Source organism: Cyprinodon tularosa, unplaced genomic scaffold (genome assembly GCF_016077235.1).
Source record: "Cyprinodon tularosa strain WSP-4 unplaced genomic scaffold, ASM1607723v1 ctg33, whole genome shotgun sequence".
Taxonomy (NCBI): domain Eukaryota; kingdom Metazoa; phylum Chordata; class Actinopteri; order Cyprinodontiformes; family Cyprinodontidae; genus Cyprinodon; species Cyprinodon tularosa.
In genome coordinates this window covers 1,048,895-1,625,610 of record NW_024039041.1, presented here as the reverse complement: position 1 = coordinate 1,625,610, position 576,716 = coordinate 1,048,895, and the positions used below count along the sequence as shown (strand labels likewise).

General features: G+C 38.5%; 19 protein-coding genes, 5 long non-coding RNA genes and 1 other non-coding gene across 44 annotated transcripts; 13 read left to right on the top strand and 12 right to left on the bottom strand.

The window, feature by feature from the left end:
• Positions 1-83,080: 83,080 nt before the first annotated feature.
• armc1 (armadillo repeat containing 1) lies at positions 83,081-94,397 on the bottom strand. Of its 2 annotated transcripts, none has more exons than XM_038293807.1 (7): positions 94,266-94,397; positions 91,588-91,799; positions 91,024-91,115; positions 90,035-90,227; positions 89,462-89,578; positions 89,294-89,368; positions 83,081-83,835 (listed from the first exon to the last, which is right to left on the bottom strand). In XM_038293807.1, exons 2-7 carry the CDS (start codon positions 91,747-91,749, stop codon positions 83,644-83,646), a joined length of 831 nt encoding a protein of 276 aa, XP_038149735.1. In that variant the 5' UTR covers positions 91,750-91,799; positions 94,266-94,397; the 3' UTR covers positions 83,081-83,643. The 2 variants fall into 2 exon arrangements, with proteins under 2 accessions (XP_038149735.1, XP_038149734.1); XM_038293806.1 differs by having other exon boundaries at positions 94,060-94,360.
• A 999-nt stretch (positions 94,398-95,396) lies between these two features.
• Positions 95,397-101,888, top strand: mtfr1 (mitochondrial fission regulator 1). Of its 3 annotated transcripts, none has more exons than XM_038293651.1 (8): positions 95,397-95,551; positions 96,179-96,270; positions 96,831-96,929; positions 99,001-99,131; positions 99,739-99,974; positions 100,333-100,576; positions 100,672-100,858; positions 100,963-101,888. In XM_038293651.1, exons 2-8 carry the CDS (start codon positions 96,235-96,237, stop codon positions 101,008-101,010), a joined length of 981 nt encoding a protein of 326 aa, XP_038149579.1. In that variant the 5' UTR covers positions 95,397-95,551; positions 96,179-96,234; the 3' UTR covers positions 101,011-101,888. The 3 variants fall into 3 exon arrangements, with proteins under 3 accessions (XP_038149579.1, XP_038149578.1, XP_038149580.1); XM_038293650.1 differs by having other exon boundaries at positions 99,736-99,974; XM_038293652.1 differs by lacking the exon at positions 95,397-95,551 and adding an exon at positions 97,333-97,374 and having other exon boundaries at positions 96,254-96,270; positions 99,736-99,974.
• Positions 101,889-103,012: 1,124 nt separating this feature from the next.
• pde7a (phosphodiesterase 7A) lies at positions 103,013-148,354 on the bottom strand. 5 transcript variants are annotated; one of them, XM_038293644.1, is made up of 13 exons: positions 147,284-148,354; positions 122,402-122,462; positions 118,577-118,609; positions 111,968-112,057; positions 110,120-110,283; positions 109,960-110,023; positions 107,552-107,748; positions 107,214-107,345; positions 107,015-107,106; positions 106,793-106,937; positions 106,616-106,712; positions 106,416-106,496; positions 103,013-104,800 (listed from the first exon to the last, which is right to left on the bottom strand). In XM_038293644.1, exons 1-13 carry the CDS (start codon positions 147,419-147,421, stop codon positions 104,574-104,576), a joined length of 1,521 nt encoding a protein of 506 aa, XP_038149572.1. In that variant the 5' UTR covers positions 147,422-148,354; the 3' UTR covers positions 103,013-104,573. The 5 variants fall into 5 exon arrangements, with proteins under 5 accessions (XP_038149572.1, XP_038149573.1, XP_038149574.1 ...); XM_038293645.1 differs by having other exon boundaries at positions 111,968-112,054; XM_038293646.1 differs by lacking the exon at positions 118,577-118,609 and having other exon boundaries at positions 147,284-148,353.
• A 10,833-nt stretch (positions 148,355-159,187) lies between these two features.
• On the bottom strand, positions 159,188-164,419 carry LOC119788946. The gene is made up of 3 exons (XR_005281523.1): positions 164,377-164,419; positions 161,155-161,228; positions 159,188-159,939 (listed from the first exon to the last, which is right to left on the bottom strand). It is a non-coding gene; the product is annotated as an uncharacterized LOC119788946 (long non-coding RNA).
• trnay-gua lies at positions 163,037-163,122 on the bottom strand. The gene is given in 2 exon segments: positions 163,037-163,072; positions 163,086-163,122. It is a non-coding gene; the product is annotated as a tRNA-Tyr (tRNA).
• Positions 164,420-170,277: 5,858 nt separating the features above from the next.
• Positions 170,278-180,340, top strand: trim55b (tripartite motif containing 55b). The gene is made up of 8 exons (XM_038293760.1): positions 170,278-170,397; positions 170,862-171,031; positions 172,374-172,554; positions 174,168-174,263; positions 178,928-179,161; positions 179,242-179,264; positions 179,628-179,752; positions 179,832-180,340. The coding sequence occupies exons 1-8, from the start codon at positions 170,278-170,280 to the stop codon at positions 179,990-179,992; spliced, it is 1,110 nt and encodes a 369-aa protein (XP_038149688.1). The 3' UTR covers positions 179,993-180,340.
• A 2,714-nt stretch (positions 180,341-183,054) lies between these two features.
• Positions 183,055-184,532, bottom strand: crhb (corticotropin releasing hormone b). The gene is made up of 2 exons (XM_038293761.1): positions 184,322-184,532; positions 183,055-183,930 (listed from the first exon to the last, which is right to left on the bottom strand). The coding sequence occupies exon 2, from the start codon at positions 183,907-183,909 to the stop codon at positions 183,379-183,381; it is 531 nt and encodes a 176-aa protein (XP_038149689.1). The 5' UTR covers positions 183,910-183,930; positions 184,322-184,532; the 3' UTR covers positions 183,055-183,378.
• Positions 184,533-254,526: 69,994 nt separating this feature from the next.
• rrs1 (ribosome biogenesis regulator 1 homolog) lies at positions 254,527-256,123 on the top strand. Its single transcript, XM_038293809.1, has one exon. The coding sequence runs from the start codon at positions 254,569-254,571 to the stop codon at positions 255,607-255,609; it is 1,041 nt and encodes a 346-aa protein (XP_038149737.1). The 5' UTR covers positions 254,527-254,568; the 3' UTR covers positions 255,610-256,123.
• Positions 256,124-259,241: 3,118 nt separating this feature from the next.
• Positions 259,242-262,657, top strand: LOC119788931 (jouberin-like). Its single transcript, XM_038293624.1, has 5 exons — positions 259,242-259,390; positions 259,578-259,612; positions 260,008-260,175; positions 260,931-261,004; positions 261,487-262,657. Exons 1-5 carry the CDS (start codon positions 259,324-259,326, stop codon positions 261,734-261,736), a joined length of 594 nt encoding a protein of 197 aa, XP_038149552.1. The 5' UTR covers positions 259,242-259,323; the 3' UTR covers positions 261,737-262,657.
• A 3,540-nt stretch (positions 262,658-266,197) lies between these two features.
• Positions 266,198-284,508, bottom strand: mybl1 (v-myb avian myeloblastosis viral oncogene homolog-like 1). Of its 3 annotated transcripts, none has more exons than XM_038293765.1 (16): positions 284,089-284,508; positions 281,182-281,281; positions 279,593-279,664; positions 279,330-279,422; positions 278,192-278,412; positions 277,923-278,115; positions 277,769-277,840; positions 277,384-277,494; positions 273,481-273,720; positions 273,017-273,373; positions 272,769-272,905; positions 272,581-272,689; positions 272,396-272,497; positions 272,169-272,273; positions 270,415-270,606; positions 266,198-269,205 (listed from the first exon to the last, which is right to left on the bottom strand). In XM_038293765.1, the coding sequence occupies exons 1-16, from the start codon at positions 284,109-284,111 to the stop codon at positions 269,080-269,082; spliced, it is 2,253 nt and encodes a 750-aa protein (XP_038149693.1). In that variant the 5' UTR covers positions 284,112-284,508; the 3' UTR covers positions 266,198-269,079. The 3 variants fall into 3 exon arrangements, with proteins under 3 accessions (XP_038149693.1, XP_038149692.1, XP_038149694.1); XM_038293764.1 differs by having other exon boundaries at positions 272,581-272,695; positions 284,089-284,507; XM_038293766.1 differs by lacking the exon at positions 277,384-277,494 and having other exon boundaries at positions 272,581-272,695; positions 284,089-284,507.
• Positions 284,509-294,347: 9,839 nt separating this feature from the next.
• sgk3 (serum/glucocorticoid regulated kinase family member 3) lies at positions 294,348-314,435 on the top strand. Of its 2 annotated transcripts, none has more exons than XM_038293758.1 (17): positions 294,348-294,598; positions 302,212-302,381; positions 302,530-302,613; positions 305,111-305,183; positions 305,820-305,895; positions 307,133-307,208; positions 307,331-307,380; positions 307,495-307,552; positions 308,898-308,981; positions 309,078-309,209; positions 309,624-309,736; positions 310,805-310,841; positions 311,185-311,271; positions 311,389-311,484; positions 311,593-311,748; positions 313,488-313,577; positions 313,916-314,435. In XM_038293758.1, the coding sequence occupies exons 2-17, from the start codon at positions 302,286-302,288 to the stop codon at positions 314,084-314,086; spliced, it is 1,479 nt and encodes a 492-aa protein (XP_038149686.1). In that variant the 5' UTR covers positions 294,348-294,598; positions 302,212-302,285; the 3' UTR covers positions 314,087-314,435. The 2 variants fall into 2 exon arrangements, with proteins under 2 accessions (XP_038149686.1, XP_038149685.1); XM_038293757.1 differs by having other exon boundaries at positions 294,349-294,598; positions 302,209-302,381.
• A 1,826-nt stretch (positions 314,436-316,261) lies between these two features.
• mcmdc2 (minichromosome maintenance domain containing 2) lies at positions 316,262-331,040 on the top strand. The gene is made up of 15 exons (XM_038293586.1): positions 316,262-316,358; positions 316,771-316,901; positions 316,989-317,048; positions 317,810-318,005; positions 319,018-319,140; positions 319,229-319,330; positions 320,308-320,436; positions 321,999-322,248; positions 322,345-322,550; positions 322,643-322,800; positions 323,752-323,931; positions 324,030-324,169; positions 324,579-324,688; positions 326,514-326,703; positions 330,559-331,040. Exons 1-14 carry the CDS (start codon positions 316,262-316,264, stop codon positions 326,678-326,680), a joined length of 2,049 nt encoding a protein of 682 aa, XP_038149514.1. The 3' UTR covers positions 326,681-326,703; positions 330,559-331,040.
• On the bottom strand, positions 326,750-331,583 carry LOC119788904 (transcription factor 24-like). 3 transcript variants are annotated; one of them, XM_038293592.1, is made up of 6 exons: positions 331,263-331,583; positions 330,469-330,914; positions 329,010-330,371; positions 327,903-327,939; positions 327,184-327,702; positions 326,750-326,991 (listed from the first exon to the last, which is right to left on the bottom strand). In XM_038293592.1, exons 2-3 carry the CDS (start codon positions 330,901-330,903, stop codon positions 330,270-330,272), a joined length of 537 nt encoding a protein of 178 aa, XP_038149520.1. In that variant the 5' UTR covers positions 330,904-330,914; positions 331,263-331,583; the 3' UTR covers positions 326,750-326,991; positions 327,184-327,702; positions 327,903-327,939; positions 329,010-330,269. The 3 variants fall into 3 exon arrangements, with proteins under 3 accessions (XP_038149520.1, XP_038149517.1, XP_038149518.1); XM_038293589.1 differs by having other exon boundaries at positions 331,143-331,574; XM_038293590.1 differs by having other exon boundaries at positions 326,750-326,988; positions 331,143-331,574.
• Positions 331,584-332,604: 1,021 nt separating this feature from the next.
• On the bottom strand, positions 332,605-338,485 carry ppp1r42 (protein phosphatase 1, regulatory subunit 42). Of its 2 annotated transcripts, none has more exons than XM_038293588.1 (7): positions 338,241-338,485; positions 337,857-337,912; positions 337,639-337,777; positions 337,037-337,153; positions 333,299-333,416; positions 333,035-333,151; positions 332,605-332,759 (listed from the first exon to the last, which is right to left on the bottom strand). In XM_038293588.1, the coding sequence occupies exons 1-7, from the start codon at positions 338,364-338,366 to the stop codon at positions 332,623-332,625; spliced, it is 810 nt and encodes a 269-aa protein (XP_038149516.1). In that variant the 5' UTR covers positions 338,367-338,485; the 3' UTR covers positions 332,605-332,622. The 2 variants fall into 2 exon arrangements, with proteins under 2 accessions (XP_038149516.1, XP_038149515.1); XM_038293587.1 differs by having other exon boundaries at positions 337,857-338,023; positions 338,241-338,469.
• Positions 338,486-342,835: 4,350 nt separating this feature from the next.
• cops5 (COP9 signalosome subunit 5) lies at positions 342,836-351,570 on the bottom strand. Its single transcript, XM_038293595.1, has 9 exons — positions 351,440-351,570; positions 350,373-350,587; positions 349,509-349,743; positions 346,815-346,943; positions 345,877-345,942; positions 345,629-345,714; positions 345,438-345,549; positions 344,635-344,783; positions 342,836-342,951 (listed from the first exon to the last, which is right to left on the bottom strand). Exons 2-9 carry the CDS (start codon positions 350,507-350,509, stop codon positions 342,861-342,863), a joined length of 1,005 nt encoding a protein of 334 aa, XP_038149523.1. The 5' UTR covers positions 350,510-350,587; positions 351,440-351,570; the 3' UTR covers positions 342,836-342,860.
• A 2,300-nt stretch (positions 351,571-353,870) lies between these two features.
• Positions 353,871-354,548, top strand: LOC119788984. Its single transcript, XR_005281531.1, has 3 exons — positions 353,871-353,949; positions 354,039-354,133; positions 354,498-354,548. It is a non-coding gene; the product is annotated as an uncharacterized LOC119788984 (long non-coding RNA).
• A 5,647-nt stretch (positions 354,549-360,195) lies between these two features.
• LOC119789008 (centrosome and spindle pole-associated protein 1-like) lies at positions 360,196-369,648 on the top strand. The gene is made up of 11 exons (XM_038293745.1): positions 360,196-360,221; positions 360,305-360,360; positions 362,013-362,085; positions 362,262-362,355; positions 362,410-362,557; positions 363,592-363,675; positions 363,768-363,820; positions 363,955-364,086; positions 367,933-368,064; positions 368,183-368,243; positions 369,315-369,648. The coding sequence occupies exons 1-11, from the start codon at positions 360,196-360,198 to the stop codon at positions 369,437-369,439; spliced, it is 984 nt and encodes a 327-aa protein (XP_038149673.1). The 3' UTR covers positions 369,440-369,648.
• Positions 369,649-374,521: 4,873 nt separating this feature from the next.
• arfgef1 (ADP-ribosylation factor guanine nucleotide-exchange factor 1 (brefeldin A-inhibited)) lies at positions 374,522-453,058 on the bottom strand. Of its 4 annotated transcripts, XM_038293678.1 has the most exons (41): positions 452,693-453,058; positions 424,588-424,618; positions 418,285-418,441; positions 416,597-416,743; positions 415,850-416,029; positions 414,396-414,449; positions 410,486-410,843; positions 409,245-409,370; positions 407,788-408,035; positions 404,878-405,011; positions 402,503-402,737; positions 399,686-399,785; positions 399,005-399,144; positions 395,367-395,475; positions 389,553-389,754; positions 389,352-389,463; positions 388,378-388,583; positions 388,179-388,263; positions 387,893-388,058; positions 387,403-387,554; positions 387,178-387,306; positions 385,660-385,818; positions 385,210-385,354; positions 385,016-385,106; positions 384,883-384,923; positions 384,586-384,755; positions 384,004-384,155; positions 383,230-383,402; positions 382,457-382,552; positions 381,910-382,070; positions 381,690-381,820; positions 380,380-380,509; positions 380,083-380,218; positions 379,808-379,946; positions 377,388-377,460; positions 377,150-377,309; positions 376,925-377,064; positions 376,660-376,831; positions 376,440-376,578; positions 375,869-375,986; positions 374,522-374,761 (listed from the first exon to the last, which is right to left on the bottom strand). In XM_038293678.1, the coding sequence occupies exons 1-41, from the start codon at positions 452,814-452,816 to the stop codon at positions 374,552-374,554; spliced, it is 5,931 nt and encodes a 1,976-aa protein (XP_038149606.1). In that variant the 5' UTR covers positions 452,817-453,058; the 3' UTR covers positions 374,522-374,551. The 4 variants fall into 4 exon arrangements, with proteins under 4 accessions (XP_038149606.1, XP_038149608.1, XP_038149607.1 ...); XM_038293680.1 differs by lacking the exon at positions 382,457-382,552 and having other exon boundaries at positions 452,693-452,816; XM_038293679.1 differs by lacking the exon at positions 414,396-414,449 and having other exon boundaries at positions 452,693-452,816.
• Positions 453,059-464,930: 11,872 nt separating this feature from the next.
• LOC119788953 (leukocyte cysteine proteinase inhibitor 1-like) lies at positions 464,931-494,701 on the top strand. 4 transcript variants are annotated; one of them, XR_005281524.1, is made up of 4 exons: positions 466,066-466,080; positions 466,618-466,794; positions 466,875-466,976; positions 468,262-468,568. XR_005281524.1 is itself a non-coding variant. In XM_038293654.1 (3 exons), the coding sequence occupies exons 1-3, from the start codon at positions 466,729-466,731 to the stop codon at positions 494,505-494,507; spliced, it is 315 nt and encodes a 104-aa protein (XP_038149582.1). In that variant the 5' UTR covers positions 464,931-466,728; the 3' UTR covers positions 494,508-494,692. The 4 variants fall into 4 exon arrangements, 3 of the variants coding, with proteins under 3 accessions (XP_038149582.1, XP_038149584.1, XP_038149583.1); XM_038293654.1 differs by lacking the exons at positions 466,875-466,976; positions 468,262-468,568 and adding exons at positions 493,608-493,709; positions 494,361-494,692 and having other exon boundaries at positions 464,931-466,794; XM_038293656.1 differs by lacking the exon at positions 466,066-466,080 and having other exon boundaries at positions 466,692-466,794.
• An 11,317-nt stretch (positions 494,702-506,018) lies between these two features.
• Positions 506,019-506,876, top strand: LOC119789051. Its single transcript, XR_005281534.1, has 3 exons — positions 506,019-506,179; positions 506,318-506,419; positions 506,510-506,876. It is a non-coding gene; the product is annotated as an uncharacterized LOC119789051 (long non-coding RNA).
• A 12,409-nt stretch (positions 506,877-519,285) lies between these two features.
• On the bottom strand, positions 519,286-520,103 carry LOC119789035 (cystatin-A-like). Its single transcript, XM_038293785.1, has 3 exons — positions 519,944-520,103; positions 519,748-519,849; positions 519,286-519,619 (listed from the first exon to the last, which is right to left on the bottom strand). Exons 1-3 carry the CDS (start codon positions 520,013-520,015, stop codon positions 519,479-519,481), a joined length of 315 nt encoding a protein of 104 aa, XP_038149713.1. The 5' UTR covers positions 520,016-520,103; the 3' UTR covers positions 519,286-519,478.
• A 26,501-nt stretch (positions 520,104-546,604) lies between these two features.
• On the top strand, positions 546,605-547,419 carry LOC119789036 (stefin-C-like). The gene is made up of 3 exons (XM_038293786.1): positions 546,605-546,765; positions 546,860-546,961; positions 547,089-547,419. The coding sequence occupies exons 1-3, from the start codon at positions 546,694-546,696 to the stop codon at positions 547,224-547,226; spliced, it is 312 nt and encodes a 103-aa protein (XP_038149714.1). The 5' UTR covers positions 546,605-546,693; the 3' UTR covers positions 547,227-547,419.
• Positions 547,420-552,866: 5,447 nt separating this feature from the next.
• LOC119789060 lies at positions 552,867-553,725 on the bottom strand. Its single transcript, XR_005281538.1, has 3 exons — positions 553,589-553,725; positions 553,349-553,450; positions 552,867-553,258 (listed from the first exon to the last, which is right to left on the bottom strand). It is a non-coding gene; the product is annotated as an uncharacterized LOC119789060 (long non-coding RNA).
• A 3,305-nt stretch (positions 553,726-557,030) lies between these two features.
• LOC119788936 (cystatin-A5-like) lies at positions 557,031-560,429 on the top strand. The gene is made up of 3 exons (XM_038293630.1): positions 557,031-557,134; positions 557,215-557,316; positions 560,137-560,429. The coding sequence occupies exons 1-3, from the start codon at positions 557,069-557,071 to the stop codon at positions 560,269-560,271; spliced, it is 303 nt and encodes a 100-aa protein (XP_038149558.1). The 5' UTR covers positions 557,031-557,068; the 3' UTR covers positions 560,272-560,429.
• A 14,629-nt stretch (positions 560,430-575,058) lies between these two features.
• LOC119789024 lies at positions 575,059-575,938 on the top strand. The gene is made up of 3 exons (XR_005281532.1): positions 575,059-575,218; positions 575,385-575,486; positions 575,562-575,938. It is a non-coding gene; the product is annotated as an uncharacterized LOC119789024 (long non-coding RNA).
• Positions 575,939-576,716: the final 778 nt, after the last annotated feature.

Below are 576,716 nucleotides of genomic sequence, written 5' to 3'. Positions count from 1 at the left end.
TAATCTACAATAAACTCCTAGAAACTGTAAAAGTACTGAAAAACTAAGCTACTTTAAATAGAGATTTAAAAGTATTTTTTTAGAGTGCTGTTTGACTATGCAATCTAAACATAATTAGTTAAGTTTTCAGTTCAACATTCCTTTCATTTTTTAAATCAATAATTACATATTTTTTTCATTTTTAAAATGTAGTCATCTTATTTAATTGTTCATTTTATTCTTTAATTATTGGCTTTGTCTGCTCCAGGTCATTTTAAATTATTTCTGTAGTGAGACTGTGATGCTCTTTAAACAATTACCACTCACCACTAATAATTTAAAATTCATGTTTTACTTCAAGTCCATGTTTTGGTAGAGAAAGTACTTTTAAGCTTTTATTGCAAGAAGTTCTCTTAATTGAGGTAATTTCTTTCTTTCACCCCCACTTATTGTAGTTTACTGCTGTGTTACATAAGACAAACTTGCACTGCCTGTTTTAATCCCCTGCAGAGACTGGCCCTATAGTCTCAAAATCACAGCGTGTTGTTTTCGGTCAAGTGCTTCAGCCTGGCCAATATATGAAATTAGGTCAGGGTGGCCATATAGGGGATAACAGTCACTCTCAATTTTAAACACAAAGTTAATCCTATCTGGGTGGAAAGGGAAACTGTGTGAAGGAAGCATGAATATAAAAAGGAATTACTTGGCAAACATGGCGCTGATTCTAGGTGTTAGGAAGACTGTTTTTGTGCATTAAATGAAATGAGGTTGTACAATATTGGGTGTTACTGAGAAACAAGCAGAAATTATTTCAAACAATTATTTTATTACTGCTCCCCATCGCAACAATTTATTGCAGATGCCCTATTGTATTTTGAGAGAAGATATGGTGAGAATTCAGCATTTTCCAAGTTTATAATCCAACTTTAAGGCTTATTTTTCTTAACTTAGCTGGGAAAATCTGTTCCTGTGAAATACTGAACACTATAGCAGGAGAGAAATATGGATTTCATTATATTATTCAGAATTAACTTGTAAATTATTTTAGCATCCCATAACAAAGTTCATAGCTATATTCTCTACCAGTATGCAGCGTTAATGTTTGGAAAGTTTGATAAACAAAATTAGCTTTTTTATTTTTTTCCTGTTAAAAAAAAAAAAAAACAAAAAAAAAAAGAAACATGCCATTCCTGTTGAACTTTGCAAGTTCTGTTAAAGTGGCAGACCAAGCTGCCCGGGTTTATTAGAGGACCCCCTATGAACTATGTTCTGCAAAGGAAAAATACAAAGATTAATGGAACAAAAAAGAAGATTACTTTAAGGGAAATATCCACTATTTAAAGGATGTTCGGTTAGTGGCGGACTAATAGTTAGGGCTTAGAGCTTGGAATCCTGAGGTTCTGAGGTCAAGCCCCACTCCCACAGACTGCCACTCTGGGTCCCTGAGCAAAGACCCTTAACCCCACACTGCTCCCTGGGCACCGCACAATGGCAAACCACTGCACCCCAGGGGATGGGTTAAATGCAGAGAGTTCATTTTGTTGCTCTGTACTTGTGACAGTGGAATGAAAATAAAAAGCTCGGGAAAAAAGTTAGCTAGACCCAAACACAGCTATTTGTACTGAAGGCTTTGGTATTCCTCTTACTCAAAGGCTGCAGAACTGATTTTAACTATTTCTTTCATTGGTGTCAGCACCTTCAGCTAAATGCAACAAAACCAGGGATATATCAATTGATTTTAGACAGTCGTCACAACCAGAAAGTGTTTCTGTCTACAGAAGAAATTGTCTTCTGTGTAGACAGAAGTGGTATATTACTTTTTGGGAGGGCTTCTAATGAAGCAGTTATATGTTGTTGTTTTTTCTCACTTCTTGATTTGGCAGTCTGACCCTAAGGAGGAGGAAATCATTTGACCAGTTTGTGAAACAGTCAAGCTGACCAAGTAACAGCTGAGAGTCAAACTGCTGTACACCAGGCAGTTAAAGCGACTGGCTTGGTGCATATGCACTTACCACTCTCACTCTGTGTCCAGGGATTTGAATCTAATGCCATCTGGTTAAAGAGTTGTGGTCCCCAAGTCGAAGAGCAAAATCTTTATAATGGATGCCTCTTAAAAATCTTTAAAGTGACTCATTTTCCTATTTTATTTAATGTTTTATGTTTTTTGGGTTTTTTTTTAATCATTCAGTCCCCTTTTTAACTAATTGTTTGGATTTTGTGGGTTTTTGTTGTTGTTGTTTTTTGTTTTGTTTTTTACTGATATCTTCACTTTAGCACACCAACAAAAAGGTCTCTCTTAGTACACATAAAAAAATCTGAATCTATAGGATAAGTTGTTTTGGTTGAATAATCTCCTATCTCTTTTTTCGTTAAAATTGAATTAAGATTTTTTTATATGGTGACTTTAAAAAACAAAGCAACTTCTAATCGCTTCTGTTTTTATTGTTCCTGCCATAATTTAGTGTCTTCTCTGTGGTAAGTTTTGTTTTTTTGTTATTTAGTTTTAAGTGTGTCCTCCAGCCTCCTCGGCCCTGCTGGTTGCTCTCACCTCTCTCTTGTGGCCCTCTGGCTCTCATCCTTGGCTCTGGCTCCTGACAACCTCACCCACTGAGCTACAGATTGGCCGGCACACAATGCCCCAGATCCTGATTCACTAACACAATGCACTGCTTGGCCATACACCTTTCTCTCTTCCTTACTGTCCTCATCACATCCCCTCTGTCCGTTCCCCCATCTTTCTTTATTTCTTATTCATTTTATTTGCTTGGATAATTTTTGTAGCTCCCTCCAAGTCTTCCTCCTTAGCTCTGATTGTGTCTTCCTGGCAACATGGTGACTGGTGGTGCAACAACAGTAACCATCTCCTGCCTTGTTCAGTTGCAGGGCGGCATGAGCGGGATGAGCCAGAGCTCACAATGCCTCTACCGAGAGAAACAAAGGTTGTGTGCTCCATCATTCAAACCGAGGGACACTCCGACAGCTGCCTCCACCACGCTCACACTGACAAACGGCCAGAAAAACAGATGGTTTGTGCATTCATGACCAGTTTAGTGGAAGCCCAGGAGTCACCCTCCATTCAAGGGGAGGGTTTGTGTCAGCCATTCCATGATAAAGCTTTTCAGTCTGGTAGAAAATTAGAAATGCATTTTAAAATTGTCCCTTAATTATCGAGGTCATTCTGGGCCCCGTGGAGAAGAGGGAAGGAAAGAGTCTGGGCTCTGGCTTTGTGACACATGACTGATCTGAGAAGATGGGCTGTCTCATTTCACTTTTTAAATCCTGCCAGCGCATTAACATACGTTTGTCAGTTGCTTCTAAAAAGCAGACGCATTGAATTTCAGAAGCCAATGTAATCAACTCAACTTCTGATCAGTGCTGGCACTGGAAGACTGAACCATAGCAGAGCAGAGTTACGTATATGCGTTGACTAACAAACACGCTTGCATATTTGCATGTTCATTGCAATTTTTAAAAATTTTGTCACATTATAATCTATAACCTTTATCTTTTATTTTGTAAATATAGTTTTATAGAGGCTGAGAGCTCATTTAATCACCCAAGCTTTTAATAGAACTCTTCAGCGTATTCTCTGAATCACAAAAGAGCAGAGAACTGCGAATCAACCATAACATGATTGTCACCTGAACCAACAAGTCAGGCAAGAGGAGCATCCATCTGAAATGCAGCCTAGAAATTGAGGAGCTACAGAGATCAACCGATCAGCCCCTTACAGATATATTTTTTATGAAACAGACGAAAGAATAGATTGGGAAAAGAAAGCAAGTAAATCTCAAGTTTTTTACATCAGATATGAAAATGTTACCTTTTCTCAACAGCATGCGACAGCTTTGTGTTGATTATTTAACACCACACCCTCAGATCACCTTGGGTACCCTATATCAAGAGTGTACAGCAATTGTGGCAGCGTGACGCTGTGGGGAGGCCTTCCTTAAACAGAAACAAAGAGGATAGTCAGGGTTGATAGAAAGATAGATGGAGTTAATCACAAGGTCTAAAATAAATTGTTCCATCTTTTGCCAGAGAATTCAGATTGAGGTGGTGCTTCAACCCCAAGCAGGAGAGTAACCCTAAACATACAGGCAGAACGACAGTATGATGGTTTTGGCTCATGTCAATGTTAGAATGGTTCATTTATGGCCAACAACCAAATCCAATTGAGAATCAGAAGAAATATTTCAAATATACAGTTTATAAACACTCTTAATCCAATATGGAGGAGCTTGACTTGATTAGGCAAAGGGGAGGGGGTGTAGGTTAATGCTGTCGACACATGAATCCTTTAATATTTGTATTTTAAGCAAAAAAAACGAAAAAAATAAAATAAACATGCAAATATGTTCTTCTTTATATAGGTAAACACATAAAAATTCCTATTATTCATGTGGCAGAATGACAAAATGTCAAAGGTTTGAGGGTCTAGGTGTATTTCGACAAGTCTCTGTATACTGAGCCTAACCCAGACTTAAACAAATCCTGCTTCATTTTAACACTAACATTAGTTTGGCTTTTCTATTCTTTTGTAGGTTACAGGAAGACACCATCTGAGAAGGTTAGAACATCTCTTATCAACTGGATATTCAATGTTTTGCTTTGATTTTTTTCTTCCCCCTAATAAGGTTCACCAAATCCTACAAGTTAAACCGAAGGATAAAATTGTTTACATTTTGTTTTCATGTCCTTGATTTTTCCATAAACAACAAGCAGGTGATGTTACCAGACATAAGCGGGTATATGAGACTAAATCCCAACTAAAACGGTGCATGTCATGTCATTAAAAAAAGCCTAATGATTGCTATAAAGCAGCGAGGCATGAACCATACTGTGTTTAAGAGCATCACCATCAAGCTGCTGGCAACACTTCCCAAAAAAGTCATTTCCACTTGTAAGAGAAAGCCTTCACTAAGTTGCACTGTATCATACACAACACTATTTGCACAAATTAGCTGAAGTGCCAGCCAAAGTGACACTGACTGAACTTTGTTTGTTCTTCCGTATTAAATTAGTTGCGAGTCTTGTGGCGCCTGAGAGACGGGGCCTAACGGCTGAGCAGATATGAATTAAAGATAATGCCAAGCCACCGCACGTCTGTCTGTGCATAGGAACCATCTGGACGTTCAATATTACATCCTTGTCTACACTTTTCACACTGATCAGGATCACGTAATTTTCGTTGTTGTTGTTGTTTTCGATGGGTCTTCATGACGTGTCACACCCAGATGTGGTTGCTGACTGAACACATTTGTCAAAGGATCACTCTCACTCTCTTCAGCCGTTACATCCTCCAAAGTTGTCACAAAAGAAAAATGCACAGCTGGAAGAGAAACCCCATGAGCATTAAACTGGCAAAATCTAAAATTTAGATTTCAAATCAAAGAAATTTGAGTCATTATCTAAAACTTGATGGATATTCTTTAAATCTACAGACAGGTCTGAAAAAACACAAATACATCTTAAGCAGTTTGTGACTAACATGATCTAACATGTTGTGATCCTATTAATAATCATGGTGGCTCAGCATCATTGCATTGGACTGGTGGAGTCAAATTAACATAATTATTGCCATGATTAGCATAATCTCTGCACTAGTTTGTCTGTGTTACTTACTGTAACGTACAGCACCGCAGAGACACCCAACAGCATGTTACACACTGCTGATAATAGCAATCCAAGCCCTCATACTGACCTGTAAGAGACCCACACCACTTGTCAAACATAAACAAGCTACTCTCTGCAAACACACACAACTTCACCCATGAAGCCACCTCTGTCTTTGTTTCCACTTAAGCACTGCCCTCATCTGACTGTCTATGGTAGTGCACAACAGATAAAACTTCTAATGTATCACTTTTTAACAACAAAAAGGACTTTCATGTTAAATTAAATGCTTGTCCATGTGGTGTATTAAGCAGATGACTAGATTCCACCCTGTTCTGACTTCCTTTTTAATGCCATTTATTGTTGCTCTGTACCCATTTGGCAGTAGACAGGAATCACTTCCTAAGAAATTGATGTGGGAGGCGTTCAAAGATAGATGCTGACAGAAATGTCCATCTGTTGCCAAAAGCACTAGCACTACAGTGACACAAGCAATGACTCTAAGATGAATGTGATTTGATAAAAAAAAAGCAACACATGCATGAATTTGGACAAAAAATAGCAACTGGATTAAAAATAAGGCTTAAAACCAAGAGGGATATAAGCAACTTGGAAAATAAATCAAACAATGTTGCTATGATACAAACTAAATTATCTTTCGAAAATAAGGACTGTTACAAAAGTACATCTTATCTGCCAGGTTGGCCTATTGGTGAGGTTTTTATTTTTGGTTGTTGTCATTTTAAGCTAAACCATCTGGTTACATGAAGAAAATCAGCCTTGTTTTCATCCAAACCTTCTGTAAGGAAACAGAAAACTGCTCTTTGGTACTTAAAGGGATAGTTCAAAATATATTAAGTAAGGTTCTATGTAAAGGTGGAAGAGACATTTATCTTTGGCATATTTTTTTCTCCAAAGTGTCATCTCTTTAAGTTCTCTAATCAGACAATAAAATATTGAACATCTAATCTCAAGAATATTTGACCAAGTTTTTACAGTTAACATGTCACGGCTATTGAAATTATGGAATATGTTGTATTCCACGAGGGTCTAACCATAGTCCTTCACTGTTAACTGTTTCTTAATTATGAGCTACTTTTAGACTCCTCTGCAACATACGATGTGTAGCCCTAAAATACTTACAGTTAAAGAATTTAAATATCAGAAAATCACACAGATTCACAATTTAAAGGGGGGGGGGGTTAACACAAAGAATAAGCATACAAAAAAAATCAGAATAGTTTCAATTTCATCAGAATTGATAAATAAATTTGACATCCAGCAGTGTTAATATATATCAATGCTTTGATCTTTTTTATTTTTCACACTGTCTATACATGGGAATATGGGGTAGCAGGCAATCCGCCAGTGGTCATCTTCCTGTGTGACACTTTTGCTAAGAACCAAATATGTAAAGCATTTTCCATCACAGTGACTTATACAACCAAAGCGATGTAAACAGCAAATATATTATGGCTGTTTAAATAAACATAACTTTAGAGACTTTTTATAATGCCTTACTCTGAAAATCTTTTTATGTTCTAGTCTGAGTACAAATTTCACACAGGAAAATAGTGACACTTCATGCTTTAGTACTATTTCTCATGTAAAATATGATTGATCTCAGCATAAATAACTGCCCAATACAAATCACAAGAAAAGGTATGTAAAGATGTGCATGCACAATATTGTGTGTGTGGGGTGTGAAGTTAGATTTGTGGACAAACTATTAGCTTCTCTGCATTCGCCTCACCAATCTGTGTACCCATAGAAAACTCCAAGTGAGTGTTTTATGGCAGATAAAATACTTACTGCATGTAACCTTTCTCAAGAACCTCAGATCAAAAATCCTGAACCATCTCTTTAAGCAGACCATAATTAAATTCCCTGCAGGGTCTAATCAGCATTTGTGAGCGTCATCAGCTCTAAGTATGATATACCCCACAAAGCCTGTCAAGGTGATTTCTCACCGCTTACCATGGCTGTGCCTCTTTCACAGATTTAGACACACACACACTTACACACAAATTAATATCCACAAGGAAATCCATGACCTGCAGAAGGCAGCCCCGACCCGACATTCCACAGCTTCTTGGTGGATCCACCCCCTTAGCACATGGCTCTGCTTGTCCTCCCTTAGTCTCACAGTCCTGAACACAGAGCAAGGACAAACGCTTTATGAGTGTTAAATGTTAAAAGGCTTTAGCTCTGATTAAACCCTTATAAGCAGATTGCAATTAGAGTTTTAATATATGTGACTAATCTCTGGATATTCCACCTATTTTCCAGTGTCTACATTTGCATCAGAATTCATAGTATAAGACACAAATGTTGTCACAGTCATGCATTTGCAAGGTGCTATATGTAAAGCCTGTAAGTATGTCACTGTACCTTGCCTAGTGAGATACTTTATGACTCAGCCATGACACAGAACCACTGGTATTAAGGCAAGCCCTTTCTTTTATTTTGAAATAGAAAGGAAGTTCTTATTGAGTTGACCTGCAGTTTTCTTGGCACTGATTACTGGCCTGATTCATTTCATTCATCTGCCTAGCTAAGCCCAGTTTTTCATTACCGTTCATCTGATCCGCCTGTTCCCACCTCCAGTTAACCTGCCCTCTACCAGTCATCAGTGCAAGTTTATTCGAGCCCTTGGTGAGGTTTCTTGCCTATCGAAGTGTTACTGATTGTGTGATCCTGACCTGTTCTGCCTCTGGTTATCCAGAATGTTCTCATTCTGATCTGCTTTCTTGATCTGTCTTCTGACTCCTGCTGAATTCTGCCTGTTTACGGTACCTGGAACTGAATCCTGACACCTTCCTGGATTTCTTTTTTGTACATTTTCTGATCTTTGATCTCCTGGCCCTGACTCCTGAGCTACTCTTCGACACCAGCTTCGGCTTCATCCTCTGGATTAACCTGCCTTCAATCTACTGCTCGGTTCTGACCTCCAGCAATATTCAACGGCCTTCGGGACTTCAACGCCTGGGACTCTCTGGGCAGTGTTCGCCGCATCTTGTCGGCAGCCAACCAGCTGGAACCAACCTCGTCCTCTCAGCATGGACTGAACTTTAAGACCAGGGGGTTCCTGCCTTAGATGCACTGCAAACCCGTTTACATCATACATTTTTTTGAGAAATCTGTCTGTCTGCTTTGAAAACTGGGGCCTCTGCTTTGAGCCTTGATAACCTATCTCTTGGTAAACTTTACATGTATACTAAAAAATTGGGTCTACATTGTTTTACAAATGATAAGTTGCCAATAGGTGTGTCAGCATACATGTTCATTGGATGAACTGACAACTTTTCCAGGCTGATCTCTGCCTTCTGCATGTTGACCAGAAGAGAAAAGCATAAGCCTCCCTTCATTAACCTTGCTGAGAAATTGAATAGAAATAAATAGCCTTCTTCCGAATGTAACACAAACCCTATTAATTCTTTATGTTGTCTGACTAAATGTTAGCTTGCCATCTAGAGGAAGCAGGATTGGATAGAAGCTGGACAACAGTAAGGACACTCAAGGCTACAGGAACAATCATGGACCTTGTCTGTACAGTCACCAAATGGTTACTGCTTGGTTAGCTGTAAGCTCCATTTTGGGACCTTTGGTTCCCACATTTAATTAAAAATCCATTATCACCTCTCAGCGTTGTGAGCAGCACTTAGCCCATGGTATTCAGATCTGAATTCCTAATTGGTCCTAAATGACTAAATAGTCTTTTCATGCAATCAATCTCTGGATTTTCCAAAAGGAAAAGAGAAAATGATTCAAAACTTTAAATCCATGCTTAACAAATCCCACTTTTCAAAATAAAGAAAAGTGTTTCCATCATTTAACTTTGGTTGCACAGTGTACCAATCCACCCAGCAGAGGAAGACCTTGTGGCAGACCTTGAGGGCAAACTGTTGTTTAGGCAGCAAATTAAAATTCAAAAGGTTATGCTGCCAAAACACCTTGAGCAGATTATTATGGGCACACCCTGATTGGTTATGTGAAAGAAAAAACAAAGAGAGAGAATGGTTGGAACAAGAAAGACAAAGAAGAAAACAAGCGTTTCATCTAAAGTTAAGACAAGAGAAAGAAAAGGTGAAGTCCCCTTCACATCCCAGCGCCACTCTCCTTTCATCATTACCTCGATGAATGCGGCCAGGCTCCAGCTCCCCTGGCAGAAACTAAGTGGCTTGCTGGCATATGGTGTAACCTCCATTTGAGTGCTAAAAGCTGGATATTGTTTTTGTGGAGCAGATGTTGGCGGGCCTGGCAAACGGCACAGCTGACTGGGTGACACAGCTGGGAATGGTGTGTGTGTGTGTGTGACCCACATACAGGGGGAACGATTGTCAACTGAGAGCCACAACCTTAATGGAGAATGACAAAACATAACGCAACGTTTGTTTCTTCATTGTCTCTACAAGCTGTGAACTCATCAATAAAGACAGTTTTAGCTCTTATTCCCAGAGTTCTGTTTTCATGTTATGTTGCAACCGGTGGAAGTTTTCCATTTTCATCCATTCAGGGAATAAGATAGATAGATAGATAGATAGATAGATAGATAGATAGATAGATAGATAGATAGATAGATAGATAGATAGATAGATAGATAGATAGATAGATAGATAGATAGATAGATAGATAGATAGATAGATAGATAGATAGATAGATAGATAGATAGATAGATAGATAGATAGATAGATAGATAGATAGATAGATAGATAGATAGATAGATAGATAGATAGATAGATAGATAGATAGATAGATAGATAGATAGATAGATAGATAGATAGATAGATAGATAGATAGATAGATAGATAGATAGATAGATAGATAGATAGATAGATAGATAGATAGATAGATAGATAGATAGATAGATAGATAGATAGATAGGAACTTATGATGGCATGATTGCCAGTAACTTCAGTCCAGTGTGTATGTCAAAAACAAAGAACCGCCATCATTTAAATTGGAATTAAATGAGCTTTCATGACTAAATTTGAGCTAATGAAAACGAACCGAGGACATTTAAGAGTCTTGAGTGATTCTCCTAAACCCAGAAGTGTCCTGATGCCAAAAGTGGACAAATGAAGATTATGCTGAGATTATAATAAGGATGCCAAAGCCATTATCCAGTCTACTTTGACAAATGTTGCGCCTCTCTGTGAGCAGATGGGACCAAGAGTTTGGGTGGGGAAACAGGGAGAGTATCCTTCACCCAGTTGGCGAGAAAACACAGGGATAAATGCAAGCCAAGGCTCTGTCCAGAATTCCCCAAATTACTTGTAGGTTTATGTGCAGATATTTGTAAGAATATTTTCTTAATTAAAACTTACAATGCAATAGAACAATTATAAATAAAATGTAAACACCTTTAGACTAAAGTTGTTTCACCCTAAACACATAGTTTCATTGTAAAGACTTCAGTCGCCTCTTAATGAAATGTGTAATACACCGCCTATATCTTTACACATAAGTTTGGCTTTTTCATAATGAGAGCATTAAATGCCATATGTTGTTGGCTAAGGCAAAACACACTGACCAGAGGTTGCTGTGATTGCTGTCGCCCCTTGTGAGCAGGGATTAGAGGGCCTTGTTACTCAGCAGGGTCATACAGAGCCCAGGCACTACTTAAAAAGTCATTTAGTGAATTAAGATGTTCACCGTTGGCTTTCAGTCAGTCAATAAATAAATAAAGCATTTTATGATAAGCAACCCAATAATAAACACAAAAAGTGTTGAGGCATCCACTTTTAATCCTCTTGGGTTGCAGTTGTTCACTACAATGTATTAAAAAGAATGCTTTAATTATCACAAGTGTTTGTGAAGAAGGTAAATATTTTTTTCTCTTGTTTGTTGAAGAAATTTCTGGAATATGTGGCATTGAAGAGTGAATTCTTAAAGATTAAAGGCTCTTTTCCAGAAGCTTGAGACCAATAGCAGTTTATGTGACATTTTCATCTTGTAGGTATAAAGGAGGATCCGTCATGACATAAGTTTTGCCTTAAGCAAATATTTTACTGAATGTCTTTTCTCTAAAGTCATTTTTTCACCATATACAGATCCTAATAAGCCATGTATTATTCACTGAAATTTCTTCAAAAACGTAAAAAAATCTTTCTTGAACCTGACTGGCACTGACCAGTGATCGACCTTTCAGCAGTTCAATAGTCTAGTTTTTTTCTCAATCAGTAAAAGCACCATACCAGAGTGCCACCAAAACACCTTAAAGGAATAGTACACCCAAAACATGATTAGCCTTCATTTTCTACTCACCCCCATGCTGAACAACACTCTGGAGTACTTTTTTGATATCTCAAATGCATCTGGAGATCTGGGAGGCTTCTTGCTGTCTGCTGACATTCAAATAATGGAGGTCTATGGCGCCCGAGGCAGAAAGGTCCATAAAAGTCCACAAAAAACGTGTCAATATTCCTCCATACTGCTCGTCCAATTTATTCCAAGTGTCCTGAGTGGGTAGCATCCAGAATTTACTCGAAACGAAGTCATTTAGAATGTTTTTAGAGCATAAACAGTAGTGTATAGGATTTCCTGAAAGCGCGCACATGCGCGCTGACGACGCTACGGAAGCCGGCAGACCAAACCAGCGCATTCAGCTCGGCAAAGAACTCATGCTCTTCCTCAACACTGAAGTCCTCAGACATTTTTCTTTCGTTGTTTCTTTCTTTGCACAGGTAAGCAGCACATTTCTTCTTCTACGCTTGCATTATCGGCAGAGCAGACGCTGAATGCGCACTTTCATCTGGTTTGGTCTGCCGGCTTCCGTAGCGTCGTGAACGTGCAGGTGCGCGCTTTCAGGAAATCCTATACACTACTGTTTATGCTCTAAAAACATTCTAAATGACTTTGTTTCGAGTAAATTCTGGACGCTACCTGCTCAGGACACTTGGAATACATTGGACGAGCAGTATGGAGGAATATTGACACATTTTTTGTGGACTTTTATGGACCTTTCTGTCTCGGTCACCATAGACCTCCATTATTTGAATGTCAGCAGACAGCAAGAAGCCTCCCAGATCTCCAGATGCATTTGAGATATCAAAAAAGTACTCCAGAGTGTTGTTCAGCATGGGGCTGAGTAGAAAATGAAGGCTAATCATGTTTTGGGTGTACTATTCCTTTAACGACAACTTAGTGTGGATGTTGGTTCTTCCCCCTTATTTGTAAAGAGTACATGAATAAAACCAGAGGAATCTTTCTGAAAGGAGGACTGTGTTTTTAGAGCAGAATGGAGTAGGCACCCCATATACATTGTCTATTAGTCCTCAATGCAGTCAGTAATTGTCAGTATTGTATCTCATCCAACCTTCTTTCTCTGCTCTTTTCAATCTAATTATAAAATGGGTTTTAAAAACTAAACAGAATTTTAATGAAATGTCATATCAAATCTGTTAATTTAACCTCTGAGAAAACAAAAAGGCTAAACCTTTTAAAACAACAGTGTATTTGTTTTATCTTTTTTCATTTTAAACCTTTGTTGGCATATACTGAATTTTTTTGTTTTTGTAAGCCCTTCGTAAATGTCATCAGAGCTTAGGTAAGGATTTACATTTTCTTTCTTTAATCCACACCACAGACTGCTGTTCCAGTATTCCTGCCCAAGCTAGATATACAAATCTCTATCATAAGATTCGAACAACACCTTAAAATACAAATTTCTTATTAATATTGTTTGGATTTAAAAAAAAAAAAAATCCTTTTCCTCAGCGACTGCGAGGAACAGGATTTTCCTTATATTTACTCATGGATTGAAGGGCTACAAGAATATCTTGAAAGCTTTTTGATTACAATTCTGATTATTGTTTGGTTTTGCACAAGTTTACAGAAACTAAAGACTAATGGCCCAGAAAACTAGATGTGTGCCGAAATGACCATAAAAGATGAACACAAGATAAAATACATAAATAGATAGACAGTGCAGTAGGCATCAGCAAGGTGCAGGGGATCAATGGATAAGTCATTTTTATTGCAAAAGTCTTATTTTTGTTTAAGATACAATAAAAAACTTTGGTAAAACTGCGTTTTTAAGGTAAGGTAAGGCAAGGCAAGGCAAATTTATTTGTATAGCACAATTCAGTACAAAGACAATGCAAAGTGCTTTACATGATTAAAATATAGGAAAATAAAACAGAATCAAAGCAAGTAGGAAAAAATAAAATAAAAGAATACAGAAACAAAAAAGAACATTAAAAACAGTTGGACTAAAGAAAATAAAAAAGTTTAACTAATGATGTTTCAGTTGAAATGTTTAACTTGAACAGCCGAAGGCAATCCTAAACAAATGTGTTGTTAGGTAGTGGTTGCTTATATCTTGGTTTATCTTCATAAACCCATGAAGCCACAAAATTTCATCCAGGTTACTGAACGCTGCCACCCTATGCAGCTACTGGAAGGACAGATTGAATGCTCCCACTTTGACAGAAGTTATGAATACTGATCAGACCTCATCACTGACAAGCCTCTGATAGACGCTCAGGGCCTTTGGGACTGAGCAAATGATTTGACAGGAAGATATGAAAAGCTGCTGCCCCTGAAGAGACATGTATAGGAGGGGGGTAGTTAACTAGCACAGTAAGAATCAGAAAGTAAAGGTTTTTGGACATTTTCAAGAGATGATTGGATAAAGGGTTGAAAAAATGACTGAGGTTTCAGGTAAAGAACCCACAAGAAAATTAAGTTGATTGTGCTAGAAATGGAGGCACTCTGTAGAATGAACAGAAGTGTCAGGTAATGAAATACAAATACTTTGTTTCTGTACTTGAGTACATTTTTTAGGTATCTATACTTTACTCCATCACTTTTTTTTTTCCTACTTCTGAATACTACTCATGACATTTTCACACCAGTATCTGTACTTTATATTCCTTACATTTTTAAAACAATCGTTACTCGTTAATCCTGGCTTCGGTTTAATGTTTATAAATATAAATTTTACGTTATGTGTGCCATCCATTGCAGATCCACATCTAGTGAAAACTATTGTAATTGGATGAGTCATATAATGCAAACACTCATTGGTTAAAGGAAATCATCAGAAGCAAGCAGGTGTTCTTTAAATTGCATAAGCAAATTTTCTATGCCATGCTACAATGTCAGATTTTAGACTTAGATTTATTTTGTCATTTGTATACACAAGTGTAAATAAAAAAAAGCTCTCTTGACAATAAATTTTTTTTTGATTCAGAAAAAGATGTAGAAATGTCTGAAAGGTTGGGTACATGTGAAGGCGTATCGGGAGACGGAGACCAACAAGGCCTCCCTCATCCTTGGCCCTATCTCAAATAATTTTTTGAAATAGTCGAAAAATTGAGCTTTCAATTCATAAAGTGGCATCTGGCTGTTTTTTTAAAGGTTACTTTATACTTCTATGCTTCAAGTACTTTTTGGAGTGCATACTTCACTTTTACTTGAGTAAAGAGGCCAAGTTGATACTTCAACTTTTACCAGAGTTTTTTTAAACAGCAGTATCTTTACTTCTACTTATGTAACAAATGTGTGTACTTTTGACACCACTGAGAATAAATGACACAACTTATCCTTTACTCAGCAGCTAGATGGTTTAGTCAGTGATAAAAAAAACACACATTAATACTAACTATGAGATAAGTAAAGCAGCATTACATTACCGCTGCTCCTGATCTCGAACCTGTTTATAACATATAGATTGCGTTAAAAAAAGTTCAAAAGAACTTTCTTTTTTTTTTTTTACTTAGCTGTTACTGATGTTTTTGTTAGCTAATACCTTTCATGCTCATCACTCCCTTATATCCCATACTGTAGACGAATGTGATCCAGAAGTTTTATTGGCTGATGCACGGTGGCAGCAAGTTGTGCTGAGAGTGACATTCTGATTCCAGCGGATGTGCATGCGTCAGTCCCTCCCTTCCATCTCTGGAGCAGGCCTCAGCCCTCATGCCTTGTATCAGCCTGACTTTGATGGACACATGGTCCAGCTGTGCTTGGCAGGACGGTCTTTTTCAGAAACTCAACAAAAATGGCAACCACTACGATTGGGACGACACACTCCAACGCCTCCAGACCATGTCTAACAAAAATCACAGACATGCTCTCATTTGCTCAAACATTTAGTTGATGGTTCTTAATGCTCCTTGACGTGACATGTAAGCTACAAAATATCTGTACCTAAGACTTAAGATATATATTTTTTTAATTCATTGGATTATTATTGATGCTGAAATTAGAAAAAATTTATATAACGATTTTTATAACTTTAATGTTCAATTCGTAAAATTATATTTTATCATTAGGAGTTAAAACATAGTTAAATGATGATTTTACCCAGTTCATCTAAAGTTAAAGCTATGCTATGGCATGAGATAGTCAACATATAAAAAAACACCCTGATATCTGGATCCATTGAGCCCTCAGACCAAAACTGCCAACACATCACAGTGTTAAAACTCTCCACCGTTGTTATTCAGCATGGGAACACACTTGACTGAAGCAAGCTCTACTCCTTCTCCAACAGACAAAGGGAGTCCGGCGCTACGTCTCTGTCAGTCTGCTCATCCCATTATATCCACTCTGCTGCTTCTATTCGTCAGCTATGACGAGCCTTCACCTGAGTTGACAGGTGACTGTCCCGAGGCAGTGCGGCACCCAACAGGGGAGCCTTAACCTGCCAACTTTCTGTCAGTCCCCCAAAACCAGCTCTGTCATGTCATCTCCCCCACGCCAATCACAGTGACACATCAAGTTTGTGTCAGGAAACAGTGTTGGAGATTACAATCTAATACAACATTGCCCCAGGCAAAGAGGAGTACCAGGCCACCATTATAAGACAGAGATTATTGCTTAAATGTTGCAGGGTCACACAAAAACAACATTTTAAATAGGATATTTTTTCCTAGAGGCTCAACCTTTAATATGATTGCTTATGGAGTATGAAAGGGCCAAGAGACAGCTATGACATGAAAAATGATAGGCTAGAGAAAAAAAAAAAAGAAATGAATTTTAATGAAACGTTGCAAGTAAATCTCTGCTCTTAGAGAAAGAATATAGATTAAGTCTAGTTGAACTTGATCTACTTTTTTCCTACTAGTAAAGCAGCAGGAAAGCATCACCAAGCTTATGCACACACACACACATATATATATATATATATATATATATATATATATATATATATATATATATATATATATATATATATATATATATATATATATATATATATATATATATATATATATATATATATATATATATATATATATATATATATCTGACTGAGGAGTGAAATTAATTCGAGTTGTTCAAGAGCTAAAGACCACTTGTGGAGAGCTTCAGAAAGACCTGGAATTAGCAGGTACAATTGTTTGAAAGAAAACAATAAGTAATGCATTCAACCGCCATGGCCTTTATGCACACCAACCACACAAGACTCCATTAATGAAGAATTTTGAAGCTTGTTTAAAGTCAGCTGCACAACACTTAGACAAGCCTGTGAAATACTGGGAAAAAAATATCTTGTAAGATGAGACCAACATTTAACTCTTTGGATGCCATAATATATATCATGTTCGGAGATCAAGTGGCACTGCACATCATCCCGAAAAACACCATACATACAATGAAGTTTGGAGGTGGGAACATCATATGCTGTTTTTCAGCATATGGTAATGGAAAAATTTAAATAATCAAAAGAAGGATGAATGGAAAAATTAACAGACACATTCTTGATTTAAAAAACATTTGCTGCCATCTACCAGGACGATGAAGATGAATATGTACATGTACATGTGTACATTGCAGGAAGACAATGACCTCAAGCACACAGCCAAAGAAACTCTCGAATAAAGCTGCTAGAATGGACCAGCCAATCAGCTGACTTGATCGTATCCAATAGAAAATCTATGGAAAGAACTAAAGATCAGAGTTGATAGAAGAAGCCCACAAAATCTTCAAGACTTGAAGACCATTTGTGTGGAAGAATGGGCCAAAAACACACCTAAGCAATGCATACAACTAATTTCTTTATACAGGAGACATCTTGAAGCTGTCATCGCCAATAAAGGCTTCTGTATAAAGTGTTGAATACATTTCAGGAAGTATGTTCAATACTTTTCCCCTGTGCTCTTCCACATTATTACACATAACTTAATTTCTGGATTGCATGGATTGTGTCTGGCATCTGGTGAAAATGTCATGTCAATAGCATCTCTAGAAAAATATTTACTGAGAAAAATGGTGGTGTGTTCAATACTTATTTCATCTGCTGTATGTTAATTTGTGGGATTTTAGAATACATGGGAAGTAAGTGCATTAGGCAGGGTTATAGTAAAATAACAAATAGCCAGGGGGGTCACACATTTCTGAAAGTGAAGTGGGAGAGAAACAGCTTGTGCCATATGGCTAACGATCAACACAATAAATCAATTTCAAACTTGCCATCATAATTTATCTGAGACTTTTTTTTCTTCAGCTTTCAGGTTGCTGTTGTTGTAATCTTGTGCTTCATTTGAAAAGCAATATGAAAGCAAACTGGATGAGTTTTAAGCTGCTTCAGTGACATTACATGGGACTATATGAAAGCATTTACAATCAGCTGAGAGTTTTCCTCATATGTAAATGAGCAACCTTTAGGAGGGCTCCACATGGCAGAGGAGGCAGATGGGCAGTAACCAGAAGGGGGTGAAGGGTGACTTGAATATTCATCTGATATTTTGGACCTCAGTAATTTATCTACGGCATCAAACTGAGGTCTATCACTTTTCAAAATTTTAAAAACATAGACTTAAGAAACCCAAGCAGCAGACCTTCTTGTTAAAATTATTAGATTAGATTAGATTTATTTTCAGTGCTCCACGTCATTCTCAAGTGCATGGGAAGAGAAGATGAATTACTATAACAAATATATGTAGTTTATATTTTAATGTGTGTGTTATGATGACAAATAATCTTTGAATTTTTAACATTGTCAAAGAACTTTAAAACCTGTTGTAGGAAAATATGTATGTATATTGTACAAAGGTCTATATACGTCTTGGATTTAACCGGTTTCAATGTCAAGGTGTCTGTTAAGATATACATATATGGTCATCCTATATTAATTTCTCCGTGTTCTCTTTATTTCATGCTTTGCTTTGTCACTACTGTATGTCTTCTTTTGCTACATGCCACCTATAGTCTCGTGCTAAGTAAAACGGACAGTAAGCCTCTGACATCCCATAATTCAATGGGGTGTGACAATAATGTCCATACTCAGACGTTTGTTAGAGGACATTAGCGAACTAACAGAAACAGAATGAAGACAAGTAAACACAGCTGACAGCGTTATGGATAAAGTTGTGGAGAAGTCTTTAGTAGGGTCAGGTTGTGAAACATTGCTACGAACCTTAGATCCATCATATGATAATAGAAAAAGTACTTTATTGCTGTAATCTAAGGAGACTGCTGCCCATCTGAAATGACAGGTCAGGCAAGGATATCATTAAACAGAGAAACATGCAAGTCTCATGACAGATCTGGCAGAGCTGCGAAGAACCATATAGATCCTGTATTATGTTTCTTGATGTGGCCCAAACTGTAATCAGAACCAAAATAGAAACAATAAAGTGGCTTTAGATGCCTCCATGGCGCCTTTCTCATCCACCATTCCACATGTCACATCAGTAGGAAGCCCTACCCGCTGCCCAGAACCCGCTGTGGGGACTATATCTGACCAGTGAACACCTTTGACCTTACCCAGACGAGCTGGATTAGGAGAGAAAAGTCTGGGTGCCTCTGATGAGTCTGCTTCCCCTCTGGATCTGGTCCTATTTCAGAGGAAGATAACATGTATTCTGCAAAGTCGATCACTTGATGAAATTGTCTGGAATTCCTTAGATAGAAAACATTTCAATATCATGTCTGTATGATATGACTGAACTGTCTCTCTATAGCCTTGAGATGACATTTGTTATGAATTTCTGCTGCATAAAAGCAACTGAATTGAAAAAAATGTGCAAGTATGAGTTATGTAATAATTGCCTACAGCCAATTGACCGAGTCTTACCTTAAAAAAACCTAGAGCTAAGCTTATAGTAAGATTTGAGCTGGTAAATATCAAATCTAAAGTGAGACATTGTCTCCATTGAACAGCTCTTTAAGAGTGTAAACCAGTGGACAAAAAAAAAACAACAAAACTTAACAAAATGTAGTGGGAAAGTCAAATCGGAAGAAAACTGAAGAAAGAGTAATTGTTACTGTTAGGGTTTATTATTTATACATCATGTGCACTGTTAATTTGTCAGATTAGACAGAGCAGAAGGCCTTCCTTCACATTGTGGATATCACGGTGTGTACGGAGGTCATCTAATCAAGACAGCCTTTGTGTCTCTAAGAGTACAAAGGATATGGGCACATCTTGGAGCCGGTCTGATAGGAGAGCTGCTGTATCTGTAACCCTGAGACAGAGAGGCAACCTGCATGGAGTTCAAGACATGGATGGCGTGTCAGTTTCTGATACGGTCAGCTAAGCATCCACATGATGTGACACAGACTCAGAAGGTATAAGAAGCAGGTGATGACGTTGTTCGGGGCTCAAACTTTGCCGGACGCTTGCGGACGTGATTTTTGAGACCACAGCTGTGCATAGCTCGAAGCATTTTTCTCTGTCCTGTAACGACCTGATGTGGAATAAACTCTGTTACTTTTTTACTCCTGTTTTTATAGTCCTTTTTTATATGGTTTTAACGAGTTTGAGTTAAGAGTAGTAAATAACTTGCTCCCAGGAAAAGAACCGTGTGAGGAGGCCCCGGGGCGTTACAGCCTTTACTTTGAAGGGGACAAATCCTTCTCACTTTAACAAATTGGTGTTTCCGCCCGTGACCTGGAAGCAAAACAACAGAGCCACCGACGGAAAAAGCTCCACAGCCTGCGGCCGAAACAACTGATAAGGTGAGGAGATTCCTTATTACAAAATATCTCCAGTGTTTTTACTGTTAAAACACTTTGGCTGTGTTGTGATTTTCTGAAGTGAGCTGAAGCTTTTTATGCAAAAGAGGACAGAGAAATTGTGTGATTTTAGTTTTTGTTTTTGCGGTTTTTGTTTTGGTATATTTGTTGTTGTTTTTTTTACATTGCGAACGTGTACACATAAAAAAAAAAAAAAAGAAAAAAAGGAGAGAGAGAGAGGAAGAAAGTCGTGCGTTCTGCTGTGGGTAGCGGTTGAAAGTCCGACTGAAGGCGACTGCGCAAACGTCTTCAAGAACTATACTATTCACTAGGATAAGTTGGTTGGAAAGCCCAACGGTTTCTGCATGCAGAAAGGGACGGTGATTTTATTCCCGGTCTGCCTGCAGACACGAAAGATGCACTTCTGAAAACAGACGCACAGACAACCAGTCACATAGCCGGCTAGAGTTTGCCAGTATACCTCCCATAAGGACATTTACGAAAAACCGAGACTGGTGGCGGGGGTCAGGGTGAAACGGACCGTTGGGGGCATTTTTTCTCTTTCCTTCTCTTCTCTTATAAAAGGAAAGAGAGAAACGATAAAATAATCCCCATAAAACATATTAGGCCGAAGCCCGAATTAGGCAACTTGTTTGTCTAATTCCATAATTGGTGGAGTGAACTAGGCGGAACTATATCTAAATCTTTTTTCTTTTCTCTAAATTTCCTTTATTTTTTTTTCCTTTTCACTGACGGACGCATTTTTTGACGGACACACTTCCTTGACGGACACAGTTGTTGACGGACGCGCTTCCTTAGCAGAAGAGCGGCTCACTGAAGGTTGTAGGGAAAAGGTTTAAAGCCCAGAGGGATCTCACGTAAGACGTCGAGGTCTGATCTTATACACTGTGTGAACGGAAGGTGTGAAAGATGGATGCATGTGGACTAGAAATTGAATCCAGAAACACCTCGTTAAAAGCGAGTCTGGATAAAGGGAGAAGTATGATCATGGCGAGTTATCCATTGAAGGATGCAGAACACCACATTAGAAAATTTGATGAATGGGTTGAAAAAAATGAGAGAAGATGGAGTGTTTGGGGAATTAGAGGGGCCCCCTCCAAACACTTCACAACGTGGTTTTTATTTGGATACACTAAAAAATAGATTGTCACAAGCTCGTGAAAAAATGGCTGGTGCTGGTGTGTTCGGACGAGACAAACACCAGAAAGAAGAAACAAAACTTTTGGATCTGATTAAACAAACCAGATTCAATTTTATTAACTGTTTTTCTGACATGGACCCTGAACAGAAACAGGTGGAGCAAAACGGGGCTCAGGGAGGTGAGCAGGCACTCACTTTAACATTACTCAAGTTCAACTTTCAAGGAAAGTGTTTTCTAATGTTGTGTTTAAATTTAACCCAAAAAGACCATGGTAATATTTCTTGTTTTTAGGTGGCCTCTATAGGATTAACACTGAGTTTTGTTTTGTTTTTAGAAAAAAAGAAAAATGTAAGGACAGAAAATAGAACCAAATAAAGAAATGTTTAGAGACCGACTTATGTGTTAAAACAGACTGAAGGTAAAAAGCTGCAGAGACAAGCCAGGTCACCCTGCTCCTAATTTAGAGAAATTGTAACTCAAAGAGCAAAGGAGCACCAAAACATTTCCCTAGCAGCCCTAAATTAACATGACCGTGTATTCCTCCCTAACACAAAAGTGAGTGATTAGTATTATCGTTCAAATTGTAATTTGGCAGTTAATTAAACTGACCTTGGTTGCTATTGCTGCATCTGTAAATGGGCACCGAGAGTGCTGTTGTGACTCTCAGCCATCTGTGAGACCTCTGTCGCTCGTGCCTGCTACAGGATTAAGCCACCCCAGTGACAAAATCAAATTAAGCAGCTGCCAGTGCATACCTGCAGCTCAGAGCTTAAAATTATCAACTTATGAGCAGCAAGGGAACAGAGATTTACCCCATCTCCTTCCTCCTCCTTGGTTTAAGGCTTTCCTAATGATTAGTTTTATTACTTTTTATCAAAAAAATTATGAGTGAACTACATAAAACCTTTGTTAGCACTCAGTAATGGTTGGAAAAACTGTGGCAACCGAGTTGAATTTATATACATCATTTATGTCAAACATGAATGTGGCCATTCAAAAAAATTATTAGGCTAGTTCATATAAATAGATGAATCATTTTTTTTTAAACCCTTACTCCAAATGTCCTGAAATATCCCTTTGACAAGACCAGTAAGAAAAATCCTCTGCTGTTTTTAAAAGGTGACATTATATTTCAGGGTTATTTGTGGCATGGCCCCCAATGGCCTTCCCTTCTTTTGGCTAAAAAGCTTAAAAACAGTGAGTGCATTTAAAATATATGTTGCTAAATCTTAACCAGGAAACAAAAATGAGTGTTTCTCAGCTCGTGTGGGATGCTTTTGAGCAGAGCTCAGTACCTAATTAAACAGTGCTGCTTAGAAAGAAAGCAGTTTGATTTAATGTCATGAAGGTCTGTATCTGATTTTAGGTTTATTTAACGAGAGCGGGTGGGCTAAAAAAAAAAAAAAAAAAACATAATATCGCCCTGTGAATACAATCCAAATCAAAGCTTGCTGTTATTTATTTAAATGCCTTTAAATCTGGAGGCCCTGTTCATCTTAAGGGCCCCAAGTTGTCTGTCTCTGTCCTGACGACCATCAGGCCTCAGGAACAGAGTCCGTCTCATGACGGTTGGCCATTTATCTACTCTTTGAATTGTGTTAGGCAACCAGCCGTGTCTCTAGAGAGTGTTTAGCCTGATAGGAAAGGCTGACGGGAACGAAAATGGCCCTGAATCTAATTTCTGCTCCCAAAGTAGCAGATGACTTATGTAACAACGAGAATATAAGGCACTGAAGGCAGGTTTGGAAACTTTAATGGTAACTGCCTCTAGATAAATGCTCCAGAGGAGAAACAATAATGCAAAGCGGAATAAACATTAGTGGTGTTTACCTCTAGAACAGCGGCAAGGAAATTTATTTGGAACCAGATGCCTTTGGTTAATTTTTGCTTACCATCAAAAAAAAACATCTCTGATTATGCGGAATATGACACAAACCCAATAAAAGCTCATAAGAATGCAGCCTCGTTTGGCTTTGTTTGCTTGAGCCTGAGAGAAACAGAGAGGGGCAGGCAGCATGGTCAGAGCAGGCAGCAGCTGTATCCACAGATGCTCGTGTAAAAACATCCTTATTCACATGTTCCCCTCCACTTGTTTGTTTTCTGGTAATTTAGCCCTTCAACACGGGAAAAAAAGGAAAACGCTGCTTTGTTTTCATACTAACAAGGCAATTAGCAATCATTACCAATTTACACATTGGGCAGGCCTACGGCAAGATAATGGTAATGATTTCTTAATATATTTTATGACCAGTTTATGCATGTGCCTATGCAAACATGTAATATATTCCAATAAATGTAATAGACAGGAAAGATCTTTTGCTATTTTTAGTTAACTTTTTTTCACAGTTATATGCATTTTCATAAGTGTAGAATTTCTTATTAGTTTATAAATAAGACTGGTCACCCATTTGCAAAGGGCCATGGCACTCTGCTGTCTACCAGTCAGGGATGAAGTAGTACTAACATGCAAAAATTATGTGTTTCCCTTTGCAGGCTGTTCCGTATGATTGAGAGGTGGCAGTGAAGATTTGGAGAAGCTAACAGAACAGCTGAAATTCTGCACCGCTCCACACAATGAAAGACCGTGCATATGCAGCAGCAGCACAAGAAACAGTTTCAACATCATTACAAGTCTACTTAAAAGACAACAAGACTGAAGACATTGGGACATCCTTCTCTAGGAAGAAGGAGCTATTGAGGGATAAAGATTTTAAAAGTGAGGCTGAAGTTGCCATGGTCAGGATGTAACAAGTAAGGGAACTGTACTGCTTAAATAATCATAAAGTTAACTCTTTCCATTCAGTTTAATCAGACAGTGTTGCTTGTCAGCATAGAAAGCATAACAGTGGATCCTGCAAACATAAACTTATCTTGTCGGTACAGAATTGCAGGTTTTGGTGGGTTTAGGAGCTTTCAAAGCTGCGGGGAACACTGGCTTTTTGTTACAGTAAATGCCGACGTGTAAATGATGATGATATGGTTACATGTGCGTTATAAAGCTTTTTGACACATTGTGGCTACCATTGCGCTAATTCGTATTTGAGGCAGAAATGTGCTAAAATTCCTGTGAATAAAATACCCCCATTTCAACGCTACACTGCAAAAAGGATCTAGAAATAAGTGACAATGTCTTAAATTAAGCGAATTTACTTTTAATTTAAAGCAGGAAAATAAGATTGTTTGCCAATGGAATGAGTATTTTTACTCTTAGAATAAGTAAATTAGAAAATATGCACTTGAAATAAGACAATGCAGTTATTTGTTCTTATTTTAAGTCTAAATTGTCTAGTTTTATTGGCAAAATGTCTTACTTGCCCCTCGATTCAAGAAAAAATGCACTTATTTTAAGAAAAAATGACTTAATTAGATTTACATTTTTTGCTGTGTAGATTCTTCCACAATATCCCTTTGATTTAGGTCTTATCTGACCAAGCATTATTATTATTGTTTAATGTATTTCTTTTACTTGAGGTGCCTCTGTAAACTTTAAACAGCACCTTTTAATGACTTTCTTTTAATGATCATCTTTGTATCACTCTGCCATAAGTTTTGTAAAGTGTACAACAAATCATATGGTTCTCACAGTTGATGGTTTTCTGCAGCTTTTACAAATTTACTGTGGTCTTTTACCTGCTTGTCTATTATTCTACCCGATACTCACTGGCTGGACAGGTCTGGGCAGATGTACTGTCTTTTGTGTCCTCATCTGGCAACTTATTCAATGGACAGGCTGCTTCATCGTGTTGGGCAAATTTGCCCTTATAATTGTGCAAAATTATTTGTCTTGTGGCACAGTTTACTTTGTCACAACATACTGTGATTTTTATTTTCATTAAAGTTCCTAAATATGTGATTTCAAGTGATTAGAAAAGCAGAGAATCCACCTTAAAACATTTTCCCTCTGAGAAATGACACATCAGATTCAGGGTCTTCTGCATTTATCTCATCATGTTCATGGCATCATTTCATATGCAGATTCATCTGGCTCGAAGCAGCAGAAGCCCTTGGTTTTCAGAGTGGCCCCTATCATCCCCAGGGTCAGGCCCTCTGTTTAGTGTCCCTATGGGCCAACCCCCTCTGCCCCTTTTTACCTGCTTCAGCTCATATGAGCAACTATGGCTGCCATATGTGAGGCGGCAGGAAAGCAGATGCTGTTTTTCCATTTGTGAAATCAAGCTTTTGGAAAGCATGCAGCATTTTGATGGTCTAAGTGCAATCACTGAATGGGAGTAAAGGGGAGAGGGCAGTAGAGAGGCGGCAGGCACATCCATTTGGTCCTGACACTGCAAATTCTGATAAAAATAGTGAAGATATGCTGGTCTGACTAATTGGAAGCTTGGCTGTAGTTCTGTATGTGTGTGAAAACTATTGTTCATCAATGTCACCAGGCTTCAAAGTGAGTCAGTGCACTACATCTGTCCGAGTAGGAGCAGGTCCTGCTGATACGCAAAGACAATACAGGAAGTGAGGCTGTGTGTCATGAAATGAAAAGCCTGAATGAAATGACAGACTCTCTTGCCATTCCTTGCAATCTTCCATCCCTCACTGTCGCCAAACGACCAGCATCACTCAGAGCAGCCGGGGAACTATGACAAGCCTGACACCTGTCAGTCATGCACACAAAGACAGGATGGACAGGACAGCAGCAGTCACAGCTCCACATGTTACAACATCAAGCAGGGGTTAGAGAGGCAGAGTTACAGCACTTTCTATTCACACCCTTTGAACTTTAAGTTGGAATATTCAGTAAAGCTACAACTTTACTACGACTTCAGGGGGGGGGGGGGACCAATATAAATCAGAAGCTGGTATGAATCAGAATTTCACTCCAATGCTCCTAATTGAATGTAGGACAACTAATTGCCTTGTGAGTGACCTAAATATTTTCCTTTTGGTAAAGGTTCCAAACATGTGTTAGAGGGACATTAGTTAGTAACCATCTTCATCTTAAAGACAAAAGACACAGCAGACAGGTCAGGGTAATAGCTGTTTAGAACTTTGAAGCAGGATTAGGTTAAAAAACAATCAGCCAAACCACTTACCATACCCCTAAACTTAGAGGCGAGTACTTGTCAAAATAATTGTCAAGAAGGCAACGGTTACTCTGGAGGAGATGCAAAAATCACCAGCTCATGAGGATTCTGTTGACAGCTACAGTATCAGCTAAGATTTCTCCTATTTGAAAAACAACCCACATAGAAAAGGAACTGTCAAAAGAAAGCAATTAGAAGTAATGTTTACAGTTGCACACGTGTTGGGAAAGGTTCTATGGTAAGATGATAAAAACTAAACTCTTTTTTTCTTTGTGACAACATTTGAGAATTAAAGCTACACTGCAAAAATGGTCTAGAAATAAGTAAAAATGTCTTTAATCAAGCATATTTACCCTTTATTTTAGTAGGTAAATGGGATGATTTGCCAATGGAATGAGTATTTTTACTCTTGAAATAAGATTACTAGATATTATGCACTTAAAATAAGACAATGCGGTTGCTTTTTCTTATTTTAAATGTAAATTGTCTTGTTCCATTGGCAAAGTATCTCACTTACCTCCTCAATTCAAGAACAAATGCACTTAGTTTAAGAAAAAATGACTTATTTAGATTTCCATTTTTTGCAGTGTAAAAATAGACATTAGACACGTCTTTATAGTAAAGCATGGTGGTGGCAGCATAATTTTGAAGGAAAGTGCTTTCTTAACAACAACAACAAGAGTTCTCAAAGATAACTGAGCAATTTATCATGCTAAGCGCATCACTCCAGGGGTAAAATCTGGTAGAGTAGTGGTCAGCAACCTTGATAATACTGTTGAATACACCTATATAATGTGGGGCTGAATATAAATGGACAGAAAACTCATTTAATCTTTTGTTATGGAGAATTTTGGAAACTTAGTAATTCATGATTACACTTTGTGTTGGCTGATCACTTAAAATCCCTAATTGACATATTAAGCTTTGTGTTTGCAGAGCACTAAAGTTAAAAAAAAATAATAATAAATAATAAATAATAAGTAATATTATTTATTAAAAATAATAATAATAATAAAATATTTTGTAATGCCACTGTGAAAAAAATTGTTTTAGTTAAGATTTTAATCTGGAGGTAACCTAAATACAACAGAGGTTGTTTTTGGTTCAGTCTGAAACCACAAACCATCAAGTTTTACATCGCTGAATGTTTTGATGTGGATGACATTAACACCACGATTAAAGTTGTGCTGACTTGAACTTTGAAAGGTTAGATTTCCAACAATTATGTGTCAAAGCATTGAACGACTTGCATCGGCCGACTCCCTCCTGGCGACAAATTTCATTACCGAACCTGATGTATACAGCAAACGCAGCCTTAGTTCAAATGGAGGACATAAATTTCAGCCTGTGGGGTACAGCAGTCACATTACAACTAATCAACTTTGCTCTCCTTGTACCCTTCGTCCATTCAGATGAGTGAGGGAAGATGAAAAGAATATACAGTGTGATGTGTTATTTCTAATCAGCATAAATTACCAGCATACATCAGGTAAGGCTCAAATTAAAATCCTCATCTGACAACGCAAGGGGAAATATGCAACTTCAATCATGGATGTGTTGATTTAATGCAATCACGTGAGGGCCCAAAGAAAAGGAATCCATGCACTGGCTCTGCTGCATATTTTTTCGATTAAAAAGATATGGACCTATGATGAGGGTCAGATGAGTTTAAACACAACGCTTGGGATAAAAAAATGTTTGCATACATTGGCAAATTCATAAATTATTGATTCACTGAGGGAAATTCTACCATAATATACTATAACCTTCATCTGGATTATTTGTGTCCCCTGAAAAGTAAATTGCTTACTGTCAGGGTTTGGTTGTGGTTTAGAGGACTTAAATGCAGAGGCTGAGGTGACGTCTTGCAGTTTTAATTAGAGAGAACAGTTTAACAGAGGCAGGAATCCAGAATCCAACTTAAAATGCAACGCAAACCAGAACCATGGAGCCATCAGGAGAAAATAATCACGAGGAGCCAGAGTAAGACGAGGTAGGACAGAGTAAGACGAGGCATGACGGGGAACCAGCACTAAGGAACTGCACAAGGGGAGTATTTATGGAGGACTGAACAAAGAGAGGGCTAACGAGCAGATTGGGAGCAGTCTAAGGAGCAAGGGAAAAGGAGCCCAACACAAGAGGGCACCAAATAAAAACCAAAGAACTTATATATCAAGAAAATAGAACAAAATATGAATTAAACTAATAAAACTAGAAAACATGGAGCAAAGTAAAATATAGTAGAACCAAGAGCATGACACTTACATTTTTATCAATGTGATGGTGATGCCTTTTAACAGTGTCAAGAAGTGTATCAAGTGTATCAAGAAGTGTCAGAAGTGTGGAATATTAACATGTTCTTGTGTAGAACTCAGCCACATAGAGCCATCGTAGCATCCATTGCATCAGCCAGTTACTTTATCTGGTGGTCTTTTGCCCCTTAAACAGTATGACAGATTAATACAACATAAGGGTTTGCAAGTAATTTCAGTCAAAGATTTTGTTAAAAACATAGCAAACATAATTATTTTTCCTTAATTTTAATGAGTTGGTATTATCATTTAATGAGTGGCATCTCTGTGCATGCATACATTTTTTAAATGCAGTCTATGCTTTAATGCAACACAGTGTAACTTTTAGCCAGTAGGGACACTACATCTGTAACTTCCAGGTTTATCTCCACTTAAAGCAAATAGCAACACTACACTGTTAGAAAATCAAACAGTTTCCCTCCATGTTTTGGAATCTAATAGCACCTGCAACACTAGCAGTCACATATCCCCACAACCATACTTGTTAGTCTGTATTGTGTTGCTGTTTTTTTAAACCTTCCTTTTGTCATGATCTTGGCACTGATGACTGGCATAATGGTTCATTCCATTCACCTGCCTTGCTCCTCCCAGTTTCTCATCACTGTTCATATTATCCACCTGCTCCTGCCTCTATTTAAGCAGCTTGCTGACAGTCATCGGTAACAGATTATTCAAGCCTTCATTGAGAGATCTGTAGCGTCCCTGTTATTGTTCTGATTGCCTGATCCTGACCAATTCCGCCCTCTGACCTTTGAGCCTGCCTGTCTCTGTTTCAGTTTTGTTTGCCTGACCTGTCTTCGGACTCCTGCTGGTTTCTGCCTTTGGACTGAACTCCCGACTTGAACTTGGATTTCCCCTTGGTACCTCTTGGGATCTCTGATCTTCGGGTCTGGAGTTTTGTTTACCTCGTCGACACCAGGTTGGGCTTTATCCTCTGGAAGTTCTTGCATTCCTTCGTCTGCTTGCTTCTGTTCGGCCGAAAGTTCAGCAGTCTTAAGGCTCCGACTTCTGGAACACTGTGGGCGCGTTCACCGCGTGCTGTTTTTGGCCATTTGGCTGGATTCTACTCGTTCTTCTGAGTACAGACTGAACTTTCAGACCAGTTTAATGACTCATGCGTTCGTTATCGCCCTCCGTCAGATTTACGTGGTCACTACTAGTTTTTCCTCTACAGAGATTCTGGCCTTTGACGCCCTTGCTGCTGAGTTGCAGATCTGACGTCTGTTAATAAATGAATCAGACTTATCTGTTTGCTTCAAATTGTGGGTCCTCAGTTCTGAGCCCTGACACATTGAGACCTTCTAATGGACTTGTTGTTTTTGTGGCCATGCAGCTTATTATTTATTTTATGGGAAATTAAGCTTTTGTCTTAAAGGCATCTGGCTCATTCATGTGAGTAACAACAAATTTCTACCAAGCTTCAAGGTATTGTTTAACCACCACCAAACTGATGACTATACTGAAGTGTCTGATTCTGAGTGACTTGAATGACTACTTGATCCAGTCTTTAAAAATTACAGTCTGTGAATCAAAGAATGACACTTTCTCTTCAAAATTGGAAGATACTGTATGTGTAGTGTCTGACCCACTGCCAACAAGAACTCAGATTAGAGTCATAACTTCCTGAACGTCTGATTGTATGATTACCTGTCCATCAGCTTGATATTTGTCACACAAAAAAAGATCAACAGACTTGATAGTTACAGGACAAAATTATCATACAGCTCCTCATAATCTGGTTTATGAAATCCTGTTCATCTAACGGTTTTAATCTTTGATGAAACCATATGGTTGTCATTCTTATTGCACATACTGAAAATCAGCACCTTTTCCTCATAATCGCACCTGTTTAGATGTGTAAAAGTCTTAAATTGTTTAGTTTTTTTTTTTTTTTGCAGCAGCAGCAGCAGCAGCATGATCTCATCCTGAATCTTTTTTAATCAAACATCCATGTGTCAAAATTTCATGTATCTGAACTAAACTGAAGCTTTTAATGAAAGAAAGCAGGTCAAGATGTTCAAGAACAATCAGAACACCCTGAGGCTGAAGCCTAAAATAAACTGGAACAGTGCCGATGACCACAGAAAGGAGGTTTGGCATAAACCTGAACTGAGAAGGAGCCGAATAGGACAGAGATATTGCCAAGAGCCCACATCACATTTGCCTAGAGGGAAAATGTATGTTTCAATGAGGAAAAAATAAAACTTTACTTTTTTATAAATTAAATGTAGTAATTGTGCAAAATATGTCTTCTCATAGTTCTAAGAATTCTGAGAATTAATCTCCTCATGATTTACCATGAATAAAGCACTGGCTGAATATCAGTTACAATTTTGAAGCCAATAAGGGCAAATGATACAATTATTAAATGTCATTAATTTCATATTCTTAAAAAGTCTTACAAAGTGGATAATTATGAGTTTTTGGAAACCCCTCAGACTAACTTTAGAGATAAAGAGAGACAATTTGACTCTTCCAATGAATCAAATAATTGTTGTAATTACATATTTGAGAGCTTAAGGGCTATTTGAATGAGAATGCTTAGTTAAGGAAGGAGAATACATAGTTAAGGACTCTTAAGATGGTTAAGAGGTGGATATCAGATATTCATTGTGCAATGAAAATGCCTGCAGCCAAATTTTAATAATGTTCTGAAAAGAATGTAAACAGAAGATAGATTACTCCTTTAGTTTTTCACATTTTTGTACTGTTGAGATTAATTGGGATTAAATGTCATAGAAAAACACAAAACGGTGCATATTCTGAACATTAAAATGGCTTTTTAAAAAGAAGTCTAAAAATTATGGCATTACATATATTCCTGCAGCCAATTATTTTTTTACGTAAATGTTTGTGTTACATCTGACCTTTAACTGGGTCATTCTAATACAGCGGTCCCCAACCACCGGGCCGCGGACCCATACCGGTCCATGGGTCATTTGGTACTGGGCCGCACAGAAAAAAGTATATATATATTTATCGAGGATCAGAGTCTGAGTGATGTCTTATTTTGAAAAATCTAAAAAATTGCGGTATTCTCTCCCAACTACATCAGTCGGTGCATCTGTGCCTCTTGACACAGGTTAATTTAGTTCAAGACTCATCCTATCTATAACATCCTATCTTTGTGAAGCGGGATTTTCTGCGGTTACAGCGACCAAAGCGAGTTACAGCGAGCAGACTGGACATCAGGAGCACACTTCTTCTGTCATTTTCTCCGATTACGCCTAGATGGGCTTGTTGTTTTATTTTTATGCTGTTTGTATTAGATTTTATCATTTTACTTCATCGTATACCCCACCACCACCACCACACACACACACACACACAGACACACACACACACACACACACACACACACACACACACACACACACCCGGCCAGTCTGTAAAAATATTGTCTGGCATATAGCGGTCCGTGGTGCAAAAAAGGTTGGGGATCGGTGTTCTAATACATGTTTTTCCTGTGATCTAAACTATTTTCTTGTAGCTTTATATATGGTCTGTATATTTAGCGTTTTTGTTCTAATGGAAGTGGAACCTCTATCCTGCTCCTATATCTTTTGCAGGCTCTAGCAGGTATTGCTGCCAGCACTGTCCTGTCACCTGTTCCTTGTCACCTCTGGCTAGCTTACGCCTCATGCTGAAAAAGGCCCTACAGATCACTATGCTGTCAATAACATATTTTAAGGTGTGTTCAGTTTGAGGTGTAGGGTTTTTTGATACACCAAGGCCCTGATTTACTTAAGGTCTGCACGCATAAATTGCAAACTTTATAACACACACAAAACTAATCTACTAACCAGAGTTTGTGTCTGTAAAATGAGCAGATTAGGAAAGGCAAAGAATTGCATGTTTTTCTTCATAAATATGCAAAACATATGCTGATAATTGGAAGATGGCAAACATAGAAGGATATGCAAATGTAATTACTCACCATCGGCAATGCAATTTTTCCAACGTGAAACAGTTTGCAGGTGCAATTTAGCATGTTTGAAAGTCAAAGGCAAACTTGCATGCAAAAATGTCTGCCGTAATTGTGGCAAGAAGGAGGAATACAACAACAAACTACAAAGAGAGATGCTGTACATTTGAACATATTTAGACTGCCAGAAATAACAATGATAGAGACATATCCACCTAGCACTGCCATATTGGAGCAGCAGGATTTGCACTTGCAAAACTCTAATTTGAAATAGGTTGTATACAGTTTTTTACATCTGTTACCTAATGTGCAGAAAATTATACTGGATCACTGCCAGATATCCACTAATTCCACCTGCAATTATTTGTTTGATAAAGCATTTTGGCATTCCCTTTTTCAGATGCTAGCAATTGAGGACCATAATCTTTTGTCTGCAGAGCAATCTTTCATTTATGTTCAAGTGTTGGAAGATTATTTTTACAATCTAGCACTGCTTTAAACACCACTACACCCCCTATGTTTCTTGGGTGTTCCACAGTGCTAATTTTACACCGGTTGACTCTTAACCACCATGTCTAAATCAGGCCCTTAAGTAAATTACACGAAAAACCTGATCTTTTAATATGGCAAAGGTGTCAAATTTCAACACAAATGAAGACTTTTACATTGTATCTTATTTTAAACCAGAATAGAAAAGCTATTTCCTGTAATTTGCAAATAGAAAGTAACAATACTATTTCTGAACCTTGAGGCACTGTGTTTGTGGAGAAAAAACAAATGGAATGAGGACAGTCTTGGAATCAGCTCACAGTGCCTAGATTAGTTTTATTGAACAGATGGCATTTCAATTTTGAACTTTTGCACTGGTGCAAAAAAAAAGCTTGGAGAGTCAGGCTGTTTTTCTCACATCACTGACAGAAGCTGCGCATCAGATGAAGGGGATGTGTGAAATAGTGTTCCCAAGCATTTGTGTCTCCATGCTCAGGACACAAACACTCAGACAGAGACAGTGCGGAGGCTGGACCATGCTGCTCTATCAGATGTTAAATTGAAAAATCTATCAAAGGCAAAGTTTCCGCTAATGCTGCCGCAGTTTCATTGTTATAAGTTGCAATACTGAAGTGATGGGTTATATTATGCAGAATGTGTTTAGGTTTGTGGGGTTGTATATAATTATGTAAATGTGTAATGAAATAAACGAGGAGAGCCAAATCATTGGGGTTCCTGTCACATCAAAAACTGATAACCAGTCACTGATTTAATGTCCTTCCTCCACCATCCGCTGATATTGCCCCACATTAGCAGCATCATGTTCTCAATTTTCCCCCTACAGCATTGCCCGTCCTGGCAGCCAGCTTGCCCACGCAGGCACGAGTCGAGAGGACAACTGGAGAAAGATCACAGTTCAGGCTCACTCAGATGGAAAATATGGAAATCAGGCAGCGGATGGACGGACCGCTGTGTGTTCCCCCTGTTTCAGCAAGCTGCCACAGTTTGACTGACAAACTGACTTTTTGAGGGTCCTGTGCCCATTCCAGTCAGAGTTTATTGAAGGTGATTTTGATCTCCTCCATGAGGCCACAGCAGTGGTGCCGCCATCTGTCACCTTGATTGCATGGCGGCCTCTCTGGGGGGAGCGCCATGGCTCCTGATCGTTTACAGATTGTGCTGCTTTCGCCTCCATAAGGGCCACATGCACATGGCCAGATGGTGAGCATACACGCTTATTACGAGTCTTTATCTCTGTGCAGGAAGGAGTGGAACCATTAGGCCTCCCTCAGGATCTCCGCTCCTCTCTGCAGCCATGCTGTTCTTCCACAAATACAGTCCTCTTCCTCAGCTGTCACTGGCCCACGTCAGAGCGCACACACGCGCAGAAAAATTCAAAGCACACACGGCCAGTTGTCAAAGAAAGCAAACACAGATCTACCCAGGATACATGAGACCTGTGTTAATCCATCAGCTCACACAGAAATACACAGACACCCGTTTATGATGTCAAATAAAGGTGGTATGTCGCATGTGGTGAGACATTTGGGGGGGGGGGGGGTGCTCACGACATGCATGAAATGTAGTGACTATTGACATATGTTAGGAATGTCACACCTTTATGTGTTACGTTATAAGCACCCTGCTGGACGATCGGATACATGAGCTCTGGTTAGGTGTCCCCAAAGACGCATCAGTGTGCATGTCAGGATTCATGAAGAAAGGATGCTGCGTGGTTGTCTGGATTTTACATCAATGTTAATGTTAATTTTGTTTCTGAAAATTTTATTGAGGCGTATGCATAAACCTGTCGGTTCTGTTACAACAGTTTCAGGTCAAGCTGTATGACTGCAAGGCCAGCTGGGGTATCATTATATATTAATGCAATCCTATATAAAAAAAATAATGCTTTAAAACCTTACTAAGAATCATATGTTTTATTCAGTTTATTTGGTAATAAGTGGAATTATATTTTTAACTCTAAAATTTTGACCACTTGTTTTGGCAATCCTTCTAAAAGGTTTTCAGCTTTTGTCAAGTTTTATATGGGAATAAGATCAGGGTTTTGTTATGGCTGTTCCAAAATATAGAAGAATGTTAATAGTTAAGCTACTTCAGAAGCATTTTCCATTTTGAAGGTCCACTTGTTCTTGGCTTTAACTTCCTCGCAGGTTTCTTAAAATTTCGCTTTGATATTTCCATACCAATTTTTTTCCATGATGGCCTGTCTCCGGCAATCACTGGGCAAAAGAGCCAAATGGCTACTCAGAGCCAAGTAAGACAGACAACCATACACATACACACATACACTCACTACCTAAGGGTACCCAGGGAGTACCAACGCATGCATGGGGAAAACAAGCAAACTCCATGCAGAAGGACTTCAGGTCAGAATACAAACAATGCAATCAATCTGTGGTACCATGCAGCTTATTATTATTACTAACCCTAACTTATATCTGAAACAAAACATAGGACAATTAATTCTTATTTCTAGCCCTGATGCCTTGCAGCAAGAAGTTCCTGCATCTTTCTGCATGGAATTTGCATGTTCTTCCGATGCATGCTTGGTTTCTTTCGTTACTTCAAATGCAGGACTGTTTAATTAATTAGTGTCTCTTAATTTCCCTTAGTTGTGTGTGGGTGTGTACTGTATGACCAGGCTTCTCTATCTCTGTCACCCTGTGATGGACTGGTGACCTGTCCAGGGTGTACCCCACCATTCCCCCATAGCCTACTCAAGATAGGCACCAGCCTCACCATGACTGTGACAAATAAACAGGAGAAGGATAATCAAAATTAGTTCAATCAGGTTTCCAAGCATACTGTACATTGTTTTCTGAGATAATATTGTCTCCCATCATACTGTAGGGGGGTAGCTAATGTATTGTTTCACTTGAGCAAAGGAGCAAATTCTCCCCGTACATCATCAACGATAATTATCCTAACATTTCTCTTTTTCGCATTTCTTTTTTGAAACTATTGTCAAACACTGAGCAAATTATGCTCTACAGTAGAGTTAAGGAGCACAAATGTCCATTCATGTGTGACTTTTATTCACACAGATTCAGCCTGGTATGAAACCCTGGCAGGGGGTGCTGTCCCTATCCTTGACATATGTACAGTATGACCAGGAGGGTAGAGAGTATGTTCAGGATTAAAAACCGACATGTGTGACGTCAAAACTAATTTGTCATGCTCCTGTAGAGGCCCAAAGTTTATGCTCTTTAATGGTATTCTTTGTTTGGTAAACTGGGAGATTTTACAGTGACATGGAATTTAATATACAAATAATCTTGCCTCAATGAGGATTACTTCTACAAATTTCAATTGATCCCAGAGCATTGAAGGGCAGAATTAAACACCAGAGGCTTAACAGCTTACAAAATGAAAATCAATTACATCTAATCCAATTGTCTAATTGCTTGAATATCAGATATTCAGGTAAAAACACCATGCATTGACTGAAGGAACACTCTATAAGTAGCTTCACAAAGTGTAAAAGTCTTTGCAGTTGCAAACACACTCAACCAGTGTATCATTCCTTTGTGTGGTAACATTTAACCTAATAGCTGTTCTTTTATTTAACAGAAATAAACATGAGGCATGCTCTTCATTGTCCTTTGCTGTCCCTGATTTCCTCCCTCAAGCGATAAGGCAGTGTGTTGCACTTCTAGGACAACAGCCGGCTTTCTGTGAGGGTAAGCCCCCTCGTCAGTCTCCTACACGGTGCACAAACTGACATACCGTTTGCCAGCCTGTGGTCATATTTTCGCTCCGAGATACACAGAGTGTGTTCACAAACTGCAACATGACTTTGTTCAGAACGAGGGAGGAAAATATTGGAAAATGTTACAAATACAATGCATTCATAAACTGATCTAGTTGCCTGGTAATGATTAATTATCCCTTAACAAGTTGCAGTGAAACCATACCTTTTTCTGCAGCCAGGAATAGGATTTCTATGTATTTATGACAGTAGTGGTCCACCTTGTTATAAGAAACTATCAAGTTCACTAAAACTGGTTTTAATTAAATCTGGACAGCTTTTAAGCAATCCAGTTGTCCTGAAATCCCTATTGATTACCAATTAAGTTGAGATAAGGAGATTTCTAGATTCTATTGTTAGCCAACTTCATCATTAACCAACCAGTGTTTCGGATCTTTATCATGTTGTAACATATTTGCACTTTGCAAGTTTCCAACCATCTTACCCAAATGGATGAATGTCTGTAAGGATGTTCAGGATCAGGAACTCTTGAACCACTAAAGCCCAAAACAAATGTAAAAAAAAATGGTACATTAAAATCAACAGGAAAGGAAATTAGAGGCTAACAACAAGTAATGAGTTAGTTTTTCTTCAAATTCCCATTAAAGTTGTAGTACCCAAATGCAGAGACCAGATTTTTTTTATTTCTTTATTGGAGAAACAGCCAGAAGAGAGCAGGACCGAGCTGTTTGAATGCAATCGCATGTATGCTGGGAGGGGTTGAGGGCCCCTCCATAATACAGACTGGCAGCATCATGCTGTCAAGTTGTGTGGAGGTTTCTAGAGGACCCAAATGCAGAGAAGGAAGCTGATTCTTGTAGAATTAATAAGAAAAAGGTGGCAACTGAAGCAAATGTCCACAAACTAAATTCAGAAAACCAAAATCCAGAGACACCAGGGAAAACATACATAAGGACCAAATGTGGAACGTTGAATCAGTAATGAGAAACTGGACAAGAGGGGTATCAATGGGAGAATGATGAAAGACTGGGCAAATCAGCAGACGAGGAGCAGGTGTGGATGGTATAATCTTGTAGAGAGCTAAGAGAATGAGTCTGACACAAGGAGGCAACAGGGGGTAAACAAGAAATACATAAAAACTCAAATACAACCAGAAAACAAAACAAATACAAAATGGAAAAGAAAACAATGAAAACTCAAAAGAAAAAAGAAAAAAAATGACACTAAGGGCCTGTTTCATTATCAGCTGGACTGGTAAATTGAATCATAGTGTATATGATGACTGAGGAAGCTTTCTGTAAGTGACTCAGATCTGGCGTTCTCAAATGGTAGACAGCTCGATGACTGAGAATCTTCATCAGCATAGTGTATAAAAAAATTACCTCTGAATGTCTCAGTTTCATTTCAAATAGTTTGGATTTTAAGCATAAATAATATCCCAGAATGATCTAGATCTAAGGCACACTGGAAATGTATGGACTGCATAAATGGGGATATGTAAACTTTGACCTGTACTGTAAAAACTCACTCTATCTAAATCCATTTACATATACAACAATATAGGGCAGAATGTAAAGATGCTTCAGTTGCAAGAGATGGGAAAGAGAAATATGTTTTATCATTAAAGAGGGTCAACTAAGCCTTTAGGGGTGCTGAACTGTACAAAGCAGCACCTAAACAGAGCCCAAGATCAGATCAGTTGGGTATCATTGGGAAGTGCCACAAGCAGTTGACCCTTGCCATCGTGTCACCCGCTGATTGTTTTAACCCAGGAAACAGCAGTTAAATTAACCTCTGCAAGCTGCGACTGAACAAAGCCTGCAGCATGTCAGCAAAGTCCGACAGAGCCCTTCCTCACTCACCGGCTGGTCCCCAGGGGCACTGCTTGGTTGTTAGACCCAGAAATAGGATTCTCTTTTATAGGCATCAAAATTCAACTGACAATAAAGGTTCACCAAAAAACCTGAGCACTCAAATTAATACAGAAAAGTCTGATTTGATGCAAATGTTGACAGTAGCCGACTGAGGTGCAGTGGCAGTAGCCTGGCATGGCTAAAACATGTATCACAAGGTAGTCGCCAAAAAGGTTGATGCAGTTACTGAAGCTAGTAATTGGAGGACATCAGACTAAGTGACTCCCTACTGATCACTATTGACATAAAGCGAGTATCTTCTACCATTTGAACAGTGCTGGTAATAGTTATTTATCAAATCTATGAAAGGGACTTATTTGGTTTTAAACAGATATTTATATTTATGTTGAATTGAGCATAAACTACCAATTTATAGGCAGTTTATATATAGCACCAGAAAATAACTAATATTTCGCAGCAAAGGAATAATTCGCTGAGCCAAAAGCAATTTTACATAATATGTCTGAAGCTGACTTAAAAGGCTTAAATCGCCATGGAATAGGACCTTTAAGTGTAAAATTGTACAAAGCTGGGACCCATTTTGGTAGAAATAATGTCCACTGAGGCTGGATGTTGAAATAAATACATAGATAAGGGCCCAAAAAAGTGGCAATTATGAGAGAACCCCATGAGCACTGTACTTCCTGTTTGGACATATCTAATGGACTTTCTACAACAGAAGGAAATATTACAACATGCATTACTATCACCATTTATTCTACTTAATAATTCTATAAATATTTTTTAATAACCAACTACAACAATGTAGACATGGGCAGACACTGAAACATTGTTCTTTCCAAGGAACTGATAGAGTGTTTTAAGATGATAGTTAGTATTAGATAAAAAAAAAAGATTCAATTGCTGTAGAAGTATTAATCATGTTGCTTCATAATACACTAACTATTGTATGTTTTATAGAGAATTTAGTGGCCAAAAGATTATGTTTACTGAAGGGTCTTATCCAGACTCCAGTGAAGACATACCATTGGAGAACACCAGATCTGAGTCGCTTACAGAAAGCTTCCTCTTGTTTGCACTGGCATTGGCTCAGAGAGCAAATCCACACATACACACCAATTCCGTGTGCACACTTGCTCTCATCCTTTTTCACCCCTCTGCATCAATCTGTTCCCAAGCTGTTCCCACATTTTGGTGAAATTCCCAGGCTTATTCCTTGGCAGACAACAACTCTGGGGCTGATTACTTTAGCATGAACCCATCAATACTGCCCCATACACAAAAATAAAAAGCCACTTTGTTCTTTTTTAATGCAATATAAATTTTATGAATACAGGATCACAAAATACAAACCTCACTCTCAGCTTAGGTCAAACATTTAACCACTATGGCTTCCATGCTTTACTGTGATGCAAACCGAAAATTCAGATCTCATAGAAGAATGTAAATCTAAAATCTAATCTGGCACCAAATCAAATGCATATTTTCTCCCCATCTTTATGTCTCATAAATTACAGTTCTGTTGCACTGTGCAAATATTACCAAGCTGTAAGACAGCTGTGCCCCATTAAAATGTGTTATGGTTGCTGATTTCCTACAGCACATGGTCATCTCGCCAAATTTACGGCTAGTAATTAACGGAGATGAAATGTTTAATTGTTCCTTAATTTTGATAAAATTTGTCTGTCATCCATCCTATAATCAGGCATTAAGCTTGCAAATCAACTTCAGCAGATGAAGGCAGGGAGACATGTGCTGATCTGACAGACATGTCTAGGTGTCACAACCACACTCACACCACTGGGACCCCTGGGTACAGGTTGGTGCGCCGATAAGGATTAGTGCACTGAGAGGATCTAAAGCTTTGAAATAACAGATAAGAAAATCTTTCTAACTCAACACTAAACACTTTGATGTTGAACATTGTCTTTAAAAGCATTCTGCAGCCATTTTACAAGATTATATATAACAAACAAGTCTACAAGTGAGTAGTGGAAGAAAAAGCAAAAAAAATCTGACAAATAGAAATCTAAAATGTGTGGCATGCATTTGTATTAAGCCAAACAGAGTCAGCAGTTTGAGCCTCTTTTTGCCGCAATGATAGTTGCAGATCTTTTTAGTATCTTTGTTCATCCATGGAATAACATTTATGCTTAAGTTCTTTTGTGAAATACTGAGAAAACATTTCTTATTGGATTTAGGTCTGGACCATGGCACATATACTTTCATCTAAAACAATGCGTGCCCAAAGTCGGTCCTTGAGGGCTGCTTTCCTGCAGGTTTTAGAGGCTTCCTTGCTGCAGCAAAGCTGAATCTATAATAATAATAATAATTTATTTTTATTGATCTCACATTGGACAAATGTTCCTGTGCATTTAACCCATCCCCTTAGGGAGGAGTGGGCTGAACATCGTGGGGCATCCGGTTAGCAGTTTGGGATTAAGGGTCTTCCTCAGAGATCCAGAGTGGCAGTGTGTGGGAGTGGGGCTGGAAATTAGAACCTCAGGATTCCATGCTTTATGCCCTAACCACTAGGTCGCCACTCCCCTTGGGTTGCCATGTTGTGGCCCCTGGGAGCAGTGTGGGGTTAAGGATCTTGCTCAAGAACCTAAAGTGGAGGCTGTGGGGATCAATCCAGGTACTTGCAACCTTCTCAGAGCATAAGCGCACTGATCTAACCATTAGGCCAACAACCCCCCCTTATGATTGAAATTCAGCAAAAGCCTGGTAATTATTTATCAGTGGTAATCAGTTGTGTTCTGATATCTCACCACAGGTACAGTGTGCTCAGAGAAATGAGTGGTCTTTGTTTTTTTCACAAGCCTCATGTACTTGAAAGCTCTGATTTCACATCTTTAAGCTTTGTCTCCTCGATTCTTTCCTGAGAAGGGATCACTCGGAACAAACACTTTATAATATAACATATAATATATGCATTACATTTCTATGACATATTACAACAGATTTGACAGAAATTGTAATCTTACTTAAGACAGAGAAATGGCTCAGTTTAAAAATGGCTCCCTTCCTGAGGAAGAACAGCTAAAAGAGCATTTTATACCTCACCTGGGCCACATCATCACATCATTCCATCATTAAATCATACATGTCTTTGTAAAAGAAGAGACTTCACTTGTCGTAGCCATATCAAGATATTACACACTGTTTATAGATGAAGGACAATTTGAATGCTCACATTTCATTTCCAGATATTGTCATAATTGTATAAAGGGCCTAGGAAAACATTAGCCTTAAGACACAATAAGCAGGCATGATTAGGGTTTAAAAACACATACAGGTATCATAAAAAATAATCCTAAAACTCAATAAAAAATTATTTAGTACTGTATGACAAAAGCATATAGTTGCAAACCGCAAATTTGTTATGACTCTTAGATAAATAACTTAGAAAGATAAAATATGATGTATCATTTGTCTTCTGCTTCACCATGCTGCATTACCTTGTGTTGTTGTATCTCATAAAACCCCAAATAAAAGAAAAATCTAAGTTGTGAGTGTAACGTATCAAAATGGAAAGAATTAAAAGGGAATAAATACTTTTGTAAGGTACAGAATATAAGCAAGAGAAAAAAATATGAGGGTGCAGTTAATCTGATTAATTCATAGCTTTGGAAACAATCGCTGTTCAACAAGAGCGGAGCGTGCTGGTTATCTTGTCAGAATCGCAGGACAACAGGAAGGAAGCTCTCTCTGACAGATGGATGTGACAGGAGTGCAGGAGTGGGAGAGGGTCAAGATGGGAGAGACACACAAAGCTTTCCTCAAAGACGGGCAGAGATCGTGTGATTTCTCAGGGTGCTAAATAGGGCAGCTTTGCCAAAGCACGACACAGGCATCTGACAAGGGCTGCTTGTGGGGATGAAAGGACTGAAGATGATGTGAAAAAAGAGGAGCAATAATAACGGCATAATGCAACAAAGGCTGGACTGTTTGGTCATTATTTGACTGCTGTAAAAATTACCAAGAAAGAGTGTTTTTGCGAAAGAGCCGACCAATGTAGTCAATTTGCATATTCATGACCAACGTCCTCTCTGAGAGATGCCGCTCCCTCCCCCTGAGACATTAGAGGGTGATTATTGTCATCTCACTGCAAGTCAGTTTTCCCCAAAACCGCTACATAAAACATATCATTACAAAGGGCTAGACAGGAAATGAGACACAGGGCAGGGCTCCAGGAGAAGCCCATCCTAATCACAGGGGCCAACTGTCATCTCCATCCATATCGGCTCGTCTGCTGCAGCTATAAGCGGCAAGCATTGAAGGATTTCAGTGCAAACTTCTGAGTGGATCTGCAGTGGTAGGACATCCTGCCTAACATGTGGCACCCACAATAATTACGGCAAAATTAACACAGGCGGGTTTATGGCCCTTCTGCCGCAGGGAGGCGGCTGCCAGATAGACACAGGCCTCATGTTTGAGCAGCCATACTCGGGTCCAGACGCCCACCCGTCTCCAACACTTCTCACTGCAACAACTGTTCTGCAGGGGAGGACCACTTTCAGCAGAGCTGCCTGTCACAAGCCCTCTCATCCTCACTGCAAAGGCTGCATAAATTAAGGACTGCTCATAGGCAAATTACAAAGTAAGAGGAGCCAAATGAATATTGTTAGTGGTAGACTTATTCTCCATATCTCAGCCACCTGCTTCATTCCTTAGTTACAATGTTTCCATCTCAAAAATTGACATTTTAGTGAAATATTTTTGGGGGGTTTATCTACACCTGAAATAAATTTCACAATTAATTAAAACATAAATATTTGATTGGATGAACCAGCAGTGTCCAGCGGCAGCAGCAGGTGCTATTAAACTTAAGCTGTGTGCCAACTTTTGAAGACTCCTCCTTTAATCCAAAAACAATCGTTTTAGTTCTGTTCTGATACAGAGGAAGTACATTTTATCACGTTTATTTCTTTTATCTATTTACCCAGCATTTGAATAGGTTTATTGTCACCTGGTGATGTGATAATGTACAGCTGTGTGTGATCTGTATGGTTATGGTAACCTATGTTGTTGTTTCTTAGAATCGGAGTTAGGGGGGGCATGTAGGTAATGAACAGGAGGGACCGGAACATGGACTCTTAGGGAAACACCACATGGGATTTTTGTTTTTTTCTGATGTAAGGTTACCAACCGGCACAAAAATAGCCAGAAAAGCAGACACAGATTTCCAAGTACTATAATACAATGTGTGATAAAAAAGTGTTGATTGCTGCACTGAGGTCCAATTAAGCCAGTACAGTGGTTCTTCCATAATCTGCTTTTATACAGTAGTTACTGAAGACCTACAGTAAAGAAGGGCAGTCTGTGTACTGTGAGTGAAGAAAGAAAACTGAATGGAAGATGTTAAAGTGGCTGGCCGTTGTTAAGAAGGTGTTTAGCCTTTTAAATAATCCACCTGATGAAGGGCAGCTGTGAGACAGGGCTGTATTTCTGCAGTAGCAGTTTATCCAAGGTGGTCTTTTTATACAGCAGTTTGATAACTGCTGTTTTCGGGCCTCATGGAAAACACTTAAAAAGGAAGTTTTTATTATTTGTGTCAGGTTGAGTGGAGGTTTTTAGAGGATCCAAATTCAGATAGGGGGGCTAAAGTGGTTTCCTGCAGATTTAATATCCAAAAAATGGCCAACAGAAAAAAAAAAAAACAAGAGACATCAGGGAAAACAAACACAAGGAGCCAAGAAACAACAAGGAACCAGCAAAGAGTAACTTCTGTTATTTCCCTCTGGGATTATTAAAGGATGTCTGATTCTGATTCTGATTCTGAACAGGAGTTGTATATATGAGAGACAGAAACAATGGGAGGCGTAATTAGCAGACGATGAAAAGGTGTGGACAGAAGGATCTAGAGGGAAGCTAGGAGAAGGGACTGACACAGAGGGCAACAGAGGGTAAATAATTAATACATAAGAACTCAAATATAACCAAAAACCACTTGAATAACACAACAAACAAACAAAACCAATAAAAACTCAAAAAGAAAACTTAAACAGAACCAAAACTATGACGATTTAAGTTAAATCAACTGTGATGATAGGCAGAGCTTTATTAAGGTGGGCTGTGGTTAAAATGTCAACAGAGCAGGAGGAAGAGCTAAGTTGCAAAAAAAATAAGTTCTACATTTTTGTAGTGAGTTTGGTGAAATTGGGGAATGTTTTCTAGTTGAAGCCAACCATGCTAGACTTAATAGGGATGTACCAACAAGTCCTTTAATCCTTTTTGTTTTTTCAGTCAAGAAATTGGAAAATCTGTTGCAAGCTCTGGTAGAGTGGATTCAGATGTAGTTAGGCTGATTATTGTAAACTGAAATACCTTTTGTTTGTTTCTTGTTTTGATCTAGAGAGCATTTTTTTACTATTTTCTCTAATAAATAAGTGCCTCCAAGATGGCATTCAAGAAAACCTAGTAGTTGCATGTTTTCATTAATAAAAAATTAATCTGAAAGTAACACACATGCCAAAAAAAAATCTCAAAAACATAATCTAGAGGGGTTTTATGGACCCCCTGGCATCACATTTACCAGCCCAGATTTAAACTCATTAAAGAATCAACCTGTGCAGTCTTCTATATTAAATCAGATCCCCTTTTCTGTAAATGAAGGAGTTGTTTGTAGATGACAGAATAAATCTGTGTATATATGGTGTCTGTACCCAGTTACCAGACCTTTTAAAGTCTTTGTAATACCCATTCACATCTATGAGGTGTCTCAAGGGATGGGACATCAATGGAAAAAGAGGAAGAAATCCTCTTGTCCTTGATTAAGTCTCTCTCTCTTTTTTTTTTTTGTTCCTGGATTAAAGAAGAGCATTTGCATTTTGAAACGGCATGATCAAAAACAATTACCCTTCTCCATCTGTATTTTTCTCACAGCAAATGAAGCGGATTACAAGCCTTACAGAGCTCCGACTTCTTGCTTCTCTCTTCGCGCCGACGATATTTGAAGTTTCTTGCAGTAACTTCATTAGCTGTATTTTGTCCAGAATTAGTGGAGCGTGCTGAAAATTGCTAATGACAGATGTTTCTCCACACTGTCACACTCCTTGTATCATTTGATTTGGAAAGCAACATACGGTGTTCTGCTCCATCAGTATGTCACAGACTGCCTGCAAACAGCTGGTCATAACTCAGTTCAGTGAAAACCATTACTATCCAATGAGGAGCTGGATGGATTCCAAATTGAGGTTTTGGCATGGCCTTGGTGGCACCCGTGATGCACAGCAGCCATGCGTATTACAGGTATATACAAAGGAGAAGTAAAGAGGTGTTCTATAGATGTTCTTTATCTCTGCTGAAGACTACAAAGTCTCCAGGAAATGGGTTTTATGAAACCAGTTGAAAAAAACTAAATTAAGAAAATGTTTAAATGGGCTAAGGCATAGGAGTGACGCCTACTGGACTTTACACATTTGCTATTGGACATATATATCTACTTATACAGCTAAAATGCATTTTATGTGGATTGCATATTAACGAGCAGGAATGCAATGAGTGAAATGGAGTTCTTTCTGTAAAATTGACAGACTGTAGCAGCCACATTTGCTCAGCCATGTCTTTTTTTCAAATACGTCGTCGCCTTTTCTTTTTAGGGCTTCAACACACAATTGCACAAATTGCCAAGGTAGTGCGGTTCACTATAGTGAGCTTAATATTCCCCTTTTATTTGTTTGGCTTCAGGATAGACAGCTACAGAGCAGCTCCATCTCATTGCAGACCTGAGTCCGACGTGGTTTTTAGTTGTACAGTGTGAGCAGGTCAATCGCATGAGAGCGTCGGGCCAAATATAAATCGTGAACTGTGAACTCACACTGTACGACTAAACCCTGCGGTTTAGTCGTACAGTGTGAGCAGTAGCTGCGTGCAACGACTGAAAAAATCGTACAGTGTATGCCCGGCTTAATTGGATATAAAGGATTCAAGTTTGCCATATTGTTTCAAGGTCTGAGCATTGTCTGTGATCATCATTTTTCAAATCCTGATTTAGCTCTGGACTTTGACTAAGCCATTTGCTACGAGAATCATGATTTTGTATAAACAGTCCCATAGCTTTGGCTGTATCTCTCAGTTTGTCTTGTCCTCTTGAGAAGGTGAACCTCCATAACCTGACAACAGCCAGATGCATGTCTCGCTCCGCCCAGCTCCACTCACATACATCTGGGAACCCGCTCATTGAAAGTGATTTCCCCAACCGAATTTATGGTCTGTCCAATCAGGACGCAGGGTGGGTGTGTCCTGGAGTGGAGAAGCGACCGTGAGATTACAACAACAATGGCGGCTCGCATTGAGGAAGCAAGCGTTAGCATTGATGCTGCTATTTCTTCTGCGTTGTCCAATCTATCTGATATTGTTTCATCAGTGAGTGTGAGTGGTTGAAATAGCACGTCAGTAAAGATGACAGACAAGTGGCTTATCCAATCATATGCAAGGAGTTTTGATAAGGCCCAGCCTTCAGTAAAGGCAATGGCGGGTTCCCAGATGTATGTGAGTGGAGCTAGGCGGAGCGAGACATGCATCTGGCTGTTGTCAGGTTAGAACCTCCACACCAGTTTTAAGATTTTTTATTTTTTTTGCCAAACCCAGTATTAGCACTGTTAATTATCCATCATCCCATCAGCTAGAACCAGCTATCCTGTCTGCTGAAGGAAAGCACTGCCTCATCATGATCAATAAGAGGAGGTTTCCTTTTTCTTCCCCCAATAGCATTACAGTATAAACTGTATGTTGGTCAAGAACTTTAATTTGTTAAAAACCTTAACCATGCTTTCTCATGCCTTTTTTTCTTGCCAGTCTTACATGAATGTCAGATTTTTGGAGTGCAGCACTGTTAGTTGTCCTGTCAACATCTGATCTGTTGCTTTTTGCAACCCTCCACTGTTGCTATGGACCTTTCAGTGGACTTTCTGTTTGAGACCGTCTTTGCCTAACCATTTTAAGTCGATGTCAATGTAGGTTTTCCATTTGTAGAGAGTGGATTGAACAGTGCTCCATAATGTAAAAAAGAAAACAAATTATTCAGGGAAAGATACAACAGGTTTCTTTATTTTATTTTTTTTTATCACTTACGCCTCTTTCTATGTGAATGGTCCAAATGTCTGGGAGCAATAGGAAAGTATAATTTTGAAAGACAGTAAGATTCAAACCCAAATAGGAATTTTTCTACACAACAAACTCTGGGTGGTTGGATTGAGACATCAATTATAAATATGCTTGGTGGAACAGTTTTTTGCACTGTTGTCTTACAGATTGAAGGTCCTGGGTTGAAATTATAGCCAAGAGATGTTTTGATTGGAGATTACATGTTCCCTTTGCGCATTGCATAGGTTCTCCTTGGGTACTCCATCCAACAATTTAAAAACATGACCATTGGGTCTATGTTCACACTGCAGGCAGATACAACCCAAATCCAATTGTTTCACAACAGTCAGAACCGTAGACATAAATACATAGACACCCCATTGGATGGTGCCGGCATAAGTATTGTAAACAAGTAAATTAATATTGAGCATGCCACCACTTTTCTCAGTAAATATATTTCTAGAGGTGCTATTGACATGATATTTTCACCAGAAGTTGGTGAAAATGATGGCATTGGTTACAGAAGGACTTCTGAACTTCTGAAAGTTCCAGTGAGCACTATTCGAGCCATAATCCAGAAGCGGAAATAATATAATTTTACCATAAACCGACCACGAACAGATGATCCTCACAAGATTTTTTACATAGGAGTGAAAAGAGTTATCAGAAGAGTTGCCCAAGAGCCAAAGACCACTTGTGGAGCGCTTCAGAAAGACCTAGAATTAGCCGGTACAATTGTTTCAAAGAAAACAATAAGTAATACACTCAACCGCCATGGCCTCCATGTGTAACCCAGAGGTAACTAGAGCTGTCTTTTTCTGCATTCGGGGTGCTTTGCTCTTTGAGCGCTGTTACGGCAGTTTTTTTTTGTTGCTTGTTTTTCCACCCCCGTGGAAATTGCGGGTTTTCAGTAGTGCAGGACATCAAAGCAGCACTTTGCATCTGCATTTCTCCAGTTCACTTCTGTGACGTTTCATCGTTAGGTGAGCATTAACATGTAATGTGTCATGTTATTAATGTTAATAAGGCTGAGTTTAATGGCTGAATTATAGTTATATGTTCGGTGATGATATGTAAGTGTCTGTTAAAGGTAACTGAATCCACCCCCGTGGAAATTGCGGGTTTTCAGTAGTGCAGGACATCAAAGCAGCACTTTGCGTCTGCATTTCTCCAATTCACTTCTGTGACGTTTCATCGTTAGGTGAGCATTAACATGTAATGTGTCATGTTATTAATGTTAATAAGGCTGAGTTTAATGGCTGAATTATAGTTATATGTTCGGTGATGATATGTAAGTGTCTGTTAAAGGTAACTGAATCCTATCTCCAGCCATGTTGTGGAGCAAAGTGGAATTTCATTCTGTTAATGCTGTTTTCCTTCTGCTGTCCTCGAGTCATATAAAGTTCTTAATGTGACAGTAAGCTTCTTTTACAACCCCCGTGAAAATCATGGGTTTTGAGCAGGACTTCAAAGCAGCACTTTGCATCTGTGTTTCTCCAGTTCACTTATTTGAAGTTTCATTTCAAAACCCTGGGCATGCGTAGAGAGCTTGCAAAGTAAACACAGCCAGATTTGCGTAAAAAGGCGCATGTGCATTAGAAAAGAAGGTGAAGCTAAAAATAAACTGTTTGCATGCACACATTGAAACATAAATCCGATGGGATCCGGTTAAAAAAATTATAATTTATACTCCCGAAATTCTATTTGGAACGTCAATCTTATCTCTGTGTTAAAGTGCTCTAGACTGCCCTTAGGTGTAAATGTTTACGGTTGTATGCTGCTCTTCGATGGACCTGTCCAGGCTAGGCTATGCCCTTCACCTAAAGACTGCTTAAGGTAGGCCCCGGCGCTTTATGACCCTGATGGTAAAGCAGTATAAGATGGATGCATGAAAGGGAGCATGTTATTTAAATCAAACACCATGAGTCTTTTGTTTTCTAATTTTGCTGGAAAGTCATTTTGTTTTGTCTAACAGCACTAATAAGTAATTTTACTTGGGTTCAGCTTGATCATCACTTGGTGAAGATTACTGATCATGTTGAGAATCTTTTCCAGTCCAAGATATTAAATTTGCTATCTTCTTGAGCCAGGTTTTATTTTTCCCCCTGCTTTATAGTTTGTTTTAAATCTTCTTCTCTCCACCAAAAAGATAACTCCTGAAATCTATGCTTGATAAACTTTTTCTTTAACTTTTAGAAAAAAACAAGTATAGTTATACCATATGTGCAGTTTATGTAAATAATGTAAGAAAGAACATAAACTTATAGTTGCAGGATAATTTCCGTTTTTTGTAAGGCTAAATGCTCTGGCCAGCACCAGTGTACTGTGTGCCAGGACATCTCACAGCTCAGCTGCTGCCTGCATTCAGCAGAAGTGTCATTGACACCTCGCTCCATCTCTAAAGATAAGGCAGCTATGACGTTCTGTGTTCCCAAGCTCTGTGTCTGTTAGTCATTATTAGGTCCAAGTGATAAAGATCTCTGATATAAATTAGCATCCTGACAGCATATGGCAAATTAATCAGAAATACTCCCTTTTAGATACATCTTAGATATAAGAGTCTTATCTCTTATTGAAAAATAAGAAAATAAGGATTATTTTTTCCTTCAAGAATAATTTGAGCAAAACTATTTTTTTAAAAGACAGATTGGTAAGTAATTCATACAGTGTATCGAACAAGTATTTATACACATTTTCTTTTCCATGTAAGCACACTGCAATCACATACCTAAAAAAATACTGGTATTTTATATCAGAAATTTTATAAAATTCTGAGAGGTTGAGGGTTCTGATATTATTTCCTTCCTCTTATATGAAATTAGTCCTCCAAGTCCTTAGACTAACATTTGAGGCCATTCTTCTTCGCATAATAATTCGTGTTGGATGGAGATAGAAGTATCACCAAGGATATACAGTTGGATTTAAGTCTGGACTTTGACCCAGTCACTTTAATACATTAATACACTTTGATCTAGGCCATTTCTTTATTGCTTTTGTTTTATTTTAACAGAATTAAAAGAATTTATTCCCATACATCTTTGACCCTGACCAGTATCACCCCCTGTGTTCAGGAGAAGCATGCCCAAAGCATGATGTTACCACTACCATGTTTCTATTGGGGTGATTGTATGCTCAACGTGAATACTTTTCTGTGCTCTTCGGGACATGTGGTTTCAAATGCAAACAAGTGTTTTGATGGGTTTCTAAAGAGTTTTTTTTTTTAACTCTTCTATTTTTCTTTGTAAAAAGAAAAAATATATATGAAGGGACAAAAAAGATAATAATTTTCTTGAAAATTTTTCTAAACTGATCAGTGGATTTCTGTGGCTCCTTCAGAATTAATCTGGGTCCTGTCTTACTAGTTGATGCTGTCTTTTCCTGGCCAGTCAGTTTAGGCAGAAAATCATGCAGTGGCAGCTGGCCAATAGAGGACGCTAGGGCGCCACCCACCCAATGACCTTCATTAAGACTTAAAAAAACAACTTTAAATTAAATAAAAAAATTAAAATATTTTGAAATATATTGATATATATATATTTTAGATGTGCAAGATAAAAACTTAGTCTTTAATGAAAAGTAAAGCTGTTTTAATTTTTATGTGGATTGGTGACGTATTTCTGCCCCAAGGCGCAACAATCTTTGCCCATTGACTCTTGTTAAAATTTGTACATGCGCAGTAGTTCCTTTGCAGTACAGAAGTATAGTACAGCCATGAGTGGTGCGCCTGAGGTGGCAGGAACTGTCATCAAAGTGAAATCCCTTAAAAAACCTACCAAGAGAAGCTGGAGGTAAAATCCTTTGGATCTGATCAGCAAACATCAAAAGTAATCAGCGGTCAAAAGACAGGTACACTCTTCAAACATCAAGACCTGACCCAGCATGAGTAAAGACAGTTAGGGCTGATTTAAGGCACTTTTTAGAAAAGGCAAAGAAGATTGTCCAATCTGGGATTCACATGGTTCACATGATTCACATTTTCTAGATGTTTGCTAATGTGCTTAGGAAACATCTCAGAAAAAAAATAGTTTTATATATTAAAAAAATATAATGCTGACTAATAGCTTCTCCATTATTAAACTGGTACATTACTTTTTTAGGTTTGTGACACAATATTGGGCAATGCAAAAGACAGATTTGCCTTCACAAAGCCTCAGAAGGGCAAGATCTATGTACAAAATGTAAATATATACATGAAATTATGTTTTTGTTTCTATAAGGTGTTTTTATAATGTTTTTTTTGTTACTGGCATTCATCTGAATATACTGCTGTGATAACTTAGTATACGTTTGATAGGTTTTTGGTATAAGCCTATTTTGAATGTATAGCCCCCCCTGAAGAAAACTCCGCCAGCCCCCACTCATATCATGGTAGGTTTGAAAGTTGTCCCATACTCTGTCTATTTTGGAAGATGGATTAAACAGTGCTGTCTGACAGGTTCAAAACAGTTGATACGGTTTTGCTACCAAACCCTGCTTCCATCTTATCCCTAATGTCCTCCCTGACCTGTCTGCTGTGTTCCTGGAATTTAATGATGCTCTTTAACAAACCTTTGCTTCCTCACAAAAACACTGTATATACACTGAGTTTTAATTTAAATACACTTGCTCTATTTGCTCATTATGAAGGTTATTTTTTCTGTCACATATAATTTTAAGGATTTTAGACTAAATCAAAAAGGCAAACCTCTTGATTTAACGATCGGTCTACATTCTTACCCTCACCTATGGTCATGAAATGTGGACCTTTGAAGAACCAGATGAAGGATACAGGTGGCTGTAATGTGCTTCTTTTGCAGGGTGGCTGGGCTCTCCCTTAGAGAGATGGTGAGGAGCTCAGTCATTCAGGAGATGCTCAGAATAGAGCCACTTCTCCTCCACATTGAGAGGAGTCAGCCAAGGTGGCTCAGACATCTTTATCAGGGGAGGATCCAGGATACGCTGGATGGACTATGTCTCTCGGCTGACCTGGGGCCACCTCAGGCTTCATCCAGCACAGCTGAAGGTGTCTGGTGAGAGGGAAGTCTCTGCTGAGACTGCTGCCACCGCGACCAGGTCCTGGATGAAAAGGAAGACGACGAGACGTGGTCAGATGATAAATCAAATAAACATAAATGTATGCCAAATTTATTTTTTTATAATTCTGAAAAAATCATAGATTTGTTTGAAATCCTAAGGAAATGAGGAGTTTGAATATAGCTGAATTTATTTGACCAACAATTGAAAACAAATTCTATACCAAAAACCAGAAATAAAGTGATGCCATTTATGGTTTACTTGGTGTTATATGTTCTCCTCATTATGCTCTCCCTAATTTTGGGGTGTTTATTAAAAAATATATAGACAGCAGAAGCTGGATTCTCTGGTTCTAATAGCACAAAATACTCCTTTTTGCAGTATCAATCAATATTTGTCTGTTTCGCGTCTTTATTTGATCGAGAATCTGACACACAAAAGGATGGAATTGGATTAATGCATGCGTAGATTTGGTTCTACAGTATGAACATTGGCTGTTCTGGTCCGCACAGATTGAAGCTGTGCCGCAAAGGCATATCCTCACAATCACTTTAATAAGGTTGATCTCAGGCAGAGCTCTAACTGTTCGAGGACTGAGATGCCCTCGTTCCATTTAGCATTGAACTGATTCAACTAACTAACTTGAGTCAATCTATCGTTGCACCACAAAGTGTATGTTGACAATTTAAAGAACCCATATTAAATCAATTTATTTTTAAAGGGTTGAAGTCTAGATGATTTCAGATGATGAAGTCCAGTTTCTGCAATAAATTGTTAAGTGATGTTATTCTGTAAAACACCATCTGTTCTGATTAATCAGCTCAAAAAAGTCAGGTTGATTAAGAGCTATTTTTAAGTTTGAAAGGAAGGAAATTTGAAAGCAATATAGCACTAGAGGAGAGACTGTTGCAGTTCCATATTTGATATTATTTTATTCATAAAAATGAAACTCAAAAACTGACCTCAACAAGCTCTTGTTTCTCAGCTAAAATTATAGAAGTCTATCTACATTCACTTCCCCTTATTCTGATATCCCTAAGTGATTTTATTGTTGTCGCGTGTCCCAGCATGACTGAACTATTCACAGCACATTCCCCTAAATGAGATGAAATGCGCTCACAGCTCAGGAACAATTGTGCAAGGCTGCAGAAGACGTGCGGTGGTGGTTGATCTTACAACAGCACAGGAGTTACAATGTGATGGATGACCTCAAAGCAAATCATGTGCTAGAATGAAGCATAGTTAAGATGAGAATCTGTGGCAAAGCTTGAAATTTTATCACAGATGCTTCATCTGTATATGGTATTTAATTGTGTCTCTTATTGAAAAAAGTGCAAGCAAGTATCAAAATGAAAGACTCCTTATGTCATTAAAGAAATAAATAGCTGAGATTAAGGTGTTGCAATCTACAATGCAGACCAAATTGTATGAGTTAAAATTTGTGGAATTTACTATTTATTTTGCTGTTTAATAAGTTTCAAACTGTAGAGTAGAGATAGTCAAAGCATTCTGAAGGAATATTGTCTATTTTGCTGCAAAGTTGTCTCTGCAAGCTTAAACGCATTTATGTTTCATATTAATGTTGCTTTCTTTGCAAAACCCTGAATTGATGCTGTTCAGTGATGAACATAATGTGTGCCTTCATGGTCGCATAAGCGTTGAGCACTTTTTTACAATGCATGGAATGTCCCTCTTTTTAATGGGATGTTTTCTTTTTAAGTGAGTTGTAAAAAGGCAGGTCTAATGGAGCCTCTTTGTGGTGCAGTGATGTGATTGCCCTCTCATGCTTTATACAGTAGGTGTCAAATTAAGGCAAAAGTGACAGCATTAATACCATTATTAAAACTAATTGCGGTTAATAAATGAGATATCTTAGCGCTTTTTTACGCTGATCGTTGTCTTCCATCCTCTGACCCAAATCTGACGATTGTGTTAATTACATTTGATGAGGTTAGGTGACACAAATTTACATTTAACTATGTTACAGTAAGAGGAAGAATTTTCCGCACCCTGTGGTTCATTAGATCAGTCAACACTAATGATTGTGATACTTCTTTGAATTTGGTATTTAACAGAAATCTAATTTAGTCTCAACTCAGAAAGATACGTAAACCACGAAGGAGGATCTTTTATCAACATATTTTATCCGTATTATCATATTTAAATTCATTGGAAATTAATAAGTGAATATATTTATAAGTACTGAAATGGGTCATGTCTAATCTAGTATTACACAGTAAATTTTGAAACAAAAATGCATTAATTAGAATAAATGGAATAAATCTTATTCATTAAATGCTGTCAGTATTTAATGTATTAGAATAGAAAATCACTTTATTTTCCCACTATGCGGAAATTCTGTATTCTCCTATGTCCCAACCAACTTACATTGAGTTAGATATAGGCAGTGGTGGAAAGTACATTTACTTAATTACTGCACTTAAATATATTTTTATCTTAATTACTTTACTTGAGTAATATTTTGGGGGAGTACTTAAAAAATTAATTCTTCTTTGTTTCAAAGACAAATGTACTTTCTACTCGACTACGTGCCGCTAGTTATTTGTTCCTTTTTGCTTAGCTTAACTTTGTAATCCACTGTTGATGTTTTTTCTTTCTTGAAATGCAATTTCAACAAGCAAAATAGTAACCCTTAGGACTGAATTTGGACACCAGTTACTGTATACAGTTACTGTATATGGTGTCCAAATGTGAAAAACTCAGGGCAGATATTATTTGTAGTTAATAAATTGAATTAATGCGTTAGTTATTGTCATGTGATCAAGTTGTTAAGTAAGATGAGTTCTCAAAACAGAGTTTTGCTTTCTTTGTGGTAATAGATTCAATCTTAAACATCTGTTCCATAGAGAAAGTGTGAGGAGAATCAAGATACTTGATCTTTTTTCTGGTTTGGTTTTAAATAAGAAATAATAATCAACATAGCTGTCATTTTTTTGTGGCACTTTTATGCTGAAACCCTTGAAAGGTGCTGTAGAATTAGTATCAGAGGTTCTACGCATCAGTTAATCAGATGGTTTCTGAAAGTTGCAAGGTGCTGTAAAATTACTCTGAAAATTATACATAAATATACGGATATTAACATACTTTATTTGTACTTTTGGAAACTTAAGTATTTTAAAAGTCAGTACATTGGGTCTTGTGATATTTGACCAAGTAACTTACTTATAGTTGAGATTTGGCTATGAGTATCAATACTTTTACTCAAGTACTACAGTATGTTGAGTACTCCATCAGTGGATATTGGTAAGATACTGTATGGATAAAATAAAATCATGATGTTTATTTAAAATATTTCATAATTTATAACATTTCATCTCAACATCTCTAGACCTTTGCACCCTTATTTTGGCAAGACATTTTGATGTAATTTATTACATCTTTCATTAACTATAAGAAGTGTGGTTATTCAATTCATTTCAGTTTATTTTTATAGCACCAGTTCACAACACGTCATCTCAAGGCACTTTACAATTCAACCAGATCATACAGTCAAATTGATTCAGTTTTCTATCTAAGGAAAACCAGTTGATTGCATTGACTCGAAGGCAATCCCTCACACTAAGGATGCTTGTAGCGACAGTGGAGAGGAAGCACTCCCTTTGAACAGGAAGAAACCTTCAGCCGAATCAGACTCAGTATGAGCGGCCATCTGCAGGACCGACTGGGGTTCAAGGAGACAGAAGCAGACATACAGAAAAGAGCAGAGCAAAAAAGGCAACTGTAAACCAGCTCCACATGCAGCCCTGTCCAGGAAACACACAGCGAGGCAGACGAGCCCCGAGCAAGTGCATCCAGCCAGTCATAGAAAGAAGAGAGAATAGAATGTCCTCCATCAGTCTAAGCCTATAGCAGCACAACTACAGAGATATTTATGCTGCTACCGGTATTTCAAATTATATAACAAAACGTGAAAAGGAGCTCAGTATTTCTAGTACTGTGGTCCTTCTGCAAGATTTGAACAAGCTTCAGCATGCTTGGGCATGCTGCTAAATGTAAAGGTATTCATTGATTTTAATATGTCTTTTTTTTCTTTAGTTTCTTGAGTTTGATTTCACTTAAGTGCTTCAAAATGATGATGTGTATTTATGTATTCCTTTTTTTTTATTGATAAGAAGTTTCTTTGTGCCTCGGTTCTGCTTCTCTGAGTTAATTAGTCTCCCTCCCTTATCCTTCCTGCTTACTTTCTGCCTCAGCTGCTCCTGATTATGCTTTGACTATCACATTGATTTCCCATGTCATTCTCCATTCTTTGCTCAGTATCTACTGGTACGTTCACTGTTGGCCATTCGGGCCTATTGGGTGCATTGATTAAACTGCATGTTCTTCCCTTTAGACTCCACATTTTCTGCTTGTGTCTTTGTCCATGCTTTATGTCCTGTTCTCCTCGGGTTCCGTAGGAGTCCTTTTTGTTATTAAATCCTTTCATTTCACTTGTTCTTGACTTCCTATTAATATGTCATGCTCCTAACCCACGAATCATAACAAATGTCTTGAAAAATAAAACGAGTAGTTATGTTTTACAGGTTTTTATTGCATGAAAATTTTTATTATACTTTTGTTCAGTTTTATTGTGTCCAACCATATCTTCTGACCTTCAAATGTGTCTTATGTCTCTCTTGTTGTTTCTCAGACCATGACTCCATGAACAGCATCTCTCAGCTCAGTCTAGCATGGACTAAAGCTCTACTTTGATTTCTTTAAGGATCCCCTTGCAAACAAAAACTCACATTTAACTCCATAATTGGCTTCAGCGTTTAAGTAGATAATGTGGTCATTACTGCATTCATTCTTTCACTTCTTCCCCTCCGCTGCTCATTTCATCCTTTCAGTATTTATTTTCTTTCTTTTTTTTCAACAAAACTGTTGAGCTGGTGAGTTCAGCTCAGAGACACGTATGCATTCTGGAAAGGTAATCTAGCAGCCAGTTGAGCCATGACAAATAGGGACAGCTGGCCTAATTGAATCATTTGAGCTAAGACAGCTCAACTTGGTTATCCCCTCTGCAGTGTGCACTGATATTAGTGTGGGAATCATTAGCCATGAAATCATGTCTGCTCACTCCGACTGCATCTTTTATGACATGACAGCGAGCTCGGCTTGTCTCTTTTGCTCTGGCACAGAGAAGAGCCGTTCATCATAAACAGGCAGAGAAGGAGGCAACCAGGGTTGAGTAGGATGTCTTTTTGTCTATTTCTTAGTGCTCATGCTTATTAGGCTGCTTCATCAGATGACATGAGCAGTGCATTGTAGTTACAGCAAAGCCTCCGACGAACAAAGGATATTCTCCTCCTTGTGGGATGTGGAATCTATGTTGCTTAAGAAGATATTTTCTTTCTTTTTGGTAAAATATTTAATTCCTTCTATTTTTTTTTTTTTTTGTCACCCCCCATTACTCAGAATGATGCTTAGTTACATCGATTGAGACCAATCAGGTGAGAATGTTAGGCTCCGGCAGAGGATTAGTGGGCCTCTCGGTGGAGGAAAACATAGATATCACGTGTTCTGAGAGCCCTCTTGTGTCACAGTCTGTTTTCTGTGGTTCTCTCTGCAGGCACTCACACTGCATCCTGGGCAACATCAGAGATCTCCACAAGACAGTAGGAAATAAATAAATATGGAATGAATGGGGAAATATGCAGTAGACTCATGGTTTTAAATTAAATGGGGCTGAACACAAAAGCACGCCACACTTTTCAGTGTTTGTCCACAATTGCAATGGAATCAAAAGGGAAAGGGTTTACTGACAGTGAGATTATTCTCCCCAATGGATGGTCATTGTGCTCTGTCCAGTAATAGATATCCATCCTAAAGAGAGCACGCCTGGTTTAATGGAGCTCATACTGGGGATACTGTGCAATGTTCAGGCCCATTTCCTTTTGACTCACTGCAAAGGGGGTAGCATGACCCCAATGAGACGCCTGCTTTCCCCTAGGTGGCAGTGAGCGATGCTCTTCCCCAGTGGAGGGGCAAGGGACCGAAGAGACCTCTCTTCATCCAGTGGGTGGGGCGGAAGATATGGATGTCCACAGTTGCAAACCAACCCTCAGCTGCACCCTTCACGCCCTCAGGGTCTCCTGCCAACTTTCAAGGAAATTTTGACACAAGCAATTATTGAGCGTTAGGGAGTGACAGGTCAATTCCAGGTTTCAAACAGGCCTGCATAGTGGAAGCGGGCTGACAATTGTGTGGAATTACTACTCCAGTTACACCAATGCACTGAACTAACTGAGCTGTGTGTCTGTTTCTCCCCCTCAGGGCTTTTTAGATAGGGTTCCTTGCCTTCTCCTTGGATGTTTACACATCATTAAAGTCTTTCTGTCTCATCTCTGCTCTGTCTTTAAAAAGCGGGGCTGCAGCAGAGCCAGGGTGGAGCAAACAACTCAGTGAAAACTGTGTTACAGACAAGACAATAGGAAGGGAGAAAAAAACTTTACATCATGTAAGGAAGATCACTTTTTTGCATTTAAAACACTCTAAAGATAAAATGGTTCCACCTCTTAATTCGCATTTTTAATAATCAGCATTATGACCCCTTCCTGTCAGCTATTGCATCTACCCCAGCAGCGAAATAATTTACAAATAAACATTTGGAAAATGTGGCCTGCATACACCATGTATTCAGACCTTTCTATTACATGGATATAAACCCAGCATGACTAAACATCTTCATAAGTTAAATAATTAGCCAATAAAATTCCTCTGTGTGTAATTCAATCTCACAAATCCAGCTGTTCTGTTAAAGCCTCTGGGATTAGTTAAAGGACATTAGTGAACAAATATCATGAAGACCAAGCAAACAGGTCAGAAAAAAACTGGCAGGTACGTTTGAAACAGGATTAGGTTTTAAAACAACATGCTGAACTTGAAATATATTGTAGAGCAATATTTACTCTATCATCTCAAAATGGAAGGAGCATGGCATGATGCAAACCTCAAGATACGACCATCCATCTCAACTGGCAGGCATAGAGCGCAATAATCTGTGAAGCATCCAGGAGATAGATTGTAACTGGAGTATCTCAGATGGGAGAATTTACCATCAGCACAACTATTAGTCATGTTATCCACAGCCCTGGCTTTAATTAAACTCCTGTGTAGAAAGCAGTACAATGACACAGTCCACACCTCAAGGTAGAGTAGTGGCAGTGTCATACGATGGGAATGCCTTTCTCCAACTGACACATGGATGTTAGTCGTGGCGAGATGGATGGTGCGTAAGGTTCCATCTTGGAAAATAACTGTTCAAACCTGCAAGACTTGAGGCTAGGAAGATAAAAGGGTCCAGTCAAAATTCAGACATAAATCTGTCCAGAGGCTTCCCCTCCACTGTGACCCAAATGCACCTGTTGTGCATTTGTGCCAAAAATAAAAGGAATAACTCTCTATCTCAGCAGAGGTAATTTAGTAATACAAGTAGGTTATCCCAGGTTTTAAAAAAATTACAAGCAGTGAAAGGGGGCTGAATAGAAATGAACTGCATTTTTTAGATCTTTGTAAGAAAAAGAGTTTTAAAATATGCTTCATTTCAAATTTTCTTTCACTTGTCATTTCTATGTTTTTTTATGTTTGTTTACACATAAAATCCAAAAGGGACTGAACTGAAAGGTTTCAAAAAAGGTTCAACCTATTCATATTTAGGAAGGTTCTGCAGTTAAAAAATTAGAAGAGTTGCAACAAAATGTAGTTTTTGAATGTGATGAATGACATTTTCTGCTATCGTATACTGTATTAGGATGGTACATGTAGCGCTTTAACTTTAGTAGTTCTTCAAGCTTTTTTTTTCTATTATGCAAGAAAGTCCTTAAAGCGAATCAATAGACATTTTAGAGAAGTTTAAAGATCCTCTTTCTGAAAGAAAAAAGTAACAGCAGTAGAGTGTTTTGTGAGGCAGACACGTTAGACAACAGTGGTAATGAAGCATTGGCAGAAAGCGATAATTATTTTAATTAATGATAATGGTTTTAATGATTCAACATTTTGGCTAATTGATTATGATTGATTGCACATTACCAAACAAGGAAAGTGAATCAAGGAGGTAATCAGGGAGATGACAGCACGGGTCAACACTACAGCGTGACGGAACATACACTACACATGCTAATCAGACCCATAGAGACGGAGAGAGGGAGCTGCAGAGATGGGCAGATGGAGCCAGAGAGGATGAGAGATGCAGGAGAGGGAATTACAGTGACTTAAAGATAAAATGCCAAACAAAAGGAAAGAGACAAAAAACTTTCTCTCTGTGCTTTATTTGTCTTTTGCTGGTGAACGGTGTTTGGTACTCTTCAATAGTACCTCAGGGTCAGCAAGGAGGTGCTCCATCTCCTGCTTCCTCACCATATCATGGAGAATCAACTTCTGACCCAGACAGCCATTAACATTTGAAGCTGAAGTCCCTCTTTTCAGGCTCCTTTTTCTGCACTTGTGACAAGGATTTTACCACTTCTCAAGCTCTCTACTCCACCTCGATCATCAGCCCTTATTGTCTAAACCTCTTCCATTGCTAGTGGAGGCTGTAACATGCTAATTTCATGCAGAGGTGGTGCAATGCATGGTGGAGTGTCCTGCCCTCTGAACTCCCCCCACACTTTTCTGTCAATGTGTGAACTGGGTTTGGGTTTAATTAATGAAATGTATGATAATGTGATTTCTTTAATAGAATGACAAAGTCTAATGGTGTTGTGTGATTATGATTAATATGGCTCTTTGGTTGAAGAGAGCATCAGCCAGCCGCTAAATGAGGACCTCAGCTCCCTGGGTTCCAAAGCTGGACACATTTCAGCTTTGCCTTGGACCTCATAGCTCAGACAGAGTGCATCTACCAATTCTTTTGGTAAAGTGCAGTTTAAGATTTTTGGGAGTGGTTTGTAATCCCAGAAACTATTGGACACCCGTGACTATGGTTCATACAGGACATAGCAGAACATGTGTCTAGTTTTGATTTATTTCTTTCTCTTTCTGTTTCCAACGAAACAGGAAGGGAAGGAGTTCCCTGTCAGTGTTCTTTTTCTCTTTCCTCACCTACACAGAATCAACACCTGTGGATAATCTGTCCTTCCATCTATCTGTCTGTCTGTCCATTCATCCATCGACTTGTCAACAATGGGTGGTGAGGTTGCTTGAGGACCCAGAGGCAGAGACGAGTGAAGCAGGGATGAGTTCTGAATTGAAGAACACAGGTAACAGAGGCAGCAATCCAGAAATCCAACTTAAAATGTTAAACAAACCAAAAACCATGGAGACATGAGAGGAAAACGAGCCTGAGGAACCAGGGAGAGATGAGCTGAGAAGAAGAGTACAGCAATGACAAGGAAACAGCACTGAGTGACGGCAGAGGTGGAGTATTTAAGGAGAACAGAACAAAGGATGGACTAATGAGTTGAATAAGGAGCAGGTGTGGGTGGAACTGGCAAGAAGGAATCCAAGGGGAAAGAAAAAAACACAAGGGGGCAACAGAGAGTAACTAAAGAATGCTTGAATATGATGGAAAATAAATCAAAGAACAAAACAGAACAACTGATAACAGAAAACTGAAAACTCAGAGTCACAACAAATGGGAAGAACCATAACATGAGTCTGATGAGTACTAAGTCAGTAAAGCAAGTCAGACATCCCTTTCCCCCAATGACAACCTGAAACTGAGATTCCTGGGTCTGACATGAACATCCCTCCATCCTGGATCTCCTCAATCAGGCTTTAAGGCCCCACCAATTTACGGTGAAAGATCGTCTGCAGCTTGTATCTGGACTACTGAGGGTAGAACATAAAAAAAATGGACATGTGGGGGGGGGGTCAGCTCCTTCTCCATTGGTACACACTAGGAAAGATTTCTGGCCCATTAGATAAGGCCTCAATGAATTTCCTAATCTTATGATCCACCCTACAATCACTTATGAGCAAGATAATTGCATATTGCTATTCTGCTTGTGTCAGAAAGTAAAGTCCGACTAGGTGTGGATAAGATTCTGTTCTCTCGAAAACAATCTCCACATCTATTAGATTCACCAGACAAATGTTGACCAACTTCCTATAAACCCCTAAACAACTCTTGTAATGTAAACATTTGAAAACAATAGAGAACCTACTACTACTGTAAATCCAAAGCTCCATCACCTGACTATGTCCTTAGTCTGAGTTGCTGTTACCTCAACCCCCCCGAAAGAACATAACCGACTTTTGCTCTTTTCTCTGAATCACTGAATCATTTACCAGATATTTCTCAAGAAGTCATGTACCTTTTTTGCTACATCAAATTCTTCCTAGGCCCGGTTTAAGGAGTCCCTGAAGCCACCTTTAGCTTAACCATCCCACCCAGTTACTACATAATAAACTATAAAAAATAAGCTCCAAAAAAAAAAGAAAACATTTTTTTTATAGATGATCTAAAAGAGGAAAATTTGCCAGAATTAAAATCCAAGGAAACTTGTAAAGTTTATTTTTAAAACTAAGCAGCAGCTTCAGTCTTAGACAGCTAATTAAACCTTTTCATTCAAATCCTCTTCTGCTGACACTTAGCATCACCAACTATCTGAAGGTTGTTTGAAGGACACATGTGCAGCCATTGTCTGGAGAAACAATAGGTCTGAAGGAAGTGATTCACCACAATCGTTTGTCACACTGATCTTTGGTAAATGTGATAATTAATACTGTAATTTCACTAAACCCACTCTGTGAGGTCCGTAATTAAAACTGATGTACCTACTTAGTGCACCAAGCATCACAGGTGGGCCTAAATTAATCTGCAAATAGAGCTAAATTGCCTGTGCTTAGCATTTTCGTCAACATCCCTACTTTGGGGGGAAGAATCGGTAATTAATTCTGATATAACAAAGCCATAAATTTGAGGTTAAACGCAGCCTTGACAACAGACGCGATGACAGCAAGAGACCTCATCTAGACATCCCAGATGGGGTCCAAGAGTCCGCTTTCTCTCAAGAACTTGGCTGAGACATCCTTTGACAACTGTTAGCTATAGTAAACACAGGAGAAGAGATTCAGAGGCAAAATCTTTCCCTGTTCTGTCTTTTTGGTTGCATTTGAATGAATCACAATGAAAGCCACCTTAGAGGAAACAGATAAAAATGTAATTGATGAGATCGGGATGGAAGCCAAATCAAAGAGTGTTTCTTTAACTGTACTGTGAAGGTAAATTAAGCTGCACCAACATAGAGCTGGAGAAAGGTAGAAGTTTTTTCCACATTTCTGCACCACATTAATAAAAAAAATATATATATATTTTTTTTTTATTAATTCAAATTAACACCCTAATTGAATAAGTGAGAAATTGAAAATCATATTTTGTCTGTTCTAACCACAGCAAACAAAAAACAAAGCTACGCTTTCAAAGGACAGCAAATATGGAATGGCTATTGCGATGTATTAAAAGTTAGTTTAACTAGTTTTGATTTAGAAAACAAACATTTTTGATCTTGCTATTTATGGATTAATAATAATGACCTAAGGTAGACCGAAAGGTCTATAAATTTTTGATATGACATGAAGATGTGGATATTTTTTATCATGACTTGATGGTTTTCATCATGTTTAATGTTTATGTAATATTTTTTTTTTTTATATTTTTCATCCAATATATATATATATATATATATATATATATATATATATATATATATATATATATATATATATATATATATATATAAATATATATATATATATATATATATATATATATATTTTTTTTTTTTTTTTTTTTTTTTTTGATGATTATGATGATGATCGGAAACAGCTTAGAGGCAGAAAAAGGTGAGAAATCATTTTATTACGGCGCTGCCTTAGTACACTACGGACATAAAAATAAGTAGATAATTAAATAAACATTAATATTAACACAAAACAGTATAATATAAAGTATTATATTAAGTAAACTAAAAGCTCTTAGCATCAAAAATGCTTTGTTTTTGTTTTGGACAGAGCACAAATCATCTGTAAGGATATTGTTGAGGGAAAAAGCCTGATTAAACTAAACGACAGTCAAATCAACGAAATAATCACATATTTATGAATATTTAATACGGTCATGGTAAACAAGGAGAGTAATTAGGACTTTCCGCTATTTAGCAAATTGTTATTTCATGTTAATAGGAGGTCTTCAGCGATTTCTTCATGAATAATTTATAAAAGAAGCAGGGAAAGTTTAGGCTCAGAACGAATCAGGAAGTTTTTGTTGATCAGACGTGCACACGTGTGCAGAGACGCACTGCTGCACGGCTTTGTTTTACTTCCTATTGTTTTTGTTCCTTCTGGGGATGTTCAAGGCAGTCGGCTGGGGGATTTTGAAAAAAGAGATGGTAATAGCACCCAAGTTCCTAATCATATCTATTTTTGTTCAACAAGTACGTAAAGAGGAGTAGTTTATGAATTAAAACAGGGGGCTAAATTGTTTAGATGGAAGAGAAATGCAGCACTGACTCCCAAACCTCTGTGGATTTTGCAAGGAATGGGTAAACAGATGAGATCCTGGCTGACTAGAGGATGGGGGGGGTCTCCCTCTTAAGGGGTTAATGTGAAGGCGGGGGGGGATAGAGGGTGTGGGAGGGCCAAGAAGGGCAGTGAGTCAGAAAACAAGAGCAAAACAAATCTGTGATCTGGAACTCTGAGAGCAGCCACTCAGGAGGGATTAATGAGAAGTAGGAGGCTGTGAAATTATGTGGCCTTTGAGTAGGGAGAATGGCCCTAGCGGAGCGTGGCCCTGAAATGAGGTGAGACAAACTTCACCTGATCCACAATTAATGGCATCATGCGGATGGGTGACATGGAGGAAGGAGGAGGGGAAGAAAAGCACAGTTCACTTTGTGGAAATTATCACCCCTCGAAAAGAAGCAGTCATCAGAAACGGGGTGTTAGTGAGAAGAGGGAAGGATTTTACTCGTTTGCTTGTTGCTTTTTTTTTTTTTTTACTAACACAAAGACAGAAGCGTGGAAAGATTTTGTCGCGATGAGGGCAAAAGATAGTCGTGAGACAAATAACAGGATGAAAAAAATATAAATACGAAGCAAAGTAGTCAGGGACAGAAGGGGGAAATGTGGTAGAGTTGATTGCACACCGGGTATATAGCAATAACAGGAGCCCGAATGATTAAGTGGTGTTAGGGACCAGGAACACTTGTTTGCAAGGACAATCTTTGTGTGCTTTTGTTGTCTGTCGGCCGCCTTTATCTTTGTGTAATTCTCCGTCTGATGAAATGTGTTTAAAGAGATGAATTGGGATCGGAGGAGCCGTCCTGACATGATTATGAGGGATTCATCTGCAGCCATCTGCCACCGTTATGAAGGGAGGGGGGGCAGAAAGGGAGGGAGGGAAGTGCAGACCTTCTGTTTGGGAGCCTTGCCACAGAACCACTATTACAGAGGCCTCTGGCTTCCAGTTTATCATAGAGACTTCCTTTATTCCTGAATGTGAAGGTGAGCTTTGGATCAAATAAAGGAATAAGAAGTCATTTGAATCGCAGTCAATTGAGCCCATTAAACCACAGGATTTTACATAAAGAGGCTTTAAAGGTCCTCATAGTAAAATTAAAGGTCTTTTCGTCATATTGCATTTTATAGCTGGTACTCAGCCTGTAATATTGTAAACACAAGGGCCCTGCAAAGGACAGTGACAGAAATTTAAGAGCATTAGTATCGGCTTTATGATTAACATCACACAAAGGTGCAAATGGTCAATTTCATCCTATTGAGCATCAGTAGCCGTCAACAATTTTTATTCACATATTAAATGTTATATTAGAAAAGGTCTGTGAGAAAGGTAAAATTTGAAATTACTTTCTCAATTTCACAAAAAAAAGTTTTCATGTTTGCTGTGTGTTGGACAACAAATATCAAATGAGCTAAATTACAGATAGAAACGTGATTGACATGTTATCCCCATTTCAAAATGTATTTAGGAGCAAATGAATGATCTGTACAACAGCTCCAGATACCAAGGACCAGAGATGGCAAAAGTACTCACTTTCCGTACTGGAGTAAAAGTACAGATACTTGTGTTAAAAAATACTCTGGTAAAAGTGGAAGTACTGATTAAACTTCTTTACTCAAGTAAAATTAACAAAGTACAGGCTTGTAAATTTACTTAAAGTATAAAAGTAAAAGTAGAAACCACTTTTTTCATGCTGTTGCCTACATTTTAAATGGATGTCTGCCAATAGGACTAGATCTCCGTTGTGTTCATTTTCATTCATCTCGTCGTCCATACTACTATGCTAACGCCACCGCCACCAAGCTGCAATGATTTGCCGCGAATGAATACAGCCGAATCTGTCGATTCATCTTGTAGTGGTGCGTCAACTGCAACGTAGATTCCCATCCAATTAGATTGAATTTGGTATAGATGACGTGAAAAATAATAACGGTAACTCCATTGAAATGATTCAAAACTAAAGTACCGGTAACGAGCCAATTTTTTTTAAATGTAAGGAGTAGAAAGTACAGATATTTGTGTAAAAATGTAAGGAGTAGAAGTAAAAAGTCTCCATAAAAATAAGTAGTAAAGTATAGTAAAAATATCAGAAAAATCTACTTGAGTACAGTAACGAAGTATTTGAACTTCGTTACTTCCCATCTATGCCAAGGACAGATGAAAATATTACTGGAAGCCATCATCCAGCTGCAGATCTACCGTGGATATCCACCCCGTTTTTCAGCTTTCGAAGTCACATGCAGTACCATACCTTCGTCTGTAAACTTGAGGGCAACTAAGGTCAGTTGTGGAAAGATGCTCCTCCTATTTGAAGGTAAGGTGAAGCGGGCTGGGTGGATTTTTAGTGGTGTTCAACACCATGCAGAAAAGTTCCCAGGTTCATGCTTGGTGTGAATGCACCTTTAGAATTGCATTTATTTGCCTGCACTAGTTGATATGATAGAACAGTTACCATTTGCCATATAGCAACACGCCAATAAAAACTCTATTTTGACACTATTTAACACACTACTTTGTAGATATGTGGTCAATGCCGCAATGGAGCCTTTACTTCCTGTTTATTGGTGTAATAAAGCTCAGAATGTAGAGCCCAGAATTCAGGCGAGACAGACAGTAGAATACTTAAAAGCGTTTATTTATAAACGGCGATTTGGCTGTGGATCCGCGGTTACAGTGGATAGGGCGTCTTTGTCTGAAGCTCTGTTGGAGAGAAACAGATTAGTGACTGCGATAATCAGAGAGAGGATAATTAAATACACGCAACTCACTAACTTGGTTTTACAATTCAGTCTAGTGTCCAAAGAACTGTAATGGTTGCAGCCAGTCGACTGAACAGAAGCAGCGGGTACTGCCAGAGAGTTCCAGACGTGGAAGGCTGTAGAGCTGACAGGAGACTTGCAGGCAAAACTAACAAGACAGGGGGCAGGCAGACTCAAAGGTCCAAAGGCAATAACGGATCAGGATCAGGTTATCAGAACAGAAAGTAGGCTAGAAAACTCTCTTTACCAAAGGCTCAAGAATAATTTGGCACTGTTGGCTGGGAAACAGTGAGCTTAAATAGGAAACTGGAACAGGTAGATCTGATGAGGAAAACAGTTGGACAGGTAAGGGAAATGAGCAATCGAGCCAGCCATCAGCACCACAATCAATTGGTCAAATCAATTGGATCCAAACCAGTTTTTGCATTTTCACATAGGAAGATCGTAGTTTCAACTGTACTTAGAACATCACAGACAAATGACCCTCATAGATACCTGAAAAACAAAAATTTTAACAGTAATATTAGCATAATGAAAAGGTGCTTTCAGTCTTAATGTTGTCGTATTCAAGGTTTGTTTTTGCACATACGAGCTTTGTTTGAAAGGCTGACAGGAAATACGGTTGAGAGAGAGGGAGGAGACGTAGGAAAGAACAACAGGCCAGGATTTAAACCCATGGGTCACATGCTTTACCTCTATGCCCCTGTCACTCCCTTAGATTGCATGTCTAAAAAGTATGTGATACTGGAGCTGATAATCCAGGGGTAAATCAGTAAACAAAAAGTCCCTGCAGAGGATAGTGATGGGACCTCAGATTATTAGCATTGCTATAAATATCATGAGATGTGTTTTCATCAACCTTTTTTTTTTTTTGCATTTTGAAGTTTTACAGTAGAAAAGCTTGATAGAAACAGCAAAATTCAAATCAACTTAATATATTTTGTGAAAAGGTTTTTACACTCCCTTCATGTGGTTGTTGAATTTTATTCGTAAACCATAAATGCGCTGAAGAGGAGATGGAAATACATTTTCCGGTATGTTAATGTCATTGTAATGCTGAAGCTTGCATTTTTTGTTGTTGTTGTTGTATTTGTTTCAAGTTAATGTCAGTTTTGGTTTTGAATATGTGTAGTCATGGTTTGAATTAGCTTTTGTGTTTTTTATTTTGTAGTTGTGTTTAAAGATTTGTTGGTTTAAACTTTAGGGCCACAGTACTTCTCTCTCTTCTTGATGTCTCCATATGGCATGAATCATCTCTAAAAGCTGACATATTAAACTAAGAACAACCCCGTTCCATCACTAATCTATGATCCCCATTCCAAAAAAGTTTTTTAAAGATCAACAGGATTTTGTTTGAAACATACAATACAAGGCCATGTTTATCACAGCCAAGCATAACATCAACGTATGACAACAATATACTTTGTATGGCCTTGTTAATTAGTTCCAGGGATGAAAACACGTCTAATTCACATTTGTTCTTTTCTAAAACTTAGCTCTAAACTTGAATCACATTTGGATGGGAACACAGCTGCTGTTAAAGTTATACTGGATCATGTAAAAATCAGATGTTCATTTTCTTATTTCAGATATCATCCTATTGTATTCTGCAGTTGGTATCCAACCTACACAAGTAAATAGCAGGGCTTTGTAGAGGTTCTGGGGGGAGCTAATATTATCGGCATTATAATGTGCATTATGGGTACTCAGCCATAAATCATTGCATATCTTTATATTGTGCTTCCCAGCTAGTGTCTCAACTGCAACATGGTCATTCAAGAGGGCAGTGCAGATTTAAATCAGAGATTATTAGTGAATTAATAGCATAATAAGTGTTTGTGGTAAATTAAAAGTTGCATTTTTGTCCTTCAGTGAGGTGAGCTGAGAGGATCACCTCCCTGTTGTTATTATTACACTGATGTGAAGACTACTTCTCATCATCTATTAATTCAAAGTTAATTCTCTTATATGTTATCGATGGCAGGAAAAGCTGTTTGGTTTGTGGTGACTCGATATTTTCCAGGTACGGCTTGTATTAGCTGTGTTCCGCCATGATTAAAATAGCACCTTCAGATTAAATCCTGTTCACACACCAGTTGGAGAAGAGGGCACAGCAGATGGGTCCATTGCTCATCACAATGTCCACTTGTTCTAAAGGGGAAAGCGGGGGCCTCAGACAGCATGTCTTAAGTTGTGTAATCGTTTTTTAGTATCACAAATAAAAATGACACCTTTTGGGCTGTTTTTATTTTTTTTCTCAGGTTTCTTGCATCTTCGCATCTTATTTAAACCAAGACACTTAATGTAAGGAAATTGTATATCACAGACCAAAGTGGCCTCATTAAAAAAAAAAAACTTTTTTCTTGAAAAGCCTTGTCGCTTTAATGGCTTGATGCTTCCAGGTTGTTTAAAAATCATATCGTTGAAGTGACAGCTGTTGTGATTTTTGTTCTAAGTGCCAAAATCAAGCAGATCTCCTGTGTTTTAACAAAGCAGCCTCATTTCACTCTCTCCCACTTTGCAACTCAACCATCTCTTCATATTACAGGTCAACGCTGCGGTGCTTAATTATGTGCCGGCTGCTTGGGGGCCTCTAATAACCTGTCATTGAAGGGAATTTGAATGTCACACCATTTTGTTGGGTCCTAATGGCAGCAGGCAGATCCACTGATGAGCCGTTTTGGGACAATTACAGAGGATATTCAAATCACAGGTCCTGGGTGTGTGGTGAAGAAACGGTCACATGCACAGCTTTGACAGAGGGATGGTCTGGAAAACGAGTGCATGCATGAAAACGAGCACAGCCACACTTGTTGTATCTTGACCCTGCAATCCAACTCTCTTGACACACATGAAAGTTACCTCCCTCCCCCACATCACCCCCCCAATCACCCCCACTTCTGCTACTGCAGCTCAGACACTTTCACTGTAGCCTGAAAGCTTTTATTATCCATCTAATCCAGGGATGTCATCAAGCCGGGAAGATATGCATAGCATGAATTATTTTGACACTGGGACCTTTTAATTTTCACCGGCAATATTTCATCCCACCAATAAGAGCCTGGAGTAGTTGCCAGGCGGACATAGAGGGTACAGAGGATGAACCCCCCCACCCCACCACACCCCCTTCCCATCAGCATCACAGACTGGATCCAAATCATTCAGAGTCTATAATGAATTAGGGGCCACAATTATGTGTGTGTGTGCCCCATCAGGGCCCCATGCACAAGAGGCGAAGCACAATGTAAGGAATCACATTTTTATGACAAACACTCAAGAAAAGAACTATTATGGTATTACTTAAGAAAGCAAAACAGCTTAAAAATCTTAAGGCTTGCACCCATACCATGCCCCACTCCTTTATTAATAAAGCACGTTTAAAATAACCAAGCTCATCAAAGTGCTTTACATCCAACTGAAAACATCAATAAAATTTAAATAAACAAGCAAAATATAGACAAGCTAAAATTGAAAATAGAAGTTAATAACTTAAAATGCCAAAAAAAAAAGTGATTGGAATAATACAAAAATAAGATAAGGGGAAAAAAAATTTTTAAAAGTCAAGCACTCAGGATCTGCAAAATGCCTCAGCAAACAGCTGTTTTAAATATATATATATATATATATATATATATATATATATATATATATATATATATATATATATATATATATATATATATATATATATATATATATATATATATATATATATATATATATAATCATCTAGTTAACTTTTTAAATTTAAGTTGTTATCCTATACTGAACTATGAAGTCAGATGATGTGAATTTAACTCTATAACTAAAAAAATGTATGTTGATGGAGACAAGTGAAACAGCTCATTAAGTCATTTTTACTGTGTGTGCTTCTTCTACTGTACATCATAATCTTAAAATCCTTGTAAAAATAAGGGGGTTTCTGTGAAAGGAAGACAGAAAACTGTCTTACTCGTTTATTTTCAGTTGGGTAGATCGTTGGTGCAGTTTTTTTGTCTCTATAAAAAATTAAACCTGATAACTGCAGCTCATTAAAAAGTGCTTCTAGAAAGATGTCAACCGGGAAAACTGATCATATGACAATAATGTATTTAAAAAAAAAATAATAATAATAATAATAATAATAATAATAATAATAATAATAATAATAATAATAATAATAATAATAATAATGAACTAAGAACCCTACATGGTCTTGAGCCTAAACACATTTCTACACTTCAAAAAATAGAAATCTCAATAACTTATTTTTTCCTTAAAATAAGTGCATTTTTCCTTCAATTGAGGAGGTAAGTGAGACACTTTGCCAATGGAACAAGACGATTTCCTTTTAAAATAAGATAAAATAACGTTATTGTCTTATTTCAAGTGCATATTATCTAACTATCTTATTTTAAGAGTAAAAATACTCATTTCATTGGCAGATCATCTTATTTACCTGCTCAAATTAAGGGTAAATATACTTAATTTAAGAATTTTTTACTTATTTCTGGATTATTTTTGCAGTGCAGGTAGCTTAGACCCCTCTGGTCTAAACAAGATGAACTAGTGTTGTTTACATTGGAGGTAGAGTTTTTTGAATTATTCTTTTCTTGTTTTAATGTTTTTCCTTTGATTTTACTTAAAGACGAAAGAGAGAGAAACAAGACCCAACATGGCAGACAATTTAGGAGCCATTTAAACAGGCTTCTTAAAAAGGTGGATTATCTCAATACCATTCAGCACTGATGCAGTAACTGTTACAAAGGGAACCTTAAGCAACTATTGAGTAAATATTCTTTAAAATACTTGAATTTTTCTGTCTTTAAGTTATTTCTTATTGGTGATATATAAATGTTCGCAGTGGGTATTTTGTTAGCATTAAGCCAGAATCATAAGTATTATAAACCTATACGACTTACTTTTGATCAGGGACGTGGCTAGACCTATTTTAGGGTGGCTGAAGTCATCCCTTCGTTGGTATTAGCCACCCCATAATTATTTTGCGATTTTTATTGTTATTTTTTTATTTATTGATTTTTTTTCCATATAACCCCAAACAATTGCAGTAAAGCACTGAAAACGAGCCACCAAGAAGGCAAGTTAATCTGAAGATAAGTTCCTGTTAGTTTATTTACAAACACAATTATTTATACAATTATTAATATCGTTAGGATATTCATTTCCTTCATTGGCTCCGCGTCCAGCGTCACGTCACGTGGTACACGGCCATCAACTGGACCATAGCAGCTGTGCAGTGCAGCAACAGCGCGCCCTTTGAATCTCCACACAGTCATCGAGCTTGATTAGGAAAGTTATGGTTGCGTGCAGATACATACGGTGAGTTTGCCATTTGATGTCAGCGGTTTACATTTTCTTCACTTTACCTGGAGTGAGGAAAGAGACAATATAGGCCTAATAGCTTGTCTGATTCAGTAGGAATTACGTTACCATGGTGAACAAAGTCAGTGGTGTGGGAAAACACGATGTTGTTGTAGCCTACTAGCATCATTATAATAGTTTTGTCACAGGAGCAGTGATGGGCAGTAGCGCCGCTACATGTAGCGAAGCTATTAGTTTAACTACATTTTCAAGTAGCTTGACCGTAGCGTCGCTGCTTTATTTATCAAGTAACTTTCCTGTAGCGACGTTATTGTTTTGATCAAGTAGCGACGTAGCGTCCACAAACGCTACAAAATCCAGGGCAAAACTAAGAAATGAAACCAGGTTTTCTATTTCTAAACAACAATCAGCCACAAAACTACTGTAAATAGCAGTTTCAGCTGACGCTTTATAAGTGGCGTAGTAGCACAGGCACACTCCGTAGGGTTAAACAAGCGCACCTTTTCCGAGGCTGTCGTTCTATTGGCTGGAAAGGTTGCTAGGCAACGATCCAACTGCAGTCTGAGAGAGCAAAACAAATCCGCAAGCAGAGCGTAACTGAGACCCGTGCAGAGCGGAGATGGAGGCAAGCGAGAGGAAAAAATATCTGTGATAATATAGAAAATATCTGTTTAAATCTGAGAGAAGAAACAAAGATTTTTGAGAGAAGAGAAAATATTTGAGAGAGAGCGCATGTTTTGAGTGTGAGCATTATAAGTTTTGAGTGCAAGAAGATGAAATTCTTTTCTCTAATTGAAGTTATGTGCTCTTGCATTATGGCAGGATAATTCTCCCATATCTATGTGCCACCAGTCTGATAGGGCGAAACTGTGTGATATGGTAGTGCTTCCTTGGGTTGACTATAGTTCTAAGTTGTACGTTTCATATACTGTTGATTTTGTGTTTTCATTAATACATTGTACTTAAAAATACTTCCTTTATTTGCATTAAAACTTTGTCAGACTGATGTGAAAAAGTCTCAAGGATATCCTTCTTTGCAATGATGCTATTGCCTATTGCCTACTGTCCATTTATGCAACTTGTATTTTGTGGTTAAACTTTAGATTAAGCAGAAATCTATCAAAGATAATGCTGCATTTATTGTTAAGTTCCTCACATATATGTGTTTCTCTCTGTGCCAGGTGTAGAGAAAGACATGCCAAAGTCCAGGTCACACACACACACCAAGCACACACACAGAAACAGGGTTATTGCAAAGCAGACAGGGGTTCCTGACAGGTTGTGGGTGCAGGGGAGATGGGGAAAGATGAATGGCCAGGTTAAGGGTTTATGAAGATGTTGGGAGTCTGTTGGTTAGACAACTGTCTTCTGTAGAAGGTTTCCATTATGATGAGTGGCGAACCACTTGCCTTCTTCCATTTATGCAGTAATGCATGGCACCTACCATTTACTCTTTGTAATTTAGCACATTTTAACTGGTGTAGTTTAGTTGGTGAAGTAGCATTAGTGAGGGAAGTGTTTCCCAGGTATGTTGCTCTTAAAATAATGAATTTATAGACAGCGCCTTAGAAAGTGCACTGAAAAAATTTCGGCGCGCGCTTAGCGCGCGCAATATCTTACCTAGGGGCTAAGCCACCCATGTCTCTCAAACCTAGTGACGGCCCTGCTTTTGATTGCTTTACCTGAAATAGTTACTTTTTTCTAATTTATTGCAAAGCATACTTAATACTGAGGCCACATGGAAACTCAGAGATGCATTGCATTCCGTCGCCACTGTGTGCCCGCAGTGTGAATGTGCTCTGTTTAACTTCATCCTCCTCATCCAGCTCCCAGTAGAGCGGGTATTATGTGAGCAAATTGGATGCTCAAACAGTCAGTCCATGACCTTCCCTCATCTTGGATGTTGACCCCCGTATAAAGAGAGGCATTACATCTCGTTACACAACAACACGGCCCCGGCGCCTTGCCGCAGATAAAGAAAAATGTCTCAATTAAATCTTCACCGGGGCCCCTCCGTTGAAGAGTTATCGCCGCTCTGGCAGAGCTGATCGCTTACACTCACACATCCTCAAAAGTTATTTGACATAAATTGCAGGAGTCACATCATTTCCTGCCACAGTCTGAGTGGGATTTACGGCTGATCCCATTGACTGGGAGCTGAACCTCCAATAAAACTCCTCAGGAGACTCACCTTATCTCCTCTGCATCGGGGCCCCATCTTCCCTGAGCACAGATTAAACATGCAAATACTCACAGTTGGGTTAGTGATACCGGGAAACACGTTTATGCACAAAGAGCTTTCTGTATGCAAGGGGTCCGATATGGGTTGGAGGACTAAGGCTGATTGAGTTTTATCAGCTAGAGGGGGGACTGAAAAGAAGGGTCTGCATCATGGCTTATCAGAGACTTAGGACAGAAAGGAAGGTTTTATTTGGAAATGAACAGTGAAGGCTTTATGTGAATGAAGCTAGAGACAGAATGGATTAGTGATACTTTGACTGAGATAAATGAGTCAAGAAAGTAGTTAGTTTGATCATTGTTGAAATGAAGTTTAAAAAAGCCTATTTCCAATCACTCCTGGGTCATCTAATTATAAACAAGTTCTTTATTATAAGATTGGTCCAGACTTCTCATGTTCTCCTCTGCTGTCTTTCTGTCTCTCTCTAGTGGTGAAGTGCAAAAAAACAAATTTGAGAAACATTATCTAAACTTGTTCGTTCAAAGGTTTATGTTTCATTCAAACATATGTCTTCAGGAACCTCCATATTCATAGGCAATACTTTGTATAAGGCATTTTAAATGTGTCCATGTTTTCAAATATTAGTGCCAGCCCAAGCCTCAATGGGTCTTAAGCAAAATTACATTCTTGGGGTCTCTATTTTGACCAGTAATGTTGATTCCTGCAATCAGATTATCAGATCATTCAAAAACTAAAATTAATAAAATAGTCTGCAGTTTCTTGACAGTAAAGATGACATGTTGTTTATAGTTTTTGGTTCCAACTACAACAGCTATGTGAAAAAAATAAAATAATAATAACCCATGGTGCAAAAAAAAGGCAACAAATTAAATTTGTCATTAAAAGCACGAAATTAAAAACAAAACAAAACCAAAAAAATATATATATATATTAATCTTTATTTTTCTGTATACATATGTTAGTTGCAGAGATGTTTACATTGGTCCTTCCACGCTTGTGTGTCAATTTTGCCCCAAGAAAAATATCTTTTTGATGTATAAGAACTTCTACTTGATTAAATATATTTTGATGTAGAGGATACATACGGTAATTTTAATATGAAATATTTTTGCTACAACAGCGGGTAAAATAAATTTTTAACTCACTCCACTATTTTTCTCTGTAAATATATTTCTATAAATGCTATTGACATGACATTTTCACCACATGCCGGTAACAATCCATGCATACAGAGAAATCAAACCAGATGTGCAGAAATTAAGTTATGTGTAATAAAGTGAAACTGCATAGAGAAAAAGTATTGAACACATGAAGAAAGGGAGTCACAAAAAGGCATGGAAAGTCGAGACATCAGCCGAAATCTCTCAGTAATTAGAAAGCAATCCTGCTCCTTCTCAATGCAAATTAATATGAGCTGGTTCAGTCCCAAGTGATGGCCTTTAAAAAGGTATGTCTGGTATCACATAAGAAACATATCATGGTAAGAGTAAAGAGCTTTTTCAAGTCCTTCGCAACCTTGTTGTTGCAAATCATGACGGCCTTGGTTACAGAATGATTTCTAAACCTCTGAATGTTCAAGTGAGCACTATTGGAGCCATAACACTGAATACGAAAGAATATAATTTCACCATAGACTGACCATGACCAGGTGCTTCCTGCAAGATTTCTGACAGAGAAGTGAAAATAATTATAAGAGTTGTCCAAGAGCCAAACACCACTTGTAGAGAGCATCAGAAAGACCTGGAATTAGCAGGTACAATTGTACCTGGCCTGTATGCATGCTCATCACATAAGACTCCATCGCTGAAGAAAAAGCATGTTGAAGCTTGTTTGAAGTTTGCAGCACAACATTTAGATAAGTCTGTGAAATACTGGTAGAATATAGTCTGGTCAGATAAGACCAAAATTGGATGGAAACTCTTTGGATGCCATAATACACATCATGAATGATCAAATGGCACAGCACATCATCCCAAAAATCATACCAACTGTGAAATATGGAGGTGAGAACATCATGGGGTGGGGCTGTTTTTCATCATATGGTACTGGCAAACTAAAAATAATTGAAGAATGAATGTTAAAATGTACAGACATTCTTGATTAAAAAAATCTGCTGCCATTTAACCAGGATGATGAAGATGAAATGTAGGTGGACATTTCAGAAAGACAATGACCTGAAACACACAGCCATGGAAACTCAACTGGTTTCAGAGTAAGAAATTAAAGCTGCTAGAATCGGCCAGCCAATCACCCAACTTGAATCCAATAGAACATTTATGGAAAGAAGCAAAGATCGGAGTTTATAGAAGAAACCCACAAAACTTTCAAGATTTGAAGACTATTTGTGTGGAAGAATGGGCCAAAATCACACCTGAGCAATGCATGAGACTAATTTCTCCATACAGGAGGCGTCTTGAAGCTGTCATTGCCAACAAAGGTAAGTGTGCTCAATATTTTTTTTACACATAACTTAATTTCTGGACATCTATGGTTTCATTTCTTTGTATGTGTGGATTGCATGGATTGTTACCAACTTCTGGTAAAAATAACGTATCAATAGCACCTCTAGAAATATATTTACGGAGAAAAATGTTGACGTTCAATATGTACGCAATACCTCAATATCCCTGAATGTCTAGAAAGAGAATATTATACATGCAAAAAATTAATAATCCAACAATGAATGGCCCTTGCTAGTTGTCCTGGGGCCATAAGCAGTAATTTAGTTTGCTTAGGCATTGGGCCCGTCCTGTTAAATGTACAGTATAAACTTAGACAAGTTTTATTTTCTTATTTATTTAGTATAATAAAAGGTTATTGTGTCAGTCTAAAGCAGTTATTTTTATGCACACCGCATATTTCACTGACTTTTTAAATCAGTAACATGACATCCTGTTTCTTTGGGGTATAAATAAATGTGATGCGACACAAAAAGGGTTTCCACAGATTTTTCATGGAAAAATGGCAGACTTTTCCATACAACTTTCTCAAATTGAAAGATCACCATTATTTTTAGGCTAATTTCATTGTATGCAAGTAAACTTTACACATGGAAGAAAACAGAAAATAAGAACATGAGGAAGAAAGAAATAGATTCTGTTACTCTGAGAAGTTTCATAAAACAGCAAAAATGGTTGCAAAGATGATTTTATCAACTCAATCTACACTTTTCAATCGATGTAGAAAAAAAAAAGACATGTTTCTACTTCCTTCAATGTGAGATTACAGTCCCGTTATAAAAGCTGAAATTATTTTTTTAGGGACAATGAATGTACAGGCAGCTGTCGCCTTTTCTCAAGAAATTATTTGAAATTCAGTGCTTTAAAATTATGTTTAAAAAAAAGTTTATACAAGACAATGTCACATGAAATATTAAAGGAAAACTCATGAACGTACATTGAATGCAAAAAGTAACCAAATCCTAATTTTCACAACAGTGGTTTCCAGCTAAACAAAAGTTAACTAGAAATGTTATTTTCAGTCAGCATCCATTCAGATGATGCAGCAGCAAAGTAAAGGCCTCTCCATAGCTTGGCAGAGGATTGCATCGGAGGCTCAGCATCAGCAGCATCAGTGGCTCCAGGGCCTCCAGCTGGACTTGGCTGCTACCTCCTCCTGCCTACCAGCACCTCTGCTGGGGGATGGGGGGGTGGTAGGCAGGCCAAAGAATTGCCCCGGGGCACCTTGATTATGCATTGGTACAGAAAACTGAATTTCCTTCTCCCTCCTTTCCTGTTGAGGGAATTTTATTCATCCTTAGCAAATCGATTTGACACGGAAAACAGGACTGAGTGGTGAGGACAAAATTCACCATGTTGATAATAAAAACAAAAACAAACGAACAGCAAAGAATAAAAAGCGGCACAGATAGTCTTATTTTGCTGTTTATCATAGTTTGTATTGACAGTGTACAGGAATCTACAGCTTTTAAAATCTGCACAGGTTATATTACATCTGCAGAGTTTGTACACAACAAGTTACATTTTCATGGACTTTGTCAGTGGCTTTTTCTCAATGTTACATCGCAGGATTATGACGAAACAAAACTGAACAAGTTTCAAGTATTTTCTTTGCAAAATGAGCTGAAATACTAAAAACAAATTACATGCAACAAAGGTGAACTGCAACATGGACAGATTAAAAAGACAAAGTAATACTGCGGACATATGCTCTTCCTGTTGATGTTATTCTGTGGGGCGTTTTGTTGACCTATGGTGACATATTTAAAAAAAGTATTGCTTTTCAGAGGATAACCATTATGAGTTATGCTTTTCTATGCTGTTTTCATAGTTTGAATCCAACCAAATGTGACATCTCCAACGCATAGAAGACTGAAAATGGCCCTGTAAGCACTGAACATAATAACTGCTAATGACACAAGTCAGAACAATTAAACCTGAGGTGAATTCAGGAGAGTCAAATAAAAGAAACATCAGCTGCTACAAGCTCTTATCATTTGTGACCTACAATAAAAGCCAGAATTATTAAAACAAACCTAAAAAAAAAAAAAAATTCTTCATGTAAGGGAATGAGGCACCATTTACAAAATATACATCAACCACCTCCTCCACAGCGCTTGAGTCCTTCAAATGTGTGAGTGTGCGCCAACATGGTAGCTGCTGTAAGGACACTGCTGGCTAAACTGTGGTGGCGACACTGCAAAGAAAAATTAGCCGAGGAGATCCAGGTATGAGAGGGATTTGTTTAACAAGCAGGTGGCTAACAGTTCTATCTTCATCTTGCAGAGCTATAGTGTTACTAAGAGGACAGAGGATCACAGCCCAGGGTGGTGTGAAGAGCGGAGGTAGCTAAAAGAGTCGTCAGTGGAAAAACAGCCAACCAGGGAGCTCCTGTGAGTTTTTTTGGCTGCATGATTTCACCATAGCTGTTTTGATTTTTCACTAAAGCAATCAAACACATCAGTCGGGTACAGTACAGGGGCATCTAAATGTATGAAATATCAAAACGTTGCATTATTTATGAGATATATCATAATATATGGATTCAGTACACACAGAATGAAATGAAATCCAAGATAACGGATAATGAAAACCCCAAAATAACTTTTTCTGAAATTTTCAGTATCACAGACCGATAAAATTTCATTTTTAAATGAGAACGGCAAGCCATTACTAAAGAAACTGTCATTTTACAGTGGTGCTTCAAATGATATTGATGGAAAGCTGAGTGGAAGAAAAAATTAGGACTGAAATTGAAAAACAAAGATGCAGATTTGAGTTAGTCTGAAGTAAAACACAAACTCAGCGAAATTTGAAAACTTAAAAGTTGTTTTTTTTTTTTTTTTGAGTTCTTACGGCACTAGTGGGTTGTTTTTTCAACAGTAGGCTGACGTGAAATGGGGATATGAGAGAGGGGGAGAGACATGCAGCAAAGGACCTCAGGCCGGATTCGAACCAGGGTCGGCCAGGTTGAGAACTAAGGCCTCTGTACATGGGTCGTGCGCCCGAAAACTCATACAATAGAAATTTCATGTGAATGCGTTTTTGTTTACGCAATAATCTGCAGCTGCAGTTGTAAACACACAGCTCTATAGAGCACAATTATCCTTCAACTACCTGGTCTTCTTCTTTGCCTTTATAGAGGTTGGCAAGGTCCAGCTGCAGACTACGTGACGCGTGTGATACGAAAAAAAATCAACAATCAGCAATTTCGATGCGACCGAAAAACCACCTCATCGAAATGTAAAACACTTTTTAATCGAAAAACATGGATTTTTTGCAGTTTTTCCATTTAGCCAATTTATTTCTGTAATTACAGTTTGTGCAATATGATGGTCAATGAAAACGCAGTTACATGACCAAACACACAAACAGCACGATCATCGGCACAGTTCTAATTATCCATCCATCCATTCATCTATCTTCTTCCGCTTATCCGGGGTCGGGTTATGGGGGTAGCAGCTTCAGTAGGGAGGCCCAGACTTCCCTCTCCCCAGCCACTTCGACCAGCTCCTCCAGGGGAATCCCAAGGCGCTCCCAGGCCAGCCGAGAAACATAGTCCCTCCAGCGTGTCCTGGGTCTCCCCCTGGGTTTCCTCCCGGTAGGATGTGCCTGGAACACCTCACCAGGGAGACGTCCAGGAGGCATCCTAATCAGATGCCCGTGCCACCTCAACTGGCTCCTCTCGCTGTGGAGGAGCAGCAGCTCTACTCTGAGTCCCCCCCCCCATTGGTTGAGCTCCTCACCCTATCTCTAAGGGAGAGCCCGGCCACACTACGGAGAAAACTCATTTCAGTCGCTTGTATCCGGGATCTCATTCTTTCTGTCATGACCCAAAGCTCATGACCATAGATTAGCGTAGGAACGTAGATCGACCGAAGAGCTTTGCTTTTTGGCTCAGCTCTCTCTTTACCACTACAAACTGGTATGGGGAACGCTTCACAGCAGACGCCGCACCAATCCGCCTGTCGATCTCCCGCTCCATCTTCCCCTCATTCGTGAAAAAGACCCCAAGATACTTAAACTCCTCCACTAGAGGCAGTACATCCTCCCCCAGTTCTAATTATGGAACCGATAATTCGCCAACACCAATGACAGCGCTGATAGATGGTGCATTCCTATAGAAAAGCCTGGACTGAGGCTGGAGTTATACTTTTTAGAGCCAGTGATGTTTGGCCTCTGTCCTTTAGAAAGTCCAGTCAGCTCACACGTCTACCAGGACATTTTAGAGAGCTTCCAGTTGCTTACTGCTAACAAGCTGTTAACAAGCAGGAGACATTTTCCAGCAGGACTGGGCACCTGATCACCCTAATGAAATGAACAGTACCTGGTTTTATCTCAACAGATGCTATCAAGCCAACCAGGCTTACCTGAAATACAGCAGCACTGAGGCTGTAGTTTCAAACCGGGGTACCCCACCCTGAGCTCATAAACTGTGCAGATTTGATACTTCGCCACAGGTTTACATTTCTGTCTTAAAAGCGTTTTGTTATTCTAATTTTCCCAAAAATGGATTTTAGGGTTTTCATTGTCTATAAACTGTCATGAGAACTAACAGAAATACTTCAGTGTGGAGTGAATCTGTATATAATCCCCCATTAAATTAAATTAATTCAATTAATTCATGAAATACATTTAGATGCCCCTGAAACAATCAGTCATAAAGGTGTGTATTAAAAAAAAAAAACTGTTCAGTCTGATGAGCAGGGGGCCAGTGGCTGAATACAGAACAGTTTTTGCTGGTGTCTAACAGCATTTTCCAGAGCTCTAATATCATTTCAAATAAAGTATGAATAAACAAATCTCAAAAGAGCAGACACATCACTGGTGGATGTAGGCATCAGGCGATAATGGCACATAACATGCTGAAAAGACAAATTAACAAAGCAAAAAACGGTGAAACTTTCAAATATGAAAGTATCTAAAGAATCAATATCCGATTAGATGCAAATAAAGTAATAAAGTCATGCACAAAAAGAGAAGACGGTTAAAAGAACCTCCCATTAATCCTGTTGCTCAATATTATTTGACTAATTTCCAGAAAGCTATTTGGTTTTGTAGTATATGGAGTCTTTTGGCTATGTCCTCTAAATACGTCTGCAGTTAGTCTATAGTGGTGAACATACAGCCTTGCTGAGGGATTTGTAGCCTAATTTATGCTCATGTTAAAATTATTGCATGTTCTGCTTGGCAGTCCAGTATGTGCGCTGTTTAGAGTAGAGCCTAAAACTAATGATGCAGGGTGAAGTCCAACACTATACTGAGGGTATCTGCTAACAGGGGGAGCAGAGGAAGACGCACAGGAAGCTGTCACCAGTAGAATGAGCGTGTCAGGAAGTTAGCAGCCGTGCTGAGCCAGCCCAGGCCGTCTGTGACCGATCCTACGCGAGTGACGGCCTTGTCGTGCTCCAGTGATGGACTCTCATCCTCAGGTAGGTAGTCTGGGATGTCTGTGTTCTCCTCTACCAGCACTGATGAGTCCTCCTGGAATGGTACCACCAGCTACAGTAAAGACAGGGAGAAAAAGAAAGACAATACAGAGCAGACTTGTTTAAAGTGATAAATTCACAAAAAGCTAAAATATTTTAATTTAAAACAAACTGCTTTTAAATTGACAGTAAAACCAAAAATATTATAAAATATGGCTGCAAGAAATGACTGGGGTATGACTGACCCCTGCTGGCCATATGGGGTATGTTTGTTTTTTTACCAATCTTTCTAGTTTGTTTCCACTGCTAGAACCCGGATGATGTTTTTTTTACTGATTTTATTCTTGCTGCAGAAACCAGGGCTGAATCAGATTATTAGTAAGGCTAAATAATATGTCACAACCACATTATCTTTTTAATATGATTGCACATAATAATTATCACAAATTTTGGACTGGCGTGGGCCTTCTCTTTAAAAACAAATGTGCTTTTCGGTCTTTAGGATAAACTGCAGTTGATGTCCATCGCAGACACTGACTGTATATATGGTCTAAAATGCTAAACAGGCTTGGAGGCAAATGTCAGAGAAAAAGTAGTTGAGACAACAATTTTTTAAATTGCTATTTTCATTAATTTATTTAGCCATATTTTTACCATCTCATGATTTTTTGAAAAATGTGAGGTAGATCAGAGTAGAAATGTTCCACAGAAAATAGCCCTGAAATAAAGGGAATACTTTTTAGATGGACCATAAATCAAAGATGTGTCTCCATCAATCTAGCTAAAATATTCCATGTCTTTACCTGTAATTAAACCTTTTCCAAACGGTTCCAGCTTAAGAGTGAAGTTATTGACAGGAGTAGATGAGAATTCCCAACATTCCTGTTCAGCTAAAGTTAAATATTTTCTATTGTTTAGATTTTTGCTAACTAAAAACAGGATTTTTTTTTTTCCAAAAACCTGTTCCAACTCCTTATGTGGAGTATTACATTATATACGGTTTATAATTCACCAACATTGGTGAAAAGATCCACCAAATGAATAATGGCATTTATGTATAAAAAAACACAAATGATACCAGAAATGCATTTTATGTTACTTTTCAGAAGGTTTTAACGGAGCAATAGCTGCGAGTGACGCCTAGCGATCCAAATTGGAACTACACACCTAGGCCCCCCTGTGCTGTTTTTAGACACCCTAGGAACTCTGTTATGATATCAAGAACCAGAAAATGGGGGCTACACACTATACCTAGGTAGGTTTGAAAGGAGAAAAACTATGACGTTAAATGAGAGGACCAGGTGTTCACAGTGATTGGTATTACAATCAATTTAGAATTATTTGGATTTATATTTCAGTAAATGTTTTATGGCTCATTTAAATGTGTTAGCTACAAGTTTAACATCTACTAATGCTAGCCTTAGTAAATATCTAACTTAACTGCCAGCAAAGCATCAAAAAGTTAAAAGCTTGACCAATGTTCAGCCTCTTTTTGCTTCTTTTTTGTATTTTTTCTGGACTTGAACCTGAACAATGTAAGACCAAGAAGAAGCCATATCTCAGCTCTATCACCGAACTATCTGGATATGCTTGAACTCTGAATCACTACTTTCAGCCGACTATTCAGGCTGGTTCAAACTTATAAAACAATTATTTAGACATTATATGTTTGTTTTGGGGCTGCCTAGTGGAACAGCAAGAAGGTTCCTGGTTCAATTCCCATGGAGTTTGTATGTTCTTGCTGTGCATGCGTGGGTTCTCTCTGGGTACTCCAGCTTCCTCTCAAAATCCAAAAACATGACTGTTTGATTAATTGGCTTCTCTAAATTCTCCTTAGGTGTGCGTAAATGATGGTTTTTCTTGTTTGTCTCTGTGTTGCCCTGCGATGGACTGGCGCCCAGTCCAGGGTGTACCCTGCCTTTCGCCCGTTGACAGCTAGAGATAGGCAGAGATGGCAAAAGTACTCACTTTCCGTACTTGAGTAAAAGTACAGATACTTGTGTTAAAAAATACTCTGGTAAAAGTGGAAGTACTGATTAAACTTCTTTACTCAAGTAAAAGTAACAAAGTAAAGGCTTGTAAATTTACTTAAAGTATAAAAGTAAAAGTAGAAACCACTTTTTTCATGCCGTTGCCTACATTTTAAATGGATGTCTGCCAATAGGACTAGATCTCCGTTGTGTTCATTTTCAATCATCTCGTCGTCCATGCTACTATGCTAATGCCACCGCCACCAAGCTGCAATGATTTGCCGCCAATGAATACCGCCGAATCTGTCGATTCATCTTGTAGTGGTGCGTCAAATGCAACGTAGATTCCCATCCAATTAGATTGAATTTGGTATTTGTGAGATAACGGCTTGCCAGCTCCCGTCTCACGTCAGAGGAGGTGTAAGCAGATGACTTGCAAAAAGGTGGTAAGAACCAGCTGACAACAAAATGCGAGTTCAAAAGCGTGTAGCGGTTTATTTACTGGTGCAACGGTGAAGACAAAACCGGCCATTGCAGGCAATACAAAACACTGACAGCCTCACAGCAAGCTGACTTTAAATATAGTCTCTCTAAGCAGACCTTCAAAAGCAGTTTCTCCAACCAGTCTCTCCAAGCAGCCCTGCTAAGCCATTGTGAGTGTGCCCCTTAAATAGACCCACCAATAATCAGTCAATTGGGACAGCCCAATTAAACAGAAAGGCAAATCCCCAATAAAGCACAGTTAACATTGTAGAAAAATAAAAACAGACAATAGCATAATTCATACAAAAACATACATATTTATGAAATAATTTAACCATACTAACATTACCATTTCACCTACTTATTACCATGCAAACAATTATTACATACATTGAAATCCCACTTAATACCCCTGCCCCCTCTTTTCCAATGCCCTGGGACAATAGATAAGAGACTGGCTCCGATGCGGTACGTGTTTCCACACGGACCAGTATGCTGACGGACTAAGGGAAGATTTTTACTGGGAAGTTTTATTGCCGACTACGGAATGTATATTAAAGCTGTCGCAGTGGGTACCTTCAGAGTTTGCTACGCTGGTGAGTAAGTAAAGTGTTGAATAAAAGGTGACGTTGTAATTTCGGAACTAGTGAGAATTACCGCCATGACGGCCGGTCTGTGGTGCATGCTGGGAAATGTAGTGAAGGATGTGACGCTGTGTGTGATAGACGGCGGCTACACTGGGAACAGAGGGGGAAAACGGCTCCGTTTTAACTCCATTGAAATGATTCAAAACTAAAGTAACGAGCCAATTTTTTAAAATGTAAGGAGTAGAAAGTACAGATATTTGTGTAAAAATGTAAGGAGTAGAAGTAAAAAGTCGCCATAAAAATAAGTAGTAAAGTAAAGTAAAAATATCAGAAAAATCTACTTGAGTACAGTAACGAAGTATTTGTACTTCGTTACTTCCCATCTCTGGAGATAGGCACCAGCACCCCCCGCTACTCCAGCTGGGATAAGGCGTGATGGAAAATGGATGGATGTTTGTTTTGTTTTTTAGTAAAATTTATCTTTTTCTTCTGCAACAACTTACACATTCTGTGGATGTTTTTTTTTATTTTTTATTATTGTTTTGATGAAAAACGTGTAGCTATTACCTTTATAGTAAGTAAAAGCATCATCAATGAGAACGAAGCCCAAGTTATTAACAGGTTTCATTCCATCCAGAGTTCTGCTCTGAGAACAGCGTGGGGTTATGTTTGCTGAAAGCACTGGAGTTTAGGGTGGCTTTAGGTTAGAAATGTGATATCTAATAATATATACACTATATTGCCAAAAGTATTTGCTCACCCATCCAAATTATTGGAATCAGGTGTTCCAATCACTTCCATGGCCACAGGTGTATAAATTCAAGCACCTAGGCATGCAGACTGTTTTTACAAACATTTGTGAAAGAATGGGTCGCTCTCAGGAGCTCAGTGAATTCCAGCGTGGAACTGTGATAGGATGCCACCTGTGCAACAAATCCAGTCGTGAAATTTCCTCGCTCCTAAATATTCCACAGTCAACTGTCAGCTGTATTATAAGAAAATGGAAGTGTTTGGGAACGACAGCAACTCAGCCACGAAGTGGTAGGCCACGTAAACTGACGGAGCGGGGTCAGCGGATGCTGACGCGCATAGTGCGAAGAGGTCGCCAACTTTCTGCAGAGTCAATCACTACAGACCTCCAAACTTCATGTGGCCTTCAGATTAGCTCAAGAACAGTGCGCAGAGAGCTTCATGGAATGGGTTTCCATGGTCGAGCAGCTGCATCCAAGCCATACATCACCAAGTGCAATGCAAAGCGTCGGATGCGGTGGTGTAAAGCACGCCGCCACTGGACTCTAGAGCAGTGGAGACGCGTTCTCTGGAGTGACGAATCGCGCTTCTCCATCTGGCAATCTGATGGACGGGTCTGGGTTTGGCGGTTGCCAGGAGAACGGTACTTGTCTGACTGCATTGTGCCAAGTGTAAAGTTTGTTGGAGGGGGGATTATGGTGTGGGGTTGTTTTTCAGGAGCTGGGCTTGGCCCCTTAGTTCCAGTGAAAGGAACTCTGAATGCTTCAGCATCCCAAGACATTTTGGACAATTCCATGCTCCCAACTTTGTGGGAACAGTTTGGAGCTGGCCCCTTCCTCTTCCAACATGACTGTGCACCAGTGCACAAAGCAAGGTCCATAAAGACATGGATGACAGAGTCTGGTGTGGATGAACTTGACTGGCCTGCACAGAGTCCTGACCTCAACCCGATAGAACACCTTTGGGATGAATTAGAGCGGAGACTGAGAGCCAGGCCTTCTCGTCCAACATCAGTGTGCAACCTCACAAATGCGCTTCTGGAAGAATGGTCAAAAATTCCCATAAACACACTCCTAAACCTTGTGGACAGCCTTCCCAGAAGAGTTGAAGCTGTTCTAGCTGCAAAGGGTGGACCGACGTCATATTGAACCCTATGGATTAGGAACGGGATGTCACTTAAGCTCATATGTGAGTCAAGGCAGGTGAGCAAATACTTTTGGCAATATAGTGTATATTTATTGACCATAGAAATCCTGCCTTCTCTTACTCACACTTGTTTGCGATGGTCGATTAGCCCACTTAATTTGTGTTTAATAAACATTGTTTAATGTTTAGTTTAAACTAATTAGCTTTCAGCTCATTATTTAACTCCTATAAAACGGTCTGATTTCATAGTTTTTCACTGAAAATGAAGCAGCATTTCAGCTGTAGAAATCAGACTTTCAGCATCAGCAGTTATCCTTTAATAAGCACAATTTTGTATTAAAACTACAAATAACTGATGCATCATACCATAAAACCTGCATAATGAATTAGAAATTCTAAATTAGGAAGTAATCCAATTCCTGCAAAATGCAATGAGTCTGAGGTAAATATGGGGTTAATCGTGTTGAACTGAATAAAGTCAACTTATAAACCTGCCCACATCTATCACACTGACCTATCACCTGATTCCCTCTGTGGGGGGGTGATTTTACGTAAAGCATTTTAAATAAACAGTGCAACACTCAGGGGTCCTTACCTCTCCTCCGTCCTCTGTTTTCACCACCTGCTGAGCCTTCATTACTTTGGTGGAGTTAATTGCTGTCCCCAATGCCTGAGAGAAGACCGCTCTATTCATTAATCTGTTCACATTTTTCCCCATAAATCGAGGATAAGTTGGAGTTGTTACCCATATTAAAAGGACTACCTCAGCCTTAAGGTCGGAACGGATGCGGACGACGCATCGTTTAACAGCCATCTGGAAGGTAAAACTTATGACCCCTCGAATCTTCAACAAAGCCTCCTCACACAGGCTCCTTCGAGTCTAAAAGGAAACGATAGGAAACAGGTGAGAGAGATGTGCATAGAAGTGCTCTCATCCTAATGGATAACCAAACTACAAACTCCTTTGCATCATCTGTTAAATGTATACACAGCTTTCAAATGCAACATTGTGCATGTTGATTTTTGAGCTTCCACAGGGTTGTGTTTCAGTGCAGCCCCCACCTCCAGAGGCCGTCTGTCTGCTGTAATGTAATCTATCTAGATGAAGCCTTCCTGCTGAGCAACACTCAGGTTCGATCTCAGCATCCTGCTGTTCAAAAGCTGACATTTACAACCTACGCCCTGAACCTTCTTCTTAGATATCCCACAGACAAACAAAGATGCTAGAGCAGATCTGTGATGATGACAGCAGCACAAGTGTGGAGCTGAAAAAAAAGACGTTTAAATGTGATCGATTTTGGAGGTTAAAACTCTGAAACCTTCTGCACACACTTACAGAGTCATCCAGTCCGTCGATGTGCAAAACTACAGTTTTGGCCCTCTTGTTGTTGGAGCCCAGGAAGAAGTGGGCTTTTTTTCTGCAGGAGGCAGCAGCTGCTTCGGCCTGCTCTGCCTCTTCTTTACCAGCTGACTGCAGGATCTCGTATATCTCAGACGCCAGCAGTTTGGTCTCCCCGGGGGATGTACTCCTTTAAAGTGACGAGAACAAAAAGTTGAAAATGAAGGGAAATGATCAGTTCCAAACTGAATGGTAAGATTATCTGCTCCTTTTATGTTAAGTGCAGATGTATAAAAACCCAGCTACTCAGACATGCCTTCTGTCTATGAGCTAGCTAGCCTGGATAGTGTTTTAACAGTATTTGGTTTGATGAATATTCTTTTTTGTTTTGTCATTATTTGCAATATTTTATCATTTTATTTACTAGATTGAGACATTATGAGGGACAAGTCATTACTGGCTGTTACACACATTACATGCCCCATTACTGTCTTAGCTGATTTTGGCTTATTATGCACAGACACACATCTGGTTAAGCTTTTTGCACCACGATGTGATCTTCCCATTCTTTTCCATCTCTGAGCTACTTTCATTCATATTATCAGTTGTTTAAACTAATTGTATGAAGCCTGTAATAACTATACTTTAATATCAAACGAGATGAATGGCCATTTTCATTGTTTTATTTTTAGTAGTACATTAAAATAGAATAAATCCCTTTGAATTTATACCAGCATCAGTTAAAATGTGAGAACCTTATTTGTCCATGCATGCATAAAGCGTTTTCCTTTCTGCCACCCTGCAGTAATTCAGCTTTAATAACACTCAAACAAAGATGACAAGAGAAAACCAACATCCTGTCATGAAATGTTGCAGAATGGCAAACACTGTCCAATAAAAAAATAAATAAATCCCAGGTTAAATGTTTGTGAAAAGAAAGTGCACGTTAAGCATGCGTTTCTGACAGGTCAGAGACAGACACTCACTTCTGCATGACATTCTGCAAACTCAGCATCATGCCCAACTCGCCCTTCAGTTTCTCTCTGTTGGCTCGACATTCTGCCAGGTAGCGCACAGCCTGCAAGGGAAAGGGCAGCTTTTATCTGTCTCTTATGAGGAGCTTTGTTATAAAGGAACCTTTTAAAATGATTGCCCATGGGCAGCAGCACATATGTTATATAAGCTCAGACTTTGCGGCTTTTTCACCAGCACTGACAGTTCATGTCCTGAACTAAATGGTTTTAGTGAATTAAAACGCTGAGGAAAAAGCTTGTGTTGTATTTGCAACACAACAGACAGTTGCAGAAATTGCTGTTCTCATGCTAGGATGTTTTCATGCTAGAAATCACCTTAAAGCTGCAACTAAAATCTGCTTTTATTTTTGGTAGAGGTGGGATGAAAAACACAAATTTAAATGTATTCAGCTAAGAAAAATTGAATGTAACACAGTTTATGTTAATTTTGCATTGACACAAAGCAATCCCCCCTTCTGTTTGACATGACGGTAAAAACCGATCAATTTGTTCGTGTATGCGGCAGGCAATACTTACCAACAGGGCTGAGTAGACAACCTGCGGGTTTGGATGGTCGAAAAAAAGGATGAGACCTGGAAGGCAACCTTGATCTTCCACTATGGCTCTGCGATTCAGAGGGTCGGCAGCGAGATCTCTCAGCTGGTTGACCACAGTCAGTGCATCCAGCTCTGCACTCATGGTGCCTCTGGCTTTGGTGGCACGTGCATCAAACCAACCTCTTCGTTTTACTGGAGAAAACAATAATAAAGAAATTAATTATCTTACTAGCTGAAAAATAAGCTGTGGGCAGGACAGTAATTTTTATTTATCTGGTTAATGACAACAAAGCTAAAATCTTATAAACGGTTAGTTGGTTTGATCAAAGCTAAAAAGGCCCATTAAAAGACCCCTGTGGACGTTGATGTATTTATTTCCCTATCGTTAAATATTACAACCAAAATTGTGACCAGGTACATCTCATTTCAAGGAACAATCATTTACACATTTCAACAACTTGGGTGGATTAAAACTGAGGTAAATTTAGCTAATTGACAAAACTTGGAATGCCACAAAAAGTTCCAGATTAACAGTGAATGTCAGGCAAAAAAACAAACACACTGAAATCAAAGGAATTATCTGAGCCCAAAACCTTTGAAGGATAAAAAGAAAAAAAAAACAAATGAGTTTTAGCAAAACTGAACATCCCAAAAGCATGTGGTCTTTATTCATTGCAAATGAAAGGAGTTTGGAACGATCATAATCCTTCTAACATCTTGAAGCCTGTTTGAGAAGACAGGGAAGAAGAGGCTACTTTCAGAAAAGTAACCAAGAACAAAATGTCACAAAGACCAGAGGTTCCAAAACTTTAAAAATTTTCAGCTTCTGAGCCACAAAATAGTACCAGCAGAACTCATGAACCCAAAATACTGTTTGGATTACAATAAATTATAAAATATCTGTTAACCATCAGTAAACAAATATATTTGCTTTGGGGTTTTTTTTATGTATCCATATTCCTAAACCCCTAAATGTGCATCATTATATTTATTTTTTTCTCTGCAGACAATCACAAGACCCCATACTTGTTGATCCATGACCCCTAGATTGAAAACAAATGACTAAAACCAAGCTCCGCTGTTAATCTGTGCAGATAGGAGAACAATCCACCAATGAAACCTTTGAGATAGTGTGGACAGATAAAAATGGCAGCCTGCCAGAATTTTAAAGAAAAAAGGCTCAGAGATTGCTAAACCTAGAAAAAATAAGTCCTAAGCTCTGATGAAACCCGGCATGAACTTTTTTAGCCTGAACTCCAAGCATGTTATCAGAAGTTAAAGCTAGTTTGAAGCAAGGTGGTGGCAGTATCAAAATGTGGGGTGTTTTTTGTTTTTGTTTTTTTGCTGAGGAACTGGATGATTATTTTGGGTAGCAGACAAGATGACAGAAGCAGTACAATACAATGTAGCTGAAACCCTCTGCAGAGTTATCTGGGACTCGAACCGCAGTGGAAATGTATCTTCCCATATGAAATGTATTGGAGCATACAGGTTGATTAAAAATTAGAGGCTTCTGGAGCAATACCTTAGTCTTTAATCGCATAGAATATCTCTAGAAAGAGCTAAAGATGGCTTTCCACTAACACTGCCAATTAAGTTTTAAATGTAAATCCTTTTACTGTCCCACAATGGCGCCCAGGGAGCAATCAGGGGTTATGGGTCTTGCTCACGGAGCCAGAGCGGAGGCTGTGGGGAACAAACCGGGTACTTGCAACCTTGTCAGAGGACAAGCACACTGCTCTAATCCACTAGGCCAACACTCCCCAAGTTTGACTGAGCTAATGGGAATCTGTAGAGAAAAGTGACAGAAAGCACCCAAAAAAAGTGTACCAAGCTGTACAGATATGTCAGATAATCTGTGGTTTTTAATTACTATTATAACAACAGGGATTTCATAATATGGTTATATTTAATAAACTTAAAGTGTTTATTTTTTTAGTATAAACTAATGCGTTATCAACAAGAAAAATGTAATCTCAAATTCCTTACAGAATTAGACTGTTTAAAAAATAATAATTTTAACTGGGATTATTTGAATTACAATACATACAGATACCCATGCAAATGTATTACATATTCAGGATTATATAATAGGACATAGATTAAGCCATTCAAAGTCCTATATAATAATACATGACGAATTGAGAATCCATTTTTATACTGTATCTAATCTAAAATTAACATGTCTATCCTTAGTTAACATTAACCACGTGGAAGATAATTTTAATGATAAAAAAGCTTTTGATTTTAAAATATGGCATTATAAATGCTGATAAGCTTTATACAATGCCAAATCAATTAAATTTTATTACACCAGTTGGGCTGATTGGTTATAGATTACATTTATCGACACACACTGATAAAACCGCAGCTCTCAAATGAAACAAAATACATTTTGATGTTAAACTGTTAGTAATGTCAACTTAACAGCTCGATTTGTCCCCAGGCTCACCTTAAATCACGCCCTGTGATACACAACCAATAGCGGCCAGGCTAAGCTAACAACCCGCACTCGAAAGCTAGCTTTATGTCAGTTAAGTCATGAAATTCCCTAATAAACCTGGATTGGTTGTGTCAATACGTGTAGAAAAGCGACACCAAAACCAACTGTTACGTAATGAAACAACCTAAAATAAAGCGTAACGAAAACAATTTCACCACCGCTTGGCCTGTGTCCCCTTTCTTTCCCTGCGCTTCTTTAGCTAGCAGCTGTGCTCAGTGTTTGGGTTCAGAGGCACACCGACAGGGTGCAGCTGTTTTGTTATCAAGGACAATCCAGTGCCCCTCAACATGATGTCAGTACGGCTGTATATGGCACCTCTCTGCCGGGATGCGCGAAAACATAAAACAAACGTCTACAGATTTCATGAAATCTGATTGGACAATGAGATGTGTCTGTAGAACAGTAGACGCCGTTCGACCCTTTCCGTGCGACTGCGACTGATAGCAGAGCTTTTGCCATATTGTGAGTGGCATATTCGGGTCAAAAATTATTTTCTGCTGGGTTTACTATAACCTTACTTTGATAAATATTTTTTTATAAAATCAGATTTGTTGATGTCATTGCTAATGCATTATCTGCAGATCACATTGAACAAATTTATAATTCTATTTAGACTTTGATGATTTAGAGTTCTTTTATTTTAAAGTTTTCAGTAATGATAATTTAAACATCAATCATCCATATCCACGCATCCGTAATCTGCTTGTAGTGAATCTTGAATGTGAAATATATGTTTTCTGTTCAATCATCTGAGAGTGTGTAAAAGCTGTCTATTGACAAATCTATTGAATCCCAACACTCTCCAATACATATGCATGTCAGTCCTATGAGGTCAGTGAAGAGTGGAGATTTATGAGGTTTGGGGAAATTGCTGCTAAAAAGACTGACAATGTGATGAATGCATAAAAAAATAACAATAAATAGATAAACAACAACAATAATAATAATAATAATTATTATTATTATTATTATTATTATTATTATTATTATTATTATTATTATTATTATTATTATTATTATTATTATCATTATTATTATTGTTATTGTTGTTGTTGTTGTTATATTTTGGTCTTTCGTCAATAACTCTTACCAGCAAATAAAACGCGAGAACATATAATAAAACAATCTAAAACAAACAGCTTAATCCAAATCATTGAATGCCACTCAGAATATGGCAGCGACGTTGACGTGATATCCGGATGCTCATACAGCCCCGGCTTTTCCATCGCTCAGATAGCAAAATGTGCTCGAAAGGGAAATGTTGATTGGTCAAACATTACGTCAATCATTTTTATTTGCCAATCCCTGCTCTGTAAATTCCATAATCTGATTGGTTAAAATGATGTTCCCAAACCTCTCCCCACATCGGTGTTCTACACGCTATCGCTGTGCTTGGATACTGAATAAACTACTGAAAGTTGTCAGATAGCGGTTTTTTCGAGTAAGTTTAATTTTTATTGAGCTAAAATTAAACTAAAAATATAACTAGAAAAACTCAGGTGTTTATAGCAAGTAGCGATTTGATACATTACATTACGTGTGTAGGAGTTATATCCAGAGAGGTGGAATGTTGGGAAAGTTGGCAAACCTTAGCTGCTAACGTTAGCATCAGTTAGCATTGTGACCCGCTACTCCGAAGGTCTGGAAAGTCAAGTTGATAAACTCGTTAGAATTTTGGCACAAGTTGTTATCCATATTTTTTATTTTCTTTCTTAAATCGGCCACTTTCACATGTCTATTTAAAAACCCTTCGGTTTAAGGTTTTATTTTGTGATGGCTTCTTGTTTATTTCCACGGGTGAAGACAAGGTTACAGGGAAAACTTTCTGGGAATCGGGAAAACTGGCGCAAACATGACCATCAAAAGTTAGGATATGGCTATAGACTGCATTTTATAGCTTTGTTGGTGTGGGAGGAGGATTAAAAATAAAAAAAACTTGAAATAAACAGTTAAATTAGTTTTAGTGGGTCAAACTTTTACCCTATTAAAGTGAAATATTGACAAGCATGGTAGCAAAGATTGGCTTAGATCATGTGTTAAAAATAATTTAATGTAATTTGTCTTTCAGATTCTTGGATCATGTTGATCTTGAGGAATGATCCAGTTTGAAACCTGCAAGCAGAAATGAATAGAGGACATGCAAGGACTGACATGGACTTGGTGAGTGACAGTCTTATTTTTTTGCATTGATTTTTTTTTTATTGTACTAGAGCTGCACATTATGTTAATTTGCAATATCGACATACATTGCACCTGCTCACATCTTTATGAAACAGTCAAAAAGTTTAGCAGCAAAATTGAATAACCATAATAATAATTCATACTATTATTGCCACATTTTAAATAATTACACAATATTATAGAAAAATCTGTTCATTACTTCTCTTATTTTTCCTTGTTGATGGTTATTTGGTTACATCTAAATAAACCCGGAAGGTATTCCGGATAAAGTGGTGCTTCTTAAAGAATTAAAAGTCCAAATTACTCAGGAATCTCTCTTAAAATCTATATATCCCAAACTCATTTTTAAAGTTATTATTATAAGCAGTGCTTTATTCACATCTAGTTAAAAGTATGCGTTTATTTTAATGGACGTGACATTTCCTTTGATACCAGATCTGTGGGGTTTATTTTTTTTTCTTAGGATTCTTGTATTTCCTGTTAAGTAAACTGGAGTCCCTATAATAAGCACTTTAATGTGCACCATTGTCTCCTTGCAGGCTTTTGGCTCTGCAAAGCCGTATGGTTCTTCAAGAAGTTTGGTAAGAAGAATCGCTTCGAATCTTCCCATCAAACCATGTCCAAGGGTTCATTTTCAGGTAAGGGGAAAGTTTCCATGGCCTTGATTTTATTTAAAAAGGATTTTTTTTCTTACATTTTTATTCCAAATTTATCATTTCTCTTGTAGTGTCTCTCCTTTCTTCACCTCTGTTTTTCCATGCTTTTCTCCAAACTGTGTCATGTACCAACATATCTCACACCCTCATCATTGTTTATTTTCTCCTTTGGCTGTTTTCACTTATGAACCATAAACACACAGAGTCACACAAACTCCTCGTCACATTTAGGACTTTGCAGTGAGAATGCTGCCTGGTTAAGTTAACAACGGATCCACCACCTGTTGATTATTTGATTTACACCTGACTTTTATTTTTTATCAAACTGCTTTTTTACCTTCTCTCTTTTCAAAACTTCCTCTTTCTTTTCCTCTTCCTTCTCCAGCTGCCCTCCCTCGCTGTGAGGAATGCAGTCTGTCTGCTTTAGGTCAGTCTTGTTCATCAAACCAAAACAATCTTTGTTCTTTTTCTGATCATAATATGATTTTTCATGTGATATACCTTTTTAAAACAAGAAATTGATTAAAAGCATGGGTGAACTAATGATCCCTTTCTCTAGATTACTGTATATGATTAAAATCTTTAGAGACAAAATCCATATGAAATGGTCCCTTATAGTGACATGCCTTCATCTTGGACTCAATTTTATTTCCATGTTCTTCGTATTATTTTGATCATGTTGTGTATCAAACTTTATTAAACCGAATTTCATATAAATGAACATTTATTTTTTATGAACTTGTCTCTAAATGGAAGCTGTCTTTAGGAATAACAGGATAAAGAAATCAGAACACAAATTTGACATTTTAAAGATTTATTTTCATATAAAGAAATATCAAATTTCTCTTTATGAATTTCCTGCTCTGTGCTTGGCCTGTCATGATTGTAATAAGACGGTTACAAGCTGGTGTCCAAGGAGTCTGAATTTCTTTCCAGTGCTTTAAAAAAAAGAAAAGATTAGTGGTGATTGACACGTGTTTTTCTCACATCCTGTATGCATAAAAAAAAAAAAATAATTATAATAGATGCAGACAAATTGAACCTTTATAACAGCTTAGTTACTCTATTGTATATTAGACTTTCAGTCTTTAGCTTTGGACTAGAAAAATAACTAATAGCATCATATTTACTTGGGGTTAATATTTTAATAATTCAAAAGGAAAATGCACATATATCATGTTAAGAATATTTACTTTTAAATTCATTATTGATGGATGTGCTTTGTTGAAAGAACAATTTGGAAAAGATGAACATCTATTTAACTCTTAATTGATGAAAACTAAACTTTCATGGCTACAGAAATGTCATTCATGACTTTTTTATTTATTTTTAATCACCTCTTGGGGCTTAATAATGCAAATTACACAGAGATCCTACAAAACTGCCTTATAATGCCTACTAAACTGATATCTTAAGATATTTAAAGGAAATAGACAAAGCATTTTTATGACAATACTTTTAAACATTTACATTTACATCCTATTTGGATGGTTGGAAACAGGAACAACGAGAGAAACATTGACATAAGGTCTATGTTGTTTTTTTTGTTTGTTTTTTTAAACATGCTTTTGCAGCAGATCAAAGATGCAGCTCTCATCATTAGTTTTTAGGCACTTATACATGTTGGCTGTGCTCCGGTCTTTGCAATATATAATTCTGTAGCAAGTGCTGCACTATGTCCACTGGTCATTTCTTTAATGTCTAGCAACTCTTTATATTGCTGCAACACAATCGGATTGTTGCATTGCACATCACTGTACATTCTTCTTTGTCAATATTCAGTCGCAGCTTCTAATTGAAATTAGCTAAAGCATTTGGTGATCAATATCGTTAATTGCTCTACGAATAAAGGTGTTCTTGTTTCTTGGCACTGTCATAAAGTTCTTTTATTATTTTTAGTTTTTAATTTAGATTTTTTTGACATTTTGTTTTGTTGAGCTATAGCAGTATTTAGAGTTGAATAGATTTATGGTTTCATTCTCTTTTAACCTCATCATGGTTTTATTTTTTATTTTTCCAAAATGTCTAACATCTTTTCCCTCCATCCCTTCAGCTTCACCCATATGCTGAGGAGCCTGGAGCTCTTGGTGTCAGGAGGCAGACCAACATGGTCGCCTCTCTAGCTGATATCTCACTGATGGACGAGGATGATGAGGATGATGAAGGCTACTTGGGCAGATCCAGGTAAAAAGCATCAAACCGAAGCTCTAAGAGCCAATGTGCTTCTGTGAAACATGGTACATCATAAAGTGCAGGAGAAAATATTCACATCCTTTATATCTTTCTCACGTTTTTTGTGCTCACTTTTCTGAGAGTTCAGTGTTTGATTGGGACTGCAGGTCATAAACCATCCCATAGTAGTGCTTCTTAAAAGAAGAGTCTTTAGTTTTTTTCTAAATGAGGTTTAACAAAAGCAACATGCATTTATTTTTAGACTTCTATACACTGATACCTATAAATGTAATATAAGACCATCTATTACCTTTAAAAATCTCCCTTTTAGGAAATAGTCCACCTGTTGCAATTTGAGCTCAGTATTAAAGAGGAAGTTCTGGAGGAGCTGCAGAGATTCTCAGCTCAGGTGGAAGAATCTGTGATAGGACAAACAGAAATAGTCACTTCCCCTTCACTGCTATGCTTTGCCCCGTTGTATTTAGGTCTAATAAATATATCTAAGCTTCGTGTTTAAAACATGAAAAAATGAGGGAATATTGAGGTGAAATAAATATTTTTTTTAAATCCCTGTATAAAAATGTTGGAGCCCTTCTGACTTGTGGCCTGATTAAAGCAGGCGGGGGATCCCATCGGGCTTCATGTTTCGAGCCCAGCAGCCTCAACCTTGGAGAAGACCCCTCTCCCGTCGCAGGTCCCTGCCTGGTCTCTATGAGGGCCCTCCTGATCCACAAGGTCCAACGTTTGCAAACGACGAGGCGATCCAGAAGATCAACGCTCTAGAAACGGAACTTGCCAAACTCAGAGCTCAGATAGCTCAAATTGTCATGGCTCAGGAAAAGACCGCACTGTCAGGTATAAAGTTTACCGTTTTCTCATTGCATGAACCAATGATTAAGGGGAGTGGCGGCCTAGTGGTTAGTGCATAGAGCTTGGAATCCAGAAGTTCTGGATTTGAGCCCCACTCCCACAGACTGCCACTCTGGGTCTCTGAGCAAAGACCCTTAACCCCACACTGCTCCCTGGGCGCCCCTCCATGGCAGCTCACTGCTCCCCAATGGGATGGGTTAAATGCAGAGGTAAATTTCTCCAATGTAAAACCAATAAAGTTCAATTATTATTTATTAACGTTCTTCTGTAATCTTTCCACTAGATGGCAGCAGATCCACATCTGAGTTATATATTTTATGCTTTGCTCCATGTTTTACTCAAGCTGCTGCTAGTGGGGCTCCTACACCTTCTGGAAACCTCCCTCCACCTCCCCCTCCTCCCACCCCACCACCTCCTCCACCTGCACCAGCACTGCAGCGAACATTTTCAGCCATAGAGCTGATAAAAGAGAGGAGAGGGAGGAAGAAAGATGAGCAGATGGTCGAGGTTTCACGGCCTGCAGAAATCCCCAGCATGCTGGACATCCTAAAGGACATAGACAAGGTTAAGCTGCGGTCTGTAAAAAGGTTTGTCTCACACTTTCGACAGGATTATTATTATTTTTATATATATAAACTTTAATTGTGACCCAAATTAAAATGTTCTCTTTTTGTTTTTAAAGCCGTTTAGAGCAAGCTGTTGGCAAAATGAAGCCCAAAGAGCCGTCCGACCCAGCAGGTCTCATCGCTGAAGCTCTTAAGCGGAAGTTCGCCCATCGGTTTAGAAAAAACAGCGGACAGGAAGGATGCGACAAAGAAGATTTGAAGGTGGCCGTCCCAGAAGCCAAACCTCAAACTGAAACCCCTCTGGTGAGACGCAGGTCTTCAGCCTTCTGGTTCTCAACTGGAAGGTGAATGTTTAGCATATTTGTGAAATAGCAGACTCTTGATCTGCTTTGTTGTGGTTTCCTCAGTTTGGGCAGCACATGCTGAAACCAACCGGGAAGAAACGGTTCCTTTGACCAGGAGAAGATGAGCTGGTGATCCAGGATATCCACTGACTCTTTGAAGAATCCTTTTTGGTGATCCTCTACGACCTAACCAGCCTGGACCAAATATGAATCATCTCGTTTTGCACTTTTTATAACTTTTATCCGCTTTATTTTTTACAAACATGATTTTTATTTGAACACAAACACTAATTATTTGTGTTCACTTTTTGCACATTTCTCCACTGTGAGATCAATAAAGTCTATCTTTATCTGAATGGACGATCAGATCTGTTTTGGAGGAGCAGAACGAGCTCATTGCACATAGAGGGGATAATCAGAATTAAAGATTTGGTAAAGTATTGTAGATGAAGGATCTGTACTCTGCAATACTTAGTTATTTATTTTGTCAGTTTAGCTCAATACTGTAATTTTGTTTGTAGCATTTAGAGGTACTTTATAATTTGAAGATGTTTTAGTATTTTTACCAGTTCAAGTCATCTGTTTTAGTTATTTATTTGCCCTTTTAAAAGCTAAAGACATTCCACTGATGTCATTGTTCATTTTATTAAAGTACTTGTGCTGTAAAGGAAAGCCACATTGGATTATATTTTCATATTTGATGCCGTAGTTACATGTGCAGAGTTTAGTCTGTACCTACCTCTGTGTTTTGAGAATTGAAAGCAAAGGGGATTCTAGTCAAGCTTTAAGAAACCCGTGAGTTATGTGGTTTAAAAAGACATTTTTAGGCATTTTGTTTATTTTCTGTACCATTTCTAAGCGTGGTTTCACTCCATAGCTGCTTATTGAAGTCCTTTTTTTTTTCAAGGGAAGAAAAGATGGTCAGTAAAATGTGATTTTTATCTCCTAAATTGTATTTCATCTTAATAAAAGTATCTCCTTACTCCGTCCTTTTTTGTGCTGAATCAAGTCTTTTTCTAAATGCATAAACCAAGGAAAATTTGTATTGAAGTTTCCAATTCATAACAGTCATGTTTATCTCATGTGTAAGTTTACAAGTTCTATTTTCACCTTTTGTTACGCTAAAGCCACATACTTTCCTGTATTTAAATGAGATTGAATGAAATCAGAAGTGCCTGTAATTTGTTTGCACCCCTTTATTGTAGGACCAGAAAAATAACTAAACATTTAATAATTTTTAATAGGGCTTATCTTGAGTTGTTTTGAAGAGTAAGTTTTGACTTATTTAGCATGTGACTAGGAAAGTTAAAAAGTAAAGAAAAGAAAAAGGGCTTCATTTTATTGCATTAAGGTCAGTTTGGTTTTACATATTTAGGGTTTAAAAAAAAGCATTAAACACAATCTAACCCTGCAGCAGGACATCCTAGCTCACCATAGTATCTCTGTACAGTCATGATGCAATGATTGTACATTTCCACATATTTTAAAGACTAAAAGGTAAAGATTAATTTAATTAAATGCAATTCCAGATAATGTGGGGTCTTAATGTTGAATTGTGGACTTTAATAGAGCCCAATTTCTGGATGACCGATTGCTATCTTGTTGACACATTATTCCACTGGAGCTGTAGATCTCTGCAGCACCTCCAGAGTGAAGCTAAGATGTACTGCAAATTCTTCATGTGTTTGCAGCAGCAATTTCAGCCATCACTACAGTAGCATTAGCTGGCTCAGGAGGTAGAGATTTATGTTCAAGTTGCAGCTCCGTACATCTCCATATCATAGGGCAAGACTTGCACTTGTCTGATGTTATTAGTCAGATACTATATTGAAGTTTACCACCAACATCCATCAATGTGTGCTGTGTTCCTGTGTTCGGGCTAAAGGCCTGCACACAACAGGTGGACCGTATCAAGAAATTAGGTTATCTCTGAAGGCAACTGGTTGCATTGGGATTTATTTAGATTCATCAGAGTAAAGAAGGTTAAAAACAAATATGGAAATTTGCTTTCTGAAAACGGTCCCTTTTCTCCATTATAACGAGTTTATGATGATCCATCAGATTAAATCCAAACTAAACATTAGAAGGCTACATAAATACCTTCATACTCATGGAAAATTCAACAACAGGTTTTATTACTCAAATGGTAACTGCAACAGGCATGTATCAAAAAGGTCAATACAGCAAAGCCTTTACAAAAAAATCTGGCTCGACACTGAAGTCTTCCCAAAAAATGGCTGTCGCAACAAATTGTAAACAGTTGTATCAACAGTCTTACAGCACTTTACAGCAAAATACAAATCAGCTAAAGTAAGAAAAGCACCTGTTATCATTCCAAAACGTTTCAACACAAACACGACCTGTGCCACTGTACATGACCAAAAACAGAGAAAACCCGACAAACTAAAAGGAATGGAATGTTTTTCAATTCACTCGACTGTTTCTGTATTTGCACTAAAAGAAGAAAAAAGAAACTGGAGTTGTTCCTTACAACAGAAAAGGCAAAGGGACAGTGCATTAAAAAAAAAAAAAACAAGCACACCATGCACTTGATGGGAACAGGAGTCGGTTTGGTCACTTAGCATAGTTTGTGCATAGTTATAAGGCATCCGTCGAGCAGTCCGGTGGGATTCATGTGGCTGTGAGAGACATTCTGCACAGAGCGAGTCTCCTTCGGCTTATCCAAGCCAACAACAGGGGGGGAAAAAAGCAACCTTCATCTTATGTAGCCAACCTCCTCGTTCGCTGGATAAAATAAAAGATTGGTAAGACCCTGAGCGAGTGGAGTTGCATGGAGAGGAGATCCAAGTGTGATCTAAGATTCGGACCACCCTGTGGTTGATCAGGACTGAGGATGATGCAGGACCGGAGGTCAAGGAGACGAAGCTGGACCTCATCCGGTGTGCAGGAACAACACTATAGCACAGGTGGAGTTAATATGGCATCTGGTTTGTTTTGAATAAAGTTCAGCTCATGGCTTCAACAGTGGGACGACAGTTCGAACGAGTGGTTCTCATCGTTTTGTACGTCTGTGCTTCAAAGGCAAGCTGTGGAGCCAACGGGAGTCACTTCAGTTCAAGTGGAAAGAGTACAACAAACATGGTGATGTGTAAACAGTCTTCTCAGAGGCAGCAGAAGGACTGGGCTTGTCACATTTCTTTTTTTTTGTTTTTCTTTTACATTAGGAAGAATCTTTAGTACAGATGCAACACGGCATACTCAGAAAGTCTCAGGAGGGTCTGAATACTCCAGCTGTCTGTCAGTTTTTTTTTTAATCTTTGTTTTCAATTGGCACTTCAAAAAATACCAAAAAAAAAAAAAAAAAAAACTTTCAGTTTATACTGCTTTCACCTTAACGTTGCACAACGACAACAAAAACTGGCATATTTTATCAATTATGCCTAAAATACAGTCCTTAAATAAATAAAACTAAGCAAATAAAAGAAAAGGAAATACAGCAGTTGCCAAATGAGGTATCTATGTATTGCTCTATGCCAAAAAAAAAGAGAAAATTAAATAAATTAAATACAAAAAAATAAAATAAAAATCAGTGGTTTATCAAGATGTAGGCCAAAGCAACAAAATATCAACAAGGTGTTCAAATTAGGTCAGGCCAGCAGTGGGAGCTCTGCTTGTCCTCAGAGTGGAGGGGTGGGGGGCAAAAACACCGAGTGTCAGGATTCTCTGCTTCCCTGAGGTATTTCTTTGGAGCGGCTTCCTCCTGCTTCTTCACTGGCCGTGCTCAGCTCGGCCTCCTCAGAGACGATGGTTTGCTCCTGCTGCAGGCCACTCCAGCTGGCCTTGTTCAGCCCCATGTGACCCAGCATGGTCTGAGACAGACGGGTGTTGGAGAAACGGGCCCACTCTCCGAACAGCGGCTCTGCAACGTAGGTCATAAAGCCTGGAGGCGATAGATAGTCAGAGGCATTAGTTCTTATCTCTAAACTATACGGTTCCTACCAGGTGTTTAGGTGCACTCATGAATGCACGCATGAATGCACTTAATATTCAAATTTGATTGATGTATTTGGACTTATGGCAGCTGGAGACAGGCCCCTACCTGCTAAGATTGAGACCGGCGCTTTCTTTATTTTTATAACTGGATTAGTTATACCAACAGCAAACTTAATGTTTTAGCAGTTTCCTGTTCATGATTGACCTGAGCCCTGGTTGTTGGCCAACATTTTTTCATTTGAGGGAGACAGTTTGGGTCCATCCATCCATCCATCTTCCTCCGCTTATCCGGGGTCGGGTCGCGGGGGCAGCAGCTTAAGAAGGGAGGCCCAGACTTCCCTCTCCCCAGCCACTTCTTCCAGCTCTTCAGGAGGAACCCCAAGGCGTTCCCAGGCCAGCCGATCAGGACGCCCCTGGACGATTCATTCAGCAGCCATGCTTATTATGGAGTGAATGCCTGACTGCTCCGTCTATTTGCCGTCCATGGTTGATATTTTGTTGGATTTAGAAATAAATTTTCCTTTTTTTTGTTAAAACTGAATTTAATGTAACATTTGATATCCTTGTACCATTTTCATCATTCAAATGGAAGAAGAAAAAAAAACAATTAAGCTACAAGAATTAAGCCTAAAAGAAATCTGCAGTACATATGAGAGATCTGTTAGACTGTGGGTCCACAACCTATGGCTCTGAAGCCACAGTGACTCTAGAACTTTAGAACCTGCTTTAATGATTAACAACTTTAGAACCTGCTTTTTATGTTTTAACAAAGGTTGCAGTTTTTTTACTCCTTTTTTTTAACTACTCTGAATGTGTGCATGAGATTGAGCCTAAAGACACAAGGATGTTTTTTAGCGGGAGTATGAGAGCGGTTTTCTGGATGATCAACAACCTTTAAAAAGCCAGACATGCTGAATTCCATTTTGGCCGTTTTTTTAAACCTAAAAACATATTTATAATGGTGTTTCTTTAAAGATACAATTTGTTGTGTGTAGATATTTTTAAAAAATGTTGTATTTTCTTGCCTTTTCTAGAAACACAGAACATTTTAAGTTTATTTAGCTTGACTGAGGAAAGAACTGTTCTTTGGGTTGTGAGGGCTTCAGACCCTCCATTAGACTCAAAATAATCAGCCTTTAAAAAAATTCCCTATCAGTTTATCTCTAAATAAAGACATCAAAGATGTACTAGAAAAGGAAAAAATGTGCATCTGCAAAAACCCCACCTCAATCTTACTGACTTCTTATAAACTATACTGAGGAGGTCAGATTTCTATCAGTAAACCATATTTGATAGCTATAGTGCTAAAATATAAAGCTGGGAATATGCTAGAAGCTACCAATAGCCTTAACAAGTACCATAACAAGTAACATTTATCAAACATGTGTAGGGATGTATCCAAATCTTTGACTCTATGTATGATTTTGACAATATTTGGATTAGATAATTCACTAAACTTCCCTTACAGGCAAAAAAAATGATTCAAGATGCATTATTAGGATGGATGTTGCTGCCCATAAGTATCTATAATGGTAAATATTGTTTATAGCTAGCATGCTCACCTATTTGGATGTTGCTGATGGTGTTCTTCTCTCTGTCACAAAGTGGGCTAACTTCAAGTTTGTGTTTCTTCTCGATGTCTCCTGCATGAAACAAGCGCGGAAATGAAGTAAATGATTTATGCATAAACAGTTTTAGAGTGAGAGCAAATTAAAACTAAAGCACAGAGCAAGTGACTGAATATAACGTGTGTCACGGATACCCTGTTGGAAAAACTCCTCTGTCACTTTCTCGCTCCACTGTTTGCTCAGCTCCCAGGGTCTGCAGGGGTTACAGATGTCTGCGCACTTCAGAGCCATCTGAGGAGAAGCAAAGAGGGAAAACAAGATAAGAACCCGCTGGTTTTGCAGACAGGCTGAGGTCTGTTACGTGCACCAACCTGCAGGGCGAAGTGACGATGGCTGGCATTGCTTAAGCACAGGCTTTCCTGGTCCAGGTGGGTGCGGAACCTGGACAGGTAGTCGTTCTGTCGGCTGATGTCCGTGGCCAGGATCAAAGAGCCCAGTTCCCTCTCCATGTTCATGCTGGGTTTACAGAGAAAAGCATGTAATCGTCGTTGTCTTTGCACTCCGTAACATACAGTAAAGAGGCTTGAAGTTACCTGTCCTCAGCTGGCAGATGAGAGAACAGCCCGGTCTCTCTCAGGAGACCCACTGCCGATTTCCAGTGGTGGTTTTCCAGAACTGAGGTATTCTGTTTAAACGGGAAAAAGGAAAAAAATTCACACAATTTACATCCCATTTTCTGATGGGATGCGGGAAAGTTTGGCAGGTTGCTTTTTAATCTCTGAAATGTCTTACTCTATAGAGTGTGGCTAAATAGTGATCACTCTTGATGAGAAAAGGCTGGTTGACCCCAGGGTGGTCCAAGTCATGTGTGGCAGCCGCAAGGATTCCCAGCAGGATGTCGTAAGATGTTAGAGACTTTGCAAGCTGGTGGGACAGCAGTAATGACACTGTTATGAGATTTTGTTAAAGTACCAGCACATTTACAAATGACAGTAATCATGGTTCTGTCATCAACCTTTTATTCTGCATGTGTAATCCTTAGCAAGAGACACAAGAAAAAAAAAACAACTCTATAAGATTTCCTGCAGGATTTCTTCTGGCCAACAACAAACTGAAGCCAAATGACTCACCATGGGCTCCTGTAGGTAGCAGTACATGGCTTGTGTGACATCTGCAGCATGAACAGAGTTGTGATATGGGTTGTCGTTGTGGTAGTCCTCCTGAACCAGAACCAGGAACCTCCAGAGTTTGACCATATCCAGCTGGAAGAGGTCCACCAGGCCGTACTGGTTCAGCAGGTGGATCGTCAGGGTGATCAGGCTGTTTCCTGTGCAAGAACAGCTACTACTTAATGCTTTATAGAGAGGCTTAACTTCCCTAAGGTTAGTGTTAGAAAAGAACTATGGAACTTCAGTTCAAAACTGCAATGCGTTTCATTTGAATGGTTCCTGAATCAATATCTGCTAAATTGCTTAAACTCAGTGATTGAAGGGAGAGAATGTCTGAAGTTTTACACAAAGAAATTCAGGTCTGGACTTTGGTTCATTCTTATACATGAATAAAACTCAAGTTTTCTAGCCGTTGTGTTATGATTTGGTGGTTATCCTGTTGGAAGGCTTTCCATAGAGGACATTGTTAACGTCAGATGATTGAATCATGAAGTAATATCTGTAGAGCATTGCCGGCCAGTAGAGGGCACCATTGTCAGATGTTCAGCCATAGAGCTGTCAACTCAACTCAACTTTATTTATAAAGCCCTTAAGGTAAGATTGTATATAAACAACATAGAAGTTTAAAGAAATAAAACAAATATAATAAAATTTATGAATTAAAACAAATTAAAAGAAACAATAAAACAAACCACAAATGCAAAAAAGAGAGAGCCTCATGCTGTGTTAAAAGCCAAATGATCACAATATGTTTTAGACAGCAGGTCAGCTGACCTGAGGCACAGAGTGGGAGCATAGGGCTGGAAAAGCTCAGAGAGGTCGGGAGGGGCGAGCAATTTAAAGACTTAAAAACAAATAAAGGAATCCTAAAATCACTGCTGCACTTTATGAAACAGAACTATTCCCTTTTACTGCTAAGCTGCTGCTCATTCATTGCCTGATAGCTGTATAAACGAAACTTCATTTTGTAAACACTCTTGTGTATACAAAATGACAATATAGCTGTCTAAGTCTAAAATGAACAGACAGCCAATGAAGGGTGGCCAGATAAAAGGTGTGCGGCTGCATTTTGCACCAACTGGAGACGTGCTCACCCCAAAATAAAGTGCATTACAGTAGTCCAGCCGAGATGTAACAAAGGCATGGATTAACCCTCTCAGGCTCAAATTAAGTTGTAGTTGCAGGAAAAATGTGATATTTGGAGAAAATTATCATATGGGATAGTAATATACAATTCAGACTTTTTTATGAGAGAGAGACCTTCACATGCAATGAATTCTGGGATGTTGCAGATTTGCAACAGTGGCCCAGAGTGGTAAATTAACACTGAAGACTGAATCTGATATGAACGTTAACTTTATTTGAATGTCACAAACAAAATATTAACAAAACAAAATTTGAAAAAAAAAATTCTCTCACAAAATTTGAGATATAACTTTTTCCTCAAACTTTTTCTCCAACGACATCTCAAAACCTTTTGAGAATGCCGTTTCTGTTAAACTGTTGCCTAAATATAGGCAAACTAGTAGATAAAGCATGTAGCATCCATTGGTACCTGTTTGGGCACACCTTGCGAATCCACAACATTGAAATTGAGATGCCTCTGGTGAAAAACCCAGAGGAGATCAAATCTACTAATTGGCATGTGTCATATCTATAGACAATCACGATTCATCTTATGTAGTTTTGATTTCAAAATAATGGAAATTGGTAGTGATACTTATATGAAATTGGTGCTTAGAAAATCTGTTTCAGAGACGCCAAGGACTCAGCCATGTTAAAAGTGAGTCAGCAGTGCTATCTGGTGAACTGGAGAGAAACTGTTTGTTGCAAATGCACAACTAAGTCCTTCTGTTGTACTTCTGAGTAACAAAAGCTTTTAAAATATGGATGTGGAGTAATTAACTGTTGCAAATCTGCAACATCTGCCTGGAGAGGGTTAAAGTTTCAAAGTGCTACTTTGCAAGAAAAGGTTTGACCTTGGCCAACTGTCTTAAATGATAAAAGCTGGACTTAACTACAGAGCTGATTCGCCGATCCAATTTAAAATCTCTGTCCATCTTAAAACACAAATTTGAGACGACAGGCTTTAAAAAAAAAAAAAAAAAACTGTTAAAACACAAAAGTCAACGGGGGGGATTCACAAAGGTTACTGGGACCAAACACCATCACTTCAGATATAAAAACTTCAGAGCCAACCAGGCTTTAATTTCAAAGTATGCCAGTAGTGGTGCAAGGGAGAAGGCATTTTTCTTTTTAATAGTTACATATATCTGACTATCATCAGACTAAACATGTCAGTGCATCTTTAGGCCCAACCAAATTTTAAACGCATTTTTATTTAATGTAAAATAACAACTTTTACTCACCGTTTGTCAACTTATCAAATAGGAAAATGTCAAAATTCCAGTTGCCAACTTTTTCCAACATGCACTAAAAGAGAAAAAAAGAAAAACAGAGATGCAGGAGATCCTGGTTCATTATGTGGTAGTGATATGTTTTCCATTCTTTTAACACTAAGCTACATACTCTAGCCTGTCCGCTGTAGTCTTCGTCCAGGATGGGGAGGGGGATCTGCTGAGGGATTCCCCGCAGCAGACGGGACGAGTGCAGGTATCTCTGGAAGCTGAGCAGCCTGTGGACCCTCTTTTCAGTACCGGAGTCAGACGACAAAGATCCGCAGCTGAGCCGTGCTGCAAAAAGAAGTATTTTTTTTCAAACGATGTGACATATGAACGGAACCTCTTGGTGTGTTTTCCCCCAGAAGCTCATTAGGCTCGGAGAAGCATTTGGCTGGGTACGGCCTCGGTGGGGAACCGACACCAACACAGCGATATCCAAACAGTCGCTGCTGACACAGCCGCCTACTCATAAGCCTTTCGTCTGGGATCACACAGCAGACATGCTTTGTTGGTTGTCTTTATCCTTCACACACACAAAGGCACACTGTACAAATGCAAAGTGTATGTCTAAACTGCAGCAGTGCTCTGGAAGTTCATCAGAGGGAGGTAGGATTACTTCGTGGTCATAAAATCCACAGGAGTTAAAAACAAGTATTTTAGAAACTCGTCTGTTTCAATAAAGAGTTAGAGAAAAGTTCTTGATCACATCAAAGAGAGGCGTGCCTCACTAAGTTTTCCAGAAGAGGAACCAACCGTTTTATAATGCCTCTCATTATCAGAGGCAAGTATGTTACACGGGGGTCATATTGCCTGGAGGTTTATACTCTAAGAAGAACTTAAAACGCTCAGATCATTTAAAACAAAACTCTGTTCTTTTAAGACATGTAGGCTGGTTAGAAGATTGCATGAACACCTCCTGATTCAGTGACTTTTAAAAACTGGGTTAGCAAGTTTGAATTTGTTTTCTCTAATCCAAATAGATAATAAAGCAAACAGACTCCAGTATTTGCATTCCCCCCAATAATATTTGGTTAATGTCTATAAGCAAGTTCCAGAGAAACCACGTGCTTTTCAAAGCTATTCATATGTTCCCCGCATACTTGAACGGTTAAAGCTAATGAATGCTGATTGGTTCCCTGGTATCGACCAGGCTTTTAAACATTTTGAAAAATGACTGAGGATGGACATTATACGGGAACCTTAACCCGTCAGATCCAAACTGGTACCTCTGATGAAAGAGAATTAGTCTGGATGTTGAAGTACAACCCAGGAACCACTGAGGCTTCAGTCAGCTATAATCTGAAAGCTCCGGGCTAACCATAGTCACTGTGCACAATTAAGAAAGTTTTAATTCACCACAAATTTGACAGGCCAAGAAAGAAGCACCTCCTCCACAAGCAAAGCCCTAAAGCTTGACTGACATTTCTGGAACAGGGTTATATAGTTAGATTAGAAAGCTTGCTGATCAATGAAAGAAAGAATATGTGGTCAAGCTAAGACTTTCAAAACTAAGAAAACTATCGTCTGTCAAGTATGCATAGTGAAAGTTGTAGTCCTCCTTCTTAAAACAAAATAGTCATCTGTTATAATGCAAACTCCTCCCTTCCCTACCAACTAAATGCGTGAGAGTAGGAACTTAAGATGCAGCCGAGGCTATTTCAACTAGACGAAAGTAATTAATGAAAATTAATGAAATAGTACGTGGGCATCACCAGATCCTGTTAGAACTGGTTTCTCTGCAACTTGATAAGAATATATCAGTGGGGCTTAAAGTGTAAAATTAATAAGTTCTGTATGTATAGTTTCAGCCAATGGTAGCACGAAATTCATGCTGTATATGAGCTTCACCCTGGGTCTATAGGGTATTAACTGCTTTGATGCAATGGAAAATTTTTTATAGGTGATCAGCAGGTTGTGATGGGTTTGGCGTCTAGTGGGAATGATTTAAGACAGCGGACTGGGGGTCCATACTCACTGTGAAGAGTTCGGAAGTCTATGCAAAGGTAGGGGTGGGAGCTTCGTCGTTCCGGTTCAAATCCAACCTGACTTCTTACTCTCACATCTCCTAGAAGAAATTAACACTTATTTCCTCAAGATTCATACCGTGCAAAAAAATTTAAAAAAATCATTACTGTTCTCAAACAAGAACTGTTTAGAGTTACTTTTCAGGGTTAAACTGATTTACATCTCGTTATTCGTAAAAAAAATTTTTTTCCTCGAGTGCCAAGAGGACGGGCTTTACCATATGATGTGCGCAGCAGGAAAATAAGTCAAGCGCACCTTAAATTTAGACAACAAAAACAGTCAACACTGGACACTAAACTTGTCTTTTGGCCTCAGCTTTTGAAGGACGATCTTTTTAAATGGGTTTCTGGCAACATCCAAAAATAAAAAGAATTATTAGATGACTGTTTAATAACTAATGATACTCTTTATTTGTTGGATAAAATGGAGACTTATTAACTGCATGATATCACTTTTTTGAAGGAGTCCTCCAACTGGGAGCTTTGCAGACTTTTTTTAACCTTACTAAATTCTCCACATGGCTGCAGGATGAATGTGGATTTGTCACATTTTGGGTTGCTTTACAAATGTTCTCCAAAGCGACGCAGAGAAATGGGGCTTTCTTCAACCCAAGGAAGCTTTTCAGGACCATAGTGAGTTTTATAAACGACTCTAAAACTGCTCCGCTGAAGGAGAGGCATTTTTAAATGGACCCTGAACAAGAGTCAGAGCTTTGTGGTGAGATGAGGCTAATTTCTATTTATCAAAGCCTTTTGTTTGAGTTGTTGCATTCTCTCTTGGGCTAAGTTTCTTTAAACAATTGTATTTTGTGTCCAAACCCAACACTTGAACCCAGTCTTGATAAATATCGCAGCATTTTAGAGTGTCAGCATTCAGTCACATCTTTTTCTGCGTTATGTATGGTTTTTAATTTTAAATGAAGTAAAAGCACTGAAGGAGACTTGAGAAGCATTTGAGAAGTTTTTTTTATTTAAAAAATCTTTAAAAGGGATCTTTAGAAAAATACAAGCTCCACTCAATTTAGAAGTGATTTTGATTGTGGCTGTGTCCGAACGTCCGCCCTGACCCCTAAATCCCTCGATCACTATATAGAGCGGGGACTCGGTTAACTGACCGTTTGGACAGATAATCGCTACTTTTCGCTCCCCGTTGGTTACATAACTTTGCTTCCCAACATGGTGCCTGCGCCATCTTTGTTATTTGTCGCCGGGTAGCGACAGCGGGCCCCTGTGACAACAAATCCCATGTGGAAGATTTTAGTCTACTACTTTTTCATCCACTAGACATTCGGACACTCATCTAAAATGGGGTAAACCACTATATAGTGCCCTATATAGTGGTTAGGGTGGACATTCAGACACAGCCTTAGTTTCCTAATTTTTACTTTAGAATCCAGACACTTTAGGACAGCACTCTGAGGCTTTAAAACCAAAGCCACTAGAAAACAATGTTAAAATTGCAATGCTTTTAATCATGGTTTGGACTCTGGTGATGCATTAGGCAGAGATCTGTTTTCCTAGAGAATTAACTGTTTAACTCTATAAGTGGCGCAGGTCTCAGACCCCATTCTGAAATGCACAGAAAATAAAACAAAACAGCCTGGGTAGACAAAGGTTCCAGAGGAAAAAAAAAAGAGATATAAGGTTAAGGAATACATAATGATAACGCACCACAAGCGTTACAGATTTATCCGAGGAAAATGGATGATGTGGGTTACCGATTAAAGGTTGATTGTCTAAAGAAATTTCAAAAATTATAATTATCGGTTACACAAATGGCTTAATTATATATTTAAATAGCTTGGCATGATCATATCTGTACCATCAATGAATTCAATCCAACATTTTTCCTTAATGTGGGGCTTTTTTTCTCCACTTAAATGTTAAAATGTTGGATGGTTTAAAACTTTTCTCCGTCAAAATACAAAAAGTATCATTTCAAGATCATTTTCACCTCACAATCATTAAATGCGGGATGCACGTTCATGGCATCTGTATCTATATGACTATATTTTCTTTATAGTCGTGTTTTAAATTTATATCTTGGATATAATCTGAGAAAAGTGATGCCACCTGTTTCAAGGAATGTCAAGCTAGGCTTAAACTCATAAGTTGAATTTTAACTGCCGTATTGAATCTGTTTTCATGTAATTGGTCTGAAAAGGAATTTCTTTAAACTGAAAACGAATGTATTTACTTTGGCAAACCTCTAGGTCCTTCAGCCACAGAGAAATAAAAACACAGATTAAATAATTTCAGGCTGAGCACTTTTATTCTTAAACGGCATTTAAGCTAAAGCAGTGAAGCGTTAATCAGCATTGTAGATATCATAAATCGTGTCAGTTATGTCAAATATATAGATGGGGAAAAATTGAATGCCCAGAACATTAGTGGCATAATTTAGCATTTAGCATCTTTGTAATTAAGCATTTAGCATCTTTAGCTAATCACTACAGTTAGCATAACTGTTAGCCCTTCAGTTTTTACAAGGTTGTTTGACATTGTTGACGACATCTACTGAGCTCATATCCGCTGAGCTCCACTGCCTCAGCTCAAAATGCAGTAAAAGAATCTTAACCTGATGTGAAAATTGGGTTTGATTATATAGCTAAAAGACCCAGATGTCACAAGAATCTGAATTTTTTAACAGAAATTGATTATAGAACTGAACATAAAAACAGATGAGTTGAATTTTCAATACAATCGCATCCATTTCAAAAGGAAAATCCCATTAAATTCTATTTAAATTTAGTGAAATCATTTTCAAACCAATGTATTTGATTTCAAACTACATTAATACAGATTCAGTTTGAGCCATTTCAATTCAGTTGATGATGGTCAACAGATATTAAATACAAACATACACTAATTATAATGTAAATTTCATTTTTGGGGGGGCGATACAAATAAAAACAAATCGAAAGGAGTCTAGGTTTTTGTCAAAACATTGTTTTATAAAGTTCTCCTTTATTTTGGAGATTTGACAGAAAACCCCTTGACTGAGTCTCATTTTATGAAAATTTAATTGAAAAGAAACCCAATTGTTTGCATAACTTTAAATCTAATTATGGTAAAACCCATCAAGCTGGCAATCTCAGAAAGGTAAGAAACAAGCAGAAGCTGTGAAATCAGAAAGTACGTTTTTGCTCAGGTCTGGTGTGTGCTATTCATGTGCAGGAACAGTCACACAAAAAACACACACACTCCCATGTCCCAGAAGAGGAAACAGACAGAGAAGTGAACAGCTGAGCATGCAATGCCATGTCAGGACAGTCTGCTCTACTATTAGCACTCAGAGCCACTGAGGGCAATCTAGAGTTGAACTATGACTGTTTTTAGTACTCAAGCAGAGGAGCGGTCTCCATAGCTAAGGACGGCGGACGGATCAGCATGTAGACTGCAGTCGAGAGCGAGAATATAGTTAGGAGACAGGATAATGCTGTGACGCTGATGCAGCAAAATGCCAGAGAGAGATTCCAGCCAGGGCTCAACAGTGCCTCGCAAAAGGATTCATGCCATTTAAACCTTTCCCTGTTTAGTCATGTTTCATCAATAACCTTTATTTTCATTTGAGTTTTATGTGATAGACCAACAGTGTAAGGATTCTAAAAAAAAGTCAAGCACATTTGTATTTGGCAATTTGCTGCAATAACAGCTGCATGTCTTGGAGATAGCGAATGTCTTTACACTCTTAAATGACTTTTTTGGTTGTTCGTATGTAAAAAAAATAAAAAATAAAAAAACCCTCTCTTGGATTGGATGAGAGGGTCTGAACTGCAATATTTAACTCCTAGTATAAGGGAAGGAGAATGATTCACTGTTTCACCACATCCAGATGTGAAGATCCGCGATTCTGACTCATTCAAATGATAATACTTATTCATGATAACTTATGACCTAATTTTGTTGAACTGGGAGGCTAATTCTTTAAGGAACACAACTTTCTATGCAACACATTCCTGCCTCCCATGTGCTGAAGGGAAAAAGTGCCGCACTACATGCAGGTTATGTAAAAACTAAAAGGAGATGTGTTGAAACACGACAAATATGAGGAGCTTTATTACAGATTTCAACCCAAAGGCAGAAACAAAACACCTGATATTCGATACAGCAGTAAGCATCAAGTCTCTGCATCAACTCTGAGACACTGAGGGTGACAACAGAGTTAAATCAAAAACTAGTTAAGAATCAGAGCAGTTGTAGTCTGAAGGGGTTTTTGGATTTAATGTTATATTTTGATTGCTTTGACTGCTACCTAAACAAATAAGTTGAAGTGGTGCTGCTCCTGCTTAAGTACCTTTTCGGGGCTACTTCCATGTTTTGCTATGGTGATGTGGGACAAAAGGTTTAATTTTGGTCTCCTCTAACAAAAGCACCTTGAGCTTGGACAAGATTTTTTTTTTTATTGCCTTCTCCCTTAAGTGCAAATTTATAAAGCGCATGACTAGTACGTGTTCAGGGACAAGATTCACCCACCTGAGCAACAGATCTCTGTAGCTCCTCCTGAACGATTATGGGCCTCAGCTGCTTTCCGAATAATTAATGATCGTTGGCAGGTTTGTACAAAAAACTTCTCCTTTTGGGATCAAGCATTGAAAAGGGCTTTGTTGATCAAAGTTTATAATATTGTGTTTTATATACAGGTGCTGGTCATAAAATTAGAATATCATGAAAAAGTAGATTGATTTCAGTAATTCCATTTAAAAAGTGAAACTTGTATATTATATTCATACATTACATACAAACTCATATATTTCAGATGTTTATTTTGTTTAATTTTGATGATTACAAATGACAACAAATGAAAATCTCAAATTCATCATATCAGAAAATTAGAATATTGTGAAAAGGTTCAAAATTGATGGCCCCTGGTGCCACACTCTAATCAGCTAATTAACTCAAACCACCTGCAAAAGCCTTTAAATGGTCTTTCAGTCTAGTTCTATAGGCTACACAATCATGGGGAAGACTGCTGACTTGACAGTTGTCCAAAAGACGACCATCGACACCTTGCACAAGGAGGGCAAGACACAAAAGGTCATCGCTAAAGAGGCTGGCTGTTCACAGAGCTCAGTGTCCAAGCACATTAATAGAGAGGCGAAGGGAAGGAAAAGATGTGGTCGAAAAAAGTGTACAAGCAAGAGAGATAACCGCACCCTGGAGAGGATTGTGAAACAAAACCCATTCAAAAATGTGGGGGAGATTCACAAAGAGTGGACTGCAGCTGGAGTGAGTGCTTCAAGAACCACCACACACAGACGTATGAAAGACATGGGTTTCTGCTGTCGCATTCCTTGTGTCAAGCCACTCTTGAACCACAGACAGCGTCAGAAGCGTCTTGCCTGGGCTAAAGAGAAACAGGACCAAAGTCATGTTCTCTGATGAAAGTAAATTTTGCATTTCCTTTGGAAATCAAGGTCCCAGAGTCTGGAGGAAAAGAAGAGAGGCACTTCATCCACGTTGCTTGAAGTCCAGTGTAAAGTTTCCACAGTCAGTGATGGTTTGGGGTGCCATGTCATCTGCTGGTGTTGGTCCATTGTGTTTTCTGAGGTCCAGGGTCAACGCAGCCACATACCAGGAAGTTTTAGAGCACTTCATGCTTCCTGCAGGTGACCAACTTTTTGGAGATGCAGATTTCATTTTCCAACAGGACTTGGCACCTGCACACAGTGCCAAAGCTACCAGTACCTGGTTGAAGGACCATGGTATCCCTGTTCTTAATTGGCCAGCAAACTCTCCTGACCTTAACCCCATAGAAAATCTATGGGGTATTGTGAAGAAGAAGATGCAATACACCAGACCCAACAATTCAGAAGAGCTAAAAGCCACTATTAGAGCAACCTAGGCTATCATAACACCTGAGCAGTGCCACAGACTGATCGACTCCATGCCACGCCGCATTGCTGCAGTAATACAGGCCAAAGGAGGCCCAACTAAATACTGAGTGCTGTACATGCTCATACTTTTCATTTTCATACTTTTCAGTTGGCCAACATTTCTATAAATCCTTTGTTTTTATTGGTCTTCAGTAATATTCTAATTTTCTGATATGATGAATTTCAGATTTTCATTTGTTGTCATTTGTAATCATCAAAATTAAACAAAATAAACATCTGAAATATATGAGTTTGTATGTAATGTATGAATATAATATACAAGTTTCACTTTTTAAATGGAATTACTGAAATCAATCTACTTTTTCATGATATTCTAATTTTATGACCAGCACCTGTAGTGCAAAGAAAAAATGAATAATTCTTTTTACAACAATGACAATTGTTGCATCATTTTTCCTCATATTCAATTATTTACTGCTATGCATTGGTCTATCACATAAAATCAGAACAAAAGAAACATTGACGTGTTGTTGTTACTGATTGTGAAAAGAGTTTGAGGGTTAATTCTTTGAACATAGCTCTGCATATGGAAGTAAGCTGATCGAGGAGCTAAACATCTAGAAGTTACATTTCCAGCAAGGCACGTCAGATTGTATAATAAGTTCATCGGAACCAAAGTGTGAAGTCGCACGCATGTGTACCCACAACCAGCGCATTACTTACTTGAAAACAGCTGTTTGAACACTACACAAGCTCCTATCAAAATACCAAAAACTAAGAATTAAAATTCATGGCATAACATTGCTTCACATTTTGTTGAGGTCTTTGTAATGTGTAAAGGAAAAGAAACAACTATGGATAAGCAACAAAAAATACAATACATGCATTCCTGGGTACCGAGTGTGTGTTTGTATGTATAAACATCTGTCACATCTGCAGATTCAAATGCTTTTGTGTGTGTTTTTGAGTGTCATGGAGTCCATGCTTCCCCCAGTGGTGCATTAGTGCCGGTGCTTTGGGGTGGATGTGGGTCAGGTCATTATAAATGATGTGGCAAAAGCTCTGAGTGCTGCTATTTGAAAGCACATCAGCATTAAGTTAGCCAAATAATGCCAGGCCCAGGCAAACACCAGTCTGCATTAGCGTGCTTCTCCTGCTCACAGTGTAATGTAAAATAATTAAAAACCCGGCAGAACAAAAAATGCTTTATGCCGATGACGTACAAGGCTGCCGTCATTGCTGGCCAAGGAAAGTGATTGAAAAGCTAAAGGTCCTTCAGTCAGCTCAGCAAAAGCAGTAGCTCTGAGTAGCCCTTTCATGGATGAATTATGATAGGATCCACTCAGGATATTTTTGTTTTTCCTGAGTGGATTAAATCATCTTTATTTGTTGTATTTTTTTCCTGTTATCAAATATTTATATCATCTGCAGGAGGTAAAGTATTTTCAGTTATTAGAATGACTTATGATGGCTAACAAGTTTATGTAAACAACCTAAAAACAGCGCTGTTATCCAGTGTAACTATGACCCGGATGACAGAATCTTCACCAGCATATATCCAAATCAGAGACTTTCCAACACCCTACATGACAGCGATGGGTACGGTTTTGCTATTTCACTAATCCCTAATAACAGAACTAACTTCTTGTAGCGCATTGTCGGTTTTTTTGTTTTTGCTAGTAGCTTGTTTTTTTGACAGTAGGCTGACAGGAAAGGGGGTATGAGAGAAGGGGAGAGACGTGCAGCAAAGGACCACAGGTCGGATTCAAACCCGGGTCCGCCGCGTCAAGGACTAAGACCTCCGTATATGGGTCGCATGCGCTAACCGCTTAGCCACCTGAACGCCTGCATTGCTGTTTTTGCCAAATATTGAAACCCTTAGCAGACCATTTGGCTTCTCTAATATAATGCTTTGCGAACTTTAAATCTGCTCATAAAATTCATAAGTATCACTTTCTATTTTGGGCATGTCTACAACTGGAGCAGAGATTGCAGTAGCTTCCGTTACTAAGGGGGTTCTGTTAATTGTCACATCGTGGGATTTGAAAACAAAGGTTTTATTTGGCCTAAGGTCCTCTGGATTGAGCAGTCTGGGGCAAACTGAGCCCAATGTCAGTTAAATCCTGGAGCTTGTCAATCTATGGTGGATAGAATGATTGTTTACCTGATTGCTGTGTCACTCTTGTTGTGCTGATCAAGATGGTGAACCTCATTTAGCCTTTTTAGCTGATCAAATTAAAAATGTTTCATGGCTTTGAGCCATAATTTACAATATGTCTCTGCTTCTCTAGGCTGTTCTTTGCACTCTGCACTAAACAAACAGCTAATTTAATGGCCAGATTAATACATATTGAGGGTGTCCTGACAGCCTTTTCATTTCTGATACGATACAGATATCACAGCTTTGAGTATTGGCTGATTCCACTATAAACTTGAGAGGATATCAGAACAAATTATGCATATTATTTATTTCATTGCACAGAATGGAGTAAAAAGGCTCCATCAAGTTATATTATATAAAAAAAACAACAGTTAACAATGTGTATAAGAACAACTAACCAATTTAGAATCAATTTCTAACAATAAATTTTAAACATTTTAGATGCAGGCTCATATATTCATATTATACTTGTGTTTTTGGCTTATATTATCAATACCAGATCAGGACATCCCTTTTACATATATGTGTGTATTAGCCATTTTACATATTAGATCATTAGGCTTCATAGAATAACTTACAAAATCAAAGCAAAATTAAACAGTTAACACACCAAAATAAACAGTAAATATAGATTTTTTGCACTCAATGTACTCATCATTGTAACTAGAGAAAATTTTAGGATACATTAAAACAAAAAGTAAAGAACTTTAAACTACTTTAAATCCTTAGGTAAAGCTATTTTGGTCTAGTACCTGCTCCTTGGCTGCAGAGTGGACGCAGTGTAAATTAGAGGGTGGAAAAGTTCACAGCAGTGAAGGAGACGGGACAATATATAAATTTGACAACCACAGTTGTTTCTATGTGTTTAGTAGTAGTAAGGTTAATATTCTAGTGAGCTAATGGTGTTTAGTGGAGCTACATTATTGGTTAGGTGTGTTCACCATGCAGGTTTGTCATTTACCTCAGTTTGGCCTTGCTAAACAAAAATATGTTTATATCTATACATTTCTAAATGCTTTAATTTCGGAATCCATATTCATTCAGTTGCTCTACATCCTGTCATTTGGGTATAGCATAGAATCTAGGCTAAGTTAGATCCAATCAAATAAAAACACAACCTTCAGACTAAAGTATTGGATTGTCCTACACTAAATGCAGATTCTTCAAAGTACAGTTTGTGAACTTTGTTTTCTTTTTTTTGTATGGGGTATAAAAACGCAAATAAGTCAGCAATTTTAGCGTCTTGCTTGGCATTGTGATAAGGTAAGGCTTAGTAAACCTGAGTTTGAAGTTGTCTTGAGTCACAAAAAAGTGGTGAAATTCCCTTTTTCTTTAGCAAGTAAACACCCACAAACTATAAACACACACAAATAAACAGTTTTTAATAGCCAATTGTAGTGAGAGTGAGAAAGAACAGGCTAGATACATGAGGAAGTAGTTCTGTTTTACAGTTTTCAATTATATTAATTCCAAATTGTCAAATGTTATTCAAAAAGGTTCAACTCAATAGGCTGTCATTTTAGCAACTCTATTTTAATATATCTTCCTACCATTCAAAATCCTGTTTATACTGACTAAAGCTGCCTTTATGCTCCCACATCAACATCAAATAGACAGACCTCAGAGGCATATCAGGCTCTAATCGCATGCATATCCCCAATGACCTTATTGATCAGGAAGCAGCTGCTGATCCAGCTCCTTCTCAGATGTACTTCGCTCCATCTGACTGGCCGATCTATGAACCCTTCATCCCCTCTTCCATTTTATAAACGGCTTTTTCTGTTTGGAGTTACTTAGGGTAAGTGGATACCCTGCCCCCCGCCACACACACACACACACACACACACACACACACACACACACACACACACACACACACACACACACACACACACACACACACACACACACACACACACACACACACACACACACACACACACACACACACACACACACACACACACACACACACACACACACACACACACACACACACACACACACACACACACACACACACACGCAGTATGTACACAAAGACACGTGCAAAAACAGCAAACACACCAGCTTTTATTCTATTTAGGACAGAAATCAAACCGTGTACTTCAAATCGGATCAAACCCAAAAGACTTGCATCCCTGCAAACGAGCACAAGCTAAGCTCGCTGTGTGAGTGAGATTAAAAAGAACAGCAGAAATAGTTTAAAATACATAGAGTATTCTTATCTTCATAATCTCTTCATCCCGAAATCCATCGACAATGTCGATGCCTTTTAGGACATTAGACCTTCAGAATAGCTTACGTCCGAGGCGGGGGGACTGTAACTTTCTCATGTCTGCAAAGTGTGCATGTGTGTGTGAAGGTAAGAACGGGGCAACACTTACCTAGCATACGAATGTATAGCGCTGTCTGGTCTGAGCTGTCATAGGAGATGGCCCCTCGTCTCTAAAAAGAAAGAATCGCAGTCAACAGCAGTTCATTATAGAAAGATAACATTTTCCAGGTTTACTCCGTTTGATTATATTAGCCGTCAGTGGTTTGCTGGAGTTTAAAAGCCTTAGAAATAGTATTGGGATCCTTTCCAGACTGACAGGAGTTAGACATAAAATTATTTGTGATTTTTTTTAGATCAAGGCAAGTTATGTTGCTTTTTGGAGATATTTATGCCAAGCAAGCCCGTCAGGCTGACTCTATTAAAGCAATTTCTTTATTTACAGGGTCACATTGCAATAGTGAGGTGTCTAATAAGTTGAAAACACTTAATCTGAGAGTAAAGTTAGTCATGATCATCTATGCTTGCAGCAAGATCATTTCACTTGAAATTTTTTTTTTTTATTTAGATTAAACTGTAAAGTTGGGAGATTTGTAATAAGAAATTATGTCCTAAAAACTTAGTTAATCTATAAACGACTACATTTTCTTTTGAATTAAGAACAAAGTCTTTATAATCTTTGCAAGAAACAACTGGTGCAGAAAGTTAAACTGCACAGAAATGTGCATTATTATAGTTACTGTAAGAGCCAGCAAGGAGAAAAAGAAATTACTTTAAAAATTCTTGTTTCACCTATTCAATCTATATTTAAAATAAAAAATTATTGGATGATCCAAAACATCTAATTGTAAAAAAAAAAAAAAAAAAACACATAAAAAATGCGTTCAAATACTTTTTCACAGCAGTGGATACAAATACAGACGTCATTTTAAAGAGTTTAATGTACTTTCAGTACTTGGTAAGTGCAGGGCGGTGCAATGCTGCTCACTCTTGGTTCTAATCTCTGTGCAGATGAGAGTCCACATACATCACTGCTATACTGATAAACATGTTCCTGCTTCATATCACCAGCCTGGTAATGCGCAATCAGTCATGTGAGAAACACATGTGCAATGAGGAAACACGCGTAGAAATGCACCCACAAACACACATGGTGCTCAACATGAAGGCAATTATAACAAGTGATCCCAATCTGACCTCATCCAAGAGGAGATTTTTTTTTTTTTCCATGTTTACTTCCCTTTGAGAGTCTGCCAAAAAGCACCGCTGTAAACGCACAGACGGAAAAGTGTAGATTACAAAATAAATAAATAACACTTCCTTCTTCTGACGTCAGCAGAATGGTAGTCAGGACCATTTGCATCTGGCTACAATCTTCGATTATATAAGTCCCTGTTTTTCATATAAAGGACACCAAAACTAAACACAGATCATTTGAGCTTGTATTTAGATTTGTTTCTACTTTAGATATCTAAACATAAGACATTACACACACATAAATATGTGTTACCGAAACGTTCTGTTAACCTTTGATACACAAAAACCTCATAAATCTGGAATGCGAAATCTGTATTGGAACTTTTTAGCACATTTCCTTAACAAAGATCTTTCTTTAAATGATCGGTATTAAAGTCGCTGACTTTCTTTAATTGCCAGTTGATGCTGTTAAACTGGTGTGATTGTATGTCAGTCCTTACTACAGTGTTTCCTCCATCAGCTATGAAGCAGTTCTATACAAAGGCATTCTTTTTATTACAGCTTATTTTGTTAAAGCAGCTTGTGTTGTTCTAAGAACAATACATTTTACTCTAAAATAATCATGGTTTTTCGGCTAACTGCCTGTTCTTCACAATGATACTGACAGGAAAAACAAAGTGACCCTAGTGGTTGCTGCAACTTCCTTTTTGCATCGTGTGACCTGCTGTGCATGCGGCAGGTTACACAGAAACAAAACGAACATTTGGTATTGCACAGAGAGTTATCAGAGCTGACCCTGTCACCATTCAGGACTAACAGAGGTCTGGGTCAGGAGCCGGCTGCAGACATCGCTGCAGACCTCACAGATTCTGGGCACAAACTGTTTTGACCTTTAGCTTTTGGTTGATGCTACAGAGTACTATTTGCAAACTGCTACAAACAGTTTCTTGCTTCACACTGTCTGTACACAAACAACACCCTAAGCCAGATTAGTCAGCTCCTCTGTGAAACAAAAACAAGCTTATTTCAAATGTTCTAACTTGTGTTTGGAAAAATAGGCATCTACGTCCTTTTCCTTATTTTATATACCCTAAAGTTTACTTTTAATGTCTGCGAGGCAGTGAAACCAAAGTCAAATTCCTTGTTTTTGCTGAAATAAAATGGCCAATACATTTCACAACATTCAAAAAATTAATGAAGCAGGGGGACACTTTTCCCCCCCCTGTATCACAGGTCTGCAGATGACTGACTGGATCAAAACCAAGAGGAGAGGCTAGCCTTAGCCTAGCACTTCAGCAAACAAATCTACATGAAAACCTAGTCTGAGGGGATAAAAAGAAATGACTTGCAGCTCTATGCAGGGAGTGATAGCTTTAGAAACAAATTAAACTATAAACGTTTTCAGTAACAGCTTATTATAGAAACAGATACAGTACTGAGACAAACCCAAAACACATATACACGATTACAGAAAAACGGTACATATACCTTATACACAAATATGGAACCCTTTTGAAATATTTTCATCTAAAGAAATCTTTTGGCGTATTTGCATTTTCTTAGTATTAAAACAAGGCAACAGTGACAACAGAGATTTTTAAATAAACATTAAAACTGAATCTGGTCGTCACACTTACTAAAACTCCTGGTATGTTTGACTGTTTAGCTGTCAAATACATTAACTCAGATGCAACCAGATAAAAGCAAAAGCAAAGAGACAATATTTCAACCACCGGTGTTTAAAAGTAAACATTATAGCCGAGCTGAGAAGGGTTTCAACGATGTGCAGCTTCCTTCAAGGAACACAACTCGTCTCCGTACTCTCGTACTTTTTGTTGGAGGTCATGGCTTTACAGGGTTGTGTTCGTAGCCTGGACTAGCAGCACTGTAAGATAAACCTCACCTCAAGCCTTCAAAATCGCAGGCTTAATCACAAATTTAATAGAAGAGAATTTAAAGATAATTTAAAACAGATTAGAGGATCATCTCTCTAATTAACTCACAAAAAACTAAGTTAGATGCAGTGTTAGTCTGACTTTATTTTGTCCCGACAGATATTATGTTAAAACATTTTTGCGGGTATTTGAAACTGATGCAATGAAAATTAACTAATAATAGTAATTAATAATTAGTAATAATTTGCTTGCTGAAGGTAAACTGAAAACTGTGCATGATAGTTATGGTGGGAGCTTTAATGCAATTACATCCTTACTATATTGTTACAACCCCCATTTTCTGACTAATCACTGTTTACCGTTTGAATTAACATAAACTAAATAAAGTTAACACTTAAATATATACAAAGTAATTTTTTTTAGTGTTAAAGTAACACTTTAAAAGTGCATTTGGTCCGACTCTGAATTAGTGTAAAATTAGAACTCTATGTAGTGTATATTTTACTCCAGTTGTTGTTGTAATAACTCTTAAAGAGACAATGTACTTTGACACTGCATATTAAACACTGTGGAACTTACTGTGTACAAAAATTTTTAAAAAAAGACAATCTAATAATGTTAATCCGTCGTGTGGCAAATGGATTCCTGTTTGAGTCTAAAGGCTGTTTTTATGTAGGGATATTTTTTTCTATTTTAAAGTAAAGAAAAACACTGTTTTAGTTGTATTTTCTACTTCTATTCTTTATCTAAAACAATATCTAGAGCCAACTGGTAGACCCAAGCCAGAGGCAGCTGCAGCAGGAGAGTCACAATCACGGTGGGAGTTGCGGCTGCTTTCACTGCTCTAAATGTATATTTGCTCTGTCGACCGCCAGCTGCTTGGAGCTACGCTGAGGTGCTGGCTCACCTCCTTTTGCACTCTGCATACGCTGGCGCCCCTCCAGCCCAACTCTTCACTCCTCTCTCTGGGGCTTCCCTTGTATAGAGCTGAGAGGAAACTAGATCACTGCTACGTTTAATGGATGGTTGAGAGACCAGCAAGAGTCTAACTGGACACTTAGTTTTAAGAGAAGGTCTGCTTACTTTAATATGTTCAGACAAAAAGACGGACTTGAGGGAAAAACTGTATTATCGTGATTGTTCCATCTGTATTCTTTGATCATTTTATTGTGACTGTCTGGTGAAGCATCAAACGCAGCCACATGCAAATACAAATGATCCTGCTAGTGATACTCGTGACATCGTATCCTTATGCTTAACTATGGATTCACTTCATACATACACACCTGACCGTGTCTGTCCGATGAGCTCATGACAGCCGCCAATCCAAAGCTAATATTTTACCAGCTAGCAAACACCTCGAGTCAGGGTGTGCAAAGCTGTATTTTAGAGTCAACAAGGCTCTTTGTTTACACACAGGCCCAGTGTTTGGTTCTAGCATTATATATTGTGTGCATGTATGCATGGGTTTGCCTGTGCTTGAGAGTAAGAAGGTGGTAACAGAAAACTGTGGGAACTGTGCGATCCAGTCATTACGGGTGGGGATTGCTGCAATTTAAGTGAAAACGACAACTTTTGATAAGATTTCGCAGGGAAACCAAAAACTAAATGACACACATGCACAGGCTCTGAAGTGTTGGCACGCAATCAGCGTCATGGTCAGGGTTAAGTCATGAATACACAAAGTTTAGCTTTACTGTCAAAGTTGCAGAAAAGCAGATACTCTTTCCTTAGAGACCACATGCCCATCACGCTGAGTTAGGCAAGAAGTGCCATTGATTCGTATTTGTACTAGAGCAGAGGGCTTTGTGTTGGGCTGTTAGAGTGGGAGAAAAAAGAAAACTCTTGATGTCACAAATGCAATATGTTTGTTTACATAAAACAGTTTTTAAACTCTTGGATTTAAAGAACACTGTTGTGCAAATTTTAGGAGGGTTTCAGATTTCAATTACTAGATTTATATATGATGGGCCACTGCAAAGCATAACGTGTTTACAACAAGTGTGTTAGAGCACAGATGCATAGAGGGCAATGTGTTACAAGATGAGATACCAGGATTAAGAAAGAAGGATTTTAATCTTTTCCTTTTTTTTTTTTTTTTTTTTTTTATCTGTGTCATCATTCTTAAGATGACCAGATTTAAAAAAGGAAATAAAATAATTTCAGTCAAATAAATTCATCCAAGATGAATTGTGTTTATTTGGAAAGGTAATACAAGTTTTAAAATATATGCACCTTCATGGATTTTTATCTAATATCAAAATTAAATCTGGAACCCGGTTTAATTAAATATATTTTATCAAATTTTAACTAAGCCGTTTCAAGCATTTTTATTGATTTTGTGTATTATTGCTTAAAAGGTATAGAGGTTGATCCTTTATTTCCAGGTGGATCATCTAAATAAGTGGTTGTCCAAATTGTCAATTATTCTGGTGACATGTTGACGTAAAGGCCGTCCTACGTGCTCGTCCCCAGTTAGCTATATTTTTCTGTCAATCCGCACTTCCAGGCGGATATCTGTGGGGAGCTATGGTTTCAGTCATTGAAGCTCACCTTTCTTATTGCAGTTCTTTGAAAATGGCCTAGGGTTGGAAGAAAAAAAGTGTCTACGAAGTGTATGAGAAGAAAAGGCCTCAAAAGAGGCAAATATATCCCATAATGCTTTTCGCATAGAGCTCTCCTCACAAAGCATTATGGGATTTGCTGTCACAGCGGCCAGCTGTCGACATAGGTTGTTGCTACCTGACAGCGGCAACTAATAAATATGGCATGGTGGAGGAGGAGTTACATGCCCAACAGGGAGCAAAAAGCAGTGATCATCTATCCAAATGGTAAGTTAACTAAGTTCACTATAAAGTCCACTATATATTCCCCACTCTATACAGTAATTTGGGGACTTAGGGGTTAGAGCAGATGGGAGCAAGTACAGGGTTGTGCATGTGCATTTTCTTTAAAGTGGAGAAGGCGGGTCTTTTAAAAAATTCCCGAAAATCCTCCACAATACCTTTAATGAAATTGTGCTAATTTATCTTAAAAATAAATTATTATATAAGAACAATAAAATTGAAATGATGAATACTGAATTATCTTATTGCCTAAATAATCATAGAAAGGCTGCTAACTTGCCAGCAGACAGAAGCTGAAATTCTCCATAAAAAACAAACCACAAAGCTAACAGTTGTTTAAAAGCATATTAATGAAAATATTAGTGGAAGGAAAAATATATGGTACAAGAAAGAGAGTCACATAAACTCTTAAATGGATGGTTCCAGTCAATGCTTTCAAGCTTGTGACTATGTATGCTGCTGGTGCACCTCTTTAGTCCCACAGTCTTGTTTGGGCCCACCACAGTCTTATATAGACACAGAGAAAGAGAAAACAACAACAAGACAAAGATCTGTCAGTTTATCAGACCATTCCACAGCTGTACTTTCATACCGCCCGTAACCCAGCGTCATAGAGAGACAAATTGTTTACGGCCGCAACCAAGCGACAGGAAGAATGTGCGCCACGTGGTCAGTGGCGGTTCTACTCCCAGGGCGAGACCCACTCCAAGCACCAGTTATATATTTTTTTTAAGCGCGTGTCCCACCCTCCTTTATTAAAATGCCGCCCCGGCTGCCGGGTTCGCCTGTGCAGTGTTGCCAACTCAGCGATTTTGTTGCTATATTTAGCGACTTTTCAGGAGAATCTTATGTGAAAGCACGTATCGTTCCTACTCTTGTCCTCCAGCGGCAGGTGCTGCCGTGGGGCGCCTCCCCCGTCCCAACCCCGTTCTCCTGCTTCCGCAGGAGTCCCTCTCAGTGCTGCAGTAGGCCCCCTGGCTTACATTCAGGGCGGGAGCAAGCGGGATGTAAATGTAAAATGTTATTTGGTCTAAAATAAATAACTAAATTTGAAATGTTTTATCTTAAATAACGGCATTTGATTCACACAGCAACAGTCACTTAATCAACTTGTCGAGTGCGTTTTCGTCTCTAAGATAATGATTTGTAGGCTCCTGAGTTGACCACAAGGGGGAAAAAAGAAAAAGTAAAATGGCCTCAAAAATGTACTTAAAAGGGGAACACCTTTTTTTTTTTTTTTTACATTGGCCCCTTGATTTTACGTTATTACATCATGTTCTACTTACCCATGTAGGTGTATGACGTCATTGGCACGCCGAACTGGAGTTGGAACAGGCAGCCCGGGCCACAGGCGGCTACGCTCTAACCCTTATATTCATTCGACTAGCTAATCTGAATGGTTCAATTCCAGTTCGAGAGCGAGATAATCTGTGGTAGTAGCACTAGACATCACCAAAAACCAAAACCGGCATTCCCCTTTAAGTGGGATAATCCAAGCTTAAAAATGTGCAAAACCTTCGAGGATCAGAGACTCTCCCACCACAGTCTCTTAAAATCATGTGGGAAACACTGAACCTTTATATAATTTTCACAATTTTGAATCTGTGCTGTTATATAGTTGGGAAGTGAAAAAGACTGATTGAAAAGGCTCTGTTAGTTTGACAGCAAAGGCCTATGTGTGTCTTGTCAAAAGTAAAATGTTTCCAAAAAGTTGAACTCAAGGGAAAAGTGTAGTAGGTTTCTTTTTACCATGTAAAGCCAGCCATACACTGAAGATGTTTTGACCTTTTTCGGGCCGATTCTGCAGTCGTGCAAGTATTTTTTAGACAAGGCTGTGTTTCAGCCTTATTGTGCCTTGTGTAGTATACAGGGGCTAACGAGGGGCGATTAGCCTCTCACGACCACCTGCCGATCAGGAACCGTAAGGTCGGGAAAAAATTAAATACGGTTGAAATTCAGTCGGCCGTTGTGAGGTGAGCATGGAACCTGCTGTTGAAGCAGAGCTATGAGCTGATTTATCAGAGAGTCGAGCACTGCCCATGTGCAAACTAGGGAGTTCTTCCAGACTGACGAGTCCGATCAAGGCCATCTCTTGGTGCTGAGACTGACGTGTGGTTTTTGGAAGTGCAGTGGGAGCAGGTAGATCGCATCAGAACGTCAGCTCACATAGTGTGAGCAGTGAACTGTTAAACTCTGTGGTTTTGTCATACAGTTTGAGTTGTAGCTGTGTGCAACAGTTGAAATCATCACCCAGTGTATGCCCGGCTTAAGCAGCACTATGTAGCAACAAGTGGGAGAGAGGAGCTTTCTTCACATTTCCAAGAATATGACCCAGGACTTATTCTTATGAAACACAAACATGTTCATTTTTTTTTTCCTCTAAGAAACAGCTTAACATTTTGTTCAGCTAATACAGGGAAAACCCATCAATTGTTGAGATAAAGCATTGAATATTTTAACTAAAAAGCATCTACTGAATGTTTTACTTTCGTAACTGTTACTTCTCTTTAAGCTCAAGGAGGAGCTTTTTTTCCTGAAGCTTGTCCTAAAAGAAAACATGGGTGGTACAGTCCCCATATCTCAGCATTTGATCAATGACGTGAGCTAGAACGTATAACAAAGGTAATCTGCCTGGTGATCAGAGGACGACAAACAAAAACAAATAGGGGCACTTCTGCTAACTTTCATTTAATCACCAGCTTTGTTAGACATAAGGCCACATAAGAAAAAAAAGGTAGGAAATAGCACGATAAAGTACATAGTGTTCATTGCTAAAAAGTAATTTGGAGGTTTTTAGCACTGATTTTATTACAGGTAAAGTACTTAGCTGTACTTTTGCTCCTGTATTCTGTCATTTAGTAATAAAAAATCCCATTGAATGAATTCTTTCAATATAGCCATCCATCCAGTGGATGAATCTGCTACTTTGAGCGTTGCTGCTCATATAATGTGCAAGAATGCCTAAAAGCTACTTCCTTTAAGTAGATTGGAGTAAAATAACAAAATCTTACCAATTTGCTTTTATTATCATTTCTGGTTATAATCATCATGTTTAGCAGTTTTGACGCCTCCACATGGTCCACCTGCGAGAGGCCAGAGGTAAATAGGTTGATTGGACCATGTTGTAGCGTCCAGCCACCGCTATCACTAATGAGTTGTGTCAAAGTAAAGATATCCAAACGTCACGCAGACATCAAATGCTCCGCTGTTTGTGGTCAGCACAAATAGAAAAAATATTTGAATTCTGCCTGTTGATCAAACTACGGCGGAGCAATGGATAAAGTTCATACTGTATCTGATGACAATGTTCCAATGACTCTACCCATAGCTCTTCAGGTCTGTGATGTACGTTTTGCACCAGAATGGTTTGTTAATTTGGGATAATACCAGGTGCAGATGGCATCAGGCCTGGGTTTAGAAAACGTGGCTAATCCAACCATCAGGGACTCACCTGCACTTTATCATTTAATATCACCAGGAAACTATAGTAAACAAACCACAGAAAACTGCTTATGTAGCTAACAATACATCAACTTGTAGCATACAGATTTAAATTGTGTAGTGATATCTTTATTGCTCTGCTACGTGAAAGTTTGTAAACTGCTTTATGTGTTTACTCTGTGTGTGCATGTTTATGCAAAGGACCACTTTCAAACAAGGGGCTACAGTATAGTAATTTCCTAATGCTGCAGGTAAGACACAGTTTAGCTGGTCTCTCAATGTGTATTCGCCATTTCTGAGATCTTGTTATTGTTTTGGACCGTATCAAGACATAAAACTAGGCCAGCCCTGATACCGTCTCTTCCTCAGACCAATCAACACACGCCTTAATAACAAATATCCAGAGTACATAGATGCGCAGACAGGAGTTAAACTCTTGTATGTAGCCTCAAAAGAAAAGAAAATAGTTAAAAAAAAGAGGTAAAAATGAGCTCGATTAAAAACAAAAAAAATCCTACTAATAATTAAATGTGAATTTGCAGACCATATCAGAAGGATTCTGTTTAGTATACCAAGTGGTAGCTCCTTTAAGTAATCCAATGAAACTTATCTGGTTTTAAAAGGGCTCATCAATGTAAAACTAAAACTGAGAATGTATCAAATCTGCACTTTTGAGCAACGTTGACAGTAGTACTGTAGGTGACCTCATTGACCTAGTATAGCAGATGAGGTACTGTCAAAATGTAACGTGATCTGATCACATTGACGTGATCATCGACTCTGTGTGAGGGCTTGCATAAACTTGTGGCTAACAGAGATGAAACGTGGCTTGCATACATCTGCAGAATTTGTGTGATTGTAATTTGTTTTTACATCTAAAAGCAGGAACACACATGCTGATTTCTGCTTTAGAGAGCATCTTCCCTTGCAGTCCTCAGCAAACCCTTCGTCTGATTCATCTGGCCCCCAGAGTTGCACTTAGCTGCCGTTTGCTCGCAGCGGTTGGAATACAAACTAAATGCTGTTTTGTTTGGATTTCGCTGTGAGCGCAACAGTCTGCTCATTGTGCTATCTGTAGTTCCATGTAAGCTCGTTTACATATGTCTGCCGCTTCTTATCTCAACTTAGTCCAACAGCCTGAGGTCAGAACACTCATGTTTCTGAGGTCAGGACCTAATGTCAAAATTCCTGATAGAGTAAGCAGCCCAAGGGCTTCAGTGTCTGTCATTTTCTTTTAGACTCCTAGAGTCCGAGAGATAGAAAAGAAAAAAAAAAGGTTTTTACATATGAGCCAAAACGATGATACAGTTATTTGGCAAAGATATCAAAAATAAAAGGTCTTTTAGTAATATTTGAAGATAAAAAAGGCTAAAGCAGGTTTAGGATAAAAAGAAGTAATTAAAACAACAAATCCAGTTTTATTATTAAAGCATTTGATCTATTTATTCCTTAAACTTCCCTCTATTGAAGACAGGTGTAAAACCTGCTTTTATTACGATAATAAACTTCACACGTGAAGTGTAACCGAGGTCAGAGTGACTGCAGGCAGCCAGTGGAGGATAAGCAAATGAGCCCCAGCACTAACTCATAAACAGACATATCACAAAGTAAAACACACACACAGGTAGATCCCCCTCTGTGAGATAAAAGCGGCAAGGCTGGATGCCGTTTCATGAAGTGAACATTTCCTCCTGAGTTATGACCTCTTGTGAAGCTTGGGACTGCATATTCCAGTAACTGAGTGCTACATCATAAACACGGGCAGATTTGGAGAGGGCCAGCGACTCCCGCTGTTTGCTACATACACAAAAAGTCCTCGATGGAGTCGACCTGTTTTATGAGCACCCTGTTCAGCGTGACACACTTCAGCTGCTGTGAGAGCAGATAGCTGGACTGATGGGGTTGGACAAACTTGTCCCCCCCAGTGCCTTAGGGAGCCAAGTGACAATGAGGGTATCTGCAGAGCAAAGCTGCAGGCTCATCAGGCTAACTTATCTATAACTTGTAAGGTTTTTTTTTTTTTTTTTTTTACAGCCAGAGATAGTGCCATAAAAGTATTCAGACCCTTGTGTTTTTTTTACACGGAGTGCTTTAAACAGCCCTTGTGTACATGAGCTTTTATCGTAACGAGGGGGTGCTTCATTTTCTCACAGTCTGCTTATGCTGCGCAGGAATTTCATTCATGTAAATACTATCCCCAGACTCTAATTGCTTCTCGGGGTCAGCTTAATTGTCCCCTTTCTTTGAACCGCCAGAGGAGGGCAAACAAACCCCAGTCCTCAATGGAGGAGAAAGCTGCAGCGGTAACTTGTGAGACATAAGCCCCATTTACACCACCCTCTGAAAACCGATCCGTGCGAGTTTGGACTGAGCTTGGATCAGTTAACCGTGCCGAGCTCTCTCCCTGTCTTCATCTCCTAGTGACGATCTACGGTACTACTGCTCTCTAGTAGGAAAAATTAGTGATTATTTTTTGTTCCGTCCAACATCGCCTGGAAAGCATCCTCCACCCAAATTGCAATAAGAGCCTCAGTCTCGCCGTCATCACAGGTCACGCCATGAATTTTAAAGCCATTTTAAGTACATCGTCTTTAGGTCTTTGGTTTCAGGATTCAGTGGTATCTTCAATATGTGTTACACAGATGGAAAGATTAATCTACAAAAAGAGTTTTTTTTTTACTTTTTATTTTGTGATTTTACCAAACATCTCTTTGTACTTTAAAGGTAGTTTTTTCTGCATTAAAAACAATCACCTGTAACACATAGCTTAAGCAAGTATGCATGCATGTTTTTTTACGCAATATAAATATTGCTTTAAGTCATATTGAAATGTTACATTTCAAACGCACAGACTGGGCATACAGTGGGTGGGTATTGGCAAAGAAGTCACGATTCGATTCGAATGACGATTCACATGCCACGATGCGATTCTATCACGATGCATCACGATACTTGAAATATTGCGATGCATTGTGATATTTTCACTGAACACTGTAAGAAAAAGATACAGCCCTTACCAGTGGCTGACTGGCTGGGTGTGATCTGGATAGTGTCTTCAACTGATACATAACTGAAAGCAACTGAATTCATACATAGCTGTATTTATTGAAATTACTTTTGGAGGTGTTGCCATGAAAACAAATACTGGACAGAAATATTACTATTACTGGCATGGACACACCAACAAAAAGATCTTAGGATTCATCAAACTTAAAATAACAAAATGAGGATAATCAGTCCGGACATGCTTATGACACAAAGCAGCAGGCGTCAACACATCCGCAGCGACTTCTGCTGGACTGGAAGTTGTATTCCACTTGGTTTGATTGATGTGCGCCAACCATTAATGTATTTTATTTGTTCATTTTTTTTTTTAATAATCGATTCTTGCCTTCAAGAATCGATTCAGTAGATCACAAAAATTAGAATCACGATTCATCGATTTGACGATTATTTTGCACACCCTTAGCATACACTCTACGATATTTTGCCCTTTTCAGCCTCATCGTGCATCCTGCGTCGTGTAGTATACAGGGGGTAAAAAGGGGCGATCTGCCTCTTGCAGTTCTTGTTTGACTCAGCTTTGGAATCAGTTTTAGAAGGATTAGACTTGGGGGTTTTCGTTGAAACCTGAGCAGGAAGAGGCTCTACGCTCATTCATTTTCAAGAAGGACGTATTCACCGTTTTACCGACAGGCTGTTTGTTTACACTCCCCTACCAGCTTTATTTCGCGCTTAGTACATCACAGTCAGTTGCGCTCCTTGGTCAGAGTGTTGGCTAATAGGCAAAGAGAGTGGTTTGAAAAACAACGGGTTGTTCTCATCAACAATCTTCCGATGTCTCATTCATCAGGGCCAGAATAAATTACACATTTAATCTCACATTTAGTCTGGTTTATCAGGCTAAATCCCACGCAATGCATATATGCAAACATGGGAGTTGTTCTACCAGATTGAAGAGTCTGACCACCGTCATCTATCGGCGCAGAGTCAGACGTGTGGCTTTTGGATGTGCAGTGTGAGCAGGTAGATTGCATCAAAGGGTCAGGCCGTACATGCATCGGGAGCTGTGAACTTGTAACTCTGCGTTTTCCTTGTAAAGTTTGAGCTGTAGCTGAGTACAACGATCGAAAATATAGCCTTAGCAACCTTGACGCACAGTAAGCCATTTCATTAGGGTCTGAGGCCGCTCCTGCTGTTTGTGCAGTTTTTCCTTCCACTAAACCTTCCATAAACAGCCTCTAGTGATGATTTTTTTTGTCGATCCCATCGACAGCAGTCTGCTTAATTGTAAAGAGAACATTTTTTGTATTCAAGCCTTTTGTTTTAGTCTTTGGTCAAATTAGATGTTTGTAAGATACTTGGTTTTACGGTAGTGTTTTTTCCCCCCATTAACTATTAGGAGCATTATTAACAGTGAGAAAAACACTTCAAAAACAAACAAATATCCTGTAGCCTTAGGTTATTTTTATAGGATTGGGACAGATCCAGTATTTACTTTTTCATAAAAGAAATGTAAAACATTTGCCAAATCAAACTATAATATTCCAAACATTTAAATCACATTTTATGAGTTTGGTCCAGCCTAAATGTTTCCCTCTGGATGCATAGTGCTTATAGAAGCTTGTGCTTATTTATGTGCAATGTAGTCTTTTTTGTGGTGATGAAAAATAGTTTTTCAATCAAGGAAATTAATTTCAGGGGTGATAAGACTTATAAGTTAAAACCAAACAGACATGGATCTATGAAACCTCCTCAAGCTACAGATATTCACATACATTTCACCCTGTGCAGGTTCCGTGGGTCTGAAAGTGTGTCAGTGTGTGGAACCACTTTCTCATGCTTGGTCGCTCTCAACACTGCAGCACAAAAACATCACAGTCACGTGACAACAGCCCCCCCTCCTTCATAGAAAGGAATGAACGTGATGTGAATCATGAAGAGTGCTTGTATTTCAGTGAAGACAGGATGTTGTCCATTTACCACACTCTAAACAATCTGAAAAACCCTCCTGCACACTCCAGCTCACTTATGCAAAAGGTCCAGCGGGGGTTAAAAGTTTGTGAAAGATTGCGAAACGCCCAGCTCAGAGTCTGAGCAGCTCCTTTAGCATTCTTACCACATCCTGAAACAACGTCAATCTGATGGCAGTTTGAATCAACAAAGTAACTCCCAGAGAAAGAACCGCAGCCCCGAGCTTCCTTATCAATCTGTGCAAAGAAGCATCCAGACTGCGCATGAACAAACACAGCCATCGCTTACCCTCATGCAAAAGCTTATCATCGTCTCTAACATCTCAAAATTTGAAGAAGGTTATCTACAGTCAGATGACAAAACAATCTCCACGGCTTGTCTGCTGGTGACGTAACAGACTGAGTAGATCACAGCGTGCAGCCCGAGCCGCTTTCCTCCCACTATTGCTAGAAACAATGTGGCAACACAGAACAAATCAATGCTGTGCATCTCTTTATCCTTTTGTTTACCAGAATTGGGAGTGAATGTAGTTATGGTAAAAGGCGATATTCTACAACAGTAGCGTCCCACATAAGTACTCATATCGCTTTAACTTTTTATCCATTGTCATGTTGAAACCACCATGTCTAATGTATGCATTTGGATTTTATGTGATGGACCAAGAACAAGTTGGATTTTGCATATCCATGCATCAAGGAAATGTGAAAACCAAACCTGAAATCATTTAAGATATCAGTATATCAGCTAATACACATTCACCTAAAGCTACACATTTACAATTGCTCTATCCCTGCAGACCCCCCACCACCACCATCACCTAAGACTTTCTTCAAGAAAGGAAAAAAAAAAAAAAAGAGCACAGGCAGTGTGAGCGGTAAGGCTGTCCAAAGTTTATCCAAAATAAATACTGTTTGTATCCTTTGTAATGATATAGCAAATACTCATATTGCAAAGAGGATTTTGAATCAACATATTGTTAAACATTTTTAGAGAGTACAAATCCGTAAAGCAACGGGTGCATTAAGGTGGCAACTAACAATTATTTTGCAAATCGATTAATCTGTTGATTATTTTTTCAATTAATCGATTAATCGGATAGCCAAAGGCTCCTTCAAGAAGATTTTTCACCAAATTTAAAGCAGGGGAAATTAAAACCTTTCCTCTTCTGTACAGAGCATATGGACAGATGAAAAAGTTGATAAGAGATAGGGGTGGGTATTGCCAAAGAAGTCACGATTCAATTCGAATCGCGATTCACAAGCCAAGATGCGATTCTATCACGATGCATCACGATACTTGAATTATTGCGATGCATTGCAATATTTTCTCCTCCATGTTTTGTTTTTGAATGATTCGGCGCAGTAGAAATGCTTGTGACACAAGGCAGTGTGCATCAACACATCAGCAGCGACATCTACCGGACTGGAAGTTGTATTACACTTGTTTTTGGCTGATGTTCGCCAACCATTCAGGCAATTTTGTTTACTCATTTTTTTTAATTAATAATCGATACTTGGTGTCAAGAATCGATGCAGTAGATCATGAAAATTAGAATCACGATGCATCATCATGACGATTATTTTGCACACCCCTAATAAGAGATGCAAAATGTTTCTATATTTTCTTTTAAAACTTTGGTATAATTCCTGCTCTAAGTGGTTTGCTCTGTTAGCTAAAGGCAATTTTTACAGTCTCTATATTCCAGTTAACGATTAATTGATTACTATATTAGTTGACGATTATTTCAATAATCGATTAATCCGATTAATTTTTTCAATTTATTCTCACTGTATCCATGGTTTCTAGGATCACGGTTTTGATGCAGTGACAGCTAGTATAGCTTGTATTGTGGCAGCTCTAGCCTTTAAGTATATCTCATCTAAGCTTTTGGGGGAAACCACTCAAAACTCATTCAAAAAGAGATAATTGGTGAACATCAATTTCCCAGTTTTGTCGCATATTCTAGATTGTATGTAGGTCTGAAATTTGTCCAGGCCATTTCAAGTCGCAAACAGCCTTGATCAAAACGTATCTAAAAAAAAAAAAATCAGAATGTCCTGTAATATTTTCCTGCGTCCCTTGCTATTAAAATCCTAATCAAATGGCTAAACTGACTTTCTAGTAGGGGTGTAAATCACATCCATCATGGCGATTCGATTCAGTATCCATTTCCTGACCCAACGATTCGATTATTTTCGATACTCAAGAATACAACACGATTTGATTCGATTCGATTAATCGATTAAATATTTTTTTATTATTATTATTATTTTTGTTAAACACCTTACAGGCTAAACAAAGTTTCAAGTTTGAAATAAATCAATGAAAGCTGTAATATCGTTATGCATTTTTTTTAGAAACAACAGCAAATAACAGAAGTAGAAAAGTTGCATCAAAAAATACTGCAAAAATACTGCACATAATCAGTGCAATGAGTTCAATGCAATACCTCGGCTCCAGAGTGTCGACGTCACCGCCCCCTTGAGAGACGCTCCGCTGCTCCTCTCCCAAATTTTAGCCGACCGCAAACAGTGCCGCAGATAGGAGGCCGGCTTGTTTTGTTTTTATGACTGAAATTGCGGAAAACAACTTGTGACCCTTTTTCCACCTGTATCTCCGCTCTTTTCGGCCCTCATGTCCCTCCGTCGTCGGACTAAACTCGCCCCCACTTCCTCGCCGCCTCGGCCGTATCTAGACCCACAGTGTGTAGCTCAGACCACTTCAATACTGAGCATAATTTAAAAATGTCTGTGTCAAGCTCACTGCAACACACTGCTGTAAGAGTATAACCAGGAAGAGAAGTAGGAGGGCAAAATAGGTTTAGCGCCACCGCAGCACGGGAGGTAGAATTACGCCCAGGAGCAAATGGATAAAAATAGACCGGAGGAAATAAAAAAAAACATGAATCGATTATCTTGCGGACGTGTCGATGCATCGGATCGTCAGCTTTTGGATCGATGCATCGATACAAAACAATTATTATTTACACCCCTACTTTCTAGCGTGTAGGCGAACTTTGCAAAGCTGTGCTAGTGACCGGTAACGGACTGCAGAACAGCGGTTCTTGAGGAGTTCAGAGTCGTGGCTCCTCTTAGCCCTAAATCTTTTGCTCCCTCCAACTTGTTTCCTTTAACAAATGCTCTACGTTTAGCTGCACCCATCCTCCCACCAGCCATGTTCCTGTCCCTGCTAAAGAAAAAAATATTTCCACAGCATGACGCTGTCCCATCTTTAACTGAGAGAACAGCATCTATTGTAACATGAAAGAAAATTAAAAGCTCTATGAATATCTGCAAGCCCCTGTGTATCCGTAATAATGCGCTGTTGAAATGAATTTTAAAATTACTTCAGAATGGTAAGTGAATGAAATGAAATCAAATTACCTTCATTCCCTTCAACTAGATCACCTCTGAATGAAAAATATTATAATTTAAAAATCAAAAATAAAGAGAAAAATGAAGAAAAGAAAAAAGTTCTCAAACTTTTTCACTATTTACTACTTTTATTTTTTGTGTGACACATTAAATCCAAATAAAAAAAGAGAAAGTTTTGGGCTACAATTTGGAAACAATCCTATGGCTGTGATTAATTTAGAAACACAGTATCTGTAAAAATGTGTGCAGCAAAGCCAAGTTGAGCAAATGCATCTGTATTTCATAAACAATGAAAACCACATGACTTGTTCTCCTGCATCCCTCTGCTGATCCTGCCTCTCACCCCTTAAAAACCTATTTAATAATTAAGTTGCCATCTTGTTTTTACCCACTGCTTTTCAAAAACAAATGGAAAACTACAAGGTAAAACACAATTTTTAACTATGACCAGGCAAAAATATCTCCCTTTATAAGCTAATAATACAGAAATCAAACATGTAACAGATGCCCACAAGGATCAAAAGAGGAAAACAAATCAATTGATTTCCACGTTTTTGTTTTCCTTAAACCTTATTGTAAGAATTCCCCAGCCACTGAGCGAGATATCCTTCTGAGACCAAGTTGTGTCTTCAACCCAACTCTTTTGTCCACTGTTTACAAGAGGAAATGTCTTCATCTGCGAGGGAAGGGGAGGCAGGAGTGGGGGGTAGAGAAGAATGAAAGAGAGGGAGCTTGCAAGTGAGCAGAACAAGATAGCCGGAGAAAGAAAAGACACTGAGACTCCGGCCATCTGTGAATGTGGAAGCGAGCCAAACCACTGCCCACAGAGCACAGGCACATGCCTAACTGCCTCTTTTTGCCATGGCAGTCCAGCCCTGCTTCCACAAACAACAGGCTTGTTGAACCACACACAAAAACACAGTAGCCACTAAGGACAAACGCACCCTTATGGTCATAAATAAGGCCTAAACATAATATTTGTGGAAGTGTAATTGCTCTGTAGAAAATGATGAATGACACTGCTGTCTGTATGCATCCATGCAGGTTCACCCGTCTTTTGGGGAGTTTTTTTGGTTATTGAGTGTTTCAAAATGAGAGAAGCAAAGCCTTATGGGAGCAAGTCTTTTTGCTGCTAGCTTAGTTTCTTTTCTTTTTTTTTTTATATCATGACAAAAAACACGAAATGGCAGGATAACCTACAGAGACAAATAAACAAACAGCAGAGTTGAGAAAAATTAACCAGTAGATTTTTCACTAAAAGGACTACGTAAATTTTGTTTGTGAGCACATGAGTAGCATAGAATCGAGCTGCAGCGTAACAGCAGGGGCGTTGAAATCTTTCCAGGGAACTCTCCCTTGTGTTGGTCCAAGATGCAAGTTCCAAGAATCACCACAGCGAAATTATTCAAAGTCTTATTACGGTGGGAGGCAGAATGCTGGAACAGAGCAAAAGAAGAATTTTAATGTATTAACCAAAACTACTGATTTATTCAAGCTGTATTTATCCAGGAAAACCCGTTTTAGGGGTGACAAGAATGCAGAGTTATAAGTTACAAGTCAAATATTTAAAATAATATAAAGTTAAGGTAGGTCGGCCTTAATTGGCAACCACTTTCAATCCGCTGCAAACTCATTTGGCTTGTTCTGAAAGTAACTGTAAACCCTTAAAAGCAGAAAATCTTCCTGCGTGAGAGGCTGCAGGTCATAGCCACCCAAATTGCCAGGAATTTACTTTGGGAAAGCTAGGCTTGCTAATATTTATTTGAAGGTAAATTGGAAAACTAAGGCTACGTTAATACGACAGACAAATGTGGTCTATATTGACACATCTTTTGCCCTGAAGTGACTCAGGTGACATTATTTTATTTCTGTGTTAACAGGCCAAGTCACATGAAATCTGACTTTTTCCAAATCCTATCTGGAACACTTTAGTATGTGGTTTTAAATCCAACACAGGTTGGATCTTTTGGAATCTGACTGCTTTCTAAACAGCAAAGCGACCCATATCACAATTAGCATTTAGATGATATCACTCTGTACAGGCATAGCAGAAGGAAAAACAATTACAAAAGCACAAACATGGAGGACAGCAAAGACGGAGGTGTACAGTGGACAACAAAATTTCAGAGTTAATAAGTTTTTGGGCAGATATAACGGGTTATACAGGAATGAGTAACTCTAATTGAATGCTTTTTGATGCTCTTTGAAATAATAATAATTTTAATGCCATCAACAAGTACCCATGACTCTCATATTTATATATATATATATTTTTTTTTTTTACAGCAAAATCCTTCAGCAACGCTGCAGCCATGTTCTGAATTCCTTGTTTTCCAGCCACTGTTGTTGAAATTTTCATTTTTCTCATTCTCTAACCTTTTCTCCACTTTGAGCTTCTTTTCCGAGCATACGGCTTTACGATCAACCGGAGGCTGTTCCTCGCTTATGTTGCAATATAACATATCTGATGAAATTGTCTTTATAAACTTATTTAAAAAATAAAGCATCTTAAATGCCACGATAATCATATTTTCAGACTTTTAATGCCAATTAAGGCCTTAATTGAAATAATTTAAGTACTTTTATTAACCCGCAGAAACTGTATAATGACCCAAAAGAAAGGGGTCATACCGCAATAGATCAGTTGACTACGACGCTACAGCCATGCATTTCTACTTGGAGATGTCGCTGTCACTGCTCCACAGAAAGCCATAATTAATTGTTTAATTCTCTTTCTCCTCCGTCTACATTTCCAATTTGTCTGCTGTATTTTTTGTCTACTTTGACTTTTTAACCAGCTTTAAATCCATTCATAGACACTGACTTCTAACACGTCTTGTTGTTCTTGTTCTGCGCATGCGGGTCACCTCTACTTTGAGCGTGGTTTAACGTGACTTGAGCATTAAGACCTATACAGTAAATGATGCCTCTTTAAAGCCCGGCGTAGACTGTGCGATTTTTTCAATTGTTGCACACATCTACTGCTCACACTGTACGACTAAACCGCTGGGTTTGGTTGTACAGTGTGAGTTAAAATAGCTCCCGATTTATGTTCGCCCTGACGCTCTGATGCGATCTACCTGCTCACACTGTACGTCTAAAAACCACGTCAGACTCAGCTCCGCAGTGAGATGGCGCTGCACTGACTCGTCTATCTGGAAGCCAAACAAATAGAAGGGGAATATGAAGCTCACTAGAGTGAAACGTGCTGCCTTGGCAATTTGTACAATTTTGTGCTGAAAGCCCAAAAAAGAAAAGGCGACGACATATTTGGACAAAGACATGGCTGAGCAAACATGGCTACTACGGTCTGTCAATTTTACAGAAAGAACTGCATTTCACTCATTGCACCCCTGCCATGCTGCTGTGTTTACATCTGAGAGGAGGAAGAAAAAGATGAATTGCCTACTGAGCAATTTGCCGAAATCCCGACCTTACAATTTCTGATTGGGAGGTGGTCGTGAGAGGCTGATTTACCCTCTTTACCCCCTGTACACTTCACGACTCACGATCAGGCTGAAAGTCGGCCCGAACGAAAACTGAAAATCACACAGTGTAGGCCTGGCTTAAGCTGTAGAATGAGTTGTGTTTAGCAAGCAGAAAAGCATAAAGCTGTTGCATTATGGGTAATTCTGGCACTGAAAGTAACCCATTCTAAAGTCCCGCCTACCGCGTCGTGATTAGTCTCGTCAGGAGTAAACGGCAGTTTACCAAACTAGCAGATTAAAGCTCCTCAATACACAGCATGATAGGGGTGGAACGGTTCACAAAATCCACGGTTCGGTTCACGGTTTCATGGTCACGCTTTTCGGTTCGGTATATGTTGATTGTTAGCCTGACATGTTGGTCATGTTACTGTTAGCATAAACAAAATTTGTTGCACAATGCTTGCACACTCTTGCACTTTTATCCACAACTTTCTTTCTGCCGTCATCGTAGGTCACTCTAAATGTAAAGTGGTCCCATACAGCAGACCACAATTCTCCACAACAACTGATTTTTTATGCTACACCCGGCTACGCTGCTTAGCTTCTTCTTCTTGTTTACTACTGGTGATTGGCTTTGGTCGCAGTACCGCCACCTTCTGCTCTGGAGTGTAATCGCTTCACCTATGAGAAAAAGGAGCAGCGCATGAACCAAACACAATACACACGAACCGAACCAAGACAGTCGAACCGAACGGTTCGGACAGTTTTCATAAATCGTTCCATCCCTACAGCATGAGATCCTCATCTAGAGCAGATACTGAAAACCAACAAGGTAATTTATGCAGCAGATTATGGTTATTTTCAGACATCAACTAACAGAGACCAACTCTCCAGGCAGCACTACTTTAATGCACATTAGTAGGTCTGTGCCTAAAAATCTATTGTTCTTAAAGACAATCTAATATCAATATTCTGGCTTTCAATATCGATATACCTCCCAAACCCAGGGGGGCATCATTACAGTGTGCCATTTCTGTTCACAGCGAAGTGCAGGTGAGACGTATTTGCTGAATGGCCGACAGCATTATTAGAAGCACCTTTTAGAAGCGCCTTCGTCCCTAAAATCAGACATTTGGGCAAATTCAGGTTTTAAAGCCAATGAAAAGAGCAAAGGACTTGACAAAACAAATGCAAAATGCAGGAACTCTGATGGTGCAGTACGTTATACTTGAAAAACGACCAACTTGCGGGCTCACCTACAGAGGCACCATGTTGATAAGCTAGCAGCACCAAATATGCAACAGAAATCTGTAGACCTGCAAATGACTCTGGACAACACTTATATATATAAATGAATATACATGTGCTCTTTCAATGCAGTTTTCTCATTCAACATAGACATTAGCCTTACCACGGATATAAATAAAGCATGCTGTTGTCTGCATATAGCTTCACTTCAGCTATTTACATAGCCTTCCGACCACTGAAATAAATAACAGAAACTCAATTATGATGACTAAGCCGTTCCAAATGTGCTGTAAAACGAACCTATAAAATACATTATAACAACTGCCAGCAGAAAAGCTAACTTTAATTTCTGCAGTCCTGTCTGCAAGCATGGATGAGCTCATTTAGGTTCACAAAACTCTAAAAGACATCCAACTGGGGAGGGAATATGATCACAATTCAGCTTAGCGAACAGCAAAATGAATGACTGGCATAACTTTAAAAAATGCTTAACGCACTTGAAAAATTGTAGGTAGACGTAAATACCTCATGACTGATCAGTACAGGTTCTTTCCTTGAGCACAAATCTTACACAAGATTGAATTCTTCTACTGAACAAAGAACTAATGGATGACACATAAAAGACAAATAATCCAAAATGACTCAGCAACAGGCTGATGCACTATACTGCATTACTAAACATAAAAGAAAGGCAGAAATGTGGACCTGCGACCTAAACCCGTTTTTTTCTGCTCACAATTATCTTTAACCACAAAACAGGTGATTAAAAAAACAGAGCTGAGCTCACCAGAGCGATATTTTCAATGCGCTACAAGAAAAAGGAAGTTCAAGTCCTAGTCAATAATTCATGCTATGTCAATGTGTCAGCGTATGATAACATAACAGACTGGCACGTTCCTTCTGATGAATCCAAAAAAGGAAACTTAAGCATCATGTTAGTGCTGACTGAAAGAGGGGCCTTTTATCTGGGGTCAACATGCGCAAACACGAAGTTGGAAGACAGCTTCTTGTCTGCTGTAAAAGGTTGGACTGATAAGAAGAGTAGGGGCTTCTGTGCAACTGAATACTCACTTTGTGTGCAGTAGACATGGGCCGACGACCAGTTTTAAAGAGAATGCCAAGGTTTTAAAAAGTTACATTATCAAAACTGTTAATATGTTTGAATAAGCCACCAGAAACTTAAAACTAAATCCATCTGTGAATGTGTGATTTATAACTATAGAATCCAGGTTTTCACAGCTTTTTTTTTACAGTGTTGGACATAAATATCCAAGCCCAAAATACTGTATGCAGTATAATAATCAACCTACATGGCAGTGGTACCCATTAACGTGATTTTCATGTGTTTGTCATATAAGATTAGGTTTTGACAAAGAAATTTTGCAACCATGCTGCATTATTATAGAAAATCTCTTGGCTTCATGTCTAAATCTACTAGAAAGCAATATATGGGCTAGTGCTAAAGGGTAACACATGGCAATATGTCATCATGAGGAGAGAAATAAAGTGAGTCTAAGAACTACCAAGCAACCACCTGCAAGATTTATGGAGATTATGAATGCCCTCTGTATAACCATGTTCATTACAGGTTTGTATGATTACCACTATGACTCTCTAGTTGTCATAGTGCATGTTTGGATTACTTTTCCACCTGTGACATGTATCCTGGCCTAAAATTATACATTCCAGTTTAAAATAAATAAATACACCCATCTCAGAATTTGATCAAATGTCTCTAAGGTAGTTGTACTTAAAGCACATCCCCTTTTTTCCCCCAACAAGTTATCTGGCAAATATTCTCGATATGAACTACCACTTGTCTTTGCAGAATTGGTTCAGCTTAAATAAAGTCCTCTAATGGGCTCTGTTTTAAAGCATCAACCTAAAATGTCTCCCAATAAGCCTTACATTTGTCGTTATACACAAATATAATCAATTCCAATCTGTTGTGTCTACACTTTCACCACTGAAATAAAAAATCAAAATATAGATAAGTATTTTTTTCTTAAAATAAGTGCATTTTATTGTTAATTGAGGAGGTAAGACAATTTACATTTTAAATAAGAAAAAAAAATTGAATTGTCTTATTTTAAGTGTATATTATCTAACTACCTTATTTTAAGAGTAAAAATCCTCATTCCGTGAGGACTTACCTGTTCAAATTAAGGGTAAATACACTTAATTTAAGAAATTTTGACTTATTTCCACATTGTTTTTGCAGCATAGCTATAGATTCAAGGTGAATCAAGCTTGCACCAAATATGTGCAAATGAACCAGTTCCTCAGTGGAAATGAAGCAAGATTTCCCACATGATGATGCTGCCACCACCATGCTGGACAGCTGGTAGGAGTCTAACAGAAACAGTAAGTCCACAAAATAGAAAAAATAGGCTTAATTGACAATCAAAAGAACGATGAAGACTAAAACTAGTGTAATTATATGTGAAAAAATTCAATATGTTTAGAAAACTACCTGAAAGATTCCTGCAAATTACTAATGCACTTGTTGGGAAATTCCTCATGACAAGTGTGATCCCCAGTGTGAAAGTAGGATTGAAAGATGTGGGGTTTTATTTTTATTTTTTCTTTACCTGTGACAGCTGTCTTGGATCAGGAGCCCCGAATAGGGAAGAGCTGGAGCTGAAACTAATGGCTCCCCTCCGGCTGAGGACATGCTTGGGAACCGGCCTGTCTAGAGGCAAAACCGGCAACTGATAACATACTTCCATTGAACAGTCAGGGCTGAATCCGGATCCGAAATATAAAAAGAAAAAAAATATATATTACATGTAAAAAAAAAATAATAATGGATGGAGGGATTAGAAAAATCCCAAAAGAAGAAAAACGAAAGGAAATAGCTCTCAGAATGGTGAAAACGATCTGACACGAAGCTGTAAAGTGTTTCTGTTCATTATGAGCGACTCAAAACTTGTCCAGATCGCCTTCCTTCATCGCCGTTTTACCTCCCTCGGTGTCATTCTGTGAGAAACTATTCACGCTGCTGCTGCCGTTGCATTCATCGCCCCTTTCTTTCTCATTCTGCTTAAATCCGGGCCCACGGACGACGAGACCTTCTTGCCATTTTCTGGGTCTTTATGAAATCGCTTCCTCATTTTTTCAAAGCGGAGCAAAAAACGTCCGTTTGCCTGGACTCCGCGGCGTCCCCGAGGATCCGCATAATGCAAACCCCGACACGAAAAACAAAAGCGCTTCCAGAAAATATCATCAACATATCATTTTTCTGCTGCCAACACCGGGTGCAGGGAGAACGGAGGATGGGGGGGATCCTGGCGGCGGTCGGGGAGGGCTCCTCTTTCATTCAGGACTCGGTCGGTGGTGAAGTATGTTCAACATGTAGGGGCTTTTCCGTCTTTTGAGCTGAATGATGAAGGAGTAGTTGTCCAAATTTTACCGTAAAGCAAAGTGTCTGGCTCAGAGAGAAAGAGAGAGGGGAACCCCAACGTTCGCCTCATTCACCGCCGCTCCGCTGGGGTCCGCGTCGACTTAAATTGTACAAACATGAAGGCATTAAAAAAAGTAATAATAATTAAAAGCTAAAGAAAGCAGAATTCTATATCTCTACCTGCCTATCGCCCTAAAAAATTAACCTACTGAGTGATTTTAGAGCACACAACACCTGCCAGAGATGGTGCTGTTGGAGCAAGCAACCCCCCAAAAAACGCCCTTGTCTACGGTTAGCCAATGGCGTGAAGGCAGTGTTTGTAAACTGCGCTGTGATTGGGTGAGGATTTTTATTGCGCATGTAATGACAAACGTGAGTGGCTGTGAAGCCAGGGCGATCCCTAGATTTATATGAGCAGTCATTTGCAGACGGCGTGGACTTTCTCAAGGGTATTCCTGCACAATGGGGCTTGCCCTGCAGCGGTCCACATCATTGCCTGTGATTACCTTTCTCCCATGAGTCATACTACTTTGGAGCTGGTTGAAACACACAGCGCAGCGAACGTTTAAAAAATGTTGCATCTCTGAAATGACATGTTTCTGCACTGTGGTGACTTAAAAGTCGTTTTATGTTTAATTTGTCATATGTAATTCTTTGCTATCAGGAAGTCATCAAACTAGTTAAAAGCGTTCAGCTGATCCAAAATGCTGCAGCCAGAGTTGAGATGAAAATTAAAAAGAGATCATATCTCTCCTATCCTAGCTTCTCTTCGTTGGCTTCTGTTAAATCCATAATATTATTTAAAATCCTAGTTCTCACATATAAAGCCTTAAATGGCCAAGCTTTATCTTATATTAGAGATATGATTATTCCTTATGTTTCTAACAGAGCACTTCGCTCTCAATCTGCAGGTTTACTAGTGGTTTCTAGAATTTCTAAAAGTAGAATGGGAGGCAGATCTTTTAGTTATCAGGTTCCTCTCCTGCAGACACCCTGTCTACTTTTAAGGGTAGCCTTAAAACTTTCCTTTTCGATAAAGCTTATAGTTAGAGAAGCTCAGGTTACATGAGCTTTGTGAGCTATATCTCTATTTATGCTGCTATAGGCTTAGACTGCTGGAGGACATAGGGACCCCTTTTTCATCATTTTGCTTCTTTCTATCTCTATTCTCCCACTCTTCAGAATCTGTTAGTTCAGTCTTTAACACAATGCGCACTCTGCTTTTTCTCATAGTAGCTTAATTTGGTTTGTTCCTGTTTGGCTGTGACAACATCCTGGAGAGAAACAACAGCTGTACTGCTGCTGTTATCAACACATTTGTTTATAGAAGTTTGAGCTCTGCCTGTTTTTCACTGTAGTCTTCTTTTTCTGACTGTGACTAGCTGGATGTGCTGTTTTCATCCTCTAACATGGGAGCTGGCTTGGAGCTCATCTGCCTATCTGTGTGTTTCCTGGACTGGGCCGCCCGTGGAGTTGGTTGACAGTTGCCATTTGTATCCCTGCTTCTTTTTCTATGTCTGCTTCTGTCTCCTTGAACCCCAGTCGGCCTCAGCAGATGGCCACTCACACTAAGTCTAGTTCTGCTGTAGGTGTCTTCCTGCTAAAAGTATTTTTTTCTTCTTCTCCACTGTTACTACAAGCATGTTTAGTGTGACGGATTGCCTTTCAATGCAAGTCGAAATCAACTGGTTTTCCTTAGATAAAAAACTTTGCATCGAAATGACTTTATGATCCTTGAGATGACAGGTGTTTTGAATTGGTGCTATATAGATAAACTGGATATTGAATTGAATTTGTCAGGATTATTACTGTACACTAGATGTGGATCAGTTAACTTTACAGTGCCCACCAAAAGTATTCCCACTGCAGTCACATTTTAATAAAAAAAAATGTCAAGGCATTTTATATGCCCTTTTATGTTCTAGAACAACACAAGTGCATAACTGTATAGCCCCACAGGATAATACCATCTCTTCCATGTTCTAAAGAGAGTTTGGGGTGTAGGCTAAAAAGTCAAACTTGGTTCTTATCTGGCCGGAGCACCTTATTCCTCACTTGCTGTGTCCTCTATGATGGCTCATGTCAAACTACAAACTCAATTTCTGTGGCTTTTTTCCATAAATGGCTTAAATTTTACCGCTTTCATGTTAAAGTCAGATTCATGCAGTCCAAAACTAAAAGCCGTGCTGTTCACAGATTTTTCTACCTGAGCTCAAGATCTCTACAGCCCTTCCAGGGTTTCCATAAGCCTGTTAAGGACTTATTTGACGGATGTCCTCAATACTCTTTTCAGATGTTGAATTAAACAATGCTCCTGAAGAGCTTTAAAGCTAGGGATTTCATGTTATTAACTTATCTCAATTTTAAACCTTTCTTCAACCTATTCCCTACTCTGCTCCTTGGTTTTACTGTTGTTTGTTCTAAAATTTTCTCCAGTAAACCCCAATGACCTTCGCAAAACAGTTGGATTTATTCTAAAATGAAATTAAACATAAGATGACTATTTTTTTGGCTTATTATCTCACATAATTGATGTGTCTTATAAACCAAGAGATTCCACCGGATTTAATTTCTGAGTATCACAGTAAAATGGACCAAAACTTAAGCACACTACACTTCTCATTTTTCTGTCTGTTAAAAGCATATACTAGAGTGACTTAAGAGACAGAGCAAGGGCCTTTTTTACCATGTTCACCCTGAGGGAGAAATAATGTTTTTAACACCTGACTGAGGGGTGCTGACTGACCCCACCAGATGGGGGATGAAATGCAAACAGAGATAAGATTCACTTATTATTCAACCTAATTAGTCCAGTGTGTGTTTTAAACTTCAACCTGAAATTATACAAAAAAAATAAATCACAAAAAACTCCACAGTTAGCAGGTCTTAAAGCAAAATGTTATTACCTGTGTAAAGGTTTTGATGTTAACATGCTTGTTTTATTTTTGATAGAACAAAGAGAATCTGAAATTCTTTTATTCTTGCAATGAGATGGGTGGAAACCAGGTCTGCAGCTTTTACACTTGTAGGGATTTTTTTGGGGAACATATTAAGCTTGAAATAATAAATAATTGAACTTTATTCATCGCACATTGGAGAAATTTACCTCTATATTTAACCCATCTCATTGGGGGACAGTGAGCTGCCATTGTGTGGCGTCTGAGGGAGCCATGTGGGGTTAAGGGTCTTGTTCAGAGAGCCAGAGTGGCAGGCTGTGGGAAAGGGGCTCGAACTCAGAACCTCAGGGTTCCAAGTTATATGCTCTAACCACTAGGCCGCCACTCCAAACACCACAAAATGTGTCATCTAATAGTACATCTGTTTTTTCCAACAGTTTTTATAATCTGTTGTTTGTAGTGCTATGGGATAAATCATACTATGTCTACAGATGTTTATATTTGCATACTGTAGGTGCTAAAATGCCGTCATTTGGCCGTGTGGACCTTGTGGATTTTCAAGCATAAAACAGGGTTACGTAGCCTAAACCGCCAGGAGGAGGTTGGGATTACGTACCCCTCCTATGTTGACAACCTCTTCTACGTATTACCCATTACTCTTATTGAGGTAATGTTTTGAAATAAGAGCTAAAAAAAAAAAAAAAAAACAATGAGTGGTTTTTCATTTTATACTTTCCCATCTGATTTTAAGAACTCTCAATCATCTGCACGAAAAAAGCTGGTAAAAGATGCAACCAGAATCATTTAAGAATCATCTAAAAAAAATCGTGTAAGATTTCTGGTGACTACAGATATGTGGTTTACCTGTAAGTTGCATTAGAATACATATAAAAAAATATTATAAATATTTGTGGTTATTTGATGTATTTATATACCATACCATACCATACCAACTTTATTTATGAAGCACTTTATACACCGAACAGGACCAAAGTGCTGTACACAATCATAAAATATAATAAAATTATAAAATAGAGAAAAAAAACGAGTGTAAAATACATATTAGTATACAAAAAGAATAAAACAAAGTAGCCAGGAAAAAAAAGGAAAAAAAAAAGCCAAGGAAAAGAAGATGAGTCTTAAGAAGGGACTTAAAAACAGCAAGAGAAGAGGCCTGTCTTATGCTCAGAGGCAGATCATTCCACAGCTTAGGAGCTGCCACAGAAAAAGCACGGTCTCCTCTGAGCTTGCATTTTGTCTTTGGGACCCTCAGAAGCAACTGATCAGCTGACCTGAGGGAACGGGAGGGTGTATAAGAATGTAACAGCTCAGGCAGATAAGAAGGAGCAAGGCCATTAAGAGTTTTAAAAACAAATAAAAGAATTTTAAAATTAATCCTAAAATGTACTGGCAGCCAGTGTAAGGAAGCTAAAACAGGGGAAATGTGGTCGAAATTTTCGTGTACCTGTTAAAAGACGTGCAGCAGCATTTTGAACCCTCTGAAGATGAGAAATATACAAGTCACTGACCCCTGTATAAAGTGAGTTACAGTAATCCAGCCGTGTGGTCACAAATGCATGGATCACTGTTTCGAAATGCTGTCTGGAAAGAATGGGTTTTACTTTTGCTAGCTGCCTTAAGTGGAAAAAGCTGGACTTTATAACGGCTCTGATGTGCGCTTCCATTTTAAGACCAGCATCCATCTTAACCCCTAAATTTGTAATAACCGGCTTAACGTACTGAGCCAAGGAGCCAAGACTAGTCACGGAATCAGCAGTGGATCTGCCAAAGATCATTACGTCCGTCTTGTCCTCATTGAGTTTTACAAAATTTAGGGCCACCAAAGCCTTCACATCTTCAAGACATAAAAACAGAGACCGAAGAGAGGTGGAGTTTACATTCTTTAGCGGTAAGTATATCTGTGTGTCATCTGCATAGCAGTGAAAGGCAATCCCATGTTTTCTGAAAATAGAGCCGAGCGGAAGAAGGTAAAGTGAGAAAAGGAGCGGGCCTAGAACTGAGCCCTGTGGGACACCACACAACAGTGGAGCAGAGGGGGACCTATGGCCATCAAGACAGACACAAAGAGTACGTTCAGCCAAATATGATCTAAACCAATCTAGAGCTATGTGACCGACGCCCACCCACTGTTCCAGACAGGAAAGTAAAATGACATGATCAACTGTGTCAAAAGCAGATGATAAAGCCAACAGCACCAAAACAACAACGTCACCTGAATCAGTTGCTAAAAGTATATCATTAAAAACTTTAAAAAAGGGCTGACTCTGTGCTATGAAATGGTTTAAAACCGGACTGAAAAACCTCTAATATATTATGTTCATTAAGATAGGCCATTAGCTGATTACAGACTACCTTCTCAAGAATTTTTGAAATAAAAGGCAATTTAGAGATAGGTCGATAATTTGCCAGAACAGTAGGATCCAAAGCTGGTTTCTTAAGTAGAGGCTGCAGAACTGCATGCTTCAGAGCTTTAGGAACAACGCCTGAGGACAAGCTACTATTTACAAGAGCAAGGACAGAAGGACCTATAGCAGAGAAAGCTTCTTTAAATAATTGGGGCGAAATAACATCATCTGGAGAACCAGTTGGCCTTAAGTGATTAACCACCTCCTGCAATAATTGCAAGTTCACACATTCAAAGCTGTGGAAAACACCAGAACAAGGCACCACAACTGAAGGATCATAAGAAGAGGGGATAATCTGGGCCCTAATAGAAGCAACTTTCTCATCAAAAAAGTGTAAGAAGTTTTCATATGCAGCAGGTGAGGTCTCCATAAAGCCACTATGTGAATCATTTAGAACAGAGTTAATAATTTTAAATAGGATAGCAGGATTCTGACTATTATATCCAACATTTATTTTTATTTCAAAGCTGTATGTTGTGTAAACTTGCAGCAGTGGATTTAGAATGGGTTTAATGTATCTTGAAAGCCTAATATTCATAAGACATGTGCTGACATGTGCTCAAAATGCCTAATTTTCTATTAATTTACCTTAAACCCTTTAAAAGTGGAATAGCCTCAAACTCAAAATCTCATCAAATCCATTAATCTACTGTTAACCACAACGTTACACTGAAATTGCACCAAAACCTGGATCTCTATTCTGTCCCTGTACTATGATGTGATTGGATCCTGCTGTTGCCTGACGACAGGTTTAATCAGTATAATGCCTGTGTCAGTGTGTGCACACAGACACATATATTTTACACCCACTACAACAAACTGCCCATAAGGGAAAATGATTTAGGAAGCCTCTGTGTTAATTAATTCTCCCTATGTTAATTTTTATTTTTTGCCATTCCCAGCAAGCATAAAGAAAACAATAGAAAGCATCTAGGGAGACACAGTACAGGCAGATAGGTTTAAACTCTGAGTACGGTAATGTTCTCAAGAGCTTTAGGAGTACAGGTGATCAGATAATTTTCTTCACATGTACTATACATGCTTGTGCTACTCCCAATGGCAGCATTCTCATGGGTTCTAATACCAGTGAGAACTAATTCCATTCTTTTTAGACATTATTGTTTTCCATAAATGTAATTTCTCATTTGGGGGCATATTTACTTTTGATGAATCGCACAGATATCCTTAATATATATAGTTATTGACCATATAACTAAGTCTATGGCCCCTATATTTGTATTTGATAAAAAGAAGTGTACACAGAAAATATTACTTAATGTATGTAGAGCCATCTCGTGGGGGAAAGGGGTAATTACAACAGTCTGTCAAATAAACACACTCTTAAGCAAGTTTGTGTTTCAGTCCAAATCAGATCACAAAGTTCTACCATCGTTTTCACTCCAAGAGAGATCTGGATTTAAACTGAACCATTAATTAAACAATTATGCTTCTCTTAGCAACTGTAGATCTGACTGCATGTTTTCAGTCTTTGCCCTGCTGTAAGATTAACCTCTACTCCAATATAAAGTCTACTGCAGCCTCTAAATCCTGTCTGCATGATTTGATTAAACGATTCTGTAAAATACCTGTGTTTTGAATTAGCGCTGGATAAATAAGTTAAATTGCATCGCCAAACTGAACTTGAAACAGTGTCTCTACCTCATCTACAAATTGAAAGGACTTCAAATGCCATCAAAAGAAATAGAATTTAATTGTTGATTCTTATTTTTCTATATCTTATCTCTTTATATTATCTAGCAGCCCAGATTTTCAATACTCTGCATTTCACATAAAGACAGTTTAGCTGACAATAAAGTTAACCCTGACTTTGACTTAGCTTAGATTTTGCAAAGCATTTTCACATGATGATTAAGTAAGCACTTTGGCGATGACATGTTCTTAAAACCCTTCTTTAAATTATGATTAACTTCTTGCTACTGTTGTTACAGTTTGATTAAGGACAGATCAGTGGAGCGAGTGATTCATAAAGGTGTTTCTTATTTCTAATCTGAGCTGTTGATCTCCTCATGTGTCCTGTGGACTTTCCTGATTCACCAAATTTTTGTTCTTAGCCTTTAGATGTCTGATATATTGAGCCAACTCTCGTTTCTGGTAAACCCACTCTGGAGTCTGGTCTGCTTGCATTGTCCTCCTCCGTGAAAGCACCAACCACACTTGAAGACGGATTCTTTAAGCCACTTTCTCCTTCAATTAGATCTACCTGGATTTCCACTAGTTTCTGCCATCCTCTTTCAGGGCTCAGTTCTCTCCAGTCAAATACCAGTCTTTGTATACCTATGCATGCCTCCACTCAAGCCTGGGAAAATACTTTGAGAAACCTTTTTGGGTCCATGTAATCTCCCAGTACCAACTTCTTCTCGGAGATCTGAGAGCCAGTAGACATCCTTTCTGCATTCAACGTCAACATACCTTCAAACAATCTTAACATCTATACTCCTTCCCCAGACAAAACCTGAAATCACAGCATTAACTACTCATTGTAAGAATTGTACATACATTTTTTAGATCCATTGCTTGTTTTCTCCCATTTGTTCAGTAAAAAAAGCTCAAACATTACGTAACATATATCCTGTCCTGGCCTGTCACCGTATGCCTTAGGAGCTTTGCAGTTGTACCACACACTTTTCTATTTCCAGATTATGGACTGAACATAGCTTGGGAAATGTGTATTATCTCATCCTATTTTAGTTCTCTATAGCTTTATCCCTGACCCTTCTGCTTTGTTCCTTCATTTTCAGGATGATGTTTGCTCTCTAAAGCTCTTTAACAAATCTCTGAGTCCTTTAAATATCAGCTGGATTTATACTCAGATCAAACAAAACACAGACAGACTCCCAACTTTCATTTCAATCAAAAAACACTGACTTTTTGGTTTGAACATGTTCAATGTAAATTCACTACAACCAACAGATGCTGACAGTCTGCTCTTCTTCTGCCACTAGATGGCATCCTATTACTTTGTTAACCCCTTGAACCCTACGGACCCACCGGTGGGTCCAGCTGCTACATGACTTCGTAGTTTTACCAAACCCCCAGTATTGATGTAAAAAACATATTTGGCACAGTTTGGTGACATTTATGGATAAATGTGCCAAAATGGCCTCTCCGCCTAAGAAATTTCTCACTAATACCATTCTAAAATAAATATGATTCATCTGATTGAGTCCATATTTGGTATATTTTTACACAACACTTAGATTTGAAAGTCTGTACTACTTTTTTGTGCTATAAATAATATTTTGGTAGTGTTTTGCAATGTTTATTTCAAAGAAAATTTTGGCGAGGTTCAAAAAATGCAAAATATTTTGTATTTTGTCCCTAATATTTCAGGCAGGGTCAAAGCTACAATGGTGCTGACACCAGAAAACCATTCTATGACATCTTACCTTTACAGACATACCAAAAGTTTCTTCTTAAATCTAATAGCTTTGAGGCTATAAGTTATTTACTTTTGTGTGTTTTTGTCAGGCAGAAATTTATTTATACCCCCTTAGGGTGTAAGAGGTTAATACGTTGCCGTGTGTTTTGACCAGTCTAAGGATTTAGATCATTTGCAAAACTCGGAGCTTATTTCATTAACCCTCTTAAATAAAAAACTATCCTAGAAATTACACAATTAATTTAATGGTAGTGCAGATCTCACAGCTGGGGATGGTAGAGTATCAGGGAAGGTCATTTATACAGAAAACGGAAACAAATAGCACTCTCTACTAGGATCCTCAAAATATCCTGCAGGATGCTGCTATTCAGAGGCTGCAGAATGCTGCATATCGCTGCATTGGTTTAACTGGAAAGGGGCCCTGCAAGAGACAGAGAGGGGAGCTGAGATGATATTCATGCACTTCACACCCTTGTCTTTATTTGTTTAATCATTCCTGTTTTGTTTTTTTTCTACTATCTATCTATAAAAATAGTTTTTAGACAAGTATGATGATTGTGAACCATGATTCACACTGTTTTGATCTGTTGTGTGCTATTGCGAATGGAATAAAACAATACATTTGCTTGGTTTCATTTGATTTGATTTAAAATTGGAAAGTCAAAAATTAAACTAACACCATTGTCATTGCATCACAATTTCTTTCCTATTTTCATAAAATCATCACTATGACTTAGCCCTTTAAAAGCCAGAAACTTAAAATAATTGATAAAAAAGTCGACTGTTTTAGAAAAAGAATTGTCATCGAACGTTCTGACAAATGAAATAAAAAACAAATATTTTGTATAAGTTAAGATAGATCATTTATTTGCATCAGTTTTGATACCTTATGGGTTTTGTTAATAGTATTTTATACGTTTTCTGTTTACTACATGTGTCTGATTGTGTAAGTCAGGGTTTTCAAGAAATATAACAATACACTACCCATCAATACTTCTTGATATTAGAGTCAAACACTTGCTGATTCATTCATGCATTCAGCAGCAATGCCTTGGGTTCATCTGCTATTCTTTGTTAATGTTTGATTTGTTAATAAATGTTTCTTTGTTGCCTAAATTGAGCCTCGAGTGACTTTTGTTATCATTGTATCATTTATATTATGTAAATGGAGCAAGAAAAGCAGCATTGGCTACAAGAATATCTGCTGCATTATAATTGCTTAGGTTAATGTCAAAGCAATCGGCATCATCCTTAAAAAATAGTATCAGTCGATCTCTAATGTAATTTAGAGTTTTATGATACAGAAAGTATTGCATAATTGTGAAATAAAAGAATAAGGGTTTTCTATTTTTTATTTAATCAATCTAAAAGTTTTCTTGTGAGTTTGTGTTGGGTCCCCTTTACTTTGATTTCACCTAATAAAATCCACTATAAGAACCTAATTTCAGTGTAAATGCAGCAGTTGTGTGAATTAGAGCCATTTTGTTAACTGTGCCTTCAGTCAGTCTTTTCTTTCCTGCAATTAAAACAAAGACCAAACATCCCGGCTGTTAAAATTAGAAGAGTTCTGTTCAGTCCATTTCAGTTTTCTTCACAACCTGGATTTCCATTAGTGCCCCTGCAAGCAGAGTGACGTCTTTTTTACGTCACCTCCTGGAAGACGATGTTACATAAATTTCCATCTGGGAGTTCATCTTGGTTACAGTCTACTTGGTATATGTTGTATATGATGTAAACTATCTAACACCACTCAGCACTCATATATTATTCACTGTGCAACCTAATCTGCATATCCATCTCTAGTTAAAGTGGATTACCTCTGAGAAGGTGTGCTGGATCCTCTGAAAACAGAAATGCACGATTTCTACTCTACAGTAAAAAAAAAACAAAACAACAACTTTGAAACTTGACCAATCTTCTAAAGCGATAGAGCATGTTTGTGATGTAGAGTTTGGAGTGTTGAACTTAAATCACAAGAAATGTGGTTATTTTACAACTATGATTCCTTTTTTTAAATTTGTTTCTTTGCTTTTAAAACAGTTTTGCATTAAAACGACAAATTTCCCTCCATTTCTTCATGTTGTAAAGATGAACTCAAGATACTTAGTTTGATAGCAGCATGAGTTCTTTACATGGGTTTGTTGATGGATGGATGGATGGATGGATGGATGGATGGATGGATGGAGATTTAAGGGAATATCATAGGCTATAATGTTTCTAAATGTGGATATTTCTCTATACTGAATTTTCATTTCCAAACTGGAAACTGGAACAACCTGGAAAATACTTACATTACATTCCCAGACTGGAACTTTATGTATGAGTAAATCATCGAGTATAAAAAGGGGCTGTCAGAAAAAAAATTGAAAATGCTTCTGATGTGCAACAAAGAGAAATAAAAACATAAAGTGCAATGCAGTTTTTCAGTTTTCCCAGACCCTTTGTCAGATCCACGATTCCCCATTTATTTGGTACTCACAAAGTTAAATGTAAAAAGAAGGAAAACTCCTCTGAGCACCTCAGCTGAAGATTGGTGGCCCCTGTAAGATATTTTGGAGATGTCCTCCACACCTGATACAGCTTTAATGTTTGGATCTGAAACTGGAAACGTAAAAATAGGATACTCTGACTCTCACGGCCAGAAACACTCAGAGTAAAAGTAAAAATTCTTTAAAAATTTGTTAAAAATAATAATGAATGCAAAAATATCAACAAATTGTATTAGATTAGATCAATCCCCACAAACTGAACCTAAATAACTTGATGTAGACAAACATTTTACATGACAAACATCACATTGTAAGGAGAAAGGCGATATTCAACTGTTTAAGTTTTGTCACATTAGACAAACAACATGAAGCCCAAAAAGAACAGCAGATAGGGTGAAGAGAATATGAATTAGAGGTTATAAGACAATATGCAACGGCTATCATCTCAAAATGGGACAAAAAAAAAAACTACTAGTCCAAAAAGTTATGGCCAGAAGCGACCAGAAACCCTGTGGTAACACTGGAGGAGCTGCAGAGCCGGAGTTCAGATGGGACAATCAGCTGGCATGAATACCAGTAGTTATGTACTCCAGGAAACATAGAGTTAAGATGAGGTTGTTTTTTTGAAGAGCCTGCAGAAAGCCAGAAAGCAGAGCAACAGTTTACACTCTGGAACAAGGTGGTGGCAGCATTATGCTGAGGGAATGCTTTTACTCAGCAGACATAGGAAAGAAACATATGGCAGACAACCTAACAGCAGGGAAGTGATCCTAGCCCCTCACTTTATACACATGGCATACAAATGGACTCTGCTGTCTAATTCTAAAGGGGAAGCTGAAGCTGAATCCAGTGACTTGGGTTAAAACTTTCCCCTCCCCTAAACCGTAGTACATGTGAGGGGAACAATAGACTCACATTTAGTGCGTAACCACTTTTCAGAGACAAAACTAAATTTCTGCAAGTACATTCGGACAGAAAGATCATCTCGCTCTTATACAAAGGCCTTCTTAAATCACAGCCAGTGATTGCTTGCCTTCTGACTTCCCCCTATCTGAAATATTCATACAAGAGAACAGATGGCCCCCTTTGCTCTTGCTTCCTTTTCTCATCCTGTATACACTTTTATCCTGTGAGTGAGCCGTTTGAGCGCAGCTACATGCATGTATAACCTCCTCTCGTGTAACTTGGAAGTGCCGGCAGACCCTTTTGCTATATACATCCTCAAATTACAGCTGAGCAAGGAGTTTCACACTGCGCTCTCTAAAGCGGCTTCTTTCAGCTTCAAAGGCAGCACTGTCTGGCTTTTATATTAGCCTTTCATCTTTATAAGAAATCTCCATACTGCTCTTAATTTGTCAATCTTTATTGGAGTTTTGCCAGCCGGCGCTGCAATATTATGAGTCAGGCGGTAATAGCTTTAGAATTATGAATTCACTTTAGTCGCACAAACACAACCCAGAACATCTCCTTAATTGATCTCATCTGAATTCACTTTTAGGCATCAGTTAAATGGTGAGGACCGGAGCTGTCCTCGCTCGTTAATGAACACGTAATCAGACCAGTTCAGGCTTTTTAAAGATCAATGATTAAAGCTGAATAAACTGGCGTTCCCATAGCCTCATAAAAATTATAAAAAAAAGAGACACTTAATGGGTAATCGTGCATTATAAGAGAAGCACTCAAACTGAAGAGAAAGTTAGGGAGGAGGGGACTGACAACCATTAATAAGATTGCTTTTTTTTTGGCATTTCAATAAATTTGCAAATCAGACAAGGTACCGGTAGGGTTTTTTTTATGCTTCAGAGCTAAATGTAAAAATTATGTTGTTTTTTTTAATGTTTTCTCACCTTTGAGGCATTAACTGGGTACACGCTTGGAGCTGTGGCTCCACACCTGCATTCTGGTGTCCCTGGATGGATTCCTAAAAACAATGGGGCCCAAATTAGCGGGAGTGAATGAGAGAGGGAGTAAAAAAAGACGTTTGTTATTTTCAACAATATCTGTCTAAAATGGTTAAACATGACTCACTGACTGACGCTTCTGTGTGAAGAGCACTGCATGCATTTCCATCCTTACTATAAAGGGAACAGAGGTGCAACATGCGGATGTCGTATTGTATTAGTCAGAGGTAAATGGCATATTAGGTATGCACCGATGGGTCACAAACTGGTTTTTAAAAACGTGTCTTTAATCTAAGGTACTGAATCTATCAGAAATTTCAAAAACTATATTTGAAATAAAATGTAGCATAAAAATAACTAAAAATATTAAAGCATTTTTAAGCCAAGCAATAAGGCCTTATTTCAAGCCAATTTGTTTTCTTTTTCCTGCATTTATCTCAAGACGGGAAAAAAGACTGAAATATATCCCTTGCCAAACAGATGCAGCTGCAGCTGTAAGAGCTTCAGCATTGCTTTGAAGATCTGGATATTCAAGTAGTAGTCAGGTTTTTTTTATGCACAATAGCTTAGTTTTAGTCATAAACCAGGTCCAGGTCAAAAATATTCAAATATTGTCAAAGATGTGGACTTCTAACAGACATCTCTGATTTATTCATTTGGTTTTAAATCACAGGGAGATTGCTTTCTTTCAACAATAGTTTTCTTCTTGCTGCTTTTCCATAAAGGTCCTATTTATGAAGTGCATCACTAATAATATTTCTGTTAACAGATTCTCCCACCTGAGCTGCTGATCCTTGCACTTCCTCCAAAGTTAGCATTATCTCTCAGCTGCTTTAATTATTGTTCCCCCTGTCCAACCTTTAGTCTCATCAGTTTAGATGGACAGCAATGTCCTATAGGTTTACTGTACATCGCTGTTTTCTGTTAGGTGTTTCATGTTTGGGAAATTGCTTATAACCTTACTTTGAACTTCTTCCAGACTTGAAGTTGGAGAGGTTCACTAGACTCTAGGAGAATCAGAGAAAAGGAGGCTGGTTTAACTGCAAGCCAAAAAAAACTTTTACTTTTGCTTTTTAGTTGGAATATGTGAAAAAAAAAAAATATATATATGTATCCTATTCCTTAAGCTTCACGGTAATGGAATATGTGACCAAATATGGATCTAAATATTGATGTTTGTGAGTATATTGAGAAGAAATTTATTGGTGAGAATATTTTTGCAAGTTAATGTAGGCACTAAAATAAAAAAGATGTATATAGTAGCTCACAATCCTTAACAGGTAACACATAATTATCAGGAAAAATACAAAAAATATATTTTAATAAACAAAAAATGCTTGATTTGTGAGAGAAGCATTATACTTTCCTCTTTAAAAATGGTAATTATAACCAGAGTCATCATTTAAAAGTATATCTACAAGTTTGCAGCAACAATATTTGATATAAAGCAAAATAAAAGAAAACCAAATATTGTTTCTAAATGACAGACCCTATTTAGTGATTGTCACTCAGTGAAGTAGACCCACTAAGAAATTTTACGGATTAATTGACATTTTAAAGGAGGTAAGAGGAAGCAGAACTATTGTTTTGGTTATTAAAATGAAGCTAATTTTAACAGATATATCAGCCGTTCAATCCGGCTGTCAGCAAGTCAAATACAAATATTTACAATAACAAAAAATATTCATAAATAATGCCAAAATAATGGAGTAATTAAACCTTTAGAGTCAATAAATTATGTTAAATTGTTCTTCTCTACTTGTTGCCTGTATCAAATGAGGTCTTTAACGTCGGTAAAATTGTTTACAGAAATTTCAAAAAATAACTCTCCTTCGAGCCGGATTCGAACCAGCGACCTAAGGATTACTATGTATCCGCTACAGTCCTCCGCTCTACCAACTGAGCTATCGAAGGGAGATGCCACTGACGGGCAAACATAGTGGTAATATCACCATTAGGGTAGAGAACATGTTATACTTTTCTAATGCTGCGTTCACACCGGGGGCAGCAAAAGCAGCAAAATCGCGTCTGCTGCTTAATTTTTGCTGCTTGTACCAGTAGTTCTGACGCGCGGCTGAAGCAGCTTTGCTGCTCTGCCTGCGCGGTCCAAAAGTGGCTCTGACGCGCGTTGGGCGGAGCTTCACTATCCTTTCTCTGCCTTGCAGCTATATTTGCTGTGATCGGTGGGAATAAAGTAGTTTTAATATGTTTTTAAGTGAGAAAATACACCTGAAAACTTCATCAGTGCAGTCAGTTCATCCAGATTACAATCCTGCCTCCCAATGTTATTTCTGTCGGAGCCGCTCAGACCCCCACATACCGGCGGTGCGCCGACAGAAGGAATCCATTCATCAGCAGCCTCTGGCGGGTCGCCTCCTCGCGGTTTACCGCGGCGGCTGGTAGGTGTTTTTCATCTAAATAATCCGATCTGCAGGCACCACAATAATAAAAGCGAACATATTCTGCCGGCAGATGTATATATTTTAAGTTAATTATGCGTTAATAAACTGTTTAAGAGGAGTAATCAGAGCGGTCTGTGTCATCAGCGCTGTGTCTCTCTCCCAGCCAGCTCCCAGATCAGCTTCTCTGATTGGTTGACGCGGCGCGTCGAGCAGCAAAAATTAAATTTTTCCATCTCGAGCAGCAGCGCGTTTGCGGCGCGTCACGCGCGTCAGATGCCAAAACGCGCCCGACGCGCTGCTTCAGCTGCTCAGACGCGCTGCGCTTGCTGCTCGAAACGCGCCGCGGGACCTTTTGCTGCGCCTTGACGCGCGTCAACCATTGACTTTGCATGTAAACTCGCTGCTTCTGTCGCGCCAGCTGCCCCCGGTGTGAACGTAGCATAAGAGTTACATGTTTTTAGCGCGTTTATGTAACCCGGCCTCTCTCTCGCGGACTCCTGTGCGAGCATAAAGTAGTGTATGCTCTTAAATCTTCGGCTATCCTGCGGCTAGCCTGCACGACACTCCAACGCCTCTTAAGTGACACTCCGCTAGCTATGCATTGAAGGCTAGTTAGCCCGTGTGGTACTGGCAAATTTACACAAAAATACACAAAAGAAACGACTTTTGATGATCCCCAAATGACAATATATCGCGTATTTTAATTCATATTTCAAATCTATTTACTAATCACTTGCTGTCTAACAGTGGTCTCGAACCCACGAACCTCAATCTGCGTCGTTGCTCCACCAATATACGATAGTTTATTCCCCTCAAGGAAAGCAGCTCTTCGTAGACACTTTTACTCAATTTTGCCCTCTTTAAAATTTTGAAATCAAACCTTTTCAAATAAAATGCCTATATTTTGCAGTTTTTGTATGTGGTATATAGTTTAATGTACTGTGGCAAGTGAAGTTCAGATAATTTAAATGCCCATTTTAAACGAGAAATAATTGTATTGTTTAGTCTAGTAGGCCCTACAGGTATACAAAACAAAAAATATACATCTAAATCAGTGGCGGCCGGCCCATAGGGGGCGCTGGGGCACCGCCCTCCCTGATAAGAAGAGAGAAACGTAAAATATATTTTTAGAAATTAACTCATAAATGTCAGTTTTACTCTCTAGAGTGTGTACCTATAAGCAAAACAAATTATATAAACTACATTTCCCTATCTACGGTCATTAATTTGTGGATTTCCACAGACAGACTCCTACCGTCTCTGTTCTGGGGGCTGTGATCAGACTGACCCACATTTGCAGAGAATCTGTCAATCATGTACTATTGCTAGGTGAATTTAATGGCCAATCAGCGTCTCGGAACTTTATGGTCTTGGGGCGCTGAAAATACTGCACTTTAACAGGCTTCTGAACCCAAGCGCAGGTGCAGACAATTAGAGGGACGATTGCGAATGTAACGAACGAGATGCAGCTTCCACCAAATTCGGTGAGATCCTTATTTATCTACCCGTTTGCCAGAAGAACATCCCTGTTGTATGATATGAACATTTCATGTCATGGTTATTGTGACTGTGACGAATCCACCTCGTCGCTTAAAACAACCTCTCTAACTTTGCGCGCCACACACACATTCCTGTTATACTGTGTTTGTGAGGACCAATACATTTGCGCTGAGACCAGTAGCTCCATGAACTTAAAACACACAAGCTGTCCTGGTTACCTGCTGGCGTATTGAGGGTGCACACTTAATATTTCAGTGGGGTTAGCCGTGTGTGTGTGTGGGTGTGTGGGGTGTGTGTGTGTGTACGTGTTTATGCTATGGGGACTTGTCATCTTCAGTCTGGCTGCGTCTTTGCTGGGTTCAAACCCAGTTTGGTGTAATTGAATAAGTCAATGAATCTGTGTAAAAGAATTAAGTTGTAAAAATTATTTGTTTGTTTTTGTACATCAATTGTTTGTGGAGGTAATATATGGACAAAACTGATTAATGAGAAGAAATCAGAAATAAGAGAGCCTGAGGTGAGGGGCTTAAACTATTTAATGAGGGCTGTGGGAAGAAAAGCGGCAATTTTTGTTTTCTGTTTCTTTGTTCCATTGCTGGTAACTGGAGGGAGGCTGAGGCCCAGAGGATCTTGTATATGTTTAGTTTCTTTTGCACCCTGTTTTGAGTTTTTGAGCTCAATAAATCACCAACACCGGTAACCCGACTGAGACTGGATTCTTGGAGGCCAAAGAACCCCGTCACAGTGACCCAAATCATCACTGTTACTGTTATTATATAGTAAATTAAATCATAAATTGTATGTATTGTCCAATTGTTTATTTGAATTCTTATTCCGGATTAGTTGGAGACATACACTAGGCTATATCAGCCCCACCAAAAATATTTTTCACCAGCCGCCACTGATCTAAATGTATAACTGAATGCTTTGTTCTAAATATCTACATCTATATAAAGTATTTACAGGTGTACATCCAGCTCCAGATTATTGAGTGGAGTTTTCCCTGTTTTACCACACCAATGGCATGACACAACAATAGGCCCCTAAGCAAGATTATCTGGGTGGACCCCATATGAAGTACAACACTCTGGATTATCCATAATTCCAAGTTGTAGAGTAAAAAATAAAATACTCAAATACATAGTTCTTTTAAGATCTTTATTGCAGTTTGAAACATATTATATGAGTGTATTTTTTATCAACCGTCTAATGAACTATACACAGTTATTAACACAGTAATTAAAAGTTCCACTGTCTGCTTTGCTATTGGTGTCGTGTTTAAACGGCTCACCATCATGTTGAAATATGCCATGTATTGGGGTATAAATAAGGTCCGGTCAGTCATTATAAATTCTGGTGGGTTTTAAGAGGAATTTTTCTCACCCTTACATCCGCAATCGTAAGCAACTGCAGTCTCTGCTTACCGATATTTACCCCATTACCAGATACAAAGCTGGAGCTGTCCATCCTATGTACTCGTCCCCATTTTCACTTACTGGTAGTAAGTCTGACAAAGTGGAAAAATTGCTAATCTTCTTTTGGAGCGTGCCTTAATTTAATGCATGCTATCACATGCATTTAATAGATGTTCCCTCTGAGGAGCGGGTTCATGGTTGTGCATGTGCATTTTTTTTTTTTAAGTGCAGAAGGCGGGTCTTTTCAAAAAATTGTGAAAATCCCCCACTACACCTTAATGGAGTGGCTGGGGCTAAACTTTTTCTGCCATTACCACTGAGTCAGGATTCAGTACAAAAAACTGGAGCTGTAGCACAGGAGCTGGAAGTGAAAGAGGAGTTGATAGGGTCATGGGCCACACAACTGTGACACCAGCAGGTTGCTTGGGGGAGGGGACGAAATTATGTTAGAGCCCTGATGAGGAGGGAGTTGGATCCAATCTTTCCTGTGCATCTGGAAGCTGTATGTTGGCCACAGCGAACCTCTGACACTGGCCCACATCACCACTCTGGTCTCTATTACACCAAAGCCGCAGTTCCAACAATAAGGGACTCTCCTGCAGGCAGTTAGTAAATGTCCCTGCTTCTGTTACCTTATTACCTGTCTAAGAGAATATGGAATAATGGTAGGGGAACCATGGTAAACTGCTAATTTTGCTGATGTCAAATCCACACGAACACACATACAGACACGTCAAATTCTCTGGTTTAAATTCTTGTTGTAAAAAAAGGTTTTCGAAGTGCATCTTGAGGATCTTGCAGCTAAGTTGGTCTCTTGCCTCCCTCTAAGCAGTGCTGTAAGACCTCAGGACAGAGTTTCCTCTCACAAAAATCCTACATCTGGTCCTTGTTCAAGGTCCGCCTCTTCAAAGATCGACCTTTCAGGAGGTAGGCCTGGAAGGGGGCATCACCAGCACTGTTCTCTCCAGGGTTTAAAATAAGAAGGTGAAAAACTGTCGCTCAAATAAAACTAATAAAGCAGAAATATAATCATCCACCTGGGAGAAAGCATTTTAGGCGGAAGTGGAGCTACAAGCACATCTGAAGCAGCAGATCCCTACACCACCCTTCTTCAGTGTCTATGTCTTCTGAGAAAAGCCCTCTATGCCCTAAGCAAAAGTGATGTATCTCTGCTGGTCTGTCCAGACATGTTGAACATGCTAATGGTCCAGTAATTGTAATCAGAGGGTCCCTCTTCTTCTCACTGTGCATTTTATCTACGAGGACCTTGATCCTCCTGGCGGTCTGCTCCACTTCTCTCGATCACTTGCGGCAATGCAGCGCCAACTAATCATATGGACAAGGGCATGTTGGAAACTGAACAAACTTCTCTGGCCAGAAGCTCTGTTTGGCCAATTGAATAGCAACAAAATCTTACAGCTGAAAGATGACCTTGTTTCAGATTTAGGCTTCGACTTTTGATAATAAAAAAATAAATGTTTTTTAAATTTAAATTGGGATATAGAAATCAGTTTAATCTATGATTATTTGATTATTTCAATAACAACTTTAGATCCATTTAATACTTTTTTACGCATGGTTAAACATATTCTGCTTCATGCTTCACAGAGATGAAAAAAAATCAGAGCTTTTGCTTTGGAAAGGACTATAAATTATATGGGGATAACATTTTTTACTAAATATCATGCCAGATGTTCAGGGCTCAATCAGCTCTGTAAGCATAGCCCTGACTATAGCACCTGTGGTTTGGTGCTATAGGCTGAGTGTTTGAGCTGGAGGAAAAAGTAGGAAGGCGTCCTGACAAAATGTATATCCTTATCTCGGTTTGGATAACCACATGCCTTAAGAGGTTTCCTGACATATTTGTGTTATTTTTGTTGTCAAGAAATCCCTTGAAGCATGTAATTATCCAGAGGGGGCACCTCTGATTTAAACCTGTTCTGTAATTGCAATGACCCTGATGACTGAGAATTTACACAGACATGTGTTATACTGGCGGAGTAGGTGTCAAGTAAGATTACATCTGGGCTCCATCTTTAACACTAACACCTGTATTTCACTTAACAAATTTCTTTTTTCGGGGGGTACCAAATCTTACTTTGATTCGACAAACAATTAACAAGATTGGAGAGGTGGGTAGAGTAGCCAAAAATCTACAAGCACTACTTTAATATTTTTTTACTCAAATAAAAGCAGAAAGTAGTGATCCAAGAAATTCCGTAAGAGCAAAAAAGGTCTTGGTAAAACGGCTACACAAGTAGCCTACTGAGTAATTTTTGGAAAATAACATGATTTAATGTTTAAAATTATGTTATCAGACAGACGGACACAAATTCTGGTAATACAACGTATAAAAGAGAGTAAAAATAAGAAACAGTACAACATGAATTCCTACAGAAAAAATACTTATGCATCAATTTTCTTAAAATATATTAAAACAAATCTGTACAGCAGATAATGTAGATATGTTAGGAAAGGATAAAGAAGGTACAATATATGCTGCTCACTATATTTACACCTGATCTTCAAATAACTCAAGTTATTCCTGGTGGGTGGAGTAACCACAAGATTTGCTCAAGTGTAGCAACACACCCACAATATTATTCTTTAAATAAAAGTTAAAAGTATAGTAAAGTAGAACCACTCTAGTTACCCTCTCCTGCCAGCATGTACACTCTGAATATATGCAGTCAGTCCATTGCAGTTGTATGGTTTGGTGGAAGTTAGTTGAGGACCCAAATGCAGAGATGAGTTTTGATGTTTTAATGAAAAAGCTAACAGAAACAGAATCCAAGAACTAAAATACAGGAAACCAAAAATCAGCAGACATCAGTGGAAAACACTCATGGGGAGCCAAGTAACAACAAGAAACCAGCACAGGGAACTGCACAGGAGTATACATGGGGGACAAAGAATGGGCTAATTAGCTGATATGGAGCAGGTGTGGATAGAAGTAACTAGAAGGGAGCTAGAGGAAAGGAGACAGGCACAAGGGGGCATCAGAGAGTAACTAAAAAAATGCAACACAGCTTAAACATAACTAGAAAACAAATAGAAAGACACAAAATTGAAACGAAATGAGTGACCAACAAAACAGAATGACATAAATAACTGAAAACCCAAAAAGAAGTTCAAAAGGGGAAACTTTTAAGAAATAAGTTAAACAGTAATAGAGAATGTTTGTTTTGATGCACTGTGACATCAAAACTAACATGTTTTGGGGGTTTTCTGTCCTGAATCAGGGAGGCTCAGGATGACACACTGTGTTGAAATTTAAACTATGTAGGGTTGGATTTAACCCGTGACTTGAATTGAGACTGAGTTGGGAAATAATGACTTGCTCTTAGCTCTGCTTATTTATATTTACCCATATTGAGCAACATGTTTTGGTAAAGTCAAAATATTGTTTTTTGAGCTTAAAACTTGAATTTTGCTCTCAGTCAGGGAGCAAAGTTACACATTTATAGGGAAAAGGTGACATTTCTCTTAGCTTCAGCATCATTTCATCACCCTAACTCACCCTCTACAGGGCATGTTTAGAAGCTGTTAGACAGCTGTTGAATGCAGCCCTGCTCAGTTTCAAATATGGCCACGGTAAAAATAGCAAGCCAAGCTTAAAAAAGAACTGACACCAACCGAGTTGGACCGTACACTCTCTTCTTTTTATCGCGTGACTCAGCGTCACTTTTACCAAAGCTTTAGTTTGATTGAGTTTAGTCTGAGTTTGAGGTTGACTTCTTGTAGCTAACATAATGGAGAACTTGGAAAAGCAGCTGATTTGTCCCATATGCTTGGAAATGTTTACAAAGCCCGTGGTGATCCTACCCTGCCAGCACAACCTTTGTAGAAAGTGTGCCAATGATGTTTTTCAGGTAAGAAAACAAATGAAAGCCACTCATTTTTTACTTTAAATCATATTCAATCCAAGAGACACTTTTATGTATGCCTCCCACTGGAATACTACTATTTTAGAGTTCTTTCTGAAATGTTTTAAAGTTATCTCTTTAAAACGTAACACAAGTTTATGTGTAAATGACAAAAAATACGGCTAGTTAAGGACCTAAGGACCAGCTGCCCTTGAATATCCTTTTTTGGAACCTTTTTGATGAAATAAATGAACATTAGAAATGTTATAGTAAGTTGTTAAAGTTGAATCAACACATTGCTTACACCATATGAACCCACTTACTGTTTCTCAACACTATGGCTTTGATTTTCTGTTCATCCACTGGATTAGCTTTTGATGACTGTTTATTGAAGGAAGCTACGATATTCATCCATCACAGCCCTGCTAAAAAAAAACTAAAAATAGGGTTTTAACTGCTTTGGCTTCCAGGCTGCAAACCCCTATCTTCCTACCAGAAGTAGCTCATTGACGTCCGGTGGCCGTTTCCGATGCCCGTCCTGCAGACACGAGGTGGTCCTGGACAGGCATGGCGTCTACGGCCTGCAGAGGAACCTCCTGGTTGAGAATATCATTGATATGTTCAAACAGGGGTCGAGTAGGTGAGACAAAGCAGACACCACGCCTTGTCAACATATGATCATACAACAACCACATGCCTTTTTGTATTTAATTTCTATTTTATGTGATACAGTAATACACATTTGCAGATGATTGCAAATATAATAACATGCATACAAGTGAAAGGAAATGCTGTATCTGCAAACTGTGCCATGCAGTTTTCTTTAACCCCCCTTTCAACTCCACTCCAGACAGTCACCTTCCCAAATCACTTAAATGTTAAATAGGGTGCACAGTGGTGTAATTTAATCACAGGGTGGGTACCACTGCTGGGCCTTTTTTAATTAGAAAACAAAGTGAACAAATAGCCTCATTAACACATCTTATAGTACACGGTTCAATCTGTCATCTGGAAATGGAGTTTACTTTAGATGAGCTGCAGAAATCACCAGCTCAGGTTGGAGAAACTCTCCGATCTAAAAAGAAGTTCAGAAAAAGTACTTTTTGCAGTTTGCCATATTGGAGACATGAGAAACATGATTTACACTACATATCATCCCACACACACCGTTACTTTGGTGAATCATGATAGTAGCATCTATTATTTTGCAGGGAGAAGAATGATGAAGCTAAATACAGAGATGTTTTAGAGAAGACTAATTTGGAGACTGAGAAGTTTCACCATCTGATAAAACAAGGATTGTAAACACAGAGCCAGTGCTGCTTATTAAAGCACGATTATTTGTTACCATGGCCCAGTCAAACCATTTTCCATTTCCTTTCACTTTTAAATGACTTTTTACTTTATATTATTTCTGACTCCTAAAACACATTGACGTTTGATACTGTGATACAAAGACAATAAGAAAAGGTTCATGTGGGGTGAATAGTTTTGTAAGGCAGTAAGTTGTTCATGACTTGATGGTTGTACCTTCATTAGTGTGAGAAGGAAGAAAAAGGAAGTATCCCAGTTATTAATAAAGTCAAAGCCCCTATGGCTTTAAAGTCATTTTGCTGAGTTGGCTTACAGGATGTTTCTGATAGCAAAAGCTTGTTAAGCATAAAACCACAACACCCCAGCTCAGATTTAAGATTCTTAATTGAGAGATAATGTCCCAGCTCAAGAAATCAAAGAAGAATTAGACTCTTATTATACATTTTAATTCATATAGTGTAAAAATCCTATACCTGTGCACTCATCAGCACACAGCTATATCGATTACCCTCCTGACAGCGTAGGCATTAATGGAAAAGAATGTCTGACGGATCGTCCATAATCTGTCAAGGTTTGTAACAGTGACATTATCAAAGTGACTAGACATGTCACATCAGTATGCAGTGAAATGACAGAAAGGTGTTGCTGTGTTCATCACACCTTAACAGCAGCAGCAGGCCAACACCAGAGAAGAAGGAAGAAACGCCCATGTGTGACGTTCACGGGGAGGAAAAGATCAAAATTTACTGTGTAACCCACGGCGTACCCACGTGTTCAATGTGTAAGGTTTTCGGGGCCCACAAAGACTGCGAGGTGGCACCTCTCGGCAGCGTCTACCAGACAAAGAAGGTGAGGGCTTAGTGTTTTCAAATGTTCTCTTTACTGCAGAACACCTTCATTGATATGAATACAGCTGAAACCAGAGATGAACAAACAGTGCATTAAAAGACCTGTAACCTTTTAATTTCTCCAAGATTGATAGTAAATCAGACAAAACACTCTTTAGGGTCTGTTAGGATTAACCACATTATTCTTATTTTCTTAAATTCAGTAACTAGGAGATATAATAAAATTATTTCTATATTTTTATTATGGCTTTCTTTTAATTCTGAACTCTATATAACCTCAGTACTTGTTGGCTTTAACAGCAATACATGGCCTAAACACTTTGGGTATAACAGAACAAATTTTTGGACACTGTTAAGTTCCAATAGAGTTTAAGTATATTATTAGTTACTATGAGTTTAAGTCTTTGACCATAATGCAGGAGACCTAGGTGCATATCCCAGTTATGTCTGGAAAGACATCTGAGGTCAATGACGTTTTGGATGGCTCTTAAATATTGCTTTCCACATTACATAATATATATATATATAATATAGTTTATGACAAAATACTATTTTCAGGATTATACAAGTCTTCTCGTTTTCTTCAAACATACCAAAAAAGGTTAAAAAAACAATCCACTGGACTTTGTTTCCAAGTTTGAAGACGTTTCGCTTCCCATCCAGGAAGCTTTTCAATTCAAAATGTCAGAAATAGTGTTAAGTTCAGGGCTAATATACAGTAGCCCAACAAAGCCTTTAGAAAACATGCAAATCTGCCTGCCCACTTTCAGAGATATAGACAGGTATGGGGCATTGCAGGCTAACAAAAAAACCAAACGACTCCCATTCCAAAGGGGTGGAATCGTTCGTCTGTTTCAATTTGCATGTTTTTTAAAGGCCTGTTGGACTATGTATAAGAGCCTCAAACTCAACTCTATTTCTGACATTTTGAATTGAAAAAGCTTCCTGGATGGGAAGTGAAACATCTTCAAACTTTGAAACAAAGTCCAGTGGATTGTTTTTTTTTTTTTTTTACTTTTTTTGGAATGACTATGACTTGGATGACTGAGAATCTTCACCAGCATATCCTTCAAACATAATTTTCATCACAATCAACTTTCAATTTCAGTTCAATGAAATTAAAGCTTTAAAATTAATCTTTCGGAATAATGGCTTCTTCTTTGCTGAGCAACATTTCAGCCCATCCAAATACAGGACAGCTTTTAGCCAGCTTCTCACAAAGTCATTCTTTCCTGTTTTGGGGTTGATGCAGATATTATGCCACAAACTAATATTTAAGATTTTTAGATGCAGAATGTATCTCCTTTCTGACCAGTATGATGGTTGGACATTCCCATTGTGTTTAAACATTCATATTGTTGTTTGAACAGATCAAAGCGGAAGCTTCAGACATCTGGAAATTATCTTTGATGGACCAGACTTGTGTTGGTCAATTGTGAATTAATTCTAAAATGATGCAATATTGTCACATTAGCTTTATCAAATTACTTAAAGGCAGAGTAATTATTTGTATAGAAGGGTGAAATGTTGGTCATTCTTTTTGTATGTCAATAACTGGTTTAAAGTGTCCCTGATTTAATGCCATACTCCCTCCCACCTTGCCTTTGCCTCCAGACCGAACTGAGTGACGGGATCGCCATGATGGTTGGGAACCACGACAGGATCCAAGGCATCATAAGTCAGCTAGAGGAAGCTTGTCGTGTCGTAGAGGTTGGTGTCAAGCTCCTGCAGCATTCGGCTGCTCGCAGCAGTCATAAACTTGTGCATGCACTAACCCACCTGTAGAGCCTTACCCACTAGTGTAACATGCCTTTGTCACAACTACTTTATCTGCTTATTTCTGTATCAGTCTGTGGGCTTCACACAAAAGGAGAGAGAAAAAAAATTGGAGTTCAGTGCCGCCTTGTGTTCCGCTTACTCTCTTCATTCACTTTCATTTTTTTTTCTGCCTCAAACACCTGATTCATGCTCTGACTCTGTAGCATTAAGAGAACAACCAGTGTAACCAATGGGGAGAAGAACAGTCAGCCTTTGTTTGGTTTCTTTCACATTTAGACTTAGTTCAGAAAATACTCTATCTATTTTGGTTCCCCATGTGTCACCTTCAGCAACTTTACTCAGATCAGACATAAGGAAGGAAGCGCGTCTTGTAAAGCTCCTTGCAAAAGTAATGCTGCTGCTTAAACTTTTCCACACATGAAAAACAGGGATGTTGGTTTGTAGATTTTGACTCACATGCAGAATCACATTCAGAACCAGTGAGTTTTAATGTTTTATTTACAAAAACCACCAAGACCACTTACTTCAGTGATAAAGGTGAGGTAGCATGTATCTGTAGGGGTTTCATGCAGAGGTCTTAGCAGACCAAACCCAAGCGGTTGAGGGGAATATGAGTGAGATCCGAGAGCGTTGACACTTTCAGGAGACGTGATGCTGGAGAGCGGGCAGGCAGGTGATGAAGACTGATAAATGCTTCAAACAAGTATGACCCTTCGCCTCCTTATATACATCCTAGTCATCTTGATTGAGAAATATTCTCAGATGTGCAGCAAGACGAGTTGACCCAGCCCCCAGCAAAGCTCCTCTCTGTGACAGGATGCTCACTCAGAGCAGAAAAACAGCAAAACCCCAGAGACCATCATAGAAACAGGCCTCAATGTTTTTCTAAATTGATTTTATGTGTTAAATCAACTCAAAATGTGTAAGGAAAATTAATCATTTGAAAATACTTATTTAATAATGTAACTCATATTGCTTTTTGTTTTCAGCTCACTTTACTCTGACACTATTACATAATCCAGTACAACCTATTACCTTTAGGTTGTTGGCAACTACAGTCAAAGGGAGGAATAGTAATCTTGTAGAAAAAAAGGGTTGAGGGTTTAAATTCCATAATTCTTGTTCAATATATGCGTATATGCCCTTAGGCAAGGCATCTAAGCCCAAATTGCCCAAATTGCCCATTCTCCATAAGTCAGGCTTCAATATACAGTGCATTCCTTTTTCTTTCAGTTCAAAAGCCCTGTAAGAATTTGTACATCTTCACCATTTGGAAATTACCTGATTATTAAATCAGTTGCAATTCATAAAAAAAATCTACTTTTGTAGTTCTGTAATTCATTTTGTTTTGAACTTTGAATAAAGTTTATTTAGTTTCTCCAGGTACTGCATTGATATCGGTATCTTCTGATTCGGTCATATATTTGAATCCACTCAGTTTTCTTCATTGTGTGTTTTTTTGAGGCATAAAGTCACAGCATTTGCTGTGGAACCTCTAAACAAGTCCCAGGACGTCTGGAAAACTAATTTCATGAATCCATGATTTTCATTCTAGCAAACATTCTTGTACTCCAAGCTCAAGTATTCCACAGCGCATACTGGGAAAGTCAAAATAGTTGCTGGTTTGGTGTCTTAGCCCAAACAATGTACACCCTCTATTGCTTTCTGCTCAGTTAGGTAAATATATCTTTGCCATCAAACTACAGAAATGGCAGAAAGGTGTGGAGTGTAAAACATTCTGTGAGCTGGAGAGGGATGGGATATCAAGTTCCTCATTCGCATTTAAAGAGGCCTCCCCAACACAAGGGGCTCTAAGGCCGACTAAGAGCAGGGGAACAAAGGGCACCTGAGGAGCTAAAATAGTGAGGTATTCAGACCAAAGCGTTGCAGTTACACTTCTTACGGACCACAACTGAAGGATTTAAATAAGCAAAAGACTGATTTAAAAGCATGACATGTTCACTTTATAGGACTCCGGGTGCTTTACAGTGTAGAACATTAGTGAACTCCAGTGGCAGGCGGTACATCTGGTACTTTTTAAACCCTTGATCAAGAGCTTGCCAAAGGTTCCTTTTCACTGAATGTGTAACAACTGGAAATGAGGGGATGCTGATGCTATCTTGGTAATACAAAGTGTTGGGGTGTCAAGGGCTTAATATCATCAATTTCACATTTTAATAAAATAAAGAACCAATAGTATTCAAATATGAAATGTAACAAGCACAGGTATAACCGAGAGGAAGGTTAGTGTGAGGGTGAATACAGAGATTAAGTAATAATGAACCCCAGTTAAAGGTGTTGTGGAGGATTTTTTTAAAAGATCTGCCCTCTCCACTTAAAAAAACAAAAGTCATGTATAAGAGCATGCCCGAGCCCATTTCTTCTCGTGCACGCCCTGTTTAAAATGTGCTGTTCTCATAGCACATACAAGTTTACTGTGTCCGAATGTCCACTCAAACCTCAAAATACCTCAATCACTATATAGAGCGGGGACTATTTAGTGGACTTTATAGTGAACTCAGTTAATTTACCGTTTGGACAGATAATCACTGCTTTTTGCCCCGTTGGCGACGTAACTCCTCCTGAACTGCGCAGTGCCTGCGCCATCTTTGTTATTAGTCGGCTCTGTCGGGTAGCGACAGGCTACGGTGACAGTGGGCCGCTGTGACAGCAAATCTCAGAGTGTTTTGCGAGGAGAGCTCTCCGTGCAAAGCATTCTGGGTTGTATCTGCCTCTTCTGAGGCTTTTCATTTCTTCTCATACACTTTGTAAACACTTTTTCTCTTACGACCCTCGGCCATTTTCAAAGAAACTGTAGCCCACCACAGATATGCATCTGAAAGTGCGCATGCGCAGAAAAAGATTGCTAACGGGTTGAGCATGTGGGACGGCCTCACTTAAAAATATCACCAGAATGATTGACAATTAGGAGGACCACTTATATAGATGATCCACCCGGAAATAAAAGATCAAATTCTATACCTCTAAGCCAACACCAAACCTCTTCTCAGATCCAATATGCATCTAATTAGAAGAAAATGAAGCATATAGCATGAAAATAAAATATATCACACTCACCACAGATGCTGGTTATTTGTAAACAAAATCCATCCTTCTGTTTTTGTTCAGGAAGACTTAGCATCTCCATTTAGTATCAGCCAGAAAAACCTTTGACAAAAGCGGATCTAAAATGCAGATTGCTGCTTGCTTAATTGGCTATAAACATTTTGCCCAAACTGACCAATCAGAGGACAGAAAGTTGTGACGTTTGGGTCAGCCCACTAGCTGGTCCTGAAATCTGATTGGCGGAAGAAAACGTTCCTCAATAATATTGTTAAAGTAACATCAGCCAGTACTGCTGACTCTGAAGGCCCTGGGCAGATTTGATTACCATAGTAACGCACTAAGGCTGATATCTGACTGGATCAAAAGTATAGCAACTACATAAATGTAATGAAAGAACCTAAGCCAAGAGAAATGCTAAGAAATTAAGAGAACAGATAGTTTGTAATAAATAAATTAAGCTGGATAGAAGAAAATTTAAGTTTAGGTTGTGAATGTAGGTTAGTGTTGCTGATAGATTTTAGCCTAGTATTGGAGGCTTTGAAGGCTTGACCCACCACTGTTTAACTCGCGCCATCATCTAGGGAAGCGTTGAATATGCCAGTGAGTAATCTTTCATGAAAAGAGCATTGCAGGACTACAAACCCACCTGGCAGACTGGGCTGGGGGAGCGTTAATTACAGAAACAGCCAAGGGATCCAGGTAGCTACTGAGGAGCAGCAGAAATCCACAGCTCAGGGATAATCTGATGGCACAGGGAGGGATAATCTGATGGCAGGATATCTATTACTGGTGTGCTTTAAAAGTCTATTATTTTAGAAGAGTGGCAAATAGAACATCATTAAGGGAAGTTACCACATTTCAAAGCATGTGGAGAGATTCTTATATTTGCTCCAGGCAGGTAAGACCACCTTTTAGCCCTCCGTGCAAAACTGTATACGAGCTGCTTAAAGCAAAGACTGCATCCAAAAACCAGTCCAACATGGTGATGGCACATCATGCTAAGCAAAGAAGCAGGAGCAGACAACCTGCTCAGAGTTCCCCTTCTTCCATCCAAAGCTGCAAAAGAGATTGAGACTGGCACAGAAGTTTACTGTCCTGCACGACGCAGACATACAGGCAGAGCTGTAGAGGAATGGTTTCAATTAAGCATATTCATCATGTGTCATAATGGCCTAATCAAAGTCCTGACCTGGATCTAAAAGAGAATGTTTGGCAAGCAATGAAAACTGCTTCATCTGACAGACATTGAACAAACAATGAACATTTCTGTTGCTGGATGTTTCAAAAGTTCAATAAAAAAAAACAATAAATTAGTCGGACATTATATCAACAGTGTAAAGGGCTATAAAAACCTTAGTGGGGAATAAAAAAACTTGCTGCAATTGTCTTCGATTATCAATATTCACAGATGTTATCTCCCACAAATTACATTTGCATACACTCACTCAGCTTACCTAAATTATTTATGTGGATTGAATTTCCTGTCTTTCTCCTTCTTTTCTTTCCTCGTCTAACTCTCTGGATCCCAGGAGAACGGTCAGAGGCAGAAGACCAAGGTGTGTGAAAAGTTTGATCAGCTCTACTCCATGCTGGAGGAGAAGAAGAAGGAGATGAGTCAGAAGGTGACGGCAGAGCAGGAAGAGAAGGTGAATTACATACAGAGCCTGACAAAGAAGTACGGAGACCATCTTGAGGAGAGCTGCAAGATTGTGGAGAGAGGCTTTCAAACTATGGAAGAGACAGAAATGGCTCTTTTCCTACAGGTCAGAAGAACGGTTTGAGTTTGTATCTTTACAACTAAACTCTATTGTCATCTGAAAATGTGAATCTTTGTCTCTTTCAGGTTGCAAAAGATCTTATAAAAAAGTGAGTCCTAATTTACAGCCACATAAATATATATCTGCAAGGCCAAAACTTGTGTTTTCCTTCTTGCTGCTGTGGTTTTGAAAGTGTATTTTTTATTTTTCTTATTGATCCTTTCATGAATGATTCACTAAATCAACATGTGCTGCTACACTGTGTAGCAAAGTCACACCTTCTCTCTGGCTGAAGTGAAAAATAATTCTGCGTAATGTTGCACATAACTATCTTGAGCTGCGGCAACCTGAAATAACCTGTGGAAAGTGCTGAAAATCACAAACATATGAATATATTTCAGGAGGTGCTAACTTGAGTGTGTGATGCTGAAATCTAGTCAATGGATGTTCTATTTTAATCAATTACCCACAGGATTGGAGAGGCATCCAGTACAACACATTTGGATAAAGTTGAGAGCGGTTATGAGAAAATGGATCACTACAAAGTTGACTTCAGAAGAGAACGCAAGGCTCTAAGCAGCATCGACTTTATCGGAGGTGAAGGGTTGTCGCTTATTTACCAGATTTTTTGCTAGTTTTCTGTCTTCTATCTGACCGCAGCTCACTTTTATTACAGATGATGATGACGAGGATGAAGAGGAAGTAGCCGCAGAGGGGGGAGAGGGTGCACGGACTGTTTCTGGAGGGGCTGCAGGTTCAGCCACTTCTGCTCAGCCTAACGCCCCCGTGCAAATTACCTCATCCCTGATCCCAGCAGGGAGCACTGCTTCAAGCTAACTCCCATCTATCCAAGCAGCATCTTAACTAAGTGCTGAAAAGCTGCCTCTCATCAGTGCTGATTTCTGATCAATTCTGACTCTTTGTCAAATCAAAACGGGAAAAGAAAGCGTGAGAAATTTTCAATCCATGCGAGACGAAGTCTCTGATTTGAAGAGAGGCAGGACTAGAGGAGGAGGAAGACAACAGTCATACAAATTAGTCTTATTTATTTTCATCATGTTAATATATTTCATTTTTCCTACTTTGACAGATTTTTGATAGTCAATCTGTTGCTTTTTGCTTTAACTAATGCTGCTGACCTTAAATAAATCACTGCTTAATAATGAGAAAGCAGCAGAAAAGGGATTTACTTCCTCCTTGCTTCCATCATGCTGTTTTTTATTACCTATATAACTTTATAAGGGCAGCAGAGAATGAAGGAAAAACATCACTGTGACCTTACCGTACTTTATTAATCTATTATTTTCTTTTTTTGTCACATATTTTCCAATATTCAATTTCATTCTGCCTTTTGGCATATATATATATATATATATATATATATATATATATATATATATATATATATATATATATATATATATATATATATATATATATATATATATATATATATATATATATATATATATATAGTGATATTAAAATTGATTTGAAGTGTATTTCTGGAGATCTTTCCTAATGATAGTACAATTGATTTCTCAATGTAACATCTTCATTTGAATCTTAATAATCATTTTTTTCAATGATTAGGATATCGTTGAAAAGTGCATTTTATCTATTGAACAAATAGGATTCAAACATAGCATATTATGTTAATTATACACAGACGGATGTATTTTAAACTTTTGATACTTTCGAAAGCTAATGATGTATCTTTTTAGGAAATTAGAATATAGTAAATGAAAATTAGAAAAAAACTGAGTTTTTGCTGCTATGATCTTCAAATTCACGGTTCTCTCTGAAAAGAAGATCAATACACAAAAGGTTACTATTAAAAAAGGTGGCTGTTCACAGAGTGCAGCATTCAAATTAACCCATGGAAAAATGAGTCAAAGGAAAAGTGTTTAAGTGAGATTCAGCTCAGACGCTTAGACAAACCCAGCTGCCTTATGCTAAGCCATCACTAAAGCAAAGACGACACAGAAGAGTCTAACCAAATTTAAGCATCGAGCACAATCTAAGGCCATTTTAGGATAAAGTCACAGTTCCAGAGTTTCTGGAATAATGGAGAGGTGGAGATCCAAGTTGCTGCAAATAAAAGCCTTACTGATATTTCTACAGTCAGGGATGATAAAGAACATTTTAAAGTCACCAATGTTGTCCATACTCACAAGCTTTATTGAGATCTTATGTTTTTATTTTCCACACTGCTAAAGTGCCACCTCCCACTTTATCGTTCATAATGTTGCTGTACTTGATTGTCCACCAATGTCACCTGACCTAAACCCCATTGAGACTCCATGAAGTACTGCTAAGAGGAAGATCAGCAATAGCACATCTAATAATGAAGAAGAGCTGAAGACTGTTATTAAACCACTACACCTCAGCAGAACCGATCAGGCCGATCACCATCATTCCACACTGCATTGATGTAGTTATTCATGCTAAATGATAAACATAACTAAGTCTCAATACTGCATAGCATATGAACATACTTTCATCGGGAAAACTTTTTTTTAAAGTTTTGTTTAATTTTCCAAGAAACTCAATTTAGGGTTTCTATCTATTATATAAATCAATTGATCTATTAATTGTTTTATTTCTATCAATCAAGATAACCTTATAAGATAAAAAAAAACATCAATGTAGAAGTGTTTAAATGAAAAATACATTAAAAATGCACTATCAACTCAAAGTTAGTTCAGTTCTCAGAAATGCCACTTAAGACTTTCTGGTTTGGGGGAAGATATACAGAACTAGCTTCTTTAGCCTTATGTATATATATTCCAAATGTATATATATATATATATATATATATATATATATATATATATATATATATATATATATATATATATATATATATATATATATATATATATATAAACTACAATTAAAGATTCAAGTCAATTACCAAACTAGTCGATGATAAAAACAAAATTAATTGATCACTATTAACCGGGTTTATTCATTAGTCTGATTAATTGTTTCATCCCTAATTTCCTTTGATTGCAAGTCATAATAAAAAAGAAAAAACAACAAAAATAAACACCTGTATTCTTCCTTGTGTGATGCATATTTTCGAACGGCAAAGTTCAAATAAATCTTTAATATTCTGATTAAGCTTCAAGATGTTGAATTATTTTCTTATTTCTCCTTGTTTTTGTCAATCACCTCATCCAGTTTCTATGACTGAATGCATTCGCTTTCCACCTCACAGCCAGCTCCAGAGATTATACCATCGTCCAGTTTGTGCTCACGACTCAAGACCGCAGAGGCTCTTCGTAGTCTCACCTTGACAGAGCTTCACCTCAGAGAGTCCATCACTGAGTCCCATCTAATCACTGCATAGCATCAGTGAGTTGGATCTTACAAAATGGCTCAGAGCAGCACTACCAGCTCTCACAGACTATGTGATGTATATAGGATGAGTCCCTCAGTACAGATCTTGTTTGGTATATCCTGACTCTTTAAGGTCAGAGATCAACGGACAAGCAGACATAATGTAGTTTGCTCTCATTAGTGGTGCATATTTGAGCTGTCTATGGTTGCTTCTTGATGCCACAATGACAAGTGCCTCTTGAGGCTGCAGGTTGCAGAGGAAATTACTCTTTTGTTTTCTTGTTCAGAAACTCCTATATACAGAAATCTGTTCATTTTTGGTTTTATTATTTTCATTTCTGAAGTTATGAAATAATTAGTGTGCTTATGTTGCAAATGCAAGGTTCCCAGCTACATTTGTCTAAACCTTAAAAATTTATCTAATACTAGCATTTGATTGGAGCTTCAGTTTATTCTTGTAAGGATATTGACAGAGAAATGTAAGCATTGCATTTATTTGATTTTTATTTAAAAAAATAAATATAAGACGTGTCGTTGCACAACAGAGAAAAATGTCTGGTTGCACATAAGTTTATTAACAAACATAAATATCATAAATACAGCGGTTCATAATCTAAAACAAAATACAAATTGATGTGGGAACCAAAGAAATGTGCATCTTCTGAAACTTTACAAATTGGACACCAACATCAAAATGGCAAGGTACAATCGGACCAGTCCAGCCCGGTTACGCTCCATCATTTTCAGGTTTTAAAGCTATGAATGATAAAGTGATAAAAGCAGCACTATATTGCACACCGCATGTTTTTGTGCTAATAAATGCAGAACGAAAAAAAAAAGGAAGGAAATGAACTCTTTGGTGAAGTGGAGAGGTGGTTTTATTTCCCAAACAACTCCATCATCCTTCTGTTGTTTTGCGCCTGCTGGGCCAGCTGCTCCGCCCGGGACATCTCCATCATCTCCCTCAGCAGGTGGAAGGTCAGATCCAGGGATATCGGCGGTTCTTCGGACCTCCTCCCCCTCTCCATCGACTCGTCCCCGCGGTCGGCGAAGCCGCCTATGAGCGCCCTGATGTTGCCAACTTTCCCCTGCAAGAGGCGCCGCGTCAGCTGGAGCTGCTGCGCTCTGCTGAAGATGGACGGGGATCCGCCGGGATAGTACAAGGATGGGAAAGAGTTAGAGTCCCCGTTTCCCAGCCGAATAAAATACTCCTCTCCGAGGCGCTCAAGAATGGGGCCAGATTGCTGCTGCTGGTCCTGCTGCTGCCGCTGCTGCTGCTGTTCGGAGTTTTGGCTTTGGAGAGCAGGGATGCGCAGGGGACCGCCTGGGCTCTCAATAGCCCGACATTCGTAGCGCGGTAAGAAGGCAACGAGCAGAATCACGGTGGTGCCGAATAAATTGAGCTTCATGTCAGGATTTCAGCTGGGAATCTGCGAAGTAAAAAAAAAACAAAAACAAACCAAAACATATTTAGGATTTATGTTGTTGGACGTGCGTAAAAAGAAAATTACGCACGGATCACACTCCATGGATAGAGCCACTGGGGAGCCAATGTATCCATCGATTATTTCTAAATAATTTCAATTTACATTAAAATCTATATTAGTAGAATAAATTGAAATATATATATTTTTTAATTATGCATCTGACCTCAAATTATTGGTTTATATAGAGCCCTATAGTAAGATATTACGAAAACAATAAAACTTAACAAAATAAACAAAAAAATAATTGGATATAAATCTCTTTTGGTTTTAATTAACAATATAAAACACCCCAAGTAAATAACAGTATTAAAAGTGTCCAGGAATATTTCCCTACCTTCAGTACAGGTAGTCCAGAAGTCTACAGCCGTGTAGGTTGCCAGGTATAGTTGGCGAGATGCCGCCCTCCTTCTCTTCTCCGCAGAGACAAGTATATAGTTACTTAAAGGCGGAAGGGATGCTGAATGGACTTATATAGAGCTACCGTCACTACAAGCGCTTTCCTGTGAGCCCCAGATTGAGTCTGCGCGTCCTCGCGAGTGGAACGTGAATGGACGCCTCTGACAAAGTGCTTTAGTTTGGATGGGATGACTCATACGTGTGCGTGCGCGCGCGTGAACAAACATCTACCTTCCCCCCATTTGCGCTTGGAAGATCAGGCCTAAACAGGTGCCCCACCTACAGGCATTTATTTTTATATTTTTTTCTGGAAATGGTTAGTTGGAAATTCAAGAAGCATTTTAGCTTAAAAGTTAATGGAAGGGATGGATCAATATAAGCTCTAAGTTGTGTGTTTTTATATATTCATGTAATTAATTGTACACTTAGTTGAAATTTCTGTTTTTCACTCATGGATGCATTATCAAAAATATTAAAAAAATGAATACCTGCTCTTTAACAGGTGCATTTAAAATGAGTTATTTCTGCTTGTTGGACCAAAATAATGACTTTAAAGCAGTTCCTCAATTGACCTCAGTTGCAATTAATGAATGTGCATTTGCAAACACCTCAGGCTCACAGAGAGACATCGGCTCCAGTGATTCATTGCAGCTGCACATATGTACGTCACTACCTCTCCTTACTGACTTGGCCACCTTGTTTTAGAGGGGGGACCTGCTGCAGAAACTTGCTTTCAAGATGAAGAGCTTAGTCTAGTAGAAAAACCTTTGGAATGTTAAATAATTTCAATCTTTAACACCCCAGTTTCACCCTTTTTTGCTATTATGCTGTAATACCTCTTAAATTCTTTCTGACTGCTAATGGCAAAGTGTGGGGCTCCAATAGAGTTGGCAAAACCTTTTAGTCAGTAACTTGACATTGGGATGGAACTTTTTCCATTACTCTTAAAGAGTAACCCAGACATTTTGATCAGGAATATTATGTTCCAGACATATATTCAGGGGTTAAAGCAATTCAGCGGATTCTGTGCTCTCAAGCAAATGCTGCTAATCTATGACAAAGATGTGGCGGGGAAATTACATTCTTGAACGTGGAGAACAAGGTAAAATCTTTATATGATAGATCAACTTTAACCACTGCATAGATTTGCAAATTTGGTCTTAATGAAAGAATGTGAACAACAGCTCTTCTCAAAGGACAGAGGTTGGCTATCCGATTTACAGTTTGTCACAAGCTACACAGAGCACGCCTCAAACATAAGGAAAAAGGTGCACTGTTAAAGCAAGAATCAGATTAGAATTTTTTGGCCTTCTTGCAAAGGGCTTTGTTACATGATGGTGTCAGCATTAAGCTGTGTAAAAGGGTGGTCAGAGTTAATAGGAGGATTTGTTGAGCATAAAACAAGGCTGTTCTGAATGGATACCCATTAGAGATGTCAGACTGAAGTACATTCTATGATTTGGTGGCCCATTTAAAGTATTGACCTAAGCCTAATTAGGAATTTGTGACACAACTTCAAAAACTGATGTTTGTGGATACCTTCCATTTATTTTGTCTTAAAATTAGATGTTTTAAAAGGAAAAAAGTACATAAATTTCATTTCTACCGGTCTCCTGATTCCTGGAATTAAGTGTGAGATCGACAGGCAGATCATTTGCTGCTGTAATGTGGACTCAGGACTGCTCTATTGTGGAGAAGACGGGAGCTGAACCAAATGGCAAAGCTCTGGCTTAATCCTAGTTGTCATGTAATCTGGATCATGACCGAAACACAGAGTTTCCAGATACAATTGGCTAAAGTTCCTCAACAGGGTGGCTTTGCACTCCCTTAAAGATGCTTGGCCATTCAGGAGAGTCTCAGAGCAGAACCGCTTCCCCTTCACGCCTGAAGAGGTCAGCCGAGGTGGCTCGACCGTCTGATGTCTGGAATGCTTCAGGTTTCCCCCAGAGGAGCTGGAGAAGTTGCCTGGGAAAAGTGAAGGCTAGTTGATGTGCAAGGCTTGTAGAGGCATAGACCAAAAGGCCTGCAACTACAACCGGAAGTTCTTCTACAAAGCACTGACTTAGTATAGACTAGAGTACTCTTGAGAATACATGAATGCCTTATATTTGGGGGAGTGATGGCCTAGTGGTTAGGGCACTGCGCTTGGAATCCACAGGTTCTGAGTCAAGCCCAACTCCCACAGACTGCCACTCTGGGTCCATGTGCAAGACTTTTAACCCCACACTGCTACCTAGTCACTGCACAATGGCAGCCAACTGCTCCCCAAGGGGATGGTTTAAATGCGAAATTATATATATATAATTCACATTTTTTCTGTGAAAAGCTTGCAAACCATTTCCTTTCCGCTTCCTTTCACCTCACAATAAAGTACTGCTGAAACCTGTAGAATCAATGATTGGCTCCTGGTGTATTTCTCCATCTTCTAAAGACGGCATAGCGAGCTTGTAGTGAATTTATTGATAATATTGACACGTTCTAAATATTTTCTGATCCTGAATTATGTCTCTCACTGTGGAATGATAAATGTAATAATGTGTAGAAATTGCCCCAATATGCTTCCTAGATTCAAACACTTTAAAAGTAGCTTTTCTAGATTAACTGCTGTTGTCTCTTCTTGAAATTGTTAACAGACCAGTACGCTTAAAGATAAAGAACACCAAAATTGTTGCTTTCATAGAGCGCTTCACATTGATAATTAGATAGCTACTTTCCTTTTTAAATCTAATGAGGGCAGTCTCAGTCTAAACTGAGCTCTTCATACTAAGCATTTGCTTTTTTCTGTCATTTCTTTAATATGTGCTGACAGTCTGGTCTTTCCGTGTGCTTGTAGTAAGGTTTAGATAATTGAAAAGAACTGTGAAAACCAGATGAATAATATTTTTCCTGTAACAACCAATAAATAAAACATTGTGTGCTTCTTGATGATACCTGTACATTAATTTGTAGTTAATGCATCATTAATGCACCATACATCTCATACATCTCATACATTTCTCTCTCAGTTCGTTGATCCACATGCTCCAGGGGTTGTTGTCAAGTTCTGCTGCTTGTGGACATCTCATGTCACCTCATTTTCAAATCACTGTCCATGGACAGATCACTGCAACAGAAATCCTCCCCTGCGACACGCTGCGCCGGAAATTCAGGCTTAAATTTTTATCCCCTTGTTTCCTCAATTGGAAAGAGTCTCTTAAATGATTATGTTTAGCAAAGCTTTGATGATTCCTGGGAGGAATACATGGAAACGGGGATTTTTTTTGCTTTGTTTTACTTGAGATGACTCCTTAAAATGATGGCTAAAAGTGTTTTTAATCAAATTTGCAAAGAAAAACTCCGGCTTTAGTTTTTCATTTATTAGTTGATCATTTGCTTTTCAATGTCTGACTTAATATAAGAAGTAGACAAGTGCTTTTCATACAATCACAAGCATTCCCACCTGAATCAAGACATGTTTTCCAGACAGTTTTCAATTTTTCAAACAAAACTCTAATTAAACAGTCACTCTTCATGTTGAAGTGCATTTGGTTGCCTGGGACTGCAGAGTTGATGCTTGTCGCTGCTTGACCTTAGCTCTGTAGCTCAGGTGTCCCTCTGGTTTATAGTTCAGTGATATAACCTTTATAAGAAACACGACCTTTGTTCTTTAAAAAAAATAAACATAACATTTCTCAGAGATGGGGTTTGCTTTTAAAAAAGCTGACAACAAATCCACCCACTATTACATCTTAAACTAACAGCTCCTTATAAACCTAAACCTCATAAAAAGCTGCATGGGGTGGTCATTTCCTGGTCCATTCTTTTCAGATGTACACAAGCTTGTAACTTTGAATTGGAACCAATTGACCAACTTGAAACAAAGCAAATGGATGATAGTTAGCTCACCAGAATTGTAAAGGGGGAAAAAATGATTGGCAGGAACTTAACCAAAAATTAGACAACCATAAAAACAAATGCAAAAAAAAATAAATAAATCTTATTCTTTTCCAAATAACAGCTGTGAGAGTCTCGGATATTCGTCTGTGTCCAGCTTCTTTGATTACTTCTCCTCCACTTCAGCCCCGTGCAGGACCAGCTCAGAAAAGACCGATAAAATGTCACCTTAAAGCATATTTTACAGGCAATTAGTTCAAAGTGAGCCAATTACCACATGTCCTGCTTCTGTAATGACATATAATTCCACAGAACATTTATCTGCTTAGCTTTATTTTGCACATTCAGACAACCAAGCATAAGTGCTATTTCATGTTCAGTGTTTTGACATCATGAACATTTATTATTTATAGTCCAACATAATCACAAAAGACTTCCATATAAATAATATGCCTGCATAACATTTTCAAAATCTAAAAAAACACTGTAAGGCCTACTTTAAGGCACAAACACATTTTATGAAACATTTTATTTTGATTTAATTAAGAGTTCAGTTGTCTAAATTACAAACTACAGCTGGTTGGCTGTAGAAAGCATTAGTACAGTCTATGGTGATAAAAGGGTAAAATGCATTGTTGGTTAACATTGCTGGGTGTTCATTTAGTTTTTTAGTGCACAAACACCTTAGGGTTGAATTAGCACAGGTTCAGCTTTTTGTTGTTCTATTTGTCTGGTCTGTAAATATTTTATCTGTGAACATAAGATAGCATAATTTAGAATTCTTAAGCCCAATCCCAATGCACCCTCTACTTAAAACCACCATTGCTTCCTCGCTACCACTAGCCATCATCCACTATCACCTCACCCTCAAATTAGCATATTTTCTGGACTAAAAGCTGCTACTTTTTTCCCATGCTTTGCACCATGCAGCTTCTATGAAAGTGGTGCTTTTCTGCAGATTTTTCCTAATCGCCAAGGACCAGAAGTCCAGAAAATACAGTAAAGCGACTATGGGCTTTTCTAGGATTTTTGACACCCCTCACTGCTTAGTCGACGTTTGGGTACGTAAGCTACTGCGTATTTATGTATGCACATACATAAGATATGTAAAACTACTATACTATATATCTTTTGTTAAAAGAAAAAAAATGATACTGAAATTGTGGAAAGGGGATTAAGTTGAGCTTGATAACTATCCATTTTTGATTTATCAGGTATGATTATTCTGTAAAAGTCATTATTAAACCCAGCAGACAATTCCTATTGTAATAAATATGAAAATTATAGAGTTACACAGTGCCATGCCATTTTCCTTATGTCAAAATTCAAGATGGAGGCTGTGTTCCTGTGCTCCTCCAATGGCCGATTATAGAGCGTCACATGGCGTGTTTGAATTCGAAGACTCCTTCATATGTGACCAACAAGTGCAGCCCGTTTATAACAAGGCTACGCCTGTTATAAAAACAAAGATTGATTTGTGGATACTCAGAAGAGACTGTCATCCAACTCATCCAATGGCAACTCCACATAAGGTGAAAAAAACAAAAAACCATGTAAGCACGAGCGTGAGCAAGGAGAACGAGCAGAAGAGTACTGCAGTTCTGTGTTTTGGACACAGGTGCCAGAAAACTTTCCCCTTTAGTAGCAGATGATGTTGTTTTTACATTATACATCTTATATTATTTTAGGGCGACGGTTGCATAGATGCAGGAGTTCATCCTGCAACCAGAATCCCAGCTCCATCCATCTCAGTTGTTATGTCCTTGGGAAAGACACCTGCATTGCCTACTGATGATGGTCAGAGGGCCCGCGGGTGGTTGTATACAAGAGCCTCGCTTCTGTCAGCGTGCACCAGTGCTTTAACGTATCTTTCCACCATCATGCAGACTGTAAATTAGTGCTTGAATTGTGATGTTACAGTAAAGCACTTTGAAGTCCCCTGCATAGAAAAGTCACAATATAATTTCAGGGCCAATTATATTTATTAGGTTTATTTATGTGTTTTAACATGTAATCAAAATATAGGGGTTTATTAATCATAAATCAAACACTTAAGTTTAGTATTGATTGAAGTGAATGTGGGTGAATTTGTTCTAAAGACAGTCACTTTTTAACAACTGCATGTGTGTAAGATCATCCTACCTGTTTTTCAGGTCCTCAGGGTAAACACCTATCAGATGTGTGTGCGATAGCCTTCTTGACCTCATGCTCAGTTCTGTTTACAGTCTGTCCGCATCACTTGAAGACAATAACTTATATTGACTTATATTACACTATGTCAGATTTTTCTCCAAATTACTGCAGAAAAAGGAAGCCTACTGGATACATAAATGCTAGATATGCGCATGTGCAGCAAGAGGAAATAAGCAAGAAATAAGCATGCGTAACAGCATTAGGTGAGCATGACACAAAGACTGACATCTGGTGTAATCAATAAATAAGATAATACCCCCAGAACGTTAAACTTTGTGTGATGTTGCCCATAGGCAATCACAGAGAATTTCACTTGTAGAGTAAAAGCTAAGTGCACCTCACTTGATTCTTTCCTGAAAGAGATCACTTGGAAAAAAACTTTGAATAACACCTTTTTAATGTAGATGTATTAAATGACTATTAAAAAATGAAAGCAGGTTTAACAGAATTGTTTGTAAATAAGTAGACATTACTGGCTCCAGCCACATCGAGTTAATAGTGTTATTAACTTCATATACTTCAAAAACTGCTGGAGAAAACATTAGCCTTGATACTTAAGAGGTAGGTAATATAAGCATATAACAAGCAAATACATGAATAATAGAAAAAAATTCTAACACACTGCCTAATCATAAATTAGAGAGGAGTTCACTTCACACTACAGTGTCATGGTTTTGGTTCTGTTTAAGTTTTCTATTTTTATTTTTCATTGGTTTTATTTCCATTTTGTGTTATTCTAGTTGTTTTTGTCATGATCGGTTCTCTAATGGAGACCCAAAGATGCAGAACACCACTGACGGACACGGGATGAAAAGTTTAACAAGTTTATTTGCACAATCACACTGAATATACTGAAGGCTGGTTCGGGCCTGGATTCTGGTTTCACCGGAGTCTGCGTGAGAGACAGCACAGTTAAGGACTGTTGACGGGGTTTGGTTTCCAATGGTGCACAGATAGTACCTTGAGGGTTCTTGAGGTTCCCTTTGGGAGAGTCACTGTTGGTTCTGGAGAAGGATTTAGTAGCAGAGTCCGTTAGCTGCTTCAGCGTCTCACGTCTAGTTTGAGCAGACCTTGGCCTTAGTTTCCCAGCTCTAGCCCAGAGCTGCTTGGAGGTTGTCTGAGAATCTTCAGGGTTTGGCTCTGAGGGTCGGCTCGGCAGGTTAGCTCTTCCAGAGCTTTCACGGAGGAAGCACGAGTTTCCTAGAGGCACAGAAACAGAGGTTAGAGTCCAACTAGGGATTAGAGTCATAGGAATAATCACTGAGATCAAGGCTTTAGCGCTGACCAACTGGAACAACACTGCGGCGTTGAGGCAAGGTCTGAAGACAGCTTATGTAGTGGTTCCTCTGATGATCTTGATGAGCTGCACCTGTGCAGGAGGCTCCCTCAGAGGATCCACGGCGGACTCTGCTGGAGAAAGATGGGATTTTCTCCAGCTCCCAACAGTACCCCCCCCTCAACGACCGCCCCTTGGCGGTCCGGAGGAAGTGGAAGGACAGGAACGCTCGTACTCCTCGATGAGAGCAGGGTCGAGGATGTACGAGCCTGGGACCCACTGACGATCCTCCGGTCCGTAGCCCTCCCAGTCGACGAGGTACTGCCATCCGCGACCTCGTCGACGGGAGTCTACTATGCGGCGTACCGTGAAGGCCGGATGGCCATCGACTTCCAGGGCGGGTGGTGGGGAGTCGGATGGCGGGCACAGAGGGCTCAAGGAAACAGGTTTGATCTGGGAGACGTGGAAGGTCGGGTGGATTCGGAGGGAAGGAGGAAGTTGGAGACGGACAGCTGATGGGTTGATAACACGTGAAATCTTGAATGGGCCTATGAATCTCGGGGAAAGTTTTCGAGAAATCCCCTTGAGGGGGATGTCTCGAGTGGAAAGCCACACTTCCTGGCCCACAGAATACTCAGGGGCGGGGCGTCTCTTGGCGTCAGCGAAACGCTTGACTGACTCAGATGACTGGTTGAGTGTGGCGATGGTCTCCCTCCAAATCCTCTGACAGCGACGGATGTGTTGGTTCACGGACAGCACCGATATCTCTCTCTCATCTGCGGGAAAAAGAGGTGGTTGATATCCGAGACTGACCTGGAATGGAGACTGTCCAGTGGATGCGGAACGGAGAGAGTTGTGGGCATATTCTATCCATGGAAGGTATTGGCTCCAATCCACCGGGTTATTTGATGTTAGACAGCGGAGGGTGGATTCCAGATGCTGGTTCATATGCTCGGTTTGGCCATTCGTTTGAGGATGGTAACCTGAGGTGAGAGATGGTTTGCAGCCGAGAGCAGAACAAAAAGCCTTCCATACCTGGGATATGAATTGGGGACCTCTGTCCGATAGAATCTCCTGGGGGATGCCATGAAGCCGGAAAACATGTTTAATTAGAAGCTGGGCTGTCTGGAAGGCCGTGGGAAGTTTTCTCAGGGGAACTAGATGGCAAGACTTAGAGAAACGGTCGACAATGGTTAGTATGGTGGACATACCTCGGGAGACAGGGAGACCGGTGACGAAATCAATGGCTATGTGGGACCATGGACGCGAGGGAACAGGTAGTGGTTGAAGGAGACCAGAAGGAGGTTGATGTGAGGCCTTGTTACGAGCACATATTGGACAGGCCAACACATACTCTTTAACGTCTCGATGGAGCGTAGGCCACCAGAAGCACCTGGAGATTAGAGCGACAGTCCTACTCACTCCTGGATGAGCGGAGAATTTTGCGGCATGCATCCACTGGATCAGACGGGACCTGACAGAAGAAGGGACATATGTGCGATTAGACGGACCGGTACCTGGATCTGGTTCGGTGGCTAGGGCTGAGTTGATTAGGTCCGTTATCTCCCAGTTGACCACTCCTACGGTGCATGAGGCTGGGAGAACTGGCTCAGGTGTCTCAGGATGATCGACGGAGTAGAGACGAGAGAGAGAATCGGGCTTCACGTTCTTGGATCCGGGTCTGTAGGTGATAATAAGGTTAAATCGGGAGAAAAAGATGGACCACCTGGATTGGCGAGGGTTAGCCTGTTTGGTTGACTGGATGTGAGCCAGATTTTTGTGGTCAGTCCACACAAGGACCGGATGCTCAGCTCCCTCCAGCCAATGCCTCCATTCTTCCAACGCCAGTTTGATTGCCAGGAGCTCACGATCACCCACATCATAATTTTGTTCAGCTGAGGAGAGCTTACGGGAAAAGAAGGCACAAGGGTGTATTCTTTGATCTGAATCGAGTTTCTGAGAAAGAACAGCTCCAACACCGGAATCTGAAGCGTCTACCTCAAGGATGAATTGTTTTGAAGGATCAGGTTGAATTAGTACAGGTGCTCTGGAAAACATGGATTTTAATTTCTCGAATGCAGCTTGGGCCTCGGGGGTCCACTGAAAAGTTTGTTTGGAAGACGTTAGTGAGGTTAATGGAAGGGCGGTTTGGCTATAGTTCCTTATGAACCGACGATAGAAGTTAGCAAAACCTAAAAACCTCTGTAGTTGCTTTCGGTTCTCAGGAACTGGCCAATCTAGGACTGCCTTGATCTTGTCCTCAGAAGGTTTTACCTGGCCGCCCTCGAGCACAAACCCCAAAAAGGTGACTGAAGACTGATGAAATTCGCATTTCTGGGCTTTCACGAACAGCTTATTCTCCAGTAGTCTCTGTAGCACGAGATGGACATGTCTCTTGTGTTCATGGAGGTCCTTGGAATAAATGAGAATATCATCAATGTAAACAAACACAAACACGTTGAGGAAATCTCTGAGAACATCGTTAACAAGGGCTTGGAAACAGGCTGGGGCGTTAGTTAGACCAAAAGGCATCACCAGGTATTCAAATTGGCCCAAGGGTGTCTTAAAGGCAGTCTTCCATTCATCACCCTCTCGTATTCTGAGGAGGTGATAAGCGTTTCTTAAATCCAGCTTGGTAAAGACAGTTGCACCCTGCACTGGTTCAAAGGCTGAGGCGAGAAGAGGCAGTGGGTATTTGTTTTTAATAGTAATTTGGTTCAAACCTCGATAGTCAATGCATGGCCTCAGGGAACCATCCTTCTTGCCCACGAAGAAGAAACCGGCGCCCAGGGGAGAGGATGAAGGACGGATTATTCCAGCAGCCAATGATTCGTTGATGTATTTTTCCATTGTCTCTCTTTCTGGTTTGGAAATGTTATACAGTCTGCTGCTTGGAAGAGGAGCACCAGGTAAAAGTTCTATGGCACAATCGTATGGTCTATGTGGAGGTAGGGACGTCGCACTGACCTTACTGAAGACGGGGGCTAAGTCGTGGTACTCGGAGGGAACTGAAGAAAGGTCAGGAGAGTCCATCTCCCCCCCACCTCTAGGAGGCCCCAACATAGGGGCAGCAGAACGAAGGCATGTTCCGTGGCACGTAGTAGACCATGATTCCAGAAGACGTTTGGTCCAATTTATGTGAGGGTTATGCTTCTCCAACCACTCAAATCCGAGGACCAGGGGGGAACATGCAGAGGGAAACACAAAGAAGGTGATAGTTTCTCGGTGGTTACCTGACAAAAGTAGCTCGAGGGGCTGGGTTTGGTGGGTAACACGATGAAGTCTCTTTCCGTCAATGGCGGACACACTGAGAGGCTGAGACAGGGGAACGGTTTGAATCTGGAGCTGCTGGACGAGGTCTGAGTCGATTAGATTACGCTCACAGCCTGAGTCGATGAAGGCGGAGAAAGAGAGACTCTGGTTATTACAAAAAAGGGTGGCTGGCAGCAACAGTCGAGGAGATTTAGTCGAATTTATATGGCCCGCCAGACTCCTCATATCCTCTGGCGGGCCCCGGCTTTTGATTTTGCCGGGCAGGAGGCGATAAAATGACCACTCTCACCACAGTAGATGCAAAGTTTTCCTAGAAAACGCCTCTGTCTCTCTTCAGGAGAGAGCCTAGTGTGTCCCACCTGCATAGGCTCATAATCCCTTTCGCCTGAATGAGAGGCCTGAACAGGCGATGATAGAGACTGGGGCTTAGATCTCTGTGTGGGCATCTGCTCTGTAGAGGGAGAGAGAACAGCCATGTTATGAGAGGCAGAGGAAAAGATACCTTGCTTCTTAGAGCTGTTTCTGGCTCGAATTCTGTTGTCTAATCTGATGGAGAGACGAATTAAATCTTCGAGGGAAGCTGGTTCATCGAGAGTAGCAAGTTCATCTTTGATTTGTTCATTTAAAGCCATGAAAAATGCTCCTTTGAGAGCGCTCTGGTTCCATCCGGAAGCTGCCGCTTTTACCCGGAAGTTAATTGAAAAATCTGCCACTGAAGAATTACCTTGTTTAAGGTTGAAAAGTGCTCTGGAATCAATCGTTTGGTCTGTCTCCTGGTTAAAGACCTGGGAAAATTCAGCAATGAAGTCAGAAAAACGGCAATTTAAACCTTCGTCGTTGGCAAATCTTGCCTGAGCCCATTCTAAAGCTCTTCCTGTTAACTGAGAGAGAATGAACGTTATCTTCTTGTAATCTGTAGAAAAACAACCAGGAGAGTTCAGAAAAATCAGCCGGCACTGGAATAGGAATCCCTTACAATCTTTCATGTTACCAGAGAATTTTTCTGGGAGACTAGGACGGAACTCTGATGACGTCACAGGTTGTGACCTCGGGGGAGGAACTGGACCCGGAAATGGTTGCTGTGCGGAAGTAGCATTAGCACCATTGAAGTAGTTAACGTAGCCTTGAATAGCTTGGTTCTGTCTTTCAATATGGGCGTTTAACTCACGTAAAGCCAGGCTGAATCCTTGGATTTGAGCAGCCTGTTCTTCTAGTCGACGGAGATGGTGATCTGCTGGGCCTTGAATTTGGCCGCAGTGTTCTGTCATGATCGGTTCTCTAATGGAGACCCAAAGATGCAGAACACCACTGACGGACACGGGATGAAAAGTTTAACAAGTTTATTTGCACAATCACACTGAATTTACTGAAGGCTGGTTCGGGCCTGGATTCTGGTTTCACCGGAGTCTGCGTGAGAGACAGGACAGTTAAGGACTGTTGACGGGGTTTGGTTTCCAATGGTGCACAGATAGTACCTTGAGGGTTCTTGAGGTTCCCTTTGGGAGAGTCACTGTTGGTTCTGGAGAAGGATTTAGTAGCAGAGTCCGTTAGCTGCTTCAGCGTCTCACGTCTAGTTTGAGCAGACCTTGGCCTTAGTTTCCCAGCTCTAGCCCAGAGCTGCTTGGAGGTTGTCTGAGAATCTTCAGGGTTTGGCTCTGAGGGTCGGCTCGGCAGGTTAGCTCTTCCAGAGCTTTCACGGAGGAAGCACGAGTTTCCTAGAGGCACAGAAACAGAGGTTAGAGTCCAACTAGGGATTAGAGTCATAGGAATAATCACTGAGATCAAGGCTTTAGCGCTGACCAACTGGAACAACACTGCGGCGTTGAGGCAAGGTCTGAAGACAGCTTATGTAGTGGATCCTCTGATGATCTTGATGAGCTGCACCTGTGCAGGAGGCTCCCTCAGAGGATCCACGGCGGACTCTGCTGGAGAAAGATGGGATTTTCTCCAGCTCCCAACAGTTTTGATTTTTTTTGTTCTTATGCATTTCTTGCTTACCCTCTGCTGCCCCCTTGTATCAGTTTCCTTCTGCTAGCTCTCTTCTAGATGTTTCCATCCACACCTGTTCCTCATCTGCTGATCAGCCTAGTCTTTGTTCAGTCTCCTATTTATGTTCCTCCTCTTCAGTTACCGTTTGCTGGTTCCTAGTCATTTCTTTGCTCCTATGTGTGTTTTCTATAATGTCATCTGGATATTGGTTTTTAGTATTTTGTTTTTGGACTTTGCTTCTGTTGCCTTTGGGATTTTGATTAAATCTGCAAGTACCCATGTCTGCCTCCTCATCTCTGCATTTGGGTCCTCAAGCAACTTCCACAAAACCCTGACACTACAGTCCAAAACCACATTCAGCATTTAGAATTTATGTGATTTAAATACAATTAATTCCAGGAAAATCTTCTGAATCTTTACCCTTGGTGCCTTTTTTGTCCCTCGCTTCTTTGATAATGTTAAAGTTATTCCAGTTTAAAAAATGGAGCCTAGGCGGAAGTTCAACTGAAGAAACTCATTGCTGTGCTTTATCCACCTGCGACAGTCATTTAGCTTTGAACCACACCTCCACGAAAGCCGATCGACATCTAAAGTTCATCTTAAAAGGCCTCCTATATGCACCTGGTTGCTCCTGTGCACAGGCGGCGGATCCGCTGTGACTTAATTGAAATGACCCCGTTTCAACCCACCTCCAGCCCCTCCTCCACCATCATAGCTAAAGCTTCATCAGAGAGTCGGTGGACTCTTACTGGGTTCCCTGTCTCATCTCAACCGGTCTGGCAGAAGACTGCCATGTTGAGCCTGTTTCTGCCAGAGGTTTCTTCCCAACGGGGAGTTTTTCCTCTCCACTGTCGCTTCATGCTTGCTCATCATGGACAGGTTCTCTCAACCAGTGTTATCCAACTGGACTTCCATCTTCCAGGTCCTTGAATTAAGCTCTAGTATCAGCTCATGCAGTCCACTGGATCTCCCCATAAAGCTCAGCACACGGTCTCACTAACCAGCAGTCTACAGACTGACCAACTTCATCTACTGTATCTCCACTCCACCACCAGTTTCTGGGGGGGGAAACAGCCCCATTCTTTGCTCCTGTTCATGCATATCTATCAAAATAAAGAGCTATATTTCCTGCCGAGGTCTGAGCGCCAAAGACAAAGTAATTGTATCAATAAATTTCTCCTAATTGTCTTTTCTCTTTGCGTGAGTTTTTTACATTGAAGTTATATTTCTTGGTACTTACTGGAGATAAGCTGCATGAGAAACCTCCTGCTGCTGCTAGTGGTGTGTGTTGGGCCGTTGCATTGACAGACATTTGTTGATGTTGTTTGTTGCTACCTGCGTGTCAAGATTTGTTTCTTTCTCCTTTGTTGTTATAAATAAATCCCTGTCAATTCTAAATAAATTCTAAACCACAGATTCTTCTTTTAATAATGATAACAGTCAGAATTGATCCTTTCTACTGATTTTGATTGATTGTCAGAATGTTTGATTGGTGAGCATAAATGTATTTTTAGCAGAGATTAAAACTACTTGAGATAAAAACTACTATACTATATACTAAGTAATTTCCTTTTTTTTTTAAAGCTTTTCTTTAGTTCCTCGTGTAAATTTGCAGGCAGCCTAGTGCTTTATGCACATCCCTCATCAGAAACAGAACCAAATCAATATTCCTGCAAGCTACCCAGCCTCTGACTGTCTCATGTAGGTTGGATCTTGAGTGTGAGGTTTCCCTGGCATTTGGTTGAGCATGCTGATAGCCTACTTATTGCACCGTGGTTTTAAAAGTAACATAACACCTGTAAAAACAATGGTTCTTTACACTTCTAACAAAAGCAATTATAATTTTGCTTTTGACATAAATACTTAGCCCAGGAAAAACAACATAAGCTAAAAATAAATGCACAAGTAGAAAACTAAAAATCAACTTAAAGTTGAGTAAAGTAAAAAAACGAAGAGTGCAGACATCGGAGGTATCAATAGACTCCGTTTCATCGGGAGGGTGTCCTGACAGAGTGGCCATCTTGGGTCAGATTAAGCTGCGGTCAGAGAGAAAACACTTCATTTGAGGCAAATGGTACTTTATGACATCACACTCTCTGAATTCAAAAATATCTCAACCAATTTCCAGATAAATTGGCTGACTCAATTTTTCAGGGATTACATGAGACCAATGAGCTCTATGCACAACTCCACTACCTTCTGAACTTAAGCAGTTCTTCTTCTTTCTGATTTTACCTGCTGGTGACATCTAACATTAAGATGTGGACAAGTGTGGACAAGAGTATCTCCCTTTAATCTAAATTCTTATGAATAATCCTGTGTCTTTTAAAGATCTTATAACTGCTTTATCTATTTTAAGTTTAACTAATATTTTGTTAAGTTTTAATGTCTCTATAACATATTTCCAAATTTCTTGTTTTAGCATCTTGCTTACTGTATATTTTTCACAATGAATCATTACATGTTCTACTGTTTCCATATCCCTACCACACTCACAACTACCTGTTGCACGTTTACCTATCAAATGTAAAGTTTTATTTAATCCAGTACGTCCAAGCTGCAATCTTGTCATTACTGCATGTTCTTTTCATTTTTTTCTTATTATTACCATATTCCCTACTATCTTTTGTGTATGAAATAAATGGCGACCTTTACTTCCTTAACTTAAGCAGTTATTTTCTCTCCTATCTTTTCTACTGGATGAACTGATGAAACCAGGTGTGATTTATTGTTTCCAACACAAGGATGCTATCTGTAACAAATGTCATTGGGGCTTTCAGGAACGAATGTGTTAAACAGCGCAAGAGCGTGACCTTGACATTTGTTAATTTCCTATAAGGTCATTCCAGGTAATTTCCTCCAACACAGCTAAGACAGGATTTGGATAAAGGTGCATCTAAGCAAATCTTATCATCAAAATATTATTTATCCCTTCTTTATTAACTCCAAAATGGAAATTCATTGAGTACATTAATAGTGTTATATTTCAAGTATTTATTTGTCGTTGAATTAATACATTTTTGTTGAAAGCTAATGATAAACTGTAATTCAGTCTTTAAAAACAATAGACCGATAAATAATATATGAAAAATATGAATTCCTAAATTATGAATGTGTCAGGTTTTAGTTGTGGTTTGGAGGACCCAAATGCAGAGGCAGAGGCTGAGGAGATCTCTTGGGAGTTTTAATGGGGGAAAACAGTAAACAAAGGCAGGGATCCAAAAATGCAACTAATAATAAAAAGGCAAACCAGAACAGAGGAGACATCTGGGGAAAACCAAACACGAGGAGCCAGGAAGAGACGAGGAACATAGACCACAGCATGGGAAGACAGCTAAGACAAGGAACCAACAAAGAGTGAGAGCAGAGGGAGAGCATATATAGCAGAGAGAGACAAAGGGAGGGCTAACGAGCAGACAAGGAACAGGTGTGAGAGGAGACAACGAGGGAGCCAAGGAGAAAGGAACATACACACACAAGAGGGCAAAAGAGGACAACAGAAAAACATGAGAACTAATATAAATCTAGAAATACAACAAAACTGGAATTAGGCCACTAAATCTAGAAAACAAGGAGCAAAGAAAAGAACAGCAGAACCACGACCATGACAGAATGTATCCTGACATGATAAGAAATAGAATTTTAATGAAACCCAATTGAATAGAAATGTCACTTCATCCAGCTCTCTTAATATATTTGAATCCTTACCATGTTTTTATTTCATGCCCCAATGAAAACACACAGCCCCCCCCCACCCCCCCACCCCCACCCCACCCCCCAAAAAAAGAAAAGAAAAAAACATCAGTGACTATCTACTTCCTACATAGTTTTCAAGGCTTAATTTTTGCTAATTGTAAAAATGTTCTGCTTATTAAAAATGCCAAATTTAAGATTCGAATTTTTAATCAAACCAATAAAATCACTTTTAGTTTCGAAATATGAGCTTTATGAAAACCATGTTAAAGTTAATAGGTGCTTTTAATCTGATCTGACAAATGAGCCCCCTTTGCTTGTATTTTCAACTGCACTGATTTTGACCATTTTTAACTAACAAAATATAGTTTCTAGCAACTTTCTTAGCAATTATAAAATAAAATATAATAAACTATACTTCAGCCTGAGTATTGAAACAAACTGTTTTGCCAAGACTTTTTTTATCCAAAAATAATTTCACACACTAATTGAATTATCAATTTTAGGCTTATGAAGTTCCTGATTTTTTTACTTGAAATGTTCTTCTTGTTATACACTTCAGAATGTAGAGTATAAATGTTGAATCTGATTTAAATGTTCCCAATAATGTGTGACTGAAACTTTAATAAACTCCACTTAGCTCTAATAATGTCAGAGAATGAAGAAATAGTGCTAGCTGTATTTTAAAGTCAATATTCTCTGCTTGATTTTCATCATTTTAGACACTAATAAAGGATTTTCAATAAATCAAAAATTGCCATATGTTCCATGCTTGATTTCCCACTTTTCATATATATTTTATTTGAATAATATGTAACAAGTCAGGGAGATGTCTATTTTTTTTTTTCCTATACTGGTATAAGATGGAAAAGCAAAGTCAGTATAAGTAGAAATCTAGGCCAAAGCTATTCTACTAAGATTGTAACCTAGTTTTCTTCTTGATGATGAATAGCATTTATTACTGTTGCTGCCTTCAACTAGTGACATTATTTTTACTTAATCATTATGAATAATGCAATCAGAACTATTCGGCTGTAGAGAGAGAAAAGCGGAGACACAGCTTTGGTCATATTTTTAAGATTAAGGGGGAAAAATATATATTTATCGGTGCTGACAGAACCATGTAGCTCAAAATGACAGAAAATTGCCAGAGAAAAAGAAACGGCTTTCTTTGTTCTAAATTTGGCTTTCTGGGAGCATCGGTGACCTTATAAAAGCGTTGGCTTCCCTTCGCCACAGCAATCCTTGTTCATGTATCAGATGTGTGAAGCCTGTAATGACTGAATGCGTTTTCTCCTGTCTTTCTGAATCTTTGTTAAACTGCTTTGTCTTACAGCTATCCATCTTCCACTCAGAAGAAGTTATGTAAGGTCAAAAAAGTTCAACAAGCCAGACATGGCTACATCTGCAATTAGATGGCAAGATCTATGTTTTACTATTAAGAACCATTCATTGTCAGGACATGGAAAATATGTTAGAGTAATATATTATCATGACTATGCACTATGTCTTTATTTACACAGGCAGAAAATGTTGTGTGGTAGAGAAAAAAGAAATAGAAACACTGCATTTAATGCTGAATCTCCCTAAGGTACTGTCACGATCGCAGCCCCAGTAGCTGATCTAATTACTCGCTTCATTCACCTGCCATTCCCTCCCTGTGCTCTAATTATTATACATCTTATGCACCTGCTCCCTCTGCTATATATATGGATAGGCCCAGCTATCAGGGCCAGATCATCATTCTTAGTTTATTATGTTATGTTATTATGTTTTCATGTCAGTTGTTCATGATTGTTTTTGAGTATTAGTTAAGTCCCTCATTCATGTTCCCGTCCCTGGAGAACAGTGGAATGAGAGGGTTTAGTGTTTGTCTTCTGTCTTCTAATCGTGTCCTTGCTCTTCTACGCTGAGCCCTCAGATTTTTGGCTCAGCGTGAAGGGGGAGCTCAGGTTCTGGCCCTTCTCCAAGGAGCCCACAGGGTTTTGGCTCGGAATGCGGGGAGTTCAGTTTAAAGTCCTGTAAGTATCCTGGTACCGTTTCTTGTCTCTGACCTTCAATCACTGAGCCTGCCTGTCGGCATCGGATCGTCTGTCTAAGCTGGCTGCTGGACTTATGGAACTCCTCGAACCCTGGATTTGTCAGTTCCTGTTCGGATCGAAACCCCTGGTCAGGCTACGGATTCCTGGATCTCAGATTGTCCTGTCTGATCAGTTTTCCCTGACCTGTATCGGTCTCCATCCTGCTCACTGGGGTTGCAGCATTCTGGGCGGCTCTGCACCGCAGCAAATTTGGCAGTCCATCGGCTGGATCCTGTCTTCCTCGTAGAGGATGAACTGAACTGTTAAACCAGGTAAGTGACTCACATGAATAATCATTTCCCGTCAGATAATACTGATACAGAAGAAACTGGGGAATTTTTCACAGGTTTTGTCAACGCACCTTTAAATCCCTATCTGTCATGTTGAGGTGAAACGGACAACCACCAGACCTTGGACTTAGAAAAACTTTATTATCTTTTTGTATGAACAGAGTGTATACAAATGTTGTTGCATACAGCTTACAAAAATGTAATAATATTGCAGAAGGCGGTAGAGAAGCATTACCAATATAAGGTACAGCAGTGATCAGAATGTAAACCATGTAGGAGAAAAAATAAACCAGTTTAAATATGGTGCACAAATGGGCATTAATATGAAAACTTTCAGTGCAGCACATAAATAAATATAGTGCAAAATACCGTAGAAACATTGAGTTGTGTCCTATTTAAAAGGATTGTAAAAGTTTAGCAACATTGGTAGTGTAAGATAACGTGATGCATAGTCCAGTCACTTCAACAGTCTGATGGCAGTTGGGAAAAAGCTGTTGCAGAACCTGCTGGGCCCACAGCAAATGCTGTGAAGCCTCTTTCCAGAGGGCAGCAGGGAGAACAGCCCATGGTGGGGGAGTGAGGGGTCACTGATGATGTTACGGATCAGGAAATGCAGTCCTGGGATGAAATGTCCTCAATGGAGGGAAGAGGAGCCCCAATGACCCTCTCTGCTTTCCTTACAAATCTGCTCATGTTTTTCCAGTCAGAGGTTCTGATGAAGTAGTGGAGCCCTTTACTCGCCATGCAAATTGGTTTTGCTCAGCAGTCAGATTTCTGGTAAAATATATCAGCCGAGCAATAGGACAGAAATTTTTAGCAGGTGAGCAAACCTTTATTTGTTTCTGTTCAGAAAAGGGTGTACCTAATGAACTCAAAAGAGACTTTATAGACATGACTAAAAACATATTCTATGAGAAAATGAGATGTATGCAAAAATGCAGTCCTTGTTCTGGATCAGTTTATTGCTTTGTCATTTTGTATTTCCTTTTTTTGTATTTCAAATCTAAGCAGCTTGCCCTTATATTAATTTAATATGATGGTAAACTATTTTTTTTAACCATGACAATAAAGCATTGTGTAGCAGACTGCGAATAGCTGTAACTCAGTATGAATTATGGAGATAAATCAATCCTCAATATGGTTTAATTCAACTGTTTAACTTGACCAAACATCCATGGCAGTTTTTCAGTGTTAGGAGATTTCAAAGGGATGAAGAGGCGAAATGGGGAGCACCCAATCTCATTTGTAGCACAGGTGTAGAACATAAAAACAACAGAATCTCTATCTGTTTTTTTCTAAATAAATAGGAGCTGGTGTAAGCACTGCAGCACACCATGCTGAGTGATACATGCACTTAGAAAAAAACAGTTTCAAGCAATCATGGGACTTGCTCAAATACTGTGACTGTTTATGATACACACAAAGAAAGCATGTAATTTTTGCAAATAATTATTGTATTCATTGTGTCTACTAGTCTTCAGCCATAATGGAACTTGCTTAGGGCTAGGTACAATTTATAACAGGTGTAATTTTTTCCTTCTGTATTTTAAACAAAATCAAAAGATTTATTTTACCGCCAAATGCTGTTTCTTTCCTGAGTCAGTGTGTCTTTTCATCCTTTATTAAACCAAGCATTTCTTTTTATGAAATGTCAATTCTTTTTAGCTTCTAGTTTAGATGGAAACAGAGGGAAAAATGCACATATTTGAAAAAAACTTTTAGTTTGCATTAAACAAAACAAAAATTTAAATAATCAAGGATTTTAACTGCAAAGCAGTCAAAGTTGCCTTCATAGCCTCAAAGTTTACAAGGTTCTTATTCGGTATGCATGCATAAGCAGGAGGGTTTGCTTCCTCAGTTTCATGTCATGCACACCGAACATTGAGTCTGCTAAGATGATCTCAGTGGGCATTTGCCTCATCGCTTTATAAATCAATGTATGTCCACCATAGTGTAACACAGGATGCAACTCAGTGAAGATGCATTGAACTCTGTGGTAACTATAAAGGATTACATGGTTTTTGTGCTTTTCCAATTGTATAATAGAAATCAAGCCATGGAGTGGCAAACTAGGTTGAAGTTCATTCCCAGTCATTTCAGATAATGCACTCTTTACTTTGGTGCTTATAACATTAGAGATAATTGGGACGGTGCCTGTCCAAAGAAGAGGCGCTGTACATAACTAACCTCCTCATTTGTGCATGTTTCACTCTTGAGAAAATCAAATGACTCATACTTTCTTCTTGGGTCTGTTTATCTGGTTGAGATCAGATGATAGGTGAGAGTTTTCTACTGTAAACTGAGAAGTATATTTCTCTTCTCTAATTGTTTGTGTAGGTGTCAATGTTCCCTCATTGGTTTGTCTGATCCTATATAAGGTGCAAACAGGCACTGATCACACAATGGCAGTGGGCCAAAATTCAAAGATGAGAAAATTGAACTTGACAAGCAGAAGTCTGAAACTGAACCCCTGTTCTTTAATAAAAATTACACAAAACGCCCTCGAACATTTCGTCTGTGAGATATTTCAAATGATGTAAAGGAAGTATTGCTTTATTTATTATACACTCCTGTTCTGCACTGTGATGCCAATTTTATATCTTTGTTTTTTTGTGTGTTTTTTATTAAACAAATTGAGTTACTGAGAGCATTCACTATGTCAGAGCATCATCGTTGGAGCAAATCTTGTTCTTTGTGATTAATTCAATTGAGTGGCTGTAATTTAAAAGCTTTGCGAGCTGAGCACCAGTCTACTGAACCAGCTGAATAAAACTAATGTAATGAATCAATCATCAGAGTTACACACATTAATCTGAGGCTCGTTTCTGTCAGAAGCCTTTCAGCGACAGGTTTAACCCGCCAGAGTGTTACAGAGGTATGTGAATGCAGAGAGGCTGTGAAATTTGATGAACAGAAGGCATAGAAACACATAGAGCTGGTGCAGTAAGTTCATCAGGGGGAGTGTTTGGCTGACTGAGCTGTGACATCGTTTCTTGGGATGAATAACTACAGTAGCAGCCATTCAAAATTGCTCTTACCAGTCAAAGGCCAGCCGAATGGCAGCACACTTCCCTGCAACTCCCAGCAAAATCCGATCCAACTTCCAGGCACTGGAGTGACGTCCTCTTTCTCCTGGGCGTGCGTTTTTATTTTTACTCTAACTCCACCCTTTCACTGAATTACAGGGTCTGACCAGGAGATGACTAGCCTGGGTGCCATTCCGAACTTAGTCCCGCCCACAAAGTTTGAGGTTGGGGAAGTTCGGTCTGGCTCTGCTCCATAGTAGCGCGAGTATTATCGCCCACTGTCAGGCGATCCAATCAAATTGTCAGGGCGGGCTTTATACAATGATGGACAGATGACCAACAGTCACGTAATCAACCACGTGACCAATGTGCGCTTGGGTGACAACAATAATGGCTGCCGCTGGAGAGTTTAGGTGAGTAGATTCTGCTATTAGGTCTGTTCTAGAAGATATCGACAGCAAATTAATTTTAAAAGAGGAACAGAGAAACGAGATCAAGTCTCATCTTCTTATTATAGGCGTGCAACTGCATGCTTTGATTTTTGTGGACAACAACTATGCGTCGCTTAACATACGTCACGCACTCCGTTGCTCTTATTGGTTGTAGGTCTATCCAATTGAGTGCAGAGGCATTTTTTTTCCTGGTTCGTTCGAAACACGCCCCATAATCACAGCTCTATGGAGCAGTATCAGACTCATATTCTGACTAGAATTGAGTCGGACTACGTCAGGCTAGGAGATGACACTTCTCTTTACATTTTAATGTCCACAAATGATGACAGAAAGAATATTTTATTACAAAGATTGATGTTTAAAAAGGAACTGTAGGGGACCGGCCAAGGGCCCATCAAGGAAATTTTAAATGGCTGTATCACATGGAGGTGATGTGTCTGGAGCTCCTCTGATTTTACTGGCCTTCTTCAATCTACTTTTATCAAGCCAAGATGAAAGGTGGTCGGGCATTTAGCAGCACAAAACAGCTGATGTACTTCGAACACAGGTAATGTAAACAGAGAGCACAACATGCTGAAGAGATTACTTTAAATAAACAATCAAGTCAGTCAGCTCTCTCGTAGTTCACACCTCTTCACCTTTTTATGATTCCCAGCATGTTACTGTTTAATATTTTCCAATGTGGAAAAATTTGTTTTTATGCTATGAATACATAAAACCGATGAAAGTAAATTTTTCTTCTACCTGTGAAACCATTTGGAGAAAAAAAACAAGCTGCTCTGTTTAGGGTTACGATCGTGGCCTCATGCCATTTTTATTTTTATTTTTTTTAGAAATCTGGGGCCTCATGTCTGAAATCTCCAGTGGCACGTTTTATGCACAACCCTGCATATACTAAAATTAACATTGCAGCCTCATAAAATTTTTCAATTGAAAACAACTAGCAACAAAGTGATAAAACTCAACTAAATACACTGAACACAAACTTAAAAAAAATACCACAAATCACAAAATGATGATAAAAAACAGATGTATTCTTTAAATCCTCTGTTTTATTCTCATGTAAATGCAAATGCTCATCAATACACGAGTAGGATTAAAATGCATTGTTAGTGGGGCGACTCGGTTCTCACAGGCGATAAATGGTGTGGATCAGTTGATTCACTTTATATTGGGTAAGGTGTAGGCAATGACAAATAACCATACGTTTCTGTGTAAGATACTTATGGAAAAATGGCAGCTTTGGTACTGCTGAATGCTATCCCCAATGGAGGACAAAAAGGAGTTTGTTTTATAAAATTATACTGCCCTGCTGGCACACAATGATGCCTGGCTCTGCTTCAAACCAGCCCCAGCATCAGAGGGACACAAGCCCTGCGTTGCTGGTGAAAATTTGGTTTCCTCAGTATGCTTTGGATCAATGCAACCAAAGCATTTCAGCCGACAGGATGGATAATTCACACTCATCTATGAGCCCTGCTATCCCTATTGGATTTATCAAATAGATAATTGATCAATATTGTGGCTGAACTTGCAACAAAGAAGAATAATAGAAGGTGTCTTAGATCCAATGTTCCTATCACTGAAATACACAGCTTCTCCTTGATACGAAATTATCAACTTAAGTAAAAGTATGTCCGGATGCCCTCTGGACCCAGTGCAGGAGGTGGGAAACAAAAAGATCCTAATTAAATTACCATATCTGTTGGATAATGTCTCCGACCCCATGCATGAAGCTGTTGCAGAACAGGAGAACCCCTTCAGTGAACAACAGCTGCACCCAAAAGGCACAAGGGAGCGTTATCACAGATCCTTCCTCCCAGCAGCTGTAAGAAAATAGAAGCACCACTGTTCTAAACAACCTAAACAAGTAGCTAGATTTATTCTGATTTTGCACAGTTTCTATCTTAGTCAGTTAAATAACATGCTGCTGTCATTTTGCACATCTCTGATGTTGCTGCTATTGTTCAAATCTCCATTACTGTTATTCTTATACATTTTCCTAAGGTCCACAATAGTGTGATGATTTTTTCTATAGTCTTTTTGCTTCAGTAAACACCTGAATTTCCTCCTTGTGGGAAAATAAAGGTATTTTCAATTGTATTCTATTCTATGATATTTAATTGCTGAAAAAGTTTTTATTTATTGATTTTTTTCCCTGGCCAAAGGTAGGAATTCCATTCCTGTCATGTTTAATGCATTTTCTACTTTATTATTATTATTTTATTTATTTCATATACAGCAGGAATGAAAGCAGAACAAGATTCTATTCTTTCATCCATCTCTGACAATAACACCTTTACAACTTTTTCTGCCTTACTGATATCCTTTGGGATGGTTATTTGGACATGTGCTTGTAGCCCTTCGAGTGTTCTTAATACTTTAAGAATTTGTCTATAGATGCATACAGGTCAGTCCGAGTGTAACTTACCTATACATTTTAGAATGTATTTAAAAATCATTTTTATTTGATCCCTGAATGATTGTGTAAATGTTATTTTGTTTTAGCATTTCTGTACTGTTTTATGTTTTGTTTTTTTTCTGTACAGCACTTTGGTCAGCTGTTGTTATTTTATAAGTGCTAAACAAATAAAATTGGATTGCACTTGATTGAAACCTGCAGCTGTTCCAAAATCCCATGCAAATTAGGATGTATGAAAGGTTGTTTTGTAAAACATGTAAGCCCAGTTACATACATCTAAATGATTTTATGTGAGGCAAGTTTAAAATTTTCTTCTAACTGCCTATTTTTAAAATGAAAGTTTTGTACTTTGTATTGTATACATAAGGCCTACATCTGTTAATAGTTTCCTCAAGCCACAGAGGGGACACAGCAAAGCTTTAAATTGAACTGTTTGTCCTACATACAAACATGCTACTTTTAGGAGGAAACTAATTGTACAGTGAGACGAGCATCATGCTATAACAACACTTTTCTTCATCAGAAGTGAAGTAGATGGGGGGGAGGTGAAAACATTCATCATTTAGAAAAAATGTCATAAAATGTTTTGGATGCGTGTTCTTTTTTTAAACAGAAATATTGCTGCTAAGCAGAAAACATAACTTTTTAATGCATAGACCCAGAAATGTTTTTCAAAGCACTATGGAAAGTATAAAGTCTTGTAAACATGGCTAGCATGGATAACAGTGTTCACCCAATGCAGATTCACACAATGAATCTCTTCTCTCCATAGTGGGGTATAAATTCATCACTGATCCCTCTCCCGTCTTAATGACCTCGGCAGCCCTTTTGTGATGTCTTTGCTCCATAAACCAAATCTTTCTGCTCAGGTTGCCTATTTTTATATCTACTCACTCTACTTCTGGCTTTTCTTGGTAAAGTTTTGTACTTTTGAATCCTCTAAGTAACCCTGCGTCTCTTAATTTAACAGTTTGCAAACATTAACTCCTATATGTGACATAAGCAGCTTAGTGCACCCTGCCCCAATGTCTAAATCTGCTTTTTGTTGTTAGACCCAAATTCTACAACCCTCTTATCTTTGATAAAAGCCTCTCCAGTTCCTGCAATGTTATAGTTTTTTTCCTGCAGTAAGTTTTCAATGTTTGTCAGAAATGACTATCATCAGTAAATCTTTATGTACCAGACAGTCTTTTACTAGAAGTTACTGATTGCTACAATAGTCCAACTACGATGTAAGGCAAGTTTTTGTTGCCACTTTTGTCATTTTAAGGGCAATGTTTTCTCTTGGTGGTTCTCTAAAAGTCCATCTGACAGACGGAGATGTTGTTTCCCTTATTAGTTCTTTTGAAAATAAAAGTGGAAATAACATAATGTCACATTTGCTAAAGGTTGCTTTTGTTATCTCAGCCCGTTGAGACAGCAATTTACATTACCTTTCATGAGTCCCTGCAATTAAATTACAGAGCTGCTTTCGAAAAACTCAGTAAGTGCTCGACGATGGGAGACTTTTTTCTCATGTTAGAACCTCTAAAAGAAAAAAAAATATCTGACATCAGACCATTACATTAGAGTACCTCCATTTTAGCTAATTATTGCTCTGACTCGCTAATGCTTGTTTGATTAATCTAATTAACTTCTTACATATATGTTTTTCACATAATTATATCCATTATTGTTTAAATTCTAACCTAAATTGGACAAGAAGCAGTGTGCAAACATTCACTGATCAAATCTTGAAGTTTTAATGCAAGGATTCAGAAGAACGTATTTGATTACTGAGAAGCTCCCTAACCAGCGTTTCGTAATTACATTGTTTTTTTCCCGTCTCAGTCCCTCCTGATGTGTCCAGCTCATTGGGCTGAACACATCACTCCCACACAGGCGATCGTCCACTCAGATGGGCTTCCCTAAGCTCCTTGACCCCGTTCGGCATCGCCCAGGCATGAATTTCATTACCTGCACTTATGTAAACATTAATTAGATGAGGGATTTGGAAACTGGCAACATAGCAATCTTTTATTCTGCAACAAGCTGGAAGTTATCTTCCTTCTAATATTCAATTTTCCAACTGCAAAAAAAAGTTGGGAACTCTCTATTTCAAAAAGAGTATAAAAAACTTTTGCAATAACTTATCAATCAGTATCACAGTTTTTCATGTTTTACAGAACAATGGAAAAGTATTCTTAGCACTGGAAATGTTTTAACATTTTATCCTTTACATACAACAAACCTCAATGTCTTCTATTGGGTTTTTATGCAGCACACCAACACAAACATAATTGTAAAGTGAACATTAATTCAGACAAAGTTTAAATTTCTTTTAAAAAAATCTCAAAAGTGTGGTGAGCATTTCTGGTAAGCCATCTTTTTACTGATATCCCTAAATCAAACAGATTGGAACTACTTTGCAAAGACAATTTGATACTGTTATGTAATAAGCCAATATATTAATTTTGAACAGTGACGAACAATGTCCACGCTGGATAACTTTTTACACACTTGCCCCACCATGCTTAGGACAAAGCTTTCAGGTTTGTAAAGGTTAGATGTTGACAAAAGTGCAGAGATAGAGACAGCTGATGATTTGGACATTTATTGGTGGCAATGGCAAGAGCTGTACAATTTCAGAGTGAACAGGCATAGAAATCATACTCCGGAGCAGGACAGGAGGTAATGAAATAAAGACGAGAATCCAGCAAACTGCAGAGGAGGGGTATATATATATATATATATATATATATATATATATATATATATATATATATATATATATATATATATATATATATATATATATATATATATATATATATATATATATATATATATAGTCTATGATGGACACTAACAGCACAATGATTAGAATAATGATCTAAGTGGGAAAGAGTATGCAGAGAAAGAACTAAAAGAAAACTAAGGGGAAGGAAGGTGACACTAGGGAGCAATGGAGAGTAACCAGGAAATACAATAGAGCTTGGAATCATCCATCCATCTTATTCCGGTTAGTTCGTCAGGGTCGCAGTGGGGTCGTTGCCTATCTCTGGCAGTCCAGGGGTGAGAGGCGGGGTACACCTTGGACAGGCCGCCAGTCTGTCACAGGAGCTGGGAACCAAGATGCCAAAAAAGGGAAAAGAAACCAATGACCAAGTGAAAACTAAAGTATGAAAAAGACTTGATAAACTAGAAAACTAATGAAAAACTAAAGATAAACTTTTGGCTTTCAAATATAAAATCCATGCCAAACAGTGATTTCATTGCATCATTCCATTGCGAATATTTTTCAACCATTTTTTCATTCATCTCTTTTCCTTCTATGTGTACCTAGTAGCCATTTAGTTTAATTGAGTTTGACATGATTCATTAAATGTTGAATGATTATTTTTAACACATTATTTCATATTTAATGTAAGTCGCTTTGAGTTTATTCTGTGTGTGCAGGTATCTGTTTGATCCTGACTAAAGTTTGAATCACACTTTCATCTATTGTCCTAACACACTGCGAGTTGGAAATGTGTTTACAGAAAAAGATGCTGATAGGGTTAAAACCATTATTCTCCTACAAAGAAAGCAACAAAGGATACGGGTTAGTTTTCTGCAGAAGAGGAAAGTGGAACCAGACAGAGAATGACCCTCCCTGAATGTCTGTGTTCAATTGTATAAGGACATACACTATATTGCCAAAAGTATTTGCTCACCCATCCAAATTATTGGAATCAGGTGTTCCAATCACTTCCATGGCCACATGTGTATAAATTCAAGCACCTAGGCATGCAGACTGTTTTTACAAACATTTGTGAAAGAATGGGTCGCTCTCAGGAGCTCAGTGAATTCCAGCGTGGAACTGTGATAGGATGCCACCTGTGCAACAAATCCAGTCGTGAAATTTCCTCGCTCCTAAATATTCCACAGTCAACTGTCAGCTGTATTATAAGAAAATGGAAGTGTTTGGGAACGACAGCAACTCAGCCACGAAGTGGTAGGCCACGTAAACTGACGGAGCGGGGTCAGCGGATGCTGACGCGCATAGTGCGAAGAGGTCGCCAACTTTCTGCAGAGTCAATCACTACAGACCTCCAAACTTCATGTGGCCTTCAGATTAGCTCAAGAACAGTGCGCAGAGAGCTTCATGGAATGGGTTTCCATGGTCGAGCAGCTGCATCCAAGCCATACATCACCAAGTGCAATGCAAAGCGTTGGATGCGGTGGTGTAAAGCACGCCGCCACTGGACTCTAGAGCAGTGGAGACGCGTTCTCTGGAGTGACGAATCGCGCTTCTCCATCTGGCAATCTGATGGACGGGTCTGGGTTTGGCGGTTGCCAGGAGAACGGTACTTGTCTGACTGCATTGTGCCAAGTGTAAAGTTTGGTGGAGGGGGGATTATGGTGTGGGGTTGTTTTTCAGGAGCTGGGCTTGGCCCCTTAGTTCCAGTGAAAGGAACTCTGAATGCTTCAGCATACCAAGACATTTTGGACAATTCCATGCTCCCAACTTTGTGGGAACAGTTTGGAGCTGGCCCCTTCCTCTTCCAACATGACTGTGCACCAGTGCACAAAGCAAGGTCCATAAAGACATGGATGACAGAGTCTGGTGTGGATGAACTTGACTGGCCTGCACAGAGTCCTGACCTCAACCCGATAGAACACCTTTGGGATGAATTAGAGCGGAGACTGAGAGCCAGGCCTTCTCGTCCAACATCAGTGTGCGACCTCACAAATGCGCTTCTGGAAGAATGGTCAAAAATTCCCATAAACACACTCCTAAACCTTGTGGACAGCCTTCCCAGAAGAGTTGAAGCTGTTCTAGCTGCAAAGGGTGGACCGACGTCATATTGAACCCTATGGATTAGGAACGGGATGTCACTTAAGCTCATATGTGAGTCAAGGCAGGTGAGCAAATACTTTTGGCAATATAGTGTATCTGTCTTCTCATTTTATCGTCGGACTTACAAAAAAGTATCAGGGGGGGTCAGAAGTTTACACATGATAAAGCATGACATTTCATTGTGCAGTTTTATTGCAGGTGGTGATAAGTCACCTGCAACCACACGGCTGGATAAAGCATGACACTTCCTTTTCTGTGCAGGCCAAATGCCGGTAATTTAATACATATAAAATTATCACTTTAACATTTTTCTTACAATGCCAGTCAGAAAGCTAAGTCAGAAAAACAATAAATTACATAAATGCATACAAATGCACAACATAAGGCTATAACAGATGCATTTTTACCAGAATGTTATGTTGTTCTGTAAAAAAGACCTCTGTCTGCAAGGGCTTTAAAGCTGTCTTTAAAAACACAGACAAATTGACACAGTATATAGGCAGGAAGCACTGACATTGACATATTATGGTAGGTTAAGATTACCCCAAAACAACTGCTGTTCATTTTTACTACAACATTGTTAACCATTACTTTTTTTTTTTAGCTTGATGGAGACAGAATTTTAAGACATTTTTTAAAGGCACATATTATGCTTTTAAATCCTAACTTTTCTTTAGATTATTTAGTTGTAGTTTATATACTGTGGAATTACAATGCTATGGTTTGAATTTGTCATTATTCTAGCTGCTCAGGCATGCATTTTATGGATTTTCTAAGGTGTGTCTTGGTGAGTTCCGTTTTGTTGCAATCTCCTTAAATGCAAATAAGGCACTACACCCCAACCCAGACCACACATGTAGTTTGATAGCAAATGTGCAATTATCTAGCAGTCCAGAACCATTTTAATTTAAAAGAATATTAAAAGTTGTCAACGACAGATGGTTTTATTCAATTTAAAGGTTGGTTTATGTGTAATGCATCTTTGTGGTGAAATTACATACATTTAGCATTCACTTCACCGACATGGGAACGACTTTTACACAACCGGACTTTTCCATTTGTTTTAGTTTCACCGTAATAAACGTGGAACTAAAGAAACAGTTTCTCCATGCCAAGTGACAGCTCGTTCTGGCAAGGAATCAAAAATATAAATATCTATTGAAATTATTTGACCCATAAATGCTGATCACCAGATTGATACCAGATTACGATTAAGTCTTAAAAGGGAAATTATTGTTACTTGTGGATGGCACATAGAGGCACTGAAATAGTTTGAAACAACTGTTTTCAACTTCTACATGTGATTTTGTAAACCTGTAATCTAAATATCAAACTACCCCCTTATGTCAGCCACACACAGTCAGTAAAGTGTGGCTAAGTTCCTGATCCAGAGAGGACTTCCTGCGAAAAGCCTCCCACTGAACGCTGCGGACAGCTTTGCCCACTTATGTTGTGGACAACAAAAATGGCACTCAATGGAAAAGAGGTTCACATAAATTCATGCTCTTTCCCGAAGTTCTAGGTAACACCTCATAATCCACTCACTTTCTTATCCTCCAACACCCCCACAATTTTCCTTATGTTTCTGTTCAGACATTTTTCTGCACAAGCGTAAGTAAAGTTGGTGAGTTAATTTTATTTTGAAATACTCCACAACTATTTCCTTTCTGGCTCCTGACTCTTCTTGTGAGGCTCGTGTTTTCCTGACGGCTGCTGCATCGAGTCAAACTTGTTGTGTACACTTTTATCTGATTGTACACATTGAGCTGAATGATCTAGGTTCTTTCTGGCGGCCATAGCACAGCTGCATCATATTCCATGCTGTTAATCGTCTTTTACATTTTAGAGCCAGAAACTGACCAAGAGTGAGTTTAAAATCAAAGAAAAATGTAATCTGAATTGATGCATCTGTCTGTTTTACGCTTTTAGGTGATATGTAAATTTGTAATTCTTAAACAGTCAGAGAAAAAACTTGAGCAATTCACAGTAGCAACATAAGCTCTTATCCTGTTATTATGTTTTTCACAATATTTTAACACATATTACATGCCAGATACCTTTTTAAATGCAAGTGCTACTAATGCGTGAACTTGTCTTTTATACAAGACCTTTACAAAGTGAACAAGTTAGGTAACGGTAGTGCCAAGAATGTCCGTGAAAGTATTTGGATCATGCATTCCCCAAGACAAAAATATCAGCCAAATAGACTGGACCACTGTTTATTTCATACAGTTGTTTAAAGCATACTGTAAGACAGCCCACAAAAGGCCATCAAAATGCTCCAGTGTGATTTTTGGGATAAAATTGTTGTGTGAAAACAATAAGCACAAGAAGGTTTGGAGATGCCGATGACTCCATAAGTTATAGGTTCCATAGCTTTGGAGCTATTATACCTAGAGGTCTGAGATTTTCTGCAGTTGTTGTTGACATAATGCAGCATAAATGTAAAACAATGGCACATCCCTATTTTCAAGCATGTCTTTAATATTGCTATTCAAAAAAGACTATGAGTCAGGTTTTAACTGCTGCAGTTTCCCTAATCTGAAGGAGACACCTTCAGATCAGGGAAAGAAATCCATTCATTTTTAGATGTGGAGGGTTAATTATTTTGTATGTTTGAAGTTTATAATTTAGCTTTTGGATTTTGTTATTTTAATAATGAGTAACATAGATACATCTTTGGTGCATGTTTTTGTAGGCTTGGAGTGAGATCCACAACACCCTATAACCTTTAACCTTTCAAGACCAGCTTTTTTTCAAATTTAAAATCCAACCAACAAAGGACAGGAATTTTCTTTTTACAGTGACCATACAATGCCTTGCTGAAGAACCTAAAATTAGGTCTGTCACATTACAACTTCAGACTTATTTATACAGCATTTTATTGGAAATTTAAGAACAACCAAACATATTAATGACATAGTGAGTGTAATAGGTTCTGCCTACATGCTGAAAAGACACAAAAGGAGGGTTTATCACTTTTTTTTTCTCTAAGAGACTCTGAGGTAAGCAAAAACAGTCGTCATCTGGGAACAGTTAGGATTGGCAGTGTCAGAAAGTCAACTTGGACGTGGATTGGAGCAGGTACAGAACCAGATACTCACCCAGAGTCAGTGTTTGTCCGTTTATCCTCCCTCAGCTACAGAAGGAAAAATTAGCTAGAATCCTGTTTGGTGCAAGCGCACCATAACAGTACTTCCAGCCTTTTTTTTTTTTCTTTTTATAGAACATTCTCGATAATATCAATGTTAGATTTTGTTGCAGTCATGGTAAATAAAGATTGTTTAAACAAATATAAAAAAATATATATTTTAAAGTTGAATGTAAATATTTGGCAAAAAATCTGAAACTATTTATGCAACTAATTACAAGTCAGCATTTCAGTTGATTGCACAACACCAAGCATTTGCTCTTAAGCCACACTACTGCCAACATGGAGCAGAGGTTGCAGTGGTTGCCTATTACAACCAAGCAGAATGGACATCATTTCATCATGTTTGGACCACTATTGCTCAGATATATTGCTTCAGATATGTGAAGCTGGCTCTGCCCTTGGGTAGCCCTCTTTATGACATAACGACTCTAGGGCAAACATAAGAGCTGGTCGTTTCTTGCTTCTCATATTCTGTGTTGAAATTCTCCTTAAATGAATCATACACGCTGGGTCACCTGCGGTGGGTCACTTCCATGACTCGCATCAGGTGACGCAAAGCTAGTAGCACCACTGAGCAGGAAATAAACTTCCCCTCCCAGAGGTTCAGTTATGTACCTGCAGGTAGAGGAGAGTGAATCAGGGAGTTGTCACTTCCATTCACAAATAGAAACACATACAGACATCTAATCCTTACACACTGGGACCTTATTCACTCATACTTACAAATCTACATTAATACACATTCAGACAATGACTCATTTTCATTAAGAAAAGCAGGAAACTAATAGAGTTAATTACCTGCAGTATTCTAAGAGTTTCCTACTTCATTTTGTCCATCTCCACAGGCTATGTTATGTTGGTTGCATGTTGAGACGGTGCATCTGTTATGAGTTTCAGATTTTGTAGAACATGCTTGCTAATGTTCAGGGATTTGCACGATACAAAGGTATATGTTCAAAGGGTAGCTGTCTGGCAGCAGCAGTCATGTTGGTCCACTATCGGTGGTCAATGTGTTTTTGGTACTCCCCTCCCAGATTACTGGCATGAAGTGCTCTGTGCCCCTGTCTGCAAAGTGTCTCTCCTCTTCCTTAAAAACAGTCACATCCTGTGACCAAAGTTTCCATTCTGGTCCAAAATAACCGTTGGTAACTGTGAATACTTACAGAAATCCAACAGTCCCCAATTAGTGCCATAGTGTTTGTCCCTCTTAAAGCATCCTCCACATTGACTTGAATCTGTTTTAGAATAGAATTATAAACAAACACAACGTGCAAAAAAGAAGGAAATTGTGCAATAATTAGATACAGTGCATCCATATATATATATATATATACACTATATTGCCAAAAGTATTTGCTCACCTGCCTTGACTCACATATGAGCTTAAGTGACATCCCGTTCCTAATCCATAGGGTTCAATATGACGTCGGTCCACCCTTTGCAGCTAGAACAGCTTCAACTCTTCTGGGAAGGCTGTCCACAAGGTTTAGGAGTGTGTTTATGGGAATTTTTGACCATTCTTCCAGAAGCGCATTTGTGAGGTCGCACACTGATGTTGGACGAGAAGGCCTGGCTCTCAGTCTCCGCTCTAATTCATCCCAAAGGTGTTCTATCGGGTTGAGGTCAGGACTCTGTGCAGGCCAGTCAAGTTCATCCACACCAGACTCTGTCATCCATGTCTTTATGGACCTTGCTTTGTGCACTGGTGCACAGTCATGTTGGAAGAGGAAGGGGCCAGCTCCAAACTGTTCCCACAAAGTTGGGAGCATGGAATTGTCCAAAATGTCTTGGTATGCTGAAGCATTCAGAGTTCCTTTCACTGGAACTAAGGGGCCAAGCCCAGCTCCTGAAAAACAACCCCACACCATAATCCCCCCTCCACCAAACTTTACACTTGGCACAATGCAGTCAGACAAGTACCGTTCTCCTGGCAACCGCCAAACCCAGACCCGTCCATCAGATTGCCAGATGGAGAAGCGCGATTCGTCACTCCAGAGAACGCGTCTCCACTGCTCTAGAGTCCAGTGGCGGCGTGCTTTACACCACCGCATCCGACGCTTTGCATTGCACTTGGTGATGTATGGCTTGGATGCAGCTGCTCGACCATGGAAACCCATTCCATGAAGCTCTCTGCGCACTGTTCTTGAGCTAATCTGAAGGCCACATGAAGTTTGGAGGTCTGTAGTGATTGACTCTGCAGAAAGTTGGCGACCTCTTCGCACTATGCGCGTCAGCATCCGCTGACCCCGCTCCGTCAGTTTACGTGGCCTACCACTTCGTGGCTGAGTTGCTGTCGTTCCCAAACACTTCCATTTTCTTATAATACAGCTGACAGTTGACTGTGGAATATTTAGGAGCGAGGAAATTTCACGACTGGATTTGTTGCACAGGTGGCATCCTATCACAGTTCCACGCTGGAATTCACTGAGCTCCTGAGAGCGACCCATTCTTTCACAAATGTTTGTAAAAACAGTCTGCATGCCTAGGTGCTTGAATTTATACACCTGTGGCCATGGAAGTGATTGGAACACATGATTCCAATAATTTGGATGGGTGAGCAAATACTTTTGGCAATATAGTGTATATATATATATATATATATATATATATATATATATAGTGGATGGTAAAAAATAAAGGTAAAAAATAAAGGAGAAATCTAAGGTGACTTATAAACACAGAATCTTATAGATAAATAGTATAAGTTATTGCCAGTGTTATTACACCAGGTTAAAGTCTGATGGCAGCAGGGGTGAATGACCTGCGGTAGCGCCCCTTTTTATATACAGGGTGTATATGTCTGTCACGAAACAAGCTACTCTAGTCTGGTGCGGGATGAAAGGTGCTGTCCATGATGGATGTAAGCTTGTACAACACCCTCCCCTCAGCCTCTTTCTCCACCGAGTGCAGCTCATGATAGAAGTGGCCCTCCTCAGCAGCTTGTTCAGCCTCTTTCTGTCCCACTCTGTGCTGCCTGAGGCCCAGCAGAGGACAGCGTAGAGGGTTGAGGCCACTACAGAGTCATTAAAAGTTTCCAGCAAAGTTTTATACATGCTACTGGACAATGTGATGGTATTTGATGATAATATATGTGTAGTAATTTCTAACATGTCACATACTGCTTTGTCCTCCAATGTGTTCAGACTGTGGCCACCGTCTAACTATTGCTGTTGAACATTTGCTGATAGTTTAATTATCAAGTCATCAGGGGGCTTGACATACTGCACCGGTGGCTCAGTTCACATCAACAGTAAATACAAATTACTTTGTTTTTGTTGAGGAAACCATTTGGGAGAACTTTATCCCTTCCATTTAAAAGATCCATTTAATTTTTGATTATAGCTATGTTATTTCTGCTCACAATGATTGTATTGTGACATGTGGTCAGAATACTTTGATTCCAATTTCATATATTGATTTTTGAGCACAGATTTTTTAAATAACTTACTTATATAATGTTTTTACCCATTCTCTTTCACCTGCAAGGCCACAAAATGTCTGGGTGAGAGGAGTTGTTCTAGACAAGAAATACTATTCCCATCACACACTGGAAAAACGATCTAGAAATAATGTCTTAAATTAAGTGTATTTATGTCATGATGGGTTCTCAAATGGAGACCCAGTTATGCAGAACACCACAAGGCGGACACGAGGATAAAAGTTCAACAGTTTATTAAGCACAACACAATATGAACTGGGATCTGGTTCGGGCCTGGGTCCTGGTTTCACTGGAGTCTGCGTGAGAGACAGAGCTGTTATGAACTGCTGGCAGGGTTTGGTTTACAAGTGAGCTCAGATAGTACCTTGAGGGTTCTTGAGTAATTCTCCTTGGGGGAGTTTCTGTTGGATCTGGAGAAGAGTTTATCAGCAGAGTCCGTAGCTGCTTCAGCGTCTCACGTCTAGCTTGGACAGACCTTAGTTTGGTTCTTCCAGCTCTAGTCCTGAGCTGCTTGGGATTTCTCAGAAAGTCTTCAGGGTTTGGCTCAGAGGGTCGGCTCGGCAGGTTAGCTCTCCAAGAGCTTTCACAGAAGAGACTCGGGTTTCCTGGGAACACAGAGAGAGAAGTTAGAATCCTATCTGGATTCAAGGTCATGGAGATTCACTAGGAGCAAGGCTTTAGCGCTGACCAACTGGAACAACACTGCGGCGTTGAGGTAAGGTCTGAAGACAGCTTATGTAGTGGATCCTCTGATGGTCTTGATGAGCTGCACCTGTGCAGGAGGCTCCCTCAGAGGATCCACGGCGGACTCGGCTGGAGAAAGATGGGATTTTCTCCAGCTCCCAACAGTACCCCCCCCCTCAACGACCGCCCCTTGGCGGTCCGGAGGAAGTGGACGGACAGGAACGCTCGTACTCCTCTATGAGTGTAGGATCGAGGATGTACGAGCCTGGGACCCACTGACGATCTTCAGGCCCGTAGCCCTCCCAGTCGACGAGGTACTGCCATCCGCGACCTCGTCGACGGGAGTCTACGATGCGGCGCACCGTGAAGGCCGGATGGCCATCGACCTCCAGGGCGGGTGGTGGGGAGTCGGACGGTGGGCACAGAGGGCTCGAGGAAACAGGTTTGATCTGGGAAACATGGAAAGTGGGATGGATACGGAGGGAGTGAGGAAGCTGCAGACGAACAGAGGAGGGGTTGATGATACGAGAAACCTTGAAAGGCCCAATGAATCTCGGGGAGAGTTTTCGAGACATCCCCTTGAGGGGGATGTCTCGAGTGGAGAGCCAAACTTCTTGGCCCACAGAATACTCAGGGGCGGGGCGTCTCTTAGCGTCAGCGAAACGCTTGACTGACTCGGTTGACTGGTTGAGTGTAGTGATTGTTTCCCTCCATATCCTCTGGCAGCGACGGATGTGATGGTTAACGGACAGCACCGATATCTCTCTCTCATCTGCAGGGAAAAGAGGTGGTTGGTAACCGAGACTGACCTGGAACGGGGACTGTCCAGTGGATGCGGAACGGAGAGAGTTATGGGCATATTCTATCCACGGGAGGTATTGACTCCAATCCACAGGGTTGTTGGAAGTGAGACAGCGGAGGGTGGATTCCAGTTGCTGGTTCATGCGTTCTGTCTGACCGTTTGATTGAGGATGGTAACCTGAAGTGAGAGATGGTTTGCAGCCGAGAGCAGAATAGAAGGCCTTCCATACCTGCGAGATGAATTGTGGACCTCTGTCCGATAGGATCTCCTGGGGGATGCCATGAAGCCGGAAAACATGTTTTATTAATAGCTGAGCAGTCTGGAAGGCCGTGGGAAGTTTCCTGAGGGGAACCAGATGGCAGGACTTCGAGAAACGATCAACAATGGTTAAAATAGTGGACATACCTCGGGAGACTGGGAGGCCGGTGACAAAATCTATAGCTATATGGGACCATGGGCGCGAGGGAACAGGTAGTGGTTGAAGCAGGCCAGAAGGAGGTTGGTGTGAGGCTTTGTTGCGGGCACAGGTGGGGCAAGCCAACACATACTCCTTAACGTCTCTGTGGAGTTTGGGCCACCAGAAGCGCCTGGAGATGAGAGCTATAGTCCTACTCACTCCTGGATGAGCGGTGAATTTGGCGGCGTGCATCCACTGGATGAGACGGGACCTGACTGAGGATGGGACATATGTGCGGTTAGGAGGACCAGTACCTGGGTCTGGTTCAGTGGCAAGGGCCGAGTTGATGAGGTCCGATATCTCCCAGTTGACCACTCCAATGGTACATGAAGCTGGGAGGATGGGTTCAGGTGTCTCAGGATGATCCACAGAGTAGAGACGAGAGAGAGAATCGGGCTTCACGTTCTTGGATCCGGGTCTGTAGGAAATGATAAGGTTGAAACGTGAGAAGAAGATTGACCACCTTGATTGGCGAGGATTTGCCTGTTTAGTTGACTGGATGTGAGCCAGATTCTTGTGGTCTGTCCACACAAGAACTGGATGCTCAGCTCCCTCCAGCCAATGCCTCCATTCCTCCAACGCCAGCTTAATAGCCAGGAGCTCACGGTCGCCCACGTCATAATTCTGTTCAGCTGAGGAAAGCCTATGGGAGAAGAAAGCACAGGGGTGTATCTTTTGATCAGAATCGAGCCTCTGGGAGAGAACTGCTCCAACTCCGGAGTCAGAAGCATCCACCTCTAGGATGAACTGTTTTGCTGGATCAGGTTGGATGAGAACAGGAGCTCTGGAAAACAATGATTTTAGTTTTTCAAATGCTGCTTGAGCCTCAGGGGTCCACTGAAAAGTTCGTTTGATGGAGGTGAGAGAGGTTAATGGAAGGGCGGTTTGACTGTAGTTTCTTATGAAACGTCGATAGAAGTTAGCGAATCCAAGAAACCTCTGTAGCTGTTTTCGGTTCTCAGGGACTGGCCAGTCTAAAACAGCTTTGATCTTATCCTCAGAAGGTTTTACCTGACCGCCCTCGAGCACAAACCCCAAAAAGGTGACTGACGGTTGATGGAATTCGCACTTCTCGGCTTTCACGAACAGCTTATTCTCCAGTAGTCTCTGTAAGACAAGGCGAACATGTCTCTTGTGTTCATTGAGGTCCTTGGAATAAATGAGAATGTCATCAATGTACACAAAAACAAACACGTTGAGGAAATCTCTGAGAACATCGTTTACTAGGGCCTGAAAACAGGCAGGAGCATTGGTTAAACCAAAGGGCATGACCAGATATTCGAATTGACCCAAAGGAGTCTTAAAGGCAGTCTTCCATTCATCGCCCTCTCGTATCCTCAGGAGATGATAAGCGTTTCTTAAGTCCAACTTAGTAAACACTGTAGCTCCCTGCACAGGTTCAAAAGCAGAAGCAAGAAGAGGCAGAGGGTATTTATTTTTAATTGTGATCTGGTTTAAACCCCGATAATCAATGCATGGCCTCAGGGAACCATCCTTCTTGCCCACGAAGAAGAACCCTGCACCCAGCGGAGAGGAAGAAGGACGAATAATTCCAGCAGCTAATGATTCATTGATGTATTTCTCCATAGTTTCTCTTTCAGGCTTGGAAATGTTATACAGTCTGCTGCTAGGAAGAGGAGCGCCAGGTAAAAGCTCAATGGCGCAATCATATGGTCTGTGTGGAGGTAGGGACGTAGCACTGACCTTACTGAAGACAGGGGCTAAGTCGTGATACTCAGAGGGAACTGAAGAAAGGTCAGGAGAGTCCATCTCCCCCCCACCACTAGGAGACCCCACCATAGGGGCAGCTGAACGAAGGCATGTTTCGTGGCACGTAGTGGACCATGATTCCAGGAGACGTTTAGTCCAGTTAATGTGAGGATTATGCTTCTCCAACCACTCAAACCCGAGGACCAATGGGGAACATGCAGAGGGAAAAACAAAGAAGGTTATTGTCTCTCGGTGGTTACCTGATAGAAGTAGCTCGAGGGGCTGGGTTTGATGGGTTACACGGTGGAGTCTTTTTCCGTCGATGGCTGAAACACTGAGAGGCTGGGAGAGGGGAACGGTCTTTATGTGAAGTTGCTGGACGAGGTTAGAGTCTATTAAATTACACTCACAGCCTGAGTCGATGAAGGCAGAAAAAGAAAGACTCTGGTTATCACAGAACAGGGTGGCTGGAAGCATCAAACGAGGAGATTTTGTTGTGTTTAATTGGCCCGCCAGACTCCTCAGATCCACTGGCGGGCCCCGGCTTTTGATCTTGCCGGGCAGGAGGCGATGAAGAAGGCGCAGTAGATACATAGTTTACTTAGGAACCGCCTCTGTCTCTCCTCAGGAGTGAGCCTAGTGTGTCCCACCTGCATGGGTTCGGAGTCCCTTTCTCCCGAATGAGAGGCTTGAACAGGCAAAGAAAGAGACTGGGACTTAGACCTCTGAGTGGGCATCTGCTCTGTAGAAGGAGAACACACAGTCACGTTAAGAGAGGCAGGAGAGAAATTATTCTGCTTCTTAGAACTGTTTCTGGCTCGAATCCTATTATCAAGTCTGATGGAGAGGCGGATTAAATCTTCGAGGGAAGCAGGTTCGTCGAGGGTTGCTAGTTCATCCTTAATCTGTTCATTTAATGCCATGAAGAATGCTCCTTTTAAGGCGCTTTGATTCCATCCGGAAGCTGCCGCCTTAACCCGGAAGTTAATCGAAAAATCTGCCACAGATGAATTTCCCTGTTTGAGGCTGAAAAGAGCTCTGGAATCAATAGTTTGGTCAGTTTCCTGGTTAAATACCTGGGTAAATTCAGCGATGAAATCAGAAAAAGGGTCATTTAAACTGTCGTCAGAGGCAAACCTTGCCTGAGCCCATTCCAAGGCTCTTCCTGTTAATTGAGAAAGAACGAACGTTATTTTCTTGTGATCTGTAGGAAAACAGCCTGGAGAATTCTGGAAAATCAACCGGCACTGAAATAAAAATCCTTTGCAATCTTTCATGTTACCGGAGAACCGCTCAGGTAGACTAGGACGAAATTCTGATGACGTCACTGGTTGTGACCTCGGGGGAGGGACTGGACCCGGAAATGGTTGCTGTAGAGAGGCAGCATTAGCGCTATTGAAGTAATTTACGTATCCTTGGATAGCTTGATTCTGTCTTTCGATGTGGGTGTTTAACTCACGCAGGGCCAGGCCGTGTCCATGAATTTGGGCAGCCTGTTCCTCTAATCGACAGAGGTGGTGATCTGCTGGGCCTTGTGTTTGGCCGCAGTGTTCTGTCATGATGGGTTCTCAAATGGAGACCCAGTTATGCAGAACACCACAAGGCGGACACGAGGATAAAAGTTCAACAGTTTATTAAGCACAACACAATATGAACTGGGATCTGGTTCGGGCCTGGGTCCTGGTTTCACTGGAGTCTGCGTGAGAGACAGAGCTGTTATGAACTACTGGCAGGGTTTGGTTTACAAGTGAGCTCAGATAGTACCTTGAGGGTTCTTGAGTAATTCTCCTTGGGGGAGTTTCTGTTGGATCTGGAGAAGAGTTTATCAGCAGAGTCCGTAGCTGCTTCAGCGTCTCACGTCTAGCTTGGACAGACCTTAGTTTGGTTCTTCCAGCTCTAGTCCTGAGCTGCTTGGGATTTCTCAGAAAGTCTTCAGGGTTTGGCTCAGAGGGTCGGCTCGGCAGGTTAGCTCTCCAAGAGCTTTCACAGAAGAGACTCGGGTTTCCTGGGAACACAGAGAGAGAAGTTAGAATCCTATCTGGATTCAAGGTCATGGAGATTCACTAGGAGCAAGGCTTTAGCGCTGACCAACTGGAACAACACTGCGGCGTTGAGGTAAGGTCTGAAGACAGCTTATGTAGTGGATCCTCTGATGGTCTTGATGAGCTGCACCTGTGCAGGAGGCTCCCTCAGAGGATCCACGGCGGACTCTGCTGGAGAAAGATGGGATTTTCTCCAGCTCCCAACAATTTAGCCTTAATTTGAGTAGGTAAATGAGATAGTTTGCCAATGGAATGAGCATGTTCACTCTTAAAGTAAGATCATTAGCTAATATTCACTTGAAATAAGACAAAGCAATTGTGTTTTCTTATTTTAAATGTAAATTGTCTTGTTCCATTGGCAAAATGTCTCTTTTACCTCCTCAATCCAAGTACAAATGCACTTACTTTAAAGCTACAGTGTATAATAATTACAGGAATATACAGTCAGAAATGTAATATATTATACATAACTATGTTATTTGTCATCATCTACGAGCTCAGCCTTTTAACCTTAATATTTGCGTTGCCTTAGAATTCGTTATTTATAATTACATAGGAGCGGGTCTCGCAGCCATGGAGGCAGACATCTTTGCGCTACGGCAGCGCAGAGCCAACAAACTAGCGATTGCGAGATCGCCAAAACGTCACAACGATGTAGAAAAAATATTGGGTATATTTATTATCTTAAAGGAATAGTACACCCAAAACATGATTAGCCTTCATTTTCTACTCACCCCCATGCTGAACAAAACTCTGGAGTACTTTTTTGATATCTCAAATGCATCTGGAGATCTGGGAGGCTTCTTGCTGTCTGCTGACATTCAAATAATGGAGGTCTATGGCGCCCGAGACAGAAAGGTCCATAAAAGTCCACAAAAACGTGTCAATATTCCTCCATACTGCTCGTCCAATGTATTCCAAGTGTCCTGAGTGGGTAGCATCCAGAATTTACTCGAAACAAAGTCATTTAGAACGTTTTAGAGCCTAAACAGTAGTGTATAGGATTTCCTAATAGCGCCCCCATGCGCGCTCACGATTCTACGGAAGCCGGCAGACCAAACCAGCGCATTCAGCTCGGCAAAGAACTCATGCTCTTCCTCAACACTGAAGTCCTCAGACATTTTTCTTTCGTTGTTTCTTTCTTTGCACAGGTAAACAGCACATTTCTTCTTCTACGCTTGCATTATCGGCAGAGCAGACGCTGAATGCGCACTTTCTTCCGGTTTGGTCTGCCGGCTTCCGTAGAATCGTGAGCGCGCATGGGGGCGCTATTAGGAAATCCTATACACTACTGTTTAGGCTCTAAAACGTTCTAAATGACTTCGTTTCGAGTAAATTCTGGATGCTACCCACTCAGGACACGTGGATTACATTGGACGAGCAGTATGGAGGAATATTGACACGTTTTTGTGGACTTTTATGGACCTTTCTGTCTCGGTCACCATAGACCTCCATTATTTGAATGTCAGCAGACAGCAAGAAGCCTCCCAGATCTCCAGATGCATTTGAGATATCAAAAAAGTACTCCAGAGTTTTGTTCAGCATGGGGGTGAGTAGAAAATGAAGGCTAATCATGTTTTGGGTGTACTATTCCTTTAAGTCTACATGAAATCTATACCCTACACAGACTAATGAAATACTATCTGTAAAATTATCTATGTAAACAAACCTCATCACTTGAGAAGGTAGATGATGTGGACGTCGTGGAAGACATTTTGTCCTGTAACGCTCGCCGTACTGTTGGGGGGGAGAAGCGGTGGGGGGGAGATGTTCATGTTGCTGCAGTCTGCAGTCTGACCGCTAGATGTCGCTAAAAGTTACACACTGTAGCTTTAAGAAAAAAGAAGTTATCTAGATTTAAATTTTTTCCAGTGCAAGACAGGTTGATTCATAACATGTTACTGTAACCAGTGTCTGTAATTTGTTTTGACTCTGATAACTTTCATAGCTTTTCCCCTATAGTGAAACAATCACTGTCTAGATCAGAACAGGGCAAAACATCTTACTGTGAGGCCTGTTATGATTTTCTTCTTCACTTTTTACTTTGCAAAGTGAAATGAAGCGCAGTGTGAGTGAAATCCATCAATCTATCTCCGTCTTTTTAACAAGACTGTATAGTTAAATACTTTTTTTCACATAACTGCGGTTAATCGTACGTCAAAGAAATTTAAGCCATGAAATGACATTGGGTTCACATAAAATTTGACAGCCCAAGTTTATAAATATAAGCATATTTGTTTGCAATTATTTTTCAACCATCATTTTTGCAAAGACCATTAACAGGGTGAGCACCGAGTAGTAGCCATGGCTGCAAGGGCTACAAAATATGAAATTTAAAATGTATATACTATCAAGCAAACAAATTAAAAAAAATAAAAACTTCCCAAATACTAATCTGAAAACATGCCTATGTAAATTCTCAGTCCTCCGGGTCATGGCAACTACAAACAGGAAGGCAACCAGACTTTCATTCAGTTCTTTGAAGATGCTTCGAAACCTATCTAGGAGTCTTGGTCAGTCCTGTTGGCTTGCACCACAGCTATCTGTAGCTGGAGCACTGATGTTTGTAAGCAGCATGGAGATCCCTCCTGCTGATTACATTCCAGGTCAGATGCACATCAAATAGCCACCCCTTGCTCTTCTGGATTGTTGGAGCCTTTTGTTGTGCATTAGCTAATTGATTGGCCTTTTAAATCATGATGGGAGTGATTATGTCATTTCTTCGTAATGAGTTCCACGACTTCGCGATGGCAGCAATCCTCCCACTCTGCTCAGAAACCAAGATGGCTTCCTTCACCTCTCTTTCAAACCATTTATACTCTCTGTCAAAAATATAAACATGTTGGTCTTCAAAGACGTGTCCTTCGTTATTGAGGTGCAATTGTACAGCTGAATCTTGCACATAGGCTCTCCTATGTTGTGTTTGTGGTTTTTGTTTGGTTTCACCAATGTAGGAAGCTGTACAGTCCTACTTGCACAGGATCACATACACAACTTTAGCAGCTTAGGTTTGGTTGTTATGTCCGAGTGTTTTGTTCAATTTGAAATTCACTGCTATGTTGTGTTTCAAGAAAATTCTTCTGAGATTTTCAGAAATTACTCACACATATGGAATTACAATGTTTTTGTGTCTCTCTGTTTTCTCCTCTGTGTTGCATGCGGCGTTGTTCTTCCTGCTGTTCTGAAAAGTGTGGCGTGTGTGTATCCACTATCATCTGATGTGGCTTACAATTACTTTTACTGCAGTTAACTGTTAGTTCTTTGAGTCGTAAAAGCTGTGCACATTCAGAAACAACTTAGTTAATTCTTCTCAGAAGAAATCAAGCAGTTATTGTTACTGGAGAGCATCCGTGAAATTTGATTTTCAAGACTCAACGGATATTCTATCGATTTAAACTATAGACTTTCACCATCCAAGGGTCAGCATCCTTTACAGTCCATTGATAAATTGTTGCCCGTCTGCCCCAAGCCATTACTTCACAGGGCCTGTGAGTAAAGGAATGATGTGCTAGAAAACATTTCCTAAATAAAACTGATACTCATGAACATTTGACAAAAAAAAAACAACCTTGTATTGTTATTTTTTGTGTTACAGGACAAAGAAAACCTTTAAATGTTTGAGAATATATTAATACTTCTACATGTATAGTTCTTTTGGGAGCAAAATCCTTAACATGTTTAGAAGTATAAAATAAACTATTACCCCTCTAAAATATAGCATTTTGTAGAGAAACACTTTCACACCCAGGCTCTTTTTACTTGGCAAAATCTGAGGAGAAATTGCGATGAATAAGATGACTGTTAAAACCAGCCAACCTTTATCCTTCTATATTTTAAAAAATTGCGTGATCTTTCAGGTGTCATTATGGTTAACAAGAAGGATTATGAAGGACCAAGTGGCTACATGGAGATCTGGACTCATAGGTTACGTTCATACTGCAGCCCGAAGTGACCAAAATCTGATTTTTTTGGCCCAAATGCGACCTGTATCTGATCTTTTCATGGCTGTCTAAACAACACAGATCCAATTTTTTTCCAATGTGACCCAGGACACTTGGCTATGTGGTCCTGAATCCGATACGAATTTGATCTTTTCAAATTCATCCAAACTGAACTCCAGTAATACTCAGCAAAGGTCCCTATTCTGGGTCTTGTTATAAAGAAGTGGCAAGAAAAACAACAACCATGACAGACGATGATGCGGAGAGTAGTATTTATGTTTAAAGCTACAGTGTGTAATAATTACAGGGATATACAGTCAGAAATGTCATATATTATACATAACTATGTTATTTTATCATCATCTACGAGCTCAGCCTCTTAACTTTAATATTTGCGTTGCCTTAGAATTCGTTTATAATTACATAGGAGCGGGTCTCGCAGCCATGGAGGCAGACATCTTTGAGCTACGGCAGCGCAGAGCCAACAAACTAGTGATTGCGAGATCGCCAAAATGTCACAACGATGTAGAAAAAATAACGGGTATATTTATTATCTTAAGTCTACATGAAATCTATACCCTACACAGACTAATGAAATACTATCTGTAAAATTATCTATGTAAACAAACTGCATCACTTGAGAAGGTAGGTGATGCGCACATCGTGGAAGACATTTTGTCCCGTAACGCTCGCCATACTGTTGAGGGGGAGAAGCGGTGGGGGGAGATGTTCATGTTGATGCAGTCTGCAGTCTGACCGCTAGATGTCGCTAAAAGTTACACACTGTAGCTTTAACCATCTTGAAAAGATTGTGTTTTTATGGTTGGGAAAGATCACTAGATGCGCCCCAGCTCTACCATCCATGTAAAACACAGAGCCCGTTGGCCTGTGACGTCATTGCGTCCTCTACTGCGCATGCGGTACAATTGCGCTGTAAGACTGAAGTTCACACAGGAGATCACACACAAGTCACTTAGTTGGAAATGTGAACAGCAACGCAAAAAAAAAAAATCGGATTTCACAAAAAAATCGGAATTGAGCAATAAGGCCTGCAGTGTGAACTGTGAACGTCACCACAGACTCAAGGCCTCTTTAACATATTTTTATTTATTTTTTTACTGTTTCATGCTAGCTCTGTGTTTGTGTTTAATTTGAAGTGGTGTCATCTTCCATGTTTGCTGTGTCTTTATCTCAAAACACCCCAATATTTACCTAGGCTCCCTTGTTCTTAGTGTTCTTCTCTGGATTATTCCTTTTAAAACAAATTATCCGTTCCTCTGTCTTCTTTTTCTGCCTATGCTGTATTTCATGTTTTCTTTTTACCCACCCTACCTGTAAGTTTTCCTACTTTTTTTATTAAAATGCTTTAGGTCTGATTCAAAACAATCATGACATAGACCTCATATGTTCTTTTTCTAGCCACTCTTCAATGGAAGTCATGTTTTATTTCATTCCACAATTGTGATATATTTTCTGTAAGTTTATAATTTCAAATCCAGGGTAGAATGTATGCAAGTTTTTATGTTGATCCATGACGTAGTATGAAAAAAGGTACTTACTATGCTGAGAGCTGGGATTTTAAGCAGCAATCTGCTAAACTGAACTGTGCAGAACAGCAAACAGCCGCAGGATGGAAGAGGTTCATTTCAACTTGGTTAGGCAATGACTTCCAAACAATGCAGAAGAAGCAGATGCCTAACCTATCAAGCAGACTGTACAAAGCCTTAGGGCATTCACGCAACTGCATCAGGATGCTGCGTTTTTGCACTCCTTCCTGGCTGCACTAGAATGTAAAGAATCATAAAAAAAGATCTGCTAAATGTTTGAAATCATGTGAAAATGAGTCATCCTGTTTTATTATGGAGCGGATAAGAGGTCACGGCCTCTGTGGTTGTCGCTTCTCACCGTGCATGCAGGAAAGAGAAAAATTAAATAGAGGTCCAAACTACACTCAAATCCGCAGTCATGAAGATTCACAAAAATAACACAGAGAATAAAACCATAAGGTGTGATATTTGTTTTATCTTTTGAAAGGCTTCTTTAAAGTTAACCTTCAGAACCACCGACTAGATTGTTGTTGATAAAATCTTAGCTTTGTAACTTTTCCTCACTTCCTGCTGAATCCGAAATGGGGAAAGAACAGGAAGAAAGGCATCTTCTAAAAACGTCACATTTTCCCTGGCAGCTGGAGCCGCAGTAAGACGCAATAAAATGAAGATCCTCAGTGTTTTCAGGCACTGATTCAAGCCTTTTTGAGATGCTGTATCAGTCTGGAATTGAGTTATCCGTTGGAAGAAATCCTCTCTTTGAAGGTTGAAGGTGGTGGAAATCTGCTTTGCACGCTGAGACCCAAAACTCCAAGGAGAGGTCTGTTGACGGCCATAGTTTAGAGGACTGTTTTGAGCTTCTTATACCAGGTTTCTCTTCTTTGTGCACAGCGTTAGAAATGCTTTCTGAAAGCCTTCCTCCTATACTTTGAATCTTTGTGCAGAGTTCACAACCTGCACTTCTCTCAAGAATTACTGACAGAGGTGAAAGGTCCACTAAGCAATTTTATAGAAGTCAGCAAATTGAAGGCACATGACCATTATCTTTAATGGTTAATGGTTTTCTCTGCTAATGCACTTTATTCATGCTGTTGTGATTTATTTGACACCTAGAAGGTATCTCATACTTTGAAGCAATGTAAAAACCTCAGATGCTTAAACTTAAAGCCCCAATGGGATTTAAATGAACATCAAGTGTTTTTCACCTGAGTCGCTAAACACAATTCTTTTATGAGTCTCCAGCACACTCAAGGGAAAAGTGAGGAGATGAAATCTACACATCAAAGCAGCCAGGCTGAGACCTAAGGGCTCCGGCTCAGATAAATGTAATCCATATTATTTATATCGCAGGAACATCCCCCCCATGAGATCAAGATGCTGCTCGGCCTCTGTCAAGCTACAAGTGAGGACAAGTGGGAAGAACACTGCTTGCAATTACAAGCTGTTGCATGGCGTCAAGGCAGCAGGGGGGGAACAGTGCGTGAGCGACATTTAATCAGAAACTTTTTTGGGGATAACAAAGCAAACAGTCTGTAAAAGATCTCTTTCAGAGACACATTGGGAAGACCTAATATCATCATCACAGACATGATCTGTCATAAATTTGAAGATCCCAGGATGCTTAGCATGCTGGGGATTTTATTAGACATGTGTGACAGTGGCTCTGAGGGTGACTGGAGCAAGGTGACTTCTGCCCTTTAGCTAATGAGCAACTCTCGTCTGGCTCATTCAGCCACAATGACTGATCTGTGAGTTGTTCTGCTGAATGGCAGAGAAACAAAGTTACTTCCCCCCTTATGGATCACTAGATCTATTTAGGGTCTATGAAGTGTGAAACATCAGATGGAATATGTCATTTAAATGAATGCGAGCTAACAGTGCAAAAGCATTTCCTGCTGGAAATGTAGAAAGATGACAAGAAGTATAATATGTTTTTTTCTTGTTTGAGTGATAGACTGCATTTTCGCACATTTTGCCTTGTAATGTAACTTAAGTGTCATCAGATTGGATGGCATGGCTCAGTAAAGGTGGAGTAAAGGTGGAGCAGCTGAAAGAGGGGATTGATTAACTAGTGAACCAAACAGAAATAAGGTAGGAAGCTTTCCATTAAAGAATATTGAAAAATGGAGACAGTGAGAGAAATAAACCAATAACAAGCAAATGGCAAACTGAATCACCAATCAAGGTTTTTCAGATCTAATCAAATACGGATACCTGTGCACATCAGCCGGTCTCCAATACGATTCGATAAAGCTGTTGGATGAATGAACCATATATTTGTGAAGGTATCGGTTTTGACATAAACAAAAAGGAAACTAAAAAGGAACAAATTAACACTGATTTAAATGTTATATTATACATTATCAATTAACATTTAAACAGAGAAATAAATAACAGTTCTATGTCAAGTGCACTGGATTTGATCTCCGATATCCAATACTCAAGTTGGGGGGGGGGCTGATATCTGATATCTGAGCTGATATCTGAGCTGATATCTGATCCATTTATTCGATCAGTAAATCTTACAAAATTAGCAGATTATTTCAAGACCCATTAAGACCCATAGTGATAAAACAAAGCAAATCTACAGGTTTCCTGCAGTGAAAAGAATTTCCAAGTAGTTTATGAAGTCTAATTTGTGTTTTCCTACATGGCTTGTGAGAACCTGCTTGCAGGACCTCTTAGCTTTTATATAATTTTATTTGCAAAAAATCTTCTGAAAACATCAACAAACCACAAACTAAAAACATCTTCCATAATAACAATTTAAAATGTTTTTGCTTTCTATCAGATATCTCCTGTAGTCCCTGAAACCATTTGTAGTTTAGTTTATACCTGTAGACACTAAAAGCCCTAATTGATAAACCCTGTCACAGATACCTAATTGAGGACGGTTTGTTTAGATGAGACATTTTCCTATACTCTGATTGGCTCTCATTAAGTTTCAGATAAAAAATAGCCCATCCAAAAACTAAATAAGTCCTAATAGCACATTATGTTTTTTTTTCCCCCTCTCTCAAATATTCTCTTAATGGGAATTTCACATCCTTCCTGGAGGAAGATTTTACTCATGGGATTAATGACTCCACTTTCATTAAGCTGCTGGTTGGTCTCATTACGCACCAATGTGCATCTACAGACTAATTAACAGCAGATCAATAGGGGCCCTGGATACTCCTCGCACAAGGGCCCAGTGCTCAGACAAACCAACCCTCATTATTGGAGCTGCTCGAAGGCTTCAAAGAGGATTTCTAAGGATCTACCAGAGGGACCGGATGACATATTAGCCTCTAGGCATGGTAAAAGTTAACAAGTCTTGCTTTTGTTCTGGTCTTTTTTCAGTTTATAAAAATGGTCTGCTGATTATTTTATTTAAAAGATAAATATTTCTTTAGAATAAATCCTACACCTGATGATTCATCGAAAATGAAACCTCTTGACCCACCATTTCTGTTGAAACATCTATATAAAAATGTTTACTTTACACAGAGCAATAGCAGATGTGATAATGGTGCAATTTCCCGACCCATCAGTAGTTGGCAGGATGTTCAACAAGCGAAAACATGCCTTGCTTAGAAAACGGCAGACAAGGATCACCTCTGTATTTGGCTTCATTGTTGCACAGCTGCGATGTAATATCTGTTCAAACATGTTAAGACCCCAGCCAATGGGGATCTAAATAAACAAACAAACAAATAAACTTAATTGGAAATTGTTCTTTAGATTCAAAAGAGTCAAGGAGTGGTAATCGCAAGGCCAGCTAATGGTAGCACTCTTCCACAAATTACATAAATCATTTAGAACCAATGCAGAGTCCTTTTCCTTGTGAGAGTCCTGCTTTGAAAAACGAGCTCACACGAAGAAGAAAAAAACAACCAAAAAAAACAGCTACTTTAGCACTGTAGTATTCAGCAGTATTTAGCAGAGGCCCAACAATCAAAAAACACGCTTTGACATGAAAAATTCTGATTTCCGGGTAATGACTGCTTTAAATATTGATGTTGCATACTAGGTTGTGTTTGGTGTTGCATGTGCAACTTTATGAGCATTTAATCAATGTGCAGGCTCTTAAAAATGTTGTGGTAGAGGTGTGCAATATACAAACAGCTGATAAGACATCAGTAATATGCAAATAAAGTAAAATATTTTATACTTGATACTAAAATTATACTAAAAGCAGGAATAAAGGAAACAGAAGAGAAAAAACAGCAGAGATCTTAAGACGAAACAGTTTGAAATAGTTTTATGGTGTTACCTGAAGTAGTAAAGGATGCAGACTTTCAACTATGTCTGCTCAGCAAGCAGCAGCAGAAAACCTGTGAGACGGACTATCTTCTTTGTGCTTATTTTTTTTAAAGCAGTACTGCCCACAGAACAATGCATTGAAGCCACGTGATGTTGTTTTGGGGTTAATGTGCAAAATGGAAAATGGAAACACTTTTTTACTGATGACTGATCAGCTTTTTCCACTGTTGCCATCTTCCTGGATGTTGTTATAGTGGACAAAGACATGGCGGGGTAAAAAACATGACTAGCTGGCATGTTAATGTAGAAACCTCTTCCCTGATTGCAACACATTCATTAAAACGTTCCTCCATCACTAATCTGTCAGTGCTAGATTGCAGCTTCCACTACCTGTTTACTTCCTGTTTACTGCAGCCATGTGTCACCACCTAATAGGGATGACGTTGTATGAATATTTGGATTTCAGATGGATGGAAACATGGCTTGTATAAAAGCAAACAAAAGCTGTGAATTAGCTCACTTTTACAGATCCCTGGACCAGATATTGATGATAATTTTGTTTTTGGGCCTTGTTGAATGCCATTAGTATGAACTACAGTTATGGTGTGTTCTATTCCAGGTCTAGGCCGGTGAACTTGGACTAGTGCCCACTAGAGTTACAAACATTAAGGCTCCAGTTAATTTTGAAATACCGTAATTTCTGTATTTCCTCACAGGAGTCATATGATCAGCAAGTTGATGTTACTACTGATGAAAAATAAGAGGATGACCACAGGAAGTAGTAGGGGGAGGATGAGATATCATGTGAGCAAACATGTTTATATGTGATTGCAATTGAATTTCTTGTTTAATGGAAACACCACAAATGCAAAACTGTTATTTTTCAGCGTGAGCATAATATTGACAAATTTTGCACACATTTGTAATGGAGACTAAATTGTTGAACATTGTTAAATAGGAAAGAAATTCTACCTGGTAGTTAAAAATGTGTTCAACTAAATTTGGTGTGGTCTGTACATCTATTCAACCCCTTTCTATCTGTTCCCCTTAATATAATCTAAAACAATCTGTCTCCTGTTTTTTTTTTTGTTTGTTTGTTTTTTATATTCTTATTGAATAGATCTCAAGGCCCGTTCAACACAAAGATGAGATTAGGTGTAACCGCAAAGATACGTTGTTACTCAAGCTGTGTATCCAAGGGAAGTCAGAATTTTGGGAGAGGATTAATTATCTTTTTTGAAACTGGGCCCAAGAGTGGAGGAATCAGAGAACTCCAATTGCATGTTTTAGAGTGAACATGCAAAAACACAGATATATGGAGATAATATGGAGAGTCTGACACAAATGCCAAACCTATGAGGATACAGCCACCTTAACTGACTGAGTGGGCAATGAGAGCATTAATCAGTGGACTAACTAAGAGGCCCCTTTTAGAGCAGTTGTATGAAAAAAAGCCAGGAAAATTCCCTTATGAAGCAATTTCAGTCTTTGAAGGCTGCTGTCCTGCAATTATTCTAAATTATCTCCTCAGCTTGAAAGCAAGCTACACAGTCAGGGTCCTGCTAATAACCAAATTTTAAATTGGATCTCATTTGATGACTGGTACCCATAGTAAAGTTTGCTTAAGCCCTGTAAGCAGAAGAGTCGTGGTCTAGTTTCAGGAGCAGGGCACACATTGACCTTCCAAGTTTAGATTCACAACCAATACTTATAGAAATGACTCCCTGAGGTCAGCTGGTTTTCCTTGGATAGAAAACCTATTACCAATCTGATTTTATTTGGTGACAATCGGCATTATATAGATAACCTGAACTGAAAAGGAATTGTATTAGAAAATTTGGGTTTTTTTTCATGTTTGAAAATCTCAGTAAATTAATAAAGATAATAACTTTTATCAACAAATTTCTATTGCTAATATGTGTAATATGTAATATATTTTTAATTAAAATTGTTGTAAAAGCTATTTTTACATGTTTTCTTAAACTGTGATAAAAGTTTAATGCTTTTTGCAGTCAGACTGCAAAACTCCAGCAGCTCCATACCTCAAAACTATTATTATGATGTCGTTTTGGGCTTTTTTAAAAAGATTTTGGTGTTGTGGAGATTTGCATTAAACGAAAGAAGGCTAATTTGTTGCCAATCTAGTCACATATCTTATTCTTTACTATTGTAGTTTGCAGGAATGTTTGGCTTCATTCACAACAAAAATTACCTTGACATTCACAAAGACACAGGGGGCGCTCATCATTGTCAAGATGGACTGAGAGAGTGCATCTACATGACTGAATAAAATATCACGCTTGCTAAAATGAATGGCATACAAATTCTGGACATTGATAGGTATCTCTACTTAGTTTGGGTAGTTATATGGAAATCCAACAGATGTTAAAGTGCAATAAATGTGTTTAAGGAGAGGTTTCAGTTAAATAATATAAAAGTAAACTTTTGGGCATTTACATGAAACCCAATGTTAGTTAATAAATTATCACTGCAAATGCAAAATCATTGGATGAAGCACACTAACAGCATTTCACCCTTGGGATGCTTTTCTTCAGCAACAATAGAAACACTGATCACATTCTAAGTAAGCATGATTTATTTTGCAAGTAAAAGCATTTTTATAAAAAATATAATGCAAACAAACTGGATTTTTTACACAAAAATACTGTGAAAAAACATGACCAGGTACCTTTATATAGTTTAAATAACTAATTTCTCTTTTCAATATTACTCAAACTAACATAAATCTTATAACCAATTGTTAAAGTATGGATTAAAATAGACTAACAGAATGATATTACTGCTTAAGGCAATTAATTCCTGTTTGTTTAACCGATTATGCAAGAAAACTTGCCACTGCACTGCTTAGTGTAAGTTCATTTATATTCTCGTGGCTTTGTCTGTTGACGCAAGGAGCTTTTTGAAGCACTGGCAACATATGGAGGAGCAGCACATCGGGCGGTGGATGTCACAGAAGTAGTGATTTGAGATGACAACTCCCAAAAGCTGTTAAGCTGAAAGGGATGAAAAGAGAAGGAAAATAGAATCCTAAAAAAAGCATTAGTTGGAAGAAAGTCATTGTCTAGGATTGATGTGTGGACTGAAAAAGTCTCTCTCTCTACTCTATTGTTTTCAAACTGAGATCAAGTCTTAATTGCGTTAAAGGTAATTGCTTGTTTTGGCTCCTTTGGGAATTTGAGAGTAAATTATAGAGCGGCAACCCTTGTAATGACAAAACGTAGTTATTGCAGTTCTCAGAAAGCTCACAGTTGTTGCCTATAGCAAGATCTAATAAAATAATCTCCCTAGCTGTAACAGTAGGAAGCACTTTTAGAAAACTGGATACATTTCTTTGCAAATTAAATTGTAGTACTAATTTAGATTTCTGCAATATCTTCAAACTGGAAACTTTAGACATAGAAGCACCTGAGTTTTAATTTTGTAGATTATTAACCCACCAAATTATTTTTTCAAAATAAAGAAAGATATGAACAAGATTAAACAGAGAGGTAGAGAAGGCAATTTTATCATCGACCTTCAAAATCTACTTAGAAGTGCAGCATCTTCAACTTCACAAGATGTCTTGAAGAACAGCTGAGAGCCCAGTCGGCCAAATACCCTGCTTCTGCATACTATAGTTAGAGTTTAGGTTACATTTTCTATATGCACTTATGTTTTTTCTGACATACTTGAGCTTTGGTGTGGAGCATGTAAAACCGGAAAGAGGTGTCCATCATTAAAGAGTAGATATTAGATAAGGATGCCAAATACAAGGTCCTGAACTTTTAAATAAAAACAAAAAACATTTGGGGAGATTCAAGTCATTTCTTTAGCACATATAATAAATTTACATAAATCTTAAAATTTGGGTAATTTTTTTCTGTGAGCATATAATGGATGTTTCATAGTGCTGTTTACATGTCCCATGTATTATTTTCACAGTTTACTACATGTTTGCTGTAGTCCTGCTTTTGTGTCTAAAACCGTATGTTAAAATTCATCATTTCATATTGGAGAAACCCACAATGGTCAAAGAAATTACTTGAATCTGACAAAAGCAATGATCAATAAAAAATCATTGAAATTGAACAAATTAGTCAGACATTGCTCTTCAACCATGCTTAAAAGGAATGATTTAAAAAAGATAAATGATTTGTTTTCAACAACAGTGTGTTCCTTGGTCATCTCCCATTAAATCCGCTTTGGCTGAAACAATGGATGGTGCGATCAGACACTGATGTTCCTTGAGCTTGAAATTCCCTTTATATCTCCTTACAAGTTTTTCTAGGTTGTTTTGTTACCATTTATATGGTTACATCAAGCTGCTTGGAGATGGTCTAACAGCCTTTACCTTCAACAAGCTTGACAATAATTTTCATTCATATCTCCCGAGACAACTCTTTTCTTCACCTCCTCTGGTCCATGTTGAGTGTGGTACACACCATGTCACCATACGGCACATAACTGCGTTTCCTATTAACCATGAAATTGGGCACATTATGATAAGAATAAATTTGCAAAATGGAAAAACATCAATTTAAAAAAATGTATTTTTTTTTAACACTTCAGTCAGCTGGGTGCATCAAAATTTGCATCACATGAGTCATGTGATCTGCAACTGGCCCGTACGTCCTTGATAAAAGACAAAGAAGACCGGTAGTAGTTGGAGGATGATGGTGCATTTGGTGCATGTATTTGGATATCTTAAGAATTTAAAAACTAATAATAATTTTCACATTTAATTCAAAACTGTCATGATATCAGCACTGATTAATTGCTTAATTACTCATTCCATTCACCTGTCTAATTGCCCGGTTTCTCATCACTGTTCATCTGATCGACCTGCCCCTGCCTCTATTTAAGCTGCTTGCATCCAGTCATCAGAGCCAGATTATTCTTGTTCTCTATCGCCAGTGGTGGGAGTGTTTTTAGAGTTCCTTGGTGTTTCTGATTTCCTGATCCTGACCTGTTCTGCCTTTCAACCACTAAGTGTGCCTGTTCCCATCAGAAAGGTTTGCCAGAACTGCCTTTGCCTGACCTGACTTCGGGGACCTGGACCTCTGAGCCTGCCTGTTCCTGTTCTGATCTGTTTGCCTGACCTGGCTTCTGACTCCAGCATGCATTCTGGGGCTGCAGCATTTGGGATCATTGGGCAGCACCTTGTTGACAGCCAACCGGCTGTATCCTACCTCGTTCTCTGGCGAAGGCGTGAACTTGTAAACCAGGTTAGTGACTCACGTTCATAATCTTCCTCCGTTAGATTTATGCGGTCACTAACCTGTGTTTCCTCTCTCCAGAGTTTCCTGCCTCGGACTTCCTAGCAGCTGTTACCACAGATCCGTTTGATTTTAACAAATGCCTTTTGAGTTATCCCACTGTCTGTCTTGCTTGATTTCTGAGTCCTCCATTATGAATCGTTACAGCAACTCTATGAATGATTTGCACTAGAGCTGTGGCCGAAATATGGATATATTTCACGTATGTTTACATCCCCAGCTGCCTTGTTATTTTAAAGCCTCATCGTCTGAACAAACCAATTCAAGTACAATGAATTATAGCCAGTGTTACAGACCATAAATCTTAAAAAAAATCTATCCACATATCAAACAGGATATTAACAATGGATAGCAAATGGAGGGAGAAGCAATATTTACACCACACATTTGGTGAACGCATGTAAAAGCTGATGCTGATATCAGTCTACCTCTAATTTACTCTTTCTATAAAGAGCCTTTACTTTTAATTAATTAGACCCTATGAAAACTCCAATGGCAAAATGTGAGGAGGAAAAACACATTGGTAATCATTTACTCACTCTGACAAAGTTGTGAGATACTATTGCGTGGTGGAGGCCGTGACTCATACACCATATAGTGTAAGTGATGACATCAATGTAAAAAAGCCTCCACTGAGCTGCAGATTACCAAACTAGGGGATGACCTCTGCAAGTTACTATAACATCATGCTCTACCCAAGTCTGACTGCTTCCAATATCCAGCATGGAGCCACTTCAGTACACCCTCGCACAAACACATACGTAAAGCTTTTGCTTGCATGGTCAGACCCCCTCTCTCCTACACACACACACACACACACACACAAACACACACCCACTTGGACATAATGTTGTTGGAATGATATCTCAAGGACTCTCAATACCATGCTGAGTCCAGGCAGCATGCCAGGTTGTTGGGAGTTGGACTGAACCGTCGGACTGGCCGAAGAAGGGCGACGCTTCCAGGAGACCAGAGCTCTGTCTCTTGCTCACTGGCAACCATTACCCCTGCCATCTCCTGGCTTCACAAGCCTGGCTGACACTCGGTCATAACAAGGGATGTAGGATGAAATTTCAGTCCTTTTGTGCATTTTAATTAAAAGGAGAAGCATTTGTTAATGACCATTCTAGCTGCAGAGAAGATGATTAAGTTTAATCTCTAATCTCTCAGGGTGGAGGCAGCAGGAATCTGTGAGGTGCTGTTCACTGCCAAATGATATTTCTGTCCCAACTGCAGATCAATAAAGGCTCTGACCTCAACTGTCAGCCAACTTAACTCTGTTCACTATGGGACACTTGGTTGCTAAGTGGTATGGAAACAAGAAGCAGAGGTTGTGAGACCAAGACAGGCGTTCGTTACCACAGATATTTCTCTAAGATACTTTGTTTATTATAATTTTCAATATTTTCATTTTTTTAATACTTAAATATCTAGACAAACTGTAAAAGTATATTAATATTATATAAGGGTAAAACCTATAAAATCAACCAGACCACATTTGAAAAATAATAATTGCCTTGTATCAAGTGTTTACCATAGCTTGGGTTGAGTCTTTAATATCCCATTTCTTTGGAGGATTGTTTTAAATCCCCTGGGGAGTTTATAGCTACAAAAGGTCCCTTTAAAGTCACAGCATCTCAATGTGAAGGTTAGACTTTGACTATGTCACTCAACAACGCTTCATTTTCTATATCTGAGCCATTCAGAGCTAGACCTGCTGATTAGCTTAGGATCAACGCCCTGCTGTACATGGCCAAAGTGACCTTAATCTTAAGACCAGAAACTGATGGGTCAACATTATCCTTCACAATCGGCTAGTCAACAGAATCCAAAGTTCTACCAGTTTTAGCTAAAGCTTTTGGTAAAACAGCCCAGATTATTACCTCACCAGTTGTTATAGTCTATTTCTAGAGTGCATCTTGGATTGATACACCAGATGTGTCAAAACTCACAACATCCAAAGAGCTCAACGTTTGAGTGTTCTTCTGGTGGGTCAAAAAGAGTTTATCTTTTTTTATTTTTGCAAAAGTAAGATGGTCCTGTCATGGATTTTGCCCAGTCAGTTTCTTGTGGTTTAAACGTAATCTGTGGTGTGTGAGGTTGAGGATGAGCAACTCGGTTCATCACCCCTCCATTTTTTTCTCCATGTGTAGAAAATGTCTCAAAGGGTATGAAGGTAGATTTATATTTTTATTATTCAATGTCCTACCCATTATATATCACCAACCATAAAACTTTGTTACTTCAATTTAAAAAGAATGCTTTAAACAAATAAAAAATGGACTTCTATCAAAGAAAACATTTCCAATCAAAGACAAGCAGTGTTCAAATGTATTTTTTAAGTCTCAACCATATTTTTGCATTCAAATACCTTTTTTCTTTGATTGAAAAGTGTTAGTGAGGCTGTTGTTAATTGAAAATACATTGTTTTGATTGAAGCAACCTATGTTTTAATTGAATAATAAAGACACAGATCTACCTTCATAGAAGTAGAGTCTACAGTAGTCCAAAAACCTTTAAAGATTGATTTGTATTGCTTTCCAGCGAAGTGAATTTTTGTCCTTTTTTTTCTTTCTTTTTAGATTGAAATGATGATATTATGCTTCTTGAAATTTGTATGGCCTTCACCATGTCAGACAAGTTCTGCTTAAGAAATATCTTAATTTTACATGTGAGGTAATATTTGGACCTGGGTGAGGTCTGTAAAATAAAATAAAATAGTGATTTAACAAGGAGGCTAGTACTTTTTTATCACAGTCAGATTAGTTTGGATAGTTTTTTTTTTCTAAATCATAATTTGAATTATTATCCGAAAACAGATTTTCAACTTTGTTGTTTAATACTGAACTAATATTAGATTTGTTTGATGATCTGAAATACACTATAGGTAAGTAGCTGCCTAATCCCATTATCCTGCAACAATAAATATGTCATAGTTTGGGAGGAAAGCAAAACCAGACTTATAATTACTCTTAAGGCTATTTCTAATTGTGCAAGATAAATAAAAAGTGGTCCATTATATGAAAGGTCATACCAGGGTGTCTAACCCTTCTTCACAATGGCTCAGTCAAAGTTGATCTCCTTAAATGTTAGAAATCCAGTTTATATGGGTTGTTTTTGTGTTTTTCTCTCCCTCCACCACCAACTGTCCTCGTTGATGGACTGTCACTACCTCCACGCCAGAGTGTTTACCAGTTTTGAGTACTCTAGTCAAGCTGAGTTTAGCTGAGTCTAATCTGAGTTTTGTTTCTCTGAGACTAACGTCTATCTTTTGTCTTTGCCTTTTGGCAGGAAGCCTTCCTGCATAGTGGATCTTTGGCCTTCTCCCCCTCGAAGGATTGTTTTTGTTTACACTGAGCAGGGGAAAAATCTCCACACGTCCCATTCAAATTCCCAGGGAACTCCAACTGGCAGTCCGCTCCATTGCTCCTCAGGGTCCAGCCAAAATCAACCTTTCTGTCTTCCAACGAGTTCCCTTCTCTCTGGATAAACCCACACCAACTGGATTCAAAGACAAGCAAGAAACCCCCTCCAACGTGAGTCCCATTTTGACAGCATTCTTGATCTCAATCAGATTTCCCATGGACCCTGAACTAATCACAGTGATCTCTTTTCCAGACCTTCTAGTTCCGGTTCACCTGTGCCCTGATCTCCAGATACAACTCCTGTGTTCCTTATCAATAAACCTGTTAAACTTTTCCCCTGGTTCTCTGAGTGGTTCTCTGCATGTGGGTTAGATCTCTTAAAAACATCATGACAGTAAAGACAAGTGTGCAGAGATTAGAGTCTGCAGTGACCAGTGAATTAAAAGTCCACATCTTGTTCTTCTGCCACCAAGTGTGGTTGCTGAAAAGTTATTCTAAGTAAGCTAATTCTTCTCACAGTCAAAAAAATCGTTTTGTTTTTTTTCATACAAATCATGATTTATCACACATTACCCAAAACGTGATCTGATCCTCTTTTAGCATAAGGAGTCAAAAGGACTCCAAATTACATACATTCATCTCATGTAAAAATACATTTTCTGTCCTCAAGCCAAGTAGGTCAAACAATTTTATGTAATAAGTGAAGGACTATAAATACACAAGCAAACCTGTCAGCAGCTAATCATGTCTGATTTATGCCAGGATGGTGCTGATGAGATTATTTTGCTCCTCTGTGTGTGGGCCCGCGGCGCTCTCATCTCTGCTTTGATGCTAACAGGTCAACTTTAGGAAAGGGGGAGAAAGTTTCAAGCCTCAAGCTAGTTTTTGCATGGCTGGGTTTATTTTATTATTTTCCACCCGTGTCATATAGGAATCGTGTTATCTACCGGTAACTGTAAGACTCGTAGTTGGTTTTTAAATCAGAAAATGCCACACAAAAATGGACAAACGTCATATATCATCTCCCTGTGCACTCGTTGTAATGTGCTACAATGTGCAGCTTGGGCACTTCAGCCCTCTGTAAATAAACCACTGATCCTGTTAGGGGTTTGTCCCTGCTTGGTGAACCATTCACCAGCTGTATTCATTCATAAAAAACTTTAATGCGCAAAGCCGCTTACAGTCTTTATTTATACCTCATTCATTCTGTTACATGGCAGGAAATCTTTCACCATGACAATCAAGTGCCATTTCCTAGATTCCCCTGGCTTCAGGTCATCCAGGAGGAAAAAAATATCATTAGATTTGCAGATGTTGTATTTCTTTTTCCCCTTTTTAATCTTGTTAGCAGAGGTATAAAAATATCACAGGTTGTGTCTTTGAGTTGTGAAAGCAAAGAAGTAACAGACGAGACAAGCATGGCAAAACCTGAGCATCATGATAAGACCTACAGGTAAAGAAAAAATGTTTTTTATGTTTTTTTTTTTTTTTTTTTATGTAAGGTTTTTCTAAAAGAAAAAAAAAGGCATGCATGCGATGGCGGTTAATGCATGAAGGATGAAGTTGGCATTTGAAATAGGGCTCCAACTGAATTTGTCGATTATTTTTTCGATTACTAATCGGATAGCCAAAGGTTCCTTAAAGAACACTTTGTATGAAATTAAACTAGGTTAATCTAAACTTTTCCCCCATAAGGAGTTCTGGATAGAACATACTGACAGACGAAAACGTTTATTTTTTTTTTATCTTGAATTCAAAATGTTGATGTATTCTTTTACAATTTTTGGTATAATTACTGCTTTAAATGGGTCGATCTTTCAGCTAAAGGCATGTTTTACAGTCTCTATACTCCAGTTAACGATTAATCGATTACTAAATTAGTTGACGATTATTTCAATAATCGATTAATCCCAATTCATCTGATTAATTGTTTCAGCCTAAATTGAAATGTATTTGGATTAAACTAAGGACAACTAAAGGACAGAATACATGGAGATTAAACTGCTCTTCAGCTAAGCAGCCTCTAGTCATTATCTGTCATTATCTTGCCTGAAATAAAGTAACGAATTTGAACCGAGAATTAATTGTGTGTTTTTATGTAACCAATATTTGTGTTGGTGTTCTTGTTCTTATCTTAATTACCTTTGTTTTCTCGTAGTTTTGCATTTAACCCACATTTTGTACTGCATGCCTTTGCTTGCTAATCAGCACACCTGTTCAATTGTTTGTCATTCATTACCTCAATGAATCCTCATCATGCTCCTGTCTATTCTGACCTTCTTTTAGCCTGCTATGAGCCAGCTCTTCTTCCGTCACTTTTATCCCGATTCTGCTACTATCCTGGATTTATTTGGGTTAATTGTTGGGGTAATGTGTTTTAGTCATCTGTACCTGCTTCGCTGGCTAATCTTGTTTGGGGTCTTTTTTTCTATTGTAGAGGTTTGTTGTTGTAATCACAAATGTGAAGAACAAAATACAGCAGCAGGCTGCAGCTCTAACTTCTCTATATCCTTTTCTAAAGTGATCTGATATCAGATTTCCAAACATGAAGGTTGAGTGTTTACAGTGCAGTGTGGCTGGGGTAGGAAAGGAGCTCCAGACTGCTGAGCTGCAGCTGGACAGCCTTCAGCCTCAGATATGTCATTTCAATCCTGAAACCTACATGTATAATGCTTTTCAAATTGAGACTACAGGCTTCTAAAAAGGAAAAAGTGCTGGGGAGACGCTTAAAGCAAAGTAAGAAACAACATCCAGAGCTTTAGAGACCTCAAAAAACACTCCAACCCTTTATTTGAAGATAGAGAAGTGTGAAACTAGTGGAACCTAACAAAACATGGTGGTCCATCTAAACTTGAAAACATTAAGCAGCCAAAAGACCAAATATCTGATGGAGCAGAAAATATCCACAGTTCAGCTAGAATCCTTCAATAGGAAACTTCCTAATCAGGAGTTTAGTTTTCCACAAACTATGCAAGGGGTACAGCAGACATGTGGAATAAGGTCCTCTGATCGGGTGCGACCAAAAGCAAACTTTCTGTGTGACACCATAAAGACACAATGTCCATGAAGAAATACACATAGTGATGGCAGTATGATGCTGAGGTGATCTTTTTGAGGGATAGATTTCTTCAGGAGGCACAGACAAGCTGATCAAGACTGATGAGGCAACAAATGGCCAAAAAATGTTGACGCAATGTATCTGGCCTTTGCAAAAGAGAGACCAACAGGGATCTAGAGGGAGTCCTAGTCTTGGTATGAGCTAGATTAACACATGATTTTCAAACAGATGTTTACACATGCTCTCTATGTAAGGAAGAATCGGAAGTATGGGAGTTCCACACCTGGGAGAGAAGTGTCCTAGAACAGGCATGTCCAAGGTTAGTCCCCAAAAGCCACAATCCTGCAGGATTGGGATGTTTCTTTGCTTTAATGCAACTGATTCAGATACAGGTCAGCAAAAAGCCTGTTAATCATAGATCAATTGAAATCAGCTGTGTTGATGCAGTATATGTCCTATCCATAAAACTTGCCCTTGGCATTTTGATAAATCAAGGCTGAGTGAAAATGGACTTCTCATATTTTTGTATTTGGCATTGAGATACATTACTTTTTCCTCACGCTTTAGAAACCTGTGCTACTTTTTGACAGTCTATAAAAGTTCTCTTCTCCCATCCTCAAATTCTATTGTCCTGCATCTTTTATGTTGCATCTCTGCTTCCACATCCACATCAATGGCCGAATTACCTCCCCAGCATGCAGTCAAGTTTGCCAGAGTCCTGCTGATGACCTGATTATTTGATTCAGGGCTGAATCATATAATCAGGACCTCGAAGACTGGAATTGAAGAACCCTAATCTACAAAATCAATTTACAATAAAACACAATTTATTTCCCAATTGAAGCTTAAGGTTGTAACATTTGGTATGGTTTATATGAGTTTTGCAAGGCATGGCTTCTTCCACTGCAATGAAAAGAAGCTTTTTAATGAAGTAAACAATGATTTAAAAACTAAAGCTTAAACTTCTCACTCCAAATCTAAAAAATAAAACACAAAATCCCATAGCTGTATGTGTCTCCTTTTTAAAATCAGTAATATGTCATAACGAGGACCTTTTCCTGAGCCTTATCCTCTAAAGCCAAAGTGGGAATATCTTCACTCCATGGTCACGGCTCATACAAAACCTCATCCAATGTTCCCCGTGCCCCCGTTCATATGAGAAAAACCATGGAAAAGTAATCCTGTTTGGCTGGATTCACCCTGGATGAAAAGTCAGAGAGAAACGACACCAGCAGCCGGGGCCAGCTAGCTAACGAGGGGACAGTGCTTAAATTGGGCGATTTCAGACGATATCTGTCCATGTCACTGAGGACCTTATAGACCTCACTTAATCACACCCAGGGCTTTGGGCCACTAATTACACTTTTCTTCCTCACATCTCAAGACAGAGCATCACTTGTGACCTTATCTCTGTGTCCGGCACAGCGTTAGCATTCACATGGCATGTGTAGCAATGAATGTGATTATTGGAGCCCAAAATAATAACACCGCCGTCTTTCAGCCACCAGCCGCCATGCAGTCAATCGTAGAGCCCTCCCACCCAGCTATGCCACCCTCCTCCAAATTAAAGAAGACGAAGATAAAAATAGAGTCATTATAGTGCCGGATCTTTGGGAGAAACCCATACACAATGCAAGATATGTGTGTGTAGGGAGGGGTATTAATAATTCAGGGAATTTAATCTCTCATACAGACACCTACAGCAATCCGGTAATAAAAAAAGTTATCACAGCTCCGGAGACTTAAATAAAAATGATGTGCTGGCGTTATCAGAGCACAGGAACATACAGGACAATAATGAAGACATCAGTTGAGTGCTGGAGTCTTTTAGATGATACAACTTTAGATAAAATAATAGAATAGAATGTTTTACTTTTAAAATGATTGTGATGATATGAACAACAGTTTATTGTATGTCCTGTTGAAGTCTTACTTTGAAAAGTTTTTGCCCCTATCGAGTGTTTCTGATAACCTCCAGTGAGTTGTTATGGAGGGGTTTTATTCCCCTAGACACTGTTAGAGGGTTTTTAAAGATGAACGGCCAATTTAAGGTTACACCACAGTATCTTAATTAGATGTACTGTAGATCCAAACTTTGACTAGGCCACTCTAAAACTGTCATTTAGATTTTCCATTTAGAGGAAGACTTCCTTGTTTGCTTAAAATCATTCTTCTGCTGTAAAACCTATGCATACTTCAGCTGAATTACATTGCCTCATAGCCAGGTTTCTGTTAGTAAACAGAATTCATGGTGCCACCAATTATGTCACAAGTATCCAGGTAGAAAGAACTGAAATCTGCCCCAAACCCTCACAATACCTCCACCATCACTGCATGCATGGTGTTCTTTATCTGAACTGCTGCTAGTTTTAAAGCAGATGAATCAGGACAGATTTTTATAAAGTTGTATAATGATGAGGATCCAGATGGATTAAAGCCAAAGAACTCAAGAAATCTTTTTTACAAAAATTTTTTTTATAATTTGATCCTTTTCATAGCTTTTCTCTATTAATTTAGTAGTACTTTATATTTGCATAAGTGCTGTGCTGCAGCATGATGCTTTAATGTTGTGTACTCTATTTTTATATCAGGAAATGGGAACTAATTGAATTTATTAAAAAATTCCTGTCTATATTTCGGCTGTAGGTGCTACAATAGTTGGAGGCAACTCTGACATGTTTTTACATACTTGTTAGTTAAATTATCAATTTATATATCTACTCGTAAAGTTTACAATATGGAAAATTCACTAGAAAACACACAGAAAACGCGCAGAATAAAAAAAATTTTCCAGACCTAGAGAAGATGGAAGAAGAAGAAGACTATAGGGAAAAATGTTTATAGAAATATTTATGTAAGTTATTGGCCTTTCAATTTTCTAAAAGTTATATTTATATATTTATTATACTTTATTTCCAAGTATCATCCATTGCTCTCTTTTGTGCAATTATTTTCTTTGTCATTAATCTCTGCCATCCATCCATCCTCCCTTACCTTATCTTACCTTTCTTTCATTCTTTAGCCTTTCCTTTACTTTTACCTTACCTCATTCTTTTCACACTTCCCCCTCCTCTCCTTCCTTTCTGCCTCCTAATATCATTCATTTTTCTTGTTCTTCCCTTCCTTCTTTCCTCTAATCACTTCATTATTTTCGTCTTGTCATCTTTCATTTCTTGCATCCTTTCACCTTATTTTTTTTTTTCTCCCTGCAGTTCTAGATGAAAATTACCAAGGTGGGTCTAGTGTTATATCCATTAGGTCACAGAAAACTTAATAACAAACACACAAAGCAAAAAAAGGGGCAAAGTATTTTTTTATGAGTAATTTTTACCCTTAGATGTCAAATTTTACAGGGTATGTGTTTAGTGCCGTGGCCCTAAGAGGGGCGAGGACCTTTTTCTACCTGTTGGCCCTTAGAAGCACTCATGCCTCTCACCTTCCTCCCTCATTCATTATGTCTCTCCAACTTTCTAGTAAAATTGCTTAATTCAAAGGTTTACTGTTTTTCAACTAATTTCCTCTAAATCAGTTTAATTTCCTTATTTAAAACTGTCTGTCCTTCCCACCTTATTCCCTATGTATATTCCATATATACTGTATATGTTTCATTAAATCCAGCGGTGGCTAGTCATTAGTTATATTTACTCAGTTCCATTTACTTAAGTAACTTTTTGTAAAACAAAAATACCTCTAGGAGTAGTTTTACAGCATTGTGCTTTTTACTTTTGCCTTTTTTTTTTTCTTTTTTTTTTTACTTTGCCTTTGTAAAAATATAATAGTGTACCACCACTTTTCCTTGAGTAATATTTCTGGCTACTCCATCTGTAAGTTTACTTAATGAAAACAAGCTTGTTTTAAAGAAATGTGCACCACTGAGACACACTTGTTTCTTTTTGTACTCTAGGTATTTGGATAAATGTTATTTCAAATTTGCTGTGTGTGTGTCATTTGGATGATGAGTGAAAATACATTAATTCAATTCAATTCAGTTTATTTCTATAGCGCCGAATCACAACACATGTCATCTCAAGGCACTTTACAATTCAACCAGATCATACAGTCAAACTGATTCAAAGTTTCCTATCTAAGGAAAACCAGTTGATTGCATCGACTCATTGATTCGAATGCAATCCCTCACACTAAGCATGCTTGTAGCGACAGTGGAGAGCAAAAACTCCCTTTTAACAGGAAGAAACCTCCAGCAGAACCAGGCTCAGTGGGAGCGGCCATCTGCCGAGGCTGACTGGGGTTCCTTGGCATTAAATTATATACTGTAATTTATCCTATCCCTTCATACTGTAGCTATTGATTTTGTAAGTGTTATAACTCAAAAACTGACCCTAATTTCTATTGTCATTACTTTATGTTATACGTTTATTTTTAACCAAGCGCTGCATATCACCTGACATTTTGTTCAATTTTACATCATTTTGTGGTAACGTATAAAATAAGTTGTTGTGATTATAGATAGTAAGTAAGCAGATAAGGCTACTGAGTACTTGAAGAGCCCTTTTGCCAAATACTCTTCATTCTTAATCAGTGGTGTCAAAAGTACACACATTTCAACACCTGCTTGCTTTTGATGATTTCCTTTAAGTAACCAACGAGTGTTTGCGTTATATATGACTCATCCAGTTACACTAGTTTTCACTAGATGTGGATGGCGCTAATGATCTAAACATAAAACTGAAGCCAAGATTAAGGAGTAACGTTTGTTTTTAAAATGTAAGGAATAGAAAGTACAGATACTTGTGTGAAAATCTAATGAGTAATGGAGTAAAGTATAGATACCTAAAAAGTGTACTTAAGTACAGTAACAAAGTATTGGTACTTCGTTACTCAACACCTGTGCTCTTAATTGGGTCATTTCTTTAAAGGATAATTTTTACTTTTACTTTAGTAAAGATGTAATGAATGTAATGAAGAAACTTATAAACGTTCTCAAACGTTCTCAATCTGACAGAGCACCGAACATTTAATCAAACACTGCCACCTTGTTGCCATGAAAGGCACATCCTCCTCCCACATGACCCAGAATCAAGTTCTGCATTATTAAGTTTAGAATATAATCAATCAGATAGTAGGATGAACATTCTATTAGAAATATTTCATTCATTATTCAGAATAAAAAATATGGGTTTGATTGTTGTATTTGTGTGGGTTCCAGCACATATTGGAGTAGAAGGAAACCAGAGGGCAGATAAAATGCCAAAGAGGGCAATTGAAAAACCTATTAGTTTTACAGTTAAAACAAGTAAATCAGAGGGAAAGAGTATTATTAAACAAAAGTTGATTAAAAAATAGCAAAAAAGATGGGATGAAGAAAAAACAGGAAGATGGTTTTATAAAACTCAGAAGATAGTAGGCGAAAGAAGAAATTAAGACGAAATAGAAAGGAGGAGAGAGTGATAACAAGGTTAGGATTTGGGCATACAGGACTTAAACACTTTTCAAAATTCAAAATCATACTACTGGCAAATGTGATTACTGTGGAAAATATGAAACAATAGAACATCTTATATGGAATGTTATAAATATGAATGCAAGAGAAGACATATGAGGAGAGCGTTTGGATGTATTAAGGAAAAGATTATCAGATATTTTGAGGAAGTATTTGGAGAGTAAACATATACAAATAATTATTCGATTTTTAAAGAAAACTAAATTATTTCATAGAATTTGATTATAGACAGGGTGAATTTGTTTATGATATAGACTGGTAGAATACAAAGCTATGTTTAAGTATGTAGTTTGGTTTTTTTTTTTTTTTTTTTTCCATAGATATTATAGAAATGTTTATAAAGTAGATAGTCCATCACGAGCAACACTCCATACCAGTTTGTGGCGGTAATGCTACTAAATGTTTGTTGCCAACCACCAATAAATCCAGCAAGAAAAAGAACATGACTGTATTATAGTTATTTAAAAATGTACACATATGGTTAAAAAAATTCATAGGGAAATGTGGGAATAGGGATATTCATTTCAGAGTTTAATATATGTATATGTAAAAGATTAACAGAACTTTTATCTGTATACACAGCAGAAATGGTAGCAATTATTATTAATTTACAGTGGGTGGAGGAGGTTAGACTGGATAGGGTGGTGATTTGCACAGATTATAAAGCTGCAATAGAAAGCATTCATTCAGGAGGAAATAGATGTTCTGTTGGGTCCAGCAAACAAAGGGGTAAGAGGAAATGAAATAGCAGACAAGATAGCTAAAAGGGCTTTAGGAAAGCAAAATATAGATCTGATTCTATTTGGGAAAGGTAAATAAATAATTAAAAAGAAAGAAACAGAATAATGGCAAAAAAATAATGGGATGAAGATGAGAAATGAAGATTATATAGGGTTCAAAAATCTGTAATTGTTAAAAATTATGGAGAAAGAAGCAGAAGGGAAGAGATCATTTATACTAGATTAAGAACTGGGCATATCTACTTGGATGAGTTTTTGTTTGTACTAGGGAAGAGAAATAATGACATATGTGAGGGTTGTGAAAGAAAAGAAAATGTGGATCATGTTTTAATGGATTGCATTAAATATGCAACTGAAAGAGAGGATGAGGAAAGTAATTATGGAAAATGGGTGAGAATGTCGAAATTTGCAGATCTGCTTATTCTACTTTAAAAGGGTGAGAATGGAGTATTAAAGGCATTTTAGGGACAGATGGAGATAGGGATGGAAATGTGGTTATTAATAAAGCATTATTTTTATTTGTACATAACACAAAAATAAAAAATAGAATACAGTAGGTGGAACTATAGAGCTACACACTCCTGTACAGTAGGTGGCGGTATGCACCTGTAAGCTCTTGCAATCTCTCAATCTAACAAAAAGATGTAGTTTCGTTTTGTTTTCGTTAGAAATTATATATATGTTTATTAAGTAGATAGTCCATCACGAACCACACCCCATAGCAGTAAGTAGTGGTAATGCTACTAAATGTTTGTTGCCAACCACCAATAAATCCAAGAAGAAGAAAAATCTAACGAAGAAGAAGAAGGGGATGACCCGGAAATAAATCATTCTGGGGTGTTTTTGCTGCGACACACGTGCAGCTCTGTCCAACATGGCTGCCTGCAGTGTGGAGGAGCTCTTAGCCAAAGCTGAACAAGAAGAGGCTGAAAAACTAAAAAGTATCTCCGTCGAGAAGGAGCTGGATCTGGAGTTTGACGTTGGGAACCTCCTAGCTTGTGACAAAAACCGCATTGAGTCCAGAGACTTTAGGGAGAGGGGGAAAGAGGACTTCCTCCGATCATTGGCCCGGGACAACACGCAGCTTCTCATCAACGAAATATGGAAGCTACCCACGGAGAGGAACGAGGAGGTCCTGGTGGCCAAACTACCGGAGCAGACCACCCGACTGCCCAGAGAGAAGCCCCCACCGAAGCCCAGACCCCCAACCAGGTGGGAACAGTTCGCCAAGCTCAAAGGTATTCAGAAGAAGAAGAAGACTAATCTGGTTTGGGATGAAACTGCCAAGGAGTGGAGGAGGCGCTGGGGCTACAAACGGGCCAACGATGACACCAAGGAATGGCTGATCGAGGTCCCGGGCTCCTCAGACCCCAACGAGGACCAGTTCGCTAAACGGAACAAGGTCAAGAAGGAGCGCGTGGCCAAAAACGAGTTTAACCGGCTGAAAAACATCGCCAGAGCGATGAAAATCAAAACTCCCGGAGTGGGGCTGCTTCCCAAAGCGCAACAGTCTAAAGACGAGCTGCTCAAAGCCGTGAGCGTGGCTAAGACTTCCACGGCGTCCGTGGGGAGGTTCCAGGACTCCCTGCCCAAAGAGAAACCCCCCAAGAACTCAGGCAAGAAGAGGAAGTTCGACCCCCTGATCGGAGACTTCTCCAGCGAGAAGCAGAAGCAGCTGGAGCTGCTGCAGGTGATGGGCAACAAGACGCCCAAGCTGGACCTCACCAAGGCTGTGAACACACAGATGAGGGAGGAGGACAGAGAGGAGGCTGCAGCCAGGAGGAGGAAGGGGCGCAAAATGCCAGGGAAGGGGGGCAAAGGAAAGGGAGGAAAAGCTGGAGGAGGGAAGGGGGGCAAAGGAAAAGGAGGAAAAGCTGGAGGAGGGAAGAGAAGAGGAAAACCAGGGAAGCAGTGAAGCCTTTGATGTCCTGCTTCATCTGGACATTTCTGCCTCAAACAGAACTGATCCACCGATGTGCCCTGTGTGTGATTAAAGTCATGGACTCTTGATGACAGAACTTAATGTAAAAAATACACAATATTACAGCTTGAGTGTTCAATTTCTTCTGAGCATACTCAAACCATCAAAGATTGATCAACTACTTTGTAATATAAATAACATTATTGCAGCTAAATTGATTTATTTCAAGTATTTTGTTTCCTTACAACAAACCATATATATAATATCCTAGCCTGTATGTTGCAAACCATGATACGACCACCACTGAGGTCTGACAAGTTATGTAAATAAAGGGTGCTATGAAATGGATTTATATACTGTTGGTTATTTTGAAAGAATATTACGTTTACTATTTTCTGCAGAAAAGATATAAAACGGCTGTAGTTCTGGAATTGGTTTTGACCAATTGTTTTAAGAATAAATTATTTTATCCGGTCACATTTTCATGATTAAAAACTTTATACATGAATTGTTTTTTTTTTTTTTTTAAAGGCAGATATTAATTGAACTTGTGAAAATTTGCTGATCTGTTTATTCTACTTTATTTTTTAAATTAAAGTGAATTTTAAGCAGATAAGGTATAATATCCTCTTAAAAGAATCCTTTTCAACCACTGGCTCTGCAGCACCATCTAGTGATGGTTGGTGGCTTCTCTACTGATGATGCAAACTAGTCAGATACAAATGTGAAAGAACAGCAGTGGTGGATAAAGTACTCAACTGTAGTACTTGAGTTAAAGTATTGATACTTATAATGAAATCTTAGTCAACTAGAAGTAAATGTTAGTAAAATATCTACTCAAGTTAAAATGTTGAAGTACCCACTTTTGAAAATACTTAAGTATTCAAAAATGCAAATTAAAATTTTCTAATATCGCTGTAACTTTCAGAGTAATTTTAACTTTCAGAAATCACCTGATATATTAATAGAAAAAATCCTACACCACCTGTAAAGAGCTTCAGTATAAAAATGCCACAAAAAATGACAGCTATGTTGATTACTTTAAAAACAAGAGAGTCTTGATTCTCTTCACACTGATTATGGAATAGCTATTTAAGGTTGAATTACTATTACAACAAAGAATCTGAAACTGATATGAGAACACGTCCTATTGAACAACTTGGCCAATGGCAACGACTAATGTCCAGTACTCGGAAATGGGATGGCATCCCCCTTCTTAAAAAAAAATCTTTAAAATCATCCCCCTTCTTAAATGACCATCCCCTGTGACTTTTTATTACTGAATGTGGAAAATGTCTACTATATATTAACAGTAATAGAAATAATATTGCCCTTTAAAAATTTGGTGGGCTTTGGGCTTATGAGGAGCCTGAGCAAAAAGAAAAATAAAATCAAAGGAGTGGCCTACCCTGACTATGAAGCTGATCTCAGTGAGAACTATGTAGGGGCAGTGATAGCCATGCCAGTCCAGGAACTCACTGCAGTTCAACTATTAGGTGCCTTGGTGAAGGTCAATGACCGGCATACCTGACATGTAACAACCGCACCATGCATAGTGCCTTAAGTTAATAGACTAAATTAATTAGGCTATGTATGCTTCCAAAAGAAAAAAAAATCCACCCCCCCCCCCTTTTTTTTTTACATTTAGGCTACTGCTAACGCCTTAATAAACTGTTTAAACTACATATGAGTTTCTCATATGTGTGCAATATGAGAAACTCAGGGCAGATATGTCAATTTCATGCAAATCTCTATAACGGTGGTGTCCAAATTCAGTCCTAAGGACTGCGATCTGCCATACTGAAATTGCATTTCAAGAAAGAAAAACAGCAGAAGCTGATTACAAAGCTAGCAGCTTCCTCTAAAAAATTACTCAAGTAAAGATACTCAAAAAAAGTAGCTAAGTACAGTAATCGAGTAAATTTACTTTGTTACATTCACTAATGAACAGTGGCCCTAAATAAAGCTTGGATATATATATATATTGGATATATATATATATATATATATATATATATATATATATATATATATATATATATATATATATATATATATATATATATATATATATATATATATATATATCTTAAAATTAGAACATAGAACAAAAATGAGAACATCGCTGCAATAAGTTGGTAAGATAAACAACTAGATGCTGCAAAAGACTTGAACCAATAGACCAGTTCTAAACTACAGCCAGAGAGCCACAATAAAATGGTGCTGTAGTGGCCTAGTTAAAGTCCAGACTCAATAGAAACCTGACAGACACTTGCTGTCCAATCTGACTAAGCTGGAGGTATTTACTAAAAAGTAATAAGCAGAAATTCTAATTTCTACAGGTGTGATTGAGACATACTCCAAACAATTGTACTTAAGCCAAAAAGGTTTTTTTTAATACAGAAAGTGGTAAATTTCCAATAATGCACCCCTCTCTAGGTTCAAATCTTTATAAAATACATAGAGGTCTGTTGTTGAAATGTGACATAATATATTCACTTAACAGAATTCAAATTTCCATTTGAAGATAAGACATATCAATTGTAATATAAACTGATAGTTGGGGCTAATAAAGGAGCTAGAAAAGACAAACGCTCTCATAGCTTTTTTTCTGATTGACTTTGCTGTTTCAGGATATGTAAAGGCTTTGGGTTTCATGCCCAGACTGGGAACATCATGCTGTATTAGAAGCAGTGAGGAACGTGACTGACAGTTCATTAAGCCAGGATGTGTGCTCACAGACAATATGAACCAATAAGCTACCCCTTAGACGAGAGCAGTGCTCTTTAATTGAGGTTTTTGTGCATTTTTGAAAGTGAGTTGTCTTGCAGCCATTGTTAGTTTTTCCCCCACTGACACATTTTTTTATTATCACACCCTAATGATGGCTCTGGATGAATGATCGCACCTGATTGTAAACGATCAATGCTTTTTAATTGCTGACACAAGCACAAGGCGGTGCAGGAGAGGGGAGGTGGAGCAGCCATCTGTTGAGCAGCCCATCACCAAGCTTGCATTGGTCTTTGTCTCTGCTCAGTCATGCCACAGGAAAGTGGGACGCAGTCGATAACTCTCTATTAGTCAAGCCCTGTTTTAATTAAATGATTCATGGATCGTCTCTGCTCTGCAACAGTAATGTGCTCAAAGAAAAACAAATATATTCTTAAAATACACATTTAAATAATTCATAAAAAACTTCTTAGTGTCTGTTCCTTCCTTCCTTCCTTCCTTCCTTCCTTCCTTCCTTCCTTCCTTCCTTCCTTCCTTCCTTCCTTCCTTCCTTCCTTCCTTATTTTTTTCCTTGTTTTTTATTACATGTATTTCCTCCTTTCATATGTCCTGTTATATTTCTTCCTTTATGTTGTTTCTTTATGCCTAACTTTATCTTTCCTCATTTCATATTACCTTCCTTAATGGTACCTTGAAATCTTTCTTCTTTTTGAATTCACCTTCAAAGCCCCCCTTTGCAGTAGAAACATCTACAATGCTCTCATGTCTGACTTCTGTATGTGTTAAAATTGAATAAGAACTCTGAAAATGATTTCTGCAGCATAACTAATATAGCGAAGTGTTGTTTTATTTGTGCTCTGCATGTTTGTGTAAAACTCCCCTGTGTGAAGGAAGGAAGCTCAAGGCGGTGCTGCAGTGGATTAGCTGGCTGCATTTATTTAGAGCGCAGGAGCTTCTGCTGGGGTCAGATCTGCAAGAATGCAGCACATCTACATGCAGAGCAATGAACATTTTGAGGTCTTCACCACTGTCTTGGCTCCACAAGGTGAGTGGAAGCACATCTGCAGTGAAGTCTGGTTTAGCATGACATTATTCAGTGTTACTGTTAGTTCAGAATGAGCTGATGCTTTGCTTTCTGTCTCGGTTGACTTGATAAGTCAGCTACAGGATGCCTCTGCAGATTTATTTAACTATTTTTTTGCCTGTTTTCTCTCCTCTTTTAAACTGAACAGCAGGAAGAAATAGATACAAAGCAGAAGCTGAAAAGGCAAGTTAATCTTTTTTTCTTTGCCCAAACAGCCCTTAAAAAATAGATGCTCTGAGTTTCTGGAATAATATATGTAAAAACTCACATCAGTAGGTTTTTGGTTAATCTTTCTTAAAGTATATTAACTCCTCTGACCCTAATGCATCATTATAGTGAGTTATATATTGAAGACTAGATCCCCACTGAAGGTTTCTATTTTACTGCAGTTAATCCCTGAGCTTTGACACATAATCCTCTTCATTCACACTGTCCTGCCTGTAGGTTGAGCTCATTAACAGCACCATCACCCACTGTTTCAGTTCTTAAACCTAATGTTTTATTTATCTAGAAAACAATCTAGAATTTTCTCTCCTATTTAAAAGAAAATCAATTACAGTTCCCTCTGTGTCCGCTAGATGGTGGTGGTGCACAGCTACAGGCCCCACTGGCCAGATGAGCTGTTCCTAGCTCCAGGTGACGTCATCATGGTGGTATCCAAGCATGAGGAGGGGAGGTGGTTTGGGCGGCTGCAGGAGGGCCAGTGGGGATACTTCCCTGCTTCATGTGTGATGGAGCTGGGCCAGGTTGGTTGGCTTCATCAGTGAAGCTCCTCCTGTTTAACACTGAGGGCAAATTCAAGTATTTACACCACTTAGATTTATTTCACATTTTTTCAAGGCATAGCTTTGAATTTTTTTTTAAACCAATTTAAGTATATATCTTGTAAAATAGCCTAAATATGTAATCTTTTGAGTTTTTCTGCCAGCTTAGTTCCAGAGATTAATATATTTGACAAATGCTAAAAAGAGCCAAGATTGGTCAGAAAGCTTTAACATTTGATATAAAAAGATTATCCCAACTGAGCTATTGAGGTTCATGCTGTTAGTTGCAGCATAATTTATTTGGGGGCGTCAGGGTAAAGGAGTCTGGAAGGGATTTCCCCCCTTAACTCTTTTTCTAACCGCTTTAAAAACTATGCATTATGTCCTCTCACTTTTGCATTAGACTTAGACTTAACTTTATTAATGAAATCTGAAATCTGAAAAAAAAAATACATACTTAAATATGTGGTTGTAAGTTGAACACTTTAACAAAGTTCAAGATAAGTGAAATTTATGACTAAATGCGTGTCAATTGTCAGGGTTCCTCTTGTACCCGAAGAAAGAAAATAAAGCAAAATTTGATCCGAAGCAGGGATTTCTGAGGGTTCTGGTGTAGGACTCTGTTTATTTAAAAAAAAGAAAAAGGGCAAGAGTGGGAATCCTTAGACGATTTCCAAAATAATCAAAAAATATATGTAAATGTCATTATCCATCATTACTATTTTTCCTTTCTTCAGTCAAACCTGCCGACTAAAGCCCTGCAGAGAAGCTTATCCTTGAGGGTGACATCAGCGGACAGTAAGCAAAGCAGGTACGGGATAGAGGGTTAAACCCTACAAGCTATCATATCAACAATTGCACGCATCCCCCACCTACAAGTCAGTATCCAGCAGATGTTCCCCACATCCCCCAATGTCCAGATCCGATCCTGTTGCTCTGTCCCCCCTGAACAGGTGGCCCCTCTCTCCTCTCATTAGATAACAAAGCACGCTGCATGCCAAGCCCCTTAAACACACACAAACACATGCACAGACGCCCCTCCTATTGGAGGACGAAGAGGGAAGCGTAGTCGACTGTGGGGGACATTTTTTCTCTTAAAGCTTGTTTTTTAATCAAAGTTATCAATCCACTGATAGATATACATAGGAGTAAGATATGCTGTTTCTGAAAATGTCTGCAAAGCTCTTTACAAGTCGTTTGCACATGTTCTTGTCCCTCTTGTCCCCTGGCAGCTTAATTTAGGTCACAGGGAATAAACAGGTCCTTTGTGTTTATTTCCTCTTTGACCCCCAGTGGACATGTCCTACAGGCGTTGAGGAGGGGAAGCAGCAGAGAAGGAGGCGAAGGAACAGGGCTGGATTGGAGACAGGTTAAGCGTGAGGGCCCCTTCCTGGAGCGGAGGCCCCAAAGCCCTCCGCCTGAATCCATGGCCTCCCAACCTAAGATCCGCAGATCTTCAAGTTTGCTCCACAGGATCTTGTCCAAGTGCCGGAGAAAGAGTGAATGCGAAGGGGCCGCCAATGGGGCCTTCGAGGGTGACTAAGGAGGGGCCTGCCTTTGTCTTACAGGAGAGGAGATGACTTTCTAGGAGGTGTTTTTGAGATTACACGGGATTCTAAAAAACAGTCTAATCCCCCTTTTCTGGGTCTAAAGTTGACTTTTCTTGCCTTAGCTCAATTTCAACAAACAAGCAAGAGAAAAACTGAAAGTAAACAACAAAGTAAACAGCTATTGTGCTGCACTTTATATATAAAGGAAAATAGCAATCATTTGGCACGAAGCAGTAAGCACCACAAGGAAAGCTTAATTAAAAAAATTATTCTCTTCCTTTAGCAGCTTTGCAAATCAGATTGCAATTTGATCTGGACTTTGACAGGAACCATCATCACTAAAAACCCTAACTTTGATCCAAACCAAGGCTTCACTAATTCAGGATAATGTAATTTTTACCTACATTTGCAATGATGGGGCTATTATTTTTAAGTTTTCCTTTATCACCCTAGTCCAAACTACTGTTTCTAAGCTTTAGCAACTCCACAAACAAGAAACTACCACAGTTACAGGCACTGTGTACCTTAAAACATATGAAAAAAAGCAACCCCACAGCATGCTGCTACCACCACTGTGTTTTACAATTGGTGGCGGATGGGGATATCATTAGGATCTGCTTTATTTGTTCTTCCTGCACCGGATTTTTCGCTGTAGGTCAGAGAAACCAAACTTTAACCAGAGTGGTGTCTTCCAAACATCTCGTTATGAAAGAGCAATGGAGAAAAAGACATACGCCTCGCCATCCCTGTTCTTTTTAAAGGGAACGCCGTATGATCCTGCCTCAAACACATCTGAGTCAAAATTAGGAGCAAAGTAATGATTGAAAACTGAAACCTCATTTGATGCCTTCTACATGAAGGGTAAATGGTAGATATCCCCGATCTTCTAGTTTTCTGGTGCTTTCTTGCGGTAAAACTGTCTGTTGAATCTGGAGCTGTTGTCCTGCTTTACTTGTTTTCTCTCCAGATGCCTTTTTTCAGGGTTTTGATAAATCCCTCCCCTCCCTGTAAGGCTCTGGTAGTAAAATCTATTTTTTTCTCTTTGTTCCTTTGACAATTAGAACATTAATAAACCAAAATGACTTATTTTATTTTACGCACTGAAACAGAAACCTAAAACAGGGAAGAAATGTTCAGTTTTTGTTTTAACATTAATCAAACAATATGTTTTAGAACATATTAAATCACAGTCACAGAAATCATTTTGCTTAAGTGTTATGGTAGGACATGTTTTGTTTGAGAAATTTATACTTGTTTTGCTGTTTTCTGCTATGTACACACACTTTTAAAAAATATTGCGTAAGAAATCACATGAATAAAAACCAGTAAACTCTCCTTGAATAACATATTGTAACTCAAATGGAAAAAGTCTCTGAACAAGATCCTATTTATTTTCCTTCAAACACAGAAAACCTCCCTTTTTTTCACATGAAATTACCCAGAAGCAAAGGAAGTGTGAGCCAGTTTTGCCGAAAGCCTTGCCAGAAGAGCAGGGATGGCGCCTGTTGTCCCGGCAACACAAAAAGCAGCTCTCAGAAGCTGCAAGTCTTCTTCTGTGGTGCTTCTCAAAATGTCCCTGCAGCTGTTTATCACACCTTCCGTCCAGAGTGGAAACAAACTGCAAACCTAACCCCAACCATGGCCTCTACATCCATACAGGAAACTCCTCCGCCCCTCGGCTCTGCAGGGTGTTTGATATTCTGTGTTGTATAATCTTTTATTGTTGGAGGCTGTGGGAGGCAGTCACTGTGGGGCCAGGATCTGGGAGGCAAGTCTAACAGGAAAGGGTGTAAGTTTCAAAGAGAGATAACTCTCCACTTATCTGATCTCGATCTCGCACACAAGGAAGTCTAAAATTTCAGAGAACTTTTTAAGGTTTTCAGATTTTTTCCTGTAACAACCACAAACAGAGCATCATGTGGTGGCATGTAATCATCAGGTGCAGGGATCTGTTGCATGCATATTTTTAAAAATTCTTAAAATGCATTTGTGATGTTCTCCTCTACCGCCTCAGTCAGAAATTTGCAGAACTAGCTTGCTGAATTTATCTGCAAATATTTTAGGGATTAAATTCCAGTTTTCATTTATATTTACATTTTTTTATTTTACTTGCTCTGTCTTTTAGAGTACATCAAAATCTCAGACATTGCAACCGACTTAGCATGTCTGTGAATATCAGCTTTATAAATGAATTGCTGCTCTGATTGTTTAGGGGTATTGTTTTAATGGAGGGGAAAACCTCTGCCTCAGTTTTAAAGCTCTAGTTGGGTCTTCTTTCAGGGTCATTTCATCCATCTTTTTTTTTTTTTTTATAAAACCTTACACCAGTTGTTTTCTATTTTTTAAGGTGTGTGGAGCTTTGTTTTCTACTATAAATGACATTTTACATGTTGGCTGTAAGTTCAGATGTGGTCTGCTCTGACCAGAGCGATTTCTTCCATGTCTGCTGGTTTGTGACAAACAGGACTGCAGCCAAATCCCTGGCCTGCATCTTGTGATCCTTTGTCTTTATGATGCTGTTGGTAACTATGAACAAATCAGCTGACTTTTAAAGCCATCTGGCTGCACTGAATGCCTTACAAAGTTATTTTTATTAAAACATGGTTAACCTTTCTGCACTAGGTGTCTGCCACACAGAACTTGAGGATTTATATAATTTTATTACATAATAAATTCCCATTACCTTTTTTTTTTTAGACAATTTTAACACATACCTATTAAATAAACCTTACAAAATACATATTAATTAATTTAACAAAGCTGACTTATTTGTTTAAAATTTATTGTTTAAATAGTTTAAAGGTAACCCTGATTATTATGCAATTCAGGAAACAAACTTTATAGATTTTAAATAAATACATTCAGTATTAATTTTTAGTAAGTATGCTTTATCAGTTTTAAATAATTAAACTTGAAAATCATGTATATTAAATAAATAGGCTATATTATAATAATGATTATCATTTGATGTTTATTTAGTAGGTTTTTGTTCAAATTATATAATAAAAAAAGCAAATGGAATAAATGACAGAAATCTTAAGATTTAGGAAAATATTTAAGTGTATAAAATCCTAAAATAATACATAAAAGTTTCTGTTAAGAATATATTTTCTACTTTCAAGTTTTCAGAGTAAGTTTTCTGTCCTTTCACTGTGAAACAAGATGCTTTCCCACAAGGTGAGATTTGTCAACTTCTGATAAATTCAAATGCATTTCAGCCTGGGCCAGTCTCACAGGGACTGCCGCGTACAGCAGTGGAAACTGTGACCTAATTTGGCCTGAAAGGACCTGATTTTAACACTTTTGAGAAAGCTGAGGAGTATCCCGCCTAAAAGGGCCGTCCTCTCCCTGCTGCTTTGTGTTGGGTGTCTGGTGGGGGGTGTGGAGCGAGGGAAAGGAGGGGTAACAGGTTGCCTGCCAGATGACTGCTCCGTCATCCCTATAATGGGCTCCCATCTGCTGTCTCGCACACACATAAAGCTGAAGTGTGTTCATGGGAGCTGGTGCACATACTTACAAATGTGTGTGTGTGTGCGTGGGTCTTTTAAGGCTTCCTTTCATTTCTTAATGTATTTCCAAATATAGCTTCCTGTGTGAAATCATTGGATATAATATATTCTAACTTCAGCTGCCGGATATGTCTATGAAATGAAATGCAGATAATTCAGGCTCTTAAAGATGCTTTCATTTTTTTTAAATAAAGGTTTTATTAAAAGCAGTACATATTTTAGCAAGTGAAAGATGCCAAATTGACTAATTGTACCTCAAGAATTGTGAACTATCTCTTTAAAGTTGAAGGACTGCTGGTCATATCCAGGCAGGACCAACAAACTTCCTGACATCTTTCAGCTTTGTTTTGTTCTCTCTGGGAAAAAAGACCCTCTGATCCTCCAATGACAGCACAGATAGATGAAGTGCTGTGTTTGTGCTGCCCATGTGTAAAATGTTGACATGCACGCGTGCTGCTGCTCCGCCTGCATAAAACAGGTTGTCATGTGTTCTGCTCCAGTGGAAGGAGGGAGGGGGGTGGGGTGAATGGGTCTGTATAACCAACAGCCTAAAGGACAAAGGACCCTGGGGGCATTAAGTCATGGCTGAGTGGGCCCCTTTAGGGCCAGCAGCTGACCCTGTGGTGAGGCGTCTTGTTCTGGTTGTGGGGGCCTCGTGTTCTTGGACCTCGGGCCAAGATGACGACATGCCCAAACATATACATACATCTTTAACCACTCTATTAGTTTCCATACCCCCACTTTTCCTGAGCGACGATATCCAAATAAATAAGTACAAGTATGGGTTCCATTCTCTCTTCAGCATTTGGCAAAAGCTTCAGGCAGTTTTCCACTCCTGCTGTGACCATGTCAGCAACCCTAAAGGATCCGGAAAAATCTCTATTACGTATGAAGCTCTTCTAATTCCAGCGAGAGGACTTGGCAGTGAAAGAAAGACCCAAACAGTGATGCAGCAGAGCATATTTATTTATTTTCTTCTATAAAACAAAGTACACGGTCAAAGACAGCTGGCAGGATATCTACGGCAACTTAGTTACGTCTTTAAGTCAAAATGCTACATTAAACAGCACGTGTTTAACAATCGTAATCCATCGAGCATGTTGCTACAGTAGTATACGACAGCTGCTGCTATCTTTTGCCTGTACCTTTTTTCCCTCTCAAAACCGGATTTGACATGGAGGGCAATTACCTTTAAAAAAACAAAAAAATTTAGAATGAATGGGTACAATTACAACACAAATCAACCAACCAGCAGGAACACAAAGCTAAACGGATTATACACATCTCAGAGAAATCACATGGATGACATTCTGCCACCTGTATCAAACCCTCCTGATCTTTCCCATTGATCTCTCTGACAAGATTCTCTTCTTATTCCCACCTAGGGGTTTGGATGGAGGATAATCCAGATTAGAGGCAATGTCGGATCCTCTAAATACTGATAATACAAGATTCAGAGCTGTAGTGGAGATTATATGAAGCTTCAGTATGGTTACAAAGCCATGCGCAAGGGTAACCTAATAAAAGACAACCAGTTTGGATCTATTTATATTTGCAGCTGGATTGTACCCTTCTAACCCAGAGTGTGAAAAAATAAATGCATGATCTGTAATTGCCATTTAGGGGGGGCTAGTGCCTAACTTTTTTTTGTATGCATGCAAGCTAGATCTAATCTAAGAGAAAAATGCAATATTAATTTTGGAAAAAATGTATAATTGTCTATCACTGCATACAGATGAAAACATAACAAAGATTAGAGGCATTTTGATTCTTTACAACCTCAATGATCAGCAGATTTCGGATCAGGAAAATGATCATCTAATTGGTTTGGAGCAGGATTCCTTAAGATTGCAAATTAATATTAAAGAACTGACGTTGTTTAAATAAGGTGAAGTTTTGGGGAATTTGTGAAGCTGGATTTTATTTGCAGGAGCAGCGATGTTCTTGGAATAAATAAAATGTTGGTTCAGGACTGAATTTGTCTTCAGTTTTAACAGAAAAGTTCACAAGTTCAAATTTGCTATGCAGACATAAATATAAAACAGAGTGAAACCAGCAGGAATAAACTTCTGTTTGCAAATATGCACTTTTAAAGCACCAACACTTAAAATGCAGATAAATAAGTAGCCGGCTTATACTGCTAATAGCATTATTCATTACTTCTGAGGAAAACAGAAGTGACCATAACACATAAATAGCAATTACAGATCACGGACAGAAAAACAAAAAGTGAGGAAATGAGGGTTGGTTTGGGAATGTCAGCAGGATAAAAGGCTTTTTGCAAGGTTTCTTTTTAAGTATTGTAGTTCAAATACACACTTCTGCAGCCGAACAGGAGAAACAAACGGTAAAAAAACCAAGCAGCAGATCCTTCATGTCAGCATTCTTTACAAACTAAACCACACATTCAAAAATAGCTACATCGGGATAATAAACAAACAAAAGTTGACATTTATACAAATAAAAAGTGCACTTTTCTATGATTAGATTTCAGAGATGGGGTCATACTAACTAATTGCAAACCATATTTCATTTAAAGGGGGAAAATGTTATCTAAAAGTTACAAGATCATACAAACTAGAGAATTATTATTTTCTAAAAGCTTAATTGGGAAATAAACTAGCATAAAATTGAGAAATTGTTTTGCCATGGAAGTATTAAACTGAATGGCAGCCCAGTCCTGTTTTTTTTTTTTTTTTAAGATAAAACAGGTAATAAAAGTCTTCAATAGTTTCTCTTAAAGGTCTCCTTTTTAAAGAAATAAATAAATTAGTAGTTTTAAATAAATAAAAAATCTACAGCCCTCACATTAAAAAAAGCTTTATCCTTTTCAGACAAATTGTTTGTGCGGTGGAAACCCGTCAGTATCAGTCGTCACAATGAAACATCTGACAAAGCGGATTTATTTTTGCATTTATTCAAACAGTGACATGCTTAGAGCAAATTTGTTTTAGGCTGTTTTTGTCAGCAAACCCTCCTGAAAAAAAATAAAAAAACAACTAGAAGAAAACTTCATGGCATTCAAATTATATTAACATCTAAGCTTCAGAAGAGAAAATAAATAAAGTAATTAGAGATAAACAATAAAAGGTACCCTTCCACTTTTGAGGTTCTTTTACATGTACATTGCAATGAATTACATTCAAATGACGTCTCCGCGTACTCCATGGCCTCGGTTAGGAAACACTGGGTTATTCAACAGATACCATCACAAGTGCTATCCAGTTTGCCCTTTCAAATAATCATAAAAAAACAGAAACAAAAAAAACTAAGCTCATACTTTCAGCAGCAAAATCCTCTCAGTAGTGCAACTTTGACTGTTTTTTTTTTTACTTTCATCCTCTCCTCAGCTTGGGCTTAGCATCTCAAACCATTACTGTTACATAAAAACACAACTGCATTTTAATTTATTATAGTTTAAGATAAAAAGAATGTTAGATTCTGTATCGGCTGTCTTGTAAATAAAAAATGTAGTGTGCGTTTTAGCATCCATATTAAGCAAGTAATTGTCTACAAATGAAGCACTAGTGATCTTTATCAAATGGCTGCATAAGAGCAGGTTAGCAAAACAAGCTGAGGGAGTTTGTGTTTTTACTGATACACATTGTCTAAAACCTTCTTCTTGTAGGTGATCATAAATATAAAGGAAAAAAGTTTAGGTTACCTAGAAATGTGTAACAAACAGGGACAGCAGGCAGGGCTTTGGGAGCTCATCCCAGGCAGTGTTGATCTGTTTTACTGGATTGTCTCCTTCAGGACTCATTGGACAGTTTTAATTGTTGGACAGATGTAGTGCTGCTTGTGAGGCTTGGGAGAGGAGGACGGCTTTAAAGGATGAGGGCCCTTGAGGTAGAGCCGGACGTCAGGTACGGATTCAGATACTGTCGAGCCTGTTCTGTCATGAAGAGCTGATCCTCGGTCTTTCCATAAACAACAGCTTCCCATTCGCTGAGCTGCAGGGAAGGTGACTAGTGGTGAGTTTTACTTCTAGCACATTCTCACTGCACTGTATGGCACAAAAACAAGCATTTTAATAAAAATGATGGCCCCACACTGAGAGGACCTCTCCTCATACAAAAGGACTGCTGCTACTGTGATCTGAGGAGTAGGAGGAGTTGGATTCAAACGGGGATATAAGATTAATACATCAATCATTTATGTCTGATTGTTTTACAGCAGTTATAGTGTAACTAAAGTTACTATAAACTATGTATTTATGTGCAACCGCAACTAAAAAGTAGTCCACCAATCCACTCTGCATGGATTTAAAAAAAAACATAATTTTTAGCACTAAAACCACAACTCATAATTCTTTTACACTAAACTAAAATTCCTCAATCCAATCTCAATGCAAAGTAGTCACTGTAATGAACTTTGAATGAATTCCTACAAGCAGTGTTGGTCTTGCTTGGAGAAGATAGGACAACAGTTCTGTTTAAACCCATGGCTTTCATAGCGATTAGACTCTAAAACAGAAATAAAATAACTAGCATCTCAGAGTCCCATTTTTTAAAAATATATAGTGAAAGTCTGATTGTGAGTAAAAGCTGCAATACCCCCAAAAGCAAACAAAAAGTTTGGATTTTTGGGAGTTTCTTCTCAACCCAGAACATAAATTCCATAAAACCATACAGAATGATTTAAATTCCTATGGTAGTTCTGATTATTTTGTTTACTATATTTCCCTTTATTAACAACTAAACACAGAACTCCACACTTTTTTATAAAATTTCTACAGACCAGCTGACTTTATTACTGAATTTAAATCTAAGCGGATCAAAAGACGGTATGCAAGATGATTGACTTGGTATGAACAACAACTAATTACTAAAATTAAAAGCTAAAAAGATATAATCTGCAGAAAGATCAAAACTGAAACATGACTGAAACAAAATGGGAATATTAAATGGGACAGATTGGTTCATTTCCCTCCCAAAAAACTCTGACTTTGGTTCAGAGAACATCCAAATAGTACAACCTCCTTAGATTAGATTTGTAAGGGGGGGGGGGGGGGGGGGGATACTGGTGAGATGGGCCACAGAAAAATAATGAGCTAGCTCCTGGAAAAGTTTCTGGCTGGATTTCAAATTCTGCTCAAGATTTAGTATTTCGTCACCTTTAACGAACTGGCTCATTCAGATAAAAAGTTTGGTTCCACATACCATTGCCGGGGGTGATTTTGGTGCTTTGGGTAAAGACGGCATTTTCTTCATCTCAGGCCTGGAGAAGCAGTGGCCATGGCTATCAACTTCTAATAAGGACTCATCTTTCTTCGAGGTTGACTGCCTAACCTCCTCTTCCTCACTGATGGGGATGACCAGCAAAGAGTTCGTCATCAGACTTTCTTCTGAAACCTGCAGAGAATGAAAAGAGGTAGATGCTGTCGCTACGCACAAAGATACAGCACCTCTTAAAACATATAACAAATAAAACATGTTTAAACAAAATGCAGACAACCTTTATTGGCAACACTGATATGGATGATAGTGATAACCCATTTTCATCTTTTCTGGTAGATTTGATTAAGATTGCTTTTAATAGGAGTTAATGAGTCTGTTCCCTTTTTTTTAAATAAACTTGGGCCCTTTTTAAGCCTTCTTTTGTTTAGATCAGGTTACGTCAAACATTTTAACTCAGGCTCTGACGGTAGTAATTATTAAGTTATGCCATCAGTTTTTTTCTAGTTGCCAGTTCAGTGCAAATCTATTTAACTGTATCGTCTATTTACTACATGCAATGTCTGAGAGTCACTTTACTTTTAGACAGATCACCACAGAATCACAAACCTCCCCAAAAAACAACAGACACCTCCATTTAATATGGCGTGTGGATGTCTGTGAGAAGGTTTTCTGCAAAATTAAAGAGAAAGGTCAGACGGCATTGAGGCCTAATTGGATGCTTAGACCTGTCCCTTGTTTAGACCTGTCCGATGCTTCTACTGCTCCTGTGTTTAATGGCAGAACGGCTTTGCTATATTTGCTGTGATAAGTGGGAAAACACAGTTTTAATATATTTTTAAGTGAGAAAGTACACCTTAAAACATTGTCTGTGCAGTCAATTCATCAAGATTATGTTCCTGCCTTAAAATATAATTTCACCGCTCACACCCCTGCTGCTCTAGACGCGGAGCAGGACCTTTTGATGCGTGTCAACCATTGACTTTGCATGTTAACCAGCTGCTTCTGCTACTCGAATTTGCGTCCGGTGTGAATGTAGCATAAGAGTAGCTCAGGCTGGCAGGTTTAGGGATAACATTGGAGGCATGTGGGAGCACTACAGCATGACGAGACATTGGAATTAGGATGTTTGAGAAAAAAGGGAAATATCCAAAGAATATTTGTGGACATAGTTCAGGAAGACGTGGAGATGGTTGGTGTAGAAGCAGAAGATGGAGGCAGGTGCTCCACTGTCGAGGGAGAAGCTAAAAGAAGAGGTATAAAAACTGACATCTGACCCTGTTTTAAACGAATTCACAATTAGTTGACTTTATTTAAGAAATGTTGATTTTTTTATGAAAATACGCTTAAGTGAAAAACACTTTCAACTCAAAACCTTACTGCCGCACGCTCAAATCTGACAAACGCTACCTGCGGTCTCTTGCTTCAGTCCTTTTCTTCACGTGTTCAACGTTTCTGGGTAATGTGTGCTTGTGATCATTTCTGCCCCGTGCTGGATGGACCATTTGTCGCATCATTACAAGTTTCGTCTGTGTTGTTTTGTTGTTAAAACCGAAAAATGCACCTTTCTCTCATTTTTCAGCCGAAAATTTTCAGTGGCAGAATTTTTGCCACATCCCTAATAATTTTTTAGGTAATTCTGAGTTTTAACATAAACAGCAATTTTTTTAAGTTAGTTGGAAAATTACAACATATTTAGGCAAACCAGTCGTGGATCCCTTCAAGACCGACAAACGCACCTGTGCATCGTTGAGTTGATCTTGGAAGACTTGGACATCAAGATTGTCTTTAACCCAAGGGTCCAGTACAAGAGACTTGCGCACTTTTCTGGCTGGACCGTCCATCTAGATGCATGAATCACACATTTATTCAGAAGGTTACATCAGTGGAATAAAGAAATTTAGAATAACCATACCAAGGATTTTCTAATAAACCTAGAAGGAGGGGGGGTCATAGTCTCACATACATTATGTTTCCATGCTCTGTGGTCTTTGTTGAAGACATCTCTTCCTGTCTCCTGCTTCATGACTTCTAGAATGTCCTCTTCCAGAAACGCCAAAGGCTGTGGCTGCAAAGTGCAGCAGCAGGAGTATAAATGAAAACCACCCAACGGAAGTACAGAAACAGTCAGCTTTATGTTCTGTGCATTACCTCCATCTTCACTGGCCCATGCATTTTCTCCTGGGCAGCCAGAGCTTTTTTGAAGGGTGTAGGTGTCCTTGGGGTTGGGACTGCAATATTTTTACGCAATTTAGGTGTCCTGGAACTAAAAAAGTAAATGGCTTTAACTCCAATATGTTGACATTTTGAAGTTTGTTCTTGCCACTGCATTTATTTACCCATCATTCTCTTTCTGTTTGGGTGTGTTTTCCTTGAGGAGAGGCGTGCTGAGAAGGCCCCTTTGACCGCACACAGGAGTGGAGGTAAAGGTCGGATCAACCAGACTCAGATGCTCCGTCAACGATATGTTGAAGCACTGCGATGACAAAGACACGGTAGTTAAACCAAAGTCTGAAGCAACATCTCTATAATCGTTGTAAGAGGGTGTACAGGTCGTAACAAGTGAAGACAGACATCTTGAACTTACTCCTGAAGGGGTGAATGGATGTGACTTTGGAGGAGTTTTCTTGGGAGAGTTTGAGATATTTTCCAAGAAGGAAGAACAAAGAGGTTCTCCCCTGTTTCTCTTTTTATTCTTCCCACTGGATAAGTCCTTGTCAGGTTTAAAGGGGTTGATAGGTGTCTGTGAGGAACCAGCCAACAAACCATATGGTGCACAATTCCCATGATGGCCTGGGATGGTAGTGGGATTGTTGACACAGTAGTCTACTTGGTTGTAAACTGTCCTCTCTGGTAAGAGATCAGCGAAACCTTCTTGGTTGTGTCTGGGAGGTGATGTTTTTGAAAGATCAAAATTGGCCACATTGCTCCATGTTCCAGTGTCCTATTGGAAAAAACAACAAACACAATTATCAACACAATTTGATCACAATTTCTGTTGATCAAAACGATCAACACAATTATTCTGTTGTTTTTACTACTGTAACTCACTGAATCAAGGAGCTCCATGGTCTCTGCAAACTCTGGAATGGTCTGAAGGCTGGAGAGCACAGCGCTGGCCTCTGCCGACAGGAACTTGCTTGGAGAGACTGGACGCTGTTTAGGAGGGGCAGCTGGGACCACCGGACCTCTCCAGGACCCTTTGTCTGGCTGCTCCTCCAAACTGCTGCTGCTTGTGGTCATCGAGTCCTCAGACAGACTATCTGACCATGATGGATATGGCTCCACACTCTGAGGATCAGGAAACGGAAAATGAAATGCAATAAAGGAAATTTCACATGGGTAGTTTGCAGAACAGCGGTGATGGTAAAAACATATTATACAACTTGGTCATTTAAATGGTGTAAAGGGGTCAATTATTGTATGCAGCAGATCACAAAATAATTCACACCGCTCAACCTTTTTCAGATGTTGCAACATTAAATCTAAATTTGGTATTATTTACAGTTGTTTATAAATAAAAATAAGTAAAGTGTGGTGTGCTTTTGCATTATGCCTGACCTGAGACAATACTTTGTGCGACCACATTTTGCTGTGGTAACTGATGTTTAGGGGGGTATGTCAGCGCCAGCTTTGTCCCTCTTTTTCTTAGCAATACCTCTAGTTTAGTCAGAACAGGACAGCCGCTCCATTAAATAACCCTGTAATCTATTGTACGATATTGGGGCCAAAATTAATACTATTATGCACCCAATGATATCTACTTCCTTGGAGCAGCAGGCTATATCCATTTGGAAGTCAGCTATTGATCTGATTAAAGGCTGGCACCGTTAACCAAGTGGCAGGCACTGGCTAATGAGAAGCTGGAGCTGGTAAATAGGAGCAGCCAACTCTGTTAGCTTTGTTAGCATTGGATAGGCTGGCAGTAGCGTTAGCTAGCATGCTTTGGCTGGTTATTTACTATAATAGAAAAACAAAGCTTAAGTTGGCTTACAACTGCAGCTTTCGATCATCTAAAGGGTTATTCCTAGCCTAGTAAACTAGCCCCACTCACCAGCGGCCAAAATTATTTTTGCCTGCGGTCAATGCCCCAGGCCCTAGAACTGCCGTGCCAATCACAACACAGAGATGTGTTTTAAATTTCTGGATGCAAAGAGGGCAGGGTTTTGAGGGCGTGATGACAAAGCTGCGCGAAGCTGGAGAAATCACAAGGAAGACGGCAACAACTATTGAACAGTTCTCGTTTGACTCAGCTTTGGAATCAGTCTTGGAAGGATTAGACTTGGTTTTCGTTGAAACGTGAGCAGGAAGAGGCTCTACGCTCATTCATTCTTAAGAAGGACGTATTCGACATTTTACCGACAGGCTGTTTGTTTACACTCCCCTACCAGCTTTCTGTCGTGCTTCCTACGTCACAGTCAGTTGTGCTTATTGGTCAGAGCGTTGGCCAATAGGCACAGACATGGCTTGAAAGACAACGGGTTGCTCTCATCAACAATCTTCCGATGACTCATTTATCGGGGCCAGACTAAATTACACATCTCACATTTAGTCTGGTTTATCAGGCTAGGTTATTCCACTAGTTTTCTCACAACATTAGGCTTGTTTATTTTGCTCTAATTTGTAAACTACTGTACTTAGGCTCTTCAAAGCTGTATTATATTATTCTAGACTAAAAGGAGATTATCAAATCCTGTTTGGAATTTGTTAAACCTTTAGGAATTGGCTAGGGTAGCCAGCCTACGGCTATTATCAGTTTGTCTAACACCAGCTTTTCTGATGCTAACGCCAGTCTATCCAGTGACAACATCAGCCTTTCCAGTGCCAACATCAGCCTATCCCATGCTAACGCCAGCCTATCCAATGCCAATATCAGTCTTTCCAAAGCCAACATCAGCCAATCCAATGCTAACGTCAGCCTATCCAATGCTAACGCCAGTCTATCCAATGCCAACATAAGTCTTTCCAATGCCAACATCAGTCTTTCCAATGCCAACATCAGCCTATCCAATGCTAACTAGGGTTGTCAAAAGTATTGATACTCAAAAAAGTATTGATACTGAAAAGTTATATCCAGATACAATACTCATTTTCAAAAGTATCGATACAGTGCTACCACCAGTGGCACCTAAACAGTCATTCATCTAAAGTGCAGAATAGAGGAAACTGCACTTTCTGAACACTGTGTGATTGAATAATTCTGTGCACTTTTTAGTTTCAGACTTTTTTTGTAACAGGTGCAGCTGCTGAGAATGATTTTAGTTTCTTAACCGGTTTGGCTAGTGTCATTGCTATGTGTGCAAAGCATAGCCAAGTAAGGAAAACTTAATTTATATTTGGAGGTTTTTTATCAAGCTTGCTTAATACTGTGCACAGCAAACAACCTCAAAATATTGTTCTTATTGTTTATTGTATTTATTTATTGTATTTTAATTATTAATCAAAACATTTCTGTTTAAATTTGGAGTTTTTATCCTTGTGGTATCGAAAATGGTATTGAGTATTGAATATTTTCCTTAATATCGGTATTGAGTTGAAAAGTTTAGTATCGTGACAACCCTAATGCTAACGCCAGCCTATCCAATGCTAACGCCAGTCTATCCAATGCTAACGCCAGCCTATCTAATACTAACTCCAGCCTATCCAATGCCAGCTTGTCCAATTCTAACACTAGTGTTACTGCCCGATCCGTCCCGGAAGCACGATCCGTACCATATCAGCTCATTTGCACAAGCGCAACCAGATATACATCTGGGTTTCCATAATTCATGGAATTACGGTACTAAAATTACTTATTTCTATCATTAACTCACTAAAGAATGCTAATATACACCTTTAGAAAAAGTTTTTGTGATTTTTCTGAGACAATTTAGATGCTTCTTACATATTCTCTGTTTAACTACTTGTGACGTCATCATCTGACATGCTTTCCTGCTTGAGAAATGTACCCTGACAGCATGATGCTGCCTCCAACATGTTTCCTTCCGCTGGGATATTGCATTCATGGTCATGAGCAGTGTTAGTAATTAGTTACATGAATGCAGGTTAAAACGTCCTTTTATAGCCTCCTCTGACTAGCCTCTTTACTGTAACCCTTTATCAAGTTGCTTCTGTGCTTAAGGGGGCAGTGGCTAGCTATGTCTTTGCAGGCTTCTAGTGATGTCATAGTCTTCTTTTTGATGATGGATTCAACAGAAAATTTGCATTTTGTTTTATGACCTAACCCAAATTAACTTCTCTGCAGTTCTTATCCCTGACCAGATCTGTTTACCTTGGGTCTTCATGCTGCGTAGACTGCGGTTAAATCACACTTTATAAGTGTATTTAACCGCTTATAAATATAAGTTAGATATGCACATCACACATTTATGATTTTTATTTTTAAACATTGTGCAGTTTTTGAAAAAAAAAAGTCCCTTCAAGATCACAAATTTTGCATGTGCAACATGTTGCAGATATTGAGGGGCACGATTAAGTGGATGACTGGAAAAGTTAAGTCTTGGCAGAGAAACAGCAGATTTAAACAACAGGGTTAGAAAACTAGTGGTTAATGTATGAGGGATGGGTTTAGGGGCAAGAGGAGAGGATGGAGAAACTTCATGGGGGAAACTGAGTTGCTATAGGAGGTGAGGTGACTACCAAGCACAGCTTTGGGACAACTTTTAGGAAAATATGAGATGGGAAAATATTTTAACATAGCATAGCAAGACAACAGGCTATTGGATCAAATCTTGTGCTCACACATATACTCAGGAAAAAAAAGCTCATCATGGAAAATCAAACATTAGAAATTTGATTTCTTTCTATTCTTATATCACACAACCTAAAAATAAAGTAGTTATCAGATTTTTGTTGATTTTAAAATGAGCTTTTTTTTTTTAAGTATTCAAGCTTCAAACCCACACAGGCTGATAACTACGTCTGCTAAAACACACATACAAAGTGTGTTCTTACACGTGAACCTCTGCACTGCAATTGTGGCTGGACTTCCCTCTCTGCTGACATAAGCAGCAGCTCAAGCTCCTTAATTCTCTGTTCTCTCTCAGGATCATCCAGGCCGGATGACTGGAGTGTACGAACACCAAGAAGGAGAGTTCAACAGGAAGAGAGGAAAGAGTTACGAGAGTTAAGACAATCAAAGACAGGGGACAAAACACAACAAATTTACAGACATTGATTGCTCGGTGTTAGGTGAAACAAAAACAGGACCGTCAAGTGTTTGATTGGCTTGATTTGTCCGAAGTTAGCGAAACAATGAGCAAGCGTAATAATAAAGATAAGAAAATAAGGAGAAGTTGGTGTATGTTCATGCATTTTTTGTTCAAGTACAAAGACTCACTGATATGTAGCAGGAATTTTTAGGAAGGTCGTCCATGTGTCTGCTGACAGGATCGTAGGAAAAACTACCCACCTGCAAAATGCGATGTAAAGCTAAAAAGGTGCTCAGAGCAAATACTTTAAAGAGATTGTGAAGCAGAGGCTGGAAAGTGTACCTGGTTAGGAGCTGCCGCAGGCAGGGGAGAGTGAACACAATGCTGGGGCTCTGTCTGAGGACCGGATCTGCCGTTACGCCTTTTCCCATTGCCAGAGGAGCTGAAGGTCTTGCAGCCATCTTGCAGGTAACCCTCCTGCTCCACTTTCCTCCTCATGGTGGAATTCCAGTGGTTCTTGATGGAGTTGTCCGTACTGTGAGGGAAAGTTTAGAATTTTTAAAATGTACAGCCAAATTCCTCTCTGATTGGAAGAAGGAGGCAGCATTTACCGTCCAGGAAGCAGCTTAGAAATCTCTGCCCAGCGGTTCCCGAGCCGTTTGTGGGCTTCATAGATGATGCGATCCTCCTCTTGAGTCCACGAGGACTTCTTCACCTCCGGGTTCAGGTGGTTGTGCCAACGTTCGCGGCACTGTTTGCCAATCCTCCCTTGCAGGTGCTTTGCAATGACTGACCATCTCTTCGGACCATATTTGTGCACCAGGTCGATGACCTGTACAAAAACCAGAACATGAAAACTCAACTGTTTAATCCCTAAACAGCCTTCTCTTTATATCATTCTTTTACAGTTACAAAAAATTGGAGTGATAACATATTTTTTAACCCATGCAGTCATGCATAAAGAATTCTCCTGCTGAAAAGAATTAGAGGCGTTCAGAGGGTGGAGAATGTAGATGCAGCAATGCTTGGTTTTGTCCTATTTTGTCAAGACTAAAAAAATGCTGTGATGTCATGTTTGGCTGGTGGGGCTATTGCTAATAGCTCTGATTAGATATAAGTAGATGTTTTAGTGCTTGGATTGACTAAGGAATAATTCATGGTATCTTTTTTGCATTAGTGATCTGCAAAGGGACAAACAATCGAGAACTGAACTAAAGCACCTTGCAAAATTAGTGACTTTAAAGGGATTTTTGTTTGTTTGACTTGCATTAATGTTTGGCTTTAAGATTGAAAAATATAAAAATACCGGATTAAATACTCTTGCATTTCAAAGTAGCAGCTTTGTAGAGCTTCTTATGGTAGCAATGGAGCATAAGGAACGAAAGAAAAGAAGAGATTTTGCACATGTGCAGAGTTTAATTACACTTAAGGTTAATAATATGCTGCACACTGTGGGCTTAATGTTCGTACAGTTCTAAAGGAGCTTTAATGACTTCCTATCAATTTCAGAATCCAGTTCAAGAACCCTGTCATGCATCCACTGTTTTTAATTTAGTGTATATTATGTGATAATGTGTATTTTGACTGTTGTAGTGTCCTTTGGTGTCCTGAAAGGCTCTTTAAATAAACTGTAATACTATTATTACACTGTTCCTTTACATCCTTTCAAACAGCATCCATCTTTCTCCCTAATGATCTATTCATTAATCCCTCCTGATTTCCATACCAGGAACTCCCAGCTCTACTTACCTTTTGATCCTCTTCTTTTGTCCAGGGTCCTTTTACCAGCTCTGGATTGAGCACCTTCTGCCAGCGGTGCTGACACTGACCATCTGTCCTCCCCTGTGGTAACAGACAGGTGAAGTTTTAAAAAAACAGCTCATCACTGTAAACCAGAAGCTGTACCTACTGGGACTTTGCAGCCATAGGTGACCTAAAGCAAACGATTAGAACTCTGAAGGTCAAAGCATTAATGAAATGTCATTCTTGAGAATTAGAAAAAAAATACTCACTGGGAAAAAGGTGGCTATTAACTTCCAGGATTCGGTTCCATGCTGATTGACAAGCTTTTTCAGTTTGTCGTCCTTAAAAGGAATGAAAAGAATCCTTGTTTTCAGGCTGAGTGTTTCATTAGACAAACACTTCAAGAATCCTTTGCATTCTTCTTAAATACAGAGCTGTATTTTAGCCCCCTTACAGGTCTCTTAAGATTTTGCCTTTTTTCCTCTTATACCTAAAGTTTAAGACTGTTTCATGTTGTTAAACAGGTTTTAATATTCGATAGAGATCATGTGAAACAACAAAAACAGTTTTAAAAAAAACAACTTTGTTTATTTAGAGGAAAGTGATCCAAAAACACTTTTAGTTAAGTCTTTTACATCAATTTGGGAGATCGGGTCCCGCTTTTCTGTGAATTTTTTTATTTTTATTTTTAGGCATGAAAGTTTTTTTTTATGATTAATAGGCCTCTCTGAAGTTGTGATAAAAATGATCTAATAGGTGGATTTAGATATAAAGTTTGACTAGGTCATTGCAAAACAATTACTTTGAGCCATTCATAAGTGAACTCTATATTATTGTCCTACTGGGTAACTTGAGAGTGTTTTAGCTGAAGGTTATGAACTTAATGCCGGAGTTTTCTATTCCTGATTACCCTTTATAGAGCAGAATTCATGGTTTCATTCATCACAGCCCTGAAGCAACAAAGCAGCTCCTGACTATCACACCACTGACATTATAATATGATGTCAGTTGTTTTGTTTTAGCTGTATTATTTTAGCTTTATGCTAGATGTAACTGGATACCTATCTTCCAAATATTTCCACGTTGGTGTAATAAGTCCACGCAGCCCTTTTTTAAAGTCTCAGGGAATATTTATACAAGACAAGGTTTTTTTTTTTTTTTTCTTTTTGATCAGAAGTGGTTTTAACCTTAGACCCCTGTCACGGAGGCCATTTTATTCGCTTTTTGTCCTTTTTTTAAATCATGAACATGGCCCATATCAAAGGCCAATGTGTTCAGCGGTGATTTAGATGTTGTTCTGGGTTCTCTAATCACCTCTCAGATAAGCCAATACTAGCAATGCTCTCTGCAATTACATATAACCCTGGGACACTTTCAAAACTGACAGATATCCTAGACTTTTTTTGAATGCCTTTATTTGGAAGGAGGGTGTTTTGTGTTTTAAGATCTTATTTCATGTTGCCACACAAGTCCTACTTAAGTCATTTCTAGATTCAGTGGATCAGGTGTGAAGCTGGTCAGAGGCAAGTGAAACTAAAATCAGCAAATGTGGTTATTCACAGTAAATTAATGATTAAATAAGAGAGGATACACAGAACCAGGTTGGATTGAATGACTGAATAACGTACTTAGAAAAATGTAAAAACTGTTATTTTGATGTACTTTGGTATTTTGACTCCCTATTAAAGTTCATTTGGTGATCTGAAACAGGTTTAAAGCTTACACATTGGGGCCCATTAAACGGTTTAAACAAGCTAACATTCAACACAGATCACTATTCAATCATCATAGAGCCTGTTTCTATTTAAGCTCTTGTATTCTCAGACCATGCCTTACATCTTTATTTTTAACCTCTTACCTCATCTCGGGACCATTTCACTTTGCACACGAGCTTTTTGTCTTTGCTCTTCTCTTTACTCTCTGGATCTGTGAAGAGGAGCTCTTCATCCTCATCAAGGCTGCAATCACAAAAAAATAACATTGCAGAAATACTGTAATGAAAGTGGACAAGTCTCGAGAAGACTCCTATAAATTAATGCAGCATCACAGCAGGTTCATACAAATAAAGTTAAACCTAGCTATTAGCTACACAAAGACAGGAAAAAATACCAAAGATGCACAAAATGAATCCAGCTTAGAACAAGTTGTATTTCTCTGCATTGTACTAATAACAAATAAAGAAAGAAACCCCATACAACCCATGATGAAATGTAAAGATTTGCTTTCTGTTTTTCCTTGAAGGCCTGACCTCCCAATTCAGCCTCAGTCTGAGTTAACGAACATAAAAGAGAGGACACCAGCGCAGCAGCTTTGGAGGGTGGGCTATCGGATTACCTCTGAGTGTGGAGTTACTGTTGAACATGACAAAAGTTGTAAAGGTGGAGAAGAAAAGATTATCCCATGCAAACAGTGTTTTACTCACAGGGGCGCAGGAGTGGGTGTTGATGAGGTGGAGGTTCAAAAAGTAACAAAAGCAAACATAACCTTCTGGCTCATAAACTGAAAGCAACCTGTCAATCAAAGTATCTACAAACTCGTCCTGGATTCACTTTTTGCCATTTTTTCAGCTTTAAATGATCCAAAAGATATCAGACCATGTTTTGGACTTAAAGTGTCTGCATCCTTGAATACTATTAAGCTGAGATATAAATGTATAGGTAAGTTATTACCGTAATAAATGTTGTCATATTTATTAAATAAAACAATCTCATTTCAACGCTTTAAATGTCTTAATCTAACAGAGCCTGCCTCTGTGTAAATAAACCAGATCATGCTAACACAACTTTGCCTTTTGCATACAGGAATAATTAAACCCAAGTCTGGTCTGCTTATCATCTGCAACTCTAATTTGTTATAAAATTGAGAAGACATTTAGAAGAGAGGAGATTGAAATAGTTTTCAAGCTTTATATGGATGTAGGCCTCGACAGATTACCAGTTTCTCAAATCATTTTTTTGTAGTGCAGGTCAGTCTGTTTAAAGAAGGCTGCAGGGCCTGCAACCAAATCCTTTATAAACAAGGGAGACCAATTCAGCAGTTCGAAGATATTTCCACTAGAGAAAAACATGGACAGTCATGGTGGGGCAACCATAGGGTCACCTTCCCTTATCCTTTTTTAGGGGACATTGCTTTAGAGATAATATTGGCAAACTGCCAGTGAACTATCTATAAAGCAGCTGATTACAGGGTGGCTAGTGAACAGATAGCCTGACTAATTGAGCAGCTACCATTAGGTTTATAGAATTCTCTCATGTTGTAAGAAGAAGATTCAAAACTCAACACAAAAGCACTTAAAATGTTTTATGTTTACTTATTCTGTTTTTGTTGACATAACCCTATGTATTAAAATCAAAGCAGCAAACATCAATCTAACATGTATCCAAAGCAGTATGAATAATAACAATAATTAAGGTAATAAGATAATTTTATACTATATCTTTTTTATTGTTGTCCATAGAAACACCACATATCATATTTAATCGAGATAATCCTAATGTACAATTTTTTTTCACAAAGGCATATAGAAACTTCTAGGTAGGTATTTCAGATGGCATAATTACAGCACTGTCTCTCCATAATTATTGTTTGTGAAAAATTACAGCTGCTACTGCATGTAATATTTATCTGAAACATGTTTTTTCAAACTAATTTACTTATTGAAATTATTGTCATGATTAATCTATTTCAAAGCATCAGGTTTTCCCTTATATTTAGGTTCCACATATCTCTCTTCATTTTGTGTTATTTTTGGTGTGCTACCACAAATTCTCACTGTTTATGTTGAGCTCAGGCTAAACACAGCGTCCTTGTTTCAGCTTTTGCCGTTCTAAATAAACGGCAGATTAAAAAAAAATAGCTTTTATGTTTCCAAATTATGTTATTTTTTAAATTTTACAATGATGACAGTAACATGTTAATAATGGCAATAGTTTAATATATATATAAATTTCTACCTTATTTGTTGCATCTATTCTAACCTGGGATAACCTAGACCCATTAATGTCTAGTCTGATTTGGGGTGTTTTTCATAACATAGATTACCTTAAAAATGCCCTTGGAGCCCCAGCCTTATTATATAGCTGTTACTAATGCTCTTTCACACTAGCAGAGCCTCATTACACATTACTGTGTAGTTGTTACTGTCTACTTATGTTCTAAGGACAGTACATTTCTGCTGTACAAGTGCAATAATCCAAGTCAACAACTATGTAGCCTTCCCTTAGCTCCCTACTGTGCAGATATTTTTATATCTAAAGGAAAAATATCCCAGGACATAACAGACTTTTTTTTCTTTTTTTAATGCTTTTTTCTACTATAAACACTCTTTTATATTGTCTTTTGTATTTTTATCTTTAATGGCATCTTGCTTTAACTCTTTGTACTCTGTATAAGCTACTTGACCCAGAATTTCCCTGAACGAGTAATTAAAAGGGATAAATAAATTTGAGTCTAAGTCTAAGTGCATTGGTACTTTTCGCATGGTTAAGGTCGTGTAATTAAATATTTTGTCTTTTTAATTTGGATTGCTGCCATTATTTCAGCTTTTAATTCGATGTTTGTTTGTCAACTTAACCATTTTCCATATTCTATGCAGGGTTGTTCATTAAAAATATCTATTTTTGCTATTTACATTAGCCATTGTTTATTGTAATCTAATTCCATGCGCAGGTGCAGCTGTGTTGTTTTCTAAATTGACGCCCTCTTACAGGAAAATGACCGAGCCTGATGGTGACAGCGCTCTATTATTGAAACCGAAGGCACCTACCTGAGTGTTTTGGCGTTGTCCATTGCAGCCGTTGGGACGGTTGAACCTCTTCGAAGACGAACCCGTGTTTGGCAACGCTCTAAAATGTCGCATTAATAATCGTCTATCCATAGAAACCGTTGTTAGTCATCTGTCAGAGGCCGGTGCATTCAGTTAGTAGAGTGCGGCTAACCAGCGAGAGCTAGGTGGAAGCAGGGTTACAACATATTTACAAACAACCGTTATTTGATAACATTGTTCCAACTTAAAAAAAAAAATAACAAACGTCTTTTGATCGTCCTACGGCTCGTGTCTCTTTAAATGCGATGTCACGACACGAAGAGCTAATATTTATTCTGAGGAACTAACTGACTTTCCTAGCTACCTTTCTGATATGTTCCTAGCAGCGTCTCCTCTCCGTCTGTAACTTGTGCGGCGTTATAATTTTTGTCCATCCCGCCGATTCTCGCGCCCACCCCTCTGTGCAGGCGGCCTCGTCGTTGATTGGATAAGAGGCAGAGCACTGTAAAACGATTGGTTACTGCTTTAGGAGCACTCTTCGCTCATTAGACAAAACTTCTAAATGGGCTTATTTCATTGGTTAGAAATTTGAAGAGGCGGGTTTTCAGTTACAGGACTGCGCTGTCATGTACAGCAGAATGGGTCTTTTCATTCAGAATGAGGGCCCTGGAAATAGGTTGTGCGGGACTTCTGAGGGGGTTTCTTTGGGAGGGTTGTTTTTTTTAGGTGTTTATTTTAGAAACATTCTTTTACTTGGCAAACTCGATTAATGTTAATGTTAAAGTTAATTTACTCTTAGTAATTTGCCTCAAAGGAAAACAAATTGTATAGATTTTTTACACACAGAGGGATATTGTTCTGCTTATTTCAGTTGAAACATGTTCCCTGCTTAAATGTATTATGCTCTAAACATTAAGTCCACCTCGTGTTGCTCTGAGTTAACATAGACACTGATCACCATCAAGCTTGATCCCTTGCTTTTTATTTTATGGAATTAATATTTTTAAGATAAAAAATAAATTATGGTTCAATCTCTAAACACACCGTTGTCAGCAAAATGTATACATTTTAATAGTAAAAAAAACATTAAAATAATAGTAATTGAATAATGTACATTTCCTTTGTAAGTGATCATCGTTTAAGCAGGATACTGTCCTTTGAGATTAGTTTTTGTGTCTCATTTAGACTATTTTAGGCATCACCAGCAACAACTAAGGGATTTAACAACACCTCCTTCCATATTTCTATTTCCTTTTGGATACAGCACCATTAGTTTTTAAATGGTTATAATGTCTAATTTGGAGCAAAGTCCATGAAAATGATTAATAAAGGATACAATCATTTGTAATACAAAGAGGCTAGATCTGTATGCATCTATATCACATGTGTAAACTTCCATTACTATCAGACTAAGGGATATTTAACCTGTTCTATACGGCCTGAAGTCCTCTGATATAATCTCCCTGGCCAAGAAACCTTATGTTATCAGTGTCAATTTCTACCATTGAGTTTCACTATCTCCAGGGGATGATATAGTGGTTTGTAAAACAAGTAGGGGTCATATCACCTCACTCCTCCCTCCATTTATGACCTACACTGCTGGTTTGCTACAGGAAAAGATCCAGTGAAGAGGTAGTAGTCATAGCCATTTAGGCTTGTTGCCTCATTTAGAGCCATCACCTGGTGCCCAAACTGATGCTCTCTGGTCTTCTATTTTCCACCTATACATAGATCAGGAGCTGGTTGAATTCAGAGTTATAGTAGGTCCAGACACATCAATGGTTCTGAGCATCAGCATTGGCTTCCCACAAGGATTTTTGGAGATAAACTGTATAAATTGGACCTTTGGGGCACAAGTTAGTGTGCAAATCTTGACATTTTTGTATAAAGTTCTTTGTTTCTGCAAATTTTGGCCTAAAAAATTCTTTGATCTTTGATTTACCTCTGAAGTTGAAACTAGGCAATCGGAATAATGTAATTTCTCTCATGGTATTTCCCACTTTGGTGAAATTTTTAAAAATTATTTGGGGGATGGATTATGATTTTACCATGGGTTTAGTTACACATCAAAGGCCCATATCATGCAAAATTCCTCTTTACAGCTCTTATGCTATTACTTTATCAAAATCATGCCCAACATTTCACTCTATAAATGCGTCTCTGAGAAATTATCAGAATCTCTGCTCTCTGAACAGCAGCATCTTACGCTGGAAAAATAAGGGGCCATAAACATCTTTTGTAGAAAAGTGTTAACTCTCCATGAAGCACCTACCTTGGGTGCGCTGCGCTTGCACAAAAAAAAAAAAAAACACACCCTCTTTCCCTGATTAATGAGCAGTGATGTGAAGAAAGAGCTAATTTCTCATTTCTGCTCAAAGTTGAGACAAAGTGGCTCTTTTAGCTCCTATTCTTTACAGTGACAGCAACTTTTCTGTTATTAGGTATTTCATGAAAATGTGTTTTTCATGAAATACCGTGTTTTTCATGAAGGGCCGAATTGCCATCAGTGGTGCTTGACAGCAATGTCATAAAATGGCAGCTAATCCTTTAAAGAACTTTTTTTTTTTTCTCAGGTTGCAAGAAAACCGCTAATAATTCATAAAAAGCAATATTTCATATAATTAAAAGTCAGTGTATCAGCTGTCCTAAGAGTTCACTAGGTGTTGAGCTAACCTTCTTCATAATGCAAGTTAAAGAGAAAATATCTCTTTTTCTCGTTGCATTTTACAAAGCAGTAATATTTAACAAAAGTAGGCCTTTGTAAAATATTTTTTAATATTTAAACTGTCAGTGTTTCACTGTTACAATGTTACAATGTTTTGTAGTAACAGCTTTAGTCTGGGAGTGTTAAATCGTTGGAATTACCTTCTCTACAGACTTAACCCTTTATTGGGCAAGTTACCGTTTTTGATCACTTGCATACTCCCTAGAAATGGAGCCCCCCTTCGTTCCTCAGTGAGATCTAAAAGCGCAAGATCTACAATTTGCAAAGATACTGCTACATGGCTGTACATTTTATTTTGGCATTTGACCAATTAGATGAGCCCTTGAATGATATATTACCTACTGTAAATTAAGTTGGAAAAAAGAATAACAAGTCAAGAAAAAAGGTAAAAAGCTAATTGAAAAGTTAAAAAGTAAAGCTAAAGGCTTAAATAAGCCTCTAAGGTTATGTTGTACCTAAAATAAATGTGTTTCTTTCACTATCAGAGTGTTTTTCATAAATATCTTACAGAAACACTTTTGTTATTTTTCTTAATATTCAGGCAAGTTGGTGTTTCTTGTTATTACTTTGAAATTATTTTTTGCCATCAAAATTTCCATATCTTTTGAATGTTACAAAGATAATAAGGTTGTGTCCTGGATTCCAATAACGCACTACAAAAATTATCTAAAAATTTGTGAAAAAATGTCTTTAAATAAGTGTATTTAACCTTAATTTGAGTAGGTAAAAAAATCTCCCCGTGGAATTTTTTAACTTAAGTCTCCCAGTAGGAGGAGCATTTTTATCCTTAAAATCAGATTATTTGATATTATGCACTTGAAATAGGAGACTACATACACTTTTTTTCCTTATTTTAAATGTAAATATTCTTATTCCATTTGCAAAGTGTCGCACTTACCTGCTCAGTTCAAGAAACAATGCACGAATTTTGAGGGAAAATTACTTAATTTAGATATTTAAAGTCTTTCAATGAGTGCCCTATAAAATGTTAACGCTCAAAAATTTAAACATGAACATTCTGAGAATTCCTGAAACTGAACACATGATTCCACCTCATCTTTCAATAACTGCCGTGCCTTAGGATTAAATGAACTTATTTCTGAATTTATTAATAGTCAATCTGCGGTAGTACTAATTATAATAAGTTTGAGAACCATTAGTGGGTAAGTAAAGTTGCTGCTTTGTCAGTTCAGTAAATGGTCATTTGCTGTCCTCTAGTGGACACATTCCTCAACGTTGAGTCATTCTGGATTTTGTTTATTAAGAGAAATGTATCACTAATAACATAAATTGGTCCATGTTTTTATATATATACACTCACCGGCCACTTTATTAGGTACACCTGTCCAACTGCTCGTTAACACTTAATTTCTAAGCAGCCAATCACATGGCGGCAACTCAGTGCATTTAGGCATGTAGACATGGTCAAGACAATCTCCTGCAGTTCAAACCGAGCATCAGTATGGGGAAGAAAGGTGATTTGAGTGACTTTGAACGTGGCATGATTGTTGGTGCCAGAAGGGCTGGTCTGAGTATTTCAGAAACTGCTGATCTACTGGGATTTTCACTCACAACCATCTCTAGGGTTTACAGAGAATGGTCCGAAAAAGAAAAAACATCCAGTGAGCTGCAGTTCTGTGGGCGGAAATGCCTTGTTGATGCCAGAGGTCAGAGGAGAATGGCCAGACTGGTTCGAGCTGATAGAAGGGCAACAGTGACTCAAATAACCACCCGTTACAACCAAGGTGGGCAGAAGAGCATCTCTGAACGCACAGTACGTCGAACTTTGAGGCAGATGGGCTACAGCAGCAGGAGACCACACCGGGTGCCACTCCTTTCAGCTAAGAACAGGAAACTGAGGCTACAATTTGCACAAGCTCATCGAAATTGGACAATAGAAGATTGGAAAAACGTTGCCTGGTCTGATGAGTCTCGATTTCTGCTGCAACATTCAGATGGTAGGGTCAGAATTTGGCGTCTACAACATGAAAGCATGGATCCATCCTGCCTTGTATCAATGGTTCAGGCTGCTGGTGGTGGTGTCATGGTGTGGGGAATATTTTCTTGGTACTCTTTGGGCCCCTTGGTACCAATTGAGCATCATTGCAACGCCACAGCCTACCTGAGTATTGTTGCTGACCATGTCCATCCCTTTATGACCACAATGTACCCAACTTCTGATGGCTACATTCAGCAGGATAATGCGCCATGTCATAAAGCTGGAATCATCTCAGACTGGTTTCTTGAACATGACAATGAGTTCACTGTCCTCAAATGGCCTCCACAGTCACCAGATCTCAATCCAATAGAGCATCTTTGGGATGTGGTGGAACGGGAGATTCGCATCATGGATGTGCAGCCGACAAATCTGCGGCAACTGTGTGATGCCATCATGTCAATATGGACCAAACTCCCTGAGGAATGCTTCCAGCACCTTGTTGAATCTATGCCACCAAGAATTGAGGCAGTTCTGAAGGCAAAAGGGGGTCCAACCCGTTACTAGCATGGGGTACCTAATAAAATGGCCGGTGAGTGTATATATATATATATATACAAAACGAAGCTGTCAGGATCCTCTGTGACTTCTATGAAGAAGACGAGGACCAGCTGAGGAGGAAACAAAAAGTCTTCCACTCAAGATTTCCTTCAAAAGATCTCAACAAAATCATTGCCATACTCATATCTGCAACCTTTGAGAAGATTTTACAAATCTATGCAACACTGCCAGTAACAACAGCTTTTGTGGAGAGATCTTTTTCAATGCTGACAATGATTAAGAACAAACTAAGAATTCTGTGTGGAGAAAAATTGCTTTAAATTCCATTGAATTCATTTTTTTATATATATATATATATATATATATATATATACCGCCAATTCAATTCACATGTCATCTCAAGGCACTCTACAATTCAACCAGATCATACAGTCAAATTGATTCAGAGTTTTCTATCTAAGGAAAACCTGTTGATTGCATCGACTCATTAACTCAAAGCAATCCTTCACACCAAGAATTCTTGTAAGAACAGTGGAGAGGAAAAACTCCCTTTTAACAGGAAGAAACCTGCAGCAGAGTCAGATTCAGATTTAACTTTCCCGCCTGCTCCTGCTTGCAATTGATTGAAAAACATTCCAATCAAACACAGCGAGCTCATTAGGCTTAGACAACTTTTATTTTATTTACTTGTCATTTTGTATACACAGATTGTATAAAAAAAAAGGAAATTTTATTTAGTGCAGCTTTTCAGACAGAAAATGAACATTTCCATTCCATAAAGTGCAGCAGTGATCAAATATTAAACAGTGAGGGAGAAGCTTACAACAGTGCATTACAACTGGATAGCTTACAATACTTAAAGACACGGCACCAAGGAGGATGATCCCTTAAAACAGGAAACACACAATGATAACACTGCTAGGACAGCGAGCAGTGCCATGCGCCACACAAAGTGTCTTTTTTTTCTACTTGAGCTCCTGCCCCCTAAAATGTCTGTGCAACCCACTGGGTATAAAATGTTTGACTTAAAAATCTTTATGTTTTATGATAATGGTTTCAAGTAAGATTTATTTATTTACTCATTTATTTTCAATTTAAAAACACTTTAAGTAAGGCAAAGGTTCCTCCAGTAGGTGATATTGTTGATTCCTGATAGACCAGTGCTTCTTAGTTGTGGAGAGGCAGGAATTACCCCTCCTACACAGAAAATAAAAGTCCAAGTTAGTTCTATGTTCATTGTGCAATCTAAAAAAAAAACAGGAGGAAGCAAGTCAAAATGCAACTATTTTATCAAGATCAAAACGAAAGTCCCTCATACATTAAATCACTTGACTCCCCTAAGAAGACAACAATTATGAAATAATGTCTAAAAATAGGGAAAAAATTCAACATTTAGGAAAGGTCATAGGATAATATTTAAAGGAATCAGACTTGTGACTTCTTCTAATCGGTGTTAATTTGAGGATGGTAACGATACATCTTCAGCAGTCTACTAAGTTTTACAATCATTACTGATTTCAGCGGATCATTTGAGTAAAACTAAAATGGAGTCAGACCAGTTTGGATGATTTTCCTGTTGGAAGTCAAACTCATGTCTCAGACTCAAGACATCTGCAGTCTCAACAGCTTTTCTTCCACGATTTACATTTCCCCATTAACTCTGATTACCTTACCAATGCTACTGCCGTCTATATGTTTGAGTGTATGGATGCTTTTTAATTGTTTTTCTTCATCTGTACCATCATTCCTTCTCCATACGATGTTTTTCCAGTAAGTCAAAAACGTTCAATTAATCACACTTTTTTTTTTGGTTCCCACATGTCAGAGGTCTCCAAACCTGTACGCAGGGAGCCACTGTCATTTATAGTTCTGCTGCATTTACAGTTCTGTGAAAAAGTATTTCCCCCTTTTTTTGGATTGAGCTCTATGTAGTATTTATAATCTTTATCTTTATACTGCATCCTCTAAGTCATTGTGGTTAGAAAGATAAACTGCATTTTGATTTTCAGTACATATACAGTAGGGTGAGTTGAATATAAGAAGAGTAATTATGAAAACCGTTGAATGCCCTAATGGAATACTGTAAATATTTTCCTCACGTTAATTATTAAAACAAGTCAAAATATTTTTTAGCATGAGATTGTTTATTTGATATGCAAATTAAAGTAATGGTCAGTTGTTGTTTCTTTCTTAACTGATACTAATTTTAATCTGCATAAATCTTACCTATTTTCAGTGTTGTATGTTTTTCTGAAATCATGCTCGGTCACATTTTTACAATAATTTTGTAAACCTGCTGATGTTTTTCTTCACCTTTCTAGCTTGAATTTTCCTCATGTTTTACAGGGTACTGCTGTAATAAATCAACTGTATGTTAAATAGCTTATTTATTTATTATTAATAATAGTATTATCCTCTCAAAACTCGTTTTAAAGTGTTTACAAATAATAACTCAGAATGCATGAAAATTACACTGGTTAAATGTTTACCAAAATAGACATGTTAGACATCGAAAGCTTAGATTCTCCACAATTTAACCACCTGTTGATTTTATGGACACAGCGAGCACCAAAGCACAATTAATACAGATATAGCAGCATGTCAAAATGTACCATGACAAAGCAGCCACAACAAGCAAGCATGTGTTTATAACTGATGTTCAAAAAAGACCTATAAAAAAAAAAAAAAAAAAAACTTTGAATCTTGCTTTACCCTCTTAACATCCACCTCATTTAGGGTAATCCTAAGGTTTTAGGTAATTCTGGGTTTTAAGAGGTTAACTGATGCAGCTTGGGTGTTTTACTCACCCAATTTTCATGTTTATATTCAGAAACTAGAAGGTGTTAGTTTTCAAATAATGAATCACACATGTTATTTGGGCTTACAGTTCCTAAATTATTTGCTTTTCCATTTGGGTGTGCAAAATAGGCAAAATTAGGTGGATATTAAGAGGTTATAACTGCACAGAGTTGTCTTTTTTTAGATGTATTTTATATTTTTGCTGTAAAGTTGTGCTCTTTTCATATGATAAGTTTTGTATTGTAAGTTTTTTTTCTGTTGTGTACTTGTATTTACCACTGTGAGACCCTAATTCCCCTACTGTTTTGTGTCTTTTTAACTGGTACATCTGTCTAAGTTCCTAAAAGAATTAAGGTATAAGCAAAATTGAACGTAGTTATTTTCATCTCCAAAATAAGATACCGAATTGAATCATCCCTGATAATAGATAAGAGAAAGACTTTATTTTTCACTAGGAAGAAAGTATCTAGTGATTTAAAATTGTATTTGTATAAACATGATTTAGAAAGAGTAAAGGAGTTTAAGTTTCTGGGTTTGTGGATGGATGAAAAACTGACCTGGAGTAGTCATATTCAAAAAGTAGTAGATAAGTGTAAAAGAGTTTTAAATGTTATGAGGTGTTTGGTGGGGAGAGAGTGGGGCGCTGAGAGGAAAGCGTTAAAATCAATATATACGGGTTTAATAAGATCTGTATTAGATTATGGCAATCTGGCATTTGGATCAGCATCAGAAACACTTCTTAAAAAATTAGATATTATTCAGTTTCAAGCCTTGAGGTTGTGTACAGGAGCCATCAGAACAACTCTGATCTCAGCTCTGTTAGTTGAAATGGGGGAAATACCACTTTTCCTTAGAAGATTACAGTTAAGATGATCTTACTGGAGTTATTTAAAGGGTCATTATAAAAACCATCCATGTCAAGAAATTTTAAAACCTAGTTGGGAAAAAGGGAAAAAGACTTTAAAATCCTTTGGTTGGGAGATAGAAAATGATGTTAAAATTTTTCAGTTATCATCCATAAAAATGAGTGATACAGTTCCTCTGCCACTGGTTCATCCAACTCTATTTAATGAAATCATTGTGGACTTATCATTGTTGAAGAAGAGGGAAAAAGGAAATTTTTCAGAATCTTGCTCAGTCCAATCATATATAGAAAATAAATATTTTGGTTATGTTCAAGTGTATACAGATGCATCTAAAAGCCTAAGTAACAACAATGGGGTGTCATTTATCGTCCCAGAATTTAATATTAAAAAATGTAAGAGGATTTCTGATGACGTATCAGTGTTTACAGGGGAAATGATGGGAATTATTTTGGCTTTGAGTTGGATTGAAGATGTTCGTCCTCTAAGAAGTTTAATTTGCTCTGATTCAAGCTCATCATTATATTCAATTAAAAATAATCATTCCAATAGTAGACCAGACCTTCTATTGGAGATTCAGTTAATACTTTATAGAATTCAGACCATGGGATTAATTGTCATTTTTACATGGGTTCCATCTCATATATGAGTAATAGGAAATGAATTGGCAGACAGATATGCAAAACAAGCTTCAAAAAACAGTTGCATTGAGATACTGATTCCATTTAGTAAAGAGGAGATAAAATCTATTATAAAACAAAAGGTTAAGGAAAGATGGCAGAAGCAGTGGGAGGAGGAAAGAACTGGTAGATGGCTTTATAGCATTCAAAGGAAAGTTGGGGTAATGAGGGGAACAGGAAGAAGTAGAAAAGAAGATAATATCATATCCAGGTTACGTTTTGGTCATACAGGCTTAAACAGTACATTATTTATAATGGGAAGACATCCATCAGGAAATTGTGAATTTTGTTTTCAAGAAGAGACAGTAGAACATGTTTTGTTGTTTTGTCCAAAGTACTCTCAGGAGAGAAGGAAATTAGAATATCGACTTCTAAAGAATAAGTTACAATTAAAAATATCAGATATGTTGGGATATTGCTCCTCTTCTGAATATTTACGTCATTTATTAAGATTTCTTAAGAAAACTAAACTGATAGAAAGGATTTAGTTTTTTTTTTTTTTTTTTTTTTTTAGGTTGCGTCCTGATCCACACTCCTTACCAGTAGGTAGCGGTAATGCACACCAATAAGTTGCTTGTCAACCGCCATTAAACAAGAAGAAAGAAAGAAAGAAAGAATCATCCCTGATATTATTTTGAAAACCTCTCACCGGATGTACAGTTCCTGCCTGCTTTGCTAGTAGAGGCTTCTAGCCGCGCGCTCCCGTGACTAATTTCATTGGAACTTTCTGCAGCAGGAAAAGCCCGATGTTTCCTGCTTCTCTTATTTGTGAAACGTTCATGGACAGCGACAAAAAACACACTCTGGATCTGAGAGTCCTTTAAGGGGCTTCAGCCTCACTTCTAACGAAAAAATATGTCACCTATTCGGAGATTTTAAACGCTACAGCTCGAAACATCCCGACTGGAAGTAAGAGAAGCGAGCTCAGCATCAAAAATACTGAAAGGTACGTGATGTTCATGTTCAACAGCTACCTTGTTATGTTTTTAAGAGCGTAGTTTTGGCTAACTATTTCGATGTAACATGTTGAATTCTATTTTAAGTCGTGTTATATTACATTAAATGACAAAATGTGGTATTTTGCGTAAAAACTGTGGAGTTAGCTGCTTTGCTGTTTAGCTTTGACAGAGCACCGGGGGCCAACTGTTTTTCCTTCTTTTAGCATAGTCTGCTAAAAGGCTGTTGTACACATGATCGAGCCTGTTGAATCTCTCATCTTTTACATGTCTTTCTGTCTCTCTGGGTGGTCAGCCCCTCCCTACCCTAGCTCAGTCCTTCCTCCCCCTGATCTCTGCTGGAGATACGTTTCCCCTAACACACGTGATCCATGTTTAGATTTAAAAATAAGCACCAAAGAAAGAGAGAGAAATATTTAAACCCTGCCTAACAGGTCTCAAACAGTAAGGCTGGAGTAGTTTATTTGCTTAATACAATTTCTTCACATCCCCTGACTGTGCAGATTATGTTTTAGATTTAAAAGGCGCTGACATGCTTCCCTATGTTGTTGCAGCTGTGACAGTCTTGTACAACTATTTAGACACCATTGGGATTTTTAAAAAAAGTTTTCTTTACTATACCTACCACAAACCTCATTGGTCTTGCATACAATTTGATGGTGAGAAGAAAGGGAGGCAAAATAACAAATTGTATTTAGTTGTAACCATCTTCCCTTTAATTCCAAAGGGAGGTGGGAGCAGACCCATAGCATGATGCTGCTGTCACCATGAGAAAAAGGTGTGTTTGGGGGGTGAGCTAGTTTCATAAAATTGCAGTTTTTGTTTCATATGACGATACACATCCTCCTCCTGTTCATACAGCAATGAGGCACATCTTCCCGTCCTGTTAATACCTGCTTGTTTTTTTGTTTGTTTGCATTTATGAGTTATTCAGAATCTGTTACTTTTAATTTTTTATTAAAGAGGGTTCAGCAAGTTTTGGGTTCGATTCCCAGCCCAGCGTCTTTCTGCATGGAGTTTGCATGTTCTCCCTGAGCATTCGTTGGTTCTCTCCAGGTACTCCGGCATCCTCCCACAGACCAAAAACATGACTGTTAGTTTAATTGGCTTCTCTAAATTCTCCTTAAGTGTGCGTAAGTGGTTGTCTGTCCTGTTTGTCTCTGTGTTGCCCGCCTCTCGCCCGTAGACAGCTGGAGATGGGCACCAGCACCCCTCGCGACCCAACTTGTGATTAGGCGTGTCAGAAAATGGATGGATGGATCTTAAAGGTCTACACTTTTTTCTTTTTTATACATTTGAGCAGGTCTAAAATATATATAAAAATACTTCTAAAAGTACTTCTGATTACAATGGGTTGTATTCTGCAATCATCTGAGATTATATGAGTAGCTACATGATAGAGCTAAGAAATGTGGTCTTTAGTTACATTTCTCAAATACAAATGAATAATTTTTCACAGCACTGTAAAATTAAGAGTTTGCATGGTAAAAAGGAAGAAAAGAGAAATTATCCAGAAAAACAACACTCACGGAGCAGCAACAGGTTTTTAAATATGTTGCTTTACTGTAAGCTGTCATGCCCTGGAGCTGGAACTGATCCAGAGTTTTTGTACAAGGAAAGCTGTCGGCACTGTGTGCAGCCTGTTGGTATTTAATCGTTGTCCTGGCAGTGATGTCAGGCGTAGGATCAGAGTTAATGGAGGAGGATGGCTGAATGCATCAAGGTTGACTGGGTTCACGCAAGGCAAGCCTCCCCAGCTGCACCTCCTCAAACTGTGTCTGCTGCATTTTAATAAGATACCAAGAAATGAAAGCAGTATTGGTCGTCATCTCTTTCAATGTGGTGGTTCGCCTTTGCGCTTTGAACCGACCAAATCACTTCAATCCGAACACATATATAGTCAAACTGAATGAATTGTTGCAAATGTCGGGTGAGTGCTTGAATACTTTTGGTGAAAATGAATGTTTATTTTCTGAAACGGCTCGTGCAGCTTTTTTTTTTTCTTTTTCTCAGCTTGATTTGTTTATTCAAAGCCACATGCCTCACTGAGCTGTCATGTTAGGCCCATCGCCCTTCTGTTTCTTTAGCTTTGGGTTTGCGGCTTGAATTCCTTGACATGTGTGATACAGAACCACAAGCTGAGGGGGAAAAAAATGCGCTTAATGTCCCCACAGGGTATTTGATTGTGAGCTAAAGTGCTACCAAAGCTATTTTTGATCCTGTCCCCATACGTTAACTCATGATGAGCATGTAGGAAGGCTTGAAGGAAAGTTGTTATAACAGCCTCATCTGCTCCACTGTCATCCTCATTGTCACTCAGCGTGATTTGTTTTGAATTGCTCTGACAATATTGGCAGGGTTTGTGGGTGCGGTGAATTCATAAAATGTCAGTTACACAATGTGATCACCATTATTTTCGTCTTGGACAAAAGGAATGCTAAAAAGCGGGTCCTACCCATGTGTTTGGAGCCCTCTCACCATGAAAACAGAAGCAGATGTTAGTTTTGGTTTTCTTTAGCATGTACCAGCCTCTGTTGCATAAACTTAAGAGTTTTACATCACAACAAGGTCTCTGCTTCAAGATTTTTAGCAAAACCTTTTGGAATCAGGCATATCTTTCAAGGAAAGCTGTTTTTAAATATCACAGCTCAATGGGTTTTCTTCTCAGAAGTGGCTCAAAGTGAAACTATAGCAGGATTAACTTTGGTAGCAAACAGAGAGAGCAGGGTTTTAGATGAAGAGGCCACTGGGCTCGTTTTAAACAAGCAGAAAGACATTTACCTGGAGGCTGCGTTCAGGAGCAGAGGGAGAGAGAGTGTACACAAAGCTTTTCCGTGTGTACAAAGCAGGGAGCTTTTTTTATTTTTTTTTATTACACAAAAAGCTACTAAACAAACTGGGCTGACCTCACTGACATCAAACAATGAACGAGTCAGAGCAGTAGACAAAAGGCTTTGTTGTAAGGCAGACATTGTATAACTCCCAGGATATGCTTCTCTGTTTAACATTGGGTTGGATTGAGCAGTGCTGAAAAATCTACAGTACGCCTCCAAATCTATTCAGATATCCTCCTCTGGTGTGTGTATTTTTTATTGATCTATAGTGCATAATTATTCATACCGTTTAGACGCAGCATAAGCTTTTAATTTTAATATATTCCTTTCTCACTGGTAGTAACATGAACGTTTTGGATGGACTAAGTCTTCTCTGGCTGAGTCGATTCTGATGGCAACTCTTCCTTTTAGGTTATTTTCACTTTTTTTTAAGATGGTGTCTCATATTCTTTCTAAAAAATAAATTTTGAACTCCTATCTAAATAAATATTATAAATTAATGTCTGTATGAATAATTGGCTTAATGATTGTCCTCCTTAAAGATGAACCTGCCGCCATCATCAAGTTTTATGCAGCCTCGAAGGACACATTTAAATGGCTGATCTGGGCCAGGTAATGGTAAATTTCACACCTTCGTTAGGTGCAGTTTGCTATTAGCTGCCCTCTCTAGACCGGGATGAACTACCGGTACTTCATATTGTTCCAACGGATTGTTCTAGGGGCAGTAATGCTCCAATATTGTGTTGATAGAAAAAAAAAAAACAGAATTAAAGATAAAGGCTGTTATTACTTTTGTGCTCAAATGTAGCTGTGCTTCTACACCTCTCCTCTATTCCTCAAGAAATGTTCAAACTCTTTCCTGTTCGGATTTGCGACTTGCTTTTTTCTCTTGTTGTCTTCTTTCAGTCAGATGTGCCGTACTGATGCCACATCCTTGTTTCCTGCCTTTGTTATACTAGGGTCTGATACACATACAGATAAACAATGCAGAGTCTCCCAGTGGTAACCGCACCAGGGTATGGTTCTTTGGTCTGTTTTAGGGTCTGTGTTATATTCATAACAATATGATCAGCTCCAAGTGCCGAACGCTCTTTTCACACCTAAAAGCAGTTGGTGGGATAAAAAACTATCTTCAGCTGGATATCAACCCTGTCCAGTTTCCCTGCCCTTGTTTACCCCCACAGCATGGCTCTGCCATCACCATGTTTCAAAGTGAGGACAGGTGCTAAAAATTCTTCAATTTTAATCTTGTGTTTTTTAGGTTTAAAAAAAAAAGCTTGTATTTTGTGTCTGGTGCATGTAAACGCCTGATAATCATTAGGGCTGGGTAAAAAAAATAGATTTTTAATTGATTCCTTTACATTTTTGCAAAATCGATGTCTAGGGAATGAGATCGATTAGTTTAATAGTGACGTGCATGACGTTCACATTCAACTGAGCAGGAAATATGCACTCAAGCTTACTTCAAGCCCGACACCTGCAAATATAGCCAATAGGTTTGCACTTATGAGACAGTTTTGGTCACATCTCAAGTTTAAATTGTCTGATTTACAAGTTTGCACTTTGTGTTTAATATTACAGGAAAAATTAAAAGACATGAGTATTTTGAAACACAGTTGAACCACTTTCATTATTGTAAAGACAGATCGAATCGAAATGAATCGATTTAGAACTGTATGAATCAAAATCAAATCGATTTAGGACTTTGGCGAAAATAACCATCCCTAATAATCATAAATATCTCATACCACACAGAAATCTCACTTAATATACCACCTATTAAAAAGTGAGAGAGTTAAAATGGTGAAATAAAAAGAAAATAATTTACGCGCTTTGTTTGGTGTGCCTCACATGAGCGTTCATGAAAGTGTCGTGCTAGTCTGTTGTCATGTCGCTCCCAAGCAGGCAGAACTTCGAACGAGCATGCGGGGAGGGTGAAGTTTTAATAAACTATGGCTGGAAAAACATAAAATATAGACTGGCTCAAACATAGAGCAAACCAATATTTTGCAAAGTGCAATATATGGAGAAAAGAGATTCATCTTTTTGCAATGGTACCATACCCTGGTACGTTTTTAGGCTGACAGGAAAGGGGGTATGAGAGAGTGGGAGAGACATGCGGGAGAGGACTATAGGTCGGAATCGAACCCAGGTCGCCCGCATCAAGGACTAAGGATTCATACATGGGTCGTGCGTGCTAACCACTGCACCACCAAAGCAAGAAAGGACATTTGAGTGATGAATCATAACATCTGTTTAAAGGCAATTCATCCATCAATATAACGCATTCTCATGAAGTAAACGGCTCTGTGATGTTTTTCAGATGTTTAACGAAAATAATATAAGCTTTGTGTTATGAGATTGTCTCAAGACATGGTGAAACAAAATTTGACCCATCTGAGTCCATTATAGCTTTCTGCTTGTTCGTCTATTTTTGTTGCTGAACGGATCATACAAACAGATTTCAAGTGTGATCAAATAAATACTGAATAAAGTTACAGCCCAAATTATTCTATAGAAGACTTTAATGGAAGAAGTACATTAAGTTAACATGTGTCTTTAAAATATAACATTGTGTAAGGAGTTGGAAAAATCTGTTTTATTACCATTTTTATTATTGGCATGTTTAAAGTTATTTAAGCTTCACAATAAAGGTTAAATGTTATTGATTTCAAGCACTTTAGCCCATTTTATAATTGCTGACCAGCTATGTTGCATATCTCTAATGGTGTTTTGATATATGGAGCAAAATCATGCATACTGGTAATATCCCGACCTCAATTCCATTTGCGTTTATCTATCTATATATAGCCCCCTATTTACTTCATGTCATCTTCAAGCACTTTACAAAGTCAATGTGATCAAATCTTACAAATTGGTCAAAAAGTTTCCTCTAATGAAACCAAGCATCTGATTGACTGACACACAGTTGGACTCCAGTCTTTGCTTAATAAATAGGTGTCTACTGAACTCAGAGTGGTTGCAAATGGTTTTATTACGGGCTTTCATATTAAAGTGAGGTGTGTGTAACAATATTTTAAAAAGGTTAAGAAGCATGCATATATTAGCAAGGAGCTGTGTGTTTATGTTTAACCTCTCAGTAACACGAACGTCTCTGGCTCTGCGTGTGACAGAAGGGCGATTGATGGCTAAGCAGGTGAATGAATGCAGAGGAAGGTTTCAGAAATGGACTCTAACCTCTCAGCAAAATGCAAAAAAGGAAAAAAAAGATGGACTATAACACATTAGTGGGAGATTATAGCCATTTACCAAGGAAGGAGTGAGTTAAATATTTGTCTACTTTAAAACGGCTCCATGTTGTTCTTCCTTGAAAAAAACAGAGAACTTAGTTCCTAGTAGCTGCATATAGAAAACAAATCTGTTTTCAGAAATTATCATTTTAAATACTGCAAGGAGCATTTCTTTTCCTTCTAATATAATGGCTGTCTGAGGTTAAATAGGTAAAAATGTTTTTTGACTCAATATTTTAGTTTTTTGAGTCTTATTTAGCGGTGTCGTTCCTAATTGGAACTAGAGTCAACATTGATACGCTCTCTTTGTGGTTTAAACAGGCAAAACCTCAGCAACATCATGAATATTTTAAAGAGAGGTTGATTAAAAAAAAAAAAAAAGAGCATAATTGTAAATTTTAGAAATAGAAATCTGAGAAGTGGCGTATTCTTCTGTAACCACACCACCACAGACAACGTTGCATTGATGCCCCAAAAATAAAGTCTAATGCTACCAGTTTTTTTTAAATATATCACTTAATCAAGAAGTGGATTTCCTCTGTATGTAATTTATGAGCATAAATACAGCGCTTGTATGAAGGGTTCAGAATTTGGTTTCAAAAAATGAGTAAACTAACGGCTCCACGAAAACCAACAGTGTATTGGAGAAGGGTTCGATTTAAAAAAATAATATCCTTACCTTTAAATATTTGTAAAAGCTATGTTTACTCTATGATCTACAAATATAAAGACAACTTTACAATTAAAATTTACCAGAGAGAGCTTTAAACAGTGAAGTGAAAGCATAGAAAAATAATCCTTTATTGAACAAAAATAATAAAATGTCCCCTTTTGTAGTTTGCTCAAAAGAACTATAGGCAGCCAAGCAAATTTGGCCAAGGAAAGTGCTCTAGTTGGTTAAATACACGATTCCCTACTGTGACACATGTTGGCAGCAGCTGTAAAGGCAGAGATGTTGCCAACATTTCCTGCATGATAAGCTAAACATGCAACTGGAGCTGCACCAGAAAGTCTATATGTCAGAACGGCCTAGTTAAAGCCCAGACCTAAATCCAGTTGAGAATGTGTGACCGGGTTTGTAAACTGATGTCAACAGATCTTAAATAAGGGGGGGGGAAATGGGGGGAATCTCAGTTTCTGAGAAATCTGCCTCCGAAACTAACCAAAGACATTTGGGTCTGTGGTTCAACAAAATGTTGAATGTATACAGAGGATCCCCACTGTTAGAAGACAAAACAAAACAAAAAAACCCAAAGCTGACAGTTACACGCACAAGAGACCTTGATTACTGCAACAACAAACTATGACTGAATGTATTTCACTTTTGTTAAGAAGACTTTGATATGTATTTAGATCTTATACGTGTATGTGTGACAAAGGACAGGGCATACTAAATTTAAACCTCATCCTTGACAGAGTGATACATGTCGGACTCAACAGACACCAACATGTAGATGTACGCCACTTTCAGTTCCTGAATTTCATAGTGTTCTATTCTCTTTTTCTTCTGTGCAGCAGAGTCCCAGCATGGGGATTGGCCACTTGTACACTTGAAGCCTTACCCAGGAGAGCTCATTACTCTACGACTCTGAATGCTGACAGACCCCAAGATGGAGGAGCAGTCCAGTTTCCCTAATGTCAGCATACCCTGCCACAATGAACAGAGAGACAAGAAGAAGCGTTACACAGTGCGTTGCCTCCATTCAGAAATATATGTTTTCACTTTGGAAATGTTAGCAGGTGTCATCGAGTTTTAGGGTGTTACATTTTGAAACAAGTACATGTTCAACATTTAATGAGACGCTCCGCATTTTCTCATGTGTGAACCTTTTTCAGGTTTACAAAGTGATGGTGTCTGTTGGACGACAGGAGTGGTTTGTTTTCAGGCGATATGCGGAGTTTGATAAACTCTATAACACAGTAAGTCTTGTTTTCCTTCAAAAATAAGTGTGCAACTTAGTAAATTTAACTATTATTTGAATTATGTGAATGAAATGGTAACAACAGCAGTGGTTCCATTGGTTGAGAACAGAAATCGACTGCTGATACCGATTATTTTACCATCAGTCTACCCGATCCCCAATATATTGTCTTATTTTTAGTTTTTGTGTGTGGAAGCGATATTACTTTCTCTTCCTCCACTTACATGATAAAGATGTCAATGATAATGAATGTTACACCAGTCTCAGTTAAAACAAAAACAAACATTTATCAACAAATCAAACAAAAAAAATTTGGTGGGCAGGCCAGTTTAGGTACCAGATCTGCTCGGCTGGTCTTCTCTGGGCCTTGCCCCTTCTTATGACATCATCATATGGCAACTCCACTCAGACAAACTATATTGCACCTATTTCTTAACCCTTTATAGGGCATTCAGTGAAATACTTTGAAAATCTAAATTTTAAGCCGATAGTGTTATTGGAATCCAGAACAAGACTTTATTACCTTTGTGAAATTCAAAAAATGTAGATATTTTGATGGCAAAAATGAAAGTAATAACAAGATGTCAATGTAATAACAAGAAACGCCAACTTGCCCAAATATATTTAGAAAATTAACAAAAGTGCTTCTATAAGAAATTAATGAAAAACAATCTGAGAGTGAATGAAAAAAATCTTTTTTGGTACTTAGAGGCATTAATGCTGATACTGGCACTTACATTTTTTTGTTTATAAACCTAAACATAATTATTTACTAGGCTTAATAACCTTCCAACTTGACTTTTTAACTTTTCAATTAGATTTTTTATTTTTTTTCTTGACTTGTTATCTTTTTTTTTTCAACTTAATTTACAGTTGGTAATATATCATTCAATGCCTCATCTAATTGATCAAATGGCAAAATAACCTATAGACCTCACTGAGGGACAGGAGAGGCTCCATTTGTAAGGGGTATGCAGGTGATCAAAAACGGTAACTTGCCTTAAAAAGGGTTAAGAATTAGATGGTGTCTCAATATATTATTATCCATTTTTGCTATTATTTTTCGTTTCATTGGCAGACGTCGGCAACCGTCGTCGTGCACCTCAAAAAATCCTGACTTCATGTCGGAAGGTCGCGAACCCGCGCAGACCTCAAGCGGAAGTAGGCAGACAAAAATCAGCTTCAACCTACTCGATTCGGTGCTGGGGCGCGCCATTTTTAAAAGCCGAGGAGTAAACAACAATGGATAACCACGACTAAAGGTTGATCGAGGACGTTCGTGAGTACAACCACTTGTACGATGCCAAAGACATGTTTTGGAAAATAAACACTCCTGCCGGCGCCGCTGAAGAAGTTCTCGTGACCATCCGCTGAAGTTCTTGCAAGTTCCCGAATATGCTTCCCCTAGTGCTTTGGCAGGAAACTGCTGTGCGTCTCTAGAAAATATAGACCGACGGCACAGAAGCATACCAGCAAAACTTGTTTGCGACCAGACGCAAGCGACATTTGATGTGTGCGGTTGCAGAAGTATAATCCGCCCTTAATATGGCTAATTGACCAAGCTAAAAGAGGCTAATCCGTTAGCTACTGAGCACAGCTACCCACAGCGCTACCCAGCTCTCTCACTGGTTACTCATGCAAAACCACGAGTAACCAAAGTAACTAATGGTTTTGCAGTTACTTTGTTCACTATAAACAGATTTTTTCAGCTTTGTTATCAATCTGGTAAAACTTGATCAGTCAATAGACACGCTAACACTACAGATGCTCCCGACTCGGCACACGGACGCTGCATTGTTATTATTGTTTTCTGGGCAACCACAATGTTTTACATCATGTGGCAACATTCAGCCAATCATATATAGCGTAACGTCACTGGCATGCGGTGGGCCCGAGCAGATCTGACCACCCGAGCAGATCCCTGACCTGTGTCATATGTTATATATATATGTTGTGTTATATTTGTGTTATACTATGTTATATTTCGTGGATCTTCCACATTAATCAGAGCTTATTTACTTCTGATCATTTAATTTACATTGGAAATATATACCTAAACTAAAGTCTTCATCTATCACTCTATTTGGTAAACTTAATCGAAATTATTTGTAAAGTAGGTGTATGGGAAAATTGAACACTACAGAAGAGGATTAGGGCCATAAAAAATGCTTTTAAATTCTGACTTAATTCAAAGAATTTTGACTTTAATCTTAGAATTCTGACTTTATTTTTAGATTTAGAAGTCAAATTATTTAAGACTCTCTCACCAAAACCCAGGGTTATCACTTTGATAAAGTAGGAATATTACATGTAGTCATAACCGGGGGAGATTCTGAGAATAAAGTAATCCTCAACAGCCATTTTGTTTTATTGAGTTGATTTTTTTTGTCTTTTTTTTTTAAATGGCCCTAATCCTCTTCCGTAGGGGGAGATACTGAGCAAAGCCTTTTTATAATAAACTTCCTTTAACGTCTTTTGTTTTTCTTCCGACTCAGTTAAAAAAACAGTTCCCATCTATGAACTTGAAAATTCCGGCTAAAAGGATATTTGGGGACAATTTTGACCCAGGTAAGTGGTTTCTGGTCCGCCTGCTAAATTGAAAGCTCAGATAAAAATCTCATTCAGTAAGATTCAGACCCCTTTTAATTTTTTAACTCTTTGTTTCATTGCAGCCATTTTCTAATATCAATAAATTTATTTTATTTCTCATTAATGTACACTCAGCACACCTTCTTGACAGATTTTTGCCTTGCCACAATTCTGTCTCTAAACTCATTGGGCAGTTCCTTCGACCTCATGAATCTCGTTTGCTCTGATATCCACTGTGAGCTGGAAGGTCTTATGTAGACAGGTGTGTGCCTTTCCTAATCAAGTCCAATCAGTTTAATTAAACACAGCTGGACTCCAATGAAGGAGCAGACTCAGAAGAAATGGACAGCATGTGAGTTAAATATGAGTGTCACAGCAAAGACTGATATTTCAGTTTTTCTTTTTTATTAAATTTGTAACACTTTCTACATTTCTGTTTTTTTTTTCTGTCAAGATGGGATGCTGAGAAATAAAATTAACTTTTTTGATTTTAGGAAATGGCTGCAATGAAACCAAGAGTGAAAAATTTAAAGGGCTCCGAACATTTTCCTTACCCACTGTATGTTGTGTGTATATTATTGTTGTGCTCTATTGAAATCTGCCTCTAAACCACAGAATTCATCAAGCAACGAAGAGCAGGGCTTCATGAGTTCATCAAGCGGATCGTCTCTAATCCTCAGCTTTCCAGCCAGTAAGTGTGTGCTGCAAATACAGCAAAGGAAATTACGATTAGATGACAAGTACTTAGTTTATGTTGGATTTCTTGATGGTAAGTGGAAAGAAAAAAATGGTGAAACCTTTAATGCTGTCTGAATAGGTGCAGCTGATTTGCAGGTCAGTGCAAGGAACCCAAATAATAAAAAAAACAACTCTGTGTACACCCACATCAGCCAAGGTGCAATGTGGGTGCGGTTATGAGGTTGCGCGCTCAAAGAACGATTTTCAGCAGTAGAGATACGCAAACCAAACAGGAAAAAGTCCTGATGAATTTCAGAATAAGATCAACCCACCAACGTTAACTTGACTACTGTAAACAAAATGGGAAAACAGAAACATGAGGGTACAGAGGGGCTATTGAAGGATGGAGAAGGATCATTTACAGTATGTGCATGGATAAATGGAGTTTTTCTCCTGGAAAAAGTTCCAACCCATGGGAATCTCTGCACTTTTGCAGTCGATGCAGTAGATGGGCTGGGCTGGCTAAGGTGTTCAGTATGTGGCTTTCTGTGGCGAGGCTGCACCGCAGTCCATCCACTGTCAGTATAATCCCATTGTAAATGGATATGCATATCACTGAGGGACATTCCGGTTCCCACGGATTGGTTATGCTTCACTATCCAAAGTGGTTAATCAATGACAGATTCTTTTTACCTTTATTTGTAGTGTAAATGGAGCAAATTGATGTAATGTATCTTCTAAAGATAAGTAAAAAATATCGCTCTTCTATGAAAGCATTACTAAAAGACTGTCAATAACAGGAACTTTTTTCACCCTTTATTTAGAGAGGGGAGAAAAAAAAAAAGAATGAATTGGAGAAGGTGGTGGATCAGCCCATCCACCCCCAGTGCTTCTTTCTTTTTTCATATATTTTATAGATCATTTAGTTTTTCCTTTTGATATTTTTTTATGGTTACCAAAGGTCAACAAAAAAAATACATAAACATGATTTTGATTGTTTGTACTGCAACCAAAGGTTACCCCTTTAAATACTTAAATTTCTGTTAGATATTTGTGGCTCAAATGCCCTGCATATTGGTTTGATTGGATGTGTTGTATAACTTTTTTTCCCTTGGAATTTTTTACGGAAATCTTTTCATAAAGTATTGATTCATTTAACATGTACTGTATAAATATTCAGTAAAAAAAAATTCTAGAGGTTCTTACAAATATTTTTTCATATGTTTTTTGTTCCAAATGACTCGTTAAAGCCCAGATGTGCGGAGCTTTCTTCTAATGGACAAAATGCATCAACTTTCAGATGCCTCTGAGGATGAAGATGACAAAGTGAGTATCATCCTCTTGGATGAAAATTGATCTCATGCTTCAATAGTTCATTGCATTGCTTAATTCAGCATGTAAACTTGGTAAGCTGGTAGTTAATTTAATGTTCATCTGGTGTTTAACAGAATGGCTCTACCTCCAGAAACATTAACCTGGGACCCTCTGGAAATCCACAGTATGTTTCCTGCTTGGTTTAATTCTTGTGTATGGCTTTAATGTCTCTTTTGTTTTAAATGAAACATAAAAATTCTTCATAAAGTAGTGATGGAAATTTTCCTTTCTCTTTCAGAGCAAAGCCTACAGACTTTGACTTTTTAAAAGTTATTGGAAAGGGGAGTTTTGGAAAGGTATGGGACCCCTACAACAACAGGGGCACAAATATTCACACCACATTTCGGTTCGGACGGTTTTCATAAACCGTCCGAACCGTTCGGTTTCGACTGTTTCGGTTCGGGTGTGTTGCGTTCAGTTCATGCGCTGCTCCTTTTTCTCATAGGTGAAGCGTGTACACTCCAGAGCAGAAGGTGGCGGTACCGCGACAAAAGCCAACCACCAGTAGTAAACAAGAAGAAGCAAAGCCGCGTAGCCGGGTGTAGCAGAAAAAAATCAGTTGTTGTGGAGAATTGTGGAGCTATGGCGAGTGGAAAAGAACAGTAGTTGGAAGACGCGCCAGCAGCACTTTATAGGTTTGCTGTATGGGACCACTTTGCATTTTGAGTGACCTACGATGACGGCAGAAAGAAAGTTGTGGATAAAAGTACAACAGTGTGCAAGCATTGTGCAACACGTTTTGTTTATGCTAACAGCAACATGACCAACATGTCATGCTAACCCCGAAAATCCCACATACTCCGTCAGCGCTCCGCTGCGCTCCAGACCTCCTGCACAAAGAAAAGCCTACAGCCTGCACTGTGGCTCCCATCCGCTCCGCTCTGAGTTCCTTGGAGATGGTTGAGGGCATGCGCAAGATGATTAAATTCAAAGCAGCAAAACATGTGGAAATGAACCATGGTTTCCGTGGATCATTAAAATTTAATTACAATTCATTAATTTTTTTTTTCATTAATTTCATTCATTTTTATTTTTTCATTAATTTTTTTATTTTTTGGTGTAATAATAAACATATACCGAACCGAAAACCGTAACCACGAAATCGTGAACCGAACCGTGGATTTTGTGAACCGTTCTACCCCTAAAATAAATATATATGTGTATGTGTTTGTATGTAGTCAGTTTGTGTATGTAAATATCAAATATTGTCTCTGATAGTAAGTGTACCATGGATAAAAATTACAAAACTTTTCTTTTTAAGTAGGAGAACTTGATCAAACGATGGCAGACTAATTACTTTTTTGCCCCACTGTATATTTTTAACCCCCATTATTTATACACCTCTAAAGTTCAACCAGTTTCCTTAAATCTAAAGACATAGGGTTTGTGGAATTATCCTGCAATCTGTGATTAAGTTAGATATGACCTTCCCTGTGGTTTTATTGCATAAAGACCAAATTATAAAAATGTTTTGTCATGTTTTTTATTTTATTGTCATGAATACTGCCTGTGTTTTGCTCTGGAGGAACAAGAAGTTTTAGTTCTCCATATGCTGGCCTTTCCATTTAGGAACTGAGAATCTCTTTGGGAATTACTATGGTTACCTCTCTATCTAACACGCTTCGTTTTACGCCCACACAGGTTTTCCTTGCAAAACGAAAACATGACGGAAAGTGTTATGCGGTGAAAGTCTTACAGAAAAAAGTGATTCTCAACAGAAAAGAGGTACATTCACCAATCAGTGATGTCTTGGATCATTTGAGTGTGTTGGTCATGCTGCTCTGTGTTGTAACCCTCCCTCTGAATTATCCCTCCAATCAGCAAAAACACATTATGGCCGAGCGCAACGTACTGCTGAAAAATGTGAAACACCCATTTCTGGTCGGACTTCACTATTCCTTTCAGACCACAGACAAGTTGTACTTCGTCTTGGATTTCGTCAATGGAGGAGAAGTGAGTTCTTTCAGTTTGGTTGGGGGGGAATAAGATGCTCGCACTGACTCACATGATTCAGCTGTGGAATGAAGTAATACAGGATTGAAATACTGGGTTGTTTGGAGCTATGCTTAGGTTGGTTCCAGCATCTGCGTGTGTGAAATGCCTCTTAGAAATTACAGCTTTACTCCGACCAGAGTGACTTTTGAGTGTGACTTCCTCTGGAGATCTCTGTAGAGTGTGATTCTCAGTCTTTTTTAAGCTGCTGTTTGTGGGAATGACTAACATCAGTCTGCCTCTGTAAATCCGCCTCTTGCCTACTGTTACACGGTCTCTATAAATACAGTATCAAATCACAGTGTTTTGACTCTTAGATTAAATGAATGCTGCTGTGTCTTTTAAAAAAAATTAACCAGAATGTTCTCATTCCAGCTTTTCTTTCATCTTCAAAGAGAAAGGACATTTTCAGAAACCAGAGCAAAGTTTTACATTGCAGAAATGGCGAGTGCGCTTGGATATCTGCATTCTCTAGATATTGTTTACAGGTATGGATTACAGGTTGAAATTAGGTTTTCAAATATTTTTACTTATAAAAAAATACTTCAACGCTAGCTTACAGTAGCATTTAGCCTCCCTTACTGGGATACATCTAAATAAAATTGAGTCTCTAGGTAAATCTAGCTGTTCTGTCAAGGTCTTTGAAGTTTGAGTAAAGTACTGAGCAAATAGCATCATGAAGAATAAGAAAGACGGCTCAGAGATTAAAGTTCTGGAGATACTTTAAGCTGGGTTAGCTTACAAATCACTACCTTAAGGTATTATGGCCCTCTGCAAAATTTCCAAAACATTTCCATCTATTTTAACAGATGGGGCAGGAGAGGAGATGATGATGATAATAGAGAGGGTGCTTAAAAACAACTTAAGACTGGTGTTGAAAGCGGTAAAGGAAAGTCAGGCACAATGTTTTTTATATTTAACGCCAATGCAATATTTAAAAAAAAGTTTTGGGCCAATAAAACATGTAAAAATAGCATGAACTGTGAACAAACATCCCTCATTTAGACAAACAGCCCTGCTAAATGAGTCAAAGGATAAACTTAAATAGCGACTGATCATTTTTCAAAGACACTAAAACTAACATAAAAAAACTCCCATTCTCCCCTATGGTCCTAGATTCTGATACGAGTCACTTAGCAGGTCTCCAGATTGGCCTGCTCTGCCCATTTTTATAACCTCTGGTATAAATATAATGTGGGCACTTATTTTAGAAAAGAGTGTAATGTTTTTGTATGAATTAACTTTTTCTAAACCAAAACCATTTTTACTTTTTGTTCATCTGTAAAATAAATCCTGCATGTAAAGAAAGCAAAACTGAATTGTAGTGAGGTTCACCTTCTAGCAGAACAACAACCCTAAATATACAGAAAGGGCTACAATAGGATGGTTTTAAATCGGAGCCTTGTTAGAATAGTCCATTATTCTAACAAGAATCTGACAGATCTTAACGTTTGATGTCTACCTTTTGACTATCATCAATCACAGATTCTAATTTGAAAAAGGTTTTAGCACAAGACTGTTTTATTGTTTCTTATTTTTCATGTTTTGTCTTCCAGAGACTTAAAGCCAGAGAATATCCTTCTTGACCATGAGGTAGGTGTTCGTCCTTTTTATTTGAATCATAAATACACACTGGAATGATGCTTCATTCTGTGCCCTAATGGACGGTTTGTTCAGCATGCACCGAGTTTGCATCCCAGTTTTCTAGGAACAATTTTACCCGACATTGTAATTTCCTGTTTCAGTTTGATGTGAAGCATGTGATTGGATTAGGTCTGACTGTGTCCTGCTTGTCCTGTGAGGGACCGGTGAATGGGACTGACCGAGCATCGTTGATGCCAGCTTTCCTGGCAACAATAGAGGCCTCAGTGTGCGGGGATAATGAGGTGCTTGTGTGGCACGTTATCTAAAAATGTCCACGTCTTGTCTCTTGAAGGGGCATATCGTGCTGACGGACTTTGGATTGTGCAAGGAGGGCATTTCCCAGACGGATACCACCTCTACGTTTTGTGGAACTCCTGAGGTAACTTGTCTGTTGTTTGCTGCTGTGAAATTTACCAAAAAGATTTGTATTAGTGTCTTTTTTTTTTTTACAGGGAAAAATTATTCCATTGACCCAAACATTTTTTTTATTTCTCAGTATTTGGCTCCAGAAGTCCTGAGGAAGCACCCATATGACAACACTGTGGACTGGTGGTGTCTGGGATCTGTGCTGTATGAAATGCTCTTTGGTTTAGTGAGTTTCACTTCAGCTGTTTTTAAATCTGTTCCCAATCTTCACAAGTTGTTGAGTCATCCCACTGATTCACAGACGTACTAAAGCTGTCTATTCTTTACATTCTAGCCCCCATTTTACAGCAGGGATACACACGAGATGTATGACAACATCCTGCACAAACCCTTAGCAATGCGTCCTGGGGCGTCCAGCATAGCATGGTCTCTTCTTCAGGGTCTCCTGGAGAAAGATCGCACACACAGACTGGGATCCAGAGATGACTTTGTGAGTTGAATGTTTGTTTATCTTACTACAGCCATAAAAGACAATGAATTTTATCTGGCATTTCATATGATGGATCAACCCACAAGTGGTATTTCATTTAGGAAAAAGGTGTATTTGGTCTTTACTTTTGCCTTTTTGTATTTAAAAAATCAGAACAATGTGCCATGCAGTTGCATGAAGCTCACTTAAGCTTGAGCGCCCCCTTTCAAGGGGGCAGGAGCTATTTTCCAACAATAAGCTTGGAGCTCACTAACTCTGACCCTGACACACACTTATCATATGTCCAGGTCTTCATCTACTGCATTCTAATATCCACTGACCACAGTTTAAACACAGTGGTAAAAAACACTCAGATAGCCAAAATGCATTTTATGACCAAGTTTATTTTTCAGTGGGCTTGTTTTTGACAACACAACTAGCTGTGCCGAATTATGCATTTCTAATGTAAGCCAGAATCATATGCAAATCTCTGATTCGCAGCCGACCACTCAAAAACGTCCTCGGGAAAACGTCAGCAAAACCAAGCAACGCAAATACAATCTGTCATAACTTTGCTGTTTTTTTTTTTTTCATCAAAAGATATTTTCATACCAATTAAAGTCAGTTTCTGGAATATATCCAACTGATAGCCTATTATTTAGCTAAAAGCTTATTGTTCTCTCTGTATTACGGTAATATGACATGCCTATATTTGGAAACTGTATCTGTGTGTAAATCAGTACGACCTCTCCTACTCTCGTTTGTGATTTGCTGGGGCTTCTGTGCAGCTCAAATTGGTGCATATCACTAGATTCTGTAGAATGTGACCTTTCCGAACTAGTATGAAGCTCCCTGATTGGATAAAAGCTTATTTAGATATGCCTGCAGGTCCAATTTTTTTCACCTTAGCTTTTTATGTATATTGTGTGATTAGTGTGTGTACATAAAGAGTGTTAAAAAACAAAACTTATTCTTTGGAGGAAAACTTTTATTTTTATAACCTAATAGTATGTGAACATCTGCTTTTTTTTTTTTTTTTTTTTTTTTTTTTTTTTTTTTTTTTGTGAAACTGATTTTTCAGCCAAAAAAATTAAATAATAAAATTAATAAATTAAAGTAAATTTAATAAACGCTAAAAATAATTTACTTTCACATCCACATCATCCCTCATGCCCTTTGTTGTTTGATAACAATATTAGCAGTTTAGACAGAATGCAAATTGTGAAATCCAGGTAAACCCATTCCTTTAGAAATTCACCTGTATAGCAAACAACTCAGGAATTATGTTTGTTGCTACAATTAGACCTTTTGTTTTAGTTTTTAGCTCCCTCTGCTGGTAGATCATTGAACAGCATCCCTACATAGTTTGAAATAATTAGAGAGTAAAGAATTGTTGATTCTGCTTTTTTTAGACAAGCATGGTTAAGAATGGAAATAAAAAAATACAGTATAGTAGTATCTTTTAGATTTACTTTCCATCTGCCTATCTTCCCATCTATCTGTCAATTATTCATCCAACTTCCTTAATTGTTCCTTTGGTTTTTTCCAATCCTCCATTCCTTTTTTTGTGCAGTACTTTATTATTTCCCTCTGTCTGTTCTTCATTTCCTCTGTTCTTTCAACCCTCTCATCCTTCCTGCCATTCTCGCTTCCTTATGAAATGTTATACTCGTATAAAATAAAATCATGGGACAGAGAGGTCTGGAAAGAAAATCAGAATCGGGTTGATGCGTTTTGTTTTTTTATGTTTTGTTTTTCAGAATGAGATCAAAACACACAGCTTCTTCTCATCGATCAACTGGAATGATCTTGAACAGAAGAAGATCCCTGTCCCATTTAAACCTAATGTGGTAAATATTTTGTTTCATCCAGTATTTGAAGCGTTTTTACATTTGTCTTTACTGGTTCATTTTTTTCTGTTATATTGTTTGGGAACAGAATATTGTTTGGAATCCTATGCTGCTCATTATATTTCATAATGCATCTTATCCTGAATCTTAACACCTCTTTACCTAATTTCTTTTAAAAAATAATTTTACACATGAACTTATTAGTTCAATTTTACATTATGTAAGCTAAGGAAATCAATGGCTTTTGAACGATTTTTAAGATGCTCCTTTCTGCTAACTTTACTGAGTGTATTTCATGAGTGTCGTTCTGAGCCAAGTGTCGTTTAATGTTTTGACAGAGCTCTCCCTGCGATATTACAAACTTTGACCCCGAGTTCACAGAGGAGATGGTTCCCAACTCGATTTGCTGGACTCAAGAACATTCCATTGTCAACGCCAGTGTAATGGAGGCCGACGATGCCTTTCTGGGCTTCTCATATGCCCCACCTTCTGATGACTCATTCCAGTGAATCAACCCCACTAAGGGGGTCCTCATTTGCCTTAACCATTGTAAAAACATTGACTAAAGGGAAAAAAAAGTTAGAACAAAGAGGTTTACTTGTTCTGTGAAGCCAAAGCTAGCAACAGAGAATAACCTGCACTTAAAACTGATATTGATTGGAAGAAAGTCTATTTTACCTTTTTTGTATTTATATAAAAATATATATAACAGATGCTATATTTTAGAATTAAGCTAATGTGCTCGCTGGTATTGTGATTTCAGGTCTTTTCTAAAAATGAGCCTTAAAACGATACCTGAAATAAAATCAAGAAGCAGGTGTTTGAAAACTTGAAATGTTCATTGTACTTAAAAAAAAAGGAAGCATTTTAACAGGCAGATCCAATGGTCCATGCCCATGTTCTTATTAAAACTAAAAAGCATTTGAATCATACTAGTTGAGGTGCCTTTTGTTTCTTTTATGCTGGAATATTTTGATACATGCTTTAACACATCTGTTCACATTAAATATTCGTAATGCTTGTCTTCAACTGGCCTGTACTTCTACTGTAATGATTAAAAACCAAAGGCACAAAGTCCAGACTCGGTGTGTATTGTTGGTATTTTTATTGATTTGTTATGTCTATTGTATAAGTGCCTGTCAGTCATCTCTGTTTTGAATTGAATACAAACTTTATCATTCAAAAAATTTGTGAAAGTGAAACAAAACGCTGATTCTGTAACAACTCTCAGAATAAGGTGATTAAAAAGACAGCCTTTTCTCAAATTAACAGCTTTTTTAAGAGTGTATCAGTACAGCTTAGTCAAAAGAGCATGCCATCCAAAGGTAATTATTTTTAGTCATATACCGTTCAAAAACAGCAACAAGGTTCAGCACCTATATCTGATTTGCATCTAAATTACACGTATAAAGTGTAAAGTTTTGGTTCAGTGCTTGATTTAGAGGGTCATTTTCAAAGTAGAAGGGTTGATATTTAGAAGAAAAATATATAAGCCACCAAATTACAATTATGTAATGCAGTCAAAACTGAGCTGAGATTTATGTCTGCCTTTTGTCTGTCGGGGTCTTGTGCCTATGTGCGAAAAGCTGTGTACAGCCTGGACAGGTCGCCATTTAACTCAGGGCAACAGAGACACAGCTATGCACACACACACCAAAAGGCAATTAAGAGTTGCAGATCAACCTTACAGTTCTATTTAGACTATGGCTGAAACCATGATTAATCGATTATTGAAATAATCGTCAATTAATTGATTAACTAGAGTATAGAGACTGTAAAATATGCCTTTAACTGACAGAGTAACCCACTTAGTGCAGTAATTATACCAAGATTTAAAAAAAATATATAAATATTTTGCATTTAAGATTTAAAAAATACTTAATTTGTCAATATTCTTTATCCAGAACTCCAATTATAATGAAAAGAATTGACAGCTTAATCGATTTACAAAATAATCACTAGTTGCAGCCCTAGTTTAGACTGTGGGAGGAAGCTGGAGTACCCAGGGAGAACCTGCAAACCCAAGGATGGGAGTCAAAAAATATCCCCTTGCTGCAGGTCAAAGTGTTTTTTTTTTTTTTTTTTTAGCATGAGAACCTTAGAAAGGTCCAGCTTTAAAAAATTTTAAAGCCCTCTTAAATATTTAAAACGCTCACAAAACAGTCCAAACATGGACCTTATAATTCTAAGACAATGCAAGACTCAATTAAAAAGAAAGTTTGGCATTTTGGAGACTTTTATCTAATTTGTAAAAATTTCAAATTGGCAGATTTCAAAGCGGAGAGGACCAGACAGCTGAGAACCAAAAGTTGGAAGACTTTAAAGATATTTTAAAACTGGTTTAAAAAGGTGTAGCTTTCACTTTAGAAAACTTTAATCTGTGATTCCCTGTTTGTGTTTACTGTTAGAAATAAAACCCATTTGAATTTGTTTCATTTTAAATTAAAACTTAAAATACAAATGAAGTTGAAAAACTCATAAAACTAGTTTTATTATAAATAAAATAATGTTTTCAGATTTAAGAAAGAGCAGAGTTATAAATTAATTTTAAACTCTTTATTAAGAGGAATGTTCCTTTAAATGATTGAACTGTATATATATATATATATAGGCACTAACGGACAGAAAGTAGCAGCATCGCTTTGTTGAACGAAAACTAATTTTCTTTTCCAAATTTAAAACAAATGGCTGGCATTTTATCCTTAAAAGAATCGGTTCTGATTTATTTGGACCGAAGTGGAGGCCTTCAGAAACTAGCAGATGACTGCAAACCTCTAAACGGTAGTTTTACTGTAGCGCACCTGAATGCTAATTATGCTAATTAGCTACATTTAACGATTAGCTAGCTACATCAGCTAATCAGTAAATGTAGCCAATTATGCTAATTAGCTACATTTAATGATAAGCTAGCTACATTAGCTAATCATTTAATGTTTTGCTTTACTTTTTTTTTTTAACCGCAGAAACATATAAAAAAGAGAACATAACACAAAAAAATAAGTAATAAAGACATTCATTATTTATGACACTAAAAGAATAAACAACGTTAAAAACAAAGTGTGGCTTTGGCGGTCCTACTTGATTGTGTAGATATTAATTGTCGAGAATAAACTCTGGAAATTGGGCTTTTCCAGTTGAATTTTTATTTAACATAAACGGATCAAGTCTCATGATCTAATCTCCCTGTAACCAGACCCCCAGCAGACAGAGGCTGTCTACAGGTTCAGGGTTGTGGTGAATCCTTCAGACCTGATAGAGGTAGATCCTGAGCTGGGGGATTATATTCTGCATGACCCTCTCAGAGCAGCTGCTCTGTTTCAATCAGTAAGTAAAAAACTTTAAATGACCACTAATAGATAAAATAAAATGGGTAGAATGAGGCTGATTTTATGTCCTCATTTTTCCATTCAGGTGTGTTTCTTGGCTATAAAGACACTTTCGCTTACTGACAAAATACACACAGCGAGTCAGGTAGGAGGATTATGTGTTTTTTGTTTCTTTAACCATTTAGACTTTTTCACATTTTGTTAGGTTATGTTAAAACCTACAAACCTTGATGTGTTTTTGTACAATATGCTGCTAATGGTAGATGATTTCTGAAGATTCCTACAATATTCCTATGCACAGTGATTGTATCTTAATAAGGTGACTGTCCTTTTAAAATAAACGTTGAGGTAAATTATAAAGGTGAATCATTAAATTGGTCCTAGGAATTAATCCATTACTCTGCAGAAATTAGCAATTTAACCAGGCTCTGGCCAAAATGTCAGGTTTAAACACCCAAACGCTTATCAATAACCTGAGGAAGGAGGACAACAGACGTTAGATTATTTTTACTCATGAGGAGAGCATCAGAGATTACATCACTTACAATTTCCCTCTACTCTGAAGCCCTCTCTGCTGTCTTCCTCACTCTTTATTAGAAAAAGGGAGTCCCTAGTTACAATAGGTCACGCTGTAACTTTAATGGAATTTATGGGGAGTAGGTTGCAGCGTGATACAGTGATACACTTACATTTGTTCATGCGACCTTGAGTTATACACATAAGGAACATTCAGTTCCTGGCACCTGCAAAGCAAAATTTTCACTAGAGTCTGCTAAAGATAATACAAAAAATAAACAAGGTTAATACAGGATACGATAAAGCCCCATAATTTGAACTAGATAATAAAAGAAAAAGTACAGGTGCTTGATTGTGAATTTTATTTTGCCATGTGTTTTCTATTTGGAGGTGAATATTTCCCTGAATTTTACTCATCTCCCTCCATTCCCCGAGTACACTTTGGACCTCAGCAGTTTTCACCAAGTGTATGGTCCTCTGAGGCCGGTCTCCATGGAGGGGGCAGTCATTGCCTTAACAAGGGTCACAAAATACACCCAGGGGGCGAGGTTCCTCTGCACTGATGATGATTGCCCTGGCTCTACAGGTACATTTGTTTTTCCTCATTCATTTATTTTTATTTAAGTAGTATTGCTGCACCGTGGTGTCCTGTCCAGCAACCCTCGCGACCCTGCTTGGGATATGCATGACAGAAGATGGATGGATGGATGGATGGATGGATGGATGGATGGATGGATGGATGGATGGATGGATGGATGGATGGTATTGTTGCTGAAATGGAGAGCTCCTTTAGTGACAGACTGCTGCACCCTAAATGCAACAGGGAGCGTTATCACAGATCCTTCCTCCAAGCAGCTTTAATACTTTATAACCATCACTGTTCCCAAAAACCTCAATAAGTTGTTACATTCATGCTGATTTTTGCACAGTTACTGTTTACGTCACTTAAATAACCTTGTTCTGTCATTTTGCACATCTCTGGTGTTTCTGCTATTTTCACATTTGATTACTGTAAAAATGTCCTTTGCTGATTGAGTAATATTCTTAAGATGCACAGTATTTATATTTGTAAAAATACTGTACATTCCAGTATTTTATTTGTTTACTGTTTTTATATGTTTTTTTACTGTCACATATTCTGTCATTTTTATACCCTTTTTAAGGTGTGACCACTTTTGCTGTAATCTTTTGTTGCTGTAACACCACATTTTCCCCATTGTGGGACAATAAAGAGGTTTTCTATCCTTTTCTATTGACAATCTATATCTTATTCTTGTTTTATAGCATAGAAGTTATTTATAGAAATTATTTAAACATAAAAATGGTGGAGTTTTAAACAGTGTTTTAAGGTGTTAAGAATAAATGTGCAACTAGCTGCTGACTTTCAAGCTGTTCAGAGTTTCAAAGCTCTGGCTGGATCTCATGTTTAACAGTTCAACAAATCCCTACATTCGTTTTTTTTCTTTTCTAGTGAAATATAAATAAAGGGTTTCATAAATACTGGCTGGAATTTTTAGCATTCCTCTTACAAATGGTGTTATTACACTTTTGGCTCGGATTCACGCTTGGTTTCACTGTCTGGGTGTTATTTCTCTAAGGCTTCCACCACATCCGAGTTCATGCACCTGGAGCCACTGAATCCGCCACTGTGAGAAACGACTTCAGCTGCAGGATCTGCCACTCACAGCTGAAGGAGGACGTCAAGTTCAGAGTTTTAGGAGGTGAGAGGATTTTCCTAACGGGTCCGACCTTTAATGGGTCACTGTGATTTTTTTATACATATTTAATTATTGCTTATTGTGGAGACAGATAAACAGCTGGTGGAGCTGATCCACGTTGAAGCACTGAATGCCCTAAGAGGCCATCAGCAGAGTTCATCCAGATATCAATCTGTCACTCTGTTTCTGAGAGGTAAGCTTTTAAATCTTCATCAACCTTTCACATATTACATTATGTTAAAGCCACAAGTATTTCATGCGATTGTCCAACAGAACGTGCGTAATAGTTTGTTGTTTTGCCTCATCTGACCAAACCACCTCTACAGATTTGCTCAATTCTTTACCAAGCTTATAGCAACATATTTTTTTATTTATTTAGGTTATTTACGGTATATTGGCCCAGCTCCAAAACACATGTTGTCTAAAGACACTCTTACTTTGTATCTTGGTCTCGGGCGCTACTTTGTGAACAGTGAAGAATAGTTGTTTGCATTTCTAGATTAAATTATAAACTAATAAACTAGAATAGTGGGCAGCATGGCGGAGCAGTTGGTAGCAAAAATGTCTTAGGTTGAAATGCAGGCCTGCATTTTTCTGCACATACTCCTCTGTGTGTGGAAGAGTTCTCTGGGTACTCTGGTCTCGCCCCACAGTCCAAATCAGACAGGCTTTTTAGATCAATTGGATTCTCAATTGATAATATGCTTAAGTGTGGGTGTGTGCATAGCTGTTTGTCCTTTAAATCCCTGTGTTTCCCTGCCACACACCATCCAATGACTACTAGAGGTGGTGACTATCCCCCCCTTGTGTCCCTGCAAGAAAAAGCAAGTTCTGGATGAAAATTCATTATTTTTTCACACCGTCAGATCTTTTTCCATCACCTTTAAAATGAAGGTAAATTAATTTTTGTGCATCTAACTCTGCCCCCTGTCTGGATATTGTTTCTGCTTCTTCTAATAATATTTTCCCAGCAATACCCATGAGAGCTCCACAAATCCCTGCAGCAGCATTAACATATTCTGTTGACCTAATGATGTGGAGGAACCCAACACAGGCAGTTCCTGTTACTAAACATATATGTTAATGTATGCGGGGTAGACTCATTAGCTAGCAGTGCAGATCGTTTATAGAGAAATCTTTGTTATGAGCACCTCTCTCTGTCCCCCCCAGATGAGCTGTGCCACTCCATGACTATCGGTCGACTCTACAGGGTGGTTGGCATTCCTGCCCTTGTGCATCAGTGGCCAAGCATCACCTGGAGTGTAGAGGCGAATAGCGTCCAACCGTGGGAGCTGCATAGTGAGAAACATAACATTATTAATCCAGTCACACAGAGATAGAGGGATAAATTAGTATAGAGACATACAGATAGAAACCTTCACATATGTTGAGCAGGATAACATGAAACTAGATAAACTTTTCTAAATGTAACTAGATTACTTTTACTAAAGTATCCTTCTGAACAAAATGTACTTTTACCAATAGTTTCATTGTACATTTTGCCAGACAACCAGAGGTGGGTATTGTACCCAACAATTTTATTCTAAGAGTAGCTCTGCTTTAAGATGACAGTTCTCAAGCAAAAGTAGAATCCTCCAAGAATTTATTTGACTGAAATAAAAATAGTAATAAAATACATAATTACATAATAAAACAAATTTTGCAGAGAGAATACATTTTCCAAAGGAATCATAATAGGTTATGTATATATGTCAGGAAATGATAAAAAACCTCAGGGCTTTACTGTATTTTTTCACCTGACCTCCAAATAGCTCAAGTTACTCATAGTGGGCAGAGTAACCAGAAAATTGACTCAAGTAAAAGCAATGATACTCCCACAAGAATATTACATAATTAAAAATAAAATGCTACTCTGACTTAAGCACAATCTTGCTTCTGATATAGTTCCCCTTAGAAACAGCTCACACGTTTTAACCAAAAACACTGAAGACAAACATTTACAGTTTGTCTAAAATAAGACTTGTTTTATGACTGCATTGTTTTAATTTTATTTTCTATGGATTACACCTGCTCAGCCACACTGGTTTACACGAACAGATTTCTATTTAACTGTCTGCACACTGTAAAGTTAACTTATTTTAGCCATTCTTAGCCACTAAAGCTGTAAGCCTGCAAGTAACAATTATTTTTCTTCTCAGTTATTTATCAAATTTTTTTTTTAGTTAATCAAATAATAACTGGACAGAAGGAGTGGCTCAACAGGACATTTATTTAACAAAATTTGAAAGAAGTGAAGCTAAAAATAGGCTCATTAAGAACAGATTTGGAGAAAAAAGTAGGTTTTCCATCTTAAATGTAAAATATATATCTTTTCGTACATTTTTTTCACGTCCTTACTACTATGTTAAAACGTTTTAATTTTTCTTTTTTAGCAATGATAGTATGTTCTTAAAAAATCTCCTTTCATTTAATATTTTAATTTCCTTTATTATTTATTTGAATACATTTCTTTCTTTTTTTTAACCGTTTTTTTAGAATTAGCACATCAATTTTTTATTTCTGTTAGTCTGATTAAACAATTTAAACAAATGTAATCAGGTGTTACGAACAATAAGTATTTGAGTAGCCTTTTGATATGATGCTTTTTTTTATTAGATTTCTTTTTACTTGAGTAAAAATATGCTAAAGTGATGTTACTCTTATTTAAGTAGACTTTTTGACTCCTTTACCCATCTCCGGTTAGGGCGTGGCTCCTGCTGAGATCTTTAATGTGCAGTGTTACTCTACTACTTTTGTATTTTTAATCTCATCTGACTAATGTTCCTACTACTAGAGAAGCTTGGTGGGTATAAATACTGTAAAGCAGTGTTTCTGTATTAGGCATTTATCATGTTCCCCAGCTCTGCCCACAGGCTGCCCTAAAGCCTCCCCCAGATTCCTGCTGCTGCCACATTGCATGACCTCTGCTCCCTGGAGGTTCCCTGCCATCTTAGCTCACTGCTTTGGGTCAGACCTGACTCCTCCTGGCCTGCACAACACACTTAAACTGTGTCTGCTGCTGAGCTCGGTGCAGACTAGAATGGATGAAAATGATGCGTTTCACAATTTGGATCTCCTCGTGGTCACAGCTGATACCCTCGTATTAGACAGGTGAAGAACTCCTGATCAAGAATCTCTTTTGAGTTGATTATAGTTGAATCAGCTAGATGAAAAGCTTGACTCTAATGGGCATCCACTTTGTGCTAGGCTAATGACGTACAGTTTGAGTTTGGCATGTCGCGGGGTCAGACACCAGCCCTCTGGGGAGATGTTTTCCTGGCTGTCCAGAGATGAACACGGAGCAGGCACCGCCAACATCCATGCAGGTTCTTCATTACTCGCCTCGGGGGGCATTTGCCTGCTGGGAGATCTTGCCTGTTACAAGAAGGACAAACTGGACTGCTTACAGTGTGGTATTGTTGGTTTGGATGTAAAAGTTTGGATTTTCTATGTGTTTTCATTGTTTTTAATGATGGTTTAGGGGTGCATGTTTTTATTTTGACAGTTCTGGAGAGCCGATCTGTGTCTGTGTTCATCCCTGGAAAGAAGTACGGTGAGGAAGCTGACCAGCAGCTTTCATTTCCGGTACAGTGCAGTTTCTGGGCCCTTGCAGACTCCTCTCAGAGGTCTGGGAGGACGGACTCAACTACACTGGGAGCTGCTGTGAGTGTTTTCACAACCCAATGTTGTAAAGGCATCAGGAAACAATATTCCTGTGGGGAACTGGATTTCTTTGGTGTACTTTGAGTTTTGCTCAACTCAGAGGTTCTTTTTATGACATGAAGGGAAAAAAAGAAACAAGATATTTGAATAAAGATTAAGAGCACAACATTTCTGCACAATTCTTTTAAGTCTTTAGAAATATGGAAATTTCATTTATAATTTTCCATGTGTAGGTATGGAACATTTTTTGTAAAGTTTTTTTTCCATAAACTAGATTCCTTTGATAGTTGCATTTTTGACTTAAATTTCCAACAAAAGGTCTTGAGTTTAGCATTCTAGCCCCTGACTTTTTGTTTTTATGTTACTAGCTGGAAACTCATTGATAAAAGGCCCATTTCGCTGCTGTTCTCTGTCTTTAAGTTACTATATGTTAGGGCTTTTATCCACATTTGTGATTCTTATCTTCGGTTTTGCATGAATTGCAAAGAAAATACCTTTTTTTTTCAAACATAGAATAATAGCATCAGCACCAGCTACCTAATTTATAGAATATTTGTTTTATTGTCGGTCTAAGTAATTAGATTTTAGATTCTTAAATTGTTCTAATCCTAATGAATTCAGACGCTAAATAAGCAGCGAATATCACTAAGCCTATAAACCATCTTGTTACACAGTTTGACTGTTCAACTACATTTTTACAATATTTCTTTATCAAAGCAATCTGAAACGTCTCTAAATATCAGTAAATTGGAGTCTAAGGAAATCAGAATTTTTAAAACTAGAAATTAAATGAGGTCTATTGAAAAAGAAATCTGATTTTGAACGTGTGAGAAAGTTTAGCTTTAAGTCCAAATGTAATTTCTACATATATGGATTGACTGCTGGTGATAATTTTTTACTTAAAAACAGCACTGTATACACTGAGTTTGTTGTTATTTTCTCTGTGAGCAGGAAATAGGTCCTGTGCAGGCGCAGCTGGCAGAAAGCTTTGGTTTAGTCATTCAGTGCGGAGACAGGGTGGGAGAGGAGGGCGTACTGGCCCAGACTCTCCACACCCTCCAGCAAGCTGTACAACCTGGAAGACTCACCCATCCATCTTACTGGGACTTTTCTAATGAAGATTTCCAGGAGGTTAAGTTCTTGTAGCAAGTTCTATGCATTGATTTAATATTCATTATTTTTTATTTGAAAAGCATTAGGGTTTTTTTTTTTTTTTGTGTTATTTATAGTTGGTGGCTCGTTCTCGGGGTTTAAAAGTGGAGCTCAGCCCTGAAGCGGTGAAATTGATCCATGGTTACTACATGGCCAGCCGTCGAGCTCGGACACAGAGTCAGGAGGTCAAGATTTCTTTGGCCTCGATCAAACTGCTGTAAGCAGCCTCCTGCAAAACACTAATTGTTATTATCTCCATCTCACATTTTTCCTTCCAAGTAGTAATGCACTGCAGTGTAATTTCACTAACAACCACTAGATGGCATACAAACTCAAACATTTTTCTGTCATAATTTTTCACTGAAATATGACAATTGTTTACAAATCCCTTCCAATGTGGTGACACTTTAATGTAGAGCTAACAGCTATGAAAATAAATCTGTTTTCAGTAAGTAGGAAGGAGAAGGAGGCCACGTTATGCTCCTAATCTAATCTTAACAGCCTCCAGCAGCGTATATCCAGGCATTCAAATCTTAAATGATAGATTTTTTTTATCCACTTAGTTTTCCTAACGTCACCAAGCATCCATGCTCTCATTTGGATTGTCTATAACTCTCTGATCACAGGATGTCATTGGCTGAGGCCCACTGCAAGTTATGCCTCAGGACTAAAGTACTGGAGGAGGATGCAGTGATTGCTGTGCTCCTGTGTGAAAACTCTGTCACTCTCAAGCATGGTAGTGATGTTTTTTTTTTTTTTTTCATATTATCATCATCTAGGTGTGAATTATACTATTACTATAATACATATATATATATATATTTATTTTATTAGTTGTTGGTAGGGACAGATTAAATCCACACACTGTATATTTCTGCTCACTTTACTGTTGACTCTATTGATCTCACAGTGGAGAAATGTATTTGATACATCAGCTCAAATAGTCAAAAAAGAAAAAGGTGCATGGAATATATACAGTGCATCCACATATGACCTCTTTTTTCCCCCTGACTTATAGCTAATGAAAACCCAAAATAAAATATAAAAGATCAAGATTTTAAAAAAGACATGCGTGACTATTGTGCTGTACAGTAAAGTCAGGGCTCTTTTTAACCGTGGCGTGGAGGCCATCATGCTCTGGGCCATCATCTGTTGCTCTGTTGTGATGTTTTAATTGCGTCTTGCAGCTTCTGCACATCTTTGCATCCAGAGTCTCATTTAACTTTAATCCATAGATGTGAGTGGTTTAGGTCAGGAGGGTTTGCTGCCAATACCAAAACCATACCGGTTGATGGTAGTATTAAAAATGTCGGCAGGTGCCAAGTCCATCCAAGGATCCTTCCGTCATGTACACCACTTATTTCTCTGCAGGGTATCTCTAGTGTTTTTCACCAGCAGTTATTTTGCTTCTCCCACGTCTATGTTGACCAGAGACAGTGGACAAACACCAGCAAATGTGCCTCCCTGTTACAAAACCTTAATGTCCAAATACAATACTAGATTCACTTACAACCTGAAAAAGGACATTTAACCCCTTAACAATGTCCTTTTTTATCTTGGCAAAGACACTGTTGTAATGTCTCTGGTCTTAGGAGTAACTGGAAGTAAAGGTTGTAACCAAATGTTAATTTCTTTGCGATATAAATTTATATTTTGATTAAGCAATAGAACATGCTTTATGCTCTGAGGTCTTAATAATCCTCCAGATGATTTATTGGTCATTCATCTACAGAAATGAACTGAACAAAATTTACTTTTAGTTCAAAACTGCAAGACAAAACCTAAACTCCAAGCGAAGACCTACTAGTGTTCCATGTCTCAAAATCACCCTTTTTTTGACAAAGGCTTTATCTTCACTAGTAATAGTTTTGGTTGATTCCCCTACCAGTTTAATCACAACTTAATGCAACCCAATTTTTTATTTCACCAAACAGAATATATTTTATATACGTTTGTACTTTTCCCCAACATTTATTTAAAATCTAAATTCTGCCAAGTTTTACACTTCCAGAAAGAGACCATTTGGTAGGACGTTACCAGCTTTAGAAAACCTGCGATTTGTTCAACCTGTTCAGATTGTCAAATACTTGCCTTATAAGTGTAATTAAATATTTTATAATCACTCCTTTCCATCATGCAGTTAAGACTTTCCGGGGAAATAATGTAACCTGATATAAAGCAGATATTTCTAATTGTGAGGCACCGTTTATAAGCTTCAAGTGAGAGATTTGTTCATTTAAATATACATTTCAAAGGTTTTTATGAAGCACATCTATTTCTAATTAGTTAAACCAGTATAACAGTTTGAATGATTTATGTTGATAAATTTAGGAAAGGCTTTAGTGATAGAAATAAAAATTGGTGCCAAACCTTTTAAGACCATAGAAATGAACAGAGCTAAGACATGAAATTGATATTTATACCCATTAACTTTATACTGTTAATTCACACCATGATTATGATTGATGCTATTTGTTAGCCTGCAACTAGTTTATTCTGTATACAGCAAATTTAAATATGGTTAGACCCAGTCTTTCTCCTGATCCGATGTCTCCCTCCAGGCGGCTCTGCCCTCATTATTCCACCAGACGCAGTCTTTCCTTGCGACTTGGGGAATGTGGAGGGTCTGCAAAGGAGGGACGCAGTCCTGGATGAGCTCCACCAGGATATCCTACGCTTTGTCTACACATTTGCACCAGGAGCTGATGAGTACATTACTGAGGAGTAACGCCTCTTATTATAAATCCCAAGGTAAGAAGAATAACCAAAAGGAATCAAAAGTCTCAGATTGCAGCAGTTGATGTTAAACATTTTATTGGATACAACAACAAAGGTGTGGGCTTAAAAGGCAAAAGGAAGAAATGCTAACTTTTAAAATACAACAAAACAAGAACAAACAGGCTATACAGAATGGCTAAATGAGAATCACTTAAAAAATATTCTCTTTATATACATTTTCAGTCAAACATCCATTAGAGTTTATATAATTCACATACCTCCTTAAGAATGGGCAAAAACTCAACTGGTTGCAAAGCTCTGCTGAAATAAAAAAAGTCATATCAGTCAAACATCTATTGACAAAATATATAATGCATGTATTAAGTTGTGGTTCAGTTTGTCACATTTTCAACAACCCTTTTTGGTCTGGTGGGTAAACGGCGAAAAGTGGAACTCATCATTACAACTCCAAATATTAATCCGACTGAAAAGTACAATATAGTAATTACTTACCATCAGAGATTTACTAAAATGATGCGAACAATCACCTGCAGAAATCAGAGCATTTCACAAGAATTAGGAGAAAAGCAAAGCAAAAGAAAAAATTAGGCTTTATCTTTTATTTTCCCCAAATAACCAAAACATTGAAGGAAAACCACAAGAGAAACCGCTGCTGGAAGTTCAGTCGACACCATCTCACCACTTTAATGTCTGATGGGTAAACGGCGAAAAGGTGAATTCATCACTACTCCAGCTTTGACTAATGATACTGCTTTTAATCTGTAACTTGTAAAAAAAAAATAAAAAAAATAATATTTTTTTTGTGGCTTTTTTCCTACTTTGGGGAAGCAACCCTCAGCATTTCTAAAGATCCCTGCTAATTTAATATGGTCACAACAATATGGCTGCTCTGATCTATCTGATTTTTGACATTGTGTAAAAAACAAAAGAAATGAAGCTAGAAGACTACTCACCTTGTACTGGAAGCAAACAAGGCTTCCACCTCTGATGATCTGGTCAGCCATAAGAAATCTAAATTATTGGAGATAAATAGGATGAATTAAATTAAAACTAAAACTACTTATCCCATTACTAGCCATAAATTAATTTTTATCATGCTGGCATATCAGTTTGTCACATTATCACCATTTTGTTGTCTGATGGGTAAACGGCAAAAAGTGAACTCATCACTACTGCAGCAATAGCAGAATAGAGAAATGTTATAAACTAACCATAAAGATCCACAGGGTCCAGACTGGCAGACAGGGTCTAAGATAAGGACACCAAAAGGAAAAGGTAAGTGCTCCAAGTTTCCAAGCCCACAGAACTAATCCCCATGGCACATCCTGTGCCTGGAAGGTTGAAATATACTGAATGAGCTGCCAATATAATGTGAAGATATGACTGATCACCTAAAGGTCAAAGGGTAAGGCCTAACACAGCTTGGCAGCACAGCTAACAGGGCTAATCTTAAGGACAGGTTCAACAGCAGGTCACAACTTTTAAAATGACCTTCCCTACTCTGAGAGGACTTTCTGGACAATGGGTCTCTGCTCACAATTAAATATGGACAACAAGGGATGCTTTTCCTCCTTCCAAGTGTCAAAAAGATGATTTATCACCGTCCTTCGGGAAAAGTCAACATTTTCCACAAAACGCTGAATAACTGGGGTGTACACGTTACAGTCCCGATTCTACGGAAGAGGATTAGGGCCACTGAAAAACTTAAAGTGAACAGATTTTGAAATATTTCAGTTTAATATGGAAATAGCATCACCAGGGATCCCTCAAACATTTATAAAGTCACCTAATTGCGTGATTTTCCACCAACCAAACATCTCTTCCTTCATGGTGCCCATCTACATTAAGATCCAAAATTCTGAAATTAAAGTTAGAATTCTGAGGGGAAAAGTCAGAATTCATATTATACTGAAATAAAATTTAAATAAGTAAACTTTTTTCAGTGGCCCTAACCCCCTTCCGTAGCTTCACACTTAAAACATTATCACGACTTTATATCAAATCACAATTTGATCAAACAGAACCTCATCGACATTCACTGAAATTAGTGTATGAATCATACCCAATATTTCAAATTATCAGTGTAATACCTTTAAGTTTCGTTTATCACCAATAAAAAGCCTATTTTTAGATGTATAAGTGTAACATTCAAAGGAAAAACGCATGCTATGCTCGGTTCGCCACGTGGCCGGGATGCCGTCTATGCTAACAGCGTGCTTAAGAGCTAACTGCCGGTGGAAAAAAAAAACAAAACAAACAAAAACAAGATCGATTACAACATTTCAAACAAATAAAGACATTTTGTAGATAAAACTCACATCTGCTCACATAGAACAGAGCAGTATAGGTAGAGATGGGCATCGATGCAGTGGTGGGACTCCTCTGGTTTAATGCCCGGCCGGCGGTGAATGAGACAGCTTCCGGTTCCTGCGCGTCAGAGCTGCGCATTGCGCCGATATAAGACGGATCACCGCTAAGCAAATAAATGATAGGAACATTTCCAATCTACAGCTGCAGTTTGAATATTAAGCAGGAACCCTGTTTTATATTTTAACAATAAACAAAATAAAAACTGGTGAAGGAGGCTGTTTGCATCACTTATTCAGATTGTTTCAGTGCGCAAAAAGAATTTAACATATCAGTAAAATATAAAACAAAGTACAATCTGGTATCATGATCGATCATTGCGTCAATATTGTTGAAGCATTAATAAAAAAAAATAAAAATAAAACATTTGTTACATAAGCTTTCTCCAACGCTCTGGTTCATTAACGTTTAAAATTACATCACAGCTAAATCTAAGCCTCTAAATATATTAAATATCACCATAAATAAATATGCTAAATGTATTTATTCATTCCTTTTTTTTTCTTTTCTTTTCTTGGGGCCCTCCAAGTGTTATTCCAGTTAGGTCTACTGGATACATCAGATTTAATTTACATTTACTTGTCATTGTAATGCAATATTTCAAAACCTTACCAAACATATTTGCAAATATTGTTTCTTATATATTTGATTATATTAAACAAAAGGAAGCCTATATTAGACTGAATGCAATAGCACGCTATAAAACCAGTATTATAAAAAAAAAACAATGTCCAAATTTTAAAAGTAACAAGCTATGCTTTTCTAAAAATCTTTAGAGACTTTCCTTGCATTCTCTTCTAATTTATTCACACACACACAAATACATTTACAACCATGCATATAAAAAAGAAAAGAAAAGAAGAAACATGAGATAGAGAGCCTCTTTTGTCGGACCCTCTGACAGACCACTTCACATGACGGATTCTAAGTTATTCACACATGCATTTAGTGCAAATGTCTCAAGTCAAAGTGCACGCTCAAGCATGACGGACTCCACGGAATTTCTGCAGAGATCAGACTTTGGGACGTGCGTGGAACTGCGTGGCGCATTCATCAACTAAATGACAACAAAATACATGCTTTGTTTTCAAAATATATATATACAATTAAAGTCACGTAATATATTAATTTACATCATTTTAGAGCTGCAGTGGAAAGACAATCAGATTTTTTTTTTTTGGAAGCTCATGCAAATGTCCCATTGCTTAGGCCTATTGAGAGGAGGAAGATGGGCCCTGGTTCTCTGAATCAGAAGGATTGTTCAGGAACTGTCCAGTTGCTCCCACGTATAATCTGGATCGCATTGGCCATTTCTGTAAAAACACATTTTAAATTAATTATTTTAAGTTGCAGTTTAAAAATCAAATAAAGATTAGAGACATGTAGCTGCTTAATGAGGATGATGCTGACCTTCACAGGGTGCAGGTATCCTTCACCTTTCAGTGAGTGTAACGCCTCTGTTTGTTTGCTCTCTCCTTCTTCTGCTCCTTCCTCCTGCAGTGTTCGAGTCAAATGGGCAATATAGGTGGTGGCTAGTATCAACACGTCCAGTTTAGACAGCTTGGTATCCGGCGGTACTGACGGTAAAGTCCTCTGGAGCTCCAAGAAGGCGTTCCTCAGGGTCTGCACCCGGCTGCGCTCCCGCGCTGCGTTAGCGGCCGCCGGCCGCCCTCTGCCGCCCAGTGCGCCGCTGCTTTGGAGCGCCCTGGCCCGGTGGAGCTCACCGCGACGACGGCCGTCAGGACTGGGACTGGAGCTGGGGCTGGAAACCGGGCTGTCATCCACATCCACCACCGAACTGGAGCAATTACCACCGTCCATTTGGAGCGCCTGACTCCCCACCATGCGTTACTAATCTGTATAGTCAAAAATCAGATGTGTTTTTTTTTACTGACGCCAGCTTATTGTATTTATTTATTAATAAAACTGTTAACTTTGTACTCTACAGTAATTCCACTTTAAATGTATTTAACGTTGTTAAAGCAAATTAAAATAAAAACTTTTAAAAAATCGAATTATGCATCCAAATATGATTTGAACACTCGGATGCACACTTTTAGTGCATAACTACAAATGAATTTTACCTCTTGTATTTATAGCTCTGGGTTGTTATCCGTCATGAATCCTCTCCAAAATAACCCTCTGATCTTCAGATTGCGCAGTCCCAGTTTAAGCTGTCCAGATGCGCCCATCCAGCTCCTCACCTGTGCGTAAAAGTCTCCGGAGTCTATTGGAAGCACGCGGCACAACTTCTCTCCGACATAAATAATCAGTCGGCCCACATCCTCCCACAGATCTGAAGAGCAGCTCTTCGCTGAACTTCACCGCCAGAGGGAGGGCTCTCTACTTTTTAACTCGGAGGGCCCTCTAACCCTCTCCAATTGGCTGCGAACTTGACGCTGCTGTATATTTTCTGCAGGGGGGAGCCTATCAAAAAAGATTACATTTAGACCCCCCCTCCCAAAAAACCCTCATCTTATGCACCTAGGCTGCTGTTTGCAGGAGTTGTACGAAAACAAACAGAACAACTGTAAGACGATATTAAAAGAAAACATTTTTTTGACATATTGCCAGGCTGTGCTGAGTTGCAAGCTCATTGGATCGACTAATAAATAAAGTCCTGCTCTGCAATCAACAGGCGGGCCTTTAGGAAATTCTTCCCAGACCCATAAATTAATCACTCTGATTTCCAGGGCTCCAAACGGAGATGTCTGCGAATTAATGAAAGGAATTATTCATATTATGTATATTCTCAGACTGGCCTCCATAAACATTGTTTTTATAGGGATGGTGTAACAGTGCTGCTCCAGGCAACTAATTATGAGGCAGACTTTTAAAAGGTTAAGTAAGCTTGTTCCCCTAATTACCCGCTTCTTACAGGGGTTACCCGGCCACGTGGCTCCTAAAGCCTTATTCAGATGACAATAAATACCAGCTTATTGTTTCAGATCATTTATCAGAGCTGTTTGAGTAGAAGCATGAGTTGTTAGCTTAGGGCTTGTAATAATAAGGCAGGCGGATCATTTAGATTGTGCCATTTTGCATCTTATGGTTCACTCATTTAACAAAAACACATTTCTAAAAAAAAAAAAAAATCACAATACAATGAACAGCATAAGTTGTGCAAATTATTTATTTCTACAGAAATTTCTAATCCAATCAGAAATAGAGGCTACGAGAAGAAGAGCTCCTTTTTTTCTTTGTTCGCTTTTAAAATGTAAATTATTAGAAGATGTGGTGTTAAATAAATATGATCAGTTTTACAGAATAATTCACTTATGGTGTTTCAGGACCTCAGATGGGTGATGAGTCAGCTACATGACTGAGCCCTGTGAATAGAAAAAAAAAAATTGAAAAGATGTTTAATTGCTCTAAAAATATTTTCTTCAAATAGAAATGAAAAGCATTTTATTTTAATATTAAAAAGAAACAAATTTCTATAGAGGAAGGTGCAATAATATAATAATAATAAAAAAATAAAAAAAATCAGTGTTTCAGTTAGGTCATACCAGTTCTACCTAATATAATTCTGAATGTACCACATGGATAATAATAATTAATACATTAAGAGAACAGAGTTAAACGCTGAGTTTGATGAATCTGTATACCGGAGCAAGGAGGCTGCTGTGGCTGCCAGCCCGGCGCGTTAGCAGGCCGGTAGAGATGACCAGGATGTGTACCCTGACCCACATTAGTGGGATCTGCAACATATACAAAGTCACATAGACAGGAGAAACACTGCGTGTTGAAACACATGTGTGGGGCGGGGGATGAGGGGTGGGGGGGTCTAACATAAAGCTTACACGTCACTTTTTTCCGGTTTCTATTCTATATTATAGTGAAAGTCATCAATATCAGCATTGGGCTTTTTTGTTGCCACACTGAGGATTGTGGGAAAATAAAAAGGAAGATATATTATATATATAAAAAATATGATCAGTAATAAGTGATTTAATAGGATAAAAGATTTAATTACCTCTGGTCCGAGCCAATATCTGATTATTGGTTCTTCTCCTGTTGGCTTCTTTTGATGCTTTCCAGTTAATAAGGAACTGCCTGGTTAGCTCATTAATGTCTCGACCGTCAAGGGTCTCTATAGAAACAAATGAGTCATTTATAAGAAAAATAAACTTGATCTTTTTTACGGTGTTTCTATATTTTTTATGCATATCTGGACAACTAGTTTTAGACATTTAATTTTGTATTCTTGTTCTTTGGAAGGGAAAGTAAAAACACCTACCAAGACTTTTGCACACGGTTATAAGGCGATCTCTGTACTTTTGTTTTTTGCACACAGGATTTCCAGTTAAATCCAGTGTGAGCAGCTGAGGCCACAGCTCCAGCACAGCCTCCAGCTCCTGCAAATGGACAGAAAACATCAAAACCAACATGTTCTGTTTTAATTGCTGCTGATTCAAACACCCGCATCAATGTCTCTATTGAGATAAAACCATTTAAATTTGGTTGTGAACAAAATGCATGCCTGCAATGTGATAGAAAATCATAGATGAGCCTCAAAGAAGTGGTATAAATGAAGGTTAATGTGGGGTACAAGCCAATAGGAAAAGGCATAAACAACACATCAGTCTGTTTTAATAAACAGTGTCGCCGGTGTCATGTAACTCTTAAGTTTTCTCCTGAGGGCGTTATGAGGCTGGCTCCTCCAGCGACTTGCCTGCAGTTGTATGTTTATCTAAAGGCACATTAATCCAAGCCTGGAAATATGAATACTCTCTGGACACGCTCTGATTGTTCATTGCCTTCCTGTCTTGGCCAAAGCGCTTCCACTTTTCCAACCTGAGCTGCAATCAGTTCAGAGGAGACCCCTTGAGCACCACGCGCTCCCAGGCTTTGATAAATGATCATGTCAGGGCCGTCACTCAGAAGGCCCTCACTGAAGAGGAGCCCAGCGCCAAATTGCCCCCCAACGCGGGGGCGTGTGGAGCAGCACAGTCTGGAGACTCACTAAGCTTGGCTGGCTCTCCTGACTGAACTAATGATCGTCCAGTTATGAACCTGTGTTTGACCAGTGCTTCGATTCCTCTGTCCTCTCTGCCCCTGCTCCCAGCTAACAGCCTCTGAAGATGCTCCCCATTTGTCACCCTGGCTGACTGGCTGTCATAATCTATTTTAAAAATCTATGTTTCCTCAGGATTTTCACCAAATGCGGCAGAAAAATAAATTGATCCTTTAGAGAGCTGTCGTTGACAATCAATAGTGGCAGACGGGTTGTATAAATTATAGGAGATATGTGCTGGGAGTGACACTTATACAACAATTAAGCACATCAACGGGGGAAAAAAAGACACTTATCTGCATTAGGAAATAATCAAGTTCTAAAGTAGTGTCTGAATATGGAGTTTTAGAACTTTCAGCTCCTTTGTTTGCTAAACCAATTCAAGACATTTACAAGTTAGTAATATCTTCATTAGTCGGTTTTCTGTGAGTTCACAATATCAAACTCAGGAGGGTGGTGAAGGGAGAAAAAAAAACAGCCCCTCAAGGAAGGAGAGAAACTTGTGCTTGTTAAAAGCTGTCAGAGAGACATGTCCCTGGGGAGCAGCTTGCTGATTTGCTGCATAATTTGGATCCTTTCGAGTCGTGCAGACTGGGAACCTCTGGGTAGGAATTCTGCGGGATTTGGTTCCCTACAAGCCCTGCTCTCCATATCATTTCACAGACGGCTGCAGAAAGCTGCAGAGCAATAACAGAGCTAACCTCATCAGCTAATGAATGGCATGTTCATTTTAATACATCATGTTTGGATGTTTCTTACATTGCGGCACTCCATTCTTACATGTCCTCTCTTATCAAAACAACTTTGTATCTTTTTAACCCTTTATAGGGCACTCAGTGAAAGACTTTTAAATATCTAAATTAAGTAATTTTCTCTTAAAATAAGTGCTTTTCTAATTGAGCAACTAAGACACTTTGCAAATGGAATAAGAAAATTTACATTTAAAATAAGGGAAAACTTCCAAGTGTATCAAATAATCTGATTTTAAGGATAAAAATAATCCTTCCACTGGGAGATTTTCTTATTTACCTACTCAAATGAAGGGTAAATGCAGTTATTTAAAGACATTTTCGCACATTTTTAGATAATTTTTGTAGTGTGTTATTGGAATCCAGGACAAGACCTTATTATCTTTGTAACATTAAAAAAATATGGATATTTTGATGGTCGGGGCTGCTCAGTGGCACAGTGGGTAGCACTGCTGCCTTGCAGCAAGAAGGTTCTGGGTTCGATTCCTGGCCTGGGGTCTTTCTGCATGGAGTTTGCATGTTCTCCCTGAGCATGCGTGGGTTCTCTCCGGGTACTCTGGCTTCCTCCCACAGTCCAAAAACATGACTGTTAGGTTAATTGGCTTCTCTAAATTGTCCTTAGGTGTGAGTGTGTGCATGAATGGTTGTTTGTCCTGTGTGTCTCTGTGTTGCCCTGCGATGGACTGGCGACCTGTCCAGGGTGTATCCTGCCTCTCGCCCATTGACTGCTGGAGATAGGCACCAGCACCCCTCGCGACCCCACTTGGGACAAGCGTGTACAGAAAATGGATGGATGGATATTTTGATGGCAATAACATGCCAACTTGCCTGAATATATTAAGAAAAATAACAAAAGTGCTTCTATAAGAAATTTATGAAAAACACTGATAGTGAAAAAAACAAATATTTTTAGGTACAACATAACCTTAGAGGCTTATTAACCTTTTAGCTTTACTTTCTAACTTTTCAATTTGCTTTTTACCTTTTTTTCTTGGTTTGTTATTCTTTTTTTCCAACTTAATTTACAGTAGGTAATAAATCATTCAAAAGCTCATCTAATTGGTCAAATGCTAAGATAACGTACAGCCATTTAGCAGTATCTTTGCTGAATGGCTGGATATAGATCTTGTGCTTCTAGACCTCACTGAGGGACAGGGGGGGCTCCATTTCTAAGGGGTATGCAAGTGATCAAAAACTGTAAAATGCCTTATAAAGGGTTAAAGGTCACTGACAAAGTATTTACACTCCTTGAGTTTTTTTTTTTTTTTACACTTTACGACCATTATTGTGACCAAACAATATGTGACAGAACAACAAAAAGTTGTGTTTAATGGGTGGCATGCATTCGTATTCAGCCCGATTACCCTGAAATAAAATTCAGCGCAATAAAACAGAAGAAAAGAAAGTCTGCTGTTATAAAAGATTATTGAAGAAACCGCATCATGATGAGCAAGGAGTTATGGAGAAGACATGTAATTTTCTGTAGGTATGAAGATAGTATCGGTGCGAGGGAGCCAGAAGAAGGCAAGTAGGTTATTATTCTCTGTAGAAAAAAAAGCTATGCCATAATTTTTAAATAAAGAAACCCCAGAGGGTGACATGGTAGAGGCAGCATCATGCTCCAGGGTTTCTTTTCTTCAACAGAGACAGGGAGGCTGGTCTGATTGAATCTGCAGGTCCATGGAAAGCACACTGAGGAGGTAACTCCACCATTTAAAAACACTGAGAACTCTGTGTTATGAGCTAATACAACTTGCTGGAATGGTCTAGTTAAATCTAGTTTAAAAGCTTAGGGTAGACTTATACACTAATGTTTGCAGATGCTCTTCACCTAATCTGTTGGACCTGGAGCTAATAAGAAAAAATGATTGAGCAAGCGTTTCAATAAACAACTTTAAAGCAGCAAAATATGGTTATAGTAATAGCGTTGTCCCTCGGGGGGCTGAATACATATGTTTGCCACAAAAAAAAAAAATCAAAAGAAACCACTTTTTTATTTAATCTTCATCCGTTTCTTTTTGCTACTATTGGTCTATCACATAGAGGTTTTTCCCCTCCTCTGTCGCTGAGTGCTCAGTGTGATGACATTGCATAGGATTGACTGCATGCAATCAACTGGGTTTCATCAGGTAGAAAACTTATAATTAATTCTTCTGATTTGATTGAAATTTCTCTCTGAAGTGTTTTGAAATTAAATGTCTTAAAAGCTTACCGTAATGTTAAGCAGTTTGTTCATAGCAGCAGAAAAATGTTGGAGTTCCTTCAGCACCGACAGCTCTCTGATGTCCTCAATGTTGTTGTTGTTAATATTCAGCACACATAGAGATTCCTGTACAAAGAATTTGTGTTGATGAGGAGAAAGAAGGTTGTGTTACCAATACATTTATAGCTCAATTCATCAGCATTAAAACCTACAGTTATATAAGGCAGAAAGTGTAACTAAAATGGATTGTAGGATTTCATATTTTAAGAAAAAACACAGAGGTTTATTGTTCATGATAGAAGTTTTGACAGGCTCTTTTGTTAATTTGAAGTATTTAAATATGTTGGTGTTTTTATATCAGAGGTACTGCTGGTGCTAGATATCCATTTCTGAGTGTTAGCTGTCAGTTTGCAAAGACTCGGCTATTTCTTTAAGCTACCCAAACAAACAGACTCATTGCCGTGTTTATGCAGAGCTTGGACAGGAATCAGCGTAAACCCTCACCAGCAGAAGTCTCTTTGACATCATCAGTGTTTAAGAACACATAAATAAAGAAGAGAGCAAACTGTGTGGCTATTTCTGTATTGCGCGGTGTGAAATGCAGGTCATACAGAAAGGGCGAGGAGGGTCCTGGAGTCAAAGAGCAACTGCTCCCCTTGCTCCAGCTTTTGATTTTCCAGGTGAAGCTCTCTGAGCCCGTGGAGCTCCTCCAAACCCTCCACCACTGCAATTCTGTTCCCACCTAGATACCTAAACCAACACACATCCAGGTTGTTTGGAGCACACAAATCTGAGCTTAGATTGAGCAGGCATTATTAAACCCACTCACAGTTTGGAGAGTCTCTGCAGATTAGAAAGATTATCCATATGAGTGATGTTGTTGTTCTGCAGATATAGGTGGGTGAGGTTGGAGGCAAAGTTCAGACTGCAAATGTTTGTCAGCTGATTGTCATACAGGTAAAGAACAGTGAGGTTCCTGCATATGGACAGATCTCCCTAAAAAAAAAAAGACACACACATATATATATATATATATATATATATATATATATATATATATATATATATATATATATATATATATATATATATATATATATATATATATATATATATATATATATATGTGTGTGTGTGTGTACACGTGAAATTAAAAAGGAATAGGAAACAGGCAGAAGCAAAAAAAGATAGGCAATGATGTCTATCTGCTCACAATCTCTTCGATGTTCTTGTTGGAAAAGTAGAGATGGGTGAGTGTCTTCAGATAGTGTTTTACGGAGATGCCGCTTCTCTTTTTGAATTGTTTTTTAGCTATAAGATCCACAGTCAGACACACCATGTTGGCTCGGCTCAGCTTCAGGCAGGATCTTCAGTAAATCATAGAGCCCATAGCAGTGAAGTGAGCCCACTTTAAGAAAAAAATACAGAAATATTGATTGAATTAATATCCATATAAATTGTTAATTAAAGCTGTTTATCTCAAATTTCAACAAAAATGAACTTGTTAAAAACATTCGACATACTCCAAGAGGCAAACCTTTTCTAAAGACGCACACACACACACACACACTGTCTGAGCAGTTTCCTCTCCCTCCTCAGGTTTAGATCCCAAGGGACCTTTTTATGAGCCTGACTTTAAACTGAGGTATTAAATTTTGCCCTTTAATTTTACATTGCTTTTAGAATAGGCTTTACTATACATCACCTCCCCACCTGCTAAATAAACAGCTGTCAGCATGTGTAGCTACTGACAGATTACTATACTGGCCTTTAGGCACATGCCAGAGGGCCCAAAAAGTCCAGGGAGGTCCTGGTGTGATCAGAGAAATATGATCTACTCTATTTAGGCTAAAGAAAGAGGGGGGGGGGGTCAGTTATATAATTATTGACAATATAATAAGAAAGTTAAAAGGGATTCATATTAATTTCAAAATAAACTAACTCAAAAAATTAAGATTAAAAAAAGATCTCAAATGAGCGTTAACCCTTTATAGGGCAAGTTGCTGTTTTTGATCACCCCCCTCCCCCATCCCTCAGTGAGGTCTAGAAGCACAAGATATCCAGCCATTCAGCAAAGATACTGCTACGTGGCTGTACATTTTATTTTGGCATTTGACCAATTAGATGAGCCCTTGAATGATATATTACCTACTGTAAATTAAGTTGGAAAAAAAGAATAACAAATCAAGAAAAAAAGGTAAAAAGCTAATTGAAAAGTTAAAAAGGGTTAATAAGCCTCTAAGGTTATGTTGTACCTAAAAAAATTGTATCTTTTACTATCAGTGTTTTTCATACATTTCTTATAGAAGCACTTTTTTTTTCTTAATGTATTCAGGCAAGTTAGCATTTCTTGTTATTACATTGACATTCATTTTTGCCATCAAAATATCCATATTTTTTTAATGTTACAAAGATAATAAGGTCTTGTCCTAGATTCCAATAACACACTACAAAAATGATCTAAAAATTTGTGAAAATGTCTTAAAATAAGTGCATTTACCCTTAATTTGAGTAGGTAAATAAGAAAATCTCCCAGTGGAAGGAGCATTTTTATCCTTAAAATCAGATTATTTGATACACATGCACTTTTCCCCTTATTTTAAATGTAACTTTTCTTATTCCATTTGCAAAGTGTCTCAGTTGCTCAATAAAAAAGCACTTATTTTAAGAGAAAATTACTTAATTTAAATATTTAAAAATTTTTCACTGAGTGCCCTATAAAGGGTTAAAGAGAAGTAGGAAAAGATCCATAATTACACCTTTAAAAGATAAAAAATATAACATCAAGACAAAAAAAAACATGAACAGGTTAATTTAGAACATGTACAAAAATATCTTATCAAAAATAAAAATACCATATAAAGAAAAGAGCAATACATACAAAGCATAACATTTAACACTAAATGATTACAATGGTAACTAAGGATCTAAATGAAAACATTCTGTAAAACATCCATATAATTCAGGAAAGAAAGAGAAAAAACCTTTAGGAAATAGAAATATTTTTCAATTAAGTTCTCTCTCCATATTTATCCAGATCTGGAAAATCTTTAAATCAAATGCCCTCCATGACTAAACCTCTAAAAAACACACAGGGATCCTTATTTCTCTCATTTGTCTTCAAACAGGCTACATCTCCTGCCTTATTCAAAGCAGGGCCCAACGACCTAGATATGTTTGCACGAATTAAAAGACAACAATAGAAGAAAAACATAAAGTTCGTTCACAAAAAAAGTTACAAGCTAATTTCTCTTTCTGGTTAAGTTCAGTTGATACCTTTAAAGTCAGGCAAAACAGAGGCGTTAATTGTTGGAAAGGAGGTCCCGAGCTAGCTTACTTTGTTTGATACTCGTACGTGGTTGCTATGGGAACAACGCCACTGAAGTTCCAGAGCATTACGCAAGAAATCGAACTGATTCGTCTTCGTTGTAATTTACTTACATTTTCTCAGTTTAACTGGAAAACGTATTAATTTCTATCTTGTTACGTGTTTTCATGGGGGGCGAAGAAAAGCATCAAAGAAAAACGGGGCAATAGTTTAGTATTTAAAATATGTTTAGAAAACGGAAGAACTTGAAGCTTTGCACTGAATGAAGAAAAACTTCCAAGTTATTTAATTTAACTAAAATTTCCTTGTGTTCCCATGGAAAAGTTGTATTTTCTGTTTGATAAATTTGATTTTATTTACCTAAAATAATAAGAAAAAATAATTACTATGATAAAAAAAAACATATGAAATAAGTTACTAAATAAATATCTAACAAAAGATCAAATAAAGCTATTCATTATCCAGGGACATTAGACATGTTTGACTCATTTTAAATAATAATTACTAGCGTTAATCAAATCATAAATAAAACACGAATGAAACAGATAAATACAGCTGTAATAAATTTGAATATCTTCAATCTGGTTCAAAATTTTGCAGATGCAAACTTTGATTTATGTCAATATGACTGCAGCCATGCATCTACACGCTTTATATTTACTGATTCCCTGAAAAATAGATTAAGCTCAGATGAATGGAGAGTTTTTGACCAAGTGGATGAGTGGAGTCTTTCTGAATTAGGGGGCTTCAAAAAAGTTTTAGATATTCAATTGTAAACCAAAAAAAAAAAAAAAAGAAAAGTTATAGTAAATTATTGCCCTTTCACAAATTTTCACAAAGTATTAATGCGAGAAACATCTGTATATTAAGAGTGAAAACTTTGAATATATTTAATTGTTGCTTATTTTAGGATTTCCTTTTCTTTCACAGGATAAGAATCTTCCTTTCATGACTCTATTACTGAGATAATCTTTCAGTAAAACACACCAAGCCAGGAACCCACCACTTGCAATGACCCCTGCATGCTTAATCTACATCATGCCACGACCTGAGCTTCCTGAAGGCGGGACCTCCCTCTACTTATGCAGAAGCACATGGTGCAGAGGAAGCGTTGTACCTCCATCCTCTCCGAGCTGCATTCTCCATCTTTACACCCTTCTCTGCTTAATTCTTCACTGGCTCCAGCTTAACATCTCAACATTTTACCTGGGTCATTTGAGATTCAGGGCCGTCTTCCGTATTCGATAGCTACTAATCTCATTAATCATCTGCTCTCACAGCAGTGTCAAACGTTTACAAAGTTCACTCTTTGAAGGAATAGGCACATACCTTGGAGTTAAAATACAAAGAAAATAAGGTTAATGGATTTCTGGCTTTTCCTAATGCAATTTTAGTCATGCATACAAATGTCCATCTGGAGATAATCACTCTGTTTGCATACTGAACAAGTTCAGCATGTTTCAATGGATCTAAAATAACGGTGAGGAAGGAAAACTATTTTTCAGTTGTGCATATTTTATATACTTCATCAGCAGTGACAGACGTCCATGCAATTCATTGAAATATCTGTCAAAAATATGAGCCAAAAGGTTTTTTGCAAAAATCTTGTTCATAATTAAACTTACCGGTAATGTAATGGGGCTACTTTATCTACCATCAAGCTGAGGACTGTTTCGATAATAGTTCAAGAAAATCATTACAAGTAGTGCCATAGCTCATGTGTATGACAAACGCCAGGCATCTCTACGGGTCCACTGGGATTCTCTCCTCTGCAATATGTGACATTACAAATACACATTAAAACATTACAATACCAGAGAAACAAGACGTGACATAAACGTGGGTCAAAACAGCTGTCAGTGGAAAAAAAGAGGCAGACTTGGTGAACGCTGGCCTCGATGAAGAGCAGACACAGCGAGGTGAATGGACGTCTGTGTGCGTAGTTTGTGCCCCTGTGCTGCATCATCGCAACCGGCCGCTCTGCCGGGACGTCTAACGCAGAGAGGCAAGCTGTCCTCTGGGACGTCCCAGGCAGGGTAGGCGATTCCCCCTAAACCTCAGCAGGGGCTGGAGTTCGTCATTCTATTATGTAACGCTATGACAGGCAACACTTATATGACAGACTGGTTCTCGGTGGGAGCTACGTGGGACCCACAGTGGGTTATTTTAAAGTTTTACCCTTAAAACATGTTTATTTAGAGGCCAATTTATACCGTTTATATTCCAAGCATTTAGACAGCAAAGTTTACCTAAAATACATCATTCAAATAACATAAACCCCCAGCTACAATTTGATAGGTTACATAAAAAGATACCCACACACTACGGTGTCCTTAATACTTTATTTTTATGGATGTGTTTGATTTTGCTCAAAAAAAAAAAAAAAAAAAAAAAAAAACACACAACAAAAAACTCTTGAATCAAAAATTTTTTTTATCAGATTATCATCTGTAATCTGAAAAAAATGCACAAGAAAAATATTTCAAATTACTGAACTCAACAACTTTAATTGTTAGACGTGTTGATCTGATTGAAGAGTTTATCCTTAATGACTTGGGACATCAGGCCATGAATCGCCTCTATGGTCGTCTTGCAGCTGAAACAAAAAAGTGAAAAAGAAAGATTAACAATAGGTGAGTCGTCAAACGCACAGAGAAGCACATGCACAACCCACTTCCCGCTCTCAAGAGGGAACAACAATTAAACGCGTGCGAGAGCGTGCACCAGCCCATTTCTCCTTGTGAATGCTCTGTTTAAAAGTTGTTGTTTGCATGGCTTGCACAAGCTTACTTTCCAAAAGATTTGCAATTTTTCAACCATGTCAGACTTGAAGTGAAAATGGGGACGAGCACGTAGGATGGCCTTATGTAAACATATCACCAGAATGATTGACAATTAGGAGGACCACTGATTTAGATGATCCACCTGGAAAAAGAACATCCTCCACTAGACCTTTAAGTAGGTGAATTCATTATAAGGGGTCAACGTATACTGCGTTGAGAAAAATTTTACTCCATTTATTTAGTTTTGTTGATTAAGATAAAGAAAACAATTTTTTTCCCCATACATTTAACCATGTTACTATTGCCTGTTACTTAAAATTAATTCTTTAACCCTTTATAGGGCATTCAGCGAAAGACTTTAAAACATCTAAATTTCAAGCAAAGAGTACACTGCAAAAATACTGAAATCTAAGTAAGTCAGTTTTTTAAAAATAAGTGAATTTTTTTCTTGAACTGAGCAGGTGTGTGAGATACTTTGCAAATGGAATAAGAAAATTTATGTTTAAAACAAAGAAAAAAAATGCAGTCTCCTATTTGAAGTGAATAATATCAAATAATCTGATCTTAAGGATAAAAATGCTCCTTTAACAGGGAGATTTTCTTATTTAACTACTCAAATTAAGGGTACATACACTTTTTTTTAAGACATTTTCACAAATTTCTTGATCATTTTTGTAGTGTGTTATTGGAATCCATGACAAGACCTTATTACCTTTGTAACATTCAAAAAATATGTATATTTTGATGGCATAAATGAATGTCAATGTAATAAAAAGAAACGCCAACTTGCCCGTATATATTACGAAAAATAACAAAAGTGCTTCTATAAGAAATTCAGGAAAAACACAGAGTAAAAGAAATGGCACTCCATTTGTAAGGGGTATGCAAGTGATCAAAAATGGTAACTTGCCCTATAAAGGGTTAATGGATTCAACAATTTTACAATATACAAATTCTAAGAATTTCACATTAGTTCTGTGAGTGAAAATAACTGAACAGCATTTACCTGTGGAAGTCTATCCAGAGATATTGGTGCAGATATTTTCTTTTAAAACATTCTAGAAAATCCTCCACTATACCTTAAATATCTGAAAATGTACCACTCTTTCATTAAGTTTCTAAAATCCATTTGAGGTAGAACACTAAAACCAATCACCAGTCTGAACACATTCCATCTAAGCTGAAACATGGTAGTGGCATCATTTTACTGTGGGAATGCTTTTCTTAGAAATTCATCCATCTATCTTAAAAAAAATAACTTTCTCACAGATCATTAACAGGGGAGAGCTAAATACAAATGCCCGCCTCAACTTAAATACTTTTTTGTAGCCATTTTGAAAAAGCTTTTTTGATCCTCTTAATAACATGCTCCTCTGTGCTGATCAATTTCAAACAGCCCAACAGAATTGAAGTGGCACTATTTGCTATTAAATGAAACTCATAATTTAATCCAAATTTGATAGCTAATTTAAAAGAAAAAACAAACAAACACCCACCTATCCCGTGTTGCTTTAGCCAGTTTGTCCTCAGATTTCCTGTCATGCGTGTCCAAGCCGAGCATGAAGCTGCCCCTGCCCAGCTGGGCCTCCGACTGCTCCAGCTTCTCCGACAGGTCAAACACTTGGCCCGTGGTGTAGTCCGAGTTCTGACCGTCCAACACAGAAACATCCATTTACAAACAAAGGAACCAATCCATGCACAAGTTGCCCACAAAAACTAGACAACTGATTTCCAACATACAGAGAACGGCGGCTAATCTGCCCAATGAGGCGCTGTAAAAACTTTGGGAGTAGTGCTGAATGACATAGTAGGTGAAACGTTTGCTCAAGGTGAGGCCTTGTTTATAGTAGACAAGGTAATAAAACACAATGACTCAATCCCCCCCAACCCCCGGCGAGGGGGACAGCATAGCGACTGACAAAGCCTGTCACTCGTGGAGCAGCTTGTTCTTGACATCTAGTCAATTTATCTTCATCCAAAACGTCAAAGAGCTCCCTGTTTAGATAGGCCTGATGCCTTTTAAGGCATTTAGACGAGCATATGACCATGAAGCTAATTAGCATGATGGGTTTTCAATATTTAGAGCGAACTGCAACTTTACTTCTAATCTTTGTCAGAGTTCACATACAGCTTATAACTAAAGCCAACAAACACAGGGACTTAGCTAATATGCAGTAATAAATCACAACATCACAAGCTGGTGACCACATGTCCAAATGAGTTATAGTCTAATAATTAACCATAAATCAAAATGCCAAATAATTAGAGAGCATTTTGTTTCCTAAAGTTGCATACATACCGTTAGGAGGCTGGAAGAACTTAAGGTATTGACCCAGTATTTGTTCCAAAGGAGTTCCAGGAGTTTTCTATCTAGGGAAGACTTGAAGTAGGTCACCTCCAGGGCGTAATACCTAAAAAAAAAAATAAAGGAAATGGGCTACAACGGTAGAATCGGAATGCAAGAGCATCCTTTATTACAAATGTACTCACTGTTTGCAGTGCACACCAAAATCTTCAATCTTATTCAGGGGGATTGTCTGATATTCAGATGGTCCCTCATCTGGAGGTTTGTAACCCTGAAACAGTGAGGGAAATATATTTTAGTAAATCTGGTTCCCTTTACTTTAACTAGTTATTAAAAAATATATAATTACTAACATAAAATGAAACAGGAAATTATTTAACTAATAAAAATACACATACAAGAAAACTGCCCTCTATAAACATCTGTGGTTTACCTTCGGGTACGTCCTGAAGGCACCGAGGTTGACCTTCCCTGCAGAAATAGTGCGAGTGGGGTCGATCTGCAGAGAGCAGGATACAGTAGAGAGAGCAAAAACAAAGTCAGAGGTTGTACAATCCTCCTGGGGCCGCTCAGATCTGGCCCCTTGGAGCCCTCCACTTGGGCTGTCAGTGTGGTAAAAATACACACTCCATTATACACCGCCGCCAGCCTTACAGAGCTGCTGCACCAAATGAGGTGTAAATAGCGTACATGTTGGAAACAGCAAAAAATCCATCAGAACAACGTACAAAGCTGCAGCTCCGACAGAAATAAATAATTTCAGCTCCAAATGTTTTTACGGGTTTCAGGAAATCAGGCTTAATACCAACATAATAAAACATTACAATCCTGCCATCAGTTACATAAAACTACATTTATTCTAGTGCTTTTTTAGTCGACATATAACTCATTTGATAACAAATTCATCTTAGTGAACCTAATTATGTGTTTTTCATCATCTGACTCAAGTTTTTCTTTTTTTTTTTTTTTTTTTATCTAATAAAGGCAGACTTTTAAAATCCCTCTTTTCAAGTCATATTTTGTTCTGATTTTATCTGCTTTAAAGGACAGTAAACCAGATTCAGCACAGTTCTCTTGCAGAGGTTTGCAGGGAAAGAGGAATGTCTGAATGCCTTTAGACAGAACGTTCTGCTTCCCTACATCAGGGGGAGTCTAGTTAAACCACAGCTTAACAAAGTGGTCCCCAGTTAGACAAATCAAAGCAATTAAAAGCCTAATTGAATACATATCTTTAGTTAATAAGAAAAATCTTAAAGCATATTTAAAAATAAAATACAAATAAAAAATTTTTTTTAGACTTTAATCAGATATGTTGTTTGTGTTTGTTATTAAATAAATTAAATAGACAGAAATTAAAATTTTATGTCGTACCACAACAGCCACAAAGGGTTCCTGAAACTGCTGGTTGAGCATCTGAGTGCTGACGTCTATGCCTGAGAGCCAGCATCCGTATCCTGGATGGCTGTGGTACCAACCAATAGCATTTTCCAGCCGACCGACCTGAGAGAGCAGAAAAGATTCATTACGGGAGATAATTACACCTTAAAGAACCAAACGATTCTAAAAGTTCTACCTTTGAATAGTCTTTGAACTTGTAAGTGTAATTGTTTAACAGATTTGTTTTTTTATAGAAAGGTAACAATAAATATGGAAGCACGCATCTTATCAAATAGATGACCCATATTGTAGATAGAGAAAAAAAATAGTCAGAAACATCCATACTGGTTTTCCTGTGTTTCCTTGAAAAAAAGTGCTATAAGACAATTCAAGAGAGACCTCCAGCTGATACTCTATTATACAATCTATTACTGTTTTCTTGAGTTAAAAGGAATAGAAGTATTTCCAGACTGTTGATTAAGAAGAAAATAAATAAAAGATACGTGAGGATCTCAAGATGATTATGCAAAAAGCAGAATAAAGAAGAATTATCAGTTAGAACTAGAGGTGAACCATATATGTAAAACATGAACTGTATTGCAAACTAAACCTTGTAGCATTAGAATAACAATGTCTGCTTTGATGCAATATTTATCAGGGTGTTATATACTTCAAGTGCCGGTCATGCAAGTTGTGTATTTCAATAATAACTGTAGGGCACTGACTTATTGTTATATTTCTAATTAATTTATTTATTGGCCCTTTTTATGACCAATAAATAATGAGAGAGGAAATAGTGCTAAACAGAGCAGTTTTCATTTGTTTTTGGTGAACAGTGCAGGTCCAGAACATTCCTTTTCATTTCCAGTTCCCCAGCATAAATTAAATAATCACTTGGTTAAGCGAATGAAGGAAAACTTCTGTTGTTGTTTTTTTTTTTTCTTTTGGACCTGGATCGTCCACCTCTGCATGAATGCAAACAATTTTTATATTGTTTGGTTTAATTCTAATCCAAGTGATGACAAAATGACTTGAAAATTATTTAAAATAATTGATAAACATCAATGAATCTGATTTATTGCTTCAGCCTTAAATAACTGTGGCTCGGACTTCTGTGCCCTCGATGTCAGCACCTAGGAGGATATTCTCAGTAGATTATATGCTACTGAAAAGACGGAAAATATGGTTGAATTCAAAACAATATTGCAGTATTAATATAGTTAACTGATATTTAGTAGCCTTACTAATAACTATTTAGGTTTAAAAGTTAATCCAAGGAATTGCTGTGTTTTAAGAGGATGCAGAACAGCTGGAGATCCAATCTTCTCATTAAAGGTTTGACTGGCCATCAGCAGGTAAAAAAAAAAAAAAAGACTTAAGAACTTTAAACTTTCACTATGTTCGGGCTATATATGTATCAATCGAAGCATGGTCTTTAATTAAAAACTAAATAAAGGTTAAAGACATATGGTTTGACACATAAATTAGAAAATCATCTTGTAATTGTCTCATTTCCTGTTGAATATCAAAAGAATCTGCAGCACATATTTATTAGTATAAGAAAATGGGCTGGTCATATACCAGAGACAACCAGTGATTGGCTTTGCCAATAAAAATTGATTTATGTACCCTGATTTATGTATTCTTACAGCTTCTACTATTAAAGGAGAAGTCCGGTCATATTCAGAATTCAAACTTCTGAAAGTACTTTAAATATAAAATTATTACATACTGTTAAATAAATTATTAGTGCTTTTAATTAAGAATAATTTTCATTTGACTGTGCTTTACTGGAGGGATCCATGTTAGTTATTACACTACTGCACTACACTACTAAAAATTACACTACTGCCACCTACCAGTTTGTGACGTCACAATGTCTTATTGGCTGTTGATCAAGTCCCAGTGCTGTATCTGGAGTTTGAAACAATGCGCTATTATCCAACTCATCTTGAAAACATTTGTCTTGGAAATGTTGGCTACATATTACGTGTTTTTTCTCTGGCCAAAAGTTCAATGACAAATCCTCCTTCTTCAAGTTGCAAATCCAATGACCAACCCGTCCGTGGAGGGTCAGGAATCGGAAATGTGAAATAACTAAATTTTTTTCTTCACTTTTACCCGATGTATTGCAACATCCAACTGCCGTGCACTTGCGCATTGTCAGTTTAACTATAGCTCTGGTGCATTTAAATGGTGAGGTCCTCTTGAAATCCTAAATAATTGTTGTTGATTGCAGATGTGTCTAGTAGCTCCCATTGATTTTGTGTGTAAAGCGGGAAGAATAGCCATCGGCTTACCGCACCGTGACGTCACTGCCGGATGATGTCAGGAGTGAGGAGTTACTATATTTGGGCAAAAATGGCCGGTCATCGTCGCACCGAAAATTATTGTTTTTTCTTTTTTCTTTTTAGTGATTAACGCTTGATTTGTTAAATCACGGCGAACATATTAGTTTTAGGTATAAATAATGATCCATTGATCATTTCTTGCTGACCAGACTTCTCCTTTAATACATGTCTAATCTGTACAAACAAATTTTAATAGTAAAAATTCTACTTTTGTCATTCTAAAATGATTGTGTTACCTGAACAGAAAATAACTGGGCAGCAATGTACAGGTGGATTTAGTGCACTGCCTTTTAAATCCTGCATGTGTTCAAATTTTTAGTGGAAGGGAGTTTCTTACCTGTTTGGCATTTTCAATATAGGCAGCCATGTATTCATAGGCTGCAGCCTGAGCATTCACTCTGGTTTCTGTGCCCTCCACGGGCAAAGCAAAGCTGTCCATAATGATCATAGTTTCTCCATCCACCTTCCCCAGCATGAGACCCATCACCTCCAGGTTTCCACCTGAGCGAGCGTGCATCACCATCTTCAGCAGGGCAAGAGCTGAGATCTTGCAGTATTTGAAGTAGTGGTGGCTGGGCAGAAAAATAATGAAAACACATATTTATCTGTACTTTATATATTCACAGTACACCAGGTTTAATTCATCACTTCTTTAAGTGTCACTCCTATTTGTTTTCCTCTACTACCATCAGCTTAATTCTAGGGTGGTTTTATTTTAATTTTTTAAAGAATTATAAGTACATTTTAGAGATACGTGGTGCTAAAATGGCAAACCTCCTGTATACAGTTTATATATATATATATATATATATATATATATATATATATTCCTTCCATCCTTTTCTATTTTTCAAAAAATGAGAGAGAATTATGATTTTGAGCCCAGATTAAAGCAAAAACAACACAAGTTACCTTTCTTCCTCAGAAGACATTTACTGAGGTCACAAAGAATTTTCTTTACAAATACAAATCGGGAACATAAAAAAAGGTTTTCCCAATAAATACGAAACACTAAAGGTATAAACCTGACCAAAACCAAATACATAAGCAGAGATATGTAAATAAACAACTGCGGCTAGTATCAAGGCTAACTGCTGTTAGCCTTGATACTAGCTAACATTTACATTCTTCAAAATAAATAACACAAAATAGCCCAGAACACCACTTAAACACTTAAAATTGACAAAACACTCAAACATACTCTTTCGTCCAAGGCTTCGCGGCGAGGATTTCTTGCTGCTGCTTTTTGTCATATTTGTAAATTTCATCGATGCTCTGCACCTCTTGCATTCTGTTGGAAAGCTCCCATGTTTTCTGAGCCGTGCTGCTCCCAGCCATAACGACTTAAATTTTCACTCACAATACCTGAAAGATAAACCAATAAAACCTCCTCAAATTAAAGTCGAAAGCTGATATTTCTCTTTCTTTCTTTCTTCTTGTTTAATGGCGGTTGACAAGCAACTTATTGGTGTGCATTACCGCCACCTACTGGTAAGGAGTGTGGATCAGGACGCAACCTTAAAAAAAAAAAAAAAAAAAAAAAAACTAAATCCTTTCTATCAGTTTAGTTTTCTTAAGAAATCTTAATAAATGACGTAAATATTCAGAAGAGGAGCAATATCCCAACATATCTGATATTTTTAATTGTAACTTATTCTTTAGAAGTCGATATTCTAATTTCCTTCTCTCCTCAGAGTACTTTGGACAAAACAACAAAACATGTTCTACTGTCTCTTCTTGAAAACAAAATTCACAATTTCCTGATGGATGTCTTCCCATTATAAATAATGTACTGTTTAAGCCTGTATGACCAAAACGTAACCTGGATATGATATTATCTTCTTTTCTACTTCTTCCTGTTCCCCTCATTACCCCAACTTTCCTTTGAATGCTATAAAGCCATCTACCAGTTCTTTCCTCCTCCCACTGCTTCTGCCATCTTTCCTTAACCTTTTGTTTTATAATAGATTTTATCTCCTCTTTACTAAATGGAATCAGTATCTCAATGCAACTGTTTTTTGAAGCTTGTTTTGCATATCTGTCTGCCAATTCATTTCCTATTACTCCTATATGAGATGGAACCCATGTAAAAATGACAATTAATCCCATGGTCTGAATTCTATAAAGTATTAACTGAATCTCCAATAGAAGGTCTGGTCTACTATTGGAATGATTATTTTTAATTGAATATAATGATGAGCTTGAATCAGAGCAAATTAAACTTCTTAGAGGACGAACATCTTCAATCCAACTCAAAGCCAATGATATTTCTCTAAAGATTGTTTGGGCCTAACAGCTACTCGCTCAGGAAGCCATGACAGTTAGGTGATACCAAGACAAGAAGATCAACAATATCAAAAACATTAAAAATTCTTCCCTTAATTTATCGATAAGGTATATTTTTTATTGGATTTCAAAATATTTAGGTCGTCTATGTGATTTTTGCATACGTTTTAATGAAAACTATATTTATTACTCTTATTAAATGACAAAACGCCTCCAATAGATGGTATCGTCCACGGAGGACCAAATTATCTGTATATCGACACTGCCATCTAGTGGCGGCTTTACTCATACCTTTACAAGTAAAAAATCCTTGGAGTTTTTTTTAGTAGTGATTAATCCTGACTTTGTATAAAAAAATATGTCTTTGCTTAGAATTTGTCTTTTGATGTTTTAATTGCTAAAACCATATATAATTATTCCTCAAACAAGAAGAACACGGAAACTAGTAATTTTTACAGCAACAAGCCTGATTCTCAAACTGGCTTTACAGTATGTCAGTAGCAGATTTTTAATTGAACCCTTTAAAGATTCATTTTTTTTTTTAGCTATTTTGTTTTAAATAGTAAAGCTAAATCTACTTCCCAAAACCAAGTTTCTACATGCACATGTGCCTGGTGACCTCACATTGGACATGAGACAACTGAGCTCTTGGTATCTTAATTTATATTCATGTCTAGACATTTTCAATTTCTAATCAGTCAGGGAAGAAATATAAACAGGCTTGTGCCCATGTCAAAATCGTTCCACTTGGAGGCCTGAGTCGAACTGGGTCAAACAAAACTGAAATGAACAAAATATTTAAAACTGCAGTGGCTACAAAACCATATCTTTGTAATCTTGAGGTTTAAAAGTATACCTTGTCATCTGGCCGTGTTTCTATTGTCAGTAGACCTATAGGTGTTACAGGGGGGAAATATAGTATCTTTATTTAAATTTAAATTCCACAGTTCATGTTAACCTTGAAGTCCTCATATTGACAAAACATACAAAAAATTCATTTGTCAGATTTTTCAAGAATAATGAACATTTACCTCTTTTTTTTCTAACAGTTTTTTATATTGTCTTGTTCAGGGTTTTGTGTTACAAACCGCAGCGAGTATCACAACAATGGTAACCTGCTATTTTTTCAAGAATTTTGTGAAAAGTATCAAATTTACTGTGCAGAGAGTAAATATAAGCAGATCTTAAAAGCATTCCCTTTATCTCTTAGACAGACTTAGACTTAGACAGATTTATTTTTGTCATTTTTTAGTGTATACAAAAATAAATTTCTTTTAAAACAGCTCTAGACAATTTCATTTTTTGAAGTGCAGCCTGTAATAAATACATAAAAAAGTAATATAAACAGTATTTACAGTTCTAACATTAATTCTTTTTTTTCTTGGTTTTTTTTTTTCCTCTTAAGGCTATAGATTGACAAAATGTATTATTTTGTAATATTTCCCTAGAATTTAAACAATTCTTTATATATTATGTCAAACTTTTCTGCAATTTATGTAACTATACGTTTTTGATGAGTCACTTGTCACATTGCTTCTCTCACAACTCAATCAAAAGAGAATACATTTTTGTACAGAAGAAAAAAAAAACGATCAGAACTAAATTCTTTTCATACCAGGTACCTCCTAAAATTAAAGAAATTCATACATTTAAAATTATTGACAGATTTTACCCTACTAACTAATTTCTAAGGAGAAAAAAAAAATAACATAAGATACTTTGGTTTTTGTGAGGTTAAAAGTGGAAGTTTTCTTTGACTGCACTGTAGTTCAAAGATTTTCTGATGTGGATCCACTCTAAAGGGACTCAGTCTCCTGACCTTACCCTAAGAGCAGCATTATTTGGCATAGCAACAAAAATGGGAGGTAATTAATCTTGTGTTAATATTTTAATTTATTAGCTACATTTTATTTACACAAATGCTTTTTCTTAAAATGTCAACCATTTATAACCCGATGGAAAAATTAGACAAAATCTCACACATTGTCTTTAGAATTTCTGAGGACAATAAATGCTGGTCTTCCTTTGTTTTGTGTCAATTTAATCTTCTTGATTTATTCCCTGTCCTTGAACTAATCCTATTATGTATTAGTATAATTTCTTCTACTTTTTCTTCTTTAATTAATGTATATTAAGAGGTGCTTAATACACTTTTTTTGTAAATGCTTTTATCCTGTTATGTAACGGCTGTAATGTATAATGGTTAAATAAAGTTTTGAAAAAAAAAAAAATGCAGCGCATTTTTCTGAAGGCCGCGTCTCAGTTGCCCATAGCAACGCGTGAACGTGTTGGTCATAGCAGTTGAGCAAAAAGTATTTTTCAAATGTTTTAGTCGTGAAAGGGAATAAAACCCTTTTAAAACCATATAATTCGTTTTAGTCAACTATTCTGCCTTTTTGTTTTTTCAGTTTTCATGGATAACGTGACATTTCTCCAAACTATGGCGCAGGGGACGTTATCCAACATCTCAGCATCTACTCACAGGAACACAGGTATGGAGGCAACTGGCAGCATGTCGTTAAATTATTTTATTGTGTGTTATAAAGTTAAAGATAATCCTAATATACGGTGTATTTTACAGATTTAGGTTTATCAGCTCTGGGAAGATCTTATGAAAATAAGAAACAGAAGCTGATGCTGGAGCTGCAGATGGATTATAAAGCTTATTTGGCCAAGGTCTGCAAAATCTTCTTTAAAATCAGAATCAGAAATACTTTAATAATCCCAGAGGGAAATTACTTAAAAAAGTTAAAAAATTTCAGGGCTGAATCTGATCAATCATAATTTAATTGAAGACTGAAATTATCATCACTGATTTAGTAATCGATTAACTGGAGTGTAAAGACTGTTAAATATGCCTTTAACTGACAGAGCGACACGCTTAGAGCAGTAATTATACTAAAATCGTAAAAACATATATAAACATTTTGCATTTAAGATTAAAAAAAATGTTTTTAATCTGTCAATATGCTCTGTACAGAAATCCTCAAGTGGAAAGTTTATTTGGAGTCAAAGGACTGATGAGTCATACTTTATTCAGAAAACAGATTTTAAAAGCCGTGTGCGTGACAGGCAGCACAAGGATCTCCCATTATATAATGAGGAGAAAGCTCCAACAAAGGTAGGTGGTTATTTTTTTTTATTATTGCACACTGCAAAATTTATTTTGAGTATTCATGTCGCAACCACAAATGTCGACATATATTTTTGGGATTTCATTTTGATAGATGGCCTCAGGTGTTTGTTAGAAAACAAACATCCAGATGGGGCTAAAAGGGACTGGTTTATTTTTGTTTTAAAATCTTCCAGGCAAAGTTTGGATGTTAACCTAATCAAAGATCTGATATTATATTATAGGGGGCAGATATTATAAGTTTTTTACTTCTTTATGCTCCTTCTCCTCTTTCATTCCTTTTCTGTTGTCACCTGCACAGGTTTTATTATGTTTTCTTTAAATGAATAAATAAAAATAGATAAATGAAAATAAATAAAGATCTCTTGGAAGACTTAAAAATGACTGCTCTGTGTAAACTGATTGAGGTTGAGCTATTTTACAAAGAGCAGTGGATAAACGTTTCCATTCATAGAAGTTACATAAAACCTGGAAACAAAGAACGCTGAATGATATGCCGCTGCTGTAGCAGCAAAAGTTTTACTAATCCTTTACTTACAGGGGTTGAATATAAATACAGCCATACTTTTCTGCTTAACATAGTTTCCATTTGTAACACAAATTAATAGCTTCCTTTTTTAACCTGTTTACATTTGTTTAGCTTTTTTTTTCCAAACTAACTGCAGGTTGCTGTAGCAAATGTGAGAAAGTTTGAAAGCATGCATGGTCTTGCAAAGCAGGTAGTAGTTTTTTATGTATTGGTATTTATATATTTAGTTTTTTATTTATTGGTTAAAGGGAAATCTGAGTAATCTGATTAAAGAATAAGGAAACAAAACAAGCAGATTTTTTGTCTGATCATAAGAGCCAAATGAAGAAGACACAAAGTTGGTATAGCACAAAGAAAATTCTCCCTATTTCAGAATTATTTGCCCAAATTATTTTCAGTCTGAGCCTGAGGAATCAGATGCTGTAACTATCACCAGTCCATACCCTGCCCTGTCCTTCCTGAATACCTCAACAAGAACAACGGAGTGTCTAAAGGAGTGTCCTGTCACTCCAACCAAACCGGGAGACGACAGAGCCAGATGCCCAGATATCTTGAGTTGTGGCCCACAGAGGCGGAGGAGATGGCAAATTCCTCCACAGAAGAACAGCTCTGAGGATGACCTGATCACAGATGAGGAAGACTTTGATTCCAGACTCCGAGGGAGACCTGACAAAAGCAGTTATGAGCAGGAGTACAAGGAGAAACAGGTTACTCCACAGCCCAGAGGGAGAAGGTGTAGCTTTGATTTTTAATGAAATAAAATGATTTTGAACTAAATTTTCTTTTTTTGTTTGCAATATCTCATCTCAATTTACTATGTTTTGCATGCAGATCTTTGCTAAACATAAGGAAAATGCAGGCTCTTACTATTCAAAACAAGAACGACAGTGATGTGATCTGGAAGGAAGTGTAAGGGCTCTTTTTTTTTACTTCTTTAGGTCTAAACTATTTGACTTTGAATAATTGGCTCATATAATAAGAGTATGATAAGCCCTTCAAACTACTGCCGGGTATCTGCTTTCTCTGCATGGCATCAAAAAACGCCTCACAAACTTTTATGATCAAATAGTAAAAGTTGAACCGTTTAAAGAAGTAGTAACTTGTGAATCTGTGCTTGGTATTAGTGAAACACCCCAGCACATGAAGACACCAGCCAGATTCACACCTGCCAGCGACACGAAGGAGAAAACGTTTGCAACCGGGCCCATGACTGGTAAGCTCTGCTGTTTTTTGGATAGAAACCTGTATTTTTACCAGGTTATTGACGTTTTTTTTTTTCTTTTTTCTGTTTTTGTTAATGCAGGGGCCGTGGAAGAGCGAAGCGTTACTCAAATGAAGAAGGAGCAGTGTAAGCAGGAATTGCTAAGACAAATTGAAGAACAGCGAAAAAACAGGATAAAGTTAGTATTTAATGAGCACGCCCAGTAGTATTGCAATCAGTCTGAGTATTTAAATGGAGTCTACATTTCAGATGTAGGATTTACCAAGAATTAATGAATTTAAAGCACAGATTTTTCGAACATTCTGTTACAGCATGGTGTTAAAATATGACAATGATATTTGACTAGAAATTATATTTGAAATGATATGAACTGCAAATAAAAAAACTATGCGTCTTTATAAAGCATTAATGAACGATCTGACTGGCAAGAAAGCACCGCTGATTACATCTTTACTAACTATACATCATATAATTTGACATATTTGTATACAATATTAACTATACAAGGAATAGGATTTTTGTTCTCCAAATAATTTCTACCTTGTTTTAATATCTTTGAGGCTAACATGCTATCTACTGCACTAACAATCATTTTCATTCTCTGAGAAATGGACAAGATAGTTTCATAAGTGTGCAACCCCTGGATCAAGATGTTACAGAGTTACAGATGTAGATGGTACACTGAAAATTGTTTTTTATTCCCTGTCTCAGATTTTACACTCTCGACTACCGTGTTCAATATGCTTTGTTCGAAAACATTGCAAAACATCAGTCAAAGTTATGCAGTGTGAGATTGTTAGAGAAAAGTTAGGAAGCCATGAATCATGAAAACATACCTAAAACCACACATTTTGAATCAGTTATCCACAGCTGCAGCCCTACGTAAGGATTCCTGTCTTAGACAATCTAAAAATGCAGGACGTCCTGGTCTACCTATTTTCAGCAGTAAGCAGGGATTCTAACTCTTCATTAATTTACTCAGTTGACTAAAAAGCAATAGGAAATAAATCTAAGGAAGATGTATAACCTTTATATTTTAAATTTATGTTTTTTTATTTTATATTCTTATATGGTGGTTATCTGTGCCCCATTAACAAAGTTGCCCTGGGCAACTGCCCATCTCAAAAACTACATCCAAACTGAAGTGTAAAAAGTTATATTCACCTCAAATTCCAAAAACATGTGTAAGAAATAATAACCTTGAAAATGCAAAAATTTGAATAAACTGATAAAATTATGCAAAAGCTAACAATACCCAAAGTAAAAAAGAGGCATATTTACCCTTATTTGGAGCAGCAAAAAATATTACATGCCAATGAAAAAGATATTTTAAATAAGATAATAGAATTTTTAAACATAAAACATCTTTTCATCATTTCTTTTTTTGTTTAAAAAAAAAATACAATTTTTTGCATGCAGAGCTTTGCAAAACATAAGGGAAATGCAGGCCCTTACTATTCAAAACAAGAACAACAGTGATGTGATCTGGAAGAAATTGTAAGGACTCTTTTTTTCTACTTCTTTAGGTCTAAACTATTTGACTTTGAATAATTGGCTCATATAATAAGAGTATGATAAGCCCTTCAAACTACTGCAGGGTATCTGCTTTCTCTGCATGGCATCAAAAAACGCCTCACAAACTTTTATGATCAAATAGTAAAAGTTGAACCGTTTAAAGAAGTAGTAACTTGTGAATCTGTGCTTGGTATTAGTGAAACACCACAGCACATGAAGACACCAGCCAGATTCACACCTGCCAGCAACACAAAGGAGAAAACGTTTGCAACCGGGCTCATGACTGGTAAGCTCTGCTGTTTTTTGGATAGAAACCTGTATTTTTACCAGGTTATTGACGTTTTTTTCTTTCTTTTTTCTGTTTTTGTTAATGCAGGGGCCGTGGAGGAGCGAAGCGTTACTCAAATGAAAAAGGAGCAGTATAAGCAGGAATTGCTAAGACAAATTGAAGAACAGCGAAAAAACAAGATAAAGTTAGTATTTAATGAACACGCCCAGTAGTATTGCAATCAGTCTGAGTATTTTAATTGGAGTCTACATTTCAGATGTAGGATTTACCAAGAATGATGAATTTAAAGCACAGATTTTTCTGACATGCTGTTACAGCATGTTGTTAAAATATGACAACGATATTTGACTAGAAATTATATTTGAAATGATATGAACTGCAAATAAAAAAACGATGCGTCTTTATAAAGCATTAATGAACGATCTGACTGGCAAGAAAGCACCGCTGATTACATCTTTACTAACTATACACCATATAATTTGACATATTTGTATACAATATTAACTATACAAGGAATAGGATTTTTGTTCTCCAAATAATTTCTACCTTGTTTGAATATCTTTGAGGCTAACATGGTATCTACTGCACTAACAATCATTTTCATTCTCTGAGAAATGGACAAGATAGTTTCATAAGTGTGCAACCCCTGGATCAAGATGTTACAGAGTTACAGATGTAGATGGTACACTCTGAAAATTGTTTTTTATTCCCTGTCTCAGATTTTACACTCTCGACTACCGTGTTCAATATGCTTTGTTCGAAAACATTGCAAAACATCAGTCAAAGTTATGCAGTGTGAGATTGTTAGAGAAAAGTTAGGAAGCCATGAATCATGAAAACATACCTAAAACCACACATTTTGAATCAGTTATCCACAGCTGCAGCCCTACGTAAGGATTCCTGTCTTAGACAATCTAAAAATGCGGGACGTCCTGGTCTACCTATTTTCAGCAGTAAGCAGGGATTCTAACTCTTCATTAATTTACTCAGTTGACTAAAAAGCAATAGGAAATAAATCTAAGGCAAATGTATAACCTTTATATTTTAAATTTATGTTTTTTTATTTTATATTCTTATATGGTGGTTATCTGTGCCCCATTAACAAAGTTGCCCTGGGCAACTGCCCATCTCAAAAACTACATCCAAACTGAAGTGTAAAAAGTTATATTCACCTCAAATTCCAAAAACATGTGTAAGAAATAAAAACCTTGAAAATACAAAAATTTGAATAAACTGATAAAATTATTCAAAAGCTAACAATACCCAAACAAAGTAAAAAAGATAGGCGTATTTACCCTTAATTGGAGCAGCAAAAAATATTACATGCCAATGAAAAAGATATTTTTTATTTTTGCATTATGTCAAATAATATGTATTATTCGTTTTCGATTTTCTGATGTTTTACTGCTTAATCTAGGAATTCATACATATAATAATAATGATAATAATAATTATACATAATGATGAAAATAGCATTGAGTCGAAAGATCGGAAATAATCTCTAGAAAAATAGCTTTGGCAAGAGGTAAGACTAAACATCCTATAAATAATTGCATAAATATTGATTATCAAACTGTGAGTAGTTTAAGGTTAAATGGATGACGACCTGCTGATCTGTACAGGGTGAAGCTGCCCAACACTGACCGACCGGACTCTCAGTGTTAACATTAGATAAGTTCTTATTAACTGTTGTTTCCAGGGATCAAAGAGCTAGGATGAACATTGGTGCCACTGAGACTCCAGCTCCAAGGAAAGAGGTGAATTATTGACATTCAACGAAAAAGCCAAGAAACTCCTTTCAGGTTTATTTATTACTAAAACATGATCTATTTTTTCTCAGCCTGAGTGTAAACGGGAATCTTGCGCTGCCTCTAAAAAGCCTGAGAACTTGAAGCAGGATGTTTTTGAGACCAAAGAGTTTGATCCGAAATGTGGCAATCTCTTTCAAAGCCCACAACACAGAAATCTTGGAGAGAATCCCCTGGTGAGCCTCAATCAGGGAGCGGTGCAACCAGTCCCACCGTTTGATCACTACAGTGGCTCCCCAGCCATGCAAGGACAGGCGGCCTTCCCAAGGTATCTAACAGGGACTTTATACAAATTAATAAACTGAATACCAGGGAATTTATTTGGCTGTAAATTTGGATTATGTTTTGCAGGTTCACTGTAGTTCCTCCTGTAGCTCACACGGTTTCCGACGCCGGCATTGGTCAGAGTAATCCAGCTTTACACCAAGACGCAACCAGAAAGCAAAGTAAAGTATCAGAGTCACCCCAGCCTGGCAGCACGTGCAGTCCTGTCAGTGTCCATAGTGGTTCTAGACAACATTTACCAGTGGGAGGAGGGGCACTGATTTTTCATGGGTGCAAAAAACAAGAGATTACCCACAAAAAAAGAACAAAGCAAGAGCACATTTTTAAATAACATTTTACAATGAGGTACACAAAATTTGAATAACTACTAGAGAACTCCTTGGGAACTAATCAGGAACTAATGGGTAACGAATCATTACTTACTGGGGAAGAAACAGCTCTGCTTCATTATGGGACTACTGGTTAATTACATGGGACACAAAGAGTAATTAATCAGAAACAAATGGGTAGTTATCAAGATAACAAAAGAGGAATAAATCAGGATTTAATTAGTAGTAGTTAACCAGTAGTTCCTGGGGAATACACTGTCCCAGTAAGTAATGGTTAATTGCCCATTAGTTCCTGATTAGTTCCCAAGGAGTACTCTAGAAGTTAGTCAAATTTTGTGTTACCCATTTTTATAGTTTATTAATTGAGCTGAAAACTGTCATTCCTAAATAACTGCTCCAGTAAACTTTAATTACATGATATTTAATTGTGCCAGTTCTAAGGGGATATTGGCACCTGTTGGCACCTGGCTAGAACCGCCCATGGTTAGTGTGATGTGTGTATTTGTCCAGCAGTTCCGGAAGGCTAGTGTCCTGCAACTTTTAATGTGACCTGGGTGCAGAACATCTGAATCAGATTAAACTCCTTAGGGTTCAGTCTGGTTCTACAGCGCTCTGATAATGATTGGAGTTTTTGCTACAGATGTGTTTGAATAGAGAAGCACCTAACAGTAGCAGGACACCAGGCCCAGAGGATCAGAGCAATAGCACCCTGGTAATGTCTTCAGGTTTTATTGCTTTTCCTACATCGTCACAAAAAGATGTTCATAAATGTTCATTTTTTTTTTACATTTTGTAACCTTAAGAACAGAAACTCTTGAGGTTTCATGTGACAGACCAACATAGTGTTGAACTATACTATAAAGTATGTTTCAAACTTTCTTTTCTTACAAACTGAGAAAGGAAATGTGCGTCATTCAATTCAATTCAATTCAGTTTATTTATATAGCGCCATTTCACAACACATGTCATCTCAAGGCACTTTACAGTTGACTCCTTTTCAATCGATATTCTCTAATAAATGTCTGTGGGATTAACAGAGCAGCAGGATTTATCTTGAGATTAAATGAAACAACTGTATTTAAGTTGGAAACATCTGAAGGAAGTTGTTGTACTGGCTTTTATTAGGGAGGATTGAAGAAAAGCGGGGCAAATAGATATCATGGTTTTCAGATTGTAAATGATTGAATGACTTTTACGTGATAATGTCACTTTATATCCTGATAAAATGCGACAAGGTGTTAATTGTTTTAGAAAACACTCCAGAACACTTTAGCTGTTTAGAAGTTCCATATATCTACTATCAATGCAGACAAACACAGATGGTTGCCTCTTTATATTTATATTATTCTGTTTTTATGAAATCTCAATATTATAAAACTTTTATTAACTCAGAAATTGTATACTTTTCATAATAAAAATATTCTCATTTTGAATCCTCTTTACAGTTAGTGTGCTTGGAGGGGCTCAGCCGGAGAAGGAGACTTCCCCTGCAAGGCTGCTTCCTGTTGGACTCATTAGGTAAATGCTCACATTAGGGCCTCAATAATAATCCATAATATTGTCTTGTTTGTCCTAAAACTAAATCTAAAAGTTAAGTGGATATAAATTAGAATTTATTAGTTGAGATCTATTCCAGAAGAAGTGATCAGCAAATTTAGATTTTTTATTTAGTAGTTTGTCACTCCTGCTTCTAGTGGTTCTCCCCTGGATATTGAGGGGCGTCCCGCTGACAGCTCCAGGCGAAGGAACGAGAGTACCCTGAGCTACAGAGAAGCACTGAGGAAGCAGGTAAAATAATTATTGCAGCTCAAAGAAGAATTTTGCAACAATGTCTTTGTTCAGATTACAGAAAAAGAAGAGAATGTAAGAAGAGAGAAAGAGAAGAAGAGGAGAGATGCTGCTGAGCTGCTGGATGAGATGGTGGTGTATGACCCCTGGGGGAAAGAAGGAGCAGGAGCACCAATTAAGGACAAACATGGAAACATTGTTTGTAAGTGGACTGGTCATTACATTCAATCAGTAGTTTTACATTTAGCAGTAGACAATAACACTTAAAAAAAACCAAACTCATCAGAGGAGTGACTCTTCCGGAGATATGCCTGTGTTACCTGTGCTTGAATCCAAAATGGATTAAAATATATTTCGATCTTTTAATTCAATCTCCACACGGGCTATAAATGTCACGTCTTCATAAAAGATGGGATGAAGATGTTATCATGCAAAGTGTGATTAGAATCCGGAAGCAGATGGAATCTGAGGATCAATGCATCATTTTTATTTGTTTCCATCCATTGGCTGTTCCTCTTGTGGGATGCCTTTTTTTCTTGGGTTAGGAGAAAGTAGCAGTGTGTACTCTGGACAGGTCCCCAGTCCATCACAGAGAAGCAATAATTTTTTTGTTATTGTTATTGGTAGATTTCATTGCATGGGGGTGTTTAACCCACACATGTAAACCAGGCCAGGATTTGACCCTCCCTTGCTGCAAGGCATGAGTCCTACAGTTGCTTCGCAATGCATGCTGCTATTTGCCTTCTTTCATCAGGAATCAATCAAACCTTACCACCTGGTCTGCATCCGCTTGATTGATGAGTGTTTAAAAAAAAATTAACATCTGGTTTAAGAGAGGAAGAGGCTTCGCAGCATCCGCTGCAGGCCCAGCAGGTTCTGCAACAGCTTTTCCCCCCACTGTTGAAATGTTGAACTCTAAACTGGACTCTGCATCACACCTGCAACATTATTTTGCACCACCACCACAGTGGCTGAACATTTAATAAATCTTTTTCAATAGGACACAAGTCAATGTCCTACTGCATTTTGCACCATATTTATTTTGCACTGCACTGAACCTTTCCATATAAACCCCTTTTCCACCATTATTTTTGCATTACGCAACTATGGTTTTGTTATATTAGTACATCTTTACTTTATTGTGGCTAGAATCTAAAGTAAATATACAGAAGCTGATTTACATTTCATTTAAAACACTAAAGACAAACATCAAGTTCTTTCTGTCTCTGTTTTCAGGTGACCTGAATCGGATGCACAGGATTAATAATAACAGACGGACCTCTCTGAGAGATGAAACGGGGGCTCCGATTTCTCAGCAAGGTTTCTGCATATCAGCTCTGTCCACATGTTTGTGCTTCAGCAGTTTTATGCTTATTTTTTTCCACTTTTTTGTGTCTTTTCTAACTTTGTAGGTCATCAGTCACTTCTGCAACAAGAAAGTTACAGAGAGCAATTGAAACAACAGGTGAATTAGAAGAGCTTACAGGAGTGTTGATGCATTGATTAAACCAAGTGGAGCTTTGTAGAGTTCTACTGAAAAGGTTTGAGTTGAGACTTTAGCTATTGGTTTTATTTCATTCACTTTTTTAATATAAACAGATTGAGCAGAACAAGAGAAAGAAGGAAGAAGAGCGAGAGCGTATTAGGATTGCTGAAGAGAAAGAGGAGATGGAGAGGGCCCGAATAAGGCAGCAATACGAGGACGAGAAAAGGAGAGAAAATGAGATGAGTGTGAGGGCTCCCACAATATCCCACCAACAACTTTCTCATGTTAGATCAGTTATACAGTCTCCTTTCTCTCACTCTCTCTCAGCAAAATCAAAACAAACAGAGATATCAGAATGAAAGTCATGACACCAAGACACCTGAGAGTAAACCTTCAGTACCCGGTGAGTCCGATCAAACCAGATTAGATCCACAGGACTTTTCCTGTAAACTAACATCAAAGTACAAGCCTTTGATGTTTTTTTTTTTTGATAGACCAACATAATTGGTGGTTAAATACTGAGTGGAAGGAACATGCTGTTCCTTCCACTCAGTCCCCCTTTTTTCTCAGGTCAGGAGTAAGAAGCAATGTGTACTCTGGACAGGTCCCCAGTCCATCACAGGAATGCACAGCTATTTTTTGTTTTTGTTATTGGTAGATTTCATTGAATGCAGGTGTTTAACCCAGACATGCAAACCAGGCCAGGATTTGACCCTCCCTTGCTGCAAGGCATGAGTCCTACAGTTGCTTCACCATGCAGGCTGCTATTTGCCTTCTTTAATCAGGAATCAATCAACCCTTACCCCCTGGTCGATTAATGAGTGTTTTTAAAAATTAAACATCTGGTTTAAATTCGCAGAGGAGCAATGTGTCTGAGGTATTTGTCATTATGCTGCCCCCTGGGCTTTGAAGCATCTGCTGCAGGTTCTGCATCAGCATTTTCCCCGCTGCCATTAGTGTGTTGAACTGTTGAACTCTAAACTCAACTCTGCATCACACTTGCAGCGTTATTTTGTACCCACAACATGGGCGTAGGTTTGCATAGGGACCATAGGGACATGTCCCTACCAAAGTTTTGAACCGACCTAATTGTCCCTACCAATAATTGGATGTGAGCAACATGTTTATAATTTACAGCAGTAGTTGTTGCAGCAGTGGCTTCTTTTCCTCTCGCAGCTCCTCTGCCTGCTCTCTTCTGTCCCTTTCACGCAGCAGCGCATGGAACTGTGCTGCGCTGTTTAACTCCACTCTCATTGGTTGTTCTGCCTTAGGTTCCGCCTTCTCTCTCTCTGATTGGCTGTTTTCTAGTCCTGGTGTGCTTGGAGCACAAAATTGAAAATTTATTCACACTAGAATGCTGCGTTTACTCCAATTAATATTAGGCTACAAAACTAGTCCCAATTAAAAAAAATGAATATCATGTACACTAAAAAACAAAAACATTTTTTTTTCTTTTATAAAGCGAAATATTCTGAGTCAGCCAGGAGTTCTGAAGACACAAAATGGGCAAATAAAGGCTGTAAGCCATCAACATTTCTGATTCTTATCCACAGCCAACAAGAAAAAGAAAAAGTTAGTGTTTCCTTTTTACCAATATTTAGTTGCTATTACTGGTTTAATTTTTTTATGACTCTTTGAGGAAGTTCAGGTATAATTATTAGCAGGTGTTATTTCTCTTATAGAGTACAACAACAAGAAATGGAGCCTAAACATCAGCTGTTTTTCGTTTAAAAAGCACAATTAGGGTTCCACATAATAATAGTTCTATTTTATTGACTATTTATACTTCTAGAAATAGGATAAAGACAAGAACAAAAAGAGGAAGAATATAAACATTGATTTTATCTTACATAGATTTCCACACAGTCTATAAGTAAATTAGTACAAACATTAATGTCTGGTAAAAATGCTGCTGAATCTGGCTGTTTATTTTGGATAATGTTAAATTACAGACAAGATAGTGTTATATTGTCTTTTATAATTGTTAAAAAATTTATTTTATATTTGAATACACTTAGGCTCATTCTTAGTGTTGTGTTTGTAGATGATGCCACTAAAAATAAAATAGACATACAGTAAGGAGCTATTTAAACAGTCAGACAGTAAGCAATATAGGACAATGATAAAAGGTTGTGTTACATTTAATCCTTTACTATTAAAATTGCACTTATACATTATATGATTATAGGAAACACAGATATCCAGTAATAATGATGCAGGGCAGCTTGTAGGTGAAGCAGCTGCCCTTCAGTGCTTCAGGTGATGTCTAAATAAACCAGGTGAAATTAAAGTATTTCCACATGAGGAGTACTGGATGGAGAATATTGACAGACAAAACATTTTTTTTATCTTATATATTATATATATATATATGTATATATATATATATATATATATATATATATATATATATATATTGTATTTTTACAATTTTGGTATAATTACTGATCTAAGTGGATTGCTCTGTAGGGGAAAGGGACATTTTACATTTATATTATGTTTTATAGTCTCCATTCTCCAGTTAATGATGAATCACTCACTAAATTAGTTGATGATTATTGAAATAATCAATTAATGCGATTAATTTTTTCAGCCCTAGATAAAATACATGAATGGGCTATACAGAGTAACTACAGCCCAGATGTTCAACTTTTATAGTGAAGTTAATATTTTAATGAATGTAATGTATTATTTTTGCTTGATACAGAGAGAGAGTATAGTAGGTACAAATATAAGAGTGGGGTTTAACTCTGCACAATTGTATATCTTCAAAAGAAAATACTGTATTTACCTTCTCTAATAATCATGCAAATGAAACCATTTACAAAGTGGAAAACAGTCCTAATTCCACATTCATCAGAGCCACCGATACTTCAAACAAGCATCTAATGAGTGTAGAGCTTATAACATTTTTATTAATGTAGCAAAATTATGCTTTTCTCTTTTAACAATGAATTTGTCTTATCAGTACGGATGCTCACATCGAGCATAAAAAAGGGCACGCATATTGCAGCACCAATGACACCCGACCAATAGTGTCCCTACCAAAGTTCAAATCAAACCTACGCCCTTGACCCACAACGTGGCTAAAAACTTTTACAATCCTTTTAAATTCGATACAACTCAATGTCCTACTGCATTTTGCACCATATTTATTTTACACTGCACTAAACATTTCCATATTGATGCCCTTTTGCACCATTATATTTTTAAACAGGTTTCCTTTTCTCCTACACTGTAAACATGCTGATCAATGCAGCACTTTATAAATGGTAATGTTCGTTTTACTGTTGTAAGCTGTAAGCAACCTTATTTCGTTTTGACAAAATGAAAAACCGGGTCTTAGTCCGAGCAATTCCTCAGGTTCTGTTCAAACATGGTTTTGTTGTATTTGTACGCCTTTACTTTATTGTGGCTAGAATCTAAAGTAAATATGCAGAAGATGATTTACATTTCTAAATTTCATTTAAAACACTAAAGACAAACATCAAGTTCTTTCTGTCTCTGTTTTCAGGTGACCTGAATCGGATGCACAGGATTAATAATAACAGACGGACCTCTCTGAGAGATGAAACGGGGGCTCCGATTTCTCAGCAAGGTTTCTGCATATCAGCTCTGTCCACATGTTTGTGCTTCAGCAGTTTTATGCTTATTTTTTTCCACTTTTTTGTGTCTTTTATAACTTTGTAGGTCATCAGTCACTTCTGCAACAAGAAAGTTACAGAGAGCAATTGAAACAACAGGTGAATTAGAAGAGCTTACAGGAGCGTTGATGTATTGATTAAACCAAGTGGAGCTTTGTAGAGTTCTACTGAAAAGGTTTGATTTTAGACTTTAGCTATTGGTTTTATTTCATTCACTTTTTTAATATAAACAGATTGGGCAGAACAAGAGAAAGAAGGAAGAAGAGCGAGAGCGTATTAGGATTGCTGAAAAGAAAGAGGAGATGGAGAGGGCCCGAATAAGGCAGCAATACGAGGACGAGAAAAGGAGAGAAAATGAGATGAGTGTGAGGGCTCCCACAATATCCCACCAACAACTTTCTCATGTTAGATCAGTTATACAGTCTCCTTTCTCTCACTCTCTCTCAGCAAAATCAAAACAAACAGAGATATCAGAATGAAAGTCATGACACCAAGGAGGCCATCAGCAATGGGCAGACAAAACAGACCTTACCTGAAAGTGCCTTTCTAAATGCTGACACGCCAAGGCTATCACCTGTTGTGAGTCCACTTAAATCAAAGACTGTAAATCATGAATGCACAACAATATCTTCACATTTTTATATTCGCTGTAGAGCAAGAAATAATGATTGATATTAAAAATATACATTTCTGCTAGGATCGTGTTGTTTCAGCTCCAAACACCCAACCGCTTCCTGAGAGTAAACCTTCAGTACCCGGTGAGTGTTGCTCTAAAAATAATTTATATTTAATGACTTTAGTTCATGAAACACTGAAAATGTATAGTGCAAAGCTGCATAGTAATTAAGTAGATTTACATCATTAGAGTACTGAATACTGTGTAACTGATACATGAAAGGCATACATTTTTACTTTAACCTAAACATCTAAGACATTATTACTTGTTTCAAATTAAATTTAAAGTATTTTTTCTAATGTGGAATCAGTATGAGAACAGTAGAAGAACTGGTCCACAAACCTTACTGGTGGGTGGTGATAATGCAACTGTCAAGTTTTAGATAATTTTTTAACTGTACCTCTGTAAAAAACAAATGTTTATTCCTTTTGCTTCTCTCAAGGGGTGAAAAGGTGATTTATATCACTATATTTCATTTTAAATATTCTCCTAAAAGTTGTTAAACTCAACTTAGTGTTAAATATTTCTGCTTTATTGGTGGTAAAGTGTAGTAAAGTTAATTATTTTTGCCTTTGAGTCAGTCCACTTTAGATTTTTCTCTCTCTGAGACACAGAGCTGACTTCATTCTATTCTTACAGAAGGCACATAGGTTTTCTAACGTAGACGGCACAGTTATGAATGTTATTATTCACGATATCTTTTGTGTTTTTCTGAGTTCTTATGGAAAGCAGTGTTGAGTTGAAAATAAATTTTTCCTCCATTTTTACCCAAGTAAAGGGACAAAATCACTTACACTTTCCTAATTATTGTGAGCAATTTTCAGACTCGAACTTAAGTACTTTTTCTATTAATGACTTTAACTTTTATCAAATTAATTTTCTGGCAACCTTATATTTTCCTTTTACTTAAAAGTATTATTTGAGTACTTTATACTCCTCTGGTAAAGTGTAGCATAACAGTTCAAGTGTATACAAGACTTGTAAATCACCAGATTTACTTTGTGTTGGTCTATTGCACAAAATCTATAAAAAAAAAAAAAAAAAAAACAACATGAAGGATTGTGGTAGTTTTGCATGGCACTAGAATCATAAATCTTTTTTTTCCTTCATGTTTTAAATTCTTATCCTTTTGTGCTCTTGATTGATTTTTCAGGAGATAAACAGGAAGTGATCAGAGAGCTGTCGGTTTTCCGTAAGCTTCTGAGGAAAAAACAGACGGAGCTGGAATTTGAGATGGCCTGGAGAAGAACTGTCCATTCTAACCTGAACAAGTGTTAAAGTATAGCAGATCATATTTCAAACATGCTTAAAAAGATTTGAAATTTCTGTCTGGTTAAAATACAATTCCATTTTTGTTAGAAGCACGAGACACTTTCTGTTCTCTGAATAAACAGCTCTAGTCCAAATCTGCTTGTCTCTGTTTGACCAGCATATACAATATGATCCAGAGCTGATGCCTTCAAACCTACAAAGAAATAAAGAACAAAGTTGCCAAAACTCTGCGTTTCTGCTTGTTGCTTCCCTGAACAGCCTCCTGAACAGCCTTGGGTGCCTGGTAGAGGTAGTACTGCAGATGCATCCATGGTGAGCCTAACTAGTGATAGATCAGGTCTATTGAATGATGAAGAGGTCTTTCTAGAAAGCGACTTTGGGACTGACTTTTCTAACCTCCTGGACCTCATAACAACATTGCTTCAATGCTAAAGCCCTGTGATAATGAAATCTGTCCAGTTTTATTTAGAAGATTTACTTTAGCTGTACAGAATGGAGTAGAGATGCACCAATTTGGATTAAAACCTGTAAGTTCCTATATTTAAATTTAGATTGGTATCAGTGAAAATGGCCCGGATGGATTGAGTCCATTTCTACAATCTATTGAACATCTGAAAGTTTTAACCCTTAAATGGTCAATAATAAATGAACCCAATTTGAACCCTTACAGTTGCTTATTTATTTTCAGGTTACAATCTCTCCAGTAAACGCAATTTACCATCTTTTTGACTTCCTTTTCTAATATTATGCTGATCTTAAGTGTCCTTTTGGGATATAAATAGTATTGAGAATGACACAGATATTAGATTTTCACATATACATTTATATTTTCACATGACCTGCTGCCCTCTGGTTTTCATGTGTGTTTGTCAGATGTTGTCATCACATACAGAAATACAACTGCAATCATATTATGAGTAACAAAAGCTTTTAATGACAGAATGAGTTAATGTAGCAAGTCAATATTTTCAGTGTTGACCCCTCTTCTTCAGGACCTCTGAATTCTCCCTGGCATGCTCTCAATCAACTTCTGGACCAAATCCTGACTGATAGCAGTCCATTCTTGCACAATCAATGCTTGCATTTGGTCAGAATTACTAGGTTTTCGTTTGTCCACCCGTCTCTTGATGATTGACCAGAAGTTTTCAATGGGATTAAGATCAGGGGAGTTTCCAGGCCATGGACCCAAAATCTCTATGTTTTGGACGGTTGGGAGAAGTTGCTCTCAGAGGACATTCTGGTACCATTTTTTATTCATGGCTGTGTTTTTAGCTAAGACTGTGAGAGAGCCGAATCCCTTGGCTGAGAAGCAACCCCAAACATGAATGGTTTCAGGATGCTTTACAGTTGGCATGAGACAAGACTGGTGGGAGCGCTCACCTCGTCTTCTCCGAACAAGTTTTTTTCCAGATGTCCCAAACAATCGGAAGGGGGATTCATCAGAGAAAATGACTTTACCCCAGTCCTCAGCAGTCCACTCCATGTACCTTTTGCAGAATATCAGTCTGTCCCTGATGTTTTTCTTGGTGAGAAGTAGCTTCTTTGCTGCCCTCCTTGAGACAAGGCCTTGCTCCAAGAGTCTCCGCCTCACAGTGCGTGCAGATGCACTCACACCTGCCTGTTGCCTTCCTGAGCAAGCTCTGCACTGCTGGTAGCCCGATCCCGCAGCTGAAACACTTTTAGGAGAAGGTCCTGGGGCTTGCTGGTCTTTCTTGGGCACCCTGGAGCCTTTTTGGCAACAATGGAACCTCTCTCCTTGAAGTTCTTGATGATGTGATAGATTGTTGACTGAGGTGCAATCTTTCTAGCTGCGATTCTCTTTCCTGTTAGGCCATTTTTGTGCAGTGCAATGATTCTTTAGAGATGACCATGGTTCACAGAAGAGAAACAATGATGCCAAGCACCAGCCTTTTTATAAAGTGTCCATTGGTGTCATTCTTACTTAATAATGACAGGTTGATCTCCAGCCCTGTCCTCATCACCACCCACACCTGTGTTAATGGAGCAATCACTGAAACGATGTTAGCTGGTCCTTTTCAGGCAGGGCTGCAATGACGTTGAAATGTGTTTTAGGGGATAAAGTTCATTTTCTAGGCAAATATTGACTTTGCAATTAATTTCTGTTACGCTGATCACTCTTTATAACATTCTGGAGTATATGCAAATTGCCGGTATAAAACTGAAGCAGAAGACTTTGTAAATATTAACATTTGAATCGTTCTCAAAACTTTTGGCCATGACTGTACATTCATACATACACTTGCTTGTAGAGAGAAGTTCTGGACAGCATCTTACAAAATCACCAATAATGCATTAAACATTAAAGCAGAGCTCTGGTATCAGAAAAGTATTAAGATCTACAGATATAAGTATGAGAACCTCTGCAGGGGTAAAAGGATTTAAAATTGAGATGAGGACTAATCAGATTCTCTATTGGATTTGATGAGAGGTGTGCACCTATGGAAGGTTATATCTGATTAAAAGAATAAAAAAAGTAACAAAAACATGCAATTTCATTAGCAGCATTACATCTAGAAGTAGTTTGACCTTTTAAATTTGAGGTGCGGCGAATAATTCCTGGTTTCTCAGAAAGCGGGGCTAGCTAATAAGACAGCTGTAGCCTTTCTCAGCAGAAGGAAAGAAGACAGTGAATAAATCTCAGAGCTACAACTGTTTTCACCACCAAACACATGCAGGGATTTTTATTTTCCAAGATTCGTGTGGCAGCTCTACTCATCAGGTTGGGAAGAGCTGCTTCCTGAACCCTCCAGCAGTCTAAGGTCCAAGCCAGTTTAGCACTTTGTTTCTTCTCTAGATAAACTGTGGCAAACAGCAGCTCCTGGCTCCACTCAGCAGCTGGCACTAACACAGGGAGTCTGCTGGCCATGTGAGCTGCAGGCTGCTGATAGCACAGGGCCCGGCGCCTGGGATTAAGGCAGTATAAACACTTCTTTTTTTCTTCATGTTTCTAATTTTTTTTAAGCTTTACTGCATGGAAGGGGTTTTATACCTCTCATTTTATTAATTGGCAAAATCCTTCAATATGAAAATTTAACCTTTCATTGTGTAGCTCCACCAAATGTGTGACAATCTTTGGTTTAGTCTTCATTGTCTACGGGACTCCAGGCTGGAAAACTCAACATCTCTGTCGAAACAGGATCAATTTATTTAGTCCCCATGAGCCAGTCTGCAGTGGGTTTTTTACACCCTGCGTGGCTTACAGCCTCTACACCTCCTTTGCTGAAGATGAATCAGCTCATGTTGTCCTTTGTTTTAAAAACCCAACAACATTGACATGGACCGTGGCATAATCCCAAATCGCCCCCTAACCCTTAACTATTGAGTCACTTCCAATTAAGTCTCACTCGCAGCTGTGGAAGGCGCCTTGATTGAAGGTGGGGGGGTATAAACAAGAATGGGACGGCCTCTTCCCTCCAACTGAAAAAGAAAGAAGTTGCTGCTATGGCAACACAGCGATTCCTCGTGTGTGGCTGTAGCTCTGTGGCGCAGGGTCACATAACATTAAACATTTGCCCCTTTCCTAAAACTAATGTATACGTTCAAATAAAACTATTTCAAGGAGGACCGTCCATTTTGGAATTAATAATAGATCTTTTTTTTTTCATAAACTAACTTGTGATTTTCTGTCAGTGTGGTGAAGATGCAGCAAACCAGTGGGATTTACATTTGGCAGAACATTTTTCCTCCGCCACCAGGGAGCTGTTACACCTGCCGAATTCCAGCGAGCCTGCAACTGATGCAGACACTGACACTACGGCGTTCGGGATGGCCCTAAATGTGGTGGACCCTCCGCAGGAATGCGCGGATGGAGGGTTAATGCTTAGGGACCGGTTTGCAGTTGGGCCAGAATCTGCAGGATAAATCAACATTAAACCTTTCCGTTTATGGATTAAAATATTAAACCCGATTGTAATTGTGTAGTTCTCCTGAATGTTGACGATGAACAAAATAAAACTCAGAGTCTTCATTTCAAATCAACCAAGTTCAAAAACTTTATTGACCTAGAACCTGATTAGAATGCCAGATGATGTATCGTACAGAAAGTTGTACATAATCTTTTGCAACATAGAAAACTTTACATTGCTGTATCATATACATTTAGTTTTCTACATCCATGAGCAGGAATGCATCCAATTTACACTTAAAGCACGGCTAACTTTTGTCCTCTTCTCTACACATATATCCTTCCCCAAACCAAAACAAAGAGAAAACCCTCCCAAAATATATTAATCAAGTTTTTGATTTTGTACAGTAGAACGATAACTAAACTCACATGAAAACAGAAAGTAGACTAGTGATTCCACAAAGCAGCTAGCATCAGTTTGCTTCCTTGTCTTCCAGCTCCAGAAGCCAGGTTATCATCTCATCCTTTAATAAAAACCCAAGAACATATAAAATGGAAATAATTTAACCCTTCACTTTCCACAGTCTTGTTTTAATTACAAATCATACCGTGTTGGACAATCTGGAGGAGGAGGAGGTGCAGTCAAATAAATTATCACAAAAGTAAAATCTCCAGTGCAATCAAGAAAGAAAAAAGATCAAGTGCAGCAAAAACCAAAAAATCCAAGAGAAAAATAAACAAAATCTAGTGTTAAAAGATTATTTTACACATCGGCAGATCTGTACAACTAGCTTCATCTGAGAGACTAACCAATGCTCAAGTTAGCCGTCTGCAGTGCAGAGATCATCGTCAGCCATGTGGGGGAGATAAACGTCACGCTTTGTAGTTGCTGAATATTTGCATGTAGATGAAATCATTCATTCTTCATTTATGTTAAACATACAGTAAGAAGCACGTGTTGAGGTTTAGATCAGATATATGACGGGTACATGTCAGTTGTTGATCAGTAGTTTTATCCAGTGGAGGCGTTGCTACACCAGGTGCAAGACATTTTTGACAAAAAGGACTCCTGCTGAGACAGTTCAGAGTTTTTGGTGGGTTTTTAACCTCCAACCCTTTGGGTGAAAGTATTCGGTGTGGAGCAGAAGGAAGGGAGAACCTGAGGAGGCGCAGCACAACCGCACAGATCAGCGGTGGGTTGGTTTGTGTGGGTGAGGTTTTGCTTTTTTTGTTTCGTTTTTTTAGGTGCAGCATCACTGGGCCTCCTTCCCCCCCTCCATGTCTGTTTGCGACTCCGTACGCCTCCCCTCAGGTTCGGTTTCAGGCTCAGGCAGCTGTGCAATGTTAAAGACGAGGCCGATGCGCAGGTAGAACTTCCTCAGAACGGTCCGGAGTTCAGGGATCAGGTCGAACTGCATGATCTCACAGAGGAGGGGGTAGTATCTGGATGCATGAGCCTTGAACTGAGGCAGATAGAAACAAAAAACAGTGATTTACAACCTTTTAAACTTCCCCCTGTTGTTTTATTTTAACCTAAAACCACAAAGTATGGAAGAGAAATACACCTTTTTTCAGATCGGCTAAGCACCTTCTTTAAAAATAACAACCTTTGAGAAGATGTTCAATCTATTTTTAAGCCCACATTTCTATATTATAAATATAAATATATTTTTTAATTGGTATTATGTAACATTCAGATCCTAAATATTTTATTAACTGTAAGGAAAAAAAAAACCTAAAATAAAAGTCATTATTCATAGAAAATTTTTACTTTAAATTTTGTACTTGAAACATAATTTATTGAATATGACTGTAAAGATTTGTTTCCATAAACCATGAAGTTTATAGAAAGAGCACAGAGAAAAGATTAATCTGAAACATGGTGGTGGCAGCATCATTGTGAGGAGATGCTTCTCATTGACAAAGACAGGGGAACTAAATATGAAGCATTGCTGGAAAAGAAAACCTACACTGCAAAGACGATCCAGAAATAAGTAAAAATTTCTTAAAAGAAGTGTATTTAGCCTTAATATGAAAAGGTAAATAAGATGATTTGTGAATGGAATGAGTTTTTTTACTCTTAAAATAAGATAATCAGATAATAAGCACTTGAAATAAGACAATGCAATGTTTTTTTTTCTTATTTTATATGAAAATTGTCTTGTTCTGTTTGCAAAGTGTCTCACTTTTCTCTTCAATTAAAGAAAAAGGTCGATTTCAATGTTTTGCAGTGTAGGAGCTGCATTAGTTTGCGACTTTGATCAGCCAGAGTTTCAATCAAAGCTTTAGATCAAATTCATGCATTTTAAATTTTTCTCTGTACAACATTTAAAACCAGAAATTTCCTAATGAGCATGATTCTCTGTTCTCACACAACACTTTAAAGAAACACAATGAAGTTTGTAGATTTAGTTTCATCAAATGTAAACAGAAAAATATAAAAAATATCATATCTATATATAAATCAGTGTTAATACCATTTTAAGGTTCTGTAGATGCTCTCTAATCTTAATAAACTTGCATATCTGTGTGTTTGTGTTTAAAATTCAGCTGGTGTTTTGGTTTCTTACCCTTTCATCGCTGATCCTCAGCACCTTGGTGAGGAACAGCAGCAGCAGGTTGGTCCAGGCCTCTCTGTGGCTCTCTGAGGTCAGAGCGAGGAAGTAGGCCAGAGCCTCGCTGCAAACGCTGAACACAACAGAAAACATTTCAGATTCACAGAAAGAACCTAAACCACTCATACATGCACGTAGCATCAAATTAGCAGAGAGAGACGGGGAAAAAATAAAAGGCCAGAAAGAGATTGATAGAAGGATTTTGGATAAATGAGAAGAGACCAAGACAATATAAACTCATACTAGTGTAGACAAACACCAGCCACTGAGATTACATCCAATCAGTATTGAGAATGAAATAACAGTAGTAAAAAATGTGAGAAATGTGAAAAGGTTCATCTGCACGGCACTACATCACTCTAAAAACAACTTCATTAAAACAACAAAGCAGGGAGAAAAACTGTTTTTAAAACATGATCCCAGCTTGGTGTTTTTAGTTCATGTGGCTGTGGAGAAGCCTCCAGAGTGTTTCCTATTCTCAGATGGTTGTAAAGGTTTAGTAGATGAAGCAGTGTTTTCTCCTCACTTGAGCAGTCGTCTCTGGACTTCCTCCCAGGCGTCCTGTCGGCTCTCGTCTGTGTACATGCGGAACAGAATGCGCAGCCCACATGCCAGACTGCTGGTCTCCTGCTTCAACAGGTTGGGCTTCGACTTTCCTTTGAAACCTTGAACATGAGCACAGTTAGAGCTACGGTTAAATGTTCAAACAACCAGCCTGCTTGCAGCAGGAGACCTGCTTCTCCTACCTGCTTTCCAGAGTAAGGTTCTCTGCTCGTTGTTAGAGTTGAAAGCCTTAGCAAAGCGATGCGACTCCAACAGGCAGTCCAGCAGCTTAAAAAGCTGCTCTGAGGTCAGATAGCGAAACATCCCTTGGTCCTGTGTCTCCACTTGGACGTCAGCAGCACACACGGCATCCCGCTTAAACAAATAAAAGATCATAAACCATCATTACCAAATATTCCTACACTGCTCCAACTCATCATCAGACATATCAATAAAAAGATGTCATACCTGAGCAGCAGCAAAGTTTTCAGCGTCCTCCTTCTTACTGGTAGCAGGAAAGAACACAATATTGTCAATGGTCTGGATGAGCTCCAGCTGCACGACGCACTTTATCAGTAGCGCAGAAAACAAGCGCTGCTCCTGGATTTCTGTAGGAAAGAGGGAAAATCTTAAATGTAGGGGAAAAATACGGAAAACAGAGCGATTAATCTCATTTCAAGGTAAGGGACCCACTCGTTGACGTCCTGCTCCTCGATCCATCCTCAAAGTTGCCCGACACCGAGCTGTGCTGGCTCTGCCGTCGGCTCTCCACCACAGCCCTGTCAGCGCTGCTGATGGAGTTCTGATCATCAGAACGTGACTGAATATCCAGGGACTTCTGGGATACGGAGTCCTGAGATCCAAGCAGACAAGAGTTAAGGAGGCATATGAAGAAAATCTGAATAAATGGTGGTATGAAATATTTCCTCACCAGCTGTTTGTCAGTCAGGCTGTGTGTTGCATAGTGCTCTCCATCTCCCCCTGCTGGTCTCCATGTTAACAACCTTAAAATCAAAGGAATTATAGATTAAAAACATGTCAGTTTCTTGTAGAAAATGAAACTTTTGACATGAAGACCCAGTTAAAACTGTTTTAAAAGGGCCTATATAATGCAAAATGATATAGCTTTTAACCATTTATGATGTCCCTGGCAAAACAAGTGGTTGGAGAATCTCCATGTAAGATGGCTTCCTCCAGAAACCACTACTTTAACAGAATGGTGCCATCACTGCAAACAAACACCGCTTCTTCTGATCAGAAAGAGACGAGTAGGGCTCAAGGTTGATATGAAGTGGCTCTGTTAGCAGCTGGTCTGCACAGGGACAGACATTCTTCTTTATTAGTTAATGTCCGAGCTGGAAAAATCTGTTTTTTCCGTAATTTCAGAATGAATTAATAACCAAATAATCTAAAGTCATTATTAGGTGATATACTTGGCTATAGGTGCATTTGTGAGGCTGTAAAAAATATGAATGTTGGATCTTTAATTACAATAAAATTGATTTAGGTGATTTGCTATCTATATTATTTAAAGCAAATCAAATGTGAAACTTGATTGTTCAGGCTTTAAATAGTGACGTACTGGAGGAAGAACTTCTAGAATAATGGGGTAGGAAATAAAAAACTGCAGGTATCTATTCATATAGACTTTCTCAGAGTTTGTAGAGACTCTGTACAGGAAGAAAAAGCTTCTTGGTTTAGCGTCGCCTCAGCTGTTGGCTCAAGCAGCGTTACCATGGGCAACAGGGATGGAGCCTGACTGCTTCTTTTGGGTCAAAGCTGAATGTTTAGAACACATTGTGCTGTATATCACAAAATAAAGAAAATAAACAATGGGTAACTAATCTATCAAATGTACTTCTTGCTATTAAACTAATAAATGTCATAATAAACTAATATATTAATAGACGTAGCCACACTAAACTTAATTCACTGCAGACTGAAAATGTTTTGTCATTGTCTCCTTTCTATCTCTTCTTTATTTCATCTTTTCACTTTTTTTTCCTTTTCTTCTTCTGTTTTTCTGCTCTATTTACATTGCAGTGTCCATATAAACTATAAACCTCCCTGCATAATTATAATAAAGCAATTTATATGCATGAAACAAGTGGAGCAATATGGCAATTGCCATACTGCTACACTTGTGAAAGTAAAATCTGTTGGGCTCTTTTTGGCATCAAGACAATTATTCTTATTGCCACATTGCCAGACAGGACACTGTAAAAAAAAAAAGAAAAAAAGTTAGTCTTATTATTCCTCTTTACCGGCAGGTTCAGTAAGTTTGCATGCAGAGCGGTGACCCTGCTAGGCTTGGTCTTTTCTGCATACGTTCACCTAGTTGGCCAGAATATTAGGTACAATTTGGGATCTCATGCTGCTCCAGACCATGCGGAGTCTGGGTGTGGTTAATAAAGGGATGTTTCACTAGTACAGGTGTGTGCTTATTGTTGCATCTATCAGATTTCTTTGTATTTATTTAGCCACTTTGTGCTAAAATTGGGTGTTGTTAACTTGTCTTGACTAATTTTGTTGCCCAGTGTGCTGAATCTCTCCTACCACGTTAAATTACACAGCCCACCGTCACTTTTGCCCAAAAGTTTAAATAAATTCGCTGTAAATGTCGAGTCACACTAAGGGCTGTTCGGTTTAATTGTCATCATTAGCAATAGCAACGTTTTATTTAGTCTGAGATGGTGGGATTGAACGGTTCTCTGATTCCAGATGTTTGAATTCATATGCAGTGCTATATGCATCTGCGAAGGGAGTTACGTTCTGTATCATTATCATGCTTCTTATTTATTTATTTTTTACAAAAATACAAAATCTTAAATTGGCCTTGATAAAATATGTAAGCCTGAGAAAACTAGACTAAAGTATAAAGATGTGAGACTGAGCCAAAAACCAGAAAAAAACCAAAAAGACCGGTCTTTAGACCTCTATCCCTGATGGGCAGACAGAGCCAAGTGAAAATTAATCAATTATTTTACACTGCAAGCCTGAAGAAGCAGACTGATATAAATAGTGCCAACGCAGGGATACATGGGTGTTGCTGAGATTAGTAAGCGTTGTGTTCAGGGACCGGTCCAACTTAACATGCATTTCAATATCTAGAAGCCTGTTTAACTATTAAAAGCTCCTCTCAGCAGTCATTTATCAGAAGAAAATGAATATCCTTATTATCCTCATTAAGGTTTCACCATAAAAGGTTTAAAGAAACATTATATATGAAAATAAACAACTATGTTTTATTGAAAATCACAGAGTATTTAGCCTGTTTGTTTTTTTCAAACTAACAAATTCAGCTTCTTTCCTACTTTGAAGGCCCAGACATGTAGCAGAGAGGCAGCTTACACATGGGGGATTGTTGTCTTGAAGATGTCCAGCATGCAGTTACACGTCTTGTCCCAGGTCTCTGGGGAGAACTTCTCCCCGTTGAGGATGACCACGTTCTCTAGACAGTTGGTGCCTGAACGGGCAAGTTGCTCGTTATCTTCAGAGGAAGAGGCAAAGGCAGAGGAGGGAGAAGCACATGGAGTGGATATTAATTTAATGAAGAAAGTAAAATAAAGATATGTTCTTTATGATTTTCAAACTAGTGCACAATGCTGATGCAGCAGGTTACTGACCTTGTTGCACACACCAGTAGAGCTGAGCCAGGATATCATCTAATAGGAGACCATTGAGGGATTCAAAGTATTGGGTGAAGACGTCGCAGATGGCATAAAGTGCATGGTTGCATGTTGTGGTCATCCACTCTGCTTTCTGAGGGTTCAACAATAAAAGCCTCATTAGTGGGAACTCCTCTCAACTCAGCAGGACAAGAACACAGACAGAACGAAGCTGAGGTTTTAGTGTCGCTGATGAAGCATAAAGACAAAAAAAAAAGCAAATGAGTCGATGGAGATGAAAGCCTTGTCCTTTACCTCAGTCTGCTGCTCGGGTAGCTTCATGTTGTCAAAGATCCTAAAGACGATCCTGAACAGGTCCTGCCACCAGTGCTTCTCGAAGGTGTGTCCGTAAGTCTTCATCACTTCAAACATCACTGTGAGCCCCCTGGAAGAGCAAACGCATTCATTTGAATGCTTTCAACTGAAAATCAACATTTCAACTCTTTCTCCTTTATGTATTAAAGAAGATTTTTCTCAGAAATTAAGTGTCCATATTAATCTAAAATTGATGAGTGGCATTCTAGTACTTATTTGTGTAATCTATGGTAATTAGCAATTTGGTTAGCATTAGCTATAAGGATCAAACTTTTCTGATGGAAAATGGAGAGGAAAAAAAATTGAGATTAAGTGGAGATTTTCTCATCATGAAATGTTTTTATAATGAATATGCTGGATTATTTCTAATCTGTGGACCCATAAGGACAAATGGAATAAATATATATATATATATATATATATATATATATATATATATATATATATATATATATATATATATAAATAAAAGATTGGATTTATAATACGGCTTCAGGATTGCTTCAAAGGTAGGAAGTCTGAGAGTAATTTTAGAAATTCTGATTTAACATGCTGCTATATCTTTATTGTGCATTGGTGCATATAGTGTCCATAAAATGAACTTTGTGGTTGAATTGTGGATAATCTAAGCTCTCTAAGGATGTCTATTTGGTCAAAGTTTAACCAGTGTTATTTTCTGCTGTAAATACTCAAAACGGAGTGCCTGTGTTATGGCAGGCAGGTATTCCTCTGCATTGATCTGTCCACCACAACTCAATTTTAGGGCATCCATGCATAAGAAATATGAAAACCTTAAGAATATGTTTAAAAGTTCTCTTTTCATTCATTTTTCAATTTGTTTTCTCATGAGTGTGAGAGAGGGGAGATAATTCTCGGCAGGCAGGTATTTCTCTGCATAACAGCGTGGGGACGTTAGAGAACTTTTACGAAGGAGGTATTGTGCATTGAAAAATACACAAACAGCCGTCGGACATATCTTCCACCACAGACTCCTCTTTCATGCCTTTAATCCAAAACAGGTTTGGTTGCTGCTTATAGTTCAGCTCATACAGTTTGTTGCAAAACAACATCTCACTTTATTCTACTTCACTTCTTTTATAGAGGTTAAGATCATAATTGTGTATAATTTCTGTTTCTTCTGCCCAACTAAAAATCTAAATAGTCTAGGACACATCTGCATTCAGCTTAGTTGGTTTATCCCAATAAAACCCAGTGAAGTGTTTGGCTTTACCACCTAGAGTCCCGCCTACCTGGTTCTGACATCCAGTTTACACCTGTTGATGATGCAGGAGAGCTCGAAGAGGATGGGGAACCACCCTCGCACCCAAACTCGGTCCTCTGGAGCTACATTCATGTCGTCACTGGTGTAGTCTTTGAAGGCCTGCTGGTGACATACAAACACAAGTTATACATCTGACAGGTTTTAAAAAGCATGAGTAAGATTCCAGGGTCTTATGGCTGGGCTTTGACCTGAGGTCTCTCTGAGACGTATTTGGCGCAATGGCGAATGAGGCGGATGGCCTCCATGCTGGTGTCTGGGAAAGAGGCGTTGCAGGCAAACTCTGAGAGACACTTGACGGCGTCCTGGAAGGAGTCGATCGTTGCTGCAAAGTGCTTCTCGAATACATTCGCTGAGGAAGATTTGAAGAGAAAGGAAAAAGAACAGAACAAACAAACGATGAGCTCAGAAGATGATTTCTGATTAAACCGACAGAAATATTCAAGCTTAGTTCTCAGCCATAATGAATGGTCTTATAATAACTGATCATTTCTTTAAAGGAAAGGATAAACAATTGGTTCAAAGCCTATTTCGGTTACTGAATAAATCAAACAGGAAATTATTTATTTTGAAGGAGTAACAGAGTTTTTCTTTTTTAAATTCATGGAAAATCCTCCACTATACCTTTAAACATGTAAGTATCACAATATTTAATATATAAAATAATTAGATTGTTTCTGTCTATATATTAAAAAATGTTTGATTTTAATTTAATTTTATTGAATTGTAGAAATTTACCTCTGCATTTAACCCATCCCAGTGGGCTGCCATCGTGGGGCGCCTGGGGAGCAGTGTGGGGTTTAGGGTCTTTGCTCAGGGACCCAGAGTGGCAGTCTGTGGGAGTGGGGCTTAAACTCAGGATTCAAACCATTTTAATTATGTATCCCTAAAACATTATGGGTGAATTACTTTATTTTTTTTAATATTCCTTTTAGTACAGTAACATGAGATATAGAGAAACAGTCCCAGTCTGGTCCCAGACGACAAGTCCTAGTCATGTCGGATGTTTGTTTTAGTAAAGTTTGATGTAACCAAGCTGTCATTTCTGTCAGATAAACATCAAGACCTCCGGTATGTTTGAATGCCCACAATGTCCCCAATCTGATCTAAAACTTGGTTGACCATAAATAGTTCAAACAGAAAATAAAATGATCTGATCCTGATCTGTACCAACCGTTCGATACAGATGAAATCTTTTAAGTACCGGTATCCACAGGACTGTCTTAATTTTCCAGAAAAACGTCACACTTATGTTGCCTCATATGGAGCGGAGGTTATTTTACTACAAAGATCTAAATGGGTGTGTGTATGGACGCCAATCGGAATGGAGTTTGTATAAAAAAATAAAATAAAAAAAACACACCTCTCTCTTTCGGAATGAAATTTATTTCCCACCGGACTCAATCAGATTAGAATCTACATGAAACTTTGATCTGATCAGGCCTTCAACCAATTAATTATGTCCATGGAAACGTAGCTAATGTGAAATAAGTTGAGAGTGTGGGACTCACTGACGATGTGTCCGGTGGTCTGGAAGGCCAACTCCACGATGCTTTCGTCCTGATCGGACGCCGCCAGGTGAAACACTGAGAAGATGTTCTTCCAGCCTGAACGGATGTTGGCTGCCTGGGAGTTCACCATCTGAGCTATACAGCGCACCACCATGTCTCTGATGGTGGGAGACCTGAAGAAAATATTTTTGTTATTTATTACCAATACCAATTAGCTCTGCATCTTCATGCTTGTTGTGACCTGGAGATTATGAAAGATTTGCTTGGGCTGGTTTTTGGCAGCAGCTGTTGCCATAGCAAGGAGCATTTACAACTGCATGAATGAGAGAAAAGCTCTGCTAACCATCTCTCACACAGACAGAAACATGAGCGACTCCAATGGGCTCAGCTCTCTGCCCGGTTTACATGGCTCCCAGCCATCTGCTCCCTGCTGAAGACTGTGAGCGGATTCTTGTTTAAACTCCTGCTTCTTGTCAGCAAAGCTGTGGTGCAGCCTCAGCTTTTAACATGCAGACAGTTACAAAAGCAACGTCTGGACTGCAAAGGATTGTTTGTCCAATTTGGATTTAAAGTCTGACTCAATCCAAACAGTGATAAAAAAGAAAAGCATTTTCATGTGAACTCGGTGGGGAAGTAATGCAAGAAGACTGAAATGGGTCAGCTGAAAGGTTTGCATGAGTCTGAGTGGGAAAACAAATCACTCACAGCTTTAGGGAGAGATGGACAGGAAATAAAAATGATGGGGAAAGTGGCATAGCGAGTTTCTTTCGGTACCTGTTTTTTTTCATGATGTGCTCGAATGGCCTCAAAAAGTCCTTCTGGAAGCGGAAGTTAGCCAGCTCCCCTTTCTCCAGGAACTTCATGGACAGCTGCCTGAGAGAATCCACGGCAAATATTGCTACGTCTTCATTGGGATTACAGCCAACCTGGAGAATATAACATTTCTCTAAGTTAATATTTCCTACTCTCTGTCATCCTGCTTAGCAAATCATTAAGTTCATGTTTCCTTGAGCAAACTGGGAAAAAAAGAAACTTTTAACCCTGCAAAACATATAAAACATTCATGATAATGTTTAATAAATGAGTTCAGGACCTTGAGGATGAAAACTGGGGATATTTATTTATATAAATGAGCTTCTGAATCATCAGTAAACACACAAAATCACTTTTTTTGGGAAAGAAGATAAACATTATGTATATTATTAATCCGCAGAGGAAGGAATGGAGGAAGCAAGGGAAGAAAGGGGGAAGAATGCAACCTAAGAAAAAAGGGAGAAGGTGGAACTGAAGTAAAAGAGGAGAGGAATAAAATGAATAAAACAATTCCAAAAAGGACGGCCTTTATCACACGCCTACCTTATTGAAGTGGTCTCCGATCACCTCCCAGATCCTGGACCACTGCAGCCTGATGCGGCCCATGTTGTAGTAGGAGATTTCGACTATCTTCTGCAGGCTGAACATGCGAGGATGTGTGGGCGAGGCCAGCTCATCCATGGACACAGCACACAGCCAGCGCACAAAGTCCACTGATGGACAGAAAATATTAAAATCATCCCCAATGAAAACTAAAACAGGAGCATGAGTCACAACAACATAGAAAAAAGCAACAATAAAAAAAGCTCTTGAAGCACAACGAAGAACGTCTTGACTCACCTATTGCGTTTCCATCTAATCTGGTGGAGCCTGTGAATATCCTAAAAACATTCAATAATAATTTGTAAAGTATGTGTCAAAAAAACAAGCTCAAGGCAACAGATGTTGGGTTAATAGGAGCAAGTATTCATACCTATCCACAGCCACCACCACGCTCTGAGAGCTCGTCTCCCCAATGGATTCCTGGATGCTGGCAATTTGCTTACGGTCCACTGTTCCTCCAACTACAGAGAAAAGTGGATCCACCATTAGATGCTGAGTACCATCCCCAGGGGCATAGATGTTGTGTTTATGACTCTGTGATGGATCTGAAGGTTCATTACTGACCTAGACCTAGGTACTCATCATTATTCTGTTCTTTCGTGCTTGTGATGAAGCCGTCTTTGCTGCGCACCGTCCCTGAGATGTAACGTGCCTTCACCCCCGTACCAATCAGCTGAGCCAGCTCCAGCTGACTGATGCACTTCATGATCTGAGAGGAGGAAACGACCAGAGATCAGAGAGGCACCACTAAAAACAGACAGGTTGAACTACTTCCAGAGAGAGAGCTACTGAATATTATGTTGGAGATACATTTGAATGATTTGGATTAAAGTATATTCAGAATACGGACTAACTGATGTTAGAAACGGCGTCTAGCTGTGAATTCAAGTCCAAAACAAAGTTATGATGCTGAGTTTTGCAGATAAAGTATGATACAGAACTGATTACAACTGATCAGAAAGATAATATAAGAAAACAAGTATAAATGTATAAGTCTCCCAGGCTAATGCAGACCTCATGCCAGGAGTTCCCCAGGTAGTTGCCATCAGTGTGCGCCACAGTGATCAGGGTCTTGATTGTGTCGATGTTCTTCTGCTTCATCTCTGCGATGCCGGAGCTGGCTGTCAGCAGGGTGAACCTGGCCAAAGCCTGAACGTAAGCATCCCTCTCCAGCTGTTAAGAAATACAAAAAAGGTTACCAAAACCCTTTTTGTTTTCCAAGGCTCAACTTTCTTGATTTTTATGCCAGTTTTTTTTTTCTTTACACATTATGGTGATTTAATTAAAAAAGCCTGTGAAAAAGACGTATTTCAGAATTTATGCTCCAAGTCTGGCTCTTATTATATAGATGCAGTAGAACACAGGGTGATTTTATTTTTTTAATCATGCCTTTAAGGTCAACCAAAATCCAGTTCCTCAGCAAACATTAGATTACATTAGATGGATAAAAAATGTATTTTAATGCAGAAATGTAGTCATGCAGGCTGTCATTGAGGGTTAAGCTACTGATGGTCTTTACTAACCAAGATGGCTGCTTAGAATGTTGTATGCTGTGGAAGGTTGAGTGGAAGAAAAAAAACTGCAACTGGATCCAAAATAATAACTAGTCTTAGTAGAACTTTGAATCTATGTCTATTTAATAACTTGGAGACGAAATGGCCTTATAATTATTTTATAATTTTAATTTCTGTAAATATAGCTAAATCATCAAAATAAAAATTTAGATTAGGGCTGCAACTAACAATTGTTTTGCAAATCGATTAATCGATTAATAATCGGATGGCCAAAGGTTCCTTGAAAAAAGATTTCCAACGAAATTGAACCAAGTGAAACTAATACTTTTCCACTTAAAGAGATCAGGATAGAGCATAATGACAGAAGGAAAATATTTCTTTCAATCTTAAATGGAAAATTTTTTACATATTTTTTTTTTTTTACAATTTTGATATAATAAATAAGAGGATTGCTCTGTCAGCAGAAGGCATGTTTTTCAGGCTCTATACTCCAGTTAATGATTCATCAATTACTAAATTAGTTTGCGATTATTTCAATAATCGATTAATCACAATTAATACGATTAATTGTTTCAGTCCTCACTGAAATACACATTTATTTTTGACATATTTATATACAAATTTGTCTTAGTTCCATATCTAAAATAAAATAAAATGTTTAGAAAAAAAAAACTTTAATTGGTTATTATGGAGGTAAAAAAAAATGTTTTGTCTTTTCAACATATAAACACACAAATATATATATATATATATATATATATATATATATATATATATATATATATATATATATATATATATATCATATCATAATACAAACATAGACACATGTATAGGTAGGTTCTTTGACAGAAAATAAAGACATCTAACAAAACTATGATGTTACGATCTTTTATAACTTAAATACTGTTTAAATTGTACCGTTAATATTGAACAAGAGGTAAAATGTTTTTTTTTTTACTTTGATTAATAAAAAAATGAAAAATGGAACCTGTTACTGTGATTTAAGGCGTTGTACCTGTATGCAGAAGATGCATGCTATCCTGATGGCGCAGCGTATTCCTTCGAGACACAGCGACGCCACTTCAGTGTCATCGCAGTCCTGCAGGCCCACGCTGAAAGCAGCCAGGAAGGGCGTCCATGCCAGCTGGGAAACGCCACACACACATACCAATGAGATTCCCACATCAATATCTTGCTGACTAAAACCTCAGCAGTGTGTGTGGGTTCTTAGGTGACATACCTTGAACATGGGCCTGACGTGCTCCAGATGCGTGGCGCTGGTGAAGGGAGCCTGGACGTGGCTGACGGCCTCCATCAGAGCTTTTGCCGTCTTGGCCATCTGCTCCATTTCCACGTTGTACAGCAGACGCCTCTGCTTCTCGCTGGCCACGCCTACATAAAGGCAAACCCCACAGAGTCAAACATGAAGGCAGTCTAGAAGAGATAACATTTAGATTTTCCCTAACTATAAGAATTTATGGCTTCTGGCATGGACCCTATAGGCAGTTCCTCATGGTAATGACATAAAGGGGGAGCAGAAGCAGAGACACATCATGTAACTGCTCCTTCGGTTGTGCTTTAAACAAATTGTCCTATACTTAAAGCTGGCTGCTGAGAATAAGGCAACTACGCTACCTGCTTTGTCCACAACTGCACTGCATTTCAACCTGCCCAAGATCATTTTCTACATTTTGATTGGCTGAGGGCATCATTCATGCAATCAGACTCACTCTGCTTATTGGACTTCATGGTGAGCTCCTTTGTTTCCTTCATTGCAATCTTCTTCCCAGCGATCTCATCGTATATGGCTGAGAGATACTCCTCAGGCAGGTCTTTGCTGTCATTGATGCCACGGTTCATCTTGATGTATTGTTCTTTCGTCATTTTATTCTTTACCTTTGCGAGTTTCAAAGACAAAACCAAGTTAAAAACAGCTCAGGCACCGGTATTTTACAGATATCTAGAGACGGCTTTCGGCAAAACACTAAAACTGCTTCCCAGAGGCCGACCTCCTACCTGTGGGCTGTGAAGGTCTGTTGTCAACATGATGATTGAGTAGGCGAGAACGTATGCTGTATCTGCACTGGCAAAGAGGGTTTGTCTGGAGCATTGGAAACAAAAACAAATCTAGATGAAAAGACTGAATAACTTGCAAAGAAATTCCACATTTGATCCCATTTCCTTTCAGTTTTGTAGAAAATCAAATTAAACTCACCCCTGATTGCACTCCAGGTATCTTGCTGCAAACTTCTCCATGAGACGGTCGATTTTTTGGGCCTCGCCAGGCAGCCGAAAGCCCTCCAGGAACATCCTTAGTGCGGAGACAAAGTCTTTTCCCTGGAAGTCCATTTGATCGACGTAGGCGTACATCACCTCTTTATTGAAACGGTCATTATCACCGAGGAATTCCCCCACCTGGGTCTAAACAGAGCAGCACACAGAGGTCAGGCTGCACATCGCGGCCACAGCGACCCTGCAGGGTCGTTTCACTCGAGTTAAACATAACCTGTCTTTATGATTAGCAGACAATATAAAGGCTGTCAAATCAGGGACTGTTTTTCTTTAGTGCATTAATTAATTCTGCATGACTCTAATTAAGTGTTTCATGTAGAGCCAAAGGAAGGTCATGTTACTGTGATATAAAAACAAAAAGACAGATACAATCAGTTTTAATCAACCAGATTAATATAATAAAAATTGAATTAATTAATTTCAATCCAAGTCAGAACAATACCTCTTAAACAAGGTTATCTATGTTTGGTAGGGATCACTTGATGTGAGCTAAACCTTTTGGTCAAGGATCCAAACAAATCTAACTAAAAGACTGTTGTCATCATTCCATGTAAATGTTTAGGTGAAATTATCCATATTAAACATTAATCTTAGGGAAAGATTGTTTACTAATATGTATTATATATGTATACTAATTGTGTATTAATAATGTATTTGTTGATAAAATGAAAGGGTTTGCGTTTAACTTTTTAAATCAGTCCATTTTATGCATTTATTGCACAAAATATAAATGTTTCCCTTTAAAAACAATGATTTTTAGCTATCATGATCATTAATAAGTAAAGATGATAAAGTATTATATAAGATAATATAATATAAAATGGAGCTCAGAGTGCAATTTTAAAAGTATTTTAATATTTACTTTTCTTTTCACGTAAAATAAAATCCCTTTCTTACAGAGTCAAGCCTCTCCTCCTGGTGCAAGAACTGTGCAAGGTCCTCTGGGGTTGTACCCAGCATGCCTTGCTCTTGAAGATACTGGATTCCTCTCTTTGGTTTTTTGTTAAACCTTAAGGAAAATATAAACAGGTCAGACTTAATGCAGCTAGATAAAAAACTCAATCTTTATCGGGATGAATCCACTGCATGGGCACCCACAGGTCAATCCCCTGCTCGATAATCTCCTTCTGCTGTTTGAGAACTTCAAACTGTTCGGGGTTGTCTGTGCCGGACATCTGCGTGCTGTAGCTACCGATGCCAGAGGAGGCTGTGGAGTCCAGGGAGTTAATGCTGCCATAACGGTTTATGGTCTCTGGGGCCTTGGTCTCCGTACTCTCCTGCTCTGAAGGTTTCTCCTGGCCTGAAGACAAAAAGGAAAGGAAAGCAAAACCAATAAATCTACTGTGTTGATGACAAAGTGCAGCTACAGCCATTAGAAAAATAGCTAAATCTGGTTTTACTACCAGCTTTGAGGCAAACAAAGCTAACATGTGATAAACGAAATAAGAATTTTAAGCTGGAAACCATAAAAAAGTGATACTGGGGCTGTTTGGATAGACAGAAGGAAATTTTCTTTTCCATCAATATTGAGACCTAAAAACTACCTAAATGCACACTTACCCCAAAGAAACAACCATAAAATGGTGCAACACAAAGAAGCAACTGTGCTTTTATGCGCTGGGTGTTATCCAAAACACTGCAGGCACTATAAACAGGGAGAAATGTGAGCTGAAGGTCAGAAAGGTTTGTTTACTAAGCCATGTGAGATGAGCTAAAGGATCCACTGCTGTTGCAGGAGCAGGTTCATCCTGCAACCTAGTCTGAGTTTAACTGAAGCGTCTGATTACCCAACAGGAACTCTTTAAACATTCAGGAGAGCCTTGCAGAAATGTTGGCAAGCGGTTACATATTCTCAAAGTTAGAGTGAGGGAAGAGATCATTGAGAATACAAATAATAAATATACTCAACACAACATTTTACATCTATATTTTAATCCTGACTGAATATAAAACTACAGTAAATATGCTCCAGGTTAGAAGCCTGGTCTGACTCATAAGGTTAAGTTAGACAAAACACGGTTCTGGTTACGGTGCAACATAAAACCTTCACCTCACAATTTGTGTAACAGAATAAGCAACAGGTTGGAGTCTGGTATCGGTGTTTATCATAGTTTTAAAGAGAAGCTCTTTTTAAAACAGCTAACTTAAAAGATGTTTTTCCTCTGATGTTAGGTCAGAGTTCGACTCGGTTCAGTCAGAATAATTTTTATTGAACATTTAGAGGTTTTTCTAAATTGCATAACAAAAATATACAGGAAAAATCTGTTTACTCAAGATAAAAAAGGTATAAAGAAGAAAACAAGAGCGGGAGCCAAAGGACTTTGTGCCAATTCAACACTTTACAGTATTTACCTTCATACCTTCCAGCTTCCATTTTGCATCATTTAATAAACCATTTCATCCCCACATTCTAATGCTGTGGTCTATGGTTTCAACTTTTATACAGCTAAGTTTTTTAATAGATTATAGAGATTGCTTAAAATACCAAAAAGTCTAAAATAGTTCAGACTTAACGTTCTATCACTGACATTAAAGAAGGGAAAATTTTCTCATAAACCAGCTCTTATTATTAAAAGATATGATACTATTACCAACTAAAATGTGATTTTTGATATTTTAAGCCCTTTAATTAAACAATAATGCATGTTGGTGATATTTTAACTAAAGAGATTATTCTGAACAATAAGCATGTTTAGTTGAAACCTTGTACTAAATACTGTGGTTGTTTATTTTTGCTTCACTCTCAACAGTATAAGTCTACTATAAGAGTTTTTAACATTAATTTCTTAGTTCGGGACCAATGCGGGGTTTGTTTCTTGAATAGCGACCACCAGGAGCCCTCTGTGCCTCTTAATGCATTTGCAAGAAAAACACCATAAAAAAACATAGTGGATAAAATTATTCTAGCATAGATGTTAAACAAATCAGGCTTAAATTAACCGCACTAGTACTATATTATTTTTCTGTTTTAATATCTATATACGTAAAAATCTGTCCTGATCCACATTGTTAACCTGGGGGAAAACGCCAAGATGTTTATTATAAAGCATTTCTAATATAATTGTAATCCATCATTAAACGAATAAATTGAAATGAGTGATTTAAAAAAAATTAAAAAGTTGGTGAATTGTACATTGTTATTTAAAGAAAATATTTTTCTTTCTTTAATTTTTTCCATTGGGACATTGGCAAATTTGAAGAATATGATTAAATGCAGTTACAAAGGGATTTTTAGCGATATAAATCGAATTTCTGTGTATAACTGGTGTCCTGAACAGGCCTATTTTAAAGTTGTAAATTTTTTTCTAGAGCTGTGTTTGTGATTGCGGTGCTGTGATTGCTTTGGCATGCAGTCACAGCAATAAAGTTATCAAAGAACAACTTCAAATAGTTGAATCACTATTTTATCACTATCACAACAGTTCCACAAAAGAACCTAATAAAATTTGATCCTATTTATCTTATTAGTGTAATTAAAATCAGCCTCCTGCTTAAAGATATTTCTAATGAAAAAATAAAACCAAATTTCCTGCAAAAACATACAAGTCAGAGGTTGACGTTAAGGGCAAGTGGCTTTCACATTTCATTTGCCCAGAAACAATTTTTACTTGCCCAGTATAATGTTAGATAAATATAGTTCCTAATATTCATTTTTGTGTATATATCAATGAAACATGTTTGTTTTTTAAATGTTTTTAGTAATTCAGGTTCCTGGTGTGTATATGCATGCGTCAGATAATGAACTCAAGCCTACATTACCGTGTTAACATGCTTTTCAATCCTTCCTGCACATTCTTTTCAAACTAAACTTTGCTTTAAAGTTTAAACTGTTGTGTGCTTAGAAAAATATAAATTGTAATGTTAAAAATCTAAAAAAAAAACTTAACAGGTTAAAAACTTACTCTACTACTACTCACCACTTTAACATGTTTATCTCTATAACATTTAAATGCACCACTCCAATGTCTAAGAGAAAAAATTTAATGAACATTTTTTAATGTATGACCACTGTGCAGAAGACTGCCATATGATAGGAATATTTACACTGTGCGCATATAATTATTATTATCATTTCCTAATCCCTGACTGATCATTTTTAGTCTAGCATGTATTATAGTATAGATTAAATTCATCATCCAGCTGCTGCTCTGCAGAATTCTCTCCCCAAAAGCTGAATCTCGCCATCTAGCGGAAAATCAGGCGGCTTTTTCAAATAATGCGGGAATGTGTTCAAAACAACAAAAATGGCACCGGCAACGCTTCTGGGTGATTTTGAGTGATAAAAAATTTTTTTTTTGCGATCATTGCACTTGCCCGGCGGGCAAATGAAATGAAATTTGTACTCCCCCAACAATAAAAACTACTTGCAACCAAAGAATAAAGCTGCAATGTGCATAGCGAACAAGCTGCTAGAGCTCTGAATTGGCTGATACAGATATTGATCCGTTACGATATTAGTATGAATCAAACCAGCTCCTATTGATTATTTTATACTGTAGATCGTTAGAAAAGGCTCAGTAAAGGAAACGGTATGAAAACAAATGACTGATGTAAAAATAACCAATGAGTTACAGAAACATTTAACAAAAGCTGAGTGTTTCCATCAGCATGAAAATATCAGAGTTTTAGATGCCAGCCGATAAAATGCGATATTAGTTTTTTAGGTAATATCCGACCGTAACCGATTTTAATATCGGATGGAGACATCATTAATTCTGACTCATTTTAAACCCATACTATTACACACTAGCTGCCGTACCATTTCTACCTGTTCTTTGTTTGACATTATTTAGAAAGAAGACAAGAAACCATAAAAAGAAAGGATCTTGTATACTGGTTATAATGGAATTCAATCATCTTCTAAACTCTACAGAAACATTTTCCCAGCCACAGCCAGCAGGGCAAATTCAACATGGAGGATTTTAATGTGAGCTGCCGTGTATACTAATGAGCCGTTGTGGGTTTTGGCAGAGTAATATCCCTGACAGTCTACAAAGCTTCCTCTGCTGCTTGGCTCTGACAGCTTAGCCCCAGGCTGGCCGGTAGATACTTCTAGAGGCTTAAGGGATATCTTCTCAGTCCTTTCTCAAACTTTCCATTTGGGTTCCACCCCGGAAATCATTTGCTGCTTGCAAAACCCAGCGGCCCATCTCACTGAGAGGATATGTTCCACATGTCACAGATTGGCATTTCATCACAGTTCAGTGTAAGGTGCTACTCTTGTTTTGGTCTGAACCTCCTGGATTAGCCTCTATGAGCAGGAGCATTATCTAACGCCTCCTGTGGTTGGAAATGAACTGATGAGTGCTCGGTTTTCCTCTGCTATTTCCTTCTCTCTGGTGGTCAATCCTACAGCTGACTGCAGTCAAGCTGAGAGGTACAACCTTTATCTCCCATCAGCACTGCTGCAGCCTGCTGAACTCGGAGGGAAACTGAAACTGATCCAGGTAGATTACGCCCAAACTGACTTTAACCTTCCATGTTTTATAGTCTACTGCAGTAAAGGAAATATTAAGGGTGAGGTCCAATTCAAGCTTACGATAACATGACAGAGAGCATGTTTCCATCTTTAAGTGATAAATAAAGCATCAAACTATATCTGATTAATCTAAACTCATAACTACAATGCACGCTTTGGCAGTACTATGATGTATTGTGCAGTTAAGCAATCAGATTTTGACTACAACCAAAACTAAATCCTCCTAAAAAATGAATAGATTCATCCATCCATCCATCCATCCATCCATCCATCCATCCATCCATCCATCCATCCATCCATCCATCCATCCATCCATCCATCCATCCATCAAAACATGTTTGCCTGTAACTCCTTTATCTGTTCCTGAAACTGCAGAGGATGCACACATTCATTTAGTGTCAAGTTTCTGCAGTACTTCCAGCTACTCCCGAGGGTACAGTCTGCAGAAAACATTAATTGTAGACCTCACAGGTCTTAAAAAAAAAAAAAAAGAAAAGATCTATGCAAACAGGTAAACCCTTGTGCCATCAGAAACTGAGCTTGAGTTAATCTGAATATGTTTTCATGTAATTTGAAATTAAATGCATTGGCTTGAAAAATAAACTTCATTAAATTGAAACCGAATTTAATAGTTTCAAATTGAATAAATTTGCTTTGAAAATTGTGTTTCTTTGGGTCAGACACCAGGGTCCCTTATCCATTGCTGACTTATATTCACATTTGGTTAAACCTAGTTCGTTGCATTCTGAGCGTCGATGAGCTTTGCTCAAGTCATTAACGTGAAATTAATGTGTATAAAAACCGCTATGTAAAAAAAAAAAAGGGTGAGGCTGATGGTAACAATGAGGCTAGCTGAAGCTATTAGCTGAAGAGGACAAATGAACAGTGTTTTAATTTGGCAAACTGAACATGTAATGTAGGAGCTTAAATACTGCAGAGCCATTATTAAACTAATGACACCTGCAGCCTAGATTTAAAACAAGTACAAATTATACATTAGCGCCACACATTGCAATATCAACGTATGAAATATAAATGCTTCTGTTGAAATGTAAGATAAGTCGACTGTTCTCGTTTTCAGTAGCGCCATGGAAAATGTTTTTTTTTTTTCATACTAGCCTCCAAACTATCACAGCTTTAGAGCACAGGCAATTATATGCTGAGTATCATAGAGTGCTGCCCAAATAAAATTGGGTTTTACTTTGGGCTGGAAGTCATCATGAAACATTAAAAAACAATGTCTGCAGTCCAGGTACTTCTTAATATTTATACTGAATACAGTGATAACATAATGACTAAGATGAATTTTAGCACCATGACTCCAATTTAATGACAAACAGGACAAATACCTGAAAGGAGCAAAATAATGACGGCTACCCCGTCTGCCTCTAGTTTTGAATTGTACAACAGCCAATATCTCATAAGCTACTCACCTAGACTGGTCTGGGAATTGGGGTTGACATACTGGTCTTTGCTCCACTCCACCATACATTTTAGGATGGAAACCAGACATTCAAGGCCTTTCTTTCTCAGAGTCAGCTCCTGCAGAAAAATATGGAAAACCTTAGGAAATGATCAGGAAAACCTTTCATGCAACAGAAAGCTTGATGGGATGATTTAGGAATTAATTCAGTAAATGGTTTAACTGGTGTAAATAACTTTTTGCATTTCTTTTATAAACGTACTTAGTTGGTCTTGAAGGTTGCAGCTAATATGTCTTAAGAATTAAATGTGTAGAACATTTGTGGTTTAAGTCAAACTGTTTCTTTGAGAATAGACTGCTTGGAGGTTCAATCTTTAGCAGGGAGGAAGTCTAGACCGAGTCTTCTGAGACCAAGACTGAAGCCAGATGTTTAGAACACAATAACAACGACGTAGTTACTCTTAAATGGTGGGATGCAGTGGTGCTATGATCACTGAGGTTTTTAATTCCCATGCAGTGCCATTTGCGTCTACAGATGACAATCATAGGGTGTGAGGTTTTATATAGGGATGCACGATATTGGGATTTTGGCCGATATCCGATATGCCGATATTTTAAAACTTATGTAGCCGATAACCGATACTGATGTTAAAACTGGACAAAAATAAGTAGTCATTGAAAATAGCAGTTTTATTATCCATTTCTGACACTTTGAAAAATAATATACTCAAATATATTTTCATATGCTGATATCAAATTGATTTTTAAAAACGCGGCATCGATCTATTTTACTTTCAAAATCTCGTGAAATTTCATCGTTCTGTTACAAACTCTCGTGATATTTTGCAAATTCTTGTGAGATTTTGTTAGCAAAATTTCGTGAATTTTTGGGGGATTTTGTAGAATAACGATGACATATAGCAATATTTCATTAGTAAAAGAGATCGATATGGTGTTTTTAAATGACAATATATCAGCATATGAAGATATTGTGATATATTTTAATGTATCAATATTTCTGCAGGAGTCAGCTCCTGCAGAAAAATATGGAAAACTTTAGGAAATGATCAGGAAAACCTTTCATGGAACAGAATTTGCAATATTTTTTCCCTCATCTTTAGAAGTTTTTAAGCCTGTAAAAAAGAAGTTTTTGAGGAAGAAAAAGAAGTACCGTATTTTCACGACTATAAGGCACACTTAAACGTCTTTTTTTCCCTAAAAATGTGCGGTGCGCCCTTTGGTGCGGTGCGCCCTATGTGTGTTGTAACTGCGACTTTTGAGACCACCTCATTGAGGAGATGATGAAAGAGTGGCTGAATGTAAGGAGACCAGGTGTTTTTTTTCCACTCATCACCATCGCTGTTAATATGTGACTCCATGCGTGCCCATCTCACAGCTGATGTGAAAAACATGGGGAAACAAATTAACCCTGTACTCGCTGTTCAACCGCTCGACATCGGTGTGAACCGGTCCCAGCAGGTGCAGCAGAAGCAGCGAGTTTACGTGCAAAGTCAATGGTTGACGCGCGTATAGGCGCAGCAAAAGGTCCTGCAGCGCGTTTTGAGCAGCAGGTGCAGCACGTCGGGAAGCGTTTAAGAATCTGACGCACCGCCAACGCGATGCTGCTGCTCGAGATGGAAAAATTTAAGTTTTGCTGCTGGACGCGCCGCATTAACCAATCAGAGAAGCTGATCTGGGAGCTGACAGCGAGACAGACACAGCGCTCTGATGACATATGATATTAACGCAAATGAAAAGGGCTGGATGGATGAGGAGATGATGAAAGTGTGGCTGAGGCAGGTGTATGTGAGGAGAACAGGTGGTTTTTTTCCACGCATCACCATCGCAGTTAATCTGTGACTCCATGCGTGCCCATCTCACAGCTGATGAGAAAAACATGGTGAATCAAATGAACGCTGTGCTCGCCGTTATCCCGGGGGTCTGACAAAGGAACTTCAACCGCTCGACATCGGTGTGAAGCGGCCGTTCAAAGTAAGGCTGCGAGCGGCGTGGGAGCGATGGATGACAGACGGAGACCACAGTTTCAGGATAAGTGGAAGGCAGCGCCGGGCAAGTTACGCCACCGTTAGCGGATGGATTGTAGATGCTTGGACTAACGTGTCTGCTGGCTCTGTTGTTCAAGCTTTCGCAAAAGCAGGCATTATTTCTGAAGAGCCGCGCTGCACGGAAAGTGACTCTGACAGCGAAGAAGGGGAAATTGGCATGTCTGATTTAGCGCAGCTGTTTAATTCAGAAACAGAGGATGATGACTTTGATGGGTTTGATTACTACTCTGTAACAAATACATGAATAAAGCACAATCATACTCAGTTTTGCTCCCACTCTATTTTTCTACCTGAACACTTAATTCAACAGCAGCCTCTGGGCGGGTCTCCTCCTCTTCACCGCGGCGGCTGGCAGGTGTTTTTTCATCTAAATAATCTTAATCTTGCAGCTATATTTGCTGTGATCAGTGGGAATAAAGTAGTTTTAATATGTTTTTAAGTGAGAAAGTCCACCTGAAAACTTAATAATTGCAGTCAGTTCATCCAGATTATCTATTTCTGTCGGAGCCGCTCAGACCCCCACATACCAGCGGTGCACCGACAGCAGAAATCCCTTCATCAGCAGCCTCTAGGCTGGGCAGCCTCCAGGTTCACCGCGGCTGCTGGCAGGTGTTTTTCATCTAAATAATTTCAGCTGCAGGCACCAGGATACCGGTAATAAAAGCGAACAAATTCCGTCGGCAGGTTTCAGGATTTTAAGTTAATTTAGGAGTGATCACAGCGCACTGTCATCTGCGATGTGTCCGTCTCACGGCCAGCACCCAGGTTTGATTAATACTTTGTAATAAATACATGAATAAAGCACAGTCATACTCAGTTTTGCCCCCGCTGTATTTTTAAATACGCAGTAGAGGTATTTAAAGGTAGTAGAGGACATGTACCTGTATATAAAAAACGCGCCCTATAGTCCGGTGCGCCTTATGTGTGTGTTAAATACAGAAATGGGACACATAACTGAGACTGCGCCTTTTAGTACGGTGCGCCTTATGGTCGTGAAAATACGGTAGTATTTTTTTTTTTTTAGACTTTAGAAACTCAGAAGCTGATCAAATATCGGGTTAAATATCGGTGGGGTGGCTGATGTCCGATATTCAGTTTTAAGGCCGATACCGATATGGGGCCGATTATATCGTGCATCCCTAGTTTTATATCATTATCTTTGCTTTTTAATTTTTTTTATGATATTATAAATTCATGAATCAGCCTTGATATAATTTGTTGAGGCCTGACAAAACAAGCCCAAAACAGAAGCATAAAAATCATGGAGCATGATCCCTGCTACTCAGTCCGTTTCACAGGCTAAGTTTGATGGAGAGTCAATGTCTCTGACTTCCATTTCTAGTCAAAATATCTGCAGTGATTTTTTAATTTGTATAGGTCTATTTCCATGTTTGCTCCTTTCTAAGTAGTCAGCCTCACTCTCCGACACCAACTAAACTGGATTTACAATAAAAAAAGGAAAACTGGGTAATACAGATAAGATATTAATCAATTTTCATACTACTTTACAGATCCTAAACTATACCTTCAAAGCAAACAAATGAATCAGTAATGAAAAAGACGAGATAAAATAAAAAGTCACCTGTTGCGGCGTTGTGCCAAGCTCATGCCCTCCGCGGCCCTGAGCTATTTTTGAGAGGTCGTTGACCAAACGTTCAAATATGTTAGCAGCGTTCAAGTCACAGTCGTAGTTCACGTAGATGTCAACCACACTCTGGGCATCTGAACAGGAAGAGTCAAGAGTTTTGTTACCCTTCTTTCTAAAAACTAGAGGAAACCACGTAAATAACTAAGAATAAGGTGATATGTTACCCATAACCCCCGATTGCTCCCCAAGGGGATGGGTTAAAAGCGAAGAATACATTTCCCCGTTGTGGGACAATAAAGGGATTTACTTTTCATAGCTGAACAAAGGGCTAAAAAGGTTTTAATATGTTGCACACTTTTTTTTTAGATGTTAGCACACTGTTCTGTATTTTTTTTACCAATACCTGTCAAATAAAGAAAAAACAAGCAATAAATGATGCAAACAGCAGTTACAGTCATAATAATATACAGCTAATAATACTCTAAACATTAGGGATCAACATATATATTGTCAACAAAAGAATTATTTTTTTCAGTGACAAATTTGCTTAATTAACTATTTAATTTGAAAAGCTAAAATTAAAAACTATCATACAAGGTCTGTATTATATCTTATTGCACTGTCACCAATGATGTGGCCATAGAAAAACAAGGAAAAGTAAATAGAAGAGCAAACCTGCACATATTCTGGTGAGGGTTTGTATGACCATCCATTTGTGGTCATAAGAGCTTGTGGACGTCTCGAGGATGTAGAGGAAAATCTCTTTGAAGAACACCTGCAGAGAAACAGGTCATGTTGCATTTTCAAAGGCAGTCATACAAAAAGGAGCTATAGCAACGCCACATTTAAAAACAAGGAGAGCAACAGCTGAATTGGACGGCATGTAAGGGCTGTTATAGTCACTTATAGACACTGAAAAATAAAAAAAAACAATGGGAAAAAATTTGTTTTCCCATAGATTAATTTCACATATTTAAGAGAAAGAACTTGGATGTTCTGTAAGGATGAAAATTCTTCAATTTGCAAAAAAAAAAAAAAAAAAAAAAATATATATATATACACTATATTGCCAAAAGTATTTGCTCACCCATCCAAATTATTGGAATCAGGTGTTCCAATCACTTCCATGGCCACAGGTGTATAAATTCAAGCACCTAGGCATGCAGACTGTTTTTACAAACATTTGTGAAAGAATGGGTCGCTCTCAGGAGCTCAGTGAATTCCAGCGTGGAACTGTGATAGGATGCCACCTGTGCAACAAATCCAGTCGTGAAATTTCCTCGCTCCTAAATATTCCACAGTCAACTGTCAGCTGTATTATAAGAAAATGGAAGTGTTTGGGAACGACAGCAACTCAGCCACGAAGTGGTAGGCCACGTAAACTGACGGAGCGGGGTCAGCGGATGCTGACGCGCATAGTGCGAAGAGGTCGCCAACTTTCTGCAGAGTCAATCACTACAGACCTCCAAACTTCATGTGGCCTTCAGATTAGCTCAAGAACAGTGCGCAGAGAGCTTCATGGAATGGGTTTCCATGGTCGAGCAGCTGCATCCAAGCCATACATCACCAAGTGCAATGCAAAGCGTCGGATGCGGTGGTGTAAAGCACGCCGCCACTGGACTCTAGAGCAGTGGAGACGCGTTCTCTGGAGTGACGAATCGCGCTTCTCCATCTGGCAATCTGATGGACGGGTCTGGGTTTGGCGGTTGCCAGGAGAACGGTACTTGTCTGACTGCATTGTGCCAAGTGTAAAGTTTGGTGGAGGGGGGATTATGGTGTGAGGTTGTTTTTCAGGAGCTGGGCTTGGCCCCTTAGTTCCAGTGAAAGGAACTCTGAATGCTTCAGCATACCAAGACATTTTGGACAATTCCATGCTCCCAACTTTGTGGGAACAGTTTGGAGCTGGCCCCTTCCTCTTCCAACATGACTGTGCACCAGTGCACAAAGCAAGGTCCATAAAGACATGGATGACAGAGTCTGGTGTGGATGAACTTGACTGGCCTGCACAGAGTCCTGACCTCAACCCGATAGAACACCTTTGGGATGAATTAGAGCGGAGACTGAGAGCCAGGCCTTCTCGTCCAACATCAGTGTGCGACCTCACAAATGCGCTTCTGGAAGAATGGTCAAAAATTCCCATAAACACACTCCTAAACCTTGTGGACAGCCTTCCCAGAAGAGTTGAAGCTGTTCTAGCTGCAAAGGGTGGACCGACGTCATATTGAACCCTATGGATTAGGAACGGGATGTCACTTAAGCTCATATGTGAGTCAAGGCAGGTGAGCAAATACTTTTGGCAATATAGTGTATATATATATATATATATATATATATATATATATATATATATATATATATATATATATATATATATATATATATATATATATATATATATATATATATATATTTTAGCATATCCTCTTAATATAGTAAAGGTAGAGATAAAAATAAAACAACTTCAAATATAAAATAATTAGGAACAAAATCTAAATATCATTGAGATTCTTAAGTCAGACATTTATGAAAATAATAAATAAATAAAAAAAAAAAAATGGCAGAGTAAAGTAAGATGCGCATCTGGATATTTTCCCAAGTGTGAATGATAGATCTGGGCTCCGTTCCTGTAGCAGAACAGGAACGGGGGTGCAAACTTTCCAAGAACACCTCAAACGTGATCCAGAATACACGCCTAAAACACCAAGGGAACGGCTCCAACATGGCTGCATCGATTTTCATTGCCTTCATCTACAATGACCCCAAACACAAAGCGCTCAAGGCTAAGGTTGCAATAAGGGGAGTTGATTGGCCAAGATTGAAAAATAACAGCCTCACCAAGGACTGCTGTGCAAAATGCCTTTTAAAACATTGCCAATATAAACTGGATTCTTAAAAATGTATCTTTCTATTACTCACCATCTTTCAAGCTTTCCAGCAACTGACAATTAAGGCAAATAATTAAGGCTTTTATTTCTTTAGACACTGACATGCTTTTAAAGAAATGAACAGAATTTTTAAAGCAATAATATTAACAAAACCTTTTAATCTTAGTATATCAAGAGCATTGCACCACTTTTTGGAAAGGTTTCTGTGGCGTCTAAATAGGCTATAAATTGCCTGAAATTTAATAAAACCACATTTTGGCCTTAACACCTCCTTTTTTCATTTAGGTAATACTTCCTTTTTTACTCTTTTTGTTTATAAGGCCTTTAAAATTTGTTTGCTTTCAAAGTTATTAAACTGCATAAAGTTTAGCTTAACATTCCTAGTTTAGGGAATTTAAAACGCCCTCTAACAGAGGGGGTGTGAATTTGTTTGATAAATGACTCCATGGTGAAAGGATGGTTGGATTTAGAGGTTTAACCGAAGTACTTATTCAACAATCCCATTACATAAAAAACTTTTTATTCTAACACAGAACTGATGACCTGGCAATTTAAGTGGGAATATAGGAAAAAATGTTTTCTAAATAAACCGGTGCAAAGATGTTACCTCGATTTGCATCTTGAGATGGGTCTTAAAGTGGGAGAGCAGAGTAAGGAAGATGGAGAGGGAGAGCTCAAAGACTTCAGGCACAGAGGACACGCCGTTCTTAGACAGCGCCACGCACAAATACTGCTTAATGGCATTTATGAACATCTCATTGGTCTTGAAGATGGGCCCGGCGTTCTGCAGGATGGACAGCAGCAGCTGGAGAGACAACACCTTCGATCGCAGCTCATGGGACCTGGATCAGTCAGAGAAAGAGCTAGGTAAGGAATAATTCTTATTTGACAATGAAAGCCATTCAAATTTTTTGTTTCGTAGTTTTATTTCACACATCTACACAAAATATCCTCTCATCCTTCATGTAGCAATAGCTGAAGTACCGTCAGCCTGGATGGGGGATACATGTGAACACCAAATCCAATGAAAAAAGGTTTTATCAGTATCTGGATGTTGAGTGGACCATCTTAACTTTGACTTGGACAATTTTGGACAACATTCCATTTCTCAAAAAGCTGGTCAAAAGTTTCGTTTTCCACATGTTCGCTGTGACTTCTGCTTTCTTTCACTCTCTTACTCCTCCAGGAAAGCTGGCTTCACGGAGGACGCCACCTATCCATGAATTTTCAAAAAACTGTGGATCTATGCAGAGTTATCCTTTGGTTGCTCCAACGACTGACGCTCTCCTTGGCTTAGTTTTAGAGAACAAGCAGGAGGTTTGAATCTGTCAAATTTACTTTTCATAACCAAATGATTCAACAAAACTCTAATGAGAAGCCCAAAGTTTGGGATTCGTAACTAACACTGCTGTACAGTTAATGAAGTATTTATCATAGACATGTTAGCTGTACTGGTCTTTATAATGAAAAAGAAAATGTCCTTGAAGGGGATTTATAACAAATTACAGAGCGAGCATGCATGAGGAAAAATCCTTAGTTGCCTTCAAAGGAAATGCTCAGAGGCCAAAATCAATGCATGCACAACATCCGTCTGTCTAAACTGTGCTTCTGCAGGGTTAAGGGTGGGGCAAGAAACTACCAAAGTTATAGAAATACAGCAAATCCAGCTTATCTATATGCAGAGTTTAACCACTTCTTTGAGATGTCTCCACTTTTCATCTTTAGGAAGCAGAAAAAATTGGATTTTTGGTGCTAAAACAACAACCTTGACATACTTTTGAAAAAAAGTTTTATGAGAATAAACAAGTTCAATTATATTTTTCTTGACTTCATTTCTATACATTAAAACAGCAAATAGCATTTTATGCAAAATGAATCCCTCTGGTATGGTCAAGAGGAGCAGAATACCTTTTGCAGAGCAGCAATGACTGAAATTTTGCAAAAGACGCTTTCAACAGCATTTAAAACAGTATTTGGCAACAGGAGGCTTTATATGCCATTTGAAAACACAGCTACAACCTTTCACATTTTCTCTGTGTAAGTGCCTTCTGCCCTTGAAAATAAAAACCCATTTGCACAGACAAAGCAGAAAAGCAGAAAAGAAACAGAAAAGTCAATGACAAAGTGAGTGTGAAGTCTCATGAAAAGGTACGCTAGATTCAGAAGCAAGGACAGAAGTTAAGATGTGTCAACTGGGAACGTTAAGCTGCAGACTATTCAGCGTGGGCGCCATGTTGCTCAGGTGGGACAAAACAAATGAACCTTCTTAGAGTAAATGTTTCTGCGTGGTTCAAAAAAAACATTATAGATTAAGATTAAACTGGCAAGCAAAGAGAAACCAAAAAAAGAGGAAAGATGTGGATAAAATTCAAGGTAGTTTCCATATTTGCAGCCATCAGTAAAATCACATTTCCACTAGAAGAAATATCAAATTCACAAATTTTTGCAGTTTGTCGTGCTTTGAAAAAAAGAGGAAGGATTAAAAGAGTCCCTGTGAGGAAGTGACTCACAAAATGATGATTGGTGTCTCATATTAACTCCATAAGCAATGAAATCAAATAAAAAAAAAACTCACTATAATATGAGTGATCCTGAATTGAAACCATGACTCACTGCGCTCAGAACTGCAGCTTATAGAGAACAATGAAATAAAGCATTTTGTTTTTTTTACAGCCTCTGCAAGAAATAAAATCACAAAGACCCCAATAAATTCAGCAGAGTTAAACTCCAACTCTTAGATTTCAAGAAGTTTACAATAATATCTGTCTAAACGTTAAATAAGTCCCTATTAGATGCGGATTAACAACTAATCAGTTAAACCAAGAAAATATGACAATAAAAGCACATCTAATAACAACCTCTTCTAAGCTGCAGAGCTTTACATTTCTCTTCAAAAATACACCAAACAGATAGTAACAAGCATGTTGCCTGAAGAGTCTTTACAAGCATTTTTTTAATACTATACTGAAAAACAAAACTTACTTTGGATCAGGCGGCCCGTCCGACAAAGGCTTCATGGACAGCTTGCAGAGAGAGCGAAAGACGAGGAAAGCATCCTTCTGGAGGATGTGGGAGAACTTAGCACCTGGCGGCTGGCCGGCTGTAGCTCCTGATTCCTAAAGGAAGGTAAAAATAAGCAGTGAGTAAAAAAATCTGTCTTGTTTTAGAGCTTTGATCCCCTAACATGGTGGTTAAAGACCTACGGATCAATGAGATCCCTTTGATCGTGATCACAGACCTGCAAAGGTCATGCAGAGATGAATGGATGATTTCCATAAAACATGCTCCGTTACTGACCAGCGCAAAGTGATGCTTAAACACAATGCAGTAGAAAAATGTTTTTATTCAATTTATTTTAAAAAATAATAGAAAAGATAATTTACATTCAGTCCTCCTGAGTTTTTACTTTGTGGAAAAGCAAAACCTTTACCAGCTTTTTAAAGTCTTGTGTATTATTCTTTGCTAAGTTAGTCAAGTTAACTCAGACTGAATGGTTAACTGTTTTATTCATTAATAGTCATAATCTTAAATGTGTAATGTGGAGGAAATTAGTCATTGACTAAGTGTTACAATAAAAAAGAACCATCACCATAAAAATTGTGAAAATATGCCTTCTTTATCTATTAGTCTGATAGAGGTAGGAACAAATAAATATTTGAATCTTTTACATTTACAAGTTAAGAGACTTTACAGTTTGCCAGATGGTAACAAATCATATAGTGAGTAGAGACTAGGAGATGAGTCAGACTGCTGGGAAAACTTTGCACCTTCTGATCTTTAATATAAATTGTTAGGAACTTACTGGTAGTAGACGGCTGTCAGGTGTTTAATTGTCAAAAAGTTCAAAGTAATATTAATCGTTCAGTGAGAATCTGTGTAGGTTTGGTACAGATACAACTTTCTTCCAGTGAGTAAATCCTCAATTGTTCTTCTGAACTGATCTCAAAGTGCTTTAAATTTGACCGAACTTTTACAAAAGGTTTTAATTATTTATCAATTCCCTCCAAGAGACGATATTGAGCGTTTAAAACTTTAAGGAGTCATATAGAAACATCTAAAAGCAAAGAATAAAATAAGTGTTTCCCTCCTTATTTGCATCATGTTTAGCTGTTAAATCAACGTTCGCCAGTTATTCATCATTTACAAAAAAGTTCTTAACTTCTGACATTTCATATTACGGGGAAATATATTTTTTATATAAAACGCGCTTTGCAGGATTTAATTGTAACCCTGCAAAGCGTAAGTGGTGGTTATATAGTGGTTATATACTGATTAAATATGTTTTCCTTGATTTAATGCTTTATTCACACATTGTTTTAACTGTTAAATTTAAATTAGGGGCCAGTTAAAGAGGCAGATGTCACATAAAATCCCAGTTAATGAGAGCAGGGTAACAAAAAGTTAATTTGCAGTTCAAATGTTTTTTTTTTATTCTTCAGAAAGGTAGCAGGAGGGCGACTCAAAGAGAGCAGGTATTTATTTATTCATTAACTGGATGTATCACATTCCTCTCAGCGGCTATCAGATAAATCAACGTGACTAAAGCGACGCACCTGTTTGGAAACAAAGTCCAGAGTCCAGGTGATTCGAATGTGAATTAATTAACTCAGTGCGAACCTTGCCTCTACAACAGCTGCTGGAAAACCACCTGAGGGGATTTTAGACGCATTTTAGTGCTGCCAGATTGAGGGCAGAGTTTTCAGGAAGTTTAATTAAAGCCCATTATGGTTTACAAGTAAAACTGATGTAAATTACACAAGTGCTACTACATCCTAGCTGGAATTTATCCTACTGAATAACTAAAGAGGGTAAAAATGTCTCTATCCAGTTTATTTAGGGTTTTCTAGCTTTTGTCTGTAACGTCAGACAAAAGCTCCACATCTTCAAACAGCGCAGTTATATTTTTAAGAAATGCTTTTAGGTAGATACCTACATATTTAAGACAGATTTGGCAATATATACACCTTAATGAAAAAAAAAAAAAAGAATATATTCAATAGCTGACCGGAATCTTAACTTTTCTAAAAGAAGTTAAGGTTTGGGAAGATATTATTTTAAAATAAAAATCTAAATAACTACTTCAATGGATTTAGTAACATAAAGGATAGTTGTTCATCCTGATACATGGACTGTGAAATTTTGTCAATGCAAATGGGTTATAGGAATAAGCAATGACTAAGGCTACGTTCACACTGCAGCCTGAAGTGACCCAAATCCAATTATTTTGCCCATATGCGACCTGGATCTGATCTTTTCATGACAGTCTAAACAACACAGATCCGATTTTTTCCAATCCGACCAAGGCCACTTGGCTATGAGGTCCAGAATCCGATACAAATCTGATCTTTTCAAATGCGACCTGTGTCTGAACGGCCAGGTCAGATTTAGCCGACCTGAACGTCATTAATACCTGACAAAGGTCACTATTATGCCTCTTGCTACGTGGAAGCGGCAAGAAACACAACATCCATGGCAGATGATGATGTGGAGAGCAGTATTTATGTTTAACCATATTGCAAAGATTGTGTTTTTGTGGTTGGAAAAGACCGCTAGATGCGCGCCGGCGCTACCATCCATGTTTACTTCCGGAAAAACGTCATTGCATCCTCTACTGTGCATGCGGGACACTTGCGTTGTATGACTGCAGTTCACACAGGAGATCACATACAAGTCGCATTTATTTGGAAATATGAACGGCAAGGCAAACAAATCGGATTTCGCAAAAAAATCGGAATTCTGCATCAAGGCCTGCAGTGTGAGCGTAGCCTAAATGTCCACATTTCACAATGAGCTACAGAGGTTTAAACATGTTTTGAGTCTTTTGAATATAAGACCTGAAGGCTTTGGGGGAACGGAGCATGTCTTTGCTTAATCCGCTCATTACTTCCTCACCTGAGTGTCGGTGGAGGAGACGGAAAGTCTGTCATCAGACAACGAGGGCGTAAAGCTGGCGGAAATAGGCGTGCCGGGAATGCCGTTTGCATGGACGTGCTCGCTGTCGCTCCCCACTGTACCCTCGTCCTCCATGGAGCTCTGGGTGCCCTCAGTCGCCGCCTCGGCTGGTAGCGAACCCGCCGGCTCGCCCTCGCCAGCCGACTCCTTGGTATCGGAGCAGAGGTTTGCCGGGTCAAGGCAGTGACCTGCAGTCAGAGAAGATGTATCTTCTTTTAATGTTTTAGGAGACTGGAGCATAAAGCAATCAGGGTAAAACATCGAACCACCATTAAATGATTGAGGTCATCTCCGAAAATAGTGATGTTTTTCTTAATTTTCCCCCAAACATTTTCACATGATCGTATGTTTACACCGTGATGTGAAAGTATAGTCCTGAAGTAGAGCATCTTTAGAGCTCTGACATCATGGAGGAAGAACTCTTTGATTGGCTATCTTCAGTCTCCGTTAAGATGGCAACCCTGAAATGATTCCCTATTTCAGGAACTGTTAATCACAGATCTTGAGTCAGTGAATGTCTCAGGGATTGTTCCTTCCTGCTGGGGGGTCAGTCCAGGGGAGATGTGCAAACTCCGCCATTGAATTCATATTTATTTGCCCATTAAAGCATCCTTTATGTTGACGTCTTAAGTTAAAACAGTTGCTTGAATAATTTTAGGACAGCCTTTGTAGAAAAAACAAGAGTTCCCTTTGACTTTAGCTCCCAGTTTACAAGTAGAGTCTAGTTTACAATAACAATAATTGTCTTTAGAGAGTATTGTCAATACTTCAAACTGCAGCTTATTCAAACTATATTATGATGGATGCATAAATCACTAACATTTGAACATACTTCAGTATACCTGTGCATACTCTGAGCTGCGTGGGATCTCTCATCATGGTTGAGCTTACCCATTCCTCATGTTCCCACCCTGCCATGGCGTCATAGCACGGGTTTGCCTTCTAGCTTTACAAAAACATAAGAAATTAAGTCTAGTTGTGCGCCTTTCTTCATTTCGTCTCCCACAACACACCTGTCAGTCAGGTAGAGAGAGTAACTGAGATGCTGCGGGTCCTTGTGACTGACTGCTCTGAACAGTGATGCTGCCAGTTATTGCCTGGAGATCCTTGTCAACTCAGTGTCACATTTGAAACAGTTTGGTATGAATGCTTGTTCCTGACAAGAAGTACTTTTCCACAGAGGGGTATAGTAAGGCATTGCTTACACGGTAAGTAAAATCTAACTTTGTACGCAGCTGTCAGTGCGGTGTGGACTGAGAAGTATGTGAGGACTTTTAGCCTCTAATCAGAATACTGACATTTTTGGAATAATTGAAGCAAACATGCAATATTGAGAAGGCTGCAATGAGCACAGAGCAGGCAGGGAGCTGAGAGAGAAAGAAAAAAAAAGGTTTTACCTCCAGCCACAGTGTTGACCACCTCCTGCAGAATACTTTGAACTATTTCCTGCGCTTTCTCCTCATAGTTCGGGGGCCCCTCATCCTCCTCTTCACCTGCTCCTTCATGCTGTTTGGATGCCACATCTGAGGACACACAGAAACACATTAACATTATCATTCAGAGATACTTCTGCTTCCAAACTAAATAAAAAGGGAAGTTTACAACAGCAATGTGTAACTTTTAGTCTCTTATAGGGCGCTAAATCTGTAACTTCTATCTTTAGGTCCCCTGAAAGCAAGAAGCGACACTGAACCGTGTTCAGGAATCTGATAACGCATCACATTCATCCCTCAAGATTGAATCCTACATCAGAGAACCAAAAATATGTCTGATCAGTAAAGTGTCACAGAAACGACTTTTAGCTTAGTTAGCTCTCGTGTTTAAAGGGAGCTCAGACTGCCGTAAAGCAGCGTTCTGGGTCACATGATTTTGAACGGATCCAACCCTTCAGAGTTACATAGGGGTATCGATGCCGGCATTGAGCAATGATACGCACCCAGTGCTGTATACTGCCCTGAAAAATCATTAAATTTATCTCTAATTAAGCTGATAACTGGGTCAAAAGTTACAAAAGTTATCTTTATTTGTAGACATGTAGACATGTTGAGCTGGTTCGTTATGTGCAACATTTTTTAAAACCTCATTATGTCATCAAGGAGTGGCAGTGACTCCTTTCTATGAGTTTACGTTTTTTTTAAACAGCCTGTTGATCATGGAGACATTTATGGGCCAAATCATTAAATGTCAATAGACGCTCATATTTAGAATCTTCGCCATTGGGAGCCATTGCTCATCCACCGTTTTTTACCACACAGAGATGTCCGTGAAGTTTCCATAGGTTTGCAGAGAATAGGTACTAAAAAGGATTTATAATGAAGCATAAAGCTTCAGGTTATGGCATAATAACAAATGTTTACATTTACATTTAACATCCTATGTCAAATAAAGGTCATAAAGTGCAACAAGAATTAATCTAAATGTCTGATTCATTTGAAGGTTTTCTTTTCTGTGCAGTTACACAAAATTACAATAAAAGCAAAAATGCTTAGGTGGAATAATGTACCTTGGACTCATTTATTGCACAGAATAAAAGCAAATCTAATTTACTTCAAGATGCAACAGACATAAAAGTCAGATTTTATATTTGTATATGGCCCTTATGCATCTTTTTATTTGAAATACCAGTAAAATGCCTTACTTTGAACCGCTGCGGTGGCCTGATCTGCCTCAGTCTGCTCGTTCTCAGCTGCACAGAACTCAGAGCCGTTTTCAGGATCCGGGTTCTCGTCGGGGGCCGGTTGCCCACCCTGCTCCTCCCGATCCCTTGACACAGACCTGCTGCTGGACTCCGGGGCCGGCGTTGATGGGGTTGAGGGGGTGGAGGGTGAGGCGATGTTGGGAGTCGCTGGACTCATGGGGCCGTTAGCCTCCTGGGTTGGAGCCTTACTGGGTGGGTGAACGTGACCCTGGAGCTGGGGTGATTCTGGTTCAGTGTGCTGGGTGGCTGGGGAGTGCTGCCGGTGCCGCTCCCTCTCCAGCTGTTTGGCTTCCTGCAGCTGATAGAGGGATAGGAGACAGATGCAAAAAAAAAAAAAGAAAGAGACACAGATGGAAGAGAAAATTCATCATTAGAAAGCAGCATGGATCAGAAACATTGCCAGAAAAACTGTTAGCATCAACCTGTCTGCATTTCCTGTGAGGACCGAGCTCCCCAACATATACTTATGGTGTCAGCAAACATCTGAAAGTGTCCATGTGGGGATGCAAAAAAAGTATGCTGAGGAAAAAAAAGTGGCATGCTACTCAAACAGCAATGAGACAAACAAAGTGAATCACTTCATGCTGCTGGTTTGCTTTAGGTCTAAGTTTGCTGCAGGCTTAAAGCTTCTCTGTTGGAAAATGACAAACATAAATAGCAACCTCGTAGATGACTAACTTGATGGCTGCTTCTTAAAGAGAAAACTGTCTGTTAGACAGGTTGACATTTTTAGAAAGAAATATTTTACATTTACTGCAACAAATCGTTTCTCCTAGCTGGAAAATTATAATTGATTTGGGGAGTGAGAGTCCTGATGAGGGAATTTAAAAAAACTTTAGGGATAACATCAAGTCATGATCATAGTACTTACTATTATCAGGCTTTTAAGTATTAACTTTTATCATTAGAGCCCCTTAAACACAGACTGCTCCATAAATAAAACCCTCCAAATTATAAAATAAAAGGAGTACAGTACAATAGGTTGCCATAAAATCAATAATAATTTATAATGTGATTCCTCAGTTGCTATAAATGATTCGCAGCTTCAACATCACTAGTTTGGACAAGAGTTTTATACAGACCTGTGGAGGGAGCTAAACATTAGGGTGATGGTAAGGAGTCCTTCCAAGCTCAAAGACTTGGAGCTCATCACCAAATATAAGTCCTCAAAATCCCAGAAGGGGAAAAAAACCCCCAGAAAATTTGGTCAAGAATTGCTGGAACGTTAAATAGATTTTCCACTGATTATCGGCAAGACATTTTTAAGTGAAGTTAAATAAACACAGATCATTCATTGTTGTAAACTGAGTCATTTTAAATGTTTTATCTTTCACTAAGTTTTTTTTTTCTTTAAATGGCAGTCATATAATCTCTTCTTGGGGAATATAAAATGTGTATTTGACTGTTAGATACACGAAAAACACAACTTTCAATAAATTAAAAAGAACACCAACAAGCAGTGCAAAGTTCCTCTGCCAAGTTAAGGGGCCAACTTTGCAAGTGAATTTGCATATTTGCATAAAAAAAATAGAAAGAAAAAATAAATAAATCACAGGTCAACTGAGTCATGAAGTTAGAAGGGAGTTTTGATCAAGTGAATAAAGGGACATGTTTGCATGTTCACAGTGATACAGTATGGAGGTTTTAAGGCTCCAAGGAGACATTTACATACACTGATCATGGGTTTGTCTGTCTACAACTTTCTTTAAACTGTTCAGTTATTGTTGGACTATGAGTAAAAGGTAATTTCTTTGTGTGTGTCTTTTTTTTTTTTTTTAAGTGTGGGGAACTAAAACAGTTCTGGAACGCAATACAGGACTGAGCAGTCAGGGTTGTTGGAACCCTGCTAAATATCACATACATGGTAAGTTTTTTTTTATTTTGGTACCAAAGTCAACAAGATACTTGACATTATATAGAGGATTATCACAGTATCCAACATGGCAAACAAAAGCATCTTTTTCATCTGAAATTAACAGAAACCACCTATGATTGTGTTTGCTTAAGTGGATTTTAAATGAAACTTTAAAGCTGGAACACATACCCTGGAGATGAGCAGGGATGCCTTTCAGAGGATTCTGGAAGCAATATGGACCCTCCATAATTACCACATTCACATCGTTTCATCAAAGGAGACGATGTGACCGTGGACCGTTCTGATATGATCTGATTGTAAATAATATTATTTCTTTGGTTGTTGCTGTCTTTTGGATGTCTTACCTTTTCCTTTTTTGTTTTCTATAGGGTTTTAAAATTATAAAAATAAATCTCTAATTTATGGAATCGATTGTAAGATCATCCGGAAATGTGATAAACTTCCTGGGGGAGTGATGCTGTGTGAATGCTACTCTTGAGACATATGTATATTGTTCTCTCCTAAGTCATGAGATCTTCCTCAAGTGGTTCCTTCTTTCTCTCCCTTTCTCCCCCAATGAGTTCAGATCTTTTTTGCTGCAGGAACAAGTCATGCAGTCTGGCCTTCTCCACCCTACAGTTACAGGGTTTCTATAAACACTTTTGACCAAGTTTGTAAATGAAAACAATCCTAAAAAAAATGACCACTTTGCGTATAAGACTTCATATTGCTCATTTTTGGGCTTTGATGAAACATGATGTCAGGATATCATAATAAAACATTAATGAATTAATTACTGCAAGAAAAAAAAAAGAAAAGGTGCTAGATTATTCTTAAAATACGATCTAATACAGAGTACTACTCTTTTTTACCCCCCTTAAAACAACAGAAAGTCACAAGTTTAAATCTAAAATGCATTTTGAAAAAAACAAAAAACAAAAAAAAAACTTAACTGATTTTTACATTTTATTTCACTTTAATATTTCTATTAAATTCTGACTTTTTTCCCATATTAAAGTGAAATAAAATTTTAGTCAGAAAAGTCAGAATTCTGACTTTTTTCCCATATAAAACTGAAATAAAATTTAAAAATCAGTTTTTTATCCAATATAGGTAAAAGACCTTCACACCCATGATAAATGTATGCAATCTTTTAATTAGGGGTTTACATTATGAAACAAGGAAATAAGAGGAAAAATCTGAAGAAAGGAATAGAGACTGGGAACAAGGATGAATGTTTTCATTTTTGATTTATAACCAAAATCTCAGGAAATCTGCTCACAGGATCAACTTTTAATTGCATTTATTCTTTTTTTAGTATGAACACCACACCCCTATTAGAAGCTCTTCCATTTTATTAAACAAGGCAGTCACTATTGTCGCATAAAATACATGGCTAAATGAATTGAACAACACAGCCTTTCTAGCTAAGCGATTAGCATCGAACAGGAGCAGCGAATGGGGCAGACAAACGTACCGCAGGGGACAGGGGAGGCTGTGCAAACAAACTAAGCTCATTATTGAAATGCCACCTCAGTCGGATAGTGAAAGCTGTGCGAGACCAACACGCCTGTGCGCGTGTGATCACACCATGCTGAGCTACAGCCAGTGAGATGCATCTACACACAAAGTTTATCTCGTGTGCTGCACTACAGAGGTAAAGTCTGCCTTAAATCTCAGCGTATACTACTTTTATGACATATGCTAAATATTAAGAACACAAAACCTCTTCCTGGTGCAATTAAAAACCAATGCGGAAAAGCAAGATGAGCAACAGAGGCCACGGCAAGCAACAGGGTGAAAAAAAAAAAAAAGAGTGTGCAGTATTCGTGTGCAGTGTTGGAGCAAAGAAAGAGAAAGAATGAATCGTGGACGGATGAGGGAGGGAAAAGGGTGGGGTGGGGGGATCTGAATGCGCAAACACAGATGCACAGGAAAGAGTTGAAAAGACTTCTGATCAGGCAATGTCACGGGCAGTCCTGCACGCTTTTTTACCTGGCGGTCACGCTTTCTGGAGGCCAAAGACCAAGATAGCTTGTGATTTGTAAGCTATTTGTCCAAAAAGGGAGGAGGGGGGGGAGGCAGGTGAGGAGGGGAGAAGTGTCATTCAAAAAGAAAAAGATGATATTAGAGTTGAGCTTTTTTTTTGTTGACACGAGAATACAGGTGCATCTTAATAAATTAGAACACCACCAAAAGGTCAATCAATTTCAATAATCAGAATACAACCTTAAAAATTACATAAATATATAGAATCTACAGAGAGATGTGTGCATTTCAAGCATTTTTTTCTGTGTTTATGTTGATGGTTTACAGCAAAGGAAACCCTAAAAACAGAGTAATAAAAAACTAAATGGCAGCAAAGCACTGGAAAGTAGTAGTATTTCTGGTTGGGCCTCCTTTTGCATGAATTATTGCATCAATGAGGCATGTTGTGATGATCATGAGTTCATGGTTCTGCTGAGGTGTTTAGAAAGTCCATGATGAGTTCATAGCTGCCTTTAACTTGTCTATGTTGTTAGTGTCCCATCTTCCTCTTGACAATACCCCAAGGACTCTAAGGATTGTGGGTCAGATGAGTTTGCTTGTGTAAACATGCATTGCGGTTAAATACTTTATAGAGAAAAAAAATCAAGGTGAGATCCATAGCACTGTAATTCTCAGCAAATGAGGGCATAATGTGTTCCTAAAACTCCCTGGAAGACTTCTTTCTCCATTTTGGACTTGGAAAACAGCCCTGATTCTGTGGCTCTCCAGTCCTTTTCCAGATTCTGGGACCTCTATTTCCACATAAAATGTAATTAAGAAGAAGAGTAGTTTGAATCGCTGAGAACATTCCAGAACTTTGTCTCTTTAGTCCAGTTGAGGCGCCTCTGAAACCGTCTGTGGGGTGAATGTCCTCTAAACTCTTGAATAAATTCACTCCATAATTCTTAAGTCTTCAATTTTCATTTTTGCTTGTTCACCTTTCTTTATCACACATTCTGTCACCACTCACTTTTCCCTCAATATGGCACCCTGAACAGTAAGTTTTTAACAATGATCTTGTGACATTTCCTCTTTATTAGGAGTTGCAATATAGACAGCTGGACACTTGTCAAGTGGGCTATCTTCCCTTTAATTGTCTGCACCATAACGAACCAATTAAATACTTTGTCCATTGAATATATGAGTTTTACTATTTGAATTAAATAACAGAAATAAATTGCCTCAGCAATGATGTTCTATTTTACTGAGATACACCTGTATTACAATCCAAACTGCTGCTTTATCTAAATGCTAAAAGAATATTAGAAAACACTGATTGTGTTACCACTATGCAAACTACTTTATTTCATTTTAACATAAAATAGCTTCCATCAGAGGAGATTTCACTGACTGTGGCTTAAGTGATAAGCAGTGCCTTTAAATAAAGATAACTGTAAAGTTTTAAGAGGATTTGGACATACTGCTTGATTCTCCATGCGTGCAAAAATGACGTTGAGCATCTGTGTGAGTGTGGCCTTCGCCGTGGTCTGGTTGATGAGGTTCTTGCTCGCCAGGTAGATGTTGTAACAGGTCCGGACGGCTTGCAGCACGGTACCTTCATGGATTTCTATGTGCTGGGAGGTCACAGCTGTTAGCAGAGCCTACATAGAAGGAGGAGAGAAGGCAGGGTGTTACCTCATCCTCATCTAAAGTCACAATTTATTTTTAATGTTAATTTTTTGTTGATTAGCAGAGTTTAACGGTCCCTGAGACATTAAAGATGATAATACCTGTTCTTTAGAAAATCTGATGCTACTTGTTTTTCTGTACCTGCTTACATGTATGTTCTAAAAGTAGGAAGTCTAAATTACTTATGAAATACTTTCCAGATATCAAAACACAATAATTATAAGGAGCATGTCTACCCGTGTCCAAAGGCCATTTAAAAAAATGACTTGAAAATAAAACATCTCTTATATTCAAAGGAAACCTTAGAGTTTAAATATATCTAATATTTAAAAGATCGATCCTGAAATTAAAGGTATTGCAGTAGATGAAAAATGTAAAACTAAAGCAGCCAACATTTCCTTCAGATCGAGCATAAACAGGACCGCTTTAAGTTCTGCTATGTACCTTAACTAGTATAAACTCAGTTAGCATAAACTGAATGAATAATAATCATCAAAATGAACTGAGATAATTCAGAGAAAAAAAAAAAAAAGGGAAACCTTAATAATCTGTAGCTGCACGCCCTCGTCGGTCTGTGGTCCTTGAAAACAAGCACAGATGGTCTCGATGATCCTGTCAATGAGCTTCTTGCCTGGTGCTGTGCTGTCCGGGGCGCTGCCCGTCAGGTGGCCATATGCTATCAGCTTCTGCAAGTCACATAAAGATGCCGAGATGCAAAAACATTAACAGAACAAGTCGACAAACCTTAGAACATGACCTGGTGACCCTTATTGCTTTAGAATAAAAATGTATTCATATTCCACCTTTTTCTGTATGACTGACAGAAATATTCGGCTCTATATACACACAAGTTGGCAATAGGATTACATACCCTCTTCAATGATTAATGATGCATATCAATAATTCTTCTAATGTTAAGGGATTTGCAACAAATGACTAATTGATTTTAGAAACAAAAATTTGGTGCTCAAGCTTGATTTGATAGCGGGTGCTACAAGAGTTCCCATTACTTTTAAGCTGCACCTACTGATTCAGAAACATTAATATATATGGATATTGCGCATCTAATGCAAAGTAAGTCTCTTTTAGAAAATCAAAGACAAACTACACAAACGTTATAGCATCAAAACCAGGAATTCCCCACAGAGTTGCGCGTTCAGGGTAAACCAAAGCCAGTTCTAATGCGTATCTGGGATCATTATGCTGCTGGTATAAAGTTATGTCAATGCTTTAACCATGCTGTTGATTTTTTAAGTGAATTTAAATCATCTGGATGTTGTTGTTTTTTTGGTTTATCTAACCAGTTTCACCAATAAACAGATGCTCAACATTATGTCACCGCCACCATGCCTGACAGTTCAGCTCAGAAATGACATTCTGTCCACAGTATACTGCTGGCTTTTTGTTCCCTTTGTGGCTTAGCAGGCCAAGTCTGCATCCATCCAGTTGGAAAACCGTGTCATGCCTGTGTGCATGTTGCTGTGGTGATGTCTAAATAAAGGAAAAAACTGAAAAGACTCAATGTAGTCTTGAATTAAAATGCAAACCTTGCTTCCTTCAGTAAAAACCTAATCTGTCCCTCATCTCATGTCCATGAAGGTTGATTCATACATTATGTTAGTCAATCTAGAAAATATTGGTTTAGGAACAAGACAGTCTACTTAGTAATTTATACTTGAACACCCAATCCAAACTATTTTAACAAACTGGTTAAACTTTGACACAACTGTCCATCTTAATGAGACAATGATCCCAAACATTACATCATTATCAGTTCTGGATTAGCAGGCTAATCTCAGCTCTGTCAAAAACTAAAACTGTTTGAAAGTCGCTCCTAGTATCAAAAATGAAAAGCCTTTGAACACCTCAAGTTATCTTGATAACTAATTTTTATGCAAATTCTCACTTTTAAATACATGATTTCATTAGTTTTAACATTTTCTACTTTCACTAAGACCCTTTAGATCTGCTTAAAACTAGAGTCTAGAAATACTCCTCATGGATTCCGCCATTTGCAATTTGCACCATTACTGCTGCATCTAAAGCTAGCGCCTATAAAGAATCTTAGTTCAGCAGAAGAGATCTTTCCTTCAGACAAAAATACCCAAACAGAGATTTTTATCCATCTTGAAGTTCACTGCCTCTTATGTTGGCTTGTACATAAACACCAGGAATGTAGGCTTCAAACATTTTGGAGGATATCCACCCGAGTCCTCCCAACACTGACCTGTAAACAGTCGAGTGAGGTGATGACGATGCGAGGACATTTGGATTGACATGCCAGCTCGAACGGCAAGAAGTACTTGTCTGCCTCGATGAAGTTGGTTTTTGATTTAATCGGCGGTAGCGTGCTGGAGCCAGATTTGGCGTCTCCACTAGGCGGACTGGGGGGAGGAAAAAGACAGGAAAGAAAGACAGTACATAAAAAAAGAAAACACAGATCTGTCAGTTCTGTCTGCCAACTTGAGAAAGGAAGGAGGACTCAAAAATCAGTCTGACACACTCTCACTAATCTTGACATGCATGCATGAAAAATTATGTGCAAGGGATGTTGGGTTTCCCAATAGAGGCAAAATGTTTCTTGTTTAAAGGCTGGAGGGGGGATATGCAGCAGGCTAAACCCATCCGGCTGATATTTCTTTTACTTTTAGTTCCATGTCTGCTTATGATGGCAAAGCACGTCCTGCACAGATGTATTTGTCTCTGTAATTTTAAAAAAGAGCGACAGAGACATAAAAATGTGGACGGCAGGTTCATCAGACACTGCCGCCGCACCCACTGCACAGGCTGGAATACGAAGAAAAACAGAGAAAGGGTGGGAGCAACGGAGGGAGGCTGTGATAGAGGCAGACAGATAAAGCAGGGAGGAGGTTGCTTTGTTTATGCCTTAGCAATGAAAACAGGTGACTTCAGAGGGACGGCCTCACTGAAAGCGGCAGGGTCAGTAAAATATGAACCTGGAAAAAAGAATTAATGATGCGCTGAATAACAAATAGAGGAGAATGATTCTGAGGGGAAAAAAGCAGAAAGGCTGTAAGGTTATCTATTAGGGATATTCTATTCAATGGAACTCTACATTCTTTTTTTATAATTCAAATATTTTAATGTTTCCTGGAACTTCAGAGTAGATAGCATGAGAATAAATGCATCTGCTTTACTTATATTACTAAGAGATGTCAGGATGTCTCTGTACCTGACCTAGATACACTTTAGCATATAGCTGCTAACATCTCCTTAAACAGGCTCACATTCTTTAACAAGCACAATGTATCCCATTTGTTCATGGCTTTTTAACATTGTGGAGTGTTAAAATAATAGTTAATAATATAATAAATTATTACAACATAGTTTGGTTTGTGTCGCTTACTACTGGTCATGACTACACCATCCACCATGGGATGCCAGCTTTACATAAAAAGTGGGAGGTGTACGGTACATTTACTACTCATCTTTAGCGTCTATAACGTTACTGCTTTGATTCCTGAATTGATATACAAGACGTATTGGTTGTTTGTGCACATGTTCGTCTCCTCAGAATCTTACAAAATATAAATAAGAGACTTGCAAGCAGCATCTCTATTAGATGCTTTCTGCGGAAAAATCTCAATAGAAACAGCTGCATTTCTACTGGCCAGTCTGTAGACTTGCGGTTGTTGCAGCTCTTCAATTGGGTAAGATTGTGTCTATTTGTCACCGAATAGTAGGGGTGTAAATCACACCCATCATGGTGATTTCATTCAGTATCAATTTCCTGACCCAATGATTCGATTGTTTTCAATACTCAAGAATCCGCCATGACTGTCTTGCCTACTGTTTAGGCCAGTGTGTGTGTGCAGGTGGAAAGAGGGTAGTGGCTAAAGGAAGCAAGGCAGGAGTGCAAAATAGGTTTAGCACCACCGCAGAACGGGAGAATTATGTCCAGGAGCAAATCGATAAAAATAGACCGGAGAGAAAAAAACAAAACATGAATCGATACTCTTGCTAATATGTCGATGCATCAGATCGTCGGCTGTTGGATCGATGCATCGACACAAAACGGTTATTATTTACACCCCTACCAAATAGTACTTATATATGTAATATTTGGTTGCAAGGTGCCGACAACTGCTGCCCTTAAATCTATCTCAAAGAGTAATGCAAGATTACAAATGTGGAGAAATAAAGACATATCAGTGCGGTTTTCCGGTAGTCTTTGCCATAATCGCTCAATGTATACGGGCCATTGGACATTTACTGCTACTTAATTAATCTAAACATACTGTCTTTAGCCAAAGTTTCCCCCAAATCTAAAGTGTCGGGCTCACTTCATTGGCTGCTGACTGTGGGAAACAATTGATCCACTCTTCTAAATTCACAGGACCTTTTTTTTTTCCTTTGCTTACTCAGCTTGTTTTAAGAGAATAATCCTTTAAGATTAGGACTTTAATAAGTCACAGCAGAAAAAGAGCACGATAAATCTAAATTGTAATTGAAGGGATCTGATAGAAATCCACCCTGTGGGAACGTTTTTACATTTAAATACATGCAACTTCGGACAAGAGGAGAAGCTTAACAGTAAATTGTGATGAAGAACAGGCAATAAGAAAGCTTTTAAAAAGACAAAAAACAAAACACTAAATAATCGAAATAAACAAAAATGTAAGCATAAATAAATGTTATTTCAATATCTATTCTAATGCATTAATTATTAATTGTTTAACAGTTGTGCAAGTAAATGCAGCAATTTCAGTGATGATGGGTTTGCTTGACTAATTTTGGAGCAGAAGTTTATTTTATGGGGATATGGTTTATAGTGTTTGAATATCACTTATAATTCTTAAAATATTTTAAGTCCATGTTGCCCCTTTGCACTCCTAGTATGCATTACCACATCCACTCGTCCAAATTTTCTGGAATAGAGGCTGATGGGGGTGGTGATGGCCTAGTGGTTAGAGCAGTGTGCTTGTGCTCTTAGAAGTTTGCAAGTACCCGGTTTGATCCTCACAGCTTCCACTCTGGGTCCTTGAGCAAAACCCTTAACCCCACACTGCTCCCTTGTCGCCGCACGGCGGCAGCCCACTGCTCCCCAAGGGGATGGGTTCATTTCTCTAATCTGAGGTCGATAAAGTTCAATTTCTATTTCTATGTTTCTACAGAACTACTTTAAGTAACAATTATTTCATTCATTTTTATTCTTTTTTTAGTTAAGCTAATATATTTTTACAGAATTCATTTCAATAAATCCACTCTTTAAGATGCATGAAATATTTTGCACTGACCTTTTCAATTGTCTAATTCTGAGATTTTAGACCAGTACTAAAGAGACTTAAATCACTAATCTTAATGTTGTATCTATGTTAAACGAGCCATCGATCCCGAGCTCCTCACTAAAGAACAAAGTCTATCCTAGAGTGTGATTTAATCCAAGCTCTTCTAATCTGTGGTTTCTCTTATGGTAACCCTACTTCAACTTCTCAGCATTCAGACCAGGGCAGCTGCCGGATGAGATCCTTCTAATGCTGAGAAGTCCCCCAAAAAGAGATCCATAAGACCAGACCAACCTAGGCCTGCTTTTTCCCATAAAAGATCTATAGTTCCATTTAACAGACCTGGTTAAAAATCAGCAGTGATGCTGCATCGCCTGGTTGCTCTGTATAGTTTCACTTTATATCCCCCAAATAAAAGCACATAGCAATTCAAATAAAATAAAAAATAAGAGATTTGTGTATTGAGCCCCAAAAATGCACCTTTTCATCGATATCTTGACACTAAACTGTTTATTTTCTTAAAATGTGAGAGCAACACGCATGCAAGTTCATTTTTTAAATAAAGGTTTTCAACCTCCTATTTCCAAATCACTTAATTTCTTTAGCTCCAAGAAGGCAAGACCCAGATATAGATGCTTTTAAAAGCCACATTTTCAATAAAAATAATGTTTTAAAGTCCTTTTAATGTATGAGAGAAAGAATAAATAGTTCCCCTTAAAGCAAAGATGATCACTGTAGTATAACCCCTCTCCTAATTGTTGCTGCTCCTTGCCTTGTACCTGACTTAATCAAATAAATGGTAGTTTCTTCCTCACATGCATTAAAATAGCAACAGAAGGCATGCAGGTTCAGCAGCAGATTGCAGGCTGGCGGCTTGTTTTGTTTTGATAAGAAACAGAATGGCATAATAGTAGAAACCAGAGTAGGCCTAATGAAAACTATCCAGCCTCCGATTTTCTAATATTGTTCACAAATATATGAAATCTAGATTAAAAATACCCATTGCATTACACTTTAATATTTTCCAGCAGTGGGTATAAGCATATTATACGTCCCACCAGTATCTTGTTTGTAAATATAGTGCTCCTCTATGAACAGCGCATTTCTACTTTTTTAATTTACAAGCAATACCTTGTGTTAACTCAGATCAGAAGTATTTTCTACGTTCAACTAAAACAAACAGGATAATTATGGATATCAAAATATAAAAGTCATTTTCTTTCTTTTAGGAGAGTACTGATCATCTACAACATTATGTGAAGCATTGAAGCTTAAAATGAATAACTTTGAATATCACTTCATGGTATCAGAAATCACTCCATTTATCCATCCATAAACTGGAAGATTTGGTATATTTACGGAAAGCTAGGTGGAAGGAAAAAATGTGGAAAGCAAAAAGGATAAAGGATTGTGCAGAAGAGAGATTCTGGACTAAACGATTGACGTTTTACAGATACAAATGTACAGGTAGATAAATGACGATCAAAAGTCAGAAGAATGGAAGCGCACAGGATCCAGGCTGCTTGAATTAAAGTGTGAAATTTCTAGTTTTTGGTCATTGGGGAGCCATGCTATCTGCTAGTAAGTAAACTTTATTTCTATAGCACTTTTCACAGACCAGGGTCACAAAGTGCTGCACAAATTTATAAAAAGTTTATATAAATTAAAACAACATACAGAAACAGTAAACACAGTATTAAACTAAAAAACAACTTTAAAAAAGTGGGTCTTTAGTTGTGCTTTAGTGATGCTGATCAGGGTTTTTATGAAGTTCAAAGTCAGAGCAGCCGCCTACCAGGACATTTAAGAGCACTTGATGCGTCTCTCTGCTGACAAGCCTCATTTAATTTTCCAGCAGGACTTGGCACCTGCCCACACCACTAAAGGCTGATTTATACTCAGAAACCAGGTCGTCGGCGTGTGTCGCAGTGAACGCAAATGTGCCCCCGCCGCTTCTACAGACACCCAGCTGCACCTCTCCAAGACTGTAGGTGACTGTAGACAGTGCCGCAGACAGGAGGCCTACAATTGGTCAAATCTACATCCGCTCTACACTATGCTTATTTCCTGTTTGGTACCTTAACGGCTTGTTTTGTTTGTATGAGCGCCATTGTGGAAATCGATTTGAAGAGAGAGGTGCACGAGAACGCTGAGACCCTTTTTCCACCTGGATCCCCGCTTTTTCGCCCTCATGGCCCTCCTTTATCGCACAAACTTGCCCCCACTTCCTCACCGCCTCGGCCGTATCTAGACCCACAGCTAGTTCGTCATTGTCCCTCTTGCATTGTGGCGTGGAATAACATAGCGCAGACCACGCTTCAAAATTGGACATAAATCAAAAATATCTGCGACAAGTTCACTGCGACACACTGCTGCGTGAGTATAATCAGCCTCAGCTTTAATGACCACTGTGTCACTGTTGCCATAAACTGGCCACAGCAAAACACAACAGAAAGAAGGTGAGAGACACCAGAACTAATAAGGATGAGTTCAAGGCCACTAAAGCAACCTGGGATTCATGAACATCTAGATACAGAGGCTAATCAACTCATTTAAAAACACACCAGTGCTTTTTCGGTAGACAGATATTTTTTTAATCAGAAAAACAAAATGTTATATGTGAATATGTGACTTAAAAAAATTCAAAGAATGTTTTTTTTTTTAACCTAAAATTTTAGTTTTTTGAGTTGGATTACTTTGAATTCACTAGTTATACTCCAATTTACTGAGATGCACTGGAGCCAAATGGTGAGGCTGTGCCATCTACATGTTAATTCCCTCTGACCGACTGTGAAATTTGGGTGAAAATAGAGAATTAGTGAATACCATGGAGAGCACTGAGGTGGAAGTTGAGAGAACGAGAGGCTGTGTGCAAGGAAGGAAAAAGTTCAAGGTTAAAAAAAAAAAAAAAAGACTTGGCAGGAAGAGAAGATGATGTGGGGGGTTGCTTTACATTCCAAAGCCCATGTTACTTAGCAATACCTTTTAGGAGCAAACCACAAATAAACATACAGTCCAAAAAAAAAAAGATCAGCAACATAAACAAAACCATTAATGACCAAGTAAAGGTGTATTGAGGGAAGAAAAGACCAGAGAAAGGAGCCAAAACATGCTGCATGCAGAGCAGGGACCGCCTGGCCTCACACACAGCATTATGATGATCCCCTTTAAGAGACTGAACAATGGAAAGCAGCAACAGAGAGGCCTGAAACTGAGCCATTAATTGTACAGCGCCTCAGCATGCACAAAGAAACATAAAACCCACTAAAGGACCAATGGCTTACCTTAACTTTTCTGATTCCGCCTTTATTTCCTCTGAAAGACAAGAAAAAAAAAAGGCAGAACATATTAATTTCACACCATTATACCCAGAAATGTTACTCTTAATTATTTACATCAAAACAACTTGCTGCTCTCTGGTGTAGAAACAGAACAAATTGTGATGTATATGTCAAAGTTAGTCACAAATGCCTTTTAGCTGTCAAGATGCCTCAATTACAAGATGACAATATGCAAACTCCCCACCAGAACCTTGTTAATATATTGCCTCAGTAGTGGCACAGATCCTAAAATGCATTCATTATTCACTCTACACCGTGTCTGCAAGCTGGGCCAACATTGTGTTTACTTCACAGATCTTCGGGCATAAAAGGAATTAAATGAACCTTCAGAAAACTGTGAAAACAGACATAGAAGAGCAGAAAAAAAGAAAAGACAAATGAGAGGAAGGGTGTGAGAGAGAAAGGAGATAAAAATAGAAGTCTGATTGGTACGAGACATTAATGGGGGCTTCAGTGATTGAGTGTTTAAAAAGCACAGATACAATTGGCAGCGTCCTCCCAGAACTGCACCGGCCTGCGGTTGTTGGGAAAAACCTCAGTCACGCTCAATTATTTCATTGCTGCAAGGCTGAGAGTCCTTTCAGAGGACTCCATTTAGAGACAGTATTTAGCTCTTAACACTGTGGAAATAAATTAAAGCTTGTTTCAAATATTGTTTCAACAGCAATTAACTTTGTGGGTCAGCTGTGAAAAAAGGGGGTAGAGGTCTGGAACCCTGCGATGCTTCCATTAGGTTCATTAAATACAGACAGTATTAGGACCAGGACCCCCAATCATTGAGATTTATTTTTTTTTAAATGTTGCTTGCATGTCACACAACATCCCCCTAATAAATTAAGTCAATCTGGGATTCAATAAACAGCATGTACTCTTTAAAAAAAAAGGGGGAACAATAAAATAGATGGAACCCTCCACCAAAAATTGTAACATAGATTTTTTTTTTTATTTATTTATAGTATTTGTTGGCTAGTTTAGTTTTTCATTTGAAAAAGCTTAGTTTCAGTTTAGTTTTTATAAGTTTCAGATAAATGACTTAATACCAGGTGCAAGACAAACTAAATCCAAGTAAAGTGAAAATCCAAGTAAAGTGATAAATCCAAGTAAAGTGATACGTGGCTTGCAAAAATAGTGCATAAATATCAATTACACACACACACACACATATCTATATATATATATATATATATATATATATATATATATATATATATATATATATATATATATATATATATATATATATATATATATTTATATAGATATAGATAAAGATGTATAGATATATATATAAAAAAAGATGAATAAATGAAATAAAACTCCAGATAAGGACATACTACACCTGTTATTAATGCATTATGTTAAAGAGACAAACAAAAAATAAGCACATTCTCTTTTCAAGTGTTTCTGTTGCAGACCTGGTTGCAATAAAATATAAAAACAATTAGAGGATGAATTAAAAATGTTTGTATTTACAGGAAGAAATTTTATTCAACTAATGTGCAAATTCTGCGCGAGGTGCTAATGCATGTAACCATCGTTGTGACAAGGTGGCCCGCCTCAACACATGATTCATTCATTCTAATGAGTAACATGGCTGGGAACAGACTGGAAGCTGCACGACAGTCGTATGTCTGTTTCACACATCCTACCTCACCTAAGAGCGTTTCGAGGCCATGAAATGGCTATTCTGCAGCTTGTAGAGAATATTTTTGATCATGAGGAGGATGAGAGTGCAGGGAGTATTTACATCTATTTACATATGTAAATAAACGTATGGTCAGTAAAGCCCAGAGAAGCACAGACTTGTTTTCCTGAGGAAACTAAAAAGAGCAAACCTACAACCGAATTTGCTCCCAGATTAATATAGAAGCACAATAGAGTCTATTCTGATCAACAACACTGCTGAGTGATATGCTATTTGCACAGCCGCAGTGCTAAAGGCAGAACAGAGAAACATTAGAGCACCTTGGATTGGACCTTCCTTTCCATTAAAATAATAAAAATAAATAAAAACAAAGTCCAAAACACCCAAAAGACACCACAAATAATGTCAACCTAATGGTTGAGCTATTACCTCCTGGTAGACGGTACAAGTCAATCAAAACAGACTGAGCATGAGTGTCTATCCAATAGTACGGTCCATTAATTAACCCACCCTGAAATAGGAGAGCTGTAAACTGCTGCCATAACCTCCCAGAAACTTTATGAAATTGTTCTTTACAATTATTGTTTTTATTATCTTTTTAAAAAAAACAAGATTTTAAGGTTTTTTTCTTGTATATGCCGATATATGCACTTGGTCACCGATTCATGAGTGCATCAGCAGTCAGGCCTTAAGATCATAGAGTTCATGCTTTTCTGCTCCCCCCTTTTGCCAGCCATTGTTAAGGTTTTCTTTGTCTTTTTTATATGTCTTTCTGTTTAATAGAGACCTGTGTAACTTTGGTTGTCATTGGGTTATTATCATTAGGGGTGTCCTGATACAACTTTTCCATTTCCCATACGATACCAAATATAGCAGCCTTAAACATAAACGTATATAAAAGATAATGACCAGATATAATATTGGCATGAGTCGCATACTTTGATTACTCCTTTTGTTGTGTGGAATGTTAGGAAAGACTTGATCAGTTGGTATTAACCAACAGAAAACAGTGAACAACAATAGGTATGAGAAGAACCGACCCATTTATAATGAACCTATGGGTTACATAAAGTTTAAACAGAAGCAGAAAAAAAAACAGTGTTTCTATCAGCATGCTTGTAGAATAGGAATTTCAGAAGCAGGTTAATATAACAGATTTCCCCCACTTTTAACATTTAAATAGATGAAGATTGCATTATAGGCCTAAAGAATCGGCAGCATATAACGGGAATAATAAAAAATAGATTGATAAATCTAGAAAGATATTGCTCTGAATGTTTACTGCTTCAATAGTGCAAGAGAAGGCTGTTCTTGAACCAGTAGAATAGCTCCAACTAGAAAATTTCTAAAGAAATTTTGAGGGGGGCCACCTACTGCCCGTCTGGGTAACTGGGCCAATACGGCCCTGGCAAGTGACGTCGGGGCTCCCCAGACCAACTGCTTACGCCTTTGAGGGCTGCTGAGGGAAGGAAAGAGGGCTAGGTCATGGGCAAAGAGAGCTGTGTGCCACTTGTGCTGAAATCTGGGAAATAGACGTGCACAGCATATGATGCACAAGGGTAATATGGGTTGTCCATATTGAACCGCAGTGGGTAAAGCGCAGTTGGCGGGCTCCGCCCGCCTGCTAGGAGCCCTTGCAGCGATGAAAAAAATCACCAATGGCGGGCTCCGCCCGCCTGCTAAGAGCCATTGCAGTGATGAAATCACCATTGGCGGGCTTCGCCCACCTTCTAAGAGCCATTGCAGTGATGAAATCACCAATGGCGGGCTCCGCCCGCATGCTCAGAGCCATTGCAGTGATGAAATTACAAATGGCTATGAGCAATATGCCAGAATGTATGAGTGTGTATAAGGAAGAGGCTTTTATTCTGTAGAGTCCCTGTAGTCTTATTTTGAAAGTCTATCATGGATGTGCATCAAAAGATGGGTCATGCCCAGCAGTGATATAGAATCCATTTCCAAATGTTAAATCACTGGTTTTCCATGTTATTAGGTGAATAGCTGCTGTATTACAGAGTAAATGGGAGACTTTTATTGTGAAATTTGCTCTGGGGTGTGTTTTGAAAACGTCACTAGAGTCTAATAAAAACAACCTGGAAGAGTTTGGGTCATAATGTTGAGCCATTTGCATCAATTATTGCATTAGTATAATCTAGAGGCTTTTATTTTGTAGGGTCCCTGGAGTCTTATTTTGAAAGTCCAACAGAGTTGTGTTTAGAGAAAATGTTCAGACCCAGCAATCATAGTTGATGACTTTCCAATCGTTAAATCACTCTTTTTCCATGTTATTAGGGCAGTAGATGAAGCGGAAATGGGAGGCTTTTATTTTGAAATTTGCCATAGGGTGTGTTTTAAACAGTCTCCTAGAGTCTATTCTCTAAAATGGGGTTGAGTTTGGGTCATAATGTTGAGCCATATAGGGCAATAAATATATGTAAAAAATATAGAGGCTTTTATTTTGTAGGGTCCCTGGAGTCTTATTTTGAAAGTCTATCAGTGTTGAGTGGCAAGGGAAGTGTCATGGACAGCAGTCATATAGTGTCCATTTTCCAATGTTAAATCAGTGCTTTCACCCTCCATTGGATTAATATGTGCTGTTTAAAACAGCAGAGGTAAAATCTCTTTGAAGCACGGTTACCTTGACAACGCTTAACGAGCCTGTCAGTGACAGAGAGAAAAGCGCAGCACTATCGTTCCTTAGCTCTCAGGCTTTTTTGAATGGGAGGAACAGCTGCTGAACAAACGACTGCTGAGCAAAAACCGTAATAGGTATTAGAAAAATTCTTTCAGTGAAAGCAACATCTATCCTTTGTCTCAGACTGGGGTAACCTTCATGTCTGTAGGTCTTTCACAACCCAAAACGAAGCACAAACAAAATGGCTGATCTCACCTGCTCCTCCCTTTGTTTAAACTGCAGCACCACACTCTGTCACCTTTAAGCTGCTATAGCACCCCTCCGAACAAACGACAGCTGAGTAAAAACCGTAAAAGGTATCTGAAAAATTATTTTTATCTAAGCTAAAGCTATATCTTGTCTTCAATTGGAGTAACTTTCATGGCTGTAGGTCATCTACAACCTGAATGGGAAGAGAAAGAATAAGAAAAAACGGGTCCTCAGTCCTTAGCTTCTAACTGAGCTAGCTGCAGCAACACACTCTCACTCACCTTTAAGCTGCTAAAGCCCCCCTCCGAACAAAGGACTGCTGAGTAAAAACCATAAATGATATCTGAAAAATTATTTTTATCTAAGCTACAGCTATATCTTTACTTCAATTAGAGTAACCTTCATGTCTGTAGGTCTTTCACAACCCAAAACGAAGCACAAACAAAATGGCTGATCCCACCTGCTCCTCCCTTTGTTTAAACTGCAGCACCACACTCTGTCACCTTTAAGCTGCTATAGCACCCCTCCGAACAAACGACTGCTGAGCAAAAACCGTAAAAGGTATTAGAAAAATTCTTTCAGTGAAAGAAACATCTATCCTTTGTCTCAGACTGGGGTAACCTTCATGTCTGTAGGTCTTTCACAACCCAAAACGAAGCACAAACAAAATGGCTGATCCCACCTGCTCCTCCCTTTGTTTAAACTGCAGCACCACACTCTGTCATCTTTAAGCTGCTATAGCACCCCTCCGAACAAACGACTGCTGAGTAAAAACCGTAAAAGGTATCTGAAAAATTATTTTTATCTAAGCTAAAGCTATATCTTGTCTTCAATTGGAGTAACTTTCATGGCTGTAGGTCATCTACAACCTGAATGGGAAGAGAAAGAATAAGAAAAAACGGGTCCTCAGTCCTTAGCTTCTAACTGAGCTAGCTGCAGCAACACACTTTCACTCACCTTTAAGCTGCTAAAGCCCCCCTCCGAACAAATGACTGCTGAGTAAAAACCATAAATGATATCTGAAAAATTATTTTTATCTAAGCTACAGCTATATCTTTACTTCAATTAGAGTAACTTTCATGGCTGTAGGTCATCTACAACCTGAATGGGAAGAGAAAGAAAAAAAAAAACGTTTCCTCACACCTGAGCTTCTAATTGAGCTAGCTGCAGCAGGACACTGTCACCCAGCTTTCTGGTGCTTAAAATGTCCTCCGAACAAACGACTGCTGAGCAAAAACCGTATGAGTTATTCAAAAAATTCTTTCACCGTGAGCGTCAGCCATCCTTCGACTCCAACTATGCCAACTTTGGTGTATGTGTGTCTTTCAGAACAATATTTATGACGAGTTTAAAACACATAATGTCATTCGTTTTTCTCCCCTCTGCTGTTCCAAAACCAATGAAAAACGGCTCTGATTTTCATCGACTTGAGGTCGGTCTGGAGGGTTTTTAAGGAAAAGTATTAATCCTACCGTAATTCCGAAGACATTGTGTGGGTCCAGAGATTTCAGTCTACAAACTGACCAAAAATGGTGACTCTAGCTATAAATATGTGGCCGTGAGGGCGAGTTTAAAATGTTTTTGGGTCTTAAAAAAACGGCTGCCTCACACTCTAGCTTTTCAGTCTCTCCACTCTAGCAGGCAGGATTTTGCTAAAACTTTGTGGCGCTTGAGGTCTGATTATACAAAAACCGTAGCAGTTATCAACATACCGTCTTCAGTTTTAAATAGACGAAGGATTTATCTACAAACTGAGCTTTAAACTGTTTTTCTAGGTGAATGTATGGTGACACAGTGAAGTGCTGTTTTTTATGCTTTTTTTTGCTCTCCCCATTCATTTCCTATGGGATTTTTTTTGCGACGTTTTCGCTAATAATTCGCAAACCTTCGGACTAATGAGAAAGTTATATACAAGCACACATCACCCCATTGGTCCCGACGCGTGTGCCAACTTTGGGCCCGATCCGCCAAACCGTGCGGGACTAGTTAGGTGCCGAAGTTTTGGTGGCGAGGAGAACTATAAGCTAGTATAATACGCGGAATAAATATGTGAGATAGTAGTAGGTGGGCCATGCCTTCGGCATGTGGCCCCCCTAATAATACGCGGAATAAATATGTGAGATAGTAGTAGGTGGGCCATGCCTTCGGCATGTGGCCCCCCTAATAAAGTGGACAGACTAATCGAGTCAAAGTTTATGAGGCTTAATGGAGACAAACAGGAACATTGAGATGGGAGATACAAATGTGCAGATGGAGAGATTTAGAAGCGGATGTGCTGAACACCAACAGGCACAACAAATTAGCCTTTTTGGAGCTTCCTAATTTTTTTTTCTTTTCACAATCAGACATACTTTAATCTTTTATTTTTGACAGAACACAACAAAGATGGTTGCTTTCAAATGTTACTGCTGAGGCCAAATATAAGGATAAAGCCAGAAGCGCCAAAAAATGGTTCAGGTTACTCATAATATTTGTTTACATTGCATCGTCCAATGTAAACAAATCAGCTGAGCAGGTCTATGAAAGGTGAAGAATTAGGGGGTGAGCCTCAAATACCACACAATAAAAAATGCAAAAAAAGAAAAGATAATAGGACAAATCAATTAATATTTCAGCTAAAGCTAGCTTTTACAGGAAGACAGAAAAGCCCGATTCACAACAGATCCACTAAAAAGCTGTGGGGCTGCTTAGGATCCATTTTTTTATTTGTCATTACAAAACTGTTTTAAATTATTCTGTGGTTGTAAAAATAATAATTAAATCATAATATGATTGTTAATTAGATTTCAAAATAAGCCATTTAATTCTATGGCAGCTGCCCTAGTCCTGTCTTCTCGACTTAAACTGATGTGATCGATTAAATTAATTCATAGCGTTACCAATAGCATCAATAGTCCATAGTTACTCATATCATTGCAACAATAGCATCATAGCGGTTCTTCCGTTTCAAATAAAAGCAGTTAATTATGTTAAACATTTTCTTTGTAATAATTACAAATTACATAGAATCCACTGCTTCTTTTGCTGCTTTACTGTAACTTTCCCATCCTATCCTGACTTTGACCCAGATTCTAACATTAGTTGAGATGCTAAATAAGTGCTAAGCTCAGCATAGAAAGCAGCCACTGCAGAGGTCGCAATTTTAAGACTTTTCCTCCGATCTTCAGAGGGCAACTGCATGTAGAAAACAATGCTCTCCAAGCTGTGCTGCAACTACGAACGACTAGGATTGTGTTAAGCATCCACACAATCCTCTTGGGCAAATTTAATCCGGACACTTGGGTGTTAGCCCATATGCCTTTGGGTTGTCTTCTTTGTAAGCACACCAGTCATGTGGACCCATGCTGCCTGTGTTTAGTGGTGGAGTAAATGTATGTTCAGGAAAACTTCTGTACGCTATAAAAATTTTTTATTATCAACGTTTAGTCTGGTGGTCCCCTTGGGTTAATGTCTTCTGCAACACCTAAAATTTTAACAGCCTGCCTGTGGGGAAACAAAAAGCTTCCCAAGTTTCAGAAAAGATATGTTGCCTTCAGTAACATTGGATTTGAAAACCTCTGGTCACACCTATGGCCAATCTTTAAGTGTTTATCATAGTATAATCTCAGTGGTAGATGTATTTAAACAAGCATAACAGCAGGTATCGCTTAGAAACATCAGGATGGTGTGAAAAACGCATGAACTGATCCACACCTCCATTTGCATTTAGCTCAGATAAAATAGAGCATAGCTGCAGAAATGCATTTTAATTCAAAAAATAAAGTTGTAAGCTCAAACGTTTCTCAGTTCTATGAATTTGTAAAAAGAGGTGGAATCCCATTAGAAGGCTAACATATCAAATACTGTAATAAATACGACTGAGATGCAAGGATAATACCTCTAAGCTTGAGGGGAAAAAATACAAGAAAAGTTACAGCCACACACACTCATCCTCTCTCCCCATGTCAACAATGACCCGTTTCTATCTTGCTCTGTGTGAGATGTGTTTAATAGAGGCTTATGAGTTACCCACTTTAACCATGGTTACTGTGAGGCAACAAAAAGCTGATCAGGGTCTTAAATTTCAGCTGCACAAACGTGTAGTCAGGCTCTAAACACGCTTATAGGCCTTAATAGATAAGAGTGATGAATTAGCAGGGAAACGGAGCCAAAGGTTGACAGCTGGATTGTAGCATGACCAGTGGTTCAAAAGAAAACAGTAGGAAAACATTTAAAATCTGCTCCAGGATTAACATTTTAAAATGAACAGACTTGTTATCGTGTTTATGTACACAAGATTTAATTTTTTATATGTAGTCATTAATAATCATAATTGTTTTTCATTAATATATAAAACACTCTTCTAAAGCAACAATACAAAATATTAAAAAAAATATTTAACAACAACATGAAAAAAAGAAACCTTTGTCTCATCTTCATTTAAATGTTAAATCCCTGGGCTCACGTGATCTAATGGGATTCTAACAAACAGATTAAGGCTGCTAGAAAAATATGCCGTCCTAATACTGTTGTTAACTGCTGGTGTTGATATTCTATTTAACAAACCTTACACTCTTCTTTCTTTACCATCACACAGAGCTAAATGAAAACCCTCTCTGTTAGTTTTAACATGTGTACCACTATAGACCACCATAATAAATGATTCACGTCCATCAGGTTTTCTTATAAATAAGAAGCTGAAAAGTAAGGCGTGCATTTAAACTCTACCACGTTAGCAGTACATAGAAAAACAGTTCAACCAATCACTGGCAGACAATTATCTGTAATTGATCTAACCTAATTATAAAGCTCAGTATTAGGATTAGGGGAGTAAATAATAATTGTTTTGTATCGATGCATCGATCCAACAGCCGACGATCCGATGCATTGATAGTCCATTATATCCGTTGTTATCACTAATAATAATTGATTGGTTTTTTTTTTGTTTTACTCATTTGAAACAAGGACCAGTGGAAAAAGGACGAATTTAAATGTAACCCTATTTATTAAAACTTTAAACCATAAAAAAAAAAAGGCAACCCTAGCAGCAACATTGTTTAGCTTGGTAGTGAGAGGTTCTAAAGCCAATTTCTTCCCCTGCCTTCATCCCCCAGGGTGATGTGCGGTCCTGGATCAGAGGTCAGTGAAAGAATCGGACATTGGAAGCATTTTCTATCGACATTGTTCCAGTGTCTATTGCGTTACATAGTTTTATTGGCCAGCCCTACAATACAGATGTGTGAAGGCTTAGAGATCTGTTCAGTTCATCAGGATCACGAAACTGTCACTGGGAAAATCCAGCATCAGCTGCCTCAGGCCTGGTTGCCTCTTGGGGGTTTCCGCTTCTGTTCGTGGCTCAAACTGCAAGCACCAATAATAATAATAAAAATGAACACATGTTGCTGGGGGCTTCGAAATTTTAAATAATTTAGGTGTTAATAAACAGTTTCAGTGGAGTGATCACATCGCTCTGCATCAGCAGCGATGTCCGTCTCCCTGCCAGCTCCTAGATGAAATCCTCTGATTGGGTGAAGGGGGCGCCACAAACAGCAAAAGTTCATTTTTTCCAACTCCAGCAGCTACTGCTTGTCACATTTTTATATCTGAGTGAAGTTTACAGGTGAAAAACAGGGCGTAAAATAAGCCATTTTTTTAGTAAAGGTCATACAATGTAAAGATGTACGCATTGCTAGCTAAAAGCCTGATATCGGGGTACAAATGGCACCATGAAAAAAGAATTAACTTATTGTTTCTAGTTGCAAACATGACAAAATGTCATAGAAAAAAATCTTTTGCACAGCATTATAGCAGAGCATCACTTGTGCTAATGGCTTTGGCTGCTGTTACACCACCTCCAATACAAAAGAAAAGGCAGAAAACTTTCGTCATGCATCACATCAAAGTGCTCAGTGTCCTGCTGCAGCCAAGAGCAGACTAATTCGGGTCTCCTCCGCCCCACCCCACCCCACCAGAGTGCTGTGACAAAGCATTCTTCAGCCCGCAGCAGCAAAGAAGCCTGCAGGGAGTGTCGGCCATGGCTACAACTCCACACAACAACCGACTCCTGAATTACTGGTCCTACTCACTCCTCAGGCGTGTTTGAGTTCATGGAATGCGTGTTACGTAATATCAGATTATTCTAATGTAATCCCATCTGTCATTTTAGATCACTGTTTTATCAAGGTTATGTTTGTGCATAGAAAAGAAAAAGAGATGGAAATATCAGTATTCTTAAAAGTTAGGGGCTTGGCTGTAAGATAAACGAAATTAATTGCAAAACAAAAATGATCATCATCACTTTAAGGCAGGAGGTTTTAGAAATTGGTGGCGAAAATAAAAAGTATCTAAAAAGTGCACACGTAAAATGCCTGCATAGAAAGAGAACTGTTCCAGCAGCTGGCTCAGCTCATCGCACTGCAAATTAATCATCATTTCTCCTGTAAACAAACTGCTATAAACCTAATCTCTTAATAATTCATATAATACGGATTAGATGTGGTTGTTGATTTAATAGCTGTGAGAAACTCTTTCAAAGACGCTACTATTTGTTTTTTTAAATAAATAGAGAAACTACTATTGAAGATGTGAAACGCATTTTCATATCTAACCCATTAAATTTTTTCAAATAACAGTATTAGAGATGAAACATTCAGGTTTAATGGTTACTGTATTAAATTTTCAGAACATTTGTCTTACAAAAGGATATAAATCATATCTTCCATGTTTAATAGGAGAGATGAGCAAAACCAGTGACTATTTTAGTCCACATAGAGAAACTTGTTTTAAATGTAGAACTAATTAGCTGTAATTACATGATAAAACAGCTTATCAGATTTCTTAGTTGAGGATCTGTTTATGCTCGACAAAACAGCCAAATAATTAAATAAGACTTGTTGCCTGAAGCAGATTGAGAAGCATCCACTTTACTGAAAACCATGAATGCAACAATTGAACAAAGTCGAGACTTCCCTAAGAGCAGAACAATAAAAGCCTTAAGGAAATGTGCTCTGAATTTCATCCCCACTCATAAAAACCCAGCAGTCGTAATGCTGCAGGTCACGATCGATCAACATCATTCAATAAAAGGGCATGTTTCAAAAAGCAGAAGCTATACGTCCATTTCCTGCTGCATCAAAAAGTGAAATGCAGGGAGGGGTTGGATGTTCTGAAACACTGCTTTCTAGCTCACCCTTGGTACTGGCAGTTCACCAGGCCTCAATGCCATGGTATACATAGAAAAGATACATTTATGTGACTAATCCAGAGCCATTTTATTTCACTTTCTCTTTCCAGCAATCCCAATCATCTTAAAATGCTTATTGAAAATGCAATAATACTTAAAACCCACTTAGAATTACATAAAACCTACAAATAAAGAAAAATCACCCAGGTAGCAGGAGCCACAGAGATTACTATACATAAAACCCAAACATTTACTTTAAGCCAGTGTAGCTCATCAACCCTTTACTGTAATACTCGATGTATATACTGCTAAATATTTTTACTACAAAATACTAGTAAATAACTCAGATTTACCAATTTGTGTTAGATTATCAGATTTCAACAAGCTAATCCTGTATGTGCAAAGATGGTAAAACAAAGAAGCGTCGCTGTTTTCAGATTCCTGATATTTGCAGGCCTTTCAACTCCTGTTTGAATGTGGCAGCCTGAAGGATCAGCAGAAAAAGCTCTGCACAAAATATTACGTACGTTCAGGACGAAAAACCACAGGATTTCTTTATTTTCCTATTGGCATTTAATCAATCGGCAAATACTTTCCTAAGGCATTTCGAGATTACAAAATAACTCAAAGTAAAATAAAAAAATGGTTAAACTGAAGTTCAGGGTTAATGACAGAGATAAAAAGCTTTTGTTTGAATCAAGAGTGACAAAAAAGAGAGAAGAAAGAAAAGTAAAAACTTTGGGACTCTAAACTAAAACTTTTCCTCTTGAGGAGTTCTGGATAGAGCATATTAACAGACGTAAACATTTTTTCTTTATCTTAAATCCAAAATTTTTTGACTTTTTTTTTTTTTTTTTTTACATTTTTGTTATAATTACTGCTCTAAGTGAGTTTCTCTGTCAGCTAAAGGCATATTTTCCAGCTTCTATAATACAGTTAACGATTAATCGATTAGTAAATTAGTTTAGGATCGTTTCAATAATCTATTAATTCCGATTAATCCCATTAATTGTTTCAGCCCTAATATAAACATCTACACTTTTCAAAACTGTATAACTCTAGACAACCTTATTTATACCATTGTATAAATGTGATTCCCTGCTCTTGTTCCATTGCTTAAAAAGACATAATGAAGGATATAAATACTTCTGTCACATTGCATTTAGTTGATTGTAGATAATCTCACATTAACCAAATGTTTTACTTAGCTCTGGATGCTTGGAACTTAAATAAAAGCATAACTTATAGCCTGGTTAATAATTATCCAATCAGCTGGGGTATAACACATTGAAATCTAAAATACTGAATGGTCCATTGATCGCTTAACAGAAAGATATTTTAAAGCAGAGGGTGGGACAAGGTACCCACTCATTACGCAGCAGAACACTGAGCTCTACAACTATCACCTCAGTTTAACAATTGGTAAACAGGTGGATGTTAAAAGCTAAATATTTACTTCAAAGTGTTTAACTAAATCCTTAATTTCATATGTTTTACACCAACATTAGTGTCTCTTCCAATATGCAAGCATACATGGCAAAATGGGAAACTGTATGACAGCAGCGTCAGTATTGGAGAACCAAGCAGAATACATACCTGAGCTAGAAAAATGTCTCCTACAGGAAAACTATGCTACTCTGAGCATCTGTCTGCACAGACTTTTGACCATTACTGAGGAAACAAAGTCTTTAAGCAATGTTGAAAATTTCTTATAAAGCAGCAGAGTTGTTAAAAATTCCTCCTCCTGACATGACAGCCCCCTGACAAATGGGGGCTGACCAGCAAACACCCTGTAGTTGATACAGACGACGCTGCAAATATGGTTTGTGCAGTGGAGATAATGCAGCTCATGCATGTCTGCTGTGTCACGTCTGCTTGCTCGAGTGAGGCTTCACTTTTTCCCTTTTCACAAACAAGTTTGCACTTTAAAAAAAAATTTTGTCCACATCTCATGTTTAAACTGTCTGATTTAAAAGTTTGCACTTTGTGTTTAATGTGACAGGAAAAAATAAAATACATGAGTATTTGAAACGCAGTTGAAATTCTTTCATTATTGTAAAAACAGATCAAATCGAAATTAATCAATTAAGAACTGAATGAATCAAAATCGAATCAATTCAGGACTTTGGCGACAATACCCAGCCCTAGCCCTGATATAGTTTATCTATTCCTACTACTTGATTAACAGAGAGATGTGAAGATTAATCAGTCGTTTACAACATTCACCAGCAGAAGCCCCTGATATGACATTAAAACAGTCCCAGAATGCCTTACTTAGCTTAACATGGACTTCTGAACATGTAAAAAGAACAATAGTGAAACAAAAATAAAGAACTAACACGAGGCACCAAGAGAGGTTACTGCTAGAAGGTCAGCATCACCATTCATTAAACACTGGTACTGTTTGAGCAGCAGGTAAAGCTGTGCAATGATGGGCCACACTCACCAGGAAAGTCTAGCTGACTTAATCAGTTAGATGAGCACTAATTCAATAACCAGATGCTCTGCCAGCAACATATCCATCACACAATATCACTGTCACCACACACATGATTCAAGAACACAAATAGGAAAAGCCCTCCTGAGAGCTTTACCATTTCATCACTTAAGATGCAGCAGAGGATGCATGGGGATGTTTGGCTGGTAGGAGGCAGCCAGATAAACAAAGTCCTCCCTGGAGATGCTCTTGGTAGAATAACAGGTGGCAGAGAGGAGACAACAAGTTCAGACAGAGTGAGGACAGTAAAAGAGAGGATGAAGCAAAGCCTAAAAAACCCAGAAAACAATCTGGTATCAGTAACTGTCATTTAAAGCCTTTATTAGAAATAATCATGTTTCTTAACTGCATATTGAAAAAATATAAACAACCAACGCCTATTCTAACAGTATGAATGTACTGATACAGGTTTAGCTTTTGATTTGAGGTTGGGTCAAAAATCAGCGCAATGCAAACGCATCTCAATAGATTAAATAACCACAGAAAATGTTTTTTTGTGTAGTGATTCTTCAAACAATAAGGATATCTTTTCAATGTATTTATAGTAATTGTGATACATAAAAATATATTTGTTTTACCTAAAATCTTAGGCTACTGAAAACTATGCTCATTTACTACTGAGTATATATATATATATATATATATATATATATATATATATATATATATATATTATATATATATATATATATATATATGATGGACAGCTGCGGCAGCTGGACTGGATAAAACTCAAACGTCCAACTGGACCTCAAGAAAGATTATTTGCCTACTCCTCTCATTTCCCAGACTTTAGGAGTGGAATGCACTTTTTGTTTTACCTGAGAAAAAAAAAATTGGTGAAATGGACCACATATTTTTCTAAAAAGTTCAGGTAAAGGATTACCAACATTCAGATGTGACTTAACACAAGGAATGCAACAGCAGTAACCAATGTTACGGACACATCTGTGCTTGGTGGCTCTTGAATTTCTGATCCCAGCTATAGTCCATGCCTTATGCTCTACAGATGAAACAGGGTGGATAACTTTCTAAATTTTTACTTCTAAAGGAAGGAAAGATGTATGCCCAGTTTTAATTTATTTCTATCAGTTGCAAACAATATTGAAAGTTTTTTTAAAGAGGTTTAGAGAATATTTAAGAACAATGATCACAGATACTCAAATGCAGACCATAGAGCGCCTTCAATTAGCTACTGTGGAGATCAGCGTCTGTGCATGTATCCACCTCCACTCTGAAACAAATATACAGAAGCTACAATTACAGAACGCTTGATTAAAATCAAACCCAAGACTTTTGCATTGTCCAGTAGGAAAGGAGAGGTTGCACAACTCTAATTAAATTTGGTTTGGAAGAAGGAAGCAGTGGCAAAAGGCTGTCCATTCTGAGTAATCGCATGGGCACTACTGTATGTGTGTGAGCATGTTATCTACGTGTGTGTGTCCAATCACCACCCTCACTCTCACTTGCATAAGCCCTCTTCTAATCACTAGTCTCAGTCGCATGGCTGAATTAAGGCCCTCATTTTCAAGCCAAAAAGTCCCAAAGCTCTTCGCCTCCACATGGCCTTGATTACTCAGCTGTTGGTTTTGTTACTAAAATCAATTCAGTTTAATGATTCCACTCTGGTCAAATGATTTAGCACTTTCAGCTTAAATGGTATTACGCTTGCTGCACCAGGTGGAGGCAAATGTTCAGTCAAAGAATGATAAAAACTGTGTATTTGGTGTTAAATAATCCCATAGCTCATTGAGATAAAGTCACATCTTCTGATCTAAACACTCGTCAGAGGAAAGCTTATGTAGAGAAAAACTTTAAATGCTCCACAAACCAAAACCAATTTATGCAACGATTTATCAGATTAAAGATGGATCACAAGATTTATTTCTATCCGGGGAAAAAAATATATTAGTATAATTTTACAGTCCCTATAAGGAAGTGCTGCTGTTTGGTGGGATGCAGCAAATTCCCCCAATTAACAGCAGGGATGGTTTTCAGAGGGCTTCAAAGGTTAAAACCCCTCCCTCCATCCTGATGTAAAAATGGACATTATGGACAAATACTTCTATTGAGTTGAATTGGATTACAGAACAATCCTACCAAAATCAAGGTAATTCTCTGTGTCCCAACTGTAACCTGGTTTTTTAATGTTGCTATTGGAGAACTGGCCTCTTCTTCTCTGAGTGACTTTTTTCCTCACAGTGGTACAAGAGTCCTTTTACGGACAAATTACTTTCATCTTCAGCCAGCGTCTTCAGAAGGTCTGCGGTTTCTGTTCCTGTTCATCCTTGGAACAAAAGACCTGTAATAACTGTCCTCAAGATGTCCACAATGGTTTATCTTTCTGATAAATTGGCTAATATCTTTTAATTGTCTGATGAAGTCAAATAAGGAAGGAGCTTAAGTAGAGCTGACTGATCTTATCAAATACATCAGAGTGCTATTTTTGTCAATCAATACTGTGATGACAATTTTATTTAGATGTTCCTTTGCACCAACTACCAGCATGTAGATGTTTCACTTCAAGGTTTAATTGCTTATTCTACAGCTGGCCTAATAAGGGATGGATAGTAGCAGATACCACAGCCATAGCATAGTACTTAGTTTCTATATCAGAGGAATAACCCTGCCTAGGAGTCTTGACAGTATATTTTTATACTTATTTCCTTCCAGATCTCGATCCAACATTTCTGGTGCATTTATGACACATTATTTGATTCATATCAACCGAGATGAAACCATTTATTGATAAAATACTAACATTACCAAACTGGCACAGAAAACTAAAGCAGGCCAGAGAAGCGGATTTCTGTTCATCTAATCTGTTGGCAACATAATTAATTCATCACTGTTCTGACGACTGAAGGCTGCATCAGTGGAGAGAAATAATGTATAATGGATAGAGGTATCGCTGTAAAGAGACCTACAAATACTTTCAAGTCCTTCTGAATGTAGCTCTAGTTATGTAAAAATGAGGAAAGTAATAATCAATCAGCAAATGATCAAAATGTGCAAAAAAAAATTTGTGTCTACCCAGGCTGATGATGAGAGGAGAGATACCCTCAGATTTATTTTTTCTCCTTTCACTAAATGCATCAAGAGTAAGGAAATCTACTTTAAACAGAAGGTACTTTTAAGCCAAGTAGAAGAACCTTAAAGGTAATCTACAGCGCATGAAAAAATTAATTATAGAAATCTGAATGGGTCTGAATTTGAGTGAGGGAAATGCATCTCATAAAAAAATTTATAAAAACATTTTTTTAATGTAAGAATTTACCATTATCAATTTCTCATTACCATTAAGTAATATGAGCTACACAAACCAGAACTTAGAGAATGTTAAACTATTAAACTACCCCTGGATAACTGCATTAGTCTTTGTTTTTTAGAGCACTCTGACAAGTGGAACATTAAAATGTCTCCAACTGTAACCATCTCTTTCATATCTTACCGCTTCGCTCCATACGATGCCCACCCATTTCCACCAGGTGTGCTGCTTTACAAAAATTCCTCCATTTCTGTCAGGTATAAGACTCACATCTCACGGAGGTCTGTTAGTTACACACAAGGTCTGAAATTAACACTCCACTTGCCAAATACAACTCCTTTTTTCATTTGGCGAGTTCATTCCGGAGCACTATTCGCGAAATGGTAAGTTATTTTATTTTGGTAAGTTTCCCCTCTGTCCCTTTGTTCCAAACACACCAATAGACAGACGCTCGTACAGAGAACACACCCCAACACCAAACTCCCTCACATTTAAAAACAAATGTATTATTCTGGTGCCTGCAGTTTATACCACATACCTGTAAAACACCAACTTCTGCTTCCCGCTGCCAGGAACAGAAAGGAAAAACCCCCAATATGTAACAAGTGCTGAGGCAGCTGCTGCTGGGTATTCCCAGTGACAGCACACCATCAGTATGTGGGGTCTCCACAGCTCCCTCAACATATTTTAAGGCAGGATCATTATCTTGATGAACTGATTGCACAGACGATGTGTTGAGGTGGACTTACCTAAAAACATATTAAAACTACTTTTTACCCACTTATAAAAGCAAATATAGCAAAGCCGATCTCTCCCATTGAACATGGCAGCAGGAGAAGCATTATATGCATCTGGACACACTTTAATGGACAAGCTTCAGGAGCATCAAAGATGCTCTTGAGGCACGTCTGACCTTAATGTGGATAAGCATTAAAAATGAAGCAGCAGACACTTTACTGCTGCTCAAAGCGCGTGCATTACACATAAGCTTACATTTACAAAATGTACTAAGGTACATAAAAATGTGACAGTCAGGTATCAGAGTAGTTTCAGTGCCAGCTGTATTCTTATCAGAGTAGAAACACAGAAATTAAAATAGTCTTGGAAGTACTGGTTTGCAGATTGTGTTGAAGACTGCTTCAGTTTGTCATTGTTGTTTAACTTGTTGTATATGTAACAATCAAGTTTCATCTTTAGCAGGAAGTTTAAGTTACACTTTCTGATTGTTTGAATTAACCGATGAAACCTAATATTGAACCAAAAAAAATTATCTTGTCTTCTTTATGATGATATAATTTTCACCTCTAGTCAAGCATACATACTTCCCATAATCAGGACAAAATTAGTAATGTAACAAAGGCAAAAAGTTATCTGAATTTCACCTCATAATGCAGGAAATATCATTTCAGAGAGTCTAAATTAAAAAAATGGAAGCGTAGGGTCCGCATGCGCGAAGCCTACAGATGTCATACACAAAGGTGTACACCCTATGAAATATTCCTAGCTAAAAGCCTGCTATCAGATAAAGTATTATGCACTTGTTAGAATGAAATCAAACTTTATTTAAGGGAACTACATTAAAATTTACTGTGACTTTGTTTGCATTTAACATAATGCCTTAAAAAAAAATGTTTTTTTTATTCTGTTTTTTTTTTTTTTCTGAACGTTAAATAATTTAGCCTTCCTCTCCACTTGGCCGGTGAGTCAAGAAGTTATTTCCTGACCCTGGTTACACAGATACATATACGATTTTATTCTGACCATGTACTATATTCTTGCTCCAAACAGCTTCTTTTTTTTAATCATCCCTATGTGGATCCCCTTTTTTAAAAGGGTAGTATCTGGTCTTTGGAAAGTCATGGTCAGAACCTCAATTAACGCCAGGATCATTTATAACCCTGAGCTTATCACGGATGAACAGATGGAGAAGCTAGGAGCCTGCTTAGTGATCAGGGGTGCATTTGTGGCACTGGCCTCCCCGCCAACTACAGTGGCCTTGAGTTTAGTTGAAAAGCACAGCTTGCAAACTCTTCTGATTTTGTATTTGTTTATAGCTACAATTCAGGGTTATGACCATGAATGGGGAAATATTTTCCAACAAAACAGAAGTGCAGTGGTCCAATACCAACCTTCACAGAAATGTGAAGGAGAATTTCTCTTTTTTTTCTAACGCAGATGTGACATCCAGGCAAAATATAAATTCATCGAAGTACAAATTTATATTTATTAAACATATACCATACCAATTTATTTATAAAGCACTTTTAAAATAAGAAAAGTCATCAAAGTGCTTTTCATACAACTGAAAACAGTAAAACTAAAATAGCCGAGTAAAACACAGACGAGCTAAAATAGAGATTAAGGACAGTTAAAATTGTTAACGTTACAAGTAATAAAATAATAAAAACATAAAAATACAAACATTTAACTAATTACTGACCGTCAAAAATTTGTAAAGAAGTCTTTATTAACAGTTTTAGAATATACTGCACAAAGAAAGAAAACTTTTGTTAGTCAATTCCAATATTTGACTTTGAATGCTTTGAATTCCTTCTAGCAGTATAGAACGTTTTTTTCCCTTAACATATCTTTCTTTTTCAGAATGTTTTTGCTTCCTTTACTGTGAGCAGTCACTATGCTCTACTGAGACATGGCAGACAAGAGGCCCCTGTGAAGGAGAAGCTGATAAAGACATTTAAACTTCTGTCTTGGACCTTTTTTCAAGCCCCTGCAGACCTGGTACCTTAAGATTATTCAGAATATTTAACTTTATTAATCTAAAACAAAACAATTTCCATTTTGAAAAGAAAAAAAAGTAAACGATTCATGCAAATTCCAATTCGACTATATACATTCAAAATATGCTATTTATAAAAAAATGCTGTCATGTTCAGTTTTTAATAGGTGTTTAGTTTACTAGTTATTGATCAAAAGGTTTACTAAAAAATAACACTGCAGATTGCTTCAATTCAGTGGCTTTTAGGTTCCACTCCTCCTGGACCAGCATGCAGAAACAGACCACTGTAGCAAAGGAGCAAACCAACAAATCCATTGTAATTAATTATCCATCAAATGTTTTAGCAAAAGGTTTCCAGGAAAGAACTAAGAGGGGTGCTACAAGTCTACAGAAAACCAGAAATGCCCTAAATTGGAACAGACAAGTCAGTTACCTCATTTTTGATGAATTAGTTTCCAGAGACAAACGTAAAAATCACCTAAAAAAACAGTATTCTTTTAATTTTAAAGAAGCAAACCGCACACTTGAATGGAGGAAAAAATGAGCCCATTTCCTGCATGGTCAAGATATAATAACTTTCCTGGTTAAACAGATAGTAAAGAAGAAAGGAAAATATTCTTCTTTGGCAAAACAATTTTCACATATCAGCAGAAAAAATTTAAACGTTTGGAATCTTATTGTACAAATTAATTCTTCAATCAATATAATGAGCATAAAATATAAATGGAGATCAGCAGTAAAAATAAAAAAAATCATACTTTTACAAAATTATACCTCCTGTTTGATTGATATCCAAAACTAAAAAGTAACCAAATAGACCATAGAAAATCCAATAATGATCTATTGGATAATGTGCAGGAGAATCTGTCTAGTAAAATTATTAAAAGCTTGATTTAAACTTAATCTAAACTAATAGGCAGGGTGATTTCTCTAGAATCGGGCTCAATAACAGTTAATGAGTCAAATTATCCCTCAGAATCAGTGTTTGTCAGTCTCGGTTCTTAGGAGTCATTGCTCTGTATTTTCTAAATGTATCTCCGCTTCATCACTTCAGCTTGAATGGCCTGATAAGTCTGTCACAAGCCTGATAATAATGAGAGCAGGTTTGCTAAAGCAGGTAAGCATTTAGAACAGGAAAAAAAAAGTAATGGACCTCTCCTGAACCCTCATGGACAGGAGTTTATATTAGCTTAGTAAGTAAAAGTGAAACCCAGAAGCTTGTTGGAGGAAGTAACCTTAAAAAGGAAATCTTTACAAGATAAAAGCTGTTTGAAGATGGCATAAACTTGTTATAGAGTGGCCTATTAGTGAGGGACCCATGCTAGTATAGTAACTCAATTTAGCAGATGTCTAAGTATGACAGCTTTAAAAAAAAAAAAGAAGAAGAAAAAGAAAAAAACAATCTAAAGCTTCAGGTAAATTTTATGGATATCTAATTTAAGCTGCAACTACCTCTAAACTGTTAGCCCTGTAGTTAAAGATCATTAAAAAAGAAGAAATAACAATTTGTGTTGTTTCATATTTATTCCCCCAAAGAAACAGAGATTTGGGGATTTCTAATTAAAGGTTTCTAGCTACACTGATCAACTTTAAAAAGTAGAAATGTAGCCTTCTGGAAGGTTCTAGGATAGGGTGGACATGCAATACTCCATAAGTTAACCCAGTTTGAATTTCTAAAAATTATTTTAAAGCCTGTTAGCTTGGTGCACATTTCTTACCTATATTCAATCCAGTAGGAAAAAACAACCTACCTAACATTTTTGCTACTCTGAAAGACGACCTGATGTCCGACTTTCCAATCAATCAACTCAACCTAAAGCTTAACTGGAACCATTTTGTGATGGTAGAGAATGGCTGAGATTTATTCTCGAATGAAGGAACTTTGGGAACCGTGTCGTTTCCTTAAACACGGTATCACCACAGTATCCAAAGAAGTCTTTAACCAGCAAAACGAGAGCAAGAGGAGAGAGCTACTTACACTAAGCTGAGCCAACCAAAAGCCTAAAAGGCTCTGACTTTTTTTTTTTTACATTCTAATTTAAAATGTAGCTAATTTAAAATGGACAGAGTCTCAAGCATAATTTCAAAGACTTCTTCATCTGTGCATTTTGAGTTGTCACAAAAAGAAGCTATGCACTAATGCACGGTGTCTCCATGGAGCTGTGGCATAACAGACTCCCCTCCTCATCATCATAAGTATGGGTCAAGGCTATTTTTGATGGGTGACAAAAAAAACTAGTCATTTTTCACACACAAAAAAACAGATGATCCAGACAAGAAGTCTGACACAGGATGAAGCAGATCTGGTACAGTCAGTTCAAATGAGGATAGTGGGAAAACAGTTTGCGACAGATAATAGACCAGACTAGAGAGGTACTGAGTGTAAATACGGGGGTCACAGCAGCAGTAAACGGTATTGCCTAAAATGCTAAATGCCAGAGTTGAAGAAGCAAAGAGGGAGAGAAAATGGAATAGGTCTACACTAGGGCCGAACGATTTTGCCAAAAAATCTAAATTGACATTATTTTTAAACAATATCGCAAATTTTTTTTTTTTTATTGTTTGCACCAAAGATAAGAAAAAACAAAACATGTGGACGTTTTACCCCAGGGCTTCACCGTTTTCATGGTGTTGACAGCTTAAATGCTGATTTATACTTCGAAGAAAAAGAACGTCCCTGACCGAAATTGCGGAAAACAACCTGTAAAGTTGGAGCAGCTAGAAGAGCGAGGTGCGCGAGAACGCTGGGACCCCTTTTCCACCTGGATCCCCGCTTTTTTTCGCCCTAATGTCCCTCCATTGTCGGACCAACTTGCCCCCACTTCCTCTCCGCCTCGGCCGTATCTAGCGTTAACCACGCTCAAAATTCAGCATAAATCAAAAATTTCTGTGTCAAGCTCACTGCGACACACTGCTGCGGGAGTATAACCAGCCCTTAAGGGCTGTGTATGCTCCTGCAGCAGGGTGTCACAGTTAGCTTGACGCAGGTATGACGCAGAAATTTTTTATTTATGCTAAATTTAATGCATGGTCAAAATGCGTTGTGGCGCCATGTTATTCCACGCTACAACGCAAGAGGCACAATCATAAACTAGTTAGGATTGTGGGTGTCCGTGTGTCAGTTTAACAAGCTTGTTCGCTGTCTACAACTGCTCATCCAATGCTGGACGGCCCACAGTTCACCCGTAAGCGTTCCTGAAAGACTGGCCGTGGCGCTGCATGTTTTGGCTTCGGGTGCAAACCAACAAACCGCCGCACAGAGCTACAACCTAGCATCCTGTTCGATGTCTTGTATAGTGTCCAAAGTGTGCCAGTCGTTTTGGACGGAACTACAACCAGAGTTTCTGCCGTTTCGGTACCAAACAGGAAATACGCATAGTGTAGAGCGGATACAGAATTGATCAACCAGAGGCCTCCTTTCTCTCCTTATTGCAACGTTATCTGCGGCACTGTCTGCGGTCTGAGGGGTGGTAACTGCGACACGCACGCAGACACCCTGGTTTCCAAGAGTAAACCTAACTTTACTTGTCAATGAGTCCATTGTTGCAGGACAAGTCTAACTTGTGCATGAAAATGTGGCGGCACACCTACTTTAAGTGCATTACCGCCACTTAAAGGGCTGGAGGGAGAAATTTTGTGTCTTAGTCTTGTTAGATATAATGTGACTAAAACTCGGTGCCACTGAGATTTGAATATTGCAATTTCCTTAATTGCAATTATATTGCAAATGCAATTAATTTCCCAGCCATAGCCTATAATGCATCTGATATTGTTTGTAATATTTACCAAAATTATTGGTTTGGCTAATATAGGCTAATATCCTGCAGCATTGGAGTAAAAAAAATACTATACTAAATACGGTTCAGGCCTATTAAAAAGAAGGAAGTTATCTACCTTTTTTTACATGTACAGCAATACTGATTTATAAATATGAACCTCCATGTGCATTACAGCTTCGGACTGAAAACAGTGGAATCATCCATGTCTGTAAACATGTGAAAGCGCGTTTGTGTGACGGCAATGGATCAAAGCCTGAACCCTCTTTTAAAAAGAAACAGAAAAGTGATGAACAAATACAGCCGGGGGACCTTTGATATTTTAAACCGACTGTCAGTCTTAACCCATTACTGTTCTCTGCTATCAAACTGCTCCTCACTGAGGATCTGCCTGACTGATCCGTAGATAAAACAACCCCCACTGCAGCTACACCTCAAAGAGCGTGAAAAACTAAGATAAAAAAAAAACTTCTTGAGAAACACCAGAGTGACATTTTGATTAACAAGGAGAGAGGTCGATGTGGGTGCTAGACGGTCTAGCAAAAGGTAAAGCTTCTCAGATCACTCCCATGTTTTGAGGGTGAGAACTATCACACCAAAGCTAGTTTTCACACTGAGGCAATTTCCAACTGGAAGACTTTTAGACGACAGAAGAAGAGACTGACAAAGACACTCTCTTTGCGATGTCTCAGGAGCAGGAGGGGGTTATATAAGTCACTCAGTATACTGGGTCACCCAGTTGTTTTTTATGTGCACTATTACTATGCCACAGCTACACTCAGTGCAGAGGTTCTCATTTTTGCAGTCTGAGCATATTCAGATATAGACTTTTTTTCCTATTTTATGTTCATAATTGCAGTGCTAGAAATCTGCTAGTATCTGTAACAACTTTATGCCTTTTAAATTAAATAAACGCACTAAAAGCTTTCATTTTTTAAGCAGTACGAAACCAAAAATGACATAACATGTCAATTAAGATGCTTATACTCAGAAACAGATGGCCGGGTCACAAATCAGAGGAGCAGCTCTATGCAAATCCAAGTTAAACACAAACCCTCAAGGACTCAATCTTTCTTTGGCTTCATGGACAGTGAGGAATTGTGATGAATGTATGTCTGTGTGTGGGTGGGTCAGTGCAGCTAAACAGAGCAAGTCTCAGCTAACATAAGAGGAGCATTTAAACTTCCAGGGCATTAAAAATCATTCAACCCCTGAAAATGAGAATAATGGCAGCACTGTCAGGACAGGTAGGATGTTTGGTTGCTCCATGACACAAGCTCTTTGTTTCTCTAACGGTTTCGTGTTACTACTAGTGCTGAAACCGAACTGAAAAAAAAGGAAGAAGCACAGGACGTTTCCAAGCATCTATGCAGAGTAAAGGAAGAACTTCAGGTTTACTTAGGGTGAACGGGGGGTGTTTTTTGAAAAGTTATTTGCCATAACATGCAGATTTTTATGCAGAGGTCTTTTAAGGCTTTGCAGGCAAAAGGAATTGATGTGGCAGGTTTACGATGTTTGCCTTCATTTATGCTTGCCTGCATGCTTAATTTTCTGAAGAAGTAGCACACAATTTATATATATTTCTTTATGTTTCAAATTTAAAAAGCCAAGAGTACGCACATGTAATTGTAGGTGAAGACAACATGAACTGCAATTTGGCACAGATTTTGGTCTTGACTTAGACTAAACCATAAACTAAACTAAGACTAAACCTTAAATGTTGTTAAGTGCAGCCAATACAAGAGTGATTCAGAAAGAAATGCGCTATTTTGACCCTTCTGTATTGTTTTTTGCTCCTACGAAAATCCGGAAGTGTGATGTCACTGAGAGATTCTCTAGCAAATATGGCAGATATACACACAGAAACAAATAGCCACGAAATATAGAAAGATACTTATGGATCTTTGTCAGGTGACTGTATTTCAGGGGAAGATGAACAGGTCCAGCAATAATGCCCCATGTTTGAGCCTCATGCCTCATCAGATGAGGGCATATTTGTTTTTTGTTTTTTTCTTTCCCCCCAAAGAGCAATGCACTGCTCCACATCTCAGTTTTATTGCAGACGATCACAAAGATTCGTAGATTAAAACCAAAACACAATCTCTGTAGCTAGTGTTGGACTGGAGCCAATCACCTGGTGTGACGTCACTGTTTTTGTGGCTAAAGAAAAAGCATTTGGTTGCTAAGATGGTGTCTATGTTGTGTTCTCGGATTCAGCTGATAATTTTGTTTTTGCTGTTTGTTAATAATAACCATGTAGTTCTTGCTGTGAAAAAAATGAAAGCTAAATTCCTTTTATTGACAATTTTTTTCATCTCATCTTTAAATGCTTTGATCCAAAACAGGGATGGCAAACTCCAGTTCTGGAGGGGCCAGTGTCCTGACATTTTCAGACATGTCCCTGCTCCACCAAAACTGATTTAAAAATTAGACGATTAACAGAACCCTGGAGAACCTTAATACTTAAGCTGTAATTCAGCCTTTTGGTTCAGGTCAGTTGGACAAAAGTCACTTCTTAACATTTCAGGATACCAGCTCTCAGGGCTTGGAGTTATTCATCCCTGATCTGAACCATTTTAAGGGTGGCTCTCACTGTAGGTTTAGAGTTAAAAACCTGCTAAAAGGTGAACTTCTGCCTGACTTTATAGTCAGATTTTCCTCTGATATAGCCTCAAATTTAGCTCAAGCTAACTTCTTGTTAAATGCCTTGTTATGCTTCCCTGTCCCTGCAGAAGAAAGGTAGCCACACAGTACCATGCTGCCTTCCCTATGTTTTCCCCTGGGGATGTTGTGTTAAGGGGGATGCACATTGTTAGATTTCTATTGAGGCCGAAATTATGGATTTCAGTCTTGAGTCTGACCACGGCACTTTCTTGTAAATGTTTGCAATGTTCCTTAAAAGGAAAGTATCTCAAATGATCCACCTTAACCTGCATCTCTGCAGCTCATCTTCAGTTAACATGACGTTGTTGGCTGTATTTCCAATATGCATACCTCTGTGGTGGTATACTAAATAACATTCCAGAAAAAATACAATAAAGTTTGTCTTTGCAAGCCATTGTACACCGATTAATGATTGTACTGTTGGAGCAGATCTAAAACAACATCTCCTTGTTGTAAGACATGACTTAATTAAGCTATTTTAATACAGATTTATAGATTGTTCGGAAAACTGCCCGTTTAAATAGGCTTGATAGGAAACTGCTTTATAAAGCTAGCGAACGAAGCCATTTTCAAAACGGATGTAACACCAAATTCTTTCAAAATAAAAGCTGGGTTTAATGATGTAAATATACGATAGCATAAGTATGAGTTACAAGAATTAAATTGTTACGTATCAAATTCTGCGTAAGAAAAACATGTGCTAGTTTGATTAAGCGTGTTGGTTAGCATTGGCTGTATTTTTTACGCCATATTGGCTATAACCGGAAGTCTAGCTATAAATTCCGGGATTTGACAAGGTACCGATATAAAAATGTTGCCACTGTCAACCTTCACGTTTCTTGCTAATTACTAATCACGTAGCAACACAGCAGAGACAGAGGAGAGCCCTGGGTAATCAGCGATTCAACTGGTAAATGAATAATAGGTGCAGTTAAGGACAATGGCACCTGCTCACTGTGTTCCAGGAAGAGATGGAAGCATCTCACCATATTATTAATGTAGGTTGTTTTATTGTCCTTTTATCTGTCTAAATGGCCCCTGGGATTGAAATGGGAACAGTTTCGTATCAACTTTCTTTTTCTCAGCGATCTTTGGCCTGTTCTCCCCCCCTCGCAGCATCGGCTCCACCAGTGTTGCAAACACCCACCCGTCCTGCTGCAGCATTTCCGTGTTTCGTACGGAGTCATTTCCACGGAGTCCACGCCACGTCAATAAAAAAAAACAATAAATGTTTCCTTATAATCCAACAATATAACACCCAAACAGCGAGCTTGTAAAGTATAGAATGACAAAAAAACGCAGGTGGAGGAAGACTGCGACATTGTTCCAGGATAAATAATAAGTGAAAGCCTGCATGACGTGTTAAATCAATCGGGTCCAAGTCGGGATCATGGAGATGCTAAAGCAGAACTTACCCAGTGCCACTTCGCAGGCTTTCCGCAGCTGTGAGTGGTGAGCCTTCTTCACCTCCTTGTCGGCCAGGATCTTTTCCAAAGCTCGTGTTAGGAACATGTTTTTCATCTTTTTGCCCTCATACATGTCGCAACCGGAATCTGGAGCGAGGTGTGCCTGGTCCCAAGGAGACGGGGAGGAAGGGAGAGTGAGGAGGAGGCCTGCTGCCGCCTCGAATGGAGATGTATTCCTTCAAGAAAGTCTGCGGCTGGAGCCCTTAGCAGACATACATAAATAAATACAGAAGGTTTGGTGGTAAATCCCTCAGACGGCCGCTAACGACCTGCCTCCTGCGCCATGTTGGAGAGAGGAAACGACGTCACGTAACGTCCGAGCGCTGCCGCTGTGAGGCAGCATGGAGCGAGGGATGGCTTCAGGGGCCTGGGGCCCTATACTAAGGAAGAGGATTAGGGCCACTGAAAAAACAAAAAGAAAGTTAACTGATTTTTACATTTTATTTCAGTATAATATGAGAAAAATATCAGAATTCTGACTTTATTCTAAGAATTTTGACTTTAATCTGAGAATTCTGACTTCAATCTAAGAATTCTGACTTTTTTTTTTTAAGAATTCTGACTTTAATTTAAGAATTCTGACCTTTTTTCGGAATTCTTACTTTAATCTCAGAATTCTGACTTTTTTTCTCAGAATTCTGACTTTAATCTCAGAATTGTGGATCTTAATGTAGATGGGCACCAGGAAGGAAGACACGTGAGAGCATTCAGCTGACAAAATTAGGCAACTTTTTACGTGCCTGAGGGGTCCCTGTTATGCTATTATTTAAATGGAAGAGCAGAAGGTGATTAAAACAAGAGAGCTAGTTTCTAAAACAGACATGGCTACAGCTTGGTGCTAACATGTTTATTAGCTGTAAGAATTCAGTCAGAATTCTGAGATTAAAGTCAGAATTATGAGAAAAAGGTCAGAAATATGAGAAAAAGTCAGAATTCTAAGATTTAAAATCAGAATTTTTTCCCATATTAAACTGAAATAATATTTAAAAATCAGTTAACTTTTTTTATTTTTTCAGTGGCCCTAATCCTCTTCCTTACTATGCTGATAGAAAATACAAACATTTAATTGGAAAAACTAAATCAGAGCTATCCTTTCATTTTATTGAGGATCAGTGTTTTTCCCATCAGAATCCATTGATGATAAAAACAACAACAAAACCGCTTTTGTTTTAAAAGAGAACATATTAAAAAATACAAGCAGTTAAACCACTTTTTCACTTAGTGTGACATTTATATTTATAGTTACAGAAACTAAAAGCCAAAAAAAAAAAAGAAGGAAACAACAACATTGGACAGTAATGTTCTGATACCCACTACACCTAGGGTTGGTCATGTATTGTAACGCTATTGTGAGAAATTACCAGTCATTGTAACAATTTTGATTTATCATATAAGATAATAATATAAAATGAGTGATGGTAAAAAAAATAAAAAAGCTATGAAAATGTAATTGTGAATCTTATTCTTAATATTCTTCATTTTCTTTCTTTTTTCCATTAGGGCATTGGAAACAACAACAAAAAGAGTATGATTTTTTTTTTTTTTACAGTGTCCTGTCTGTCAGTGTGGCAATAAGAATTATTGTCTTGATGCCAAAAAGAGCCCAACAGATTTTACTTTTACAAGTGTAGCACTATGGCATTTGCCATATAGCTCCACTTTGTTCATGCATATAAATTGCTTTATTATAATTATGCAGGGAGTTTTACAGTTTATATGGACACTGCAATGTAAATAGAGCAGAAAAACAGAAGAAGAAAAAGGGGAAAAAAAGAGAAAAGATGAAAGAAAGAGGAGATAGGAAGGAGACAATGACAAAACATTTTCAGTCTGCTTCTTCACCTGTAACAAGATGAAAAAAGAACAGCACAACCGAAAGACATGGTACGAGACATACAATAAAGCAACACCTTGAAACTATCGCTAAAGTAATATTATTAAGTCTGACATGTACTCTGTGTTACCTGAAGATATGAATGTGGGGTTTCTGTATGGAAGTGAATCTCTGAGTACCTGGAGCCAAGCACCTGTAATTGTTTGTGAGGGTGCACTTGTGCATGTAAAGTTTATCCATAGAAAAAATGCTCAATAGTGGAAAAGAGTATGATTAAATGTAATTACTACAGGATGTTTAGTGTTTGTGATTGTGGGGCTGGGGTTGTTGTGACATGGATTCACAACTATACAGTTACCTAAAAAAAGTTCTATCATGTAGTTAATTTGGCCATTAGTATCTTGTAGCTTCAGTGATAACAAGAAATCCTGCTCTTGGAGCAAGCTGCAAAATAAACCTTCTAACAATTGAAATTTCTTTCGAGCAAGGAACTCAAAAGTCAATAACAAACACGTCAGAAGTACTGGAATGGTTCAAATAATGAAGAGCTGTCTTTATAAACCAAGATAGGAAAACCCACCCAGAGACGATACTAAGAAAATAGGATGCTCTATATTTGACTGAAATGGTCAACAGAATTTACTCTGAAAAATCAGTGACTTCTAGTTTGAACTATATTGTTGTTTGCAAATATTTTACTTTAAAATTGCATTTTAACGACAAACTTTTAAGTACTACAAATGACCAGGTCAGTTCCTTTTATGTAAAAAAAAAATATATATATATATATATAGTTTTTGCAAAGTGCTTCCCCAACACCCTTTTTAAAATATTTAAAGGAAAAATATGTATTTTTTTAAATTTCTTGGATCTTAGAAGGATATCATTAAATCCCACACTTTGCAAATGGTTATTTGAAACCCCCTCTTGCAGCCTTCTGTAAAATTTATCTGACCCCAACAGCAAATTCACGTTGACAACTGCACAGTTTAACCACAGAGATTTGGTTGTCGTAGGCATCATATAGTTCGCTTACACTTAGGACATTCTTATGAATCAGCTTAATTTTTGTCCTGACTCTATAAATAAGAAATAAACAAACAAAAAATCAGTTCTTAATAAAGAAACACAGATATACTGATATCTAACCTTTTTCTTTTATCCATCAAAAATATGTTGTTGGTTGCATGAACTAATAGTTTTTTTTTTTTTTTTAGCTAGAAATATACCAAAATATATTAATAAGAAGGAATGTTCTAAAGAGAAAGCTTGTTTCCCCATAGCTGAAATAACTTCATCTGTCAGTCTCTGTTATCACTCAAAGGAACGTTTTCTGAGTCTATCAGGGAAGGTTTCTCTTAGTTATGACAAGTTTAGAGTTATTTATTCACAGCCAAAATGTTTTTTTTATGCCAGATATAAGACCATCCTCTGTTCTACTGTCCACAAATTAAACTATCATGTCTTCATTATGTCTAGTAAACTTAAGGTTGGCTTTCTTCATTTTCTCCTGAAAGAACCAAGGTTTCTTCCTTGTACACCTTCAGTTTACAGTTAAACTAATGCAGTCTCTTACAGATTTTGGAGTAAGTCTCTTCAAATCATCAGCAGCAACAGCCTACTTTAGGCTTTTCAAATATATTTTGGGGTTTATTTAGAGTCTTCTTTCAGTTTTTTTCATCTGCTCTCAGGGTAAAATTGCTAACACATCTACATATGGGGAAGTTGACCTTTTTTGAAACCCCTCCACCTGTACTAGTTCCTGTAGGGTGGAATGACTTATTTCTAAAAAGCTCCTAGCATACACAGAAGTGGCTCCAATCATCTTTCTAAAGGACTTTTTTTTTCTGTAATGATCTGTTACACCTGTGTGTGATCTTAGCCATTTCCCAGCCATTACCATGCATTGTCCTAATTCCTGAATACCAATAGCTTTTTTCTTAAATTGCATGTACTTTGGGAAGAGGTTTTCATGCATCTGATGCACGCCCTGCAGATTCCGAAACAGCTTCCTCCCCACAAACACCGAACTCTAAATCATGTCACAGACTCTGCATCAAACTGACAACACCAAACCAAAACAATGCATAATTGCAATATATATTTTTAATGCTATGAACTACCATATAGATGCATTTTTTTGTATCATGTTTTTTCTCAATAAAAATTGACATGCCTGTGACATGCCTGTGTGGTCAAAACAATTATGAAATACATATATGGGCCCCATGAAAACATTTCAATTTACTTCCAAATCTGGAAATGTGAACAAGAAAACTGTTAAAAAAAAAGCTATTAATTATGATAAAAAGCAATAAAAGAGCAGAAAATAATTTCAAATGGGTTTAGAAAAGACATAACCACACAACAAAGACAACATGTAGGGAAAACCTTTGCTAATATACTTTGTTTTTACTTTAAAAAAAATTTCACATTCATTAAAATCTCAAGTAAATATTTCATAGAATGTTGCTCAGAGTTATACCAGATTAACGACACATCTGAACACACTGAGACAAATAAAATCTAAATTTCCCAACAAAAATTAATAATTGTGTTTCCTCAGTCATCAGGATATGTAATATTTTGGAAAACATTTGCTTTTAAATGAGAAACTTCCAGGTTAAATTTACTGCAGGTAGTGCACAAATTAAAAAAGTCTACAGGACCAGATATATTCATTAGTATCTGACATTTTTAATGTCATTACAAATAGCCTTGCTTATATAAAAAGCTGCTGCATAAAGTTAAGCCATAAAACCACAATTTAATAAAATTCAGCAAATTTATACAGAGCCAACACACGTCAACTCAAGGCAGCTTACAGAGGCAATTTAATCAGATCTTACAGTCAGATTGGTTCAAAATGTTCTATAGAAACCCTGCGGACTACATGGTCACTGACTTTGCAGAATGCACTCCTCCTGAATGAGCATGTAGAAACATTAGACATTTGCTTGTATTATCTTTGACTTTGCAGCAATCCCTTACACTGAGCATCCATCCAGCAACAAAGAAGAGGAGACACTACCTTTTAACAGGAAAAAAACCTCCAGCAGAACTAGGGTCGGTGTTAGCAGCCCTCTATAAAAGTTAACTGAGGGTTTGACTAGACAGAAGTAGAGCATAGAAGCACTGATTCATTAATACATACAATACATACATTATACATTAATACATACAAGACACGTATTAATGTATTAATGATACATATAAGACACTTCACCTGCATTGTCTACTGATGGTGATCAGTGAGCCTGGTGGCACCAGTGTACGACAGCCTCGCTTCTGTCAGTGAGCCCCAGGGCAGCTGTGGCTACAATGTAGCTTGCTAACATCAGTGTGTGACTGTGTGCTTGAATGGATGAATGACTGAAAAGTCTCCTAACTTGAAAAAAAGAGCTATACAAGTACAGGCCATGGAGTCATTTATACTGAAAAATAGCTCCAACTGTCTGATATATAGTGGAATTTATTGACAGCATGGGATGTTCCCTCCCAGGATTGTGTCACAATTAAATAGAGTGCCGACCCAGATGAAGTTACTATGAGGAGGCAAAGCAGTGAGAACAACGTTAGAAGTTGAACTAAAAAAATGAATCAACAAGTAGGCGGCTGGCTAGCTCAAGTGTTAAGTCACTCGTCCTCCAAACAGGACGGGCGTATCCCAGCTCGGGGGAATGAGCAGCAAGTGTGGGTCCTTAGGCAAGACCCTTCATGCTAATGCCTGCTTTGGGGAATGACGGCCTAGTGGTTAGGGCTTTGCGCTTGGAATCCAAAGGTTCTGAGTTCTAGCCCCACTCCCACAGACTGCCTCAGCAAGATCCTTAACCCCACACTGCTCCCCGGGCGTTGCAGAATGGCAGCCCACTGCTCCCCAAGGGGATGGGTTAAATGCAGAGAGTTCATTTCGCTGCTCTGTACTTGTGACAGTGTAATGACAAAAAATACAGTATGGCAAAATTGGAAAACAGAAATAGTGTAGTAAAGTGAGGAAAAGCGGCCTGTATGTCCTCCAGCAGCCTAAGCCTATAGCAGCATAACTATAGAGATAGCTCAGGATAACCTAAGCCACTCTGACTATAAGCTCTATCAAAAGGAAAGTTTTAAGCCCAGTCTTAAGAGTAGACATGGACTAAAACTGGCAGTTGGTTTGACAGGAGAGGAGTCTGATAACCAAAAATTCCTACTTTAAGAAATTCTATTTCCCACTACTAAACTTGCATTGTGAAAGTAAGATGCCCTGTTAAGGAAACAGAGATATCTGATCAGATAATCAGATATCTGATTTAAGATGGAGCCTGGTTATTTAATTCAATTCAATTCAATTCAGTTTATTTATATAGCGCCAAATTCACAACACATGTCATCTCAAGGCACTTTACAGTTCAGGGATTCATATGTGAGAAGGAGGATTTTTAATTCTATTCTGGATTTAACAAGAAGCCAATGAAGAAAAGCTAGGTCAGGAGTGATATGATCTTTCATTTTAGCATTCATCAGAACTCTGGTTGCAGCATTTTGGATCAGCTGAAAGCTTAGTCTGACCTTAAAGTAAAAAATTATTTGCAATAAAAAAGAAACAATAAAAAACAAGAAACTTGTTGCAAGCATTCTAACCTCCCTGTAATCACATCTTATCAGAAATTAGGATGGACAAAAAACAAGCCTTGAAAAATTACTTCATTTCATTTGAAAGTTTGTTTTTTGCTATTCTCCTTCAATAGTATTTGGAAGGAATGTGAAATGTAACAACCATAGACTGTTCATATATATGGAAATCTGTTCTTGTTTATCTTCCGCTTCTGAAAACCCCAGCGAGATGGTTATCACAGCGCTCCTGGTCTCTGAGCAGGTGAGCAAGTTTATTGGTTCAGGCAGAAAGAGACCAAAGACCTTTGCAGTGGTTTCTGGCAAAGCCACAAAAAAAAATCCCCTTGAACTAAAAAGCTTAAAAAAAGGGCAACAAAATATATTGTATGGCCAGAACCCTCACCCCCAAAAGAAAAAAAAAAAAAAAAAAAAAAAAAAAAATAGAATCGTAGAGTATGTAATAAATCAACCAGTCTTGTTTCTCTCTGAAACCAAAGGAGACTTTGAGGCACATCTCTCTATAACCGAGAATGACCACAAATGGAAGAGGAAAAGTCTCCTGGAACTTTAAAGCATGACAGCCTCTAGTAAATATCTTGCTGTGCAGTTCAAGTCAGAGAGATTCATAAAAGTTAACAAGTGAATGTGGATTTATTGTCATCCATTAAAACCAAAAACAGTCTCACTATTAAAAAACATTGATTAACCTTGGATTATAAACGTTTTAGAAACTTGGTATTAAGCTTAAGAACAACCCAGACTAATGGACGAGGACAGATTGTGTACCAGTAGCTTCCTTACCTCCACTATATGGATAACTTTAGATTGGGATACCTCTAAGGACCACATCCTTAGATTTATAGAGTCTATGAGGTGAGTTCATGAGCTGTCAGAATAATGTGTACCACCTGTATGACTGCAGCATAGGTAAACAATAAGTAAAACACAGATGTATCACATTAGGAAAAGCAAAACTTTCAGCTGCTCTCATTCACCATTGCTGTTCCTCATTCCGTTGGTCATGAAATATTCCACTGACAGATGCTGAGGGAAATATGAGAGGGTCTGGCCACCATATAAAATTGTTGTAATGTTAGACAGTATCAGGCTACAAATTTGGAAGCACCACATACGTCCCGCGGACACGACGTGAGTTATTTGAATAATGTGCTCTACCGGACAGCTGGTGGAGGTTTTGTTTTGTTGCATAACATTGGCACTCTTTGACAGCATGCTTGACTGCCTTATGCTTGTTTTTCCTCATATTACTTCTTAGTTTCACAAAACTCTCAGACGTGGAAGTGAAAACAGTATTATGAATCAAAGCTGAATACAACTGAAAACAGAAATTTAGGTCCCTTAAATGCACCACACAAAAATAAATTTACTAACATTTTATCAGACAATTATGGAAAAAAATTCTGCTTCTTTTGAAAAATTTGGAGCTGAAGAACTCACAGAGTTGTGAAAGGGAGATCCAGATTCAGGCAAAATACAGTGCTGTAACTGCATTATGAAATGGTAACTCCTGCAAAGAAATAACCTCCCAGATCATGAAAAAAACTCTTGGTCTGTAAATAGATGTGCATCTATATAAGCAGTGCTAGAAAACAGTGAATTCCTTACCACACAGTTAAAGTAGGTGAACCTTTTCACATAGACATAGAAAGCTGTTTACATTTTCCAAAGCTTCTTCTGCTTCAACCTAAACTTGGATAAGAAGCGCATAAAGGCAGGGGCTCATAATTATTTAAAAGTTAAGCATTCATATATATTCCATATATGAAAAAGCCATTCTAGCAACACTATTAAAGATTAAATCTGACAAGTCTACACTGTAAAATTACATAGTAATTTTACAATTGTTAATTTTCACGATGTTCTGTAAGGTTTTGCTAATTTGCTGAAAAGAACAAACATTTTAGCTGATCATTAAATGTTTTTGGTAACAGTTGTCTGGTTGTGAGCAAAATTATAGAGGAAATTTTATTTGTATGCTGACTTTTCACCAGAAACACATTTATAAACTTAAATAATTTCTACATTATATTAAATGATAAATAATTTCGAAAACATTAACATTTTCTTTAAAAAAAATCCAGCCAAGTTCCATCACATGAGCTGTTATTGTTTTCCTGTTTTGCTTTTCAGAAGTGTTACTGCGTCACTGATAAGGAGAACTAACAAAGCTGTCACACAGGAACAGAAGTTAACAATTTGCATATTTATCATCAGTAAAAACTGAACATTAAAATTCTGGACCAAACCGAGGGATATACAGAAATGAACCTGAGGTCAATCCTTGTCTTTTCTGTATTTAATTTAAAAGGTTCTCTTTAGTCAAAGCTCTACTTTAAAAAGTTGTCCTCAAGTCAAAAACTGTATCCAAATCCCATAAAGGATGGACTACTGGTCTCAACAGCAAATGTAGATGAGGATTATTTCATTGTCCTTCATGTTCTTTGCTCTTCACCCTAAAATGCATTTATTTCAAACATGTGATTCATGAATATAATCTAATATCTGGTTGAAAGTGTTCTGATATATTAAGCTATTAAGCTCCATGTCTTGTTTACTAAATTTTTCTTCATCTTTGAAAAAGATGTTCAAATACAGTGCCTTGGGAAAGTATTTGCCGCCCTTGACCTTTTTGACATTTTGCCACATTTCAAGCTTCGAACATAAAGATGTAAAATTGTAATTCTTTGCAAAGAATTAGCAAGTGGGACACAATCATGAAGTGGAATGGAATTTATTGGATATTTTAGTCTTTTTTAATAAATAAAAAACTGAAAAATTGGGTGTGCAAAATTATTCAACCCACTTCACTTAATACATTGTAGCACCTCCTTTTACTGCAATTACAGCTGCAAGTCACTTGGGGTATGTCTCAATCAGTTTTGCACTTCGAGAGACTGAAATTTTTTTCTAATTCTTCCAACAAAAAAGCTTAAGCTCAGTGAGGTAAGATGTAGAGCATTTGTCAACAGCAGTTTTCAGTTCATTCCAATGGATCTTAACTTGGCCTTTCTAACACATGGATATCCTTATTTGTAAACCATTCCATTGTAGATTTTGATTTATGTTTTGGATCATTGTCTTGTTGGGAGATAAATCTCCGTCCCGGTCTCAGGTTTTTTGCAAACTCCAACAGGTTTTATTCCAGAATGGTCCTGTATTTGGCTCAATCCATCTTCCCATCAATGTCTAACATTTTTCCCTTTCCCTGCTGAAGAAAAGCAGACCCAAACCATGATGCTGCCACTAACCATGTTTGACAGTGAGGACGGTGTGTTCAGGGTGATGAGCTGTGTTGCTTTAATGCCACACATTGAAGGTATAGTGGAGGATTTTTGATAAGGTCCTATCCAATTTAAGAAAAAAAAAAGCACATGCACAACCCTGTACACACCAATTAAACGCGTGTGAGAGCATGCAAGAGCCCATTTCTCTTTGTGTACGCTCTGTTTAAAAGTTACTGTTTGCATCGCTCATAGAAGCTTACTTTCCAAAAGAAGATTTACAATTTTTCCACTATGTCAAACTCACCACCGTATTATGCCGAGAAACACCTGCCTGCAGAGAATTACCTCCCCTCTAGCATACTGATGCGAAAATTGAACAAATATGAACCTTTTTCTTGTGAAAAATGTTTGGAGCACTATAGGTTCTCCACACTATAAGTTATATGGCACAATAACTAAGGCACTAAGGGTGTTTGATCTTCCTTCTACATAAATGACCAGGTCATTATGATCTAGATAGATAGATAGATAGATAGATAGATAGATAGATAGATAGATAGATAGATAGATAGATAGATAGATAGATAGATAGATAGATAGATAGATAGATAGATAGATAGATAGATAGATAGATGGATAGACAGACATGTGTTTAACGTGTGTTCAGGAAAAGAGACATTGACATCTAGTGGCTAGAAGTTGTTACTACATAAATATTTCCTAACGCCCTAAGCCACAATGTACAATATCAACATTTGTAGATTTGAATCAGTTCGTCTAAATTAAGTGATTAAAACACGAGTATGAGGTTAATTGGGGAGACAGTTTCCTGGACTGAACAGAGTTTTGACACATTCTTATTGAAAACCTTTGAGTTGAATTAGATCAGATGCTGCCATTTTGCTTTTCTCATCTAACTATGAACAGACCTTAACATGTGGACAGTTTTTACAGAATCAGAAAATTCTCTGCTGTGGCTACAGGTGTGCGTTAACAACTTGAACCAAACTGCTTAAAAAACAGACAACAAATTTCATGTAAATGCAAAAACAGAGGGATATATACTTCTGACAATGTAGTGTTGAACTATAGTGCAGTATACAGACTAATACTGTTAGTTTGGATGATTTAATGAAAGTCCAACGGGAACAGGGTCAAAAATCCAAAATCCAAAACTTCTGAAAACCAACCAAAAACCAATAAACATCAGGGATAAAACTTGAGGGAAGCAAGAGACTAGAAAGCAACAAAACAAAATCTGTAACACAAGAAACCAGCACTGAGTGAAGGCTCTGCTGCTCTTTTGAGCCCAGCACAGAAAGATTATTTTGAACTGTGTAGGCTACTCGGGTTCTCCACAAAGATCCTCTCTGGAGGAGATCTATAACTCACACTATCCCACACACAGGAACCCTGGCAGTAACTTAATACAAATAAAATTATGACATTTAAAATTTTCTAACAATAACCATTAGACAGACTCTGTTTTATTAAAGCAGATTCCATCTCCTTTCTTTTTCCCAGAGTTCTGCACTGCAGTCTGCTGGATAACATCTGGAAACCAAGCATCGGAGCTACCTCTGAAAATAAAGGAATTGATAAAATCATCATCAATGAGCCTCTGTTAGGATTAGGATTAGGATAGGTGTTTAAACCATCTTTAACAGGTAACAAGCGTGCAAAAGCATTTCTTTCACATTATGATATAACAACCCATATCTATACTTTCGTGTTGTTTATACCAAACTTTGAACCCACCATGTTTTTCAGGTTTTAGATGGACTAATCTTGATAGAGGGTGTAAAATGCAGTTTTAGTTTCCTGCTCTTGAGACAGGAGTGGCACCTGCAGGGTATTGTGTAAAGATTTATACCAGTGGCATAAATAAGGAATGGCCTCCTATTTCACTGGAACCCTTCTTTACAAACATTTTCTCTGTGACCATAAAAATCCTGTTTGACATGAAATGTCTCCCCATTTCTTAGGAAAAAGTTTAAACTTCTGTGAAAGAACGAGGGAAGCAATAACGGAAAAAAACTGCCTGTATAATGAAAAAGTGACGGTTGATGGTTAAATGACATCATGAAAATATATACATTGGTTCCTTGCTGTGTGGGAAACATTAGGGACAGACAAAAAAATATCACTTGATTAGTATTAACATTGTTCCACTGTCTTAAATTTCAATGTGCTTTGAAAGTAACTTTTATATTAACTAGGTGAAATTATATTCTAAGGAGTTACTGAGGTCAGTAACACAGTCCAAGTTCAGAAACCAGCAGAGTCCAGAAAAACAGTCCAAAAAAAAAAACCTGACAGAGCAGGCAAGTGCAAAGCAAAAACTTGAATATGCATAAACAAAGAACAGGTCAGAATCAGAATCACATAAAAAGTCACTTGAACGCTAGAGTTACTCTCACAAACAGCTCGAATAATCTGGCACTGATGGTAGGCAGGCAAACGACATAAATAGCTGAGGGAACCAGGTGGAAACGATCGGCGTTAATCAGACGCCAGGCCAATTTGACAGGTGAGCAAATGAAACTGCCAACCATCAGCGCCAAGACCGTGACATATTGTTACCTACACCTATAGCTAAAACTCACACATGATCTGGATCATTGCCAGATTTAAGTGAATGATTAGGTTCAAATCTAGAGAAAAATAAGCAAAAAATAATCCATAATAATCCTTCAGTAATTCTTGTGGACTGTTTTGAGTCCGATGCTGAAGCTGTCAATAGTCACTGCTTCCACCTTCTGGTTTATGGGGGGGACTACTTGTTCCACCAAATAATGTTATAATCCTAAAAAAAATTCCCAATCTGCATTATGATGTGGATCATCACAAAAATTAAATGGATTGTTCCTTAGACTGAGGAGTACCTGTTGTAAAAAATACATTAAAATCCATTCATAAGTTTCCAGTTATCCTGTACACAAGCAAAAAATACAAACACACACAAACTCAACTTAAAACATAACATCCTTGGTGGAGGTAATAAAGCATGTTTTATAAGGTAAACACATAGAGTGAAACCCTATGAGTGCAGCAGAAATAGAAATTAGTTCAGCAAAAATAGAAACAAAACTGTTTTATTTATTAAAGGAATAGAAACAGCTCTTGAAATAGAAACATCATTGCTCTGTCACAGTAGCTCACCAGAAAGTGCCAACAAAAACTAAACAATGTCATCAATTGGCAGAAGAGGTTCTAAATAAACTAAGCAGTCTTATGAAAGGTGAAGGCTAGTAAGTTATTATTTGGATAAATTATGAATTTAAGTTGAACATTTCTTAGCAAGTTACCCCCATTATGTTTCACCGCCAGTTTACAGCTCCTCCTACAATAATCTGTAGGTTCTACTGAGAGAATCATGCTGTTTCAAAGCATTTTTTATTCTTCTTTTTATTATATACACAGCAAAATAACAAGGTCTGGACTTTGGTGTCCTCAATGGCAGCAGTGGCCATGTGTACACGCCAAACGGCCCTTCCACAATGCCTGCTACTTTTCTCATATGTTACTGTTTTGTACAATGACATGAACCAGGCATAGTGTCATAGTGTCTCAGTGTCTGAGAGCTTCTCAGCACTACAGGACATCCCTGCTTAAATCCACTCTATCATTCACCTGCATTTGGACGCCCAGTTCCTCAAGCCCAGGTAAAGCTTTCACAATAGTTGGGTATGCTATTCAACCATACTATAAACTGTGCTATGTACTGGGTATTAAAATTATATGTTATTCTGTTTGAACAGTTTGATAACAACCTGCTCTAAAGCTATATTCTTCTGTAACTAATCAAGTACTCATGGTCCAAGACAATCTGCTCTTCTACATTGAAGACTTCCCCCTTTTCCCAAACCTGCACTAATGTTTTATCTAACAGAGTAATGAACTAATACCATCCCCATCCATTACAGCCCTTTTCTCCAGATTTTTAATGCATGTTTATAGAAGCACCCTCACATCTTGTTACTAATTAGTAATTTATTAAATGGACGTCTGCTTTCTTATAACTAATGTGAGTTACCAGCTGTTGATGTCCTTTATATCACTAACTTGTATAACTTATTTTCCTCTCGATTGCTTTTTACTGGCTCTGCAGTTGTAAAAAAAACATCTGATAATGTAAGAAATTCTTGAGAAATTCTTTCAATATGCATTTATGCACATAACAGCTGTGTTTCCACACAAAGCTCCACCCATTGTCACCTCCCAGTCCCCTTCCAGAGCACCTAGAGTATAAATATGCTGGAAAACCAACTCAAGTTCAGTTTTGGTGAAAAGCTGCAAACAGAAGCAGAACAATGTCGCCTGGAGGATGGTCAGAAATCATGCCCGTCGATGAAGAGGTTTCCATGCTTTGTAAATGGGTGAGATTTTGTTTTTCTCTACAACTGTTGCCCTCTAAACTTTCTGCTCTAACACCTCTTTTTATTTTATTCTCACACAGATGCAGGGCATTGCAGGGGCAAAAACAAAAAAGAGTTATGGGGAGTTTGTTGCAGTTGAATACCGGTATCAGATTGTGGCAGGGAAAAAAATACTCGCCAAGGTAATAAACAATGCTTTTTCATACCATACCCCTCAAAAGATTTCAGTAGCAACAATAGATGTTTCTGGGCAAATATAATCTGAAAATTATAACTTTCATTGCTTGACAGTTAATCAATACAAGTATTTTATGTATCATTAATTATTGAACAGGAAATTTCATTAAAAAAACAAAACAGTATAATTCATTAGAGTTTTCTAAAGGTACTGCCATCTATGGCCAAAACACACTACAGCAGTATGCTTTTAGTCATTCTCGTACTGAAAAATCGTTTTGTTTTTTCTCACAGTATGTTAAAATTAATTTTTTATTTTTTTATTTAAGTTTTTAGGCTCTAATTGCCTTTATTTTTGTAAGGTGTAGTTGGTAGATAGAAAATGGGAGTAGAGAAAGGGGCAAGACACGTGGCAAAGGTCACCAGGCCAGGACTTGAACCTTTGGTCATGTACCTAACCCCTGCACCACCGGCGCACCCCGCCTGACCTGCAGTTTCCAGCTGTGTTGGTGTTGATTGTAAATACTGCATCATCAAGCGTTCTGTCTTGTTGTGTAAGTGGCCTACACAATGCTGTGACATATATATTTTTGAAAAATGTGTCACCATTTAAACTTGTGTTGTTTTTGAAAATACCTTATTTTATCTGACATTCGCTAGCCATCAGTCAATGCATTTGATGCACCCTCTTCTTCCTGTAGCAGATGAATTAGGAAGTCTAAAGCTGTCTTGTCAAAGTATCAGGTCAGGATAATCTTTGTAACCAACAACAAAAAAAACAACAAAAAAAACAATGCAATGGTCATTTCCACTTTAGAAGTGATAATAATCATCTTTGCCATACCACATGAAGGCAGCCTGATTATGCACAAAATCCATCTTCAATATAATGCTTTAATTGTTTGCAAGCTCTGGATCCGTTTGATGTCTTATCAGCCAAACAGCATGGGACCCTTTAGGAAAATATGCTACAGGCTTATAGATGCATTGGCACTGAACTGCTAAATGTTTAATTGTAAAGGATCAAATAAAAAGGCTATTTTAAAGATATCATTCAGTAAAAACTTACAAAATATTCCTTTAAGGGGCACCTTAATCCACTGAATTGAATGTAAAATAGGCTATGCCAGGACCAAAATGCAAACAGATGACTAAAACGGATAAACACTGGTTTTTATGAATAAATGCAAAGCTCCTAATTTTAACTTATAAAAACAAGATTATAAAGAAGTGAAAAAAATGCATTTCTAGTCCTTTCAAAGGATCATTTGTATTCTCTTCTCTCTACAGGTAAGGGTTGGAGAAAACGAGTACGTTCATCTGATGATCTTCAACAGTCCTCTGCTCGGGGACACAATTACGATCCAGTTTTTGGGAGTGGAGGGTGACCACAAATTGGAAGATCCTCTTGTACCCTTTATTTAACCCCTCTGTCTAAAGTGAAAGCCTTGTTCAGCCTCTTCCAACTGGCTGCTTTAAAGCAAAATGTGTTTGTGTTCTTCTTATGAGCAAGCTTATCACAAAAATATTCAGCTACAAGGGTTAAGTCAAATCTCTGTAAGACTTGAGAATTATCAATAAAAATGAATCAATAATTTCTTTTGTCTTATTTTGGAGAAAAAAAGTGTCTTCCACCTATAAAATATAACAGAGGAGGGATTATTATTGAGAACCAATCAGCCCACTTGATTGCTAACAGGGAAGAATAAGGGGTGAAAGCAGCACTTGAAGGTAGCACATCTTTGTGGATCAGACAGGAGCTGTCAGATATACTATGCACCTTAAGTCATTTCCACGTTACCCCGGAGCATTAAAACAAAACATGTTTTAAACAAAAATAAATAAAACAAAAAAGGAATACTCATGTAAGAGACACATATAGTCCCATATATCTGAATAAGTCCAATTTATTGAGTTTTCAAAGTGATGTTGAATGGATTTTGCTTTAAATCTATTAGATAATGAAGTACAAAAAAGATTCTAGTACGAGCAATCATAAAACATTAGCAACAGTCATCTGCTTATACCATGTAAGGTCTATTAATAGTCTGGGAGATATTTAAGTGTGTCATGGTCGTGGTTCTGCTGTTCTTTTCTTTGCTCCTTGTTTTCTAGATTTATTAGCCTAATTCCAGTTTTGTTGTATTTCTAGATTTATATTAGTTCTCAAGTTTTTCTGTTGTCCTCTTTTGCCCTCTTGTGTGTGTATGTTCCTTTCCCCTTGGCTCCCTCGTTGTCTCCTCTCACACCTGTTCCTTGTCTGCTCGTTAACCCTCCTTTTGTCTCTGTCTCCTATATATGCTCTCCCTCTGCTCTCACTCTTTGTTGGTTCCTTGTCTTAGCTGTCTTCCCATGCTGTGGTCTATGTTCCTCGTCTCTCCCTGGCTCCTCGTGTTTGGTTTTCCCCAGATGTCTCCTCTGTTCTGGTTTGCCTTTTATTATTAGTTGCATTTTGGATCCTTGCCTTTGTTTACTTTTTTGCCCCATTAAAACTCCCAAGAGATCTCCTCAGCCTCTGCCTCTGAATTTGGGTCCTCCAAACCACAACTAAAACCTGACAATAGGAACCAACCACAATGGACCCAGCAGAGCCCAGTCTGGACACCCTGAGGGATTTTTTCCTGAAGCTGGGAAAGGCTCTGGACACTATTGCCAGTCTCAGCCCGCCTGAGGAGAGGGTGAGTGCAGCTGGCCAACTAAGGCAAATTCTCCTCACAAACTGCAAACTCATTTCTCCCCCAGTGCTGTCTGAACTGTTTGAAGAGTTGGAGTGGAACCACCCAGCAGCCAGCGCCCAACTCTTCAACAGACCTCCACCACCCAAACCATCACTTCACCTCCTTCCAACTCTGCTCTCAATCGCCTCCAGTCCGGTTCCTCCACCTTCACCAGCTGTTGGTCCCCCCATGCCGTCTGCCTCCTCCAGGCGTAAGCGCCGCCGGGGGAAGAAATCCATTCCCCCTCCGGCGGGTCAGCCTGACGCCACCACTCCCTCTCCGGCGGGTCAGCCTGACGCCACCACTCCCTCTCCGGCGGGTCAGCCTGACGCCTCCACTCCCTCTCCGGCGGGTCAGCCTGACGCCTCCACTCCCTCTCCGGCGGGTCAGCCTGACGCCTCCACTCCCTCTCCGGCGGGTCAGCCTGACGCCTCCACTCCCTCTCCGGCGGGTCAGCAGTTAGCTCCCCGAGTTAGAGGTTTAAAGTCAGTCACCATGATTACACCCACTGCAGTCAGAGCACCACATATTGAGGAGTCAGAGTTATGGGACTACTTTTATGGGCAAAGGGAGGATCTATTCCCTTTCCTTCCACCTCCATCAGTTCCCTGTCAGCCAGCACATCCCAAGCCCTTCAGCGGGCCAGTGTCCTTAGCTCCAGAGCCCTTTAGCAGGCCGGTTTACCTAGCTCCAGAGCCCTTTAACGGGCCGGTTTACCTAGCTCCAGAGCCCATTGACGGGCTAGTTTCCCTAGCTCCAGAGCCCATTGACGGGCCAGTTTCCCTAGCTCCAGAGCCCATTGACGGGCCAGTTTCCCTAGCTCCAGAGCCCATTGACGGGCCAGTTTCCCTAGCTCCAGAGCCCATTGACGGGCCAGTTTCCCTAGCTCCAGAGCCCATTGACAGGCCAGTTTCCCTAGCTCCAGAGCCCATTGACGGGCCAGTTTCCCTAGCTCCAGAGCCCATTGACGGGCCAGTTTCCCTAGCTCCAGAGCCCATTGACGGGCCAGTTTCCCTAGCTCCAGAGCCCATTGATGGGCCAGTTTCCCTAGCTCCAGTGCCCAGTTGAGGGCCAGATTCCCTAGCTCCAGTGCCCATTAGTGGGGGGGTTTCTCCAGTACCAGAGACTCCTGAGCCCGTTATCAGGCCGTTTAGACTAGCGCCAGAGACTCCTGAGCCCATTAGTGGGCCGTTTAGCCTAGCACCAGAGACTCCTGAGCACATTGGAGGGCCGTTTAGCCTAGCGCCTGAGACCCCTGAGCCCGTTCTGAGTCATCCTGATTTCCCTGAGCAGACTACTAAAATGCTCTCTGAAATAAAGCTAAGCAGGCGCTCCAAGCCTCCACGGCCCCTCAGCGGGCGCTCCAAGCCTCCACGGCCCCTCAGCGGGCGCTCCAAGCCTCCACGGCCCCTCAGCGGGCGCTCCAAGCCTCCACTGCCCCTCAGCGGGCACTCCAGGCCCCCTCTGAGGCTGTTCCAGTGCCGCAGTCGGCGGCCCCCTCTGAGGCTGTTCCAGTGCCGCAGTCGGCGGCCCCCTCTGAGGCTGTTCCTGTGCCGCAGTCGGCGGCCCCCTCTGAGGCTGTTCCTGTGCCGCAGTCGGCGGCCCCCTCTGAGGCTGTTCCTGTGCCGCAGTCGGCGGCCCCCTCTGAGGCTGTTCCCATTGGAGGGCCGTTTAGCCTAGCGCCTGAGACCCCTGAGCCCGTTCTGAGTCATCCTGATTTCCCTGAGCAGACTACTAAAATGCTCTCTGAAATAAAGCTAAGCAGGCGCTCCAAGCCTCCACGGCCCCTCAGCGGGCGCTCCAAGCCTCCACGGCCCCTCAGCGGGCGCTCCAAGCCTCCACGGCCCCTCAGCGGGCGCTCCAAGCCTCCACGGCCCCTCAGCGGGCGCTCCAAGCCTCCACGGCCCCTCAGCGGGCGCTCCAAGCCTCCACGGCCCCTCAGCGGGCGCTCCAAGCCTCCACGGCCCCTCAGCGGGCGCTCCAAGCCTCCACTGCCCCTCAGCGGGCACTCCAGGCCCCCTCTGAGGCTGTTCCAGTGCCGCAGTCGGCGGCCCCCTCTGAGGCTGTTCCAGTGCCGCAGTCGGCGGCCCCCTCTGAGGCTGTTCCTGTGCCGCAGTCGGCGGCCCCCTCTGAGGCTGTTCCTGTGCCGCAGTCGGCGGCCCCCTCTGAGGCTGTTCCTGTGCCGCAGTCGGCGTCCCCCAAGGTTCCTGCGGCTGCGTCAGAGACGGCGTCGCCGCCGGCGACCTCCAGAGACCCTCCTTCGTCAGAGACGGCGTCGCCGCCGGCGTCCTAAAGAGACCCTCCTTCGTCAGAGACGGCGTCCCCGCTGGCCGCCTCCTGGGGCCCTCTGTTGCCGCTGGCCGCCTCCTGGGGCCCTCCTCCTTCAGAGACGGCGTCGCCGCCGGCGTCCTAAAGAGACCCTCCTTCAGAGACGGCGTCACCGCCGGCCTCCTCCAGAGGCCCTCTGTCGCCGTCCTCCTCCAGAGAGCCTCCTTCATTAGAGACGGCGTCGCCGTCGCCGTCCTCCTCCAGAGAGCCTCCTTCATCAGAGACGCCGTCGCCGTCCTCCTCCAGAGAGCCTCCTTCATCAGAGACGCCGTCGCCGTCCTCCTCCAGAGAGCCTCCTTCATCAGATACGCCGTCGCCGTCCTCCTGAGCTTCTGCCTCCCCTCCGGCCTCACGGCCGCCCTCCAGAGACTCTTCCTGGCTTCCGGCCTCACGGCCGCCCTCCAGAGACTCTTCCTGGCCTCCGGCCACACGGCCGCCCTCCAGAGACTTTGTTTGCCCTCGCCCACCTTGGGTGGGTTGTTTTGTTTGGACTCTGCGTTTGGTTTTGTATTTCGTGGCCTCCTTCCTGGTTCCCCCTCCGCCCACCCAGGGGGGATTATTTTTTGTTTCTGGACATTTTGGGCGTCTGGGATCCGCCCTTAAGTGGGGGGCACTGTCATGGTCGTGGTTCTGCTGTTCTTTTCTTTGCTCCTTGTTTTCTAGATTTATTAGCCTAATTCCAGTTTTGTTGTATTTCTAGATTTATATTAGTTCTCAAGTTTTTCTGTTGTCCTCTTTTGCCCTCTTGTGTGTGTGTATGTTCCTTTCCCCTTGGCTCCCTCGTTGTCTCCTCTCACACCTGTTCCTTGTCTGCTCGTTAGCCCTCCTTTTGTCTCTGTCTCCTATATATGCTCTCCCTCTGCTCTCACTCTTTGTTGGTTCCTTGTCTTAGCTGTCTTCCCATGCTGTGGTCTATGTTCCTCGTCTCTTCCTGGCTCCTCGTGTTTGGTTTTCCCCAGATGTCTCCTCTGTTCTGGTTTGCCTTTTTATTATTAGTTGCATTTTGGATCCCTGCCTTTGTTTACTTTTTTGCCCCATTAAAACTCCCAAGAGATCTCCTCAGCCTCTGCCTCTGCATTTGGGTCCTCCAAACCACAACTAAAACCTGACAAAGTGAAACATGTCCAACTAGGACGATAATGATTTTAGGATGTTTTTATAAAAATGATTCAATGAAATTTGAATTCCTGAAGATGCACAACATAAAGGGAAGATTTAAATGTAACAGAAACATGTTTTTTATTATCTATATTAATAGTACTCTTGCAATCTGAAAGTTAGGTTTTAGATTTCAGTTTCCATCTGTCTGATATCCATGTGCTACTCCATGTGACACAGAAGGAAGCACTTTAGCAGATGCAAGAAGGTTAATGTGGCTGTAGTGTAAAGCAGGGGTTCCCAAAATGGGGGTTAGTGTTTTCACAATCAATGTGATATTATACCTGAGGTATATGGAGGGCAAAAAATATCTACACAAAACATAAATATCAAATCCCTCTGAAATGATTAGATGTAACATATATTTATTTATCTAATAGATGACATTATTGTTTGTTCTGTTTGCTAAAATCCAAATTTGGCCGTGGCAGATGGCCACTCAAGCTAAGCCTCTTTCTGTTGGAGGTTCCTTCCTGTTTAAGGAGAGTTTTCTTCTTAACTTTAACTATATGCATGACTGGTATAAATAATTGCTACAAAGTCAATAACACAATAAAAGTGACAGTCCACTGCTGCTTCATACTCTTCCAGGAAGAATAAATTCTGCAGGTCGATGACTTAATGCAAACATCTGGGTTTAATGAGAATCATTTTAATTAGTCAAGCTGCACGATTTGACTGGATTTGATTTTGTAAAGTGCCTTGAGATGACACGTGTCATGAATTTGCATTATCTTGATAAAAGGACCTGAAATTTATTAAAAGTTTAGAATTAAATTAAAAATGACTCCCCCCAGCATCACCTGCATTCAATGAACTCATTATTCACCTCTGCTCCAGCCAATCACTGTCTAGCTCCTGATTCATGTTCAGCCAACCATCCTGTAAGGCCCTGCTTAAAGCTCTCAGTTCACAGGCTCTCCTGGTCTTTATATGGGCATCAAAGCACCTCCACCCCATCTCCTAAATCATGTTCTCAAATCTCTTCTGGCTTCCTTTTCCTCTATCTTCCACTCCACCTTCAGTGTCTAGACCTCACAATAGCTCATTAACATTAGCAGCTTCTATGTTTTCTGCTAGCGTCCGAGCGCCAAAGAACTCTCATCGATAAATGTAACTGCCAATTTTATTTTGTATTTTAGTCTCTCTAGGTTGAATTAATGTTATATTGTATGCCATTTGTCAAATGTCACATGAAAAACATTTGCCTCCATGCTCTTCATACCCCTGGAAAACTTTATGGTCACCTAAAACAATAATCAACTCAAAAAATTAAGCCTAGGCGCAAGTTCAACTGAATAAACTGATTACTTGCCTTCATCCAACACCAGCTAATCTGCTTTGAATCACACCTCCATGAACCCAATCAGGATCCAAAGTTCATCTTAAAAGGTCTCCAATTGACAAGTCCGTCTGCTACACAAAGCGCAGACAATGGTTGCACTATGTCTGACTTCAATTGAGATGACCCTGTTTTAACCCACCTCCACCCCATCCTCCACCATCGTAGCTAAAGCTTCATCAGAGTGTCATTTATCCCAGACTTTTACTGCGTTCCCTGTATCATTTCAACCAGTCCAGCAGAAGACCGCCATGTTGAGCCTGGTTTGCCAGAGGTTACTTCCCAATGGGGAGTTTTTCCTTTCCACTGTCGCTTCATGCTTGCTCATCATGGACAGGTTCTCACAACTTGTGTTATCCAAGCTGCACTTTGATTTTCCAGGTCCCTGAGTGAAGCACTAGTATCAGCTGACACAGTCCACTGGATCTCTCCATACAAATCAAGTAATCCGCACACACTGGCCACCGTTCATCCTTCCTGTCCGCTGAACTGCAGCTAGTTTTCTTCACATCCCTGGAAGATGTCTAGTGCTACTACCACAGATGATCTCGGTCTCGAAATGGAATTAAGCGATTCAGATTAGCTAGCCGATGAATAGAAGGGGTAGAGCGTAGCCGCCTTTGGCCCAGGCTGCCTGTTATAACTCCAGTCCGCATGCGAGGATGACGTCATACACGCGCCGCTTTGTTTTTAAAATATATAAATATAAAAAATATAACTGCAGATGTCTAGGGGACAGTGATTCGCCTACGTTATGAATGCTGGCGTACCATAAAGAGCAAATTATGAACAGTTCAGTTTGTGCTTCAAGTATTTTGCCCATAGGAAGACGTTACTTGGATATAACCTAACGCAATATCTTTAGAACAGCTCCAAATGACACAAAACTCATATGGGTGAGTAGAACATGATGTAATAACGCAAAATCAGGGGTGAAATGTAAAAAAAAACAACGAAATTCCCCTTTAATGTGAGCAAACTGAAATTGGTCAGATAGATATGATTTAAACCAGTCTAGTGCTGTTCCTTTAATTCCTACAACCTACCTTAATTCCTACCTCAGATGCTGCCTCAAATTCCATGGATAAACCAGTCCTAGTTAGAGGAATGCTAATGATCTTACTTTTAACAAAATCAACCTTATTTATGAAGAATCGCATAAAACGACTGCTAAGAGCAGGTGGAATGGACGGTTCAACAGAGCTATGGCTCTGGGTGAGTTTGGCAACTGTACTTCATGATACATAGGATTATTGTTATTCTCCTATATTAATGAGGAGAAATATGCTGCTCTTGCTTTACAAAGGGTCCTTTTATACAGCAGTAAACATTTTTTCCAGACAAGGTAGGATTCCCATAGGAATGTAGAGTGCCATTTTCTCTCCAGTTTAATAGTGTTTTGCCTCAGGGTGCGCAGCTCTGCATTTAATCAGGAGCCATTTTCTATTTTTAAAGTTTTTCTTTTTCAAAGGGGCTTCAGTGTCTAAGGCAGTATGCGGAGAACTCGCAAACCCATCAACAAAATCATCAACCTGTGAAGGGGAACAAGCTAAACTTTTGCCCTCTGTAGCACTGCTCGGTGACAGAGAGGAGAGAGAAGGTGAAACAGATTATTTGAAATTTATAACTGCACTATATGATAATGATCTGCTAAAGTTTAACCTTCTTTTGGGGAAGGAGAACTCTGTTAAAGTAATCCCGAAGGCTATTAAAAAGTAGTTAAAGTGGACATGCTGTCTTGCTCAGGCAGTGGGATTCTAACCGGGTACCTGCAACCTTCCCAGAGCACAAGCACACTGCTCTAACCCACTACACCAGCATTCCAACCAAGACAGGAATAAAAAAATAGTTTAGAGGCACCAACTCATAAAGAAAAGACTAAAATAATATTAAACTGATCTATATCTCTATAAAAGAAATGTGTCTCTATTTGTCATCCGTTTCTCTTGTCTGATCACAATATTTCATAACCCATTTTGTTTAAGCACTTTGAAATTCTACCCTATAGCAACTACAGTTCCACAGAAATGTCAGCTATGACTTGATTGATGCTCAGTGTTGACAGATTACTTGTTAGTCAGTTATTTTTCTCAAGCAACATATTTAGAAACTGACTGACTTCAATAGTTGTGATGTTTTAACATAATTTCTGTAGCAGTTAATTAGCAAATCCTAATCTAGTTTGTCAGCACATTTCAATCTCTGTTTGAATTATTCTGATAAAAATAATATATTTCTGCTTCTAGAATATGAGGGAAAAATAGTAAGAAGGGATATGCATTGAAATGCATCCTCTTGACTTAAAGAATGAACAAACAACATGCTCCCTCTGCTTCTCTCACTCTAAGCAGCTTTAAATCCAATTGACCAGGTTGAGCCTATTAGCAGGTATAGTTTTCTGAGCCAACAGAAAACTATCTGCTTCTTCTTCTGTGCTATGCATTTCTGATACTTTGGCACAGCAGCCCACAGACAGCTTCAAAAAGGAAAAAACTTGTATCTTTTTAGCTGTTTTAGCATCATCGACTTCAGGAAGAAGCCGATGAATCTCCTTTCTCTTCTCCATGTTCAGGATCAGTCTGCTGTCTCTACACCAGCACACCAACTGCTCCACCTCCTCTCGGTAGTCCTGGTCGTCTATAATGAGGCCCACCACCGTGGTGTCCTCTGCAAGCTTCACAATGTGATTGGTGGTGAACCTGTGGATGCAGTCGTGTGTCGTCAGAGTGAACAGCAGGTAGCTCAGGACGCAGCCGTAAAAGGAGCTTGTGCTCAGGGACATAGACCTTGTTTAATACTGTACAGCAGTGGTCCCGTGGTGTTTAAGGGACACTTTAGGTGCCAATTACAGAAATATGCAAATTAAATCCCTTATAGTAGCAAGGATTAGTGTTTTGGTGGTATTATTTTTTCCAGATCTGTTCAGGTTAGTGTGATGTTTTCGATCCACAGGATTGTACGAAACACTGCCCTGAACAAACAAGAAGTTCCCTATGAGTAGAAAAATAGTGTACAGAAAAAGCCCTCTAGATGAGGACTATACATCTTCTGTAACACACTAATATCAGTGCGCCAACCAGTATTTCTATCTCCTTCCTTTTTCCCAGAGTTTTGCACTGAATCATGCTGAAAAACATCTGGAGAACAAGCATCAGAGCTACCTCTGACATACTCATCATCAATGAGCCTCTGTTAGGTATTTAAAACATATTTAACTGGTACTACAGTGTCCAAATACACATCTTTCACATTATGATTATACCAATATCTCCACTTTCGTGTTGTTTATACCAAACTTTGAACCCTCCATGTTTTTCATGTGTTAAATAATTGTGATAGAAATGCATTTTTAGTTCTCTGCTCTTAGCTGACAGGAGTGGCACCTGCAGGGGATTTGTGCAAAGATTTATGCCAGTAGCAAAGAAATGGCCTCCCATTTCATTGGAACCCTTCATGTCAAAACTTTTCTCTGTGACAAGGAAAATCCTGTTTGACATGAAATGTCTCCCCAGTTCTTAGGGAAAAGTTGAAACTTCTCTGACAGAAGGAGGGGCAACAATAGCAGTAAAAGCTGCTGGTATGATGAAAAAGAGACTGTTGATGGTTGATGGACGTCATGAAAATATAAACACTGGTTCCTTGGGTGTGGGAAACAGAGGGGGAGACAAAAAAGATCACTTGATTAATATTAACATTGTTCCACGCTAGGAACTGTCCAAAATTTCAAGGTGCTTTTAAGTAACTTTTTTCTTAATGAGGTAAAATTATATTTTAAGGCGTTCCTGTTAGTGTCAGGGTTCTTTTTGAATTCAGGCCAAGGCTATCAGAACCTTTCTAATCAGAACCTAAGATCTTAAACGTGGTATAGTTATCCCTGGTGGTACCCAGATAGGAGAGATATTAGTATCTATTTAATTAGTAGGGATTCATTAGCAATTTTATTATACAGTATTACATGTTTCAATTAAGTCAAAACCCCCTTTGATTTGTTTCATAAGTCAGAACTTAGATGAGGTTATGACTCCACACCTGAAACATTTTGAAAGGTGAAATGTTTTGACAAGGAATTTAGTCAGCAATTAAACATTTTAATTTTAGAGCTGTTCTCACAGAAGTTTGGCCCACGTTTGTGCATCCCCTTTAGAAATATGCTCAGGGGTGTAATGATCATCTCAGAAGGGAGTGGGACAAAGTGAATTATCAGTCTTTCATATTCCATTTCACCTTTCCTGGGAAATACCTCTGACAACATTTTCATAATACCTGCCTGGTTTCTCCATTCAATAGAAATTCTCAGGAAGTTATAATCTCTCCTTACCTGTAAAGATACTTTATCATTCTCCCTGCTCGCCTCTGGTCCATCTCTTCCCTGACTCTTCTGTTATTCTATTATTCTATATTGACAACAACACTTAAAACACTTAAAACTTTGGAAACCAAAACCTTCAAAAATAAATAAAACAAAAAAGGAAAACTCATGTAAGAGAGACATATAGTCCGATATATCTGAATAAGTCCAATTTATTCAGCTTTCACAGTGACGTAGAATGGATTTTGCTTTAAAGGGGAACACCATTTTTTTTTAACATTGGGCCCTTGATTTTACCTTATTACATCATGTTCTACTCACCCATATGATTTTTGTGTCATTTGGAGCTGTCTGAAGATATTCCATTAGGTTATATTCAAGTAACGTCTTCCTATGGGCAACGAGTTGAAAGCACAAACTAAACTGTTCATAATTTATTCTTTATGGTACGCTATCATTCATAAAATGTAGGTGAATCACTGTCCCCCAGACATCCGCAGTTATATTTTTTATATCTATGTATTTTTTAAAACAAAGCAGAGTGTGTATGACGTCATCCGCGTGTGCCGGCTAACTTTCATTCATCCTATCCGCTGAACTGCTGCTAGTTTTACTCACATTCCTGGAAGATGTCCAATGCTACTACCACAGATGATCTCACTCTCAAAATGGAATTGAACGATTCAGATTAGCTAGCCGAATAAATAGAAGGAGTAGAGCGTAGCCGCCTGTGGCCCGGTCTGCCTGTCACAACTACAGTCCAGTGCGAGCGGATGACGTTATACATGCGCCGCTTTGTTTAAAAAAAAATATAAATATAAAAAATATAACTTGAACTTTCCCACTGCCTGTCTCGCCTCGAATTCTGGGTCCACAATCTGACATTATTAAACAGAAATATAATTTTAGAGCAATTTTTCTATGAATTAGTTTTGAAGTTATGTGGTATGTTATTTTAAAAGCTAAAAATACAAATAAACTGTTGATTGCTTAAGAGGAAAACAGATGTTATATGGCACATATTTAACAAAAAGGACAGGTAGCGTTTATTAAAAAGTCATGTACATTTTTGCAGCTCTAAATACATTTACTTGATTACTGTACTTAAGTAATTTTATTGAGTAGCTTTACTTTACTTGAGTAATTATTCGGGGGAATACTTACCTATGACTTTCACCTCACTACATTTCAATATCAAATATTGTACTTTCTACTCCACTACATTTCAAGGAGGCTGCTAGTTACTTGTTACTTTTTAAATGCAATTTCAACATGGCAGAAATCAGTCCTTAGGACTAAATTCTGGACACGCTGTTTGAAAGATTTGCATGACATTCCACAAATGTGAGAAACTCAGGGCAGATAATATTTTAAATGTATGCTTTTAATTAGGGTGTTAGTTGTTGCCATGTGACCAAGCTGTTCAGTATGATGAGTTGCAGGTTCTTTGTGGTAATAGATCCAACCTTAAAACTCTATTCCATGATGGTGGAGGAACAGGGTCGGAGGTGACTGACAGCTGAGTAGGAAGGTGACAGAGTGATAGTTTGGGTGGTAGAAGTCTATTGAGTAGCTGAGAGAAGGCATCCTGTATGTTCCACTCAGCTAAGGCTATGTAACCTGCCTTAAGGGAAAATGTTTTTTCACTACTTCTCCTGCAGCCCTCACCCGCTGCTAAAGTGGAGTGATAGTGGAAAGGAAGTCTATTGTTTGTGTAAGTAGTTTTAAAAATGATCTTGCCTTATCCTTAGGTGGCTCTGCTCGGTTCATGAAAGCAGGTTCCTTCTGTCATGGTTTGGTTGTGTTTTTTGAGGACCCAAATGCTGAGGCAGGGAGGCAGAGGTGAGTTATTGCTTATTGTTTTAATGTGTTGATCACAGGTAACAGAGGCAGGAATCCAAAAATCCAACTTCAAATGTTAAACAACCAGAACCATGGGGACATCAGGGGAAAACAAGCACAAGGAGCCAGGGAAAGACAACGTAAGAAGAACATGCACTGCACAGGGAGTGTATTTATGGCTGACTGAAAAAGGGAGGGCTAATGAGGTGATTGGGAGCAGGTGTGAACAGAGACTTCTAGGAAAAGGGCTAAGGAAAAGGAAACCAGCACAAGAGGGCCAAAGAGACCAACAAAGAAAAGCTTAAGAACTCAAATACATCCAAAAACACAACAAAATAGGAATTAAAGAAATAAAACTAGATAACAAAGAAAAACACCAATCACCCTGAAACTAAAGACTCAAAGAACACTTAACAGAATCAATACCATAACAGTTTTAGGATACATTCAACTCCTTAAGTGACATGGTTTCGGATCAAGACTCTGGCGCAGCAGCAATACGTACGACAGGAGAACAGAGCTTACTTGAAGGGTTTTCATTGTTCACACTGGAAGCCGAGTAAGCAGGAAATCCAATGCGGTGTCTCACTGCTAAACAGGTAAGGTGAGGAGTACGAGTTCCAGCTGATGTTGAGATGAACAGTGAGGGCAGACTTACTTCACAGGGCTTGGAAACAGGCTAAGAGGGCGAGCAACAGTATGTGTCCAGGAAGATGGAAGAGAGTAAGGAAGGTTGGAAACCCAGAGACGCTTCAAGTGGAGAGCGTCCTGTGGCAGCTGAAATATGAGAACTGTGGGCATATACTACCCAGGGTAGATGTATGCTACAGGATGATGGATTGGAGGCACAAATGCAACGAAGAGCATTTTCAAGCTCTTGGCTCAGCCTTTCACACTGACCGTTAGCCTGTGGATGGTAACCACAAGAAAGGCGAGATTTAGCTCCAAGAGCAGAGCAGAAATCTCTCTACACACAGGAGACAAATTGTGGCCCCCGATCTGAGATCATCTCTGTAGGTATGCCATGGAGACGGAAGACGTGGAAAAACAACAGACGAGCAGTCTCAGAAGCAAATGGTAGTTTCTTAAGGGAAATGAAATGACAGGATTTTGAAAACCTGTCAATTATGTTCAGAATGGTTGTCTCATGTTTAGAGATGGGCAGACCGGTGACAAAATCAATGGCAATATGAGACCAAGGTCTGCTGGGAATAGGGAGAGGTTGTAGCTGCCCTGCGGGAGGACGGTGAAGGTTCTTATTCCGGGCAACAATTGGGGCAGGTAGCGACAAAGTCAGCTACGTCTTTGTTAAGGGAAGGACACCAAAAGTAGTAGTCCACAGCTCTGTGAACACAACATTAGGTGGTATTAGCTCTCTTTCTATAAGCTTCTTTCTCTGTCCTTTTTATGCTTCTCATGGTCAGCATTGCATGTAGGTTTGTGGATTGTCAAGCTCCTAAGGATGACACTATTTTCTCTATGATGATCCACTGACTATTTTAAATTAATTTCAAATGGTTTTGCCAAGTCTTGACATTTCCATATATGATTTCACACTTTAATACTTATTCGATACCATCTTCTTCAACATTTAACTTCCTATCCTTAAGCTACTCCTTTTTTCTTCAACCAGGTAAGATTCAAGTGTTTTATTTTACTATTTATTTAGCTGTTGCTGCTATTTTATTAAATTTCATCTTATTTTTTCAATGTTGGCTTGATTCTGCCCTCTTTCTAGACAGGCATTAATCTTTTCTCTTTACTCTTAATTCATAACATGTTTCCATGAGTCTGCTGCTGGTTTCAGTTATGAGCATTTGTTTAGCAACATCTAAGGGCAGACTTGACAATGCAAATTCTTCTAAATGCAAAATCCTAAATGTCAAATTTTTTGACTCCTCACCTCTTTTAAACCATTTGATGTACAAACATCAAACTTGTTACAGACCTTCTTCAGACCATTCTAGTATTTCCATTGATTTTTTTTTCAATATGATTTATGGTTTGGCAGTGCAGCTTGATTGTATCTATTATACTATTATTCCTATGGTTTTCTGTCCTGTGCTCTAATACAATACTAGCACATTAGCTCATAGAGTGTTTATGCATGTGCTGTATTTCTCAACAGTTCTAAAGAGTTTTTTTTCCTAAATGATAATCAGCCACGATTCTGCCATTTGTTTCACCCTGCTTCTGTAACGTACAGGAAATAGGACCCAAAAAACAACTCAGATCAGGTCAGTGGAATGCAACAGATTTTATTATGAAAGTGTGGCACAGGGAGCGCACAGGCGGCTCTTGGTCTCGAAATCCCCTGTTACTGGGTCTCAGAGTGGACGGTTGGCTCTGTGTTGGGTCCAGGGCAGGAGTCAGTTAGAGGACGGGGCTTGTGGTAGCGGTGGCCATTGAGCGGCGGGCGGTTTGCAGAGAACTGAGACTGATGAGCTCCAGAGACAGTCCGTTTACTGATTCCAGTGATCGGGTCCAAGCAGAGGTACAGAGGGGCAATCCAGAAGAGAGGTCCAGGTCAGATCCAGGTTCTGTTAACTGGCAGGTTTAGAGAAGCACAGGGGATAGGCAGACTCAGTACGCACTGACAGAGTGGGGTTCAGGTTCACAGGCAGGCAATCCAAGGCAGAACTGATGCTGGGGTCCAGAGGCAGATCAGGTTTGGTTTCAGGGCAGGCAGAAAGGATCAGATAAGGGGTCAGGCAGGCTCGGTGAAAAAGGACAGAAAACAGGTCAGGTAACAGGTTGGCAGGCAAAGGTTGAAACACTGGAAGGTACAGTACTCAACAGTTGGTTTGAGACAATCTGGCACTGGGAACAGATCCAAATGAGATATATATGGAGGTGGAACCAATTAGTGATAATAGCAGGCACGGTGGAGTGAGCAGGTGTGTCGAGTTGGAGATTAAGCCAGCACCAGAGCCGAGATCGTCACAGCTTCCTCTGTTTTCAAGAAGATCATTAAGCTTTTCTTTCTGCTCATTCTCAATGCTTTAACAAAGTTTTTGCTTCCAACTTCAGCTTATGTATGAATTAATTTTTACATGACTTCAGCTTTTAAACACTTTAATTAAGCTTCTTATGTAGCACTATTCTGGGCATTCAATATAATATTCTTCGACACTTTAGTCTTTATCCTTAAATTACTCCTTTTTTCTGACACAAGATAAGATTCTGTTTTTTCTTGACATTGTTTTGTCATTTATGTTAATTTATTAACATAAATTGATTAACATTATTGATTTCAGCCTATGTTGTGAACTTATGCTTGATTCTTCTCTCTTTCTGGACACGCATTAAGCTTTTATGCCTGCTGTTAATTCATAGCATGTCTGCCATGTTTCTGCTGTTGGCTTCCTCTATTTTCAGCCAAGTAATTAAGCATTTTTGTTTTCTGCCATTTCAGCAGTTTTGCTTTAAATTTCAGCTTATTTCTGCCATTTTGAACTATACAGCTCACAGTGTAGCGTACAGCATTCAAACTGCATTTTTACAGGAAATGCAACTTTTTTCTAGTTTGATTTGGATTGGATTGTGATAAATGTTTGGTTTTTGCCCAGGTTAATAATAAAGGGCTTTGATGTGTTTGTTTTACTAAAGATGAGGACCGGAAATGTAAGAAAAACCAAGCTAATTAACAAAGAGTAAGATTGACAATTGGCTGCAGCTGGCAAGAGGAAATAGACTCCAATTAAATTAAACAGAATAATTGAAAACTCCTTTTAAGACTCCTTGTAATCTGGTTCATTGGTTCTCCAGGGATTAACAAGGGTTCGGCTTAAGATGTTTTTTGAACTGAAGTGTGACCTTTAATTTACATCTTCAGATAGTTATTTATTGTAAGTAGAGTTATAAGTTGTTTGGCTGTTTAATGGTTGTGATTTATGGCAATAGACTTCCAGACTTAGGTCGACTTTTCAACTACTCAGTTTGGATATATAAAAATTCCTCATTATAAAAAAATAAGAGGCATAAAGAAAAACTGAATGAGACAAGATATCCATGATCTGAGAAGGATGGAGAAAGGGATAACTGCCTGTTTGTTTATTTATTGGGTTGTTTTTACTTGTAGCTCCAAATATTGTGGTGATTAGCCTTGTTACCCCGAAATCCCACATACTCCGTCAGGGCCCCGCTCCGCTCCACCCCGCCCCGCTGCGCTCCAGACCGCCTGCGCAAAGCAAAGCCTACAGCCTGCGCTGTGGCTCCAGAACGCTCCGCTCTGAGTTTCTTGGAGATCGTAGAGAGCATGCGCGAGATGAACCAGGGTTTCCTGGAATCATTAAAAATAATTATAATTCATTCATTTTTTTTTTAAATCAAGGCCTTAATTGGCACTAAAATTATTTAAATATGTTTATCGAAGTATTTATAATTCTTTAATAAAAAATGCTTATAAAAACAATTTCGTCAGATATATTATATCGCTATTAATTTGCGTGGAACTGATCATAAAGCCGTATGTTCGGAAAGGAAGCTCGAGGCGGAGAAAAAGCTAGAGAATATATATATACGTATATATGTGTGTGTGTGTGTGTTTACATACATACAGGAGTCATGGAACTGTGCTTACAGCTCCTTCGAAAACACGCAATCAGAAAGAGAGAAGGCGGAACTTAAGGCAGAATAATCAGAGTTAAACCGCGCAGCACAGTTGATGCGCTGCTATGTGAAAGGGACAGGAAAGAGCAGGCAGCTGCAGCTACCAGGCAGAGAAGCTGCTAGAGGAAAAGAAGCGGCTGCTGTATAGTGAATTATAAACATGTTGTTTACATCCAATTATTGGTAGGGACAAATAGGTCCTTCCAAAATTTTGGTAGGGACATGTCCCTATGGTCCCTAAGCAAACCTACGCAGATTCTGTTAGTTCGATCTCTAACGTTAGGCTCTTTCTGCTTTTTTCTCATAGAAGTTTCACCTCATCTGTTCCTGTTTGGCCGTGACACCATCCTGGAGAGAAATATCAGCTGTGCTGCTGCAATTAACATCTTTGTTTATAGATGTTGATGATCTGCCTGTTTTTCAGTGTAGTCCTGTTTCTCTGACTGTGACTGGCTGCCTTTTACAGTTGCTTTTTGTATCTCTTCTTCTGTCTCCTTGAACCCCAGTCGGCCTCGGCAGATGGCTGCTCACACTGAGCCCGGTTCTGCCTGACGTTTCTTGCTGTTAAAACTGAGTTTTTCCTCTCCACTGTTGCTACAAGCATGCTTAGTGTCAGGGAATGTATTTGAGTCAATGAGTCAATGCAATCAACTAGTTTCCTTAGATAGAAAACTTTGAATCAATTTAACTGTATGATCTGCAGTGATGGGACTAACGGCGTTGAAAGTAAAGTTACTAACGCCGTTACCTTGTTTTAGTAACGAGTAATCTAACTAATTACTTTGACTGTAACTATAACACAGTTACCATTGCAGACACCCTGTTACTGCGCGTTACTCAGGTCGCACAATGAACCTTTTTTCATGATAGGACTCGTGCGCGCATCATGAGAGAGGGGAGGATGAGATTGGCTGATGTATAGTGAGATTCCGTTTGTCAGTTGGGTAGGTGGGTGTTTCCACTGGTGGGTGTTAACGTACAGCACACACAGAGAGATGGAGAGTGAGGATGACTCCAGCAGCAAAACAGCGTTTTCCAGATGGAATTACCGGTGTTACGTCGAGCTGCGTTTCCCCATCACATACGGTTTCCCCTGCATCTCCGCACAGTGCAGGCGGGACGATTCACCGTGCAAGCGACAGGAAATGCGCATGCTCGCTAAAGGCGCGCAACAGTCGCCCTGTGCTCGCGCCACAGGAGAACTATGCCACAGGAGAGCGTGAACGATCAAATGATAGCCTATATGGAGAAAGGGAGACATCTGGATGGATGAATGGATGGATGGATGGATGGATGGATGGATGGATGGATGGATGAATAATCTGCCTTTTCAACCTACTGTATTTTTTATTTTAAACATTATTTGATGGCCTTTGTGGCAGGGATGGAGATCCATATTTTATGTCACACACAGAGTATGTCTAATATCTATCTAGATAGATAGATGGATAGATAAATTTTGGCATATCAATAACAACCCAAACACACAGGATTTCAGAATTAGACATCCCCAATTATTAATTTTATATACTCACCAGATCTGAATGCCCTGTTAAAAAACTTCACATCGAGTTCCTCCCTGATGTCATTTATGTTGAGTTGCAATAAATGCAAAACTCTCTGCAGGTTCTTGTCTTTGTCGTCCTCTCTATTCAGCTGGCTTTAGAAACACACGGCGAGAAGGTGGGGGCTGGGTGGTGAGGGTTACGGGGGAGAGAAACGCAAAAGTAACGCAATAGTTACTTTTACTAGTAACTAGTTACTTTTATAGTGGAGTAACTCAGTTAGTAACTCAGTTACTTTTTGGGAGAAGTAACTAGTAACTATAGCTAATTACTTTTTCAAAGTAACGTGCCCAACACTGATGATCTGGTGAACTGTAAAGTTCCTGTAAAGTGACATGTAATAAACTAAATAAAATAAACTAAATAAAATAAACTGAATTGAATTGATGGAAAGAGCAGTTAAACAGAGAGCAGGCAGGTCAGAAGAGAGGTATAAAGAAAAAAAAGGAGAGGGAAGAAAACAGCAAAGACTGAATGACCAGATGGCACCGATAAACACTATCAATTGATTAATTTTACTTATCTTAGGGAATACTAACAGTATGGAGAGGCACATTCCTGGATTGTACATATGATTTTTTTTTGGTCTAAATTTCAATAAATATGTGAAAATAGATACAAGCATCACTGTTCCAGTTTCCTAATTTGATTTTGAATTGTATTGTTTTTATCTATGAGCTGGAAATGTCCCCAGATTGAATTTCAGAAATCTGGTCACCTTACATTACTGTCCAACCACTAGAACCACAACTTAAAGTATAGAGTTTATTTTGTTTACTTTAGTCAATAGAAGATCTGAACTTTTATTTTATTAAACACAGAGGATATTTTACTGTTTGCCGTTAGGGGTTATTTAAAACTTAAACACACAGGTTCAGAAGCTTATTTTAAACCCTCACAGTTTTATCATATTAGTTAGAATAAGGTGATAAAACAGTGGTCAGTGTTCTATAGTTGCACAGTGGACATAGGCCTCTTTTAATACTGTATAGCAGTGGTCCAGGGGTTTGTGTTGAAAGGGACAGGGACTAATTGGGTGCCAATTAGGGAAATATGCTAATTAAGTCCCTTATTGTAGCAATGATTAGTGTCTTGAGGTGATTTATTTTCTCCAGATCTGTTCATGTTAGTGAGATTTTTCTTAATTTTTGATTTAATGGATTGTACGGGTGCAGAAACACAGTCCTGAACAAACAAGAAGTTCCCTAATGAGTAGAGGCATTTACAGTTTACAAAAAAGGTCTCTAGGTCTGGACTAAAATTTAGCCTTAGGCCCCGTCCACACGAAGTCAAAACCTGGCCTAAATTCACTAATTTTTCACCAAACCAGCCTCTCATCCATACGAAGCCGGCGTTTCGGGGTTCTGTAAACGGTCTTTTTTTTATTAAGCCGTCAGAGTGGGAAGATTTTGAAACACCGTTTTTGCGTTTCCATCTTTAAGCTCTGACCGCATTTTTTTCTTACACGCATGCGTCATATCGTCGCCTCTAAACACGCATGCGCGACACAGTATCACAACAACAATGGCGCCGTACTGTGTTGAATGGTTGTTGCTCATGCTACTCACCCTGCTGTCGGGCTTACAACAGAATCTTCTTCTTCTGGAATATCTCCAGGAAGAACAGAGCAATATCGACGACATAGTTCAGCACCTGAATTTGACTGAATCACGAAAATGGACGCGCAGGGCAACCATGTATAAATATTACTGCGCATGCCCAACATTTCGTTGCCTGTTTTGGCCTATTTTTGCTTTGGCAACACAGCGCCACTTACAGGCCTGGCATACATTTTGCAGCGTTTTCATGCATTCATGTGGTCGATCACATTTATTTTACGTCTCCGTCTTTAAGACAAACGTTCTGGAAAATATTAGCGTTTTGTGTTCGTTTTGACTTCGTGTGGACGGGGCCTAAGTCTTAATCTTAGTCTAAATGATGAAAATCAATTTTAGTTTTGGTCAAATTTTTGTCATTTTAGTCAACACTGTAAATAATACAACTTCTCCTCACACTAATTCTATTTTTAAATGTATCACGCTGGCTGTACAAACTGAACCTTTTGTTGGGTTGTTTAATCATTTCCACAAAGTCTTCATCCTCAATGGTCCTTGCAAGCAGGCCAGAATGCCCAATCCACTTTGCCATTGAGTTCCCCAGGGCTAACTGCTCTTTGGCATCAGGTTTGTAGGGTGGGGGTGCTCCCAACATCTCTGCAACAGACTTGTCCTGTCCTTCCACAACGTCTGATTTAGCGGTGGTGTCACTGTGTCAGGTATCTAGTTGGGAAGAAAAATGTAAACAATAAATATCCAGTGTATCAGTAGAACATCTTTCTCATATGACAGAGAGACAGACAGATATAGGCACAGAAAGGCACACATACACACACACACATCCACATGCATGCGCACCCGCATGCGCATACACACACACACACACACGTACACCTGTTCCTACTACCACAGGCCCACCCTTTCCTTACCTTCTTCCATATGGCAGCATGTGGGCACCTCAGATGTCGCTTGAGATTCGTTGTGTTCTTCTTTGGCAATTTGAAGCCGCAGACTCTTTGGTGGCGTCCTTCCTCCAGTGTTCTCCTTTGCATTGTGAACAAAATGGCTCCATACATCCAAGCGTTGTTTTCGTCCAGCTCCTCCAACAAACCGTACACCGGTATCCGAGCCCCAATGACTGCAAAGTTGAGTTAGGAGTATAAGCCCATTGCTACTACTGATACGCGGCGCGAGACCCTGTGTATTCTTTTATGAAGCTCAAGAAAAACTTATATCAAATTACAAATTGCTAATTAATTATAAACAATTACATCTCTTAATGTCTATTCATCCATGGCTAGTAAATTTCATTTGGTCTTAGTCTCTTTAACAAAAATCATATTTTTTTTCCGTCATATTTTTATTTTCTGGAAACAATTTTTGGGCACCATCGTCACACGAAAAAGGGGCGTTGACGAAATATTAATGAAATTAACACCGGTGACGACTATACATCTTCTGTAACAAACTAATATCAGTGCACCAACAAATACTTCCATAAAAGCAGATTTCAGCTCCTTTCTTTTTCCAAGAGTTCAGCACTGCAGTCTGCTGAAAAACATCTGGAAACCAAGCATCAGAACTATCTCTGAAAATAAAGGAACTGATACAATCATCATCAATCAGCCTCTGCTAGGATTCGGTGTTTAAACCATCTTTAACAGGTAACAAGCGTCCAAAAGCATTTCTTTCACATTAATATAACAACCAATATCTATACTTTCATGTTGTTTATACCAAACTTTGAACCCACCATGCTTTTCAAGTGTTAGATGGGCTAATCTTGATAGAGGGTTTGAAATGCATTTTTTGTTTCCTGCTCTTAGCTGACAGGAGTGGCTACCTGCAGGGTATTGTGCAAAGATTTATGCCAGTGGCATAAATAAGGAATGGCCTCCCATTTCACTGGAACCCTTCTTTACAAACAATACATCTATAATTCTTTACAACAATTTTCTCTGTGAGAAGAAAAATCCTGTTTGACATGAAATGTCTCCCCATTTCTTAAGAAAGAGTTTAAACTTCTATGAAAGTAGGAGGGCAGCAATAACAGAAATAAACTGCTTGTATGATGAAAAAGTGACGGTTGACGGTTAATGGTTAAATGACATCATGAAAATATATACATTGGTTCCTTGCTGTGTGGGAAACAAAAGGGGAAGACAAAAAAATATCACTTGATTAGTATTAACATTGTTCCACTGTCTTAAATTTCAATGTGCTTTGAAAGTAACTTTTATATTAACTAGGTGAAATTATATTCTAAGGAGTTACTGAGGTCAGTAACACAGTCCAAGTTCAGAAACCAGCAGAGTCCAGAAAAACAGTCCAAAAAAAAAAAACCTGACAGAGCAGGCAAGTGCAAAGCAAAAACTCGAATATGCATAAACAAAGAACAGGTCAGAATCAGAATCACATAAAAAGTCACTTGAATGCTAGAGTTACTCTCACAAACAGCTCGAATAATCTGGCACTGATGGTAGGCAGGCAAACAACATAAATAGCTGAGGGAAACAGGTGGAAACGATTGGCATTATTTAGACGCCAGGCCAATTAGACAGGTGAGCAAATGAACCTGCCAACCATCAGCGCCAAGACCATGACATATTGTTACCTACACCTATAGCTAAAACTCACACATGATCTGGATCATTACCAGATTTAATTGAATGATTAGTGTGGAGGTTCCTCCATCTTTTCCTCAGTGTTAGTATTTATTTATTTAAAGGTCTTCACACAGTACATTTATAATTTCACATTTGTGGTGTTTTTTTTGGCATTAGGTTGTTTACTATTATGGGTGCACACATTTAGTAAACACCTTTTGTTTATTTGAATTGAATTAACTACTTTTCTTTGCTGAGTTGAAGGACTGGCTGAGTGGAGAGGACTGGTTGGAAGGCAAACCAGAAGGGGGGCATACCATCAGGCTGCAGGAAGCAGGGGACTGGATGTTAGAGTCTGCTTCTCTCTCTCCACTTATGGCATAACTGTAAAAGCATTTTTGGTGTTATGTTAATTTCTTTTGATAGTTGTGTTGTAGTCAAAAGGTGTTAGTTTGTTAGTTATTTATGTTTATGCATTGTTTGTCTTTGTCTTATCTCCCAGAACTCCTCGTTTGTGTAGGCTAGCCTTTGTGTATAAATTCCCCTGTGTGTTCATTGTGTGAGGTCAGTTTTTTGGTTTGTTATCCTAAGTTAGGTATGCCTTAGTTGATTTCCTTTGGGCACATTTGTTTTTTTTAGATTTGATGTAAGTCCTTTTGTGAATAATTTTTTTGGAAAATAAATAGAAAATACTAGGTTCAACTCTAGAGAAAAATAAGCAACAAATAATCCATAAAATCTGTTAATAGGTTTTCAATTGATTCTTCTAACAAACCAACAATATTCCCTTTTCCTGTGTTTTTTTTCTTCAGTAATTCTTGTGGACTGTTTTGAGTCCGATGCTGCAGCTGTCAATAGTCACTGCTTCCACCTTCTGGTTTATGGGGGGGACTACTTGTTCCGCCAAATAATGTTAGAATCCTGAAAAAAATTCCTGCATCTGGATTATGATGTGGATCATCACACAAATTAAATGGATGTTCCTTAGACTGAGGAGCACCTTTGGTAAAAAAATTACATTAAAATCCATTCATAAGTTTCCAGTTATCCTGTACAAAAGCAAAAAATACAAACACACACAAACTCAACTTAAAACATAACTTCCTTGGTGGAGGTAATAAAGCATGTTTTATAAGATAAACACATAGAGTGAAACCCTATGAGTGCAGCAGAAATAGAAATTAGTTCAGCAAAAATAGAAACAAAACTGTTTTATTTATTAAAGGAATAGAAACAGCTCTTGAAATAGAAACATAATTGCTCTGTCACAGTTGCTCACCAGAAAGTGTCAACAAAAACTAAACAATGTCATCAATTGGCAGAAGAGGTTCTAAATAAACTAAGCAGTCTTATGAAAGGTGAAGGCTAGTAAGTTGTTATTTGGATAAATTATGAATTTAAGTTGAAATTTTTTTTTAGCAAGTTACCTCCATTATGTTTCACCGCCAGTTTACAGCTCCTCCTACAATAATCTGTAGGTTCTACTGAGAGAATCATGCTGTTTCAAAGCATTTTTGATTCATGTTTTATTATATACAGAGAAAAATAACAAGGTCTGGACTTTGGTTTCCTCAATGGCAGCAGTGGCCATGTGTACACGCCAAACGGCCCTTCCACAATGCCTGCTACTTTTCTCATATGTTAATCTAAGTTTCTGACAATAACATGGACCAGGCAGAGAAAGAGTTTAGTCGGGAAGAAATTGGGAAGGCCTTGAGCTCGATGTCTGAGAGCTTCTCAGCACCACAGGACATCCCTGCTTCAATCCGCTCTATCATTCACCTGCATTTGGACGGCCAGTTCCTCAAGCCCAGGTAGAGCTTTCACAATAGTTGGGTATGCTATCCAACCATACTATAAACTGTGCTATGTACTGGGTATTAAGATTATATGTTATTCTGTTTGAACAGTTTGATAACAACCTGCTCTAATGCTCTATTCTTCTGTAACTAATCAAGTATTCATGGTCAAAGAGTAACTGCTCTTCTTCATAGAAGACTTTCCCCTAATGCTTTATGTTTTATCTAACTGAGTAATGAACTAATACCATCCCCTATCCATTACAGCCCTTTTCTCCAGATTTGTAATGCATGTTTATAGAATGCTTTCTTATAACTACTGTGAGTTACCAGCTGTTGATGTCCTTTATAATATAAAGGATATATAAAATAAGTTTTACAAGTCAGTGATATAAAGTTTATATCACTGACTTGTAAAACTTATTTTCCTCTCGATTGCTTTTTACAGGCTCTGCAGTTGCAAAAAACATCTGATAATATAAGAAATTCTTGAGAAATTCTCTGAATATGCATTTATGCACATAACAGCTGTGTTTCCACACAAAGCTCCACCCATTGTCACCTCCCAGTCCCCTTCCAGAGCACCTAGAATATAAATATGCTTGAAAGCCACTTCAATTTCAGTTTTGGTGAAAAGCTGCAAACAGAAGTTGAACAATGGCGCCTGGAGGATGGTCAGAAACCAGGCCCGTAAATGGAGATGTTTCCATGCTTTGTAAATGGGTGAGATTTTGTTTTTCTCTACAATTGTTGCCCTCTAAACTTTCTGCTCTAACACCTCTTTTTATTTGATTCTCACACAGATGCAGAATATCTCAGAGGGAAAAACAAATAAGAGTTATGGGGAGTTTGTTGCAGTTTTATACCGGCATCAGATTGTGGCAGGGGAAAACGACCTCGTCAAGGTAATAAAGGATGATTGTTCATACCATACCCCTCAAAAGATTTATTTAGCAACAATAGATGTTTCTGGGCAAATATAATCTGAAAATTCTAACTTTCATAGCTTGACAGTTAATCAATACATGTCAACTATTTTATGTATCATAATTACTGAGCAGGAAATTTCATTAAAAAGAAAGAACAGGATAATTCAAGTTTTCTAATGACACTACCATCTGTGGCCAAAACACACTACAGCAGTACTCATTCTTTCATTCTCGTACTAACAGTTTTTTACATTACGTAGTTTGTTTTAAATTTTTTTATAATATTTTTAGGCAGTAGTTGCCTTTATTTTTGTAAGGTGTAGTTGGTATGGCTTATAGATGCATTGGCACTGATGTTTTAGTTGTAAAGGATCAAAGAAAAAGGCAATTTTAAAGATATCTTTTAGCAAAAAATTCCTTTAAAGAGCACCTTAATCCACTGAACTGAATATAAATTAAACTATGCCAGGACCAAAATGCAAACAGATGACTAAAACTGATGAACACTGGTTTTATGAATAAATGCAAAGTTCCTGATTTAAACTTGTAAAAATGAACTTATAAAAAGTGAAAAAAATACATTTGTAGTCCTTTCAGAGGATCATTTCTATTCTCTTCTCTCTACAGGTTTGGGTTGGAGGAAACGAGTACGTTCATCTGATGATCTTCCAAAGTCCTCTGCTAGAGAACACATTTACGATCAAGTTTTTGGGAGTGGAGGGTGACCACAAATTGGAAGATCCTCTTGAACCCTTTATTAACCCCTCTGTTTAAAGTGAAAGCCTTGTTCTGCCTCTTCCAAGTGTCTGCTTGAAAGGGAAAATGTGTTTGTGTTCTTCTTATGAGCAAGCTTATCACAAAAATGTTCAACTACAAGGGTTAAGTCAAATCTCTGTAAGACTTGAGAATCATCAATAAACATGAATCAATTATTTTATTTGTCTTATGTTTGAGAAAAAAAGTGTCTGCCACCTAAATGTTCAATGACAATTTTTAAAAGCTAAATACGAAAATACTATGCACCTTAAGGTATTTCCACGTTACCCTGGAGCATTAAAACAAAACATGTTTTAAACTAAAATAAATAAAACAAAAAGGAATACTCATGTAAGAGACACATATAGTCTGATTTATCTGAATAAGTCCAATTTATTGAGTTTTCACAGTGATGTGGAATGGATTTTGCTTTAGATCTATTAGATAATGAAGTACAAAAAAGATTCTGGTACAAGCAATCCTAAAACATTAGCAACAGTCATCTGATTATACCATGGGAGACCATAAAAAAGGTGTATTAATAGTGAAAACATGTGAAACATGTCCAACTTGGATAATAATGATTTTAGGATGCTTTTGTAACAGAATGATTAAATAAAATTGGAATTCCTGAAGATGCACAACATAAAGGGAACCTTTATATGTAACAGAAACATGTTTTTTTATTATCTATATTAATAGTAGTTTTGCAATCTGAAAGTTAGGTTTTAGATTTCAGTTTCCATCTGTCTGATATCCATGTGCTACTGAGCAATGCACATGGACATGACACAGAAGGAAGCACTTTAGCAGATGCAAGAAGGTTAATGTGGCTGTAGTGTAAAGCAGGGGTTCCCAAAATGGGGGTTAGTGTTTTCACAATCAATGTGATATGATACCTGAGGTATATGGAGGGCAAAAAATATCTACAAGAAACATAAATATCAAATCCCTCTGAAATAATTAGATGTAACATTTATTTATTTATATAATAGATTACATTGTTTTTTCTTCTATGTTTGCTAAAATCCAAATTTGGCCGTGGCAGATGGCCACTCAAGCTAAGCCTCTTTCTGTTGGAGGTTACTTCCTGTTTAAGGAGAGTTTTCTTCTTAACTATAACTATATGCATGACTGGTATAAAGAATTGCTGCAAAGTCAATAACACAATACAAGTGACAGTCCACTGCTGCTTCATACTCTTCCAGGAAGAATCAATTCTACAGGTTGATGACTTAATGCAAACATCTGGGTTTCATGAGAATCATTTGAATTAGTCAATCTGCACAATTTGACTGGATTCAATTTTGTAAAGTGCCTTGAGTTGACACGTGTCATGACTTCGCATTATCTTGATAAAATGACCTGAAATTTATTTAAAGTTTAGACTCAAATTAAAACTGACTCCCCGCAGCATCCCCTGCATTCAATTAACTCATCATTCAACTCTGCTCCAGCCAATCACTGTCTAGTCCTGATTCATGTTCAGCCAACCATCCTGTAAGGCCTGTAAGCTCTGTGTCCACAGGCTCTCCTGGTCTTTATATGGGCATCAAAGCACCTCCATCTCATCTCCTAAATCGTTCTCAAATTTCTTCTGGCTTCCTTCCCCTCTATCCTACACTCCACCTTCAGTGTGTAGACCTCACAATGGTCATCCAAGCTCATTACCATTCGCAGCTTCTATGTTTTCTGCCAGTCAGATTGCCGAAGGACTCTATGATTCATCAACAAATCTAATTGACAATTCTATTGTGTCTTTGAGTCTCTCCAGGTTTAATTAATGTTTTATTGTATGTAATTTTTCAAATGTCACATGAAATAAATTAGCCTCCATGCTATTCATACCCCTTGAAAACTTTATGGTCACTTAAAACAATAATCAATAAAAAAAAAATTAAGCTTAGGCGGAAGTTCAACTAAATAAACGGATTACTTGCCTTCATCCACCTCCAGCACCAGCCAATCCGCTTTGAATTACACCTCCACAAAAGCCCAATCAGCATCCAGAGTTCATCTTAAAAGGTTTCCAATCCACAACTCCGTGTGCTACATAAAGCGCAGGCAATGGTTACACTATGTCTGACTTCAATTCAGATGACCCTGTTATGACCTACTTTCAGCCCCTTTGTCACAATCGGGCGACAGTGGTGTCAGGTGTAGTAGTTTACCCTGAAATCGAAGTATTGGCGGTTCAAGCCCCGGCTCTGGCTTTCGGTGTTGTTGTATGGGCAAAAAACATTCACCTGCATTGTCTACTGTTGGTCAGAGGGCCCGTTAGCGCAGTGTACTGTAACCTGTATGGCAGCCTTGCTTCTGTCAGAAAGCAGCTATGGCTACTACGTAGCTTGCCGCCATCATGTGTGTGTCAATGGGTAAATGACTGAATGTAGTGTAAAGCGCTTTGGTCAAGTCTCCTGACTTCAAAAAGCGCTATATAAGTACAGGCCATTTACCAATCGTAGCTATATCAGAGTGTCATTCCTCCCAGACTCTTACTGCGTTCCCATGTCTCATTTCAAATGGTCTGGCAGAACCTGCCAGAGGTTTCTACCCAATAGGGAGATTTTCCTTTCCACTGTCGCTTCATGCTTGCTCATCATGGACAGGATCATGCCTGTGTTATCCAAGCTGGACTTCGATCTTCCAGATCCCTGAGTGAAGCACTAGTATCAGCTCACGCAGTCCACTGGATCTCCCCACACAAATCAAGCATACCGTCTTGCCAACCAGCAGTCTATGGACTGACCAACCTCTTCTATCTCCACTCCAACACCAGTTTCAGGCCTGAAGGAAACATCCCTGTTCCTTACTGCTGTTCATGAAAAACAAACAAAATTCAGTGCATTGTATCCTGCCGAGATCTTAGCACTAAAGACTAAAGTAATTGTATGCATAAAATTCTTCTAATTGCCTTTTTCTTTTTGTGTCTGTTTTTCAGATTTAATATAAAATATTATTGTATTAATTACTTGATGGTTTGAGTATACAAGAAAAGATGGTTTGTGATTGTACTACAAAAAAACATTTATTTGCCACAAGGGGGCAGCACTTTCCTTTCTCTCCTACAAGAATTTTCTAGCAGGGATCTGTAACCTGAGGCTCTGGAGCCACACGTGGATCTTTGGACCCACCACAGTGGCTCTTAATAGTGCCTAAAAATGATAGAAAGAATCAATATACTTTTAGAATGGATACTAGTCTTAGAAGTGTTAGTGTTTTTATGAGGAATAATCGAACTGACTTTTCACAAAGGACTGACAAAAAAACAACAACATAAAAATACATTTAAAATAAAATTTTCTATGAATTAGCTTTGAAGAAGATGCCCTATGGCAGATATTTAACAAATATAATAGGTTACATTTTATTAAAAAGTCATTCCAAAAAAGTAAAACAATTCACTGGACTTTTTTTTTGCAAGTTTGCTTCCCATTTATGAAGCTTTTTCAACTCAAATTGTCATTTGAATTGAAAAAGCTTCCTGGATGGAAAGCGAAATGTCTTCAAAGTTGGAAACAAGGTCGATTGTGTAATTTTTTTGGAATGACTATGACCTGGATGACTGGGAATCTTTATCAGTATATTAAAAAGTCATGTATATTTTTGCAGCTCTAATTGAAATTGATTCAGCTAGACTCAGGGCAAAATAAGTTTGGATATGAAAGGTTGCAGGTCCCTGTTCTTTGAGGTCAGGTATAACAGTTTGCCTCTTTGCAAATCAGAAAATACAAAAGATAAAAAACAGTAAGTAAAACTTCAGGGAAAAAAGTATGTAGTATCTCACCTGATCAATTCAATTCAGTTTATTTATATAGCACCAATTCACAACACGTGTAATCTCAAAGCACTTTACAATTCAAGCAGATCATACAGTCAAATTGATTCAAAGTTTTCTATCTAAGGAAAACCAGTTGATTGCATCAATTCATTGACTCGAAGGCAATCCCTCAAGAAACCTCCAGCAAAACCTGGCTCAGTGTGAGTGGGCATCTGCTGAGGACGACTGGGGTTCAAGGAGACAGAGGCAGAGATACAGAAAGAAGCAGGGACACAAAAGGCAACTGTCAACCAGCTCCTAGGTGGCGCCATCCAGGAAACGCAAAGCCAGGCGGACAAGCCTGCATATCAGAGGATGAAGACAGCACATCCAGCCAGTCACAGTGAGAGAAACAGGACCACACTGGAAAACAGGCCGAGCTTGAACAGCTATAAACAAAGGTGTTGATGGCAGCAGCACAGCTAATATATTTCTCTCCAGGATTGTGTCACAGCCAAACGGCACCAGAACAGATGAAGGTACTATGAGAAAAACCAGAGAGCACAGGGTTAGAGATTGAACTAACAAATTATCCAGAGTGGGAAAGTAGATATACACTCACCGGCCACTTTATCAGGTACCTCATGCTAGTAACGGGTTGGACCCCCTTTTGCCTTCAGAACTGCCTCAATTCTTCGTGGCATAGATTCAACAAGGTGCTGGAAGCATTCCTCAGGGAGTTTGGTCCATATTGACATGATGGCATCACACAGTTGCTGCAGATTTGTCGGCTGCACATCCATGATGCGAATCTCCCGTTCCACCACATCCCAAAGATGCTCTATTGGATTGAGATCTGGTGACTGTGGAGGCCATTTGAGTACAGTGAACTCATTGTCATGTTCAAGAAACCAGTCTGAGATGATTCCAGCTTTATGACATGGCGCATTATCCTGCTGAAAGTAGCCATCAGAAGTTGGCTACATTGTGGTCATAAAGGGATGGACATGGTCAGCAACAATACTCAGGTAGGCTGTGGCGTTGCAACGATGCTCAATTGGTACCAAGGGGCCCAAAGAGTGCCAAGAAAATATTCCCCACACCATGACACCACCACCACCAGCCTGAACTGTTGATACAAGGCAGGATGGATCCATGCTTTCATGTTGTAGACGCCAAATTCTGAGCCTACCATCCGAATGTCGCAGCAGAAATCGAGACTCATCAGACCAGACAACGTTTTTCCAATCTTCTATTGTCCAATTTCGATGAGCTTGTGCAAATTGTAGCCTCAGTTTCCTGTTCTTAGCTGAAAGGAGTGGCACCCAGTGTGGTGTTCTGCTGCTGTAGCCCATCTGCCTCAAAGTTCGACGTACTGTGCGTTCAGAGATGCTCTTCTGCCCACCTTGGTTGTAACGGGTGGTTATTTGAGTCACTGTTGCCCTTCTATCAGCTCGAACCAGTCTGGCCATTCTCCTCTGACCTCTGGCATCAACAAGGCATTTCCGCCCCCAGAACTGTCGCTCACTGGATGTTTTTTCTTTTTCGGACCATTCTCTGTAAACCCTAGAGATGGTTGTGCGTGAAAATCCCAGTAGATCAGCAGTTTCTGAAATACTCAGACCAGCCCTTCTGGCACCAACAATCATGCCACGTTCAAAGTCACTCAAATCACCTTTCTTCCCCATACTGATGCTCGGTTTGAACTGCAGGAGATTGTCTTGACCATGTCTACATGCCTAAATGCACTGAGTTGCCGCCATGTGATTGGCTGCTTAGAAATTAAGTGTTAACGAGCAGTTGGACAGGTGTACCTAATAAAGTGGCCAGTGAGTGTAGAATTATGAAAATGTCCTCCCGAGGTCTAAGCCTATAGCAGCATAACTATAGAAATAGCTCAGGATAACCTGAACCACTCTATAAGCTTTATCATAAAGGAAAATTGTAAGCCTATCCTTAAAAGTAGACAGGGTGGGAACTTCCGGTTGTGACATGTAGGGAGAGGATGCACACGCAAAAGCTCCCGGCTCACTTTCTGTTATTCTCCCTTGGAACAAACTTCCTGCATGAACTTCGACACAATTTAACTGCTGAAGTTGATTTAACAGTTATCTCAGTGACGAGCATGTCCAAACACGTGAAATCAGGCTACACGTGAGGCGGGCAAGCTAGCATCCTTTGCAGCTAGCACCCTTCCAACAACAACAGAGGACCCTGTGTCACCCGAGAAACCTGTGGCAACGGTGGTGGCCATGGACCAACTGGCGGCGGATTCGCTAAGCAGTGAACATCACTTAAAGAAGATGTCTCTATTCTTATTCAAGACACATATTGAATATTCCTGAGGACAGTGAAGACGGCAAAGATCCCTTAAAGTTTATGTCGGATGTCTCGATGGAAGTTATGGGTCCCGATGTTTTTTCTAAACCGCCTGAGCTGGAGAGAGCCCACCCCAGAGATCTTCCCCCCGAGCGTTCCTGGTCTGCTTCTCCAGATTCCAACAGAAAGAGCAGCGCTTGGTTGGGCCAGGAATCATGAGCTCAAATACCGAGGCGCCACTATAAGGATTTATCAGGACAGTGCAATGCTCGCTAAAAAGGGAGCCGCGTTTAACGGCGTCAAGCAGGCCCTGTATCAGAAGAACGTCAGATTCCAACTGCTCTACCCGGCCCGGCTGCAAGTGACGTGCGGAGACGATGTCTTCACCATCGGCTCACCTGATGAAGCTCAGAAGTTTTATGATCCCAGGTTCAGTAACTCAGAATAAGACTCCATGACACGGTTTGTACGGCTCGTCTTGACGATGGTTAATCACCTGATCTCAATAACATATTAGTTTACCTTTCCAGCATGCGATGTCAACCTGCCTTTCATGGACACGAGGTTTGATCACTCAGGGATGTTATTATCGGACATACCAGCACTATGCTGAATTATATCTAGAATTTTTCCTCTATTAAAACACTCTTGTTACATTTCAGTTTTGAGGTTATATACAGTCTTATATGTGTGCCTATTTCTTTGTCGATTGGGCTTATTTCTTGTTTCGTGTTTGTTCGTGGTAAGGGTTGGGGAAAGGGACACCACTGTATGTTTGCGACATATACTTTTCTCTACTAGCTTGAGAGATAAAGAGAGCTTAACTGTACACTTTAATACATGATTTTTTTTCTCTCCCTCTCCATTTCATATTTTCTTTCCATCTCATATTAACTCTAATTAAACATGGTAAATGGTATCAATGCAGAAGTGACTTCTATACGATTTATTAGTTGGAATGTGAGGGGTTTAAAGTGGCCCTTTAAGAGAGCCAGGATATTTAACCATCTAAAGTATTTAGAATGTGATATTGCATTTCTACAGGAAACCCACCTATTACTAAAAGATCAAGTCAGACTTAAAAAGAGATGGGTGAACAATGTGTTCCATTCCAATCTTAACTCTAAAACTTGTGGAACAGCCATATTAATCTATAAAAAATTTCAGTTTAATGCAACTGCTGTTTTCTTGGATCTACAGGGACGATTTGTGATGATTTCAGGGCTCCTCTATCACAAGCCTGTAGTCTTAGTAAATATCTATGCCCCAAATTGGGACGATGAGACATTTATGGGTAAAATTATATCACTAATCCCAGATCTGAATTCACAACATGATTTTTTGGCGGAGACTTAAACTGTGTGATGAATTCAACACTTGACTGCTCCAGCTCTAACACTACAAACCTCTCTAAAAAGGCAAAACTATTATCAGTTTTTATGGACCAGATAGGAAGTGTTGATCCATGGCGTTTTGTATTTTCACAAAGTAACTCCTTCTCTTTTTTCCAATGTACATCACTCTTATAGCAGAATAGACTATTTCTTCATAGACCAGAACCTTCTCCCCTCTGTCAAAAAAGTTGAATATTCATCTATAGTAGAATCAGATCATGCCTCTGTATTGCTTGATCTTGCATTACTCAGCAAAAATAAATAGGATGAAAAGAAATAAGCAAGAGGAGCTTATTAAAGCAATATCTATGGTGGATGCCCAATACTCTGTCTCCCCCTCCCCCGAGCTCTATAAGAGGAAGCTGGAACTCCAAACACATTATAATTTACTATCAGAAAAAACATTAAAATCACAAGGGTATGTTTACGAGCACAGTGACAAGGCTGGGCGTTTATTAGCACATCAACTCAAGTGCCACTCTGCCTCTCAACAAATCCCACAAATTCGTAGAGAAGATGGCAACCTAACTATTGATTCAGAAGAAATTAAGGACACATTTGCCTCATTTTACTCAAATCTGTATAATTCAGAGATGACAAATAATTGCTCTGAGATGGAAAATTTCTTCAATAACCTCCAAGCTCCTTCTGTAACAACAGTTCACAGGACAGAATCCGAGCTTCCATTAAATTGTAAGGAAATTATTAATGCAATAAAAGCAATGCAGAGCGGCAAGGCACCAGGCCCAGATGGATATCCCATAGAGTTCTTTAAAAAGTTTTCTCATAAACTATCAACAATTCTACTTGATATGTTCAATGACTCACTGTCCCATGGGTCACTCCCGCACACATTGACTGAAGCATCAATTACCCTCTTACTTAAGCCAGGTAAAGATAGCAAAGAGTGTGGCTCGTACAGACCCATCTCCCTCCTAAACTGTGATGTAAAGATCCTGCAAAGCCCTTGCATTACGCCTTGAAACCAAAATGCACAACGTGATATCTGCTGACCAAACTGGTTTTATTTCAGGCCGACATTCATTTACAAATGTCCGTCAGCTCCAATTGAAAGGTTTTTATCTGTTACTCTGTAAATGGATTTGGCTGTTTTTCAAAATTTGCTCAACTAAGTATTTTTGTTGTTGAATATAAAGTATTTTGCAGATATATCTTTTTTTACATACATTGTTTAGATTTACTTATATATTTCTACCCTTTTTATAGAATAAAAAGAACAGAATAGAATATACAATCTAATTATTGTCCCACAATGGGCAAATTTACAGCAGCAGAAAAACTATTGAAAATTGTCACACAAATGTGGACCTTAGAAAAATGTATAAGAATAACATAATAGTGTAGAGTTAAAATACGAACTATAAAATACGTCCTATAAAGTGTTTTAACCATATAAAACTGTTGACCTGGAGAATAAATAACCAATATACAGCTATGGACATTTTTACAGTAAGGGATATTTGAAGATAGCAGAAACATCAGAGATGTGCAAAATGACAGCAGCATGTTATTTAACCGACTAAGGTTTCTATCATTACATTGGCTTTTATTTGTTCCTGCTCTCACTGGTTGACACCTTTATTCCACTCTGGATTCTCATGAGTGTAGTCTTTGTAACTTTACAATATTAAAAAAATTAAAAAGAAACAGCTTGGAAAAGATTTTTATTCATTCTTTTCCTGCTTTGTGTGTCAACTAATACGGTTGTATAGCAACAGAGCATACGGCAGAGAAAGCCGCTGAAGGGTTTTTGGGTGTTTGAATTCACAGCCCAAACTTCCGGTCTCCTTATTTTCAAGGACTTCAAAGAATCCAGTCCAGGTAGACCGGGTCCTTGGAAGACGCAGCCCATAAATTTGAACAGAGCCATTGTTTATCTGAGCCACCACTCTTCTTCTGTGCTTTTCTGATACTTTGGCACAGCAGCCCACAGACAACTATAAAAAAATATTTTTAGTTAGACATTTTATGTTTTATCCTGGTTCCATTTTAACCTCTATTTCTATTTTATTCATGGTTTTTATTTTCTTGTAAGCCCTTTCAGATTGTGGCCATGTAAATCTATGACATATTTATTGGCTGAAATTAAGTCAAAAATTAATTTAATATCCACCTCATTTTGGGAAATTCTCACCTATTTTGCATACCCAAATGGAAAAGGAAATAACTTAGGAACTGTAAGCCCAAATTACATGTGTGATACATTATTTGAAAGCTAACACCTCCTAGTTCCTGAACATATACAGTACATGAAAATTGGGTGAGTTTAACACCCGAGCTGCATCAAGCCTAAGGTGCATCAGTTCAAACAAGACTCAAAGTTGTTTTTTTATTCTCGAAAATAATAGGTCTTTTTTGAACAGCAGTTATAAAGACATGCTTGCTTGTTGTGGCTGCTTTGTCATGGTACATTTTGACATGCTGCTATATCTGTGTTAACTGTGCTTTGGTGCTCGCTGTGTCCATAAAACAACTAGGTTGTTGAATTGTGGAGAATCTAAGCTTTCCAACAATTTCTAACATGTCTATATTGGTAAACATTTTACAAGTGTAATTTTCATGCATTCCTAGTTATTATTTGTAAACGCTTAAAAAAGGTAGGTTTTGAGAGGTTAATTATTCCAACAAAGAACTGTGTTTCTGAATGAGACAGAAGATGTTTCCATACAAATTGAAAAAAAAAAAAAGGATCAAAATTAAACACGGACATTGGTTCCCAATGTCCAAAACCACGATCATGGCCCATGGCACAACAACTTTAATTTTGTTTATAACTTTGAACCCACCATGTTTTTCCAGTGTTAGATTGGCAAATCTTGATAGAAGGTGTAAAATGCATTTTTTGTTCCCTGCTCTTAGCTGACAGGAGTGGCTGCCTGCAGGGGATTTGTGCAAAGATTTATGCAAGTGACAAAGAAATGGCCTCCCATTTCACTGGAACCCTTCATGTCAAACCTTTTCTCTGTGACAAGGAAAATCCAGTCTTGACGTGAAATGTCTCCCCATTTCTTAGGAAAAAGTTGAAACTTCTATGACAGAAGGAGGGGCAACAATAACGGCAAAAACTGCTGGTATGATGAAAAAGAGACTGTTGATGGTTGATAGACGTCATGAAAATATAAACACTGGTTCCTTGGTGTGAAGGAAACAGAGAAAAGGGGGAGACAAAAAATTATCTATTGACCAGTATTAACATATTATCACTGTGGGAGCTCTCCCAAAGTTCAAGGCCCTTAATAACTAAGTTTTATCTTAACGAGGTGAAAATATATTTTAAGGAGTTAGTTTTAGTCTCAGGCTTCTTTTTGAATTCAGGCCAAGGCCATCAGAACCTTTCTTGTCAGAACCTAAGATCTTAAACGTGGTATAGTTACCCCTAATGGTACCCAGATAGGAGAGATATTGGTATCTATTTAATTAGTAGGGATACATTTGTTTTTCATGAGCCCCAAAGGAATTTAAACTTAGATGTATGAAGTGCAGCAAATCCAACTTAACACTGTTTCAGTTCTAGTAAAGCTATCTTTAATTTGTTGTATAAAGCAGAGCTTAGATGAGGTTATCACTTCAAATCTCTAATGAGAAAATTCTACAGGAGATAACTTTGGATTTGTTCATTGTTTTCTGTATTTTCCTGCTTTGTGTTAGGGTATGTTATCATATCAGGCTGCCTTTTTGGACAGATTTAATCAGAAAAAGTGAAAACTTTTTTGTTCTGAGTCTCTGGGTTTTATGTGTATTGTTTATCGGGGACCCTTTTTGGGGGCTTAGAACCACAGTATTGAAATGGAAATCTCTTTCAAACTGTGTGTCTTAATATCTTCTGTGGTGTAGAGAATTACTTGCCATAGAAACTTTTAGGTTGAACACATTAAAATTCCTAATTACACTGTAACATATTTTAAAAGGTGACATGTTTTTTGGTAATTCAGTAATTGCAAGTATGAACATGAGGAATTTGGGAGGCATTTCCCCAGAGCTCAGCCCATCTGTCGAGGAAACACCTTCCACATAGTATCCTGTTTACCTGTCTTATAAATATGCTGAAGAACGGAAGAGATGCTAAGCATTTGGGGAAGATATCAGCAGATGCTTTATCTGTAGTGAAAGCAGAAATCAAAATCAGAATGGATAAGTTTGGAGGATTCTCAGAAGAAAAACCTGCAACGGATGAAATCCAGGGGATGTGTTCCATGGTAAACATTGATAAACAAAAAATGCATATGAAATTTCCCTCTTCTGTTTTTCTTTTTTGTCATAATTAGGTTTTAGTTTTTAGCAAAATAGTTAATCCAAAACAATTTATTGTATTGTTTCATTTCATTACTCCACAGCTGAAGAGTGAAATTGAGTATGCTACTTCAAAACACTTCAAGGAATTCAGAGCAGTTGAATACTGTGACAAGATAGTGGACGGAAAATATTACATAATTACAGTAAGAAACATCTTTTATTGCATACCATAACTTAACGTGAAGTAACTATCAAGATGTGCTTGAACTAAGGTCATTTAATATATCCTACAGGTTCGTGTTTTGGATGATGCATGTATATTTCTGGAGGTCTATAAATCTTTACCTGTACAAACTCCTGATGGATTAAGGAAATTTACGATTGGATGGAAAATTCTTGAAGAAAACAGGGCAATAAACGATCCACTAAAACCCTAAAACTGCAATCAATGCAAAAGTCAAACAGTCTCTACTTTCTCTAAAAGGCTGCCTTCAGCAAAACTTTGTCGAATTGTATTGGTCTTTGTTCAGAGTTTATTAAAGTATCACTAATTACCTTCACTGAATGGAAGTTGATTTTATGTTGTCAGCATTGGGTATATTGAATGTTGAAAAAGCAATGTAATCAAAGATGTAAAACAAAAATAAATCATATATAAGCTGGAAACATTGCACTATTTATTCTTATTTTTAAAATATTAACATCTACACTACACTGACAATGAACTGACTTCTACAAGACCTTCATGATTTTATTATATCAAATTAATCTAATAGATACATTTGACACATCAAAGGCTAATTAATAATTTTTATTACATTGAAAATACTTGAAGTGATGTCACACTTAATATTCCACAGCATCATGTTGCTCATTTCCATTTCACTTTTGCAAAATGTTTGAAATGAAGCCAATTCTCTTTAAAGATATGCCAGTTAACCAGCAAATGCCAGTTTGAAACTGGTTTATGCCATTGCTAACCGGCATATGGCAGTTTGAAACTAGTTTATGCCAGTTCAGTGAAAACAGCATTTTGATGGACTTAGACAGATTTATTTGGTATACACAAGTGTAAACAAAAAGATATTTCATTAAGAACAGCTCTCTAGACAATTTCAGCTTTTAAAGGGCAGCCTTGATAAGGTAAGCAGCAGCGATAAAAAAAAAACATTGTGATAAAAAACAGTAATGTACGGAAGAGGATTACGGCCACTGAAAAAAAAAAAAAAAGTTAACTGATTTTTAAATTTTATTTCAGTGTAATATGGTAAAAAGTCAGAATTCTGACTTTTTTTCTCAGAATTCTGACTTTTATCTCAGAATGTTGGATCTTAATGTAGATGGGCACCATGAAGGAAGAGATGTGGGAGCGTTCAGCTTCACTGACAAAGATGTGAGTTGTTTGAGAAGGCCAGTGACACATTGGTGGAAAATGACAAAATTAGGCAACTTTTTACGTGCCCGAGGGGGTCCCTTCATTAATGGAGGGGCAGAAGGTCATTAAAACAAGAGAGCTAGTCTCTAAAACAGACATGGCTACGGCTTGATGTTAACATGTTTGTAAGCTGTCAGAATTCAGTCAGAATTCTGAGATAAAAGTCAGACTTCTAAAAAAAAAAAGTAAGAATTCTGACTTTTTTCCCCATATTAAACTGAAATAATTAAACAAATCTTTTAACTTTTCCTGTATAGCTACAACTTTGTTTTTTTTGTTTGTTTAGTTTTTATAACCCATTTTACATAACATTCAGCAGTCTAATGAAGCTAAGGCGGAAATTCAACTGAAGAAACTCTGATTACTTCCATTCAATCTGAGGCTGATCTGCCTCCGATGCAGCCAATCCGCTTCAAGCTACATCTCCTCGATGCCCAATCATCATCCAGCACTCACCTTAAAAGCAACTCCAAAATCATCTCTCGGCCTGCTCTTCAGCAAGCGCAAGAACCGTCGCTCCTATGTCTGACTTTGATTCAGACAACCCACCTCCATCCCCTTCCCCACCATTGTAGTAAGCTCATCCGACTTCTCCTCGATGCTCCTTCAACCTCACCTCCAGTGTGTAGTCCCTCCAGACTTTCATGGAGTTCCCTGTCACTTTAAAACGGTCCGGCAGAAGACCGCCATGTTGAGCCTGGTTCTGCCAAAGGTTTCTTCCCAAGGGGAGTTTTTTCTCTCCACAGTCACTTCATGCTTGCTCTTCATTGACAGTTCATGGACAGTTCATGCAAACTTTGTTCATTCAGTGTCATCTAACTCAAGCATCACCCTGTATACCAGCCTCTATGGATTAACCAAACTTCATCTATCTAAACTCCACCACCAGTTTCAGGCCCGGGGGATATCCATATTCTCATACATCAGTTTATCTGCATTAAAGTATAAATCAGCTTTTATGTTTCCTGCCGAGGCCTGAGCGCCAAAGTTCAAACTATTGTATCAATAAAACTCTTCTAATTGCATCTTTCTCTCTCTGTGAGTTTTTCAGATTGAAATTGCAGTGGGGAAGAAACTGTTCTGGAATTTACTGGGCCTGCATCAGAAGCTTGGAGGTCTCTTAACAGAGAGCAGCAGGGAGAATAGTCCATGGTGGGGGTGTGGGGGGTAATTTATGATATTAATGGGCTCAGCTACACTGGGATAAAATGTCTTTAATGGAGGGAAGAGGGGTCCCAATGATCTTTTCTGCTGTTCTTACCACTCTTCTTACCTTCCTCCAGTCTGAGGCGCTGCAGCCTCCAAACCACACAGTGAGACATCTGGTCAAAACGCTCTCTCTGGTGCTTCTGTAGAAGGTGGTGAGGATAGGTGGGGGCAGGTGGGCTCTCGCAATAAGTAAATGCGCTTTTATGCCCTTTTGATCAGTGAGGTGGTGTTTAAATTCCAGTTGAAGGTATCTGTAATGTGCACCCCCAGGAATTTGGTGCTGTTGATCACCTCTACAGCTGAGCTATTGATGACCAGTGGAGCGTGGTTAGGCCGGTTCTTCCTGAAGTCCAAGTTGATCTCCTTTGTCTTCTCCACATTCAGGATCAGGCTGTTATTTTTGCACCAGTCCAGCTGCTCCACCTCCTCTCTGTAGTTCTGGTCGTTCTGGTCTACCACCGTGGTGTTGTCTGTAAACATCACGATGTGAATGGTGATGAACCTGGGGACACAGTCATATGTCATCAGGGTGAACAGCGCTGAGGGGAGCCTGTGCTTAGACTGATGACATCAGAGGTGTTCTGTCCAACTCTGACTGACTAAGGTCTGTTGGTGAGGAAGTCTAGCAGCCAATTGCAGAGGGGTGTATTGAAGCCCAGCTGTTCCAGTTGGCCCATCAGATGCTGTGAGTAGATGGTGTTGAAAGCTTAACTGAAGTCCAGGAAAAATATCTGCACGTGGGTGTTCTCCTCCAAGTGTGCCAGGCTCAGGTGGAGAGCAGCAGAGAGGGCATCCTCAGTGGAGGACGCCTGCCGGTTTTGTCAGTAGGCGAACTGGAACGAGTCGAATGTCGGCAGCAGACTGGAGACGACGTGTTCTTTAACCAGCCTTTCGAAGTACTTCATCATGATTGGAGTCAGTGCGACAGGCCTGTAATCATTTTGTGAGGTCACCTGAGGCTTCTTTGGGACCCAGTTAATGGTGGCAGACTTGAAGCATGTTTGCACTAAGGATCGGTTCAGCAAGATGTTAAAAATGTCTGTGAGGACACCAGCCAGCTGATCTGCACACTCCTTGTACAACCGCCCAGGTATGTTATCAGGCCCTGGGGCCTTCCTTGGGTTGACTCTCCCTAGAGTTTTCCTCACTTCACCTACATCCAGGTTTAGTGTCTCCTCCTCCTGGTGTGGAATGGCTTTCACTGTTGGAGTGCTGTTAAGTGCCTCAAACCTTCCAGATAAGTTGTTCAGTTTATTTAGGAAGTCAGTGTTTGCTGCATCTACTGGGGGGGAAGGGTGTGTTGTAGTCCATGATCGTCCGAATGCCTTTCCAAATCCTCCTGGTGTTGCTGTTGTCATGGAAGAGATCCTGGATCTTCTGGCTGTGGTTCTACTTCGGTGATCTAATGGCACGGTTCAAGTTGACATGTGAGTTCTGCTGAGTTCCATGCTTTTAACAATTTCCAGGGTCATTGGTCTCCCCTGGTGGTGATGTTCTTTTTGATGCTGACGTCCTCAATGCATTTGTTAATGTAGGCTGACACAGTCATGGCATAATTATCAATATTTAACAAGTTGACATATGTTGCTGCAGCCTTGAAGATGTTCCAGTCAGAGCATTCAAAACAGTCTTGGAATTTCTCCATGGCACCCTCAGACCACACACAGGCCGTTTCTCAATATATGTTCTTGAGCGTTCTTGTGTGCTCGTGTACTTGTGATACTTCATCAGCTTCAGCCCGAGCCCTGTTCCAATTGCAGAGAACGCCAGACCGAGAATGCACCAAATACCCAGATGTTGTTCTCGCCCCGCCCTCTTTATTGAGTATGCATCAGAGCAGACTTGTCCGTTCTTGTGATTGACAGCTGTCCCAGCATGCACCGCGGCAGCAGTAGCTTTCAATGAAGCGCTCCATTGAAAGTTAAAAGTTCTCTTTTCTGTTGCTGTTGTTCAATAAAAGTATGTTTTAAGATCATTTGAGCCGAGAATATTATACTTAAAATTGTCACTTTATAGTCCATTTACTGATTTATTGTGTAATAAAAAAAAAAAGATTTCCGAAGTTGAGAGGACCGCGGCAACCAGCAGAGCTCCAAGGGTAACAGCAGCCAAGGCTAACCGCAGCCCGTCTGCAGCAGCCCTCTCTCTGATGGCGATTTTTTGTTTTATTTGGCAAAATTATCATTTGATTTGTGTTGATCTGACTGTGTTCATTAATAAACTGCGTTCACACCAAACACAGCAGGAACAGCAAAAACGCTCCTGCTGCTTCCTTTTTGCTGCTTGTACCAGTTTAGTTCTGAGGCGCAGCTGAAGCAGCTTTGCTGCTCTAGCTGCGCGGTTGAAAAGTGGGTCTGACGTGCGTCTGGCGGCGCTACTCTATCCTTTCTTTCCCTTGCAGCTATATTTGCTGTGATCAGTGGTAATAAAGTAGTTTTAAGAAGTTTTTAAGTGGGAAAATCAACCTGAAAACATAATCACTGCAGTCAGTTCATCCAGATAACCACCCTGCCCTCCAATATTATTTCTGTCGGGGCCGCTTAGACCCCCACATACCGGCAGTGCCCTGTCAGTAGGAATCCCGTTCAACAGCAGCCTATGGCCCGTTCGCCTCCTAGCAGTTCGCCGCGGCGGCTGGAAAGTGGTTTTCATGTACTGCAGGCACCAGGGTAATAAAAGCGAACATGTTTTGTTGGCAGGTTTCAGCATTTTAAGTTAATTTAGATTAATAAACTGTTTCAGAGGAGTGATCATAGCTCTCTGTATCATCAGCAATGTCTGTCTCCCTGCCAGCTCCCAGATCAGCGTCTCTGATTGGTTGATGTGGCGCGTCGAGCAGCAAAAGTTCATTTTTTCATCTCGAGCAGCAGCTTTTTTGCAGCGCGTTGCGCATCAGATGCTTAAACGCCCCTAACGCGCTGCTTCACTTGCTCAAAATGCGCTGCGGGACAGTTTGCTGCGCCTTTACGTGCGTCAACCATTGACTTTGCATGTGAAATAGCTGCTCCTGCTGCGTTTGGTTTGAAGGCAGCTTTTTTCTCCCACTAAATGAAAAAAGTAATTATTTATTATTATCTAGAGACTATTAATAACGGAAGGGGAAATGCAGCTCTAGAAGAGCCGAGCGTGTGGTGACGTCACAAGTACACTTCTGTTCCAATTGACCCAGATTTATGCTGCGTGCTCGTGTTCTCGCTAAGGCCAGACTTTCCTGTGTCCTTGCCAAGACCGGACTTGACGAGAACGCAAGTCCATACTCGCATTCTCGTGAATCAAGAAGCGGCCTTAGACCTCTTTAACTGTTGGTTTAGCCCTGATCAGCTGGGGCTTATATGCAATGATAAGCATGACTGAGAGATTATTTGATGACCCAGGGTGGGGACCGGGGCTACTCTGAATTCATTTTTGATGTTAGAGTAAACCAGGTCTAAAATGCTTTCACCCCGAGTTGCAAAGTCCATATGTTGTTAGAAATTAGGGAAAACAGTCTTCAAGTTAGCCTGGTTAAAATCCCCAGTAAAGATGAAAACACCCTCTGTATATGCAGATTGGAGCTCAGAGATAGCCTGGTATAGAGTCTTCATGGCCTCTTTTGTTTTAGCGCTGGGAGGCATAAAAACAGCAGTGAGGATAACCACACTGAACTCTCTGGGCAGATAGAACGGCCTGCAGTTACAGTCAGATACTCTATGTCAGGAAAGTTGGCAACCGATCTAGCATTTTCTACACCAGCTGTTGTTGATGTAAACACAGGGCCCACCACCCCGAGTCTCACCCCATTGTCTGGTATTGCTGGATAAAGCCATGACTCCATCAGAATGATGGCGCAGCAGTTACATATCTTCTTCTTTGATGAGAGTTCCAGTGAAGATTATCCATTTTGTTTTCCAGCAAGCGGACGTTGCAGGGCAGGATTGATGGAAGTGGAGGACTGTGAGGATTTCTCCTTAGCTTCACAGTTAGCCCCCCTCTGTAGCCTCGTTTTCTCCGTCTCGCACATCTCCTTCTTCGGCAGTTACGTTCCGCTGTTGTGTTGTTGAGATCCGTCTGTAGCACTCCGTAGCTTTTTAAACAGTCAGAAATATCAGTATTTAAAAGGTTTTGAAGTCTTATTTGTGTCATTTTAAGCGGCATATTCTGTGAAATTGTTAAGAGGAGCTGTTCTTGGCCGCTGCCTTGGAGCACCGCCGTGGTAACCGTATATAGTACATTTAGACAGTTATTATCAATATATTCAGATTTATACACATGCATAAAAAAATAACAAGGAAAATAAGAATAGCTTTTGTAATACCAGAATTCAATATAAAAATAGGAAAACAAATTTCAGATGGATTATCAGTATACACAGGGGAAATGTTGGCAATATTATTAGCTTTACAATGGGTAGGAAATATAAAACCATTAAAAACGGTAATTTGTTAAGATTCACGCTCTGCATTATTAAGTTTAAAATATAATCAATTAGATAGACATTCTATTAGAAATATTTCATACATTATTTAGAATAAAAAATGTAGGTTTGATTGTTGTATTTTTGTGGGTTCCTGCACCTATTATATATAGATATACACATATAGTATAAGGAAATGAGAGGGCAGATAAAATGGCAAAGAGGGCAATTCAAAATCATATTAGTTTTACCATCAAAACAAGTAAATCAGAGGGAAAGAGTATCATTAAAGAAGAATTGATGGAAAAATGGAAAAAAAGGTTCTCCGACGCGGCGACGGCATAGGCCGATCTGGTCCCCCTGGGATACAGTGCAATATTATTATGCTATTGTTACTATTTCATTCATATTGTTTTAGGGGCTTAGGCAAAGTCTACATTCACTGCTTTAACCAGAACTTTGTTTTAAAACTTTTTGAATCCTGTCTCATTTCCAGCAGAACTTATCTGAATCCTTATTAGCATTACCTTTTCTTGGAGTTATTCCAGGTGCCTTTGTTGGTTTCCCATATTGTAAACTTTAACAGTTGGGTTTCATAATAAAGAAAAAAAAAAAGATTTCACCCCAAATTGCAATGTGTAAATCTAAAGAACAACACGTAACAACACAAAGCATACTTAAGTAACAACTTTATAGAAACAGAAGGTCCAGAATGTAAGATCTTAACAGAGCCTCTTGTTATGAGAAATGACCAGTAACATGTCGGAGAAAAAGCAGCTCTGGTATGGTACAGGGGTGCAAATAATTAATGGTTTTTAAGCTAGAAAACAATGCATGTGTTTTTTTAGACTATTTCAACTGTTTTAAAATATTCCAGAGCTATGTCAGACCTTTATATAAATTAGTTAATTTTTTGCCCCCATCATACAGTGCAGATGAAAGTTACTTAAAAATAAATAAACTAACATTTTGCAGAGTGTCATGTCACACTGATGTTTTTTTGATCAGTCAGGTGTCTGGGCTGTTGCTCAGAAACACAGTTTGATCTCCCTCTAAAGTTTCTCTATTGGGTTTAGGTCTGGAGACTGGCTAGGCCATGCCAGAACCTTTATATGCTTCTTCTAGAGCCACTCCTTGGTTATCCTGTCCATGTGATTCGGGTCAGACCCAGCCTCGACCCATCTTCAATGGTCCACTTGGACACTCAAATAAAGTTTGGACCTGTAGGATCATTTCTGCTATTTTCTTGATGATAAGAACTCTTTACTATATGTGCTTAAACAACCAGCCAAGGCCTTGTAAACTACCAGGATTCTGAGCAGAGGGAAAGTAAAAAAACAATGGATTCAAGATTGACAAAAGATATGGAAGAACTCAAGTTGTCATTGAATGTCATGTCAGAAGAACTGAGCAAGGTGGTAAAGCAACAAACAAGCCTGATGCGCTTGATTGGAGAAATTCAACAATTGAAGGCAATCATCAAAGAAAAGGATGAGAAGATAGAAGACTTGGAAAAAAGAGTGGAGGACTTGGAACAGGCTACAAGAAAGGAGGATGTGGTGATATCTGGCCTTAAAACAACACACCGTTCATATGCAAGGATGACAGCAGAAGATAATAAACGGGAAGATGCACCACCAGATGAACTAGTTTCTCTTGAGCAGCAAGTTGTCAAATTTTTCAGTAGCAAAGGGATTTTGCTGGATAGTGAATCCATTGCTGCTTGTTATGCAATGCCTCAAAAACCAAATGTAAATTTGGATAAAAGGAAGAAAGGACCCAATATCATCCTTCGATTTGTGAGTACAAAACACAAAATTGAACTGTTAAAAGTTTTAAAAAGACTAAAGGGAACAAATGTGATTGTGAATAAACACCTCACAAAGAAGAATGCAGAGATTGCTTACCGTGCCAGGAAACTGAAGAAGGAGAAAAAAATACAGGCTACATGGACTAGGAATTGTAAGACATTGATAAAACTTAATGAATCTCCTGAGCAAACCAAGGTTTTAACCATCAAAAATGTTGCAGAGCTGGAGAAATATAGATGAATGGAACATTGATTTGCTACTGTTGAGGTTATAGTTCCTTATGCTTTGGTCATTTTTCTGTTGTTGTTTGTTTGTTTTCTGCATTTTAGCTTTTTTGTTTGGTGTGTTGAACATACTGATGGAAGTCAAGAATATATTTGGTCATGAGCAAAAAAAAACCAACAGAATTTAAGTATGTTGATCTTACAGATCATAAATTTTATGATATAGAAACTAATATCGACCCAAAGACCAACTCCAGTTATAATATTATACAGCATTGTGAATATTATTTGGAAGATAAAATTAATGTGAGGTCAGGGGACTTTTCAATAATTCATTTTAATAGTAGGAGTATGCACAGTAACTTTTTTCAGATAAAAAGCTACCTTGGAAAATTTGATGAGAAATTTATTGTGGTAGCAATCTCAGAAACGTGGATTACTGAGGGAAATAATCTGCTGGATGGTCTAGATGGATATCAAATGTTAAGTCAGAATAGACTAAATAAAAGGGGAGGTGGTGTTGCACTATTTGTTAGGTCTGGATTGAGTTGTACGGTTATTGATAAAATTACATTTTCAGTTGATAATTTGATGGAATGCTTATCTGTTAAAATGAAGGGAAACGGACACTGGCGTGTGTTAATTAATTAATTAATTAATTAATTAATAAAGTTGTGTTTTCCTGGGTTAATCCATAGATGAGTTTAGTAAAAAAAATATCAGAGGTGTATAAAAGGCACAATGGAAAGTTTACTATTATTTGTGGAGACTTTAATATTGATTTGTTGAAATACAAAGAGCATACTAAAATGACAGAATTTTTAAACACAATGTTTGGGTTAGGTTTCTATCCACTAATTTCAAGACCTACACGAATAACTAAAGACAGTGCATCATTGATTGATAATATCTTTATAAATAAGTTTGATGTGAAAGTTAAAAGTGGATTGATGGTCACTGATATAACTGATCATTTGCCAGTATTCACGATGTTGGATATTGGTAAACAGTTTAAATTAAATATGCAAATTATTAACTCAGTTAGAGTCAAATCACCTGAAGCTGTGGAAGAAATGAAAGTAGCATTAATAAATTATAATTGGCAAAATGTTTATGTTGATGATGTTAATGAGTCATACAATACGTTTTTGGAAATATTTGTAGGAATATATAATTATTATTGTCCCCTTAAAGAATATAAACAATTGTCCAAAAATACATTGACTCCTTGGATGACAAAGAGTTTGGAGAAGGCATGCAAAAAGAAAAACAAGCTGTTTAAGGATTTCATTAAGTGCCCAACTCAGGAAAAAGAAGAAAAATATAAAACATATAAAAATAAGTTAACATCGGTGCCGAGAAAGCAAAAGCGGGATTATTATGATAGGTTACTGCAAACACATTGCAACGATATTAAGGGTATTTGGAATATAATTCATAGTCTTATTAAAAATAATAGGTATAGAGATCTCCATATATGTATTAATCATAACAATACTATAGTGGAAAAAACGGAGGATATTGTTGACGTTTTTAACAAGTACTGTATTAACATTGGTCCTAATTTAGTAAATAAATTGCCAAAGCCTAAAGATGGGAAGCATAATCATAATTTCAATAATATTAACACAATGTTTCTGGGAACAGTGAGTGAAAGTGAGGTAGTAGACGTAGTTAAAAAATTTTAAAATAAGAAATCCAAAGATTGCAATGATATTGATATGGCTATTGTAAAAGAGGTAATTCATTGTATTATTAAACCTCTTACTTATATTTGCAACAGATCGTTTGTAACTAGAACCTTTCCTGATAAAATGAAGATGGCAAAAGTTATGCCAGTCCATCAAAGTGGTGACAAGCAAATATTAACAAATTATAGGCCGATATCACTGCTACCACAATTTTCAAAAATTCTGGAAAAATTATTTATAAAAAAGCTGGACTCTTTTCTCAATAAAAATTATTTATTGAATGAGCACAAGTACAGCTTCAGGAACAACTGCTCCACAACTTTAGCTGTGATGGAGTTTGTGGAGCACTTTGCTGCAGCAGTTGACCAGAAACTTAATACCATAGGTGTGTTTATTGACTTATGTAAAACATTTGATACCATTGATCATGCACGACTATTGGGTAAATGTGAACTGTATGGCCTATGGGGGGTTACATACCAGTGGTTAAAAAGTTATCTAAGTAAAAGATTACAATATATACAAATCAATAACACAAAGTCACAAACAGGCATACAGTAGTAAAATTCCTAGACACAACTGTAAAGTTGTGTCCTAGGACCTAAATTATCTATACTTTATTTAAATGATATTTTTGCAGTATCCAGTAATTTAAAGTTTATAATGTTTGCTGATGATACAAATCTATTTTTTTCTGGGAAAAATTTGGATGAAATAATAAAAACAATAGAAAAAGAGTTAGCTGAGTTGAAAGCATGGTTTAATTATAATAAGTTGTCGTTAAATGAAGGAAAAACTAAATTTATGGTATTCTCTGGTAATCGGGTCTATAACGATGTAAAGTTATGTATAAATGGAGTTGAAATTGAAAGAGTTTATGAGACAAAATTTTTAGGGATTATTATAGAAAACAAACTTAGTTGGAAGCCTCACACAGAATATATTAGAAATAAAATTGCAAAAACTGTTGGAATATTATTTAAAATAAAAGATTTAATAAATATTAAAGGCCTCCATATTAGATATTCCTCTTTGGTTATGCCTTATTTGTCTTATTGTTCATAAGTATGGAGAAATGCGAATAAAACAATTATTGATAGGTTAGTTAAGTTGCAAAAAAAAGCTATAAGGCCTATTAATAAGGTGGGATACCGTGAACCAACTGGTAAACTCTTCATTCAAATCAAAACACTAAAATTCAAAGACATTGTTTATATAACAATATTGGAAATAATGCATAAAGCAGTGAACAAAAGTCTTCCTTCTGGTATTCAGAAATTATTTAAGTTAAGAGAGAATAAATATATAATTTGCGAGGTTTGTTTAAATTTCAATGTGCAAAAGAGAAGAGCCAGATAAAAAAAATAGTCTAGATGTGTTTCAGTTATTGTTGTGAAAATGTGGAATGAATTGAATGATGATTTAAAGTTACGTCCTTTCTTGGTGAATTTTAAAAGGGCTTTAAAATGTAAAATGATAAAACCCTATGTTATGTAGATTTGAATATTTTTATACACAGTAAAGAACCTGGTAGGTTGTAAAGGTTGTAAGTATAAAACAGGATAGGCAATAATAAGCTTTGTTTCAGCCTACCGGTATTCCTTTTTTTTGGGTAAATTGTTGGTTTTGTTATGTTTTGATATTGTTGTTTTGTTGTTTAATGTTGGATTATTTGCTAAAAAAAATAAAGTGAAAAGTGAAAGTCAGAATTCTAGCTGATACAGAGGTATTCAAATACTTTTTTTTACAGCTGTATCATACAAATAAATAGTTTTAAAAATTATATATTGGGATTTCTGGATATTCTTCTTTTAGATTATGAATCTAACTATTATGTGTGTAGTTATAATGATCCCTGTTCAATCTACTACAAAGTAGATGAGAACTTTTATATGTTCTCATTACATAAGTTTAAATTTCTTAACTTCTATACAGGCCTGACTATGTTTTGTTCCTTTTGAGATTTGGGTTACAGTATATAACAATATGGATTAAAGGGGAACACCGGATTTTTTACATTGGCCCCTTGATTTTACGCTATTACATCATGTTCTACTCACCCATATTAGTTTTGTGTCATTTGGAGCTGCTCTGAAGATATTCTGTTTGTAATCCAAGTAACGTCTTCCTATGGGCAACGAGTTGAAGGCAAAAACTAAACTGTTCATAATTTATTCTTTATGGTAAGTGTTGAAAACCGTCATGGTTGCCCCGGGGCTGTTGATTCAAGTGCAGGACACTTACTGTATGTCTAGGTCAATATTGTGATTTGAATATTTTAAATAAATCAGACATGAGAGCAAACATTTCACATTCAGTGTTATTTATTGGTTGCATATTTTTTATATTGACAGTACAGCTCATATCCTTTACTATAACACCAAACCCCACAGATAACAGCATTGTGTCATTACTGTAGTTAATTATCAAAGTAACAATTCAGTGTATTTTAGTTGCAGGGCAATCTCCTGGAGGATAATGAACCTAACTGTCTGGATGTTAGTTTTCGTCAAAAGGTTTGAGCGGATCATCCCACTTGTGGTGTTGTTGAACTCCCATCAGGCCTATCTCCAATCTACCTATAGAAACACTTCGGAAGACCCACAGATGGAGGTAATCATTATCATCTCCAACATAAACCTGCAGGAAAACAGAACAGTTTTTGTTCTTCATTAATCACTAACTGTAAGTACTTCAGAAAACATTAAATTAGAACAAAAGTGTTCCTTCTCTTACAATAATGGAAAAAGGTAATAACTGATTCTTACCTTGATTAAATAATGGTGAACAAGTATGTTCTTTACTCTGTAAAAGAGGGCTTCGTAATTCTCAAAAACGTTCCCCGCTTGATCCTCCACTTTGCTCTTCACCTGAATAATAATAATTAAAAAACTTAAACCTTGAACACCAAATGAAAGTTTTTAGGTAAAGTTTCAAAGAATGAACAAAGTGAATGAGTCCTACCACATCACAAAGCTCCTGAATATCACCGGTGGCATATTTTGTGTCTGACCATTTTCCAATAGGGACTTCCATTCTGATGTCCTCTGCGTTGTCTGAGAAAAAACAGCTTCGGTTTGACTGAAATTGTTGATACCAGTTGAGTTTTGAACATATTTATACTGCAAAGCCAGCAGGTTTCCTGAAGGGTGGTTCAGCTGTACAGTGGGAGGAGCTCCATGTGAAAAGTTCCAAATAATTCCAGCTTAATCATTTTGTAATTTGACTGTAAGGTGGAATTTAGATAGCTGTAAGATGCATGTTAATGAATAACAGAACCATGACAATACAAAAAATGTTTAGAGGCAAGAACTCATTAAAACAACACAAATAATAGTTAAACTGATCTATGTGTCCATACAAGAAAGATCAATTTATGAACCCTTTCTCTTGTCTAATCACTATATTTAATAAACCAGTTTTGTTTAAACGCTTTGAAATTCTACCTTATAGCTGCTACAGATCCACAGAAATGTCTGGTTTGACTTGATTGATGCTCAGTGTTGACAGATTACTTGTTAGTCCGCTTTTTTCTTTCACAAGCAACAAAACGTTTAACAGTTGACAGTGACTTCAATAGTTGTGTTGTTTTAACAAAAATTGTGGAGCAGAAACAAAGTCAAATCTATATGTCCTGTACATATTTTTATTTCAATCTGAAAAACTCACACAGAGAGAAAAGATAATTAGAAGAATTTATTGATAAGAAAGTATAGTCTTTGGCGCTCAGACCTCGGCAGGAACATTCATGCTGAATTATGCTTTAACATGCATGAGTAGATGAATGTGAATAGGGATGTTCCCCCCGGGCCTGAAACTGGTGGTGGTTTAATCCGAGCTGGTTGACAAGGTGATCTGCTGGGGTGAATTGTGGGACTAGAAGACTGAGGGAGCTGACGCCGGGGCTTCACTCAGACTCGGGATATAGAGGTCCTGCTCGGTGATGCAGGCACCGTGAAGTGTCCATGATGAGCAAGCATGAAGCGACAGTGGAGAGGAAAAACTCCCCTTTGGGAAGAAACCTCTGGCAGAACCGGGCTCAACATGGTGGTCTTCTGCCGGACCAATGCGATGAGGCGAGGGATGGTGACAACTGGGATTAATACTCTCTGATGAGGTTGAGGTGAAGTCGTGACATGGAGGACGATTCAGCTGCGATGGCGGAGAAGGGGATGGAGGTGGGTGAATTGTTGTCTGAATCGAAATCCGACATTGCGATTGCAGGATAGCGGCTGTGGTGAGATTTGAGGGAGTTTATAAAGTGGAAGCAGGACGCTGATTGGGCTTCGTGGTGGAGTAGTTCGAAGCTGATTGGCTCGCTTCAGAGACGGATCGGCTTCTGATTGATGGAGGTAAGTCAGAGTTTCTTCAATTGAACTTTCGCTAGAGCTTCATTTCAATCTGAAAAACTCACACAGAGAGAAAAGATAATTAGAAGAATTTATTGATAAGAAAGTATAGTCTTTGGCGCTCAGACCTCGGCAGGAACATTCATGCTGAATTATGCTTTAACATGCATGAGTAGATGAATGTGAATAGGGATGTTCCCCCAAAAAGCCGAGGTCGAGGCTGGAGAGTTCGTATGCTCGTAGGGCATACGCTAGGGACAGAATAAAGAATGCGTAATGAAATGCTGAGAAGGTTTGCGAACAACTTACCGAGCCAGGTTGTTGATGAGGATGGCGACCACGGTTGACGCCGAGAACTTACCGATGATGATGATCCCATGATGATGATGATGATTTACCCATGATGATGATGATGAACCCATGATGATGATCCCATGATGATGATGATGATGATCCCATGATGATGATGATCCCATGATGATGATGATGATGATCCCATGATGATGATGATCCCATGATGATGATGATGATGATCCCATGATGATGATGATCCCATGATGATGATGATCCCATGATGATGATCCCATGATGATGATCCCATGATGATGATCCCATGATGATGATGATCCCATGATGATGATGATCCCATGATGATGATGATCCCATCATAATGATGATGATGATGATGATCCCATGATGATGATGATGATGATGATGATCCCATGATGATGATGATGATCCCATGATGATGATGATGATGATGATGATCCCATGATGATGATGATGATCCCATGATGATGATGACGATGATGATCCCATGATGATGATGACGATGATGAACCCATGACGATGATGATCCCATGATGATGATGACGATGATGATGAATCCTGCGGATAATGATGATGAATCCTGCGGATAATGATGATGAATCCTGCGGAGGATGATGATGATGACGACGACGACGATGCATCCCATTATGATGATGATGATAATGAATCTTGCAGATGAGTCTGATAATGAATCTTGTGGATGAGTCCATATAGAACATATAACATGACGGGATACAGACATGACGAGACGCAGACATGGTGCATATTGATGCATTGGAAATGCAAGCAAAATGGCGTAAGGGATGCATGACGAGACACGACGAGACACAGATAGGGAGCATGTGATGCATTAGGGAATGAATCTTGCGGATGAGTCTGATAATGAATCTTGCAGATGAGTCTGATGATGAATCTTGCAGATGAGTCCATATAGAACATATAACATGACGGGATACAGACACATGACGAGACGCAGACATGGTGCATATTGATGCATTGGAAATGCAAGCAAAATGGCGTAAGGGATGCATAACGAGACACGACGAGACACAGATAGGGAGCATGTGATGCATAGGGAATGAAACTTGCGGATGAGTCTGATAATGAATCTTGCGGATGAGTCTGATAATGAATCTTGCGGATGAGTCCATATAGAACATATAACATGACGGGATACAGACATGACGAGACGCAGACATGGTGCATATTGATGCATTGGAAATGCAAGCAAAATGGCGTAAGGGATGCATGACGAGACACGACGAGACACAGATAGGGAGCATGTGATGCATTAGGGAATGAGTCTTGCGGATGAGTCTGATAATGAATCTTGCCGATGAGTCTGATAATGAATTTTGCGGATGAGTCTGATAATGAATCTTGCAGGTGAGTCTGATAATGAATCTTGCGGATGGTAACATACACTATATTGCCAAAAGTATTTGCTCACCTGCCTTGACTCACATATGAGCTTAAGTGACATCCCGTTCCTAATCCATAGGGTTCAATATGACGTCGGTCCACCCTTTGCAGCTAGAACAGCTTCAACTCTTCTGGGAAGGCTGTCCACAAGGTTTAGGAGTGTGTTTATGGGAATTTTTGACCATTCTTCCAGAAGCGCATTTGTGAGGTTGCACACTGATGTTGGACGAGAAGGCCTGGCTCTCAGTCTCCGCTCTAATTCATCCCAAAGGTGTTCTATCGGGTTGAGGTCAGGACTCTGTGCAGGCCAGTCAAGCTCATCCACACCAGACTCTGTCATCCATGTCTTTATGGACCTTGCTTTGTGCACTGGTGCACAGTCATGTTGGAAGAGGAAGGGGCCAGCTCCAAACTGTTCCCACAAAGTTGGGAGCATGGAATTGTCCAAAATGTCTTGGGATGCTGAAGCATTCAGAGTTCCTTTCACTGGAACTAAGGGGCCAAGCCCAGCTCCTGAAAAACAACCCCACACCATAATCCCCCCTCCAACAAACTTTACACTTGGCACAATGCAGTCAGACAAGTACCGTTCTCCTGGCAACCGCCAAACCCAGACCCGTCCATCAGATTGCCAGATGGAGAAGCGCGATTCGTCACTCCAGAGAACGCGTCTCCACTGCTCTAGAGTCCAGTGGCGGCGTGCTTTACACCACCGCATCCGACGCTTTGCATTGCACTTGGTGATGTATGGCTTGGATGCAGCTGCTCGACCATGGAAACCCATTCCATGAAGCTCTCTGCGCACTGTTCTTGAGCTAATCTGAAGGCCACATGAAGTTTGGAGGTCTGTAGTGATTGACTCTGCAGAAAGTTGGCGACCTCTTCGCACTATGCGCGTCAGCATCCGCTGACCCCGCTCCGTCAGTTTACGTGGCCTACCACTTCGTGGCTGAGTTGCTGTCGTTCCCAAACACTTCCATTTTCTTATAATACAGCTGACAGTTGACTGTGGAATATTTAGGAGCGAGGAAATTTCACGACTGGATTTGTTGCACAGGTGGCATCCTATCACAGTTCCACGCTGGAATTCACTGAGCTCCTGAGAGCGACCCATTCTTTCACAAATGTTTGTAAAAACAGTCTGCATGCCTAGGTGCTTGAATTTATACACCTGTGGCCATGGAAGTGATTGGAACACCTGATTCCAATAATTTGGATGGGTGAGCAAATACTTTTGGCAATATAGTGTATATGAAGAATTGATGCATTAGGGAATGCATGCTAAATGGTGTCAAGGATGCATGACGAGACACAGACCAGACGTGACGTGACACACAGAAGAATGCATATAAATGCCCGTCATAAAGGTGAGATTGCATGAATGCGAGCCAGAATGAAGATAGCATGAATAGCAAGGAGACAGCATGGAAGACTGCATGAAGCAGGGAATAATGAAGAAAACTGATAAGGAGTGGGAGTAGAAAATGAGTTAGAGGATGGTCGTGATTAGGTCAGAAAATTATGAAAATGAGTTGAACCACCACCAGTATTTGTAATAGAGTTACCTAGAGGCAGAGAGAGCACTAAGCTGAGAGAATTGGTGAGAGTTCTGGCGGATGAATGAGGTATAGGCTGGTAAACCATCGACCCAGAGCTGAGGGAAGCCTCAGAACCCCGCGAGTAGCTGCTATGCAGCTGCTCGGTCCAGAACGAATGCCCAGATTACCTACTAGAGGGAAGGCCATGTGGTTCTAAGAGTATCCTGAGGTGGTGAAGGAACCATGAGTGGACGTAGGGTAACGCTGGGCGAATAAAAGTGCTTGAATGCCTGAACATGACGCGCCGAGATGATGAAACGTTAGTGACTGCTGCCAGTGATGCTTCTGATGAAGGCATGAGAGACTGGGAGGAGGAGTGACTTATTAGTGGCTTCAACTACTACGAAGTTATCGCAGTGGGCGGACGCGATTCCTTCCCAAAGCCCCACGATGCAAGCTAGCTAGGGTTAGACCTCACACAAGCATAATGGGTGTGAATAAAAGAGGCCATGAACCCGTGAACCACCTGTCCTGAAGAACCCCCCAAAACCTACGGATGCAGCATCCGTAAAATTTTTGAAGCATGGCAGGAGATAGATAATGTCGACATAGAAAAGAAATTTTGTTCCAATTTAGAAGCAGTCAGACCATAGGATCCGAACGGCAGCCTATGTTCAGTAATCTGACCAAGGAGAGGGACGGAAATTGCCGGATCAAGCAACTGGGAATGAAAGCGCGACCTTGAGAAATAAGCGCATGGCAAATTAGCTGACCTAGCAAGGAGCGCAATTGGCATTTAGAAATGACTGATGTAGAACATCAGTTTTGTGTATTTATTTATTTATTTTTTTTTTTTGAAGAAGAAGAAGAAGAAGAAGAAGACAGAACGATAATCAGAAGTAATAATAAGGGGTGGTAAGATGACGGGCTGCTAAGACTGAGGTACGATATATAAAGCGTGCACGGCGGGACAGACTGATCGGATGGCCCTCCTGCAGAAGCTCTGAGTAATCACAATAGATGCTGAATGCGGCCAAAAAATTTGGCCAATAGAAAGATCTCTGGTAGACGGAGATCGGATGATTTAAGGAAAACTGTGACGTCACCTGCTGATCGACTTCAGGGGAGGGAAGAATAAGAAAGACTAAATTAAAATATTTCCCCTGAATAATTTAGAACGAGGCTAGTGAAAATATCAGCATGTGTGTTAATATAAGTATGCCTGATAGAGGCAGACGAAGCATAAGAGCAAACTCAAATAGATAGAAAATTATGAATGAAAACATGGTTGAATACGTCTTACCCTAAGGCAGGCCCAGGGCGGGCGTTCCCTAATGTGAATGAGGGGAGGGGGAGGTCCGTCTGAGCAGACAGCGGCAGGGATGACGTGGCAGTGCAGGGATTCCCACGTTTGGAGCGTGCGGACAGCGTCGAAGGATTGAGTGAGAGAGTCCGGTGGAGCGGAGGGAGGCTGAGAGCTGTTAAACGCCAGAAGGACTAGACGGGAGAGCTGCTATGAATCAGGAAGTTGAAGAAGTTCCAAGGCTGCATCGAACGATGAGAAGGAGCGGGCGTAGCGGTGGCTGCTGCTGGGACAGATCCGGGAGGCCTTCTGCGCCTGGCGAGGGGAGCAGAGGACTTGCATGTCTTTTGCGGCCAGGAATCAGAGCGGATTGAAGCGGAAGGCGAGGGAGATGAATCACGAGGAGGTAGGAGGGAGGCTCGTTAAGACATCTGAGCAGAGTTTAGGTCGGAGTCTGGCAATATACCCTTGGAGTGGAACGCGGAAGAAGGAGATGAGAGCGGCTAGACGGGAGCTTCTCCGAGCGGGGAAAATTGAATTGTTGTCTGAATCGAAATCCGACATTGCGATTGCAGGATAGCGGCTGTGGTGAGATTTGAGGGAGTTTATAAAGTGGAAGCAGGACGCTGATTGGGCTTCGTGGTGGAGTAGTTCGAAGCTGATTGGCTCGCTTCAGAGACGGATCGGCTTCTGATTGATGGAGGTAAGTCAGAGTTTCTTCAATTGAACTTTCGCTAGAGCTTCATTTTTGTTGACCATCGCAATTGCCACAGAAAAAGTAACCCTTTATAAGGTCGGTTACCATTTCTGATCACTAGCATACCCCTTACAAATCGAGTCCCCTCCGTCCCTCAGTGATGTCTAGAAGCACAAGATCTATATCCAGCCATTCAGCAAAGATACTGCTACATGGCTGTACATCTTGTTTTGGCATTTAATCAGTTAGACGAGGCCTTGGATGATATATTACCTACTGCAAATTAAGTTGGGGGGAAAAAAGTAAACAAGTCAAGAAAAAAAGGAAAAAAGCTAATTTAAAAGTTAAAAAGTAAAGTTAGAAAGTTAATAAGCGTAGTGAACAATTATATTTACGTTTATACACAAAAAATGTGAGCGCCAGTATCAGCATTAATGTCCCTAAGGTTATGTTGTACCAAAAAAAAAAAAGTTTTCTTTCACACTCAGATTGTTTTTCATTAATTTCTTATAGAAGCACTTTCTTTTTTTTTTTCTTTTCCTTAATATATTCGGGCCAGTTTTGGTTTCTTGTTACTCTGACATTCATTTTGCCATCAAAATGTTACAAAGGTAATAAGTTCTTGATCTGAATTCTAATAACACTACTGGCTTGATGAGTGATTATTTTTTTATGGATTTCACTGAGTGCCCTATAAAGGGTTTTAATAAAAAAAAAAACGAAACAAAAGAACCTCAAATAAAAACTAAGAAAACAACAACCCTGTAACAATAATGATGAGGATGATCCCTTTGTAAAACAAATGATAAAAACTTATTTCATATCCTTTACAAAAAGTACATTTGTTTTTTATTTTTTGGTTCTAAATTGTATTATACTTAATATTATATTATATTATTGATAAGTTGTCATGATCTTTGCAGTAATGTCTGGTCTGATTACTCATTTCACTCACCTGCTTATCTCTGCTCAGTTCTCATCACTGCTCATCTGATTCACCTACTTCTCCTTCCATTTATCCAGCCTTCAGACCAGAAATCAGTGCCATATTATTCAACCCTGTGGTGAGAGTTCTCTAGCGTACCATTGTTTTCTAATTGCCTGATCCTGACCCGTTTTGCCTCTGGACCACTGAACCTGCCTGTCCCTGTTCTGATCTGTTCGGCAGACCTTTCTTTGGACTCCTGCTGGATTTCTGCCTGTCTGTGAACCGAACCTGGAACTGTTTCCTGACTCCGTTCTGGATTTCCCCTTGGCACTTCTTCTGACCTTTGATCTCCTGGCTCTGACTACAGATAGGAAGTCCCTATATGGTCAGACACAAAATATGCCACCAATGATATTCAGGAGCTTTGTGATAAGGTGAGACTCATTCACTTTGTTCATTCTTTGAAACTTTAAAGAAAAACTTTCTTTTGGTGTTCGAGGTTTAATTTTTTTTTTTTTTTTTTTTATTCAGGTGAAGAGCAAAGTGGAGGATCAAACGGGAATGGATTATGAGATTTACAAAGCCCTCTTTTACAGAGTAAAGAACATACTTGTTCACCATTATTTAATCAAGGTAAGAATCAGTAAGAATCAGATAATTAACTACAGTAATGACACAATGCTGTTATCTGTGGGGTTTGCTGTTTAAGTAAAGGATATGAGCTGTACTGTCAATATAAAAAATATGCAACCAATAAAATAACACTGAATGTGAAATGTTTGCTCTCATGTCTGATTTATTTAAAATATTCAAATCACAATATTGACCTTGAAATATATTGGAGATTAATCAAGGCCACACACATACCTCTAAACAAATTAAATGTTTGATGGAGGATTGTTAATAAAAATGTAATTTTATATCTACAACCTTTGGTTCATTGAAGATTTTGAGGTACAAGCTGTCAGAGGGCTTTCCATCAATACCTGGTGGGCTTGTCTCTGGTCAAAATGCCCATGCCCTTTTTTGGTAACAGTCCAGCACTAAGTTTAATGAGGAAGTGTAGTGTAGGCTACTGCCCAGATCCCATAACTGCAGTCCCCAATACAATTATATATGAAACACAACAAATATTTAGTAATTACTCATAATTATTATTTGGCAGAATTTTAGGTCCCTGTGTCAGTGTGGTGTCCCACATTGGATTTGAACAATTGAGGTAAGTGATGTAGACCTGTGTGGCAGAGCCAGGACCCCACATTGAAGCCAGGCCTGACCAGCCTACATGCTCATGAACTTTCCCCCATGTGGGAGGAAGTGTGATACTGGCAAGAGATAAGCAGGCTTTCCTCCACACATAGGCCGTGCTTGTTGAAAGTGCTTCACTATATGTATGAATTAATGTATGTATGCATGTATGTATGTGGGTGTGTAGGTGTGTGTGTTTGTGTGTGGGTGTATGTGTGTATGTGGGGAAATTATGGTGTTTACAGCAGCAAAAAGATTATAGAAAAAATGGTCACACAAATGTGGACCTTAGAAAAGTGTATAAGAATATCAGCACCGTATTGTTGTGCCGTATACTGTAGAGCGTGGTAACCTAAAATATTCAGATGAAGATCAGGTGAAGATTTCTCTAAAGTAACTAGAATAAATTAACTCTAAAATGTTACCAAGAAAAATGTTTATACCTATTCCAGAATCTTGTTTTTTATTTTTCCTTCACTCTGTCCTATAAAAGTACAAATCATTAAATGCAATAAGAGTAAATATGCCAAATGAGTAGATTTAACATATAACATTGAAAATTGCAGATTCTAAAAAGGGCATCTTCATATATAAATGGGATACTGATGATTAATTTGAAAATCAGCATACTAAGAACGCCAAAAGGAATTGTTTTTATTTTTCACTTTGGGTAAATCACAATAATGAATCAAATTAGATTGTTTGTCTGATTATCTTCCTTTACTTTTTATGTGCCCCCCCCCCCACAGTTTGCTTACTGAAAAGAAGGCACAATTATATCAAGCTTGAGTGGTAGGACACTAATTCTGATAATTGTTTTGATTTCAATTATTGTAATTTGGGAAACCTTTTATTTAACTTTTTTAAAGATTATGAAAAAATTACAACATGGCTGCTAAATGTAATCTGTAATTAGCACCTTGTCAGGATTTGCTTGTGGTTTTGGACCCAGATGAAGAGGCTGAGAGGCAGGGGTGAGTTCTTGCAGTTTCTTTAATTAATTAACACAGGTAACAGAGGCAGGAGTCCACAACAATCCAAAAATCCAACTTAAAAATGTAAAACAAACCAGAACCATGGAGACATCAGGGGAAACAATTACGGGGAGCCAGGGAAAGACCAGCAAAGACAAAGTAAGACGAGGTATGATGAGGAACCAGCACTGAGGAACTGCACAAGGAGTGTTTTTATAGGAGACTGAACAAAGAGAGGACTAACAAGCAGATTGGGAACAGGTGTGAACAGAGCAGTCTGGGAAGGAGCTAGGGAAAAGAAGACCAACACAAGAGGGCAACAAACAAAAACCTAAGAACTGAAATACAACCAGAAAACACAAAATGGGAATTAAAACAATCAAACTAGAAAACATGGAGCAAAGTAAAACATAACAGAACCAAGACCATGAAACACCTGAAGATGCTTTATTTTTTTAGGTGTTGTTGCAATGGCTTTTTTTGTAGGGGAATATGTAAGAATGCTTAAAGTTTTCAGAATGAATTCAAACCCCTCTACTTTTGCTGTTCTCATCCAAGTTCAGGCTGAAGCATACAAAGCTCTTGAACATGTACAACTCTCTCTATCTCTATGAAAATTGATTGCTGCAATATTTCATGATCCATGAAACTGTAAAACTTATGTACTTTGATTTGACTCAACATGTTACACACTCTACACAAAATTCAGGACACACTTTAGATTTCATCAGGCAGGAGCTCATCACTGAGCAGACGAAGGAAAGCAGGATAATCCAGAGGGCGAAGCTAAAGCCGGTGTTGAAGATATGCTCGGTAGTCAGAGCCAGGAGATCAGAGGTCCAAAAAAGTGCCGAGGGGAAATAGGAAACAGTTCCGGGTTTGGTTCACAGAGAGGCAGAAATCCCGCAGGACTCCAAAGAAAGGTCAGGCAAAGATATGAGAATGGGTACAGACATTTTAATCCTGGTCTGGTAATAATGGAAATTAAAAATGTAAATGAAATAGAAACTCCTTTGTTGTTTGTCCGAGTTTTTTTCTCTTTGTTTGTTGCTGTTGTTGTATTGGAGAATCTATCAACTCAATGTATAATCCTTGTATTAACACATAAAGCAAGTCAGTTATAAGCAGAGGAAGAGTTTTTGCAGCACTTTTTGAAACTCTTAAGTGAAATCAAATAGTTCATAAAACCTAAAAGGCTAAACTTATACTGCTCAAGGATACTGACCTTGTTTTCTCTTATCAAGCATCAATATTCTGTTTGAGCTGTGAGCCAGCAGGACATTTTAAAGTCAATACATTCAAATAGTATATATTTTTTATCGAACAGAAATGGCTTCATTTCAAACATTTTGTAAAGGTGAAATAGAAATGACTGATAAATGAAACAAATAACATGATGTTTTGAGAGACAGATCTTAAGTGTGAAATCACTTCAAGTATTTTCATTGCAATAAACATTATTAAATAACCTTTGATGTGTCAAATGTATCTATTAGATGAACGTAATATAATAAACTCATGAAGGTCTTGTAAAAGTCAGGTCATTGTCAGTGTAGTGTACATGTTTCCAGGTTTAAGACCATATTCTAGAAATAAGAAAAAATGATGCAATGTCTGCAGCTTATATACGATATATGTTTGTTTTACATCTTTGGTTACATTGCTTTTTCAACACTCAGTAAATCCAATGCTGACAACATAAAACAATCTCCATGACAGTCAAGGTAATTAATGACAGTCTAATAAACTCTGAACAAGGACCAATACAATTCTATTGGGTTTCCCTGGAGGCAGCCTTTTGAATAAAGTACAGACTTTTGCATTGATTTCAGTTGTCGGGTGCTAGGGGATCATTTATTCCCCTGTCTTCTGAGAGAATTCTCCATCAAGCAGTAAAAGATGTTTCTTACCCTAATGTTGTAATTTCTCCCCGCCACAATTTGGTCACAATATTTAATTGCTGTGAATTCCTTGTAGTTTTTTAAAGTAGCGTATTCAATATTACTTTTCAGCTGTGGAGTAATAAAATGAAACAATACAAACAATTTGTTTTGGATCAACCAGTTTATTTATGCACAAACTACAAGAAACCTAATTTTAATAATCTTTACACAAAGAAATAAACTTAATTATGCCCAAAAAACCAGAATAGGAAAATTTCATATTAATCATTTTATTTTATACATCACCTAGATTTTCTCAGTTGCAGGTTTTTCTTCTAAGAATCCTCCTAACACTTCCATTCTGATTCTGATTTCTGCTTTGACTACAGATAAAGCGTCTGCTGATATCTTCCCCAAATCCTTAAAATGAGTTGCTTTCTTCAGCATATTTATACCACAGGTAAACCGGATAATCTGTGGAAAGTGTTTCCTCTACAGACAGGTTGAGCTCTGGGGGAAAACCTCTCAAATTCCTTATGTTCATACTTGCACAATTACTGATTGAATTCCCATTTAAAGCATGTCACATATTAACCTCTTAACATCCACCTCATTTTGGGTAATCCTCGCCTATTTTGCATACCCAAATGGAAAAGCAAATAACTTAGGAACTGTAAGCCCACATTACATGTGCAATACATTATTAGATAGCTAACACCCTCTAGTGTCCTAATATATAAATTAAAATTGGATGACTAGAACACAGACCAACCTGCATCAATTCAAACAGGACTCAAAGTTGTTTTTTTATTCTCGGAAATGATAGGTCTTTTTTGAACAGCAGTAATAAAGACATTCTTGGGAAAAGGCAGGTTTTATTGTATTATATTTGTTCTACATCATTTCAACCACAAATGCATAACATTTCAGACCTCTAGCTATAACAGTTCCAGAGATGTGGGGTTTGGAACGTTTGGTGTCCGCTTGGAGCTGCGCACAATGGCTTCACCTGCTGGTAAAAATTTTACCGGTTAAATTTTATGCATTCTGAATTATTACCTCCACGTGAGGTCCACCTGGTTGCCGGCGACCCAGTGGACCTTAAGAGGTAAAAATATTTTACAGTGTAATTAGGACTTTCACTGTGTTTAACCTAAAAGCATCTATGGTGAGTAATGGTGGCCACACATGGTGAGTAAACATGAGAAGAAGATATTAAGACACAGAGTATAAAAGAGATTTCAATTTCAATAGTGTGATTCTAAGATCCCAAAATAGGTCCCTGAAAAACTATGCATGTAAAACCTAGAGACGCAGAACAAAAAAACTTTTTCACTTTAATCTGAAAAAAATCTATGCAAAAATTACATAAGGCAGCCTAATATGGTGAACATGTGGCCACAATGTTAGAAAGTGGTAACCGGAGATAAATAAATTTGCTGAAAAACTAATGCAACCCTTTTTGGCATGTATTTAATCATATTTAGTTAATTTAACACAATTGGTTTATGTCCTGCCCTCCTAAAATGAAAAAAAAAACTGTTAATATAACAATGATAAATTATAATAAATATTATAAAATATTATAAAATATATTAATAGCAATATTTTTTCAGTGGGTATGGTGCATTCAGTGTTTAGTCACTATGAGCTTTTATTTTCTTATTTATTAGCAGTCTTATTTCTCCCAAAGCAGTAGCTCAAATACTTCTGTGTTGTATTTACATAGTTTGTTTTTTACTCTCTTGATGCAGCACACAAAGTACAAAAATACAGAAAACAATAAACAAATCCAAATTTATCTGCTGTAGAATTTTATCATTTCATCTGTGTATAGTCATAAACTCATCCAACCTCAGACTTATGAAATAAATTAAAGATAGCTTTATTAGAACTGAAACATGATTAAGTTGAATTTGCTACATATGTTACATCCAAGCTTTGACTTAATTTAGGACACATGATAAAGCTGCCAATTTATCTCTAATAATGAAATAGATACCAATATTTCTCAATTTATAGACATCCAGAATGTTTATTCTAGATGTGGAGAATGTCATTTAGTTTGAAATGGTAATTTAGATAAAGAAAAAATGTTTTTCAGATATCAGGAATACATATTCAGTAAAACTAGTACATATCAAATCAGCTTGCCGTAGAGAGTTGTGAGTGCAATAATATTACGGGAAACAATTCAATTTAGCTTGTTTATATAGTGCCAATTAAAAACACATGTCATCTCAAGGCACTTTAGAGTTCACCAGATCATCCAGTGAGATTGATTCAAAGTTCAATCTGAGGAAAACCAGTTGATTGCATTGACTCATTGACGTGAAGGCAATCCCTCACACTAAACATGCTTGTAGCGACAGTAGAGAGGACAAACTCCCTTTTAACAGGAAGAAACCTCCAGCAGAACCAGGCTCAGTGTGAGTAGCCATCTGCCGAGGCCGTCTGGGGCCGACTGGCAGAGGAGCCAGCTCCCATGTCAGAGGATGAAGAGAGCACATCCAGTCAGTCACAGTCAGAGAAACAGGACTACACTGAAAAACAAGCCGAGCTCCAACATCTTTAAACAAAGCTGTTGATGGCAGCAGCACAGCTGATATTTCTCTCCAGGAGGGTGACATAGCCAAACAGGAAGGACGATGCAAAACTACTATCAGAAAAAAGCAGAGAGAGCATAACATTAGTGGACAGGTGCAAAGATAACAGCCGGATCCTGAACGTGGAGAAGATGAAGGAGATCATCTTGGATTTCAGTAAGAACCGGCCTGACCACGATCCATTGCTCATCAACAGTTGAGCTGTAGAGGTTGTCAGCAGCACCTCATCAAGGCTGCACTTTAAAAAATGAAATAGTCTAGAGAGCTGTTCTTAATGAAATTTCTTTTTGTTTACACTTGCGTATACAAAATGACAGAATCAAAGCTGTGTAGGTCTAAGAACAGATTCTACAGAGTGGAAAAATAGAGAGAGAATGAAGCAGAACAATGAAAAATGGGTTCCTATGTGCTCCAGAAGTCTAAGCCTATAGCAGCATAACTATAGAGATAGTTTAGAATTATTTCTTGAATGGTAGTATATGATCAATGTATCTATTTAGGTAAAATCTTCTGGCAGCAGGTGAAAATGAAGCAGTTATTGTGATGTATAGAACCTCTGCATCACTCTTAGGTCCCTCATGTTTATTCAGTGTTTTTTTACACAGTAAATACTAAGTGGCTGTTTGCAGCCGTGCTTTGGAAGTTATCCTCCCAATAAATGGTGGTTATTAGTGGCTATCAGGCCCACAGAATGGCTTCAGGTTGTGCCAGTAGACTCATTAGGCTGTTATGGAGCTCATCCGAAAATAATTTCAGTAGTTCTTCATGTACTGTAAATATAACTAAATAAAAACAAAATGATCCACATCTCGCTCATATTAAACAAACCAGAAGCAAGTAATCTCATGTCATGTCAACTTATCTGTAGAATCCTCTCTCTATAAATATTTAATTCTCTGTGAAAATGTGTAGAGCATTCTTTAATAAGATACTCAAGCGGACCGGCAATGTTTGTTTTTGAAAACCCAATGTGTGTAACGGACCTAGTTAATGATATATATTTTATGCACAAAACTGCAACAAAAATCTGACTAAATCGTGACATAACACTGTGCGATTGGCCCTAAGGAGAGCGGAGACAGTGGACACTGAGTTTACTGAAGAAAACCTGCTACCTGACCAGGTTAGCTGTGGGGAGAATGTTACTACTGTGACTGAAAGAGAGGTTGAGGAAACTCTCTTTGTGAAATGGAAAAGTCAGAGTTTCCCTGTTTTCAGGTTTAGAGTTCACTTGGTAGAATGAAGTTCAGGTGATATAATCGCAGGTAGTTTTGTAAACCTGTCAACTGTAGAAAACAGTACAGGTGTTAATGTGTTTATGATTTCCCCCCCAAAACATTTCCCTTGCAGGTTTTAGTGAAAAGTGATAGCTTTGCAGCCGTTAAGTGTAGACTTTAATGGTAGACATGAAGTTGTGTTTTATTTCATTTACATTGAGCATTTCCAAAAATCTATTGTTTAATAGTCTTTATTTATAGTGATTTCTACCAGACACACTTTCCATTTTAACAGGGGCAATGGGATCCATTACACCAGAGATTTTGGAAAATAAGTTATATACCAGTTCATCTACTGGTTTACAGCATATAACTTAGTTATACAAATAGAGTTGACTAAAAGTTTTAGCTGTCCTCTCTGTAAACAAGCATTTTGTGATAAAATCTGTTTTTATAAGTGAATGAGCACAACCCCATCTTTACTTAAAGCTATGATGTGTGTTGTTATTATGATCCCTGGCCCAGCTACTACATAGTCAATGGTAACTTTTTACATAGATAATATTTTTTTGCATGTCCATTTATTTTAGGCATTTCTTCATAGTTCTCTAAATGTTATATACTTCAATATATTTACATCTTTTTTTTAAAATGTAAATTATCCTTCTGTCCACAGTTATGCAAAGTTTCAAATCTATCAGAGCTTGCATTATTTATCTATATAAGTTTATATGTCCTAACGCCAAAATGGCCAGGCTATGTTTTTGTTCCTTGTGTAAAGTTTAGGGTATATAACAATGATTTTTTTCAGTAAAATATTTAGACCCAGGAATCCATTTAGCATATCGGAGACCTAAAAGATAAGAAAAAAACGTCATTAGGGTTTGTTCAACCACTGGTGGGTGTATTTCATTTTTTCAGGGGCATTGTCACTACCCTATTCAGAGAGTTTTGGCTGTTGTTGTACGTAACATGATTCAAACAGTAAACTCATCCCTCTCATCAGGTGTTTTCCCCATGGCTCTAAAAAAAGCAATTATCAAACCACTTTTGAAAAAAAGAACAATCTGGATAAACTGCAAAATTACAGACTAAACTATTATTTGATTCAATGTGTATGTATGATCTAAATGGTCCCACTATCTGAGATGATAACAAGTATACCATTAGTTATCATTAGTATGCAGATTATACGCAAATCATACAATAGTATTAGCAAGTGACTCTGAAGCTATCCAAGCAATGAACAGATGCTTAGAACAAATGAAAGCGTAGATGTGCCACAAACTCTAGCTGAACAAAAATAAAACAGAAATTTTGTTCTTTGGACCTAAAGAGCAACAAACAACTTCAGCTACAACGTACATAACGAAAAAAAAAAAAAAGAAAAAAAAAACCCCACTACATTTAAAATACTGTGAGCACGCCAAAAATCGGGGTATAGTAATGGACTCAGACTTGAGTCTTCATAGAAATATACCAGTTAAATGTCAAGCACATTTCCAGAATCAATTCAGTCTGAGTCCTGAGGAAGAAATATAATCCAGAGGGAATGTTTATCCACAGCAAGGGGCGAGAGCCAACCCAAAAGCTCAAGTAGGGAAGCTTAGCAGGCTGATGAGCAGAAGCCAGCAGACGCGGAGGAGCAGAAGTATCAGTGGGGTGATTCCAAAACCAGAGTCATAGCAGAAGCAGGTTTCCAGGCCAAAAGATCAGAGAGCCGAAGAGGGACCAAGGGGAAATTCACGCCAAGGTCAGGAGACAGGTCCAAGGTCGGTAAGCAGGCAGAATCCAGGAATCAGTTGAAAAATGATCAGGCTAACAGAGGAAAACAGGGGAAAAGCAAAACTCTGAAGTCGAATAGCAGAAAACTTGTCAGGATCAGGAAATCAGATTATCACAGAATCGCTAGAGTTAAGCCGGGTGTACACTGTGCGGTTTTCGGGGCCGACTTTCAGCATGATCGTGCGTCGTGAGTTGTGTAGTGTAAAGGGGGTTACGAGGGTCGATCAGCCTCTGACGACCACCTCCTCATCAGCAATCATAAGATTGGGAGAAAATCAAATTTTCTCCTGACAGTCGGGGACAAATCACTCAGTGGGCATGCGCAAATAAAGATTCTTCTTTTTCTTCTTCCCCCTCAGATGTAAACACAGCAGCATGGCAGGGATGCAATGTGTGAAATGGAGTTCTGTCTGTAAAATTGACAGACCCTAGTAGTCACGTTTTCTCAGCCATGTCTTTGTCAAAATACGTCGTCGCCTTTTCTTTTTAGGGCTTTCAGCACAAAACTGCACAAATTTCCAAGGCAGTGCGTTTCTCTATAGTGAGCTTCATGTTCCCCTTCTATTTGTTTGGCTTCCGGATAGACAAGTCAGAGTAGCTCCATCTCACTGCGGAGCTGGATCCGACGTACTTTTTAGTTGTTCGGTGTGAGCAGATAGATCGCATGAGAACTTTGTGCTGCAAAAACATTGTGAGCTGTGAAGTCACACTGTACGACTAAACCCTGCGGTTCAGTCGTACAGTGTGAGCAGTAGCTGCGTGTAACGATTGAAAAAATAAAAATCGCACAGTGTACGCCCGACTTTACTCTCTGTCAGGGTTCGGTTGAGGTTTTGAGGATCAAAATGCAGAGGTGGGGAGGCAGAGTAGAGTTCTTGTAGATTAAATTAATTAACTGAGGAAAAAATCCAAAAAAACAAAGTACACAACACATGGAACCAAAAACCAGACAACTTCATGGGAAAACTCACATGTGGAGCCAAGAAAAGACGAGGAACCAGGACTGAGGAACTTTACAGGGAGAGTATATATGGGAGACTGAACAAAGAGAGGACTAATGAGCTGATTGGGAGCAGGTGGGAAAAGAGGAGTCTAGAAGGGAGTTAGGGAAAAGGAGACCAACACAAGAGGGCAATCAATAAATACCTAAAAACTCAAATATATCCAGAAAACATGACAAAAACAGACTTAAACAGAACCAAGACCATGATGCTCTCACACAAGCTCGAATAATCTGGCACTGATGACTGAAAAACAGGCAGCATAAATAGGAGCTGGAAAAAGGTGGATCAGAAGAGCGGTAATGATCAACTGGGCAGAAATAGACAGTTAAATGGAATGAGCAATAAGCCAGTCATCAGTTAAAACAGTTAAAACATTTTAATCATGGTCTGGTCTCCAAGAAGGGTAATAAGGTTGTCAAGAAAATAAATGAAATAAAAACTCTTTTGTTGTCTTTGTGAGGATTTTTTTCTTTGTTTTTTGTTGTAATGGAGGATCTCTCCGCTAGATTAATAAGCCTCTTATTGACATAGAAACCAAGTCAGTTATAGGCAGAGGAAGAGTTTTGTAGCACTTTTTGTAGTTGTTAAATGAAATGAAATAGTTCATAAAACCTAAAAGGCAAAACTTATGCCGCCCAAGAATACTACAGCAGCAATTAGAGCCAAAAGTGGCATTTGGTATATGTTGGAAACTGGTTTATGCCAGTTGCTAACCGGTATATGCTAGGTGGAAACCGGTTTATCCCAGTTGCTAACTGGCATATGGCAGTTGAAAACTGGTTTATGCCAGTTGTTAACCGCCATTTGCCAGTTAAAAACAGCATTTGCCAACTTAGGAGCTAAATATCCTAATTTGGTTTTATGAACATATATACATATATATTTTTGCAGTCATGAAAAAGTAATGTTTATGTATGGAGTTGTAAAAGTGTCTATGTGTTGAAAAAAAAACAGCAAACAGTCGTATCACTAAATCTCGTCCTTGTGTTTGCTTTGACAATGTAACTATATGTTCTGAAAACTGTTGTCAATATTACATTATGAAATAGATCGTTTGTTATCTACTAACCATTAGCCTAGCTTCTGTGTTACACTTGTTCTTCGTTTTCGTTGCAAACAACAGGTCTTTACCACTCTCTGCTGTTCATATGCATTCGGCGTCAGATCAATGAAAACATAATTTTCAAACATTTGGAGTTGAAATAATAATCCAAAACATATGTCAGTTTGAAGTAGGCTAAGGGATGTATTCCAAAATCTTTTCAAAACTTAAGACAAATGACAGCAAATAAGAGACCATTTTAACCATTTCAACCTATATCTAAAATCAGATAGTTCTTGTGGCAATTTTCAAGTTTTGCTATCCTTGATTACATATAAATTATTATTATTTATTAATAGTTATTAATGATTCATTTGCCTCTTATCTGAAAAAGCCCAATCTTTCTAATATATTATAATTACAAAAAAGAGACAGGAAATGTATTTATTTCTGCAAAAATCTAATCAAAAGATCATTTTCTCATCCTGAGGCACACAAGATCTTTTTTTTAATATATATCTATCTTAGAATTGACATGGGCAGTAAGAGATGTGGAACAATGTTTTAAAAGTCAAAATGTATGAATGGTAAGTTTAGTTTACCGCTACTAACTATTGCACATTTGAAAACCAGTCATATCCTATTAATATTTTTGTTTGAAATATACAAATGAATAAATCTGCTGTAGAAGAATTTTCTAGTTTCAGATGTGAAGTCATAACCTCATCTAAGTTCTGAATTATAAAACAAATTAAAGATTTAGCTTTAACTAAAGCGTTATTAGAAATAAAAACATGGTTAAATTGGGTTTGCTGTGAATTTTAAATCTAATTTTTGACTTAATTTAGGACTCATGAGAAAGCTGCCAATTTATCTCTACTAATGAAATAAATAGCAATATCTCTCCTGTCTGGGTACCACCAGGGGTAGCTGGTTTCTGATGGCCTTGGGCTGAATTCAAAAAGAACCCCAAGAAACTCATTCAAATATAATTTCAGATCATTAAGATGAAACTTATTTACTAAGCACCTTGAACTTTGGGCGAGCTCCTACAGTGAAAATATGTTAAGGCTGGTCAAGTGGTCTTTTTGAGTCTCTCCCCCTTTTTATCTGTTTTCCACACAGCAAGGAACCAGTGTTTATATTTTCATGACATCCAATCATCAACAGTCTCTTTGTCATCTCACCAGCAGTTTTTACTGTTATTGTTGCCCCTCCTTCTGTCACAGAAGTTTAAACTTTTTCCTAAGAAATGGGGAGACATTTCATGTGAAGATTGGATTTTCCTTGTCACAGAGAAAAGGTTTGACATGAAGGGTTCCAATGAAATAAGAAGCCCTTTATTAGTCACTTGGCATCTGTCTCACTACACGCATATGAGGAGAAAGGAGAGGTTCTCGATCTTGATCTTTTTATGCAGACTGGGCGCCTCCGGGGGAGCAGCGATGCGCCTGAGGGGAACAGCTTTAACTGACGCTTCGTAATTCCCATGAAATCATGCTTGTGCATTATAATTATTCCCTTATTTGTGTGTAAACATAGGTGAACTAAAATCACGTACAGTATGATCAGTGCCGTATTGTTGTGCCGTATACTCACTAAAATATTCAGATAAAGGTGAAGATCAGGTGAAGATTTAATAAAGGTTCTAAAATAAATTAACTCCAAAATGCTACCAAGAATAAAGTTCATACTTATTCTGGAAACTTGTTGTTTATTTTACCTTCACTCTCTGATGACTCGGCCATTGTAGGCTGTGTTTCTGAGGGGAATGAGCTGGAATATCGATCGGCCATTTTGAACTTTGTGGACTGGTTTAAGAAGAACCACCTGTGTCTTAAAACCAGTAACACCAAGAAGGTGGTGATCGAGAAGGCGCCCACCGCACTCCCCGGGGGAGAAAATTGATACTGTAGAGGGTTTCATCTACCTGGGTGTTCACATCAATGATAAACTGGACTGGACTCATAACACTAACGCCCTGTATAAGAAGGGCCAGAGCCGCCTCCACCTCCTGAGGAGGCTGAGGTCCTTTGGAGTGAGCAGGGCCTTGCTTAAAACATTCTATGGCTCTGCGGTGGCATCACAGAAGGCTGCACTCTGGACTCAGCGGAAGAAGTGGCTGAGAGGAGGGTGTTGTCCAAGCTCACATCTATCATGGACAACACCTTCCACCCTCTGCATCAGACTTTAGGGGAGCTGAGCAGCTCCTTTAGTCAAAGACTTTTACATCCCTGCTGCAACCAGACTCTATAATGCAACATTACAACAGCAAAAACTTGTGCAATGTATAATGTGCAACTTACCATTTGATACCCTGTGCAATAACCTGTTTCTCTATATTTGACAACCAGTGCAATAACTATCTGTATAAATATAAATATCCACCTACATAAATACCCATGTAAACACCCTGTGCAATAGCCCAGTATAATGATCCTACTATAAATGGAACTCACAACCTCAGAATTCAAAGCCCTATGCCCTAACCACTAGGCCGCCACTCCCGGCCTAGAGAATGTAATGTGAATAAATATGCCAAATGAGTAGATTTAACACATAAAATTGGTTGAAAAATTGCAGATTCTAGAGGGAATCTTTAAATATACAAGAGATACTGATGATTAATTTGAAATCCAGCATAATAAGAATGCATAAAGGAATTGTTTTTATGTTTCACTTTTGGGTAAATCATTATAATGAGTCAAACTATTATATGTCTTTGATTATCTTCCTTTACTTTTACTGTTTTGTTTTTTTTTGCAATTTGCTTGCAGAAAAGAATGGAAAATTATATCAAACTTGAGTGGGAAATCACAAATTCTGATAATGATCGTTATTTATATTATTTTAATTTGGAAATTTTTTAAAAAACTTTTTTAAAGATGATGAAAACATTACAATGTAGCTGCTAGATCTAATCTGTAATTAGCACCTGAAGATGCTTTATTTTTTTTAGGTGTGGCTGCAATGTCTTTTTTCTAAGGGGAATATGTAAGAATGCTTAACGTTTCAGGCTGAAGCATAAAAAAGTTCTTGAACATGTACACCTCTCTCTATGTCTATGAGAATAGGTTTTTGAATTTTTTTCATGATCTATGAAACTGTAAAACGTATGAACTTCAAAAATGTGATTGAACTCAACATGTTACACAGCCAAAAAAAAATCCGTAAATAAATGCGCTACGTGTAAGAACACAAGAACACTTTTTCTGAATGTAAATGGCTTTGTGTGTACCATGAAATCTACAAAGAAAGGCTGCAAGGCTCTCACTTTTCACCAAAACCTACAAGAAAAACTTCATTTGTTGAAATTGTAAACAAAGACATTAATACCTGTGCCCTGTTTTCCACAGTTGACAGGTTTAAAAAAAACACCTGTGATTTTACCACCTGATCCACTGTGCCATGGCATGAAAAACTCTTGGCTAAAATAAAACAAACACTATACTTTATGTTGTGGTTCTAGGGGTTGGACTCAAATGTAGACCGGATAGCCTATATGCAGTCCATAATCCAGAAGCTCATCAACCAGCAGCAAATCTCACTTATCACAGTTTTTCATATGAACTCTTGACTGAACAGGCTTCATAATGCATTTGGAGAAATGCATTAAGTCACTTTGTCCAGACTCAGTCCAAACTTAATCAAATCAACTTCTCAAACATCTTAATAATAATTTTCTGCTCCTCTATCTTGTGAATTTTTTGTAAGCTGCGCTTGCTCTACAAGCCATCCTCTCGGCAAGACCGGTTTAATATGTTGATTTTTTATACCTGCAAAGAACAGTATTTTCAGCGATCCACTGATTGACCATATGTTTTCATATTTGCTTAGCAATTGTAAATGATTGTTATTTAGCTGAAGTTCTGGGGAGCTCTGTCCAGCACCCCATGATACAAACACGTGTCTGTCTGTGGGAATAATTTATTTATTTATTTACTTGAAAGGGACAACATATATTAATGAACAGCAAGAGGTGTAAATACACTTGAATTGAGCTCAAGACTAGTTTCCATCCATAGTCCAGTAGGATAGGGGCAGGAGGTACAAGGAGAAATATACGACACATGTAAGAAGAAATACAGACAACTGATGAAACATACATGTAACAAGGACAAAAGACACAAAAATCATAAAAACAATAGACAGTTTAAGGAGAAATACAATGCAAGAAATAGAATGACACACAATGACAAAGAGTACAGATATAACACACAGTGAACAGGACTGCATGCTTGAGGCAGGCTAATGTTTTAAGGTGCTTACGATATTTGGGTAGATAATACTGAAGTGCTTCGCTACTAAGGTTCATTAATGAGGTAGATACTGCTAAATACTTTGTACTGGATTCTAACTGATGAATGAATGTCAGTTTATGACACATAAACCTTTCCCTTCAGGAACTTTAATTAATGTAAATATCTGATTTAGAATAAGCTTAGATGAATTCATCTAATAGCTTTGAAAGTTTGCATTCTCACGCTCATTTACAATAGCGTAAGCCGTTTTACAGGACTAAAAGTCTACCTGGTATTAACTTGTCAATCAAAGAATTTCAGCAGAAAAACTGAGGGTAACACCCAACCACTTTCTGGAAATGTTTCCTTACGGCATATTTCTCTAGAAAAACAGCTAAACTGATTTCTGTTGCACAAGAATGTTGAATAAATAATATTCATGAGAGTCTTATTACAGATTTTTCAACCCTTTCATAATATACATTTTCTTGCAACCTACAAATGTATCATGAACTGTCACATTTCAGTCTGCATTTGATTTTTGTTTATATTTTCACAGTCATGTTTTCTGCTTATCCTCATTTTTTCCCGCTGCTGAACACTAAGACCTTCCCACTGAACCGAATTCCCAGTTTTTTAGATTTTTTTTGTTTTCACCCCAGAGCCCTACATTTAGACATTTCATTAAATCATTATCTTTCTTTTTAAAACAAGGGGCAAATTTTTAAATGTATTTAATCATAAAATATTTACAATCAAAGATATTTAAACTTTTTTTAATAATTTATATAATTTTATATGGACTCATCTTTTGTCTCCTTATCTCTCAGAAACACACTTCTTAGTTGAAATAAATAACTTGTGACTTTACTTCAGCAAACATATTTGTCATAGATGTACATGACCACAATCTGAAAGTGCTGCAAGAAATTTGAAACCATGAAAAATACAGATAAAAGTTAAAATGGAACCACAATAAAACAAGTAAAATGTCTAGCCAAAATGATAAGACTTTTTCCCTTTTAAAAGCTGTCTGTGGACTGCTATGTCAAAGTATCAGAAAACCATAGCACAGATGAAGAGTGGTGGCCCAGAGAAAATACATTAGCCTCTGGGTTCAATCTGGTTGATATGAAGCTGCTTTGAGTTAAAGAAGCAGAGGGAACATGTGGTTTGTTTGTTTTTAAGTGAAGATGAAGCATTTTAATGCATATCCCTTCTTACTGTTTTTTTCCCTCATTTTCTAGAAGTACTAATATCTTTTCAATCAAAATAATTCAAACAGAGATAAAAAAAAAATAAAATATTGCTGACAAACTAGACTAGGATTTGCTCATTAACTGCTACAGAAATTATGCTAAAATCATCAGGCTCAGAACAATAGGACCCAGATTTTGAGGTGGCACACAGTTAGATTTCCAACCTGGAGGCGATCAGGCAGTAGATCATAACCAAGCAGATGAAGGAAGGCAGGACAATCCAAAGCTAAAGCCGGTGTCAAAGACGTGCGCGGTAGCCAGGAGATCAAAGGTCAGAAGAAGTGCCAAGGGGAAATCCAGAACGGAGTCAAGAAACAGATCAGAACAGGGACAGGCAGGTTCAGAGGGCCAGAGCCAAAACTGGTCAGAATCAGGCAATTAGAAAACAATGGTACGCTAGAGAACTCTCACCACAGGGTTGAATAATCTGGCACTGATTGCTAGAAGTATCATTATTATTATTATTATATTATATTATTATTATTATTATTATTATTATTATTATTATTATTATTATTATTATTATTATTATTATTATTATTATATTATTAATCATTATTGTTACAGGGTTGTTGTTTTCTTAGTTTTTTAGGTTCTTTTGTTTCATTTTTTTGTTAAAACACTTTATAGGGCACTCATTGAAATCCATAAAAAAAAAAAAATCTAATTTCAAGCCAATAGTGTTATTAGAATCCAGAACAAGAACTTATTACCTTTGTAACATTTTGATGGCAAAATGAATGTCAGAGTAACAAGAAACCAAAACTGGCCCGAATATATTAAGGAAAAGAAAAAAAAAAGAAAGTGCTTCTATAAGAAATTAATGAAAAACAATCTGAGTGTGAAAGAAAACTTTTTTTTTTTTGGTACAACATAACCTTAGGGACATTAATGCTGATACTGGCGCTCACATTTTTTGTTTATAAACATAAATATAATTGTTCACTACGCTTATTAACTTTCTAACTTTACTTTTTAACTTTTAAATTAGCTTTTTACCTTTTTTTCTTGACTTGTTTACTTTTTTCCTCCCAACATAATTTGCAGTAGGTAATATATCATCCAAGGCCTCGTCTAACTGATTAAATGCCAAAACAAGATGTACAGCCATGTAGCAGTATCTTTGCTGAATGGCTGGATATAGATCTTGTGCTCCTAGACATCACTGAGGGACGGAGGGGACTCGATTTGTAAGGGGTATGCTAGTGATCAGAAATGGTAACCGACCTTATAAAGGGTTACTTTTTCTGTGGCAATTGCGATGGTCAACAAAAATAAAAATATGTACAGGACATATAGATTTGACTTTGTTTCTGCTCCACAATTTTTGTTAAAACAACACAACTATTGAAGTCACTGTCAACTGTTAAACGTTTTGTCGCTTGTGAAAGAAAAAAGCGGACTAACAAGTAATCTGTCAACACTGAGCATCAATCAAGTCAAACCAGACATTTCTGTGGATCTGTAGCAGCTATAAGGTAGAATTTCAAAGCGTTTAAACAAAACTGGTTTATTAAATATAGTGATTAGACAAGAGAAAGGGTTCATAAATTGATCTTTCTTGTATGGACACATAGATCAGTTTAACTATTTTTTGTGTTGTTTTAATGAGTTCTTGCCTCTAAACATTTTTTGTATTGTCATGGTTCTGTTATTCATTAACTTGCATCTTACAGCTATCTAAATTCCACCTTACAGTCAAATTACAAAATGATTAAGCTGGAATTATTTGGAACTTTTCACATGGAGCTCCTCCCACTGTACAGCTGAACCACCCTTCAGGAAACCTGCTGGCTTTGCAGTATAAATATGTTCAAAATTCAACTGGTATCAACAATTTCAGTCAAACCGAAGCTGTTTTTTCTCAGACGACGCAGAAGACATCAGAATGGAAGTCCCCATGCGAAAATGGTCAGACACAAAATTTGCCACCGGTGATATTCAGGAGCTTTGTGATGTGGTAGGACTCATTCACTTTGTTCATTCTTTGAAACTTTACAGAAAAACTTTCATTTGGTGTTCAAGGTTTAAGTTTTTTAATTATTATTATTCAGGTGAAGAGCAAAGTGGAGGATCAAACGGGGAAAGTTTTTGAGAATTACAAAGCCCTCTTTTACAGAGAAGAGAACATGCTTGTGCTCCATTATTTAATCAAGGTAAGAATCAGTAATTACATTTTTCTATTATTCTAGGAGAAGGAACACTTTTGTTCTAATTTAATGTTTTCTGAAGTACTTACAGTTAGTGATTAACGAAGAACAAAACTGTTCTGTTTTCCTGCAGGTTTATGTTGGAGATGATGATTACCTCCATCTGTGGGTCTTCCAAAGTATTTCTACAGGTATATTTGAGATAGGCCTGAGGGGAGTTCAACAACACCACAAGTGGGATGATCCGCTCAAACCTTTTGACGAAAATTAACATCCAGACAGTTAGCTTCATTATCCTCCAGGAGATTGCCCTGCAACTAAAACACACTGAATTGTTACTTTGATAATTAACTACAGTAATGACACAATGCTGTTATCTGTGGGGTTTGGTGTTATAGTAAAGGATATGAGCTGTACTGTCAATATAAAAAATATGCAACCAATAAATAACACTGAATGTGAAATGTTTGCTCTCATGTCTGATTTATTTAAAATATTCAAATCACAATATTGACCTAGACATACAGTAAGTGTCCTGCACTTGAATCAATGGCCCCGGGGCAACCATGACGGTTTTCAACACTTACCATAAAGAATAAATTATGAACAGTTTAGTTTGTGCCTTCAACTCGTTGCCCATAGGAAGACGTTACTTGGATTACAAACAGAATATCTTCAGAGCAGCTCCAAATGACACAAAACTAATACTATTTCACATGCAAAGTCAATGGTTGACGCACGTAAAGGCGCAGCAAACTGTCCCGCAGCGCATTTTGAGCAAGTGAAGCAGCGCGTTAGGGGCGTTTAAGCATCTGATGCGCAACGCGCTGCAAAAAAGCTGCTGCTCGAGATGAAAAAATGAACTTTTGCTGCTCAACGCGCCACATCAACCAATCAGAGACGCTGATCTGGGAGCTGGCAGGGAGACAGACATTGCTGATGATACAGAGAGCTATGATCACTCCTCTGAAACCGTTTATTAATCTAAATTAACTTAAAATGCAGAAACCTGCCGACAAAACATGTTCGCTTTTATTACCCTGGTGCCTGCAGTACATGAAAACCACTTTCCAGCCGCCGCGGCGAACTGCTAGGAGGCGAACGGGCCATAGGCTGCTGTTGAACGGGATTCCTACTGACAGGGCACTGCCGGTATGTGGGGGTCTGAGCGGCCCCGACAGAAATAATATTGGAAGGCAGGGTGGTTATCTGGATGAACTGACTGCAGTGATTATGTTCTCAGGTTGATTTTCCCACTTAAAAACTTCTTAAAACTACTTTATTACCACTGATCACAGCAAATATAGCTGCAAGGCAAAGAAAGGATAGAGTAGCGCCGCCAGACGCACGTCAGACCCACTTTTCAACCGCGCAGCTAGAGCAGCAAAGCTGCTTCAGCTGCGCCTCAGAACTAAACTGGTACAAGCAGCAAAAAGGAAGCAGCAGATGCGTTTTTGCTGTTCCTGCTGTGTTTGGTGTGAACGCAGTTTATTAACGAAAACAGTCAGATAAACACAAATCAAATGATAATTTTGCCAAATAAAACAAAAAATCGCCATCAGAGCTAGCGGTCCTTCACATGGCTATTCCGAAAGAGGGCTGCTGCAGACGGGCTGCGATTAGCCTTGGCTGCTGTTACCCTTGGAGCTCTGCTGGTTGCCGCGGCCCTCTCAACTTCGGAAATCTTTTTTTTATTACACAATAAATCAGTAAATGGACTATAAAGTGACAATATAAAGTATAATATTCTCGGCTCAAATGATCTTAAAACATACTTTTTTTGAACAACAGCAACAGAAAAGAGAACTTTTAACTTTCAATGGAGCGCTTCATTGAAAGCTACTGCTGCCGTGGTGCATGCTGGGACAGCTGTCAATCACAAGAACGGACAAGTCTGCTCTGATGCATACTCAATAAAGAGGGCGGGGCGAGAACAACATCTGGGTATTTGGTGCATTCTCGGTCTGGCGTTCTCTGCAATTGGAACAGGGCTCGGGCTGAAGCTGATGAAGTATCACAAGTACACGAGCACACAAGAACGCTCAAGAACATATATTGAGAAACGGCCTGTGTGTGGTCTGAGGGTGCCATGGAGAAATTCCAAGACTGTTTTGAATGCTCTGACTGGAACATCTTCAAGGCTGCAGCAACATATGTCAACTTGTTAAATATTGATGATTATGCCATGACTGTGTCAGCCTACATTAACAAATGCATTGAGGACGTCAGCATCAAAAAGAACATCACCACCAGGGGAGACCAATGACCCTGGAAATTGTTAAAAGCATGGAACTCAGAGGAACTCACATGCCAACTTGAACCGTGCCATTAGATCACCGAAGTAGAACCACAGCCAGAAGATCCAGGATCTCTTCCATGATAACAGCAACACCAGGAGGATTTGGAAAGGCATTCGGACGATCATGGACTACAACACACCCTTCCCCCCCAGTAGATGCAGCAAACACTGACTTCCTAAATAAACTGAACAACTTATCTGGAAGGTTTGAGGCACTTCTTAATGTGGACCCCAGGAAGACTAGCTGTTTGCCATGGCAACAGCTAATGGGGATCCTTAATAAAATTACAATTAATAAAATTACAATTACTTAACAGCACTCCAACAGTGAAAGCCATTCCACACCAGGAGGAGGAGACACTAAACCTGGATGTAGGTGAAGTGAGGAAAACTCTAGGGAGAGTCAACCCAAGGAAGGCCCCAGGGCCTGATAACATACCTGGGCGGTTGTACAAGGAGTGTGCAGATCAGCTGGCTGGTGTCCTCACAGACATTTTTAACATCTCGCTGAACCGATCCTTAGTGCAAACATGCTTCAAGTCTGCCACCATTAACTGGGTCCCAAAGAAGCCTCAGGTGACCTCACAAAATGATTACAGGCCTGTCGCACTGACTCCAATCATGATGAAGTACTTCGAAAGGCTGGTTAAAGAACACGTCGTCTCCAGTCTGCAGCCGACATTCGACTCGTTCCAGTTCGCCTACTGACAAAACCGGCAGGCGTCCTCCACTGAGGATGCCCTCTCTGCTGCTCTCCACCTGAGCCTGGCACACTTGGAGGAGAACACCCATGTGCAGATGTTTTTCCTGGACTTCAGTTAAGCTTTCAACACCATCTTCTCACAGCATCTGATGGGCAAACTGGAACAGCTGGGCTTCAATACACCCCTCTGCAATTGGCTGCTAGACTTCCTCACCAACAGACCTTAGTCAGTCAGAGTTGGACAGAACACCTCTGATGTCATCAGTCTAAGCACAGGCTCCCCTCAGCGCTGTTCACCCTGATGACATATGACTGTGTCCCCAGGTTCATCACCATTCACATCGTGATGTTTACAGACAACACCACGGTGGTAGGCCAGAACGACTAGAACTACAGAGAGGAGGTGGAGCAGCTGGACTGGTGCAAAAATGACAGCCTGATCCTGAATGTGGAGAAGACAAAGGAGATCAACTTGGACTTCAGGAAGAACCGGCCTAACCACGCTCCACTGGTCATCAACAGCTCAGCTGTAGAGGTGATCAACAGCACCAAATTCCTGGGGGTGCACATTACAGATACCTTCAACTGGAATTTAAACACCACCTCACTGATCAAAAGGGCATAAAAGCGCATTTACTTATTGCGAGAGCCCACCTGCCCCCACCTATCCTCACCACCTTCTACAGAAGCACCAAAGAGAGCGTTTTGACCAGCTGTCTCACTGTGTGGTTTGGAGGCTGCAGCGCCTCAGACTGGAGGAAGGTAAGAAGAGTGGTAAGAACAGCAGAAAAGATCATTGGGACCCCTCTTCCCTCCATTAAAGACATTTTATCCCAGTGCAGCTGAGCCCTTTAATATTATAAATGACCCCCCACACCCCCACCATGGACTATTCTCCCTGCTGCTCTCTGTTAAGAGACCTCGAAGCTTCTGATGCAGCCCCAGTAAATTCCAGAACAGTTTCTTCCCCACTGCAATTTCAATCTGAAAAACTCACAGAGAGAGAAAGATGCAATTAGAAGAGTTTTATTGATACAATAGTTTGAACTTTGGCGCTCAGGCCTCGGCAGGAAACATAAACGCTGATTTATACTTTAATGCAGATAAACTGATGTATGAGAATATGGATATCCCCCGGGCCTGAAACTGGTGGTGGAGTTTAGATAGATGAAGTTTGGTTAATCCATAGAGGCTGGTATACAGGGTGATGCTTGAGTTAGATGACACTGAATGAACAAAGTTTGCATGAACTGTCCATGAACTGTCAATGAAGAGCAAGCATGAAGTGACTGTGGAGAGAAAAAACTCCCCTTGGGAAGAAACCTTTGGCAGAACCAGGCTCAACATGGCGGTCTTCTGCCGGACCGTTTTAAAGTGACAGGGAACTCCATGAAAGTCTGGAGGGACTACACACTGGAGGTGAGGTTGAAGGAGCATCGAGGAGAAGTCGGATGAGCTTACTACAATGGTGGGGAAGGGGATGGAGGTGGGTTGTCTGAATAAAAGTCAGACATAGGAGCGACGGTTCTTGCGCTTGCTGAAGAGCAGGCCGAGAGATGATTTTGGAGTTGCTTTTAAGGTGAGTGCTGGATGATGATTGGGCATCGAGGAGATGTAGCTTGAAGCGGATTGGCTGCATCGGAGGCAGATCAGCCTCAGATTGAATGGAAGTAATCAGAGTTTCTTCAGTTGAATTTCCGCCTTAGCTTCATTAGACTGCTGAATGTTATGTAAAATGGGTTATAAAAACTAAACAAACAAAAAAAACAAAGTTGTAGCTATACAGGATTAGGGCCACTGAAAAAAAAAGTTAACAGATTTGTTTAATTATTTCAGTTTAATATGGGGAAAAAAGTCAGAATTCTTACTTTTTTTTTTTAGAAGTCTGACTTATCTCAGAATTCTGACTGAATTCTCACAGCTTACAAACATGTTAAATCAAGCCGTAGCCATGTCTGTTTTAGAGACTAGCTCTCTTGTTTTAATGACCTTCTGCCCCTCCATTAATGAAGGGACCCCCTCGGGCACGTAAAAAGTTGCCTAATTTTGTAATTTTCCACCAATGTGTCACTGGCCTTCTCAAACAACTCACATCTTTGTCAGTGAAGCTGAACGCTCCCACATCTCTTCCTTCATGGTGCCCATCTACATTAAGATCCAACATTCTGAGATAAAAGTCAGAATTCTGAGAAAAAAGTCAGAATTCTGACTTTTTACCATATTACACTGAAATAAAATTTAAAAATCAGTTAACTTTTTTTTTTTATTTCAGTGGCCCTAATCCTCTTCCGTACATTACTGTTTTTCATCACAATGTTTTTTTTTTATCGCTGCTGCTTACCTTATTTAGGCTGCCCTTTAAAAGCTGAAATTGTCTAGAGAGCTTTTCTTAATGAAATTTCTTTTTGTTTACACTTGTGTATACCAAATAAATCTGTCTAAGTCCATCAAAATGATGTTTTCACTGAACTGGCATAAACCAGTTTCAAACTGGCATATGCTGGTTAACTGGCATATACTATTTTTCAAAACTGGCTCACGCTGTCACTGAATTCTGACCTTGTTTTTTTGTTTTTTTGTTTTTTTTTAACAAGCATCAATATTCTGTTTAAGCTGTAAGCCAGGAAAGTATGTTACAGTCATAACACTCAAAAAAGCACTTTTTTATCTTTAAAGAGAATTGGCTTCATTTCAAACATTTTGCAAAAGTGAAATGGAAATGAGCAACATGATGCTGTGGAATATTAAGTGTGACATCACTTCAAGTATTTTCAATGTAATAAAAATTATTAATTAGCCTTTGATGTGTCAAATGTATCTATTAGATTAATTTGATATAATAAAATCATGAAGGTCTTGTAGAAGTCAGTTCATTGTCAGTGTAGTGTAGATGTTAATATTTTAAAAATAAGAAAAAATAGTGCAATGTTTCCAGCTTATATATGATTTATTTTTGTTTTACATCTTTGATTACATTGCTTTTTCAACATTCAATATACCCAATGCTGACAACATAAAATCAACTTCCATTCAGTGAAGGTAATTAGTGATACTTTAATAAACTCTGAACAAAGACCAATACAATTCGACAAAGTTTTGCTGAAGGCAGCCTTTTAGAGAAAGTAGAGACTGTTTGACTTTTGCATTGATTGCAGTTTTAGGGTTTTAGTGGATCGTTTATTGCCCTGTTTTCTTCAAGAATTTTCCATCCAATCGTAAATTTCCTTAATCCATCAGGAGTTTGTACAGGTAAAGATTTATAGACTTCCAGAAATATACATGCATCATCCAAAACACGAACCTGTAGGATATATTAAATGACCTTAGTTCAAGCACATCTTGATAGTTACTTCACGTTAAGTTATGGTATGCAATAAAAGATGTTTCTTACTGTAATTATGTAATATTTTCCGTCCACTATCTTGTCACAGTATTCAACTGCTCTGAATTCCTTGAAGTGTTTTGAAGTAGCATACTCAATTTCACTCTTCAGCTGTGGAGTAATGAAATGAAACAATACAATAAATTGTTTTGGATTAACTATTTTGCTAAAAACTAAAACCTAATTATGACAAAAAAGAAAAACAGAAGAGGGAAATTTAATATGCATTTTTTGTTTATCAATGTTTACCATGGAACACATCCCCTGGATTTCATCCGTTGCAGGTTTTTCTTCTGAGAATCCTCCAAACTTATCCATTCTGATTTTGATTTCTGCTTTCACTACAGATAAAGCATCTGCTGATATCTTCCCCAAATGCTTAATATGGGGCCAAAATGGTAGCTTTAATATTTGCAAATGTGTGAGGAGATTTGTGTGTCTGTACAACAATCTGCAAATGTGTAAAACTACTTGTGTGTAATCCGTTTTGCAAATGTGTAAAAAATCCACAAATCTGTATTCAGATCTGCAAATGTGTACTGAGATTTGCAAATGTGTAAAATATCCACAAATCTGTATTCAGATCCACAAATGTGTACTGAGACTTGCAAATGTGTAGATCAATCTGTAAGCACACACAGAGACACTTGTGTCTGAAGTATTTTCGCTTCAAGACCCAGAAATACAGACAAATCATTGGTTACAAGTCAAGCGGTTTTTCGGTTGGCTCTCTATGGAAGCCCGTTTCCGCCACTCTGTAAAAAAAAAAAAAAAAAAAAAAAAACTATCTCAATATAATGAGTTACTATCTCATTATAATGAGATACTATCTCATTATAATGAGATAGTATCTCATTATATTGAGTTACTATCTCATTATAATGAGATACTATCTCATTATAATGAGATAGTAACTCAATATAATGAGATAGTATCTCATTATAATGAGATAGTAACTCATTATAATGAGATACTATCTCATTATAATGAGATACTAAATATTTTTTATTTTTTACCAATTTTTAAGTTAAAATTGAGTATTTTTGGTCAATAGCTCCCAGGTCATGTGACCTATTGATGCAAAATCAGTGTGAAATTGTTCTACTAGTCTCTGTAGATGGGGCACACTCATTTGTTTGGCATTTTAACTCTTTTTTTAATTTTTTTACCAATTTTTTTAGTTAAAATTGAGTATTTTTCGTCAATAGCTCCCAGGTCATGTGACCTATGGACCCAAAATCAGTGTGAAATGGTTCTACTAGTCTCTGTAGATGGGGCACACTTATTTGTTTTTCATTTTAACTCTTTTTTTATTTTTTACCAACTTTTTAAGTTAAAATTGAGTATTTTTGGTCAATAGCTCCCAGGTCATGTGACCTATTGACCCAAAATCAGTGTGAATTGTTGGGTCCCCCCTTACATGGGCCCACCACCCGTGAGAGGGGCCATAAGGGTCGTATGCAATGTGTGTTGGCCGGGGAAGGGGACCCTGGTGGTCCGATCTTCGGCTGCAGAAGCTGGCTCTTGGGATGTGGAATGTCACCTCGCTGGTGGGAAGGGACCGGAGCTAGTGTGTGAGGCTGAGAGGTTCCGGCTAGAAATAGTCTGTCTCACCTCGACGTATGGTTCTGGTTCTGGAACCAGTCTCCTATAGAGGGGCTGGACATACTTCCACTCTGGAGTTGCCCACAGTGAGAGGCGCTGGGCAGGAGTGGGCATACTTGTTGCCCCCCATCTCGGCGCCTGTACGTTGGGGTTCATCCCGGTGAATGAGAGGGCTCCGCCTAAGGGTGGGGGGGACGGGTTCTGACTGTTGTCTGTGCTAACGGGCCGAACAACAGTTCAGATTACCCACCCTTCTTGGAGTCCTTAGAGGGAGAACTGGAGGGGGCTCCTCCTGGGGACTCCCTTGTTCTGCTGGGAGACTTCAACGCTCACGTGGGCAATGACAGTGAGACCTGGAGGGGCATGGTTGGGAGGAATGGTCGCCCCGATCTGAACTCGAGTGGTGTTCTGTTGTTGGACTTCTGTGCTCGTCATGGATTGTCCATAACGAACACCATGTTCAAGCATAAGGGTGTCCATATGTGGTAAAAAATAAAAAAAGAGTTAAAATGCAAAACAAATGAGTGTGCCCCATTTACAGAGACTAGTAGAACAATTTCACACTGATTTTGGGTCAATAGGTCACATGACCTGGGAGCTATTGACCAAAAATACTCAATTTTAACTTAAAAAATTGGTTAAAAAAAATAAAAAAAAAGAGTTAAAATGAAAAACAAATGAGTGAGCCCCATCTACAGAGACTAGTAGAACAATTTCCAAGTGATTTTGCGTCAATAGGTCACATGATCTGGGAGCTATTGACCAAAAATACTCAATTTTAACTTACAAAATTGCTAAAAAATAAAAAAAAGAGTTAAAATGCAAAACAAATGAGTGTGCCCCATCTACAGAGACTAGTAGAACAATTTCACACTGATTTTGCATCAATAGGTCACATGACCTGGGAGCTATTGACCAAAAATACTCAATCTTAACTTAAAAAATTGGTTAAAAAAAAAAAAAAACTATCTCATTATATTGAGTTACTATCTCATTATAATGAGATAGTATCTCATTATATTGAGATACTATCTCATTGAGATAGTATCTCAATATAATGAGATAGTAACTCAATATAATGAGATAGTAACTCAATATAATGAGATACTATCTCATTATATTGAGTTACTATCTCATTATATTGAGATAGTTTTTTTTTTTTTTTTACAGAGTGGCGGAAACGGGCTTCCATACATTTGCAGATCTGAATACAGATTTGTGGATTTTTTACACATTTGCAAAACGGATTACACACAAGTAGTTTTACACATTTGCAGATTGTTGTACAGACACACAAATCTCCTCACACATTTACAGATTTATTTACACATTTTCAAATCCCACTGCACACGCACAAATCGAGATACAGACACACAACTCTCCACACACATTTGCAAATATTAAAGCTACCATTTTGGCCCCATAAAAAGGGATCAGCTTTGTGTTCAAGGACAGGCAACATCGCCTAATTGTTTTGTTCTTACGTGAAATACATGTTCGTTGTGTAATAAATAACAGAAACGTTTTGTGAATGAAGTTGAGAGTTAACAGCATAACTTGTTTTTATTCTTTGTCTGCTTATCTTTAAACACTGATTTAAGTATTGTAATTTTTCAACTGAGCAGTAATTTTACATCCATGCAAACTCAAATGTAATATTTAAAACTTGAATACATAAAATCAGTTACTTAACAATATGAGGCGTTGTTTAATTTATTTTTAACAATGTATTTCCATACATTTATGCTAGGGTTGACCAAGTCTAGTTTTCCAGACCTATCACTCTGCAACTTTAGATGCGTTCCTTCTCTAACTAACACACCTGGATCTTTGACTCATTCATAGGCCTCTATAGAACTGAGTTGCTGCTACTGAGGGAAGTCAACCTTTTGTCTGGGGTATGTTTTAGCAGGGACGAATCTATAAGTTGCAGTCTGTTGCAGTCTGGAGGATGGTATAAGTAATTCCTGATATATACCGTCAATGTGGCCCGTTGAGGGTGGCCAATATGCTGAAGTGGCCCTTGGTGAAATTGAGTTTGACACCCCTGACCTAGAGTATAAATATGCTTGAAAGCCAACTCAAGTTCAGTTTTGGTGAAAAGCTGCAAACAGAAGTAAAACAATGTCGTTTGGAGAATGGTCAGAACCCAAGCCCGTAGATGGAGATGTTTCCATGCTTTGTAAATGGGTAAGATTTTGTTTTTCTCTACAACTGTTGCCCTCTAAACTTTCTGCTCTAACACCTCTTTTTATTTGATTCTAACACAGATGAAGAACATCTCAGAGTCAAATACAAAAAAGAGTTATAAGGAGTTTGTTGCAGTTTCATACCGGAATCAGTCTGTGGCAGGGGAAAACATACTCGCCAAGGTAATAAACGATGCTTTTTCATACCATATCCCTCAAAAGATTTCAGTAGCAACAATAGATGTTTCTGGGCAAATATAATCTGAAAATTATAACTTTCATTGCTTGACAGTTAATCAATACATGTCAAGTATTTTATGTATCATAATTATTGAACAGGAAATTTCATAAAAAAAAAAGAATAGCATAATTAATTAGAGTTTTCTAATGATACTGCCATCTGTGGCCAAAACACACTACAGCAGTATGCTTTTAGTCATTCTCGTACTTAAAAATCGTTTTTTTTTTCTCACGTTATGTCAAGTTTTTTTTTAATAATCTTTTTAGGATTTAGTTGCCTTTATTTTTGTAAGGTGTAGTTGGTAGATAGGAAATGGGAGTAGAGAAAGGGGAAAGACACATGGCAAAGGTCACCAGGCCAGGACTTGAACCTTTGGTCATGTACCTAACCCATGCACCACTGGCGCACCGCGCCTGACCTGCGGTTTCCAGCTGTGTTGGTGTTGATTGTAAATACTGCATCATCAAGCGTTCTGTCCTGTTGTGTTAGTGGCCTACACAATGCTGTGACTTATATATTTTTTGAAAAATGTACCAACCTTTAAACTATTGTTTGATTTTATCTGATATTCACTAGCCATCAGTCAATGCATTTCATACATCCTCTTCTTCCTGAAGCAGATAAATTAGGAAGTCTAAAGCTGTCTTGTCCAAGTATCAGGTCAGGATAATCTTTGTATCCAACATTTTTTTTCCTTCTCTAAAAGCAAAAGAAACAATGCAATGGTCATTTCCATTTTAGAAGTAATAATAATCATCTTTGCCATACCCCATGAAGGCAGCCTTATTATGCACAAAATCCATCTTCAATATAATGCTTTAAAGGAGAAGTTCGGTTTTTTACACTTTAAGCCCATTTTCTGTAGTGTCCAGGATGAAATCGAATGATCGACACCAAAAGTTTGACAATTGGTCCTGTCTCTGCTTTTTGGCTCATTTAGAATCCACCCCTGGCTGCTTTAGAATGGCTTGCATAGAGCATGTCCGATAATGTCCTTAAAACAACCTTAAACGTTCTTTTTTTAAAATATGCTACTCACCGGGTCGTCAGCGCTGTTCAATGACGTTCCAAAAAAAGTTTCGTAAAGAAAAAACGTTCCTGTAGTGTTTTATTTAGCATTTTGTAAATCCCCATTGAGTTCTGTAGGAATAGTCAATATTCCCCTGCCACCGGAAACGGAAATGGGGCCTGTTTACACAGTTGTAGTCTTTTCGCTTCACTCTGTGTACTCCGACGTCGAGGTGCTAACGTCTCTGTTAAACACTTTAAAAAACTCTGAAAATGGAATACGAAAGGTGGATTCTTGATTCTCGACGTCGGAGTACACAGAGTGAAGCGAAAAGACTACAACTGTGTAAACAGACCCCATTTCCGTTTCCGGCAGAGATGGGAAGTAACGAAGTACCAATACTTTGTTACTGTACTCAAGTAGATTTTTCTGATATTTTTACTTTACTTTACTACTTATTTTTATGGTGACTTTTTACTTCTACTCCTTACATTTTTACACAAATATCTGTACTTTCTACTCCTTACATTTTAAAAAATTGGCTCGTTACTTTAGTTTTGAATCATTTCAATGGAGTTACCGTTATTATTTTTCACGTCATCAATACCAAATTCAATCTAATTGGATGGGAATCTACGTTGCATTTGACGCACCACTACAAGATGAATCGACAGATTCGGCGGTATTCATTGGCGGCAAATCATTGCAGCTTGGTGGCGGTGGCGTTAGCATAGTAGCATGGACGACGAGATGATTGAAAATGAACACAACGGAGATCTAGTCCTATTGGCAGACATCCATTTAAAATGTAGGCAACGGCATGAAAAAAGTGGTTTCTACTTTTACTTTTATACTTTAAGTAAATTTACAAGCCTGTACTTTGTTACTTTTACTTGAGTAAAGAAGTTTAATCAGTACTTCCACTTTTACCAGAGTATTTTTTAACACAAGTATCTGTACTTTTACTCAAGTATGGAAAGTGAGTACTTTTGCCATCTCTGGTTTCCGGTGGCAGGGGAATATTGACTATTCCTACAGAACTCAATGGGATTTACAAAATGCTAAATAAAACACTACAGGAACGTTTTTTCTTTACGAAACTTTTTTTGGAACGTCATTGAACAGCGCTGACGACCCGGTGAGTAGCATATTTTAAAAAAAGAACGTTTAAGGTTGTTTTAAGGACATTATCGGACATGCTCTATGCAAGCAATTCTAAAGCAGTCAGGGGGTGATTCTAAATGAGCCAAAAAGCAGAGACAGGAGCAATTGTCAAACTTTTGGTGTCGATCATTCGATTTCATCCTGGACACTACAGAAAATGGGCTTAAAGTGTAAAAAACCGAACTTCTCCTTTAATTGTTTGCAAGCTCGGGATCCGTTTGATGTCATATCCGCCAAACAGCAAAGGACCATTCAGGAAAATATGCTACAGGCTTATAGATGCATTGGCACTGAACTGCTAAATGTTTTAGTTGCAAAGGTTCAAATAAAAAGACTATTTTAAGTATATCTTTCAGCAAAAATGTACAAAATATTCCCTTGAAGAGCACCTTAATCCAATGAATCTAATGTAAATTAGACTATGCCAGGACCAAAATGCAAACAGATGACTAAAACTGATGAACACTGGTTTTTATGAATAAATGCAAAGCTCCTAATTTAAACTTATAAAAAGAAGATTATAAAGAAGTGAAAAAAAATAAATTTCTAGTCCTTTCAAAGGATCATTTGTATTCTCTTCTCTCTACAGGTTTGGGTTGGAGAAAACAAGTACGTCCATCTGATGATCTTCCAAGGTCCTCTGCTAGAGGACACATTTACGATCAAGTTTTTGGGAGTGAAGGATGACTACAAATGGGAAGATCCTCTTGAACCCTTTATTTAACCCCTCTGTCTAAAGTGAAAGCCTTGTTGAGCCTCCTCCAACTGGCTGCTTAAAAAGAAAATGTGTTTGTGTTCTTGTTATGAGCAAACTTATCACAAAAATTTTCAGTTACAAGGGTTAAGTCAAATCTTTGTAAGACTCGTGAATTATCAATAAACATGAATCAATTATTTTATTTGTATTATGTTAGAGAAAAAATAAGTGTATGCCACATAAATGTTCAGTGACATTTTTTTAGAAACTAAATAAGAAAATACAGGAAAAAGTATAGAGGAGGGATTATTATTGAGAACCAATCAGCCCACTTGATTGGTAACAGGGAGGAATAGCAGCACTTGAAGCTAGCACGGCTTTATGGATCAGAGAGGAGCTGTCATATATACTACACACCTAAAGTTGTTTCCATGTTACCCTGGAGCATTTGTAAGCAAAAAACATGTTTTAGTACGATGGTCGACCCATACATGTTTTATTTTGCCACAAGGGGGCAGCACTTTCCTTTCTTCCCTGCAAGAATTTTCTAGGGGTCTGTGACCAGAACATTTTAGATCAATTTTTCTATTAATTAGCTTTGAAGTAGATGCCCTATGTGTCATGATGGGTTTCAGAAAAGCCCAGTATGCAGAACACCACGGAGACAGATGAAAAGTTTAACAAGTTTTATTAAGCACAAGCACATGGATTAAACACAGGAACTGGTTCAGGCCTGGGGCAGGTTCACTGGAGTCTGTGAGGATGACAGTTCAGTTAGCTTGGGAGCAGATGAGTTCGAGTTTGAGAGTTTCTGATTTATACCTTGAGGAGTCCGGGTATGGCCTTGAGAGAGGAACTGTTGGGTCCAGAGATTGTTTAGTTCAGCAGAGTTCAGTAACCGCTTCAGCGTCTTGCTTCTAGCGTGAGGGCAGACCTTGACTTTGGGTTTCCAGCTCTTAGTCCAGAGCAGCATGAGAATCCAGAGAAGAGTCTTCAGGTTTGGCTCAGAGGGCAGGCTCGGCAGGTTAAGCTCATCCAGAGCTTACAAGGGAAACTGGATTCCTGTAAGCAGAGACAAAGAGGGATTAGAATCCAACCAGGGAACAGAAGCAACAAAGGTACTCAGGAGATGCTAGGCTCAGGTGCTAACCAAACTGGATAAACACTGCGGCGTTGAGGCAAGGTCTGAAGGCCGGTTATATACTGAAGGATCCTCCTGATGATGAGATGCGCCTCAGGTGTGTCGAAGGCTCAGCTCAGGAGGATCCACGGCGAACTCTGCTGGAGAAAGGTGGAACTTCTCCAGATCCCAACAGTACCCCCCTCTCAACGACCGCCTCTTGGCGGTCCAGAAGATGTCGACGGGAGGGAGCGCTCATACTCCTCGATCAGAGAGGGGTCGAGGATGTAGGAGCCAGGAACCCACTGGCGATCCTCCGGACCGTAGCCCTCCCAATCGACGAGGTACTGCCAACCGCGACCTCGCCGACGGGAGTCCACGATCCGGCGGACGGTGAAGGCAGGATGTTGAAATGGCAGGATTTTGAAAATCGGTCGACGATGGTAAAGATTGTAGACATACCTCGGGAGATGGGAAGACCAGTGACGAAGTCGATAGCGATGTGAGACCAGGGGCGAGTGGGAACTGGAAGAGGATGCAAAAGACCTGAGGGTGGTTGATGTGAGGTTTTGTTTCTGGCGCAGGTAGAGCAAGCCAAAACATATTCCTTGACATCCTTGTGCAGGGTAGGCCACCAGAAACGTCTAGAGATAAGGGCAATGGTTCTGCTCACCCCCGGATGAGCGGAAAACTTGGCTGTATGCATCCACTGTATCAGGCGGGATCTGACTGAAGAAGGGACATAAGTTCTGTTTGGAGGACCGTTACCTGGGTCAGTTTCAGAAGCCAGGACAGAGTTTATTAGGTCGGTGATTTCCCAGGTAACCACTCCAACAGTGCAGGAAGCGGGAAGAACAGGTTCAGGCATCTTGGATTGGTCAGTGGAATAAAGACGAGAGAGAGAATCGGGTTTTATGTTCTTGGATCCGGGTCTGTAAGAAATTATGAGGTTGAAGCGTGAGAAGAAAAGTGACCACCTTGACTGCTGAGGATTGGCTTGTTTGGCAGATTGGATGTAGGCTAGGTTCTTGTGATCAGTCCAAACAAGAACCGGGTGCTCAGCTCCCTCGAGTCAGTGTCTCCACTCCTCCAATGCCAGTTTGATGGCCAAGAGTTCACGGTCACTAACATCGTAGTTTTGCTCAGCAGGGGAAAGTCTACGGGAAAAAAAAGCACATGGGTGAACTCTTTGATCCGTATCGAGTCTTTGGGATAAAACTGCTCCTACTCCAGAGTCGGAAGCGTCCACTTCGAGGATGAATTGTTTTGAAGGATGGGGCTGGATTAACACTGTGGCTCTGGAAAACAAAGTCTTAAGTTTATCAAATGCAGTTTGTGCCTCGGGGGTCCATAGGAAGGTTCTTTTGACTGAAGTAAGAGAAGTTAGAGGAAGAGCTGTCTGACTGTAATTCCTGATAAATCTTCGATAGAAATTTGCGAAACCCAGGAATCTCTGCAGCTGTTTACGGTTCTCAGGAACCGGCCACTCCAAAACTGCTTTTATCTTTTCTTTAGATGGTTTAACCTGCCCGCCCTTGAGCACAAACCCCAAAAAGGTGACTGAAGGTTGATGAAACTCGCATTTTTCGGCTTTGACAAAAAGTTTGTTTTCCAGTAATCCTTGTAGAACCAGGCGGACATGCTTCTTATGCTCAGAAAGATCTTTAGAGTAAATGAGTATGTCATCGATGTAGACAAAAACGAACACATTCAAAAAGTCTCTGAGAACGTCATTTACCAACGCTTGAAAACATGCAGGGGCGTTGGTGAGACCAAAAGGCATGACTAAATACTCAAACTGGCCCAGGGGAGTCTTAAAGGCTGTCTTCCATTCATCTCATTCTCTTTTTCTGAGAAGGTGATAGGCGTTCCTTAAATCGAGCTTAGTAAAAACAGTAGCCCCTTGTACTGGTTCGAATGCTGATGCAAGTAGTGGAAGTGGGTACTTATTTTTAACAGTGATTTGGTTCAAGCCTCTGTAGTCGATACAAGGTCTTAGTGAACCATCCTTCTTGCCGACAAAAAAGAACCCAGCTCCCAACGGAGATGATGAGGGGCGAATTATTCCAGCAGCTAATGACTCATTAATATATTTCTCCATCGTTTCTCGTTCAGGTTTGGAGATATTATAAAGTCTACTACTGGGTAGAGGAGCTCCAGGTAATAGTTCGATTGCACAGTCATATGGTCTGTGAGGTGGAAGGGACGTAGCACTGACCTTACTGAAGACAGCAGCAAGATCATGGTACTCGGAAGGGACAGAAGTAAGGTCAGGAGAGTCCATCTCCCCCCCGCCTCTAGGAGACCTCACAGCGGGAGCTGCTGAACGGAGGCACGTTTCATGACATGAGATCGACCAAGACTCAACATGACGATCAGTCCAGTTTATATGGGGGTTATGTCGTTCCAGCCACTCAAAACCCAGCACCAGAGGGGAACATGCAGAGGGAAAAACAAAAAATGTTAAGGTTTCACGATGGTTACCTGAGATTAACGGCTCGAGGGGTTGTGTTTGGTGGGTGACTTGGTGAAGTTTCTTCCCATCAATTGCGGAGACACAGAGAGGCTGGGTTAGAGGAATAGTTTCTATCTGCAGCTGCCGGACCAGGTTGTAGTCTATTAAATTCCGTTCACATCCTGAATCGATGAAGGCAGATAATGTGAGATTCTGATCTGAGAAGAATGGAGGATCCACGGCGAACTCTGCTGGAGAAAGGTGGAACTTCTCCAGATCCCAACACTATGGCAGATATTTAACAATAACAATAGGTTGCTTTTTATTAAAAAGTCATTTAAAAAAAGCAAAACAATCCACTCGCCTTTGTTTCCAAGTTTGAAGACATTTTGCTTCCCATTTAGGAAGCTTTTTCAACTCAAAAGGTCAAAATTAGCGTAGATGCCAATTCAGACATTTTGAATTGAAAAAGCTTCCTGGATGGAAAGCGAAATTTCTTCAAACAAAGTGGATTGCGTAACTTTTTTGGAATGACTATGACCTGGATAACTGAGACTCTTCATCAGTACATTAAATAGTCATGTATATTTTAGCAGCTCTAATTGACTTTGATTCAGCTAGACTCAGGGAAAAATAACTTTGGATATGCAAGGTTCCAGATCCCTGTTCTATGGGGTCAGGTATAACAGTTTGCCTTTTTGCAAATGAGAAAACACAAAAGAAAAAAAAAACAAATCAGTGAGTAAAACTTCAGGAAAAAATGGGAATCTGGTATCTCACCTCATCAATTCAAGTCAGTTTATTTATATAGCACCAATTCACAACACATGTCAACTCAAGGCACTTTACAATTCAAGTAGATCATGCTGTCAAATTAATTCAAAGTTTTCCATCTAAGGAAAACCAGTTGATTGCATCAATTCATTGACTCGAAGGCAATCCCTCAAGAAATCTCCAGAAAAACCTGGCTCAGTGTAAGCGGCCATCTGCAGAGGCCGACTGGGGTTCAAGAAGACAGAGGCAGCGATACAGAAAGAAGCAAAGATAAAAAGCTAACTGTCAACCAGCTCCATAGGTGGCGCCGTCCAGGAGACGCACAGCCAGGCAGACATGATCCGAGCCAGCTCCCATGTCAGAGGATGAAGACAGCACATCCAGCCAGTCACGGTCAGACAAACAGGATTACTCTGAAAAAAAAAAGGCAGAGCTCGAACATCTATAAACAAAGGTGTTGATGGGAGCAGCAGCACAGCTAATATATTTTTCAGATTGTGTCACAGCCAAAGGGTAACAAACAAGATGAAGCTACTATGAGAAAAAGCAGAGAGCACAGGGTTGGAGATTGAACAAACAAATTCTGCAGAGTGGGAGAGTGGAGATAGAACTAAGCAGATTTATGAAAAAGTGGTCAATATGTACTCCAGTAGTCTAAGCCTATAGCAGCATAACTATAGAAATAGCTCAGGATAACCCGAACCACTCTATAGGCTTTATTAAAAAGGACAGTTTTAAGCCTACCCTTAAAAGTAGACAGGGTGTCTGCCTCACAAACTAAATCTGGTAGCTGGTTCCACAGGAGAGGAGCCTGATAACTAAAAGATCTGCCTCCCAATTTATTTTTAGAAATTCTAGGAACCACTAGTAAACCTGCAGATTGAGAGTGAAGTGCTCTGTTAGGAAAGTAAGGAACAATCATATCTCTGATATTGTCATGATGGGTTCTAAGTTTAAGCCCAATATGCAGAACACACACGGGGAAACTGGGTAAAAGTCCGAAAGGGTTTATTAAAGCACAAACAAGGATACGACACGGGAACTGGTTCAGACTGGGGAGCCGGTTCACTGGAGATTGCACTGGGACTGGAGACTGTTGGTTAGCAGAGTTCATGAGAGGCTAAGCTTCTAGCTTCAGGCTTAACGTGGCAGTCCTAGATTTGAGCTTCCAGCTCACTGCAGAGAACAACAGGGGAAAACACGAAGGACTCTAGAAACTGATTCCACGTAGGAACCTCCAGGGAAACTCCACACAGAAGTCTTCAGGTTTCAACCACGTAGGAATCTTCGGGTTAGGGAACAACAGGGGAAAATCCACATAGAAACCACTAGGGAAACTCCACATAGAAGTCTTCAGGTTTCAACCACGTATAGGAATCTTGGGTTGGCTCACCAGGGCAGATTAGCAGGTTAGGTCTCCTAGAGCTTCAGGCTTGAAACTGGTTTCCTGTGATGCAACTCTCCCAGAGCTGCAGGCCAGAGACAGGTTGCCAGAGAGACAGCTCTTCCAGAGCTTCACGAAGAGACAGGAGGTTAAGCTCATCCAGAGCTTTCACGAAGAGACAGGAGGTTAAGCTCATCCAGAGCTTTAACGAAGAGACAGGATTCCAACTAAGATCAACACTGCGGCGTGGAATCAAGGTCAGGCAGGAGCTTATAAAGGAGAGGTCTTCTGATGAGAGGATAAGCAACAGGTGTGCAGGAAGGTTCCAGCTCCAGAAGACCCACGGCGCACTCTGCTGGAGACAGAGGGTAATCTCCAGATCCCCACAGTAAGTCCAGCCCTATAGAAAAATAGCAAAGAGCAGAAGGGGATCCTCGGCGCCCTCTGGTGGGCAAGCCTGAGGATCCCAACAGATATAAGATGGAGCTTGGCCATTTAAGGCTTTATATGTGAGAAGGAGTATTTTAAATTATATTCTGGATTTAACAGAAGCCAATGAAGAGAAGCTAGGATAGGCGAGATATGATCTCTCTTTTTAATTTTCATCAGAACTCTGGCTGCAGCATTTTGGATTAGCTGAAGGCTTTTAACTACAGTTTGTGGACTTCCTGATAGTAAAGAATTACAATAGTCCAGCCTCGAAGTAACAAATGCATGGAGTAGTTTCTCAGCATCGCCCCTGGACAGGATATTTCTATTTTTTGCAAAATTCCTCAGATGAAAGAAGGAAATTCTAGAAACCTCTTTGATGTGGGATTTAAAAGACAGGTTATTATCAAAAATAACACAAAGATTTTTTACTTTATTATCTGAGATTAATTTAATCCCATCCAGATGAAGTGACTGATTAATCAGTTTATTTTTCAAAAACTCTGGTTCAAAGATTTTACCTTCTGTTTTGTATTCATTCAGTAGCAGAAAGTTAAGAGTCATCCAGGTTTTTATATTTTCAAGACATGCCTGTAATCTATGTAATGGGTTAGCTTCATCTGGATTTATAGATAGATATAGCTGAGTATCATCAGCAGAACAATAGAAATGAATCCCATGCTGTCAAATAATTCTGCCGATAGAAGCATATATATGGTAAAGAGAATTGGTCCTACCACTGATCCCTGTGGTTCTGCAGGTAACCCTGGAGCCTGAGGAAGCTTTGTAATTAATGCGAACAAACTGAAATTGGTCAGATAAATAGATTTAAACCAGTCTACTGCTGTTCCTTTAATTCCTACAAAATATTCAAGTCTTTCTAAAAGTATATTATGATCAACTGTATCAAATGCAGCACTGATCTAACAGGACAAGTACAAAAACAAGTCCATTATCTGAGGCCATGTGAATATTATTAGCAACCTTCACCAGAGCTGTTTCAGTGCTATGAGCTCTGAAGACAGACTGAAACTCTTAAAGTTGTTAAAAAGGTAATTATGGTGTAAGTAGCCACACACTTGTTTGGGATGTACTTTCTCAAGAACTTTAGATAAGAAAGGAGGATTGGATAAAGGTCTATAAATGACCAAGTCATCTGGCTCAAGAGGAAGTTTTTTAAGTACAGCTCTGATTTCAGCAACCTTAAAAGCCTTTGGTACATATCACTGTAACAGATTAATCACATCTAAAATGGAGGACAAGATCAAAGGCAATACCTCCTTAAATAACCTGGTTGGAACTGGATCTAACATACAAGTTGAAGGCTTAGATGAAGATAATAGTTTTGCCAACTCTGAAAATTCAACTGGATCAAAGCAGTCTAAACAGGGTTCCGATTCTAAGGCTACCTTAGATGCTGCCTCAACTTCCAGAGATAAACCACTCATAGTTAGAATGCTGGTGATCTTACTTTTAATTGAATACTGTAGATCTTATTTATGAAGAATCCCATAAAATGACTGCTAAGAGCAGCTAGGATCGACAGGGGTGAGAGCAGTAGTGATAAGTCGCTGCACGAGACCGTGGAGGCAGGGGATGCAGCAACAGCCACACAGGGTCAGTATGGTGGCAAACAGCTATAGACATGAGCACTGAGGAGACCAAGGACCGGTACTTCCCGAAGGCGTCCAGCCAAGAGTCCCACATGGAAGTCTTCATGCCAGAGTGTTCTTTCATTTTACCATTCAGGGATCTGAGACCCTCCAGGGCCACAGTGAGACTGCCATCCGTTGCTGTGTTGTTGGGAATGAAGGTGCAGCACTGCTCTCCGAAGATGACGCACACCCCACCCTTCTCAGCCAGCAGCATGTCAATTCTGTTCTGAAAGGCCATGAGTGAAGTTGCAGACAGCTGTCCATATACAGCTTCAAACCCACTTTGTGTCCAATTTCCTAGACGCTGCACATTGTGATGGACATAGTTAATTCTGTCAACATTTGTATTCACAGGGCACCACCAACATAAAGAAACTCAATTCAAAATTCAATTTATATTCATCAGGCACTGCGCAAGGAACTCCTTTTGCAGCAATGTAAATAGGATCACCAGCAGTCTGCCAGCTGGCTTCACGTTTGCTTCTAAACTGCCATTGCTGTGGCAGGATGCTCGTCAGTTCAACAGTTAATTCCAGTGCGCTAATATTGTAAACTTTAACTGGTAATAAAAAGTGAAACTAATGTATGGGCACTTATTACATTTTTTGGCATTTTATCAAAAAGTCTATCATTACCACACCACCACCACACATCTGCTCTGGACACTGGTGAAAACGGACCAATAATATTGTAGATGTTATTACACCATACTGTGTTCAGATTAGAGTCTTTTACCAATGCCTGTAATATTTACACATATAGTTACTTTGTGCTATTTTACTGGAGAACAATGGTTTCTGTTTTTGTGCTGTTGCTATGGGATAAATCCTATCCCAGTCTGAGAAGTTTCTTCTAGGGACTGTGTCATTCATAACATCAATTAAACATAAAAAATCCATAAAAGCTGGAACAACCTGTAGCAGGGGTCTGGGGCCCATGCATACTATGCAGCTCCGACGTGACATATTACCTCCCTGTTCAACCCTGAGCAACCAGTTATATGTTTGACCAAAAATACCAGTAATAATCGTAAACCAATCATCAGAGGTAGAATTTTGTATGACCACGCCCTTTGCAGCTGTCACTGGAGAGACAGAGGGTTTAGTCATGTTGGTGCTATTCGTTTCACAAAGCATAATTTTAAATGTAGGGTTAGAGCTGGAGCTATGCGCCCACAATAAAACCTCTTCAGCATATACCTCCTGGAGCTCGGTAGGTAGGTGGTTTAAGGGGTGCTGTAGTTAGATTTACACTCAGTAATATTCCGGTCTCAATCTTACCTATTCTCAGCACCTTTTGCTGGTGTCTTGCCCATTCTGTCATTTTTTGAGGGTGATATGAACAGTGGTTCTTAAGCTCAATATCAAAACATTGTCCTATTTTCTTTGATTTGATTCACAAAATGTGAACCATTATCACTGTAGATTTTTTCCCCTTCACTTTGATTTAGTTCTACAAAATCCATATGTATTATTTGAAACTGACATGTGGGAGAGGGAAACTTCTCATGTTTAGGTTTTAGATTTCATTATGGATTGTGTTTAGTAATGCCCTACAAAAATTTTTTTTAATAGTGATCAAATCCATATGTTGTATAATATTGGTTTACCTGTCCTACCATCCTTTCTGTTGAGACATGTGTAACACCATTGCTCAATATAGCTGCTGCTTTGAATACAGAGGAGCTGTTGTTCTCACAGGGTCTAACCCTTTAGAGTAATGCACCACAAGTTTGAGCTTATTACCTCCAGGCTGTAACAACACAGAGGTCATAAAACTAGCTTTACAGTCGACTGTTTTGATGAACGGTTTTTGATAATTTGGTAGAGCTAAGACAGTTGCTGAGAAAAGTTCTGCTTGTAGCTCTGTGAACTGCTGTTCTGCTTCTGGGGTCCACTAGTTATTCTCTGACATAGCCATTGGTGTGTCATAAATCAGGCTTAAGAGAAGCTGAGTTTTTTTCTGCATAATGTGGAATCCAAGCTCTGCAGTAATTGCACAGCTCCGCAGTAATTGTTTTTTCTTTTAATGCATTTAATAGCTCCCCTGCTCCATACACATCCACTGTTTTTAAAGGCTCTGGATTTGCTCTAGCCCCTTCCCATATCTGATTGGGACACTCCCTAAAACAATGTTCGGGTAACCCACAATTCCAGCATCCCTCATCTGTTTTTACTGGTCTGGGCTGAAAGCCCCCTCAGCCCCTAGGACCGCTCCTGAGTCCTTTGGGGGGGGTCCGGTGGCTTGGAAAGAAAATATTTATCTTGAGTCACATATAGAATCGACCCAGAATATTTATGCCCCCCCCTCTAGACACACCTCCTCCCTTTGTAGCGTATTTTTGGGCATTACACATATTATCCATTACTGTGGTTACATTAGACGTTGTGAGTTTGCTAACATTGAGCTGCTAATATCCTAATCCTAGCTGCTAATGATATTAGCAACCTTCACCAGAGCTGTTTCAGTGCTATGATGAGCTCTAAAGCCAGACTGAAACTCTGGCCATCTACAGACAGGCCTAAAATCCTTTAGGCTGGTCCCCCACCCCACCCCCACAGCTCCTGCTGGATGCACAAACATAACTTGAAGGACCCATAACATTAAAGACGGACAAACATAACAGTAAATCTATTCATTTGAATTTTCAGAATAAAGTCCTGTCTACTTTGCATCTGTATTAACCACCTTTGCGCTGTTTCGAGCTCCTATATTTATTCTTTTTTTCCTGTTTTGTTTAATTTTTTCTTTTAACTCTTCTATCTTTTGGGTATTGAGGCCTACCCAAAACCCATATTTCTTTATCCAATGATCTAAGTAATTTCAATGCTTTAGGGTCATTTGCTTGTACGAACGTCCAGTTTTTATTCTTTAGTTTATCTCTTGGTTTTACTTTACTAGACCCACTTCCCATTTTGCGTGTTTTGGACCAGTGTGGTTGTAACACCTAGGGTATTCTAAAACACTGGTTTATTTCAACAGAGCAATACTTAAGATACCGTTGTGGTAATTTTCACTTCAACTTTGAGGGGGAAAATTCTTGCCTACATGCATCCACAAGGGTTGTTTTGTTTGCTTTTCCTGTCTTGTTGCTGTTTATATGAAATACTAGTACCTAGTGGTACTAATACTTCCACTCACATACACTCACATCCCTGTTAACTCCCTCTTCTTCTTTTTTTTCTTTTTGTCTTTTTTTCTTATATACCTCCTATTTAACAACAGACAATTCCGGGGGTCTGTTCCCCCATTAGGACTAGTTTCCTTCAGGTCTTTTCACTCAGTCAGGTTTTTCACTTAAACCTACTCACAGAATTTACAGGACTCCACCATCCTCCTGTGTGCCTTTCTCCTTTGGACTACCGTCACTCTTCAGATCCCAGGGAACAGGGATGAATCAAGTCCCGTCAAAGGGTCTGGGTCAAGGACTCAACAGTCCTGCTGTGGCCACAGTCTTTCTGTCTTTCACCCACGTCCACTGGATTCGTCAGATGTATTGACATCCGGCTCGAAGGACCAATTTAATATCAGGTTCAAACACCGAAAATGTCAGGATTTGTTTGTGGGTTGAGGACCCAAAAGCAGAGGCAGGCAGGCAGAGGTGAATTTATGGTTGATTTAATGAAGAGTAACTGAAAAAACAAAATCCAAACAAACAGGCAACCAAGAATCCAAAATCCAAAAATGAAAACAAAGTCCAAAAAACAAACAAGAAACCAGGAGTCCAAAATTCTAAATTCAAAACATGAAAAATTAACTAGAAAACAAACCAGAAAACCATGGAGACATCAGGGAATCAAAACTCAAGGAGAAAGGCTCAGAAAGATTAAGTTGGAGCATGTAAGACAAAGTAAGACGAGGACCCAGCAAAGAGGAAGTGAATAGAGAGAACTTTTAAAGGAGACAGAGACAAAGAGGGGACTAATGAGCAGATAGGAAACAGGTGAGTACAGAAGCAGAAATAAAACATGAGCTAGGGAAAAAGGAGAACACGAGAGGGCAGCAGAGGGCAACAAATGAGAAACCTGGAAGACTGACAAAAATTAGAAAATACAAAAAAAATAAATAAACCACTAAGACTGAAAAAACAAGGAGAAAAGTAAAACCAAACACTAAAAAGAAAATAAAACAGAACCAAGACTCGGACATTAACAGAGAAAAAAAACAAAACAAAGAACGCATTAAACTAACAATTAAAGCATAAAAACTAAGAAACAAGGAGAAAAGCAAAACTCGATGCTCAAAAGAAAAACATAAAAGAAAACAGAAACCTAACATAAAAACACTGTAAGACAAGGAAAGAAAGGCACAGAGTCAGAATTCTTTTTAACTTGCGAGGAGCGTAGGAACAGACCGTACAGTTACAATCTCCAACCCACTCTGCCGGTCTCAGCTTTCTCAGCCTCGCAATTTATTAAAGTCAGGGGTTTCCCCTAGTTACATATCTGAATTGCACTGAGGGAAAGGGGGATATAATTCTCAGAGATAACGCTAACAAGACTTCATTTTCATGTCCTTTAGACCTCAGAGTTCAGTCAAGGTTTACGTTGTTGCAGTTGTTGAGCAGGTTTAATGCTGCTCGTAAATCAACCCCAACCTCCCTTAAAAGCAAGCTTACATATAAAAGGTTATTATAATTGCATACACACAGCATACAGCTTTATGCATTATAACATTATACAGATACATTTATGTACAATTACTCTACCACATGTCATCTCAAGGCACTTTACAGTTCACCAGATCATAAACTCAAATTGATTCAAAGTTTTCAATCTAAGAAAAACCAGTTGATTGCATCGACTCATTGACTCGGATGCAGTCCCTCACACTAAGCGTGATTGTAGCGTCAGTGGAAAAGAAACCAGGCTCACTTTGAGCGGCCATCTGCAGAGGCCAACTGGGGTTCAAGGAGACAGAAGCAGAGATACAAGAGGCAACTGTAAAAGGCGGCCCCGTCCAGGAAATACAAAGCCAGGCAGATGAGCTCTGAGCCAGCTCCGCAGCTGATATTTCTCTCCAGAAGGAAGTCACAGCCAAACAGGAACAGATGAGGCGAAGCTACTATGAGAAAAGTGAGAGAGCGCATAACATTAGAGATTGAACTAACAGATTCTGCAGAGTGGAAGGATAGAAATAGAATGAAGCAAAATGATGAAATATATAAATAGGGGTCCCTAATCTCAGCCTATAGCAGCATAATAAAGAGATAGCTCAGGATAGCTCAAAAAAGGTCTCTATGTGAAGACTACACATCTTCTGTAACACACTAATATCAGTGCAACTACCAATATTTCTAAAAAAGCAGATTATATCTCCTTTCTTTCTCCCAGCTGCAGTCTGCTAGAAAACATCTGAAAACCAAGCATCAGAACTACCTCTGAGAATAAAGGGACTGACATACTCATCATCATTGAGTCTCTGGTAGGCTTCTGAGTTTAAAACATGTTTAACAGGTAACAAGTGTCCAAAAAAAATCTTTCACATTATGACAAAAACCAATATCTATACTTTCAAGTTGTTTATAGCAAGCTTTAAACCCACCATGTTTTTCAAGTGTTAGATTGGCTAATTTTGATAGAAGGTGTTAAATGCATTTTTAGTTCGCTGCTCTTAGCCGACAGGAGTGGTGCCTGCAGGGGCTTTGTGCAAAGATTTATGCCAGTGAGAAAGGAATGGCTTGCCATTTTAATGGAACCCTACACGTCAAACCGTTTCTCTGTGGCAAGGAAAATCCAGTCTTTGCACGAAACATCTCCCCACATCTTAGGAAAAAGTTTCACCGTAGGAGCTCTCCCAAAGTTCAGGTGAATAATTATTGTAAAAAACGTAAATTTTCCTGAGGGGAGATTATATTTTTAGGACTTACTGTTAGCCTCAGGGTTCTTTTTGAATTCAGACCAAGGCTATCACAACCTTTCGAATCAGAACCTACGGTCTTAAACGTGGCTCAGTTACCCGTGGTGGTACCCAGACAGGAAAAATGCTGGTATCTATTCAATTAGTGGAGATAAACTGGCAACCCTCTCATGACTCCCAAATTAAGTCAAAGCTTGGATTTAACAATTCTAGGAAATCCAACTTAACCCTGTTTCAGTTCTAATAAAGCTTTCTTTAATTTATTTCATAAGTTAGAGCTTGTATGAGGTTATGACTACACAGATGAAATGAGAAAATTCTACAGCAGATAAATTTAGATTTTCATGCTTTGTGTGCTGTAGCAAGAGAGTAAAAAAAACAAATTAACAATGTAAGTACAACACAGAAGTATGTGAGCTACTGCTTTGGGAGAAATACTACTCCTAATAAAAAAATAAAAGTTCATAGTCCCTAAACACTGAATGCATCATACCTACTGATAAAAATATTTAAACAGTTTTATTATATCTAGATATATTAACAGATCTATTTTCCATTTTAGGAGGACGGGAGATAAAATAACTGTGTTAAAGTAACTAAATATGATTGAATACATGCCAAAAAGAGTTGCATTAGTTTTTCAGCGAACTTATTTATCTCTAGTTACCATTTTCTAACATTGTGGCAATATTTCCACCATGTTAGGCTGCCTTATGTAATTTTTTGGACAGATTTAATCAGATTACTGTCAAAAGTGAAAAAGTTTTTTTTCTGCGTTTCTAGGTTTTACATGCATTGTTTTTCAGGAACCCTTTTGGGGATCTTAGAATCACAATATTGAAATTAAAATCTCGTTTAAACTCTGTGTGTCTTAATATCTTCTTCTCATGTTGAGGGAATTTGTAGTTTAGAGGACTAAACCACAACCACCTAGGTTGAACACAGTGAAAGTCCTAATTACGCTGTAACATCTTTTAGAAAGTGACATGTTTTAAATGGGAGTTCAGTCAGTAATTGTGCAAGTATGAACATGAAGAATTTGAGAAGTTTTCCCCCAGAGTTCAGCCCATCTGTAGAGGAAACAACTTGCACAGAGTATCCAGTTTACCTGGTTTACCCGGTTTAACTTTGGTATAAATATGCTGAAGAAAACAACAGACGTTAAGCATTTGGGGAAGATATCAGCAGACACTTTATCTGTAGTCAAAGCAGAAATCAGAATCAGAATGGAAGTGTTAGGAGGATTCTCAGTTGCAGAAAGTCCTGCAACGAATGAAATCCAGGCAATGTGTTCCATGGTAAGCTTTGATACACATTTATCATAAAAAGATTAATATGAAATTATAATTACATTTATTTATTTGTGTAAATAGTATTAAAATTAAGTTTCTTGTAGTGTGTGCATGTATAAACTGGTTGTTACGAAACAAATTGAGTGTATTATTTCATTTTATTACTTCACAGCTGAAGAGTGATATTGAGTATGCTACTTCAAAAAAGTACAAGGAGTTCACAGCAATTAAATATACTGACCAAACTGTGAATGGAAAAAATTACAACATTAGGGTAAGAAACATCTTTTACTGCTCCCCACCATCTAAAGTGAAGGTGATTTAATTTACTAGCATTTCTATCCTACAGGTCCATGTTGGGGATGAACAATGTACCGATCTGCGGGTCTATAAATCCTTCTCTTCAGAATCTTCTCTTGGATTAAGGGAGTTTAGGATTGGATGGAAAATTCTCTCAGAAAACAGGAGAATGAACGATCCACTATGACCCGACAACTGAAATCAATACAAAAGTCAACCAGTCTCTACTTTCTCCAATAGGCTGTCTCCAGGAAAAGTCAGTAGAATTGTATTGGTCTTTGTTCAGAGGTTATTAAAGTATCATTAATTACCTTGACTGTCATGGAGATTGTTTTATGTTCTCAGCATTGGATATACTGAATGTTGAAAAGCAATGTAAAAGATGTAAAAAAATAAATAAAAAAATCATATACGCTGCAGACATTACACTGTTTTCTCTTATTTCTAAAATATTGTCTTAAAACTGGAAACATGCACACTTCACTGACAATGAACTAACTTCTGCAAGACCTTCATGAGTTTATTATATTAAATTCATTTAATAGATACATTTGACAGATCAAAGCTTATTTAATAACGTTTATTACATTGCAAATACTTCAAGTGATTTCACACTTAAGATCCGTCTCCCATAATGTCAAGTTTGCTTGTTTCATTTATCAGTCATTTCTATTTCACCTTTGCAAAATGTTTGAAATGAAGACATTTCTGTTTGAAAAATGTACTTTTTGAATGTAATGACTTTAAAATTGTCATGAAACGAGGACAGATGGACCCAGTGTTCAAGGAGAGACAGTCAGTGGGTAAGTTCAAAACCTTTATTAAATAACAAACAAAGCTAAAGTGGATCTGTGGCTCGCGAATACTGCAGGAGGGGGGCGGGCACCGCCCAATCTCTAACACTCTGTGGGAGAAACACAGGTAAGTGACCACGATCATCTGACTGAAGATGGTGATCTCAGTGAGTCACTTACCTGGTTTAGCAGTGAAGCCCATACCCCTTGAGGGGGGTGCAATCCAGCCGATGGGCTGAAAGCTGTGGCTTGCGTCACCCAGAGTGTCCCAGGTGCTGCAGCTCTGGAAGAGTTTCAGGAACACAGGGATACAGGGCAGACAGGAACAGACAGATCAGACAGGATCCAGATCAGACAGGAACAGACAGGCAGACATGGGCAATGTGGAGTCAACAAGTCATCTCCATGTC

Excerpts from the sequence above, each read along its gene's own strand:
- mcmdc2 (XM_038293586.1), top strand. The coding sequence starts at position 316,262 with ATGGCTGGCATTTTATCCTTAAAAGAATCGGTTCTGATTTATTTGGAC. Across the intron at positions 317,049-317,809 it reads AAATACACACAGCGAGTCAG|GTGAATATTTCCCTGAATTT; the intron begins GTAGGAGGATTA and ends TTCTATTTGGAG. Across the intron at positions 324,689-326,513 it reads CTCTGTCACTCTCAAGCATG|GCGGCTCTGCCCTCATTATT; the intron begins GTAGTGATGTTT and ends GTCTCCCTCCAG.
- LOC119788931 (XM_038293624.1), top strand. The coding sequence starts at position 259,324 with ATGCAGCACATCTACATGCAGAGCAATGAACATTTTGAGGTCTTCACC. Across the intron at positions 259,391-259,577 it reads CACTGTCTTGGCTCCACAAG|CAGGAAGAAATAGATACAAA; the intron begins GTGAGTGGAAGC and ends TAAACTGAACAG. Across the intron at positions 259,613-260,007 it reads ACAAAGCAGAAGCTGAAAAG|ATGGTGGTGGTGCACAGCTA; the intron begins GCAAGTTAATCT and ends TGTGTCCGCTAG.
- sgk3 (XM_038293758.1), top strand. The coding sequence starts at position 302,286 with ATGCTGACAGACCCCAAGATGGAGGAGCAGTCCAGTTTCCCTAATGTC. Across the intron at positions 305,896-307,132 it reads AATCCTCAGCTTTCCAGCCA|CCCAGATGTGCGGAGCTTTC; the intron begins GTAAGTGTGTGC and ends GACTCGTTAAAG. Across the intron at positions 307,209-307,330 it reads CTGAGGATGAAGATGACAAA|AATGGCTCTACCTCCAGAAA; the intron begins GTGAGTATCATC and ends GGTGTTTAACAG.
- pde7a (XM_038293644.1), bottom strand. The coding sequence starts at position 147,421 with ATGGAAGTATGTTATCAGTTGCCGGTTTTGCCTCTAGACAGGCCGGTT. Across the intron at positions 107,749-109,959 it reads ATTTGATAAGTTGACAAACG|GAAACAGCCTGATCACCCTG; the intron begins GTGAGTAAAAGT and ends GTTCTTGCACAG. Across the intron at positions 106,938-107,014 it reads CATCTGCCAGCTGAGGACAG|CATGAACATGGAGAGGGAAC; the intron begins GTAACTTCAAGC and ends CTGTAAACCCAG.
- ppp1r42 (XM_038293587.1), bottom strand. The coding sequence starts at position 338,366 with ATGGTGTGTCTGACTGTGGATCTTATAGCTAAAAAACAATTCAAAAAG. Across the intron at positions 337,778-337,856 it reads CTGCAGAGACTCTCCAAACT|GTATCTAGGTGGGAACAGAA; the intron begins GTGAGTGGGTTT and ends GTGTTGGTTTAG. Across the intron at positions 333,152-333,298 it reads AACCGTGTGCAAAAGTCTTG|AGACCCTTGACGGTCGAGAC; the intron begins GTAGGTGTTTTT and ends TTGTTTCTATAG.
- armc1 (XM_038293807.1), bottom strand. The coding sequence starts at position 91,749 with ATGAGTGCAGAGCTGGATGCACTGACTGTGGTCAACCAGCTGAGAGAT. Across the intron at positions 91,116-91,587 it reads TTGTCTACTCAGCCCTGTTG|GCTGTGCGCTACCTGGCAGA; the intron begins GTAAGTATTGCC and ends TTTCCCTTGCAG. Across the intron at positions 90,228-91,023 it reads TTGCAGAATGTCATGCAGAA|GAGTACATCCCCCGGGGAGA; the intron begins GTGAGTGTCTGT and ends GTCACTTTAAAG.
- crhb (XM_038293761.1), bottom strand. The coding sequence starts at position 183,909 with ATGAAGCTCAATTTATTCGGCACCACCGTGATTCTGCTCGTTGCCTTC.
- cops5 (XM_038293595.1), bottom strand. The coding sequence starts at position 350,509 with ATGGCTGGGAGCAGCACGGCTCAGAAAACATGGGAGCTTTCCAACAGA. Across the intron at positions 345,550-345,628 it reads TTTGGTGTGCACTGCAAACA|GTATTACGCCCTGGAGGTGA; the intron begins GTGAGTACATTT and ends TTTTTTTTTTAG. Across the intron at positions 344,784-345,437 it reads GTTCTTCCAGCCTCCTAACG|AACTCGGACTACACCACGGG; the intron begins GTATGTATGCAA and ends TTGGACGGTCAG.
- LOC119789035 (XM_038293785.1), bottom strand. The coding sequence starts at position 520,015 with ATGGAAGTCCCTATTGGAAAATGGTCAGACACAAAATATGCCACCGGT. Across the intron at positions 519,850-519,943 it reads TTCAGGAGCTTTGTGATGTG|GTGAAGAGCAAAGTGGAGGA; the intron begins GTAGGACTCATT and ends ATTATTATTCAG. Across the intron at positions 519,620-519,747 it reads TTCACCATTATTTAATCAAG|GTTTATGTTGGAGATGATAA; the intron begins GTAAGAATCAGT and ends GTTTTCCTGCAG.
- mybl1 (XM_038293764.1), bottom strand. The coding sequence starts at position 284,111 with ATGGACAACGCCAAAACACTCAG. Across the intron at positions 279,423-279,592 it reads TAATAGCCACCTTTTTCCCA|GGGAGGACAGATGGTCAGTG; the intron begins GTGAGTATTTTT and ends CTGTTACCACAG. Across the intron at positions 278,413-279,329 it reads CAAAAGAAGAGGATCAAAAG|GTCATCGACCTGGTGCACAA; the intron begins GTAAGTAGAGCT and ends GTTTTTGTACAG.
- LOC119788953 (XM_038293655.1), top strand. The coding sequence starts at position 493,462 with ATGGCGCCTGGAGGATGGTCAGAAACCAGGCCCGTAAATGGAGATGTT. Across the intron at positions 493,528-493,607 it reads TTTCCATGCTTTGTAAATGG|ATGCAGAATATCTCAGAGGG; the intron begins GTGAGATTTTGT and ends ATTCTCACACAG. Across the intron at positions 493,710-494,360 it reads GGGAAAACGACCTCGTCAAG|GTTTGGGTTGGAGGAAACGA; the intron begins GTAATAAAGGAT and ends TTCTCTCTACAG.
- LOC119789036 (XM_038293786.1), top strand. The coding sequence starts at position 546,694 with ATGGAAGTCCCCATGCGAAAATGGTCAGACACAAAATTTGCCACCGGT. Across the intron at positions 546,766-546,859 it reads TTCAGGAGCTTTGTGATGTG|GTGAAGAGCAAAGTGGAGGA; the intron begins GTAGGACTCATT and ends ATTATTATTCAG. Across the intron at positions 546,962-547,088 it reads TGCTCCATTATTTAATCAAG|GTTTATGTTGGAGATGATGA; the intron begins GTAAGAATCAGT and ends GTTTTCCTGCAG.
- LOC119788904 (XM_038293592.1), bottom strand. The coding sequence starts at position 330,903 with ATGGTGGGGAGTCAGGCGCTCCAAATGGACGGTGGTAATTGCTCCAGT. Across the intron at positions 330,372-330,468 it reads GATACCTGCACCCTGTGAAG|AAATGGCCAATGCGATCCAG; the intron begins GTCAGCATCATC and ends GTGTTTTTACAG.
- trim55b (XM_038293760.1), top strand. The coding sequence starts at position 170,278 with ATGGAGAACTTGGAAAAGCAGCTGATTTGTCCCATATGCTTGGAAATG. Across the intron at positions 171,032-172,373 it reads TTCAAACAGGGGTCGAGTAG|CAGCAGCAGGCCAACACCAG; the intron begins GTGAGACAAAGC and ends ACACCTTAACAG. Across the intron at positions 179,162-179,241 it reads AAATGGCTCTTTTCCTACAG|GTTGCAAAAGATCTTATAAA; the intron begins GTCAGAAGAACG and ends TGTCTCTTTCAG.
- mtfr1 (XM_038293650.1), top strand. The coding sequence starts at position 96,235 with ATGAATAGAGGACATGCAAGGACTGACATGGACTTG. Across the intron at positions 96,271-96,830 it reads CAAGGACTGACATGGACTTG|GCTTTTGGCTCTGCAAAGCC; the intron begins GTGAGTGACAGT and ends GTCTCCTTGCAG. Across the intron at positions 100,859-100,962 it reads CTCAAACTGAAACCCCTCTG|TTTGGGCAGCACATGCTGAA; the intron begins GTGAGACGCAGG and ends TGGTTTCCTCAG.
- arfgef1 (XM_038293678.1), bottom strand. The coding sequence starts at position 452,816 with ATGTATGAGGGCAAAAAGATGAAAAACATGTTCCTAACACGAGCTTTG. Across the intron at positions 388,059-388,178 it reads CAGACCTTCACAGCCCACAG|GTAAAGAATAAAATGACGAA; the intron begins GTAGGAGGTCGG and ends AAACTCGCAAAG. Across the intron at positions 385,819-387,177 it reads CATGCATCTTCTGCATACAG|CTGGAGAGGGATGCTTACGT; the intron begins GTACAACGCCTT and ends ATTTCTTAACAG.
- LOC119789008 (XM_038293745.1), top strand. The coding sequence starts at position 360,196 with ATGCAAGGACAGGCGGCCTTCCCAAG. Across the intron at positions 364,087-367,932 it reads GGAGAGAAAATGAGATGAGT|CAAAATCAAAACAAACAGAG; the intron begins GTGAGGGCTCCC and ends ACTCTCTCTCAG. Across the intron at positions 368,065-368,182 it reads CGCCAAGGCTATCACCTGTT|GATCGTGTTGTTTCAGCTCC; the intron begins GTGAGTCCACTT and ends CATTTCTGCTAG.
- rrs1 (XM_038293809.1), top strand. The coding sequence starts at position 254,569 with ATGGCTGCCTGCAGTGTGGAGGAGCTCTTAGCCAAAGCTGAACAAGAA.
- LOC119788936 (XM_038293630.1), top strand. The coding sequence starts at position 557,069 with ATGTCGTTTGGAGAATGGTCAGAACCCAAGCCCGTAGATGGAGATGTT. Across the intron at positions 557,135-557,214 it reads TTTCCATGCTTTGTAAATGG|ATGAAGAACATCTCAGAGTC; the intron begins GTAAGATTTTGT and ends ATTCTAACACAG. Across the intron at positions 557,317-560,136 it reads GGGAAAACATACTCGCCAAG|GTTTGGGTTGGAGAAAACAA; the intron begins GTAATAAACGAT and ends TTCTCTCTACAG.